Source organism: Penicillium daleae, assembly GCF_028827525.1.
Source record: "Penicillium daleae strain IBT 16125 chromosome Unknown utg000001l_segment0_segment0, whole genome shotgun sequence".
In the NCBI taxonomy this organism is placed as follows: domain Eukaryota; kingdom Fungi; phylum Ascomycota; class Eurotiomycetes; order Eurotiales; family Aspergillaceae; genus Penicillium; species Penicillium daleae.
This window is the reverse complement of record NW_026623149.1, coordinates 645,325-1,200,253: the sequence shown is the minus strand read 5'-3', so window position 1 is coordinate 1,200,253 and position 554,929 is coordinate 645,325. Positions and strand designations below refer to the sequence as shown.

At 46.9% G+C, this 554,929-nt stretch overlaps 146 protein-coding genes across 146 annotated transcripts; 68 read left to right on the top strand and 78 right to left on the bottom strand.

Annotated features, from left to right (window-relative positions):
• Positions 1–42,337: 42,337 nt before the first annotated feature.
• N7458_000348 (uncharacterized protein) lies at positions 42,338–43,045 on the bottom strand (the record flags this gene model as incomplete). Its single annotated transcript, XM_056903742.1, has 1 exon — positions 42,338–43,045. One exon carries the CDS (start codon positions 43,043–43,045, stop codon positions 42,338–42,340), a length of 708 nt encoding a protein of 235 aa, XP_056771509.1.
• A 3,966-nt stretch (positions 43,046–47,011) lies between these two features.
• Positions 47,012–47,912, bottom strand: N7458_000347 (enoyl-CoA hydratase/isomerase family protein; the record flags this gene model as incomplete). Its single annotated transcript, XM_056903741.1, has 2 exons — positions 47,012–47,640; positions 47,699–47,912. The coding sequence occupies 2 exons, from the start codon at positions 47,910–47,912 to the stop codon at positions 47,012–47,014; spliced, it is 843 nt and encodes a 280-aa protein (XP_056771508.1).
• Positions 47,913–49,193: 1,281 nt separating this feature from the next.
• On the top strand, positions 49,194–50,066 carry N7458_000346 (MBL fold metallo-hydrolase; the record flags this gene model as incomplete). The annotated part of the gene is made up of 1 exon (XM_056903740.1): positions 49,194–50,066. The coding sequence occupies one exon, from the start codon at positions 49,194–49,196 to the stop codon at positions 50,064–50,066; it is 873 nt and encodes a 290-aa protein (XP_056771507.1).
• Positions 50,067–66,296: 16,230 nt separating this feature from the next.
• N7458_000345 (uncharacterized protein) lies at positions 66,297–70,691 on the top strand (the record flags this gene model as incomplete). Its single annotated transcript, XM_056903739.1, is given in 21 exon segments — positions 66,297–66,484; positions 66,671–66,882; positions 66,934–67,009; positions 67,052–67,160; positions 67,305–67,585; positions 67,651–67,726; positions 67,767–67,958; positions 68,115–68,239; positions 68,272–68,315; positions 68,360–68,403; positions 68,632–68,703; positions 68,731–68,809; positions 69,275–69,372; positions 69,484–69,606; positions 69,769–69,848; positions 69,889–70,030; positions 70,048–70,102; positions 70,166–70,185; positions 70,240–70,286; positions 70,460–70,587; positions 70,621–70,691. Coding segments are annotated over 21 exon segments (2,262 nt in total), but the record flags the coding sequence as incomplete, so codon positions are not given.
• A 51,170-nt stretch (positions 70,692–121,861) lies between these two features.
• Positions 121,862–124,274, bottom strand: N7458_000344 (uncharacterized protein; the record flags this gene model as incomplete). Its single annotated transcript, XM_056903738.1, has 6 exons — positions 121,862–123,228; positions 123,300–123,447; positions 123,516–123,632; positions 123,699–123,800; positions 123,895–124,120; positions 124,201–124,274. The coding sequence occupies 6 exons, from the start codon at positions 124,272–124,274 to the stop codon at positions 121,862–121,864; spliced, it is 2,034 nt and encodes a 677-aa protein (XP_056771505.1).
• A 1,293-nt stretch (positions 124,275–125,567) lies between these two features.
• On the bottom strand, positions 125,568–125,973 carry N7458_000343 (DNA-directed RNA polymerase core subunit RPB10; the record flags this gene model as incomplete). Its single annotated transcript, XM_056903737.1, has 4 exons — positions 125,568–125,610; positions 125,666–125,752; positions 125,817–125,875; positions 125,938–125,973. The coding sequence occupies 4 exons, from the start codon at positions 125,971–125,973 to the stop codon at positions 125,568–125,570; spliced, it is 225 nt and encodes a 74-aa protein (XP_056771504.1).
• A 307-nt stretch (positions 125,974–126,280) lies between these two features.
• On the top strand, positions 126,281–129,113 carry N7458_000342 (WD repeat protein; the record flags this gene model as incomplete). Its single annotated transcript, XM_056903736.1, has 3 exons — positions 126,281–126,570; positions 126,632–127,362; positions 127,426–129,113. The coding sequence occupies 3 exons, from the start codon at positions 126,281–126,283 to the stop codon at positions 129,111–129,113; spliced, it is 2,709 nt and encodes a 902-aa protein (XP_056771503.1).
• Positions 129,114–129,640: 527 nt separating this feature from the next.
• On the bottom strand, positions 129,641–131,532 carry N7458_000341 (Clr5 domain-containing protein; the record flags this gene model as incomplete). The annotated part of the gene is made up of 2 exons (XM_056903735.1): positions 129,641–131,330; positions 131,417–131,532. The coding sequence occupies 2 exons, from the start codon at positions 131,530–131,532 to the stop codon at positions 129,641–129,643; spliced, it is 1,806 nt and encodes a 601-aa protein (XP_056771502.1).
• A 660-nt stretch (positions 131,533–132,192) lies between these two features.
• N7458_000340 (uncharacterized protein) lies at positions 132,193–133,548 on the bottom strand (the record flags this gene model as incomplete). Its single annotated transcript, XM_056903734.1, has 1 exon — positions 132,193–133,548. The coding sequence occupies one exon, from the start codon at positions 133,546–133,548 to the stop codon at positions 132,193–132,195; it is 1,356 nt and encodes a 451-aa protein (XP_056771501.1).
• A 1,319-nt stretch (positions 133,549–134,867) lies between these two features.
• N7458_000339 (Het-C domain-containing protein) lies at positions 134,868–137,599 on the top strand (the record flags this gene model as incomplete). The annotated part of the gene is made up of 3 exons (XM_056903733.1): positions 134,868–135,199; positions 135,277–135,449; positions 135,528–137,599. The coding sequence occupies 3 exons, from the start codon at positions 134,868–134,870 to the stop codon at positions 137,597–137,599; spliced, it is 2,577 nt and encodes an 858-aa protein (XP_056771500.1).
• Positions 137,600–138,006: 407 nt separating this feature from the next.
• On the bottom strand, positions 138,007–139,147 carry N7458_000338 (D-lactate dehydrogenase; the record flags this gene model as incomplete). The annotated part of the gene is made up of 3 exons (XM_056903732.1): positions 138,007–138,099; positions 138,174–138,349; positions 138,427–139,147. 3 exons carry the CDS (start codon positions 139,145–139,147, stop codon positions 138,007–138,009), a joined length of 990 nt encoding a protein of 329 aa, XP_056771499.1.
• Positions 139,148–139,155: 8 nt separating this feature from the next.
• On the bottom strand, positions 139,156–140,051 carry N7458_000337 (FAD-binding oxidoreductase; the record flags this gene model as incomplete). Its single annotated transcript, XM_056903731.1, has 2 exons — positions 139,156–139,700; positions 139,796–140,051. The coding sequence occupies 2 exons, from the start codon at positions 140,049–140,051 to the stop codon at positions 139,156–139,158; spliced, it is 801 nt and encodes a 266-aa protein (XP_056771498.1).
• Positions 140,052–141,068: 1,017 nt separating this feature from the next.
• N7458_000336 (NAD(P)-dependent alcohol dehydrogenase) lies at positions 141,069–142,359 on the top strand (the record flags this gene model as incomplete). The annotated part of the gene is made up of 3 exons (XM_056903730.1): positions 141,069–141,092; positions 141,190–141,312; positions 141,433–142,359. 3 exons carry the CDS (start codon positions 141,069–141,071, stop codon positions 142,357–142,359), a joined length of 1,074 nt encoding a protein of 357 aa, XP_056771497.1.
• A 564-nt stretch (positions 142,360–142,923) lies between these two features.
• Positions 142,924–144,211, bottom strand: N7458_000335 (putative Ras family GTPase (Rab4b); the record flags this gene model as incomplete). The annotated part of the gene is made up of 4 exons (XM_056903729.1): positions 142,924–143,777; positions 143,861–143,970; positions 143,992–144,056; positions 144,149–144,211. 4 exons carry the CDS (start codon positions 144,209–144,211, stop codon positions 142,924–142,926), a joined length of 1,092 nt encoding a protein of 363 aa, XP_056771496.1.
• Positions 144,212–145,951: 1,740 nt separating this feature from the next.
• N7458_000334 (uncharacterized protein) lies at positions 145,952–146,992 on the top strand (the record flags this gene model as incomplete). Its single annotated transcript, XM_056903728.1, has 1 exon — positions 145,952–146,992. The coding sequence occupies one exon, from the start codon at positions 145,952–145,954 to the stop codon at positions 146,990–146,992; it is 1,041 nt and encodes a 346-aa protein (XP_056771495.1).
• Positions 146,993–147,772: 780 nt separating this feature from the next.
• N7458_000333 (putative extracellular serine-rich protein) lies at positions 147,773–148,183 on the top strand (the record flags this gene model as incomplete). The annotated part of the gene is made up of 1 exon (XM_056903727.1): positions 147,773–148,183. One exon carries the CDS (start codon positions 147,773–147,775, stop codon positions 148,181–148,183), a length of 411 nt encoding a protein of 136 aa, XP_056771494.1.
• A 1,103-nt stretch (positions 148,184–149,286) lies between these two features.
• On the bottom strand, positions 149,287–152,049 carry N7458_000332 (uncharacterized protein; the record flags this gene model as incomplete). Its single annotated transcript, XM_056903726.1, has 2 exons — positions 149,287–151,908; positions 151,957–152,049. 2 exons carry the CDS (start codon positions 152,047–152,049, stop codon positions 149,287–149,289), a joined length of 2,715 nt encoding a protein of 904 aa, XP_056771493.1.
• Positions 152,050–152,998: 949 nt separating this feature from the next.
• N7458_000331 (SSH4 family protein) lies at positions 152,999–154,054 on the top strand (the record flags this gene model as incomplete). The annotated part of the gene is made up of 1 exon (XM_056903725.1): positions 152,999–154,054. One exon carries the CDS (start codon positions 152,999–153,001, stop codon positions 154,052–154,054), a length of 1,056 nt encoding a protein of 351 aa, XP_056771492.1.
• Positions 154,055–164,428: 10,374 nt separating this feature from the next.
• Positions 164,429–166,724, top strand: N7458_000330 (glycosyltransferase family 2 protein; the record flags this gene model as incomplete). The annotated part of the gene is made up of 4 exons (XM_056903724.1): positions 164,429–164,466; positions 164,542–165,411; positions 165,939–166,230; positions 166,611–166,724. 4 exons carry the CDS (start codon positions 164,429–164,431, stop codon positions 166,722–166,724), a joined length of 1,314 nt encoding a protein of 437 aa, XP_056771491.1.
• Positions 166,725–168,628: 1,904 nt separating this feature from the next.
• N7458_000329 (ATP synthase complex assembly protein ATP12) lies at positions 168,629–169,826 on the top strand (the record flags this gene model as incomplete). The annotated part of the gene is made up of 2 exons (XM_056903723.1): positions 168,629–168,923; positions 169,036–169,826. 2 exons carry the CDS (start codon positions 168,629–168,631, stop codon positions 169,824–169,826), a joined length of 1,086 nt encoding a protein of 361 aa, XP_056771490.1.
• A 466-nt stretch (positions 169,827–170,292) lies between these two features.
• On the top strand, positions 170,293–174,549 carry N7458_000328 (OSBP family protein; the record flags this gene model as incomplete). The annotated part of the gene is made up of 5 exons (XM_056903722.1): positions 170,293–170,312; positions 170,615–171,855; positions 171,930–173,336; positions 173,420–173,721; positions 173,779–174,549. The coding sequence occupies 5 exons, from the start codon at positions 170,293–170,295 to the stop codon at positions 174,547–174,549; spliced, it is 3,741 nt and encodes a 1,246-aa protein (XP_056771489.1).
• Positions 174,550–174,987: 438 nt separating this feature from the next.
• Positions 174,988–176,730, top strand: N7458_000327 (putative mRNA processing protein (Mss51); the record flags this gene model as incomplete). The annotated part of the gene is made up of 3 exons (XM_056903721.1): positions 174,988–175,864; positions 175,944–176,601; positions 176,706–176,730. The coding sequence occupies 3 exons, from the start codon at positions 174,988–174,990 to the stop codon at positions 176,728–176,730; spliced, it is 1,560 nt and encodes a 519-aa protein (XP_056771488.1).
• A 380-nt stretch (positions 176,731–177,110) lies between these two features.
• Positions 177,111–177,977, top strand: N7458_000326 (fungal specific transcription factor domain-containing protein; the record flags this gene model as incomplete). Its single annotated transcript, XM_056903720.1, has 1 exon — positions 177,111–177,977. One exon carries the CDS (start codon positions 177,111–177,113, stop codon positions 177,975–177,977), a length of 867 nt encoding a protein of 288 aa, XP_056771487.1.
• Positions 177,978–180,378: 2,401 nt separating this feature from the next.
• On the bottom strand, positions 180,379–181,179 carry N7458_000325 (periplasmic binding protein-like II; the record flags this gene model as incomplete). The annotated part of the gene is made up of 1 exon (XM_056903719.1): positions 180,379–181,179. The coding sequence occupies one exon, from the start codon at positions 181,177–181,179 to the stop codon at positions 180,379–180,381; it is 801 nt and encodes a 266-aa protein (XP_056771486.1).
• Positions 181,180–186,313: 5,134 nt separating this feature from the next.
• N7458_000324 (uncharacterized protein) lies at positions 186,314–187,767 on the top strand (the record flags this gene model as incomplete). Its single annotated transcript, XM_056903718.1, has 5 exons — positions 186,314–186,454; positions 186,555–186,681; positions 186,755–186,878; positions 186,947–187,386; positions 187,454–187,767. 5 exons carry the CDS (start codon positions 186,314–186,316, stop codon positions 187,765–187,767), a joined length of 1,146 nt encoding a protein of 381 aa, XP_056771485.1.
• Positions 187,768–189,950: 2,183 nt separating this feature from the next.
• N7458_000323 (glutathione S-transferase family protein) lies at positions 189,951–190,701 on the bottom strand (the record flags this gene model as incomplete). Its single annotated transcript, XM_056903717.1, has 2 exons — positions 189,951–190,172; positions 190,261–190,701. Coding segments are annotated over 2 exons (663 nt in total), but the record flags the coding sequence as incomplete, so codon positions are not given.
• A 2,369-nt stretch (positions 190,702–193,070) lies between these two features.
• Positions 193,071–195,086, bottom strand: N7458_000322 (SANT/Myb-like DNA-binding domain-containing protein; the record flags this gene model as incomplete). Its single annotated transcript, XM_056903716.1, has 3 exons — positions 193,071–193,932; positions 193,986–194,339; positions 194,389–195,086. 3 exons carry the CDS (start codon positions 195,084–195,086, stop codon positions 193,071–193,073), a joined length of 1,914 nt encoding a protein of 637 aa, XP_056771483.1.
• A 243-nt stretch (positions 195,087–195,329) lies between these two features.
• N7458_000321 (5'-methylthioadenosine/S-adenosylhomocysteine nucleosidase family protein) lies at positions 195,330–198,157 on the top strand (the record flags this gene model as incomplete). The annotated part of the gene is made up of 3 exons (XM_056903715.1): positions 195,330–196,485; positions 196,532–196,827; positions 196,889–198,157. 3 exons carry the CDS (start codon positions 195,330–195,332, stop codon positions 198,155–198,157), a joined length of 2,721 nt encoding a protein of 906 aa, XP_056771482.1.
• A 2,679-nt stretch (positions 198,158–200,836) lies between these two features.
• On the bottom strand, positions 200,837–201,970 carry N7458_000320 (NADPH:quinone oxidoreductase family protein; the record flags this gene model as incomplete). Its single annotated transcript, XM_056903714.1, has 1 exon — positions 200,837–201,970. The coding sequence occupies one exon, from the start codon at positions 201,968–201,970 to the stop codon at positions 200,837–200,839; it is 1,134 nt and encodes a 377-aa protein (XP_056771481.1).
• Positions 201,971–203,600: 1,630 nt separating this feature from the next.
• Positions 203,601–204,733, bottom strand: N7458_000319 (Clr5 domain-containing protein; the record flags this gene model as incomplete). Its single annotated transcript, XM_056903713.1, has 2 exons — positions 203,601–204,525; positions 204,606–204,733. The coding sequence occupies 2 exons, from the start codon at positions 204,731–204,733 to the stop codon at positions 203,601–203,603; spliced, it is 1,053 nt and encodes a 350-aa protein (XP_056771480.1).
• Positions 204,734–211,712: 6,979 nt separating this feature from the next.
• On the bottom strand, positions 211,713–216,662 carry swr1 (putative SNF2 family helicase/ATPase (Swr1); the record flags this gene model as incomplete). Its single annotated transcript, XM_056903712.1, has 1 exon — positions 211,713–216,662. The coding sequence occupies one exon, from the start codon at positions 216,660–216,662 to the stop codon at positions 211,713–211,715; it is 4,950 nt and encodes a 1,649-aa protein (XP_056771479.1).
• Positions 216,663–216,915: 253 nt separating this feature from the next.
• On the top strand, positions 216,916–217,744 carry N7458_000317 (uncharacterized protein; the record flags this gene model as incomplete). Its single annotated transcript, XM_056903711.1, has 4 exons — positions 216,916–217,041; positions 217,117–217,242; positions 217,354–217,632; positions 217,715–217,744. The coding sequence occupies 4 exons, from the start codon at positions 216,916–216,918 to the stop codon at positions 217,742–217,744; spliced, it is 561 nt and encodes a 186-aa protein (XP_056771478.1).
• Positions 217,745–218,571: 827 nt separating this feature from the next.
• N7458_000316 (C2 domain protein) lies at positions 218,572–222,998 on the top strand (the record flags this gene model as incomplete). Its single annotated transcript, XM_056903710.1, has 5 exons — positions 218,572–220,634; positions 220,687–220,872; positions 220,925–221,393; positions 221,460–222,044; positions 222,102–222,998. Coding segments are annotated over 5 exons (4,200 nt in total), but the record flags the coding sequence as incomplete, so codon positions are not given.
• An 888-nt stretch (positions 222,999–223,886) lies between these two features.
• N7458_000315 (gamma-glutamylcyclotransferase family protein) lies at positions 223,887–224,600 on the top strand (the record flags this gene model as incomplete). The annotated part of the gene is made up of 1 exon (XM_056903709.1): positions 223,887–224,600. The coding sequence occupies one exon, from the start codon at positions 223,887–223,889 to the stop codon at positions 224,598–224,600; it is 714 nt and encodes a 237-aa protein (XP_056771476.1).
• Positions 224,601–225,464: 864 nt separating this feature from the next.
• N7458_000314 (adenine phosphoribosyltransferase APT1) lies at positions 225,465–226,262 on the bottom strand (the record flags this gene model as incomplete). Its single annotated transcript, XM_056903708.1, has 4 exons — positions 225,465–225,610; positions 225,774–225,873; positions 225,917–226,153; positions 226,215–226,262. The coding sequence occupies 4 exons, from the start codon at positions 226,260–226,262 to the stop codon at positions 225,465–225,467; spliced, it is 531 nt and encodes a 176-aa protein (XP_056771475.1).
• A 3,278-nt stretch (positions 226,263–229,540) lies between these two features.
• Positions 229,541–231,371, top strand: N7458_000313 (uncharacterized protein; the record flags this gene model as incomplete). The annotated part of the gene is made up of 2 exons (XM_056903707.1): positions 229,541–229,711; positions 229,956–231,371. The coding sequence occupies 2 exons, from the start codon at positions 229,541–229,543 to the stop codon at positions 231,369–231,371; spliced, it is 1,587 nt and encodes a 528-aa protein (XP_056771474.1).
• A 540-nt stretch (positions 231,372–231,911) lies between these two features.
• On the top strand, positions 231,912–232,570 carry N7458_000312 (Protein mmf1; the record flags this gene model as incomplete). The annotated part of the gene is made up of 3 exons (XM_056903706.1): positions 231,912–231,957; positions 232,097–232,110; positions 232,250–232,570. 3 exons carry the CDS (start codon positions 231,912–231,914, stop codon positions 232,568–232,570), a joined length of 381 nt encoding a protein of 126 aa, XP_056771473.1.
• Positions 232,571–232,982: 412 nt separating this feature from the next.
• Positions 232,983–236,562, bottom strand: N7458_000311 (glycoside hydrolase family 47 protein; the record flags this gene model as incomplete). The annotated part of the gene is made up of 5 exons (XM_056903705.1): positions 232,983–235,265; positions 235,328–235,747; positions 235,806–235,879; positions 235,956–236,317; positions 236,429–236,562. The coding sequence occupies 5 exons, from the start codon at positions 236,560–236,562 to the stop codon at positions 232,983–232,985; spliced, it is 3,273 nt and encodes a 1,090-aa protein (XP_056771472.1).
• A 1,789-nt stretch (positions 236,563–238,351) lies between these two features.
• On the top strand, positions 238,352–239,765 carry egl2 (putative endoglucanase; the record flags this gene model as incomplete). The annotated part of the gene is made up of 5 exons (XM_056903704.1): positions 238,352–238,439; positions 238,491–238,702; positions 238,750–238,814; positions 238,869–238,966; positions 239,017–239,765. The coding sequence occupies 5 exons, from the start codon at positions 238,352–238,354 to the stop codon at positions 239,763–239,765; spliced, it is 1,212 nt and encodes a 403-aa protein (XP_056771471.1).
• A 3,289-nt stretch (positions 239,766–243,054) lies between these two features.
• On the top strand, positions 243,055–245,478 carry N7458_000309 (uncharacterized protein; the record flags this gene model as incomplete). The annotated part of the gene is made up of 2 exons (XM_056903703.1): positions 243,055–243,475; positions 243,542–245,478. 2 exons carry the CDS (start codon positions 243,055–243,057, stop codon positions 245,476–245,478), a joined length of 2,358 nt encoding a protein of 785 aa, XP_056771470.1.
• A 14-nt stretch (positions 245,479–245,492) lies between these two features.
• On the top strand, positions 245,493–246,785 carry N7458_000308 (uncharacterized protein; the record flags this gene model as incomplete). The annotated part of the gene is made up of 2 exons (XM_056903702.1): positions 245,493–246,064; positions 246,143–246,785. The coding sequence occupies 2 exons, from the start codon at positions 245,493–245,495 to the stop codon at positions 246,783–246,785; spliced, it is 1,215 nt and encodes a 404-aa protein (XP_056771469.1).
• Positions 246,786–247,285: 500 nt separating this feature from the next.
• On the top strand, positions 247,286–249,327 carry N7458_000307 (uncharacterized protein; the record flags this gene model as incomplete). The annotated part of the gene is made up of 3 exons (XM_056903701.1): positions 247,286–247,419; positions 247,625–247,668; positions 247,757–249,327. The coding sequence occupies 3 exons, from the start codon at positions 247,286–247,288 to the stop codon at positions 249,325–249,327; spliced, it is 1,749 nt and encodes a 582-aa protein (XP_056771468.1).
• Positions 249,328–250,446: 1,119 nt separating this feature from the next.
• On the top strand, positions 250,447–251,396 carry N7458_000306 (40S ribosomal uS4 domain-containing protein; the record flags this gene model as incomplete). Its single annotated transcript, XM_056903700.1, has 6 exons — positions 250,447–250,466; positions 250,530–250,573; positions 250,632–250,650; positions 250,752–250,850; positions 250,912–251,143; positions 251,187–251,396. 6 exons carry the CDS (start codon positions 250,447–250,449, stop codon positions 251,394–251,396), a joined length of 624 nt encoding a protein of 207 aa, XP_056771467.1.
• Positions 251,397–252,727: 1,331 nt separating this feature from the next.
• N7458_000305 (uncharacterized protein) lies at positions 252,728–253,726 on the top strand (the record flags this gene model as incomplete). The annotated part of the gene is made up of 2 exons (XM_056903699.1): positions 252,728–253,364; positions 253,434–253,726. The coding sequence occupies 2 exons, from the start codon at positions 252,728–252,730 to the stop codon at positions 253,724–253,726; spliced, it is 930 nt and encodes a 309-aa protein (XP_056771466.1).
• Positions 253,727–256,470: 2,744 nt separating this feature from the next.
• Positions 256,471–257,841, bottom strand: N7458_000304 (WD40 repeat domain-containing protein; the record flags this gene model as incomplete). Its single annotated transcript, XM_056903698.1, has 5 exons — positions 256,471–256,523; positions 256,586–257,341; positions 257,411–257,491; positions 257,547–257,592; positions 257,698–257,841. The coding sequence occupies 5 exons, from the start codon at positions 257,839–257,841 to the stop codon at positions 256,471–256,473; spliced, it is 1,080 nt and encodes a 359-aa protein (XP_056771465.1).
• Positions 257,842–258,182: 341 nt separating this feature from the next.
• N7458_000303 (TRAPP complex core subunit BET3) lies at positions 258,183–259,144 on the top strand (the record flags this gene model as incomplete). The annotated part of the gene is made up of 5 exons (XM_056903697.1): positions 258,183–258,217; positions 258,275–258,283; positions 258,398–258,617; positions 258,708–258,899; positions 259,025–259,144. 5 exons carry the CDS (start codon positions 258,183–258,185, stop codon positions 259,142–259,144), a joined length of 576 nt encoding a protein of 191 aa, XP_056771464.1.
• A 1,984-nt stretch (positions 259,145–261,128) lies between these two features.
• On the top strand, positions 261,129–263,743 carry somA (putative cAMP-dependent protein kinase pathway protein (Som1); the record flags this gene model as incomplete). The annotated part of the gene is made up of 5 exons (XM_056903696.1): positions 261,129–261,617; positions 261,708–261,856; positions 261,938–263,186; positions 263,252–263,500; positions 263,573–263,743. 5 exons carry the CDS (start codon positions 261,129–261,131, stop codon positions 263,741–263,743), a joined length of 2,307 nt encoding a protein of 768 aa, XP_056771463.1.
• A 1,843-nt stretch (positions 263,744–265,586) lies between these two features.
• Positions 265,587–266,429, top strand: N7458_000301 (uncharacterized protein; the record flags this gene model as incomplete). Its single annotated transcript, XM_056903695.1, has 1 exon — positions 265,587–266,429. One exon carries the CDS (start codon positions 265,587–265,589, stop codon positions 266,427–266,429), a length of 843 nt encoding a protein of 280 aa, XP_056771462.1.
• A 567-nt stretch (positions 266,430–266,996) lies between these two features.
• N7458_000300 (uncharacterized protein) lies at positions 266,997–269,058 on the top strand (the record flags this gene model as incomplete). The annotated part of the gene is made up of 3 exons (XM_056903694.1): positions 266,997–267,875; positions 267,931–268,413; positions 268,570–269,058. The coding sequence occupies 3 exons, from the start codon at positions 266,997–266,999 to the stop codon at positions 269,056–269,058; spliced, it is 1,851 nt and encodes a 616-aa protein (XP_056771461.1).
• Positions 269,059–269,929: 871 nt separating this feature from the next.
• On the bottom strand, positions 269,930–272,689 carry N7458_000299 (uncharacterized protein; the record flags this gene model as incomplete). The annotated part of the gene is made up of 6 exons (XM_056903693.1): positions 269,930–270,276; positions 270,386–271,231; positions 271,305–271,632; positions 271,688–272,394; positions 272,460–272,549; positions 272,617–272,689. The coding sequence occupies 6 exons, from the start codon at positions 272,687–272,689 to the stop codon at positions 269,930–269,932; spliced, it is 2,391 nt and encodes a 796-aa protein (XP_056771460.1).
• Positions 272,690–273,270: 581 nt separating this feature from the next.
• N7458_000298 (uncharacterized protein) lies at positions 273,271–275,020 on the bottom strand (the record flags this gene model as incomplete). Its single annotated transcript, XM_056903692.1, has 5 exons — positions 273,271–274,160; positions 274,229–274,432; positions 274,491–274,502; positions 274,572–274,615; positions 274,680–275,020. 5 exons carry the CDS (start codon positions 275,018–275,020, stop codon positions 273,271–273,273), a joined length of 1,491 nt encoding a protein of 496 aa, XP_056771459.1.
• Positions 275,021–276,770: 1,750 nt separating this feature from the next.
• On the bottom strand, positions 276,771–278,227 carry N7458_000297 (RNA-binding protein; the record flags this gene model as incomplete). Its single annotated transcript, XM_056903691.1, has 4 exons — positions 276,771–277,557; positions 277,648–277,791; positions 277,861–277,965; positions 278,043–278,227. The coding sequence occupies 4 exons, from the start codon at positions 278,225–278,227 to the stop codon at positions 276,771–276,773; spliced, it is 1,221 nt and encodes a 406-aa protein (XP_056771458.1).
• Positions 278,228–279,287: 1,060 nt separating this feature from the next.
• Positions 279,288–279,509, top strand: N7458_000296 (uncharacterized protein; the record flags this gene model as incomplete). Its single annotated transcript, XM_056903690.1, has 1 exon — positions 279,288–279,509. The coding sequence occupies one exon, from the start codon at positions 279,288–279,290 to the stop codon at positions 279,507–279,509; it is 222 nt and encodes a 73-aa protein (XP_056771457.1).
• A 3,886-nt stretch (positions 279,510–283,395) lies between these two features.
• N7458_000295 (uncharacterized protein) lies at positions 283,396–284,293 on the bottom strand (the record flags this gene model as incomplete). Its single annotated transcript, XM_056903689.1, has 2 exons — positions 283,396–283,832; positions 283,894–284,293. The coding sequence occupies 2 exons, from the start codon at positions 284,291–284,293 to the stop codon at positions 283,396–283,398; spliced, it is 837 nt and encodes a 278-aa protein (XP_056771456.1).
• Positions 284,294–285,552: 1,259 nt separating this feature from the next.
• N7458_000294 (putative ribosomal small subunit assembly protein) lies at positions 285,553–286,560 on the bottom strand (the record flags this gene model as incomplete). The annotated part of the gene is made up of 3 exons (XM_056903688.1): positions 285,553–285,561; positions 285,644–286,118; positions 286,139–286,560. The coding sequence occupies 3 exons, from the start codon at positions 286,558–286,560 to the stop codon at positions 285,553–285,555; spliced, it is 906 nt and encodes a 301-aa protein (XP_056771455.1).
• Positions 286,561–286,875: 315 nt separating this feature from the next.
• N7458_000293 (recombinase DMC1) lies at positions 286,876–288,420 on the bottom strand (the record flags this gene model as incomplete). The annotated part of the gene is made up of 8 exons (XM_056903687.1): positions 286,876–286,943; positions 287,001–287,163; positions 287,226–287,248; positions 287,373–287,800; positions 287,898–288,001; positions 288,066–288,161; positions 288,228–288,320; positions 288,382–288,420. The coding sequence occupies 8 exons, from the start codon at positions 288,418–288,420 to the stop codon at positions 286,876–286,878; spliced, it is 1,014 nt and encodes a 337-aa protein (XP_056771454.1).
• A 991-nt stretch (positions 288,421–289,411) lies between these two features.
• gisB (putative zinc knuckle nucleic acid binding protein) lies at positions 289,412–290,452 on the bottom strand (the record flags this gene model as incomplete). The annotated part of the gene is made up of 6 exons (XM_056903686.1): positions 289,412–289,861; positions 289,924–290,042; positions 290,101–290,142; positions 290,200–290,211; positions 290,294–290,329; positions 290,398–290,452. The coding sequence occupies 6 exons, from the start codon at positions 290,450–290,452 to the stop codon at positions 289,412–289,414; spliced, it is 714 nt and encodes a 237-aa protein (XP_056771453.1).
• A 1,474-nt stretch (positions 290,453–291,926) lies between these two features.
• On the bottom strand, positions 291,927–293,629 carry N7458_000291 (UDP-N-acetylglucosamine diphosphorylase; the record flags this gene model as incomplete). Its single annotated transcript, XM_056903685.1, has 3 exons — positions 291,927–291,998; positions 292,085–292,819; positions 292,907–293,629. The coding sequence occupies 3 exons, from the start codon at positions 293,627–293,629 to the stop codon at positions 291,927–291,929; spliced, it is 1,530 nt and encodes a 509-aa protein (XP_056771452.1).
• A 569-nt stretch (positions 293,630–294,198) lies between these two features.
• Positions 294,199–295,542, bottom strand: N7458_000290 (Peptidyl-prolyl cis-trans isomerase-like 4; the record flags this gene model as incomplete). Its single annotated transcript, XM_056903684.1, has 3 exons — positions 294,199–294,663; positions 294,772–294,968; positions 295,029–295,542. The coding sequence occupies 3 exons, from the start codon at positions 295,540–295,542 to the stop codon at positions 294,199–294,201; spliced, it is 1,176 nt and encodes a 391-aa protein (XP_056771451.1).
• On the bottom strand, positions 295,539–295,923 carry N7458_000289 (cyclophilin-like protein; the record flags this gene model as incomplete). Its single annotated transcript, XM_056903683.1, has 2 exons — positions 295,539–295,728; positions 295,844–295,923. 2 exons carry the CDS (start codon positions 295,921–295,923, stop codon positions 295,539–295,541), a joined length of 270 nt encoding a protein of 89 aa, XP_056771450.1.
• A 3,662-nt stretch (positions 295,924–299,585) lies between these two features.
• Positions 299,586–301,292, top strand: N7458_000288 (uncharacterized protein; the record flags this gene model as incomplete). Its single annotated transcript, XM_056903682.1, has 3 exons — positions 299,586–299,744; positions 299,808–299,915; positions 299,991–301,292. The coding sequence occupies 3 exons, from the start codon at positions 299,586–299,588 to the stop codon at positions 301,290–301,292; spliced, it is 1,569 nt and encodes a 522-aa protein (XP_056771449.1).
• Positions 301,293–304,514: 3,222 nt separating this feature from the next.
• N7458_000287 (40S ribosomal protein eS24) lies at positions 304,515–305,358 on the bottom strand (the record flags this gene model as incomplete). The annotated part of the gene is made up of 3 exons (XM_056903681.1): positions 304,515–304,591; positions 304,745–304,992; positions 305,282–305,358. The coding sequence occupies 3 exons, from the start codon at positions 305,356–305,358 to the stop codon at positions 304,515–304,517; spliced, it is 402 nt and encodes a 133-aa protein (XP_056771448.1).
• A 142-nt stretch (positions 305,359–305,500) lies between these two features.
• N7458_000286 (protein-lysine N-methyltransferase) lies at positions 305,501–306,887 on the top strand (the record flags this gene model as incomplete). The annotated part of the gene is made up of 4 exons (XM_056903680.1): positions 305,501–305,836; positions 305,958–306,494; positions 306,569–306,704; positions 306,766–306,887. Coding segments are annotated over 4 exons (1,131 nt in total), but the record flags the coding sequence as incomplete, so codon positions are not given.
• An 814-nt stretch (positions 306,888–307,701) lies between these two features.
• On the bottom strand, positions 307,702–310,445 carry N7458_000285 (uncharacterized protein; the record flags this gene model as incomplete). The annotated part of the gene is made up of 2 exons (XM_056903679.1): positions 307,702–309,807; positions 310,245–310,445. 2 exons carry the CDS (start codon positions 310,443–310,445, stop codon positions 307,702–307,704), a joined length of 2,307 nt encoding a protein of 768 aa, XP_056771446.1.
• A 400-nt stretch (positions 310,446–310,845) lies between these two features.
• On the top strand, positions 310,846–311,592 carry N7458_000284 (class I SAM-dependent methyltransferase; the record flags this gene model as incomplete). Its single annotated transcript, XM_056903678.1, has 1 exon — positions 310,846–311,592. One exon carries the CDS (start codon positions 310,846–310,848, stop codon positions 311,590–311,592), a length of 747 nt encoding a protein of 248 aa, XP_056771445.1.
• Positions 311,593–313,261: 1,669 nt separating this feature from the next.
• Positions 313,262–313,858, bottom strand: N7458_000283 (uncharacterized protein; the record flags this gene model as incomplete). Its single annotated transcript, XM_056903677.1, has 1 exon — positions 313,262–313,858. One exon carries the CDS (start codon positions 313,856–313,858, stop codon positions 313,262–313,264), a length of 597 nt encoding a protein of 198 aa, XP_056771444.1.
• Positions 313,859–315,502: 1,644 nt separating this feature from the next.
• On the bottom strand, positions 315,503–317,040 carry N7458_000282 (glycoside hydrolase family 39 protein; the record flags this gene model as incomplete). Its single annotated transcript, XM_056903676.1, has 4 exons — positions 315,503–316,280; positions 316,343–316,650; positions 316,701–316,802; positions 316,867–317,040. The coding sequence occupies 4 exons, from the start codon at positions 317,038–317,040 to the stop codon at positions 315,503–315,505; spliced, it is 1,362 nt and encodes a 453-aa protein (XP_056771443.1).
• A 1,382-nt stretch (positions 317,041–318,422) lies between these two features.
• Positions 318,423–320,467, bottom strand: N7458_000281 (putative MFS alpha-glucoside transporter; the record flags this gene model as incomplete). Its single annotated transcript, XM_056903675.1, has 6 exons — positions 318,423–318,502; positions 318,567–318,737; positions 318,815–319,277; positions 319,370–319,795; positions 319,873–320,172; positions 320,252–320,467. The coding sequence occupies 6 exons, from the start codon at positions 320,465–320,467 to the stop codon at positions 318,423–318,425; spliced, it is 1,656 nt and encodes a 551-aa protein (XP_056771442.1).
• An 811-nt stretch (positions 320,468–321,278) lies between these two features.
• N7458_000280 (caspase family protein) lies at positions 321,279–322,575 on the top strand (the record flags this gene model as incomplete). Its single annotated transcript, XM_056903674.1, has 4 exons — positions 321,279–321,779; positions 321,849–322,263; positions 322,352–322,413; positions 322,474–322,575. 4 exons carry the CDS (start codon positions 321,279–321,281, stop codon positions 322,573–322,575), a joined length of 1,080 nt encoding a protein of 359 aa, XP_056771441.1.
• A 1,044-nt stretch (positions 322,576–323,619) lies between these two features.
• On the bottom strand, positions 323,620–323,967 carry N7458_000279 (uncharacterized protein; the record flags this gene model as incomplete). The annotated part of the gene is made up of 1 exon (XM_056903673.1): positions 323,620–323,967. The coding sequence occupies one exon, from the start codon at positions 323,965–323,967 to the stop codon at positions 323,620–323,622; it is 348 nt and encodes a 115-aa protein (XP_056771440.1).
• Positions 323,968–324,844: 877 nt separating this feature from the next.
• N7458_000278 (uncharacterized protein) lies at positions 324,845–327,271 on the bottom strand (the record flags this gene model as incomplete). The annotated part of the gene is made up of 5 exons (XM_056903672.1): positions 324,845–324,975; positions 325,066–325,903; positions 325,965–326,095; positions 326,158–326,384; positions 326,469–327,271. The coding sequence occupies 5 exons, from the start codon at positions 327,269–327,271 to the stop codon at positions 324,845–324,847; spliced, it is 2,130 nt and encodes a 709-aa protein (XP_056771439.1).
• A 1,219-nt stretch (positions 327,272–328,490) lies between these two features.
• On the bottom strand, positions 328,491–329,409 carry N7458_000277 (uncharacterized protein; the record flags this gene model as incomplete). Its single annotated transcript, XM_056903671.1, has 2 exons — positions 328,491–328,896; positions 328,988–329,409. The coding sequence occupies 2 exons, from the start codon at positions 329,407–329,409 to the stop codon at positions 328,491–328,493; spliced, it is 828 nt and encodes a 275-aa protein (XP_056771438.1).
• A 1,885-nt stretch (positions 329,410–331,294) lies between these two features.
• N7458_000276 (J domain-containing protein) lies at positions 331,295–332,543 on the bottom strand (the record flags this gene model as incomplete). Its single annotated transcript, XM_056903670.1, has 3 exons — positions 331,295–331,806; positions 331,886–332,414; positions 332,499–332,543. 3 exons carry the CDS (start codon positions 332,541–332,543, stop codon positions 331,295–331,297), a joined length of 1,086 nt encoding a protein of 361 aa, XP_056771437.1.
• A 292-nt stretch (positions 332,544–332,835) lies between these two features.
• N7458_000275 (DNA-directed RNA polymerase I subunit RPA43) lies at positions 332,836–334,071 on the top strand (the record flags this gene model as incomplete). Its single annotated transcript, XM_056903669.1, has 1 exon — positions 332,836–334,071. The coding sequence occupies one exon, from the start codon at positions 332,836–332,838 to the stop codon at positions 334,069–334,071; it is 1,236 nt and encodes a 411-aa protein (XP_056771436.1).
• A 1,081-nt stretch (positions 334,072–335,152) lies between these two features.
• nfr1 (putative AIF-like mitochondrial oxidoreductase (Nfrl)) lies at positions 335,153–337,024 on the top strand (the record flags this gene model as incomplete). Its single annotated transcript, XM_056903668.1, has 3 exons — positions 335,153–335,375; positions 335,498–335,690; positions 335,788–337,024. 3 exons carry the CDS (start codon positions 335,153–335,155, stop codon positions 337,022–337,024), a joined length of 1,653 nt encoding a protein of 550 aa, XP_056771435.1.
• A 667-nt stretch (positions 337,025–337,691) lies between these two features.
• N7458_000273 (uncharacterized protein) lies at positions 337,692–338,663 on the top strand (the record flags this gene model as incomplete). The annotated part of the gene is made up of 3 exons (XM_056903667.1): positions 337,692–338,222; positions 338,289–338,356; positions 338,423–338,663. The coding sequence occupies 3 exons, from the start codon at positions 337,692–337,694 to the stop codon at positions 338,661–338,663; spliced, it is 840 nt and encodes a 279-aa protein (XP_056771434.1).
• A 540-nt stretch (positions 338,664–339,203) lies between these two features.
• N7458_000272 (B3/B4 domain-containing protein) lies at positions 339,204–339,926 on the bottom strand (the record flags this gene model as incomplete). The annotated part of the gene is made up of 1 exon (XM_056903666.1): positions 339,204–339,926. One exon carries the CDS (start codon positions 339,924–339,926, stop codon positions 339,204–339,206), a length of 723 nt encoding a protein of 240 aa, XP_056771433.1.
• A 3,137-nt stretch (positions 339,927–343,063) lies between these two features.
• esdC (GTP-binding protein EsdC) lies at positions 343,064–343,852 on the bottom strand (the record flags this gene model as incomplete). Its single annotated transcript, XM_056903665.1, has 1 exon — positions 343,064–343,852. The coding sequence occupies one exon, from the start codon at positions 343,850–343,852 to the stop codon at positions 343,064–343,066; it is 789 nt and encodes a 262-aa protein (XP_056771432.1).
• A 2,394-nt stretch (positions 343,853–346,246) lies between these two features.
• N7458_000270 (uncharacterized protein) lies at positions 346,247–346,603 on the top strand (the record flags this gene model as incomplete). Its single annotated transcript, XM_056903664.1, has 2 exons — positions 346,247–346,393; positions 346,445–346,603. Coding segments are annotated over 2 exons (306 nt in total), but the record flags the coding sequence as incomplete, so codon positions are not given.
• A 1,283-nt stretch (positions 346,604–347,886) lies between these two features.
• On the top strand, positions 347,887–350,220 carry N7458_000269 (uncharacterized protein; the record flags this gene model as incomplete). The annotated part of the gene is made up of 3 exons (XM_056903663.1): positions 347,887–348,119; positions 348,194–349,274; positions 349,342–350,220. 3 exons carry the CDS (start codon positions 347,887–347,889, stop codon positions 350,218–350,220), a joined length of 2,193 nt encoding a protein of 730 aa, XP_056771430.1.
• A 354-nt stretch (positions 350,221–350,574) lies between these two features.
• N7458_000268 (uncharacterized protein) lies at positions 350,575–352,371 on the bottom strand (the record flags this gene model as incomplete). Its single annotated transcript, XM_056903662.1, has 4 exons — positions 350,575–351,048; positions 351,103–351,775; positions 351,822–352,098; positions 352,155–352,371. 4 exons carry the CDS (start codon positions 352,369–352,371, stop codon positions 350,575–350,577), a joined length of 1,641 nt encoding a protein of 546 aa, XP_056771429.1.
• A 1,425-nt stretch (positions 352,372–353,796) lies between these two features.
• On the top strand, positions 353,797–354,614 carry N7458_000267 (glycoside hydrolase family 134 protein; the record flags this gene model as incomplete). The annotated part of the gene is made up of 5 exons (XM_056903661.1): positions 353,797–353,999; positions 354,053–354,081; positions 354,139–354,265; positions 354,327–354,454; positions 354,514–354,614. The coding sequence occupies 5 exons, from the start codon at positions 353,797–353,799 to the stop codon at positions 354,612–354,614; spliced, it is 588 nt and encodes a 195-aa protein (XP_056771428.1).
• A 732-nt stretch (positions 354,615–355,346) lies between these two features.
• On the bottom strand, positions 355,347–355,811 carry N7458_000266 (uncharacterized protein; the record flags this gene model as incomplete). Its single annotated transcript, XM_056903660.1, has 1 exon — positions 355,347–355,811. One exon carries the CDS (start codon positions 355,809–355,811, stop codon positions 355,347–355,349), a length of 465 nt encoding a protein of 154 aa, XP_056771427.1.
• Positions 355,812–360,217: 4,406 nt separating this feature from the next.
• Positions 360,218–360,815, bottom strand: N7458_000265 (hydrophobin family protein; the record flags this gene model as incomplete). Its single annotated transcript, XM_056903659.1, has 3 exons — positions 360,218–360,274; positions 360,330–360,421; positions 360,473–360,815. The coding sequence occupies 3 exons, from the start codon at positions 360,813–360,815 to the stop codon at positions 360,218–360,220; spliced, it is 492 nt and encodes a 163-aa protein (XP_056771426.1).
• A 3,884-nt stretch (positions 360,816–364,699) lies between these two features.
• N7458_000264 (uncharacterized protein) lies at positions 364,700–364,933 on the bottom strand (the record flags this gene model as incomplete). The annotated part of the gene is made up of 1 exon (XM_056903658.1): positions 364,700–364,933. The coding sequence occupies one exon, from the start codon at positions 364,931–364,933 to the stop codon at positions 364,700–364,702; it is 234 nt and encodes a 77-aa protein (XP_056771425.1).
• A 1,334-nt stretch (positions 364,934–366,267) lies between these two features.
• N7458_000263 (hydrophobin family protein) lies at positions 366,268–366,840 on the bottom strand (the record flags this gene model as incomplete). The annotated part of the gene is made up of 3 exons (XM_056903657.1): positions 366,268–366,324; positions 366,375–366,463; positions 366,510–366,840. 3 exons carry the CDS (start codon positions 366,838–366,840, stop codon positions 366,268–366,270), a joined length of 477 nt encoding a protein of 158 aa, XP_056771424.1.
• Positions 366,841–369,909: 3,069 nt separating this feature from the next.
• On the bottom strand, positions 369,910–370,521 carry N7458_000262 (uncharacterized protein; the record flags this gene model as incomplete). The annotated part of the gene is made up of 2 exons (XM_056903656.1): positions 369,910–370,180; positions 370,418–370,521. 2 exons carry the CDS (start codon positions 370,519–370,521, stop codon positions 369,910–369,912), a joined length of 375 nt encoding a protein of 124 aa, XP_056771423.1.
• Positions 370,522–374,060: 3,539 nt separating this feature from the next.
• N7458_000261 (hydrophobin family protein) lies at positions 374,061–374,648 on the top strand (the record flags this gene model as incomplete). The annotated part of the gene is made up of 3 exons (XM_056903655.1): positions 374,061–374,403; positions 374,450–374,541; positions 374,592–374,648. 3 exons carry the CDS (start codon positions 374,061–374,063, stop codon positions 374,646–374,648), a joined length of 492 nt encoding a protein of 163 aa, XP_056771422.1.
• Positions 374,649–378,246: 3,598 nt separating this feature from the next.
• N7458_000260 (uncharacterized protein) lies at positions 378,247–379,413 on the top strand (the record flags this gene model as incomplete). Its single annotated transcript, XM_056903654.1, has 3 exons — positions 378,247–378,361; positions 378,453–378,742; positions 378,823–379,413. 3 exons carry the CDS (start codon positions 378,247–378,249, stop codon positions 379,411–379,413), a joined length of 996 nt encoding a protein of 331 aa, XP_056771421.1.
• Positions 379,414–380,680: 1,267 nt separating this feature from the next.
• Positions 380,681–381,586, bottom strand: N7458_000259 (uncharacterized protein; the record flags this gene model as incomplete). Its single annotated transcript, XM_056903653.1, has 1 exon — positions 380,681–381,586. One exon carries the CDS (start codon positions 381,584–381,586, stop codon positions 380,681–380,683), a length of 906 nt encoding a protein of 301 aa, XP_056771420.1.
• Positions 381,587–381,940: 354 nt separating this feature from the next.
• On the top strand, positions 381,941–385,468 carry N7458_000258 (uncharacterized protein; the record flags this gene model as incomplete). Its single annotated transcript, XM_056903652.1, has 1 exon — positions 381,941–385,468. One exon carries the CDS (start codon positions 381,941–381,943, stop codon positions 385,466–385,468), a length of 3,528 nt encoding a protein of 1,175 aa, XP_056771419.1.
• Positions 385,469–385,488: 20 nt separating this feature from the next.
• Positions 385,489–386,463, top strand: N7458_000257 (uncharacterized protein; the record flags this gene model as incomplete). The annotated part of the gene is made up of 1 exon (XM_056903651.1): positions 385,489–386,463. The coding sequence occupies one exon, from the start codon at positions 385,489–385,491 to the stop codon at positions 386,461–386,463; it is 975 nt and encodes a 324-aa protein (XP_056771418.1).
• Positions 386,464–387,005: 542 nt separating this feature from the next.
• Positions 387,006–387,801, bottom strand: N7458_000256 (uncharacterized protein; the record flags this gene model as incomplete). The annotated part of the gene is made up of 2 exons (XM_056903650.1): positions 387,006–387,445; positions 387,498–387,801. 2 exons carry the CDS (start codon positions 387,799–387,801, stop codon positions 387,006–387,008), a joined length of 744 nt encoding a protein of 247 aa, XP_056771417.1.
• A 2,400-nt stretch (positions 387,802–390,201) lies between these two features.
• On the top strand, positions 390,202–391,450 carry N7458_000255 (uncharacterized protein; the record flags this gene model as incomplete). The annotated part of the gene is made up of 6 exons (XM_056903649.1): positions 390,202–390,310; positions 390,384–390,506; positions 390,548–390,630; positions 390,685–391,053; positions 391,128–391,251; positions 391,329–391,450. The coding sequence occupies 6 exons, from the start codon at positions 390,202–390,204 to the stop codon at positions 391,448–391,450; spliced, it is 930 nt and encodes a 309-aa protein (XP_056771416.1).
• A 1,851-nt stretch (positions 391,451–393,301) lies between these two features.
• On the bottom strand, positions 393,302–394,939 carry N7458_000254 (cytochrome P450; the record flags this gene model as incomplete). Its single annotated transcript, XM_056903648.1, has 2 exons — positions 393,302–394,579; positions 394,634–394,939. The coding sequence occupies 2 exons, from the start codon at positions 394,937–394,939 to the stop codon at positions 393,302–393,304; spliced, it is 1,584 nt and encodes a 527-aa protein (XP_056771415.1).
• A 1,454-nt stretch (positions 394,940–396,393) lies between these two features.
• N7458_000253 (uncharacterized protein) lies at positions 396,394–396,657 on the bottom strand (the record flags this gene model as incomplete). Its single annotated transcript, XM_056903647.1, has 1 exon — positions 396,394–396,657. One exon carries the CDS (start codon positions 396,655–396,657, stop codon positions 396,394–396,396), a length of 264 nt encoding a protein of 87 aa, XP_056771414.1.
• A 1,809-nt stretch (positions 396,658–398,466) lies between these two features.
• N7458_000252 (uncharacterized protein) lies at positions 398,467–398,875 on the bottom strand (the record flags this gene model as incomplete). Its single annotated transcript, XM_056903646.1, has 2 exons — positions 398,467–398,603; positions 398,656–398,875. The coding sequence occupies 2 exons, from the start codon at positions 398,873–398,875 to the stop codon at positions 398,467–398,469; spliced, it is 357 nt and encodes a 118-aa protein (XP_056771413.1).
• A 3,035-nt stretch (positions 398,876–401,910) lies between these two features.
• On the bottom strand, positions 401,911–405,499 carry N7458_000251 (putative nuclear pore complex subunit Nup85; the record flags this gene model as incomplete). Its single annotated transcript, XM_056903645.1, has 3 exons — positions 401,911–402,371; positions 402,436–402,937; positions 403,001–405,499. The coding sequence occupies 3 exons, from the start codon at positions 405,497–405,499 to the stop codon at positions 401,911–401,913; spliced, it is 3,462 nt and encodes a 1,153-aa protein (XP_056771412.1).
• Positions 405,500–406,303: 804 nt separating this feature from the next.
• On the top strand, positions 406,304–406,936 carry N7458_000250 (uncharacterized protein; the record flags this gene model as incomplete). Its single annotated transcript, XM_056903644.1, has 1 exon — positions 406,304–406,936. The coding sequence occupies one exon, from the start codon at positions 406,304–406,306 to the stop codon at positions 406,934–406,936; it is 633 nt and encodes a 210-aa protein (XP_056771411.1).
• A 1,340-nt stretch (positions 406,937–408,276) lies between these two features.
• Positions 408,277–409,623, top strand: N7458_000249 (Zn(II)2Cys6 transcription factor domain-containing protein; the record flags this gene model as incomplete). Its single annotated transcript, XM_056903643.1, has 2 exons — positions 408,277–408,345; positions 408,457–409,623. 2 exons carry the CDS (start codon positions 408,277–408,279, stop codon positions 409,621–409,623), a joined length of 1,236 nt encoding a protein of 411 aa, XP_056771410.1.
• A 2,197-nt stretch (positions 409,624–411,820) lies between these two features.
• N7458_000248 (NAD(P)-dependent alcohol dehydrogenase) lies at positions 411,821–412,936 on the bottom strand (the record flags this gene model as incomplete). Its single annotated transcript, XM_056903642.1, has 1 exon — positions 411,821–412,936. The coding sequence occupies one exon, from the start codon at positions 412,934–412,936 to the stop codon at positions 411,821–411,823; it is 1,116 nt and encodes a 371-aa protein (XP_056771409.1).
• Positions 412,937–413,761: 825 nt separating this feature from the next.
• N7458_000247 (uncharacterized protein) lies at positions 413,762–415,614 on the bottom strand (the record flags this gene model as incomplete). Its single annotated transcript, XM_056903641.1, has 4 exons — positions 413,762–413,968; positions 414,028–415,245; positions 415,303–415,383; positions 415,435–415,614. The coding sequence occupies 4 exons, from the start codon at positions 415,612–415,614 to the stop codon at positions 413,762–413,764; spliced, it is 1,686 nt and encodes a 561-aa protein (XP_056771408.1).
• Positions 415,615–415,835: 221 nt separating this feature from the next.
• N7458_000246 (Leucine Rich Repeat domain protein) lies at positions 415,836–417,824 on the top strand (the record flags this gene model as incomplete). Its single annotated transcript, XM_056903640.1, has 6 exons — positions 415,836–415,925; positions 415,986–416,120; positions 416,173–416,283; positions 416,340–416,464; positions 416,529–417,072; positions 417,126–417,824. 6 exons carry the CDS (start codon positions 415,836–415,838, stop codon positions 417,822–417,824), a joined length of 1,704 nt encoding a protein of 567 aa, XP_056771407.1.
• A 552-nt stretch (positions 417,825–418,376) lies between these two features.
• Positions 418,377–420,245, bottom strand: N7458_000245 (indoleamine 2,3-dioxygenase family protein; the record flags this gene model as incomplete). The annotated part of the gene is made up of 4 exons (XM_056903639.1): positions 418,377–418,592; positions 418,671–419,212; positions 419,285–419,601; positions 419,752–420,245. 4 exons carry the CDS (start codon positions 420,243–420,245, stop codon positions 418,377–418,379), a joined length of 1,569 nt encoding a protein of 522 aa, XP_056771406.1.
• Positions 420,246–421,937: 1,692 nt separating this feature from the next.
• N7458_000244 (protein PET117) lies at positions 421,938–422,267 on the bottom strand (the record flags this gene model as incomplete). Its single annotated transcript, XM_056903638.1, has 2 exons — positions 421,938–422,111; positions 422,172–422,267. The coding sequence occupies 2 exons, from the start codon at positions 422,265–422,267 to the stop codon at positions 421,938–421,940; spliced, it is 270 nt and encodes an 89-aa protein (XP_056771405.1).
• Positions 422,268–422,554: 287 nt separating this feature from the next.
• Positions 422,555–423,243, top strand: N7458_000243 (uncharacterized protein; the record flags this gene model as incomplete). Its single annotated transcript, XM_056903637.1, has 5 exons — positions 422,555–422,557; positions 422,622–422,660; positions 422,715–422,748; positions 422,889–422,989; positions 423,073–423,243. The coding sequence occupies 5 exons, from the start codon at positions 422,555–422,557 to the stop codon at positions 423,241–423,243; spliced, it is 348 nt and encodes a 115-aa protein (XP_056771404.1).
• Positions 423,244–423,549: 306 nt separating this feature from the next.
• N7458_000242 (triglyceride lipase) lies at positions 423,550–425,214 on the top strand (the record flags this gene model as incomplete). Its single annotated transcript, XM_056903636.1, has 9 exons — positions 423,550–423,913; positions 423,981–424,221; positions 424,289–424,298; positions 424,358–424,359; positions 424,416–424,504; positions 424,564–424,602; positions 424,663–424,792; positions 424,856–425,127; positions 425,189–425,214. The coding sequence occupies 9 exons, from the start codon at positions 423,550–423,552 to the stop codon at positions 425,212–425,214; spliced, it is 1,173 nt and encodes a 390-aa protein (XP_056771403.1).
• A 1,282-nt stretch (positions 425,215–426,496) lies between these two features.
• N7458_000241 (arrestin (or S-antigen), N-terminal domain protein) lies at positions 426,497–428,610 on the top strand (the record flags this gene model as incomplete). Its single annotated transcript, XM_056903635.1, has 5 exons — positions 426,497–426,709; positions 426,803–426,916; positions 426,978–427,190; positions 427,265–427,837; positions 427,900–428,610. The coding sequence occupies 5 exons, from the start codon at positions 426,497–426,499 to the stop codon at positions 428,608–428,610; spliced, it is 1,824 nt and encodes a 607-aa protein (XP_056771402.1).
• A 949-nt stretch (positions 428,611–429,559) lies between these two features.
• N7458_000240 (uncharacterized protein) lies at positions 429,560–433,538 on the top strand (the record flags this gene model as incomplete). The annotated part of the gene is made up of 3 exons (XM_056903634.1): positions 429,560–429,912; positions 429,989–432,304; positions 432,356–433,538. 3 exons carry the CDS (start codon positions 429,560–429,562, stop codon positions 433,536–433,538), a joined length of 3,852 nt encoding a protein of 1,283 aa, XP_056771401.1.
• Positions 433,539–434,814: 1,276 nt separating this feature from the next.
• Positions 434,815–438,642, bottom strand: N7458_000239 (DNA-directed RNA polymerase II core subunit RPB2; the record flags this gene model as incomplete). The annotated part of the gene is made up of 2 exons (XM_056903633.1): positions 434,815–434,977; positions 435,038–438,642. The coding sequence occupies 2 exons, from the start codon at positions 438,640–438,642 to the stop codon at positions 434,815–434,817; spliced, it is 3,768 nt and encodes a 1,255-aa protein (XP_056771400.1).
• A 650-nt stretch (positions 438,643–439,292) lies between these two features.
• N7458_000238 (beta-catenin-like protein 1) lies at positions 439,293–441,561 on the bottom strand (the record flags this gene model as incomplete). Its single annotated transcript, XM_056903632.1, has 10 exons — positions 439,293–439,375; positions 439,425–439,542; positions 439,610–439,894; positions 439,950–440,464; positions 440,522–440,615; positions 440,669–440,903; positions 440,956–441,062; positions 441,124–441,362; positions 441,424–441,478; positions 441,535–441,561. The coding sequence occupies 10 exons, from the start codon at positions 441,559–441,561 to the stop codon at positions 439,293–439,295; spliced, it is 1,758 nt and encodes a 585-aa protein (XP_056771399.1).
• A 334-nt stretch (positions 441,562–441,895) lies between these two features.
• On the top strand, positions 441,896–442,140 carry N7458_000237 (uncharacterized protein; the record flags this gene model as incomplete). Its single annotated transcript, XM_056903631.1, has 2 exons — positions 441,896–442,021; positions 442,087–442,140. 2 exons carry the CDS (start codon positions 441,896–441,898, stop codon positions 442,138–442,140), a joined length of 180 nt encoding a protein of 59 aa, XP_056771398.1.
• A 2,756-nt stretch (positions 442,141–444,896) lies between these two features.
• Positions 444,897–445,721, top strand: N7458_000236 (Bcboa17; the record flags this gene model as incomplete). Its single annotated transcript, XM_056903630.1, has 1 exon — positions 444,897–445,721. The coding sequence occupies one exon, from the start codon at positions 444,897–444,899 to the stop codon at positions 445,719–445,721; it is 825 nt and encodes a 274-aa protein (XP_056771397.1).
• A 347-nt stretch (positions 445,722–446,068) lies between these two features.
• N7458_000235 (uncharacterized protein) lies at positions 446,069–446,730 on the bottom strand (the record flags this gene model as incomplete). Its single annotated transcript, XM_056903629.1, is given in 2 exon segments — positions 446,069–446,683; positions 446,695–446,730. The coding sequence occupies 2 exon segments, from the start codon at positions 446,728–446,730 to the stop codon at positions 446,069–446,071; spliced, it is 651 nt and encodes a 216-aa protein (XP_056771396.1).
• Positions 446,731–447,704: 974 nt separating this feature from the next.
• N7458_000234 (putative PHD finger domain protein) lies at positions 447,705–450,159 on the bottom strand (the record flags this gene model as incomplete). The annotated part of the gene is made up of 2 exons (XM_056903628.1): positions 447,705–448,129; positions 448,758–450,159. 2 exons carry the CDS (start codon positions 450,157–450,159, stop codon positions 447,705–447,707), a joined length of 1,827 nt encoding a protein of 608 aa, XP_056771395.1.
• A 752-nt stretch (positions 450,160–450,911) lies between these two features.
• On the top strand, positions 450,912–452,580 carry N7458_000233 (nicotinate phosphoribosyltransferase; the record flags this gene model as incomplete). Its single annotated transcript, XM_056903627.1, has 5 exons — positions 450,912–451,023; positions 451,076–451,159; positions 451,231–451,850; positions 451,912–452,281; positions 452,360–452,580. The coding sequence occupies 5 exons, from the start codon at positions 450,912–450,914 to the stop codon at positions 452,578–452,580; spliced, it is 1,407 nt and encodes a 468-aa protein (XP_056771394.1).
• Positions 452,581–452,995: 415 nt separating this feature from the next.
• Positions 452,996–455,522, bottom strand: N7458_000232 (transcription factor domain-containing protein; the record flags this gene model as incomplete). Its single annotated transcript, XM_056903626.1, has 2 exons — positions 452,996–454,858; positions 454,923–455,522. The coding sequence occupies 2 exons, from the start codon at positions 455,520–455,522 to the stop codon at positions 452,996–452,998; spliced, it is 2,463 nt and encodes an 820-aa protein (XP_056771393.1).
• Positions 455,523–458,158: 2,636 nt separating this feature from the next.
• Positions 458,159–459,314, bottom strand: N7458_000231 (RPC34 RNA polymerase subunit family protein; the record flags this gene model as incomplete). The annotated part of the gene is made up of 2 exons (XM_056903625.1): positions 458,159–458,972; positions 459,076–459,314. The coding sequence occupies 2 exons, from the start codon at positions 459,312–459,314 to the stop codon at positions 458,159–458,161; spliced, it is 1,053 nt and encodes a 350-aa protein (XP_056771392.1).
• Positions 459,315–459,761: 447 nt separating this feature from the next.
• Positions 459,762–461,761, top strand: sti1 (Hsp90 cochaperone STI1; the record flags this gene model as incomplete). The annotated part of the gene is made up of 5 exons (XM_056903624.1): positions 459,762–459,826; positions 459,905–460,098; positions 460,172–460,877; positions 460,935–461,526; positions 461,609–461,761. The coding sequence occupies 5 exons, from the start codon at positions 459,762–459,764 to the stop codon at positions 461,759–461,761; spliced, it is 1,710 nt and encodes a 569-aa protein (XP_056771391.1).
• Positions 461,762–463,341: 1,580 nt separating this feature from the next.
• N7458_000229 (uncharacterized protein) lies at positions 463,342–463,707 on the top strand (the record flags this gene model as incomplete). Its single annotated transcript, XM_056903623.1, has 2 exons — positions 463,342–463,584; positions 463,660–463,707. The coding sequence occupies 2 exons, from the start codon at positions 463,342–463,344 to the stop codon at positions 463,705–463,707; spliced, it is 291 nt and encodes a 96-aa protein (XP_056771390.1).
• A 2,130-nt stretch (positions 463,708–465,837) lies between these two features.
• N7458_000228 (uncharacterized protein) lies at positions 465,838–470,798 on the top strand (the record flags this gene model as incomplete). The annotated part of the gene is made up of 5 exons (XM_056903622.1): positions 465,838–466,044; positions 466,130–466,192; positions 466,269–468,945; positions 469,032–470,125; positions 470,190–470,798. 5 exons carry the CDS (start codon positions 465,838–465,840, stop codon positions 470,796–470,798), a joined length of 4,650 nt encoding a protein of 1,549 aa, XP_056771389.1.
• A 5,366-nt stretch (positions 470,799–476,164) lies between these two features.
• On the top strand, positions 476,165–477,676 carry ugp1 (UTP glucose-1-phosphate uridylyltransferase; the record flags this gene model as incomplete). The annotated part of the gene is made up of 1 exon (XM_056903621.1): positions 476,165–477,676. One exon carries the CDS (start codon positions 476,165–476,167, stop codon positions 477,674–477,676), a length of 1,512 nt encoding a protein of 503 aa, XP_056771388.1.
• A 2,086-nt stretch (positions 477,677–479,762) lies between these two features.
• Positions 479,763–482,243, top strand: N7458_000226 (uncharacterized protein; the record flags this gene model as incomplete). Its single annotated transcript, XM_056903620.1, has 6 exons — positions 479,763–479,933; positions 480,030–480,491; positions 480,729–480,880; positions 480,948–481,124; positions 481,179–481,517; positions 481,571–482,243. The coding sequence occupies 6 exons, from the start codon at positions 479,763–479,765 to the stop codon at positions 482,241–482,243; spliced, it is 1,974 nt and encodes a 657-aa protein (XP_056771387.1).
• An 888-nt stretch (positions 482,244–483,131) lies between these two features.
• On the top strand, positions 483,132–485,828 carry N7458_000225 (uncharacterized protein; the record flags this gene model as incomplete). Its single annotated transcript, XM_056903619.1, has 3 exons — positions 483,132–483,491; positions 483,634–484,391; positions 484,454–485,828. 3 exons carry the CDS (start codon positions 483,132–483,134, stop codon positions 485,826–485,828), a joined length of 2,493 nt encoding a protein of 830 aa, XP_056771386.1.
• Positions 485,829–486,238: 410 nt separating this feature from the next.
• On the bottom strand, positions 486,239–487,940 carry N7458_000224 (S-adenosyl-L-methionine-dependent methyltransferase; the record flags this gene model as incomplete). Its single annotated transcript, XM_056903618.1, has 4 exons — positions 486,239–486,421; positions 486,474–486,582; positions 486,636–487,759; positions 487,821–487,940. 4 exons carry the CDS (start codon positions 487,938–487,940, stop codon positions 486,239–486,241), a joined length of 1,536 nt encoding a protein of 511 aa, XP_056771385.1.
• A 3,262-nt stretch (positions 487,941–491,202) lies between these two features.
• Positions 491,203–492,075, bottom strand: N7458_000223 (Zn(II)2Cys6 transcription factor; the record flags this gene model as incomplete). The annotated part of the gene is made up of 2 exons (XM_056903617.1): positions 491,203–491,322; positions 491,386–492,075. The coding sequence occupies 2 exons, from the start codon at positions 492,073–492,075 to the stop codon at positions 491,203–491,205; spliced, it is 810 nt and encodes a 269-aa protein (XP_056771384.1).
• Positions 492,076–492,332: 257 nt separating this feature from the next.
• On the top strand, positions 492,333–493,835 carry N7458_000222 (flavin monoamine oxidase family protein; the record flags this gene model as incomplete). The annotated part of the gene is made up of 3 exons (XM_056903616.1): positions 492,333–492,665; positions 492,721–493,033; positions 493,081–493,835. 3 exons carry the CDS (start codon positions 492,333–492,335, stop codon positions 493,833–493,835), a joined length of 1,401 nt encoding a protein of 466 aa, XP_056771383.1.
• Positions 493,836–494,957: 1,122 nt separating this feature from the next.
• Positions 494,958–497,861, bottom strand: N7458_000221 (uncharacterized protein; the record flags this gene model as incomplete). Its single annotated transcript, XM_056903615.1, has 1 exon — positions 494,958–497,861. The coding sequence occupies one exon, from the start codon at positions 497,859–497,861 to the stop codon at positions 494,958–494,960; it is 2,904 nt and encodes a 967-aa protein (XP_056771382.1).
• Positions 497,862–498,657: 796 nt separating this feature from the next.
• Positions 498,658–500,142, bottom strand: N7458_000220 (TDT family transporter; the record flags this gene model as incomplete). Its single annotated transcript, XM_056903614.1, has 6 exons — positions 498,658–498,804; positions 498,864–498,987; positions 499,059–499,148; positions 499,200–499,496; positions 499,549–499,917; positions 499,973–500,142. The coding sequence occupies 6 exons, from the start codon at positions 500,140–500,142 to the stop codon at positions 498,658–498,660; spliced, it is 1,197 nt and encodes a 398-aa protein (XP_056771381.1).
• Positions 500,143–502,115: 1,973 nt separating this feature from the next.
• N7458_000219 (uncharacterized protein) lies at positions 502,116–502,491 on the bottom strand (the record flags this gene model as incomplete). Its single annotated transcript, XM_056903613.1, has 2 exons — positions 502,116–502,396; positions 502,476–502,491. The coding sequence occupies 2 exons, from the start codon at positions 502,489–502,491 to the stop codon at positions 502,116–502,118; spliced, it is 297 nt and encodes a 98-aa protein (XP_056771380.1).
• Positions 502,492–503,345: 854 nt separating this feature from the next.
• Positions 503,346–504,881, bottom strand: N7458_000218 (putative sugar transporter; the record flags this gene model as incomplete). The annotated part of the gene is made up of 1 exon (XM_056903612.1): positions 503,346–504,881. The coding sequence occupies one exon, from the start codon at positions 504,879–504,881 to the stop codon at positions 503,346–503,348; it is 1,536 nt and encodes a 511-aa protein (XP_056771379.1).
• A 682-nt stretch (positions 504,882–505,563) lies between these two features.
• Positions 505,564–507,208, bottom strand: rhgB (putative extracellular rhamnogalacturonase; the record flags this gene model as incomplete). The annotated part of the gene is made up of 4 exons (XM_056903611.1): positions 505,564–506,141; positions 506,216–506,417; positions 506,480–506,518; positions 506,579–507,208. 4 exons carry the CDS (start codon positions 507,206–507,208, stop codon positions 505,564–505,566), a joined length of 1,449 nt encoding a protein of 482 aa, XP_056771378.1.
• Positions 507,209–508,587: 1,379 nt separating this feature from the next.
• On the bottom strand, positions 508,588–509,134 carry N7458_000216 (13 kDa ribonucleoprotein-associated protein; the record flags this gene model as incomplete). The annotated part of the gene is made up of 3 exons (XM_056903610.1): positions 508,588–508,798; positions 508,866–508,919; positions 509,019–509,134. 3 exons carry the CDS (start codon positions 509,132–509,134, stop codon positions 508,588–508,590), a joined length of 381 nt encoding a protein of 126 aa, XP_056771377.1.
• Positions 509,135–510,777: 1,643 nt separating this feature from the next.
• N7458_000215 (uncharacterized protein) lies at positions 510,778–512,427 on the bottom strand (the record flags this gene model as incomplete). Its single annotated transcript, XM_056903609.1, has 1 exon — positions 510,778–512,427. The coding sequence occupies one exon, from the start codon at positions 512,425–512,427 to the stop codon at positions 510,778–510,780; it is 1,650 nt and encodes a 549-aa protein (XP_056771376.1).
• Positions 512,428–514,727: 2,300 nt separating this feature from the next.
• On the top strand, positions 514,728–515,692 carry N7458_000214 (uncharacterized protein; the record flags this gene model as incomplete). The annotated part of the gene is made up of 4 exons (XM_056903608.1): positions 514,728–514,760; positions 514,854–514,993; positions 515,175–515,491; positions 515,559–515,692. The coding sequence occupies 4 exons, from the start codon at positions 514,728–514,730 to the stop codon at positions 515,690–515,692; spliced, it is 624 nt and encodes a 207-aa protein (XP_056771375.1).
• An 836-nt stretch (positions 515,693–516,528) lies between these two features.
• Positions 516,529–517,809, top strand: N7458_000213 (uncharacterized protein; the record flags this gene model as incomplete). Its single annotated transcript, XM_056903607.1, has 1 exon — positions 516,529–517,809. One exon carries the CDS (start codon positions 516,529–516,531, stop codon positions 517,807–517,809), a length of 1,281 nt encoding a protein of 426 aa, XP_056771374.1.
• Positions 517,810–519,473: 1,664 nt separating this feature from the next.
• Positions 519,474–520,994, bottom strand: N7458_000212 (FAD-binding monooxygenase; the record flags this gene model as incomplete). The annotated part of the gene is made up of 5 exons (XM_056903606.1): positions 519,474–519,805; positions 519,865–520,015; positions 520,078–520,368; positions 520,439–520,694; positions 520,759–520,994. The coding sequence occupies 5 exons, from the start codon at positions 520,992–520,994 to the stop codon at positions 519,474–519,476; spliced, it is 1,266 nt and encodes a 421-aa protein (XP_056771373.1).
• A 784-nt stretch (positions 520,995–521,778) lies between these two features.
• On the top strand, positions 521,779–522,903 carry N7458_000211 (ankyrin repeat domain-containing protein; the record flags this gene model as incomplete). Its single annotated transcript, XM_056903605.1, has 1 exon — positions 521,779–522,903. The coding sequence occupies one exon, from the start codon at positions 521,779–521,781 to the stop codon at positions 522,901–522,903; it is 1,125 nt and encodes a 374-aa protein (XP_056771372.1).
• A 750-nt stretch (positions 522,904–523,653) lies between these two features.
• N7458_000210 (uncharacterized protein) lies at positions 523,654–524,574 on the bottom strand (the record flags this gene model as incomplete). Its single annotated transcript, XM_056903604.1, has 1 exon — positions 523,654–524,574. The coding sequence occupies one exon, from the start codon at positions 524,572–524,574 to the stop codon at positions 523,654–523,656; it is 921 nt and encodes a 306-aa protein (XP_056771371.1).
• Positions 524,575–527,361: 2,787 nt separating this feature from the next.
• N7458_000209 (DUF4246 domain-containing protein) lies at positions 527,362–529,567 on the bottom strand (the record flags this gene model as incomplete). Its single annotated transcript, XM_056903603.1, has 2 exons — positions 527,362–528,329; positions 528,421–529,567. 2 exons carry the CDS (start codon positions 529,565–529,567, stop codon positions 527,362–527,364), a joined length of 2,115 nt encoding a protein of 704 aa, XP_056771370.1.
• A 998-nt stretch (positions 529,568–530,565) lies between these two features.
• On the bottom strand, positions 530,566–530,836 carry N7458_000208 (uncharacterized protein; the record flags this gene model as incomplete). Its single annotated transcript, XM_056903602.1, has 2 exons — positions 530,566–530,683; positions 530,739–530,836. 2 exons carry the CDS (start codon positions 530,834–530,836, stop codon positions 530,566–530,568), a joined length of 216 nt encoding a protein of 71 aa, XP_056771369.1.
• Positions 530,837–533,464: 2,628 nt separating this feature from the next.
• N7458_000207 (uncharacterized protein) lies at positions 533,465–535,066 on the bottom strand (the record flags this gene model as incomplete). The annotated part of the gene is made up of 1 exon (XM_056903601.1): positions 533,465–535,066. One exon carries the CDS (start codon positions 535,064–535,066, stop codon positions 533,465–533,467), a length of 1,602 nt encoding a protein of 533 aa, XP_056771368.1.
• Positions 535,067–536,517: 1,451 nt separating this feature from the next.
• N7458_000206 (type I polyketide synthase) lies at positions 536,518–544,043 on the bottom strand (the record flags this gene model as incomplete). The annotated part of the gene is made up of 7 exons (XM_056903600.1): positions 536,518–536,669; positions 536,738–537,410; positions 537,473–541,806; positions 541,874–542,801; positions 542,864–543,226; positions 543,282–543,767; positions 543,846–544,043. The coding sequence occupies 7 exons, from the start codon at positions 544,041–544,043 to the stop codon at positions 536,518–536,520; spliced, it is 7,134 nt and encodes a 2,377-aa protein (XP_056771367.1).
• A 1,545-nt stretch (positions 544,044–545,588) lies between these two features.
• N7458_000205 (zinc-binding alcohol dehydrogenase family protein) lies at positions 545,589–546,994 on the top strand (the record flags this gene model as incomplete). Its single annotated transcript, XM_056903599.1, has 3 exons — positions 545,589–545,597; positions 545,806–545,998; positions 546,057–546,994. The coding sequence occupies 3 exons, from the start codon at positions 545,589–545,591 to the stop codon at positions 546,992–546,994; spliced, it is 1,140 nt and encodes a 379-aa protein (XP_056771366.1).
• Positions 546,995–549,440: 2,446 nt separating this feature from the next.
• N7458_000204 (uncharacterized protein) lies at positions 549,441–550,256 on the bottom strand (the record flags this gene model as incomplete). Its single annotated transcript, XM_056903598.1, has 1 exon — positions 549,441–550,256. The coding sequence occupies one exon, from the start codon at positions 550,254–550,256 to the stop codon at positions 549,441–549,443; it is 816 nt and encodes a 271-aa protein (XP_056771365.1).
• A 1,488-nt stretch (positions 550,257–551,744) lies between these two features.
• Positions 551,745–553,530, top strand: N7458_000203 (Cytochrome P450 61; the record flags this gene model as incomplete). Its single annotated transcript, XM_056903597.1, has 4 exons — positions 551,745–551,919; positions 551,977–552,127; positions 552,182–553,430; positions 553,495–553,530. The coding sequence occupies 4 exons, from the start codon at positions 551,745–551,747 to the stop codon at positions 553,528–553,530; spliced, it is 1,611 nt and encodes a 536-aa protein (XP_056771364.1).
• Positions 553,531–554,929: the final 1,399 nt, after the last annotated feature.

The window sequence follows — 554,929 nt, the reverse complement described above, 5'->3', positions numbered from 1 at the left end:
GCTAGATAGGCTAGATAGCCCTAGCTAATTAGGCTTATAGATATCAGGATTATTATGTATATCCTTAGTATATATATAGGCCCTATCTTTATAGAACGTAGATATTATATTGCTTAGGCGATTAGTACTTAGGATATTAATACCTAATTATGGCATATATAATATATCCTTTAAAATGTAGATATAGCCAGTATCAGATCGAATTACTACGATTCCTTTGTAGTTTACTTTAATAGTTTTAGCTTTTCCCTATACAACAGATTTCTAAGTAGGCCAATAGCTATAAAAATATTCTAATTTATATATAGCCGAAACAGTAGCAGCAGTATCAACTATAAAATCAGCAGATAGGATAGATTAATTATTAAGCAATTTTGCAATCTCTTCTAGTTCAATCTAATTTTTAGTAGTTCTCAAATTAAATATACTATTAGTATATTTAGTAGCTGCTTTAGATATAGCTAATTAGGTAGTATTTACCTTATGGGTTTTAATATCCATGATGACTCGACCTCGACCTTGCCCGTTTGGCAGTGCATGCGCTCGTCTTCCTTTGCCCTGCAGGTTTGCTGATTGCAGGCCCAGGCCTTTGTTTCTTTCTTCTTGTAGGCCTATATAGGCCTTTCCCTTCTTCTTTTCCTTCTTCGTCCTCTTGCTCTCCTAGATAGACCAATCTGACTTCGTTCTCCCCTGCTTCCTGTATGCTTGGTGTCTATAACACCATCAGGTTATCGAGCCCGTTACACCTTTTACTTTATATCCTTCTTGCATTTTTGCAATTGACCTTCGTAGGGTAGTAGTGCTATTTTGCCTACATCGTTATTACCCTTCATCCTTTTTCTCCTTCTTGAACTATTAGGAAGATAGCTAGACGCCAAGATCCTGTGTTTGCTAAATCTGTTGCTGCGCAGGTTGACTATAGTAACTACGTTTCTACCACTTCTGCTTAGGGTACAATTTACCAAACTACCGATGCCCCCGAAGAGTATCAACTCAATCCTCTTGACCTATTTAATGATGTTGCCGATTTTGACACTTAGCTGGATGATGTCTATCGTGTTTTGCGCTAGAAAGGATTATAGCGTTTTATTGATCAAGATATTCCTCGGCCACTAAGGGATTCAGCAGACGCAGACCGTTAGGTGAAGATCTCTCGTGACATTCAAATCTGGATATACCAATCTGTTTCCAAAGAGATCAACCGTATAGTAAATTCTCGTAACTTCTATACTGAATTCGCTGATGAGTACATTAAAAATCTCAAATATGTCCTCAATATCACTAGTTATAATGCAATAAACAAGGATTGCATTACTTAGTAGACCCTTCGTCGATCGCAATATACTTCTAGTGTAGATTTTGTTAATTCATTCAGAGACACTATTACCAAGGTATTAAAACGTATTGACATCAACCTACTTCTCTTGCGTTAGGTTCTTTTGTATGAGATTCGAGAAGATAACCCGATAATGGTTGCTTCTAAATACTCCTCTTTCGATGAGAAGTATGCTAATAGCACCGAATTTGATATTAGTGAGTTCTATAAGCTATACAACGATCTTATAATAGAATTAGAAACAGTCTAAATACTTTATGCGGTCGCAACGATTTTAAAGGATACTAAAAACAATAATAATAATTCGGATTCTTGGCTATTGAAGAATAGGCCACCCTATAGACCCCCTAGTTTAACTAACAAATAGATCACCGATTAGATTAAGGGCCTAAACTAATATATACCCTAGGGTTGTTGTATATTTTGTAGTAAACCTGGTTATATTGCTAAAGATTGTCTTTATTTGAACTACGAGAAGCGTTCTCCTAGTTAGAAACCTATTAAGGGTCTTTAGTGTTTATACCCTTAGAGGAATAGAGATAACCTTAAAGGATTAAAACTAGCGGATTAGAACTTTGATAACTGTATTCGTAAGGATGGCTTATCGTCTCTATTAGATGTCCCTCCTATCCCTAATCATAATTTATTAACTTCCTCTTTTTCTTCTTCTATATTAAACTAAGTTCTAATTACTTCTTTAAAGAATGTTGACTCCTATACAACGATTGCTAGTCGAGGACTATAACTAGTTATTGGTTATGTACTAAGAACTCAACAACAGCCACAATCTTAATAATAAGAACTTGCTTCTACTACGTTATAAGATATATCTTATTACTATCCGCAAGGTTATGTATCTTTAACGATTGAACCTGTTAATTCGGATTTTGATTTAGTAAAAGACTACTTTGCAACCGTAATAATTGAAACTGACGATTAGTTTGACGACCTATACTCTTTAGGGGATGATCACGATTTTGATAGTGGAAGATTGGAGCCTTCTATCTTGTATACCTATAGTGTTAACCAAAGATTTCCTGTTCCTGTTTCCCTTGCTAATATTGCACGTTCTACTAGTGAATAGATAGTCGATTCCGGTGTATCTCGAATAATTTGTGTAGATAGAGATATAATTATCTATTTTAAACCTTATAAAATTAATAAAGGTTACTAATATTAAACCTCGGAAGGTCGAACCTTGACTATAAAAGGGAAAGCAATTACAAGAATCAATTTAGTATTTCCCGATTATATTGAAGAACTAGATGTTCGCTGCGAATACGTTCTAGAAGGACCTTTCAATTTGTTATCAACTACAAGAACCTACTACGACTATACAATAGGTTAGAAGGATTAGTTGAATGTGATAGTTAACCCTTAGAACGAATTAATTATCAAAGTATACGTATTCCGATAACGTAGTGTGCTATTTTTATATACAATATCTATTCGACCTTCTCTGTTAACTGAATTAATTACACTAAAATGTGTTGTCGAAGCCTTTTCTTTTGCTACGATCACCCCTGAGCTTACGCATTTTCGATTAGGATATGTTAGTCAACCTACCGTAAAGATCAACTATTATCGTATTAGTGAAGATATAGAAGGCGACCACGAATTTAATTGCGAACCCTGTCGATTAGCTAAATTAAAGAAAATTGTTTCCTATATCCCCCAGAAACGTACGTCAAAACTATTCGAATTTATTTATTTTGATATTCAACCTTGCAAGCTAACTAGAATTAGTAGTATCGACTATATTATTGTTGTATATAACGATATAACACGGAGGCGTTAGTTAATTCCAATCAAGACTAAGGGACAGGCTTCTAATATTTTGATTGACTAGGCTACTTAAATCTATAATGTTACTAGATATTGGCTATTTAAAATTCGAACTGATAGCGATTTGGGTTTCTTGCGATTTACTAGATAGATTAAAGAAAAGGGTACTGTTATTACACTTTTGCTACCTTCAACACATAAACCTAATAGTATAGCCGAATCATCAGGTTATATTATCATTCAAGGAGCAAGAACTTTGATGATTTTAGTACTAGAAGCACCCGCCTATCTCTAGCTAGAAGTAGTAATAGCAACAATATACGTTTTAAACAGAATTCGCCGTCTAGGTTAGTCAGAGTCACTAATTAAGATATAGAACAAAGCCTTGGGTCTTCGAGATATAGGTCTAATTGATCTAGGTTTTTTGCGTGTATAGTTTTCAAAAGCCTACGTTTATATTCTAAAAGAGCTAAGGGTTCAAGGAAACAAGATAGCCCCCTAAGTATAGGTTAGCTATTTAGTTAGCTACGAGGGCAATAATAGCTATATCTACAGGATTTACGACCCTTCTAAGAGACAGGTAGTTTTGCGCCGTGATGTTGCATTTTAGGAAGAGCTATTGCTAATACGATATTTACCAAAATTGATTAAAGATCAAATTCTAGAAAAATTGCAAGAACCTCGCGACCGCCACCTATTAACAATCTAGAGAACTAAAGAAGATATCCCTTAACAGACATAACCTATTTAATAGCAAGAGCAAAGCTAATTATATTCGAATCTACTAGAAATTATTATTTATAAAGTAGTTAACCCTATTATACTAATTGCTAATCGGGAGTCAACTATATTTTAATAAACTCTATCGATTACTACACCAAACCCACTTATATTATTAGAACTAACTACACCAAGACAACAGAAATTAATTGCTTTACCACTTCAAAAGATAACAAAACTAATTGTATTACTAAAGACGAAGATACAGACTGATTCTTTAATTCAAAATTTGTTACTAGTGCTAATTATATAATCTGTTCTAACTTCTTCAGTTTCTTGTTAATCTTCTTTTTCTAAAAATTAAAATATAATAGATATTTCCTTTTTACTAATTTAATAGGCCTAGCGAACTATTCTATTAATTACGCGACCATAAATTGCACCTATTTAACTACATACAATTCGAGATTTACTACCGAATACACCAGCAAAAAGATTGTTTAGTGATATAGTAAGTGTACACGATCCTGATTTGCTAATTCTAAGTATAGAAGATTTTTCCCGACCGTTATCTATTCAAATACCAATACTACTAGGTGCTTTTCCAAGAAGTTCTTCTATACTAATTCATCATTCTTTTACTCGAGGTTCTTCTCTAGATCCAATTGTAATTGTACAGTCTCCTCCACAAATTATTTAATCTTCTTCACCTTCATTAATAAATCTAATTAAGCAGACTGCTTCTCCCGACCTAATTCAAATTCAAATTACCTATCCTCCTAAGCTAATTAAGCAACCAGTTCAACAATAACCACCAAGAAGATCTACTAGAGAAAGAAAGCTAGTAGATTTAGGTCCTAGTATAGTGAGATATCCTAAGAAAGGCCTAATGGTTTTAGATCTATTAACAATTGCTATTAAAGAAAATATACTAGGCCCTAGTATAGTTTGTAGTATAACTAAGAGGATTCGTTCGGGAACAGTCAAAATCCCTAACACCTATATAGAAGTAAAGAAATCTGATTTTACAGATTACTAGTTATAGGCAGAAAAGGTCTAATTAGATAAGATTACTGCTTCTAATACTATAGTTCTTGTTCCCTATCCACCGAAGGGTACGTTAATCCTACCAGGTAAATAGGTATATGATATAAAATCTGATAGCGATAGCTATATTTTAGAATTTCGAGCAAGATAGATGTTTATGGCAATCGCTAATCCCTAGGAGTTAATTTCTAACTAGACGAGAGATTTGTACCTGTTATCTCTAACGCTATAGCTAAACTATTTCTTACTTTGGCTGCTATTCGACGATGGAATATTGAATAATAGGATGTTGTAGGCGCCTATCTTAATACGGCTCTTGATAATCGTATTATTTTCATAAAACAACCTACTAGCCACGAATACTATAGTCCTAACGGTATTAATATAGTCGTACTATTACAAAAGGCTTTGTATAGTCTTCGCTAAGCAGGCTACCTTTGGCATAATCTCTTTATAGAAGATTTAAAAGATCTTAGTCTTGTTCCCTTGATTTCAGAACCTTACATTTATACTAATCATAATAAAACTGTTTTTATTTTGATCTACGTGGACGATGTCCTTTCTACTGGCCTTAACGACGAAATAGCCCGTGTTCGTAATAGTATAGTATTAAAAAGGAAGCTTAAGATGTTGCCGTTCAAAAGATTTCTTAGGTGTGATGTTTTTTATGACAGGAGCGAAAGTATTATATTCATAAACTAGCAAGTTTATCTTTCTACTTTAATTTCTGATAAGGGTTTTACTAATACTTCTCCTTCTTTAATTCTAATAGATCCTTCTTGGAAAACAACAGATAATAAGGTTAACGACGGCACTAATAAATTAGATTATGCAAAGAAAATGGGAAAAATTGGTTGGTTGTTAATCAAAATACGACCTGATATTGCAACAATAGTTTCTAAATTGCAACGACGAACTAGTTCTCCACGAAAAGAAGATATTAATATATATAAAGATCTTCTTCGTTACCTCTGTAGCATAATTAACCTTAGTATCCTATTTAGAAGAGACCCTGCGAAAGGTCTTAAAGGTTTTATGGATTTCTTATACGCTAATACGGAATATGGAAAATCTACTAAGGGCTATATTTAGTTCTTTGCGGGTACGCCAATTACATAGTCATCTCGCAGACAAGATATTGTAGCAACTTCTTTAATAATAGCTAAATACTATACTATGAGTAGTGCAGTTAAAGATAGCCTTACACTTGCTAAGTTGGCTAATGAGCTAACTCTAGCTCCCCTATTAAGCGAGGATGATTTTAACAATTTATTACCTTTATATTACGATTCAGACAACGCTATCAAAATTGTTACTAATAGCAAATTGAGCACTAAAGTCGCATAGATCAGCACGAGATACTATTTAGTGCGCGACTTAATCAAACGAAATCTTATTGCCTTAATCAACATCTCCAGTAAGGATAACCTAGCCGATATCCTAACGAAATCTAAGCCATTTAGTATTTTCGAAGACAACCGAGACAATTTATTGCATATACGAAGACCTCTAAGCTGATTTTATCAAATTGATTTTCAAAATGCATTTATCGCCAAATTACGATTTACAACAAACTCTTTCTCACAAGATTGATCTTTTTCATGACCTTCCTGCTTTATTTCCTACTATTACTATATGCCAGGAAACGTAGTTTCTGAAGCTCTTTTATATCATATTATTGTTACCAAGATTGCATTTACGATTGGCTTATTACAAGATTGTTTTGGATTTTTCAACCTTGATCATATTGGATTTCTTCGGCCTTGGCCCTGTGGGGGATATAATAACTCGACCTCGACCTTACCCGTTTAGCAGTGCATACGCTCGTCTTCCTTTGCCCTGCAGGTTTGCTGATTGCAGGCCCAGGCCTTTGTTTCTTTCTTCTTGTAGGCCTATATAGGCCTTTCCCTTCTTCTTTTCCTTCTTCGTCCTCTTGCTCTCCTAGATAGACCAATCTGACTTCGTTCTCCCCTGCTTCCTGTGTGCTTGGTATCTATGACACCATCAATCCATGTCAAAATCAATGATATCGTTAACTAGCAGATCGTCGTCGCCTAGGCTATCTAGCTAGCTAGGCTGATTAGCCTAGCTAGATTCGCTAGTAGATTAGCTAGTTAATTAACTAGCTGATTAACTAGCCGATTAGCTACTGATATTAGTATCAGAATCTAATATAGCAGCAATTATAGCGTTCTGTCTCTTTTAAGCATCAAGGGAGTATTCTGATTTAGGGTAATCTTGTTTGAAATTAGTGCCTAGATTAGCCTGGTTTTAGCCTAATCTTCTAGGCTGCCAGGTCGGTGGTCTCTTCTCTAGATAGAGATACCAGCAATCAGCTGTTTTATGCCTAGTTATTATACAATAACCACAGAAGGGGCCATTAAAAGGTCTTCTTTTATAGGCCTTATTGATTTTAGCCCTATTCGGCTTAGTAAGCTGATTTGCAAGCCGATTAGTAGGCCGATAGCTAGGCCGATTACTAGGCTAATTAGGCCTAGCAGCCCTATTAGGCTTTCTCTACTGGTGTATATTGATATATATATATTCGTGGCCTAGGTAGTATCCTCTAGCTTCATCGATTAGGCTAGCGAATAGCGTATCGATTATATAGCTAGTAGGGTCTTTCCTAAGTGCTTATATAATAGCTTTGATGGTGTTATAGACACCAAGCACATAGGAAGCAGAGGAGAACGAAGTCAGATTAGTCTATCTAGGAGAGCAAGAGGACGAAGAAGGAAAAGAAGAAGGGAAAAGGCCTATATAGGCCTACAAGAAGAAAGAAACAAAGGCCTGGGCCTGCAATCAGCAAACCTGCAGGGTAAAGGAAGACGAGCGCATGCACTGCCAAACGGGCAAGGTCGAGGTCGAGTCATCACATCCCCTATAGGGCCAAGGCCGAAGAAATCCAATATAATCAAGGTTGAAAAATCTAAAACACTCTCGTAATAAGCCAATCGTAAATACAATCTTGGTAACAACGATATAATGTGAAAGAGCTTCAGAAACCACGTTTCCTGGCATATAGCAATAGTAGGAAATAAAGCAGGAAGGTCATGAAAAAGATCAATCTTGTAGGAAAGAGTTTATTGTAAATCGTAATTTGGCGAGAAATGCATTTTGAAAATCAATTTAATAAAATTAGCTTAGAGGTCTTCGTATATACAATAAATTGTCTCGGTTGTCTTCGAAAATACTAAATAGCTTAGATTTCGTCAGGATATCGGCTAGGTTATCCTTGCTAGAGATATTAATCAAGGTAATAAGATTTCGTTTAATCAAGTCGCGCACTAAATAGTATCTCGTGCTAATCTATACGACTTTAGTGCTCAATTTGCTATTAGTAACAATCTTAATAGCGTTGTCTGAATCGTAATACAAAGGTAATAGGTTATTAAAATCATCCTTGCTTAATAGAGGAGCTAGAGTTAGCTTATTAGCTAACTTAGCAAGTATAAGGCTATCTTTAACTACACTACTTATAGCACAGTATTCAGCTATTATTAAAGAAGTTACTACAATATCTTGTCTACAAGATAACTATATAATTAGCGCACCCGTAAAGAACTAAATATAGCCCTTAGTAGATTTTCTATGTTCCGTATTAGCGTATAAGGAATCCACAAAACCTTTAAGACCTTTCGCAGGGTCTCTTCTAAATAGGATACTAAGATTAATTATGCTATAGAGGTAGCGAAGAAGATCTTTATATACATTAATATCTTCTTTTCGTAGAGAACTAGTTCGTCGTTACAATTTAGAAACTATTATTACAATATCAGGTCGTATTTTGATTAATAACTAACTAATTTTTCCTATTTTCTTTATATAATCTAATTTGTCGGTGCCGTCGTTAACCTCATTATCTATTATTTTCCAAGAAGGATCTATTAGAATTAAAGAAGGAGAAGTATTAGTAAAACCCTTATTAGAAATCAAAGTAGAAAGATAAACTTGTTAGTTCATGAATATAACACTTTCGCTCCTATTATAAAAAATATTATACCTAAGAAATCTTTTAAATAGCAATATCTTGAGCTTCCTTTTCGATGCTATACTATCACGAACACGGGTAACTTCGTCGTTAAGGCTAGTAGAAAGGACATCGTCTACGTAGATCAAAATAAAAATAGTTTTGTTATAATTAGTATAAATACAAGGTTCTAAAATCAAGGGAATAAGACTAAGATCTTTTAAATCTTCTATAAAGAGATTATGCTAAAGGTAGCCTGCTTAGCGAAGACTATATAAGGCCTTTTATAATAGTACGACTATATTAATACCGTTAGGACTATAGTATTCGTGGCTAGTAGGTTGTTTTATGAAAATAATACGATTATCAAGAGCCGTATTAAGATAAGCGCCTACAATATCCTATTATTCAACATTCTATCGTCGAATAGCAGCTAAAGTAAGAAACAATTTAGCTATAGCGTTAGAGACAACAGGTACAAATCTCTCGTCTAGTTAGAAATCAACTCCTAGGGATTAGCGATTCCTATAAACTACCTATCTTATTCGAAATTCTAAAACGTAGCTATCGCTATCAGATTTCATATTATATACCTATTTACCTAGTAGGATTAACGTGCCCTTCGGTAGATAGGGAACAAGAACTATAGTATTAGAAGTAGTAATCTTATCTAATTAGACCTTTTCTGCCTGTAACTAGTAATCTACAAAATCAGATTTCTTTACTTCTATATAGGTATTAGGGATTTTGACTATTCCCGAACGAATCCTCTTAGTTACACTATAAACTACACTAGGGCCTAGTATATTTTCTTTAATAGCAATTATTAATAGATCCAAAACTATTAGGCCTTTCTTAGGATATCTCACTATACTAGGACCTAAATCTACTAGCTTTCTTTCTCTAGCAGATCTTCTCAGTGGTTGTTATAGAGCTAGTTAGTTAATTAGCTTAGGCGGATAGGTAATTTAAATTTGAATTAGGTCGGGAGAAGTAGTCTGCTTAATTAGATTTATTAATAAAGAAGTAGATTAAGTAATTTATAGAGGAGACTGTACAATTACAATTGGATCTAGAGAAGAACCTCGAGTAAAAGAATAATGAATTAGTATAGAAGAACTTCTTAGAAAAGCATCTAGTAGTGTTAGTGTTTAAATAGATAACAGTCGGGAAAAATCTTCTATACTTGAATTAGCAAATCAGGATCGTATATACTTGCTATATCACTAAACAATCTTTTTGCTAGTGTATTCGGTAGTAAATCTCGAATTATATATAGTTAAATAGGTGCAATTTATAGTCGCGTAGTTAATAGAATAGTTCGCTAGGCCTATTAAATTAGTAAAAAGGAAATATCTATTATATTTTAATTTTCAGAAAAAGAAGATTAACAAGAAACTGAAGAAGTTAGAACAGATTATATAATTAGCACTAGTAACAAATTTTGAATTAAAGAATCAGTCTGTATCTTCGTCTTTAGTAATACAATTAGTTTTATTGTCTTTTGAAGTAGTAAAGCAATAGATTTCTGTTGTCTTAGTATAGTTAGTTCTAACAATATAAGTAGGTTTAGTATAGTAATCGATAGAATTTAATGAAATATACTTAACTCCCGACCGGCAATTAGTATAATAGGGTCAACTACCTTATAAATAACAATTTCTAGTAGATTCGAATACAATTAGTTTTGCTCTTGCTATTAAATAGGTTATATCTATAAGGGATATCTTCTTTAGTTCTCTAGATTATTAATAGGTGGCGGTCGCGAGGTTCTTGTAATTTTTCTAGAATTTAATCTTCAATCAATTTTAGTAAATATCGTATTAGTAATAGTTCTTCCTAAAATATAACATCACGGCGCAAAACTACCTGTCTCTTAGAAGGGTCGTAAATCCTATAGATATAGCTATTATTACCCTCGTAGCTAACTAAATAGCTAACCTATACGCGGGGGGCTATCTTGTTTCCTTGAACCCTTAGCTCTTTTAGAATATAAACGTAGGCTTTTGAAAACCATATACGCAAAAAACCTAGGTTAATTAGACCTACATCTCGAAGACCTAAGGCTTTGTTCTATATCTTAATTAGTGACTCTGACTAACCTAGGCGGCGAATTCTATTCAAAACGTATATTATTACTATTACTACTTCTAGCTAGAGATAGGCGGGTGCTTCTAGTACTAAAATCATTAAAGTTCTTACTCCTTAGATAATAATATAACCTAATAATTCGGCTATACTATTAGGTTTATATATTGAAGGTAGCGAAAGTATAACAACAGTACCCTTTTCTTTAATCTATCTAGTAAATCGCAAGAAGCCTAAATCGCTATTAGTTCGAATTTCAAATAGCTAATATCTAGTAATATTATAGATTTGAGTAGCCTAGTTAACTAAAACATTAGAAGCCTATCCCTTAGTCTTAATTAGAATTAACTAACGCCTCCGTGTTATATCGTTTTATATAATAATAATATAGTCGATACTACTAATTCTAGTTAGCTTATAAGGTTGAATATCAAAATAAATAAATTCGAATAGTTTTAACGCACGTTTCTAGGGGATATAAGAAACAATCTTCTTTGATTTAGCTAATCGACGGGGTTCGTAATTAAATTCGTGGTCGCCTTCTATATCTTCACTAATACGATGATAGTTAATCTTTGCGGTAGGTTGACTAATATAGCCTAATCGAAAATACGCAAGCTTAGGGGTAATAGTAGTAAAAGAAAAGGCTTCGATAACACATTTTGGTGTAATCAATTTAGTTAACAGAGAAGGTCGAATAGATATTGTATACAAAAATAGCATACTACGTTGTCGAAATGCGTATACTTTGATAATTGATTCGTTCTAAGGGTCAACTATTATATTCAACTAATCCTTCTAACCTATTGCATAGTCGTATAGTCGTAGTAGGTCCTTGTAGTTAATAACAAATTGAAAGGTCCTTCTAGAACGTATTCGCAGCGAATATCTAGTTCTTTAATATAATCGGGAAATACCAAATTGATTCTTGCAATTGCTTTCCCTTTAGTAGTCAAGGTTCGACCTTCCGAGGTTTGATATTAGTAACCTTTATTGATTTTATAAGGTTCAAAATAGATAATTATATCTCCATCTACACAAATTGTTCGAGATGCGCCGGAATCGACTATCTATTCACTAGTAGAACGTGCAATGTTAGCAAGGGAAACAGGAACAGGAAATCTTTGGTCAACACTATAGGTGTACAAGACAGAAGGCTCCAATCTTCTACTATCAAAATCGTGATCATCCCCTAAAGAGTATAGGTCGTCAAACCAATCATTAGTTTCAATTATTGCGGTTGCAAAGTAGTCTTTTGCCGAATCAAAATCCGAATTGACAGGTTTAATCGTCAAAGATGCATAACCTTGCGGATAGTAATAAGACATATCTTGTAACGCAGCAGAAGCAAGTTCTTGTTGTTGAGATTGTGGCTGTTGTTGAGTTCTTGGTATCCTTTGAAATCGTTGCGACCGCATGAAGTGTTTAGACTGTTTCCAATTCTGTTATAAGATCGTTGCATAGCTTGTAGAACTCACTGATATCAAAATCGGTGCTGTTGGCATACTTCTTATCGAAAGAGGAGTGTTTAGAAGCAACTATTATCGGGTTATCTTCTCGAATCTTATACAAAAGAACCTGACGCAAGAGAAGTGGGTTGATATCAACACGTTTTGACACCTTGGTGATAGTGTCTCTAAATGAATTGACGAAATCTACACCAGAAGTGTATTGCGATCGACGAAGGGTCTACCAAGTGATACAATCCTTGTTTATTGCATTATAACCAGTGATATTGAGGACATGTTTGAGATTTTCAATATACTCATCAGCGAATTCAGTGTGGAAGTTGCGAGAATTTACTATGCGGTTGATCTCTTTGGAAACAGATTGGTACATCCAGATTTGAATGTCACGAGAGATCTTTACCTATCGGTCTGCGTCTGCTGAATCCCTTGGTGGCCGAGGAATATCTTGATCAATGAAACGCTATAAACCTTTCTGGCGCAAAACACGATAGACATTATCCAGCTAAGTATCAAAATCGGCAACATCATCAAATGGGTCAAGAGGATTGAGTTGATACTCTTCTGGGGCATCGGTAGTTTGGTAAATTGTACCCTGAGCAGAAGTAGTAGAAACGTAGTTGCTGTAGTCAACCTGCGTAGCAACAGATTTGGCGAACACGGGATCTTGGCGTTTAGCCATCTTCCTAATATTTTAATGGAAAAGGAGAAAAAGGATGAAGGGTAATAACGATATAGGCAAAATAGCACTACTACCCTACGAAGGTCAATTGCAAAATGCAAGAAGGATACGAAGTAAAATAGTACAACGGGCTCGATAACCTGATGGTGTTATAGACACCAAGCACACAGGAAGCAGAGGAGAACGAAGTCAGATTGGTCTATCTAGGAGAGCAAGAGGACGAAGAAGGAAAAGAAGAAGGGAAAAGGCCTATATAGGCCTACAAGAAGAAAGAAACAAAGGCCTGGGCCTGCAATCAGCAAACCTGCAGGGTAAAGGAAGACGAGCGCATGCACTGCCAAACGGGCAAGGTCGAGGTCGAGTCATCAAGCTTAGATAAAGCTATAATAGCTATCGTCCAAACTATTTAGTACCTAGGCTATCACTACCTGTTCTGGTAGGATAATACCCTTTGCAGAGAGGTCTTCTACTAGATATTTAAACCTATTAACGTAATCCTCTATAGTAGAGAATTCATTCGACGTAGTGTTGAATAGGTCTTTTAGGGTTAGGTATTCAGTAGTGAAACCCTTAGGGTTATATAGCCGTTCTAGGGTATTCCAGGCCTTATAGGCTATCTCTTCTGTTTTGATAAACAGGAGTAGGCCTTTATCGTAGTTTAGCTTAATATAAGCTATAGCTTGACGATTGTTTTCGTCCTTGACAGATTTCTGCGATAAGATAGTATCTAATATACCATCTTTAGTACACAGTACCTTTATGCGTAAAGCCCATTCAATATAGTTGATAGATCCCTGAAGGGGTTCTATATATATCTTGCTCATAGAAGAATTCATACTATAGTATGATATAGTAGTAGGCAAGATAGATTGATAAGATAGTTGATAAGATAGATCGATGTTTCGGATATATAGATATACGGATATATATCTAATAGTAGCCGGATACACGGAAATATAATCAATGCTTTTTCGGAGATAATCCGAGACAGATAAAAGCTCTTCCGAGGTTGCCTAAATAGGCAGGAGAGGGTAGGTTGCCTAAATAGGCAAGAGGGAGATAGCTATCTTGCTTTAAGATCGTTCGGGCTCATAACCTTTAAGCAGGCATAAGCAAATAGGAAGGGATAATAAGCAAGTAAGCTGATTGACTGATGGTCGATCTGATTAATTGAATTAGATTAATAGCTAGTAGTAGCTAGCTACTAGAGTAGTAGGTAGCTCATAAAGATTTTTTAGAGACTTAGAATTATAATCAATCTTGCAGAGATTTCTGGCTGTATTTATGCTTGTGTAGTAGATAGCCTTAGGCTATCAATCTAGCTAGTACTATCGTCAGTGATATACTAGGATAGTGGGTCAGACGACTGCTTAGAAGCTAGTTATAATCTTCTACTAATATCTAGTAGATCAGATGATAGATAGAAACCGATATCTCCGATTCAGCTAGTATGTGCTTTAAAATCAAAGTCATTAAATCTATGGCCAATATATCCAGTAGCTAGATTGACCTATAGCTGATCTATCTAGTAGCTAAAATAGATAGTAGGGTTACCAATTATAATATAGTGGCCAAAGATAGCAGGTTGACTAATTATATTCGCTAGTTAGCTAATATACTAAGCTAATATCTATATACTAATAATAACCTTCTTAGATTTTAAATACGAATACGTACTAAAAGACCTATTTAATTTACTTTTAATAATAAGAATATTCTACGACTATAACTAGGCTAGAAGGATTAGACTAATACTTTCGTTAACCTAACTAATAAATTAATTATTCTTACTTACGCCTATAAAAAAAGAGGTATTCTATTTTTATATACTACTTCTATTCGCCTATCTCTTTTAATAGAACTAAAAGTACTATCGAATATTACCTATATATATAGTTTTACGATAATTCTACTAGAACTAATATATTTTTAATTAGGTTATATTAGCTAACCTACTATAAAGATTAACTACTATTAAATTAGAGATAAAGTTTATAGAGACGATATCTTTAATTACGAACTATACCGAAAAGTAAAATTAAGAAAGATTATCTCCTACTTACTATAAAACCGTATAATAAAACTATAGTATTATATATATATTAATCTATAACCTTATAAACTAACTAGAATTAATAGAATAAACTATTTCGTTATTATTTACGATAATTATATAAGGTTTCGTTAGTCGCTCCTAGTTAAAATAAAAGATAAAGCCTTGATTATATTAACCTATTAGGTAATATTAATTTTTAATATTACTAACTACTAGCTATAAGAAATTAAAACTAATAGGGATTTACGATTACGAAAATTCGTTCTTTAGATTTAAGAAAAAGGAATAACTATAATAATCTCTCTACTATATACCTATAAATAAAATAGTATTATAGAATTTTCTAGCTATATTATTATATAATCTATAAGAGTATTAATAATTTCCGTACTAGAAGTACCTACTTTTCTCTAGCCGGAAGCTATAATTATATTAATATATATCTTAAACCGAATTCGACGACTAAACGAACTAGAAGTACTAATTAAGAAGTAGAATAAAGTATTATAACTTCGCTATTAAGAACTAGTAGATCTAGGTTATTTACGAGGAGAGTATTCTAAAGCGTATATATATATCCCTAAAAAATAAAGAGTATAAAGTAATAAAATAGCGTCTTACGTATAGATTAGTTATTTAGTTAGCTATAAAGGAGATAGTAGCTATATTTACCGAATTTACGACTCTTCTAAGAGATAAGTAGTAATAAGATGAGATATTATCTTTTAGGAAGAACCTTTATTAATAAAGTAATTACTAAAATTCGAAGAAACCCCTCTAACTACCGAAGAACTCCCTATTAAAGCTAACTACTAGTAGTAAATAATAATTATTAGCGAAAAGATATTAGTACTATAAGCTAGTATCCTAATTAAACTAGCTATAAGAAAACGAAAGGTTCGAGTTATTGACTAAACCTAACTACTATAAAATATAATCTTATAACCTTAATTATAATCGAATCTAATTCAAATTAATCTATAAGAAATATTATATATTACGCTATATCCTCTATTTAAAAGAAATCAGCTATATAATAGTATTATAGATACTAAGTATATAGGAAGCAGGGGAGAACGAAGTTAGATTAGGCTATCTAGAAGAGCAAGAAGATAAAGAAGGAAAAGAAGAAGGGAAAGGCCTAAATAGGCCTATAAGAAGAAAGAAATAAAGGCCTAGGTCTAGAATTAGTAAACCTATAGGATAAAGGAAGACGAGCGTATATACTACTAAATAGGTAAGGTCGAGGTCGAGTTATTATATCCCCTATAGGGCTAAGGCCGAAGGAAATTTAATACGATTAAGGTTAAAAAATCTAAATTAGTATAGTAATAAGCTAATTATAAATATAATCTTAGTAATAGTAATATAATATAAAATAGCTCTAGAAACTACGTCTTTTAATATATAGTAATAGTAAGAAATAGGCTAGGAAGGTTATAAAAAAGGTTAATTTTATAAGGAAGAATTTATTATAAATCGTAATTTAACGTAAAATAAACTTATAAAGTAATTTGATAAAATCAAGTTAGAGATCTTCTTATATATAATAAATTATCTCGATTATCTTCGAAGATACTAAATAGCTTAGATTTTATTAGGATATCGGCTAGGTTATCCTTACTAGAGATATTAATTAAGGTAATAAGATTTCGTTTAATTAAGTCGCGTACTAAATAGTATCTTATACTAATCTATATAACTTTAGTACTTAATTTACTATTAGTAATAATTTTAATAGTATTATCTAAATCGTAATATAAAGGTAATAGGTTATTAAAATTATCCTCGCTTAATAGAGGAGCTAGAGTTAGCTTATTAGCTAACTTAGTAAATATAAGGCTATCTTTAACTATACTACTTATAGTATAGTATTTAGCTATTATTAAAGAAGTTATATAATATCTTGCCTACGAGATAACTATATAATTAGCGTACCCGTAAAGAACTAAATATAGCCCTTAGTAGATTTTCTATATTCCGTATTAGCGTATAAGGAATCTATAAAACCTTTAAGACCTTTCGTAGGGTCTCTTCTAAATAGGATACTAAGATTAATTATACTATAGAGGTAACGAAGAAGATCTTTATATATATTAATTATCTTCTTTTCGTAGAGAACTAGTTCGTCGTTATAATTTAGAAACTATTATTATAATATTAGGTCGTATTTTAATTAATAACTAACTAATTTTTCCTATTTTCTTTATATAATCTAATTTATCGGTACTATCGTTAACCTTATCGTCTATTATTTTCTAAGAAGGATCTATTAGAATTAAAGAAGGAGAAGTATTAGTAAAACCTTCGTTAGAAATTAAAGTAGAAAGGTAAACTTACTAGTTTATAAATATAATACTTTCGTTCCTATTATAAAAAATATTATACCTAAGAAATCTTTTAAATAGTAATATCTTAAGCTTCCTTTTCGATACTATACTATCACGAATACGGGTAATTTCGTCGTCAAGGCTAGTAGAAAGGATATCGTCTACGTAGATTAAAATAAAAATAGTTTTATTATAATTAGTATAAATATAAGGTTCTAAAATCAAGGGAATAAGACTAAGATCTTTTAAATCTTCTATAAAGAGATTATACTAAAGGTAGTCTACTTAGCAAAGACTATATAAAGCCTTTTATAATAGTATAACTATATTAATACTATTAGGACTATAGTATTCGTGGCTAGTAGATTATTTTATAAAAATAATACGATTATCTAGAGCCGTATTAAGATAGGCGCCTATAATATCCTATTATTTAATATTCTATTATCGAATAGTAGCTAAAGTAAGAAACAATTTAGCTATAGTATTAGAGATAATAGGTATAAATCTCTTATTAGGTTAGAAATTAACTCCTAGAGATTAGCGATTACTATAAACTACCTATCTTACTCGAAATTCTAAAATATAGCTATCGCTATTAGATTTTATATTATATACCTATTTACCTAGTAGGATTAATATACCCTTTAGTAGATAAGGAATAAGAACTATAGTATTAGAAGTAGTAATCTTATCTAATTAGACCTTTTCTACCTATAACTAGTAATCTACAAAATTAGATTTCTTTACTTCTATATAGGTATTATGGATTTTAACTATTCCCGAACGAATCCTCTTAGTTATACTATAAACTATACTAGGGCCTAGTATATTTTCTTTAATAGTAATTATTAATAGATCTAAAGCTATTAGGCCTTTCTTAGGATATCTTACTATACTAGGACCTAAATCTACTAGCTTTCTTTCTCTAGCAGATCTTCTTAGTAGTTATTATTAGGCTAGTTAGTTAATTAGCTATTATTAAACTAGTTAGTTAATTAGCTTAGGAGGATAGGTAATTTGAATTTAAATTAGGTTAGGAGAAGTAGTCTGCTTAATTAGATTTATTAATACAGAAGTAGATTAATTAATTTATAGAGGAGACTATATAATTGTAATTAGATCTAGAGAAGAACCTCGAGTAAAAGAATAATGAATTAGTATAGAAGAACTTCTTAGAAAAGTACCTAGTAGTATTAGTGTTTGAATAGATAACGGTCAGGAAAAACCTTCTACACTTAGAATTAGTAAATCAGGATCGTGTATACTTGCTGTATTACTAAACAATCTTTTTGCTAGTATATTCGGTAGTAAATCTCGAATTATATATAGTTAAATAGGTGTAATTTGTGGTCGCGTAGTTAATAGAATAGTTCGCTAGGCCTATTAAATTAGTAAAAAGGAAATATCTATTATATTTTGATTTTCAGAAAAAGAAGATTAACGAGAAACTAAAGAAATTAGAATAGATTATATAATTAGTACTAGTAACAAATTTTGAATTAAAGAATTAGTCTATATCTTCGTCTTTAGTAATATAATTAGTTTTATTATCTTTTAAAGTAGTAAAGTAATAGATTTATATTGTCTTAGTATAGTTAGTTCTAACGATATAAGTAGGTTTAGTGTAGTAATCGATAGAGTTTAATAAAATATACTTAACTCCCGACCGGTAATTAGTATAATAGGGTTAACTACCTTATAAATAATAATTTCTAGTAGATTCGAATATAATTAGCTTTGCTCTTACTATTAAATAGGTTATATCTATTAAGGGATATCTTCTTTAGTTCTCTAGATTATTAATAGATAGCGGTCGCGAGGTTCTTACAATTTTTCTAGAATTTAATCTTTAATCAATTTTAGCAAATATCGTATTAGTAATAGTTCTTCCTAAAATACAATATCACGGCGCAAAACTACCTGTCTCTTAGAAGGGTCGTAAATCCTGTAGATATAGCTATTGTTACCCTCGTAGCTAACTAAATAGCTAACCTATACGTAGAGGGCTATCTTATTTCCTTAGACCCTTAGCTCTTTTAGAATATAAACGTAGGCTTTTAAAAACTATATACGCAAAAAACCTAGGTTAATTAGACCTATATCTCGAAGACCTAAGGCTTCGTTCTATATCTTAATTAGTCACTCTAACTAATCTAGACGGCGAATTCTGTTTAAAACGTATATTATTACTATTACTACCTCTAGCTAGAGATAGGCGGGTGCTTCTAGTACTAAAATTATTAAAGTTCTTGCTCCTTAAATAATAATATAACCTAATAATTCGGCTATACTATTAGGTTTATATATTAAAGATAGCGAAAGTGTAATAATAGTGCCCTTTTCTTTAATCTATCTAGTAAATTACAAGAAACCTAAATCGCTATTAGTTCGAATTTTAAATAGCTAATATCTAGTAATATTATAGATTTAAGTAGGCTAGTTAACTAAAATATTAGAAGCCTGTCCTTTAGTTTTGATTAGAATTAACTAACGCCTCTATATTATATCGTTATATATAATAATAATATAGTCGATACTACTAATTCTAGTTAGCTTATAAGGTTAAATATTAAAATAAATAAATTCGAATAGTTTTGACGCACGTTTCTAGGGGATTTAGGAAATAATCTTCTTTAATTTAGCTAATCGATAGGGTTCGTAATTAAATTCGTAGTCGCCTTGTATATCTTTACTAATACGATAATAGTTAATCTTTACGGTAGGTTAACTAATATAGCCTAATCGAAAATACGTAAGCTTAGGGGTAATAGTAGTAAAAGAAAAGGCGTCGATAATATATTTTAGTATAATTAGTTTAGTTAATAGAGAAGGTCGAATAGATATTATATACAAAAATAGTATACTATATTATCGAAATACGTATACTTTAATAATTAATTCGTTCTAAGGGTTAACTATTATATTTAACTAATCCTTCTAACCTATTATAATGTCGTAGTAGGTCCTTATAGTTAATAATAAGTTAAAAGGTCCTTCTAGAACGTATTCGTAGTAAATATCTAGTTCTTTAATATAATCGGGAAATACTAAATTAATTCTTGTAATTACTTTCCCTTTAGTAGTTAAGGTTCGACCTTCCGAGGTTTAATATTAGTAACCTTTATTAATTTTATAAGGTTTAAAGTAGATAATTATATCTCTATCTATATAAATTATTCAAGATACGCCGGAATCGACTATCTATTTACTAGTAGAACGTATAATATTAGCAAGGGAAATAGGAATAGGAAATCTTTAGTTAATACTATAGATATATAAAATAGAAGGCTCTAATCTTCTACTATTAAAATCGTGATTATCCCCTAAAGAGTATAGGTCGTTAAACTAATTATTAGTTTTAATTATTACGGTTATAAAGTAGTCTTTTGCCGAATCAAAATCCGAATTAACAGGTTTAATCGTTAAAGATATATAACCTTATAGATAGTAATAAGATATATCTTATAACGTAGTAGAAGTAAGTTCTTGTTATTAAGATTATAGCTATTATTAAGTTCTTAGTATATAACTAATAACTAGTTATAGTCCTCGACTAGTAATCGTTATATAGGAGTTAATATTCTTTAAAGAAGTAATTAGAACTTAGTTTAATATAGAGGAAGAAGAAAAAGAAGAAGTTAATAAATTATAATTAGGGATAGGAGGGATATCTAATAGAGACGATAAACTATCCTTATAAATACAGTTATCAAAATTCTAATCCGCTAGTTTTGATCCTTTAAGTTTATCTCTATTCCTCTAAGGGTATAAATACTAAAGACCCTTAATAGGTTTCTAACTAGGAGAACGCTTCTCGTAGTTTAAATAAAGATAATCTTTAGTAATATAACTAGGTTTACTACAAAATATACAATAACCTTAGGGTATATATTAGTTTAGGCCCTCGATCTAATCGGTAATCTATTTATTAGTTAAGCTAGGGGGTCCTTAGGGTAGCCTATTCTTTAATAGCTAAGAATCCGAATTATTGTTGTTGTTTTTAGTATCCTTTGAAATCGTTACGACCGTATAAAGTATTTAGACTATTTCTAATTCTATTATAAGATCGTTGTATAGCTTATAGAACTTACTAATATCAAAATCGGTACTATTAGTATACTTCTTATCGAAAGAAGAGTATTTAGAAGTAACTATTATTAGGTTATCTTCTTGAATCTTATATAAAAGAACCTAACACAAGAGAAGTAGGTTAATATTAATACGTTTTAATACCTTAGTAATAGTATCTCTAAATAAATTAACGAAATCTATACTAGAAGTATATTACGATCGACGAAGGGTCTACTAAGTAATATAATCCTTGTTTATTATATTATAACTAGTAATATTAAGGATATATTTAAGATTTTCAATATACTTATTAGCGAATTTAGTGTGGAAGTTACGAGAATTTACTATACGGTTAATCTCTTTAGAAACAGATTATTATATCTAGATTTAAATATCACGAGAGATCTTTACCTATCAGTCTACGTCTGCTAAATCTCTTAGTAGCCGAGGAATATCTTAATTAATAAAACGCTATAATCCTTTCTAGCGCAAAACACGATAGACATTATCTAGCTAAGTATCAAAATCGGTAATATCATTAAATAGGTCAAGAGGATTAAGTTAATACTCTTCGGGGGTATCGGTAGTTTAGTAAATTATACCCTAAGTAGAAGTAGTAGAAACGTAGTTGCTGTAGTCAACCTGCGTAGCAACAGATTTAGCAAACACGGGATCTTAGCGTCTAGCTATCTTCCTAATAGTTTAATAGAAAAGGAGAAAAAGGATTAAGGGTAATAACAATATAGGCAAAATAGTACTACTACCCTAAAATAGAAGAAGAATACGAAGTAAAAGTATAACGGGCTCGATAACCTAATAGTGTTATAGACACTAAAGCATATAGGAAGAAGCGGAGAACAAAGTTAGATTGGTCTATCTAGGAGAGCAAGAGGACGAAGAAGGAAAAGAAGAAAGGAAAGGCCTATATAGGCCTACAAGGAGAAAGAAAGAAAGGCCTAGGCCTGCAATCAGCAAACCTGTAGGGTAAAGGAAGACGAGCGTATGTACTGCTAAACGGGCAAGGTCGAGGTCGAGTTATCAACTAATATAATATTTACTAAAATTAATTAAAGATTAAATTCAAGAAAAATTATAAGAACCTCGCGACTACTATCTATTAATAATCTAGAGAACTAAAGAAGATATCCCTTAATAGATATAACCTATTTAATAGTAAGAATAAAGCTAATTATATTCGAATCTACTAGAGATTGTTATTTATAAGGTAGTTAACCCTATTATACTAATTACCGATCGGGAGTTAAGTATATTTTATTAAACTCTATTAATTACTATACTAAACCTACTTGTATTATTAGAACTAACTATACTAAGATAATAGAAATCTATTACTTTACTACTTTAAAAGATAATAAAACTAATTATATTAATAAAGGCGAAGATATAGACTAATTCTTTAATTCAAAATTTATTACTAGTGCTAATTATATAATCTATTCTAACTACTTTAGTTTCTCGTTAATCTTCTTTTTCTAAAAATCAAAATATAATAGATATTTCCTTTTTACTAATTTAATAGACCTAGTGAACTATTCTATTAACTACGCGATTATAAATTATACCTATTTAACTATATATAATTCGAGATTTACTACTAAATATACTAGTAAAAAGATTATTTAGTGATATAGTAAGTATATACGATCCTGATTTACTAATTCCGAGTATAGAAGATTTTTCCTAACTATTATCTATTTAAATACTAATACTACTAGGTACTTTTCTAAGAAGCTCTTCTATACTAATTTATTATTCTTTTACTCGAGGTTCTTCTCTAGATCCGATTATAAAAGCTAATTAAGTAACTAGCTTAATAATAACTACTAAGAAGATCTACTAGAGAAAGAAAGCTAGTAGATTTAGGTCCTAGTATAGTAAGATATCCTAAGAAAGGCCTAATAGTTTTAGATCTATTAATAATTACTATTAAAGAAAATATACTAGGCCCTAGTATAGTTTATAGTATAACTAAGAGGATTCGTTTAGGAATAGTTAAAATCCCTAATACCTATATAGAAGTAAAGAAATCTAATTTTGCAGATTACTAGTTATAGGTAGAAAAGGTCTAATTAGATAAGATTACTACTTCTAATACTATAGTTCTTATTCCCTATCTACCGAAGAGTACGTTAATCCTACTAGGTAAATAGGTATATAATATAAAATCTAATAGCGATAGCTACGTTTAAGAATTTCGAGTAAGATAGGTAGTTTATAGTAATCGCTAATCCCTAGGAGTTAATTTCTAACTAGATAAGAGATTTATACCTATTATCTCTAACGCTATAGCTAAACTATTTCTTACTTTAGCTACTATTCGATAATAGGATATTAAATAATAGGATATAGTAGGTATCTATCTTAATATAGCTCTTAATAATCGTATTATTTTTATAAAATAACCTACTAGCTACGAATACTATAGTCCTAATAGTATTAATATAGTCGTACTATTATAAAAGGCCTTATATAGTCTTCGCTAAGTAGGCTACCTTTAGTATAATCTTTATAGAAGATTTAAAAGATCTTAGTCTTATTCCCTTGATTTTAGAATCTTATATTTATACTAATTATAATAAACCTATTTTTATTTTAATCTATATAGACGATATCCTTTCTACTAGCCTTAACGACGAAATTACCTATATTTATAATAGTATAGTATCGAAAAGGAAGCTTAAGATATTACAATTCAAAAGATTTCTTAGATATAATATTTTCTATAATAGGAACAAAAGTATTATATTTATAAACTAGTAAGTTTATCTTTCTACGTTAATTTCTAACGGCGAAAATTGCTGCTTCCTAAAGGAAGCCAGGAAGAAAGCAGGGAAAACAATCATTAATCTCTATCTAGAGAAACCTCTCAGGAACAGGAAGAGGAAGAAGACAGGAGATAGTAGGTTAAATAGGCCTTCGGGAACGTATTCGTATTTAACGTCTAAATTAGTTACTCGATTAGGAAATACTAAATTAATTCTAGCAACTACCTTTCCCTTCGCTATTAATGTTCGACCTTCCGAGGTTTAGTATTTGTATATATTGCTCTTGTATAGTTCAAAGTAGATAATTATATCGCTATTAACGTAAATAGTGCGAGATATACCGGAATCGACGATCTATTTACCTCTTGTTCGTGTAATTATAGTTATCGAAATTAGAATTAGTAATTATTGGTCTATAACTACCGGTAGTATAAAGTACGTTCGGGTCTAATCGACCTTAATTAAAATCGTAATCCTTAGTTAATAGGGTAGTAGTATCGTTAAACTAGTCGTTATCGTTAATTACTGCGTTAGTAAAGTTCTCGTTAGTTAAATCTATTAGGTATATAAAATCCTCTAGGGTTATCGATACGAATCTAATTTTTGTGGGTAGAAAAAATACTCTAGGTCGTTTACTGTAGCTAAAGAGGTTTCTAATTGTTGCTACTATTATAGTTTCTCTTATTTCTTTAGTTTTAGTAAGGTTATAGAGATAATTAGTAGCTTTAGGGTTATTATCGTTGCGGTTATTGTTATAGTAGTTAATATAGGTGGATTTAAAGGAGGAGATAATATTATAGTGTCTAGTAGTGGGTTCGAAGTACTATCTTTTCGAATTCGGTTATCAAATTTCCTATACTAATCTGCTAGTCGTTCTATAATTATTATATCTTTATTTCTCTATAGCGAATAAACCTAAATACCCTTAACTAGGCGCTAATTAGCCGGTCGATGATTAATTAAGATATATACGTAGGTTTTAACGATATAGCTAGTTTTACTATAAAATATATAATATCTCTTTAGAGTACTCTAGGATTCGCTGTTTCGCTATTCGTTAATCTACCTTTTCAAATCTATTCTACGCGGTGGCCTATTCTTTAATAGCTAATAATCGCTACTACCGGTACGACTCTTATTACTATCTAGGTTAGAATTAGAATTAGAATTCGAATTAGGTTTAGAATTATCGGAAGTAACTATATAGAAGGTTTCTACTATTTAAAGTTTATTAATTAACTTATTAAAAAGTTTGAAAAGATTAGTTATACTAAATTCTTCTATATCTATGTAGGTCTTATCGTAATTTGTATATCTTGCTATATTTATTATTAGATTATCCTCTCGGATCTTATATAGAAGTATATATATAAGGAAAAATGGTGGTATTATTACCCTTTAGGCAACCTTTAAATATTAGTCACGGAAGGATTTAATAAATTCGGAGCTAGAAGAGAATTAGTTTCGGTTTATGCTCTAAAGGGCTATATAATCTTTTAATACTATAGTATAACTAGTTTTGTTAAGAGATTGTTTTAATACTTTAATATATTCGTCGGTAAAGTTATATTAGAATCGGCGAGAAAGTACTAGTCTATTAATTTCTTTTAAAATAGATTAGTATAACTAGGTTTAGATATCCTTCGATACTATTACCTAGCGGGCTATATAAGGAGAAGTTATTAGTGGGCGCTTAATATAACCGTTAATAAATCTATATAGGGTTTTCTGACGGAGGATACGGGTAGTATCGTTAAGCTAAGTATTAAAATCGTTTAGGTCGGTAAGTTTATCTTCGATTATATAGAGAGTGTAGGTTTCTAGAATATCGGTGATTTAGGTAATTACTCTACCGAAAGAAGAAGAAGAATCTACTACGAAGTTGCTATAGTCTTCACTAGCTGCAGGCAACTTAGCGAATGATAGTTTATACTAGAGAGGCATTTTGCTGTTTAGCTAATAGTAACTTTTACTAAAGACTCGGTGATGAAGGGGATTAAATTGATTTAGTTAATGATAAACTTAGTTAAAGACTCGATAATGATGATAGCTAATAACAGACTTGGTTAAGGGCCTAATAAAGATAGTTAATAACAGATTTAGTTAAAGACTCGAGAATACAATGATGATAGTTAATGATAGATTTAGTTAAAGACTCGATTTTGATGATAGCTAGTGATAGACTTGGTCAAGGGCCTAATAAAGATAGTTAATAATAGATTTAGTTAAAGACTCGATTGGTAAGAAAGAAAATAAGCGATCGGGCGCAGAACCTGATGGCGTATCTAGCGCTACTACGCAAGGAAGCAAGAAATAGAAAGTGATGACTCGACCTCGACCTTGCCCGTTTGGCAGTGCATGCGCTCGTCTTCCTTTGCCCTGCAGGTTTGCTGATTGCAGGCCCAGGCCTTTGTTTCTTTCTTCTTGTAGGCCTATATAGGCCTTTCCCTTCTTCTTTTCCTTCTTCGTCCTCTTGCTCTCCTAGATAGACTAATCTGACTTCGTTCTCCCCTGCTTCCTGTGTGCTTAGTGTCTATGACACCATCAGGTTATCGAGCCCGTTGCACCTTTTACTTTATATCCTTCTTGCATTTTTGCAATTGACCTTCGTAGGGTAGTAGTGCTATTTTGCCTACATCGTTATTACCCTTTATCCTTTTTCTCCTTCTTGAACTATTAGGAAGATAGCTAGACGCCAAGATCCTGTGTTCGCCAAATCTGTTGCTGCGCAGGTTGACTACAGCAACTACGTTTCTACCACTTCTGCTTAGGGTACAATTTACCAAACTACCGATGCCCCCGAAGAGTATTAACTCAATCCTCTTGACCTATTTGATAATGTTACCGATTTTGACACTTAGCTGGATGATGTCTATCGTGTTTTGCGCCAGAAAGGATTATGGCGTTTTATTGATCAAGATATTCCTCGGCCACCAAGGGATTTAGCAGACGCAGACCGTTAGGTGAAGATCTCTCGTGACATTCAAATCTGGATATACCAATCTGTTTCTAAAGAGATCAACCGTATAGTAAATTCTCGTAACTTCTACACTGAATTCGCTGATGAGTATATTGAAAATCTTAAATATGTCCTCAATATCACTAGTTACAATACAATAAACAAGGATTATATTACTTGGTAGACCCTTCGTCGATCGCAATACACTTCTGGTATAGATTTCGTCAATTTATTCAGAGACACTATTACTAAGGTGTCAAAACGTATTAACATCAACCTACTTCTCTTGCGTCAGGTTCTTTTGTATAAGATTCGAGAAGATAACCCGACAATAGTTGCTTCTAAACACTCCTCTTTCGATGAGAAGTATGCCAACAGCACCGAATTTGATATCAGTGAGTTCTATAAGCTATGCAACGATCTTACAACAGAATTGGAAACAGTCCAAACACTTCATGCGGTCGCAACGATTTTAAAGGATACCAAAAACAACAACAACAATTCGGATTCTTAGCTATTAAAGAATAGGCCACCCCGTAGACCCCCTAGTTCAACTAATAAATAGATCACCGATTGGATTAAGGGCCCAAACCAATATACACCCTAGGGTTGTTATGCATTTTGTAGTAAACCTAGTCATGTTGCTAAAGATTGTCTTTATTTGAACTACGAGAAGCGTTCTCCTGGTTGGAAACCTATCAAGGGTCTTTAGTGTTCATACCCTTAGAGGAATAGAGATAACCTTAAAGGATTAAAACTAGCGGATTAGAACTTTAACAACCGTATTCGTAAGGATAGCTCATCGTCTCTATTAGATATCCCTCCTATCCCTAATTACAATTTATCAACTTCCTCTTTTTCTTCTTCCATATTAAACCAAGTTCTAATTACTTCTTCAAAGAATATTGACTCCTATACAACGATTGCTAGTCGAGGACCGCAACTAGTCATTAGTCATACACTAAGAACTCAACAACAGCCACAATCTCAACAACAAGAACTTGCTTCTGCTACGTTACAAGATATGTCTTATTACTATCCGCAAGGTTATGTATCTTTGACGATTGAACCTGTCAATTCGGATTTTAATTCGGCAAAAGACTACTTTACAACCGTAATAATTAAAACTAACGATTAGTTTGACGACCTATACTCTTTAGGGGATAATCACGATTTTGACAGTGGAAGATTAGAGCCTTCTATCTTATACACCTATAGTGTTGACCAAAGATTTCCTGTTCCTGTTTCCCTTGCCAACATTGCACGTTCTACTAGTGAATAGATAGTCGATTCCGGTGCATCTCGAACAATTTGTGTAGATAGAGATGCAATTATCCATTTTGAACCTTACAAAATTAATGAAGGTTACCAATATCAAACCTCGGAAGGTCGAACCTTAACTGCAAAAGGGAAAGCAATTGCAAGAATCAATTTGGTGTTTCCCGATCACATTAAAGAACTAGATGTTCGCTACGAATACGTTCTAGAAGGACCTTTCAATTTGTTATCAACCACAAGAACCTACTACGACTATACAATAGGTTAGAAGGATTAGTTGAATATGATAGTTGACCCTTAGAACGAATTAATTATTAAAGTATACGTATTCCGACAACGTAGTGTGCTATTTTTGCATACAATATCTATTCGACCTTCTCTATTAACTGAATTGATTGCACCAAAATATATTATCGAAGCCTTTTCTTTTGCTACGATCACCCCTAAGCTTGCGCATTTTCGATTGGGACATATTAGTCAACCTACCGCAAAGATCAACTATCATCGTATTAGTAAAGATATAGAAGGCGACCACGAATTCAATTACGAACCCTGTCGATTAGCTAAATCAAAGAAAATTGTTTCCTATATCCCCCAGAAACGTGCGTCAAAACTATTCGAATTTATTCATTTTAACATTCAACCTTGCAAGCCAACTAGAATTAGTAGTATCGACTATATTATTGTTATATGTAACGATGCAACACGGAGGCGTTAGTCAATTCCAATCAAGACCAAGGGACAGGCTTCTAATATTTTGATTGACTAGGCTACTCAAATCTACAATGTTACTAGATATTAGCCATTTGAAATTCGAACTGATAGCGATTTGGGTTTCTTGCGATTTACTAGATAGATCAAAGAAAAGGGCACTATTATTATACTTTCGCCACCTTCAACACATAAACCTAATAGTGTAGCCGAATCATCAGGTCACATTATTATTCAAGGAGCAAGAACTTTAATGATTTCAGCACCAGAAGCACCCGCCTATCTCTAGCCAGAAGCAGCAATAGCAACAACATACGTTTTAAACAGAATTCGCTATCCAGGTCAGTCAGAGTCACTAATTGAGACATAGAACAAAGCCTTAGGTCTTCGAGATACAGGTCCAATTAATCTAGGTTTTTTGCGTATATGGTTTTCAAAAGCCTACGTTCATATTCCAAAAGAGCTAAGGGTTCAAGGAAACAAGATAGCCCCCCGAGCATAGGTTAGCTATTTAGTTAGCTACGAGGGCAACAATAGCTATATCTACAGGATTTACGACCCTTCCAAGAGACAGGTAGTTTTGCGCCGTGATATTGCATTTTGGGAAGAGCCATTGCCAATACGACATTTGCCAAAATTGATTAAAGATCAAATTCCAGAAAAATTGCAAGAACCTCGCGACCGCCACCCATTAACAATCCAGAGAACTAAAGAAGATATCCCTCAACAGACACAACCTATTCAACAGCAAGAGCAAAGCTAATTGCATTCGAATCTACTAGAAATTGTTATTCATAAAGTAGTTAACCCTGTTACACTAATTACTGATCGGGAGTTAACTACATTTCAACAAACTCCATCGATTACTACACTAAACCTACTTGTATTGTTGGAACCAACTGCACCAAGACAACAGAAATTAATTACTTTACCACTTCAAAAGACAACAAAACTAATTATATTACCAAAGGCGAAGATATAGACTGATTCTTCAATTCAAAATTTGTCACCAGTGCCAATTGCACAATCTGTTCCAACTTCTTCAGTCTCTCGTCAATCTTCTTTTTCTGAAAATCAAAATATGACAGATATTTCCTTTTTACTAATTCAACAGGCCTGGCGAACTATTCTATTAACTGCGCGACCATAAATTGTACCTATTCAACCACATACAATTCGAGATTTACCACCGAATACACTAGCAAAAAGATTGTTTAGTAATATAGCAAGTATACACGATCCTGATTTGCCAATTCCAAGTATAGAAGATTTTTCCCGACCGTTATCTATTTAAACACTAATACTACTAGGTGCTTTTCCAAGAAGTTCTTCTATACCAATTCATTATTCTTTTACTCGAGGTTCTTCTCTAGATCCAATTGCAATTGTACAGTCTCCTCCACAAATTATTCAATCTTCTTCACCTTTATCAATAAATCTAATTGAGCAGACTGCTTCTCCCGACCTAATTCAAATTCAAATTACCTATCCTCCTAAGCCAATTAAGCAACCAGTTCAACAACAACCACCAAGAAGATCTGCTAGAGAAAGAAAGCTAGTAGATTTAGGTCCTGGTATAGTAAGATATCCTGAGAAAGGCCTAATAGTTTTAGATCTATCAACAATTGCTATTAAAGAAAATGCACTAGGCCCTAGTATGGTTTGCAGTATAACTGAGAGGATTCGTTCGGGAACAGTCAAAATCCCTAATACCTATATAGAAGCAAAGAAATCTGATTTTGCAGATTACTGGTTACAGGCAGAAAAGGTCTAATTAGATAAGATTGCTGCTTCTAATACTATAGTTCTTATTCCCTATCCACCGCGTTAATCCTACCAGGCAAATAGGTGTATAATATGAAATCTAACAGTAATGGCTACGTTTTAGAATTTCGAGCAAGATAGGTGGTTTGTGGCAATCGCTAATCCCTAGGAGTTAATTTCCAACTAGACGAGAGATTTGCACCTGTTGTCTCTAACGCTATAGCTAAACTGTTTCTTACTTTAGCTGCTATTCGACGATAGAATGTTGAACAATGGGATGTTGTAGGCGCCTATCTCAATACGGCTCTTGATAATCGTATTATTTTCATAAAACAACCTACTAGCCACGAATACTATAGTCCTAACAGTGTTAACATAGTCGTACTATTACAAAAGGCTTTGTATAGTCTTCGCCAAGCAGGCCACCTTTAGCATAATCTCTTTACAGAAGATTTGAAAGATCTTAGTCTTGTTCCCTTGATTTCAGAACCTTATATTTATACTAATCATAATAAAACTGTTTTTATTTTGATCTACGTGGACGATGTCCTTTCTACTAGCCTTAACGACGAAATAGCCCGTGTTCGTAATAGTATAGCATTAAAAAGGAAGCTTAAGATATTGCTGTTCAAAAGATTTCTTAGGTATAATGTTTTTTATAACAGGAGCGAAAGTGTTATATTCATAAACCAGCAAGTTTATCTTTCTACTTTGATTTCTGATAAGGGTTTTACTAATACTTCTCCTTCTTTAATTCCAATAGATCCTTCTTGGAAAACAACAGATAATAAGGTCAACGACGGCACCGACAAATTGGATTACGCAAAGAAAATAGGAAAAATTAGTTGGTTGTCAATCAAAATGCGACCTAACATTACAACAACAGTTTCCAAATTACAACGACGAACTAGTTCTCTACGAAAAGAAGATATCAATATATACAAAGATCTTCTTCGTTACCTCTGTGGCACAATTGACCTTAGTATCCTATTTAGAAGAGACCCTGCGAAAGGTCTTAAAGGTTTTATAGATTCCTCATACGCTAATACGGAACATAGAAAATCTACTAAGGGCTACATTTGGTTCTTTACGGGTGCGCTAATTACATAGTCATCTCGCAGATAAGATATTCTAGCAACTTCTTCAACAATAGCTAAATACTGTGCTATGAGTAGTGCAGTCAAAGATAGCCTTGCACTTACTAAGTTAGCTAATAAGCTAACTCTGGCTCCCCTATTAAGCGAGGATGATTTCAACAATCTATTACCTTTGCATTGCGATTCAGACAACGCTATCAAAATTGTTACCAATAGCAAATTGAGCACCAAAGTCGCATAGATCAGCACGAGATACCATTTGGTGCGCGACTTAATCAAACGAAATCTTATTGCCTTGATCAACATCTCCAGCAAGGATAACCCAGCCGATATCCTAACGAAATCTAAGCCATTTGGTGTTTTCGAAGACAACCGAGACAATTTATTGCATATGCGAAGACCTCCAAGCTGATTTTATCAAATTGATTTTCAAAATGCATTTATCGCCAAATTGCGATTTACAACAAACTCTTTCTCACAAGATTGATCTTTTTCATGACCTTCCTGCTTTATTTCCTACTATTGCTACATGCCAGGAAACGTAGTTTCTGAAGCTCTTTCACATCATATTATTATTACCAAGATTGCATTTACGATTGGCTTATTACGAGATTGTTTTGGATTTTTCAACCTTGATCACATTGGATTTCTTCGGCCTTGGCCCTGTGGGGGATGTGATAACTCGACCTCGACCTTGCCCGTTTGGCAGTGCATGCGCTCGTCTTCCTTTGCCCTGCAGGTTTGCTGATTGCAGGCCCAGGCCTTTGTTTCTTTCTTCTTGTAGGCCTATATAGGCCTTTCCCTTCTTCTTTTCCTTCTTCGTCCTCTTGCTCTCCTAGATAGACCAATCTGACTTCGTTCTCCCCTGCTTCCTGTGTGCTTGGTGTCTATGACACCATCAGAAAGGGAGCGAATAGATCTAGTTCGAACTATCTAGGAGAACTATCTATAAAGCAAAAGAAGAAGGGAAAGAAGCCTTAGGCCTAAATAGGCCTTGCTAGCAAACGCCGGCCGCTGCCCTAGAAATCTCTAAGGGAATCTCCTATAGGGATTTCCGAGGGGAAATCTCTATTAGTAGTTAACCCTGTTATACTAATTACCGATCGGGAGTTAAGTATATTTTAATAAACTCTATCGATTACTATACTAAACCAGCTAGTATTACTAGAACTAACTATACTAAGATTGATAGTGTCATAGATACCAAGCATATAGGAAGTAGAGGAGAACGAAGTCAGATTAGTCTATCTAGGAGAGCAAGAGGACGAAGAAGGAAAAGAAGAAGGGAAAAGGCCTATATAGGCCTACAAGAAGAAAGAAACAAAGGCCTAGGCCTACAATCAGCAAACCTATAGGGCAAAGGAAGACGAGCGCATATACTGCTAAACGGGCAAGGTCGAGGTCGAGTCATCACATCCCCCATAGGGCCAAGGCCGAAGAAATCTAATGTGATCAAGGTTGAAAAATCCAAAACAATCTCGTAATAAGCTAATCGTAAATACAATCTTGGTAAATAATAATATAATGTGAAAGAGCTTCAGAAACCACGTTTCCTAGCATATAGCAATAGTAGGAAATAAAGCAGGAAGGTCATGAAAAAAGATTAATCTTGTAGGAAAGAGTTTGTTGTAAATCGCAATTTGGCGAGAAATGCATTTTGAAAATCAATTTGATAAAATCAGCTTAGAGGTCTTCGTATATATAATAAATTGTCTCGGTTGTCTTCGAAAACACTAAATAGCTTAGATTTCGTCAGGATATCGGCTAGGTTATCCTTGCTAGAGATATTAATCAAGGTAATAAGATTTCGTTTGATTAAGTCGCGTACTAAATAGTATCTCGTGCTAATCTATACGACTTTAGCGCTTAATTTGCTATTAGTAATAATCTTAATAGCGTTGTCTAAATCGCAATGCAAAGGCAATAGGTTGTTAAAATCATCCTCGCTTAATAGGGGGAGCTAGAGTTAGCTTATTAGCTAACTTAGCAAGTGCAAGGCTATCTTTGACTACACTACTTATAGCACAGTATTCAGCTATTGTTAAAGAAGTTGCTACAATATCTTATCTACGAGATGACTATACAATTAGCGCACCCGCAAAGAACTAAATGTAGCCCTTAGTAGATTTTCTATGTTCCGTATTAGCGTATAAGGAATCCATAAAACCTTTAAGACCTTTCGCAGGGTCTCTTCTAAATAGGATACTAAGGTTAATTGTGCTATAGAGGTAGCGAAGAAGATCTTTGTATGTATTAATATCTTCTTTTCGTGGAGAACTAGTTCGTCGTTGTAATTTGGAAACTGTTGTTGCAATGTTAGGTCGCATTTTGATTAATAACCAACTAATTTTTCCTATTTTCTTTACGTAATCTAATTTGTCGGTGCCGTCGTTAACCTTATTATCTATTGTTTTCTAAGAAGGATCTATTAGAATTGAAGAAGGAGAAGTATTAGTAAAACCCTTATCAGAAATCAAAGTAGAAAGATAAACTTGTTAGTTTATGAATATAACACTTTCGCTCCTGTCATAAAAAACATCATACCTAAGAAATCTTTTGAATAGCAACATCTTGAGCTTCCTTTTCGATACTATACTATCACGAACACGGGTAATTTCGTCGTTAAGGCTAGTAGAAAGGATATCGCCTACGTAGATCAAAATAAAAATAGTTTTATTATAATTAGTATAAATATAAGGTTCTAAAATTAAGGGAACAAGACTAAGATCTTTTAAATCTTCTATAAAGAGATTATACTAAAGGTAGCCTGCTTAGCGAAGACTATATAAAGCCTTTTATAATAGTACGACTATATTAATACTATTAGGACTATTATATTCGTGGCTAGTAGGTTATTTTATAAAAATAATACGATTATCAAGAGCCGTATTAAGATAGGCGCCTATAATATCCTATTATTTAATATTCTATCGTCGAATAGTAGCTAAAGTAAGAAATAATTTTACTATAGTATTAGAGATAATAGGTATAAATCTCTCGTCTAGTTAGAAATTAACTCCTAGGGATTAGCGATTACTATAAACTATCTATCTTACTCGAAATTCCAAAACGTAGCTATTACTATTAGATTTTATATTATATACCTATTTACCTAGTAGGATTAACGTGCCCTTTAGTAGATAGGGAATAAGAACTATAGTATTAGAAGTAGTAATCTTATCTAATTAGACCTTTCCTACCTATAACTAGTAATCTACAAAATTAGATTTCTTTACTTCTATATAGGTATTATAGATTTTGACTATTCCCGAACGAATCCTCTTAGTTATACTACAAACTATACTAGGGCCTAGTCTATTTTCTTTAATAGTAATTATTAATAGATCTAAAACTATTAGGCCTTTCTTAGGATATCTCACTATACTAGGACCTAAATCTACTAGCTTTCTTTCTCTAGTAGATCTTCTCGGTAGTTATTATTAAACTAGTTACTTAATTAGCTTATGAGGATAGGTAATTTGAATTTAAATTAGATTAGGAGAAGTAGTCTACTTAATTAGATTTATTAATAAAGAAGTAGATTAATTAATTTATAGAGGAGACTATATAATTATAATTAGATCTAGAGAAGAACCTCGACTAAAAGAATAATAAATTAGTATAGAAGAACTTCTTAGAAAAGTACCTAGTAGTATTAGTATTTAAATAGATAATAGTTAGGAAAAATCTTCTATACTTAGAATTAGCAAATTAGGATCGTATATACTTACTATATCACTAAATAATCTTTTTGCTAGTATATTCGGTAGTAAATCTCGAATTATATATAGTTAAATAGGTATAATTTATAGTCGCGTAGTTAATAGAATAGTTTACTAGGCCTGTTAAATTAGTAAAAAGGAAATATCTATTATATTTTAATTTTTAGAAAAAGAAGATTAACAAGAAACTAAAGAAGTTAGAATAGATTATATAATTAGAACTAGTAATAAATTTTGAATTAAAGAATTAGTCTATATCTTCGTCTTTAGTAATATAATTAGTTTTGTTATCTTTTAAAGTAGTAAAGTAATAGATTTCTATTATCTTAGTATAGTTAGTTCTAATAATATAAGTAGGTTTAGTATAGTAATCGATAGAGTTTAATAAAATATACTTAACTCCTAACCGGTAATTAGTATAATAGGGTTAACTACCTTATAAATAATAATTTCTAGTAGATTCGAATATAATTAGCTTTATTCTTACTATTAAATAGGTTATATCTATTAAGGGATATCTTCTTTAGTTCTCTAGATTATTAATAGATAGCGGTCGCGAGGTTCTTATAATTTTTCTAGAATTTAATCTTTAATTAATTTTAGTAAATATCGTATTAGTAATAGTTCTTCCTAAAATATAATATTATAGCGTAAAACTACCTATCTCTTAGAAGGATCGTAAATCCTATAGATATAGCTATTATTACCCTCGTAGCTAACTAAATAGCTAACCTATACGCGGGGAGCTATCTTGTTTCCTTAAACCCTTAGCTCTTTTAGAATATAAACGTAGGCTTTTAAAAACTACACACGCAAAAAACCTAGGTTAATTAGACCTACATCTCGAAGACCCAAGGCTTTGTTCCATATCTCAATTGGTGACTCTGACTAACCTAGACGGCGAATTCTGTTCAAAACGTATATTATTGCTATTGCTGCTTCTAGCTAGAGATAGGCGGGTACTTCTAGTACTGAAATCATCAAAGTTCTTGCTCCTTGAATAATAATGTGACCTGATGATTCGGCCATACTATTAGGTTCATGTGTTGAAGGTAGCGAAAGTGTTATAACAGTGCCCTTTTCTTTAATCTATCTAGTAAATCGCAAGAAACCCAAATCGCTATTAGTTCGAATTTCAAATAGCTAATATCCAGTAACATTATGGATTTGAGTAGTCTAGTCAATTAAAATATTAGAAGCCTGTCCCTTGGTCTTGATTAGAATTGACCAACGCCTTCGGGTTGCATCGTCATATATAATAATAATATAGTCGATACCACTAATTCTAGTTAGCTTATAGGGTTAAATATTAAAATAAATAAATTCGAATAGTTTTAACGTACGTTTCTAGGGGATATAGGAAATAATCTTCTTTAATTTAGCTAATCGATAGGGTTCGTAATTAAATTCGTAGTCGCCTTCTATATCTTTACTAATACGATAATGATTAATCTTTAGAGTAGGTTGACTAATATAGCCTAATCGAAAATACGTAAGTTCAGGGGTGATCGTAGTAAAAGAAAAGGCTTTAATAATATATTTTAGTACAATTAATTTAGTTAATAGAGAAGGTCGAATAGATATTATATATAAAAATAGTATACTACGTTATCGGAATACGTATACTTTAATAATTAATTCATTCTAAGGGTTAACTATTGTCGGCATATATAGCCTATAGGCCAGATATACATCTTGAATCCTGCCTGCTTACTAAGTTGACGACTCGACCTCGACCTTGCCCGTTTGGCAGTGCATGCGCTCGTCTTCCTTTGCCCTGCAGGTTTGCTGATTGCAGGCCCAGGCCTTTGTTTCTTTCTTCTTGTAGGCCTATATAGGCCTTTCCCTTCTTCTTTTCCTTCTTCGTCCTCTTGCTCTCCTAGATAGACCAATCTGACTTCGTTCTCCTCTGCTTCCTGTGTGCTTGGTGTCTATGACACCATCATAAGTATTCCTATCTTACTTACCGCTAGGAAAACCTAATCTTATTTACCCCTAGATTCTAATCCTAGATTCTGATCTTCAACGATCGTGTTAATATTACCCGACTAGGCAAAGGAATATTCAACACTCCAAAATGACCTCTAATATTCTTGATTTCCTTATATAATATTTACTATGTTCCTTTGTGAGATATAGGGCAAGATGCCTAAACCGAGCAGTCATACAGCATATCAAGGTAGATTCATAAGTCCTATATAAGATAGCTAAATCTCTATAAGCTTTATGCTATAGCATCATCACTACGGTTAATAACATCGCTATACCATCATCACTACGGTTAATGATATCGTAGAAGACGTATACTATTGTATACGATCTACATCATCACTACGATCAATAACATCGTACAATCAAGCAACCACCGATCAAACAGCTACTGTATGAGATCACTATGCATCAAGATCTATCTACATGAGATTATTATGCATCTAGATCCTAGATCTAGAACGATCATATACGAAAGAGGTTTGATAAGCTTGCATAAAAGATTGATTATAAATATACCCTGTTTTCTCTACAAAAATCATGTCAATCATCAATCATACAGATCAGCAGATTCAATACAATCAACCAAGCTTCAGTCCTACCTTACTTTTCTCTTACCTTTATAATCCTAAGCCGAATTGAACTTATCCTTCCTATTCAATCAAGAGGAAGAAAGATCAATCGATCTTATTTAATTTATCTTCCTCTTTACCAACCTGCGCAGCATCGCTTGCTCACAAAACGCTACGGAATTAATCTAAGCGTACTAGAAGTAATATAAAGAGGATACTTTAGTTATTAATAATAGAAAGCCCTCGAAATAGAGACGAAAACCTAACGAAACCCCCTAGAGATCGTATTAATCCCTTAATAATAATAAGGTCTTCTTTAAGATTAAGTAGTTAATATAGACTACTTAGATATTAGAAGTTATAGATAATAATAATAAGGTCTTCTTTAAGATTAAGTAGTTAATATAGCTTAGATACCTTCTATAACTACTAGGCAGATAAGAGTGCTCTAGAGGCCTACTTAGAGTAGATTAGTAGTTAATCCCCTTAGGATTAATAGAAACTAAAACAAGGCGTAGTAGAGTAGATAGTCACTTCTAGGGATAGCTATTCACGAAAGTAAGCCGATTCTCTATAGAAATAAGATCTAAAGGATAACTATCTAGCTAGGTTCTACTAAGAAATACTAGTACCTATAGCTAGTAATAAATCCTCTACGAAAAACTACTAAAACTTAGAGAAAGAGTACTATAACTACTAAAGAGGGATCTACTTAATTAGCTATAGACTACTAGTATTAAAGAATCCTCTACAAAACTATAACGAAGGCCTCTCGAAACCTCTATTCGACTAGAGCAAAAAGTTAACTCTATTATAGCTCCTCTAGGACGAAGAGGAAGTCCTCTATTAGTATCTCGAGTAGGAGAGCCGATAGGAAGTTAACTAGGTCTAGAACTATAGAAATACTAGCTATAGTATTACTATTCGTAGGATAGTTAATATTATTTAGGATAAAGCTATCCTAAGTATCACGAATCGCTACTAAAATACTATTAATAAAGGCTAGCTTTACTTAGGTCTATCTAATAAAACTATTATCTCTAGGTAATAAGTATAGTAGTTTCTTAGAGTAGAAATCTTGCTAATTACTAGATAGGGCGTAAGGACTAGGGAGAACGATATTAACTAGCTCGGAACGATAGGATATAAGAATAGTATTATACGTAGAGGCGTATTTCTACCGAAACCCTAGTTAAACTATATCGAAACCTATATATATTTTTAACCTATCTTATTCTCTATCTTAGTCCTAGTTAGCTAGTACTCCTTCTAATAAGCTAGCTCCGTATTATTAAAGGCTCGGTAGAGATCTACTAGAGAATCGTTAATCTCTACCCGAACTTCCTTAGGATAGAGCTATTTATATTAGAGGCTGTCCTTAGGGTCTAGGTTCTCTAACTAGAAGTACTTATAGGTCTACTATACTACGGACGCTAAATCGTAGGCGTTGCCTAATAGGGTAGTTAACGCCTATAACTAGTTAGCTTAGCTCTCTTATATAGGATAGCGAAAAGTATAGGAATATATATCGAATTACGGCCGGAACACTAGTAGTACGTAACCGAAGCCTTAGTATCTAAAACGTAGTTAATATCGAGTAGGATATCTAGTATAGTATCAAAGTTATCGTATAAGGTCTATAGGTAGTATATATACTAGAAGTATTTAGGCCGAATCGGCACTAAGAGTATAGCGCGGGATCGCCGAGGTATCGTGAGTGCTTCGGTAGCGTTTCGGGAATAAAGATTTGATAAAAAGTCGCGTTAAAAGGAGCTTAAGAGATAGGGGGTTTAGGGAGGTTACAGGAGAAAGAAAAGAAGAGGGGAAAGGAAGATAGGATATAGGATATTAACAAAGAAAGAAGGCCCTCTTTGTTTACTACGCTCTTTGTTTACTACGCTCTTTGTTTACTATAGCTAATTTTGTTTACCCCCCCCTAGGCTTTACTACCTTTTTCTGCTACCTGCCTGTTTACCTATTTATTTACACCCTTATTGTATATAACTCCCTCGCTTAGGGTAAGCGAAATTAGAGGGAGGATAATTGTTATGATATTTTGTACTATAAGGCTATTCCTATGTTGAGGCCTTAGGCTTCAGGCCTCCAAGGATCACTAACTATGATATATTGGTTCGGTGATGTATCATCACCCTTTCCCCGCTATTCCCACGGAGGATAGTTATCCGCTTCCCTGCATGTCTACCCCTCCTTCGAAAGAGGGGCTTACTGTATATAAGGCCTAGCAGTAAACGGGGTAAAGGGGCCCTCCAGGAAACAGTCTCTGTTACAATCTGACTTAGTGCTTTGCTCTCCTACCTAGTTGACAGGCTTTCTACCCTGCAAGTAGACTATATTCTCACAACTGGTAACGCGCGCTTCGCAAGCTTCGCACGCTGATGCCCTGAAACGAAGTGATGAAGGGAGTGAAACTAACGGTAAAATATGGATAAGACGAGATGGTAAGTAGAGATATAAAAGTCTGTAGAGTCATATTGTGATTGGTCGTAGAAGTGCAGGAAATGCATCCAAGAAAGTTTATATATTTGGCATGTGGTGACGTTCATGACGAGGCTGTATCATCCCAGTCTATGTTAGCATGTGCAGTACAAAAATAGGGAAGCATTCATGTCAGTCGCAGTAAATGAAATCAGAATTCATCGAGAGGGTGCGAGGAGGGATAGCATGGATGAAACGAGGCACATGAGCAAGTAGGTGGATGGAGTTGCAGGTATGAAAATATATATAAATACGATAGAAAGGGACCATAGAAAGTAATGCAGCCATGTAAGCGAACGGCATTAGCACTCATATTGAAGATGAGAGGTATTAGAAGTATATACAAGGATCACAACTGTAGAGACATCGACCATCCAGGATCAACGTAGGAGAGCCGGCCAATGGTGCGGAGGACTAGAAAGCTAAACCAAAACGGGAAGCCATCGAAAGCCAACAATAAGAAGCAAGAGAAAGCCGAAGGTAGGCGGTAGACTTATTGGCCAATTATAATGGATTTTGGGTTATTGCACTCGTGATCCCAAATAACCTCCGTAGCCCTAGCAGATAGAGGTGAAACTGTTCGTTCGTCCTCTGTCCGTGCGCAAAAACCAGATCGCTAGTCTTCAGGGGTCCATAAGACCTTCAATCCTTCTCAACTCCGAACCGTTTTCACTTGGATGACAAAGCACTGAAAATGGCGGAGAGCTCTTTTGACGTGTTGCAGATAGCCAAGCACGTCAGTTGGTCGTCGACTCTTTACGGCTGCTATTTTAAAAAAACTTTTAGAAAGCGACTGAAACATAGAGAAAGGCAATGTTTCTCTGGCCGAGCAAACTGGGGAGGCTCACGGTGTGCTTGAAACTTCTTCGATGACTAGCGACGCTATTACTCAGGAAAAATCAGACCAAACCCATACTACAATCGGGAAGGGCCTGCCGACCACTAGCACAAGTTAGACAAGAAGTTATAATAGGTACAATTTGCCAGCGCACACTCCACATTCTAGAATGCAATACCCGCATTGATCGCAGCAATCCGACACGGATATTCTTTTGCAGTCATGGCGCCCGCTATAGTCAGGACGTGTTGATTAACATAATATCTTTGTTAATGTTGTCGAACATGGATAAGAGACCAATATAGTAGGAGGGTTGGAAATAGTCCCTTCGCATTCACGTAACAGTATAGGAAAACCTAAATAAGGAAAACCTATACCAAGGCAGATAGAAAGGAAAAGCAAACAATTCGAAAGTAGAGCCCACACTATCATAGACCGAATCAGTTATAAGGTTCTTAAAGACATCGGCAGAGTAACTGCTATGACATCCTGTTCGATACCTCATCAGCGAGGTATTTCGACGTGGGTACTCATTGATCATGTCCCCTTCAACCCCTGAAGAGTCCATATCTCAAATGGCATTTTCAAGGAAATCACTAGGCTTCTTTCCAGTCCTATCATACTTCTCCACATACTTCTCCCCAAATTCGCCGACAAAATTATCATATGTCGACTCTGGCTTCTTCCTACACAACTCGCATAGGATCATCTTCACGCCTTCTTTGAAATTCTCCCTCGGAAAGACCTTGACAATCTCATTAAACGCCTCCCATGTCAACGGACCCTTCCCACCAGGAAAGACATTCGGCCCCGCAAAATCTGCCGAGATGCCTATATGCGCAACCATGACCTCAGGCTGCTTATGCATGGCAATGGAAGACGTAGTATGTAGCGCAATCGCGTCCCAGACGAGCTGCACTCGATAATGGGCCCAGCTAGGGTCATTCCCAACCTCGGTGGTTAGGAATTCCCGTGCGGCGTTGGCACTGTCAACCTCAAATCGTTTGTCTGCAGAGCACTTATCGCTGTCCACTGACCAGGCTAGATCGTGAAGGATCGTGCTGATGGCGAGGGCCTCATAGTCAACGGCATAGTCTGGCACCGCGGTTGTGACAACGGAGACAGAGGCGATTGCGAACAGGAAGCTTCTCATAACGTGATTGTATGTGAAGTCGTCGCCATGCTCTCGCGCGTGCGCGATGGCTTTGTTGACTAGCGGGGTATCTGGGATTGTGATTCCGGCTAACTCCCGGGTTGGTAGGGATGAGAGAGCGGGCATGTTTAAAATTGATTGCGAGGTGAAGTTGATATAGATGCGTGGTACTTGTAAGAACAGATATTGAGGGATTATATACGCTGGTTCTCTCATTGGTTTCCGGTGGCGAAGACGGTTGGGAACGGTAACCCGTAATTCCGGTTGATTAGAGATCGAAGTACAGTACTCCGTATTCTTCTTCTGAAACCTTAAATTGCTATGCTTGAAAGTTCGGTAGTGTGGACCTAGCCGGTATTGTTGAACTAAACTATCTCAGGTAATATTCCACTTATGGTTAGGTTCTTATTTCCTAAAATCAGTTATTGTACATTGCGCAGCAAAAAGGCCGACATTTCCGATGAAACCCTTTGCGCTAATGAAATACTATGGCAGTCTGAAATAGTCGGGCTAAACGGGAATACTAGTCCGCTTATATCGGCATCAGCGGTTGAGGAGTCCGCGATGAATTCACATTCATAACTTTTGCTCCATCCCGTACAACTCGTAAATCTATAAGTTTAAACTTTACCGGAATGAAATGGGTTTAAAACGCGTAGGTGGAAAGGAGTCATAAGGTCGACGATATTAGGTTAACAATTCAACGATTACAATAGACCACTAGGTACGAGAGTGTAGGAATCGGAACACGGCAGCCTAAGCAGAGACGCGTTTCGATTATAGGCGGCAAAGAGGCTAATCGACAGGCAGGACACAGCGGTGTTTCGATAGCTAGAGATAGACGAACCTGGCGACCACAGTTATGACAAGATCGAAGAGCTAACATGCTGAAGCCGTAATACACACGGAAAGTTAGATAATCTTGTCTACTAATCTTGTCTACTAATCTTGTCTACTATAAGTGAAGATTATCAAGTGCAGGTAGCAGACCAAGGATCGGTAGTTAATAGACGAAACATTACGTCAGTAGACCATTCTACACAGAAAAAATGTAGTACTAAGCAGAAGGACAAATAGAATCGGGAGTAGCGGGAATACAAGGAGTGGTTGCATAGTCATAGCGTGCGTAAAGTTACGGAAGATAGTAGCCGAAGCCGATTGGATCTATTTGAACCATGAATAGCCCAAACAAACGCATCAAACTATAAAGCTAAGTAATAGAAACCGAACTTCCGACAGCACTCAGTGTGCTCTCACATGTCAGTGAAGCAAGGCGTGGAACAAGTTGGAGTGGGTCATAGTAAGGAGAGAGATATAGAACAGAGGAGAGGCAAGCGTGGAAGGTAAACTTGCGACCAGTGCAGATGAAGCTGTAGAGCCTCGTAGATCCTCGTAGATCCTCGTAGACCAGTGAAGGGCAAGCCAGGGATTCCACAAGTCAGCGAATCAGCGACGCTAAGCGTGGAGTCAATACCAATGCCATAAGAAAACTTAAATCAAGAAGAGAGCTATCTAACAAAGGACCAGCCGTTCATGGAAGGCAGACGTAGAGAGAAGTGTGGAACGAAGCCATAGAACCCTAAGAGCTAGGATGGATAGATAAGTCGACGAGCAATCAGACAACACGGCGACGATCGCCACAATGGCAACGAGCGAACGAGATCATTCCTTGGCGGCCAAAATCGACGAATCAAGCGGCGAGAATGGGCAAGGGTTTTGCAGTACGACCGCAGCAAAACTTTGCGGGCAGCTCGCGCAGGGTAGTAAACCCCTTCACTCGTTCCTCGTTTCAGGGCAATACGCTGATACAAGTCTGAAAGATACAAGAATCTAGAATTAGTGTGCCTCGCCTCGCTAACCCGATTGGGTTGCTTCAATACCAGAGGCATGCTCGAATGAGCACATGGTGAACGAAACTTCACCGCCTTTGGAGATCGTCTGGGGAATCATGTAATCCTTGCCAGGTTAGTTTTCTCCATTCCCTTACAACGTTCTTAACTTCATCATTGATCACTATTGTGCAACGCTATCAACACCTGGAAAGAGTGTTATCGAAATCAATCGACAACCCTTCCTGTCGTCTTATATTAATTTCTTCACCTCACAACTTTCTTCGGGAGAACTGCTCTAGGTCTAGAGTTAGGATACATCTTCTATGATGAATGAGGGGCAAGATGGGCCTACACCGGCATCAAGAGCCGACCGTAGACACCACACTCCCGAAAGCGTGTTGTTTATTAATACGGCCGTTGGATCCGAAGCCTCACAAGCTTCTATCCGAAAGAAGGCTCGTTCGCACATTATGACTCGGTATCATAAAAACGCTCGTGAGATGCGTGTAAGCAAGGCATTCCTATACATTGGTTCTTGACGATCCTAACTAGGTTTAGGGAGTGGAGCGACCTCCTCATGATGATCCAGTTTCTTTTGCCACCAGAGGAAGAATACTAGATAGGGAGCAGTCACAACCTGTGGTTGCTGACTCAGTGCCGATACATAGGATTGGCCCTACAACTGCTGACTTCGATCTACAAATCCGTTCTCATGTCGGAAACCTAGGCCCATTACACGGATTACGTGAATGGGAAGAGAGGCTCAACTCCATTTTAGGGCGGACAATATCTGACCCTTCCCGGTTTGACCTACTTGGTACTGTTTCGTTTCCATTTCAGTTGGACCACCGGGATCAGAATCTTCTATTTCATTGTAAGTTGTCGGCTCTTTCTTTCTTTCGACCATACATGTCTTATCTATAATAGATTGTACGGTCTTTAACTACACGAACATGCCCGTTAATTCCAAGGAAGAATGGATAAAATTTGCTGTGACCGACGCTGCACTTCTTCATACTACATTGGTTATCTCAGCCTTACACGTTGCACTCCTTCGTGGACAAGAATTTAGCGTTGACGCATTTCGACATCAAGGGGCGGCTGTGAAAATCCTTAACGATAGGCTCAACGATCCTATACTCAGCAGCACGGATTCCACTATCCTCTCCATTTCCTGTCTTGCATTAATTGACGTAAGGACGACTCATGGATGTTTAAATCTCCGATTGACAGATGTTAGATTTTGAACGCATCGCCACTTGGAGCAGCCCCTCATATAAAGGCTCTTGAACAGCTTGTTAATCATAGGGGTGGTCTTAACGCCCTAGGATTCAATGGTATTGTGCGAAGAAAGGCCCTTTGGTATGATTTCACATACTAGTCTATGCCGTCTGAGTCTCACACTGTGATGATCTAGGGCGGATCTTAGCAGCGCTATAGCGCAGCGAATCGCACCTCGCTTTCCATTTTCCTCGGAAAAATTGACCATGGAATGTTCATCCGATGATACTCCAATTACAGTCAATACGTCTGCAACAAAAATCTGTACCGAAGTTTCCGATTGGGTAGCAGGCTGTCAGTATCCTTCTGGTATTGAGGCTATCATCGACGACCTTCAACGGCTGTCTCTAGTGCTCAGTTCTGTTAATCGTGCTGATATGGCCGAAGTCGATCAACTAATGCTGAGTAACCACTTCTACAATCTTGAACGGCGTACATACGACCTTCTTCTTCAAGCTGAAACCGGATATTCCTTCACCCAGACTGTACCAAAACACTCGACGAGCATTATTCCCACTGACTCGTTATATATTGCATGCTGTTTGACAGCCATTATATACGTCTCTCTCGCCCTTCGCGAGATCCCACCACGAGCTGGGATATTCAGTCCGCTCTTAGGACGCCTTACGACAATTCTCCGTGATATCGATATTTCCGCAGTCTCTACTACTTATCCCGGAACGTTGTTATGGATCCTAGGCACCGGAGGTGCAGCGGCTCTAGGAAGAGAAGAGAGGAGATTGTACATGAAGTGGCTTGACTATTTCTGTCGTGCACAACACATATATGACTGGGATGTTATGAAAGATGCGTTCAGCAGATCTATCCACACTCCTAGGTATATGATGGAGTTTATGGACGTTTGGAACGATGTTGAAGAGTCCAGAATCTTGAGAGATTTAATTAAGATGTGACTGAAGACCTTTGCAAGGGAATGAAGACATTTTTCGGTATAGTGTTAATATACAACTGTAATCCCTCACTGATAAGATGGCATTGCCATGAGAGCATCAGGCAAAGTCCTCTCTTCTTCGCAATTTGTCGCCCCTTTAATTACCGCCCAAACCTCTGTAACAAGCTGGGCCGTCTTCGGCTGAGTCAGAAGCTCCACGAACGCCTGAAAATCCTTCTCGAATATCTCCAGGGATGATGCGTTAGTAGCATCGTTGACTCTCTTCTTCGTCATAGCCAGTGCCGAGAGTTCAAATTTTCCCACGCGACCAACATAAGCATCCACGAATGCATGCATACTCTCTGACGTCTCAAACGCCCGGTTGATCAGTCCGTACTTCTCCCCTTCTTCTGCCCCAATGTCCCGCCCTGAGTACAGATACTCCAATGCTCGCGGCTTGCCCATCTGTTGAACCAGTCGCATCGCTCCTCCACCTGACGCATACACACCAAGGCAAGCTTCAAGATGGGCTAACCGTGTGCGACCTTTTATTCCGAAGCGCATGTCGAAGGCCATAGTGAAGTCGCAGCCTCCGGCTCGCGCACATCCTTCAACGAGAGCGATTGTCACAATGGGAAGATTGGTCAGTTTATACATGAGACCAAAGAAATATCCCAATGTTGGGTGCTCAGGGTGCATTTCTGGAAGCGTGGACTCTAGCCAAGTTGTTTTGTAAGACTCTAAAAAAGAACAAGATCGGTATCAATCACTAACCAGGATGGGGGAGCAGATCCAGATGAGCAACAAAGAAGTCCGGATTTGCACTTTGAACCACTAGGATCTTAATATCACCGCTTGAGGCAACATCGGTGAGGAGGTCGTTAAGATCAGACATGAACCTCCAGTCGCAAAGGTTGATTGGTGGATTGTTGATAGATGCAGTTAGGACAGTGCCCGTCTTTGACGTATTGATCGTACTGTGACCCATCTTTTGGTCAAAAAAATGCCTTTTGAATAAGTAACAGAGAGACTTTGAACACTGCGGGAAGAAGGTCTTTCGGCGCTTATACGGTGTGATAGAGATGGGGCATCGGTTGGGACGGCGTGGCGGTCACCTCCTATTTATGGATCCCCCACGGTTTCGTCTCCTGGAATAGGAGCATACTTTAACCCAAAGTGGAATATTACTAAAAGCATTCTAGTTGACTTGTATGGCGCTCTACACATACTATCACGATGTCATAGACTTCTCTCAGATGCAAATACTGTACAATGCTTGTCGCAAACTTACGGTTTTCACCCGATCCGTAAAGCCCGATCTAAGCTCACTGCAACTTCCATATAGTTGGGCTATATTGTGTTGCGGTTTGGAAGGCCGTAGTGACATAGGCTTTTTTTTCCTTGACGTTACAGAAAATGATGCAGATTCTACTTTTTCATATATACTTATCTATATGTGTAGGTTATTTAGCCAACAAATAACCAGTACACATTAAAAAAGCTTTCAAATAAAAACCAACCGAAAAGTAGCTATTTTATGGGCATACATATCAACTAACTGTTATTCGAGGGAAATTTTGCGAGAATCTAAAACACTCCCGCGATGCTTACTACTATAACTATGAGTGGAATATTACCCAAAATGGATTTAAAATTAAATCCCGGGAATTAAGGGAATTTCCGGTAATCAAAGCATTTGCGCTGTTAGAGTTGTATCAACGAGTGAGCCTCGACCGCGAAGACAATACTTCCAGGCTGGACATTTCACACAATGACTTCTTGTAGCAGCTTAAATGGGTTTAATTTCACCGTATTCTAGAACTTTAGTTGAAAATGTATTATATCCTTTCGCCGGATCGCCAAATTCGATAGTCGTGGTAAAACTCAGTTGAATTTGAAACCTTGGGTTGTTATTGCGCGGCTCGATCGGCCCAATCATGTTAAATCGGGCTTATGGAGATGAATGCTAACTCAAAGCGGCATATTACCCGATAGGGCCTAGTTCATCGCCACTATCTAATCCCACCCATCACAAATCAATCTCAAGACACATGCCGTGAAGAACAACATTGGCTAAAATAACTGATGTTTGGATGGCCCAAGATAAACCTCCACCGTCCAGGAGAGCTAACCAGAAGCAGTAAATTTCTTGATGTAGAAGTGATAGGCTCCGTTTTAGCATATAATAGTACTCTGGCCTTGGTTGGAACACGGCTCTCTGCAACAGGCACTACGTTTATTCGATTTGGAACGCAAGTCAATCTATAACATGGCTTCCCCACTTAAAGTCGATGTCTACATTGCTCCTGGAATACCTTTTTCTTCTCCTGAGGGTTTACCAAGCTTTGTCGCTCCAGTCTGGTCACCTATGGCCATTACCCTAATATCTGGACACAAAGAAGCCGTACTCATCGATGGACTCCTCACAACTGCTCAAGCGGATGACTTAGCAGATTGGGTGAAGTCTTCCATACCAAACAAGATTTTGACGACAATATATATAACTCACGGTCATGGTGATCATTTCTTCGGCTTGAAACGGCTCCTGGAACGATTTCCGAACGTGAAAGCTGTCACAACTGCGAAAGTTATCGAGCATATGCAGCACGAGCTAGAACCCGATAATTATCAAGCTATATGGGCGAGCAGGTTCGGTAAACAGATCGATATCGACGGTGGTATCCTATCGAGAATCGAGTCATTAGGCGACCACAACAATACTATTCTCCTTGAAGGTCATAGGCTCATTGCCATCGATGCGGGAGAATCAGACACCTGGAATACGACGTACCTACATGTCCCTTCTCTGGGATTGATCATTGCGGGTGATTGTGTGTATAACGATGTGCACCAATTCCTTGGAGAGACGAATACGCAACAGGGTCGGGACTCGTGGATCTCGATCGTTAATTCTATTGCGGACCTCAATCCTCGCACCGTCATTGCGGGGCATAAACGACCCGGTGCGGTGGACGGAGTCAATAATCTTGCAGCAACGATCAAGTATATCGAGGACTTTGGAGACCTAGTCGGCAAAACTGGATCAAAAGTCCAGCTATTCGAGGAAATGATGAAAGCGTACCCGGACCGGGTGAATCCGTATGCTCTGTGGTTATCTTGCCAGGGAGCATTCAAAAGTTGAGGTAACCTGGCTGTACCATTTACCTTATGCATTATTTCAAAAGCCTAAGATATGCCGGCGATATCCTTTTTCTTGCTGCTTCATTGTTCAAGACACTGCGTAAGGTGGCAAGTAGAGCGATTTTACCCCCATGTCAGAACGCAACCGCTTAACACTTACTATTAGTAGAATATTTAAAAATACGAGACGATATGATACTATCTTGAGTACAGGCTAGCAGTATCTAGTCACGTAGGCCCGGATGAAATTTAGACGGTTACGATGCCGGGGACCGAGGTTTCGTGTCATCTTATGTGGCCCTTACGTTGGAACGCTGGCGTTGGGATGACATCATGATCTATTTGTGGGTCCGTAAAATACATGAACGTAACAGCTTACTCAGGGCATTTTACGGGTTCCAGCTCAGCGGGACCCAAAAAAAGTTCAACGGGACCCAAGAGATTTCTGACTAATTTTGGGTCCCGCTGAGGTGTTGGATCTCATCGGGACCCAGAATATTTTGGGTCCTAATGAGCTATTATGCTCACTTTTATGTATTTTATACAGGGTTCAACTTTAGTTGAACCCCTACCTTACTAAACTGCACTATAACTCTATACAGCTCTATATAGTATATGTTACTAAATTCTTGATGACTCCTTATATTATTTATTAAGAGTAATATGAAAGAAATAGCCTTGATCTTAATAAATTACAGGTTTTGAAAGAAAAATATCTATTTTGTGGAGTTACAATACAAAAGTGTCAACAAAGAAATGAGAGATATATCTTTAACAACACAACACCACCACTCTTTTTTTTCCTTCCCTCTCCACGAACTTTGTTTACACAAGGTGAGAACATCTGTTTACTCTACTCTCTAACGCGTTTCTCTATATGTTTTGCATATACTGAATACTTCTAGCTTATCAATATGTCGAATCTTGGACTCTTCCCTGGCCTGGGTCTAACCCGGGCCGAATTTGACAATACTACCGTCTTGAACGCTACTAACCCTAACCCTCTCCTGGGATATACGTATAGTATATCGCCTAGAGGCATATACTATTGATATACTAACTATATATAGGGCCTATTCCTGACAACAATCCTGGCTGGAAGCTAGCTATATATACGGCAGCTCTGGCTACAGGCGCTCGCTATTATAATATTAAAGCAGTAGATATCGCGGTAACCCCCCCCTAAACCCGGCCGTGGTTCTCAACAAAGAGAACACGGGAGTATACGTAGCGTCTTAATATACTAAGGATATAGTTACTATATGCTAACACTACGAGGAATAGCTGTGATATCGTCGTGAACCCTCCGTCCTAGATATGCGGTCTAGTCTTTTCGGAGGTACCTACTCTACGTCGTTATATCCGCAATAAGCATTCCGGAGCTAGTTAGTGTCTATAGATTGGATATATTAAACATATACTAACAACGTGACTACGATATAGTCGTTAACCCTAATCGCCGAGCTAAGACCTAGTACGAGATTATTACGGGCCAGAACGCTATTAGACGTTAGGTCCTGTAGGGTGGCTAGCGGGATACTAGCTACCTATATAAGCCTAGACGCGGCCCTAAGAATAGGTAGATTGGATACTAGGCCTCCGCCCTAGAGCGTATTGCGTAAGTACCAAGGGTACTCTATGTTCTGCACAAGTCAATATACTTCTAAGTATATAGGTTTTATATATTGAAGATATACTAACAATCTGTATAGAGCTACCGATATATAGTTTGCCGCACAATACGGTACACGTTTCTACCGCTGGCAGGCCCCGGCAACCCCGCTCTCTGCTCAACGTAGCCGCCGGGTAAGTCTATATTATATATATGCAAATGATATATTGAGTATATGCTAACGATATATAGCGTGGCCCTGGAGTCCCTAGGAACCCGATTCCTTTCGCAGGTTTTAGCCCTGCTACTGGTACTAGAGGTGGCGGTAATAGAGGTAGTGGCAATAGAGGTGATGGTAATAGAGGTGATGGTAATGGAGGTAGCGGTAATAGAGGTAGTGGTGACGATGGAGACGAAAACGACGGGGAGGAAGAGGAGGAGAGCAGGGAGGAAGAGGGCTTATCCTCCTCTGCTTCTAAGTCTCTCTAGTAGCTAGGCGTAGTTGAATCTGTATGAATCGTTTGTTATCTTACTATATAGAATATATGTAAACCAGACACTAAAAGTAGATTGAAGATATACTAAACTTATGCTAAGGTTTACCTGCCTCTATACTCCGTAGTAACTCTTGCTTTTCCCTTCGAAGGGCCAAAATCCTTTGCTTTCTCCTAAGTTCAGCAACTTCTTTCTATAACCGTGCCTCTTTATCATCAAATTCCTAAGTATAGCCTAACTACTAAGATATACTATCCTAAGGTACTAATCTAGATGATTCAGTATAAACTAAACTACCCCGAGGAACTAAACTACCCGGAAGTATACTAGATAGCAGTACAGATATAGTTTGACTATATACTAAGCTTACGTTAGTTACCTCTAAAGCAGTTATGGAAACTGAATCTGAGATATTCGGAAGCTTAGGTAGTTATATTATAGGGTTAAGAATATTATAGGGATTGGTTAGGTTCCAAGGTTGGTATAGTTTATCGATACGACGATTAGCAGATTTTCTGAGACGTTTGTCTAGTATAAGGTTAGTATATATGTAATATATGTTACTTATATAGACAAACCCTTTTTGCGAACTTGTTTAGTAATACGATGCACAGGGTTATAAGATCGCTAAGTTAGGAAGATACCTTGCTCTTCTGCAAGTTTATTCTTTTGAATCATCTCTTGTATATGTCTTTTGTATCTATAGATAATATATTAGTGATATACTCTATACAAAAGAGATATAATTAAATACCGTAGAATTGCTATTAATAAAGCTTGCTTTCGGCCTACTACCTCGTTATCGTGGAAATAACTGCTTTCGCTTATTCTAGTGTGGTGTGGTGCGTTTATCCACTATTTAATAGGAATCTTAGATGCCTCTAGGGTTATTCTAGCAAGAATCTAATCAACCTTCTTATTCTGAAACTATCTTAGTGTCTCTAGCTATTTTTCTATAACTTTATCTATAATTCGAATAACTTCTGCTTTTGAATTTGTATTCTAGATCTGTGAGATATTTGGTGTGAGATATAGGGCAAGATGCCTAAACCGTCATACAGCATATCAAGCCAGATTCATAAGGCCTATACAAGATGGCTAAATCTCTATAAGCTTTATGCTATACCATCATCACTGCGGTCAATGACATCAAGTAAGACGTATACAACAGTATACGATCTACATCATCACTACGGTCAATAACACGATCTACATCATCACTACAGTCAATGACATCGTACAATCAAGCAACCACCGATCAAACAGCTACTACATGATATCACTATGCATCTAGATCTGTCTGCATGAGATCATCATGCATCATCTAGAACGATCACATACAAGAGACAAGTTGATTATAAATATGCCCTGCTTTCTCTACCAAGATAACAATATTTAAGACACATAAGCAAGATTCAATACAATCAACCAAGCTTCAGTCCTACCTTACTCTTCTCTCATCTTATCTTTATGATTCTAAGCCGAATTGAACTTATCCTTCCTATTCAATCAAGAGGAAGAAAGATCAATCGATCTTATTCAATTATCTTTAATTTATCTTCCTCTTTACCTAACCTGCGTAGCATCGCTTGCTCACAGGTTATGAGCCCGAATTGATCCTACTTCAATTCGGCTTATACCACTTCTTCAATCTTCTATCTTCAACGAAGAATCCCTTACTTTTAAGAGAAACTTCTCTCTCTTAAAAAGAAACAAAAAGCTCCTCCGACTTCTTATTTTCAAAAATTTATACTCGATTTTTACCGGTCGCGTCTACTTCTCTATACGAAACACTAAGAAATCTCGACTTTCTTAACAAAAACAATCATTTTTCAAATATTCAATCAAGTTTTTAAAACTCAAGATGATCAACAAACATAATATCGATCCTCTCAAAGGAGAAGGAAATTATGTTGCCTGGTCTATCCGAATCAAGGCGATTCTTGATCAAGAGAGACTGATTGATACAATCCAACATGATTACACAAAGCTTCCTGCTATTCAGCAAGGCCAGATTCCTAATCAACACTGGTCTTATGAAAAAGCAATTGCTTTATTACCTAATTAACGATTACCCGATTGCAGAAACACTACGATTTGGTTAGGAAGAAGATCTGGTAGACCTATAAGATCTACTAGCCCTGCTAAGATAGGCTAGAATAAGCTAGTTATTCTATCTGATAAATTCAAAACTATTGATCAGATAAATCGAGACGCTCTATCATCAATCAAGCTATCATGCAAAGATAGCCCACTCTTTTAGCTAGGAGATACCACATCGGCCTACTAAGTATAGGTTACTTTAGCTACCTAATATCGGCCGAAAGGATTTACTACCGAATTCCTTGTGTTAAAGAGCCTATTCAACAGCCAATTAGGCGATTTCGATAGTATGTATAACTATCTCACTAAGATAAGGCGCCTGCTAATCGAATTAGCAAGCCTAGGGATTAATTTCCCTAAGCAAATCGTATTCGTATAGGTTCTCAACAATCTTGACTAATTATACGCACCGATTGTTCAAAATATTATTTAATCTCTTCGCAGAGATTCTAATTCCTATACGATTAAATCGTTATTCGCCAATCTTATTAACGAATCGCGCAGTTATATTTAATCGAGCAAGCAAATCTTTATAGCTACTAGCCAAAGCAATCGTCAAAGCAATCGTTAAAGCAATCGTCAAAACAATCGTCAAAGTAATTACCAGGCTAATCATAAGCCTAACTATCAGGTAAATCACCAATCAAATCGTCAGGCTAATCAAAATCGTCGAATTAGCAAAAAACCGTGGAAAAAACTGTCAAATTCTGGCAAATACTATACGCATTATAATATACGAAGCCATACAGTAGCAGATTGCTAGTATCTACATCCTTCTGGCAGACTAGCTAATTAGATACCTAGGGCAAATTAGCCTAGATCCAATCAAAATAATCAAAGATTTAATCAACAAAAGAAGATGATCATAGCAATGCTTAATGAGTAATCTGACAAGGAAGAAATCCACGTCACTAGTCATATGACTAATTACCCCGCAGAAGCTGAAGAAACCTTAGCTAGCAACCTACTACCTACTAGCCTATTAGCTAATAATCTAATTGATCTTGACAGTAATATCCGTTATACACCGATCAGTCTAATTGACTATCGATCAGATTATTAGATAGAATCTGATATACCTATAATAGAGGCATAGCTAATCAGGCATAGCCTACTAATCTTTGATGATTAAAACCTAATGAGAGACTACTCAAATCTAAGTAATAAATCTATAGTGAATATACTAAGAAGTCTCTCACTCTGCGATGAGTTCTTGCATGAAACCGATCAGGTAATTTATCTACCTATCAAAACAAACCAAGAAACCAATTCTGATATCACTATAGAAAGTACATATAATCTGATAAATTCAGATCTTTCTACTACAAAAGTGATTTTCATTATTAATACAGCTGCCACTATATATGCAGTATCTAAATTGGATTTGTTTGATAGTGTATATAAAACTAATAAAACTGTCATATAGGGAAATGCACAAAGATTATCTATCGATCTTGCTGGAGATATTATCTTCTAGACGAATACCAATCTAGTCTACAAACTAACTAATGTACTCTATATCCCATAATTAGGAATCAATATATTAAGCATATATACACTGAAAAATTCAGTATCTCTATTTAATAGAGAAAAGGCCACTATTTTCGATCAATATCGAAATATTATGCTGATTAGGCATAAGCAAGATAATCTATATCGAACTACCCTATATGTGATATATACAAAGCTACATAAGGAAGATTCTAGCTAATCAAAATCAAAAGATCAATCTATCCAAAGTACTAGTAGCACTACTAGTATATTAAAACTTTAGCATAATAGATTAGGTTATATAGGCCTAATACTACTATAAAGGCTATTAAGCCAAGCAAATATATCTCTATCTAATACAGAGATAAGAGATTATATACAAAATATATACGAAATATACATACAGTCAAAATATGATAGGAAGATCAATAAATCTTCTACTTCTGCTGCCGAATACGGTATAGGCGAAAGAATACATAGCGATATTAGAGGGCCTATTAGCCCTAAGACCTATAATAGCTATCGCTACTATATCACGTTTCTTGATAAAGCATCAAGATATCTATATATATCTCTACTTCGATCAAAAGACGAAGCTATTAAGAAATTTACCTTATATAAGCAATTAGTTGAAAACCAGCTTAATAAGAAGATTAAAGAGATATTTACCGATAACGGTACTGAATACGTGAATGATAACTTCTATATATTATTAGGAAGATACGGTATTATATACCGAACTACGCCTATCTATACAAAAGAGCTAAATAGCCTAATTAAGCGCATAAACCTAATACTTATGAATAAGGTCAGATGTTTATTAATCTAATCAGGATTAAAAGATAATATATAGGGAGAAGCCTTATTGGCTGCTACCTATCTATATAATATAACCCCACACAGTGCTCTAGGGTTCAAATCACCCTACGAGATATATCACAAGCGCCTACCTACTATCAGGCATATAAAGACCTAGGGATCTATTACCTACTATCATACAAACAAAAACCTGCCTAGCAAGCTATCGCCAAGAAAATCTATAGCTATTATTATTAGCTATAGTAAACAGAAGCACTATAAGCTATATAACCTAAAGCAGAAGAAGACAGTTTAGTCAAGAGACCCTACTATCTTAGAAGGTAGATTCCTGATGAATCAGTCTGATCTAGCCAATCAGGAACCAGGAAATAAGAAAAGATCTGCTAAACAAGCAGCAAACCCTATCAAAAAGAAGATTACTAGTAAATCTACTAGTAAATCTACTAGCCTATCTACTAGCAAATCAGCTAGTAAATAAACTAGCGAATCAGCTAGTAAAGAAACTAGCAAATCAGCTAGTAAGCCTACTAAGCGAAAAGCTAGTAAGGAAGCTGCTATTACAGCGGATCCGTCTCATAAGATAGAGATCCAAATCCCATCATTAAAATCTACTAAAGATAGCGAAGATATATATACTATATCAGATACGCTACTAAGAGATTTTATAAAGACTATTATTAACGATCAGCCTACCGATTATATATTATCGGCAGTAACTAATAAAGAACCCTCTACCTTTAACCAAGCTATACAATCAGCTAAAAGGAATAAGTGGTATAGGGCCTGTCAGGACGAAAATCAAAGCCTGATAGATCAGGCAACCTATGAAATCGTTGATATACCCCCTAGTATAACACCTATTAGGGGTAGATAGGTGTTCAAAAAGAAGCCTATAAAAAATGCCACAGGCATCCAGGCTAATTATATTACAAATGCGAACAAAACGATTCGCTATAAGGCTAGATAGGTTATACAAGGATTTAATCAACGATTAGGTGTTGATTTCCTAGAAACCTTCTCTACTACTACTAGAACAGAAACCTGGTATATATTACTAATAATCGCGATAAATAAAAAATGGCATATCAGGCAATACGACGTTAAAAACGCATTCGTACATACTAATATCGATAGTGATATATATACTATCTTGCCAACTAGCCTATATAGGCTAGGAGACCCTGTCTATCAAAATAAGTGCTGCTACCTTAAGAAGGCCCTATATAGCCTAAAGCAAGCACCGAGGCTTTGGTCTGAATTCTTTACAAAGGCTATCGCGAACCTCGGATTCGATAGAGTTCCTATCGACGAGGGAATATATATAAATAGCAAAACCCAGGCTATTATCATCACACATGTTGATGATATAATTATTATACACGAAGATCTAGCTTATATAAATAAGCTAGCTACTGCGGCTAGGCAGTATATTTAATTAGAAGAGATAGGCGAATTAGCTACCTTCCTAGGCAATAATATCAGCCTAAATTATCAAGATCAATCGATAACTATCGATCAAAATGATTATATATCAAAGATCTTGTCAAAATTTGCTACTACTAGCAAACGGCTAAAGAAAACGCCGGGTAAAGCAGGGATCTACCTAAGAAAAAATCAATTAAAAGCTTCAGAGCAAACTATTAATCTCTATCAAAAAGAGATTAGCTTATTACTATATACTAGCCTAAAGACTAGGCCTGATATAGCCTATCTAGTTACCTATTGCTTAAGATATATAAGCAATCCTGACTAATCACATATCTCTGAATTGAAGAAGATATAGCAATATCTACAATATCGGCCAAATCTAGGCCTACACTACGATTGCACAGAGAAAGACCTATATATAAAAGGCTACTCTGATGCTGATTAGTCAGGCGATATCGATGGTAGAAAATCCACTACTAGCTATATATTTAGCCTATCTAGAGATCTAGCTACTAATAATATAGTAAGCTGGAATTCGATGCTACAAAAATCAGTAGCCCTATCTACCTGCGAGGCAGAATATATAGCTATAAAAGAAGCTATACGGGAAGCTATCTATCTAGCTAACCTGTTTAACTATCTAAACGATAGATTAGGCCTAGGCTATACGCCTAGCAAGCCTACTATATTAGTGGATAATAAGGTAGCTATTAAGCTAGCCGAAAACCCTGAATTTCACAAAAGGACGAAGCATATTGATATACAATATCACTATATCAGAGATCAGGTCAAACAAGAAAGGGTCGATGTTCAATACGTCCCTACTAAACTGCAATTAGCAGATTTCCTGACAAAAAACTTCAGAAGAGAAATATTTAAAGACCTGAAGAATCTAGCTAATCTCTATAAGATCTAGCTATATATATATATCCAATTTAATATATAATATCATAGATACCTTCAGGTATGGTTTTCACCTAAATAGGTTTTTCCATACTCTATACGCAAATGCGGAAGGAACCACTTAACCCTGTGAGATTGAGATTTAGGAAGATATATATCTAGCTATTTGATGGCAGTATATATATATATCGATCCTATCTACTCTATACTAATCTCTATACTCTACTGCTATCTGCACTATAGTATAAAGATTACGGGGGGGGTGTGAGATATTTGGTGTGAGATATAGGGCAAGATACCTAAACCGTCATACAGCATATCAAGCCAGATTCATAAGGCCTATACAAGATAGCTAAATCTCTATAAGCTTTATGCTATACCATCATCACTGCGGTCAATGACATCAAGTAAGACGTATACAACAGTATACGATCTACATCATCACTACGGTCAATAACACGATCTACATCATCACTACAGTCAATGACATCGTACAATCAAGCAACCACCGATCAAACAGCTACTGCATGATATCACTATGCATCTAGATCTGTCTGCATGAGATCATCATGCATCATCTAGAACGATCACATGCAAGAGACAAGTTGATTATAAATATGCCCTGCTTTCTCTACCAAGATAACAATGTTTAAGACACATAAGCAAGATTCAATACAATCAACCAAGCTTCAGTCCTACCTTACTCTTCTCTCATCTTATCTTTATGATTCTAAGCCGAATTGAACTTATCCTTCCTATTCAATCAAGAGGAAGAAAGATCAATCGATCTTATTCAATCATCTTTAATTTATCTTCCTCTTTACCCAACCTGCGCAGCATCGCTTGCTCACACTTACTCTATCTCTAAGCTATACTTTTAGCTTTTGACCTCTATATATCCGCTTACTAGGTCTATAACGATATAGCCCTTCTATATCCTACGTTTCGAGGAATCCGAAGTAAAATCTATATTTAGCGTAAGCTTAATAGAGGTTAAAGCTAGGGAGCGATCTTACTCTCGAGTTCGCTCCTAGATCTCCTAGGCGATAGTATAATATACATACTTTGTAGCAAGAGACTGAAGTTCATGGAAAAGTGTTAGTTTAACCCGGTTATATTTTTCTAACAGGGTAATAATACCAGGATAGGCTTAGTAGCAATATCGAATCCCTATATATTGAAAGGATCGATGCTATGATGTTGATTCTTTATCTTTAGGGTCTTTCTGTAGAAGTTTCGTATAGATTTTCTTTGCTAATTTGAGGTGTTTAGTCGAGAATTAAACCTAGGATTATTAGTTATGTAACATAAGCTAGGGATATATTAGAGATATGCTAGAAATATTTTAAACTTACCGATAACATAAGTTATAAAGTAACTTAGTTGATGATAGAAGCAGTGTCTTCTCTGTTTCTAAATGGATTTTTTGAGGCGTGAATAATGTATAATATACTATTATTAGCTGTATCGGGATACTCTAGAAGAATAAGGTACTCCTGGACTTCGTAGGCAATCACAGTATCTCTAGAGCTACCGCTCACTTTAGTCCCGTCTGTTTCTACGCCTGTTTAGCTTGGTTGCGTTGGAGCCTTAGAACCTAAGGAGCTGATGTTTTCCTCATTATTCTTATAAGGATCGATATTAGATGATTTATATACATTGATGCAATCTTGGTACACTGAAGTTTTAGAGTCTGATCTTTGTCGCTGATTTGAAACATAAGTCTCGCATATAGTGTATGTAAAAGGACCACTTACAGATGGAAGATTATAAAGAATTCGATCAATCTCTAATACAGCGCTGGTAGTAGATCGCGTAGAGACATCAACCTCAGAATCAAGTAAGTCAGGACTAGAATCCTCGAGTAGTGATGGTAAGAACCAAGGCGCTGACATCTTGTGGAATTCGATACCATGTAATGACCTTGAAAAGGGGTAAATAAAAGTCCTTAAAAGAATTTTCGCATTAAAAAATATTATATAATATAGGGGCTTGGGTCCCGGTGAGCTCCGGCACCTCAGCAGGACCCAAAATTAGTCAGAACTTTTTGGGTCCCGTTGAACTTTTTTGGGTCCCGCTGAGCTGGGTGCCCGGCATTTTACACATGCAGTATTATATCATTCAACCTGGGAACAGAGCTTTAAATACAGGAATAACCATATCTGGATTAGTGTATCATGTGATTAGGGTTTGAAAGAGTATCTGCATGTTTCTAGTATGAAAGGCAATAACGGTCGCCACTGTATACTGTAGACACCAGCTACAACGGGCGGCACTGTATAGTGGGAATAAATTGGCCACGGTCGGCACTGTACTTGGCGGTAGCTGTATGTATATGAAAACGTTGTGGTCGATATTAAGGCGATATAAAGCTGCTACGTTGTGTGCCGAGCGGGAACTAACCCCTAACCGATGGCGGACCTACCCGCGGGAGGGCCCGAGACCCCTCCTACAAACACGCAAGAATCACCGCTAGCTTGACGGAGGACGACCTCGAAGCCAGAACTACCGTCGAAAGCCGGAAGCGAACCCGGAGTGGAGATATCTTCGCTCTGTCGGATCTAACCGGTCGAATCACTACTAAGGAGGCGTGGAAACTAATCAGCACGCTGAAGGACGTTATCCGCTACTAAACCACGACTATTGCAGCTACCTAAAACGAACTCTAGGAGATTAAACATAACTAGAACGTCCTCTAGGAATAGAACGAAAGACTTTATGAGGAAGTGAAAGCACTACGAGCGCAGCTCGAAAGTGCCCTAGTAGTGACCGCGACTAAGATCTAGGCGGCAGTCGTAGCTAATGGCGGCAATACTACGCCCTCGCTAACCCACGAATAACCCGAGAAAGAGCAAAACTACGTCCGAATCAGCACCTAAAGAACCTTCGTTGATCTAAGAGATATTAATAGTAGCGACGGAAATATATTTAGACGATATCTCTCTACCGATACTGTTAATACCTATATTCGTACCGTATTGCAGAGCGACGATACAACGCAAGACGTCTAAGTGGCGGGTATTAGCACTACTAAGACCGGCTATTTTATTCGATTCAAAAATACGGAGTCGGCTAAAGTAGCGCGTAATAATACTAGATAGCTATATAAATTAGGTAATAACTCGAAGTGTGAGAATATGGTCTACTTGCAGGGTAGAAAGCCTATCAACTAGGTAGGAGAGCAAAGCACTAAGTCAGATTGTAACAGAGACTGTTTCCTGGAGGGCCCCTTTACCCCGTTTACTGCTAGGCCTTATATACAGTAAGCCCCTCTTTCGAAGGAGGGGTAGACATGCAGGGAAGCGGATGACTATCCTCCGTGGGAACAGCGGGGAAAGGGTGATGATAGATCACCGAACCAATATATTATGGTTAGTGATCCTTGGAGGCCTAAAGCCTAAGGCCTCAACATAGGAATAGCCTTATAGTGCAAAATATCATAACAATTATCCTCCCTCCAATTTCGCTTGCCCTAAGCGAGGGAGTCATATACAATAAGGGTATAAACAAACAGGTAAACAGGTAGGAATCGATAAATAGGCAGGTAGCAGAAAAAGGTAGTGAAGCCTAGGGGGGGTAAACAAAATTAGCTATAGCAAACAAAGAGCGTAGTAAACAAAGAGGGCCTTCTTTCTTTATTGATATTGTGAGCAAGCGATGCTGCGCAGGTAGAGAGGAAGGAAGAAGATTGAATAAGATAGATCGATCTTTCTTCCTTAGATTGAATAGGAAGGATAAGTTCAGTTCGGCTTAGGATTATAAGGGTAAGAGAAAAGTGAGGTAGGACTGAAGCTTGGTTAATTGTATTGAATCTTGTTGATCTGTATGATTGATGATTTCTTGGTAGAGAAAACAGGGCATATTTATAATCAATCTTTTATGCAAACTTATCAAACCTCTTTCGTATATGATCATTCTAGATCTAGGATCTAGATGCATGATGATCTTATGCAGATAGATCTAGATATATAGTGATCTCATGTAGTAGCTGTTTGACTTGCAGTTGCTTGATTGTACGATGTCATTGATCGTAGTGATGATGTAGATCGTATATAATAGTATACGTCTTCTACGATATCATTGACCGTAGTGATGATGGTATAGCGATGTTATTGACCGTAGTGATGATAGTATAGTATAAAGCTTATAGAGATTCAGCTATCTTGTATAGGCCTTATAAATCTAGCTTGATATATAGCCTAACGGCTTAGGTATCTTACCCTATATCTCACACTCCCCCGTAATCTTTATACTATAGTGTAGATAGCAGTAGAGTATAGAGATTAGTATAGAGTAGATAGGATAGATATATATATATACTGCTATAAAATAGCTAGATATATATCTTCCTAAATCTCACGGAGGTTAGCTAGATTCTTTAGGTCTTCAAATATTTCTCTTCTAACATTTTTAGTCAGGAAATCTGCTAATTGTAGTGTAGTAGGGACGTATTAAATATCGACCCTTTTTAGTTTGACCTGATCTCTAATATAGTGATATTATATATCAATATACTTCGTCCTTTTGTGAAATTCAGGGTTTTCGGCTAGCTTAATAGCTGCCTTATTATCCACTAATATAGTAGGCTTACTAGGCGTATAGCCTAGGCCTAATCTATTGTTTAGATAGTTAAAGAGATTAGCTAGATAGATAGCTTCTCGTATAGCTTCTTTTATAGCTATATATTCGGCCTTGTAGGTAGATAGAGCTACTGATTTTTGTAGCATCGAATTCCAGCTTACTATATTATTAGTGGCTAGATCTCTAGACAGGCTAAATATATAGCTAGTAGTGGATTTTCTACTATCGATATCGCCTGACTAATCAGTATTAGAGTAGCCTTTTATATATAGGTTATTCCCTATATAATCGTAGTGTAGGCCTAGATTTAGCTGATATTGTAGATATTACTATATCTTCTTCAATTTAGAGATATATAATTAGTTAGGATTGCTTATATATCTTAAGTAATAGGCAACTAGATAGGCTATATTAGGCCTAGTCTTTAGGCTAGTATATAGTAATAAGCTAATCTCTTTTTGATAAAGATTAATAGTTTACTTGTGAGCAAGCGATGCTGCGCAGGTTGGTAAAGAGGAAGATAAATTAGAGATGATTAAATAAGATCGATTGATCTTTCTTCTTGATTGAATAGGAAGGATAAGTTTAATTCGACTTAGAATCATAAAGATAAGAGAAAAGTAAAGTAGGACTGAAGCTTGGTTGATTGTATTGAATCTTGCTTGTATGTCTTAAACATAATTCTTATCTTGGTAGAGAAAGCAGGGCATATTTATAATCAACTTGTCTCTTGCATGTGATCGTTCTAGATGATGCATGATGATCTCATGCAGATAGATTTAGATGCATAGTGATCTCATGCAGTAGCTGATTGATCGGTGGTTGCTTGATTGTACGATGTCATTGACCGTAGTGATGATGTAGATCGTATGACTAGATACGTCTGTTCATGCCTGATTATCCGATTGGATAATGATGATGTGATAGCATAAAGCTTATGAGATTCAGAACATCGTTCTGGCCTTGGTATAGGCCTTATGAATCTGGCTTGATATGCTGCATGACGGTTTAGGTATCTTGCCCTATATCTCATAGTTTCGAATAACGGCTAGACTACTAATAAAATCGGCCTACGCTAGCTCTAAAAGATCTTTATTCTATATACTGCTTCGCGTATATAAGGGCGTTTTCGTCTATTAATCCTCGACGGGTATAGTAGCTACCTTATACCTTAATTCGATCGAATCTGCGCTAAAAACGATATTATACTACTCTATATACCTTCGTATTCTTTATATCTACTCTAACTACTTAATATTAGGTATTTTGCTGTTTTAAAGCGTACGTATAGTCGCTTAGTGAGCGATTTAGCCCGAACTAGCTATAATTATATTGATAAGCTTAATTTTCTAGCAGATTATCCTCGCGCGCGGCTAGAAGCTTTTTAGTCGAATATCGTTTAAAGCAGCTTCGCAGCTACTGGTATCGTACCAGTATGTGCCGAAAGAGTGCTTTCTAAGCTTAATATATCCCTTCGAACGCCTTTACTACTATCAAGCCGACTAAGCAGCAGATATAGCTAATTTACACTAAAAACGCCTAGAACAGTAGTTCAGCTACAAAAGCAGGTTAAAATGATGAGAGATCTAATAGATCAGCGGTCAAAAAGCCTACCAAGCCCGTTGAAATTAGTGGTTGATCAGATTCTTAAGGGCCATGAAATTGCGCTGCATAACACTGCACTACTAGTAAAGGAGAACGCCGATCTACGCGCAGTGAATGAAAAGAAACGTCAAAAGCGCACTCGATCGACTAGGCAGATTGCACACGAAGGGGGTCTATCGATTAAAGAGGGCCTACAGCTAGCTTAGCAGCCAATTCAGCCAGTAGAAGCTAATGAGGTAGTATCGCATGAAGAAGTCGATCTGCCTAATCAGCCGATTCAACTAGCCAGGAGGGCTCCTCCTACCTGCAGTAGATGTGGAGTAACCGGGCATAGGATTAATCAATGTAAAAATCGCTAGTTTAGGATAAATTGATGCGTTTTGGTCACGATATTCTGTTCTAAAATTTTGCAATAGGGGTGGGTGGCCAGCTCGGCCGTGGATTACGTTAATACTGCGCCACCCGGAAATATGAATAAACATTTCGACGCAAAGGTCGAATGTTTCTGATCCGAAGGGAGTAGTAGTTAGTTAGTGGCAGTGGCAAATTAATAATCAAGCGGATAGGTTAGTTAATAACAACTTGGGATCAGGCAAAGAAATTCCTATAGAAGAAAGATAAACATAACTATTTAGGGACAAGTAGGTTCAGCCGGTTTTTATTAACGTACTAAATTGATTCTAGTCGTTCGATCATCGTAGCTCGCAATAAATATAATTGATTAGTCGGTCTAACTGCAGATCTACAGGGCTAGAGTTTATAAGGTTAGACCCGCCTAAATAGGGCAAGGGGCTCTAGCAATCAAGCCCCGCTAGTCATCGTATCTAGTCCGTAATAAGTTAGTGAGTTTATTAACTTAACTAGAGCTAGGAATATATAGTAATTAATCCGAGCGGATATACCTAATAATTCAACAAAGACGGTTAAACTAACTATAAACCTTAATACACGAGAAGTTCACTAAATACCCTATCCGTCGAAAAGATATCCTATACTCTTCGTTCAGCATATTAATAAGGGATAAGACAGAGGGCTTCTTTAGGCTACGGGCTATAAGTCGGATTATTAATCCGAAGCTAAGTTATAGTTATATATCTCATTACTTTATTATTCTTATATCTTATACGTGATGTTGCTTCTCTCCTACCGGAAACTTCAGTCGTCTAATCTCTAGCCTTTTTTTCTATTAAAGTTATTCTGCTATCAAAGTCTAGTAAATTAGCGAATCCGAAGAACTACAATATAGAGGTTAATCGCGACCCCGAGAAAGCGATATACCCGGCGAGTTCGCTCGGAAAGCCCTCCGGACGATCTCCCTCCCTAATAGCGGACCCTATCGTCAACTCTAGCGCGGAGCAGTTAAACGACGAATCCGGCCAAAAGTCCGACCCCCGAGATATCTCATAATAGCCTATTACTCTAGATATACTACAAATACGATATCGTAACGAGACTAATGGTAGGAAATCAAAGAAGCTAGGTATAACATAGCAGAACCTCATAGTAAAGGGTATTAGTAGTAATACGCTTTACAACGAAAATGTTCTCTCTTAATTCAACCTATTCAGGAAGGGCAGTAAGAGCCTACCCCTAAAGACTATTATCGATAACTCTTCTAGATATATCAAACCCGGTAAGATATTACTTATTCTTAGAAATCTAGGAGCCGGATATATAATACTACTTAGCGTTCTATTAAACTATAGAAATAGCTTCGTAGAAATTACTAGTAACGTCTCGTTCGGTTCTATAACTAGTCAAGAAGCTAAGCAATATCGTAGTTAGATTATTATAAACATAGAAGAGGAGATCTTCTTTCTAGCTCTTTTAGTTAGTAATACTATCGACTTCGCTATATATTTAAAGGTACCCTTCTACCTGCTACCGGATATCAAGAACGAGGAGGAGTACGCCTAAATATATAAAGAATTCCTCTTGAAGTCTCTTAGTATCACTTACATAAAGGATACTAAAGTCGGAGATAAGTTTATTCGTAGCGTTTCGGGTAGCAAGCGCAAGCAAGTATCTATTCTCGAATACCTTACGACTAGAGGTAGCGTCTTCTCCTAGGATAACTCTACTCGTGGTCTCGACGCGAGTACTACGCTAGATTAGACGAAAGCTATACGCGCTATAATAGATATTCTTAGTCTTACTATAATTACTAGTCTATACCAAGCTAGTAATAGTATATACGAGTAGTTCGATAAGATTCTAATTCTCGATAATAGCAAGCAGATCTTTTACGGACCTCGAGATAAAGCTATACTATATATAGAGGATCTTAGCTTTATATACGACCCTATAGCTAATAAGTCAGACTTCCTCACGAGCGTATCGGCGCCTACTATACGCATAATTACTACAGACTTTAAGGACCGATTTCCTCGATTAATAGAGGAGCTACTCGCTACTTATAACAACTTACCTATTAAGCTAAGGATAATAGCCAAGCTCGATTACCCTAATAGCCCCGAAGCTTAGTAGAATACAGCAGACTTTAAGGAATAGGAGGCCTAAGACAAGCACAAGAACCTCCTAAAGAAAGCTACGGAGTCCGTAGTATATTTCTATTAGGTATAGACGGCTACTATATACTAATTTCAGATCCTCTAGAGCAACAAGTAAACTCTATTTATTAAGCAAGCTATAACTATCGTTTAGGCGTTAATCGGTAGCTCACTATTCTATAATACTCCGGATAATATAGCAGGCTTATTTATTAAGGGAGGCTTACTCTTCTTCTCTCTACTATATCCTACCTTTATTGCTCTCGCCGAGATTACGGATTCGTTCGTCGGCCGACCCGTCTTAGCTAAATACCGAGACTTCGCTCTCTACTATCTATCTGCCTTTGTCTTCGCCTAGATTATTACCGATATCCCGATTATACTCTTCTAAATCTCGCACTTTAGAATTATACTATACTTCATAACTAGATTCTAGTACACCGCCTAGGCTTTCTTCATCTTCTAGCTTATTAACTTAATCTCGGCCCTAGCTATAACATAGCTATTCAAGTTCATCAGTGCCGCTTTCCCGAATTTCGACGTAGCAACTAAAGCTTCTAGATTCACTATCGTCGCTACCTTTATATATACAAGATATATAATTCCCAAGCCCGATATATACCCTTAGTTCGTTTAGTTCTTCTAGATTAATCCTATAGCCTACGCGTTCGAAGTATTACTCGCGAACAAGTTCTACGACTAGGTAATTCCTTATATAGGCCTATTCCTAGTTCTACCCTAAAATAGGAGATAGACAAGTATATACCGGCGTCCGTAGTACGCCTCCTAGAGTAACCAGCGTTACTAGTAACTAATACCTAGCTTCTATATCCTTTAGCTATAGTAACCTTTAGCGTAACTTTAGTATTCTCTACGCCTAGTACGTTTTCTTCGTAGTAATAGCCGTCTTCTTCACTTCTAGATAGAAGCAGATAGGCGAAGGTAATCGCGGCCTCCTTATCCCCCGTAAGAAGTAGAAGAAGATATCTAAGACCGTAGTTACGGATAAGGAATCCTAGGCTATCGAGAAGCCATCCGAGAACTCCGGCTCCGATTCCGAGAAGTCAGACGCAACTATCGACAACCAGGTCGTTAATAATATATTAGTCTTTACCTAGAAGAATCTAACTTATACCGTCAAGACGCCGTATAGCGATCGTGTTCTTCTCGATAATATTCAAGGATTTATCAAGCCCGGTACGCTCGGTACTCTTATAGGATCTTTAGGTATAAGTATACTAGCAATACGATTAATAGATAGATATATACTAATATTTTTACTTAGGCCGGAAAGACTATATTACTCGACGTTCTAGCTTAACGCAAGACTAATAGTACTATTTATAGCTCCGTTCTAGTCGATAGTTACCCGCTCCCTATATCCTTCTAACGATCTACCGGCTACGTCGAATAGATAGATATCTACAAGTTATTATCTATAGTACGCGAGGCTTTAGAATTCTCTACTCTTCTTCGTTAGAATCGTGAAATTCCCCACGAGGAGAAGCTCTGCTATATAGACACGATCGTTAAGCTTCTATAGTTAGAAGATCTCGAGTACACTCTTATTAGTCGCCCTAGTACCGGTCTTTCTATTAAATAGCGTAAGCGTAAGTCTAAATCTATCGAACAGAGTCAAGATAGATACTAACAACTTATCAGGTCTTATAATTAGTATTAAGCTTATAGCTAAGCCTAGTATTTTAATCTTCCTCGACGAACCTACTTCTAGTCTCGATAGCCAAGCTATAAACAACACGGTACGCTTCTTACGCAAACTCGCGGAAGTCGGACAAGCTATCCTCGTCACGATTTATCAGCCATCGGCCGACCTCTTTACCTAATTCGATACCCTCCTCCTACTAGCAAAGAGTAGCAAGACTGTATACTTTAGCGATATCGGCTATTATACAAGGACCGTCAAGAAATACTTCGCTAATTATAGCACACCGTACCCCCGAAAGGCTAACCCTGCTAAGCATATAATTAAAGTCGTATTAGGAAATCTTTCTAAAGGCAAGGACTAGAACTAAGTCTAGCTTAACTTACTAGAGCACAAGAAGATCACTCAAGAGCTTAACACTCTTGTCGCTAATACTACTACTAAACCGTCTAGAACTATCGACGATAGCTATTAATTCGTAGTACCTATATAGAAGCAGGTAAAGCTTATCACGCACCGTATAAATATCTCCTTATTCCGCAACACCGAGTATATCAACAACAAGCTTATCTTGTATATACTCCTATCTCTTTATAATAGCTTTTTGTTCTAGTCGATTAGTAACAGCGTTAGCAATCTCTAGCAACGCCTCTTCACGGTCTTTAGTTTCCTATTTATTGCCCCTAGTCTTATCTCCTAGCTTTAGCCTATCTTTATCGATCGTCGTAATATATATAAGACGCGCGAGAAGAAGAGTAAGACCTACTACTAGGTACTATTCGTTACTAGCTTGATCGTTTCTAAGCTACCCTACCTAGTCGTCTATAGTATATTATACTTTATATATTAGTACTAGACTACTAGATTACTAAATAATACTAAGTAGATAGGTAGTACCTTCTTCGTCGTAGTAAGTTCTCTCTTCTTTAGTTAACTCCTCGCTCTAAACTAACAAACCGTCTAGATGTTTTACAAGATATTATATACCGGTATTAGACAATCGATCGCCGCGTATGCTCCTAATATAACCTTTATATCTCTCGTTAACCCGCTAGTTATTACTACCCTTATATTATTCTACGGTGTCTTTGCTCCTTACTCCTAGATCATAGCGTTCTAGAGATACTAGTAAGCCTCGTACGACTATTAACACCCACAAGATTAATACTAACATCACATTTTAGGCTCTACTACCTCGATCCCTTTAACTACCTCTTCGGCGCCTTCCTTATCTTCACTACCTTCTCCGTCGATATTACTTACGAACGGGGCAAGCTTACGGTCTTTAATCCTCCTATAAACGAGATATATAGTAACTATCTCTCTACCTATTAGTAAGATATAGGACGTAGCACGAACCTTTTAAACCTAGACGCTACAGAGAACTACAAGGTATACCGATATACTACTAGATAAGACTACTTAAAGATACTCAACTTAAACGAAGAGTACTATAGCTAGAGGAATACCGGGCTAGTTATATTATAGGCTAGAGTATTCTACGCCCTAGTATTCTTAATAATAAAGTTACGAACTAAAGTAACGAAGATAGTATCTACGTAGACGAATAGTGTTTATTAAAGAGTAAAAGATTACCAAGATACCCTACTCGAAGAGTAAAGACGGAGCGCGAAGTTAAGCGCGTACGTATTAGCTTCAGGTATAGTATTAAAGCTATATAAAGGAAGATTCAAATCCTAGATCATAGAATTACGCACTTACGCTAAGCTTAGACTGTTATAATAGTTTTATTAGGTAATTAAGACTATATTACATTCTTAAAGCTTCCTAGCTATAGTAACTAGTATATTAAGATAAGGAGGGATAGGATCTAGGAGGAGCGATAGTATATACTAGCGATTAAGTAATAATAAAGATATTAAAGACTAAGATAACTCCTAAGTAGGAGTGCGCTATACACACTTCCCGAAGATCTATATTACTATACAAGGTTAGTATACTATAGGGAGGACTACCTACTATCTACTAAAGCCTTAGCAGCCTTAAAGACTACTAAAACCTTAATATAGTGATCTATTAGAGTACGAGCTACCTAGGTTCGCCTCCTGTCCTTCTAGCATATCGCTAGAGCGGAATATATTTAGTATTCTAATCTAAGAGGCGCTTAGTTAATAATTTCTCCTAGTAATCTATATCATAATCCGCGCGCTTCGCTACTCTCTCCTCTTGCTCGGTATACCTTACTTTATTACCTTCCCTAATATCTTTAGGGGGTATTTCCGACTATTTCCGCTCTTTAACGTCCTTAGCAAGGGATTACTCGCCTAGTACTCGCTCTACTTTGCTATCTACCGTATCTAGATATTAATAGAGTTATATCCTAGAGATCCGTATCTTTATCTCCTATCTCCTTCTAGCCAAGTTCCTTATAAGTAAAATCGCTAAGGCGGAGCCGTAGGCCAGGATAATCGACGGTGTTTCTATCGTCACGGAAAGCCTAATAGGAACGTTAGAATATTATATATAGTATTATAAGGATTAAACCTACCTTATCAAGGTAGTTAGGTAAGGGTAGAAATCGGATAAGAGCTATAGACGTATAGAAAGTACGCTATCTAGAAAATCGTGAGTAGTATATAGAAACGGAAGCTAGGTAAGAGTAGAGATCGGGTAAGAGTAGAAGCTAGGTAAGAATACACGCTATCTAGAAAATCGTGAGTAGGAGTAGGTATATACGCTTTCAAGAAACCATAAGGATATACAAGAGACAGAAGTTATATACGTAATATAATTTAGCGTATATCTTTTAATCACTACTTTAACTTCTTATACTTCTTCTCTCTCCTACTCCTCCTTTCTTACTACCCTTCCCCTATACGTACTTTACTAGTAAGATACCTTTACTACTAATATAGTTCACTATCCTCCTACCGTATTTACCTCCGAAATAAAATAGCCGATCCTTTATAGTATCTCCCCGAGTACTCGAGTACGGTCTGTACTGCTTTCCTCTGCCCGGCCTCGTTTCGGCTCGGTTTTCCTTATTATAGTTAAGATAGGGCGTTTTAACCCTTAATCCGCAACCTCATAAGTCAACTAACTAGTCGATCGTCGAACCTCGGCGCCTCTAGGTACTTTCACACTTCGTTTCTAGACTATTACGGCTGTACAGGGTTTTAAATCCGCCCTAAGGGCGCAAGGCTCTAGTAAGGGTATTAGCAGCCTTAGATAATAATATTCGCTTCATTTCGGAACCGAGGAAGACCAAGATATACTTCGATGATTAGTAATATAGTTACTTAGGAAGTAGCTCCTATAAGCTAGATCAACGAAACGCAAACTATCGCATAACGAAGGCATCTCTTCTAACTCGGACGATATAAGCAATTGACTAAAAGAGCTAGAACCTTACGGCGATATTCAACGTAATAATTTGTTGTAGACCTACAAAGAAAACCGTAGTCCGCCCTACGAAGGGTTCTATCGAGAGAAGCAGAGCTACCTAGAATAGCTTAGAAGGGGGAAAAGCATAGTCGGCCCTACGATCTAGCCGGTCCGGAGAAGCAGCTTTCCTTATAGTAGCTTATAGAGAGGGAAAAAGCGTAGTCGGCTCTATAATCTAGCCGAGAAGTAGTCTTGCTTGTCTAAAGTAGCTTCTAGAGACATTATAGAGTGCAAAATTTAGCCTAACACGGCTATTATCAAGGTACGTACTAGCACTATATCTATAAGATCAAAATCATACCGCAATCGTCTTCTAAGAATATATAGTATATAACAGGGGAAATGAAAACTAATGACATATATAGTATCTCCTTTTTGAAAATCCTTATTACACGGTTTTGCTAGTAGTGCCCTCTCTTGTTTTCTCAAAGTCTCGGTCTATAATCAACCTTAGCGTTAGGTAGTAGGAGCCCTTAACAAGTTAGCTTTCTTTCCCTAGCAGAAGACTCTGCTATATACTAATTGTGAAGTAAGAAAAGTCCAAAATCCGGAAGTATCTACAGATAAAAGATATACCTAGCCCGTCTCCCGGATACGAATACCTATACTTATATCTATTTCGTATACCTTACTATATTCGTATGCCTTTCTTATCAAACTTGTTTTGCGACGGTATTATTTTTAACGTATTAGTCTTCTCTTTAAGGAGGAGCAATTAGATTAGGTTAGGTTTATAGCAGCTATTACGAGTAGTTATATTACTCTTTAGTAGCATGATAAATATGAATACTCTTATATTATCTAGGAAAAGCACTAGGAACGCTAGCTTTTATAAGGAATAATTCTATTAAACAAGAAAGAGCTTAAGTATATAAAGAGAACTTTTCATTTTTTGAACACACAAAAGACCACGATTTTGCTCTAAATAGAAGATCGTGCTTTAAGCAATACGTAGGCGCTAAGACAGCGCGTATTTAAGGCTCCTCAATATTATAATAATAGTCGGGTATTATACGTAAGCGAGATACTAGATATCTTAGACTCTATCCTATATAAAGGTATTCCCCTTCTCTCTTATAACAATAAATCCCGCCTCCTTTATAAGCATAACTCTTCCTATTTATTACTCTATCCTATCTTATATATCCCCGAGGTCAAGTCTATTATAAAAAGTATAACTTCTCGTAAAAGGCCGGTCGCGCTCTCTCTAGAGGAAACTTATCTTAATAAGTAGGAGAAGATTATATAGGACCTAGTTAAGCGAATTACGTTTAAAAAAAGTATATTAAAAATAAGCTTACTAATAAGAAACGAGTAATTCTCTTACAAGAAAATCCTAGTAGTAGTAGCCACTATCGCTTTAGGACTATATCCTATATAAGTTATATAGAAAGCCTAATATCAGGACTATATTTCGTTTTAATATAAGGACCTTTCCGGTCGATACTATAGTTAGTCCTTATAATCCTATTAAAAGCCGTAAAACCGGTTAAATCTAACGAGCTATAGAACCGAACAAGTACTATTATATATTATATATAGAATAAATATTTCCCGACCTAAGTGCCTTAGTAGAGCGTAGAGTTTTATAGATAGAAGGAGGGGTTACTTAGCTATCCTTAGTTAGCTAGTAAATATCACGCTTTTATAATACTATTAAAGATTAGTTTCGCTATAAGGGCCGTACCTTCGAAGTAAATATATACAATCGATTCTAAAGAGTATATACCGAATAGGAGCAGGAAGCTAGTATAGTAGAGATTAATTATTAATTTAAGAGTCACGAAGGTAGTTCTTAGGATTACGAGAAGTATAGAGAAGTACTAGACGAACCGCTAAGAAAAGACTACTTTCCTAAAGAGCCTCGTAGCAGCCTACTAAGTAAAGTTCTAGTCTCCGTGATTAGCGTAGGAAACTTAGATAGAGTAGGTAGTAATTTAAATACTTACCGTCTTAAGAAGATTCGGCGTAGCTAGTACTATAATTCGTCGGTTATACTATTACTTTAGTTTTATTATAAGGAGTCGTTATTAAATATCTTAGCTATATATAGTTATTATAGACTTTTCTTAAATCAAGAATTATACGATCAAATATTAGTATACTATTTACGCGTAGCCTTACTTCGTAAGATACATTTAACCAAGAAATATTAAGTATTTATAGGAGGGGTAGACTAAGAGCCGGTAAAGGTAAGTAGGAGATAATTCTATACACTCCTTGCGTATAGTTCAGGAGTACTAATTTTGATATCAGCTTCTTCCCGCAAATATTACACTTATAGTATATATTACTAGGGAACGGCTTAATATATTTATTAACGAAGTATCGGATAAGGGACCCGGGGTTTTTATATATTTTCAGGCGTTTACTTTCTAGTAGTTTAGTATTACTAAGATATATAAAGTATATTGTTAGTCTCTCTTCTCGAGATTTAACGTAAATAGAAGCGATAGCTTAAGAAAACCTATTGTTACTCTTATCTAAAGGGGTAGACTTTTTGTCTCTTAGGTAGGGGAGAAGTAGATAGTATATTAACTATATCGATAGAGCGTTTTTATGGCGCTCTAGGCTATAAGGGAGTACCCTCTTTAGTATTATAGACTATAATTACTATATTAATTATAGCAATACGGCGTTCGTATTCTTTTATAACTATTATACCTAGTATAGTTAGGATACTTATAATAAGTATTATTGTGAGATATAGGGCAAGATGCCTAAGCTGTTAGGCTGTATATCAAGCTAGATTCATAAGGCCTATACAAGATGGCTGAATCTCTATAAGCTTTATGCTATACTATCATCACTACGGTTAATGACATCGCTATACTATCATTACTACGGTCAATGATATCGTAGAAGACGTATACTATTGTATACGATCTACATCATCACTACGATCAATGACATCGTACAATCAAGCAACCACCGATCAAACAGCTACTGCATAAGATCACTATACATCTAGATCTGTCTATATAAGATCATCATACATCTAGATCCTAGATCTAGAATGATCATATACGAAAGAGGTTTGATAAGTTTGCATAAAAGATTGATTATAAATATGCCCTGTTTTCTCTACCAAGAAATCATCAATTATACAGATCAGCAGATTCAATACAATCAACCAAGCTTCAGTCCTACCTTACTTTTCTCTTACCTTTATAATCCTAAGCCGAACTGAACTTATCCTTCCTATTTAATCTAAGGAAGAAAGATCGATCTATCTTATTTAATCTTCTTCCTTCCTCTCTACCTGCGTAGCATTGCTTGCTCATAGGTTATAAGCCCGAATTGATCCTACTTTAATTCGGCTTATACCACTTCTTCAATCTTCTATCTTCAACGAAGAATCCCTTACTTTTAAGAGAAACTTCTCTCTCTTAAAGAGAAACAAAAAGCTCCTCTAACTTCTTATTTTTAAAAATTTATACTCGATTTTTACCGGTCGGGTCTACTTTTCTATACGAAATATTAAGAAATCTTAACTTTCTTAACAAAAATAATCATTTTTCAAAAATTCAATTAAGTTTTTTGAACTTAAGATAATTAATAAATATAATATCGATCCTCTTAAAGGAGAAGGAAATTATGTTACCTAGTCTATCCGAATTAAGGCGATTCTTGATCAAGAGAGACTAATTGATATAATCTAATATGATTATATAAAGCTTCCTACTATTTAGTAAGGCTAGATTCCTAATTAATACTAGTCTTATAAAAAAGTAATTACTCTACTACCTAATTAAAGATTACTTAATTATAGAAGTATTATAATTTAGTTAGAAAGAAGAAGATCTAGTAGACCTAGAAGATCTACTAGCCCTACTATCTCTAAGATAGGTTAAAATAAGCTAGCTATTCTATCTAATAAATTTAAAACTATCGATTAGATAAATCGAGATACCCTATTATCTATTAAGCTATTATATAAAGATAGCCCGCTCTTCTAGCTAGGAGATACTAAATCAGCTTATTAAGTATAGATAGCCTTAGCTACCTAATATCGGCTAAAAGGATTTACTACCGAATTCCTTATATTAAAGAGCCTATTTAATAGCTAATTAGGCAATTTCGATAGTATATATAACTATCTTACTAAGATAAGACGCCTGTTAATCGAACTAGTAAGCCTAGAAATCGATTTCCCTAAGTAAATCGTCTTCGTATAGGTCTTGAATAATCTCAATTAAACTTATATACTAATTATACAAAATATCATTTAATCTCTTCGTAGAGATTCTAATTCCTATATAATTAAATCGTTATTTACTAATCTTATTAATAAATCGCGCGGTTATATTTAATCGAGTAAGCAAATCTTTATAGCTACTAGTTAAAGCAATCGTTAAAGTAATCGTTAAAGCAATCGTTAAAGTAATCGTTAAAGTAATCGTTAAAGTAATCGTTAAAGTAATCGTTAAAGTAATCGTTAAAGCAATTATTAGGCTAATTATAAGCCTAACTATTAGGTAAATCACTAATTAAATTATTAGGCTAATCAAAATCGTCGAATTAGCAAAAAACCGTAGAAAAAACCATTAAATTCTAGTAAATACTATACGTATTATTATATACGAAGCTATATAGTATCAGATTACTAGTATCTATATCCTTCTAGTAGACTAGCTAATTAGAAACCTTAGCTAATTAGGCCTAAATCTAATCAAATCGATTATTAAAAGATTAATAAATAGAAGAAGATAATTACTATAATACTTAATAAGCAATCTAACGAGGAAGAAATCTATGTTACTAGTTATATAATAGATTACCCTATAGAAGCTAAATATTAAGAAAATTTAGCTAGTAACCTACTACCTACTAGCCTATTAGCTAATAATCTAATTAATCTTAATAGTAATATCTGTTATATACCGATTAGTCTAATTAACTATCGATTAAATTATTAGATAGAATCTAATATACCTATAATAGAGGTATAGCTAATTAGGTATAGCCTACTAATCTTTAATAATTAAAACCTAACGAGAGATTACTTATTTTTAAGTAATAAATCTATAGTAAATATACTAAGAAGTCTCTTACTCTACGATAACTTCTCGTATAAAACCGATTAGGTAAATTATCTACCTATTAGAACAAACCAAGAAACTAATTCTAATATTACTATAGAAAGTATATATAATCTAATAAATTTAGATCTTTCTACTATAAAAGTGATCTTTATTATTAATATAGCTACTACTATATATATAGTATCTAAATTAGATTTGTTCGATAGTATATATAAAACTAATAAAACTGTTATATAGGGTAATATATAAAGATTATCTATTAATCTTGCTAGAGATATTATCTTCTAGATAAATACTAATCTAGTCTATAAATTACTAGTATACTCTATATCCTATAATTAGGAATTAATATATTAAGTATATATACACTAAAAAATTTAGTATCTCTATTTAATAGAGAAAAGGCCACTATTTTCGATTAATATCGAAATATTATACTAATTAGGTATAAGCAAGATAATCTATATCGAACTACCCTATATATAATATATATAAAGCTATATGAGGTAGATAGATTCTAATCAAAAAATCGATCAAGATCAATTTATCTAAAGTACTAGTAATATTACTAGTTTAAAGCTTTAGTATAATAGATTAGGCTATATAGACCTAATACTACTATAAAGGCTATTATACTAAGTAAATATATCTCTATCTAATACAGAGATAAGAGATTATATATAAAATATATACGAAATATATATATAGTTAAAATATAACAGGAAGATTAATAAATCTTCTACTTCTACTATCGAATATAGCATAGGCGAAAGAATATATAGCGATATTAGAGGGCCTATTAGCCCTAAGACCTATAATAGCTATTGCTACTATATCACGTTTCTTAATAAAGTATCAAGATATCTATATATATCTCTACTTCGATCGAAAGACGAAGCTATTAAGAAATTTACCTTATATAAGTAATTAGTTAAAAACTAGCTTAATAAGAAGATTAAAGAGATATTTACCGATAACGGTACTAAATACGTGAATAATAACTTCTATATATTATTAGGAAGATATAGTATTATATACCGAACTACGCCTATCTATACGAAAGAGCTAAATAGCCTAATTAAGCGTATAAACCTAATACTTATAAACAAGGTTAGATATTTATTAATCTAATCAGGATTAAAAGAAGATATATAGGGAGAAGCCTTATTAGCTACTACCTATCTATATAATATAACCCTATATAGTACTCTAGGATTTAAATCACCCTACGAGATATATTATAAGCGCTTACCTACTATTAGGTATATAAAGACCTAGGGATCTATTACCTACTATTATACGAATAAAAACCTACCTAGTAAGCTATCGCTAAGAAAATCTATAGCTATTATTATTAGCTATAGTGAGTAGAAGTACTATAAGCTATATAACCTAAAGTAGAAGAAGATAGTTTAGTCAAGAGACCCTACTATCTTAGAAGGTAGATTCCTAAAGAATCAATCTAATCTAGCTAATCAAGAGCTAGGAATTAAAGTAATCGAAAATCGATTTACTAAGAAAAGATCTACTAAATAAGCAGTAAACCCTATTAAAAAGAAGATTACTAGATATACTAGCAAATCTACTAGCCTATCTACTAGTAAATCAGCTAGTAAAGAAACTAGTAAATTAGCTAGTAAGCCTACTAAGCGAAAAGCTAGTAAGGAAGCTACTATAGTAGTAGATCCGTCTTATAAGATTAAGATCTAAATCCTATTATTAAAATCTACTAAAGATAGCGAAGATATATATACTATATCGGATACGCTACTAGGAGATTTTATAAAGACTATTATCAACGATCAGCCTACCGATTATATATTATCGGCAGGAACTAATCAAGAACCCTCTACCTTTAATTAAGCTATATAATCAGCTAAAAGGAATAAGTAGTATAGGGCCTATTAGGACGAAAATCAAAGCCTAATAGATCAGGTAACCTATAAAATCGTTAATATACCCCCTAGTATAATACCTATTAGGGGCAGATAGGTATTTAAAAAGAAGCCTATAAAGAATACCTTAGGTATCCAGGCTAATTATATTATAAATACGAATAAAACGATTCGCTATAAGGCTAGATAGGTTATATAAGGATTTCATTAAGGGAAACCCTGTTCGCACCCCATGAGAATACTGGGCGCACCCTATGGGGCCTGATTTCTGCCTGAATTACCCTGATTTCTGCCAAGGCCGTCACACTAAATAATTACGATTCTAAACACACTCCCTTTATTATACACACGCATCCTTTTCTTCTTCTCTTCTATCCTACCTACCCTACTAGAATCACATGACCCTACCCTACCCTACTAGAATCACATAACCTACTACCTATTAATTCAATCAGGATAGTCATATAACCCACTACTAATTTAATCTAATCTTCTTTAGGAAGTTCCTACCCTCTACCCCCCCCTATAAACTACGAACTATGGATTCTTCCGCTGAATCTCAACCTAATTTAGACTAAAACCCCCTCCTTCCTTCCTAATCCGTTATACCACCTACTCTACCACTAAATCCGTAGCTTTTCTACTAAACCCGTGACCTTGCAAAAGAAGCCCTCTAAGAATCTGCCACAAAACTAGGTTTTGCCTTAGTAATAAGGCGATCTGATGAGTAGAAGGTTACCCTATCTTGTTGCTGTTGGCCAAAACCTACTAAGGGACCTTCCCTTACAAGTAAGGCTAAGCAGCGAGCAGTTAACAAGATTAGGACTAATTACCTATATAACGTACAAATCTGCCGGCGGAAGGATAGGAGAAAGGTTCATCCGGATAGATATAAGGTTGTGGTAAAGTATGGCGAACATAACCATAGGATAATTCTACTAAATCTTATTGTCAAGCTACGGCAGGAAGAGAGAGAAAAGAAGGAAGGGTAACTCCTCGATTACTTTGAAAAAGGCCTAAAACCTATAGCAATTTCGATGCTTTTAGAGCCTGAGAAGAGTCTGCTTAACTTGAGAGATCTTGAAAACCTCCGCGCCCGGACAAGATCAATTTTCCTTAGCGGGCGCTCATCAATTAAAGCTGTGATTGAGAGCCTACCTAGATGGATTATACAATACGAATTAGATAACCAACAGCGGCTAACCAGAATCCTTTTTATCTTAAGGATAGGCCTCGAATTTCTACGTATCTATCTAAATCTCTTATAGGTTGATGCTATATATAAAACTAATCGGTAAGATAAGAGATAAGTAAGAGAAAGATAATAGATAGCTAATTGACTTAGGTATAATATACCGATGATTAATATCGTCGGACAAACCTCAACTAGAAAAACCTTCTATCTAGCCTATTGCTTCGTTAGTAATAAGTAACAATCGTTATATCTTTAGACATTTCAAACTCTTTAAACATAGCTAAAACAAGCAAAGATTTAAGCCCCACGTGTTATCTTCTCCGACGACGTAGATGCTCTTTTAACTATATACGGGGAGGTCTTCAAAGATACAATTAGCCTTATTTGTCTCTAGTATATCATGAAGAATATTGAAACACGCGTCCGGCCAATAATTGCAAAGCAATTACTCTTACAGGACCTTCACCTTCCTAATTTGGAATATTAGAAGAGGACTATTAACGAATAGCGATCGACGAAGGCTAAATTCATGCAAATTGTCCTCGAAGCTACCGAGGAAGGGATAGAAGCAAGAAAGGCCTCTTTTCAAGAAGCCCTAGGCGATCCGATCTACTAATTAGTAATCGAATATATCTAAAAGCAGTGGTTTGGTGATAAAGCAAAGCAATTTATACGGTGCTATCTTGACGGAATTCTCTATTATAATAAGCTTACTTCTTCTCGCGTAGAAGGCGCCTATACAAAGCTTAAGCGATAAATTTATACCTTAACTAGCGATATTCTTGCGACTATGTAAGTCGTTTCTCGAGTCGTTTCCTATACAAATTTGCAGGCTTTTAACTTAATCTAAGACGAAATCTATCGTTACCCTATCGCTCTTTAAGTCCTACTTTTGCGCGATCTCCTTGGTCGGATCTCAAGAAGCGCAATTCGAAGGGTATACTAATCCTGGCAGGAATACCTCCGAATAGAGAAGCCACTAGCCTCTTGCACCTAGTATCATAGGAAATCTCTTAGTCTTCTATATAATTATATAATTAAAGATCTTGTAGATAGTAGTAAGTCCCTTCTCCTATCCTATTTTAACTAACAATACTGGCTTCGCCTACTAAATCAGGTAATTTAGATGAATTAGTAGCGAATTAGAAGGATAGGAAGGATTAATGAACCGAATCGTGTAAAAGGGATTAGGCGGCCGAAGTTACTAGAGACTATTAAGCGTTAGCGAAGATAGGGGACATAGAATACTACTAGTCGGAAGTTTGGGAGAAAGCGAAGCCGAGGTACCTACGTTTCTATGGATAAAACTATAGGAATCGTAGTACCACCGCCTTCAAAGAGAACCGATACTTCGACAAGGAGAATACCGTTAAACTAGGAGAGAAAACTTCGTCAAGGGCGTAGGGCTAGCGGCGGTCGCAAGAACCAGAGATTAGTGATGACAGAGAAGCAATTGAAGAGAAGGGCTAGGCAGCTTAGTAAGTGGCGATTAGGTAACTAACTTAACTAGATTAAATTAAATTGAATTAGTGGTGGGTTATGTGATTCTAGTAGGGTAGGTAGGATAGAAGAGAAGAAGAAAAGGATACGTGTGTATAATAAAGGGAGTGTGTTTAGAATCGTAATTGTTTGGTGTGACGGCCTTGGCAGAAATCAGGGTAATTCAGGCAGAAATCAGGCCCTATGGGGTGCGCCTAGTATTCTCATGGGGTGCGAACAGGGTTTCCCTTAATTAATGATTAGGTATTAATTTCCTAGAAACCTTCTCTACTACTACTAGAACAGAAACCTAGTATATATTACTAATAATCGCGATAAATAAAAAATAGTATATTAGGTAATACGATATTAAAAACGTATTCGTATATACTAATATCGATAGTGATATATATACTATCTTGCTAACTAGCCTATATAGGCTAAAAGACCATCAAAATAAGTGCTGCTATCTAAAGAAGGCCCTATATAGCCTAAAGCAAGCACTAAGGCTTTAGTCTGAATTCTTTATAAAGGCTATCGCGAACCTCGGATTCGATAGAGTTCCTATCGACGAGGGAATATATATAAATAGCAAAACCTAGGCTATTATTATTATATATATTAATAATATAATTATTATACACAAAGATCTAGCTTATATAAATAAGCTAGCTACTACGGCTAGGTAGTATATCTAATTAGAAGAGATAGGCGAACTAGCTACCTTCCTAGGTAATAATATCAGCCTAAATTATCAAGATCAATCGATAACTATCGATTAAAATGATTATATATTAAAGATCTTGTCAAAATTTGCTACTATTAGCAAACGGCTAAAGAAAACGCCGGATAAAGCAGGGATCTACCTAAGAAAAAATCAATTAAAAGCTTTAGATTAAACTATTAATCTCTATTAAAAAGAGATTAGCTTATTACTATATACTAGCCTAAAGACTAGGCCTAATATAGCCTATCTAGTTACGTATTACTCAAGATATATAAGTAATCCTAACTAATTATATATCTCTAAATTAAAGAAGATATAGCAATATCTATAATATCGGCTAAATCTAGGCCTATACTACGATTATATAGGGAATAACCTATATATAAAAGGCTACTCTAATACTAATTAGTTAGGCGATATCGATAGTAGAAAATCTACTACTAGCTATATATTTAGCCTATCTAGAGATCTAGCTACTAATAATATAGTAAGCTAGAATTCGATGCTATAAAAATTAGTAGCCCTATCTACCTACGAGGCCGAATATATAGCTATAAAAGAAGCTATACGGGAAGCTATCTATCTAGCTAACCTATTTAACTATCTAAACGATAGATTAGGCCTAGGCTATACGCCTAGCAAGCCTACTATATTAGTAGATAATAAGGTAGCTATTATGCTAGCCGAAAACCCTGAATTTCACAAAAGGACGAAGTATATTAATATATAATATCACTATATCAGAGATTAGGTTAAACAAGAAAGGGTCGATATTTAATACGTCCCTACTAAACTATAATTAGCAGATTTCCTAACAAAAAACGTTAGAAGAGAAATATTTAAAGACCTAAAGAATCTAGCTAACCTCCGTAAGATCGAGATTTAGGAAGATATATATCTAGCTATCTTATAGTAGTATATATATATATCGATCCTATCTACTCTATACTAATCTCTATACTCTACTACTATCTACACTATAGTATAAAGATTACGGGGGGGTATAAGATATAGGGCAGGATGTTATTAAGCTAGACCGCTATATAGTATATTAAGCCAGATTTATAAGGCCTATACAAGATAGCTAAATCTCTATAAGCTTTATGCTATACTATCATCACTATAGTCAATAACATCGCTATACTATCATTACTACGATCAATGATATCGTCGAAGACGTATACTATTATATACGATCTACATCATCACTACGAACAATGATATCGTACAATCAAGCAATCACCGATCAAACAGCTACTACATAAGATCACTATATATCTAGATCTGTCTATATAAGATCATCATATATCTAGATCCTAGATCTAGATAGATCATATACGAAAGAGGTTTGATAAGTTTGTATAAAATATTAATTATATATACGCCCTGTTTTCTCTACAAAAATCATGTTAATTATCAATCACATAGATCAGTAGATTCAATACAATCAACCAAGCTTTAGTCCTACCTCACCTTTCTCTTACTTTTATAATCCTAAGCCGAATTGAACTTATCCTTCCTATTCAATCAAGAGGAAGAAAGATCAATCGATCTTATTCAATCATCTTTAATTTATCTTCCTCTTTATCAACCTACGCAGCATTGCTTGCTCACAAGGTTACTAGCCGAGGTTTCTTTAGCTTCTATAGGGTAATTAGTTACATAACTAGTAACGTAGATTTCTTCCTTGTTAGATTACTTATTAAGTATTGCTATAATTATTATCTTCTATTAATCGATTTTTTGATATTTATTTTAATTAGTTTTAGGCCTAATTAGCCAGGGTTTCTAATTAGCTAGCCTGCCGGAAGGATATAGATACTAGCAATTAGATACTATATAACTACGTATATAGTAATACGTATAGTATCTTCCTAAATTTGATAGTTTTTTCTAAGGTTTTTTACTAATTCGACGTTTTTGATTAGCTTAACGATTTAATTAGTACTTTACCTGATATTTAGGCTTGCGATTAGCCTGATATTTATATTAATAATTGCTATAGCTATTAGCTATAAAGATTTATTCGGTTAATTGAATATAACCCCTCAATTCGTTAATTAGATTAGCGAATAGCGATTTAATCGAATAGGAATTAGAATCTCTATAAAGAGATTAGATAATATTTTAGATAATCGGTATATATAATTAATCAAGATTATTAAGAACCTATACGAAAACGATTTACTTAGGGAAATTAATCCCTAGGCTAGCTAATTCGACTAGTAGACGTCTTATCTATATAAGATAGTTATATATATTATCGAAATCGCCTAGTTAGCTATTAAAGAGCTTCTTTAATATAAGGAATTTAGTAGTGAATCCTTTTAGCCGATACTAGGTAGCTAAGGCTACCTATACTTAATAGGCTGATTTAGTATCTCCTAGCTAGAAGAGTAGGCTATCTTTATATAATAGCTTAATAGACGATAGGGTATCTCGATTTATCTGATCTATAGTTTTAAATTGATTAGATAGAATAGCTAGCTTATTTTAGCCTATCTTAGAGATAGTAGGGCTAGTAGATCTTCTAGGTCTACTAGATCTTCTTCCTAACTAAATCATAGTGTTTCTGTAATTAGGCAATCTTTGATTAGGTAGTAGAGTAATTACTTTTTTATAAGACTAGTGTTAATTAGGAATCTAGCCTTACTAAATAGTAGGAAGCTTTATATAATCGTATTAGATTATATTAATTAGTCTCTCCTAATTAAGAATCGCCTTAATTCGGATAGACTAGGCAATATAATTTCCTTCTCCTTTAAGAGGATCGATATTATGCTTATTAATTATCTTGAGTTCAAAAGACTTGATTAAATTATTAAAAAATAGTTATTCTTTATTAAGAAAGTCGAGATTTCTTAATATTTTGTATAGAAAAGTAGACGCGACCGGTAAAAATCGAGTATAAATTTTTGAAAATAAGAAGTCGGTAAAGCTTTTTGTTTTTCTTTAAGAGAGAGAAGTTTCTCTTAAAAGTAAGGGATTCTTCGTTAAAGATAGAAGATTAGAGAAGTAGTATAAGCCGAATTAAAGTAGGATTAATTCGGGCTTATAACCTATAAGCAAGCGATACTACGTAGGTTAGTAAAGAGGAAGATAAATTAAAGATAATTAAATAAGATCAATTAATCTTTCTTCCTCTTAATTGAATAGGAAGGATAAGTTCAATTCGGCTTAGAATTATAAGATAAGAGAAAAGTAAGGTAGGACTGAAGCTTGGTTGATTATATTAAATCTGCTTATATATTTAATAATTCATATGATTATTATCTTAGTAGAGAAAACAGGGCATATTTATAATTAATCTTTTATGCAAACTTATTAAACCTCTTTTATATATAATCATTCTAGATCTAGGATCTAGATATATAATGATCTTATACAGATAGATCTAGATATATAGTGATCTTATACAGTAGCTGTTTAATCGGTGGTTACTTGATTGTACGATGTTATTGATCGTAGTGATGATATAGATCGTATACAATAGTATACGTCTTCTACGATATCATTGACCGTAGTGATGATGGTATAGCATAAAGCTTATAGAGATTCAGCCATCTTGTATAGCCCTTATGAATCTAGCTTGATATGCTACATAACGGCTTAGGCATCTTGCCCTATATCTCATAGTTAGTTACTAAGTATTACTATAAGATAAGCTCCTCTACTTATAGGTTAGGCTATCTTAAAAGTAAACTATAAAGTATAAAATACTAAAGATAGTAACTAAGTAATAATATAAGATTAATCGCGAAGAACTAAATATATAATACTAAATAAATATCCTTATATATCTAGTCCTTCGTGGCGTAGTCTATAGTTAGGTTAGTAGTATTGTGAGCAAGCGATGCTGCGCAGGTTGGTAAAGAGGAAGATAAATTAAAGATGATTAAATAAGATCGATTGATCTTTCTTCCTCTTGATTGAATAGGAAGGATAAGTTCAATTCGGCTTTAGGATTATAAAGGTAAGAGAAAAGTGAGGTAGGACTGAAGCTTGGTTGATTGTATTGAATCTGCTTGTCTATATGATTGATAATTGACATGATTTTTGTAGAGAAAACAGGGCGTATATATAATCAATATTTTATGCAAACTTATCAAACCTCTTTCGCATGTGATTTATCTAGATCTAGGATCTAGATATATGATGATCTTATGCAGACAGATCTAGATGTATAGTGATCTCATGCAGTAGCTGTTTGATCGGTGGTTGCTTGATTGTACGATGTCATTAATCGTAGTGATGATATAGATCGTATACAATAGTATACGTCTTTTACGATATTATTAACCGTGGTAATGATAGTATAGCAATGTTATTGACCGTAGTGATGATGGTATAGTATAAAGCTTATAGAGATTCAGCTATCTTGTATAGGCCTTATGAACCTAGCTTGATATGCTGTATAACTACTATATAACGGTTTAGGCATCTTGCCCTATATCTCACACCCCCCTGTAATCTTTATACTATAGTACAGATAGCAGTAGAGCATAGAGATTAGTATAGAGTAGATAGGATCGATATATATATATACTACTATAAGATAGCTAGATATATATCTTCCTAAATCTCGATCTCACGGAGGTTAGCTAGATTCTTCAGGTCTTTAAATATTTCTCTTCTAACGTTTTTTGTCAGGAAATCTGCTAATTGCAGTTTAGTAGGGACGTATTAAATATCGACCCTTTCTTGTTTGACCTAATCTCTGATATAGTGATATTATATATTAATATGCTTCGTCCTTTTATGAAATTTAGGGTTTTCGGCTAACTTAATAGCTACCTTATTATCCACTAATATAGTAGGCTTACTAGGCGTATAGCCTAGGCCTAATCTATTGTTTAGATAGTTAAAGAGATTAGCTAGATAGATAGCTTCTCGTATAGCTTCTTTTATAGCTATATATTCGGCCTCGCAGGTAGATAGAGCTACTAATTTTTGTAGCATCGAATTCCAGCTCACTATATTATTAGTAGCTAGATCTCTAGATAGGCTAAATATATAGCTAGTAGTAGATTTTCTACTATCGATATCGCCTAACTAATCAGCATCAGAGTAGCCTTTTATATATAGGTCTTTCCCTATACAATCGTAGTATAGGCCTAGATTTAGCCGATATTATAGATATTACTATATCTTCTTCAATTTAGAGATATATAATTAGTTAGGATTGCTTATATATCTTAAGCAATAGGCAACTAGATAGGCTATATCAGGCCTAGTCTTTAGGCTAGTATATAGTAATAAGCTAATCTCTTTTTGATAGAGATTAATAGTTTGCTCTAAAGCTTTTGATTGATTTTTTCTTAGGTAGATCCCTGCTTTACCCGGCGTTTTCTTTAGCCGTTTGCTACTAGTAGTAGCAAATTTTGATAAGATCTTTAATATATAATCATTTTGATCGATAGTTATCGATTGATCTTGATAATTTAGGCTGATATTATTACCTAGGAAGGTAGCTAGTTCGCCTATCTCTTCTAATTAGATATACTACCTAGCCGTAGTAGCTAGCTTATTTATATAAGCTAGATCTTTGTGTATAATAATTATATTATTAATATATATAATAATAATAGCCTAGGTTTTGCTATTTATATATATTCCCTCGTCGATAGGAACTCTATCGAATCCGAGGTTCGCGATAGCCTTTATAAAGAATTCAGACTAAAGCCTTAGTGCTTGCTTTAGGCTATATAGGGCCTTCTTTAGATAGCAGTACTTATTTTGATGGTCTTTTAGCCTATATAGGCTAGTTAGCAAGATAGTATATATATCACTATCGATATTAGTATATACGAATACGTTTTTAATATCGTATTACCTAATATACTATTTTTTATTTATCGCGATTATTAGTAATATATACTAGGTTTCTGTTCTAGTAGTAGTAGAGAAGGTTTCTAGGAAATCAATACCTAATCGTTAATTAAATCCTTGTATAACCTATCTAGCCTTATAGCAAATTGTTTTATTCGTATTTATAATATAATTAGCCTAGATGCCTAAGGCATTCTTTATAGGCTTCTTTTTAAATACCTATCTACCCCTAATAGGTATTATACCAGGGGGTATATCAACGATTTTATAGGTTGCCTAATCTATCAGGCTTTGATTTTCGTCCTGACAGGCCCTATACCACTTATTCCTTTTAGCTAATTATATAGCTTGATTAAAGGTAGAGGGTTCTTGATTAGTTCCTACTAATAATATATAATCGGTAGGCTGATTGTTGATAATAGTCTTTATAAAATCTCCTAGCAGCGTATTAGATATAGTATATATATCTTCGCTAGCAGATAGGATTTAGATCTCTATCTTATAAGACGGATCCGCTACTATAGCAGCTTCCTTACTAGCAGTTTGCTTAGTAGGTTTACTAGCTGATTTGCTAGTAGATAGGCTAGTAGATTTACTAGTATATCTAGTAATTTTCTTTATTAGGTTTGCTGCTTGTTTAGTAGATCTTTTCTTAGCTAATCGATTTTCGATTGCTTTGATTCCTAGCTACTAATTAGCTAGATTAGATTGATTTATTAGGAATCTTCCTTCTAAGATAGTAGGGTCTCTTAACTAAACTATCTTCTTCTGCTTTAGATTATATAGCTTATAGTGCTTCTGCTCACTATAGCTAATAATAATAGCTATAGATTTTCTTGGCGATAGCTTGCTAGGCAGGCTTTTGTTTGTATAATAATAGGTAATAGATCCCTAGGTCTTTATATGCCCGATAGCAGGTAGGCGCTTGTGATATATCTTATAGGGTGATTTAAACCCTAGAGTACTATATAGGGTTATATTATATAGATAGGTAGTAGCTAATAAGGCTTCTCCCTATATATCTTCTTTTAATCCTGATTAGATTAATAAATATCTAACCTTATTTATAAGTATTAGGTTTATGCGCTTAATTAGGCTATTTAGCTCTTTCGTATAGATAGGCGTAGTTCGGTATATAATACCGTATCTTCCTAATAATATATAGAAGTTATTATTCACGTATTTAGTACTGTTATTAGTAAATATCTCTTTAATCTTCTTATTAAGCTGGTTTTTAACTAATTGCTTATATAAGATAAATTTCTTAATAGCTTCGTCTTTCGATCGAAGCAGAGATATATATAGATATCTTGATGCTTTATTAAGAAATATAATATAGTAGCGATAGCTATTATAGGTCTTAGGGCTAATAGGCCCTCTAATATCGCTATATATTCTTTCGCCTATACCGTATTCGGTAGTAGAAGTAGAAGATTTATTAATCTTCCTATTATATTTTAACTATATATATATTTCGTATATATTTTGTATATAATCTCTTATCTCTATATTAGATAGAGATATATTAGCCTAGCTTAATAGCCTTTATAGTAGTATTAGGCCTATATAACCTAATCTATTATACCAAAGTTTTAATATACTAGTAGTACTACTAGTACTTTAGATAGATTAATCTTTTGATTTTGATTCGCTAGAGTCTTCCTTATATAGCTTTGTATATATTATATATAGGGTAGTTCGATATAGATTATCTTACTTATACCTAATATGATCCTGACGGCCACGTGTGGCCTGATTACATCATCCGTACGGCCCGGGCACCCAGAATTCTGCCGGTATCTACCGGATTACACTTATTTAGACCCATTTCCTTACGAATATAACAAAACATGCTCTACCAAGATCACATATAGTAGTAAACCCTTAAAAACGGGCGACCTTCTACGGCCGCCCGGGGGAGATCGCTCTCGAATAGAGACGAGAGGCCTCCCTAGAAGATCTGAACTCACGATCAACGGAGAGGATCGTGCAGTAGAAGGATCGCTGGATAGGCCTTATTGCGAGCGAAAGCGTTAGGAGAGAAGGCTTCGAACAATATTATAGTGACCTTAAACCCTTACCGTAGTACGGGCTTTCCCTTCCCGAGGCGCGTAACGCAGCAAAAAGGGGCTTAAGCAACCTAATTACGCACGATTCCTCCGGTAGGGTATCCTTCCGCTCGCACACGGCTAGAGTCAGGGCCGTAAGCGAGCTGAAGTAAAACTACGAGAGTATTAGAAAGGAACGCTTTGACTAGAACGCTTCGAGCAGAAGAAATCAGCGAGAAACCTCCTTTTACCCTCCAATTGAACAGTTAATCGTTATAGAATACTTCCCGTACGCACTAACCGATAAGTAGGCCGCCTAGGCCTATAAACCGCAGGACCCGAACGCCTAAGGTCCTGACTAGCCGGACCCGAATCCTCACGCCTAGGATCTACCGGATCCTCTAACAACGGTAGCGTTACTTCTACTACCGTACGAGATAGGCTAATAGTATCTCTACCTATAGCGGACCGTACCGGATCGAGATGCTACCGCGCGCCTTATTAGAGAAACCGTCCGCTTTATATAGCTCGTAGAAGCGAATGCGAGAGCTATAGCTACGTAGCCTACGCCGACGGCTACCCCGGCTAGAAACGATCGTGCGGAAGCAGACAAGAAATAGGCTCTTCTTAAGATAATCCCTAAGATTAGAGATTACACAGGGAAGATTCAAGGAGACGCCGCGCGCGAGTATCTCTACGATTACGAGCGTTACTTCTAGTAAGTAGCCGAATTCTCGGCTTCGGCTCTAGTCGATCGAGAGAAGATTATATATGCTAGTAGTGTACTAATAGAGAAAGCTCTAAGGAGCTAGCGTAGCCACGAGCGCTAGGTCGTAGAAGGATACGAAACTACTATTTCGACCTAGTAGGGCTATAAGGACTAGATTAATCGTGAGTTTTCGGAACACCTTAGCGCTATAAAGAGGTAGAATCGGTTTAAAACGCTCCGGTAGGGAGAAAGGCAGCCGTTTATAGAGTACGCTACTCGGCTCTGATAGGCCGCGATTAAATACGAACAGATCATTCCAGACCTGATCTTTATTAAATTCTTACGAGATAGCGCCTAAATACACCTATAGCGTCGGTAGGCAGAGGAGCGAAATCCCCCGACCGATCTCCGCGATATTATAGAGCGCTTCAAGAGTTACGAAGAGGGAGCTACTCTCGCGAGCTTCTACTCGAGACAAGCTCCGAACAATAGCGATACGATAGATTTGTCCGCGATACTAGCTAAACCGATACATCAGGAGAGAAGGAAATACTTCAACTGTAATAAGATTAGGTATATCGGGAGGAACTGTCCGAAACCAAGGAGAGAACGAGGCAATCGGAAGTAATTAGAGGAATCGGGAAACTAGAGGGCCTAGCCGATATCGAAGTAATCGCTGGCCGCCTCCGAAAAGCTTTATAAGTTGCGGAGATTCCGCCTAAGGACCGACTAGACCCGAAAGACAACGAACCTACGCTAAAGCACGCCTTATTACTCACGGTTAGTAAGGCCTTGCTATTTTATAGCGCTATCTTAGGCCTACTATAGATAAACGTGACCGTTCGCGCCCTATTAGATTATAGAGTATTATACACGTTTATATCCTCTACTATTGCTAAACGACTAGATAGGCTAGTAGTACGACGCTATAGCAAGCCTCTCGCTATTAGGATACCCGACGGGAACGAACTATATACGAATATATCTATTCAGGTCCCTATAACCCTTGCCTCTTAGCGTAGATATATAGAAGTATAGATTCTAGAGCTTCTAGGATACGAGTTTATCCTCGGCCGCGATTTTCTCCGGTCCTAAAACCCTCGGATTAATTAGGTTATATCGGTTATAAGGCTACGAGATTGCTTTAAAACGTACCGAATCGAACTATTACCCGGGAGTAACGAGCAGGCTTTAGCCGAAAGGAAGCTTAACCTTCTAAGCGCGAGGCAAGCTACTAGGGTAATACGGAAGAGAAATACCGAGGGAATACTCTTTATACTACGACAGGCCGAGAAAGGAAGCGAATACGCGCTATCTAGGCACGAGGACGAGATAATCGGACAGATTTTGAAGCGTTTCCTAGAGGTATTTAGGGATTCGCTACCGGAGGCGCTCCTACCTAAACGAACTATCTCTTATGAGATTAATACGGGCGACGCTGCTCTAGTTAATATTAATTCGTACCTAATATCGGACGAGAAGCTCCGCGAATAGATATAGTAGGTTAAGATGCTCTTATAGAAGGGCTTAATTCGACCGTCTGCTAGCGGATAGGGCTTCCCGGTTATCTTCGTGAAGAAGGCTAATAGGACGTGGCGAATATATATCGACTATAGGGCTCTAAACCAGCTTACGGCTAAGAACGGATATCCCCTACTACGGATCTACGAGCTATTAGACTATATCGGCCAAGCAAAGGTCTTAACGAAGATTAACCTTGCTTCTAGCTACTAGTAGATCCGTATAGAAAAGAAGTCGATTAAGAAGACTGCTTTTAATACGATTTAGGGCAAATACGAATAGCTAGTAATACCTTTTAGACTCTATAACGCGCCCGCAACCTTCTAGATAGTTATAAATAAGGTCTTATAGCTATTTTTAGGGACTTTCGTCGTCGTCTATCTTGACGATATCCTTATTTACTCCGATTCGATAGAAGACTACTACGACTACCTAGAGAAGGTGCTCTCTACGCTCTAGAACAGCTAATTAATCGCGTAACCGAGTAAATACGTTATTGCGGCGAGGGAGTTAGAGTTTTGTAGCTATATCGTAGGTTCTAGTCGTATTCGGCTACTACTAGTAAAGGTAGACGTGATCCGTACGTAGCCGAAACCTTAAAACGTACACAAACTACGTTAATTTATTAGCCTTACTACGTACTACTATAGATTTATTAAGGGATTCGCCTAAATCTGCGTCTCTTTACACGAATTATTTAAAGAAACTAACGAGGAACTTCGACGAGATAAGTTCCGCCCTCTTTAGTAGACGATAGCGTACGAGAGTGCCTTTAGTACTCTTAAATAGAAGCTTATAAATACTCTAGTTATAGCGTAACCGGACCTGTCGAAACTATTTATGATTGAGATAGACGTGTTAGAATAGGCGATTAGGATAGTCCTACTTTAGATAGGAGTAGACGGAAAGTTATATCTAATTGTATACGACGGCCGGAAGCTTTTAGGGGCTAAGCTAAATTACCCCGTTTAGGAGAAGGAGCTTCTAGCGATTAAGAAGGCCCTACGCCTATAGGATTGCTATATTAAGAACGGTACGTAGACGATAATCGTTACCGATCACGCGAGTCTATAGTACCTAATATCCACCAAGACCTATAGTAAGCGTTTAGCTTGCTAGGTAGCTAAATTTTAGGAATATAACTTACGTATCTAGTATCGGAAGGGATCGGACGTAGTAGTCCCTAATACGTTGAGCCGCAGGCCCGATTTCGTAGAGGATAGGCCTACTAATATATCGAAATCCCGACTAATATAGAACTTTTCTCTAGCTATCGCCTAAGCAATTAGCCGTATAGTTATAAAAGTTCCCGAAGATAAGTAGTTATCCGTAATCTACTAGTTCTTAGAGACTTAGGAACTACTAGTAGATCTCCCTGTAGTAGTAGCCGTTAAGCGATTTGCACCGAAGCTAAGCTTATAGGATAACGAGGGTAGCCTAGGAGACTAAAAGCTTATCTTTGTCTACGAAGACGGGCTCTGCGCCCCGTATTTAGAGCCGATCTTCCGTAGAGACTTCTTAAACTGCCTATATAAGGAATTTAGTTATCTTAGCTATCCCGGCCTAATAGGTATACTCCGTCCGCGAGCGTAGTAGCCCTAACTATAGTATAATATTAAAGATCTAGCACGTTCGTACCCGAATTACTAAATTTCGTAGGGTTCGCGCACGAACCTAGAGAGGGAACCAGCCTAATATATAGTTACGGCTGGTATCTGCCCTTTCTAGTAATAGGGAATTGACCTAATCAGACTATTACTAAAGACGCCGAATAGTAATAAGTAGATAGTTACTATAATTAACTATGCTACTAGCTAGCTGGTCGCGAAAGCCCTCTAGGAAGTAACCGAGGAAGAATTAGGTTAATTCTTGCACGATTAGATCTTCGCAAATTATAGAGCCCTAATAGAACTACTCTCAGATAACGGCCCGAACCTTCTATCTAGGGCTATCCGGTTCTATCTATAGCTTATAAGGATAAAGCACCGTATAATAACACTATATCACCCGCGAACGAACGGGAAAGTTAAGAATTTAAATAGACTACTAGGCTAAATACTCACGAAATACCTTATAGGGAAACCGACTAGGGCGTAGGATCTCTACCTTACGCAAGCGATAGTCGCTACGAGGTTCTATAAGTATACTATAATAGGCTACAGCCTGTTTTACCTTATATATAGAATCTAACTACGCCTCCTAGGAGACGAATTGTCTACAAAAGTATTACCCTTCTACAAGAGAACCGAAGAGCTCTAGAATATAGCAGATACTCGGACGAAAGTAAATAAGCTTTTGCTCGCGAGAGCGATTCGAACGAAGCGTATCCGTGATAGTACGGTCACGAAAACGAGCTTCAAAAAGGGCGATTAGGTATTAGTTCGAAACGAAAGTAGGAAGAAGTTCGAGAGTAAGTAGTTTAGGCCCTATAGGGTCCTATCTTCCTATCTACTCGGAATATATACTCTCGAGGAGCCGTCTAGCCGCGTGCTTAGGAATCTTATTAACGGATCCCGGCTATTAGAAGTAAATATAGCTAATCTAACGAAGCTATAGGCGTCTTTAGCCGCGAAAGCTACCCTCTAGAGGATAGGCCTACGCCTGCGAAGACCGGAAGAAGTACGGAAGGTACTCGAGGATAAGACTAGTATCCCTGATTACTCGGAGTTGTCTATATTTACTCGAGAAGAATAGGCCGACTTTAGGCGTAATAGTACGCGCCACGAGCTAGTAGGGGAGGAAGCAATCGCTAACCGTGTTATTACTAAGAGAATTATAAGAAATCGGGCTAAGCGAAGGTAAAAGGATATAGCCGTAGAGAGAGGTATAGGGGATTCGGTAGTAAGCCTATCCGAAAGCTCTTAGGAAGACTCTAATTAGGGTAATTAGAGTATAGCTAAAGAAGACGTTCCTTAGTAAGGTACGAAAGAGCCGCGGGACGCTAACGCCTATAAAAGTATACTATTTAACAGGCTACTAGCCGTTATAGTCCCCTTAGGAAGGTCTACGACTACGAAGAAGTCTACGAATTAATCTACTAGGAAGAAGATAGTCACGAAAGGTCATATTTCTACAGCCTATAGACTAGATAAGCAAGGACAGGAAAATATATCTATTAGGGCCTCTTAGGCTAAAACAAACGAACAAGAACGGGCGATAGATACTCCGTTAGGGCCTTTTAGCTACTACTAGGGGAGAACGGACCTTATCTACTAGTATATACTATAGAAAGGGTTATCGGAGTCCTCCCCCTCTACTTCCTCTTCCGACTTATCCGGAAGCTCGCTATTATCACGAGTATATACGTATAGTAACTAGTAGTTAGCTATAACACGGGTAGTAGTCTCCGGCAGGACGCTAAGGGCCTTACGGACAATATCCTAATCGGTCTTCTTCTTGCTAAAACGCTTATTATCTAGAGGAGAAGTATACTACTCGTTAGAATAGCGGCTAATAGGAGCATCGACTAAGAGGAATTCGACCTTATCCGGTCCGATAGCCTCCTCTTCCTTCTCCTCCTTCTCTTCCTCCCCTTTAACTACGATAGCCTCCTGTGTCTTAGCCTTCTTAGCCGATCAGGCAAGGGTATTAACCGCAGAGGAGCTAGAGGGAGCGCTAGGAGCCTAACGTTTGCCTAAACGGGGGGTATTAGCCTCGGTTAGCTTACGGAGGAACGGATAGTTAGGATTCTACTCGGTAAGCTCCGAACGGATCTACTCGGGTAATAGGTCGGCCTCGGAACCTATATTAACGACTAGGGTTAGTAAAAGCGGGTAGAAGGATCAGGATTAAAGGACACTTACGGAAGGAATAGCCTTTACCGCCTATATTAAAGGAGTAGTTAGCGTAAGCGCCCGAAAACTATAGCTCTCCGTCTAAGACGAGGACGCGATAGGTTACAAATAGACCGAAGCCCTTACCGTAGGACACGCACGCGTAGCTATCAGGAGTAATAGAACCGACCTGCTAGACCTAAGTAGCCCGAAGCTAGCCTATATCCTTATAATCCTTAGCCTTGTTACCACGCTAGTCTACGTCCGTAACAGGAAGCAAAGATACTAGTCGACGGTCCTGTTTGGTTATAAAACGGTCTATTAGGGGGTTACTATAAGGGTCTAGGTTGACCTTTACGGTTATAGTAGGGCTACTAAGAGAGGTTTAGGCTAGGTATTAAGCGTTCTGGTCTATAGTAGGCGAAAGAGGGACGAAAAGCTCGTTATCGGGGTCTGCTATAGTTAGCGTTAGTATACCTACTTTATTAAATCTCGACCGATTTTATCGAAAACAACACGCTAGGAAACTTACTTATAGGCGGAAGGATAGAATCAGAGGTTCTAGGGTATAACAGGGAGCTTTTGCGCCTAGAAGGGGATGAAAATGCGCTATAGGCTAATAGAACAGGCTGATAGGGAGAGGTTAGAGATAGCGAAGGGGGGAAGTGAGAAGTAGTAGGCAGAAGGGGGGATTTTATACCCGCTACGACTAGGCTCTAAGGAAACTACCGTTTTAGGCTTTGTTAAAGCTATTCGGAAAATCCTACCTCAGGCTTTCAGCCCTACAGGTTATAGGTTCGAACCCTACTACAAGCAATCAGCTATACTCTTTTCTTATTCTTTCTTTATGTTTCCGCTTATAGATGCGTGCGTACGGCTCCTCTGCGACGTGTGCCTGACGGGTGGCTATATTCGCAAGCTATTAGGCCCTTCAGGGTAAGCGAAAAGCTCGTGGGCGAGCTTCCGTCTAGTAGGGGAGGATGTGATCCTGACGGCCACGTGTGGCCTGATTATATCATCCGTACGGCCCGGGCACCTAGAATTCTGCCGGTATCTACCGGATTATACTTATTTAGACCTATTTCCTTACGAATATAACAAAACATGCTCTACCAAGATCACACTAATCAGCATAATATTTCGATATTGATCGAAAATAGTGGCCTTTTCTCTATTAAATAGAGATACTAAATTTTTTAGTGTATATATACTTAAAATATTAATTCCTAATTATAGGATATAGAGCATATTAGTCAATTTATAGACTAGATTAGTATTTATCTAGAAGATAATATCTCTAGCAAGATTAATAGATAATCTTTATGTATTTCCCTATATAATAGTTTTATTAGTTTTATATACACTATTAAACAAATCTAATTTAGATACTATATATATAGTAGTAGCTATATCAATAATAAAAATCACTTTTGTAGTAGAAAGATCTGAATTTATTAGATTATATATACTTTCTATAGTGATATTAGAATTAGTTTCTTGGTTTATTTTAATAGGTAGATAAATTACCTAATCGGTTTTATACGAGAAGTCATCGTAGAGTAAGAGACTTCTTAGTATATTCACTATAGATTTATTACTTAAAAATAAGTAATCTCTCGTTAGGTTTTGACTATCAAAAATTAGTAGGCTATACTAGATTAGCTATGTGTGAGCAAGCGATGCTGCGCAGGTTGGGTAAAGAGGAAGATAAATTAAAGATGATTGAATAAGATCGATTGATCTTTCTTCCTCTTGATTGAATAGGAAGGATAAGTTCAATTCGGCTTAGAATCATAAAGATAAGATGAGAGAAGAGTAAGGTAGGACTGAAGCTTGGTTGATTGTATTGAATCTTGCTTGTATGTATTAAACATAATTATTATCTTGGTAGAGAAAGCAGGGTATATTTATAATTAACTTGTCTCTTGCATGTGATCGTTCTAGATGATGCATAATGATCTCATGCAGACAGATCTAGATGTATAGTGATCTTATGTAGTAGCTGTTTGATCGGTGGTTGCTTGATTGTACGATATTATTAACTGTAGTGATGATGTAGATCGTGTCATTGACCGTAGTAATGATGTAGATCGTATACTATTGTATACGTCTTACTTGATGTTATTAACCGCAGTGATGATGGTATAGCATAAAGCTTATAGAGATTCAGCCATCTTGTATAGGCCTTATAAATCTGGCTTGATATGCTGCATAACGGTTTAGGCATCTTGCCCTATATCTTATACCCCCCGTAATCTTTATACTATAGTGTAGATAGTAGTAGAGTATAGAGATTAGTATAGAGTAGATAGGATCGATATATATATATACTACTATCAAATAGCTAGATATATATCTTCCTAAATCTCAATCTCACAGGGTTAAGTGGTTCCTTCCGTATTCGCGTATAGAGTATAGAAAAACCTTTTAGGTGAAAACTATACCTAAAGGTATCCGTGATATTATATATCAAATTGGATATATATATAGCTAGATCTCATAGAGATTAGCTAGATTCTTTAGGTCTTCAAATATTTCTCTTCTAACATTTTTAGTCAGGAAATCTGCTAATTGCAGTTTAGTAGGGACGTATTGAATATCAACCCTTTTTTGTTTGACCTGATCTCTGATATAGTGATATTGTATATCAATATACTTCGTCCTTTTGTGAAATTCAGGGTTTTCGGCTAGCTTAATAGCTACCTTATTATCTACTAAGATAGTAGGTTTGCTAGGCGTATAGCCTAGGCCTAATCTATCGTTTAGATAGTTGAAGAGATTAGCTAGATAGATAGCTTCTCGTATAGCTTCTTTCATAGCTATATATTCCGCCTCGCAGGTAGATAGGGCTACTGATTTTTGTAGCATCGAATTCCAGCTTACTATATTATTAGTGGCTAGATCTCTAGATAGGCTAAATATATAGCTAGTAGTAGATTTTCTACTATCGATATCGCCTAACCAATCTGTATTAGAGTAGCCTTTTATATATAGGTCTTTCCCTATACAATCGTAGTATAGGCCTAGATTTAGCCGATATTGTAGATATTGCTATATCTTCTTTAATTCGGAGATATACGATTAGTCAGGATTACTTATATATCTTGAGTAATAGGCAACTGGATAGGCTATATTAGGCCTAGTCTTTAGGCTAGTATATAGTAATAAGCTAATCTCTTTTTGATAGAGATTAATAGTTTGCTCTAAAGCTTTTGATTGATTTTTTCTTAGGTAGATCCCTGCTTTACCCGGCGTTTTCTTTAGCCGTTTACTACTAGTAGTAGCGAAATTTGATAAGATCTTTAATATATAATCATTTTGATCGATAGTTATCGATTGATCTTGATAGTTTAGGCTGATATTATTATGTGAGATATAGGGCAGGATGTTATCAAGCCAGACCGCCATGCAGCATATCAAGCCAGATTCATAAGGCCTATACAAGATGGCTGAATCTCTATAAGCTTTATGCTATACCATCATCACTACGGTCAATGACATCGCTATACCATCATCACTACGGTCAATGATATCGTAGAAGACGTATACTATTGTATACGATCTACATCATCACTACGATCAATGACATCGTACAATCAAGCAACCACCGATCAAACAGCTACTGCATGAGATCACTATCTGTCTGCATGAGATCATCATGCATCTAGATCTAGGATCTAGAACGATCACATGCAAAAGAGGTTTGATAAAGATTGATTATAAATAAGCCCTGTTTTCTCTACAAAAATCATGTTCAAGACATACAAGCAAGATTCAATACAATCAACCAAGCTTCAGTCCTACTTTACTTTTCTCTCATCTTTATGATTCTAAGCCGAATTGAACTTATCCTTCCTATTCAATCAAGAGGAAGAAAGATCAATCGATCTTATTTAATCATCTTTAATTTATCTTCCTCTTTACCCAACCTGCGCAGCATCGCTTGCTCACAGGTTATGAGCCCGAATTGATCCTACTTCAATTCGGCTTATACCACTTCTTCAATCTTCTATCTTCAACGAAGAATCCTTTACTTTTAAGAGAAACTTCTCTCTCTTAAAGAGAAACAAAAAGCTCCTCCGACTTCTTATTTTCAAAAATTTATACTCGATTTTTACCGGTCGCGTCTACTTCTCTATACGAAAACTAAGAAATCTCAACTTTCTTGACAAAAACAATCATTTTTCAAATATTCAATCAAGTTTTTTGAACTCAAAATGATCAACAAACACAATATCGATCCTCTCAAAGGAGAAGGAAATTATGTTGCCTGGTCTATCCGAATCAAGGCAATTCTTGATCAAGAGAGACTGATCGATGCGATTCTACATGATTACACAAAGCTTCCTGCTATTCAGCAAGGCCAGATTCCTAATCAACACTGGTCTTATGAAAAAGCAATTGCTCTACCACCTGATCAACGATCACCTGATTGCAGAAATACTGCGATTTGGTCAGGAAGAAGATCTGGTAGACCTACAAGATCTACTAGCCCTGCTGAGATAGGCCAAAATGAGCTAGTTATTCCATCTGATAAATTCAAAACTATTGATCAGATGAATCGAGACGCTCTATCATCAATCAAGCTATCATGCAAAGATGGCCCACTCTTTTGGTTAGGAGATACCACATCGGCCTACCAAGCATGGGTTACCTTGGCTACCCAATATCGACCTAAAGGCTTTACTACCGAATTCCTTGTGTTGAAAAGCCTATTCAATAGTCAATTAGGCGATTTCGATAGCATGCATGATTATCTCACTGAGATAAGACGCCTGCTAATCGAACTGGCAAGCCTAGGAATCGATTTCCCAAAGCAAATCGTATTCGCATGGGTTCTCAACAATCTTGACCAATCATACGCACCGATTATTCAAAATATTATTCAATCTCTTCGCAGAGACTCTGATTCTTATACGATTGAATCGTTATTCGCCAATCTGATTGACGAATCGCGTGGTCATATTCAATCAAGCGAACAAATCTTCATAGCTGATAGCCATCAGCCTAATCGACAGAACAAATATCAGGCTCATCGCAAGCCTAATCATCAGGTAAAGCACTATTCAAAAAATCGTCAGGCTAATCAAAATCGTCGAATTAGCAAAAAACCATGGAAAAAATTGTCAAATTCTGGCAAATACTGTACGCATTGTAATATGCGAAGCCATACAGTAGCAGATTGCTGGTATCTGCATCCTTCTGGCAGACCAGCTAATTGGATACCTAGGGCAAATTGGCCTAGATCCAATCAAAATAATCAAAGATTTAATCAACAAAAGAAGATGATCACAGCAATGCTCAATGAGCAATCTGACGAGGAAGAAATCCACGTCACTAGTCATGTGACAGATTACCCCGCAGAAGCTGAACATCAAGAAACCTCGGCTAGCAACCTACTGCCTACTAGCCTATTGGCTAATGATCCAATTGATCTTGACGGTGATATCTGTTATACACCGATTAGTCCAATTGACTATCGATCAGATTATCAGATAGAATCTGATATACCCATGACAGAGGCACAGCCAATCAGGCATGGCCTACCAATCTTTGATGATCAAAACCTGATAAGAGACTACTCAAATCTGAGTAATGAATCTATGGTGAATACACCAAGAAGTCTCTCACTCTGCGATGAGTTCTCGCATGAAACCGATCAGGTAATTTATCTACCTATCAAAACAAACCAAGAAACCAATTCTGATATCACTATAGAAAGTGCATATAATCTGATAAATTCAGATCTTTCTACTACAAAAGTGATTTTCATTATTGATACAGCTGCCACTATATGTGCAGTATCTAAATTGGATTTGTTTGATAGTGTATATAAAACTAATAAAACTGTCATGTGGGGAAATGCACAAAGATTATCTATCGATCTTGCTGGAGATATTATCTTCCAGACAAATACCAATCTAGTCTATAAATTGACTAATGTGCTCTATGTCCCACAATTGGGAATCAATATATTAAGCACACATGCACTGAAAAATTCAGTATCTCTATTTAATAGAGAAAAGGCCACTATTTTCGATCAATATCGAAATATTATGCTGATTGGGCATAAGCAAGATAATCTATATCGAACTACCCTATATGTGATGCATACAAAGCCACATAAGGTAGATTCTGATCAAAAAATCGATCAAGATCAATCTATCCAAAGTACTAGCAATATTACTAGTTTAAAACTTTGGCATGATAGATTAGGCCATATAGGCCTAATACCACTACAAAGGCTACTAAGCCAGGCCGATATATCTCTATCTGATACTGAGATAAGAGATTATATGCAAGATATATGCGAAATATGCATACAGTCAAAATATGACAGGAAGATCAATAAATCTTCTACTTCTGCTGCCGAATACGGCATAGGCGAAAGAATACATAGCGATATTGGAGGGCCTATTAGCCCTAAGACCTATAATGGCTATCGCTACTACATCACGTTTCTTGATAAAACATCAAGATATCTACATATATCTCTACTTCGATCAAAAGACGAAGCTATTAAGAAATTTACCTTATATAAGCAATTGGTTGAAAACCAGCTTAATAAGAAGATCAAAGAGATATTTACCGATAACGGTACTGAATACGTGAATGATAACTTCCATATATTATTAGGAAGATACGGTATTATACACCGAACTACGCCTATCTATACAAAAGAGCCAAATGGCCTAATTGAGCGCATAAACCTGACACTTATGAACAAGGTCAGATGTTTATTAATCCAATCAGGATTAAAAGAAGATATGTGGGGAGAAGCCTTATTGGCTGCTACCTATCTATATAATATAACCCCACACAGTGCTCTAGGGTTCAAATCACCCTATGAGATATATCACAAGCGCTTACCTGCTATCAGGCATATAAAGACCTGGGGATCTATTGCCTACTATCATACAAACAAAAACCTGCCTAGCAAGCTATCGCCAAGAAAATCTATAGCTATTGTTATTGGCTATAGTGAGCAGAAGCACTATAAGCTATATGATCTGAAGCAGAAGAAGACAGTTTGGTCAAGAGACCCTACTATCTTAGAAGGTAGATTCCTGAAGAATCAATCTGATCTAGCCAATCAGGAACCAGGAATCAAGAAAAGATCTGCTAAACAAGCAGCAAACCCTATCAAAAAGAAGATTGCTAGATATACTAGCAAATCTACTAGCCTATCTACTAGCAAATCAGCTAGTAAAGAAACTAGCAAATCAGCTAGTAAGCCTACTAAGCAAACTGCTAGTAAGGAAGCTGCTATAGCAGCGGATCCGTCTCATAAGATAGAGATCCAAATCCCATCATTAAAATCTACCAAAGATAGCGAAGATATATATACTATATCAGATACGCTACTAGGAGATTTTATAAAGACTATTATCAACGATCAGCCTACCGATTATATATTATCGGCAGGAACTGATCAAGAACCCTCTACCTTTGATCAAGCTATGCAATCAGCTGAAAGGAATGAGTGGTATAGGGCCTGTCAGGACGAAAATCAAAGCCTGATAGATCAGGCAACCTATGAAATCGTTGATATACCCCCTGGTGTAACACCTATTAGGGGCAGATGGGTATTCAAAAAGAAGCCTATAAAGAATGCCACAGGCATCCAGGCTAATTATATTACTAATGCGAACAAAACGATTCGCTATAAGGCTAGATGGGTTATACAAGGATTTAATCAACGATTAGGTGTTGATTTCCTAGAAACCTTCTCTACTACTGCCAGAACAGAAACCTGGCATATATTGCTGATAATCGCGATGAATAAAAAATGGCATATCAGGCAATACGACGTTAAAAACGCATTCGTACATGCTGATATCGATAGTGATATATATACTATCTTGCCAACTGGCCTATATAGGCCAAAAGATCATCAAAATAAGTGCTGCTATCTAAAGAAGGCCCTATATGGCCTAAAGCAAGCACCAAGGCTTTGGTCTGAATTCTTTACAAAGGCTATCGCGAACCTCGGATTCGATAGAGTTCCTATCGACGAGGGAATATATATAAATGGCAAAACCCAGGCCATTATCATCACACATGTTGATGATATAATCATTATACACAAAGATCTAGCTTATATAAATAAGCTAGCTACTGCGGCTAGGCAGTATATCCAATTGGAAGAGATAGGCGAATTAGCCACCTTCCTAGGCAATAATATCAGCCTGAATTATCAAGATCAATCGATAACTATCGATCAAAATGATTATATATCAAAGATCTTGTCAAAATTTGCTACTACTAGCAAACGGCCAAAGAAAACGCCGGGTGAAGCAGGGATCCACCTAAGAAAAAATCAATCAAAAGCTTCAGAGCAAACTATTAATCTCTATCAAAAAGAGATTGGCTCATTACTTTATACCAGCCTAAAGACTAGGCCTGATATAGCCTATCCAGTTGCCTATTGCTCAAGATATATGAGCAATCCTGACCAATCACATATCTCTGAATTAAAGAAGATATGGCAATATCTACAATATCGGCCAAATCTAGGCCTACACTACGATTGCACAGGGAATGACCTATATATAAAAGGCTACTCTGATGCTGATTGGTCAGGCGATATCGATGGTAGAAAATCCACTACTGGCTATATATTTAGCCTATCTGGAGATCTAGCCACTAATAATATAGTGAGCTGGAATTCGATGCTACAAAAATCAGTAGCTCTATCTACCTGCGAGGCCGAATATATGGCTATGAAAGAAGCTATACGAGAAGCTATTTATCTAGCTAATCTCTTCAACTATCTAAACGATAGATTAGGCCTAGGCTATACGCCTAGCAAGCCTACTATATTAGTGGATAATAAGGCAGCTATTAAGCTAGCCGAAAACCCTGAATTTCACAAAAGGACGAAGCATATTGATATACAATATCACTATATCAGAGATCAGGTCAAACAAGAAAGGGTCGATGTTCAATACGTCCCCACTAAACTGCAATTAGCAGATTTCCTGACTAAAAATGTCAGAAGAGAAATATTTGAAGACCTGAAGAATCTAGCTAATCTCTATGAGATCTAGCTATATATATATCCAATTTGATATATAATATCATGGATACCTTCGAGTATGGTTTTCACCTAAATAGGTTTTTCCATACTCTATACGCGAATGCGGAAGGAACCACTTAACCCTGTGAGATTGAGATTTAGGAAGATATATATCTAGCTATCTTATAGCAGTATATATATATATCGATCCTATCTACTCTATACTAATCTCTATACTCTACTGCTATCTGCACTATAGTATAAAGATTACGGGGGGTGTGAGATATAGGGCAGGATGTTATCAAGCCAGACCGCCATGCAGCATATCAAGCCAGATTCATAAGGCCTATACAAGATGGCTGAATCTCTATAAGCTTTATGCTATACCATCATCACTACGGTCAATGACATCGCTATACCATCATCACTACGGTCAATGATATCGTAGAAGACGTATACTATTGTATACGATCTACATCATCACTACGATCAATGACATCGTACAATCAAGCAACCACCGATCAAACAGCTACTGCATGAGATCACTATCTGTCTGCATGAGATCATCATGCATCTAGATCTAGGATCTAGAACGATCACATGCAAAAGAGGTTTGATAAAGATTGATTATAAATAAGCCCTGTTTTCTCTACAAAAATCATGTTCAAGACATACAAGCAAGATTCAATACAATCAACCAAGCTTCAGTCCTACTTTACTTTTCTCTCATCTTTATGATTCTAAGCCGAATTGAACTTATCCTTCCTATTCAATCAAGAGGAAGAAAGATCAATCGATCTTATTTAATCATCTTTAATTTATCTTCCTCTTTACCCAACCTGCGCAGCATCGCTTGCTCACAATAACTAAGAACTAATCAACCCCTAGGCGTTATATATTAGCGCTATCACATACGATACCTACTACTTAGATACGTTACCTAGGGCCCTAAGTAGAATATTTAGGGAGGTAGCTAGAAATAGCCTTCCCCTAACCGTGCTAAACGATACTCGGTTATACGATTAGATAGTTAGCTAGATATAGGAAACGGCTACTATTTTACTATACCTAAGATTACGCTATAATAAAAGGTAATAGTAAAAGCTACTATATAACTTTAGGATATATAGTTAGGTATACTGTAGGGACTATAGGAATACCTAGTCTAGTATACTATACTTGTGAGATATAGGGCAAGATGCCTAAACCGTCATGCAGCAGTTATGCAGCATATCAAGCTAGATTCATAAGGCCTATACAAGATGGCTGAATCTCTATAAGCTTTATGCTATACCATCATCACTACGGTCAATGACATCGCTATACCATCATCACTACGGTCAATGATATCGTAAAAGACGTATACTATTGTATACGATCTACATCATCACTACGATCAATGACATCGTACAATCAAGCAACCACCGATCAAACAGCTACTGCATGAGATCACTATGCATCTAGATCTGTGTGAGATATAGGGCAAGATGCCTAAACCGTCATGCAGCATATCAAGCTAGATTCATAAGGCCTATACAAGATGGCTGAATCTCTATAAGCTTTATGCTATACCATCATCACTACGGTCAATAACATCGCTATACCATCATCACTACGGTCAATGATATCGTAGAAGACGTATACTATTGTATACGATCTACATCATCACTACGATCAATGACATCGTACAATCAAGCAACCACCGATCAAACAGCTACTACATGAGATCACTATACATCTAGATCTATCTATATAAGGTTATCATGTATCTAGATCCTAGATCTAGAATAATCATATGCGAAAGAGGTTTGACAAGTTTGCATAAAATATTGATTATATATACGCCCTATTTTCTCTACCAAGATAATAATTATGTCAATAATAAAAAGACACACAAGCAAGATTCAATACAATTAACCAAGCTTCAGTCCTACTTTACTTTTCTCTTATGATTCTAAGCCGAATTGATTTTATCCTTCCTATTCAATCTAAGGAAGAAAGATCGATCTATCTTATTCAATCTTCTTCCTTCCTCTCTACCTACGTAGTATCGCTTGCTCACAGGTTATGAGCCCGAATTAATCCTACTTTAATTCGGCTTATACCACTTCTTCAATCTTCTATCTTTAACGAGGAATCCCTTACTTTTAAGAGAAACTTCTCTCTCTTAAAGAGAAACAAAAAGCCCCTCCGACTTCTTATTTTCAAAAACTTATACTCGATTTTTACCGGTCGCGTCTACTTCTCTATACGAAACACTAAGAAATCTTAACTTTCTTAACAAAAACAATCATTTTTCAAATATTCAATCAAGCTTCTTTAACTCAAAATAATCAACAAACATAATATCGATCCTCTTAAAGGAGAAGGAAATTATGTTGCCTAGTTAATCCGAATTAAGGCAATTCTTGATCAAGAAAGGCTGATTGATATAATCTAATATAATTACATAAAGCTTCCTACTATTTAGCAAGGCTAGATTCCTAATCAATACTAGTCTTATAAAAAAGTAATTGCTCTACTACCTGATCAAAGATCACCTAATTATAGAAGCATTGTAATTTAGTTAGAAAGAAGAAGATCTAGTAGACCTAGAAGATCTACTAGCCCTACTATCTCTAAGAGAGGTCAAAATAAGCTAGCTGTTCTATCTAATAAATTCAAAACTATTAATCAGATTAATCGAGATACTCTATTATTAATTAAGCTATTATATAAAGACGGCCTACTTTTTTAGCTAGGAGATACTATATCGGCCTATTAAGTATAGGTAGCCTTAGCTACCTAATATCGGCTAAAAGGATTTACTACCGAATTCCTTGTGTTGAAGAGCCTATTCAATAGCTAATTAGGCGATTTCGATAGTATATATAACTATCTTACTAAGATAAGACGCCTGCTAATCGAATTAGCAAGCTTAGGAATCGATTTCCCTAAGCAAATCGTCTTCGTATAGGTCTTGAATAATCTCGATTAAACTTATACACTAATTATACAAAATATTATTTAATCTCTTCGTAGAGATTCTAATTCCTATACGATTAAATCGTTATTCGCTAATCTTATTAACAAATCGCGCGGTTATATTTAATCAAGCGAGCAAATCTTTATAGCTGCTAGTTAAAGTAATCGTTAAAGCAATCATTAAAGCAGTCGTTAAAGCAATTCTTAGGCTAATCGCAAGCCTAAATATTAGGTAAAGCACTAATCAAATCGTCAAGCTAATTAAAAACGTCGAATTAGTAAAAAACCTTGGAAAAAACTATTAAATTCTAGCAAATACTATACGTATTATAATATACGAAGCTATATAGTAGTAGATTACTAGTATCTGTATTCTTCTAGTAGACTAGCTAATTAGATATCTAGGGTAAATTAGCCTAGATCTAATTAAATCGATTATCAAAAGATTAATAAACAAAAGAAGATAATCACTATAATACTTAATAAGCAATCTAACAAGGAAGAAATCCACGTTACTAGTTATATAACAGATTACCCCGTAGAAGCTAATTATCAGGAAACTTCAGCTAGTAATCTACTATCTACTAGCCTATTAGCTAATGATCTAATTGATTATATACCGATTAGTCTAATTAACTATCGATCAAATTATTAGACAGAATCTGATATACCTATAATAGAGGCATAGTGTGAGATATAGGGCAAGATGCCTAAACCGTCATGCAGCATATCAAGCCAGATTCATAAGGCCTATACAAGATGGCTGAATCTCTATAAGCTTTATGCTATACCATCATCACTGCGGTCAATAACATCAAGTAAGACGTATACAACAGTATACGATCTACATCATCACTACGGTCAATGACACGATCTATATCATCACTACAGTCAATGATATCGTACAATCAAGCAACCACCGATCAAACAGCTACTACATGAGATCACTATGCATCTAGATCTGTCTGCATGAGATCATTATGCATCATCTAGAACGATCACATGCAAGAGACAAGTTGATTATAAATATGCCCTGCTTTCTCTACCAAGATAATAATTATGTTTAATACATACAAGCAAGATTCAATACAATCAACCAAGCTTTAGTCCTACCTTACTCTTCTCTCATCTTATCTTTATGATTCTAAGCCGAATTGAACTTATCCTTCCTATTCAATCAAGAGGAAGAAAGATCAATCGATCTTATTTAATCATCTTTAATTTATCTTCCTCTTTACCTAACCTGCGTAGCATCGCTTGCTTACAGGTTATGAGCCCGAATTGATCCTACTTTAATTCGGCTTATACCACTTCTTCAATCTTCTATCTTCAACGAAGAATCCTTTACTTTTAAGAGAAACTTCTCTCTCTTAAAGAGAAACAAAAAGCTCCTCCGACTTCTTATTTTCAAAAATTTATACTCGATTTTTACCGGTCGCGTCTACTTCTCTATACGAAATACTAAGAAATCTTAACTTTCTTGACAAAAACAATCTTTTTTCAAATATTTAATCAAGTTTTTTGAACTCAAGATGATCAACAAACATAATATCGATCCTCTTAAAGGAGAAGGAAATTATGTTGCCTAGTCTATCCGAATCAAGGCGATTCTTGATTAAGAGAGACTGATTAATACAATCTAACATGATTATATAAAGCTTCCTGCTATTCAGCAAGGCCAGATTCCTAATTAACACTGGTCTTATGAAAAAGCAATTGCTCTGCTACCTGATTAACGATTACCTGATTGCAGAAATACTGCGATTTAGTCAGGAAGAAGATCTAGTAGACCTATAAGATCTACTAGTCCTGCTAAGATAGGCTAAAATGAGCTAGTTATTCTATCTGATAAATTCAAAACTATTAATCAGATAAATCGAGACGCTCTATCATCAATCAAGCTATTATACAAAGATGGCCTACTCTTTTGGTTAGGAGATACTATATCGGCCTACTAAGCATAGGTTACCTTAGCTACCTAATATCGACCTAAAGGCTTTACTACCGAATTCCTTGTGTTGAAAAGCCTATTCAATAGTCAATTAGGCGATTTCGATAGTATATATGATTATCTCACTAAGATAAGACGCCTGCTAATCGAACTAGCAAGCCTAGGAATCGATTTCCCAAAGCAAATCGTATTCGTATGGGTTCTCAACAATCTTGACCAATCATACGCACCGATTGTCCAAAATATTATTCAATCTCTTCGCAGAGACTCTGATTCTTATACGATTGAATCGTTATTCGCCAATCTGATTGACGAATCGCGTGGTTATATTCAATCAAGCGAACAAATCTTCATAGCTGATAGCTATCAGCCTAATCGACAGAACAAATATCAGGCTTATCGCAAGCCTAATCATCAGGTAAAGCACTATTCAAAAAATCGTTAGGCTAATCAAAATCGTCGAATTAGCAAAAAACTATAGAAAAAATTGTCAAATTCTGGCAAATACTGTACGCATTGTAATATGCGAAGCTATACAGTAGCAGATTGCTAGTATCTGCATCCTTCTGGTAGACTAGCTAATTGGATACCTAGGGCAAATTGGCCTAGATCTAATCAAATCGATCATTAAAAGATTAATAAATAGAAGAAGATGATTACTGCAATGCTTGATGAGCAATCTAACGAGGAAGAAATCCACGTTACTAGTTATGTGACAGATTACCCCGTAGAAGCTAAACATCAAGAAATTTCGGCTAGTAACCTACTGCCTACTAGCCTATTGGCTAATAATCTAATTAATCTTGATGGTGATATTTGCTATACACTAATCAGTCTAATTGACTATTAATTAGATTATCAGATAAGATCTGATATACCTATGACAGAGGCATAGCTAATCAGGCATGGCCTACTAGTTTATAATCAAAACCTGATGAGAGACCACTCAAATCTGAGTAATGAATCTATGGTGAATACACTAAGAAGTCTCTTACTCTGTAATGAGTTCTCGTATGAAACCGATCAGGTAATTTATCTACCTATCAAAATAAACCAAGAAACTAATTCTGATATCACTATAGAAAGTGTATATAATCTGATAAATTCAGATCTTTCTACTACAAAAGTGATTTTCATTATTGATACAGCTACCACTATTTATGCAGTATCTAAATTAGATTTATTTGATAGTATATATAAAACTAATAAAACTGTTATGTGGGGAAATGCACAAAGATTATCTATCGATCTTGCTGGAGATATTATCTTCTAAATAAATACTAATCTAGTCTATAAATTGACTAATATGCTCTATATCCCACAATTGGGAATTAATATATTAAGTATATATGTACTGAAAAATTTAGTATCTCTATTTAATAGAGAAAAGGCTACTATTTTCGATCAATATCGAAATATTATGCTGATTGGGTATAAGCAAGATAATCTATATCGAACTACCCTATATATGATGCATACAAAGCTATATAAGGAAGATTCTGGCTAATCAAAATCAAAAGATCTATCTAATATGATTTATCAAGATCAATCTATCTAAAGTACTAGTAATATTACTAGTTTAAAACTTTGGTATGATAGATTAGGCTATATAGGCCTAATACTACTTTAAAGGCTATTAAGCCAGGCAAATATATCTCTATCTAATTCAGAGATAAGAGATTATATGCAAAATATATGCGAAATATGTATACAGTCAAAATATAACAGGAAGATCAATAAATCTTCTACTTCTGCTGCCGAATACGGTATAGGCGAAAGAATATATAGCGATATTAGAGGGCCTATTAGCCCTAAGACCTATAATAGCTATCGCTACTATATCACGTTTCTTGACAAAGCATCAAGATATCTATATATATCTCTACTTCGATCAAAAGACGAAGCTATTAAGAAATTTACCTTATATAAGCAATTAGTTGAAAACCAGCTTAATAAGAAGATCAAAGAGATATTTACCGATAATAGTACTAAATACGTGAATGATAACTTCTATATATTATTAGGAAGATACGGTATTATACACCGAACTACGCCTATCTATACAAAAGAGCTAAATGGCCTAATTGAGCGCATAAACCTAACACTTATGAATAAGGTCAGATGTTTATTAATCTAATCAGGATTAAAAGATGATATGTAGGGAGAAGCCTTATTAGCTGCTACCTATCTATACAATATAACCCTATATAGTGCTCTAGGGTTCAAATCACCCTATAAGATATATTATAAGCGCTTACCTGCTATTAGATATATAAAGACCTGGGGATCTATTGCCTACTATCATATAAACAAAAACCTGCCTAGCAAGCTATCGCCAAGAAAATCTATGGCTATTGTTATTAGCTATAGTGAACAGAAGCACTATAAGCTATATAACCTGAAGCAGAAGAAGACAGTCTGGTCAAGAGACCCTACTATCTTAGAAGGTAGATTCCTGATGAATCAATCTGATCTAGCTAATCAGGAGCTAGGAATCAAAGCAAACGAAAATCGATTTGCTAAGAAAAGATCTGCTAAACAAGCAGCAAACCCAATCAAGAAGATTACTAGAAATACTAGCAAATCTACTAGCCTATCTACTAGCTAATTAGCTAGTAAGCCTACTAAGCAAACTGCTAGTAAGGAAGCTGCTATTGCAGCGGATCTATCTTATAAGATTGAGATCTAAATCCTATCGCTAAAGTCTACCAAAGATAGCGAAGATATATATACTATATCGGATACGCTACTAGGAGATTTTATAAAGACTATTATTAACGATCAGCCTACTGATTATATATTATTAGTAGTAACTAATAAAGAACCCTCTACCTTTGACTAAGCTATGCAATTAGCTAAAAGGAATAAGTGGTATAGGGCCTATCAGGACGAAAATCAGAGCCTGATAGATTAGGCAACCTATAAAATCGTTGATATACCTCCTAGTATAACACCTATTAGGGGCAGATAGGTATTCAAAAAGAAGCCTATAAAGAATGCCTTAGGTATCCAGGCTAATTATATTATAAATACGAACAAAACGATTTGCTATAAGGCTAGATAGGTTATACAAGGATTTAATCAACGATTAGGTGTTGATTTCCTAGAAACCTTCTCTACTACTGCCAGAATAGAAACCTGGCATATAATATTAATTATCGCGATGAACAAAAAATGGCATATTAGGCAATACGATGTTAAAAACGCATTCGTACACGCTGATATCGATAGTGATATATATACTATCTTGCTAACTAGCCTATATAGGCTAGGAGACCCTGCCTATTAAAATAAGTGCTGCTACCTAAAGAAGGCCCTATATAGCCTAAAGCAAGCACCACGGCTTTAGTCTGAATTCTTTATAAAGGCTATCGCGAACCTCGGATTCGATAGAGTTCCTATCGACGAGGGTATATATATAAATGGCAGAACCTAGGCTATTATCATCACACATGTTGATGATATAATTATTATATACAAAGATCTAGCTTATATAAATAAGCTAGCTACTACAACTAGGTAGTATATCTAATTAGAAGAGATAGGCGAACTAGCCACCTTCCTAGGTAATATGTGAGCAAGCGATGCTGCGCAGGTTGGGTAAAGAGGAAGATAAATTAAAGATGATTAAATAAGATCGATTGATCTTTCTTCCTCTTGATTGAATAGGAAGGATAAGTTCAATTCGGCTTAGAATCATAAAGATGAGAGAAAAGTAAAGTAGGACTGAAGCTTGGTTGATTGTATTGAATCTTGCTTGTATGTCTTGAACATGATTTTTGTAGAGAAAACAGGGCTTATTTATAATCAATCTTTATCAAACCTCTTTTGCATGTGATCGTTCTAGATCCTAGATCTAGATGCATGATGATCTCATGCAGACAGATAGTGATCTCATGCAGTAGCTGTTTGATCGGTGGTTGCTTGATTGTACGATGTCATTGATCGTAGTGATGATGTAGATCGTATACAATAGTATACGTCTTCTACGATATCATTGACCGTAGTGATGATGGTATAGCGATGTCATTGACCGTAGTGATGATGGTATAGCATAAAGCTTATAGAGATTCAGCCATCTTGTATAGGCCTTATGAATCTGGCTTGATATGCTGCATGGCGGTCTGGCTTGATAACATCCTGCCCTATATCTCACACCCCCCCGTAATCTTTATACTATAGTGCAGATAGCAGTAGAGTATAGAGATTAGTATAGAGTAGATAGGATCGATATATATATATACTGCTATAAGATAGCTAGATATATATCTTCCTAAATCTCAATCTCACAGGGTTAAGTGGTTCCTTCCGCATTCGCGTATAGAGTATGGAAAAACCTATTTAGGTGAAAACCATACTCGAAGGTATCCATGATATTATATATCAAATTGGATATATATATAGCTAGATCTCATAGAGATTAGCTAGATTCTTCAGGTCTTCAAATATTTCTCTTCTGACATTTTTAGTCAGGAAATCTGCTAATTGCAGTTTAGTGGGGACGTATTGAACATCGACCCTTTCTTGTTTGACCTGATCTCTGATATAGTGATATTGTATATCAATATGCTTCGTCCTTTTGTGAAATTCAGGGTTTTCGGCTAGCTTAATAGCTGCCTTATTATCCACTAATATAGTAGGCTTGCTAGGCGTATAGCCTAGGCCTAATCTATCGTTTAGATAGTTGAAGAGATTAGCTAGATAAATAGCTTCTCGTATAGCTTCTTTCATAGCCATATATTCGGCCTCGCAGGTAGATAGAGCTACTGATTTTTGTAGCATCGAATTCCAGCTCACTATATTATTAGTGGCTAGATCTCCAGATAGGCTAAATATATAGCCAGTAGTGGATTTTCTACCATCGATATCGCCTGACCAATCAGCATCAGAGTAGCCTTTTATATATAGGTCATTCCCTGTGCAATCGTAGTGTAGGCCTAGATTTGGCCGATATTGTAGATATTGCCATATCTTCTTTAATTCAGAGATATGTGATTGGTCAGGATTGCTCATATATCTTGAGCAATAGGCAACTGGATAGGCTATATCAGGCCTAGTCTTTAGGCTGGTATAAAGTAATGAGCCAATCTCTTTTTGATAGAGATTAATAGTTTGCTCTGAAGCTTTTGATTGATTTTTTCTTAGGTGGATCCCTGCTTCACCCGGCGTTTTCTTTGGCCGTTTGCTAGTAGTAGCAAATTTTGACAAGATCTTTGATATATAATCATTTTGATCGATAGTTATCGATTGATCTTGATAATTCAGGCTGATATTATTGCCTAGGAAGGTGGCTAATTCGCCTATCTCTTCCAATTGGATATACTGCCTAGCCGCAGTAGCTAGCTTATTTATATAAGCTAGATCTTTGTGTATAATGATTATATCATCAACATGTGTGATGATAATGGCCTGGGTTTTGCCATTTATATATATTCCCTCGTCGATAGGAACTCTATCGAATCCGAGGTTCGCGATAGCCTTTGTAAAGAATTCAGACCAAAGCCTTGGTGCTTGCTTTAGGCCATATAGGGCCTTCTTTAGATAGCAGCACTTATTTTGATGATCTTTTGGCCTATATAGGCCAGTTGGCAAGATAGTATATATATCACTATCGATATCAGCATGTACGAATGCGTTTTTAACGTCGTATTGCCTGATATGCCATTTTTTATTCATCGCGATTATCAGCAATATATGCCAGGTTTCTGTTCTGGCAGTAGTAGAGAAGGTTTCTAGGAAATCAACACCTAATCGTTGATTAAATCCTTGTATAACCCATCTAGCCTTATAGCGAATCGTTTTGTTCGCATTAGTAATATAATTAGCCTGGATGCCTGTGGCATTCTTTATAGGCTTCTTTTTGAATACCCATCTGCCCCTAATAGGTGTTACACCAGGGGGTATATCAACGATTTCATAGGTTGCCTGATCTATCAGGCTTTGATTTTCGTCCTGACAGGCCCTATACCACTCATTCCTTTCAGCTGATTGCATAGCTTGATCAAAGGTAGAGGGTTCTTGATCAGTTCCTGCCGATAATATATAATCGGTAGGCTGATCGTTGATAATAGTCTTTATAAAATCTCCTAGTAGCGTATCTGATATAGTATATATATCTTCGCTATCTTTGGTAGATTTTAATGATGGGATTTGGATCTCTATCTTATGAGACGGATCCGCTGCTATAGCAGCTTCCTTACTAGCAGTTTGCTTAGTAGGCTTACTAGCTGATTTGCTAGTTTCTTTACTAGCTGATTTGCTAGTAGATAGGCTAGTAGATTTGCTAGTATATCTAGCAATCTTCTTTTTGATAGGGTTTGCTGCTTGTTTAGCAGATCTTTTCTTGATTCCTGGTTCCTGATTGGCTAGATCAGATTGATTCTTCAGGAATCTACCTTCTAAGATAGTAGGGTCTCTTGACCAAACTGTCTTCTTCTGCTTCAGATCATATAGCTTATAGTGCTTCTGCTCACTATAGCCAATAACAATAGCTATAGATTTTCTTGGCGATAGCTTGCTAGGCAGGTTTTTGTTTGTATGATAGTAGGCAATAGATCCCCAGGTCTTTATATGCCTGATAGCAGGTAAGCGCTTGTGATATATCTCATAGGGTGATTTGAACCCTAGAGCACTGTGTGGGGTTATATTATATAGATAGGTAGCAGCCAATAAGGCTTCTCCCCACATATCTTCTTTTAATCCTGATTGGATTAATAAACATCTGACCTTGTTCATAAGTGTCAGGTTTATGCGCTCAATTAGGCCATTTGGCTCTTTTGTATAGATAGGCGTAGTTCGGTGTATAATACCGTATCTTCCTAATAATATATGGAAGTTATCATTCACGTATTCAGTACCGTTATCGGTAAATATCTCTTTGATCTTCTTATTAAGCTGGTTTTCAACCAATTGCTTATATAAGGTAAATTTCTTAATAGCTTCGTCTTTTGATCGAAGTAGAGATATATGTAGATATCTTGATGTTTTATCAAGAAACGTGATGTAGTAGCGATAGCCATTATAGGTCTTAGGGCTAATAGGCCCTCCAATATCGCTATGTATTCTTTCGCCTATGCCGTATTCGGCAGCAGAAGTAGAAGATTTATTGATCTTCCTGTCATATTTTGACTGTATGCATATTTCGCATATATCTTGCATATAATCTCTTATCTCAGTATCAGATAGAGATATATCGGCCTGGCTTAGTAGCCTTTGTAGTGGTATTAGGCCTATATGGCCTAATCTATCATGCCAAAGTTTTAAACTAGTAATATTGCTAGTACTTTGGATAGATTGATCTTGATCGATTTTTTGATCAGAATCTACCTTATGTGGCTTTGTATGCATCACATATAGGGTAGTTCGATATAGATTATCTTGCTTATGCCCAATCAGCATAATATTTCGATATTGATCGAAAATAGTGGCCTTTTCTCTATTAAATAGAGATACTGAATTTTTCAGTGCATGTGTGCTTAATATATTGATTCCCAATTGTGGGACATAGAGCACATTAGTCAATTTATAGACTAGATTGGTATTTGTCTGGAAGATAATATCTCCAGCAAGATCGATAGATAATCTTTGTGCATTTCCCCACATGACAGTTTTATTAGTTTTATATACACTATCAAACAAATCCAATTTAGATACTGCACATATAGTGGCAGCTGTATCAATAATGAAAATCACTTTTGTAGTAGAAAGATCTGAATTTATCAGATTATATGCACTTTCTATAGTGATATCAGAATTGGTTTCTTGGTTTGTTTTGATAGGTAGATAAATTACCTGATCGGTTTCATGCGAGAACTCATCGCAGAGTGAGAGACTTCTTGGTGTATTCACCATAGATTCATTACTCAGATTTGAGTAGTCTCTTATCAGGTTTTGATCATCAAAGATTGGTAGGCCATGCCTGATTGGCTGTGCCTCTGTCATGGGTATATCAGATTCTATCTGATAATCTGATCGATAGTCAATTGGACTAATCGGTGTATAACAGATATCACCGTCAAGATCAATTGGATCATTAGCCAATAGGCTAGTAGGCAGTAGGTTGCTAGCCGAGGTTTCTTGATGTTCAGCTTCTGCGGGGTAATCTGTCACATGACTAGTGACGTGGATTTCTTCCTCGTCAGATTGCTCATTGAGCATTGCTGTGATCATCTTCTTTTGTTGATTAAATCTTTGATTATTTTGATTGGATCTAGGCCAATTTGCCCTAGGTATCCAATTAGCTGGTCTGCCAGAAGGATGCAGATACCAGCAATCTGCTACTGTATGGCTTCGCATATTACAATGCGTACAGTATTTGCCAGAATTTGACAATTTTTTCCATGGTTTTTTGCTAATTCGACGATTTTGATTAGCCTGACGATTTTTTGAATAGTGCTTTACCTGATGATTAGGCTTGCGATGAGCCTGATATTTGTTCTGTCGATTAGGCTGATGGCTATCAGCTATGAAGATTTGTTCGCTTGATTGAATATGACCACGCGATTCGTCAATCAGATTGGCGAATAACGATTCAATCGTATAAGAATCAGAGTCTCTGCGAAGAGATTGAATAATATTTTGAATAATCGGTGCGTATGATTGGTCAAGATTGTTGAGAACCCATGCGAATACGATTTGCTTTGGGAAATCGATTCCTAGGCTTGCCAGTTCGATTAGCAGGCGTCTTATCTCAGTGAGATAATCATGCATGCTATCGAAATCGCCTAATTGACTATTGAATAGGCTTTTCAACACAAGGAATTCGGTAGTAAAGCCTTTAGGTCGATATTGGGTAGCCAAGGTAACCCATGCTTGGTAGGCCGATGTGGTATCTCCTAACCAAAAGAGTGGGCCATCTTTGCATGATAGCTTGATTGATGATAGAGCGTCTCGATTCATCTGATCAATAGTTTTGAATTTATCAGATGGAATAACTAGCTCATTTTGGCCTATCTCAGCAGGGCTAGTAGATCTTGTAGGTCTACCAGATCTTCTTCCTGACCAAATCGCAGTATTTCTGCAATCAGGTGATCGTTGATCAGGTGGTAGAGCAATTGCTTTTTCATAAGACCAGTGTTGATTAGGAATCTGGCCTTGCTGAATAGCAGGAAGCTTTGTGTAATCATGTAGAATCGCATCGATCAGTCTCTCTTGATCAAGAATTGCCTTGATTCGGATAGACCAGGCAACATAATTTCCTTCTCCTTTGAGAGGATCGATATTGTGTTTGTTGATCATTTTGAGTTCAAAAAACTTGATTGAATATTTGAAAAATGATTGTTTTTGTCAAGAAAGTTGAGATTTCTTAGTTTTCGTATAGAGAAGTAGACGCGACCGGTAAAAATCGAGTATAAATTTTTGAAAATAAGAAGTCGGAGGAGCTTTTTGTTTCTCTTTAAGAGAGAGAAGTTTCTCTTAAAAGTAAAGGATTCTTCGTTGAAGATAGAAGATTGAAGAAGTGGTATAAGCCGAATTGAAGTAGGATCAATTCGGGCTCATAACCTGTGAGCAAGCGATGCTGCGCAGGTTGGGTAAAGAGGAAGATAAATTAAAGATGATTAAATAAGATCGATTGATCTTTCTTCCTCTTGATTGAATAGGAAGGATAAGTTCAATTCGGCTTAGAATCATAAAGATGAGAGAAAAGTAAAGTAGGACTGAAGCTTGGTTGATTGTATTGAATCTTGCTTGTATGTCTTGAACATGATTTTTGTAGAGAAAACAGGGCTTATTTATAATCAATCTTTATCAAACCTCTTTTGCATGTGATCGTTCTAGATCCTAGATCTAGATGCATGATGATCTCATGCAGACAGATAGTGATCTCATGCAGTAGCTGTTTGATCGGTGGTTGCTTGATTGTACGATGTCATTGATCGTAGTGATGATGTAGATCGTATACAATAGTATACGTCTTCTACGATATCATTGACCGTAGTGATGATGGTATAGCGATGTCATTGACCGTAGTGATGATGGTATAGCATAAAGCTTATAGAGATTCAGCCATCTTGTATAGGCCTTATGAATCTGGCTTGATATGCTGCATGGCGGTCTGGCTTGATAACATCCTGCCCTATATCTCACAGTTATTCCTTAACTAGTTACGGCCCCGCGCCTTCTTAAGGTTCGTAATAACCCGGCCGTCCCGAACACCCTAAACACCATACTAAATACGATATTTCAGATTATGATATTTCAACCTATAAGGGTTTATATAAGTTGATAGGATATTTAAGTATCAAATATATTATATTAAGTATATTTATCCGGTCAAAAACTATTTTGAGGTAGTGTAATATTAATATATAAATATGCATCACCTTATCGGCGTGTATTTTTAGTAATATATGTAAATAACTATGTAATCTACTTATTGATGGATCTATACTAGTTAATGTATTACAAGGAACTATCCTACCGAAAATCAAGTAATATTATATTCTTGTTGTTGATATATAGCAACCTGAAATATCGTGTTTACTATGGTGTTTAGGGGTGTTCGGGACGGCCGGGTGTTCGAGACGGCCGGGAATTACGTTATATATATACCCTTTTATGCCTATATACAGTGATCTCGGGTCGAGATCAGATTTAGTGGGGGAGGATAAGATCTCGGGAGCTTTTTCTACCTTAGGCTCCCTTTCTAGTAGGCCTGACCTACTATCTCCTTCCGGCCACTTCTGGTCACGTAAGGCCCTCGTCGGCCGCGCATATATATATAGTCTCTCCTTTTCCTATACTTAGAAGGCCATGCCCTATCTACCCTTCGGATCTCAGTAGCTCCTCACTCCCTATAGCACTATCTATCCTTCCCTATAACCAAAGCTAAAGCCATACCTTCCCTCTATCTACTGATGGCTAATCAAGACCGTAAATCCCTACGTAGCGACTATAAACGGAGGAAGCTAGAATAGGTCTGTGAACTTCGATTGATTGATTGACCTTAACCAGAGCCGACCTTGAAGCCACCAGTGTAGATTGAATTATATGACAAAAGCTAGAGCGGCACGTAGACGCGCCGGGGCTACGTCTGAATAGTCACACCCTTACGGCCCGTAGCCTCTTCTAGGTGAAACCCAAAGACTAGGCGATATAGATCCCGTAGCCAGCAGTATTGTCCATTCTGAGCCATTGCCTGGCATGCGTGTGCTAAATCGATGGCGCTGACACGACCCTGGGGTCCGACGTTGCGAAATGCAGGGTCAAACGCAACTAGCTTCCGGTAGCTTTTCAATAACGTAGATTGCCAGGGCGCCGAGCCGAACGCATCCGAGGGGAGTGATTTCACAAAGGAGGATAAATTTTGGGTGGTCCCTCGCTGATAGCCACTGTTGATCGCAGCCTTAGTGATGAGCACTTTCAGGCGTGTGAAATTAGGGTCCTCCGACATGGTGGTGACGGTGTTAGCGGATGAAGCTGTTTGTCCGGAGGATCGAGATTTCTCGGAGACGTTGGAAACATTGGAAGGCCATTTAGAATGAGAAGTTGTATGGCCACTGCCATGCCCTAGCACCAAAATGTTGGGGACCGGTGCTTCATCGGGGGAGACTGTGGCAGTGTCGTCAAAGATCGTAGTCGGTGTCTCAGGATTCGTGGCCTGTCCTAGAGAATCATCGGCAAATTCAAGCTCCGACTGCTGGGAGACTTGCTGGAAAGCCTGGGCAAAGGTGGCCTGACTTGGACGCGGAGTGCCTCGATCCGAGCTGCGCAAGCTGTTCAGAGTCCAGCCCTCACGGAATATATCGCAGAGCTCCCAACAGGCCTGAACTGCCGAGCCCAACAGCTCCTCATCCAGTTCCCTTCCTTCTCTCTTAGCCTGGCGAATGCTGAATAGCATCTCAGCGAGCGCCCAACAGGCACTGAGGAGAGAGTCCGTCTCCGCCAGACGGGTTCGCTGCTTCATGAGCCGGTGGCATAGTGTTATGTAGAAATCCAATGTACGCTCACGGAATGCGTCGGGAAGGTTGCGATCGTGTGTGTTATAGAGGTGATTATTGAGTTCAAAGCTTACTCTCAGCACCGAGTCGGTTAGGTCGCTGTCACAAACACGGACTTCGAACAATGCCTGACAGAAATCTCGACATAAGTCGAGGGTTGGGATCACTTGTGACCAATAGTCGTCGTCGCGAGTGTCGTATAGCTTCTGACATAGTCGCCAACAGGATCGCCAGGCGTCCTCTTGCATACCGTCATTGTGGGACCGAAGGAGTCTTTCCCGATTAATATAACTGAGACTAGACAGTGTATTGCAGAGGGTCCAGCATTCAGTGAGAGCTGCTCGAAGAGCATTGATCTCCGCTCCTTTACTGCCAAAATTTCCTGGCGGGAAGTTAGTCCCCACATCCGGAGCCATCTCTATGTGTGATTTGAATTCACTACCTTCCGGTATATCTTCCCGATACAAGTTAGCGACTGCGGGAATACACGCAAAACATGGACTTTCACATCGCAAAAAAAATTACCTTCTAAGCTGCTTGAACGTGTCCGCCGTCCAGATTCCTCAAATTCTTGTCTTGTTTGCGCCCGGGGAGTTGCTCTATCCGACCAATCCTGGACCGGCGCAACACTAGTTGTCAACGGAGGCGGAGATATAGGGCTCGTGCCAACCTTCTCAGACGTGTCTTGTCAGTAAGTGCAAGGGTGAGCCCGGAAATTTGTCAGAACTAGGATTTCAGCACCTTCCGCGATGTTTCTGATACCCCCGGCCTGTCAATCAACTGTAAATGATCCAAGAAGCTCGGAGACGATGACTCCTCATCCTCGCATGATTGTTCGGAGGATGGCTGTAGCCTAGTCTAGTAGAGGATTAACGGACTTTGTACTGTGCTGATTCTCAATTAAAGGGGATAGTGACTCCTTACAAACTCGCCAAACCCAGCTGGGGCATGGATTACCGACTGAGGTGGTTCGTCCTCATCAGATCTTGCGACGAGTCCATTCTGATGCATTTGCGCGGTTTGAATCTACCTCTGTCAGAATGAGGCTTGAGGTCTCGAGTTTGGAAAGAGGAGGTCGATTTCCTCGGCAGGTTCATTACTCTGGAACCGATATACATACGCTTAGTCCCAGAGGGGGTGATATCCCCGCTCTTGGTCCTTGCACAGGCGTCGCGGGGACAGCAACCACCTCACCATGGATTTTATCGCGAATCACCTCAATCTCCTCTAGTTGATGGTCGTTGAATGACGTTGATGATGTATCCGTCGTGCTTGTGGAAACAACGTCCCGGGGAAGGTAGACCGAGGTTCGCGTGTTTTCTGAGATGGAGGAGCTTTCCACAGACCTGCGCCTACATCAGCGACCGAATGGGTGACGATAGAATTGTCCACAGTTCGCCTCTGAATCATCGCATCTCAGCCTTACATTGACTCAGGCCCCGCAAAGGGGCTGGAGGGGTCGCGGTATGGCAGGACGGGCAATGGCGACCTGACGGCCATCATGGCCGAAGTTGTGGACGGATGATCGCAAGAGAAAGATGTGTGAAAAAAAAAGAGTCTTGACGGAGTCAGGAAACCCAAGGGTAATTGAATGCGATCCCCGCGCAAGTCTTTTCGAATGAGCTTAGGCCGCGCCCAGGCAACTCATTGGGATTACTTTCCAGGCTCTCGGGATTCCAATATCACCCAGCCGCTGTTGGTGCCGACCGAGGTCTCTGATACGACCGAGGAGTTGCGAGGGATGCGAACGATACCCAGCTGGACAAGCTGGAAACCTAGACAAGTTGAACACGCAGCACTATGGAGATTCCCACAGAATCAGATGCATGAGGGGGAGAGGACCAAGGCGCCTGGGGCGTGATGAGCATGCAGCTCGGGTCGGTGTACCCACTCAGACGCCGGAGAGCGGGCCCCCAAGCTTGAGCAGCTAGACCACATGGGGATGCTGGGCGCTTGCGACAGCTCGGACCCCACGAATGACATTGGAATCTTCTTTTCTGATTTCGCGGGAGCCAACGGGGAGTTCGCAAATTGGGGCCAAATGATAATCGTGTGAAGTGGAGGGGGGGAAACGGCAGCGGGACCTCATCCGACTTGCTGTTGCGAGTTAGCAAGAATGAGCAATGATAACGAGCCATGGACCACTCAGTAGCCCAAGCTATAGAAGCCCTCGACTCTTTTTCATCAGAGTAGCAGGCCAGTAGTTGGCCAATTACTCCACCTGGATCGCGGCAATCGTGATAAATGGAAATGCTACTTCCGAGTAGAGATGGTCGAATCCGCAGAGGGAGAAACAGAGACACGAGTAGAAAATGGTTCAGACAGTGATAATCCACCCTGAGAAGGTGGCTGTAGTCCAAGCGGTAGTGAATTTTCTACAAAGTACAGGGGGCCTCCATAGACGCCAAATTCCAAGATTGTGTGTAACGCCTTCCCAAATGCAAGTGGACGGGGATCAAAACGCAGTCCGCCTCTAGAACTTTTCCATCACCGTGTCCAGCCCACCTCGACTGATCGTGTAATGTGTATGCAGCAATATCCCAGCTATGCCACTGTTGTCTCGTTGAAAGGTTCCACAACGGACACGGACGGTTGGCGAAGCCCAGTCTGACCCTGGCGATCAAAAATATCCAACCAATTGTATCATAAGAGCCGCGATATTCGAGGACCATGAATTTGCCCGGGCAGCTAGCGCGCATGGAATTTGCACATGGACAAAAGTCTGAACATCGCCCCTGAAGAAGTAGATCGATCGTGGAAGAAAGTCGTTAAAGAAAGAGGGCGGAGTTCCAACTAAGCCTGCGCATTGGCACGGTCTTTCTCGGCGGTGTTGTACCTAGACAGTCCCATCAGTCCAATGCCCTCATAGTCCTAGAAGATTCACCTCGTACCGAAGGAGCTTCTCGATCAGGTCCACGTGGGTCATGATCATACGTCGGCAGCAGTAGCGGCGGCAGCCAAGCTGGTCCATGGCATCACTGAAAGAGCTGTTAGGGAGATGTAACAAGAGAAACGCTCACATCGCCACTGGGAATCACCTACCCATCAGCGACCCCCTGGTCGAGGAGTTCGAGATAACGCTCCCATAGGTCACCGACAACCTAGGTAGTTATCAGCAAAAGCCTACCAAGCCGAAAACCCCGAATTGAATCTCGCCACTTACCTTTCCACAGGAGAAGCAACGCACTGGGATGATCATGGTGTATTTGCGGCGGAAAGTGTAAGGATTTGCGAAGATGCCGAGCGTTGGATGTTTCCGTTCGACACGATTGAAGCGATGAAACTTTTCCCGCGACGGCGGTCAGCGGGACCGCTTTTTCTGCCATGCGATACCGCCCAGTTTTTGCTGGGAGAAAAAAAAAGATGCGATGGACCTTTTCGAGCTTCGACTGGCGGGACTTGATTGTCTATACAAAAATTCCCGGACATGACAGACTAAACCTGTCCTGTTATCTTCGCCATTTGAACGATCATTTTATTTGAAACTCCCAAACGGGACCTGCGCAATGGCTCCCAGCCAGTCGGCTCAACACCAGAAACGATCTCGGGCCAGTGATGCCGCAGAGAAAGTATCGCGGCCGGGCGAGGAGCGAACCAAACGGCGCCGTACCTCCGATGTGATCGATACTCAGAGCCCAAAGAAGGCCAAGGCTTCCAGCAATGCTGAAGCTACAACCAATGACGACCCTCCGTCGCAGGAACTGCGAGAGCGAAAGAGTGCCGCACCATGGTCATTTTCACGTCCCGTCGGTGGCCGCTATAGCAATCTGGACCCCGTCATGACTACAGATGAGGCGTAAGTAGACATCTCTTCTCTGGTCGCACAAGCCCGGCAGCTGACCCTTTTCCATTTTCAGATATCTCTTCGTGGGACTCGACACTTCAGTGCAAGTATTTGCAACCGCTACCTCTCGCCTCCTCCGTACCCTGCAAATGGAAGCCGGCCAGAAAGTGATTGGATACCAACTGTGCCCCATCGAATCCGATATTCTCTATATTTTCACACCTGGTTTTGTGACCAAGTGGGACTGGGATTCTGGAAAGCGGCTTGCCCGCTGGGGGACTGATGCCCCCACCGCGGCGGTTGATCTATCAGTGCTCGAGAGAAAGGACCAGCTAGCATCATACTCGATAGTCTCCCAGAAGGACGGGAAGAGGCAGATTTTGATTAACTCACTAGGTGAAAAGAAGCTCGCCGGTATCTCAGTCCTTGTAACCAACGAGCCGATCAACACCATTAAAATTGCATGTGGGGGCCGAGTCATCGTCGCTTGTGATGGATCCCATCTGTTCCTGGGTACTACTTCGAGCGTTGATCTCGAATTGCTCGAGTCTACTCAGTACACGTGGCGCGAGGCTACCCTCCCAGCTCCTGCCACCTGTTTCCACCTGCGTGAAAGTTCCGATGAAAGTTCGGAATCCTCAGATCCCGTGGTTGACTTGGTAGTCGGTGACACTGGCGGATACATCTTGATATATCAAGACATTCTCAGCACCCTGTTTGGTCATTCCGTGGAGAAGAAATCCCCACCCCGCAAATTGCACTGGCACCGAGGTGCTGTCAGTTCCGTGCGATGGTCCAGAGATGGTAAGACTATTGCCTGATAATTTGTCATTGCCTAAAGTACATTTGCTAACAATCTTTTCCCAGGCAATTATCTTATTTCAGGTGGCCAGGAATCGGTGCTGGTGCTGTGGCAGCTTGATACTGGACGAAAGCAGTTCCTTCCTCATCTTTCCTCGCCCATATGCAATATAATTGTTTCACCGAACGGAAACTCTTATGTCGTCAAACTGGCTGATAACTCGGTTATGGTCTTGTCTGCTCGAGAGCTGCAGCCCTCCGCCAATGTGACTGGTCTCCAACTAAGCACTGAAAGCTACAAGGACTCTTCTCCACGAGGACCTTGCGGTGCCGTTGCTACCTTGCACCCGCAGCACCCCGAACGACTGCTGGTTACAGTTCCCGCTTCTTACCACATTAGTCAACAGGGGCAGCAGCGCCCAAGCTCTGCTGTTCTCCAGACATTCGATATCCGCGCCAATTGCCACATCTCCCGCCAAGCTCTGGCACGAACCAACGCAACAACCTTGGATATTGGCCCAGACGGAACTCCTATCGTCGCTCCCGATGTCCGCCAGATGGACATCATACAGGATGGAAAATGGTTAGCCACCGTCGATTCATGGGTGCCGAATCCTCAAGACGTAGAAGCTTTGACTTTTAGCACTCAAAAGAACGACCTGGCTTCATCGCGCCCCGAGGTCTACCTCAAGTTTTGGAAGTGGAACCCATCATCCGACAGTTGGGAATTGGTGACGCGCATCGACGGACCCCACTTCAGTGATTCTCGTCATGCTACCGTCCTTGGCCTTGTGGCTCGCCCATGCTCCCATGAGTTTGCCACCCTTGGAGCCGATGCATCCCTCCGCTTCTGGTGCCCAACCGCCCGGCACCGAAGTGGCCTGAATACCGATGCGTCTAAAAAGAACCTTGACACTTGGAAGTGCCGAAGTGTGGTCGATTTGAGTGCATCGCTCGAAAATGCCACGCGCGCTCTTGAGACAGCCTGTATAAGCTTCTCTGAAGACGGGTCTGTCCTTGCTGTTTGCTTGCCCTCTCATTCCGGTCCAAGCGATGGTCTTGTTCTTCTGGTTGATGCCCGAAACGGCACTGTACACTATCGCCGGACCGGGGTCTTCTTTGGAAAGCCCTTATCCGCGAAGTTCCTCGGAAAGTACTTGATTGTCGCTTCTTCCGGGTCCGTGGCTGTTTGGGACACTGTTGACGATGTCGTCAAGCCAATTGAGCTCACCGAATCGACTGGCTCTACCGATGTGATGTTCTTACCCTTGGTTGCGGTCAATTCACGAACTGAAACTTTTGCTATCGCTATCCGCCGCGGTGGCAGCTCGAACAACCCCCAAAAGAAGCGGCGCAAGGCTCGGTACTATATCCGAATTTACGATGTCCCGTCCTTTGATTTAGTATTCCAAGAAACTCTTGGCTGCAGTCCCTTGGCGCTCCTATCAGACACATACACCGGCGACTACATCATCATTGATTCAACTGTCAGTGTGCAGCGCCTTGGCTGCTTGGAAAAGGCATCACAGAAGAGCACACAGCCACAGGAGGTGACCAGCCAGCTGAATTCTGGACTAGCTAGCATCTTCAGCCAGGCACACGAGCGACCCGCAGCACTGCCGGCTGCTGAGGATGACCATTCTACTTCTCAAAATAAGGCGCTGGCCACGGTGTTTGGAGACACACCGGCCTTCTCCCTCCCCTCCATCGGTGTTCTCTTCAGGAACGTGGTGCAGACCCTGGGTTCAAGCTAAAATTCCGTCTGGACTGGTAGGAGTTCAAGGTTGGGTCAAATGTGATATACTTGTGAATTAAAGCGATATTTTTGTGACCGTTGCATCTATAACATGAATTTGTAAACTTGTCACAGCCACTAACGCCTCGCTATAAGACATCACAACTTGGATATATAAGTAGTGTCTTTTAATTATCAAATACTCGAGAAGACCCAGCCAACTTCCACGATATGGAGTGCGTACGATGTAGACAGCGGCCCAGTAAAGGCTCCAATATGATTAGATGTGATAAGACGTCAAGTACGAGGAGCAGCGCGGCGTTCATAGTGGAAAAGAAGACCATATTGAAGGCGGCATGACCGAAATTCATCAGCCACTGCCAATTGGATTGCAAAGATTTGATTTTCGTCTTGGGTTATAGAAGCCCGTATCAATACCTAACTCCCAGTCTTCTATCTTCTAGCCAGTGAATAGAATCGTAAATCAGAAACCTTGACCCCGTACCCAGGTTGTTCATTATAGGAGGCGACGTATTGTAGTCCGCTTCAAATTTGCCCTACTGTGAAAACAAGCAAGGCCTTTCGCCCATGGACTTGTGCCAAATAAGCATCCAGCTCGTGATCTTCGTCGATGGAGAAAAATGTCTCGTTACCATGCTCATCCTGATCGACACCTTCGATCTTGCTGAGAATCGAGTAAGGATAGCGGCCAGTGATGATCTGGCGCACCTCTTCAACCGATCGAGTGGCCAGCTTGTCCATCCAGGGTTTGGCGGGAGTTCCCTGAAGCTGACTCTGAGGGCTACTCTGGAACCAAACTGTCGTGTTAAGCAATGGAGAATGAAGCATTGGGTCCATATATTCAAAGGCATTGGCCGCCTCGTGTTGTGGATTCGCCGTGAAAGAGGACGGGTCGTTAGCTGCCTGCAGCAGAGAGGGATCGATCTGCATGTCGCCAAGCTCGCTAGCGGAAATGGGAGCGCTGGCGAGCGCCTGGGATGCGAGGGTACTGATCCCGTTGCTGATTCCATTGTCCATCATATTATGAACAGGAGTATTGCTGGATGGTACATGGTTCTGTGAGCTGGCTCGCGGCGTGGATCTTTTGCGAGCCGGATCTCGCTTGGTCTGGTCGTCTCGCAGCCGTTTCATCACGTCCCGACAGAGCACTTCCAAGGCTTTCAACTTGGACGCGTGTTCTGGGTTAGCCGAACCTGGCTCAAGAATCCGTTGAAGAAGGGGCGAATTATGAATCCATCGAGCTTTTAACTCCTCCCAATGCTCATCGCCCGCTTCTAGCTTGCTTGTGAAATGGTCCGCCTTGAGGGTATCATAGAACGCGTTACGGATCTGGCGACTTTCCTCCGGATTGACTCCCAGAGCGTTTTTGGCTTCGGCAAGGGTCATGCGTCGCTCCAAGGTTCTCATTCGTTTGGTCACATCTGTACACACAACATCCAGAGCCAAAGCTTTCGCATCACGTTGGGTCGGCTCGGAACTAAACACCTGTTGTAGGTGGGGGGATTCCTGGATCAATTTGTCCTTCGCGGCCTGCCACCGCTCTGGGCCAGCAACTGTCTTTTTAATGAATCCGGCTTCTTCACATATCCGCTGAAAGTGGTCTCTCAGCTGTCGATATGTCGTGTTGTCCAAATTGAGGTACTGTTTGCTCTCGTCGATTGTAGTCTCCGAGGGAAATCGAGGGGGCCCCGGAGGATCTGCAGGCAGTCCAGCCCACCCACGGGTACGACGACGACGTTTCCTGGAAGCCCATCGCTCTGCGCTTTCTGATTTGAGACGGTCCAGACGTTCTTTGCGTTTCGCTAGAACTTCCGGTGACAGGCCTGGGGACGAGGGGCGCTCGGCAGTCGCGGGATCGGATTCTGCGGGAATTGAGTCGGCACCTTCAAAATGCTCCTCCTGCTTGTAAACCTCTTGCTGGAGCGCCAAAAGCCCTTCATCCTCATCTGGTTGTGTATTCCGCGCATCAGCACTTAGTTGTGATTTCATGCCATTGGGGATGCGAAGAAGCCAGCGGTTCTTTGCGCGAACGCGCATCAACTCTCTTTCTTTAATCGAAAATCCTTCCTCATTCAATATGCGGAGCATATCGCGTTGATTGGTGTTGTGTTCCCATAGCTCCTTCACTCGGGCGACGAGGTCGACATTCTTATGCGCAGGATTCTGTTTCGAGGGAAACCCCCATCGCTTGAACTGTGTCTGGTAGGCGCGCTTACTATTGAAAGCAACAGATGTTAGTCTTGAATGATCGGAGAGGTACTTTTGGAAGCTCAAGAAATCGGAACGGAGAGTGAAGCTTACCTCGGCGCAAACTGATAAGCCGTCCTCATGTACTCCATGATCTCCTCCAGGGCCTTCTTTTCCTGAATGTACATCTGGAAGCAGATATCCCGCTTCCCAGCCCAATCGTACACCATGACAGCAGAGACGCTCCCTCCCAATGGAGGCGCGTCTGGCGGGGAGGACGGAACCCGGAGAAGTGATGGTGGAGCTCTGCTCTTATCAGGCGGTTGTTGTCGCTGCTGTGCGCCGTAGCGAAGAGGGAAAGACGCCTGGCTGCCCGGAGCGACACTTGCGCAGTTTTGGTCACGTGACTAGGATTCGAAGTATGGGGTAACTAACTATGGAGTAAAGTTGGCTGGAGGACGATCTACCCGGTGAATACCGTACATTGTCGTGAATTGTAGAAACTGATCAAATTGATGGAAGTGTTTCCCCGTCAGATGAGTTGAGTCTCAAAAGATCACTAGGTCTTGACGAGCTAGCATGGACAGAAGGGGATGACCATAACGACGTCAACTCTTACACGGGAGCAAGAGAAGTGGGAAATCTGCCATATTCACTATCGACTCGACCATATGGCCCTGCAATGTTACAACAAACTAAGAACATGAAAATAAAAATCCAGGTTAACACCAGAACCTTCCAAACGCCGTTGGCTCACACTCCGAATCCTTGTGGCCTAGAAACTCCACCCAGAAAAAGCTGCACAATGGCCCCCGTCGCGGAAAACGAAATCGCTAGATGATAGGTAAAAAACAAGAAAAGAGAAAAAGAAAAAGAAAACAACTCCCGACTCAGGTCATCTTGCGAATTCGTCGACGGAACTTGAACACCCGCGTGCGGAGCCACGTCATGAAGAGCACCCAGTTGCTCTTCGATTGGGACTTCCACGATACAGACGGCTCATCGCTGTATGCCTTGGCCCACTGGTTGTCCTTGTTGTTCCCCTTCTTTTCGGAAATTTCTTCCCGAGACTGGGTGGCTGGAGAGCCCTGGGCTTCGGGCGAGTTGCGCTTTACCAAGCGCCGGGTCTGTCGCTCATCCGCCTTGATCTGTTGCTTCTCGAGGCGGCGAGCCTTGGCGGCCTCTTTCTCCTCGAACGCCTGCCGTGCCGCTTGGATGGTTGCGGCTCTTGAGACGGGATCCGTACTGGTCCGAGTGCGGCTTCGAAAAACATGGTCCAGCGAGGGGCGTGAGATGGGCGATGCGGTGTCCACGATGCTTCCGTTATCGCGCGAGTATCCGAACGATGGGCGACCAGTGACGTTGGTCTGGGAGATACCCGGCAAGCGGGTAAATGAGTCGTCATCGATCTGTAAGGATAAACGTGGGATTGGACCCGAGGAGGCACGAGCTGTCCGGGGAGGCTCTGCACCCGACAGCATCTTTGCCTGGGTTTCCGGGCTTCCCTCATCCAGGTCATCGCTCTCATTGGCCGATGTCTGGTACGACTGACTCAAGGGAGGTGTGTATGCGCGGGGCGTTGGACGCAGTGGATACACATACTGCGATGCTGGCTTGCCTCCGCTCGATCCGGTCGTGATCGAGAATTGCGACGTTCCACTCGTCGATCGGTGGTGCATGCCGGAGGTCGTTCGACGATATGGTGCGCCCGTCAGCGATTCACTTTCGCGGCGTTCTCGCTCTCGTTCCAGGTTCAGAAAGATGCCCAGTCCCTCCTGTTCAGTGGAGGAGCGGGAGAGGTCAATCGACTGCGAGGTCGCCTCGTCGCGCGACATCTTTCGAAGCATGGGCTTGATATGCACCTTTGGCTTCCCGTGCTTGTTCTTGTGGGAACGATTGTCGAGGCCGTCCATGTAGTCATTGATCCCCGCGCCCGAGAGGAAGAAGGTTGAGTCGAATTTTCCAGCCGAGTCACTTGCGTTCATTGCTGGGGTCGTCTTGGTGGAGCGCATGGAGCCGTACTCCCTCGGCTCTGACGATAGAGATGGGTCGGAGTATGCCGGAAAGGGCAATGGCTCTCGCGACAAATCCGAATCTATGTTTGAAGGGCCTTCCATACTCGAGGCTTTGGAGCCCTTGCGGGCATTTCGCTTGGAGATTGATCGCGAGGCGGAGTCGATCGACCACCGGTTCCTGGAGACCGGAAAGGCCGGGTCCTGGCCATACTGCATGTCCGAGCGCGCCATGGGGATTTTCACGCCCTCCACACTCTTCTGGATCCGAGTAGGCTTAGAAACGGGTCGCACAGCGCATGGTTGTCGTTGGCACCGAGGCTGTTGGGTACGGGGGGGTAGGGGGAGGGTGGTTCAATTGTGGAGGTGGTGGGTGGAGAAGTTGGAGGGTTTGACGGCGCAGAGGGAGGTAAAGAGTCGCGATGGATAGAGTTAAGAGAAGGCGTGAATTTAGGCGAAGAGTGGGACCAGGAAGCAATAGAGGGATAGAGAGAGGAGCCAAATGGAGCGGGGAAGGAGGAGGACGTAAGCGCGCGGGGGGTGGAGGAAGTGATCACGAAGCTGAGGACCGTGGGTTGCGTGGGCGCATTTCCGATAAGCAGACGTCCGCGGTCCGGGGGGGGGGCTCGGGAGAAGAGATCCTCCCACGTGGAACGGCTGCAGGGAAGAAAGTCTGGAGATGCAAGTGTTGAAGAGAGGGGAGAAGTGAGGAGGAGGATTGAAGAGTTGTCGGAAGGAAGGAAGATAGAAGAAGGAGGAAATAATATCGTTTTTTCTGGCCAGGCTGAGGAAAAGAGAAGAAGAGCAAGAGAAAGCGAGGAACTGGGATTGGGGGGGGGGGAAGCGGTGAGAAGAGAAGAGGCCGCGAGTTGAGAGTTGAGAGATGAGGCTGGACGCATGCGGACGGGTCGGCGCGAGTGGAAAGTCAAGAGCCCTCGGTCTCGGAATAACTTTAGTACCTGGGGGGCATGCTTGATATAGTTTTGATGGTTACGACGATTTCAACCCGTATCCCTCGTAGGATTATTAGATTCACCAGTGATGAACCTCTCCAAGATTGACACTCTTGCGTCTTCTACTTACCCAATTCCTTGGCATCCCGCCTCGGCCTCCCCAGGGTGGCCAATTTGGCAACCTCCCAGAATACCCACGCAATCAAAACAATCCATCATGATCCATACCCAATCTCATTGGATCCGCCGTCATCCATCTTCTCCGGTCGGTCTGGACTCAGACCCAACCAACATACCCAGTCTCTATCCCAATCGGAGCCAACCGCTCGCCATTGGCGAACGCGGGATGCAAGCCAAGAACAGCCAAGAAAAAGGCACCTTCCAAAGGAAACAAGACCCCACCATCGGAGAGAGCGAAAAACAACGTGGGCGGGGCCTAGAAATCAACCAGACGGAAATCATGACACGAGCGGAGCTCCGAAGTGCCCAAAACTCGACTTTCTCTTTCTCTTGCTCTCCTTGCGTCTCCCTGAGAGCTTGAATCCGTGGGACGATTTTTGAATCCACCAACTCTCTATCTGCCCCTCTCTTTTCCACATCATGGCCCTGTCCCTACAGAGCTTGGCATTCTCCCTCCTGATCATCCTGGCCATCTCCGGCCAGGCTTATGGTTTTGGTGCGGGCAACATTGCCTCTCTTTCCAAGATCGAGGGGCAAAACTGGCGCCACGGAGATATCGAAGATACCCTCTTGACCCTCTTCCTGGCTCGGGTTGCGGGTGGACGTAAGTTCAGCAAGCTCGATGTCAAGCGAGTCTATTTCGGTAACTGGCTGCGCGACTACAGTCAGGCTGTCGATGTGGGCACCGTCAAGCACGTCAGTGCCGAGGCCATTCGCATTCTGATCTGGGTCCTGGGTTTCATGAGCTTTGGGTAAGTTTTGCGGTCCGTCAATTATCCAAGAAATAAAAGACCGTCATCAGGGCTAATAACAACTTTCTTCCTATTAGCTATGGCACTCGCGAATTTGAGGTCACCACCGAGCGTTTGGGCTGCTACCAGCCTACCGAGCATATCGATAACCCATTGGGCTACGCTGAGGGTGACGATGCCCGTCGCTACGACCGCCGTCTCCGGGGACCCATTGATGAGGAGCGTGAGCTGTCCATTGACACTCGAACTGGTATGTGATCCAGTTCCCCTTTCTTGCACATGTCCAAAGTGTATCATCAAGCTGATTCATGTTTCTTCCCTCCTCCAGGCCTCAAAAACTACATCGCTTCCGAAGACCTCGGCATTGATACCTCAGCCGCCCTGATCCGCCGTGTTCTGGGTCGCTCCATTCAACTCGGCCGTCGCTACGCCCGCTCCCGCAATGACGAAGACCTGCACGAGGCTCTGCGTCTGCTCGGAACCGGTCTGCACTGTCTGGAAGACTACGCTGCCCACTCCAACTATACCGAGCTCAGCCTGATCGAGCTCGGCGAGAGGAACGTCTTCCCTCACGTCGGCCGCAACACCAAGGTTCAGATTCGCGGAGTCCGTGAGGAGGTCTATCCCATCGTAACTGGCACTTTCGGAGGAGTCGATTTTTTCCACTCGGTCCTGGGAGAATTCTCGGACAAGACCAAGCAGTCTGAGCTCCAGTCCCTGGAGGGCGTGATCTCGGAGTCCGAAAACGACGGCCCATCCAAGAGCATGCTGCAGGATCTGCTCAGCAAGATCCCCAGTGGTCTGATTGGCAGCAGCGGCGATCAGGCAGGCAAAATGGACGACTTCAAGGCCAAGGCCGACAATGCCCGCCATGATGGCCAAAACGTCAGTCCCCGCCAACCAGAGGAGTGGGCCCGCTACCTGGAAAATGTCCAGAAGCAGATCTACCCTGTTCTCGACTGGCATGATGAGCTGCTCAAGAGCATCAACGAGGCCATTGAGAAGATTCCAGTCCTTCCAGACTTGATTGAGCAGGTTCAAGACGAGATCACCGTCTTTGTCTTCTCGGTGCTCGCTCCCTACATCCTGCCTATTATCAAGCAGGCCAAGTCCGAGCTGGAGACCGGCTCCTCGGAAGTCATTCAGTCTAGTCGGAATCAGCAGCACATTGTCTTCAATGACGACAACTCCTCAAATCCCACCCACTCGATGCTCTCCAAGGACCACTTCTCCAACATCCTTAACGAGCCAGCGGGCCGAATTGCCTCGGAAGTGGTCAAGTGGACCGTTCCTCAGCTGATGCAATGCTGGGACGATGAGAATATCGACATTGACCGGACTCTGAACCGAATCATCTCCGGAGTCTTCCACCACCCCGCAATGCACAGATACGGCGATGACGGCGCGGCCGACATTCGTGGAATCATGTTCTCCACCGTGGAAAGGTGGTGGAGCGAGAAGGACGAACGGGAGCGCGATGTCCTTCGCGACCAACTCAGCCGTGATGGCGTTCGGCAGGGCCGAAACCACAAAGAGGGCGTTGAGGACTGCGGTCATGGATGCGGCAAGCCCCTCTCTCTGCCGAAGAAACACGGCACGACTGGCGGCAGCAGCGGAGGCTATCAACAGTCTAGTGACAACGGACTGGGCAAGATTGCTGCCGAGGCCGTGGGCGGAGGAGCCATCGGTGGCCTTGTCGGCGGTCTTGTGGGCAGCATTGGCTCCATGGGTCTGGACGATGGCGGCTCTGGAGGCCGAAGCAGCCCGAAGAGACAAAAGAGCCCCAAGAGAGAAAAGAGCCCCAAGCGCCACGGATACGGCAATCGTGATAATGATGATGATGATGATGACGACGACGAGAACGAGCACAAGCACGAGAATCGTCGACGCCACCATGAACATCGTGAAGAGCCCGAGACACAGCCGTTTGGCTATGCGCCGCCGCCTCGTCAAGGAGGGTACGAGTATCAGAGTGAGTCGACTTACAACGAGCGTCCGGCCCCTCGCAACGACTATGGCCGTGATGACCGTCCAGCGCCTCGCAACGATTACGGCCGGGACGAATACCCCAGCGACTTTGCTCGCAACAACTATCCCCAGCAGGAATATAACAGCTCAACCAGCTACGGCGAGCGTCCTGCTCGAAACGGGTATGCTCGCGACGAATATCGCAACGACTTCCCGCCCAACCCCCCTTCTGTGCAGAGCTACCGGCGCGAGGAGGACCGGGAATCCCGACAGGATGACAGAGGCTGCTACCAACAGGAGAGCCGACAGACCTACGAGTCCGGTCGAACCGAGTACCAGCGGACCGAGACCCGGTCTGACTACGGAGCCCCCCAGTCCACCTACGAGACCGTGCAGCAGACCAGCTACGGCGATGGACGCGTTGAACGGTAAGTCTCACCAGAAGAGGTTCTTCTTTTTTTTTTCACTCCTTAAATATAGGTAATGGGTATTGATTACATTGTTATCACAGGGAGTACTCATCCGGCTACGGTGCACCACCACCGCGCCGAGGGTACGAAGAGGAGTATGAGCGACCGAGATACCAGCCGCGGGAAGAGAGTTATGGCCAGGGCTTCGGCGGCGGCGAAGTGGACATAATCGAGCGCCGACCTCACCATGAGCGCCGCTCCAGCAGAGGCTCTAGATCTGGCAGTGAAGACGAACGGCGTCATCGCCGACACCATCACCATCGCCGCCGCTCAGGTTCTGGATCGGATTAGACCGGGAAGCCCCAGGTCCAATGCTGAGGTGATCTAGACCCAAGATACGGGCTCGCGAAGGCAAGTGAACGTATGGTTTTACCATTCCTTGACTTCGCCCGGTGCGGGCTGCTCAGTACGGACAACCTTGTCACAGTTGAGCAAACGGAGAGGGTCAAAGGCCATTTTCAGCTAGAGAAAGTAAATCGACATGTTAGATTGGTGATGATTATAGAAATGACAGGATCTGCGTTCTTCAGACTTACCCGGCGCATAGCGTCCACAGTAGACTCACCCAGCTCGTGGGCAAGATAATCGCGCTTGACGAGGCCGACACCGTGCTCGCCAGTCACGGTGCCTTCCATCTCCACGGCCCGCTTGACCATGCGATGGACGACACCCTCGGCGATTTCCTTCTCCTTGTCACTAAAGAGGATAATGGCTAGAATCGAGTTAGAACCTACATGTCCCAAAGAGCGGCGCCGTTTCAGGCTTCAGACGGGAGAAGGACTAGCTTACCGTGGAAGTTACCATCCCCAACGTGGCCACAGATACCAGCCAACAGGCCACTCTTGGCCATATCAGCCTTGGTGGCATCGATTATGTCGGGCAGTCTGCTCATGGGAACTGCGACATCGGTGGTCCAGACATGGTCATCGGGGTTTCTGCGCATGGCCATGACACTCCACAGCGCAGCCTTACGGGCGCTCCACAGTTCAGCCATCTCCTCATCGCCGCGGGCAAACTCGAAGGATTTGCTAGCGGTCTTGGAAGCGATCTTCTGCACCATACCAACTTGCTCCTTCACGGCGCCGGGAGTGCCGGCGAAGCGGAAGAAGATGGTAGGAGACTCCTTCCACTCGCGACTGGTGGACCCACTGGCATTGATGCACTTCATTTGCACATCGTCAAGGATCTCAACGCCTGCGACGGGAATACCCGCCTCGACGACGTGAGTGACGCACTCGGCGGCATTCTGAATGCTAGGGAAGCTAGCCACGGCAACGTTCTGGCTGGCGGGCGTGACTGTCAACTTCAAAGTCGCCTCGGTGATTAGGCCGAGGGTACCCTCGCTGCCGATGAAGAGTTTCGTCAAGTCATAGCCGGCGCTGGACTTGCGTGGACGCTGGCGGGTCTTTATAACCGTTCCATCGGCCAAAACGACGGTCAATGAGAGCACCCACTCGCGCATTGTGCCGTACCGATAGGCATTCGTGCCTGAGCAACCCGTACCAACCATTCCACCAATCATGGCACCGGGACCGGGGTCCGGGGGAAGAAAAGGCCATCCTTGGCGAGTTCCTCGTTCAAGTCCTCCCAGCCAACGGCGGGCTGGACCACGACATCCAAATCACGCTTGTGAAGGTCCAAAATGCGGTTCATACGACGGAAGTCAATGCATACGCCGCCACGAGTGGATGCAAAGTGGCCCTCCAGACTGGTTCCGCCCGAGTACGGGGTAACGGGAATGACGCGCTGATGACAAACTTTCATGATACGTGAGACCTCCTCGGTAGAGGCGGGATAGAGGATGAGGAAGGGTTTCTCGTCCTCCTTGCGAGTATAAGAGGACCAGTCAGAGCCAGCATGCGTCTCGAGATCACCGGGGGAGGTTGAGACGTTCTCTTTGCCGAGGATCTCGACAAAGTCGGACCAAGCGGCCTGTAGATTGGACTGGGAGACATTGTGCTTGGGGGGCTCGAGGTCTGCAAGGGAGGTAGTAGAGGAGGTGGGGAGGGCAGCAGGTTTGAGGGATCCGAGGTAATAAGCGCCGGATGAGAAGAAGATCAAAGCTATAATGTGTGACAGAATACGTTAGTTAGCATTGGGCGGAGACATTGACTGAAATCGGCCGTGGATCCAGAGAACATGGAATTGGTTACCATACCGAACATCATGGCAGCATAGCGACCACCAGACGATTGAGTCTGATATTGAGCGAAGCGCTCCTGCTCCGCGCGCTCGCGCTTCAGACGCTGCTGGGTGCTTTCATAGAGCTGGCTCTTGAAGGAAGCTTGCTGCTTTTCGTTGGCGCGGCATCGTGCAGAGGCGGCAAAAAGTCTTTGCTGTGGGATGCCCGTAGCTGGGCGAGGTTGAATGGTACGCAGAGCTCCCCGAAGGATGGAGCTATGTGGGCGGACCATGATGGGTGTGTAGAGCGAGTAGCTCGAGGACGGTGAATTGCAGAAGTGGAGGCGGAGGAAGTTCGATGAAGTCGCGGGCTTGGCGCGGGCAGCGCGGAAGACCGCATTTATCGGTCGGGTTCCTTTCTGGGCAGTGTAACGGACATGGGATGTCTGATAATCTACATCGATGATAATAGTGATGATGATTATATTCACTCAATGCGATGCTTTAAGTTGACTTGATGATCTCATCTCCGATCGAGCCAATTGGTTGAGGCTGTTGGCTACGGCATCGAGTTGGCCCTCGGGTGGACTATTTCGTGGCAAGATATAGTTCTCGAATCAGGAATTAAATATCAGCCATAGCAGGATATATATTATTATTGGTCATGATATGTTTAAAGATTACTTATTATTGCCAAGAATGGAATATGTGAGTGGGATATTACCCGTCCAGCATAACCACGTCACCTCGACTCGATCACCTGTACACTGTACAGTCCCGTTCTCCACTTGGACCTGGACAGTCACTCGTTAACTAGTTACCAGATCCATCGCAACCGAAAAATCTCTCCTGTCAGGTGGACAGGTTAAGATCGTGCCGTTAGCAGGAACTCAGACGAACAAAGTGGACACTGTCCATTTAAGGCAAAATCGGGTAAAGGGCCCCTTCGGCGGTTAAAATCCCAATTGGATCCACCAAAGGCAAGTCGCCCGAATTTCGACTGAACGAATTGCCGTAAGCAGTGACTCCCCAGGACTGTACGGAGTGGTAGGATGAGACTCGTCTAGCCCTGGCAATTGCACTTAAAAAAGTCAAATTGCGGGGAGCTCCAGCTCGGTTCATTCCCATTTTTGCCGGCGGCCTCGATTTTATAAATAAATTTCCTGCAACCATCGCCATCCTTATATCTTCCCATACGTCTCCCTTCCTTCTTTTCCCATTCCTCTCATTCATCCATCCTTTCTTCTTTCCGCCACCTCCCTCTCTACCTCCCTCCTGCTTTACTTCCCCATCTCCATTCCGCTCCCACCATGACTTCATCCGAGACGGCCAAGGTAAATAAATGGCTAAATGCGATGCCCCTCGCCCCGCCCTCCACCCCCCGCCACGACCCAAGTCAAACCAACCGCCCTGGCTAACAGACCGCAACAGAACCTGTCCTTTGTGTTGGAGGGTATTCACAAGGTCAAATTCGAAGACCGCCCAATTCCCGCCCTGAAGAACCCCCACGATGTTCTGATCAATGTCAAATACACCGGAATTTGCGGAAGTGATGTATGTAACACGAAATACCGTCATGCTCCCCCTAGCATGCTCCGCAATCAACGTACGAGGGGGGACGAGAGCTCGGCAATGTGAAATTCGAAGCTGACCCGGAATCTGCTTCACTTTTAGGTGCACTACTGGGAGCACGGTTCGATCGGGCACTTCATCGTCAAGGACCCCATGGTGCTGGGCCATGAGTCGGCCGGTGTGATCACCCAGGTGGGTTCGGCCGTGACGACGCTGAAGGTGGGCGACCGTGTCGCCATGGAGCCCGGTATTTCTTGCCGACGATGCGAGCCCTGCAAGGCTGGCAAGTACAACCTCTGCGAGAACATGGCCTTTGCCGCGACCCCGCCCTATGACGGTACTCTGGCCAAATACTACGTCCTCCCCGAGGACTTCTGCTACAAGCTGCCCGAGAACCTCTCGCTGCAGGAAGGTGCCCTCATGGAGCCGCTGAGTGTGGCCGTTCACATCGTCCGCCAGGCTCGGGTCAACCCCGGACAATCCGTGGTGGTCTTCGGCGCAGGCCCCGTCGGACTGCTGTGCTGCGCGGTGGCGACGGCCTTTGGCGCATCGAAGGTGATTGCAGTGGACATCCAGCAGTCCCGATTGGACTTTGCCAAGGAGTACGCGACCACATCGACCTTCATGCCGTCCAAGGTGGCTGCCACCGAGAACGCAGAGCGACTGCGCCAGGAGAACGGCCTCGGTGCTGGCGCAGACGTGGCCATTGATGCCTCGGGCGCTGAGCCCTCCGTCCACACTGGTATCCACGTCCTCCGCAACGGCGGTACCTACGTGCAGGGTGGCATGGGCCGCAGCGAGATCCAGTTCCCCATCATGGCAGCGTGCTCCAAGGAGTTGACCCTCCGGGGTAGCTTCCGCTATGGTAGCGGTGACTACAAGCTGGCGGTGGAACTGGCCTCGTCGGGCAAGGTGGATGTGAAGAAGTTGATTACGGGCACAGTCAAGTTTGAGGAAGCTGAAAATGCATTCAATGAGGTCAAGGCTGGCAAGGGCATTAAGACGCTCATTGCTGGTATTGATGAGTAAAGGACGATACCAAATACGAAGAAGAACGATATGAATATTTTAATGATATTTGAAGCCAGAACCTCTTGTGGCTCATGAGAATGAAACAAAAAAAGTGATTAATGGTTGATCTGTTCGAAGTTTATGTTACACCTCGACCAAAAAGGATAATGAGAAATCTAAAGCAAGCAGTATGACGAGACTATCGAAGGAAACGTGTGGATCCGTTGCCCTAAATCAGCTCTGAAGTCACGAGGTCACTGGATGGAATCTCCATTGAAAGACAGTCGGGGGAAAGCTCCTGGTACCAAACAGCAGGAGACACGGCAATTGTTCCAAATAGAATGCTTGAATTGAAAGTGCCCGTACATCTATATGATGTACATTGGGGGACCGTATACACAAGTAAAAAACATCCGTAAGCATCTGCCAGAAAAGGTAAAACTCACAAAACGAACGTCAGAAAGGGGGTATCGTGCAATGACGGAAGGAAAGACAAGTTAAAAAAGAAACCCAAAACACAAAATTCCCATCCATCTTGCTCCTCAATTATCGAAACCAAATCAACGGCGAGAGCGTTCTCCCTCAACAACAAGTCCGATTCCTCCGCGATGACGATCCGCCTAGCCGGAATACATCCTCCCACTCTCTCATCCCACCTTTCCAACCAGATCCCGGCCTGCCTTTTCGCCTCGAGGGCCGGTGCAGTGATAACGCATTCTCATCCAGCGTGGCTCGGCTCCGGATACTCGAGGCATCGCTAGCACCGTGGCCATACATGGCCCCATCTCCATATTGAATCCCGCTCTGCGGGTCATCCGGGTCGATCTCTCCAAGCTCGATCTTGGTCAGGATAATACGGGCTAGCCGCTGAAAGACTTCTTCCACGCCCTCGCCCGTCAGAGCGGATATCTCAACCGCAACGGGAATATTCGACTGCGCGGCCCAGCGCGCGGTATCCTCCTTACTAACCTCGCGACCCTCGGCAAGCGAGGCAGTCATTCTCGTCCCGGGGCCCAAGTATGTCGTGGAGCGCACAGAGCCCATCGCATCGAATGGAAGAGACGATTGTTTACTCGAGGTACTCGAGGGGGTTGGTGGGGGTCGGTGTGCATCATCGTGGTAATCAGACGAAGCTGTCGAATCTGCCAAATCCGCTTTATTTCCTGCCAGCAAGACAGTCAAGTTCGGCGAAGCGAGTGCGCGCGCATCCATCAGAAATGTCGGGAGCGCAGCGAAAGAAGCGGAGGAGGAGACATCGTAGACGAGGATGGCGCCAGCGGCGCCGCGGTAGTAGGAACGAGAGACAGATCGGAAGCGCTCGGTACCGGCTGTATCCCAGAGCTGCAGCTTGATGCGCCGGCGCCGAGAGCCTGTGCCGAGCTTGACGATGCGAGAGGAGAATTCGACGCCGATAGTCTGCGAGGAGAGAACTCGCCCTGGAGAGATTGGGTAGGAGAGTCAACACAAAGGTTGCTGGAAACTTAGGGGACAGCGCGCAGTAAATCAGGGAGATTCGTACATTCATTCTTCACGAAACGGTGTAGCACGCAGGACCTGATGATAGAGTAGTACGGATGGTTAGCACATGTCCCCGAGATCCGTTTGTGCAGGTCTTCTTGTTCCGGCATGCTGGGAAATACTGATACTCACTTTCCAGCCCCGCTAGGACCAAGTAAGATCACCTTGGCGAGGTAATCATACATGCTCCCCAGTTCCTACCCAGAGAACCCGAGTTAATGCGGCCATTGCGGGGGTGTGAGGGAGCTACCCAGGGGCGGGCTGGGGAAGTCGGCGGGATGTAGCATACCTGGTCCTGGTCGGGAACTGAGGAGACGGAGGAGGAGTTGGAGAGACCCCTCGGGCGCACCATGGCACCAGATTGGAAGCAACAGGTGGAACGTTGGGAGGCAAAGAGAGAGAGAGGTTGGCGGGGGGGGGGGGGGAGGATCTTCTGTGTTGACGGTGACGCCAGGCTATGCTGGCTGCCCGAAAGTGAAGGCGCCGACCGCCGAGGATCAGGCGGAGATCGCATGTGGGACTGTGAACGGGACTATCATGGTACATCACTCCAGTATATACAGTTTTTATTATGTACTACTAGTGGTATATCACCAGTAATGATGGTCTTGGATCGCATGTTACAAGATTTACAGATGTATAATATTGGAGTCCTCTCGATATCTACGCTGACTTGAGAATGTACACAACGGCCATCGTTGGTCAGACTGGCGGCGTACAGGAGGGAAGTACTGTTGTGTACAGGATAAAAGGAGGATAATGATGATAATGGCTTAGCTCGTACTCAACCCCCACTCGATCATTCACCGCTCCAACCCTTTTTTCTTGGCGCTCTCGGTACGGAGCCTCGCATGAATAATAATAATGGCCGAGGAGATAGTTACATTGGAGCCAGAGCAACAAGGCTGAGTGCGAACGGGCCTGTCCGTCCAAGACATGAGGCGATATAATGATGTATAGTTTATACCGAGAGGCAAATCCAGTTCGATATCATATTACTGTACAGTAGTCAAGGAGAGCGATCAGGTCATGTACCTACTGTAGATCGACCGTTGAATCTTGATCGAGATGATGACCGATCTGATTATGATGGAGTCCGTAGTTGGCCACCCCGTGGGGGGCTATGATGATCTAATGCGATCATCTTGTGTGGGTAAATGAGAAGACGATGCAGGGTCTTACTAGAAATGCCGTCATTGCCGATGGCAGTGCCGGAGGTCCAAGAAACCCTCCTGTATCGGATAATTCTTTTCCAATATATACGAGTTGGAGAGTAATGACTTATACAAGAACAGATACATAGCATACCTACAGTACAATACTGGATGAATGTGCATAACTCTGCAGCCAAGTATTCTAGAAACGGACAAAGAAAAACTACTTAGTTACTGTATCCAACAATCCAACTGGACTCAGAAAGGAAATGGAAGGAATAATAATACGATGGTGGCGGAGTCGTGTTTAGTCCAATAAACTCCTGTATGTAGTGGGATAGTAAGCACTGGCCCACTACTACTAACTTGTTCCAAGATCTCCAGGCGGAGTTATACTCCGTTTCCTTTGCCGTACTCCGTAGTTGCACCTCGTAGTTACAAGCTGACAGCACATCGCATGTGGTCAGAAGAATTTGGTTCCACTAATCCATGGTCATTGAATCAGGCACTAATTGGCTAAGCCTCCGGCTCAGCCTCAGCCTTCCGGCCCAAGTCCCCTTAGCGAGTCAGTTACAACTTACTAACTTAGTGATCTTAGTCACCTTACTCCTTAAGCTTCCCCTCGTATTCGCGTCTAGTGCCCAGTCCCACAGTGATCCAGAATTCCATTCAAGCAACTTGGGGAGGGGGGCGGTGCTTTGCTCGTGTCCGACCCTCCGCTCGGGGCTTAGTCTCCGCCCATTTCAGCCGCCGAGACCCTGTTTTTCTTTGGTTATGTTCCCGTCGTATTCTCTTTCCCTTTTTTAAATACACTCCCTCTTCCCCTTTTGCTTTGCACTCAGAACTACTCTTACCCCGGGTTGTCTTGATTAAAGTGACATCGATACAAAGGTACCAACCCACATTCTCGAGATCTCAGATCTGACATCATTGTCAACATGAAGTTGGCCTGGGCAACGGCGGTCCTTCTCCTGGGCTCCCAGGGTGTGACCTCTTTATCTATTCCATTTACTTCTGAATCCGATCTCATTGAGCGCGATGCCGATCCAGCACTAGTCGATGCGCAATTCGTCGACCTCGAAAAACGACGCGGTGGTGGAGGTGGCGGTGGACGGAGTGGAGGAGGCTCCAGTTCCGGTTCCAGTTCCAGCTCCAGTGGAAGCAGTGGAGGCAGCTCTGGTAGTTCTTCCAGCAGTTCTTCCAGTGGCTCTAGTCGGGGAGGGACCACCAGCAGTGGTAGTTCGAGCTCGTCCAGCAACCGAGGCGGCTCGTCCAGCGGAGGCTCTGGGGTTTCCCCATCCTTCGGCGGCGGCAGGTATGATTACAGCAATCCTTCTCACGGCACAATCTATGGCTCCTCTCGGAGTGGCAGTAGTGGTGGATCTTTGTGGCCCTGGATGTGGAATTCAGGGTCCAGCAGGACCACCGGCGCGAAGTCCCCTAAAAGAAAGACCCCTAAAGCTAAGACATTCGGCAACAACAGATATTATGCAGGCGGCGCCCGAAGTCCCTATACGGCCGGTTCCAGATCAGCATCGGGCATCACGCCCTTCCTTTTGCCAGCCGCCGCGCTGGCATTCTTCCCTGGCGTGTGGCTCTTAGGGGCATACGCCTACCCTTATGGCCACCCCTATTACTATCAAGACAATACCAGCCACCGGAACCAGTCGCTGCCCGTGGTCTGCCTCTGTGAGGAGAACCAGGAGTGTGGCTGTGATGATAACAACAACAGCACCTACTACGAGTCTTTGTTCAACGGTACCCAGCCACATAACACGTCCGTCGCCCGAGTGGTCAATGTCAATGGTACCGAGAAGATCGTGATCAACGGGACTTTGGCCAATGGCACGACTGCCGACGACGGGACCACGAGTTCCTCCACCTCGGGGGCTGCCCCGGGTCCTCTGGTGACTCTGATCAATGCTAGCGGGTACTGGGTGATGGTGGCCGTGGTTGCAGCGACCGTGTGGTCATTCTAATTGCCCGATACTTTTTTTTTGAATAGACGACACACGACACGGGACGATGGGCGGATTGAATGATTCTATTCTTTTTATGACCGAGGGCAAGTGTTGCTTTTCGTATTATGATTTCACCTTTCTTTTTTCCTGGTGGCCGACTACAGTATGTTTTTCGATTCCCGTTTGGAATCTTGTGCCGTTTCTTGGCTGCAAAGAGCGAGCTGGCCGCATGCCAAGCTTGACTTTGTCTGACGAGCGTTTTGGGATGGCTGTTTGTTGCTGCGTGGCTGTTTTGTATACCTTTCCCCTGGGATACTCTTGATACCCCCGTTTTTTTTTTCACGAATTCTGTATATTAATCCTGGCTCATGACTGAAGTCTTTGACCATCACACTCGTTATGAAATTAGTACCACCAGGAACTCCATCATCCATAATCCATGCATATGTGTATATGTAATCTTAAACACATTCCGCTTGTCGAGCGGGTTACGTCTGCAACAGCCCGCGCTAGACCCGAAAAGGGCAAGTGGCCCCCTCGAAAATGGGGCCTTCATTTCCCGTTTCTCACCTCTTGACCCTTTTCCCTTTTCCCTTCTCTTCCTGCATAAAACCTCTTCTGTCTTCCTCGAAAGCAGCGTCATTCGTTTGATCCCCCCTCCCACGGGCTGTCGCATTCGTTACTTCCAACTCCATTCACTCTTTTAAACCAACTCTCGGATCATTCAAAAATAAACAAACCAATATCAAACCATAACAAAACCCAACCACCACCACAGCATCACACATTCCACCCACAATGCAGTTCACCAAGACTCTCCTCCTCCTCGCTTCGGCCCTCGCGCCCATGGCCTTCGCCGCTGAGCAGGCTGCTTCCGTGCCCGGAGTGACCAGCACCATCACCCTGGTGCCTTCTGGTTATACTTCTCCCTCGTCGACCCCGACTCCCACTCCTACCTCGACCCCAACTCCCACCAACACTCCTACGCCTACCAGCACCCCGGTCTCCTCCAGCTCCTCGTTCAGCCGTGTCACTTCTACCCCCTTGATCCCGAGCACCTCCACCTTTGTCGAGACCAACACCCAGACTGCTGCTCCTGCGCCGGCCTCCACCTCCACCTCTGCGCACTCGAACGGCGCCTCCATGCGCCAGGTCTCTGGTGCCATGGCTGCCGGTGTGGTTGCTGTCGCTGGCCTGCTCATGGTTTAAAGGGACTGCTTCAGAATGACATCCCAGGCTCAGCAGGAGCATATGCTACGCGCCCAAATACGGATCTTGACGATCCGCAGCGCAGCCTAGCCGCTGGCGCTAAAAACAGGACCGCCATCTTGAATTGATGATGCTTCACCTTCAAGTTCTCCCATGTCTTTTTCGGAACCCTTTGGGTTGAATACCCCCACAGTTTCCTTTTTTTTTTGCTTATTTCCTTTCTTCATACATATTCTTCCGATACACCTTTTTCTTTCTACCTTCTCGACGATCACGGTTTTTGTGATGATTCTACCGACTTCTTGATGCCTATACCCTTTGGACCCAAATTATTTTCTTCTTCTTACCTTCCTTACCGACTCTGTTCACGTCATCCAAGACTCTTTTTTTTGTTTAGTTTTTCCGTGTCTTCTGACCGCTTGGATTGATGATCTTGGAAACACATACCTCGAAATTTGTTGTTTGAGTTTGCCTTGCAATTTTAGGGTGTAATCTTGGTCTTGTTGTGCACTGTGTATAGGGGAGTAGATTTGCGACTAGATCTGTGCTATCTGTTGAGTACTTTCTGTCTTGATATTCAGGTATTGCCTTGATGTTTCCCCACATAGAGATTGGAGTTTGACGTAATACCTGTAAAGAGCCTCACATTGAAGAATGATGTCAATGTGGAGGGTTCTCCACGTGTGACGATCCTCTTATGTGGCGGTACAATGCCAAGTGATCCTTTTAAGGCTCCCTCGGACTCAACATGGAAAGAATAACGCGATTCACGCTCTAGGTACTATAGATGTGGCCTTGACTTGAATATACTGCTTTTCAAATACTACTATTTCATAGCAACTCGGTCTGTGGAAAAATTAATTAATATTAACCTGTAATACATCATAGAAAATCAAAGGCCTGGTTGCCCCATGGCCATCATAGAAACAAAATTGGTAGAGAATCATACAAGATCAGGGCTGAAATTCCCCTTGATAACCATGCTGCTCATCATATCATCAACCATTTTGGAACCATTTCGTCAAAGTCGTCATGTTCGTCACAATCACCCCGAGTAATCATAGCAGCACCCATCGCCATGGAAGCAAGCATTCACCCTCCTCCTAGTGGTGTCTCTCACGCATCTGCACAAGAGTCGTCCACCCCTGACAACACGCTCGATTCATCCCATGTTCACACCAACAGCAAGCCAAAGACGCCGACTGAGCCACAGCACGATCAATCTCAGTCTGACCACCAAAACCACCGCCGCCACTACCACCACCAGCGAGCTGCATTTCATTCAAAGACACTCCCTGTTTCCCCATCGCCAAACGCCGCACAGTCCCATCCGCAGAGCGGCTTCCAAAAACAGACTTTTTAAACGAAGTCCGCCGGCCCATTGGATTGCGTCGCGAGAAAGTGCGGACTAGATGGGATTCGGATGGGATGCGTTCGGGACAGGCGAGTTTGGCATAGAGTTCGGATGGAAGGTCATGCCAGTATTGGCAGCGACAGCAGATGACGAATAATTTGGCGATTAGTTGATCTTTTTTCAGTTGTTTGGGTTTTGGTATTGGATTATGCCGTATCATTGATACCACGCCGTCTGGGGCGAGGGGTGGGTTGGTTCGGGGGTTTGGATTGGTGATTTGGATTTCATTCGTCACGGGCCTGTCTTGGGGGGTGATTGTGGTAGTATGTGGGCTGGAGGGGTCTGTCTCATGAGGCTCCGGGCCAGCAGTGGTATCTTTTCGATGTGGGGGGTGGTTTGGTGTGTCGAGGACTTCTTCATCGGCGGTATCATAGCTGGATGCCCCCGACGATGACCGACTATGTACTCGACCGGCCAGTACATTTGGAGTGGACATGCTGGCCGGCATTTCTGCCAGGGAGTGGCGAATGTGGGGAACCGATTCTTGTGAACGAGTCACTGGTACAGCCTCTGTCGTGATGATGGTTGGAATCGGTTGACCCTCGTAGCTTAATCGACCATAGGGTGAGTTCTCCGAAAGAGCATACTTTCGGCCTGGATGCTTCAACGGAGGGATCACGGATGGACGGGGTCTGAATTCCCATGCTGTAGGCTTGGATTTATCAAAGGCAATAGGGTTTGGGTTCCCTATTCGCTGATTTTGCTTGAATTCCCCAAGAGGGATTTCTACTGGGCCCATAACTGTCACCCGGTCCTGACGAGCGAGCTGCTTAGCTCGGCCTTGAGACATGTCCGATGGTGAAGGATATGAAGCTTGTCGATTCCGTCCATGAGAAAATTCAAGATTGATCCGTAGAGGCTGAGGAACCAGTTCACGGGTATTCTTTTGGGGCCCCGAAGTCCTGGCCGGTTTATCCGGTTTATTGTTTTCTTTCTTCGGGTCATTTTCGTCGGTTGTGACAGGGTTCAAGGACAGAGGAGACGATTTGTACTCCTTCTGATGCGCGTGTGGGATGGGATCCGTGCCGTTCCTCATTTCCTTGGGAAGGGAACCTGAAGAGGGAAATTTCATATGTGATGAGCGGTTATTATCCTCTTCACTTGCAATATTTTGAAGTTGACGAGCCGTGGTCACTCGGGTTGGAGATTCAGCAGAATGAGAATGGTTCTGACCTTGTGAAGCTGAGAAGCCTCCCTGTCGTCGACTTGACCGAGCTTTAGGCGTTTGTGACCCCGAGGGTTTGACCTCCTGTCTGAGACTCGCAGTAAACAGCTCACGGTCGAGGTCAAGAGTGGAACTTGTCAATGAAGGGTACGCAGGCAGCTCATCTCGTTTCTGGAAGGACTCTGATATAGGCTGGGCACCAGAGCCACCACCAGCATTCATGCCTAATTCCATCTTGGAGCCGGTCAGAAAATCACTGGTCTCACGCTCACTGTTCTGCCTTTGCCATGCCTCCGCCATCTTCCAGTTCTCTCGAAGATCATCCGACTTGGTGGCGGTGTGATGAAGTAGATGGGACGTGCGTTGGAGCTGGTGACTGGGCATTAGCGAAGTCCCCTGCCTGGATGCCAGTTCTCGAGATACCGCAGTCCCGAAACGCTCGGGTAAGGAGAGAGGCAGAGTTGGCGGCCCTCCTTCTCCTCCCAGATTCTCGTGATCAGAAGATCGACGTCGCTCATTTCCAGTGGCAGAGCTGGCTCGCGATCGGGAGGACCGGCGGGATCCTGAAAAGAACGCTGACAGAGACCGGGAGGATCGAGGTCTTTCTGAATTGGCACTGGACGATCTATTCGCATTTTCTAGGGGTTGCTTTTTGGTCAGACGTCGGGATTGCCTGTCGTAGATCCCGTTGTCCAGTCTGGCCTGAGATTCTTCCAGTTTCTGTAGTCGTTTCTCGAGCTCTTTTCTCTCCGCTTCCAGTCGCTTAGTCGCCCGCCTTTCTTTCCGAGCAGTCTCCTTCCATGTGGGAGAGGAGCAAATGTCGTCCTTGTCTCTGGACTTTCTCGTGTCGGGCGTTGCCAAGTCTCGAGGGGTGGGTTGTTCATCCTGGTAATGCCCTGGTCGAACCGAGGGGCTTGAGCCAGGCGTGTATGTAGATGGCAGACGAGAGTCTTGTGATGAGTATGTTAGTGTGCTAGGGAGCGTTTCATCCTGGAGGGAGTAGCCCGTTGGAGTGTATTGACCAGTAGCTGTCTCTGTCTGATGAATGCGCGCGCCCTCTGCCGCGTGGACTTGAGATGTAAATTGCGCCGACTGGCCGTGGTGAAGCCCATTCTGATCATCTCCTGGAGAGAAGCTCTGTCGTTTCTATGATTCTGTGAGCCCGAGTCTGGCCGAGGTGAGGTTGTGCCGTACCTTATCTGACCGATCAACGTGAAGAGCTCGTTGGATGCGTTCGGTGATGGAGGATCGCTGTCGCCTGCGGGGCTGAATCTGATCGTCTGGCATCTTGCATCTGCTCATCAGAGTGCACCATTCCAACAATGGACGATCGCGAGAAGAGCAGCAAGCATGAAAGGAGGCTTCACGGTTGACCGCAGCGAGGACGATCGAGGGATAATTTGTGGACGAAGTATAGGGAAAAAAAGTAAAGGACCAGTCGAAAGAACCCCCCTAACGGAGCGCCCAACGACAGGAAGGCCCGGCAGGGCTCGCACAGAAAGGAGATGGACAATTGCACGACAGGAAATTGAAGAAGAAGAAACTTTCCAACTCGCCACTGGGAAAAGGGTCTGCAATGGCTTGACTGGGCTCGAACGGCAGTGTTCACTGGGCCGATCTGAGACCTGCAGCTCCAAACTATTCTTAGTTTCTCTTTTGGGGGGACTGGCTCTTTGTGACTGCTCCGATTGTGCGAATCTGAAGTGGAGAAAATGTTCATTCTGGCCATCATCTACTTGAGCTACTCTGATGAAGAGCAAATATATCAACATCATCCACTTGAAGGATCGGAGATCAGCTACTCCTGCAGCCCGCCTGTCTCTGTCAAGAGAGAGAGAGACCGTCAGCAAAGTGGCTGAATTGTAAATGCGCCGCACCACTTCTCGCACCACCACAGCCAGTCCAGCCTCCACCGGAAAAGAGCCAAAGAGCAGTCCAAACACGAAACCCCCTTCCGAACTGAGTTCTGAACCAAATGTAAATATCACGATATCGTGAGTTCTCTTTGGCAGTTGGGGAAAATACATCCACCGACCATTCCCACGGCTCTCAGCCGCACAGCCCCCGCTTGGCAGACCCGTGGGACTTCATGACAAGTTGACAACTTGATTCTCTCCAAAAGCCAAAAAGGCTCAGCTGGATTTGCCATTATCATCATCATCATCATCATCATCACGATCAGGACCAGTACGAGTATCACAGTGGACATACTTTTCCTCCACACCGGTGGTCCAACATGGCGCACATGCCAGGAAATAACATCTCCAATGCTCCGCCGAGCTATGACGATTCTCAGCAAGCAGCATCGTCGTCAGCAGCAGCACCAGCTGGATTCCAAGGCAGCTCCTATGGTCTAGAAAAGCAGCAACATCAATATAACCTTCAGCAAAATCCGCCACAGGGCTCGCAGTATCCACCAGGTGACCCTCCACCCTACCATAATTGGCAAGAAGCCGTGCCAGACACATCAGTCTTCCCACCACCACCCATCTCAGGCAACTACAGCTCGGGCACGGGCAACGCCTCCGCCGACGATGCTCAGCGCGCCCATAACTTTTGTGACTCCACACCTCTCTGGCTGCCAGTAGTGCCTTCAGCTGCAGTCTACACGTCCGTGGCTAAACACGACCTACGACCCGTCCAGCACCGCGAGTTTGCGGGTCAACTCACGCCTACGGCACCGGGTCGCTGGATTGGGCGCACCGTCGACTACAACGGAGACTGTTGCGTACTGACCCATCTCCCTCTGTACTTTGCCGCCCAAGACTCCCCCTTCATCACCGAGCAACGCAAGACGATCTATTTCGAGGTCAAGCTGCTCGCACTCCGCGCAGGGCCCGGTGGTGATACCAGTGGGCTTTCTCTGGGCTTTGCGGCGCAGCCATATCCTTCATGGCGGTCGCCAGGATGGGAGCGTGGTAGTCTAGGTGTGTTTTCAGACGACGGATGTCGCTTCGTGAATGACTCCTGGGGTGGGCGTGACTTTACCACGCCGTTCACGGTTGGCGAGACGCTGGGGATTGGGATGAAGTTTGCGCTGCCGGAGGATCCGCTTGTGATGGCCGATGCAATGTTTGGTGTCAAGAAGATCTGCAAGGTCGAGGTCTTTTTCACGCGCGATGGGCGTCCAGCGGGTGGGTGGGACCTGCATGAGGAGAGGGATGAGCAAGCTGGAGACGTGGAGGGGTTAGAGGGGGACTTTGACATGTACGGGGCTGTGGGGTTATTTGGGGGCGTGGATTTTGAGGTTTGCTTTGATCCAGCAGGGTGGCGATGGCAGCCTACTGAGTAGAAATGAGGTTTGATATGGTTGCTGAATATGACAGGGCGGTTATCGTTTAGCGTTATAGCGATTTGGCTGGCTTTAATTGGGAACGTGGAATTGACTCGCTGATTTGTTTCATGTTTTCTTTTAAGGGAACTGTGAAGAGACTCTTCTGGGAATATCCTATTTTTATATACCATTTTCCATAGGGCTGAGGCTGAAATTGGGTTCAAGTGACAGGTCAACTCGGGGCGGTTCATGCTAGTTCTTCTTTGGGCTTGTCAGGAACGGGGCTAGCCAATATCAAAAGGAAACACCAAGACGTCACAAGCAACTCCTAACAAGACAATGGGAAAGGAAAGCTCAAGTCAGGGCATATGTCTGCTTTCCACTTCTAGCCTCATTATCTAGACTTCAGACTGCAAGCTATATCCACGAAAGCTACAAGATTTAGAATACGAACGACGGGCTATAGGCAACATTCAATATAAGCTATATATCACGAATAGAACAAACCCGAATATCGGACCCGAGATACGCGCGTATGTCCTATATCAGTCCCGGTATATGGTGCCACAGACCTCGACTCGACTGCATCATACATGCCCACCCACGTCTATATCAGCGGCCAAGCCAAGGCCTCGAGGAATCTACTCTTCTATATCCATGCCTTGAGCATGAGACTCGACTCTAACTTTCCAAGAAATGAATGCATGGTGACTCTATCCCGCGTGCTCGTACACACCATCATTTCCTCCGTAAACCCTGCTCCCTCCATCGTACATATATGCATGTGCCCATATATCTAGAAACATCTGCATGCATATACACTAATCAAACGGACATGCCACCAACCCACTATCTCTCCTGCACGTCGTTCTAGAAAGCAACCCGCCATCCACTCCTTCCAACTCCGTCTTCCTGGTCCTCGCGCGCATTAGTGGCTCGGGGGGAAGCATCTCCTGCATCCCGGGCTGCACCACGGTTGTATCACCGTCTGCGCCGAGGAGCAGAGCCGAATGTCCGCAACGACCAGGGGCCATATGATTAGCTCTGCCTTGACAAGTATTACAACCCCCCTAGTCTCTACGACCCTGCCACCCCCAATATCCGCGGTAAAGGCCCAGGCCCGAGGCCCCCGAATACCCCGTCCGTGGAGGTGCATGAACGGAACAGCGCGAGGCACGAGCTACGGCCTATTGCTTTTGACGTCACGGCCAATCTTGTTGCCCGTGCGATCGGCGGTACAAAAAGAGTAACTAGTCAGCTATGCGTCCCCCTCGTGCGGCGGAAAAAGATCCAAAAGTGATCGACCGGGCTGAAAAGGTACAACAGGTACAGGCACGGGAAGAGAAGAGAACAAAACTTAGGTACACATATCCTGACGCTATGGGCCGCTGGGCGGCCTAAGACCAGGACTAGAGTCAGAATCAGAACCGAACTGAGAGAAATCAAGACGAGACGAAACAAGACAAGACCCTGAAATCCTTCACGATAATCCTGGCAGCCTTGCAGATTGAATCCGTTTTACGAGAAGATACTATGAACAAAGTCTGTCTATTCTATGGTAGCGAAGTGCGAACGGACAACCCAAGAAAGGCTGTTGCTTCAGCTTTCAGCTTTCAGCTTCAGCCCGGACCAGCACGGAGTACACTGTACAGGTACTCTCAGCCGAGACCCGGGGTAGTGGATGGAGCTAAGCACGACAGCTTCCTGCTCGTGGTCGAACACAGCAATGAAGGGCCTGAGCCCTCCTTCCTTTTTCTTAATCGGTTCCCTCTCCCCTCTCTCGATTCTGACGTGGGCGCGAGAGTTAAGATAGTAACGGTTAAAGAGAAAAAAGGGGAAAAAAGGCAACCTCCAAGAAAGTTTTTCGTCTTTGGAGTGAGAATTCTTGTTTCGTGGTAAGCGCAATGACCGCGCAGATGCATGTCATACGCATTGACGAAAACAGGGTGGGTGCAAAGAATGCGCGAACATCCGAGGGGTTCTGGAAAGGACGATGAGTGCTATTATTATGATAGGGTAAGGGTATAGTTGTCTCACGTATATCTGGTCTAGATGCGATCGATTGATTGTTACTGGGAAGTCTGGATGGGAGGATATATTTGACGATGATGGCGCAGTTTAACGCGATGTCAACCATAAGCAGTTGGATTTTGACATAGATTCCAGCGAAAAACGTCCAAGTCGGAAATATATTCCAATCCTATAAAGTACGGCGTACATGGATTGACCAGGCAAGAACAATGTAAGATTACAGTACTGTCAAATGTCGATTCTCAATGAATTGAGTTAGAGTCAATGGGACTGGACTGGATTAGATAGTTGTTCATTACTCAATCAACAACTACCAATGTTCTATTTTGAGTCCGTTATAGCTTGTATTCTCTGGTCAATTCCCTGATTGCACCATCCTGCCCCAGGGTGTCCTCTTACGTTGTACGCGTCCCTGTGAAGATAAACGTTTACGAGGTCCATGGGTATCGTTCAATCAACGTTCAGCATCATTCTATGCGTTGGCAGGTACAAAAGTACCGATCTAGGGCAGAAGAACTACTTCGAACCATGCTTACATCCAATCTCTCCACAGGTAATCTCCCACGATATTTTCTGATCAAGGATGTCTGGCCAGATGTACTATTGTATAGTTATACAAATGGCATGTATCAGAATCACCGAGCGGAAAACAATATGCTTAACAGCAGAAAATTAAAAAAAAAAAAAAACCAAACCAACCAGCGGGGGAACCAAGCCGGTGATTAACCCGAGACTATCCATTTGACGGTTGCACCAGTTGCCGCCATCGTAGGCAGCCTCGCTGCAGCTAAGGAATAGGGAGAACCAAGTAGACCAGGGGTTGTCGAACGTTAGGATTAGTACGGAGTAGTTAATTGCACCTGGCTGAGCGCGGGTTGTCAATTGTGCGAGTGTGTTCGTGCTGGCGCTGCTCCCCGTTCGGTTTCCGCGCATTTTGATCGCCTGTCTGGATCTAATTCTTCTGATCCTTCCGTAGCGCTGGCTAGACAAGTCGGGAAAAGGCCTGGAGGAGTCTGGACATTTCTCCCACCCAATCGAGGACAATTCCTCGAACAGCCCTTAGCACGGAGACCCTCCTGAGCCTTCGGAGAACGGATATGGTCTGACAAGAATCTGCATACTGTACACTCCGTCCTCCGTTCCCAGTCTCCATTTTCTATTCTCCGTCTACGGGACAATGTGCACGTGGATGGATGGCCCCTGCAGCTATGGCAGGGCGGAGGTTGGCCGTTGCCACCAGATCTCGCGCTACGTCCGTCCGAGGAGGATCCCGTCGACGATTTGAAACTGTGGGTTTTTGCTTTTCTTGGTTAATTTACGAGCTCGAAACAGTAATCCCATCTACGTCGGTCGGTGGAGGATGAGTGGAGTTGCAAGTGCTGTACTTTGGCGGAGAGAAAGGAGTGGATATAAGGCAAGAGGCCAAGAAGAGGAAGAGGAGGAGGGGCAATTGGGATTTGAATTATCATTAATAGAGTGAAAGATAATAATGGGAAGTTCTGTGTTTAACTTATTCAACAAGAAGTTTTTACATTGTCCTCAATCCACACTGGAAATGAGCCCCCCGGCCGATCTGGTTTGAAGAGCAAAGTGCGACAGGCTGACTTAAGACGGGAGAAGCTCGCTAGTGAGATGATTGACACGGGTAACGTTAGTTAACTAGTTAGTTAGTTAACAATTATTAGTCAGGATTTAGTACTCTGTACAACAGATGCATTGAGTTAGTTAGGTACATCGTCAGTTCGAAAGTGGGTTGTTCCTGGGTCCAGCCGCTCCGTCCCACAAGGGAAATTGCAGGGATATTGAAACACCGAACTACAGTAGGATCAAATAGTACATAGTTCCTGATCCTGGCATGTATGTACAGTAGTAGAGTCACTAGTACAGTAGAAGCAACAGCCAGAGTACAAAGTACGCTGCAGTCGTTAATAGAGTTAGATTAGTAGAGGAATACACCATGGTAAACCATGTCAAGGATGCTGCAAAGAACTAGTCCCTGCAATTCGCTTGAAATAGCAAATTGTAATCGGCTTGTCTGCGCCAAAAAGGCAGACTGGGCGCGACGAGAGGGGAAATAATCCATAGGATCGACCCTTTTCCCCCGTCTTTGTCAGTAATATGTAAGAAGTTCCCGATGGAGTACATATCCAGTCACTGGCTACAGTCATACTACTACGGAGAATGGAGAACTGCCACGACGCTTTAGTACTGGCTTTAGGACTACTACTACTGGACTGAGTTAGCGTTTTAAGTAACTAACGGAGTGTGGTCCTCCCCCCCTCCAGCTGCATGTCATCGTAGCCGTTCCGTCTGTCAGAACTCGGTTCGGTGGTTCACACTTAGTTTAGTGGCGGAGGGTCAAGGTTCAAATTTCTCTGGTGTTTACGGTTTGATGGCTGAAAATAATCGAAGCTCCCCAGAAAGAACTCCGCAAAGGCTCCAGGACTCTATGCGGACGCGGATATTGCTTTCTTGGGCTATTTTTGGCCGATCATGTACGTAGACCATCCAGCTAGCCAGTTATCAAGTCGCGATAACAATGGCATAGACTTTTGAGAGACTATCCAAGATCGTCTTGGATCCAACGACTTTCTGCAGGCCAGAATAAGAACGAAACCCTCGAAATGTCTAGATGGATCCGGGAGCGACCGGGATTTGGGTGGGGGGAGTCTGGGCACACTGGGGCGGTTGCCGCCAAAAGTGCGAGTCCGTGCAGCCGAGGGGTGAGAGGAACGAGCAGAAGAAGAATAATAATAATCAAGAGATACGCGTCTGTTTCACACTTGACATGATGTCCACGACGAATCAGCCTCTTGTTCAACAAGATCTGCCTGTAGTTCGGTTCGGCCGAAGGGTCGATGAACTAGTGACACTGAAAATAGACCAAAAAAAACAACCCATTTATCATTCACGGTATCAACGACAAAGTACATGTCTAGGAGGTTCATAGAAGATGACTGGACAGAGGAATGGGCTAGGGTATGTAAGCATGGACGTGCGACGGTGGAAAATCTCCACCCTCGGCGTGACGCCGCCGAGAAGGCACCAGCATCTGCGTGGGGGGAGATTGGACTTGGTGAACATGCTAGGCTCAATAGAGGGTAAGTGGTCTGCATGAATCGACTATGGGAGGTTGCTACTGGGCGTAGGTGCACGAGTGGACCTCCAGGGAGAGGGGTGTTGTCCGTTGCCACTTGGAGAAAAAAAAAAAAAAAAAAAAGCAACAGGCCAGTGCTGCGTGGCCTTAGCGGACCATATTCTCGACCAGAAAGTCCTGGATTGCGTGGACTAGGAAAGGATACCAGGCGACCAACCTCCCTTGGCGCCCGTGTTCGGCACGGTGGTAGGGTCTGATCTCTGACTTTCAAAATGGTCAGAGTAAGTCATGTAAGAAGGAGTGAAGGTACGGAGTACGCGATAGTCACATAGCCACAGTTTCCAAGTCAGATGTGGCCATAGTCAGCCATCAGCCAGAGAACAGCCTCGAGGCACAGTAATAAGTACACAACGAGAGTATTACTTATATAATCTATAGATCTTCAGGTACAAATCCACCAAGAGAGTCATATAGCAGCAATTACCCCAAAAAGACTAATCTACGTGATCAAATAAAAGAAAAAAAAAAGAATAGATTAATAAAGCCCCTCCAAGCTACTTCTCCCCCCGTTCCCATCTCCAGACGGGAAAGGAAATATACTTTTCATGGCCGATCATGACTTTTGAGCGCGTGCGTGCATGGGCGGAGATAATGATCTCCTCTTTAGGCCTGCTGCAGATGCACTGGGCTCCACTAAGGCTGGCTTCCTCAGCACGAGCTCCTTTGCTCGATTAGACGCCAAAGCGACACTGGCGCGCCTGCGAGTCAGTGGCTGGGGTGGGAAACGGTGGAAAGCCAGAGTGGAAGGACTCGACTGGGTTCGGCCTTTGCGATGCAAATCAGACCCCGGTCGGCTTTCACCATTTTAACCTGGGTTCCGAGCATTCTACGGGGTACCAAGGATGGTAGTATCTATAGTGTAGTTGAGGGTTGTGAATCATTAAGATCATTGGTATGTATACATGTATACTTGACAGACGAAATGGCATATACATTCCATAACAACCATGCATCCATCGCAAAGTTCACAGATATCCGCCTGAACGAGAAGGAGGGGCGCTCCAGAGCGTCAGCAGGAGAAAGTTAGCCCACCAGCCGAGCTGGAGACCCTCTTATCGTCTTACTAGTGCTATATGGGTAATACTCGCATCAGGGCTTGGTAGTGTAGTATGTCGTAGCCTTATACGGTAGTACTCAAACGGTAGAGTACAGTAGCAGTCGAAAAACCATCGTAGCTTGCTGTCCTGGACCTTTACATTTGATCTTGACATATTCTCGCTGTGTTTAAGTCGAATACTACTTCCCCCTCTCGTTAAACCAAGATACTCTGTTTACTTCGTACGCGCCGCCGAGTTGGGTCGCCTAAACCCTGTTTGGGGGCCGTTGCGGCATCGACCGCAATTCGTGAGTTGGAGTTGCCTTCTGATAACTGCCTTTTCCACCTGATTTCGCAATTTCGCATTTGCATCTGAAATGTACTTCGTCCCATTCGTATTGAGATTTAGATTCTTTCGTCCGATACAGAAGGACATGTACATGGATATCTACTGTTTACGACATACTTCTCGGCTCCGAGTGGTGACTTTCGGATCTGCTCGGCCACAATTCGTAGGCATAAAGTTTCATTTCCCCCTTCTTATACACAATGTAAGTCATAGTTTCCCGTTCGTACCGATCGTGTTACTTTTCATTTTGACTCGCGCACACACTTTTCGCCCTACCCCACCCAAGCTTTTCCCACTACGCGCTCAAGCGGAACAACCCCGGCCCTGAGTTCACTGGACTCTCGAATGGAACTAGCTGGCAGGAATCTCCGAAGACCAAGAATCTGTAGTTACCTAGTCGGTGGTTAGCTGGATGGTTACACACGGAGACGAAACGATCGCCGGCTAGGATTCCCGTTTCTCCTTCAGTCGTTTCGAGTTCGACACGGGCGCATCTTTGAAGCCTTTCTTACTCGTGGTTGCGAGCCCCGATCACTGTCCTGTATGCTGTATGTGCGTAAGTGGATATCCCTCCAGTCGCCTTTTCCTTTTTCGTGATTTGGTTACTGTATTCATTGTTCTTTGCTTTTCTGAACGCACGCTTAAATTAAGGAAAGCCCATCTTGTGCCACCGCGCGCTACGAATCACGGTTGATCATCCAACGCAGCTTCGGAGATGGTTAGAGGGGCGAAAAGGTGGGGACCCCTTGTTGTCCCTTGGCCCATTCTCATTCGCAAACGAGAGCGAGGAACAGAAAAGGTACGGGAAGGGAGGGGGATCATGAACGCGCTAGTCACTGGCCTGGCGAGTCCACCGCGGCGCTAGTCGGTTGGCTTCGTTGGCCGAAATGGGCGAGCCAGAGGGCCAAGATGGCGAGAGTCTGGATACTTGAGCCGATTCTTCCACAAATAATCAGGTTGGGTGGCTGGTTTTGGACCAACTAACTTCCTAATTACTTGTAAACTAACAGAGGACGGTTTACCCGTGATAACGTGACCCTCGTCTCGATGTACAATACATAAGTGGATTATTCGTAGTTATTATTAGTGACTGTTTTCCACCGTCGGGTATATTTGCTAATGGCCACTTTAATGATGTCCTCGGTATCCATTTAGGAGAGAGGATCCATGGGAGTTGATAAGAACGGAACAATGTACATTGCTTTCCTCGGTATACTGCTTCAACGTTGTCAAGGCTTGGGGTTTGATCAAAATATGACGGTCCAGTGATAGCAAGCGAATCGTTGCAGCTGCAGCCTGGATCCTCCAATGTCGATCTGAGACCGGGTAAACCGTGCAGCAGAGAAAGGTTTCTTGGTCGTGGGCTGGGCACCAATGGGGGTTGCCCCACGGCCAAGGACTGCATCGGACATGCAACGCCTCCTTCCTTGTAAAGGAAATCTGGCGTGCATGATCGGAGATGTTCTCCTTTTCTTTTTTTTTCTCTGCATTGATGATCGATGTGACGACGACGACGACGAATACTACAGTTAAAAAATCATGTATCTATTGTGTACATTGTACAATGGACCATCGACTAGGATACGAAGTATATATGATGCCTATGATCACCCATGTCAGATCATGAAGATCTTCATATTTCATCACGTACCGAGTATGATACCACGCTACAATTCTATAAAGAATTCTTACGCTGTCATTCAACTCTTGACTATCTTCTCTTTCCTTTCCCTTTTACCGCCGACCCCATCTCTGCCGTTTCTGCTGCATGCCATAGCAGAGACTAAAGTGACTCTTGTCGATCGCAGGAGTGTACCTGCGACAAACGAACGCCCAAGGGCCAATGAATCGTAAGAGGCTCGGCTTTCGGAGCCGATGGATTTTTTTGACCTGGAAGTACCCTGATAACAAATCAAGGTCGTATCGAAATATAATAATAGATTGGATCGCATAGCGCAAGACCGATGCGCGTGAACAATGAACCAAAGGGCAAAGGCAGACCAGAGGCAAAAAATGTGAATCAGAAAGCAAAAAGGCATCAAATCATAGCCAGGCGAACCTCAAAAATGTAGGCAGCTGGGGGCTCGTGTGAGTGCCCGTTGCGCGGCTGAGGGGGAAAAGGAGGGGGGGGGAGAGAAATGGGGCGGCCCAGCTGACGCCTGGTGGCACAACTCACGCACCCCACGCATCCATGGATATGGAATCGTTGGAGAAACTCTCTTTGTTGTTTCTCATTGGTATGGGAACAGTAAGTAGTAATGGAGGATATATCATCAGATCTTGATCTATCTGTCCAATCTGGAAAGGTATTAGATAATTTGCATACAGATAGCATATCTTGCGACCGTAAGCCCTGTAGAATTATGACTCTGGCAAGATCTGTAAACAAGATTTAATGAACCATACGTCACGCTGATCACCATACTCGGGCCTATCAGGGTACCATTGGGGTTGGAATTGGCCGTTGTGCAGAATGCCTCGGGGCTGTGGTTTACACGCAAACTAGTGGCTAGACTGTCGGCAACGAGAATGGGCGCATGATGTGCAGGACGAGAGAGAGAGAGAGAGAGAGAGAGAGAGAGAGAGAGAGAGAGAGACAAGGAGTACTGGAATATGTAGTAGTATACCAAAGGAGGGAGGCTCAGCGAAGCATAGACCCGATATAGTCCTCCGGAGAGACCAAAAAAAAAGAAAAGAAACAGATGGCGTTTGAGCCTCAGTCTGGATGATGGTGATATTGTGTACAGTGTACTCTGAAGAGATAGAACACACACAAGACACGGTATATAGTAAATACTCTAGTCTAATCATTCCATCGTTCTCGAGGGATGAGTCGTGAATATGGAGAGTCATGATCAACCTGACAGGCGTAATTAAATCAGAATAATAATGATGATGATAATAGTCATGCAAATTATGACTATAATTATAATCGTAATCGCAATAATCATACAAAATAATAATAATCAGCCCAAGAATACAGAAATAATAATACGTGCCGCTAGCCCACTCCACTCCATGTCACTGCGCTGCATGGGCCGCCGCCAATCCCTCTCCACCCTTTGAAAAATGGCTCTTCCATCTAGATCCAGGGTCTCTCGGACTCTCTGACGCACGAGGCAAAACTACCACCTGCAGCTCCCTCAAAACGTCGATGATGGGGGGACCGGGTGGGCATTGTTCTTTTGCATTTTTGAACCTTTTCTTTTTTCAGTCTTTAATTATTATTGTTTTTATTTTATTTTAGCTTAGAAACGTCGGTCCTTTTATATTTTTTTAATTGATTTTTTCTTGAGAATTCTTGCGGCTTTTGGTTTCAATTGTTCGCAAGCAAGAGTATCAAAGATGGTCGTCGGCATGTGCCTACAAATTACTCGCCTTCGACGCCCGTCGGCCCTTTCCTGGCCTTCTTCTTTATTCTTTTTCCCTCCCCTTCGTCCCTCCTCTCTCCGACCTCCTTTATCTCCTTTTCCTTCATTCATCTGGGCTGGTTGAGGGAGCTGTGTCTTCCTCGACATTCGTTTGGCTTCCCTGCTCCTTTAGATTCCTACCAGCCCATCACTCCTCCTCTATAAAACAACATCTCCACGAGATTCGATTGGCAATTGGTTCTCGCGGTGCCAGGTAAGACAATTTTGGCAAATGGAAAAGTTCCAGACTGGTCGCAGCTAATCAGGTGATTTGGATGAATTGCAGTTGAATCGAAAATCAGAGGAGATCCCTCCCTCTTAAAGAAAAGACGGGAATCCAAAAAATAATCACAAGGACCAAAAAAAAAAAAAATCAAGACCCCTCGCGGCGTGGTCATTGGAAGACGCTATGGCATTTCCATTCCTGCGCGCCTTCGTCGCCCTGTTGTCAGTCTAATCGCTATCAAACTCGAAACTATACATCCTCCTCCAAGACAACGTAAACTAACCATCCACAATTAGCTGTTATCGCTACTTCCGCCTCGTGGTCAATCTAGTCTCGTTCTGGACTTTCAAGCCAATTCCACCCCCCGAGAACCCCAAACTCACCTCCCAAGATGTGACGGTGATCATCCCCACGCTGGAAGGCTGCGGTGAGGAACTGGTCGAGACGATCCGATCATGCCTGGAAAATCAGCCCTACGAAATCCTCCTGGTCACCATTGAGGCCAATCGCAAGCGCGCCGAGAAGATGCTGAGTGCGATGCCTGCCTCTCAGTCCCGAATTCGCCTATTCACCGTCACCCACCCCAACAAGCGCCGCCAAATGACCCGAGCCATTCCCGAGGTCCGCACTTCCATCACCCTCTTGGTCGACGACGACGTGAGCTGGCCCTCGACCGTGTTGCCATGGATTCTGGCTCCCTTTGAGAAAGATGAGCGTTACGGAGGCGTGGTGACCTGCCAGCGATTGCGCCGAGCCGCCTCGCCCACGTTCTCCCAGCGCATCTGGGGATTCTTGGGCGCTTTGTATCTGGAGCGACGCAACTTCGACTGCGGTGCCACCACCAATGTGGACGGGGGTCTGCCGTGCATGTCGGGCCGCACCGTGGCGTATCGCACCAAGATCCTCCAGGACGAGGGCTTCACCTTCGCATTTACCAACGAGGAGTGGTGGTGGGGGAAGTATCAGCTCAATGCCGATGACGACAACTTCATCACCCGCTGGATGGTCTCGCATGGCTGGGAGACTTATATGCAGTACCACCCCGAGGCCGAGGTGCTCACCACGCTAGAGGATAACCCCCGATTCCTGAAGCAATGTGCGCGCTGGTCCCGCAGCAACTGGCGCAGCAATCTCACCAGCATGTTCCACGAGAAGCATATCTGGTAGTAAGTCATACCCTTCTCTTTTTATTTATTTTTTTCCCTGCCCTTCCTGCATTGCCTTGGGTTGTTATCATTCATTGGTTTGGAGACCAATTGAGAGCGTCCCTATCTACACAACACATCCTATTCGACTTTTGGTCACCTATACGCGGTTTCTGGATGAATTTTCTCCGAGGATTTGTCCGTCTTTCCTCGAAGCGAGAGGCTCCTTTTACCGACTGAGGACACCGGCAGGATCCTCCTGTGCGCTGCAGTAAACCCCAAGCCCAATAGGTGGGCAACGACGAACAAAAGTACCGTCGGTGGCGCCGGAGAATTCTCTGGGAACCTCGTCGGAACTCAGTTTGGCCCTCGCTCTTTCTACCCCATTCATAATCCCCTTTGCGTGTTTTTTTTTGTTTTTCGCCTTGTGATTTTGTGATTTTGATAATATTGCATGGTTGATACTATACTGGCCTTGCCACTGTTATCATTTCGCCATCATATATTATTTTTGTTATGATTTTCAGCCGCAGCTAATCATCTTCCAGTCGCCAACCGTGGAGTGCCTACGCGGTACACTTGACCACCTTGTCGCCCCCGGCGCTACTCGGCGACTTGCTCCTCGTTTGGCTATGCCACAAGGCTAGTGTGGGCTGGGGCGAGGTCTCGCACGATCGCGCCATGACCTCGCTGTATCTGTGGATGTTTACGAGCAAGTGGATTAAACTGCTGGGCCACTATATCCGCTATCCGGTTGATGTCTTCCTGCTGCCCGTGTCGATCTTGTTTGGGTATTTCCACGGTGCCATTAAGATGTACGCGGTGATGACTCTGAACGTGGTAAGTGTTTCTACTCTTTTTTTTCCCCTTTTCATTCCTCCAATTTTGCGAGGGTCTATCGTGGACAATTCTGTTTTGTTTTGGTGGTTTTTGCGGGTCGCAGGGGGGGGGGACTAGTTCTTACACTTCAGCGAGCCCCTCCTTTGGCCCCGAGTTTCCCCCGCCACACACGCCAACCTCATCAAGCGCTTTGATCACGACTCCTCCTTCTTGCAGATGCCTTTATCCACCTTCTTCCCGTGCCAGCCAATTTTTTTTTACTACCCATGATTCAAGTCTTTTAATTGGCTGGATCTTTGGCCCTTTCTTGTTGCGACCATTGATGCTTTTCTCCGTGTTTCCCGGAATTCCAGCTGATTCAGTGCCTTTTTTTTTCTTAGACGACTTGGGGTAGCCGTGATGGCGCCGATGATTATGACGCCGAGCGTATGAAGAAACGCACGGATGCCGATCGCAGAAAGCAGCCCTACTACCCCAGCTATCTCACCAAATAAGCAGTGGTCTCGCTTGCGAAATGCCCACGGAGACTTGTCTTGATCTCTCCCGTCTAGACCAGCTCGGATTGGACCATGCTTGCGACTTTCTCTCCCTCTAATCCTCCTGCACGGGCGAACATGGCTAGCATGTGCTGCTGCATTTCCGGATGCTGGGGACCATGCACACGCTATCGTTTCCCCGCTGAAATCGGGGCACTCGGATCAGAATATTTGAGGTCTGGCTCCTTCCTTTTGTCGCGTTGCATGCATGACGGACTCCCGGCTGGTCATGGGCTAGGCCGCAGTTCTTGATCTACTTCTTATACCCCGGGTAAGAAGGCCCTGGCAGATGTACTGGCCACGCTCTGCACAGTACCCAGGCTACTACTTACTCGAGTGCCTCTTTTGTCCTTTTGTCTATTACGATGAAATGCCGTGACGACCATTGTTTCGACCATGTCCGACTTGAAATTCTGTTTTGTGTCTCGGTCCGCGATTCTAGATGCGTCCAGCGCTTTTGCCTTGTTTTTTTGTTTTCTCATTTCCTCTTTGCTCTTAGCTTCTGTTTTTCTCTCTCTCTCTCTCTCTCTCTCTATCATATTTTGCACTTGCCCACTGATTTGGTTGTTGCAAATTCTCTTGCAGCGCCCTGCATGGATCGAGGGAGAGTGATACTCGTCGCGGACTCCAGTTCTTCCATTTCTCCCAAAGTTGCCCTTCTAACGGGCATTTGGGGGTCCAGAAACTGGCGACTGGGTGACTCTGCCAATCCGATGAGAGCCTGGTCTTTCCTCTCCCCTCTCGTGTCCAGCTTTTGTGAGATCCGACAGAACCTGATGCGTGGTAGTACGACCTTGATTGACGTCCCACCGCTGCTTGACCTTTTTTTATTTTATTTTATTTTTTTTTACTTTCACAACTTTGTTCCCTCTTCTCTGCGCATGATTGGTTTCCAAAACAAAGAAGGGTGGCCAGCCTCAAGATTTGAAGGCTTCTTTTTTTTATTTTATGTTTCTCGGTCTTCGTTTTTTTCTTTTTCACCTCTCTTCTTCGCTTCTTGTGTAAATTACAAAAGCATGGGCGGGTTTCGTCGTTTTGCACTTGTTCTCGCGTGCTCTGCATCTCGATGTTCTGTTCAGCTGATTTGATTCCCCTGAGTCTTTTCCTCTTTCGTTTTCTTCGTTTTATGCCGGGGATCGCATTGCAATATCTTGATTTTTTTGAGTTCCCTTTCCTCCTTTTCCTGGACAAGAAAGGACTCTAGATACAGGGTGGGAGGTTAATCCGATTCTCACTTTATTATCTTCCACTTCTGTTCTCGGTTTCTCAGTATTTTGAGTCTTTCCACAATTCGTAATGAGCTGGAATACCCGTTGAACGGAGCTCCGCTTGACTGTCCTTCCTAGCACGTATCCGGTAGTGAGGTACCCAGGAGCATTCTTTTGTACAGACATCAGCCCTTGGTTGCCTGAAACTATTGTCATCGTGGATGCATACCGAATGATAACTCTCCACCTTGATGCAACTATGCAGTTGTTCCCGCCAGATAATGCCGGTATGGGAGTCTATGTACGGACTCGCTGTGGACTATTGTATGGAGGAGACCCGTGACTCTAGTCTATATCCAATTTAGCTAAAGTCCAGGCAAACTGAACATCGCCACCCAATGATTCGCAATTAGCTATAGTTATCCCACAGAGAACAAACTCAAGATCATGCTAAATTATCCTCTACTGGAAAACAGCAGGTAATTGTAGTAAATCCTGTCGAGATCTCCGTATATCATGAATGTATGCGGTCAAGGTAAACCACGGACCAATTCTCGGCGGGCCGAGAACAAAAAGTTCCGACTTGCCATCTCCGCCCGAGTTTCGTTTCTACCACTTGTGACGAAAGCGCTGAGCCGCCTTGACTTTCTACCAATGGCCATTATTCCTCGCGCTGCCTTTTCGGCTCGCCTCCTCGCCGTGACGAGGCAGAATGTCCCCTTGTGCCGCCGCATTCACTCGTCGCCCTTGAGGGCCGCGGTTGCGCATCCCATCACGGCCCACGGTCCGCCACCAAAGGCTCCTGCGCCTGCGCCCGAGTTTACAGAGACCGCAGAGACACAGACGGCTACAGAGCTGACGAAGGACGGCCGGGATGTATCACAATTGAAGAAGCCGGTTGTACTGAAGAAGCGCTTCTGGAAGGATGTCCATGTTCACGGGAAGCCCGGTATGTGCATGACCAAGACTGGGAGATGCTATTCGCATGGTCGCCAGTAAAACCTTTGTCCTTTGGGAATTGATTATCAAAGACTAACTATTCCTTTGTATCTGTTTGGCAGGTGAATACCAAGTGTTGCTGGACAAGCGACCCGTACGGACACCCTCGAAGGATATCCTCTCGATCCCCCCAACCAAGCCTCACCTCGCCCATGCCATCGCTCTTGAATGGGATGTCATGACATCCGCCCAACAGGCCCTCAAGAGCCACCTGATCCCCCTGACCTCTCTCGCCGCCCGCGCCTCGGACATTGTCCGCGAAGATGCCCAGGGCGAACGCACCACCCGCGACCAGATCACCAGCACCGCCATGCGGTACCTGGATACCGACACCCTGCTGTGCTGGGAGCCCGAGCGCACGAACCGCGCGCTGGACCGGGTGAGCGAGGAAGAGAAGGTCGAGAGTCTACGTGATATTCAGATGCGGGTTGCAAAGGACACTATGAGCTTCCTGTCTACAAAGGTCTGGCCTGGTCTGGAGATCGTGCCCATCCTCGACGCGGAGAGCATTCTCCCCGTGTCCCAGCCGCAAGCGACCAAGGAGAGCATCTGCACTTGGGTGTCTGAGTTGGATGCTCATGATCTGGCGGGCTTGGAGCGAGGCATTCTGGCGTCGAAGAGTCTACTGGTCGCTGTGCGGCTGGTGGTCGAGTGGAGTGAAAACTTCCGGCATCTCCAGCGGCACGAGGCGAAGAAGTTCGGTCTCGAGGAGGCGGCCGAGGCGGCGAACTTGGAGGTCAAGTGGCAGACGGATATGTGGGGGGAGGTGGAGGATACTCACGATGTGAACAAGGAGGACTTGCGGCGGCAGTTGGGCAGTGTGGTGGTATTGGTGAGTGGTGAGACGAGATAGACGGGAAGAGAGAAAGAGAGAGATTCGTTGATGCTACTTTTGTATGATATATACTGCTTCTACGGAGGAGGGACTTGATCCTCGAGAACTCGAGGGGTACTTGGTTCTCCCATCTGGGGATGGACAATAGCTATCGCTATCTCCATTGTACAATTATTATAGAATTGACGAGTTCAAATTCCGATCATCGAGATCGGCCATCCAAACCTGCAAGTCCTACGCCATAGCAAAGTATCCAGGAGAAACAAGAGACCTTCGTAGCCAGTGGGAGTTCGAGTACGGAGTAGGGCTCCGTGGGATGTTTTAGTATCGAGCGCTGCGCCGCCGTGCCAAGGCGGAGCGATCTGCGCTGCTTTGGCTTTCGCTTCTTCCCCCTCCTCTACAACAAAATCCAGGGCTACGGACGATTGTCTTCCTGGCTTCAGGGTTCACTGCAACTTTGTGCCCCTGCAAGAATTTGTCAACCATGTCCGACAGACCTGAAGGGTGAGTCCATCTATACAACCCCCGTCTACCCCTTTAAAACAACAAGCACACGGGAACACATCTCCGGACTTCTACTCAACGACCCATGGTTCGCTGTCCCGCGGGTGGCATGACGGCGTCTCTCGTGGACTTCCTGCATGGAAAGCCTCGTTATACCAATGCTGGCCGAGGACTAGATTGGATGCAGAGACCCCTCCAGCTCGAGTTCCAATTTAATCAGCGACCAGCGAACCAGCGAACCACATCGCGAGCCTATCACATGTGAAGCAGCCTTACTTACTGACCATGACCCCGTCTCGCAGGCACAAGCGCTCCCGGAGCGCCCTGGCGCTTGCCCTCCTGCATCGCGACAAGTCCAAGGGCGAAGACAAGGACGCAGACGATACAACCGACAACTCTTCTACCGGCACTGCCTCGTCGAATGGCTCGCCGCTTGCCCACAACCGCAGCAACAGCCGCAGCCGCCTGAGCCGAAAGAAGACCGTCTCCCCTCCTGAACCCCTCCTCGAGCATATCCCCACCAACACGAGCTACCCAAGTGTTGACGGCGACGCCAGCGTCAACGCCATGGAGCAAGTGCCCTCCGTCACCGTGAACGAGAGCGGCAGCTTGTCACTCGACCAGTCCGTGCGGACCTTCCGTTTGTTCGAGATCCTCAGGAGCGGTGACACTACTGCCATCTCCAAGGCTCTCAAGGAGTCTAGCGATCCCCAAGTGGCAAGTAACTTGTATGGTACTACCATCCTCCACCTGGCCCTACAGTGTGCGGAGCCCCAGGTCGTCGAGTTCGTACTCTCCTCAAGCGAGGATCTGGATATCAATGCGCGAGACCGTGAGGGCAACACCCCACTCCACCTAGCGGCACAGCTCGGCCGTGTCGCTCTAGTCAAGGACCTGCTGAGTCGGCCATCCGTCAACGATGCGATTGTCAACTACCGCGGCCAGACGGCACTCGACGTCGCCCGCACGCCGGAGATCTTCCAGCAGCTCCAGCTCGCTCGCTCCCTCTTCATCGACAGCAAAACGCAGGAGATCCAAGATCTGATCGCCAAGGGTGATTACGATAACCTGGAGAAGTTGCTCGAAGAACCCCGGGTCGAGGGCATCATCGATGTCAACAGCCTGGACCTGGTCACGGATCGGACTACTGCGCAGACTGGCGGTACCTTGCTCCACGAGGGAGCTCGCAACAGGAATGTCCAGCTCATTGAGCTTCTCCTGACGCATGGAGCGGATCCGTTCCGCCGCGATAAGAAGGGGAAACTGCCGCAAGATATTACCAAGGATGACAAGACCCGCGCTATGCTGAAGAAGTCACCGGCTGCGGCGATTGCCCAGCGTGGAATTCAGGAGAAGGCTATTCTGGGGAACAGCAATGCTCAGGGATTGTCGGGTCGTGTGTCGATTGGAGAGGCACCCCTGGCTGGTAAGGATGCTCGTGAGATGAAGGGTTATCTGAAGAAGTGGACCAACTACACGAGTGGTTATAAGTTGCGGTGGTTTGTTCTGGAGGATGGCGTATTAAGCTATTATAAGCACCAGGGTAAGTTGTGATTGTTTTATTTGGACATTTCTTAGACATTTCGTCTGATCATTGTCTCATCTTCTACTTGACAGATGACATCGGCTCTGCCTGCCGTGGAGCTATCAACATGAAGATTGCTCGGTTGAACATGGACGCTCAAGATAAGACTCGCTTTGAAATTCATGGCAAGTCCTCAGTCAAGTATCACCTCAAGGCGAACCATGTTGTTGAGGCAAAGCGCTGGTTCTGGTCATTGAACAATGCCATCCAGTGGGCCAAGGATGAAGCCAAGGAGGAGGAGAGGCAGCGTTCGCAGAACGCGGAGGCCCTCCGCCAGGCAAAGATCGACCAGATCGAGGATCGTTCAACAAGAACACCCTCTGAGTCTGGTCTGAGCCACAAGCCTAGCACGAAGGGCTTAGCTCCTCTATCTCTGAGTGTTCCTGGTGGTAGTATCACGAGGCTTAGTACCCATGCTTCGCGGACTACTCTTGAAACCACTCTTGCAGATGAAGATAGTTCTGTCTATGGCTCTGTTGATCAGAGTATCTCTCCAAACGACGTAAACCGTGTGACCAGCCACGTTCCGAGTGGTCCAGATGGAGAAGGCGAAGACGAGGATTATGGGGACTATGCTTCCAGTCATGAGGACGCGCCAAATGAGGACAAGGATGCGCTTAACATCACCGCGCAGTCTACCAAGCTCCAACTAGATCTCCTGGCCAACGTTGCCGCATCTCTGCAGGCCGAACGGGCCAAGAATCCTGAAATGTCGATTTCCGACCCCGCAGTCGAGCAGGCTTTGGGTGCTTATGAGGCTGCTGTCAGCAGTCTCAATGGCCTGGTGCAAAATCTTCTCAAGATCTCGCGAGATCGCGATTCCTACTGGCAGTACCGGTTGAACCGGGAGGAGTATCTCCGACAAATGTGGGAAGAGAGTATGGCCCGCGTCGCACAAGAGCACGAGGAGCTGCAATCCAGAATGGGTGAGTCTGAGGAAAAGCGCAAGCGGACTAAGAAGGCTCTGAAGGAGGCTCTTGAGAATGCAACGGCGAGTAGCCGCTCGATGAGTGGCCCGCCATCTCGCATGCCGATGGATGGCTCTGCGACTATGGAGTCCAGCCAGCCTCAGATTCGAGAGTTGAAACTTACCGCGAGAGATGAGCAGCCCGGCCAGGCTCCTATCGAGCCTACTCTCGTCCGTAAGCCGTCGGTCCTATCGCAGATCAGCAGCTTGTACGGCTCTGAATCGGACGGAGACGAGTTCTTTGATGCGATCGATGCAGGCGAGATCGAGGTCGAGGAACTCCAGGAGAATGAGGAAGCAGAAGAGCCTCAGAATGAGAGTGCTCAGGCTCGCGCAAGCAAGCTTGTGGTGGTCAGGGGTTCTTTCAAGGGTTACGAAGAGCCTGTGCGCCAGCGTCTGAAGATGGATAATGATGATCGGCCTAAGATTTCCCTCTGGGTGAGTATTTCCGACTGCTTTGATGTGCACTGCTGTAGACCTGTCACTAATCAGCTCCTCCTCAGGGTATTCTGAAATCCATGATTGGAAAGGATATGACCAAGATGACTCTACCAGTGTCCTTCAACGAGCCTACTTCCTTGCTGCAGCGTGTCGCGGAGGATCTGGAGTATACCGATCTTCTTGATATTGCTGCAGACAGGTCCGACTCTATGGAGCGTCTTGTTTATGTTGCCTCGTACGCTGCTAGTGAGTATGCTTCGACGATTGGGCGTGTAGCGAAGCCGTTCAACCCGCTGCTTGGTGAGACTTTTGAGTATGTGCGGCCCGACAAGGGCTACCGGTTCTTCGTGGAGCAGGTTAGCCATCACCCGCCAATTGGTGCTGCGTGGGCTGAGTCACCCAAGTGGGATTACTGGGTATGTTTCTACTTACAGATTCACTTTGGGTTGGAACCAGACTGACAACATTCACAGGGCGAGTCCTCTCTCAAGTCCAAGTTCTACGGTAAGTCATTCGACATCAACCTTCTCGGTACCTGGTTCCTCAAGTTGCGCCCGGTTACCGGCGGAGAGGAGCTGTACACTTGGAAGAAGGTCACCTCTTCTGTGATTGGCATCATTACCGGAAACCCTACCGTTGATAATTACGGTTTGATGGAGATCAAGAACTGGACCACTGGCGAGGTTTGTTACCTCGATTTCAAGCCTCGCGGTTGGAAGGCCTCATCCGCCTACCAGGTCTCTGGTAAGATCGTTGACTGCAACGGCTCGCCCCAGTGGACTATTGGCGGTCGCTGGAATGACAAGATCTATGCTCGCCACACGCCCGGCTTCGAGGCTCCCGTCTCTGGCCAGGATCCTGAGTCGGCCAAGACACTTCTGGTCTGGCAGGCACACCACCGTCCGACGGGTTTGCCTTTCAACCTGACTCCGTTCGTCATCACGTTGAATGCCTTGCCCAAGGGATTGAAGGAGCACCTGCCCCCTACCGATACTCGGCTGCGCCCCGACCAGCGCGCGATGGAAGACGGCGAGTATGATCTTGCTGCTACCGAGAAGCATCGTGTCGAAGAGAAACAGCGCGCCAAGAGGAGAGAACGCGAGGCCAACGGCGAAATCTATAAGCCACAGTGGTTCATCCGTGATAGATGTCCCATCACCGGAGAAGAGTTCTGGGCTCATACTGGCAACTACTGGGCTAGCAGAGAGGCTGGCGATTGGAGCAGGTCGGAGGATATTTTCTAACCGAATTCATTGGTTTGGACACTGCATTACCCTTGAGATCCCTGCCTTGTGACTTATACCCTCTCTCCCTGTATCTTGTTGTAATTTTCTTTTTCTTTGGGTTCTTTTTTCCGTGAAGTTCGACTTCGCTCTGTACAAGACTCTCTTATTGTTTGGCAGCGTTCATGAATACATACACGACGCAAAACGAGCTTTTGTCGATATCGTTGTGTTGTTGAGGTTTAAATCAGAGTTGTTAAGTCATAAATATTTATCTGTATGAAGACTTGGTAAATGTTTCTCAGCATGTAGTTAAAGTTAGAAAGAAGTCTCCGTATGATGTTCATACCCTCCGATGCATCATGCAACTCTCCACAGCTCAGTCACGTGCCCGAGACCTCCGCTGGAAAAACGGCCAGACCAGCCCGCAGGCTTTCACCTTCACCACCAGAATCAACAATGGCAGGAGGATACACCTGTGCTCAATGCCTTCAGGTGATCCGGCAGGGCGTTCGTGCCGCCGGTCCCTCAGCTCGTCTACAGAGCCTCGCCCATTCCCGCCGGCGATGCACCGTCTCCCCGTCGTGGGCTCGCAGCTTCGGCTCCGAACGCAACAACAACCGCTCTCTAGGCCTGAAAGCTGCAGATCAGAGTAATGGCGTGTCTGCCAAATCTACCTCGCCTGCGAAGCCATCCGCTTCGGCATCAAAGCCCTTTTCCCAGCGCGCAGCCTCTACCTCCGTCGACTCGCATACCCTCCTGAAACCAAACAACCTCTTCCACTCCTTCTCGAACTCGCCCTCGCCCGCCATTCGCCAGCGCGCAGCCTTCATCAAGCAAAATGCCTTCTGCCCACACCCAAGCCACCAACAGACCCGCGCCCCATCCTCCCCGCACGATCCGGAAGCTCGCAAAACCGCCGTCACCGACGAGACGAGCCAGCCGCCAGCGCACTCGCATTTTGAATGCCCCGACTGTGGCGTCCCAATCTACTGCTCGGAGGGGCACTGGATGGATGATTTCGAGGCCCACCTCGAGGTCTGTGAGACTATTCGCCAGATCAATGAGGATGATCATGACTTGAACTCTGGCCGGTTCTTCCCCGAGTTCTCGTACCCCGGTGTGCAGGATGATAACTTTGTGATCAACATGACCAATTGGGATACTTATATGTATACCCGCGAGTTTGAGGCGATCAACTCGGATCGGTCTATGCGTCAGGTTACCCGCATGCTCACGTATCCGCAGACCATTGCGAGTGTGCTGCATGAGCTGAGCCCGTACAGTGTTCGGGGCAAGGACCGCTTGACGCCTGAGGGATTGAAGAGTTTGAGCGGTAAGTTATACAATCTATGGGGAATTATTCTGTTTAAAATGCCAAAAATCAGCTGACAATTTCTTGTTTTTTTTTTCAGCTCTGCGCTACTCTCTGCACCCGCCCAAGACCGGTGAAGACATTGACATCAAGGGTCTGCGCCTCAAAGCGCCCCCAGTCCGCATTTTCATCCTCGGTGCCCGCGCCGAGTCCTCCCTGCCTCGGGACGTCTGGCTCCAGCTCTCCTACATGTTCCCCCGCGCCCTGCTTCACCTTGTCTTCATTGGCCCTGAGGCCATGGCCAACCGCGACGCCGAGTTCCCGCTCCCCGAGCGTACGCCATCCAACCCCTTCGGCGGTATCGTTGAGGACCGTCTCGGTGGCCAGATGAAGATCACCACTTACGTCGACTACTTCCACACCATGTACGAGGCGCAGTACTTCCAGCCCTTCGACCCGTACCTAGACTGCTTCATGCTGTTCCACCCCGGCTTGGGTCACCCAGCCTCGTCGCACGAGTGGGCCAAGACCCTACCCCAGCTGCTGGAGACCAAGGTGCCGATTCTATGCACGGGTTATACGCAGTGGGATATGGAGCGTGATATCAACTGGGTGCACGAGAAGTGTGCTGGCGAGTTTGATATCCTGCTGGAACCTGGCGAGAACATCTTCCGCAGTCTACGCTGGGATCTGAATGATATGGATCCGCATGATGTGTCGTGCGGAAACTGGGGAGTGTGGGGTTTCCGTGGCAAGAGGTATGTTTTTCTCCCTCCATTTTTCTTAGTCATGACTATTGGCCTTGAGTTTAGCGGTCTTTTTGTATTTGGGCTTCTTTGCTAACATGAAACTTTTCTTACAGATACGAAGCTACTATGAAGGAGTAGGCTTCTCACCTACCGAGATCAGAGATACGGTGGGATAGAAAGTATAGGTGCTTGTTTTGTATGATATTGAATATGTTCTGTGGGAGTCCATCCACTGTGTTATTAAGTAGACAGATAGATCGACGAGTGCTCTCCTCTTATGTGGGTATCATTTCTTTTTCTATGCTTTCTTGTATGGACTATATCTAGTTGTAAAATTGATGTGCCGTCGACTCAAGTGTCGTAAATTTCAGAGATCGCAAGGGTCAAGATAGCCACGATTCTTGGGACAGAGCGGCGGCATCACTCTCGCCCGGTTGGTCATATCAGCTATCCGCGTCGATGCCTTGCCTTCTCCCCTGCTGGCTGAGCCACGCTCGTATAACCCATCTTCGTATTCAATGGCAGCGGAGGCTTCTCTTCCACCGCACCCTGCCGCAGATCATCTGGTAGATGTCTACTTCCAGTACCACACGCCCCATTTACCCGTCGTGGAGCGTTCAAGGGTGGAGGAGGCCATGGAGAGCGCATATCAAGCCAAGAGTGGCCAACAGCTCCCGGACCGCGCCATGGAAAGGGACGTTTTCATATCTTTTATGGTTCTCGCCATCGCCCTCTGCGATGTTTCAAACCCATCTGGAGGTCGACCAAGTCAGAGTGAGGGATGCTTCAGGTCAGCCATGAGTTGGTACGAAAAAGTCGTCGTGAGCTCGAAAAGTGATGTCGAGACCCTCCGCACTATCCTCCTTTTGGCTCAATTTATTGCATTGTGTCCTTCTCGGGGGAGTCTATGGCATTTGAATGGTATCGCTTTACGCTTATGCGTTGACATAGGCTTGCATTGGGAAACTGAAGATCATACCGCGAATCTTGATCCAGCCATATTATACGACCGCCGGCGTCTATGGTACTCCACATACCAATTTGACCGTATTTTGTGCATCACGCTCAGTCGCCCTTTTGGTATCATCGACGAAAGTATACGTGTGCCACTTCCAAATCCATGGGCTGTCTCTCGAGGGACCTCTGGCACCAAATCCATCGAACTGGACATCCATAGCCAACGAGCTCATAACCACCTGTTTACTTTATCAAAACTTGAGTCTGAGATAAAACATGTGCAACATAACCAAACTTGGGCTCCGAAAACAGCTTACCCCAGAGCAAACTATGCGGCCTGGTTTCAGGATATCAAACCTCGTCTTGAGAGATGCTCAGCAGTGCTGCTCAGTGGCCTGATCCCGAGGACAGCGGGCTTAGTGACATGAGCTCTGACTCAATGGTAAGAGGAGAGTCTCATATATTCTTCTAATACTTCTTAGGCTAGAGACCTATCTGAATAAAAGGCTGTGGATCTCACAAATATTTACCTCAAAGTATTGTACACCCGTTGGTGGGTGCAATGCTTTTTTTTTGTCCAACGATGACTTCACAACAAATTAAACGACTAATCTCATGATCCACCTAAAACGTTTCTAGATAACAAGATAATTTGGACTTTTCGTTCCATTACGGTAATATAGCCCATTAGGATTACAGAAGTTAGAGATTCTACTCCGAATGACGGAGTTGTCAACCGTTTTGCCCTGATTGCTGGCTGAAGTCACTTGATTTTCAGCATCTTGCGGGGTAATTAGTCACATGACTAGTGACGTGGATTTCTTCCTCGTCAGATTGCTCATTGAGCATTGCAGCAATCATCTTCTTCTGTTGATTGAATCTTTGATTTTTATTTTGATTGGTTTTAGGCCTAATTGGCCAGGGTTTCCAATCAGCTGGCCTGCCAGAAGGATGCAGATGCCAGCAATCAGATACTGTATGATTACGCATATGGCAATGCGTGCAGTATCTTCCTGAATTTGATAATTTTTTCCACGGTTTCTTGCTAATTCGACGATTTTGATTAGCCTGACGATTTGAACGATGATTTACCTGATGATTCGGCTTGCGATTAGCCTGATATTTTCTTTGTCGATTGATATGTTGATTGATTTGACGATTTGACTGGCTATCAGTCATGAAAATTTGTTCGCTGGTTTGCATATGACCGCGCGATTCGTCAATCAGATTAGCGAGTAGCGATTCGATCGTGTACGATTCGGCATCTCTGCGAAGAGATTGAATGATGTTTTGGATGATTGGTGCATATGATTGGTCAAGATTATTGAGCACCCATGCAAAAACGATTTGCTTAGGGAAATCAATCCCTAGGCTTGCCAATTCGATCAGCAGACGTCTTATCTCAGTAAGATAGTCATGCATGCTATCGAAATTGCTCAATTGGCTATTGAAGAGTTTCTTCAATATAAGGAATTCAGTAGTGAATCCTTTTGGCCGATATTGAGCAGCTAAGGCTACCCATGCTTGATAGGCTGATTTAGTGTCTCCTAGCCAGAAAAGCGGGCCATCTTTGCATGATAATTTGATGGATGACAGGGCATCTCGATTTATCTGATCTATAGTTTTGCATCGATCAGATGGTATAGCTAGCTCATTTTGGCCTATCTCAGAGTTAGCAGGGCTAGATGATCTTCCAGGTCTTCTTCTTCCTGACCAAATCGCAGTGCTTCTGCAATCAGGTGATCTTTGATCAGGTGGTAGAGCAATTGCTTTTTCATAAGACCAGTGCTGATTAGGAATCTGGCCTTGCTGAATAGCAGGAAGCTTGGTGTAATCGAATCGAATAGCATCGATCAATCTTTCTGAATCAAGAATAGCTTCGATTCGGATAGACCATGCAACATAGTTTTCTTCACCCTTAAGAGGATCGATATTGTGTTTGTTGATCATTTTGAGTCAAAGAAACTTGATTGAATATTTGAAAAATGATTGTTCTTGTCAAGAAAGTCGAGATTTCTTAGTGTTTCGTATAGAGAAGTAGACGCGACCGGTAAAAATCGAGTATAAATTTTTGAAAGCAAGAAGTCGGAGGAGCTTTTTGTTTTTCTTTAAGAGAGAGAAGTTTCTCTTAAAAGTAAGGGATTCTTCGTTGAAGATAGAAGATTAAAAAGTGGTATAAGCCGAATTGAAGTAGGATCAATTCGGGCTCATAACCTGTGAGCAAGCTATCTGCTGCGCAGGTAGGTAGAGAGGAAGAAGATTGAATAAGATTTGAATAAGATCGATTGATCTTTCTTCCTCTTAATTGAATAGGAAGGATAAGTTCAATTCGGCTTAGAATAGATCAAGATGAGAGAAAAGTAAAGTAGGACTGAAGCTTAGTTGATTGTATTGAATCGTCTTGTTGCTTGATGTAATGAACATTATTGTTAAACATGATAATGAGATCTTGGTAGAGAAAGTAGGGCATATTTATAATCAATATTTTATGCAAACTTATCAAACTTGTTTCTTGCATATGATCAATCCAGATAGATCTAGATGCATTCTAGGCTACTAGCACATACATATCTTACTTGCCAGGTGCGAATGTCTTGGTGGGATACAATTCACGCTCTATCTTCTGAATCGGAGAATATTATACTGAAGTGGTTGCAAAGTCTCACAATTGGGTCATGGCAACATTGCTAGCGTACCTGTAGTTGAGCTATGTGCTATGAAGTAAAGTGATGCTTTATCTATATGAAATCAAATTGCAATCTCATTTCAACCAACACATACAATCAATGTCTCAGAATCCTGAGGTCATAATAGATTCCAACAGGCACATCATAATTCGGTCTGCTGCACGGCTTCCACTGCTGTCGTCGCCATTGAGGCTTTCATCACAGTCTGCGCAGCGGCTGAGGGTGGGTTGTCGATAAGGTCCTCATAAATAATTGGGTTTGTGATGAGGCGTGCATCGCGCAGCCCTAGCTGCCAGCGTTCGTAACCCTGGCGAGGCACAGAAGTGGTTGTCCACATCCCGCTCTGACGGAAATCGTTGGTAACGGCCACAACGACGTCGACTGGAACATTTGGAAAAAGCTCGGCGAGCTCGTCCTGGAAAGATTCTGCCTCGTGCTGGAGGACCCAGTCTATACCCTTCTGAAGGGCGATGTAGAATCGCTTCTGTGCCTCGAGAATTTCTGGAGTAGTTGTTGCAGTTTCCCGGTAATAAACGCTCCAGGGGATGTCTCCTTGTGTGACCATCTGCATTGCAATAGTCACATCGGGATTATGCGCGACCATGGCCTGGGCAGAAAGATTGTCTGTGACAAAATAATCACCCATGCCACCTTGGAATAAGTCGCCCAGCATTACACCGTCTAGATCTTGGATATAGTCCACAGGTCTTGCATCGATGCCGTTCTCGCGAAGTAGCATCTTGAAGAAGAGGCCAACACTGGCCCCGCCACCGGACTTCATCAGGACAGTACGCCCCGCCAAGTCAGCCTGCTTGAAACTTTTGTCGGCGGTACGTCGGATCAAGGCGAGAGGCGACCGATTCGCAATCTGCGCGAATACGGTGTAGTTCTGTACCCTTTCGCGGTACATCGACGGCACCCAGATTCCCCCCAAGCACATCATTGCGGAACCTTCAGCAAGCGCGTCGAGCACTCCGTCCCAGGGTGTAGGAATGTTGACTGCTACATCGAGTCCCTATTCCCGGAAGAAGCCATGTCGAAGGGCAATATATTCCGGGAGATAGTTGAGGTTATAACCAGTGGCGGTAAGGTGGAAGGGCTGCATATTTAGCCTCTTCAAGTGTCGGACAGATCTGGATAGAAAGTGCAGCCCAAATCAGAGTATGGTTATGGAAAACAGGATACACGGAGCTTTGGTGGGGTGCCACGAATAATCGTGGACCAAAAAACGAAGTCTTGAAATCGTCAAAATATGTGCTGGACGAGACAATTTTATTGAGAAACAAGTTCACTTAAATATCTGATTCCTGTAGCTAACAGCATTGAAGAGAAGAGTCTTTATCAGCGAAACCTCGCGATGCCGACTTTCTATAATTTTCGGAGAATCCCGACGGTCCATCCTGGAGAATCCCGATTTTCCCTGTAGCCCCGATGGCTCGGCTTGCAACTAGAATATAGGGACCTGTGAAATCGACGCCGAAAATGACAACCTCTGGCGCCAGAAACGGCCTCCTTTCCACCCGTAACTTTAGACAGCGAGCCGCCGCTTGACCTCCCCCCGCTATGCTGCACCCAACCAGGACAGTTAGTCATCCGCCTTCATTGTTCTCCCCCGTTTCCACCGACGACCAAAACCACACGAAAAACGGCTCCTCTCTGCATCTAAACCCAGGGACCCCTCCTTTTTGCCTAGCTAGGTCGAGCGGCTATAAGATACTTCTTCTGTCCTCTCCCCCGGGGGTCTTTTAATAGTCCTCTCCGAAGGATAAGACCATACTCTAGATATAGATATCTTTATATGACCTGTCGGTATTACTAGTGTAGTGGGTGAACTGCTGACGGATTTTGGTGGACTGCCAGATTGGGTGGTCGGCTGCCTCGGGTGTCGAACTCATTGGGTGCTTTAGTCTGGTCTGTTTCTGTACCCTTGTTTGGCTTCTTTGCACTGGTTGGTTAGTTTGATCTGTTGATTAAGAGAGTTGCGTCGAAAGCCCTCAAGCAGAAGAGGGGAAGGAGATCAGGGACACACACATTCTTTTTTTTGATATACACACAGAACTACATGCGCGTTCTGCCAGTCTTTTAATTTCAGTCAATCCAGTCTATTTTCTTGCATCTTTTACCGACACTTTTCTTCTATCTGATTGGCCCATTCGGTATTGGTCTTCGCACTTGCAGTACTCGCCCTTTGGTGGGTGTTGTATGTCATCTTTCTGCCCATGCTGGTGGTGGTTTGTATGGCTCCCAGCCCTTTCTTCGATTGCCTATCTTCCTCGTGCCTCAAACTGTCTGTTTTGCCCAGACTGCCATCGCACATCCCCTTGTTTATTATATATACCCCTTGGCAAGACGGCGAGTGAGCTCAACGCTTATCTAAACTGTCGAGGCTCAAGTGGCCTACCGAGAAGAAAAGATAATCAATTGGAATTTCAAAGCATACAGAAAATCGATAAAGCAGAAATATCTTATCCATGGATACTATCGAACAAGGAAATGTATTTTGCTGAGAATCAAAGTGACTATTGAATCAAACACAAGCTCGCTAGGTAGAAATAAGAAGTTAAGAGACGGTACTTACACCCATACCAAAATTACTTTCTTCGGCCCGAAACACCTAACTGGCAATTTTGCCGCCTATGTAGGTCCCAAGTATTTATCCCTCTTGGTATTTCCTAACAGGGTCTGAGAACATAGTATATAATATCTGTGATATAGGCGCAGCCGCCGATATAGGTATAAGTATAGGTGTAGGTGTCAGTATACATATAGCTATAGGCAATTCTCAATAGCATTAGACACGTAATCTTTGATAAAATTAGGCGATGAAGGAGACAAGTAGGGCTTTCAACACACTACTCTGTCTTAAATACGGAGTACAGTGGTGTCAGTGGCCGTTCAAAAGTATTTGGAACAGTACTCCGTACTCCGTACTTCCCGCCCCTACCGCTTTTCTACACCGCCTACCTATAGTAGCCACATACGTGCAAGCGGTCGAATCGAGTAAATTCGCTTAAAGTATTCGCTACTTTGTTAATCTAGCTAAAGCAATACCTCATCATGTAGAGTAGGTCATTAGATACCGAAGATGGCATACTAGTTATTGAGATATTGAATGAATTAGGTGGTTTAATCGCCAGAAAAATAAGTGGGCCATGTAGCGTGTTCCAAATACTTTTGAACGCTGACTGTACTTCTATGGTGGCACTATACCTAGAAAGGGAGAATCCAATACCATAATATGCCAACCAACCCGCTTTCTCACAAGTTTGGGGGCGAAAAAACTCGCACAGCGCACAAATATCGGAAAACAGATGAGTAAGCCATATAGGTGCACCAATAGAAATCACAATGAGTCTAATTGTTATGGCCCCTAGCTGGCAATTGGATGGGCAATTTACATGACTAATCTTGACGGATATACAGCATCTCCTTTCTCCGGGTATCCACCTGTTCGACTTAACCTCAGAATACCCCACCTCCGTTGCCTGAACCAACGCAACGTCAGAACATAGACTAGGACTGCATGTCTAGTGCGACGATCTAGTCACTTCCTGGTCTACAGTCATGGCCATCGACGATTCTAGATATACCTCTCTTACCGAGGAACCGCCGCGATTTTTCTGGGTAAACTATGAACAGGACAGATCTCAGAAAAAGGCCCTTGCGCGCTATAAACATTCGTTTCTGAAAAATAAACATTACGAGGCGCGGAGAAATCAAAAGATGCAGCATTCGATGTCTTGGTGCCAAAAAACGCCATCCCATTATGATCCTCTGCGGTCGGATGGTGGCGTGGCCAATCAAGCGAGCGATGATAACAATAAGGATTCGACCGACAGCAGCCAGAAGAAAATCGATGGTAATACCGGCTCTACTTTTTCCTCCTCGGAGATTGTACTATCGCGACCACCGACAATAAGAGTAATTGATAATCTTCCCTCGTCCCCGGACTGCCGGGCCGACAAATCTGACATCTATTTCCACCATTGTGAGTGAACCTCGTTTGAGCACCAAAACCAAGGCAAGAATCGCGCAGATTAAGGAGTATTCACTCACACAGCCCAGACCGTTTTCAGGCATCCAGATCGAGCTGGCCTATTGATTTCCACGGGATGTCAACATGGTTTTGGCAGAAGACTTATGACTATCCCGCGTTGGGACATGTTATTCTATCGACCAGCGCATCACTGCTAGCTTCGACACTACGACTTCAAAACGCCTCTCCAACGGCTATAGGCAATGCAACCAAGGACTCATGCCTCTTCCGGTCGCAAAGCATCAAATTACTACATCAGATGCTGGATCACATACCTCAGACCTCTCTTGAATCGATCATATTGATTGTTGCGCATCTAACTTGCATAGAGGTATTGTCTATCTTGCAAATCTTTTTCTCAGAATAGACATAGAACTGGCTAATAAAGAATCACCAGGCAGCTGAGGCTAATACAGTGGCAGTCGATGCACATATACATGGCCTCAAAAAATTGGTAGATATGGCTGGCGGACTGGATATACTAGGAAACAAAACTATCTCCACAGTATATTGGTAAGTTCTACAACGAATCTCTTTTACCAGCTACGCTTCTCCTAACCGTTTTTGCATCTAGCTGCGAAGTGATGAGAGGTGTTATCTCGTGCCCTCAGCCCGTATTTCATATTTCTAGGACCTGGGCGGCAAGGGTACTGTCGCAGTGCACTTTCCTCGCAATGACTGATCAATCAACGGTTCTTCCTTTACTTGGGACTCGATTCTTTAATTCGCCGTGGTCCTGTAACATCTGTCCAGAGCTGATATCGATCCTTCTATCACTCCAGGAATTCATCAGCTACTACGAATACCAACTTTTTAAAGGCTCAGCATGGCAATCTATTGGCAACGATTACCTCATTATTCTGATGCTCCGATTATACAAACCAGTCACTGAATGCTCTCATATTGCATTTCAAGAATCCCTTCGGCTATCGACGATGGTCTATTGCATGATTCGGATCTGGAACTCTAAAGGGTTGCCATGTCTTGCAGTTCTTTCAAGCAACCTTCGCCAGAGATTAGACTATAGTTATACTGAACTTCACTTGACGGCCCCCGACTTGCTCTTCTGGATCTTGTTTACAGGGGCACTAGCGTCTCAAACACCCCCACTCTCCTCCCACACATGGTTTGTTGAGCGCCTAGCAGAACTGGCCGATGAACTATATTTGGTAGACTGGGATAACGCAGCCCATTTACTTCAGGGGTATTTCTTTCCTCGCTCCCACGACACGCAGGCGAAGTGTTTGTGGGAATCTGTCATTCGGCACAGAAAATGAACACTGCAAAGAGAATGTACTTGAGGCCGAGCTAACTACTCAATTTGTGACTCTATAACCGAATCGCGTATGAGATTGTGTCGAGAGGAAGGAGACTTACAATACTGCGGAGACCCATATGAGTCCGCATAAGTCAGACCATTAAAGGAATACCCGAAATCTCCATTGGTTTGTTTGGTAAACCGGGTATCTTCGGAATACCAAGACTGTAACATGCTAGACAGCGTCTGGGGGTTGTTCAACAAGCGCAGGGGCTTGATTTTCATAGCTTAGACACCACTGCATTGAATCACCGATTCTCGTTGATTGATCGGTTTACTAGCCCATACCAATTCCCATCAAACCGATAGATTCAACTTGTGGGAAAGGCTCAATTCAGGCCCCCAATCTTAGAAATAGTGGAGGCCACATTATCTTGGAATGTCCGTAAACGTTAGTCCTTTGAGCCACAATTTCAATAACTCCGTCTCACCTACAAGACACATTGACCAGAATAGGTAGAGGTCCCCAGTACATCCCCAGTACACCGCTAATTCTGGCGTCGAGGGGGGAATTGATAAGAATACGGCGTTGAAATTACCACTTGCCCGAAATAGGTAAACGTGCTCTGTGCATTTCCTAGCGCCACCCCGAGCTTTGCGATCACCAGGGACTGTCTATAACATCCAACAACACATAAATTGCGCCCAGTTTCGCTCGGATACAACACAGCAATCCAAGTATTTCGCAATTCAAGCGTTTTCTAATTCAGCCCTCTTGTCACAATGGAAGCCATTGTCGCTCAGGTCAAGTCATTGGCCCAGGGAGTTGATGGGGCGGCCCACAACTCTATTCTCCAGAGCCTCCGTGAGCTCTATCTTTCGCTTGAAACCCGCCAGGATACAATGCAAAGAATATCTTATGCGGTAGGCTGCTGTTGCTCTCTTCCGCTCTCACGCACTTCTTGTTCCTTTACATTTGCTTTATTAGACATCAGCTGATTCACTCCTCCATTTTCATTTCTAGCACCTAGAGCCGATCCTGGTTAAGATTGGATTAGACTTGAATCTTTTTAACATCTTCGTTGAAAGCAAAACACCCTTAACTATTGCCCAGCTTTGTGATCGAACTGCTGCTGCGTCGGATTTACTAGGTACGGATGCTACCACAAAACAACTCCTTAAGCAACCCCTCCCGCGTTCCTTATCCTGAACATCCCAAAATAGGACGCATTTTACGTTACTTGGCCTCAGTTGGAGCTATCAAAGAGACAGGCAAAGACACGTTTATGGCCAATAATATCACCAAGCACCTGAGTGATCTAGGAGTGCAGAGTGCGGTCTATCATAAGTTGGTTTCCCATTCCCGCTTTGTTCGACAGCCCTGGTCATCGGATGCTAATCAGTCAACCGATACAGCATTCAGAGCTTAGCCCCAGCACTACTTGCATTGCCCGAGTTCTTAGCTCAAATTAAGTACCAAGATATTACGTCTCCGGTCAACACTCCGCTTCAAAAAGCCTTCAATACCGATTTGCCGGGCTTTCTTTGGGCGCAAACACAGCCAGATGTTTTCCGGCATTTCAATCAGTTCATGATGGCACAACATGCAGATATGCCGCATTGGCTCGATTCCTATCCAATTGAGCAGAGGTCTCAAGGCCTGGCACCAGAGCAAACTCTGTTCGTCGATATCGGTGGTGGAATTGGCCACCAATGCATCGCGCTGAGGGAGCGACTATCAGCAGTCAAAAACAATGTCATCCTACAAGATTTGGATGTTGTTGTTGCCCAGGCAATCAAACATGAAGGAGTCGAGACAATGGCTTATGACTTCTGGCAGCTTCAGCCAATCAAGGGTAGTTGAAGTCCCTTTCCTCTTTTCATGCTCTTTGAGATTATAGTCTGACAAAAGAATGATGGCAGGCAGTCGATTCTACTACATGCGCAACATTATGCATGACTACCCGGAGGAGAAAGCAGTCATCATCTTGAAGAATGCTATTTCTGCCCTTGGCCCTGACTCGGTCATTCTGATTGACGATATGGTCCTACCGGGAAGCGGAGTTCATTTTCACGCAACCCAAATCGATATCACCATGATGTCTGTACTAGCCTCACATGAACGTACGATAACACAGTGGTATGCTCTAATGGAGAAAGCGGGCCTCAAGATCAAGCAAATCTATACCTACAACTCCAGATATGATTCGGTCTTGGAGTGTGTACCTGCTGAGTGAATATAGTTGCCAAGCAATTTGAATGGTCACTTTCTCGCTGATATAGCCTGTTTTTCAAGTCGGTTTTCTTTACTTCCTTCTTTCTTTACTTCCTTCTTTCTTTACTTCCTTCTTTCTTTACTTCCTTCTTTCTTTACTTCCTTCTTTCTTTACTTCCTTCTTTCTTTACTTCCTTCTTTCTTTACTTCCTTCTTTCTTTACTTCCTTCTTTCTTTACTCCTATCTCCTGCTCTGGTTCTTCTACAATTCGAAGAGCTACAGGGGTGTGTCAGCCGGATTAGTCTATCATGTGACCTTATGCGGCTGGTTGCCTCTTCTCCCTAGAGAATCTCCTTCCTGTTCATCTTTAACAGAGAACCTCTTCATGCAACATCTTTCTGTGGCCCTGATTGGCTAATCCTGATTGCCCCGTGGATCCAACATCCTATTTCATGCACTTCGTATTCAATGCGTTGTTTTGGGTTTAAACCCCGCATATCTCATTCCTTTTGCTGCCGAATATCTCGATATATTCCCATTGAAATCCTGCTGCCTAATCTATAGCAATAATATATTTACACCCTCATTTTATTAGGTCTTCCGTAAACCAGTTGAATCTATCGCTTCATATCAGTCTCTGCCGTATAGCCTTTCTTGCTGGTCATACCGCCTTCCTCTCTCTATGGGTATAATCTAGGCGTACACCATAGTTCAACACTAAGGTGAGGGATATATACGTTATTTTCGCTATTAACCTATACTTCTAGGCCCTAATTTGACAGAATCATTAACTCGGTATAGAACTAAAGAGGCCGACGATAACGATAGCTACCCACTACGCTATTCGTGGCAAGATAACCGAGAGCTACTCTATGCGGACGGAGCGGGGGGGCTATATCGAGAGTATACTAGCTCTTTATAGAAGGAGGCTAGCGGAATGGCTGATCGAGGTATATAGGAAGAGGAAGACCTAGATAGCTTCGTAGTATGGCGTATAGTCACTCCCTTAAGGAGAATTAATACGAAATCACGCGATACCGCTACGGACCAGACTATCCTAGTAGTTCTATTCTTATATGACTACTATTCCAACTTAAGGATTAAAAACGAGCTAGCTATCAGATCGAGCGGTATCTCCGATGAAATAGAAGGGCAGTACGTCGGGCTAAAAGCAAAACGCCCAGTGGTTAGTGGGGCTAGAGTAAAAAGAAAGGGGGCGGCGATAAGTGTAAGGTAGAGGAGTTAAAGGGAGGGGGAGACGGCGAGGTTGGGTCTTTTATGTCGGGTTGATTTGGGGAGGAGATGACAGAATAGTGTATTCGTGAACGGCAAAACTAACCGGATCTAGTAATTCACAGGTCCCTATATTACAAAACAAATCTTTCTCACAAATACTAATCAGTTCCAAATCCGTTCGAAAGAACACTACCCTCCTCCTGGAATATGTAGTGCGCGATGTTTCATTCAACTTTCTAGAATTATCTTTGAACAAGGCTTTAACCGATCTCGAATTGTTTATGCAAGGTTCCTACTGGAGGATACAATGGTTGCAATACAGCCCAAGGCAATTAATACACCAAAATAATAGAACTCGGAACGTAAATCATACAAATAATGTTAGTCATGAAGCTTTCTCACTTTAACTATGTGATTATTGAAAATAATGAATTTTTACCACGCTAAGAATATTTCTGCAAATTTGAGCTTACATAACATCTTGTTGCCACAGTTGACCAGCTATGGCTTAAAATCTGGCTGAGCCTTGCTGAGGGTTACTCACCTAAATCCACGGAGTTCTTTACGGGAATGCGACTCAAGAAGGATAGACATGAAGTAAATTCAGAACAGATGGATCGGATCCTACATGTCTATCTCCGAGGATACTATCGTACTAAGTCGGCACGACGGCTGAGGTATGATCCAGCGTTTAGTGAATTCTGAACCTTTTAGAGTTATGGTATCAAGCTTGGAAGGCATTTTCCAGGAAGCTTCAACAGGGTTTATAAGCACTTGACCTAATAATTGGTTCAGTTACACAAGTTGATACTACGAAGCTCTTTAGTGGCCTTTCTGGCCTTCTGACATTGACTTCTAAACAATATTGGAGTTCTTACCAACAGGTATTCCATATATGGGACCCTTAGCAATCAACGATGGATAATGATTGAAACTTGGAGCTCACAGCAATTATTTGAGTGCCGAACTTATGCCAAAGCACGAGCCTTCTCTCGTCGATCACGCATCTCGGCCGCACAAACATCTCTGTTGTAGATGCTATTTACAGACGGATGCTTCATGGTGGCCTGGGCCCACACGTAGAAATTCGGCGCATTTTCTGCTAGACCAACTATCATGGATTTTGGCAGTGGTGCATCTTCGGTGAAGGGCAGCATGAAAATGCGCATGATAAATGAGGCCGTCAGGACCTGCAAATCGTCTCAATCACTCTGAATCTCGGATGCCTTGGTAATAGGAACCAAGCCAGCATCTTCAAAGTAACTATAGTGTACTTACCTCGGCCACAGTCAGCTTGTTGCTGCCGTTGAAGAACGGTCTCGCGTCCCGCAAGAGAGGCTCAACGTCTGTGACGACGGCATCAAAATAACGCTTGCCCAGGTCCTCGGCATCTTCATCAGTTCTGGCTTCTATTGCCCGGTAGTAGTAGATCTTGGCCTTTGAAAAATAAGTTTCGACAAAGAAAGCGATCCTCTCACGCACGAGGGCTCCTTGGGCTTCTCCAGTTCGTGGAATCAAGTGCGTCGATGCCACTGAATCGGCCAGAAACTGCGCGATAATAGCCGACTCAATGATGATGTGGCCGTTGTATATCATTGCGGGTACCCTCCCACTAGAATTGATCTCGAGATACTCAGGCGTTCTCGGCTTACTGTAGTCAATGATCTCCTCTTCGAACGGAAGTGCCAATTCTGCCAGCGCAATATGAACACGGTGCGCCCCTGATTGACTTTCTTAGGACTTTGTAGCATAAACACGTCCATTTCATCAAGCTGGACTTAGAGAACATACATGGACAGTTTCGGTTGGTATAGAGTTTAACCGACGCTGTAGTAGCCAAATTTAATGTTTTCGGCCTTGGTGGCTAACAAACTATTAGACAAGAATTCAAGGCTGACTTCTCTCTCTCTAGATAGATCAATTAAGTCCGTTATTTCTCTCCTGCTTCCTGTGTGCTTTGGTGTCTCCGACACCATCAAGTCGCAATGATTGAGGGCGGCGCAACCTTGGCAATCTCGGGTCATCGCCAGGGTCATCGCCAGGGTCATCGCCAGGGTCATCGCCAGGGTCATCGCCAGGGTCATCGCCAGGGTCATCGCCAGGGTCATCGCCAGGGTCATCACCGGGATCATCGCCGGGGTCATCACCGGGATCATCGCCAGGGTCATTACCACCCATTCCTGCGCTCGCGCCTAACGACTTAGGGTCGACGCGACGGTGTTGGGCATAGCAAGTCCACATTTGGCGCCAGCTTCCGATGGATCTCAGGCAGCCTGGGCATTTTTCAGGATGAGGATACATTGTCTTCAACGGCTTGCGCTCTCCGTCCTTTGTATTGTCCCCCGGGTGCGCGTACTTCCAGTGAAACATTACTTTATCCTCTCTGACACTTTCGAAATCGCAGTGCCGGAACGGGCAGAAGAATTGTTCCTCGAGGAAGTGCCATGTTCTGTTATGCCGCTCGAAGGAGCTTTTGTAGTTGTTCTTGAAATCACAGAACTCGCAAGACCAGTACGTCTTGTTAGGATTGAAATGCTTCTTGGACATCGAGGGGACCGCGATGGTGTCTCCGACACCATCAAGTCGCAATGATTGAGGGCGGCGCAACCTTGGCAATCTCGGGTCATCGCCAGGGTTATCGCCAGGGTCACCACCAAAGTCATCACCGGGATCATCGCCAGGGTCATTACCACCCGTTCCCGCGCTCGCGCCTAACGACTTACGGTCGACGCGACGGTGTTGGGTATAGCAAGCCCACATTTGGCGCCAGCTTCCGATGGATCTCAGGCAGCCTGGGCATTTTTCAGGATGAGGATACACTGTCTTCAACGGCTTGCACTCTCCGCCCTTTTCATTGTCTCCCGGATGCATGTACTTCCAGTGCGACTTTACTTTATCCTCTCTGACACTTTCGAAATCGCAGTGCCGGAACGGGCAGAAGAATTGTTCCTCGAGGAAGTGCCATGTTCTGTTATGCCGCTCGAAGGAGCTTTTGTAGTTGTTCTTGAAATCACAGAACTCGCAAGACCAGTACGTCTTATTGGGATTGAAAGGCTTCTTGGACATCGAGGGGACCTCCAAGAGAGTTGGTAAGAGGTTGTTGTTCCAATTGTGTTCAGTAATTGCCTGATCGAGAGGCAGACCGCGGAAGTACGCCTGCTGTTGGCGCCGCGTCGACTCCATAAATTCCAGACGTTGTTCAGGAGTCATGGCCGTGAAAGGCTCTTGCGGGATTGGTTGATTGGTCCCTTGATTTTGAGGCGCAGGAACAGCAGTCGCATGGCTTTGCTGAGGAGTTCTCTGCTGCGGGCTTTGAGTGAGGCTAGTTGCCTTGTTTATGCCTTGCGGTATATTCATAGAGGCTCTCATTCGAGGGTCGTTGACGATTTGACCGGTGAACATGGCTGCATTTTGACCATCTTGTGGGATAGAACCTTGCTGCGCTAGCTGCTGCGGCTGTTGCTGTTGGGATAGTTCCAAGTTCTGTGCATCGTTTGACGAAGGTGCATTCGCTTGCGCAACAAAGGAGGGCGAATCGCTATTGTTCTTTGTTATCTTCTCCTTGACAAGCGGCTCATTCTGTAATCGACCATATCCCTTAAGTATTTGGCTGGCACTGGCTTCAGTGGCGCGTATCAGCGCTTCTTGTTGCTTCTGCTGTGGAAGGCTTTCTTTGCGTTGCTGTTCTAATCTATCTCGAACCCCTTGATCCATTCGCACGAGTTCGAGTTCATAATCTTCCTCTGGCCGCTGCGATCCGCACTTTGTCTTTGACTTGTTCAATTGATCCGTAGTAAGCAGTTGGCTGTTCTTGTGTTGATCAAGGCTTTCCACGCGTTTTTCCTCTGGTTCAATACATTGGTGTTGTTGTTGTTCAGTACGCAGGGGTTCGGTTTGGCATGATGGCTCTGGCTGTCGGGACGTCAACCTGGGTATTGTGACCGGGTGTTGGGGCTCCCCGCGGAGTTTCCTGGCTTCTGCATCTCTCATGGTTTCTTCAAGGTCCGTTTCGCCCGCGGCTAGTCGTTGATTGAGATGGTCGCGAACCTGCATTATTGCACTGTCAGTTATGTCTTATCAAAGAGCGCTCAACTCGAGAGAAAGCGCAGATGCTTCGATCTCACCATGACCTGGGTTTTGGTCTTCATAAATCTCGATATCCCTTCAAAGTCTTCACCAAAGTGGGCCAACAGCCTCTTGAAATAGCGTTTCTCGGCCACTGACCAGTAGCTGTTAGGCTGTACTGATTCGGAGCCCGCCCACTGTTCGTTTGAAAGCGACGGGCCTGAAAAGAGTGCACTCGGAATAACTCGGGGCGAGATTGTTTTGGGGCTACCCGTATCGATTATAACGCCAGACTCCGAGTCCTCGTGTTCTTTGCTCGCCCAATCGGCCAGAATGGGCTCAGGAGTTGACACAGGTCGGCCCCATTGCTCATATTGAGCTTCAGAATCTGCATCGACCTCATAGCTTGCTCCAGTGGAGGAAGCCGGCCCCTCAATATTGCCGGGGGTGCTGGATATGTCTGTAACTAAGCCATCGTCAATACTGTCTTCTTCATCTCTCGGGAGACATGCCAGGGAGATCTCCTCCAGGTGTCGCCCGACATGGGTCGTATAGGCTTTCTTGGTCTTCCAGCCATCCTGTAAGCATAACAGACACTTGTAGTCCTCGAATCCAGGTGTCAAGACTGTCTCTCGCGCTTCTGAAGTTATAGCTTTTAAACGGTGGCCAGTCAGTATAATACCATGCGCTTGAGCCAAATGTTCAACAAAGAGTTCCGGGGTGTTGAATGGGATGCTGCAGTTGAAGCAACGCCATCGGAGCAGAGTAAAGTGCTCATTGAATTCGTGATCCGCCCATAATTGACGGGTCGGGAATGTTTTGAGCCCGTCCCTGCAGTCATCGCGTGTGCAAACGTACGACTCCAAATCACCGAAGACATGCATCCTATTTAGTCAGTATAATCAGACTTTTTAGCTTGATCCTTTTTATGTACGTACTTCCACTCTATTCGATTTCGCATAGAAATGGTCCTGTGACAGTAATTGCATTGAAAGGGATGTCCGCCTTCCTGTGGTAGTGGGGGAACTCGGGGGCGACCAAGGGCCTCTTCTCCAGCAACCGAGAGGAACGAAGTATGGGAAGCGACAGTAGCGGCATACTGCGACATTGTAGGAATGGATGTCCCAAGACCAGAGTCATGGAACAGGGAAACGGGCTTGAACAATGTCACAGTGTCCTGATTCGTGTGATCATCCACTTCTTCCTCGTCTTCTTGCGTTCGAAGCCGGATTAATCTTTCCAAGTTAGCCTCTGCTAACCGCTCCACAAGAGAGGTAGGTGCGTTTTCAAATCTTGCTTAAATCAGTATAGGGAAAAAAAAGCCCTGGTGAGGACACCGACCGGTCGCGAATATGCATTGCGTAAGGCTGCGCACGATGAGATAAACGAAAGGCAGTCTCGATCGGAACATATTGAACTTCCGCCTTGCAATTCAAGGAGCATATATACCTCTCCACCACGGGTGTAAGATCTATCAGACAGCTTATGTAGGAGTGGAGGCGTCCGAGGCGATTCTGGTGACGTTCGGTGGCTAGGGAGGAATCGTGGGAGGAATCGTAGGAGGTCTCCTCATCCGACGATGGCTCAGATCTTTCTTCGGCGTCAAGCATCAGTGCAGCCTTTTCCAATTGTGTTTCCAGGTCATTCACAAAGTTGCATTCGGGATTACATTCGTTCTGTGTGCTGAATATTGCTTCATCAAAATCTGTGAAAAAGGAGATGAGAATCCTGCCAATACCCGTCAGGCTCTCGAGCACACGGATCTTCAAGCCGCTCGACTCTGCCAGGATGGTATCAAGGTGGCCGGCAGGGAAGTTCTCTTCCCAGAACTGGATGTTCGCTATATCTTTCTTCAGAATGATCTTCTGTGGATTATGAGTTGTCAATCGAAAATGCGATTTCCATAGAGACACAAGAGCAGCTGAGCAGGTCTGATACAGGGTTTCGACGAAGCCAAAATTTGGATCCTCAGAGCTGTGATCGATTTTGGACACCACCCAGTCATTAGGCATATCTGTACTCTCTGCTTTAGTCTTCATAGTCTTTCTGGCGAGCGGCGACGGATTGTGTGAAGTGTAAGAATTCAAGGCGGTGCGAACCTCTGAGGGGCTGAGTATGCAGGCAAAGCGGCTAGTCTCTTATTTTTATTTGCGGAACAACAAGGCAGACCAGGAGGCGTGACGTGGTAAGTTGAACCCCAGTTAATTTTGTCAGCTAACCCACGGACAGACTTTTTATCCTTAATCACTTCCACATAACCCTACCGCTCGAGTTTCGTGACGATGCCGTTTCCTCTAACACCAAGAGACCGCGAGGACTTCAGCGTTGCGATCATCTGTGCTCTAGAGATAGAATCTAACGCAGTAGAGCTCCTTTTTGACCATATCTGGGATGCAAACGGTGATCGATACGGTAAAGCGCTTAAAGACACAAATTCCTATCGAACAGGAGTGATCGGCAATCATAATGTCGTGTTGGCATATATGACTGGCATGGGGAAGGTCCAAGCAGCAACTGTCGCAAAGAGCTGCCACTGGAGCTTTCCATGTATCCGACTTGCCTTGATTGTTGGCGTTTGTGGAGGGGTGCCAGGAGGCATCGAAGGGGGAATATTCCTTGGTGATATCATAATCAGTGGTGAGATTTTGCCGTACGATTTTGGAAAACAGTTCCCCGGGTCATTCCAATACAGAGAAACGGCGTCTCGCTCAAGTGGGGATAGCGAAGTGCAAGCCTTCTTGCGCAAGCTTAGAAGCCTAAAGGGCCGCGAGTATCTACTCAGCAGGACAGACTATCATCTTAGTGCCCTTCGAACGCGAACTAGCGATTATTCTTGCCCCCCTAGGCAATCTGATCAGCTTTTCGAACCAAACTACCACCACAAGCATCACGATAACTCGAAATGCAAAACATGCGGGGAGAACAAATCTTGCAAAAAGGCCCAGAAGGCCACTTGTAAAGCACTGAGGTGTGATCGGGAGAGATTAATTGTTCGTTCGCGTTCATCTCAGAGGGAGTTCAGTGTCCACTTTGGGCGAATAGCGTCAGGAGACACAGTCATGAAATCTGGCAAGGACAGAGACAGAATTGCCGATAAAGAGAAGGTGATTGCGTTTGAAATGGAGGGTGCGGGCATTGACGGTATTATGCCTTTTCTTGTTATAAAAGGAGTCTGTGACTATGCCGACAGTCACAAAAACAAAATCTGGCAAAAGTACTCTGCCGGAGCAGCAGCCGCGTGCATGAAGTCACTACTTGAACAGTGGGCGGTCATTGACCAATTCGAAAAGAGACCTAAGCAACCGCGGGACTCATCACAGGAATCTCACTGCCCTATCCAAGAAACGGCCTCCAAAGTATGCGCTCTGTCAAGTCGCAGAGAAGAAGGATGTCACTCACAATACAATCCTGATACCAGCGATGGGGAGCTGTTGCAGGGTAATTTTCGCGCCCAAAGTTTTAGTTCCTACGCTGATAGCAACAGTTCTGCCTGAAATCGACTCCAGTTTTAAGTGTGTCATTAAATCCCTCAGGGAACATCGAGAGTATTTGCCTCGAGATGCTGATCTCAAAGAAATGTTGAAAAACCAGCGCTTCCTTGTCTCCGATCTTGCAAAAGTCCTGTTATCAGATGACCGCCTTGGTTCATCCGAGTTTTCTTGTCTAGAGATAGCTCTGGAGATCCAAAAGAAGCTTGAAAGCATTGAGGGCTTAACCAGACAGCTTCCTGTTGCTACTCAGGCAAGGTCAGAGCACATAAGTGCCGTGTCGTTGCTCAAGGTGAGTAAGATACCTATAGAATCACCGTTAACACACCCAGTCTAATCAATCGTATACACAGTATTCTGTAGAAGACATGGAATCCCTGGTTCAAAATTTCGGGTCGGTCATTAATCAACCGAAGAAAAACCATACGTGTACCTGGCAAGCATCAACGATAGACAGAATCCCTGAATGTCGTCGAAAATTTGAGGACTTCCGTGTTATCCAACAAGCAGCTCGCAGCCTCTACGACGCTTTCGGGTCAGCTTGTGCAGCACATACTGTCCATAATGTGCACATATCCCTCCAGCCAGCTGTTAATGGAACGACAACCCGGGTCCGATTCAACATCGCCTTTATTCAACACCCAAGAGCACCGGGGAACGCGGCCTGGATAGACGTAGAGTCCACCATCACATCTCATAAGAGTTATTCTCAGCTAGCGTTCACATCATCCTCTAGCGAAAATCCTTCTCTCAAAAGACAACGAGAGGTCAAGCGCGAAATCTACTCATCGGCACCACGAAAACGTGTGCAGTTCAAGCTTCCAGCAGCGCCAATACAGCCACTGTGCTCAAAAGCAGACGTCGATAAAATCCCATATCTCCATATCCAACGCAACTTCTGCAAGGTGGTCGAGAGATCTTTAAACCAACAGGAACGTAATACGTGCATTGGCTTACTTGGGGACAACGGAACATGCAAACACTTGGCATATTTAGGCAGTCGGACCAGCATAACAACCACAGCCAAGTCCCTGTCAGAGCTTATATCACAACCAAGATCCGACATCATGAAGGAAATGAGTCAGTACGAGCGTGTCCGTCTGGCTAAATATCTCGCTACTGCTGTTCTTTACTACCATGCCACACCATGGCTCAACAGGGCATGGCGAAGTGAAGATATTCATTTTTTTGATAGTCCCGATCCTTCCGTTGAACAGCCACAGCATGTCTGTGCTTACATGACGAGCTCTGTTTCAACCGAATCACTGCCTGCGTCTCCCGCGTACCCTCGCCTTATTCGAAATCCAGTTCTCTTCGGACTCGGCGTGATGTTCCTCGAGCTCGCATTTCAAGTTCCTCTCGCGGCCCTGGCACGGTCGATCGACCGAGAAGAAGGAGGGAAACCAGACTTCGATGAATATTTCACAGCCCGCCGAGTAGTAGAGTTTAGCCATGGCAAGATCAGCAAAAGCTTCAAAGAGGTCATCAAGAGATGTCTTTACTGCGACTTTGGGCATGACGATGACTTCAAGAGTCCTGCCCTTCAGCAGGCTTTTTACAACAATGTCATTACAGTCCTTGATGATCTGGAAGAGCAGTTCAGAGAACTTCAGCTTGACTAATTTTGCTTAACGCATATTGAGATACGAATTAATCACGAGTCTCCTCCCTTGCATTGTTGTAAGCAGTCTTTGACGGTTGTAATTCACATAATCGACCAGAGGGCACACTACCCAGCACGGACGAGTGCTCGAGCTAAAACAAGCTGGTCGGAGTTTTGCGACATAGCTGTCGCCACGTGATGGGGGTTTGTCGCCCCACGGATTTAGCTACGCCGTACATGATGTTGAGGTGCTTCGTAGCTGCGATTCCTGGGGCAAGGAAACACAACACGTTGATGTCCACGTCGGACACCAAGCACAATGCTTTGGCCCAAGGCGACATTGAAGTCAGCCTTGCCGTTGATTTTGGCCAATTCTATTGGCTGAAATTCGATTATATGTGCAAGTGCCAGGAGACCATTGTTTCAGCCCGACCGAGGTGAACCAACATCTGAGCCAAGGTGAGAGAGGGTCAGTGCAGTGGCGCGACGGAGGGTGAGAATCACCCGCTCTCACCGAGCTTCTCACCCTGTCTATTGCGCACTCACCCTTGCTCACCCTAGTCGCGCGACGGTAAAGCAGCGCTCAATGCATTCTTTACAGCATATATTTTGGTTTCAAGTGATAATCAGCACATACGACCATAGGGTGTGGAGAACAGGGCTTCCCGTCCGCTCAGCCGTACTTAAGCCACACGCCGGCCAGTTAGTAGTATGGTGGGTGACCACATGCGAATCCTGGCTGTTGTATGTTTTTTTTTGCATTTTGTCGATCTAGATTATTGGAATTTCCTATTATCGATTTGCTCTTTCTTAGCCCTCTTTAGGGCCCTGAATAACGCAGCCTCTTCGCTTAACCCTTTGAAGCAAGTATTTTTGTACAAGGAAAACTCCGCGTCAGTTAATGTGTTCGGCTTGAGTAAAAAAATACCTGAGACTACCGACGATGGCGATGATGTTCAAGACAACGAGTACGAGGGCGATACATGCGGTGATGACTATAACTGGTCTTATTTTGTTTTCGGCATAATCGTCGTTTCATTATAGGCCACTCGATCTGACGGCATTCATTAAGCGGTTCACTTGACGCAACATTGGCAATTCTTTGTTTGATATGCTCCATGGGTCTCTGTGCTGGCTAATGTAGGATAGGTGGAATACTTTCATTTACCATCTTATGACCTCTCCAACTCGAGTGTATTGTAGTAATAGCGGGAGCTTGAATGCACCATTACACCACCGAATGGCACTTGTGGGTCCAAATAAATCTCACTCGCAAGTAAGAGGTGCTTAGTAAGGAGGAACTCCGTATTGCATAGTAAAATGAATTGTTAGACAGGAGTACTGTACTCCTTTTGCAAGTATCTAATTTCAGGTTGGGTGCATATGTGGCCCTCATCAAGGCTAATCTAAACGGCCCATACGCAGGCTATTATAGAACGTATGGATCATGCATCCCTATAAGACAGTGATGGAGCTAGCTCCCTATTTAGGATCCCACATACACTGTATATCAATAGCCAACCATTATCATAATTTTTAGCCTCTCTAGACCTGAAATAGCAGCAGGAAGGGAACGGCGAACTCAGGGACTCGCCAGCAGCTATAGATCCCTCTTTAATGAGAGTAAACACACGAGTCATGTTTCATTACTAAAGATGAATCTATCGGCTGTCATACCCCTGTCAATGATTAGGCTGCAGATAAGATTGGTTGCCCCCATGATGTCCTCGCGTACCGAATCGTACCGAAACAAGAACTGTACAGCGAAGGAGTCTTAGCAGTTGAACGGGCATACTCCATATATGCCAGGCTTTCGTGTGGAATAACACTGTGAGAATTTGGATTGACTCACTTTCCCCGTATTCTCTTGAAGTGGGAAGTCAAAAGAGTAGTTTGTTTTTTCGACTTCGCAGTTCTACTAGTCTAAACGGTATCTATAGTTGAGTAGGGCTGAGCTATCCTGATTGGCCAGTGATATCTATCACGTGACAGGTTGGCCATAAGCGAATCTTCTCAACTCCAACTGGGTTTTCCATTTTTCCTTGCTTGATGCTTCAACGTCCCAAGCTAGAAATGGCAGAATCTGATGCTGATTCAAGCAATTTCTCTTCTCGACAGAAGTCCAGATGAACTTCTATCCCTACTAACAGCCAGTTTCGACTACATCTCTGTCCAAGGTCGCCACCATGCTCCGATTCACCCTCCCCTCATCGCAATTCATCTCCAATCCAAAATAAACACCTTGAATATCCTGGAAACCAACCACCCCTGCATCCCCTCAATTCAGCTGTCCCAGTCCTCACAGACACTCCTCACGGACCCTTCTTCGAAGGACAGTCACCACAGCGCCGCGTTTTGTGGCCGTGACCGACTGGAGCTGAATTGGGAGCCGGAAGGACTTCCTCGGAAGTCCCTCTGCGCTGTTCGTCAAATGGGTTGCTAAAACAAGCAAAAAGGGCCTTCATAGTTCATGTTATACTTGCTCGAGTTCCTCTCTGCTTCGGTGGAGGGTCTTACTTTGTTCTACGAGAGCATGACTCCTTGCGCACCTACATCTGTTGTTTATGAGGCTTTGTGTTTTATTCTTAGCTCGGCTCAGACAGAACCACGATTGAATGAATGATATTTGAAATCTGATTTGATACATGATAAATCTACCGTACCCTGTATATCTTCTAACACCTATGTAGCTCCCAAACTAGAGCTTACTCTTGGCATTCTCATTGCCAGTCACATTAACCACAACCTTCCCCCAAGTCTCGCGTCCTCCAAGAGCCTGCAACGCTTTGGGAACACTCTCCAGCCCAACAAAACTCTCATCCCTGAACGCCGTACCCTTGAACTTACCCTGGGCAACCAGCTCAAAGATGCCCTTCCACACCTCACCCACAGTCTCCGTCTCAAACTTAGCATACTGACCCCAATGCAGTCCAACCAGACTAACATTCTTTAACAACACCCGATTCAGCGCAACCTTCTCAATCTTGCCCGCCGCAAACCCAATAACCAACAACCTCGCATTCCAAGCAACACACTTCAAACTCGCCTCAATCATACCAACGGGGTCATAAACGATATCCACCCCAGCCTTGCCATTCCCCGTCCGATGCGTAGCACACAACTTCTTCACCTGCTCCGGCCACGCCTTATCCGTATAATCAACAACATAATCCGCGCCAAACTCGGCCGCAATCTCACGCTTACGCTGCGTACCCGCCGTCGCAATGACAGTCGCCCCCTTGGCCTTGGCAATCTGCACAGCGGCCAGGCCCACGCCGCCCGCAGCCGCATGCACGAGCACCCAGTCACCGGCCTTCACGCCGGCGCGATGCACCAGACCACCGTAGGAGGTAGGCGCGGTGACGAACAGACCAGCCGCATCTTCGAAGCTCCACCCCTTCGGCACGGGGAGGAGGGTGGTCTCCGGGGCGAGGACGTGGGTGGCGTACGCGCCCTGTGTAGCGCCGAAGACGCGATCACCGACGCGGAAGCGTGGAGAAGGAGCGGCGGTTGGAACTGCGGCGATGGTGCCGGCGAATTCGGCACCGCCGACCCAGGGAGTGGTGGTTGGTGCTGGTATTTGCCTTGGATTTGGAGGATGTCGAAGAAGTTTGTGCCGGCGGAGTGGATCTCGATGAGGTATTTGTCGGCGGAAGGGGTGGGGGTTGGGACTTCGGAGACTGTGAGGTCTAGCGGGCCCTGGGAAGAGGGTTAGTATGGGTTGTTGTAGGAGGGTTTGCGTTTTCTTGGATCGTGCTGGGGATAATGTAAGACGAGGTGGTAAGTATGGGTAGCGCACCTTAACGTATTCTTTGATTTGAACGGCGCGCATTGTGGCGGGGGGATATATGAACTGATAATGTACAGCGGATATCTTCTGATAACAGAAAGAAAAGATGCAGGGTGCAAGTTGTGGGAGTTTGGAGAAGTCAAAGTGTTGAGAGAAGGCCGAGTCTGAGGTGAGCTATTCCCCGCGTCAGCGTGAGGAAGATGCCGAGGTATCTTTTCGGATAACCCCCGGCCTGGAAGTAAAGGTGTCAGGTTTGTCGACACAAGGGCAATTTTGCTAAGTGTACTACCTTGCATGATTCAAGTAAAAGCTGAGATCAAGTAGAGATGTTTTTGCATATACTACAAGTCTTGACAATATTGTGCAGTGTAACTAACAGCTCGAAGGTAGTTGGTTAATTGGCAGCTTAGTCAACCTTGATGTAGATGGAATGGATACCCTGGATAGTAGATAGAGTCTTCATGGGAATTAGGATGAGACTAATCTTAAACGCAATAATTGAGCGCCCTACGATCGTTTCACAACCATTTCATACTCCAGCATCTACTCAACCCAAACTCAAGAATCATCCCCTTGCAGATCAACCCGTTTCACTCCAAAATGAGGCAATACGTTGAGAGCCTTCAAGAGAGTAGTAATGCAATATCTCTCCGTTCACAACTCGGCACTTAATTAGATCGTTACACCCGAAGCAACGGTCAAAAGGAGGTCTGAGCCACGGTTTCAAGAAGTGGACAAGAACATTGCTTTCATTGAACGGCCGGTTATATCTCGGACGAAGCTTATTGGTAGAATACCGATCGAGGTATAACCGTGGACCCTGAACGGAACCCGAACATTTCGGGTAAAGCCTCCGATTAACCATAGCATGTCCTTGTTTTGAGGCAATGTATATCTCTTGCTGGGCCGATCTTCCGTGATTATGGAGTTGATAGTGTTTATTTGGGAACGATGAGGACCCTATGGACAGTCTTCCTGTTTTATCGCAAAGTGGAGGTAGTGGGCTTCCATGGCAATCAGTTCGGCACCAGTGAAAGAGCCACGAGGGGCGATTTGGATATGTGAATGGATCGACGGCCGTTGAGAGATAAACATGTTCATAAGGGTGATCTGCACCGGTTGAGGGTCCACAGAGATCTCTCGCCATGTGTTCCTGGATCATCGTCGTTTTTGGGGGCACTCCAACCTATTCTTCGAAAGTTGAGTAGTATTGATGTGCAGGCCCAGTTCTTCAAGAATGTAGTATTATAGAAAGTACATTGATTAGATGTAAAAATCGTAAAGCATAGCAGTACCGCATTTGGTATTTTAGTATATCAATGAAATATCAGATCAATTCGCCAGAGGTATCAAAAGACAAAAACCCGCCGATGCCAACGCCAAAAGCAACCCAATAACAGAACGATAAAAGCTTCCAAATTGAATCGACTGCCCACTTCGCAAGTTTCAACATCGAGGGTATGTCGTACACGAGATTATAGATCAGATCACCCGCCCATTTTCAGAGTATCAGAGAAAAGAGAACGATAGTATGAAAGAAGAATATGACCAGAGAAAGTAGAGGAACAACTCTGGGGGAAAGAAATAGGTACCACGAGAGAAAGACATCCGAAATTACGTTAATAAGCAGTCCGCACACAGATGTCTCTGCTTCTGTGCCAATGGCTGGCCATTAACCCATGTACGGGGCCATGGGCGCACACATCACTGCGTGTGGACCAGTCTGGGACGCAGGGACGGGTACCATTCCAGGAGGAGGGATGCCGTGGTGGCTTATGTGCTTCCTCTCGTGCTCAGGTCGGCCATGGTGTCCAGAATATCCATAATGTAGCGACATGGCCCTTCTCCACTGCTTAACATCAACGCCATGGTACTCGGGCATCTGGTAAGGAGCAAACTCCGGCGAGAATACTCCTGTTCCTGGCGAAACAACGTATCCAGCAGGATGAGAAGGAGGTGCCAATGGTGCTGATTGAGGAATACCTGAGGGTGGGCTGATCGGCTCGAATGACATGCCGTACCATTGCGCAGAATGTAGAGCCGGGTTGAGGCTCATATCGAAAGAGACGGGGCGTGAAGGCCATTGTGCCATGGCAGGGGTGGTAGTTGAAACGGGACTTGGGATGCATGACTCGGGCGAGAGTGGGTATGCTGCATAGCTGGGCGTCACGGCGGATGTAGTGTTCAGCATGTGGCCCTCGGTTACCGGAGACGTCTGAGCCGGGTGCTCGAAGGACATGGTCGTGGAGCCGGGATCAGAGAACGAGTAGCTTGCGGGATGCTGCTCAGAGACGAGGGTATGGTCGCCCGATGGACTGGGGGTTAATTGTTGGGCGATGTGAGCATGCCACTTGGCCGGTTGTGAGATCTCTGCTGGAGTATAGAGAGATTGCCCCGCCCAGTCGGAGCGAGTGTTGGATGAAGAAGATGAGGACTTTCGAGTCACTGGGGAGGCTCTGCTGTTCCGAGGGGACGTTGAGAAGCTTCTGCTATCCTTCTCGGATTCAGGATCCTCAGAGCCTTGAGGCTTCTTCCGGGTCTGTCGGGATGGTTTAGTGACGCGCCATTTCTTCAAGCGACTGCGTAATTGGGTTTCACTGGCGAGGAGAGGGTCAATCTTAAGATTCAATCTGATTATGCAGTACTAGTCATTGAGAGCAGGATGGATATGACTTACCTCGGATTGAAGTCGTCCGAGCGAATCTTTTTGATGACCTGTTTGAGCGGCCATTCCTCTTCCATATACAATTTGGCGATCACCGCTTTCTTCTTCTCCCAGACATCGGAGGATATGGAGGTCTTCATTCTTCCGATTGTGAGATGTGAGACGTGGAACAGTAAATACTAGACAATATAAGTCTATTGAATTGTAGGAGGTGATGATGGAGGGAAGAATCCTTCAACGATGAGACGATAGAAGGCCAATGGTAGTATATGTAGTGCAGTAGATTATAGTTGACGAGGCCAGCTTTATCGGATGATAGGAAGACTCAAAAAAGAGGTGAACCAAAGAAGGGGAATACGGTGTTGGGCCCCCAGGGAGGAAGATGGGTATAGAGAGAAGATGGTCATAGAGAGAAGATGGTTATAGAGAGAAGAGGGAGGAGAGAGAGAGAAGGGAAGAAGATGGAGGAGGAGAGTGTGAGGAAAAAAGAGGGACCGGGGAGGTGCGATATAGGCCCAGCGACCCGAATCAGGACGACTCCAAGTCCCAAGGCCACAGAAAAAAAAAAAACAACAGAAACTCGGATTCTCCTCAAAAGTGTACCCCGTACACTAACACTATTTTCCCCCTACACAACCCTCAATGCCCCGACTCAGAGTCTAATAATCCGTTCGGGTCTGGATTCCATCTCCACTTTCTTTAATCTCCCATGGCTACGGGTCTGTCACTACCGTTCACCCTGGACAGAGTCAGACTAACTCACCCCGTCCGGGACCCCCTCCCTTCCCTCGCCATGGCTCTGTGGCGTCAGGACCAACGCGCATGGGCGATCATCTCGGGATTAGCATGACGATGCTTGACGTGGTGCACGACGTGCCCGACCTCGGGGGATGTGGATCGACGACGATCCTCACCAGGTGGATCATTGACATCTCACGCCATCGCAAACCATCAGGCAACTCTGGCAAGCCTGGCACTCCCTCACTATCCCGAATAGAGCGCTTGGCGCATGGGTGTTCGTCGCAGAACAAAGGCTCTTCTGCGACCACGGCTGGCAATGCAGCCACTACAGGCACCATCCAGCAACTACAGGGCCACCCAGGACCTGCAACTAAAACAGATCCCAGATCCAGATTCGACTGATCATCTGGCGGGACAAGCAGGTCCATTACAGTATATCCATGACAGCTGACAGCTGACAGCCTCGTTCCTTTTCTGTTCCTGGATGCACAATCGCAACCAACTGCGGTTGATCTATCGACATTGGTCCAGGGATTCTTTCCAAATTCCAAACACGCCATGGGCAATTGCCCTCTCCCCCAAATTCCAACCCTAATCCCGAGTATCCTGGATCCTGGACTTGAAACTCTCTCCCCTCTCCCATCGGAGATCCATCTGCAGGGCGGTCGTCTCTGTGTGACTGACTTCTACTGTACTGCTTGAAAACCTGGCCCACCGTACCAAGATGGGAATAACACTCCGGTTATCCTTCGCGGTCATGCGGGAGCAAAACGCACTCCAGGCTCTAGGGTCTGATTTACATTGGCCCTGGTCCCCAGGCTAAGCTGGTTAGCCTTGTGGAGTTGGATTGACATGGCCCGGGAAAGCTCCGGGAGAGTCCAAGATAAGCCTGTTTCCCACTTTTCCTTATGCTCTCCTCCTCCCTCATGGCTAACTCTCATGCTAGGCCTGGTTCAGTTGGCTTCTCCTCATCCTTACCATCATCCTCTGATCCTGGTTCACTCGGTCTTCCCCCAGTTCGGGCTCCACACTAGAGGTGATGCTAGTCGTCCCGCCTGGATCTCCAAAGCAAAGTCGCCGATCATCACCAGTCCGGGCTTCTCTCACGCGTATGGTTGAAGTGGACTCGGGAGCGGAGCTCTGCCCAAATGAAGATGACCAGAGCCGTTGGGCGTTTCAAACCTTCTCGGAATTTCAATATTTTCAATTCCGCCATTTCCACATGTTTACAAGATCATTTGCCGACTCATGGTAACTCTGCTGGAGGTAGGAGGAGAGTGGGTTTTGCTGAAAGACTGCAAAGTGAAGAGGGGCAGGAACGGATCTCAGAGCCGCTCCAATAATCTTCGTTCCCGTCTCTTGACGCTAGTGAATGGGCGCACCCAAACGGCCGGCAAGCACAACCTAATACAACAACCTGCATCCACTTTCTGACGCTCTCGGCCGTCTTCCTTCCCATTCTCGCTTTGTGTTCTCCAAGAGGTCTCATCTCGTAAGCGTTTTGCCGTCTATGTCTAATTGCTTTTCCCCTGTACGGTCAGCGAGGCGTCGCCCTGGGCCGAAGCCACTTGACAATGCCACGCGAAAATGGTATGGTGTCAAGTCTAGTGTGAAGCCCCTCTCGAATCAGACCAATAATGACGCGATCTATGGAGCAGTGGTTCGTGAGGGCGCCAATCGATCCGGCTGTGGATCACCCACGATCTTCCCGGGTCCTCAATAGCGGATAGAGTGGAGTCCACTTGGCCCAGTGAGCATAGAGCCGCTCTGCCCGAGTCGTGCTCACTGCTGACAGCTCACCAAGGCCTACTAAGTTACATCCCTTTGAGTTTGTTAAGGTTTTTGCTGGAAAGGATGTCCTTGTTGAACACATGGCGAGATGGTAAGCAGAGAACAACCTTCATTTGGAAAGAGAAGAAAGGAAAGAAAATTACTGTAATTCAAAAGCTATCTACAAGGACCAACTGGATGACAAAAAGCAATCAAGCACAGGCCACAGAGACCGGTCCGAATCGCCACTGTGCACATCCTGGCCAGTATTGCATCCATGCCGCTTTCTCATGAGCTTCCTGCCAATCAATTTGAGTGGGTGATGTGCTCTGGCGGCTGCATCTGTCACCCTTCTACTGTAGTTGCCTGGCGCGCGATGCGAGGCACAGGGCCATGGGCTGTCAGCATTCCGGGGGATTTACGGGACATAGTACCAACGCTCGAATCAGCATTCCCTTAGTGGCTACACGCTCTGCACCCCAATATATTATGTTATCTTTGTAGCCACCCTTCGTCCAATGGTTTAAGTATCATCAAAACTGTGGTTCTCTTCCTTCCAGGGTTCGACCATAATTCGCAGGAACCAGAGTCTCCTCCAAATGCCGCGACTGGAGGCTTTCAGACCGCTACGTCAATCTGCAAATGTATCCCGGCTGGCAAATCCCGAACCCCTAACAAATCCCGTTGTCGGAAAATCAAAAGTTGAAATCCATACTAGGGACCGAGGTCGTTGCCAACTATCTATCTCAAACTCAAACCCCCCTTGGAACCGATCTGGAACCGAGTCGCATCCTTGCACTGCCATGCGCAATGGAAATGACCCGACCAATCCTAGGGAAGCAAAACAAAATCAAATCAAGTCAAGATCGGAATTGTGTCAACTGCTTTGTTCAACACTGACTCGCCCTGACTCGCCCCTTGGTAGATCTATACGAAATGCGGACTATGGAGGACATACAGTAGTAAGCGCACGGAGAAGCGGCACCAAGAAAAGGCGGCAGATACCGCAAAGATTGCCAATCACAGGCACCGGCAATCGTCCCGATGGGCTATTCGATGACACCCTGCACTTGGAGCGGTTCAAAGACCTCCACGGGTTTCCCCCTACGAGCTTGCTCCAGCAAGTAACTTCCGAAAGGGTTGAGCCCAAAGCCATTGATTCACGATAGGCGAGGAATATGTTCATTTTCGCCCGTCCTATCCTATTCGCGCCATTTCCCGGTCCAATTACAGGCGCAAAAGATTTACTTTTTACATCATTTCCCCTTTTTACGAAAATGGGCAATCACAGGCTGCGCTGGATACTGAAGAGCCGAGAAGTAAGGCGAATTGATCTCGCAGGCGAAGGAACCAGGCTACCAGACTACTGTAGATCTGGCCAGATGCTCAAGGCATTTGGAGGGGATTCTCCGGATCTCCGTGGGTCTAATGCAACTCATGTGGTTGAGGTTCTTCTTCGTCCTCCACTCCGTCCACACGAACTCCATTAACTACTGTCTATTCCATCCACTACATCTACGACATTTCTTCACCACATCGGAGGAGCTACTCTAGCTAGATCACTTCCCGATGGGACATCTTTGTCTGCGCGCCCAGGTCGTTCCAGTCAAGATGCTCCGTCTCCACTCGCGCAAAGATTTTCCCAAACTCAACCCCAAAGGCCCAACCAGGTCTCACAGCTGCACAGTCCGAGACAGGCCCTTAAGGCACCGGCAGTGCAAGGATCCAAGCTGATCGAAAAGGACCAAAGGAAGACGCCAAGCACCATAATGATTGACCATCGAATCCTCGCCTCTGGGGAATCCTCGGCGTGACTACCAGAACGGATCGTCTGAAACCCAATTTGCATTCGGCTATCTGACGGAAGTACAACTGCAGAAACTCAACCATGGAAATAACACGCTCCCTCCCCGAGTCTCCGAGTCCATGGAAACTTTACTGACTTACCCCAACTTTCTCCATCGTATCCGCAGCGTATTATTATTCGTGGACCGCTAGGCAACTGCTCCAAACAGAGTCTCCTACTCCTTCACACTAGCGAAAATGCACGACCACATGCGCTGGTTATTTTCCGGCCCCACCAACGCTTAACGAACCAGGCGCGCTGAAGAAAACAAAAAAGGATCACCAAAGTCTCTGGAAGTCAAGCCTCTTGCCAGCGCAATTATTGGGCACCTTCTAACGTCTCGAGTACTCCGTATGGGGTCCGCAGTACTGGCTTTGTCGGTGCAAGCTGGCCGAGGCGCGCGGGTGGCACTGGGGGAGATCGACGGCGTCCCGAGGAGGATCGACCGGGTTCCCACCTCCTGATTCTCCTGATCTTCGTTTCCATGTGTCTCCGTATTGTCGGGTCCGAAGGCTCAATGAGGAAGTGGATGAGGAACATGTTGTGGATACCCAGTGGACTCGGCAATGGACACCGGCTCACCCTGGCATGTTTGGCCTAGCAGCAGGAGGGCCTGGTAGTACTAAATGCAGTGCTGACTTGCTAACTAACGCACTCCAGAATGACTACGCTGACTACGGAGTAGCCCGGACTACGGAATCCAATCCCATGCTGGGAAAGGCTTGTACGGATGAGGAAGTTCCTGGGAGCATAGAGTACCATAAGGAAGTAGTCTATAGTCATGTCGTCATCTCATCACTGCGACCTCGCTTACAGAAATTAGAGTAAATATGCTCACCACCTTTCCATAAAAGAGGCACGAAACTCAACTTCAACTCCCAACTCCAACACCTAATGTACAGTAGACAAAGTATAAATCGCCCGACGAACCACATCCTCTCTTTTCCCCCTTCGAGACAAGGCATAAACTCAACTCTAACCTAACCCCGAATAAGGAGAATGGATAACTATGTAATACCCATACCAGGTTATTGTACTAACATACCCAAACAAATACCCCTTTGGCCAAGAATCAAAATGAAAAGTAAACCCACGGACGGGGACATCTTTGCCTCCGATCAGTCAATCTAACCCTTTCAAATTATCAGAGACCCAGCTCCCGACCCATCACGTAAATCACCCGTCAAACTTACCCCCGAGGGAATGGTGTGCCCGACGCAGTGGATGCATAGTGCATTTAGATATGATCTACAGTACTGAACAGGCCCAAAGAGGCTATTCTCCGTGGACGAGAGGAACCACGAACGCAGCGCCACGACCATTTACTTTAGCAAATAGCAACTACAGTACGGAGAACTCTAGTATCTATCAAGTACAGAGTAAAAAGCGGCAAAATGCAGTAGTGTAGTAAACTGCATCATCGAGTGTGGCACGGGGGGATATAATTAGCATACTCAGATGGAGCAATTAATCTACATTTTGCAAGATTTGTCAAAAGACCAAGCCCTCAATACCCACCTGAGTACAGTATGGAGTCGTTGCTGCATGCATCCGATCGGAAGGTTGTTTTGGAATCCGGATTACCTGAAGGAGGAATCGTCAACTTTTGTCCACTGCCTATAATAGACTAAGTAAGTGCATATAGCAAGGCTAGCGGCATGCCCAGTAGGCCGTAGCCACTGGCCAGGAACCAGATTGTCTTTGAAGAAGCTCACTATCACGGATGGAGTTAGGCTGGCAAGAAAAATGGCCTTGTTATGCAGTATCCACTGGCTAAGGCTAACCAAGGGCTGAGGGCTGGCGAGTGATTAGGGCCAGGGGTGTGGGACTGGGTTGTGTTTTTTTCAGGGAAGATCTCCAGCGCTAGAGGATAGGGGGATTGGAAAGATGCTGGTGTAGATTGTGCTAGATGCATGGAGACCGGAGATCGGAAGATTGAAGATTGGTGATTGGGAGGGGAGAGTGGATCTTCAGAGTTAAATTAATTAGATTGTGATTCACGTTGTATTTAATATACTTCGGAAGGAAATGTGCTTGATTTCGAGAGGAATGGATTACTTCGAAGTTTGGTCTAGATCGAGTAGATGGTGACTATATCAGTAGATACGAGGAAAGCGAGTAGATAGGTGGTAGAAATGGTTGGAGATTATCAAAAACAACACTAGAAGAAGTAAGACATGAAAGAAAAAAGGTACAACGCTATTCCCATCCAAATAAGTATACATAAATACACACACAGACAGAGAAAACACAAGTACAGCAGAGAACAAACATCAGAAACTCTGAATTTCTCCGTGTCTGAAGAGCAAGTCCAGAAAGCGAGTCTCATTGTTTGATCCGTTGATCATGATCCTCGCGAATTGGCCACATTGTCTGACCATGTTCTCGCACAGTTTTCTTTGTCACCACTATTGTGATGTCCCCACTTGGTCGAGACTATCACAAACAAGTGCATATCCACACCCCACGAGGTTGGAATGGCCAGGGCGCGACGATCCGGAAAGAGAGCACAGGGAACCCTACGAGCAAGGCAGATCATTGAGCATGATCCGACCCTTGTCCGAAAGAGGTAGTCACCTCCGGCCGACGAACGATAGCAGGTCAAGAAAAGATCAATATTGGAAGATGAAACTCGGTGAAACGTTGGGAGGTGGAGACCAAAAACGCCCTCTCGAAGAAAGAGAGCAAATTCCCCCGTGGCTCTCTCGAAACTTGAGCCCGCCAGTCAGGAGTAAAGGCCTCGGGAGTCGGGAGTAAGGACCTCAACGACGTCGTTTGAGCCGGTGCTCTTTACCCTTCTTGGACCTCTTTTTGCTTTTGTCCACCGGTAGCACCAGGGGCTCATCACGCATGTTCCACTCCATGAAGCGGAGCAAATAATCGTCAATGTGGCGCGGCTCTTCTTCCACATCTCCGTCAACCTCGGCCACGGCACTTACACCACCGGGATGCAACGTGCCCTCGTCGCCGACCGCGAGTGGCGTACCAGCCTGGGCCGGCGTGCCATGTGGGGGGGGACGATCTTCGAAGTCGCCATCGTCCGCATGCTCGAGCTCCTTTTGCGCGTTTTTCGCTGCATCAATATCCTCCTTGTCCTCGGCCTGCTCGAAGGCTTTGGTACCGGTGGCAACTCGGTTGCCGAGAACCCGGTCCATGGCAGCGCTGGCTTCGTCGTGGCCATCACGGGTGTCTTCGCCCTCAACCATGCCTTCTACATCCCGAAGTTTGGTGAAGTAGTCCGTGGTGAACTCGCCTTCTTGGATGATCACGTCATCGAGCATGCGCTTCTGGTTGGCCTTGCGCAAAATGTTGGACTCGATGGTGTACTCGGAGACGAATCGGTAGATGTGAACGTCGCGAGTCTGTCCGATACGGTGGCAACGATCTTGACATTGCTTGTCCATCGCTGGATTCCAGTCCAGGTCGTAGAAGATAACGGTGTCGGCGCCCGTGAGATTGATACCGAGACCACCCGATCGACTAGAAAGGATGAAAGCCAGGATTCGAGGGTCACTGTTGAATCGTTCGGTGAGCATCTGGCGGTTCTCAACTTTGGTGGTTCCGTCGAGGCGGAGATATAGGTGCCCGTGAATGTTGAGGAACTGCTCTAGAATATCCAGCATCTTGGTCATCTGCGTGAAGATCAAAGCGCGATGGCCGCCAGCCTTGAGGTCGCGGAGCAGCTTGTCCAGCCGTTGAAGCTTGCCACAGTCGTACTGTAGCAATCTCTTGTCTGGGAAGGCGATAGAAAGGCGCATCCGCGCCTCGTGGAAGGGGTCGTGGGGCTGGTCCTTGGAGGTGTTGGTCAGGAGGCGAGTCTCGATGGGCGTCAAGGCAGCTTCGGTGGTTCCTGCGGCGACGGCCGCAGGAGTAACGCAGGCGAACCTCTGGACATAGCCGTCCATCTCGAGAGAGCGCTCCTCGATCGTCAGGATCATCGAAGCAAGAACGGACGACCGGCTGGACAGCCACTCGGCCATGTTGCTCTTCCGCAGAGGGGCATTGGATAGGGCGTGTTCCTTGTTCGTGCCAGCTCGCAAGAACTCGATCAAGCTGCTACCATAGACAGGTCGGCGACCATGGCGCTTGGATTCAAAGTACAAGCACCGCTCGAGCTCAGCCATTCTCCGCTTCCGACTGGCATTCTCCAGAGACTGCAGGGTCGACTCCATGGTAGATCCGTTGAAGGTCATCTGCCAGTTGGTCCGGTTGTACTGGCGTTCACGAAGAGTCTTGAACGGAGCAAAGGCCATCAGCCGAATGCTATCATCCGCAAGTCTCCGCGAGATATCTTCTCTAGACACCGGAGCGAGGTTAAGGAAGTCCAGATCAACTTTGGTGAGAGGGTGGTCGAAGAGCAGACGTCGTCGAACCAGTGACTCTTTGACAGTGTAATCCGTAGCGACAGATCGTGGCATGGCAAAGGACGTAGAGATCGGTCTTGTCTCAAAGAGATCGGGGTGGTTGCAGACCTTGCGTAGCTGCATAAGACAGTGGATGATGGAAAGGAAGTTGCCTGATGCAAGAGTCTCCTTCGTCTGGGCCATGGACATGAAGCCGTCATAGAGGAACCGCTGGCGCTTCGAGAGCCGGCAGTAAATCACATGCTCGTACTTGCCAGGCATTTGTTTCTCGACATCGGCTTTGAGTCGACGTAGAATATAAGGGCGCAGAACGGTATGAAGCTTGGTGACAACTCGCTTGGCCTCGTCGTCCATGGTCTCCCTTCCATGCTCCAAGATTTGTTCCACCGGTCGACGGAACCACTCCGAGAAATCTCTGAGGTCTGCGAAGCCCTCGATGCCATTTCCGTCGCCGTCTGAAGGCATCAAGAAGAAGAGAAGGGACCAAAGCTCGGTCAAATTGTTCTGAAGCGGTGTACCGGTCAGAAGAAGTCGGGCCCGCGTCCGGAACGTTAGAAGAGCCTGCCATCTCTGTGACCGGAAGTTCTTAATGTTATGCGCCTCGTCCAGAACCATGTAATGCCAGTTTCTCCTCTTAAGAGATTGCTGGTCCTGCAAGACTAGTTGATACGAAGTGATCAGGACATTCCAGGCATTGTCGTCAGTCCAGCCACGACGTTTGGCCTTGCGCTCCTCTTGATTGCCGTAGTACGTCATGATCTTGAAGCCAGGGCACCATTTCTTGAACTCCATCTCCCAGTTTAGCATGACACTAGTCGGGACAACCACGAGATGAGGGCCCCAGACGCCATGATCCACGGCCAGGTGGGCAAGCAGGGCGATGGTCTGGATGGTTTTACCGAGACCCATTTCATCGGCCAGAATCCCGTTGATGTGGTTCTTGTAGAGCCCCGCAAGCCAGTCCAACCCGTAATGCTGGTATTCACGAAGAGTGCCGCGCAAGAGATGCGGAATGGGTGTCTTCAAGCCAGGAGCTGGCGAATGACTTGTTTGCAGAGCCTTCTCTAACGCGGGCTCATACGAGGAGACAGACTCTGGCTCGGATGGCTTGGTTGCGAAAGTGGCAGGCGAAGCCTCGCTAGACAGTTCACCACTTGGTCGGGTATCGTGATGGAGGGGCTCTAAATCCATTGACTGGGACTGGGCTGCTTCTTCATCGGCTGGAGTTTCGGAAGCAGTGGTGGGTTCAAAAGGTGCCGGCGATTCGGTCGGTCGGTTTTGGTCCTCCATTGGAGTATCAACCATCGAGGCATCTTCAGTATCAATAGGCGTAGGTTCAGCAGAAGCCTCGACAACTTCCATTGGAGTGCCTTCGCGCGAGGAGTCATGACCGTTGGGAATCAGAGAGACCTCGTCTGGGTCCTCGAGGTCCACGTCTTCATCATCCGCTGCTTCGCCATCGGCTTCCTCGTCCTCTTTGGAAACAGGAATATCCTTGGAAGAGAAGAAGCCAAGTAGTCCGGGGCCGCCATCATCATCATCACTGCCCTCTTCGGAATCCTCGTCGTCTGACTCTGCTTCCTCGTCGCTGTCGCCCATATCATCATCCATATCAGTCGACTCGTCGCTATCGTCCATTAAAACAGAATCAACGTCATCTAATTGAGCAGGTGTAGCATCAGAGTCAACTTCATCCGGTAAAGCTTCACTGTCAATGGCTGACGCTGGCACGCCGGAGATCACGGACACTTCGTCTAACGTGTCTTCGGCTGGCAAGTTGGCGTACTTTCGTCGTAGTTCCTCGGCAGTCAATGCAGCATCATCATCCACATTTGCATCGTCATCGGTGTCAGATTCCGAGGTTGACATGTTGCTCCCAAGATCGGACCCAGAAGAGTCCAACTCGGAATCCGAGTCAACATCTTCGTCATCATCACTAGTAGCAAGGGCATCACTATTCACTTCACCAAGGATCTCAGATCGACGTTTCTCGAATAGCATGGTGGATTTCTTGATTGCGCGGTCAAGTGCCTGCTGGTCCTGTACCTTCCGCTCCTCTTCCCAGCGGGCAAGACGGGCTCGGTCGATTTCAGCGCGTGCTAGATCGAACATCTTCTGGAGATCTTTGGCCACCTGCTTCCGCTTCCCGCGCATTTCCTCCTGCTGCTCTCGAAGGATGTCTTCCGGGTTCTTGTGGCGCTTCCGATAGGCATCCGCGCACCACTGAGCGACCAGCTTGGCCATCTGGCGATGCCGCTTGTGTTCCTTGTCCAGAAGCTTCTGAAAGTATAACGCATGTGCCACGAGGTGATCCTGATGCGAATATTGAGGGGGCGGTTCCTCCTGCTGGTCTGTGATATAAGCCGAGCAGACTTCCGAGCTCAACGGCCCTCCAGGCTCTGCCGCATCGACCACTTCACGTCGCCTGCGAGCCTCCTCGAGGGCCTCCTCGGAAGACAATAGGCTAGGAGTATCTTCGTGTTCCACCCATTCTCGGAATGACTGGTATTTTTTGTTGGATACGTGGCCAGGGTGTCGGATCGGGAGAACCGGCTTCTTCACCTTGATTCGAAGTCGCGGCACCTTTATCGACCCTTCCTCGCCTCCTTCATTATGTGTATAAGTATAATCTAAGCCATCGCCGGCGCCGGGGGATGTCGCCGAAAGCGAGGGGCGGTCGCGAAGCTGCCGGGGGCTAGCGCCGTTGGTACTGGGACGGGGAGGACGTTGGGAGTTAACGGAGCTTCGGGATCGCGTACGGGAGTGATTCGAGGATTTTGGAGCTGGAGATTGTGAGACTGCCTGTTTACCGCCAGCTGAAACGCTTTTGTTTGACCCCGTTCGAGGGGATCCATTAGCCGTGACCTTGCCACCAAGCTTCCCATTGACCGCGGCACGCGACTGCGTCACAGCCAATGGGGAGGATGTGGCAGGTTTCGTACTATCGCGAGTATTCTTTTGGACGTATTGATGTTGTGCTGCGCGCGTGTGGCGTTTGTCGGATTGAGGCTGCATTTCCAACGGGATCGCGTTGGTTCGCGAAGACCTGCGCCGGCCCTCCACAGTAAACGATGTAGGTCCATCGGCCCCGATCTTCTTCCATGGTGGCGAAGGTGGCCTGGATGTCGAGCGACGCGATGGAGTAGTCTCTGTAAGTCGTCGCTTCTTGGATGGCGGCCCATCTAGTTGATGGGTAGGTTCATCGTCTTTTGGGGCCGAAGGGACCTCCTCGGAAGGCGCCGATTCAACCCGATTTTCCAAGGCGACTTCCTCGAGGATCGGGGAGTCTGGTACTGGTGTTAAACGTTCATCTTCAGGTGATGGGCCGTTCAGGTTGCCGTTTTGCATGACTTGGAGCCACGGACGACAGGGGCCTTCTGGAGAGTTGACCCCAGTTATCCCAACAATGACGTGGTCGGAGTAAACGATTCTGGCATCAACGGGTGGAGCAGATGGAGTAGAGGTGCCACCAGAAGTTTGGCATGCTTATCGGCTCGGTAGCGTTGATGGGGACGGAAAAACGAGCACGATGGGGGGATTGCGTGAGAAAGTGGTTTTTTCGTCGGGGCGAGAACTACACTTGTAAGCGCGCCGCGCGTGGATGCCTGTGGATGCCTCAGGCCTTCTTGCCGCAAACCTCCATCCGTTCCATCATGGACCCTGCAACCCTCCCCCCCAAGTCCCCTACCTTCTCACCCTCACCTTCCCACGGTCTTTTGGCAGAGCAGTGAGTAGCGTGCAAGATCTGGGATCGATCTTGTGTCTTCTCTACTGTGTTACTGATTCTCAATTCCTGCCACAGATGCTGTCCCAACGGATCCTGGCCCGGCGCCTGCCCCAGGTTGCTGCCCGCAGTGCCATTGCCCCCCGCGCACACTTCTCCCAGATCCCAGCTCTCCGTGCTGCCGAGATTGAGGATCCCCACCAGGTACGAGAATGTCTATACGATGGTGACTTTGCCGCTCCGCCGAGCGGATCAATTGGCGGATGTTAACGGACAGTTCCAGAATGGCGGCTACCAGAACCCTCCCCCGTGAAGCGTCAGTTCAGAGATCCCTATGGCGGCTGGTGGGACAAGCAAGAGAAGCGCAACTTTGGCGAGCCGGTCCACGAGGACAATGAGATTCTCGGTGTCTTCAGTCCTGAACAGTATAACCACGTCAGCTCCGGCAAGGGCTTCCTCCACCTGGGAGTGTTCGTTGCGGCCTTCCTGAGCCTTTGCGGTGTTGTCAGCCTTTACTACCCCGACAAGCCTAGCGTTCCCAAGGCCTACGTTGATGGTTTGGAGAAGGAGCTGGGTGGTCCCAATGCTGTGCCGGTACGCATGCAGACCGATCCGCTTTGATGTCCGACCGAGGGCTTTGTGTGGATTTGAAGCTAACTGTCTTTCTGAACTATAGGCTCGCAAGGCTGGTGAGGACAAGTGGTAAATTCAGGCCATCTCGTTCCTTTCTTTCCTTTTGTGTGTTGTGTGTGTAAATACCAATCCGATTTCGTTTCCTATATTCGGCGTCACTTGCGGGTCTGATAGTCGATAGCCAAGAAAGTGTTTCTGGCAGTTTGACACAGACTGAATCAGTCCAAGAGAAAAATAAGAAGTCCGACCATATTCATTCAATGTCTACAGAGTCCTCTAGCCCCGAACTCATTGATATTATCTTGTATAAACGCTATCCGTATCAACAACTGGTGAGTCCAGTGGGGCCGCACCGAGGCTAAAGGCTAAAGCCGCAGTGGCTCCCCCTGGGATCTTACGTTCGCTGACTGAGACTGTGACAGCTGTCGCAACGATTGTAGATGCTACAGTCAAATATTTGTAAGAGCGAGGAACTGAACAATCTGTAATTATCGATGCGCTGTATACAAGATATACTGGACAGTACATATACCACATAGTTCAATAGGATATGGGCAGCACCCGACACCCTTGCGCAGATCGGGCGCCAAAGGGAGGCCTGCAAGGCCACTGCATGAAATACCAACAAACCCAGGAGGCCCGTAAAAATGGCATTTAATCACTCCATATTTAGCGAGCTTGGTGGCTGGGTTGTTTTGTCTTTGATCTTTCTTAACCCAAAGCAGTGCCATTGTTTTTGGTCCGGGCGCCTACGTCAGTTGGTTCGGCAGCTTTTGGTGGTTTCATCTTCCCCTCCTCCTCCTTTCTTCTCCTTCAGTAAACATTCGAAACGTTTGAAACCTCCCCCTCGTCCCCTCCAGCTCGGCCAAGGCGTGTCCACTTTTTCCGATACTCTATCAGCTACCCTCTCAGACAAGAGAAAAGTTCACCCCAAGTCGTTTCTCCAACGCGCGCCGGCTGGTGGTCTGCGTCCATCTCCCTCCATGGTCCCGCATTCCACTTGCACTCTTCTCCGAACGTTACACGAATCTAGAGAAGCGCCTCATGTCGACGGCATCTACTCAGTCCCGAGGAGTCAACCGACGGATCAACAGCCTTCAAAATGATGGTCGCCATTCACGCACCCCGTCTCTCTCGCGCCGGCGACCCCTCACGGCCGCTATCGCAAGCAGCCATGCTTTGCGCGTAGCCTACCTGACCTACCTACTTCACCCTCGATCCCGTCGCATTCAAACTGCACCCGCCGCGCCGGCGCGGCCGAAGCGATCCTCAACCTCCATTCATGATTTGATGAGTGACTTTTCGCTAGTCAGGGACTCGAAGAGCACCAGGATTCCACATGGCTTTGTGTCGGAGCTGGAGAAGCGGTTGACGGGTGTATTGATTGGAAAGGAAAAGAAGAAGGAATACCAGGATCACTTGGTAGTGCGCACGTTCGCTGTCTTTCTCAACGTGCTCAAGGAGGACTCCTTTCGCAAGCGCATGGAGAAAGACCGCCGCGCCGAGGATCTGCTCCTAATCTTCTACTCCAACGCTGTGAAGGAACTGAGCAAGGGCAAGGAGCAGGACGATGATAGCTGGAAGCTCATGGTGGATCGCCACGTTGCGCTCTTTGTCCGCCTCTTGGCGCTGATACTCAAGAGCAATGACTGGGCCAAGGACCGTCCCGAGCTCGCAAACCGATTGACGGTGCTAGAAAACAAGCTTCTTCTGCAGGATCAGGACTTGATGGATTCAAATAGTACCGCATCAACGACGGAGGTTCTCGCCCCACTGAGTTACGATGTGAAGGACATGCCCTTGGTGCAACACGTGGCCAAGATCTTTGGGATGACGAATGCTCAAGCCCAGACCGAGATTGACAAGCACAAGTCGGTTTGGACCGAAAAGGCAGCTCTCCAGGATCTCAAGACCTATCAAACGCATTTGACGCTTCAGACCCGGAAGACATTATGCAGAGAGGACTTTAATACAGCCGAGGCCTTTGAGACGTGGAAGAAGAGCGAGAGTCCGGACCTCTCGCAGATGATGCTTGCAATTGTGCAATCCAATCCAGAGCTTGCCAAGAGCACCCCTGGCGCTCTGCCGCAATTCAATGCATCTGCTGGTGATGACCTGTCCTCGCCTCGAGACCGCACATCCTACGCCATTGATCAATCTCTCGATGTCAGCTCGCTCTCGCTGAACGGGGCTGATGGCGATTCTGAAGAGTCAGACACATATACTTTTATCCCATCGGACCCGCGCGGCGTGTACAGGTTTATCCTGAACCAGACGTTGACCCACGACCTTCGTGACCGGGAAATCGAGGCGAGTCAGGCTACGTCGGAGACGCCATCAATGAAGCTACTTTCAAAGCAATCCACGGAAATGCTCAACGAAATATGTCTCCGCTGGCGGATTCCCAATTTCTCGCGTATCGTGCTCTTCCTCGATGTCATTCAGTCCAAATACGTGGATTCTGAAATTGACCTCAACACGCTGGACTCGGCCTTTACGTTTGTGAAAGAATCACCCAGTAGCGAGTCACGGGCCAAGCGCAGCAGTTATGTTGCTTCCTCTGTCTTTGATAGGCAAAAATGGAGCGTGCATGATTTGCAGACCATGCAGCAGCTACTGGCCAAACTCCACGAGGCCTTGCTACGTGAACTTTACGATGTGATGATGGACTGTTTCGAGGCGAAGCCTCGCCCGATTGGTCCTGTAATGTACATTCTCGAGAATCACATTCAGATGGATCCGAATTATACGGAGGACCCCGAGGATATTGACCGTTTCTCCTCGTATGTGCAGGATGGTCTTGCGCAGAAAGCTACAGAGAAATACCAGAGCCTCATTGGCCAGTTGATTCCAGTCGACCAGGAATCATGGCGGTTTGATAATGTAATCCAGCTAGGTGATGCGATCTCGAAACTGGCACAGAAGATTCAGAAGCGATACCGGAATAACCCTGAGATTATGGGGTGAGCCACGCATCTCTCTATCACTTTCAGAACCAGCTCTAACAGTCAATAGCGTCAACCCTCATCTCACACTGTGTGTCAATATGCTCCCAATGTTTGCGGAGGATGCGCAGGAAATGGTCATCCGAATCATTGAGCACGCCAAGTCGGAAGGTGAGGAGATCGACATTGAGGACGGATTTGATCTGTACAAGCAGCTTGCTACGGTCAGACGTCTGTTTACAAACCATATTCCCGAGTAAGGACAACCTGGCTAAACCGAAGGAATGATAATACTAACTAGCTTGCAGGACTCCTTTCCCGTTCCATGTGGAGGGTCTCCTTGAAGAATTTGTCTGGCGTTGGCTCCACCTAACTGATCAGAGTGTCATGGAATGGGTCAACCAAGCTATTCGGCAAGATCAGTTCACCGTCCGTGGCGGTGAACTGGCTGGGGTTGTTCCGGAGGATAACCGACATAGCGTATCGGTGATTGATATCTTCCGGTCTTACAACCAGGTGGTGGAGAACTTGATCGGGCTGGAATGGGACAACGATCTTCAGTATGCCAAATTCATGACCGCTCTTTCGAATTCCATGGGCAAGGGTGTTGCAAAGTACTGTGAATCTTTGGAGCAAATGTTTGCGCGTGAGATGGATCGTCTCACCCCGGAGCAAGAAGCGGCCTTGAACCAGACCACCCAAGAGAAGCTTATGCAATTTGCCAAGGACACATGGACGAACAAAGACAAGATTGAACCATTCCAGTTCTCGTCTGAGGTATGACCTGCACCCACCGATTAACCAGCATTGAAGGTCTTTTGTATCTGATTACATGTGTTATAGTCCCTGGTGAAGCTGAACAACATCGAGTATGCTCTCGCACAGCTAGACAGCCTCGAGCGTGAGATCAATGTCGACGGGTGTGCGGATGTCATTGCGAAGAACACCCCGCCACAGCTGAAGAAAGTCCGCAAGTCCACGACATACGTCTTCACAATCAAGGTCGTAGAGGCAGAAGACTTGAAGGCCTGTGATTTGAACGGTGGCAGCGACCCGTACGTGGTCTTGACTGACGAGTACCAAAAACGGATTGCAAAGACGCGCATCATCTACAACAACCTTAATCCTCGGTGGGAGGACGCTGTCGATATCACAACACAGGGTCCTCTGAACATCATCGCTACGATCTGGGATTGGGATGCAGTGGGTGATCATGATTACGTCGGTCGAACTTCGATCAAGTTGGATCCCGTCCATTTCAGCGATTTCCTCCCGCGGGAGTATTGGCTCGATCTGGATACCCAGGGACGACTTCTGCTGCGTGTGAGTATGGAGGGTGAGCGCGATGACATTCAGTTCTATTTTGGCAAGGCCTTTCGTACCCTCAAGCGCACAGAGAGGGATATGACTCGGAGGATCACCGAGAAGGTATGTTTTTTTTGTGTGTTGTCGGCATTCGAAGAGCAATAATTAACATCTTCCTAGCTCTCTGCCTACATTAGCCACTGTTTGTCTCGTCGGACGTTGAAGTCCCTACTCTCGCGTGGCCTCAGCATGTCCACCGTATCCAACTTCCTAAATCGCAATCGTGGACAGCCGACCTCTACCGGTCCTACTTCCGCCGACGTCGAGAATGCCCTCGAGCCCCTCTTCAATTACTTCAACGACAACTTCGCCATCATGAACAAAACCCTCACCGAGGAAGCCATGCGCATGGTCATGGCCCGTCTCTGGAAGGAAGTCCTCGCCACCATCGAAAGCCTCCTCGTCCCGCCCCTCTCCGACAAACCTTCGCACCAAAAGCCACTCACCCTACAGGAAGTCGACATAGTCTCACGCTGGCTCGTGTTACTCTTAAACTTCTTCCACGCTGTCGACGAGGAAACCGGTGAGGCCGCTGGTGTTCCCATCGACATCCTCAAATCCCCCAAGTACCACGAGATCCAGAGTCTCAACTTCTTCTACTTTGAGCCAACGGAGAACCTCATCCGTATTTCCGAGCGTATGGCCTCGGCCAGCGTGAACCGTCAGCAAGCCAACCGCAACCGCCTCTCGGCACCTGCACATCTCGGCGCGACGGGTACTGTGCACGGTGGGCTGGGCGTACCAGCTACTCGCCGTGCAAAGAGTATTATGCTGTCGCGGAATTTGGGCACTATGAAGAAAGTAAAGGAGGAGAAGCGACGCGAGGCCCAGGCCGATCCCAACGACGACATGATCCTGCGACTTCTGCGGATGAGACCCGAGGCTGCGGGGTATCTGCGGGATCGCAGTCGACAAAAGGAAAGACTTGCGGCTGCGGCGGCTGCGGATGCCATCGTTAAGCAGAGTTTGATGGCTGGTGTGGGCAGTCGAATGAGTGGGACGATTCCACGACGTTGAGAACACACAGTCGAGTGTGGTGGAAGGAAAAGGAATGGAGAGGGGTTTGGGTTTTTTTTTTGTATCATTTTGCGGGGAGTTGACTTTTTCTTCTTAGTCTCTCCCTTTTTGCCTTTTCCTCGTGCTGTATTCCTTTTTGTGTTGTGCTTCTAGCGATTGATTGATGGTTCTGAGGATACCGTGCATGAACTCGTAATATCATCAGCACATTCTGTTTGGTACATGATTTGGATTGGCAATGAATGTCATGATACTTTTGATATCTTTTGAGTTTAATAGCGTATGCATTATGCATTCCTAGTCTCAAAGTATATGTAAAAGGAGTGTCATAGTAAGTAGCCTTCTCCGAGTACTTTACATGAATGATGAGTCTCTTCCTCGGCGGACCGTTGGTTTCTACTTTAAAACTGGGACGACAGCGTCAGGTACCACGGTGCCTGGGCAATTTTAACTTTTTAGAGATTAGACCATTTCTTGTCAAAGGACTTTTATAGAAGTCCAAAATGATTTTTTGTCTCTAGGCTCAAGATCATACCAGGGTATAGATCTCTGCCTCGTGCAGGGCTGACTCACTCGAGCACACTAGTTAACTAACTAACTAACCTCTGTTCATCCCCGCAGTCAGATCTCTGCCGAGTTCACTTCTACAACAACCCTCTCCGTCTACAAACATACAAGACTCCTGCATACCAACCTTCAGATAAAACAAGACCGTAAGAGATATCCTTCTCCTCCCTTAACCGCCTTCCTGATCATCCTAACTCCTACTTCCAGGTCCATCCCACCACAGTCTCACACCAACATTCCCCGCACCACAACAACCCACAATATCACCATCCATCCTCTCTCTAAACTATACTCACCAACCAACGCCTTCCACCATCCACCATGCAAATCAAAATGCACATCTCCAACCAACCCCCATCCTCCCACTCCAAAAAGCCACACTTCTACTTCGCCTACGGCTCCAACCTCTCACCAACCCAAATGTCCCACCGCTGCACCATCAACCCCTCCGTCTCCGCCAAACCCCTCGCCATCGCCTCCCTGTCCCACTGGCGCTGGCACATCAACGAAGCAGGCTACGCCAACGTCCTGCCCCCGCGCGGTCTCCGCATCTCCTCCCAACTTAGTCCCGTCGCGGAAAAGATTCCTGTCTCCGGGGTTGAGGATGCTGTGTATGGGGTTCTGTATGAGATGGATGCTGGGGATGAGAGGATTTTGGATGGGTATGAGGGGATTGATCGGGAGGCGGAGGTTGTGCAGCCCGGTGGTGGGATTGATGTTGATGTTCGGCCGAGGGAGCAGGGGGGGGGGGATTATAATAAGTGGTATGTTTCTGCGGATGTGGTGAAGTGGCTGGATGAGGAGGCGAGAGCGAAGTGGACGGGCATGGACATGGAGATGGATGGTGAGAATCAAGGACTAGGTCAAGGGAAAGTGCGGGTGTTGGTTTATGTGGATGAGCAGCGGGTGCTGGTGTCGAAGCCCAATGCAGAGTACATCCCGCGGATGAATCGGGCGATGCGAGAGGCGGAGCAGTTGGGGGTTAGTGGGCGGTGGTTGGAAGAGGTATTGAGGAGGTTCATTCCTGAAGAGTGAGATATTCGATATGGAGAGGATGACATACATACTACAAGGTATACAGTCAGGAGTATAGATGTACAGAAAGAAAGGGAATTGCTTAGCGAAGCAAGGTTAGCGAAGCAAGGTTGCATTGGAATTAGCCAAATATCCACCTTCATAGATCCAATACCCATATCAACAGTTTTCTTTTCAACATGCTGGGATTATACCTTCATCACATGAAGGTTTCTATCAAAACGAAAGAGAAGAAGCACAAATCCAAAAATAACCACAGCCACAACCACAGTCACAGGGAGGAAAGAAAGCATATATTAATTTCGCCAAAAGAGGCGGGGTCCGAGCCCGCTCTACTCCCGCCCTGAATGATAAAAAAAAATGGAACATGGAAGATGGAAATAAAATCCAGAGTCAAACAGTAACAAGGGACGTAGGAGGTATATATCCTCCAATGGTAAGAAACAAGCCACGAACAAGCTCCCTCGGGTTCCCAGCCCAGTCCCAAAAACCCAAAGAGACATATCCCCCATCCCCCAAAATAGAAAAGACACGGATCGCCCGGGGCATCTCTTGAAAATCGATTGGGTCCGCGAGTGGCGGTTACCGAATATGTCTTCGGTGGGGGGGTCGTCATACACCGCTAGATGCCCAACCCAGGTGTCGATCAGGGATTGAAGATCGGAGGATGATCCCGGGAGAATGGAGAAGGATAGGTGATAGAGAGGAGAAGCATTGAACATGGAGACAGACACAATGGCACTTTTTTCGAGCGGTCAGGAGGCGTGCATCAAAGCCGATTGCAACGTATGAACCCGCGAGATGCAGGAAACATTGCCGGATGGAGGTAAGAGTCGGGATGCGAGTGAGAAATCGGAGAACTGCTTAGGCCTGGCCGGAAAGCAGGGTGTAGACCGGGGCGGGGAGCTTGTCGCGGCCCTTAAGGAACTCCAGCTCGAGGAGGAAGATGAAGCCCAACAGGTCACCGCCCATTTTGCGGATCATTTCACCGCCAGCCCAGGCGGAGCCACCTGAAGGAGGTGTTAGTATGCGTGGTCAGAGAAGATACGAGAGTAGCGTGGATATCGTATACTCCCTCTACTATACCCATCTTACTATACCATTATACGAGGTATATGGTATAGTCCAAGGGATAGAGAGGTATAGTATAGAACACCCAGTATCAAAACTCACCAGTAGCAATAATATCATCCACGACAATCACCTTCTGCCCGGGCTTAATCGCACCCTCCTGCATCTGGAAGAAATCCTGGCCATACTCCTTCTCATAAGCCTGGGTCACACACGGACCAGGCAACTTCCCCCTGCTTCCTCACAGGCACGAAGCCCGCACCCAGACGCAGCGCCAAACTCGGGCCCATCAGGAAACCCCGAGCCTCCAGACCAACGATAACATCAGGCTTCTGGCCCCCGCAGGCCTCGAGGACATGCAGTTCCAGCGAACGAATCAGAGCCTCGTGCAGCTTGGGGTCGGCGAAGATAGGCAGGATATCCTCGAAGAGGATGCCGGGGGAAGGGGAAGTCCGGGAATTGGCGCAGGGCGGCGTGCAGGCCTACTTTAAGACTGGCGAGTTCGGCGGTGCTGGAGGAATGGGCGGCGGAGTGTCCGGAGACTTGGGCGGAGGCATCGGGGTGGGTGGAGGGTTGAGTGGAGGAGGACATGGTGAGAAAAAAGGGAAGAAGAGAAGGGGAAGGAGAGGGGGGGGAGAAAAAAGACGAGGAGGGGGTGGGGATGGATAGGATTAGGGTGGTCACAAAAGGGGGGAGTGTGTCAAAAGGTCGGAGTTCGTGTAAAAAAGATAGTCACAAAAAGAAAGGGAGTGTTAAGGGAGGTATTGGAAAGGAAAAAAAAAATTAAAGTGGTAAGTAAAGTAAAAAAAAAAATCATTTACGGATCCGGGTTGATAAGCACCGGTTGCCCCTCGGCGGGGCAGTGGGAAAGTCTAGATTTGCTTGCATTTGAAGGGGTGTTACGGTTTTTTTTTTTGCTTCTTCTATTTTCTTTCCTAACTATAATCATTCATATTGGGGAAGTATTTATCAGGAAAGACATTAAGGTAGAACAATCGAGAATAGTTAAACCTCCAGGTGTAAAGGTGTATACCTCCGTATAGGAAAAAAAAAAAAACAGACACCCGATCAACCAGCGGTCAGATTGTGGTCTGTGCAGCGATCATCTTCCTAGTCTAAACCCATCGACCTCGCGGACAGATCTCCTTAAGTTACGGAAGAAAAAGGACCTGAGTAAAGGTACGATCCGTCGATTACCCCCGGCTGCCTAAAGGAGAGACGGACCACGTTAGTCGGGTAGAGTATAGTACTGTACCGAGGACAGTATTTGTATGAAGAATAGAGTACGAATAATGATGATAGTCCATTCAGAATACTGTAGACATTATTATTACACAGTACAATAACAAATCCAGCGGTGACCCCCTCCATTGTCACACACCCGTCACGCCATCCTAGATACGTTCTCGTCGGTTTCTAGAATCCTGCACATGCAGCTCCCAAGTCTCCCACCCAACCCAACCTCTCGAGGTGTCTGGCTGGGGGTCCCGTCCCGCTGCGGGCCTCGGGCTCATTCGCATTCTACAGCACTGATCTGCGCAAATCAACCCACTTTTGCCATGGAAAGAGAGAAAAAGGAAACACATTGTATTTTGCTACAGTAATGTTCATCAAATCTGTAAAATGCAAATCTATCTTACTTGAGAGTAGAATAAGAGCTTTTTGCTCTGGTCAGCCTCGAACCTTCCTATTTCTAGTCCTCCTTCATCCGTCCAAAGTTCAACTCAGGGCTCCAGACTAGTCTTCCACTAACGGACGCCATTGGGTTCGGGCCGGGCGAATCAGCGGGTGCCCTGCGAACAGGTTCTGCCCATCGCACCATACGGGGAGACCGATCAGCTAGCTTGGGCCTGGGACAGAAGAGGAAATTCTTAGAGTCGCGTTAGTCAGTAGTGACTCGGTAACTCCGGAGGACTTTTCTTTGAAAAAAAGGCATAGCAGTACAAAGCAGGTACATAATCACAGACCCCGTATACTTCCACATCTAGACCCCTCTATCTAAACTTCCTACCGATTCAAACATCAAAACATCAAAGTAACCGCAGAAACTCGAGATATGACTCATGAAAGAAACCCAAGTAATAATAATACCGAGATCCCCTGACTGTCCTGTCTTGTCTAGAACTAAGACTAGAACCCTGGTCTCCAGTTCGTCTGTCTTGCTTCCGATAGTCCAGACCGGGCGGCCGGCTTGCCCCGTGGGTGGAATGCTGTTCTGATGGTGGTCAGAGTTAAAGGTGGAGGCTCCCTGATTCATCAGGCCATGGCCATTTCCTAACTACTGTACTATACATGCATTCCGCCATGACTGTATCTGTGTCACTAATTTAATAAGTGGTGGCAATGCACTACGATCGAGAATCTGAAACTTGCAGCGGCCGTTACTAGCGCTGCTGCGTCACATATTGCAGGAATGCAGGACTAGCGAGTCGATCGTTGGACGAGATGGATATTTCCGTTCTGCAGGTTTAATGTACAGTACAGTACATGCTGTACGAGTTGGTGGGGGGCATGATTTTGGTGGCGCCGGAATGAGGGGCAGGACTGTTGAGCTACATTATCGCTGTATGTATACCTCCGACCGTAATTAAAGATGATAAGGCTAGTGATAGTCCAATGTGGTGCAGAGTTTAAATATTAAGATTGCTTGTGTATAGGTCTGGTCTGCACTTTATAGGGAAGAGGGGTAGGAGGATGGTCGTATATACTCGAAGTAAGTGTGCTGGAGTCTTGGAGTATACACAAAGCCGATTGGAGACCGATAGGTCAATAGTCTCATTGAACAAAGAACGGATGGAGCTATGAGCTTCCGTCCTATCTCGAGACTTCTCCATCTAACTTCAGGTAGATATTTCGTCTGATCCCATCTACCAATCTATATACGCGACTGCCTACCACCAACCAAGGAGCTTGTCATGTTTATGCCGAAAGTTTGTTTGCTCAACAGGCATGTTATAGATAGGAATTGGAGTCAATTGTTATCTGTTTTCCTCTAATTTCCCTGTGAAAAATACCAAAAAAAATATATATACTTCCACATTTTATGTCTGATTTCCAGCGAAGGAAAAAAGATATGATCTCAGGTTTTTTGTAGGAATAGCCGAACGCGGGGGTCGAACCCGCAACCTTGAGATTAAGAGTCTCACGCTCTACCGATTGAGCTAGCCCGGCAGGGCTGGTTGGAGAGCGATGAGATTTATGGATTGATGAATGTAAGCCACAGTGAGCAGGCGTCAGCCGAGTCTAGTCGAGGTATTAGTTATGAGGAGGGAGCAGACAAAGCATTATAATCTGGGTTGTTTACTATTTAGTTTATTAGGGAGATTCGTTTTTTTCGGTTTTGAGTGTCGTATTTCTCTAGAACCAATTTGCGTGGAGAAACTTGATCCAACTATTCCTCAACTATTAGGATACGTGCTTAATTCCAACTGTGCAAGCGGCTGAGGTATATATATTCTAAGTGTTGCTGGCTGTCCACTCGGAGAAAATACGACAATTCATTCGCATTAATTGTTATACAACTCGTAAGAATCCAAAGTCTACATGGGTGTCAGACTTTCATGTCGCAACAACCCAAATCATCGTCCAGGTACTTAACTATTTTACTATTTTAGTTGACCACCTCTTTGAGCCACATCAGTCGATGCTGGGAACCATCCAAGCCGGCCACGTGACAGCCACACGGACCATCTCGCTTAACGTTTTTCCGGCGTCGCCCCATCCAGCTATAAAACGTCTGCCTTGCCAGTTTTTCCCTTCTCCATCATCTTCACTCGGGTGTCTACACCACCCCCCTGTGGTTCTGATTATCTTCCATCCCAAATGAAGCTCCCTACCACATTGTAATCTACCGGTGCTATCCTGCAATCATGTCCCCTGCAGCGATTCCCGAGGAGCTGCAGCCGCAGCCGCAGCCGGATCTGCACCAGGATCAGCTCCAAGCCGTGGGCAAAGCATTCGATGCCCTGCTACTAACTCTGTTCCGACTTACCCACAGACACAATGACCTCAAGCAATACACCGAGGAGGCTTTCAAACAGGTACTTGCCCCTTTTTTTTATCTGCTGTTCTTCAATTTCCATCTGCCCGTCTTCCATCCATCCCCATGTCTCAAATGACGAGAGAATTTGATTAGCTCTAGATCAGGAGTCACTCTTTTGTGGCGGTGACGGATTAACATGTATTATCCGATGAGACATTCCACCTTCACTTCTTGCTTTCACTTGTTCCTCACTTTTGACTTGACAAGACTTGCAATGCTAATGAGAAACACCCCTTCTCCAGTATACAACCGTGACAAGATTACTGCCACCTCAAGATAGGCCTCATGCGATGGAGGTGCAGCAAAGGTTATTGGATCAACAGAAAATATTGTGTGAGGGCCTTGTACACAGCCAGTCGCCCGTCGAAGAACAGTCGTTGAGTTCAATGGAAATAATGAAGACGCTCGTTTTGCACCAAAATGTAGACGAAAATACCATGCGGGCCATCGCGGACGGGGTCAAAGGGTACAAGGCTCTGCTCCGCTCCGATGGCCTGTCCCAAATATCCTCCGAGAACTCCTGCCTCCTCGCACGCGGTCCGGACCCCTCGGTTCCCCTGGAGCAAGACTTCACTACCAACGGGACCCAGGGTAGTCTGCACTGTCCCTTTTCCAAACCCAAGTCTCCCCGGTCGGGCAGCGACATGGGGTCTAAGAAAGATGACGGTGGACCTAAGATTCAGATTGATACCTGCGGACACGATCACCTGGACCCGATCAAGGCCGATCAGGAAGAGCGGCGGTCCAGTACTACCCCTTCCGTCGGTCGATCTTCCCAAGGGCGATGCCCCGTATCTCGATGCCCTATTCGATACCTGGACAAGCATTCACCGGAAGAGATTGCCGAATACGTGGAGCGACATAAACATGAGATCCCACGGAGCCATGCCATCTGCGTGAAGCGATATCAGCGAGATCCCCAGAACATGCGGCAGCTGGATGCCAAGTACGGCGGCCTGATTAACATGATCAGTGGCCTCAGTGCGAAACACCAGGCTTTCCTCCCGGAGCGAGAGACCAACGGCGACGGCGAAGGTGAAGGCGAGGGTCGCTCTGCCCACTCCACGTCCCCAGAGCGAGTCGAGAAATGGGCCGAGGAGGTGGACCCGGTGACTCCAGTACCACCCACGCAACAAGTCGAGGATCGCGAGAGTCGCTTCGATCGTCCTCTCCGTGAAGTTCGAGTAGGCGAATCCCCAAGCCGGCCTTGGGGTATTCCGGTTCCTATCACCGAAGAACCACTTGCCGGATCGACCTCTGGTCCAGTATCCCCCGAGGCGGTTCCCGTTGATCCTTTGAATCGGCCTTCTGGCGAGATACCGGCTAAACCAGTAGGTCGGTGTCCATTCGGTCACGATGCTCCCAAGGCTGCCTCCGCTGCTAGTCCTCCTGCCCCGGCCCCGGCACCGGCCCCAGCTCCAGTGCCCGCCGTCCACCTTGAATCTCCCTGGTCTAACTGGGGCAACTTTGACAACGTGGGCAAGGGCGAGACCACTGAACACGGAGCGACCAATATGGGCGACGGTTCTCCCAAGACCGATACCAACACTCTCCCTACACATGTCACCTTCAACGGACCGGTGTTCTTTGGATACTCCGCCGAGCAGACGGCCAGTCTGATGCAGCAACTGGCGCAACTCAACCTGGGCAAATCTTAATCCACCGTTCCAACCTATGATAATTGATATTCCAACGCCACATTACCCCTTCCCCCTTGGATATCGGTGTTTGATCGTACCCTCTTTTTCACTATTCTTCCTGGCGCATAGCGAGCGCTTTACGATGAGACGACCGATCTTTAGCTATGCATAGGCCTTGACACTGTACTTTTTTCCAATTGAACTGTATTTCTACCAGCGAGTGAACCTTTTATTTTTAATATTGATACTACATTATTATTACTTCATTGATTGTCTCCGATAACCCCTCACTCCGCACCCAACGCCGATGTTTTCCGAATCTCCTTCTCCTCGGGAAACTAAACGCCAACTAACCAGCGATTACTCACAAGTCCAGGCTTCCCCCCCACCAAAACCAACTCGAGCGGGGCCCGGCGGCAGTACTCCGTCCACTTTATTATTCCCCCTCCTCCCACCACCACCATGCTCCGATCTGTTTCTCGTCTCTCAGCTCTCTCTCGCACTTTCGATCCTCGATTCACTACTACCACTCATATACGGTCTCAATTCATACCACCAATGTCTGCCAACATGTCCGCCATCACTGCTAAGGGTGCTTGCCCTCGTATGTTTCCCATTGCCCTAGCTTCTCTCCGGACTAGTCCCGAGCTTGACTCGACTTGAGTCATGAGAATTATACCTGGTGTCGAGCGTGAATTGATTGACATATTGGACTGTTTTGCTAACTTGGACTCTTTCTACAGCTGCCGGCCCCTACGTACGTCTCGTCTCGTCTTTACAGTTCATACTCACCACCGCACTGCCTATTACAACACCCACCTTCCTACTCCCCTCCACTCCCTCCCGCACAATCCCAATCCAATCCAAACCAAACAACCAGACTAACCCCCTCCTAGTCCCAAGCCATCCGCGCCAACGGCCAAATCTTCGTCTCCGGCCAAATCCCCGCCGACTCCACCGGCGCCCTCGTCACCGGCAACATCGGCGACCTGACTCAAGCCTGCTGCAACAACATCCAGGCCATCCTGACCGCCGCCGGCTCCGAGGTGTCCAAGATTGTCAAGGTGAACGTCTTCTTGACCGATATGGCCAACTTTGCCGAGATGAACGCTACCTACGAGAAGTTCTTCGTGCACAAGCCTGCTCGCAGCTGTGTTGCTGTGCACCAGTTGCCTAAGGGCGTGCCTGTCGAGATTGAGTGTATTGCTTTGGAGTAGAGGGGAGATATACTGTGGGAAAATTGGTGTGAAGGCATAGAGGAAATGAAAATGAGAATGAATTGAATGTTATCACTTACAGCATGAGATATGGTTATGAGTCCTATATAGAAGAAAGGAGTGTATTGACAGTAGATCTCGACGTCTGTGGATATTACTGGATTGTTCTTGATTGCATATCTTGACCCGTTTCTCTTCTTTCCAAGTTTGAATATCTAACAGGTCTGGAAGTATACAATCTACATCTCAAACCTTCACCGCAGCATCATCTTATACTACTAGTAATCACCAAAATATAGACAAGACAACATCCTGACATACAGCCTGACTACTGACCACTCCTACACGTGATATCAACACTCCGACTAACAACTGAGAACTGACAACTGACAACCGGGTATATAAATGCATTTTAAATGATGTACAGATTCGTAATAGGCACGCCCCGCGAGCGCATAGTAAACCGCCTCTTAATCCCCACCCCCGATGCAACCTGCAGCAGCGCATACGTTTCCTCGCCCCCGCCTACCATCACCATGCTAAGCGGGTTGTTGCGCGGGATACCGCTGGCGGTCATCTGGGCTTCGTCGAGGTGTGGGCGGATCAGGGAGCTTTCGGCGCGGAGGGCGGCGAGGGGTGCTATTGGGAGTGAGTCGTCGTCCGAGTTTGAGGCTGGTTGTTCACGAGGCTCCTGATCTGGTTGGGGATTTGGGGGCTGCTCTTCGTCGTATGAGACTACGATGACGAGCTTTAGGGATGTCCGTCCCGGTCGAAATGCGGCGATGTTGCGCATTTTCTGGGAAAAAGTGCAGCCGCCGCGTTTGATGACGAGGACTTCGTGGGTTTGGGCGATGTCGCGAAGGATACGCTCCGTGCAGAGCTCGTCGGCAAAGTAGATGCTTGACCAGGATAGACGGCTGGTGGACGGGTTGCCGAAGACCGACATGGTCAAGGCGTCCTCGACGTCTGGGAGTGGGGCGGCCCCGACGCCCGTTGGTATACTCGCAGGCAGACTGAGGCGCAGCGGAGCCGCTTCATCGGGATCATCTCTGATCAACGCGGAGACGGAGCTGAGCAGGTTCGACAGCATGTTCTTCATCGTGGAGTCGGGGGCGTGGATGGCGGCCCCGCTCTCGTTGGGTGCTGGTGCTGGTGCAGCTCGGGGGCGGGGGCTATTTTCTTGTGGTGCATGTTCTGCTGCAGGCTGGCCAGCTCGCGAAGCAGTTGAGCCATTGCGGCGGCGAGAGGGGTCTGCGAGAACGTCAATGACGAGGTCTAGCACTGCGGAGTCGCGGACCCGGGTGAAGTTCGGGTCGGATGGATCAACGACGTCAAAGGTGATCTGGCGAGAGAGGTATACCTTCTCATCCTTGCCCAGCGGCACGTTGTTGATCACCTGCACGCGATACCCGTCTTCGTCTTCGCGGGTCCCTGTGCCGGAGGTCTGTCCGATTAGTGGGACGTCCTGGATCATGCTTAGCCGGAGGCCGCCGATAGTCTTTACGAAGATGCCGTCGCGCACACGCTCGAGAGCGCCGAAGCCGAGATTGGCGCCGCCCGGGAGAGAGGGGAAGGAGATATCCAGGGTTGGACGGATAGCCATGGGTGCGCTGGTGCCATTGAAGGGGACGAGTTGGGGTGGTAGAGTCCATGGGTAGAACGTATAGTTCGTTGGCGACGACAGGTCGGACACTGACACGCTGGGGTGATCTGGCGAGTCTGCCAGAATGGCACCTTCGCCCGTGCCACGGTGAGGTCGAAGATGTAGCCGGGCCAAGCTGGCGGCATGGAAGATATCGGATCGCGAAGCAGTGAATGACACGCCGAGGGACGACGATATCGGGAGCGCTTGACAGGTATTGGTAGGAGAGTCTTGAGGAGACGCCAATTGCTGCTCGTGGGTGAGCCGATGACTGGGTCGACGATTTGACCTGGGGGAGGATGTCTTCTTCGGAATGATCAAAGGATGGCCCTCGGTAGTGAACACCCACGGTGCATCAACTTTGTTCAGTGGATGATCCGGGGAAAAGAGCAAGAACATGTACTTGGCAGTCTCTCCCAAGAAGAAGCTTTCCATACGGTCAATCATCTCGCCGGTCTTGACATCCCGCAGACCAGCCCAGCCGCACTTGGTCCAGCATCGCCGCTTAAGGTCGCGAAGTACCATCTCACCAACATGGAGATACCATGGATCTTGAGTAGCTCGGTAAATGTAGTAAGTGGACTCGATGAATTCTGGCCGGCCTCCGTACCAGGACAGGCCGCCATCGATCTCACCCGTAGCCACATTCCACCGTTCCGGAAGACCCGAGAACCGCGTCCAAACGGCAGTGGTCAGCAGGTGGATTTGGATTGCTTCATCGATTTTGCCGTCCAAAGCTAAAAGGCCTGGATAGTAGGCACTCAGGCTGTCAATCCAAAAGGCTCGTGTAGCACCGGTGATCACATCGCCAACGATTAGATGGGGATGTTGATAACCCTCGCCACGGTAAAGGTGGCGATTGATTGACGTGTGTGAGTCTTCCCAGACTTGAAGAAAGGCATCAGGCGAGTGTTGATCCTGAGTTAAAGGCGGGTAATACCCGTCCAAGACGCTCCATGGATTGTTTGGGTCAAAAGGTGGTCGCTCTCCCTCAGAAAGGAGAACATGGGACTTGAACGCATACTCGTAGAAGCTGTCAATTCCAGCACCAATCTGGAGACACAGATTCTGTTAGTTTTCCCTACTCCCGATGGCCTTCGATTGCGTTTACTCACCCCGGTGTACGGTTCCACCCACTTCCCCGACTCCGCGTCAATTCCAAATCCAATCAACCCAATCTCGCTGCGGTAGGACCAAACGGCCCAGAAAGCCCGCTTGGCCAATTCTTCATACCGACCATCCCCAGTGAGCCTGCTCAGGACGGTGAACTCAAGGACCAAGCTACCAGCACCTGCACTGCAGGTCTCGGTAATCTCCTCCTCAGCCTTCATATAGGCGTACTTTGACTTTTGCTCGTTTCCTTTGCTGGGTTTGGTATTCAATGGCGAATTCTCATAGAATGGAATACCATGCCGCAGATTGACTCGTGGGTAAGGGGAGACCCGTACCCGTGTAGAATGCGGGTAGGAGACGATGTGTAAGGTCGACTGCCAACCGAAGGAATTGGCCGTCATAGACAAAGTCGTTATCCCATACTATGCCATGGTCATCTTCTGCGAATTCACGCTTATCCCATGCACTCGCGAAGGCGACTTCTTCTTCTGGTGGGTTGTATCCGGTTATGGGCAATTCGCCGACAGCGAACAGATGCGAGCTGAGCAGACCACCTGGGACAGTGTCAGCAACGAGTGAACTTCGACCAAAAATGTGCGATAATGCTCCAGTGAAGCTAGTAAGACATACCCAACCCTCGAATCACAGTCTCAAACACCTGTACCTTACTATCAATATCGAATCCCCTTGCCCGCTCGCCCTGACCAGCAGGACCACTGGAGCCATCTCCATATAGTCTAACAAATTCCTTCACACCATCCTGGAAACTCCTGAGCGCTCGATCGCCACTCTCTGGACTGGACGAGAGAATAGCCAGGGTCGACAGACTATCGATCAAGGTCAAGGAGTAATTGCCGAGGACATCGTTATGCTCCGAATTCTTATTATCACGCGTCAAGGGGCCACAGGTCAACGGACGTAGTTCGTCGTCAGGGAAAGCATGCTCGAGGTAATTTTCATAGCCGTGGTAGAACATGCGCTCAGTTTCTTGTCTGTGGACCGCAGAGAAACAAGGGAATTAGCACTTGGTCCGGTTCCGGGGGATGCCGGCGTTGTGCAGCAGCGACACAACACGAACATGACACGACACAGGCGAGACTCACCTAAGCTCTTTGATCTGGTAGTCTCGCATCCCATGCGCTAGCGTCAGCCATAGCGACAGCAGGATGGCGTAGACCAGCATGATCCACGCGCGATGGGGGTAGAACATTTGCAAGCTCCAACATCGCGTGCGCATCACCAGAGCCCGGGGCCGCCCGAGGGAATGGAAGGGCGGCAGACAAGATGGGCCTGTGGGATTGAGAGGGTCAATATCTGACGAAAGTCAGGGAAATCCAGAGGACCTTCGACAATGGTGGGCTTGTCGGAGAGGTGAAAAGTAATCGGTAGTGGATACGGCCAGATAAGCCGTTCGGGGAACTTTTTGGCGTATCGCGTGCATTGCATCATTTGCGGGCCAAGCCTCGAGCGAGTATACTTCTTTAGCCGGGCTTTTTAGTTCACTACTTCACTAATTCCTGCCTGCCCAAGTCATCCCTGGAAACGAATGCTATATCTATGTTAATGGGAATACAACGTCAATTAAATACATAAGTAACTCTACAAAGTGTGTTTGTAATCTGTCCACGACTCCATATCGAGGTTGATCTCTATGATGCTTCAGCCCCGGGCGCAAAGGAAGTGATTAAAAGGGATTCACTATGTAGTATAAGGGAGGTCTCGTATTTATGAAAAAGATCAAGGAAGCGCCAAGGGAGGATGGTCTTGGAAAGACACCTACCTTATACTATCATCTTCTCACGAAAATCACATACTAAATCGTACATATTCAATAGTTGTTCAGCTGCCATTGTGACCGTCATCAGACCAAGAAGAAATGCAGGTATTAGTGACTCGCCGTCTGCGAGAGGTCGTGTCTAGAGAAGTGGGAAGAGTAAGATAGAGAGAGTTATATATTATGTTGGCTTGCATGTTTGGTTCTCATGATCTCTTGCTCTAGACTGACCAATCAGGATGTGCCAATCGGTTTACGTTTCATTTATGGGTATCCGTCACAATTCTGCAACATGCATGGCGGCGCCATGCGGAGGGCGCTCCGACTATACAAGCGACTAGGTAGCCTTTCTACGGTATTTTCTTTCCGAGCATTGCCAGCCCCACACCTTGGCAGGACACTAATTTCAAGAGAAATTGCCTTCGTGGGGTTGCAGAATAATTCTTCCGTCATCGTCAAGCCGAATCTCGAGTGCCAGCAACAAGAACCACATCTCAGTTGTTGCGATTATAATCAACAGCCAAGCTCTTTTACCGATGAGGATCTATCGGGATCTACCACCAAACTGCTCCAGACCCTGCCAGTCTGAGACTCTTGAGTAGTCTCGCCCGGTAAAGATGCTGATCACTCCTGGGTTTGACCTGGGTCTTGTCCCTGAAGACATCCCTGAATACGGGGTAAGCGGGGTGGCACTGGAGCCCCGCTAATCTTCTTGCAGACCAAGCAAGGAACCATCTGGTTGTCTCGACAAGTTCGATGGTTAGCTTTCCGCTAGAGCTAAATTGCCTCTTTTGGTCCGGAAAACCCTCCATATTGTTGCTTGTCCGTATTTGAGTTAGCAGCGCCTTATGTGTTTTTCTACTCATCTCCGATGTATACTAGCCTTACCCCAGATTTGCCTGTGCCGTGCACGATGCCGTGCCGAATTTAGCCATTGCCAATCTGCACAACCTATCCTGGCCTAGTGTCAGTGATTTATTTCCTGAAGACCCTTTCCCAAGGAGTCAGTCACATTCGGTGAACGGTCCGAGAAACCTATTTCCTAATATGATGTTCTGCAGTGTTGCAGATGTTGAAGAACTTTCTCCAGTGGAAAAGGGCCGATGCGGCTACATCACCGCGGAGGAAAGGGGCAATGTCGACAGTCCCGAAAACTTGGGCTTGCGCTTTCATATAAAAAGCATTGGAACCACCCCGTTCAAGGAAATCAATACTCCCACGCTGTCAGGAATCCAATTCAAAATTCAAAACAATGAAATACTCTTTGCTGCTCGCAGCCAGCGCTGCCCTGGCTCTTGCAGTGCCTCAAGGCCCCTCCAAGCGGGCCTCGTCCTTTGCTTGTATGTGTAGAATGCCACCAAGACCGAACGAAAACTGACCATTCTCTGTAGGGTTTGGAGTCAGTGAGTCTGGGGCGGAGTTTGGCAATCAGAATATTCCGGGTGTACTGGGAACCGACTACATTTGGCCGGACACTTCGACTATTCAAACGCTACGCAACGCGGGTATGAACATCTTTCGGGTGCCATTCTTGATGGAGCGATTGGTTCCCAATAAATTGACCTCAAGCCCGGATGCGACCTATCTGCAAGGTCTGAAGAGTGTACGTTGTCCTTGTCTAGAATGCAACTCATACTTATCAATTTCTAGACTGTAGAGTTCATCACGTCTACTGGCGCGTATGCTCTCGTTGACCCACATAACTTTGGGCGATAGTGAGTTAATATTCTCCGCTTCTCAAGTGGTAACTCAACTCACTGATGAATTAGCTATGGCAACATCATCAACTCCACTAGTGACTTTGCTGCGTTCTGGACGACTGTGGCAACACAGTTTGCATCGAATGACAAGGTTATCTTCGACACAAGTAAGCGTTCAATATTCAACTGGTTTTCTTCTTTTCGCTGACATCTGTAGACAACGAATTCAACACGGAGGACCAAACGCTGGTGCTGAACCTCAACCAGGCGGCCATCAACGCCATCCGGGCTGCTGGAGCCACCTCGCAGTATATTTTCGTGGAAGGAAATTCGTGGAGTGGTGCCTGGACGTGGACGACAGTTAATACTAATCTGGTCAGCTTGACGGACCCCCAGAACAAAATCGTGTACGAAATGCATCAGTATCTCGATTCAGATGGATCTGGCACATCCGACACATGCGTCAGCTCGACCATCGGCCAGGAGCGTGTACAGGCAGCGACAGAATGGCTGCAAAGCAATGGGAAACTTGGATTCTTGGGCGAGTTCGCCGGTGGTGCTAACTCGCTCTGCCAGAGCGCCGTGACTGGAATGCTAAGCTACATGCAAGAGAACAGTGATGTCTGGCTTGGAGCATCCTGGTGGGCGGCAGGACCATGGTGGAGTACCTACATCTTTTCGATGGAGCCACCCTCAGGAACTGCTTATACTTACTACTTGAATATCTTGTCCGCCTACTTCCCTTCCAGCTCAGGCGGATCTACAACAACTTCTACATCGACAGCGACACACACAACAACCACCACAACAACCACCACCAGCACAAAGTCCACTGCTACTGCTACTAGTACTGCAACGGCATCCCATTGGGCTCAATGCGGCGGCATTGGCTGGACGGGGGCGACGACATGTGCCAGCCCGTATACCTGCCAGGCGCAGAATGCGTACTATTCGCAGTGTCTGTAAGCCAGAATTTTCAGAAATATAACATGGGCAATGCTTCCTCTATCAATAATTCCTTCATCAATAAATGTATAAGCCTACCTCGTACAGTGGCAGTTCAAAAGTCTGAAACCAGGGACCAAGAAAACAGGCCGTCAAAATATGCCTCGATTTTATGTTTTTAACAGATCTTTCTGAATGTCTTTTGAACACTCTTTCTAGATATTCCCGGCATCTGTGTTTCAACTTGTCTTTCAAAGTATAGCTGATGAGATGGGTTTGAACTTTTTCGGGTGTTGCAAACTTATGGAACACCACTGTATGTACAGTGTTTGGTAAGCGCACAGTGTATTTTTTTGAAAGCTGGATCAATATGGTCTGATCACCCCTGGTTGTCGAGGCCAATGTTTTTGACAAGGTTTACGTCCATAATTGCACAATCCTCAATGCTGTAATATGATAAAACCCAACGACGATTGACTTGTGTCGAGAGTTCTTGAAAAGGCCGTAAGATGTGGGCGTACGGTGCAGAACGATCGAAGTGCTGATTGAGAAGCACACTTCTCGGTGACCATGAAGGTTGGTTCCGAGATGTGGTGGTTGCAGAGGCAAGCTTTCGAGTCCTGGAGAGGATGATTGGGCGAAGGTGATACTATTCGGCATTTTCGTTGATCCGAAGACTTTTATAACTCCCCGAAATACTCTTTGGTTTGGACATTTGCCGCATCGAGCCCGTTGTTACCGTCTACAGGTAGGGGGGCAATGGCGAGCCTTTCGTCCTTGGGGTACATCCAACCTACGCTGGCTTGTATTGTCTCTTTCAACATTCAGATAGATTGTCAAATCTGAGCAAGGGCTTTCTGGTCAATTTTTATCACTGTAATCATCGATATCCACCCACTTGTATCATCTGACAGGAGCCTCGGTGATCACCGATGCCGTATCGGACAAATTTTGTCGCTTAGGAAGTAGCAGTCGCGCAGCTGCACTATCCGCAACGGCCCTCTAATCATTCTCCAACCGCCGATTGGCCCGAATGCGGAAGTACTTCCTATACAGTGGTTCTAGGAAATGGCATGGCTCTTCGATTTCTGCCAAGGAAGTGATTTAGATATAGGGTATCCCAGCGTTTGAAGGGCCACAAAGATGATCTCTCTGTGTAGAATCCCTCGCGAGGCCGACTACTCTTATCTAAGCACAAGTGCAAAAATGCTTGGGGCTTGCTTGGGTATGTTAAGGGAAGATGTCTAGTTATGCAATATTTCGCATGTTTCTAGAAACTCCAAGTTGACTAATTCTCCGGTCTTGATCTTTCTCTCCGCTATGGGAATACGTTAGTTTCGTGAAATGGAACACATCGCTGAGCCTAGCCTGGATCCTGTCTGACCACGGTGAACACTGACCAGGCCGGCGCGTAAAAAGGACGTGAATAATAACCGACGTAGAATTAGCAGTAAAGGACAAGCAAGCACCTAACTGAGACGGCATCAAAGTTCCTAGTCAGCGAACCGAACTGCGGGCCTGCTCTTCTGCCACCGAGCATAAGGGTCTCTGACAGAGTAAGCATACGAATACTTCGAAGCTTGGAAAGTCCAAAAGTCGTGACACAGTTTTCTGACCATCTTATGTAGGGGAGATATGTCGCGATCAGATTGTAAATCGGAAATATTGGCCGACAAATGAGCTGTGAGCGTCTCGGTTTCGTTCAACGGCCACGGCGACTAAAGAAGCACCATCTATATTTGGACACGCCGAATACGGTAATTGCAAGCATCGACTGGAATTATCAGCGAGGCTGATTTGCGGACGCCCTCTAGCACGTATTAGGCAGAATTCGGCGACGTCTGGGCCCAATCGGAACCGATGCAGACTGGAATCGACATTCGTGATTTGTGTTCTGATTCAGACACACTCGTCGCTGAATCGCACGCGCTACGCGCCCTCAGGACGCGTCTTATTTGTGAGGCACATCACGATGCCATCAATTGTTTCCATTCGTTTGTATCGCGAGCACAGCAATCCATAAGTATTGAATTTAGTATCCGTCCACTCGATGAGGTCCGTCGGCTACCCTAGCCGTGGTTGCTTGTCAAAGCTTGACTAGTCTTAGCCCCCGTGATAAGATTTCTCCACGTTTCTTCGGAGTACCCGACGGCACAGCACAGTCCGCTCTCGAGTTGGTTTGTCCCATTTACGCTCGTTCGACCAATCTACGCGCTCCTATTCCCTATTCTGAGTATTCTCCCTGCAATGACAATTGAACGACTTGTTTGTAAGCCATTGGTGATTGGAAAGGATCCATTGCCAAGTTTCCCCACTGCCTCCGACCCGCGCTAATGAAATTATAGGACGAGTTTTCAGGGTCTGGGAGGGAATCACTAGTGCGTCTGTCACGCACCCGAGCTCCCAAGCAGCGCTAGGAGCGACTTCTCCCCTACTGCTAAACGTCAACGGAGGGTCCATTTTCGCTCCCATGCCCACTGTCAGCAGATCCCGAGACTCAATGGTGCTCTGAACCTCGAGTGAAAATGGCCCTGAAATACGGGTACCTGGAAAGAGCGGCAGCCTCTCTAGCCTTTCCGACCTTCTCGGCTTACCGAATATGATATGCATTCTTGATGGCCTAGATATTGAGTCATTGATGATGCGCTTACGCACAACCACGGAAGATGTGTCTTGACTTTTAAGGCCCCAAGTCAAGATGAGGATGGGAATTTACCGGAGTTCAGCGCCAAGAACGCCCATGGGCCGCAAACCATCCTTTCCGTGACCTGTCTTGACAGTTCAAATCCCGCCTTGGAGTCCTCATCGCCAGAACTTGCCAAGTTCGCGAGCCTCACGCGTCGGACTGGGCGCAGCTGCGGATCGCTCATTCGACCGATCTCTGGCTTGGCATAGAGTCAGGAAGCTTTTCAGCTACGCCGCACGAACAATCTCGATTTGGCCTTTCCTGAGGGACAGATGCAGGTACCACGAGATGCTTCACCGAACGGTACCTGCACCATGGATCCCACTGTACATTTATGCTGGCGCAGGCATGGCGCAAGCATGGCGCCCTATAGTCTGTACCGATGACAGCGGAAGAACATTGATGGCCGTGAAACACGCAAAACATGGCAAAGGCCTATATATATGAGCGCTGTATACGCTCCTCCTTTTCCCCATCAAGCCCATTACGTTCTTTCTATACCTATCCTTTTCTATCCTTGGCCTCTCATACCCTGTGAAGGCGTCCATTCTTTTGCTTGCCACTAGGCTCATAGAGCCATCCCCTCGTTGCTAGGGATAACATTCCCAATCTCACTCTTTGAATATGAAGTTTTTGTGGGCTCTATTTCTACTTGGGGCACCCGGTGCCTTCGCACTGCCGCGTGCTTCGTCAAGTGCTTCTGGCCAGAATGGAGCCGGTCGACCGACTCAATCGTCGACGCCGTTTTTGTTACCCCAAAGCACGGCCGTTTCCCAAAACCCATCGGTTCTCACGCCCCTGGTCTCATCCACGTCTTCTTCGTCGTTGTTGATCTCTGCTACCTCAACTCCAACCGCAGCCGTTCATGCCGTGACCACATTGTCAACTTCCAGCGAGTACGAATTCCCCACCGAAAAGGTTGGTCCGGTAGCAACTCTGGCGCCAGTTGTCCCGTCTGATCACGATTTGACCAATGTGAATCACCTCACTCCCGCCAAACCGGGCTCGGGTGCACCAATGCACTATGCCCAGGAAGGAGAAGAAGGTGAGTCCTGTCTCTCAATTATCAGTCGTCGTCGTTAATTTACTGACTTGATCCCCAAATCAACAGACACCGCCGGAATCTTTGCTATCGCCACGCCTAAATGGATTGCACCCTCGGTTGTCTTGGACCATTCTGTCTTCATTGCGAGCGTTGAAGTGCATCTCGGGAACCTGTTGATTACCTTCACAGATGCGTTTTCGTTCGGGCACAGCTCTGGTAGCTGGAGGTTGGATGAGATGATCTTCATCACTTACACGCCCAACTGTGGGGACTATGACCTGGGCCAGCGGTGCTACTTCCATGCCACTGAAATTACATTCGACATTAACACACTTAGTGTCAAGGCTCTTGGTCAGGCCCGACCTATTGAGGACATCGTGATCGACATCAACGTAGTCTGGGGTCCCCTAGGGTACCAGGGCTTCGATTACGTGTCGCCAACAGTGTCTGCTCCGGCCGGCCCAGGTGTAACTGGATCTACCACTTCTGGGAATGGCGGCTGTGGGGCTAGCGGAGACGGCTCTAGCGGAGACGGCTCTAGCGGAGACAGCTCTAGCGGAGACAGCCCTACCTCTACCGGCCCTACCTCTACCGCGTACTCGGTGATGCCAACAACGACGGGAACCTGCGTTGCTCCAGTTGATACCAAGTATGGCCTGCCCACTGCCTGCCTTGGACCTGATTTCGACGACACTCTGGATAGCGGTCTTGGCTATTTCAACGTCAGTCAGGTTGCCGACAAGTCTGCGATCCTGGATGTCGTTACTGACGACGAATGGGACTCATCACCACTTACGAAACGAATCTCGCTGGCCAGTCTGAACCCCATTCCGTTCATAAAGAACAGTGGCAAGAAAATCGGCACTGCCGTGGCCACTGGCATCAAAACAGTTGAAACCAAGGTTCAGTCAGCAGCACAGGCCGCCAAGAAAAATATTGTCAAGGTCGGCGCAGCCGTTGTGGATGCGACCAAGACAGTGGTGGATCTTACCGGGAAAATCATCAAAGGCGAGCCTATTACCAAATCGGCTGAGTTTGACAAGCTGCTTCTTCCTCGACCGGCCAAGGAATGCAAGGATTCCGAGAAGGACGGCAACCAGTCGAAGAACATGAAGAACGCCTGCAAACCAAAAGATGACTCCAAGGCTGTCCAGTCGCCATGGGGAGAGGATGCGCTGCTGATCAAGTCCATCGGCAAGCTCCCTGATACCAAAGATCTGTTGCCCAAAGGAGGAAAGAAGCAGACCACTGTTACGCAAGCGAACTTTATCAACTTTTACTGTGTCAAGTGTGGCCTGTCCGGCTCACTCAAGGCCAACGGTAACGTCACTATCTCGATTACGGACGGTATCAAGGATGGCAGAGTATCTGCAGAGCTTGGTCTATCTGCAGGTCTCGGTCTCGGCATTTACGCCCAGTACTACCGCGAAGATAAATTCCGAAACAACCTGTATGACATCCCACTGTCACCATTCACCTTGGGCTTCATCACAGTTGGTCCGGTTCTTTCTTTGGGAACCGAGCTCAAATACAACGTCAACATGACAGGAAGTATGCTAGCGCGGACTGACCTTAACATCGCCAAGGCCACTTGGGAATATGACTGGAAGAAGGGGCAAAGTACCTCGACCGGCTTCAAGCCCGAATTTGTCCCGAGCCTACAGGCCAACGGCTCCGTGGCGCTCGGTGTTCAATTTGGTCTACCCGTCGGCCTTGAGTTTGCGTTGACCACCTTCAATGGCTGCACGAAGTGCAAGGGTGCTGTTGGTATCGAAACTATGCCGTCCATCAAGGCGGCCGCTCAAGTCGCTCTCGCGGCCACCTTGAACAACGACACGAAAACTGCAGGTCTGGAAGCTGTGAACAACTGCACCGGTATTTCAACAACGCTCAGTGTTCGGAACGACGTCAGCGCCACATTCAAGGGTTTCGGTTTTGTCGAGAAGAATTGGCCACTGTTTGAGACGGATGACTACATCATTGCCTCGTACTGCATCGGGTAAGGCACTCCATGTGAATGGTTTGCGTGGATATCAACAAGCTGATGAAGAGTAGGAACAAGACTGACGGCACCAGTAACGGCAAGCTTGGCCTCCAGGAACGATCACTGGAACTTTCAGCAGAGCCGCACAATGAGCTGGAGTACGACTTCCCGGAGGATCTGTACAAGAGAGCCGCAGTCAACACTACGTCGCCGAGCGACGGGCTTGTGGATCTTACGTCGTACGTGATAGAGACGGTTGACGACCTAGGGTATCAGGGCACCACGTTGCTGCCCACGCCATTCGACCTGGACGACAGCGAGCTCGACGGTTACTGGTTCAGCACGCTGGGTCTACAAGGCAGCAACGGTGACTATGTGCTCTCCGCCTGCAGCGACGGCAACGTCTACATGCAGGAAAAGTCTGCTCCGAATAGCCAGCCCTGGTACATAACCTGCAGTACGCTGTGGGCCGGCTACGAGGACACCGTCCTGTCCACACCCACCGGCGGGATTCTGCACTATTACAAGAATACCATGTCGAAAGTCAATGTCAGCCGTCTCCGCACGGCCGATGAGTCTAGCATCCCCGGCACGTCCGCTTATGTGTAAGTGAACAACCTTGTCCCATTCCATTTACCTGCAAGCACCGCGACGGAGGACTAACCACCTTTCTCCAAAAACAGCTCACTTGCTCCCTTTTACTACACCGACAACTCTGATTCAAATGAGGACACTGGTCCTTCCATCCTCGCTGCCTTCGATGAGGATGACAATATTTCCTTCCCGGCCGTCTGCACGTACAAGGATACATCTCCCTCTCGCATCTTCCTCATCGGCCCTGACGTCGAAGCCAACCTCGCCTTGCTGCAGTCCCCCGACATTGAGTACTCCATCACCAACGGCGAGGTCGACACATGCTACCTGCTGTTCCTGTCTATCACCTCTCGCGAGGCAGGAGCATGGGCTGCTGAAGACGTCAAGGCCACCGAAACTTACGATTCCGACCCCTTGGACGTTGAATTCGAAGATAGCTTGTTCAGCGCCGACGGCGACTTCAATTTGCCTGCTGATGACCTGTTATCTGAGGAGGGTGACAACTCGCTCGATGATTTGAATGTTGTCTTCGGCGACGAAGAGTTCGCCATTGACGGCGACACTGTGGCTGAATGGAGCGACACCCAGGACTGGTCCCCTGTTGATGCAAGTCTGACGGGTCCTGACGTGGAGCAGGAAACGTATGATTTCCAGGATGAGTACAATGATGGCGATGAAGGCGGCGATGGTGAGGAAGGATATGCTACTGAGGACGGTGGCAACATCGCCTGAGACCGGTCGTGGTAGTGGTGGCCTCCATGTATGCTATGCGGGTACCCCTGGATGATACTCCAATCTCGAATGGGCTGTATCGCAAACACTTCTGTCCTCTCTTACTAGAGAGGAGATTCTTTGTTATAATAATTTTAATTTTTGAGATTGCACATGCTATGCGCCAGCGGTGTGATGAGAATGATGTTGGTACAGTCTGTATGTTACTCCTAACTTAGTTGACCAGGTGACAGGTTATTTGTAGTTCACTATGATAGGACTCAACTGGAAGGAGACGATAGTTAGAATCCTAGAATTTCTTGGAGTTGATGACAAAGGAAAATTAGGGTGAATCACCGTGAATTGCAGGTCGCTGTCGCTGCGCGATATATTTCTGCGAATTAGCGTCGAATCGGCACGGCTGGTTCCGCCAATTTTGATGTAGCTCTTTGTTCTGCTTAACGTTCCTTCTGGGTTACCATCCATTTTTTCTCTGGTGAGTTTATGACGACACGCAAACAATGGACCGTTACAGTGACACGTTATTGGATGATGAAGCTGTCGACGAGGATAGTTCTCTCAATATAACAGAGTCCGCAGAGCATTCTGGGGCCGATCCTCATGCAAATTTGCCAGTCTACCGCACGATCCATCGGTGAGTCACTCCGAGAATGTGTTCAGGATTATTATTTGTACCGTCAGAAAGCCTGATTCGAGATAGAATTCGTCGGCTCATAACGACCAGCATAGGCAAGCGGCCTTCTGTCAGACACTGAAAGGAGAAGCTAAGCAGGACAAACAGATGACCCGTATACGTCAGAACAGCTGCGAGATCCGCAAATGAATATGCTAATCGTGAGACCTCTGGTTGATCAGTTATATGATCCAGAAGACGTGTCTACCGGTATGTTAGTACCTTTTGTCATGCGGACCGGCTTCTAAAGCCAGATGCGTGATACCAAAGTGCGATCTACTGCTAACCTCTACCTCAGTGTACTGTCTTCTAGTGAACCGTGCACAGTTCCTACGGGAGCAACACTATCAGGGGCATCTGCAGACTGTTAGCGTTACTCGTGCTACTCTCTGTGAGATCCTAGCCAGTCGGGTGCTTCGTCGATTTGACGAGGACAATTCTGGTCTAGCGGGACTTTTGCTACTCGCTAATATTTTGGTGGCGGGGTTCGAGCCGTTTCAGAACGCACCTGAAATGATCGCAAGGACACGCCCAAATGCGCTGCAGTGGCCAGTGCAGAAACGCGGAGGCTACGAGCGTAAAATCACGGCCCTGGAAGTTGCCATCATATCTGAAAGCAAGACATTGCTCAGCTCATCTGCGTGTCAGAAGGTAGTGGATGCTGTCTACCGTGGACAGATTATCTACACACCCCTCTCATTTGTCGATATCATTCCCGATCATTACAAACATCTCCCAATCTCTCTATATAATCCTCGGAAAGCGCCTATCTTGAACCACCACCGGCTAATAGTCCCACGGTTGCGCAACATAATTGAAATATGCCAGTTCGCTGTCCTTCTTCTATTCTACGGTCTTACGATGGTCTACCGTGATGGGACTAATGTAACCAGTTATGAGGCAATCTTCTGTGCTTATGCGAGTGGATGGTTGCTTGAGGAATTCGCAGCTATCATTGAGCACGGATGGTATGTACACACACAGAATGTTTGGTCTTTCCTTGATATCGCATTCTTTGGTATCTACTCTACCTATTTCATGTTGCGAACGTATGCCGCGGTTGTTCAAGATACCGATCTGGCCACCAGTGCACTAGACATCTTATGCGTCGCAGCGCCTGTACTTCTACCACGGCTGGCGTTTAACCTTATGCCAGATAACATGCTGTTTATCTCGTTGCGAGCAATGATGAGGGATTTCTCTGTACTGACCCTACTGGCCACATGGTGTTTTGCCGGTTTCTTCCTATCCATGAAATGGCTGATTGGTACTCATTCAGATCATGTTATTGATGTACCTGGTTCAGCCACTATCTCAAAGTGGATGCTCTGGATTTGGTTCGGCCTTGATGGTACCGGATTCGAGCACTCAGTCGACTTCCATGTCCTCCTCGGGCCTGCCCTGATGATTGCATTTGCTTTTCTTGGCAACACGCTCTTCCTGACCGTCTTGGTATCCACGCTCACCAATACATTCGCAAAAATTGTGGAGAATGCCACTGCGGAAGTCCATTTTCGCCGCGCCGTACTCACTTTTGAAGGTGTCAAAAGTGACTCCATCTTCGCCTATCGTCCGCCACTGAATATCCTTGCACTGGTGATTCTGCTACCTCTCAAATTCGCCCTTTCAGCTCGATGGTTTCACAAAGTGAATGTAGGAGCGACAAGATTTTTTAACGCCCCTATGCTACTGGCTATCGGCCTCTACGAGCGGCACCAGTTGTGGCAGGCTCCTAAAAATGAAACCAACCGGTGGTACAAACGAACCTCTCTCTTTCAGTGGACTTTCTCTGGATTCTCTCCACATGGTGACATCCAAGCCGTGTTTGATATCGAACCTCCCAAAAATGTGTTTGAGGGCTCTTCGTGACTAGAACATACCGTGAAGTTATCAACGCTGTCAGACTCTCTTGGCCAAATAGGAAAAACATTTCCACCTCTCCCTGCGTGGTTATGAGGGTCGAGCTCCTGAGAATTTATCACGAATAGTAGAGACGAGAAATGAACCCCCCACCGAAAGAGATGGGGCTAGGGGTGTTTGAAATCTGTAGTTTCGGCTTCAAGTCACGAAAGCAGGTCTCTTGCAGTGAGGCTAAAAGTGACGATGTTTGGAGTTACGGGAGAGGGAATTGCAACAGGAAGCGGAATATTTGTAATATTTGGCCCTATGGTAATAACAGCCTGTGTAACACCAACGTGGCTCCACAGAGTGATACATAGACTGTGGATGACAGTAAAACACGGCTCTGTTCACGCTGAGGACACTCGAGTCATCGCTGGGAGTGTTCTAGCTTTGGGGAATTCATGCCCTGGACCGGAAACCTACTGGGTTTTACATATACCAGCCACGATAGAATGAGCACATGACATACCAGAGGTCCAAACCACTCTTCAAGGTTGTGCTGAATATGTCGAAGCCTTCTTCCTGGATTTCCAGCGCTATGTCTTGTATCCAGTGGCAAATATAGCTCGTAACACTAATCACTCATTTTGGGACACTATAACTATCCAACACACAACACAGAAGGTTTAGGGAAATTATTTTGCTCTTGGGTGGCCACCTTAGCTCCCCGGAACCCTACGTGAGGTTCTAGAGTAACCAAGTCCCTAGTCCCGGTTTCTACGTTCCCTGCGCTGGTGAGGACCTCAACGATCGACTAAATTGCTGGGGTCAGTATCCCTTCAAGAAAGAATACAGAAACTTTAGTCTACTGCTCCTCAAACCTCAAACCATCATACACACTACTTGTTGCTTACAATATAAAGGGATCCATTAAAACTGGATCTTGAAACCCAGCCATTGCAACTCTGGGCAGATGATAATATTGGAGTAGAAAATACCGCACTCCAGGTCGTAGCCGAGTCCCCTACCCCCACAATAACACTATTTAAGGTATTTATGTTTTCCCAGTTGTAGACTCGCAATATACCCAATCTCTTCTTACTCAAATTCTGAATATTGTGTTCGGCCTTGTCTTAGTTTGATAAAATGGGCTCTCGTCCGCTTCCGTGAGTTTTTGATACTTCCAGAAAAGGATTGCACCCTTTACATGACCTGACTACGTATATCAGAAATGTCTCTTCAAAGCCTACAGAACTCCCCGTCGTGGTTAGTCGTCATCCAATTTTCAAATCCTAAAAATAATCAAGCTGATATTGACATCTATATATCAGCTTACGGCGCTGCTCGATTGTAGGTTGCCTCTTCAGACCAACACATCACCCTTCCTTGCTGAGACAGCAGCGTTGAATTACCTTTCTCTTTCTAACCTTGTACTCATGATGATTGTATAGGGATGCTGAGTTAAAGCTAATTGGGGAGTACGGTCTAAAGAACAAGCGCGAGGTTTGGCGGGTTCAGTATACCCTATCGAAGGTCCGTTGTGCTGCTCGGTTTGAAATTTCCACCCTGAAACTGATTTCATAAACTAATTGAACGCGATATGATCTATAGAGTCTTGCTCACTCTCGACGAAAAGCACCCGAAACGCCTGTTTGAGGGTAACGAACTAATTCGCCGACTCGTCCGTCTCCGTGTACTGGACGAGTCCCGCATGGAATTGGACCATGTCCTGTCTTTGCGCACTGAAGACTTTCTCAAACGTCGCTTGCAGACGATTATTTTCCGCCTTGGACTTGCGCGATCTATTCACCACGCGCGTGTTCTGTTTAAGCAGACATATCCGGTGAGTTGTCATAGGCTCCTAGATCAGGCAATATAGCTTATAGCAATCATTCAGGGTGGACAAGCAACTTGTCAACGTGCCATCCTATCTTGTCCAGCTCGACTCCGAGAAACACATCGACTTTACGCTAAAGTCTCCACTGGGTGGAGGACGCCCTGGCCGAGTAGCAAGAAAGAAGGCCCAGACTACGGAAGGCGGCCTAGGTGGTGAAGAGGAAGAGGAAGAGGGAGAATTTGTAGTAGCGATTTGCTGACTGGTTGTATTTGAGCGTGCTTAATGGAATATTGTTTCGAGAAGCGAAGGAACTTTCAGGCACAAGCGGGAGTTTGTCATGTCCCATATACTGTGTGGGTAGACAGAAGCTAGGATACCAACCTTAATAAGATCAAATTGCTTACGCCTTCATCTTCAGTCTGGTTGGCCTGTGATTACCACGAGGCATCGAGACAGCTCCAGGTCTAGTACGGCCTTCAATCAGTTAACTAACTGGCGGCCTGTATGGCTGAGTAACCATAGTTAACGGCCATAGGTCTGCTGACTATACAGAGGTAGTCTATAGTTACGAGACACAAATCTTTGGATATAGATCTCAAGATATATACTACATTGCCTAAGTCTGCTGCATGCGGTTCGCTGACCGGTTATCATCGTGGTCGGCATAGAGTGCCCTTATGATAGAATCTACTATCTCCTCCTCACTTACAGCCAGATCGTCGCCGAATATCACAAAAACTATATTCGTGCTATCCTTAATCGCCGTATCGAAGCACTGTCTAGAGAGGACCTACCGTAGATTCTAGTCATAATACGTTGCCTTTTGTGCTCACGCCTGTTTAGCTGCTATTCGCTCTACTCGAGAGGGGTCTAATGGGTCGACACACTATTTTGGGGACTAGGCGATTCCACTCCCCGTGTTCATCACGTGCGCGGTACATGATTGTTACAGCGAATTACGCAAAAGAGCGTAGCCATGGCACATGGCTTTACTACCAGGCTCTGGCCCGTCACATTAAATGAGTTAATGTGATGTGCAACGTAAAGGTTGACGTAATCTCGGCGTTAAATTTACTTCGAACAAGAAGTCCGTTACCTACCTAAACTATAAGTTCCCCAATTTCCCCGCATGCGCAGGTTGTTTAGTGTTGCTTAATGTTGCTTGATTTTGCTTAATTTTGCTTAATGGAGCATCTCTCCCCGCCGTCAACTCAATGGAGCTAATCAGAAACGCCTCTATAACCTCTTAACATAGCGTGGAGCCTTTATGTCCAATGATGGATAATATATCCTCTGGTTTAGTCTTGCAAGTTATTGGATAAAGTAGTACACTAATGGATTTTAGGCTACTGTAATTGTGCTAGAGGCAGGAACGAGGGCGGTAATCAGAAGGATTTCGGCTATTTTCACCTTAATTTTCAAGATGAGGCGTTGCCAAGCTGCTGATACTTCCTTATCACTATGCGAATTTCAAGCCACCTTCAGTCAAGGCAAACCATGAGGCAGTGCCCAACATGATGTTGCTGTTATATAACCTCCAGAGACCTATGCGTAAGATAAATCTCTCACCAGTTTCCCAACCAGCCCACCATGCTACTCTACAAATGCACTTCCTGCCAGGAAATTATTGAGGCTACCAAAGCACGCTTAACATGTAGCACTTGCTCACCACCACCCATCATCCTGTGTACCAACTGCTACGTCGTGCAAGACTATCCCCCGCAGCATCCAGATGGTGCCTCACATTCTTTCTCAGTATACCAGCACAGCGGTTATCTCCCAGTTCCGCCTCCACGAGTACGAACCCAGTCTATCGGCGGCATGTATAAAGCCGCGCCTGCCCCTCCACAACGAAGGCCTGTTCCTACTGTTCCAAATACCGAAGTGCCGCCCAGGAAGCCTCCTCGCCCGAGCAAGCAGCCAGAAGTCGAACCTGAACCAGGTGCTGGTGAAGAGGCGTCAACACCGTTACCACCAGGTTCGCAGCAGCAATGCACCGAGAAAGATCGTGAACAACAACAACAGCAACAACAGCAACCTCAGCAACCATATCAACCTTCTGGGTGGACCTATTTTTTCAACCAAGATATGAAACCTACTCCTTGCTTCTCTGCCCTAATTAAAGAATTCTTCTACCATCTGGACCCAAAACCCACCAGCCTCCTTAGTCCGGAGACCTGCTCAGAGTACATCGACGCCTGTGGTGCAGCCCTGAGCCATAATATTTGTTAGTATAATACTCTACCTTTTCCCTTCTATCCTTCCTTAACATAGTCTCCTAACACCTACTATATAGGGAAAGCCAGCCGTGCCAAAAACCCCCGAGGCTACGACGTGGCCGACCGCGAACTAGCCGACCATTACACCTCCTATGGCATCGACTTCGTCCTACACCCCCGAACCCCAGTATCAACACCCACAGGACCCCCCTTTAACCCTCTCTCAATCTTTTCAAACTCCCAACCCGTCATAATGGAACACATCCTGTCCTCAGTCCCCTCCGTATCCGGAAACCAAAAACCTATGCTTACTCTCCATGGCTGGACAAGCCTGACCATCTGCGGTGCCCTGATTAACCCGTCCGGGTAATGGGTCGATTTTAATCGTGCAATGCGCCATTATCGACTCCCTCTCTGGTCAAAGTGGGGGGATATCCCAAGAGAGATGTTACCATTGGCGCCGCACCAGCCGGAGGTAGAGCGTGTGCGAATTATGCATGAGGGGGCGCGGATTAATGCTGAGCGGGAACTTGATGCGATGAAGACTAGGTTAAGGTTCGAGAAGCAGGCCCGGCAGGCTACTTTGGATCTCTTTGATGACCGGAGGTACGTATATCGGTAATTTGTGCTTGCGAGGCTAGGTTTGTCACTTTGAACGTTGAGCGAAGTGACTTGCAAATATGATATCGAGGTTCCACGGTAGGTGGATGGGTCTTGAGTGTCTGCGTCTGAAGATTTTAATGTCGCATTGTCTATTTAAACCTTCATATGTTAATAGTGTTACTTACCTGTTGTCTATATTGTGTGTTCAACACTTGTAAACAGCTCTTGGACCCTACCTGGAATGAACAGATGGAATTTTCCTATCGTTAGCACGGCGCAACAGCCTGCAGTTCTTAGATACGGCGTGAAGAGACAACCAAGCTTCCAGGAACCGCAAGTGAGCACATCGACGGTATTTACATACTTATCATCTCTATATTGAGGACTGGGCTTACAAACATAGGCATACGATGAGAATCATATTCTCATAAAATAAAAAGACAATGCCGAGATTGATCTATGCCTAGACGACCGTTCGAATACAGACAAAATAGAAGCAAGCAATGATAAATAGGTCTCGTAAGCATTCCATCCGACCCAGCGCGTCATCTATTTAAAACACACAATATGAACAATAGGAAGGAATGGAGAAGGCAAAAAAGGTGAATCAAAAGACCGACAAGAAGAGGGGGCGAGATCCATCACCCAGAGAAGAAAAAGAATCCATCGAATATTTATGCTTACCTCACTAAGTTAGTAACACAACACGGTCGTCCTTCTAAATATTTCCTCACTGACCAACAGGGCTTTACCAGTATTACTGCGTCAACTGTCAAACATATCTAACCAGAATTGTAATAGCCCATATCGTCCAGAGATATTGCTGATTTTATCCAAACGGTTTCCCTAGGCGCATGCATGGAATGAATGAACTTGTTGATTCCTTCCAGAAAGTAAGTTCTGATGTCAAGAGAGCATACTTTGCCCTGAACCTTAACTCTTCCCCACTCATGCGGAGCTTATCTCAACCAGGTGAAGAGCTGTAGCTGAGGTGTAGCTGATAGCAGGGGTCAAGAGAATGCGAAGGTATCGCAAAATCCGGGTTGAGGTGTGAATACACAGAACTGAGGAGATGATCCCACAAGCCAGTGGCCCAGAATGTTTCCCGATTCACTTGTACGAGCAGAGCAATAGACTGACTGGCACAAATATAATCTGAACAAGAATTGAACCGACTAAGTATGCGCAAGAACCACCGACAACTGAGTTTCCCATTGAGACAATTTGTCTCAAGCCACTCCTTTTACTCCGTGACATAATAAAAAGGAGCCCTAACCTCAATCTCATGCCTCGGTCTTCGGAGCCTCATGCATCAAAGGCTGCCCACGACTGGTCATAAGCAGCGCTGAATTTCCCATGCGCGAGTGAACGTTGTACGTAAAATATACCTGGCAAGAAGTCAGCCAATTTCACACCTGAAGAGGGAATATCCGGGTAACTTTTATGGTGCCACTCACAACTTTTTCCCAGAGAGTTTCGACAGGCACTCCCCGTTCATTTTCTGCGTTCTCTCACACTTTTGACGCGAGGTCCTCCGGAACCATCAAGACCGGCTTGTCCAGGTTGATGGTGATTCAGATAAAGTTGCCATTTTGACGATGGGTAGGGGTTCCGCCACGAGGGTGTTCGTCTTGCAGCGGAATGCGATCTTGGTCAAACACACCGAAGTGGTACTGAACCACAATGGAGCCCCAAAAAAGATCAAGAAGAAGGCGAGGAGCATGCCGTGATTCCACAGTGAAGCATTTGGAACGGTGTAGGCCAGGATTAAACCTTTTTGGCGAATTAGATGCGACCTTGCCAGTGCCTGGGGAAGGGGGAAGGGGGCCAACTTACCCGCTGTAACTATGCCAAGGTTCAAGATGGAAGATATGATGACAGAATTGCATGTCGCTTGGCCTCTGCCCATAGCTGGGAGATGGCCTGGTCGACAGGGTTGGTCTCTGCGGTGGCGCCGCTGACTTCGGAATCTGTCATATTGAAGGTGGGACAAATGCCTGAGGTAAAGCAATGAATCGATATTCGTAACTCCCGGTGAAGAATGGAAAAGAAAAGTTGAAGTGATAACCGTGTACAAAGTGGAGATGGAGAGATAAAGCAAGATGTGGCGGGAACGGGGAGAATGGCAAGACCCCTTCGAAGCAGTTTGCACGAGTGTCCCAAAGAAGAAGGTACTCTGACCCAATACACATATCATGTGAAGAAGGAAGTAACGAAGAGGCAAATAGCCATTTGAGGTATTTGAGACTAGTATTGTATTGTACAACCCATGGAAATAAAGCCTCATTCAAGGATTGACCTTTCCAGGCGATATTCTGGATTCTGGCGAGCTGAAGCCGAAGCCGAAGCTGCAGCGCCATGTTCAATTCACAGCAAGCAGCGACATCCTTGCTGCTAGCCGAGCTGGCAGTCCGGGGACCAGTAGAGGCAGCCTCGAGAAAGAGTATGTGGTTATGTAGATCAAATGAACGCCCGCTTATCCGTCATTACAGGTGTTTCAAGTATCACGCTTCACTTGCCCAATTCTCCCAGCATCAAGTTCCGATCCGACGAGCAAGAAACAACTAGAGATGAGGTCAGCATGTACATCCAATTAGACAATTCCGTGACGAGAGAAGAAACTCACTAATTGGCTCGTCGTTAGGCGAGAAGCGGACATCGTTGACGGTACCCTTGTGACCAGGAAGTTTGTACAGCAGCTTGCCAGAATTGGCATCCCAGACGACCACACTCCGGTCACCACTGCCAGCAGCAATCTTCCCGCCCTTGGGGTCCCAGCTGGCCCGGATGAGATTCTTCTCCAGGCCGACGGGCGCGCCGTCGAATGTCCTGACCAGCCGGTTGGTGGGTGCAAACGGCCGGATATCCCACGTCCGAACCGTAGAGTCATGAGAATTAGACAGCAGGGTTTGTGAGTCCGGCGAGATTTCTAGAGAGGTAATAGTATCGGTGTGACCAGCCATGGAGTAAACCACAGCCTTCTTGCGCAGATCCCAGACATGAATCGTGTTATCGATGCCGCCGCTGTAGATTTCGTTTCCGGCTTCGGACAGTGCGACAGCCGTGATGGGCAGCTCGGTTTCAAGGTATTCCAGCGCATCCTTTTGCCGTGGGTCCCAGATGCCTATGCAGCCATCGTCACTGCCACTGACGAGCAGTTCTTGCCCGCGTTTGCTGATATCAAGGCAATTGATAATTTCTTCGTGGCCGACGTGGCGGCGCACGCGTGTTCCCGTTTCGACGTCCCAGCTCCCCAGTGTCATATCGGCGGAGGCAGAGAAAATTGCTCGAGAATCGCGGGCCCATTGTAGGTCGAGGATAGCTCCCTTGTGGCCAGTCAATTGGCCGTAGTTTTCGCATTGTCCGTATGTATTCCACAGCACTACATGGAAAATGAGTTAGGGATCGTTGTATTTGGAGAATTCTGGTGAGAGTCTGGGTCAAAACGTACAGATGGATCGGTCCATTGAACCAGATGCAATGTGCTGGGCCGTGGGGTCGAATCGAACTGTAAAGACTTCACCAGAGTGGCCTGGTTCCTAACATTAGCTGTAGTCCACCTCAACGATTCATCGAGGGCATCATACCCGTAAGCTCCATGATCGGCGCATCGAGGCCGCTGGTGCGAGGAATCTAGGTCCACCAAGTTAGCCATTCGTCCCTATCTCCAAGATTGACCGATGACACATTCTTCCATGCCCAAGATTGAACAGAAGATTGTATTGGAAAGCTACATACTGATTGAATAAGAGCGCCATTTTGCGACGAGCTTTTCACGACCGCGGTACCAGGGTTGAGGTCGGCATCGGACTTCTTTCGCTTGACCACGAGCTGGCTTGAGTGGCCAAATGCCTCTGGGGCAGGGCGTTTTTCTCCAGACATGATTGCGACGGAGGGTAACCTCAGGGTCGCCAGTCAACCGAGGAGAAAACAAGGGGGAAGGTTGGGGGAATCTCAATGTCGTCGCGAGTTGACTGCAGCGGAGAGCGAAAGATTCCTTGGGGGAGCGCCTGGAGCTGCGGGAAGAACGATAATCCCACTTTTGGTGGGCGGTGAGCCCCGACTGTGTACGGCGACAGCTCCATCATCTCGAACTCCCCGCAATCACTTCAGGGATCCACGTCCGACTGTCGCATTTGCCTGATATTGTGCGGGAATTGCTATCAAAGCCTTTTACTGCCATACTCCAGCCTTTTAGTGCCTAGCGCACCGAGCACGCAGCCATGTCATCTTCAAAAGCCTCCAGAATAGGAGAAGAGTAAGTGAAGCTGCACTCTTCCACAGATGCATATGCTGATTTACGGATTCTATACAGAATATGGAAGTCAGTAAGCCATGAGATCTACTTGAAAATGGTCGATGCGATCATTCTATCCACTATACGACGAGGTGTCTGTCCTCCGTTCTACTCGAACTAACCAGACTCGCTCTTCCCTAGAACGAGAATCGATAAAGTCAACGCGGAGCTGGTCACGTTAACATACGGCACGATTGTTGCACAATTATGTCAGGACTACGATAGTGATTACCAAGAGGTCAACAAGCAATTGGATAAGATGGGCTACAATATTGGCATGCGGTTGATTGAAGACTTCCTGGCCAAGTCCGGGGTGGGACGATGTGCCAATTTCCGGGAGACGGCCGATATGATTGCAAAGGTGCGTGACATACAAGGGAGGGACTGTGTGTATCGAAGGAAGGAAAGAGGTCGAATGGCTTGATGCACGATTTCTGACCTCTCTGATCAGGTGGGCTTCAAGATCTTCTTGAATGTTGCCCCAACGGTCACCAATTGGACCAGCGACAACAACCAGTTCTCCCTTATCTTCGATGACAATCCCTTGGCAGACTTTGTGGAGCTGCCGGACGACGGGCGAGCACAGGATGAGCTCTGGTTCTCGAATATCCTATGCGGTGTGCTTCGAGGCGCACTAGAGATGGTAAGTAAACTTTTTTTTGCCTTAGAGACTAGCTAGGCTCGATTTACGATCCTCCGGCGCCTTTCCCCTCTTCCCCGGTCAACAGGTTCCTTTGCGCCGGGTCCGATCACTAACCCGGTTTCCAGGTTCAAATGCAGATCGAGGCACACTTTGTGAGCGATGTGCTCCGGGGCGACGATACAACCGAGATGCGAGTCTCACTGGTCCGATACATTGAGGACGAGATGCCGCCAGAGGAGGAGTAGATGGTGATGAGCATCCACGGCGTTTTTCTTCTTATGGCAGGCTTCCATTGGTTTCATGTTTTTGCGAGAACTATGATGTATTCTTTTTGATCAAAGTTTTTTTTCTCCACTGGGATCTTGATTCTCATTTCCTTTTGCGTGGTGTTCCGGTTGATCCAAATGACTGGGATGTTTTCTCCTCTGCTGGGCTGGCTGGCTGCGTGGCTAGTTCGGTTGGATGCAAGAATAGGCTTTCTGATCTATCGTCCTGTAGGAACCAGGAACTTTGCCCCCGCCGCGCGATTTATCACCAGCATTACCTGGACATGTTTCATATTCGAGATTTTTCTTGTCTGTAGATTTGCGCAGAAGGCTGATATTTCCTAAGAAGAATTGACGATGGCGGGCCAGCCCTGTTAGTTACTATTACTACTACACCGATCTCGATGCTTTCGGGACAGTGTATCACTGTATACATAGTGAGCTCTAGCGGACGCGTTAGCTATCCAATTTGATACATGTAGAGCTGTACAGATACTCGTGAATCAAACTCTACACATACAGTAGTACTGGCCTGTATATCCTGTCCATGTCCAACAGCGAATTGGACATACCGTCGGTATCGGCCATTCGGTAACCACCTGCCATTGACGAAGAGGCAGAGTGCGGCGTGGTGTGACAATACGGTATTCGCAATACAACCAGTACCATCTCCGCCCCTCCGAATTTCGTACTCATCGACTTTCTTCTTCCCTGTTCGCCTCTTTTTTTCTCTCTGGAATCTCTTCGCCTTCAACTCTCTCATCTTTCCCCTCCCCTGGGCCCTTTTTTGATTTGATTCTGGTCCGATTGGCTCGATCGCCGATCGTCTAGCTGGATCTCTTGGGCCTTTTTGGTTGCGCGGAGGACCCGACTTTTTTTAGACTCCCGCTGGGATCCATCGCAGGGCCCATCGCGCAGCATATCACCATACCTAATCCCTCTTGCCTGATCAAACCCCAACCCGCCCACTTTGTTCCTTCGTTCTTCTTTTCTGTTCGCTAGATCTCTATACTGGAAACTTTTCTTCCTCTGGACGGTTCTGCTTGACTTGCAACTTGTCCCAGATTTGTCCTTTTGGCACCGCAATCTTTCTTTTCTTTCTTTTTTTTTCGCCCTCAATCATTGCGACCGCGCATGCCCAGATATACGCCTGACAGCGCCATCCCCAGCCCCGGGTTCCGATCGAGTTGATCCGCTCCGAACAAGCGATTCTCCCGCAGTGAGAGCGCAGCGCCTGTCGCCCGTACCCCCCGGCTCCTCTCCCCTTCCACCGTGAGATCCACACCCAGTTCGCCCCCTGCTATCTTCTCTTTCTCCTTTGAATCCCCTCTTCTTCCTCGTTGCATGTCAAATTCTGTTCTTTTGCGCGAATCTGCCCGATCGGGCTTGTCTGGCAGCGCTGCCTTCCCCCTCAACCCCCAACCTCCTCACTTGTGGGCTTTTTCCGCCTCCTTGTACCTCCGTCATCGCTCAAACCCTATCGCACCGCGAACCGCTCCTGCCTCTGGCCCTTTTGCGAGCCAAGCACTGTTCTGACCATCGCTTGACATTCTAGCCATCGGGTTTCTTCCAGTTTTTGGCTTGCGCCTCCCGATTCTCCGGTTCTAGTCCCTCCCGTCGCGTGGCTCGAACCCCCCGGAGAAGACATTCCCGGCCGCCGCAGATCCTCTATCGCAACATCACACCGAACATTATCGGGCTCGGTGAATTCGCGCGGTTGTTTCGCACGCGTTTATCATATTACTGGAAAGCCAGGGTTAGGCTATAGTTGTCATACTTGAAGCGCTGACCGCTTCTCCTCCCTGACATCCTCCCCCTCCTCTACGCGTTGCAATCCACTCACCCGCGTTGGGCCTCATCGCCTAGCTTGGTGGATGCGCGTTGGCCTCTATACGGAGACTTCCGACTTGAATCGCTCTACATAATATAGGCAAGGGTGGCCGAAGATCCACCGTTCGCCACCATGAACCCGATGAATGTTGGAATGAACCCCGGGGTTGGAGGCCCTGTGGGTGGTATCCCTATGATGAACAACGGCTCTACAGCTCCTCGTAACGACGGCGGCATGAACATGAATAACCCCGAGATCATGATCAACAACCTCAACACCTATATCTACGACTACTTTTTGAAACGTGGCTACCACGACTGCGCGCGTGCACTCGTGCAAGACGAATCCATTAAGATCAACACCGACAATGGCACGAAGACTAGCCCGGGTAGCCGGCCTGGTGGCGACGTGAACGGTGTCGATGGTGATCCCATGATGACTGATGGAAAGGATGGCGAGAAAATTAAGATCCCCGACGATCTTCCTCGACCCAGCCTCCCCAATGAAAGTCTTCAATCCTCGTTCCTGCTGGACTGGTTTAGTCTCTTCTGGGACTTCTTCTGGGCTCAGCGGAAACGGGGTAACAGCAACGATGTGAGGCAATATCTTCAGCACACTCAGGTATGTATAAGACTTTGTGCGATGTCAAGTCCGCCAAGCTTACCCTCCCGATTCCTCCTCTCACTGATTCTAACTCGATTGGCTTTCCAGAATCTGATGCGTATTCGAGAGCAGCAGCACAATCAGCTCATGCGGCAACAACAGCCGATGATGGCCGGCCAAGTGCCACTTGGCGTACGCCGTGGCGGCAATGGCATGGTTCCTCCTAACTTGCAGAAGGCAGCTCTGAACAACGGCCTGTATGCTTCTCCCTTGGCATAATCTATGTGCCAGCATTTCGTAGTGATGCTAATCAGGTCTTCTTCTCTTTCATCTTATAGATCTCAACAGCAATTGGCTGCTCAGTTCCAGAAGAATCAGCAGATGCAGATGATGCAGCAGATGCAACGGGAACAGTCTGAAATGGACATGAACGGGAATCGGCCACAGTCACCTGCATCTGCTGACAACGCCCCCTCGCCGTCGAAACGCCCTCGCCTCGAAGGTGGTGCCGTGAATGGTCAGCAATTAGCTCCCAATGGACGTGGACAGGGACAGATGCAAGGCCAGCAAAACCCCCAGCAGCTGATGATGCCGAACGGAATGCAAAGGCCTATGAACCCGGCGCAGTTCCAGCAGTTCCAGCAGGGGCAAGCTGCGCAACAGAAATCCATGCAGGTATATGCTCAAAACTTGGCCCTTCATCACTCTCGCTCAGCATTGAATTCCCAGGGTCTTCCGAATGGTGGTATGATGAATCCCGGTGTTATGCCGAATCAGGCGGACCTGGTGCCGATGCCGGATGGGCAAGGAGGCATGTACCCCATGGGTCCAGAGTACTACAGCTCAAACGGTCAGCTCCAACAGGTTCGTCCTGGCATGCAAACACCTGGCGGTCAACATGGCAACCATGCTCTCCAGGACTATCAGATGCAACTTATGCTGCTTGAACAGCAGAATAAGCGTCGCCTGATGATGGCTCGTCAAGAGCAGGATAGCATGTCCCGTGCTGACGGCCAGCCCCCGATGCCCGGTCAGGGATTGCCACCAGGCACCTCTCCCCAGGGTAGTAGGGCGGGTGCGTCTCCAAACCCCAGCGATCAAATGAAACGAGGCACGCCCAAGATGCCTCAGACCGGTCTCCCGGGATCTCCCAGCGCCGGTGACATGGGCCAAAACCGTGGATCTCCAGGATCGATGAACCTGAACGGCGCACAGATCCCTCCCGACATGGCTGCTGGTTTCTTCCCCGGTCCTGGTGGGCCCATGCGCCCCCCAAGCTCCAACCCAGCCTTTACCGGAGCTCAAATGGGCCAACCCATCCCCGCCAACGCCAACCGTATGCCCAGTGGACAATGGCAACCTGGACAGCCTATGCCTCAGCATTCGCCGGCCACTCAGCCCCAGGCAGGTACCCCGCAGGATCGCAGCACCATGCCTCCACCTCAGGCGCCACCGGCTGGCGCCAATGCGGGCCGTCCCCAGCCGCCATCTCCCCAAACCACTGGCAATGCGCCACCAACGCCTCAGCAGTCTACTAAGGCCGCACCCAAGGGCAAGAAGGAAGGTGCAAAGGAGAACACTCGCAAGGTAAGTTTGACTACATACATATCCAGTTGTCGTCACTGGCCCCGCATTAACATGAACTCGAATAGCGTCCCAACAAGAAGAACGCTGCTGCTGCGGCTGCCGCCGCTACTCCCTCTACTGAGGCTAATGAACCTACTCCGACTCCGTCTACTCCCGTCACACCCCATGCTCCTCCCAACGCTTTCACCAAGGGTGTACCTAATGCTACTGCGAGCGCACCTCCCCAGCAGACCTCGGCCCCTGCACCTCCTCCCATGGTTCAACCCACTCCGGATCCGAACCAGCAAACATTCAATGATCTCTCCATCCCTGATGTAAGCCATGATCTTCATCCAGATCTCTCACTGTACTTCAGTGTTCAGACTGCTGACGCTCAACCTCAACAGGCCTCTGCTTTCAGCTTGGACTTCAGCACTTTGGATAACCCTGATATCCTGGAGAGCTTCGACTTTGACACGTTCCTCAACACTGATGGAGATGGCACCGGCTTCGGCTTCGACCCGAACATGGGCTACTCCGCTGACGGTGTTGAGACCGGGGCTGGTGACGGCCTGTGAATGATTTGAAAAGTCTTGACGGTTCTCTTCAGGTGTTTAAGCCTCCGATATACCCTTGTTTTTGTACATTTGATAGTCCTCGTCGGTATAGTGCGTTTTCTTACTTGGCCATTCCTTGCGGATAACTCTCGCGCTTGATTGATTGTTTTTGGACCTCTTTTTTCCTGGAACCTATTCTGCCTCGCTTGGATATTTGTTGCGTGCGCATGTGCTGTGAGATTGGCGTTGGTGTATCCCCTCTCCCTTTCTTTTTTTGAGTATCGTGTTGTGGTTTGCATTATCTTACCCAGTCGTCCCTCTCCTTTCCAAACAAATGATTTCCTGCCTTGCCGTCGAAAAACTCATTTCCGCACAGACATAATGACCACGATAGCGGTGTCGATGATGTTGTGACGGGGCTGAGATTGGACTGACCCTGAACCTTGAACACCCGAAGGCGCCCCATTCTGTATTCCAGATTAGTTGCACTGTGACCTACGAGTTTCTTTGCTTCTCTTCGTTTCGTTCTATTACTACAAACCTTATTCCTCGTCTGGTTCCACTTTAATCCCCCTTGCTTGCCCGATACGGGATGAGATTATGGCCCATGTCTGATATTGATATTTCCCTGGTCCGAAGTATTCCAGTCGCGCAATGCAGCAGCTGCCATGCCGGATTTTCTTCTGCTTCTTTTCATTCATTCTTGTTCCTGTAACTCAAGAACCGGGTTGAATTGAATGCTTTTCATACTTTGCCCCTTGTCTTCTCCTTTCTTGTGATTGTCTTTCTTTTCTTTTCTTTTTTTCCAATTTTTCTTACTTTTTATTTTCTACTTTTTTTCTATTTTCTACTTGATCTGATCTTTCTATCCCTCCTATTCAAGGGCGTTATGAATTGGAAATCCACAATTACGTTACCCATTTCTATTCGATATTCCTCTTCTATATCTTTTGAGTCACAGCAATGATGATTGCGCTTGATGTTTCCGGAATGCAATGGTATTCGCTACTTCGGTGTACGTTCTTTGTTGGATTAAGGTGATTAAGGTGAGGATGAGGTTGGTTCTGATAGGGGTGTGATATTATGTATCACGCTCACACTACGACTAGCGTAGCTTGGCTACTCTATGGTTTGAATTATGACAGCGATGACGATATGAATGAGGGAGACAGCTGCACTTCTTGCAGCTACCTAGGTTCCCGAACTTGCCCATGTTGATAAGTAATGGGCCAATATCACGATTGAGATCTCAAATCCGTATTGCGTGTGCAGTTTCGAGTTTTGTTTCTTTCTTGTTGTTTCTTTCTTGTTGTTTCTTTCTTGTTGTTTCTTTCTTGTTGTTTCTTTCTTGTTGTTTCTTTCTTGTTGTTTCTTTCTTGTTGTTTCTTTCTTGTTGTTTCTTTCTTGTTGTTTCTTTCTTGTTGTTTCTTTCTGATTCATAGTGTTCCCCGGTTTTGTATTATTCATTCATTATTCTGTATGATAGTGATATAGATGAGTCCTGTATCTACGGCTCAGCTTCACCTTGACAGCGTCGATGTGTCGTCTATCGATTGATTGGCTAGCTTGGCTAGCTTGTCTTGTGAGAAAGTACGCATTGCGCCTAAGCGCCCGGGTGATGTGGCGGTGTCTGTCAGCCTCATAATGCGCTACATCAACTCTTGCACTGCCCCTCTTCTTCATATCCAGCTTGATATTGCGGAAAATCTACCACCAGGGTCGTCAGCTTATATTAAAGCTGTCCCTCGAGAGGTCTATCGTGATCTAATTCCGTCATCTATTTGATCGCTGGATACTCCCAACTCAACCACCTAGGAGACACTCAAACCAGACATCCCAGGATAAGTCCAACTTGACTATCGCCATGGTCGACACGAATTCCATGAAAAAGACGTTCATGAACACAGCTTTCTCGGCTTGCGATATAACAGAGACATTTATCAAAGTTTACGCTCCCTACCAAACTAAAAATCCGATTGTGGCGGCAACATATGAAAGTCTCAAGGCTAGTCTATCGTATTTCCATGTGTTCGAGACGGGCAAGCCATTTGAGGGATTTACCTTACCAGGTGCCGATGACAATTCTATTAAGCGAGTCAGAATCCTGGCCGCCATGGCCAGGGTCCAAATCGGTATTGACGGATATCAACAAAATGAGCGTAACTTGAGCACTTACCTGGTGCTCAATGCAAAACTGCTAGAAGAATATTGGTGCAGCCTGGAAACTCTGCGTGTGATATCATTGAACCTGAATGATTTGAAGATGGGTTTCGATATGGCCTCAGAGGCAATTAGGATCGACGAGGCTTCTCTAGAAACAGCGGGGAGTGAGAATTCTACTGAGGCTTTCGATATTGTCCCGCACAAAGCCCAACACAGATATCTTCGGCCATTGTGGTATCACTACAGAGAGCTAGAGAAGTCGAAAAGAAAAGTCTCGGATTATATACGAAGCGATATCTCCGTTCAGGGATCAGAAGAACAGGATCTGAACCCTGATTCTGACAGCGATATCCCGAAAGGGGACAGTACACAGCCTCCAGCACCAATAATGAGCGATTATGGGGAGAGCTCGGGATCTTCAAACAAGCAGGACCATTTCTTTCTGCCAGATAATCTTCTGTCGGAAATGGAGGTTCTGTCTGGAATGGGGGACCAGGGGACCCAGCGTGACCGAGACGCAGCGCCCAGAGCGCCTCCTTATTGACGAAATCATGCCTGAACTAAGAAGGGAAGATCTCATGAACAATTTCGATGCAATTGAAGAAGGTTTTAAGACTTACGGACTGCCCTATTCACTGCCAGATGACTTGGCTAAGAAGCCCCTTGGAGAACAGTCGGAAGGCAATATGTATAGTGGTTCACTCGATACGATGGCCTTGGATCAATTTCCGACTAAGATCTGGTCTTCACAACGAGGACGCAGAGGAGAAGAGTTTTATTCTTGTAGAATTTGTGAATTCAAGCCGAGGCATCAAATACCAGCAACCTTCAGACGGCATCTGCAAGGCAGTCATCTGCATGAATTTGAATGGTATTGCCCCCCGCAGGTTGCTCTGTGTTGTCGTTCAATCACCCCGATAAGTTTTTGCACCATGTCAGACGGCGCCATCATCGGAAATTTTCGCGGGAGGATTCGATTCCATGCACCAGAAAACGTAATCCGGTTCCCCCATGTTGTCCAATTTGTCAGAAAGCGGTCGAGAGCTGGGATGAGGTTTTTGCTTGCGCGATGCGTGACTGTCGCCTGCATCATCAAACCCTTGTGGAGGAAATGCCTAGCGGTGCTCTGGAAGAATGGCAAGAAATCCAAACTGGTCTGTCAAGCGCAGAGCACTCAGAGACAGATCCGTCAAATGCACCGTCTGTTTTCTCTTTGGCGACTCTGCCATCGACTACTATGACAACAGACACGCGATTGACGGTAGACGAGATGCAGACAGCGATTGAAGAGCTTGTCAGCATCTTCTTCGACGATACACAAATGGCCGCCCTATATGAGCGGGTTCTCTTGGAAAGGGAAGTTCCATTGGAACGTTTTGTCCGGAACTTTCGACGACTGATAAAGCGATTCGCTATGGATCTTCAAGAGGAAGCGCGAGAAGCCATTGATCTTGATCTTGCACAATTGATCTCGGCCAGGGCTCGTCTCATTTCTGACAAGATTGGAAACAAGCTTGAGTTGAAATACTTCAATGAAACCCAACCCCAGCGCCATATCCTCCCCAATCCGAACCTCATAATTCGTGTTAAATACCAGCACTCGATGCTAGACGATATTCATGAATCAAGCAGTGACGAGGATGACGAACGGCCGGAGAGGATTACCGCATTAGTGTCTCATGGTCGAAGCTTTATCCTGGAAAGCGCTGCATTTGATAACCTACGACTAGAACTGAGGAAATTTGTTATTCCTAATGGCTTGGAGGAAAAACCAGGTATCAATATTCAAGGTGGGATGTTTGAAATTCTCAGGGGCATTTTCCTCTGGTATGCTCACGCCTGGGGACTTCCATCAATAGATTGGGCCACAAGGAGAGCGGGATTCTGGGCAAGGTGCGTGGAAGGATATCGATACTGGAAGAAGCTTCTCCAATTCTTCCTGGGAGAAGAGGATATTCCAGAGAAGCATAAGCGGTTCAGGTGGATAAACGTGAGCATTATCCCATGTGCTACAGATTTAGGTTTGGGATGCTAATATACCACAGCGACACGGCAAGAGACTTTACGATGACTATGTTGAACATGAACCCGGCGCACTTCATGTTCTTCAAGAATATTTGCAGGCAACCACAATGCCAAATTCACCTGTGGGCGATGGCAGTCAAAGCCAAGGCATCTCCTCTGCAGCTGTTCGGTACACACCAGGTTCCAGCGGTCTTCAAGCAAGAGCCTCTACATCTACCACTTCGTCTGGCGATATCACCGACCAATCTATTGCCACTCCCACCAGTCAGCCTGCTGTAGCCTCTCAAGGCATAGGAACTGGCAATCGAGCATCACGTCCACTTCTCCTGCTCTCTTGCATTGAGCGCCGTGGCCGGCCAACAACGTTGCATCAAGAGTATGTGACAGATATTACCGACGATCGACAACTCTTCCATACACTACGAAAGATCTACTACAGTCACCGACGAAAGTTTGAATCATTTTGGTCCTTGCGAACATTGCATAGTATCCATTTCATGAAAGTACGAATCTGCGCACGACCTTCAAACCCTGGCATATTTCGTTATGATATATGGACTGGGCTTTTCGGGGCATTTTGTCCCAGAGACAGCCTCCATGAAACCATCACAACCCCTGGTAAACTTGAATATAACAACGAGCTAACAAACCACCTCTAGTTCCTTTACGCCGATACAAACTACATAGACATCCGCTGCCATCCTGAAATCTGCATCCCCGGCCAACCATGCTCCTGCATCCCACCAGCAACCCTCGTCCCCCCGCTCGGCTCAACATACCAATGCCGCCCCATCCCATCAAAACACTCACCACCTATCGGACCACGCCTAATGATGGATTTCTTCGCCGACCCAGACAGTCGAGTTCCAGGCTCAGACCTCGTCATGCAACAACTACCCAAGAAACTAGATACCGAGCTGACCTCTGACGGTATCGAGGTCACAGAGGCGTGGGGCATATTTTACCGGGAGGAGTGGAATTGGAGACGTATCTGGGGCACACTGGGGTTTGCTTTTTTCCCGCCGAGTCTTCTTTTTGGTGTCTTGTGGGGAATTTTGAGGAAGGATATTCAGGGGGCGTTTGGGGTTGCGAGTTGGTGGATGGCTGGGGCGACGATTTTTATTGGGATTGTTGGGACTTCTGTATAGGTTCATTGGCTCGAGCCAAAAAGTGATATAAAATAAGGATACGGTCACGAAGGTTGACATCCATCCAACATAGCTCACGGCGAAACTACGCCGCTACTCAGAGGAAGCCAGGAAGCAAGGAAAACACTCTCATCGATCTCTATCTAGAGAAAATCTCTAAGGAACAGGAAGAAGCAAAACCAGAAGATGGCCTAAATAGGCCATCGAACAAAGCAATCTAGGAAGTATAAGGAAGAAACCAGAAACCTCTCTGCATCAATCTGCAAGGACCAACAATCTGCAAGCAAAAACAATCGCTGGTCTGGTAGCCAAACGATCGAGGCCAAGAGGAGGAGGAATCTCCATCAATAGCAATATCAACATCGATCCCGAAAAGAGGTATTGCCCCATTTGAACAGATTCAATAAAACATGTTCGACCGTGACAGAGCCCAAAAGTTGTCAATGACCCTATAAATGGCGGAGGAATAGATATTACAAGTGGGTATTATCCTGTTTCTATCAAGCATTGTTAGTGGTGCTTGGAACGTATTCCAGTTTTACTCCGGGATTTGTTGATGCCAAATTAATTTACTCAGCCTATAACATCAATGATAATAAAACAGTCTCATTGATTCATACAATCATAATCATACACGGGAATTATCATGCATAGAACCAGGACCTTACACCCAAATGCATGACTGCATGACTGCACCGCCGCTGCTCATTACCCGTCCTGGTCAGTCGTTTGGTCAAAGAATTAACCACGAGCATGTCCAGAACAGGGAGCATCGCACCAACATCCCGGCTCCTGTACTCCACAAAATCCACACAATTACTCTTAACATCTTGGCGGACTCCAGGGGAGGAGTCCACCTCCAGCACCACCCTCACATCTCCATCTCCATCTGGCTTTGGCTCAGTCGGTCCTTAACCTCGCGCTCCAAACGACTCAGCCATTCCAATTCTTTCTCCCAGCGGGACTCCAGGACGTCCATATCAACCTCGTCCTTGCACATTTTAAGGAGGAAAAGAATGATCTTCTTTACCCCCAGGGAGTACGCATCCTCCTCGTCAATCCCTCCCACGTTAGCCAGGAAAACAGGGCTGGCGCGGGTCAAAAAAGGGTTGGGATCGTTGAAGAAGGCATGCATAGTATGAATTGGACCAGAGGCGTCGTACGGGGCTGGATTATACCGGATCTCAGGCTCCTCAATCTGCAGAATATGGCACATAGCTGTGAAAAAACCAAGAGTTAGTTAAGGAACGAGAGAGAAAAACAAGCGGAAGATGAGACATCGTTGAGGGACATGCGGTGAGAGGTGGTGGTATCGATTGAAACTCACTCTTCATCAATCGCAGGAATGAGGCATGGGGACTCAGTGCACCCAGCCCTTCCTGGACAGCTTTCAGCGTTGCCAACTGATCCACAATTGGCTCGTACTCCATTTCCACGGGAGCCAGTCGAGACTTTGTAAGCGGCACCATGTTGGCATTCTTTGACGGAGACTGAGAACCTGAGGACTCGACTTCAGCCTCCTTACCTTTGGCCTTGGACTGCTGAGGAGGCGTAAGGCGTTCTTTGCCATGACGGGGACCTCCACCTCGGCCTCGTCGCTTCGGGGCTCGCGGCTTCGCTGGCAGCGGGGCAGGGGGGTTCTTTGGCTTTGCCTTTCCCGGGGCAGTGGGCGGCTTCTTCTGGGCCTCCTTATGTACAGGCTTGACTGGCTTCGCCTGCTGCTTCGCAATTTTGCCACCAGACAGGCCAGAAACCTTGCCAGTTGGCTTTGTCTCATCCTTCCGAAGGCGGTCCAGCGCATCAACCGTATCCTGCAGAGCCTGAGGTTGGCCAGCCTCGTCAGGATACGGTTTCAAAGACTCGATTGCATTCAACAGCATGCTGGTCTTTTTCCTTATTGCCTCCTCGGTGGGAGGCATTACAGGCTTCTTGACCTCGGGCAAGACCAGCAAGGGAGAGTCCAGAGGTAGGATATTACCCACATCGATGTTATCCGTCGCCAGCAGCTGATACAAGGCATGATGCGACACAGTGTTCTGGGCCTCATCCATACTCCCGCACCCCTGAAAAGTACGGAAGAAGAAATCATTGACAGAGAGCTCACTGTGCCAAAGGTTGCCCAAGATACCCGTGTTGTAAGTCGGTGCAGACCAGCCAATTTCGGTACAGAATGCTTCATTCAAAGTCCTGTTAGCCTCTTCCATGAAAAATACAACAAAAATAAACATGGGTCCTAAAGGTTTTACCTTCAAGCAAGCTGACCCAGTTCCAGTGCGCTCCAGTGGCTCCATGAATTGGCAGTGGAGGAACTAGCCACTCTGGGTGGTATGTCTGCGTCTCCGTTAAGGCCCGACGACAGGCAACCACTCTGGCCATATAGGCCGTATCTGCTTCGGCCGCGACCAGAATGGTGTGCCCGTACATCAGAAGCCGTACGCCCACCTGTTTCCCGTTTTTGCCTCCGTATTTGAATAGAAACTGTGGAGACAACCGTGCCATGGCACACAGCGTGCCAAAGTAAAACAGGACATCCGAATCCGAAAGTGTGTCCAGTGTAAGAGACCCAAGAGACTTCTGCAAGATATATAGTCAGTAACTTTACTTCAAGAACAAGGTTTCCTAAACATACCTGCTCAGCATCCTGATGACCAGTGTTTCCCGCGACAAGCTGGGGAACGGCCGCAAGATTTGGTTTAAACCCGGGCACTCCTCCCGGCTGTAGGTTTCCGAATGGACTACCCGAGGGAGCTGGTGCAAATGGTGCACCGGTTTGAGAGGACACAAATCCATTCCAGACCTCCGATGCTGGAATAGATGGCCCCAGACCGAAACCTTGACCATGCATCATAGGTGGAGGTGCATTTCCCCGTACGGCCAACTGGGCCTTGAAAGTTCCAGGGGGCATACTCGCCATGCGTGTTGCCTTAGCTGAGCCCGATCGAGGAGGACCTGTGTTAGGCTCCGCGACCGTAGGCATAGAGGACGAGGCATTCATCCTGCCAGGAGGAGAGACGAAAGGTGCAGACATGGAGTGTTCGCGGACCGAGCTCGGCCCCTGAGTTGGCTGTGTCTTCAGCTTTGGACTCAGGACGGCACTCATAGATTCGAGGAATGCATCTGCCTCGATCTCTGGCTGAGAGGAAGAAGAGCCCATATCTATCATGACTGGAGTGGCTGTGGCAGGGCCCTCAGTCGACGAGATCCGTGGGGTAGTAGGGACGGTAGATGACGAAGTACCAGGAGGAGACACCAGAGAGGACGACGAGGTCTCAGTGGGAGTGAGGCCAGCGGACGACGAAGTCTCCGGAGGAGAGACGACAGTCGACGAGGACGAATCTGTCCCGTGTTCATCACCATTAGTATCATCTTATGGTCCCTCAATGTGGAAGCGGCAGTGTTACCAGTCATAACCAGGCCCGACACCAGCGAAGCCTGACCATTCGACGACGAAGTCTCCAGAGGAGAGGCGACAGTCGACGAAATCGACTCATCTGTCACGAACGATCACCATTAGCTTCATCTTATCATCTCTCAAGCAATATGAATGAAGACTCCTACCAGTCGCAGTCACGTCCAGGCTCGACGTCAGCGAAGGCTGGATCCTCGACGGATCATCGGTGTCGTGGGCCATGGTGCCGATGATTCGAGAAGGGTAGAGTGAACAGGAGAGTGTAGAGGGTACGAAGGTATCTGGATGAATGATGATTGTTGATGATGATGATGATGTAGGGATTATGGATGGAACAAGTGGCGGGGGATTGTTGACGAAAGCAGAAAAAGAAGAGAGGAAGAGCGAGAAGGACGAAAACAAAGGGAACGCGATGGAAACACGACAACAAAGTCACGATCGGGCGGAAAAGAGGTGGTGACTTCTGGATTAGGAAGGAAGTTGCAGTAGAATCCTAAGGTACGGCCAAACACGCAATGTACATTAAAGTGACAGATACCATACTACAAGGAAAAGCCAAGTAATCAGGGAATACTTGGTTCTATCGAATACAAGTTATCTTCCACAGTATCTTTCCAGACTCTTCTCTGGATTTTATGCTGATATCAATTACTCGAGTACGTTCTCAGCCACCGTAGACACACAGTTTGAATATCCTCCTCGTCTGTATTGGGCGCTATGTAAGAATATTGACACAAATGTATGCCCGTATGCCCGAGTCCTCCATAATAATATCCAGCGCACCAATCCCTCCACCCGTGTACCTACAGCTCGGTACTTTCATTTTCCTTGTGGTTCCCCTTGTCCTTCTCCTTGTCACCCTCCTTCCGGCTCTTCACATTCGCACTAGGACTGGCACCGATTTTAGCCGGAGAAGGATCCTTCTCTTCTGGATTGATGACGGAGCCAGAGATATCACGGCTGCTAGGCTGAGAACGCTCCCGAAGACCTGAGGGCATGCCGGTACCAGGGTTGTTCCCACTTGGCTTGCGAACTTGCGTTGCAGGAGTGGCCTTCGCAACTGGAAGGACAGCCATAGTCGATGGTGTGTTTGACGGGGCGCGAGTACCCACGGGAGGTCGTGTGGGAGTCATAGCTTCGAGCAGCAGATTGTACTGCTCTTCATCCATAGGGGCAGACATGCTAGACTGCTTGCTGTGTTCGTAGCTCATACCGGTCATGCTGGATATTGCGCGACTGCTGGAGGAGCTGTAATCTGGCATGGGGACGTCCTCACGGGACGACCGAGCACCGCGGTGCCGCCAGGTTGCATCATTGACGAAAGGATCCATGACAGGTTCGATGAAAGGCTCCTGGGGGTGATCTTGGCGCCCTGTCCATCGAGAATTTCGGGAGGGTGTTTGTGCTGATGGGTACCACTGAGACGCTGGGACGGGAAAGGCACGGCCAGGAGCCCAAGCGTTGCTGTACATGATGGGTGCTTGGCTGCTGCTGGACTGGCTGGCTGATGCCATCGATACCATGGAGCCCACGGGCATGCGTAGCTCAGGCTTTCGGGGCGAATGGGCATGTGCGTCTTCTGGCTCCCTCACGTCGACAAAACTGTTCTGATCGACTTTGTATACAGTGCGAGGCGGAACCTGGGACCACATGTGAGGGTTGGGCCATGCGATTTGGGAAAACTCCAAAATGTCTGTCTATACTATCAGCATCTCACTGAGCCATTTTCACTTTTAGTGCCGTTTCCAATAGTATACATACGCTGAGGAGCGTGCTGGAAAGAGAAGACAATGACATCCTTGACTCTCTCGAACGGCGGCGAACGATTTGGACGAGAAAAGCCCTCCGCAAGCACTACCCTGATTCGGCCCAGTGTATCCGCAGCATCCCAGTGCCGCTGCTCCAGAATCTCGGCGTGGAACGGAGGGAAGCGCAAGAAGTCCTGGCACCCCTCGCGATCGATATCTAGTCAAGTTAGAAGAAAGCCGCACCAACAGCTGCAGCGAAGACTATCGATACATACGAGAGCTCAGATCTTCAGAAGAAAGCCGTCAGCACAACCTTCCCTTTCGAAAATAACTAATTTCAACATCGAAAGACTCACCAATGACATACGGCCAAACCGACCTCTGCCCAAAAACACCCGCACTATAACCGACCAGTCAGCCTCAAACCCTCGGAAGTAAACGACACCACAAAACCAAAAACTCACGCAACACAAGCCCCATCAATGAAAACTCTCGCCTCATACAACAGCACATCATCCGGCTGCATCATACTCTCGATCAGCCGACTAGGCCGGGGTTTATCCCAGCTATGAATCGAGACGCGAAAGGGACTATCACGAGCCAGACTGGGGATGAAAGAGGTCAGAATGGGAATCTGCCCATAACTGCCCTGGACGCGAAAGTAGGTGTTTGGACCGAGGATGGTAGGGTTCTGGAGATAAGGCGAGTCGGTGTCCTTGGAGACGAAGCATTGTGTTTTGAATTCCTGGACGCGGATTTTGGAGCCCTCCGGGAAGAGGAGGATGTCCCAATTTTCATAGCGCATGGCGTGTATGTGTTGGAAGGATATGGGTGGGTGTGGAGGTGGATAGAGACGAGACGAGACGGGACGAAATGCGATGAGGCTGAGATGCAGATGCGCCTGCTTTGTTCAAAGGTTTGTCGTTGCGAAGGCGACTGAAGGGGAAAGATTAATGTCGCCGGCGAGGTGTTTGGAGAGGAAAGAAGAGAGAGGAAAAAGAACCAAGAGAAGTCAACAAAAACCAGGAAACCGGAAAGAGGAAGGAGCAAAATGCAGAAGGAACGAACGATCGATGCCGGGCAGAACTAGAACTACTGTTCAAGTCTTCACAGTACAAGATACTCCTCTCATGGTCTAAGTCCCAATCGATATCGTCCAATCTATTGTTGTGTGTCTACCACTAAACCACTACATGACAAGCAACACCAACCAATGCCATCCAAATCAGACATTCACATTGCAATGCCTCTCCAACCATTCAAGGGAAGTAGAAGGGTAAAAGCGACAAGGGGGAATCATCCAAGCCAAGCGCAAAAGAAACGCCAGCACTAAGCTCAAGCACAGTCTGCCAATGGAGAAAACACCCGATACGAAGAACAAAAGGCCAACCTTGTATTCAGGACGATTACGCCCACACAGAAAGAGAGACAAAGACAAGCAGACTTCAACAAAAGAACAGCTGAGAAGCAAAAATCCGCTCAAGCATGCCTAGACGCCGAAGCCATCAGCCGTACAACCAAGAATGGGATCAAGCATCATGGAGATAGAAACTCTGTAAGCTACAAGGAACGGCAATGCTCATGTCTCTGCCAAGAATCATACAGCCAGCCAAGCACAAATGAAAAGACGGCAGCAGCAAGGATCATAAAATGGGAGCTAAAGCATTCAGGATGAACCAAAGGAGCGCATGAACGCATCATCATGAAAGAAAGAAATACGACAAGCGCAGAAACACGCAGCAACGAGTGTTGTACAAGTCGGCATCAGTCTAACGAGACGAACCAAAAGTCCCAATCCAAGGAAAAGTAAAGAAGGAATAGCAGAACGCGAGCCGTTTAAAGCGAAAACAAAATTCAATTTGGCTGCTCGATCAAGAGAGAGAGAAACAGACAAAGGAGAATAAGAGCGGAAGAAAGACTTGCGAAGGACTTGAAATATCTTAGAACTTTTCGCAGAAGGCCTGCCCATGGAGTATAGAGTAGAAAAGAAACGCATGAAGAATACGGACTTTCGTTACACGCGAACGGGAACCCTAGGGCGGGGAGTGTGGGGGAAAAAAATAGCAGGATAACCATAAAGTAGATCTGAGGGTGGTGCATCGAGCGTGGGGGATAACAAGGGGAAAAGTACGGAATTTGGTGGAAGAAAGGTTGGAGATACAGAAGATAAAAAGATGAAACCATAAGGAAACGGGATCGGTAGATCCGACGAGAGGGGAGTAGAAGAAAGGGGGGAAAGCAGGTAAGAAGAAAACAGCTCAGATCTTGCTAAGATAGAAGCGCTCAACGAAATATGCGTAGCACACGAGAGAAGATGCTCATCAAGAGCTATAGAGCGTTAAAAGGCCTTTGGGGGTTGTGGGGCAGTGGAAAAACCAGGAGGGCGGAGATGGAAGGAAGAGCAAATTTGTTATTGGAGAAACAAAAAAGAAAAGGGGAAGGGAGGGGAGGCCATCATTGGAATGATGCAAACAACTCCGGCTGGTGCTTTCAATCAAAGAAGAACGCGCTTACTGGAAGAGAAGAGAAGTAGTCAGCCGACCGAGCCTGATAACTCACGAGTGTTCGGGGGCCGGGCTGCCGGGGTGACTGCTAACCTTCATCGGGGCAAACCCGCCATACTGGTGAGCCGGGGGCATGCCCATGGAGGGGTACATGGGAGGGGGAGGGGGAGCCGGACGGTAGGGGCTGCCAGCAGGGCCGGAGTTGTTCTGAGAACGGCCCCAGCTGAGACGGACACGAGAGTTGCCAATGGGGTAGCCCTGCATCTGGTTGATGGCCATCTCAGCGGCGTGGCGCTGGACGAACTGGACGAAACCACAGCCCTTGCCGGGGGGGATCTTGACGTAGGTGATCTCGCCGAATCCCTGGAAGAAAGAGCGGAGCTCATCCTCGGTCACGTAGCCCGAAAGACCACCAACGAAGACGGTGGTGTTGTTGGGGTCGGTGAACTGGTTCATGGGCTGGGGAGCGCCGTAGAAGCCGATAGGGGGACCACCCATGGGGGGGTACATGCCGGCGGGGCCGGGCATGCCGCCGCCGCCCATGTTGGCAGCACCGACACCGGGACCCTTGTTCTTGGGGGTAGCGGTGGAGATGCGCATGGGGCGATTGCCGCAGTAGACACCCTGCATCTCGGTAAGAGCACGCTGCTGGTCGTTCTCATCGGAGAAGCGGACGAAACCGTAGCCACGGGACATGCCGCTGATGGGGTCGGTCATGATCTTGGCAGACTTGCACGAGGGGAAGCGGCTCTGGAAGAGGGAGACAAGAACGTATTCGTTAACCTCGGGGCCGAGATCACCAACGAAGATGGAGTACTCGGGGCCACGGTCATCACGGCTGCAAAAGGGAAAAGATGAAGGGTTAGCTTGGATCATTCTGGCAAGACCTAAAGGGAAATCAGGTTGGGGGCAAAGGGTAACTGCTCACCTGCGGTCAGCGAGGCCGCCACCAGTAGCCCAGTTCAGCTTGAAGACACGGTTGGTGTTGGGCATGGGAGTGCCGTTCAGAGAGAGAGCCTTAGCGGCAGCGGCCGCGGAAGCAAAGTCCACGAAGCAGTATCCAGCGTTGCTCCTACTACCAACATTAGGATCATTTGAAAGTTCTGTCAAAGTGGAATTTGGAGAGAAGTCATGGTCTTACCCAGAGAACTTGTCGCGGATCATCTTGACGTTGACCTGCTCACCCATCTGGAACCACAGGTTGCGGATGAAGTTCTCATCGATCCAGGGCTCAAGCTCACCCATCCTGTAGCGGGAAAGTCAGCGATTCGGTTCTTTTCCTGGCCGATCCTTCAGGTCAGATTAGATATAAGTCAGACATACCAGAGGGTGGTCTTGCCATCAGCACCCTGCTGAGGACCAGCGGCGCCGGCATCACCGCCAGCACCGTTGAAGGGAGCACCGGCGGGGTCGGCCTGGCCAGTCATGGTGGTGTCGGCCTGAGCCGGGGCACCCGCGGCGGCAGCGGCGTCCTGGTTGGGGAAGGAATCGAAGTTCTGGAAAGACATGGTTGCAAAATCAAACGTGTCCGAATGTCGACGTAGGAATATAAGACGGCCTGAAAAACTTCGTGGAGTCGTTAAGGAGAGACCGTGAGATGTAGCGAGCACAACTTCGTAAACCCAGGAACTAAGGGATGGGCGTTAGGCTTCCTGGAATCGCCGAAGCGGGAAAGGTTAGAATGAGATTCGGTCGTGTCGGATATCGCTTGTCTGTAGCAGACTTAGATCGAGCGAGAGAGATGCGATGAATGAGTTGGGGTTAGGACGAAAGCAGTGAAAGAAGAGGAGTGAGATGCATATGAGGGGACCGCGATAAGTGCTTGTGCAGACAATCGCAGTGAACGCGAGGGAAACATGAAGGCAAAGTCGGGCGGTGTGTGAATGATTGAGAGTGCGGACCGCAGTAATCGCGAAAGGTCTTCTTAGGCTCTGCTCGGCCGCGATCGCAGCAAGGACACCGGGAAGTCGCCAAGACCAGAATTTCCTCTCGGCGACACACAATCGCAAGATACCGGACCAGAAAGCGCGGGTAACCGAATGGGATGTGCTAGCAGGATAAGAGAGAAGAAGCATTTTTGTCGTGATGGTTCAGCTAGGACCCGCATGCGGCCGTTTCCGTCGACAACTCCCTCCAGTGTCGGGGCGATTGCGACCATCCACCACAGCGCCCCACCCAGCAAAGGCTCATCCACTCAGGCCGTGCAACCAGCCTAGCTCTATAATCGTGATTGCGACCATGGGCGACAGCGATGAATGATGGTGGGCGGTGAGCGACCGGAGACAGAGAGAGAGAGAGAGAGAGCGCGCGTGTGGCGGAATCGGGCGGCGCGATGCGGTTCCCGAAGAAAAAGCTGGTCCAGGCTTCCAGGCATCCCATGCGATGACACAGCCGAGCGACCGAGAGGAATACCAAACGTATCCCATTCACGATTGATGCGCTTGAGTGCGATAGTCGATATAGACGGGGACGGTGTAGAGCAGTCGTGGGTAGTGGCGGGGGGCAGGAGAGGAGAGGGGAACGATTTGGGATGGATGATGAAAGAGGCTTTTCGCGAGAAAAACTGAAATGAACTCACCAAAGGGGAATATTGGAAAGACCTCGAGAAAGCTCAAAACGAAACGACGAGAAGGACGAGAGAGACCTGGAAAAAGCACAACTCCCGAAACGGCGCGCAAGACAGAACGAAGCAGGGATGGAAACAATAGGAAAGAGGAGGAGGAGGAGGAGGGGAAGAAAGTTGGAGGAGGGGAAAAGAAGGCGATGAAGAAATGGAAATCTCAGATTTGATTGAGCAGGTCCCGGGTTTTCCTGGAAAGGGCGAAAACCCAGCGAAAACGAAAACCAAAACCTGGGCAAATGGGCCCGGAGAGGGGAAAGGAGCAACCAGAGAGGCTGAATGTCAGATACCTGACGAAACGGTGTACTGGTATGAATCGGTATTGGGAGTGGCAGGATGCGGGTGTGGTGCGGGTATGGTACCGGGAAATACGGGAAATACGGGAAATCTGCCATCCCGCGACTATTCGGAGTCCTCGGGTCCAACATGACTCCCGGAGGTGTCTACAGAGCATGCATAGAGCTATAATTGAAGGTATACATCAACAATGGCTTTCATGAGACACAGAAAGCGCACTAGGCTTGCCTCCTAGCGTGGCTACTCTGATGTGCCAATTACAGGGTACGGAGTATACATAGCTCTATTGTATGCCGTACATATTCCCGACTCTCTGGATTGCCTGCGCAGTTCCTGTACGTCTATACGAGCCCCCGGACCTTGCCCCAAAGTCAAAAGCGTGGTGATATCAGATATGCGGGGGACTTGCGAACGTCTTACTGTGTTCCAGGGTCCTGGAACTCGGTTTCACTCCATACTAAACAGTCGCGCTGAGCTACAAGCTTAGTGTACTCGTTTGTGGCCACTAGTTTGTTGTTGTACATATACTACTCCTGCTACTAGATTTAGTTTTATGATTGGACTAGTTAATCTTTCCAGCTGACAGCGCCCGCGGATAAGAGGATACACTTCCGCTCTCATCCGAAAGTCTCGACCCGAGCTAAACCCCATGGCCAAGTGGAAAAATAACTGCAGACTTCATCGTATTCATTAACACCGAAGTGTACTCCGCATACGCGGGGAGAACCGAGTCAGGAGGGCAAGGGAAGGAAGAAAAACAAACCCAAATCCAAATCCATGCATGAAATCTGCAAGGACCAAGCTGTCGTCGACCTTGCAATGTGACTTGTCGCAAAACGCCTCAATTCAAAATCGAAACCAAATTCAAATCCAACGAAAAACCTACTGCTCTGATGCCCGTGGGCAACTCGCCGATAAACAAAGAGATCGGATAGAAGATACAGTACTAGTACATACAATTGCTATACAATTCGATCGACAACTACTGTAGATATTTTATGCTGGAGTTGTGGAACAGTTCAGCTGCTGTTTATACAGCAACTATCAAATTGCCAGTTCCCTCGGCCTCTCGGGTAAGAATCTGAGCTGAGCAAAAGCCCCCAAACTTGCCGCGAACAAACGGCACCAGCTCCACTGGACGCCACAGAAACATGGAATGGCTTACGAGTAGTGTGTATCGCGGGTATGGTAATTAATCTGTGGCTGTTGGAACTTGTATTGCCGCCATCACCGCCTTCCTGTGTGGTCCGTATGATTGATTCCTTGTATTTTAGGCAAGATTTTGGGCATTTTTTCATGTCAGTTTCATTGTTTCCAGCTTCTTGCTTCTTGCCATTGTAGATTGTCAATTGTCAATGATTGCTCCATCTACATAATATCTACGAAGAATTGTTGCGCTGCCAGTACCAAATGGGACAAGAATTAAATTATGTCCGGTATACAAAAATGAAGGCATATCCGCTCGCCTATCATCTCACTCAGTTCCATCGCACAAGAGTACATATCTGGCCTTCTCGAAGCAAGGTTCTCAGATCCATGTCCAGAACCAAAAGCAAGGACATCCCAGCAACGATACGTCACTCGCGTACAGCATCGAAGCTGAACCAAACCCACGGGTCGAGTGCTTAGTCTGTGCGACCATCTCATTGGGTGGTTTTGTCGGTGGGTCGTTGTAATATCTGTAAGGGCCCCGTTTCTTTGGCTTTTTCTTTCTTACTTTACATTGAATACACACACTCATGCAATCAATCTTCCTTGCACTATCCAATCTTACACTCGCCTGGATCGCCTAGCATCACTATTACTATTGTAGGCTTGTAGCAGTGTTATGTCGGAGGCTTTTTGTGGTTACCATATCCTAGTTACACTCCGTCAAGTAAACAACGACAGAGTTTTTATTTCATCCAGTCCTATCAATCAACAAGCGCGTGCAAATACACTACTCCGTACATATGTAGCTCTCATTCTCTTCCTCCCCAACCTTTCACGGGACGCGACGCGTTCAATGTGGTCCTGGATCCTCTTGGTGCTTTTGTCCCAACCAGATAGTCATGGAAAGTCCTAGAACTACCTGTAACACCACACCATCAATTCCCTGGTATGAGTAAGGGATTGCTGATCCATTGAGACCAGTGCGGTTAGGAGCGCGGGAGGGATGGGTAGTGGCACTAGAGGACTACAGTAGCCGGGGTGTAGGGCAGCGATTTGGTGCCCGAGGAGGCCGTTGAGAAAAAAAACCCGAGTCCTTGCATGTGTTTCGATCGTTGAGATAGACTACGCGACCACGCTTAATTTAAGTGCTATGGCTAGCTGTCGGAAGCGACCCCTGTAGGATTACCTGGGTGAATACCAGCTGGTGAAGGTGATGGTTGCTGCTGGACTAGCACACACGGACATTTACTGTAATAATAATCATGGTAATAAGCTCCCAGGTCATGAATCATGATTATAATAAGCATCAATATCAACAGGACTCCGTGCGTGGCACTACTCCTAATAAGATCTAGAAACCGTATATGATTTGACTACTGACTACTGACTACTGACTACTACTGAGAATAACTAGTGTATAAAGTTATAAACTGCTTTTTGACTGCCTCCTTTGTTAAGAACACTCGACTCGCGTAAAACGCGCACCAGCACTTCCCAACAAGGGCATATTAATAATTGCCCCCCGCGAACCATGGAACACAGCTTCAACCACCCAACCATCGGAACCAAAGAGAAACGACCAAGCAATGAAAATTAGGGCAAAGCTCAATTACCGAGAACATAACCACAGCAAGACCATACTATGTATGTACAATCCCCCCATTCTACAGTAGCCGAAAATCAATCCCTAAGCCCCTATCATTTGTGCAAACATCAAAATCCTCCGAACCTGAAATCTGCAAGCAATCGCCTACCCACTGCCCACTGCCCAGGCCGTGGCTCAGGACCCGAGGCTGAGCAGCCCCCAAGACCCAAGCGGCTCCACTTTCAGGGCTCGCATCCACATTAGTTTGCGACTCTTCTATCCAAAGAGAAGCCCGGGGCTCGCTTCTCTTGATACGACCCGTATGGTGGCGGTATTTCCCGATACGAGACGCACACTGGTCGCTGGCTGTGACAGAACGGAACGGGTCACGGGATGGCGTTTTGAATGTTACATACGTACAGACACAATTACTTACCTACGGTAACTGGGTAGGTATTGTATTCTTCCTGGGTTCGATGGGGCGTGTCAAAAGGTGGATGCGAATTGCGTAAATTATATGCAGACTTGTGTGTATGCTGTACCTGAGGAAATCGCACACAGCTCCACTCGTTTCTTTTCTTGGTGGGTTTTTGCGTGTGGGTGGGGTGGTTGGTTGTTTTCGAGAAGGTTCGCGTCTTGTTTGATATTTTTTTTATGACGCGTAAGAGGCTCTGTGGAGTGGGACTGTGCAACTGGTCTGTGTGTCTGGGCGACAAATATGTATCAAGTAGATTCGCGCATTTGAAGATAAGCTAGATCTAACTCTTAAATCCGCCGTTGATTAGATTATGCTTGTAGAATATGATGTCCATTCACTGCTCTAGAGGGGTTTCTTGATCCATATGATTGAGCTCGCTGATACACATGAGATATTCGCGCATAAATCCCGTCCACAGGATCTCCGCAGAACCAAAGTCAATCAAGAATGAGAATCATTTCAAGTAAATCAACTCTCTTAGCTCCGAGTTCCAACGCCAACTCCCACAAAGTCACAAAGTCACAAAGATCAGATCACCATCATTCTACTCAAACTCATAACCCCCAGCCTCATTCGGATCTCCCTGATCCCCCAGCAGCATCAGCACACGCTCATAAACACGACTCGCCTGCATCATCCACGGCGGCATCTCCGGCATCTCCGGCTCCTCCGAATCATCATCCTGGTCAGTACCATCTTCATCATCCTGGGGCATGGGCATCATCGCAAAGAGATTGCTGCGGGTAGTCTCGGCGATACTGCGAATGCGCACCTTTTGCGTCTGGGTGACGAAAGGCCGGTCCGGGTTGACACCAGGTAGAGGTGTGTGCGACTCTGAGTGCTCGCCCTGCATAAGCGTGATGAAGAAGTAGTCCAGCTTGTTGAGGATGGTTAGGGTTGGTTCTGCATCGAAGGGGTAAGTTCCCAAGGACCGTTCCAAGATGCCGGCTAGAGTGATCAGGCCTTCGACTTGGATTGAGGCTGTGGTGTGGTAAACAGTTAGTAAATGAGTTAGACTGTATAAGGGAAGAGGAGAACTCACGAGTAGCTGACTCCCAGAGCATATCAGCCGTACCCTCGATATCATCCGCCAGTTGCCGGATGCAGGTGTACCGGCTGTGACCGGGCTGAGTGTTTGTCGTGTCCATACCCATCTGTGCTTTCATTTGGCGGAAGTTGATTCGATCGATTGCCGTGCTCAAACGGCCTCGGAGCTGTACCTCTGCATTTGAGCCCGAGGCTAGAGGCGCCCCACGCTGCTGTGGGATGCGGAGTGGCGGGACCCATGGCATGTTGGTGGATACGGGGCCGGCATGTTCAGAGGGCAGGTCTGAGCCATTTGTAGAGGGAAGTTGAGGTTGAGCTGGAGCTGGTTGGAGGGGGACATCCTCGAACTCGACGTCCTCATCAGAGTCGTGCTCGTTTGGAGGCGTGTTGGGCATGGTGGGCGGGAATGTGCGGATGATGAAGTGGGGGAATGCGAGGGTTTTGTACCACGACGAGTGAAACAAAGAAAGGTCGAAGAAGGAAGTATTTGGAAGAGTCAAAGGAAAGGCTGTCTTAGAGGACAGTAGTCATGCTTTGATGGGTCGTCGTGCACAAACAGACGTCGTAGAAGGTTCTGAGACTACGTTGCGGCCACGTTGATTACCCAACTCGGTAGGCAGGAGTGATACTGTGACAAATGTAACAGTGTCCCTGTGCGAGTTTCCCTATACGATTTAAAGAATCAAATCTTGTGTAACGAATCGATAGAGCTACCAACGTGGTTTAGGAACGTGCGATGTCATGCCAAGCCTTGCTTGGTCTGTGCGGGGTTCGATGCTTTGTAGATGGTCAAGCACTTAGAGTCGACATCAAAGAAATATTGCGATCTTGACGTTTTTGATAATTCACCATATATCCATGTATTACAGAAATCCTGACTTAGTTCATTATGGTGCCTCCTCGGCCTACTTCGTTGGTAAAATGGCTGTGAGGTCTAGCTCACGACAGATTTGAGAGGTCTCGATGCGGCTACAATGTTCGTACATCCTTATTTTTACTTCTTCAACTTTAAACCAACGTGCTTTAAGATTGGGACTTTGACCAAGGGATAGGATCTTTGGTATTGAGAGAGAGACTTCACCAGGGAAAGTCAACGCCCACGTAACGTGATTTTGGTCTGTCACTCAACAAATATATCCTGCCAATGTCTCGGCCGGTAAAAGGACTAGAGGCGGTCCACGGAGACAACTTCATTTAGACTTTTGAGTACCTAGGAAGTTTATACATGCTGCTCTAGCTAGGGAGAGGACAATTTTAACATTGAATACTTTGCACCTCTCGATTCATAGCTATATCCAGTAGAAGGTAAAAAGATACCTGCTAGCATAAATTCAGGCAATAATCAGCAAATGCCCACCAACAAACCGATACATACACAAAACTCGACAATCTCCATTTCAGAGGGTGAGAAGATTATATGTAACGCTGGTGTTTGATGACATGGCAAAACCGCGAACTAGCCGCGTTTTGCTACACTGGCCCCAGCGGACTCATCACAGAAGATGAAAGATTGGAAATAAGAAGGAGATAGAGAATATGAACGAGATTTATAAGAGACTTACACTGTACCAGGAACTTAGCAAAATAGAATAATGTCCCCGGTCCAGCCCAAGGGAGACTCCCAAAACGCCATGCTTTTATGCTATACACCTCCTCATTCGGGCTGAAAGAGAAACAAAAAAAAGAAAAGTTAGCATCCACGACCACGAAAGGCACAATCCATACAAACCACCAGAAAGACTTACCCGAATCTTCCCCCTCCGCATCCTAATATCCTGCAACTTGCGCTTATCCTCATCAAACCGCCGCAGCAACATCTGCTGCCTCTCCTTCCTCTTCTCCCGACTCTGGAACCGATAAAAGTCCTCCAACCCTTCCTCCTTCTTCTTCCGCCTCTCAACCAACTCCCGCATCTCCTCCTCCCGCGCAACAGAATTCAGCTTCGGCCCATGCGTAACAGTAACGAAGCCATCCTCATCCGGCTCCCCAGCCTTCTTCGCCTCCTCCTTCTTCCGCGCCTCAGACACCTGCTCAAAGACAGTCATGAAATCGTTCACCGTGCGCAGCAGCGCGCCCCGCTCCGGGTACCGCCTTCGCTCGTGCGAGAGGTACCGCTGCACACCTAGTGCGGGCACTCGGTCTGCGGGGATGCCTTCGCCCCAGAGGAGAGTTGTGCCCTTCCGGGCGGCTTTGGCGGCAGCTTTGAGGCTGGATTCCATGCTGGGTTTGTCGGCGAAGACGATGATGGCGTGGGCGCCGGATTTTTGGAGCGCGCGGTCCCAGGTTGAGGGGGGTTGATTGAGTCTAGGGTTCCTTGGAGGTCATCGGCTGTGACGCGCTTGCGCTTTTTGTTGGGGCGGTGGGAGAGATTTGGTTCCGTTGCGGATGCGATGCCGGATTTTTTGACGGGGATGTCTTCGAAGGTTACGCGCTCGACGCGGCCGGCGGAGAGTTGGGTGCTGAAGAGGTGGCGGAGGTGGACTTCTGTTGTGTCGATGGGGGCGTTGACGATGAAGAGGGAGCGGGTGGAGTCTGGGTCTGGGATGCGTGGCTCGTGTGGGCGGATGTAGAGGTAGTGGGTTGCTGGTGTTGGGCATATGGATGTTGGTGGGAGTTGGAGTGGAAGGGTCGTGTAACCCGCCACTTCGACGGTGGCCTTCATGGTTGAGGGTCGTGTTGGGATTGCTGGGTTGCGGATTCTGTTCGGATCTTTTTTTGAAGTTTTACGTTTAGCGTGGGATTTTGCCTGTTTTACGTTGGGCGGTAGAAAAGACGGTGAAGACCCCACAAGTTTAGCCCTAAGTCAGGAAGGCATTGCCGTATCGACTATAGATAATGAAATAACTTGGTATTTCTGTGGATCTGATAGTAGGTATATGCTAATTATACATCTTGTTGTGATCATGCTTTTTCCAGGCTGGCCGCGTTCTCCCGAAGATACCTCGACATTTATCAATATCTTCCTCTGATGAGCCACTCACACCTTATCAGGATCATTGATGCCACCATTGGTGATCACATAAGTCGCCTCACGCTCAGGACAATCTACCATAAAAATCAGTATTCCTCCGTGCACATAACATATCTCCGAGCAAAACATACCTGGTGAATCCTGAATCTTGGCCACTCGCTCATCACCCCGACCCTTTCGTAGAAGCACTCGTGTCGTTGACGCATGAGCAAGGACATGTCCACCAACCGGCTTGCGGCCATCCGCACCCGCGAAGAGTGCATTTGCGCCAGGGTCACTCTGGACTTGGTTTGTCTGGGACAAGGAATCAGTAAAAGGCCACGCCAAACCAATCCAGGGTCGAAGGGTATACTTACCATCAAGACACAGACATTGAACTCTGCAAAGTACACACCACGAGAAACGGATTAGTCCACGCTCCATCTCACAGAAAAAACAAACCAAAACTTGAACGAACAGAATCAATCCGAATAAAACACAGCAACATGCTCTGTACATCTCACCTTCCGCCATATGCGCCAACTTCATCAAAAACTGGCCCAACTTCTGCTGTCTCTCCGCCAACTCCCCGCGCCCACAATAATCCACCCGAAAACAATTCATAATACTATCAATAACAAGCAACCGATACTCCCCCGCCGCAAACTCCCGACTAAGCGTATTCAGCAACTCAAGCTGATGCTCCGAATTAAGTGCACGGGCATACGCAATGTTCTCCTGCGCAGTGTCGGGATCCATCCCGAAGCGCGCGGCGATTTGCGCGATCCGTTCGGGCCGGAATGTTCCTTCTGTGTCGATGTAGGCGACTTTGCCGTCGGCGCCGCCGTGGGAGCGCGGGAGTTGCGCGATAACGGACATTGTGTGGGAGAGTTGGGTTTTGCCGCAGCGGAATTCGCCGAAGACTTCGCTTATGCTCATGCTTTGGAAGCCGCTGGTTGGAAGTTGAGTTTAGTTGGGATGTTGGAGGAGGGGGTAGGGGGTTAAGAGAGATTTGTGGATGAGCGTGTTGTATGTAGTTTTGGACTTACCCTCCGAGGATGGAGTCGAATTGCTTGCTACCTGTGGAGATGCGGACGACTTTTTTGCGTTGGTGGTGGAGTTCCATGGCGGTTACGAAGCCGGAGGCAGAGGGCTGGACGAGTATAGAGGATGATTATAACGGGATTATTTGAGATGGCTAAGGGTAGGAAACGAACCAGGCACTTTTGTATAGCTTCTTTGATCTTCTCAACTTTGATCTCGCTGAAGCCCTTGATCTTCAGGAGTGTCCGGCGGGTGGCACCGTGAACGGACTGAATGGAATATTGTCAGCTCTGAAGTCAATTATAACTTTCAATGGCTGAGTGTGTAAATCTTACTGCCACAGTGTAGAAGCCATTGGCTTTGAGTTTGGTGATATCAGCTGCACCGATACCATGGGCTTGGATGCCGTCAATGTCCACGATGAAGTCCTACCCATATACAACTGGATCAGTTACCGAAGAAAGGGATATCATGGAGGTTGATTCATACATCATCGTTGAACTCGTCGCTAGGGTCTAAAGCAGGCATCTTGACGGATGAGCAGATTGATCTGAGATGGGGTGGTATGGGCGAGGTGAGGATTTGGTGAGACGAGGTCAAGGGAATCCAAAGTCACAAGTCTAGCACATGACACGAGCACCAAGCAATACCTCCAGTCTCGAGTTCACTCCGTCTACAATCTACAACACCTTCTATAGCCTACTATCAAGAATATTGAAGAAAGAATTGCGTTTTCACAGTCTCAGCACCGAGGACTCCTTCCCTCTGGAAGGCCCCATTCCAACACACATCCAAGCCAATCTCTCTTTCTCCATCTCTTAGTCTCCCCTGCAGCACACGCACAAGCAACCACAACCACAACTACACATCATATCACAGCACACCAATCCATCGTCCTCACCATCTACGCATCTCTCGTCTCTCTACCTCCTCGGCCCACAACAGGGAAAACCGCAATCAGAGTTCAAGATTCACTCACATCGAGAAAGATTCATCCGTGGGAGAAACAAATAGACAAGACGCCAATCATGAGCTTGCCCCAGTCCAAACATGGGGCCAACAACAAAAGTCAAGTCAAGCCAAAATCCCCAAGGTGAGATAGTTCGTGGACACATGCTAGAAGGGGGAAGTAGGGTTGGGGGGGGGGGGGGGGAGGAGGAAAGGGATTCGTTAGTCGGGATCAGAGACAAGGGGGGAAAAGGAAGCGCTTTTCCGGTTTGATCGTCGTATACATGATATCAAAATCAAAACGCAAAAGGATAGGAAAGCCGGCAACCGACACCGATTGGGATGAAACAAGAAACCCACACGGGAAGGTTTGGGTTTGGGTTTGGGGGATATTGGAGCAATGGATGTTGGTTTCAATATATGCAAAGGAAGAAATGGTGCCGAGACTCCTTGAAAAGGTATAAAAGGCAAAATAAAAAACGACCGTAATACAAAATTGAGGAAGAAACAGAAATAACACGCAAGACTATCAATCTCGCGTCAGGTCACACACAAAGCAAAGGTTATCTGCTTATGCGACGGCGGTAGTAGGAGCCGCAGTCGCAACGGGAGCAGCCTCGGTGCTAGGCTCAGCAGCAACAGCGGCAGCCGGGGCAGAGGGGGCGGCAGCAACGGCAGCATCAACAGCGGAGACAGGGGCAGAGGCAGCCTCGGCGTTAGTCGGGCAGTCGCGAGAGATGTGGCCAGCCTGGGCACACTTGTAGCAGACCTTGCCGGCGGAGCTGAGGGGGCCGCCGTTGGGGGCAGTGCAGTCACGGGAGATATGGCCGAGCTTGCCGCAGGCGTAGCACTTCATGGCCTGAGCCTGGCAGTCACGGGCGAAGTGGTTGGGGCCACCGCACTTGTAGCAGGTCGCGGCGCGAGGATAGCCCTGGAAGCCACCGCGGAAACCACCCTGGAAACCACCACGGGGGCCAGTAGGACGGCCAGCGCCGGGAGCGGCGGGATTGGTGCAGTTGCGCTGATCAAGGAGGTTAGTTGGAGAGTTTTTGGCGTGTAGCTGGTGTATTTGGAGGGTCTTACGGCAAGGTGGCCGGGCTGGTTGCAGTTGTAGCAGCGGCCGTTGGCACCACCGTTCAGGCGAAGGGTAGGGCAGTCAGCCTGGACGTGACCGAGGCCCTGGCAGTTGTAGCACTGCTTAGCTGGAAGCGAGTCAATATCACCGGCAGACGTATAGCTTGGAGGTAAAAGGGTCCATACTCTCGGTGGTACGGGGCCGAGGGCAAGCGCTAGACTCGTGGCCTGTATCGAATGAATGAGACGAGCTGTTGGTGGGGGATGGTCACACGAGGGACATACCAGGCTGCTTGCCTGTAGTTCATAAAATGTTAGCCTCAGAGCTCGTAGAAGATGCGATGCGATGGAAAGAGGGAGTAGTGGGTTGTCCACGTACAGTTGTAGCAGAGACGCTCCGAGGAAGAGCAGACCTCTATATGATAGCTCCGTCAGTTCGGCACGTCGATACGACTAACGAGTCGCAAGATTCCCCCAACTAACCAGCATAGTGGCCAATGTTGCCACACTTGTAGCACGCACGACGAGACAACATCATCTTCGATATTCTATGCTCATAGTCAGTCGACCAGTCCCAACTCCCAAGCTTCGAACACCCCGCGCCATTGGTCGTGTGCCACCTCTCCATCTCCCCAGAACCGAGTGTCGAGACGTAATCATCAATCGTGTAGCTAGCATATCAAGCTCGAGGCAGATCCGACAGTAATGCCAGCCGATCATTGTCGTTGGGAACGTCCAGTGATGCATCATCGGTGCGGGATAGAGGAGGAGGGGTGGCCGTCGATCCGCGGGGGAGTGAACACACCCAAACGGCCGCAGGATTCCAAGCAGGACCTCGAAGCGTAGCGATCGTTGAAACCAAGGGCTTTCTCACTCACCCTTCCAAAGACACTTCAAATCCTAATCAAGCGAATCTAAACCAAAACCAAGAGTACGTCAGCACGAGAACCTCAAAAAGCGACTCTTGCCACAACCCAGGGCTCAAAAAACGGCTCTCGGCGTGGGTTAAAAAAAGTACCACGTTCTTGACAACCCACCAGCCCAAAAATCCCCCCAGTTGAAAAAAAAAAGGGCGGGCAACAGCCGCAGGGCTTGGCCACACGAAACCAAGAACCACGGGAAATAACCAAGAAAGAGATGCGAATACTCACCCACACGTTTAATCACCGTACTCGACACAAAAGAGAAAAACAAGATGGAGGGGAAAAGACCACCAAAAAGAAAGATGCGAAAGTGGGATGCAAACTCGTCAAATGTTTAGCTCCCGGGCTTTTCCGTATTGCGTAAGGCGGGCTGGCTTTATCGAGCTGCCATTGGGTTGGGATCTATGAACGACTGGAGAATTTTAGAATAGAGGAGGTAGAGGTATAGAAAATAGGAGAACAGTTTTAATTATTTGTGATGGTACAGTAGGGTATAGTAATTAATGTGATTATACGGAGTACATATGTCTCATCTCGAGGAGATGGTGCCAGTACTGTACATTAATTACTACTACATATGCCTGGCTAATTGGATTTGGTACTGCGGACAACAAAGTATGTGCACGAGATGGATCTCGAGTATTCAACATACTTGCAGTAGTTCAACGTCAAATTTCAATAAATACTGTAACGACCATGCTATACTCAGTAAATAACGTATGCATTATACTTGTCAGGTCTTCTTGTTCGAGTTTTGCTGCAGCCCCTACATTCCTGCCCAGTAAGGGCCAATGCAAAACCCGCACCTCATTCCCCGTCGATCAAAATCAAATCGAGATAATGCAGACGCTTGTATGAGATAAAGCTGACAGGAAAGAATAATGAACGCACTACGAACTACAGTGGTTTAGTGTTTACTAGATTCGGGAGACTTGTCCAGAGAAATCGATCATGCAATTCATTTCTTCGTGCCAAGATCCAGGACAGATATACCCAATTACCCATGCTGCAAGCCCGAGCCTCGAGCGTCGAGCGTGTCACCAACAAACAATTTTTTACTCTAAATTATGGTGAGTTCTTGGAAATACTTTACTCCTCCTTCTCCAGGATCGCGGGGGCCTTGATTTCCTGGCCCTTGAGGAACTCCAGGTTCTCGCCGCCCTACAAGCAAAGCACAGCAGGTTAGTATCAAGTCCAGTCAGATGGGGATAGTTTAGAGAGAGAGAGAGAGAGGTCACGTCACATACGTAGCTGATCAGAGGAGAAACCTCAACGCCAAACTTGTCCTCCTCGGTGACCACAATGCCGCCCGCGGCCTCGATCCACCGCTGGCCCTGCTTCATGATATCGGCACGGCTGGTGTCGGGATCATCCTGGCCAGTGCCGGCGGCATTCTTCAGCGGCGAGAACTCGTCTTCACGGCGCACCTCGATGGAGGCAAACTTCTCCAGCGGCGTCAAGGGGAAGACATCGAAGACAAACTGCTCCAGCTTGACGCCGTTGGGGCTGGTGGGCTTAACAGCCTCGCCGTTCTCGGGGTCGACGTAGGGGATCTTCTTGCGGGCAACGTGGTGGGGCAACTTGTGCATCCAGTTCTCGATCGACTCGAAGAAGTTGAACGAATAGTAGTGGTTGACAATGTTGGCCGCGCGGAACTTGAGCAGCTTGGGATCCTGGGGGTCCAGGGCTTCGGCGGTCGCTTTATCAATCTCCGAGTACTCGACGACATCGGGCTTGCCGTTCTTCTGCACGATCAGACCAACGGACTCTGCGGCGTCGCGCTTGCGCACCACCTTGGTCGCGACGTCGACGTTCTTGGAGGCGGAGAAACCGATGAAGACGGGGTCGGCGACCTTGACGAGACAGTTGTCCACGCAGTAGGCGTGAATGTGCCTGATGCCGCGCTTGCGCATGTCCTCGCGCACGCCCGAGGTGACGATGGCTTGGTAGATACCACCGTTGCCATCGGGAGCCACGGCGACCTAGATGATGCGAAAAAAGAAAATGACTGTCAGTAAGATGCTCACATTCAAAAATAGCCGGGATGAAACCACAAGCGCGGATCTTACCTTGCTCTTGCTCTCCATAATAATCTTGCCATCATTCGAGATACAAGGCAGCACACCCTGCTCAAAGATGAAGATATTCTCCTTGTTCAGACCAAAGTACTTGTGCTCCGCAAAGAACACCTCGGTAGGCTTACGCGTCGGCCCGCTAGTCATCACATACCAAGGGATGGTAGCAGACTGAACACCGTAAGCCTTGATAGCCAGTTCTTGCAGCTTGGCAATGCGCTCCGCCTGCAGCTGGAAGAGGGACTTTTGGCTGAGCAGACCGATATCAAAGCAACCCTTGGGGGCAGAGCTGCCGAGACGAGTACCCTGGCCACCGGCCATCAGCAACACCGCCACATTGTTCTCGGCAACCTGCTTCAAGCCGGCGTCGTACCAGGACTTGAGGTCTGCGGGGTCGGAGTCGATGATGGAGGCGGTCGCCGAGGATGGCAGGGGCTCGACGGTGGTGGGGGCTTCGTCGGTCTTGGGCGGGTTGAGGGCCTTGTCGGCGAGCTCGTTGATGCGGGTCACGTCGAAGGTGGACAGCTGGTGGAATAGGCGGGACTTGTCGGCGGTCTGGAGTTCGTCGATGAAGGCGAAGACTTGTCCTTGTCCGGCATCGATGTACTTCTTCTGCAGGGCCTTGAATTCCTCGGCGGAGGGCTCGCGGGGAGCTTCCTCGGCCGAGCCGGCAATCTTGCTGATGAGGTTGGAGACGGTTTCCTTGATCGCAGCCATTGTGAGATGTGTAGACGTAGATCGAGAAAGAAGGAAATATGGGAGATGGAAAGTAATTAGAGAGATTGGATGAGGAGGGCGGAGATGGGAGGAGGAGGAGGAGGAGGAAGAAAGGGAGGGAGAGAAAAGAAAAGTAAATAAATGAAAAGCGCGGGATGAAGCTGAAGCTTTCGGGTGATTTTACACACCGTAACTACGCCGTGGAATGCGCTAGCATCAGCCAACAAGTAAACTACCAAGTACAGTCGGATTATTTTTAGCGCAAAAGCTAGACAATTAATTCGGAACAAACACGCCCATGAATCCACCTAAAAATAAGAAAATAATGGTGCCAACTATTCTTATTATTGCCAGGTTATGGAGCCAGTTACCGGAGACTGAGACCTGACCAGTCGACGTCGCCGAATGCGCGGTGTGCCCCGCCACTGGAGATCCCAAGAGTTGAGTGGCAATCCAGGGGAGTGAAACAATATTAAACACAATCTTCGGTCAATCTGTTATACACAAGATGTTTTGAATATTTGGATACATATGCTTTGATGTTGTCGATATTAACACATATTCCCCCCTCATCGTCGTCGCTCATACCGATCATCTCGACGGCCTCGATCCCGATCCCGGTCCCGATCCCCACGGTCATCCCGATAGCGCCCTTGATCCCCACGATCTCGATCTCGCCGGTCAGAGTCCCAACGTCCAGGACTCCTGCTGGATTCTCGCCGGCGGTGACGCTCGTGATGTGAGTCTCGGCCTCGAGGACTGCGACTGCTACGCCGATCACGATATGAATCTCGCCGAGGGCTGCGATCGGACGGGCCCTCGCGACGAGGGCCAGATGTAGCTGGCGCCGATGGCCGATCTTTGCGTGAACGATCAAACACCATATTGTACGCCTTGTCCCCGTCCTTTGCATGAGAATCATCAGACACTCGGTATTGTCGCTTCTGTTCGAGATCTGCAACACCGCCAAAACCGCCGCGCTGTTGGCGCTTGGTGACTGTTGCATTGCGCCAGGTGTCGGATAGTTTTGAGACCTAGATCCCGTGTTAGTAGATGGTTGGGGTAGACAGCTGCGATGGCAGATGCTGATGTAGATACACAGTAAGGGGAGAGAGAGCTAGCTCTAGCGGGGTAGCACGTACACTCTGCGAGAAATCAACGTGGATGCGATGGTCGTCAATCAGCACGCCCTGCATCTTAAAGTAGGCCTGTTCACAGTCCTTTTGATGTTCGAACTCGATAAACGCATACTGCAGGCTGTCGCCCGTGCGCTTGTCTCGAATCACCTCGCAAGACAGGATTGTTCCAAAGCGACTGAAGATCAACTGAAGATCCTCATCTGTTTTCAGTTGTGATTAGCTACTATCGGGACGAGACACAGCCATTGAGGCAAACCGACCTTGTGTGACTGGATTCAACTTGCAGACGAAAAGCACATTCTCGGGGGGCTTGACATCGGCAAAAGGCAGATCGCCTACCATCTCCAACGTCAGCGCCTGGGCACGCGCTTCGCGCTCGCGACGCAGCTTCTCCATGGCAGCCTCATCCATTTCCTCGTCTAGATCCTCGTCGTCGGCAATCCGCACGGTAGCTAATTGCGCTTTCGTCGGTACAGGACTTTCCGGCGGCTCGACCAGCCCAGCTGGATCATCAAATGGATCATCTAGAACGACGGTATGGCGGATACGAATATCCTTCAACGGCCGGCCACGATCATCAATAAACGACTCGTTGATCTTCTCCAGAACGTCAAAGCCCTCGACCACCTTGCCAAAGATAGCCGCCTTGCCATCCAGATAATCCAAATTCTCGCCGAGTGTGATCAGAAACTGACTGCCGGCCACCCGCTGGTCTGGATCATTGGGTGCCGGCACCGTAGCCATGCTGACCGTCCCCCGTTCGATATGCTTCATTTTGGGCGGTAGATCGATCGGAAAGGTGCGCTTCGCGGGGCCACCGAGGACCCCCAGATCGAGGATCCGCCATCGCTACCGGGCGCGTCGGGGCCTAGCGGGTCGCCAGTTTGGAAGCTGAAGTCCTTCTGGACACTGTGCACGGGCGCGAAATTGTAGTACTTGATTTTGCACAGCTTCAGGAAGCTATGAGGGGAGACAGGGAAGAGCTTAGTTGGGTGGGTTCAGCACGATGCGGCATTGGGAGGGCAGGTGGAGGAGGGTGGAGGGTGGAGGAGGAGGACATGGGAAGGGCGCTTACTTTTCACAGGCTTTGGGCGACTCGTCGACCAGCAGGTCGATCACGATGTCGCCCAGAGAGGTTTCAAGTAGCGCGCTCATGGAGATTTGCGGGCGCGTCTCTGGTCAGCAAGTGGCTGTTTTGTGCAGAAGCTGCTTTGGACAAAAGACAAAAGTCGAGGTCGGAGGATCGACGGAGCTTGGGCCAATCACCGCCCGCTTGTCCGAGGAACTGAGCCTCGTGCAGCTGCTGAGCTTCCTCTGGGCTCTTTACCTTGACTTGCTTTTCTCTCTCTTTCTTTTTGTAATTCCTTACACTTCGTTCTATTTTTTTCTCTCGTTATTGAGTTTCTTTTTTCTTCACGCAGATCACTCTGCGGTCTGGTTGTACAGCAACCGCTGGGAGAGTTTTCGATCAACCAGCGCTGGCGCGGATGATCGACCCGGTGCCTGTACGACGCTTCTTATCAATCGAGCGGCATATCCTTCCGAGGGTCCCCGTTGGATATGTACGCCACTGGGGGCACTAGGCCAGTGGTCAACTGGCAGAGAATGCGATGCACCTTATCAAGGAGGAGGCTTGAGTAGTCCCCTATTTGGTGCAGGTTCTCAGGTTCTCCCCTCTCGGTATTCTTGACCGGGCGTCGGTGAATGGCGCTTGATGCAGCCACTGGTCCTGACCGAAAGCGCAGAAGAAGTCGACATCGAGGTGGAGAGGAAAATGAAGACAGAATTAGGCACGAAGGCATGAACCACCCCGGGCTTGCTGATGAGGGCTGGGGTCAACCTGGGGCAAAGCTGGGGGGTGATTCATATCCCTCTGCCCTCGTCCACTTACAGCCACTATCTTCCCCAGAATTGAGTCAGGATGACACCATGTCTCCATCCTCGGCCGTGTACACAGGACAACGGGTTTTCCTCCCTCGCAATGACCTTCAGTCTACAACTTTTGCCTTCTGGTGACCTGTTCCACGGCAGCGAGAAAACGGTGGGGGGAAAACGGGCGGGCTCCTGCAGCAGCATCCAGCGGAAAGCATCGTGACAGTTGTCTGTTGAGCTTGGAAAATGAAGGCAGAAGCCGACCGACATATGAATCATGAAGAATTCGCTGTTGAGTGAGTTTAATTCTTATCTTCCCAGGTTGCCCTGGCTAGCCAGAGACCCCGGGGCAACAGGGGCGAGATCATGAACACAGCAGCAATGGCTCCCCTTTGTAGCGCAAAATGAAGGGCCGGTCTCAATCCCAATGAGCGTTCCTGGCGCGTTTAGATGTAAGTCAGTTGACTTGGAGTCTGATTTGAAGTCTGGATCCTGGAACTCTCCTGACTCATGTCAAGACACACTTCTGCTCCCCCCCCCCACCCATGTCGTGCATTGTACGACCCTTGAGGCTGCGTGGAAGGAGGATCTTAGCCTCTGAGAAGGTCCTTCCTAATCGGCTCCTCCTCCTCCTTCCTATAGGTCTCGTGTATTTGAGACCATCTCAGATACACAGGGCTTAGTCCCATGTCTTCCCACACCACATGTTGTCTGGGAGGACTCATGTACGCAAGATCGATGCGATGATCACAACATTGCCGAATACGATCGAGACACCACCCACCTCATCCAAGGTGACTGACCCAAAAATTCAATTGGGCGGGACATCTAACAACATTTGTTCTTACATTAGTTCTTGGCACGTCAATCCGGGGCAAAAGTACCAGCTACAGTCTGTTGCAAGGAAGCTTGTCAGTAGTATCCCGGAACTTCATGCATCATCAACGCAAGTCCTTCCCCGATCTTCCCTTTTTAGATCCAGACATGATGAAATCTCATTCATTTGAAGCCTCCACCGCCAGCAAGCTCCAGGTCCACCTGGCAACCACTGGCTTCCAGAGAATCTCAATTGATGGTTCGCCATCATTCCTTTTTTTCTGGGTTGCCCATTCTATCGAGCTGCGGGGCAGGCGGACGCGCTAAACACTGGAGCCCAAACGAACAGATCCACTAATCCATGTCGGCGATCAGAATCAGCACGCAACTTTAGTAGATTCCCTGTAGGGCGCAGGTCTGGTCAGCTTTTTTCTAGACCGCCCTTTGCGTGGCCTGCGAAGCCCACCTGAAGGGTGCTCTTACTTGCGCCGGGACGATCGCAAGTGACAGGTGTCAAAAGATCGCTCATTTTTCCTTTTTCGCTCTTGGTACACGTTGAGACACTTGCAGTACCAATAAATCAGGTCTTAGACAGGGAAATTTTTTACTAATTAAGAAAGCCAAATCTCGGAAGGCGTCAGGCACGATATCGCAATCTTACGCTGTTTGATGGGCAAACGCTATTTTTTTTTTTTGGCCCCTGATGGTGGAAACCTAGGCCTTCTACCACCTTCTTTACCTTCCACTAGAAGGTTCGCCCACAACGTCTCGGGCCGAGTTCAGACTGTTTAACGCCCTGTTTGGTGCATTTGAACATGGCGCCTCCCAGATCCAAATGGATGCAGCATCCACACCAATCAGCGTCTGGACCAGACTGATTGAAGGAGAGCAAACAATCCACCCTCCTAGGGGATCTTCATCTCGATCGCTGCAGCGGAAGCGATCCCGAAGCATTTCCGGATCGACACAAGGAATGTTTTTCTGCAAACGTCCTGAAGCAGTTCTCCTTTGTATTTGGGAAGATGGGACAGTCCGCTCTATGAGGGAATGAAGGTGGTGAGTATTTTCGGCATGTCACTCGTGCCTTCGGTTATGAAAATATCCACACTCAAGCCCAAGACTCAGACTCAGACTATACCAAGACACAATCAGACAGTCGCCCAAAGGGAGAGAGACAACCGCTCCCTCATGATTGGCTATACGGGCAGCAGGCTCTTACCTCCTTGGCTGGACTTGTTCTGATCATGGCTATCAGGTCATGTCTCGTGTGACGTTACTTTGTGAAACCTCGTCTCCTATACTAAAACGCCGGGCAAGTCTTGCCTTGCACGCCTCTCCAAGTAGACAGACTGGGGAAAGAATCTTGGATACATTACGGATGAGTGCATATCTCACCTGGGTGCAACCAGCACAACAAGTGCAAAGAAGCCAAAAAACAAATAAACGAGATTCAAAGAAAAAGAAAAAGAAGAAGAAAAAGAAAAAGAGAATCTAAACGGTGGTCTCCAACGAGACGCTATTCACGGAAACCCCAGTCAGTACTTCTGGCGTCTTTTTAACGGTGTACGGGGGGCTCTAGCCCCCCTCCTTCATAGTCTTGCACACCCATAGGATCTAACCTCATAGACTATCATAGTCAGTAAAATAATAGAAATAATAAGCTACACCAAGAAAGGCAACAGCATTGAAGAAGTTATACCGGAAATCGAAAGCAAAAAAGAAAACAAATCCCTACTGAACCAGGGGCCCTCAGAAGATCGTTAATGCTCCATAACATAGTAAACTGGTAGTTGATAGAGGAAACGAAAAAAAAATCCAACCCAGAATAATAGAACAGAAAAGAGCCCTACTCTCCGCAATCACCCTCAAAGAACGCTTTCTCTTTGACCTCTTCAACTTCTTCTTCTCTCTTAAGCTCCTCCCTTTCCCATCAGACATGCTCATGCACATCTAGAAACTGAAGGTGGTCACTGTTGGGTTAATTTATACTGGTTTTATTGCAGTGTGCTAGCTCTGGCTGGTTCTGGGTTCGGACTTTCTATAGGACGAGCAGTAAGTAGCCAGCAATTCTGAGACAACCTTACCGTCTGGTGTCTGTCTATCTGTCCGATAACTGACTGTTTTCAGGAATGGACTCGTATTATACAGACAAGACTCCTGCTTTTGAGCAGTCCCGGCATGATAGCTCGCTCTCTATGTCCCGCTCGATACGGAGCTTGAATCAGCATGAACCTGGGGAGATCGATAGCAAGTTGCGGAATCCCCAGCGTCGCCGAGTGCCAGTGGCGGTAAGAGGCTTTTAATCTTTGATTATCTTTCAAATCGAACTCTTCAGTCTAACTCAATAACAGTGTGGCCGATGTCGACGACGAAAGATCAAATGCAGTGGAGACTATGGCGATGGCCAAGGCTGTTCAAATTGCCGGAGTGCTGGCAACACAGACTGCCAGTTCTTGCGAGTAAGTCATGTCATCCATGACAAGAAGCGAATTTCCTTAAATATAGGAATTCCATGCTGACATGTCTATGACTAGGTCAACTCCTTGAAGCTAACCCCCAAGGCCAACGGCTGGCCATATCCTAATCCAGGAGCGTCAGTCATGTCCTCTCCCCGACTGGGCATGTATACAACCACCACGGCGGGGAAACCAACCCTACTCTCTATGGGCTCTCCTCCGGCTCGCATGTCTGCTTTCCAACGAGCATCAGACTATGACATTGGCACTACCGATGGGTCAGTTTTTCCCGAGCGCTCGGTAGCCGTAGAGTCTATGCCATACGAGGACGGCCAGTCCGCAGGTTACAGCCAGTCACCAGCATACATGCACCCCAATGCTCCAGCCGGAACTCTCTTTGACTATGGAGGGTCTCCGTGGAGCCCGAAGATCTGGGACTCTGTGCTAGGCGTGAGCAGACCAAGCAACGGAGGAATCTACCCTGATCCCCAGACGAACGGCTCTGTTGCCCAGTCTCCTTTCACCTACATGCTTCCAAGCCAAGGTCTCTCATCTACTGAAGGCCAACAGTCGACAACCGTGGCCATGGCGAGTATCTCATCCGCTGATCTCCCTGGCCCGGATCGAACACTTCCAACACCAACCTGCCGCAGCCAACAGCTCCCCGGTACATTAGCAGGACTTGTCTTTCCACACGCAGAACCAGAATCCAGTCTATCCCTTCCAACTGAAGCTAGACCAGCCTTTTGGAGCCCACGCCGTGGCTCACTTCAAGATGTTCGCAGCCCAGCCCACACCATCCTTTTCAGCAACAGCCCTCCACCAACAACAAGATGCCCAACAACCACCACAAACCCAGACCTCATCTTTTCAGGTCTCCCAATGCCCATCACAACCGAAGAGATCATCTCCTCAACCCTCTCCGCAACAACAGCACCCCCCACAACAGCGGCTAGCACATCCTACACCGTCGAACAACTGGACAACACCCCAGACTCACGCCCAACCGTCCCATCAAACACACCCACAACCCAAGTTCCCATTTCCTCATCTACAGACTGCTCTCTAAGTCGCGGCATCTACGGCCACAACCGAACCACCGCAGGCCAACGCCTCGTCCATCTAACGACCGACTGCACGCCGGACATCTACAACTACGCCAGCAGTGAGAAGAGCAAGCGTGCTAGCGATGGTCGCACAACAGGTACGAGTACGTTGATGAATGGTGGACTGGAGTATGCTCCTGTTCGGCATGCGCATACTCCTAATCCGGCGTTCTCATTTGGGGTGCTTCATGGTGACTTGCCGGAGTATCGGCCTGTTGTGGAGGGGGTGCATCGGGCGCCTGTTTCGACGTTGGGGAGTCAAGGTGGTTATTGATTGGCCACTGTTGATTTCCATTTGAATTTCTGGAGGTTATGTTTACGTGTACTGAATTCTTTTTTTCTTTCTTCTTCTTTTGGACTTGATTTTGCGAGTCAGGGAACAGCACTTGGGATGGGTGTATCCATATCCAACACCATCCCTGTTGAGTTCACTTGCTCACCATCTCAACCCTACTAGGGGAATGGTACTGCCGATTACACCGCGGAATTAGCAGTCTAATTCCCCTGTTGAACCGTCACGGGGAACCCGGATCAGCAAGCCTTAAGGCAGGTCCCCGTGCACACTACGAATGCGAGTTCCCTACAGGCTGTGGCCTTGCTATCTCGTTCTGGGCATGAACCTTAATCTGGATGTATTGCGGTTTTATTTTTGATTGCGGATTTTATACTTGCCTTTTCCCCTATTTTTTGGCTTTCCATCTACTTCCACTTCTTGCTCCTTGGCTTTGTGACCCATTACCATTTTTGTCTTTTGGAGTCTTTGCTTTTGGCCTTTTGCTATCCCCGGCTTTACCTCACCTTATGTCTTTCCAATCTTGCCTTCTTTCGACCTGCCTTTTATTCTTCATAGCATGTATGTCGCGGATTATTTCTTGGGGGATGGTTCACCTTGCTCCCTTCTACCTGTTCTGTACCTCCGTCCATCTGTTGGACTCCATGTATCTTTTATCGATATAAGCAAAGTGGTGAATTTCTCTTATATTTCTTTATTCTCACTATTACTTTTGTCCACCGCTATCTCAATGTTAGGAATTCTCCTCCCCTTAATACCCCATGGAAAGCTTGTTTGGCATGTTGCACAATGAATTTTATCTGCAGTAGTCAATATCTAATTATCATGACTTGTATCTGTCTTGGTTTTTGTCCTATCTGTCTATCGGGGATTTCTGATTTCTGATTTGAATTACTCGCTGAATAATTAATATTTTATCATGGATTTGGATACTTAATGACTCGATACCAATATAATATTGCTGTGATTCTCATGTTATTTCCTTGGTTAGTCACTAACCTCTACTTAAATACGAACAAACATGGTGAGAGATACTCTATCTACTAATTCCCCTTAAAATCAGAGATCCAGTCAACTCACAAAGCTAAGTCGCGCACGAGTTGGGGAATAACTAGATTAACTTTCTTACCCATTACATAGATCGGGCCGTGGAGGTAACACACAACGGCGAAGCACATGCACAGTATTGACACTTGATGTAAATCGCTGTTTACCATATACATACATAAACAAAAACATTTGCACAAAATACGATAGCATAAACTCTACTGGGCATCAACTGTGTATAGAAAGTTTCAGTATCGGGCCGAATCCCGAATTCCCCGGAAATAAATACAGTGGCTTATTTATGCTTATGTCTACCTAAGATGTGCATGTGATGTACCTTAGCGGGGCGCCTATGAGCAATAAATCCAGATACGGGAGTAATCCTCAAGTTCCACCCTCTTCAGGAGATAAGGCACAAGATGTAGGGTATAACACCCCAATCAGAGACGGTGAAGAAGACGCCATATCTCAGCTTGTGTAATGTTGCCCCTAGCTCCCTCACGCTGTATAACCCCGGCCCTGCGTCGTGATTTGGCAACAGGCTCTGTGGCCACGTTCTTTGGTTGGAAAGAGTGTAAATGATCACAAGTGCTAAGAATACTTTAATAGGTAAGTGCCGAGGTAACAGGTAATCAGATGCAGGTCCGGCAAAGCTATGGGGTAACGTGGACGTTTATCTTCCGAGCAATATCCGTGTAGATGTATAGCTGAGAATACTTTGACTTTGTCCAAGTGCATCCTCTTTTGCTCATTGGTTGTTGATTTCCATATTTTTCAATAGCCTAACTGCATTAATATCTGCCAGTGAGAGAAATGGCCACTACTGCGATGAAGCATTGGACTAGTCAGAGTGATAGCAAGCTAACCCAATGCTAGCCGGGGACTCTTAGACCCTAGTCTCCATGTGTGAAGGGCGCATTTACTTTGGGGAATACGGTCCGGGGTATGCGGTGCGACAAGTCTTTGTGTAGCTTGTTAAAAAGTCTTTGTTTTTAGTCTTTGCGACCTGCATAATTGTGGTGGAAGTGGTGGACAAGGGATGCACGGACAAGACCACAGCAGGGACTGGAATGGCAGGAGATAATGAATCATGTAGAGACCATGACTTGATGCATCGTGTACACAAGGTAATACGGATGACGTTGAGTTATTAATGGCGTAGGTGAGGACGACTCGGCGATTTTCTTTTTACTTGTTGTTAATAGGGGGATCAAGCTCGTCGTCGACAACCGTGACCTTTAACTGTCCGCTCTGAAAAAAGATTTTCTTCTTCTTGTCATAAGCTGGATAAAATACCTTAGCAGATAGCAGATAGACATTATTTGAGTAGTCTTTGTAGACACGGACAGGTTGAGTCTGAGAAATGTATAGTCAGAAACAGGGGGAGACACCAAATTGTCCGTATATGCATGGACTGTAATCATCAGACTCTAAAGGGGATGGGAACTGTGGGTGTAACCAAGATATAGTAAATAGATATTATGATTGAAGGGATGAAACTACAGTATATACATAGGTCATCTTGGCCATGGGTACCACCACTAACCCCGGATCTACGGTATCTGGCCGAGATTAGGGCACGCTTGGGGCTCAAGTGGGGACCACAAAGTATCCACGAGAGATCGATGTGTCGGATGTGTATGGTTACTGCAAGGGCGAGGGGATGATAGCGAGAGGTGCACGAACTACAGACAGAGCACCCCGTTATCTACAAAACAGCCCCATCAAGCTACTTGATGAACAGAAATAGAAAGTATTGTAATTTCATTCCCGGGCAACAGCCGAAGCCCGAGTTCTCATATCCCCTCGCTGTTTTTGAATCGACAATGGATGATCCATACCACGTGAAAAGAAACAACACTGACGCCTTTTAAGGGAGATCATCAGGTTTGACGGCTACCATGGGAGATAACCGACCAACAAGGGAATAAGTAACATCCACTGATGAAAGAGGTAACCACCATGGTGATATCATTTTTGATTTTTTGGAGTGATAGCATCCATGATGGCAGGTATAATCCGAATCCCCCTTCCATTTCTCTCATACACTGCACCACAACCTGCTCCCGGTACATGCAAATGCAGAACCAAGAACAGGCCGCGACCACCAGGCCACTAAACGTTGCATCCGGACATAATTCATGCGGAGCGATACGCTTAGTCCTTGTTCTTCTTGGGGCCCTTGGTCTTGGCGGTACCGCGGAACTTCTTGGAGCGGTTCTTGCGTTGCTTGCCTGTGGGGACAGGGTCAGTTTCATGGGATCAATATAGAGGATCCAAGTGCCTGGGCGCTCCCTTCGTGAAAAAGGAGGCCCTACCCCGTCGGTGTCACGGGGGGCGTGGTAAAAGGGAGGGGAGAAAATATTCTACGAAGAGTGGGAACGTACGCTGCTGGCGGGAAGGCTTCTCGACCTTGGTGGCGGCGCCAATGCGGACCAGACGGTAGGCGGGCTCGAACTTCTTCAGGGCCTCGGCGGAGTCGTAGACCAGAGCGAAGCCGGTGGACTTGCCACCACCGTACTGGGTGCGGAAACCGAAGACGGAGACCTGGTCCTTGTTGGACTTGTACAGGTCGGCCAGCTTCTCGCGGAGCTCATCCTTGGAGACGTTGGGGCGGTTGGGGTGGAGGACGTCCCTGGAAGCGAAGAAAAGAATATGTCAGTCGGGCGGTTCCACGGGCAATTTTGTGCGTCTCGACTGTGGGATATCCAATTCGACGTCGGAAGGATTCTGGCGCATTTTATTTCTGCATCACTTTCTCATCTTCGTTGGAAAAGAGTCGCAGGTGTACTGCATAGATGATCGAGATGGGCGTGTGCAGTCTTGTTTGACACTGGTATCGCCTCGAATCGAATCCTTCGCGACGTCGAAATTTCCTCCACTTTCGGTCGGGGCGCCGGAGAGCAAGAAAAGGGGATGCTTACACGACCATCTGCTTGCGGGCGAGCAGAGGGTTGCGGATGAACTTGCGAGTCCGCAGGGTAACGGGAGTGTCGGCCATTTTGGTGGTGTCGTGGTGATGCAGGAAGAGGAGCGTGTGGATGTCGACGACTTTCAATTTTCGTGCGGTGGGCTCGGCTAAGACTTGGCGCTAACCCACTCGGGAAGGGGTTGCTGATGTCAGCAGTACCGTGACTGCCAGATCACCTGATTTACCTCCTTATCTGCTTATCGATAAGAGCCACGAGAGATTTGATGCTATCAAAGATCAATCTGTGGATGCCGACTTTCTATTCCACTACATCATCATGGCGGATGAGGTGCGAAAGCTGGTTGCGCAATACTTTCAACTGGTTGACCCACCACAGCTAGACCTGCCGCCCGGGAATGTTCTTTTACGCCCCGCTGTACAGGAAGCTCTGTACGAGCGCATGTTCGACGACTCTCTCACCCCACTCCCACCATCTGCCTATCGAACACGGATCCTCAAGCTTATAATAGCGCGAATTGAAGAATCTATAACAGATCCCGAAGAAGATGTATGGATGAGATTTGACCTTCTCCCAATGTCCAATTGGCAAGACTTTTGGGTCATTTATCTGATTAACTACCATCCAATATCTCCTCATTCATTTTCAGGACCTTGCTAATCAAATGCAGGAACTCAATGACAACTTAATGGATGCCCTGGGCATGCTTGTGGCTCAACCCAAGCCTAGTTCCCTAGAGCTGGCCCAGCAACTCTCCCACGTCAAATACACTGCTCCATTGCACCCCTCCTCCACGACTGACAGGGAGGTAAATACCATTGAATCACGCGGTCTCATCCTCTCTGGCGGTACAACTGGAAACCGCACATGGGAAGCTGCTCTTCATTTAGGCTCATTCCTCGCCTCGCCTGCTGGCGAGGCACTCGTTCATGGGAAACGTGTCATTGAGCTCGGGGCGGGAACAGGTTTCTTGTCTCTCTTTTGTGCTCGGCATCTTGGCGTACAAGGCGTTGTGTCTAGTGATCGCGAGCCTGTTCTAATCGAGAATATGCGCGAGTGTGTACGATTTAATCACCAAGGCAAAGATTCATTCTCCTTCTATCCTGCCATGTGGGACTGGGGTACACCGTTGGAGAAGACGGAGGAATTGGGCTCTTTTGTGGAGGGAGATGGCTTGAGGTTCGATGTTGCGCTAGGCGCAGACCTGGTATGCTTGTCCCTGTTTTTGGATAATTCACTCTCCGCAGGATAAGGGGTGATGGGACTGACTGTTCTATCTAGATCTACGACACAGATATAATACCCCTGCTTCTGTCGACTGTTCATGATCTCTTCGAGAACTACCACGTCAAGGAGTTTATCATCTCGGCGACTCTACGCAGCGAGAAAACATTCCAGACATTCCTGGATGGATGTGGTAAGCATGTCACAGGCTGAATTTTGCCCTCAGAACTGACGTTCTAATCATTCCTTAACAGAAAACAATGCGTTCAAAGTTGAAGCCCTCCCATTCGAGTCTACGCCCACGGAAGAGCAAACTGGCTTCTTTCACTCGACAAGTATTCCAAATAAAACATATCGCATCTCAAAGGTGGAGTGAGACCCTATGCTCCAAGGTTCATGAAGATTCACGAAATTATGAGTTAGTGCAGGAGCGAAGACTGCCTGTAGAAACGAATTGCATACCACATTTCCGCGATGCCTTATCGATAGGCTTTCCTTAGGGACTGCTAATCAAGTATCCACCACAACAAGAGCCTTGGTCTGCGAAAGAAGTTGATCGAGCCGTGTAAAATTTCCAACGCTCACTAAACTCAAACACATTATGTCTTCCATCCATTCCAGCAGACCAAGTAATGGATGAAGGATGATTGGAAAGGCGATTGAATGTAGCAGGTTTTCCATATACAGGTATAACTACATGTTATCAGGGCGAAGAACGCAGGAGACAATTCTTAGATTGAAGATTATATGGGAGCCATCCGTCCATCTTCTCATCGACGAGTAACTCATCAGCTAGACAAAGGAAAGTTCGAAGGAATGTCTCCGTCGGGGTATCACAACCAATAACCAGCGCCATCCAACCATCCAGCCCAGTCACGAGGATGAGCTCGGATGGGACCAGAACCAGGATCATAAAAAGACCAAGCCAAACCAAACCAAAACCAAAACCCAAAAAACCCCAGATATAGCGGCGGCCGATCAATGCAGAACCAAAGTAAGAACCAAATGGAATCCGATTGCAATGCAAATGTAGTATATAAAGACTGTGGTGGAAGAAGGAAATGGACAGGAGATATGTAATTAGGTTTATGACTGGGTCAGTAGCCAGCCATATGTTTATGAGGTAGTGTAGAGAGTGAAGGGGGAGGAGAGGGGACAGTTTATCAGTCAAACTGGAGATGGGATAAGAATTATTGGTTCCCCTCAGCAAGACTCTCCCTCAGAAGTTCTTCGTTGATATTCTTCGGCCGTATATTGATCGGTGCCGGCGGTGGAGGGCGCAGTCCTAGAATAGGGCCTTTCTGGTTCACGCCTGTGAATCTGAAGTGTAATTGCGGCGGTGTGGGTTCTGCAGGCATGGCTTTGGGTTGAACTACTGATGTCGAGGCCGGAGTCACAGACTCAGTCTCAGATTCCGCTGCGTCGTCCGGGACCGGAGCCATACCCCAACGACCAAGGACCCAGCCTCCCATACGCCGGCCGAGCGTGGACGACTTGCGCGGCACTGGCGTGGCGGTGGAGGTTGTGCTGTTGCTATCCGCAGAGACAACAGATGCAGATTCAGATGGGAGGTTATTGCCTGCGGCGACGGAGGCGAGAAGGGACCGTGAGGATTGACCAAGTCCATTGGCGCGGTCTGCGGTTATCATTGGCACAGAGAGAACTGGTGGAGTCGAGACTAGCTCGATACTAGGCGAGACAATTCGCCGTGGAATACGCATGCCCGGGTGCCAGTCACCCATGCGAGAGTGGCGGTTGGTTGGTGTGTGGATGTCCATGCCAGCTACCGAGAGCAGGCTATCGTGCGAGGTCGATTTGCGCAAGGGTGGAAATTGCATGGCAAAGATTTCTTCCGCGGTGGCCGGTGCAGGGCTGCACTCGATGGAATCGGAGTGGAGTTTCGTTGGAGATGGCTCTGATTCTTCTGGAATAGATGGATGTTGTGCGAGGCCATCGCCGTACATACCCATAGACCCTGGCCGCTCATACTGGTCTTCTTTGAAATAATCGGATGACTCGGCATTAGGTGAATCGAGATCATCAAGCGCGGCTAATGGGCGGAACGGCATATCAAAGCCTTTGTTATTACGTGCGCCAATGAGTGGCGAGGAAAATACAGTGCTGTCGGGGCTGGTGGGTTGGGAGAAGTCGTACCCGCGATCGACACGGTCGAATATGGATGATGTGCGGAAGGCTGATTGCGGAGAGCTTGCTAGGGAGTCAGCTGCTGGGGATTGCAGCGACCATCGGCGGGCGGATGAGGTGGGAGGTATCGACACGGATGTTTGAGAAAGAATTGTGTTCATAGATGAGCCGGAAGATTGCGAACGATGGATAGAGCGACGAGGAGAGTGAGTGCCCATGGCGGAGTAAAGAGGAACTGGGCTTCCAAGAGCAGGGCGTCGCTTCTTCACACGACGGTTGAGTGAGCCCTTGTCTTTCTTGGAAGATGTGGGTGTGTGATAGTGATGATGAATGTGGAATTCCTGTGAGACTCGGCGTTCCTTCGACTCGAGCTCTTCGCTGAGAGTGGTGGATGAAAGAGGCTCAGCGTGTTCATCGTCACCAACGCCGGCCAGCGGCTGGTGATTGTGGATTTGTTCACGCAGGTTTTGTACCTCCTGATTGGAGCTTTCTAACATCTCGCGCAGCTCCATGATGCCAACTTGCAGGTTTGCATTATCTTGCAAGATATCCTTTACGAAGCGCGAGACAACATGCGCACCAGGGTTGCGACCAAGTTCAGACGCAGCTGCCGCACCTTTGAGACGCCCGGCTGCGTTATCGAGTTCGCGTTCCACGGCTCGTTTCCGTTCCAGCCGCTGCATGAGTTCCTGGTGTTGCTCGCGCTCCTCACGGGCTTCAGCTTCAATGCGCTCCACCTGATCATGAAGATCGCGCAGCGTAGACTCGGCAGTCTTCCAGCGCTGCATGGCGGATCTCTCATCCTCCTGCACCGAGGATAGCCTATCCTCTAATCTAAACTGTTCCGTCTCCATGAGCACAAGTTGAGCTTCAAGATCAGCTGCGCGCGCTGCAGCGACAGTAACGCGGCGTAACTCTGCCTGTGTACTTTCGAGTGTCCTAGTAAGTGACTGCACGTGCTCATCAGACTCAGAGACTGCCTTGTTCAGGCCCTCGAGCTGTTCAAGGAGAGCGCGGTTTTCCTCGACGATGCGTGCATTCTCCGCCTGGACTCGGCACTTTTCGCGCTCCAATACATCCACGCTTCCCTCAAGCCGTTGGCGATCCTCTTCCGCCTCGGCTATATAGCTTTCATGGCGTTGGAGTAGGGCCTGTAGAGCAAATGTCAGCGATGACGACCCGGGACAAGATGTCTCTGCCAAGGCAGAGTTATTGCGGGAAGCAAGAGTGGCCATGACGAACGCCAGCGCAGTGGGAGAGGACAGGGGACCTCAAGATGAGGGTATCCATTGAACAAGGCAGAGCAGGACAGCAAAATAGATCAAACGCAGCTGATCATCGTAGAATCAAATCGAGAGGAGGGGTGGGAAGCAAAAAGCTTAAGGCCAATGCGCCTGTTGATCACTGAAGAATGATGAAAAATGATGTATCAAACAATACAATTCTGATCCAGCCAGCCTTGGGGATACACCAAAAGCCCACCCGATGATCCGATCGTGTCGCGAACGATGTGATCCACCTCTCCACGAAAGTGCAAGCCCACCAAAAAAGCAAAAATAAAGCAATTAAAAAAAAAACTCTCACGTACCTGACCTAATCTAGCCGCTGTTTCAAGGTCCTTCTCCAGCCCCTCGAGCGCAACATGATTATGCTCAAGCAGCGCGCAGTCCTCGCGACCACAACAGCAGCGCAGGGAGACTGCCGTGCGGGAGTGCGTTGGAATGCTCGGGAAGTGTACCTGAAGCTCCGGGTCGGGGCTCCCGGTATGCGGGAGCAGGTGAGAATCCATGGGTGGTATGGGAATGTGGCCCCTTCGGAGCGCCGGCGGGAGCAGTCGCTGTTCATCCGTGGATGAGAGCTATCGTCCAGAGACCGGCGCCGAGGATAGGCTTTTAGGAGGGGAGCGAGTTGCAGGAGCAGTACAGAGAAGAGAGAGGACCGAGTCAGAGAGAAACAGAGCACAAAGCTCTTGTATCATCATCACAAAGACTGCCAGGCACGAAAAGCGGAGAACTGGTGGGGGGACGTGATCAGCTGACGGCTGATGTAATTGGTGCCTGATACGGATTAGGTAAGCATACATTGTCCGCCTCCATCCATCTTATGGATGCCTAGGTACCTCCAAAAGTTATATCGATTTGTGAGATACTGGACTCTTCTTCTCGTTTCAAACGATGACGCCCCCTAACATGTACTCTACCGTGCAGCCTGAAAACCACGTCATCCAGCTGAAACTCACAAACGGGATACCACCTTCAAAGCCATCGTACGGGATAGATTCCCCAATGGGCTTATGCCTTTCTTCTATCTTGGCACCGCTATACCTCTATGCTTCGCTCAAAGGAAAATTTGATGCATGGGACAAACTTCTAGCCGAGTTACCGGCCGATGTTTTCGAGTTACCCGCCCTTGACGTGGGCTGTGGTCGAGGTATGGTTTTGCTAAAGATTGCCAAATACAAGGGTGATGCTGTTTCCGCCGGCGCTGGCAAGACTATTTACCCTGTTTATGGCGTGGATCTCTTTATAAAAGCCGATCAAAGTGGTAATTCACCTAAGGCAACATACAATAACGCGGCGAGCCTCGGTCTGCTTGACCAAATTGTCTTACACACAGCCGATTTCACACAATTACCTTTTGCGGACGACACAATGGGACTGGTCACTGCAAGCTTATCAATTCACAACGTGGCTAAAGAGTCCCGCGAAAAGGCGATCATGGAAGCGGCGAGAGTTTTGCGACCGGGTGGGTTGTTGGTTGTCCTAGAGCTGAGTGGATATGCAAACCAATACTGCCGTATATTGAAGTCTTTAGGATGGGAGAAAGTAGGATTTCAGCTTGCTGGACGGCAAGTCATGTTCGGCGCGTGGCCATGTCAAATTTTGCGGGCGACAAAGCCGACAAGGACCATGAATTACTGTGATATGGCAACATAATAAAGATTGCATACCCGACGCTCAAAAAAAAAACCAAGGCTTGAATCCTAAAATGGACATGAGAAAATTTCGTAGTCAGCTAAGATCCCCTTTGAGTCCTGGCCAGATAGGGCTCATGCTTGGAATATACTTATGTAAAAAACCTTGTTTATCTCCTTTCACCTGCGGAATTCCTACTTTTGGCTGCAAATTTTCTGGACACACACACAGAGAGAGAGATTAACTCGTTGGATCAAACCAACTAGCAGTTTAATTCCCTCCTCAATTTGTACCTATATCGGCATGCTTCGCAGAACTCGGAGAGTTCCGCACTGCTGTGGGCTGCCGGGCGAGGGAGTGAGGCGACGGCTCGAACCTGCGTTTCGAAGGAGCTAATGTTGGGGCGTTCGGTAACTTCGGCAGAACACCACTATTCCGGGCTACATCGAAGGGCTATAAGGCAATGAAACATCTATTCAGAGGTTCGTATTCGCGACCCTTCAATTACCTATCTTTTTTCCTAATCATCTCCTTATATATCAACAATGAAGGCCCCGCATACCCAATCGCCCGTTCGCCACGCTGATAGTACGCCGGGTTTTATATTCCGGGGCTGCCAGTCTATACTACTCGAGTCGATCTATAATCTGGATATACGACAGTGTCTACATCGTGGCAAGTGTATTGCCTGTGAATGTATGATCGAGGGTGGCTATATGGTAAGGGGCTCTATGACTGTTCAGCGTTACTTGGTTTAATACGGATTAGATATCTCCATTCGCGGTAAATTCTATCAAGGATCAGTTAGAGGCTGTGAAAAAGAGCCTATTTCAAGATTATAGCTCTCAGGCCGTGCGGCAAGAGGGTATGCGGGATATTCAAGAGGTTATAAATCATCGGGGTTAGCTATAGAGTTAGTATTATAATGATGATAACATATCCTGCATACTATATATTCTATATGAGTTCTATAAATCGTAATAATAATCAGTATGTACGAGAGATCGAAGACTGGCAAGCGTTATAGACAATGTTGCAATTTGCTTCATAAACCCCTGAATATGTAGAGGATCAAATGAGGCAATCAGCACTCATCAAACGTCAGGGGAGCTGGATTTTTCCGACGACAGGAGGGAACAAGAATACAGAATTCGGCAGAAAGAAATCGTGAGCGCGATGTGTCCAGACTCGCAGTTGAGTCTATTTGGCCCTTTGTTAGTACATAGATTGTAATAAAGCCAACATGAAGCCACATCAAACACATCATTGTGCTTGAGAGGGACCTGGCCTGACGAGCATGTTTCTGAAGCACCGTATTTTGTTTTGGAGTTTGCAGGTCGTCCTTACAGATTCCCCATTGGAGGACCCTGCAAGGTGGTATCTCCAATGCTGACTTTACTTATACCCGCTCTTCCCAAGAAAGGAGACTCGAATACACGGAAAAGAAATACATACGTGATCGACAGCCGCAGTATCGGTCTTAGAAGTGGCGGGTCTGCACATTAAATGCAGGCCATCACGAAGAACTGCCCCTATGTTTAGTAAGGTGGCTTTGATGCATGGCTTTTTTCTGAGAAGCCAACTGGACAAATATTGTATAGGGGTGAATTATGGAAATTTTATAGTCATGAAAATATTTGCCTCCCTCGGCATTGCCTATATCTATGGAAGATACATTCTACGACACCTATCAACAATCAAAGATCGTCTCAAAACCTAACACCTCCAATCCCTGTTTTCCACCTAGAGAATTAACGAAATTCACCCCTCCTGCCTGAGTCTGCCAATCGCTCAAGGAAATGAGATAGCTCATCGGGTCGGTGCAGACATTGCTCGCCAGGTTGGTCTGAAATACAGAGTTGGTCACGTATGTCGGAAACCCAAAGGTGGCCACCATTTCCCGCTTGGCTGGTAGATTGTTCCACGTCGGGGGAGTATTGGGATACCATGGGTCGGTGGTCCAGAACTCGGCCTGGGTCGCGGAACCCCATGCGATCTGATTTGGTTCGGTGAGCTGGGGGATGGTTATCTGCAGTCGGCAGCCCGTGGCGGAGGGGGGGATGAGGTCGAAGGTCATAGCAACAATTTGGATATTGCTAACAGGGTTATCGTCGCGGGTGAGAGTGAATTGGCTATACGTAGATGACGGCTGATTGGGCGCCGTGATGTTGAGAATGTCAATATATGAGGGACCCAGGCCACAGGTCCGTCGAGCGAGGCCAGACGACGGGGAGGCTAAGGCAATTGTGGCCACGAGCAGCGTGACTAAGGAGAAATTGACAATCATAATTGTTAATTGATCTGGAGGCTGATGATCTATGTGCTTGGAGAGTGTCTGGATGGAGTTTGAAGAGGAGCAGAACAGTCTCCTATTTATGGTCCATTTGGACGTCCACCGAATATCCCCAGCATGAAACTGACGACTTAGATGAGCAAAAGCTCACCTCACCAACTGCATGCGCTGGTTTATCAACCCCATCAAATAGCAACATTCTATTGGATGTGGCGCTGAAACAATGACACGAGAATACGAGGTCTCACAACATGGAGGATCCGAGATTGAAGGAATCAGGCTGCTTTCAAACTTTGAGCTCAGCAATGAAAACCCATGATATGGCTGGAAGCCTCGGGTTTTTCGAGTTGTGTGTACCTCTAGTTGCATGTCACGAGTAGGCTCACTGCCGGGCCCTTGGTACATTCAGTCAGCATCATGGCATCATTTGATCTTTGCACTATCGGCCTACAGTATGGTCTAGATTCAATCTGGGTTTGGATAGACACTCAATCTATTTTTCAAGCCTCCTATCAGCGGGCCGATAAGCACACCGTTAGACACCGACCAATGGCACCATTGCAAACCAAGAATTTTGCCAGTACTCTCTCGCTCTCAATTGAATGTACGAGTGATTGTCTCTTGTTTTTTTCGCGGCTGGAGCGGAGTGTGCCACACTCTAATGCTATGTATGACTCGTCATCTGGTCACTGCCCGAAGCGGGACTACTCAGCTCTCTTCAAGATGAACAACAATGGGTCCTATATTCCTTCTACCTTGATTGTACACACTGCCAATGCCACCAATATGTCCTACACGGGCAATGGGGCGACGAACAACATTGCACCCACTGCCACAACTTCGCCAAGTGCTGCGCATAATAGAGGTGTTAGACTGGACGCTGGCATATCTCCACTCGGACAGGTGATATTAATGATATTTTTCATCGTTTTGTAGAATTGGGTACTGTGTTATACTTGGGCCAAGACGATGTCTGGGGAACTGAGAATCCCTCAATTGCATTGAGAGGGGGGAGAAAAGGAGATGTACAGATATTGTGCTTGGGTCGGGGGGTTACGGGCACATATGAGCTTGGAGCTGGTAGAAAGTGGCCATTAGGGTTGGTTGCCTAACAGTCAACGCGTATGGTGTATTCTTACAGGGGGAATATAATACTATACAAGATGCATTTTACAGTAGTCCTTCAATGACACTTCGAAATTGCCTTTACGATGTGCTTCTAGGGAATATTTTGAACCCGCTCTAACACACTCTCTCTTCTAGTTTTATGGAACGTACGCAAGATAATCTCAGGTTTCGAGGTTGTGAGACTGATTCGGGCCACTGGAGTGGCTGGTTTTGTCGCTAATCACAGGGACCGATAATACCGTATCCGTGCACTAGATTTCCAATACCAGTTGAAGAATAACTATCGGGCTCGTGTTGCTGGTGGATGCCGCAGGTGGATGTACTTGAAGATCCTTTCTTTCGATTGAATGATCGGTGCTGGCTCGGTCTGCAACTAGCATCCTCTGTTATGCAGTTACACACTACCCTGTGGTTGACAGTCGTGGAGTAAAACGATAAAATTATCGGAAGAGATGATTTCACTGTGCAAGTATTTTAAAGACAACAGCTCATCGAGCGAGTTCCCATCCCTTAGATGGCAAACTCGAAAACATATGCAGTCACCTCGTCCGTCTGATAAACAGGGAAGGTAACGGTATTTCCCGAATAGGCATGGCCGTACCAGCCCAGATCAGTCGGCCCATCCACCTCTCCATTGTGCACATCAGAGGCTACAGGGAATCCCCAGGTATGCACATTGAGGGTTCCGCTGGTGGGCAATCCAAGAGAAGATAGCGAGTTCAGCTCCAACTCCCAGGTGCCCGTGGCGACTCGAACCCCAACTAGCACACGAGCATAATCCGAGCCAACGGTCGCATATGCCTCCAACTTCAAGTCCGAAGAAGGAAGTGTTCCAACTCGATAGCCAGTCATGTTCTGATAGTAGTACTTGTACACCTGATAGTCTCCGTTGGGGTGGTAGGTGGATCCAGATTTACCCAAGAGAGAGGCCATGTCGTCATGAAGATTAGTTCCGCTTAGCCAGTTCCCGCGCAGACCATGGGCGTTGATGCGTTCTAGCTGGCTGATCCACCAAGCAGATCCAGCGGGAACCTGCTCATCGTAGACGCCATATTCGTTGATGTTGATCAGTTTTGCCGGGAGGTTATAAGTCGAGCGCCAGTAGTTGAGGCCTGCTTGTGCTGAAAGAAGGTCTCCACCACCTCCTTCCATATGCCAAGCATACTGATCTGGGATCGAGCTATTACCGGCGACGAAGGAAGCCCATGCCTTCCACCACGTGTTGGTAGAAAGAGGTTCACCGGCACTGGCTGGCCCAGAGAGCTGGACAGCAGTACCGAACTCATTCCTTCATAGAAGTAAGTTGAGTGAACAAGATGGAACAAAAGCTAGATGCAGAAGGGGTCTCACCTGAACTTGTGGTATGTTCTACCCCACATCTGCAGGTACTGTGTTTGATCACGATTCCAGAATGCTGTAAGGTCTGGCTCGTTCCAAATATCAACGACAAGCGCAGTTGTCATGCCATTGGCCTTGATATCGGAGAACAATTGGGTAAGGTATGCATCCCAACTAGTCCAATCTCCATTATCTCCGGGGTAGGGAGCAGACGAGTTCTGACTTCCATCAGCACCCCAGAGATCATGAATCAGGAAAATGAATGTTGCACCGTACTCGCGTGCCGTCTGATAATTTGAAAGCGCTGATTTAAACCGGTTCTACTCAGATTGTCAGTGTCATTCTAGTAACTGGTAGCCTCTTTTCTTACCTGATACTCAGTCAGGCCCCAGATCCAGCCTCGGCCAGGAGCCGCGACCTGTGCGCCTCCAGCACGTTCATAATTGTACCCAATATTCTGATAGAAGTGGGACTGAAAAGGTGATTGAGGTTAGTTTGAGAATCAACAATTTGGTAGAAGAATGGTAATATCCTACCGGAATCTGGTTCAGAGTATCAGGAACTCCATACAAGAGTCCAGATGCAAGATGTTGCGGGGTGCCGGTGTTATTATTGAAGTTCACCTGAGCTGTAACAGTGTCTCTTGTCCGAACAGGGCCTGCAGAAGCTAACTGTACAAGGGCAAGAGCATGTACCAAGTCCCAGCGCATCTCGGCAGTTTTAAAAGGTACTCTCGAAGTGGGAATATGAGGAGGTTGTGGTTTCTTTCAGACCTCATTTTTATCGGGTTATCGGGCTGTTTTATATACTGCTAGCATGATACCCCTGTCCATGCGGAGTACCATGTTAATGTTCAGAATCTGCACAATTCTTCAGGAATTAAACGTGGAGCGGAGAATCTGGGGAAACCTTAACCGAGATAATCTCCGCGCGGGGGAGTTGACTGCCCTACGCCTGACGAAACGCTCCGGTAGAAGATTCATGACTTGCTAACTTGGACCGGGCTCTAACTCTCTCCCACGGAGTTTGCCCCGCAATTCGCTCCTGGCTCGATCTCGCGGCCTGCGGGGCTCGGTTCGTGTTCCGGAAATCTGCCTTTTTCGGGCAACGGCCTCTACTCCGCAGCTCCGAGCAGAATACCTTATCATCAAAACATATATTGAGGTTTGCTTTCACTTTTTTCATCCAGAACTTGAGGAATTTTAAACTCATAATGTCGCCCAAAATCAAGACTATATTACCACTTGCAGCACTCTGGGTGATGCTGTTTCCTTGGGTCTCGAATGCTGCCCCCTCCACGCCCGCTACTGTTCTTTTGAACCGAGATGTAACGGGAACTTGTTCGACGAATGCCGACTGCTCTGATCCAGATTTTGCCCACTGTACATGTTGCGATATCTTGGCCGGGCCCGTAGGGACTGTTACAGTTCTTTACTGTTGCTCTCGAACTTCGGAGGGGTCATGCTAGTTGTCTCCTTGGTTAAGAGTAATTAGCTTCCATAGATCTTTCGATTAACTCAATAAAGATAATTTTACTCCAGACAAACCTCCTGTGTCGTTACAGCCACGTGAGCGTTGCATCACGCACATGCGGAAATAGTGATTTTAGCCTTGGAGCTTTCCGGGGGGTTTCCACCTAGCGTCTTCCTAAACTTCCTACGGTTCATGGGTGCTGAAAGATGGATTTAACCTCGAGAATCTTGTGTCGCAACACATAGGGATAGCCCTTAAAGGCCCAAACGATCTCTAGCTTGTGTTGGATTAATCATCTAGTTTACCCCTAGTTATAGCCATCGAATTGCGTTGCCGAGAAAAAAATCTATCCGCCAGCAATTGTTTACAAGTAGTCTGTAAGATGAGAAATCAAGTAATATGCAGATAAGCGAATCGTTATATCATAGTGTCTTATTTAAGTAAATTTCTGATCTTGGCTTGGTACACAAATTCCTCGTTCAGCCTGCGTACTAAGAATTCGGGATTACGATACATGTTGGTTCTCAGCAAGAAGAAGTTCACCTTTTTCTTAACTACATGGCCTAGGTAATAACATACAACGCTAACACTCTGTTAGAAAGACTTTCTCCAAGCTTCCTTACATGGCCTCCTCCACATGAGTAGTGGACTGCACACCGGCCTCCGCCTCCTTGGGAATATAACTTTGCTGGGAGAATTCTATACACTCGCTGTTAGAGCCTCTGTTCTATACATAGCCGGTAACAGCTGTGGAAATACTTACGTTCGACTCTGGTGGTCCTGAACTTGCGCGCGTGCACATTATTAGCGAAGAGTAGATCGATTTCACCAAAGGTGCGGTCCTTGGTTTCCGGAAGTCGGAACCAGCACCAGAGGTTGCAGAGGAGGTTGGTGCCGGCGTAGAAAAGGGCTGTCTTGGCGCCCCAATTCCAAGCTACAAGAAAAGGGTTTGGTTAGCTGGGTTCAAGGAGAAGCTGCTGCCACGTCAAAGAAAAGAAGAAAGGAACTTACAGGTCGATGAAATCATGTGAGGGGTAACAGAGTTTTGGAAGATTCCAGTGAGGTTGTAGACAAATCTGCCGATGGTAATAGTCTTGTAACGCAAGCGTCCGGACGGGGTCTCAGCGACGATAGGATAACAGACTGGGCCGATGGTAATCATGTTGACGAGAGTAGATATGACAAGCAAAATGCCAACGGCGAGCTGAGATTGAGTCCCAGTCGCCCATCCGAGACCACCAATCGCAATAAGACAGAAGAACATGAAGGTGAGACCCGTCATGTAGATTGTGGCTCGGCCGAAGTGCGGGAAGAGCAGCCAACAGATGACACCGCCGATGATGTAGCATGCTGAGAGCGCGATGTTCACGTCAAAGGCCTGGATTGAAGTAAAGCCGGCGGCCTCGAGGAAGGTAACGGAGTAACCCAGAATGGCGTTACCGCAGAGGATCTGCGCGGCCCAGACAACACAGTTCTACAAAGGAGCTCAGTGAGTCAGTTTTGCCACGAAGTTTGAAATATTGAATGACATGGTCCATAAAAAAGGGAGAGAAGGCATCAACTCACGATTTCAGTCCGGCGCAAGTTCGCTCCCTTGAAGCAATCCAAGAGGGAGGCTCCATCAGTCTCTGCCTTTTCCAGCTCGGTGGTGTATCGGATATAAGCCAGGGTAGCGTCCACGTCGCGTTCCTTGGTTGGGGTATCCTGACGCAGCCGTATCAAAGATTTTCTCGCCATTTCCATCTTGCCACGTCGGACTGCGTTCCACGGGGACTCGGGGGCAAGGTAAGCACCTATCAGAAGCGGAATAGGCCAGACCCATTGGATCGCAAAGGGAAGTCGCCAGCCGATATCTCCATCGAGACTGGCCACAGCTCGGACAACTCCCGAAGAGAGGAGAATACCAGCACCCCAGCACATACAGACATAGGCCGTAACATAGGGTCTGAGAACGGTAGGAACGACCTCAGAGGCGTAGCTAGTAGAGAGTGTCTGGGGAGAGATTAAGATAGTTAGATTCAATTGATGGATGGCCCGACAAAAGGCGAGCGGAAGAAATGTGTACACACCTGGAACACGCCCCAGGAGACACCGCACATGGCTTCTCCAAACGCTAGGACCGGCAGGGAGGGTGCGAAAACGGGGATGAAGATCATTACGCTCATCCACGCCATAAAGAACATCATAGTTGGCCGACAACCGAAGCGGTCCTGCGCATACATGTTGACGATGAGACCGGCAAGCTGCCCGACGACGGAGGAGTTGGACAAGCCGGATTGCCATGCAGCGGGAATAAGGTTGTGTTTAGTGGCCGGGTCATAGACTCCGAATCGTTCTTGGAACTGAGTTTGGCCGTAGAAGGAGGTTATCTAGAGGTGGGACTGTATGTTAGTGGAGCTCTGGAGAACTTCGGTGAGTAATGGGTATAGGCAGAGGATTTCGCTTTACAATGACTAGATCGTAGCCCTCCATGACCAAACTGGTGGAAAGGAACATGGCCCAGAAGACGGCACTCTTGTACTTCGTCAAGGCAGCGCGAATGGTCAAAAGTCGGTCCGCCGCATCACTCTCCTGCGCCTGGTTGACCAGCTCGAGAGTCTCCGCACCACCGAGCTGCAAGCGCTGGACTTCGCGCTCGGTCAGGACAACAGTATCCACAGCCATGATGAACGGTATGGCAATAGGATCCTGGAAAATGTCGGGACAGGGAAATAAGAAGCACCAGATCAGCAGTCGATCAGTGGGCGAATCTTGTCATGCGGGGGAGTAATTCTGGAGACAGATGGCTCCAGATATATAGCCCTGTCAGTCACAATGAACCATCGTGCTCCGCCGGGACTTGCATCGAGTGGCGTGACAAGAGTAGTCGAAGATCAGATGCTGGATGGCCAGAACACGGCTCCACTGGTCGAGGTTAACGAGCCTGACTTAAAGCTTCAAAGCCAGCCCGTGGGGTCTCCGAGCAGATCGGCAAGGAGAGTCCGGGGACGCTCCACCCCCGCCGGGACATTGGAATTCAGGAGCTCCACCCCCGCTCCGAAGAAATTCCGAGAGCAGACAACAGTCAGAACACTAAGTGCAGTAGTACAGAATGCATAGCATAGCCGCTCATTGGGTACTGAACTATTCATTAGGTGGGTCTAGCCAGAAACGGCAGAAGTCACTTAAAAGGTGATTCACCAGTTCGCGATGGGGATTTTAAGGTTATCTTACCTAAAGGTGTCCACGGATCAATTGTATGTCCGTTCCTCCAGTCAAGCTTTTGCCAAGTCATGTGAACAGTCCAGTTGTTCGTGGTAGCCTAGGCCACGTGCATGTCTGCGGGGGAACCAGCGGTCCGAACCTCATCAAACCTAGGAACCACTGACCCTGAGTTGTAAATCTCTCCTACCTCTCTGGTGGTCCATTTTTACAATCAACATAATTCGGTACTTTGGCCACAGCATTCCAGCTATCCAGCTACTATTCGCCCATCATGCCCCGTAAGAAGGCCCTCCTGATTGGAATCAACTACACCGGCTCCAAGCATCAGCTGAATGGCTGCATCAATGACGCCATGAACGTTCGCGAATACCTAGTTCGAGACCGTGGTTATTCTCCAGATCAGCGGGATATGGTGATCTTGACCGATGCGCCGGAGAATCGAGGCACGCCATTCTTTCCTACTGGCGCCAACATGCTGGCTGCATTCAAGTGGCTAGTCTCCGGCAACAATCCTGGTGATTCGTTGTGGTTGTCATATTCAGGTCATGGGAGTATGTTTTCGTTGAAAGCTGTACTGTGCAGTGGGGAATTTCTGACAAAATACTTTTCAAAGGCCAAGTTCGAGATCCTGATGGGGACCGAGATTCTGGGTATGCATTTGAATCATCTGGATGTAACATGCAAGATCAACCCCGTGCTTACGATTCTTAGCTTCGATGACACTATATGTCCTGTTGATTTCGAACAGAATGGACAGATTACAAGTGACACGGTACGTTCAATTAAATAATGACTACAAACTTACCAAAAAAGAATGAGCATGTATTGAGTTATTACACAGCTCCACAAAGTGATCGTCTCACCCATGAATCCCCGGAGCCGGCTAACCATCCTCTTTGACTGCTGCCACTCTGGCTCTGCCGTGGAACTACCTTACGTGTTCCGACCCGACGCCGACGGCAGAGTGAACATGGTCAACAATGTCAAAGAAGGCATGTCGCTGGCAAAGGAGGCATCAGCCCTGCTACACGGCGGATTCTCCGTGGAGAAAGTCCGCGATGTACAGTCATTGATTGGGCGCGGATCGTCTCTGCTGCATAAATTCACACATCCAGATGCACCCTCGGATGAAAATGGGCTCGCTGATGAGAATTTCGTGGAAGATTGGCGCAATGAGGGCAAGGATGTGTGGATGTTTAGCGGTTGTGCTGATGATCAGACATCTGCTGATACGAGTATGCAAGGTCTTGCAACAGGTAAGCAGTATCGCGTTTCCCTTACCTAGAGTGCCTTTTATCCATGATCTATCTACCTTTGGATGTGTGTATATTAATGGAAATCTAGGTGCAATGTCCTGGGCGTTCATCAATACCATGAGGCACAATCCACGCCAGAGTTACATTCAGGTCTGAACACCCCGCAAATCATTAACTTAGGACGTACTAACCCGAAACCATCAATTATAGGTCCTGCAAAGCACCAGAGGCATGCTGGAGAACAAATACTCGCAGATTCCTCAATTGTCTGTTGGTGGGAAGTATGACCTGAACCAGCCCGTATATGTTTAAGCAAAGTCCATAGCACACTGAATCTGTACTTTGAAACGAAATTCATGGATTTATTGCATTATTTTAACCAGGGCCGAAAGATGTATCCTAAGGACGATAGAGGGTAGTTGGTTCGAGATGGACTGGAACCTTCAAAGTAGTATATTGGGGTTTTTGGGAGGCACAATTTACAGATCGCGTTTGGATTTTCTAGCCTTTTGATCTGATGCTGCTATACAATTCAATGGCTAACTAAAACCAATAATGCTAGCACTGCCTAAACCTGTCTAAGTGCATCTGTTAAATTTCATGCCTCAGGCATGAAGTTGCCTGGCTAGTGTGGGACTACCAAGTCGTTCGCTCCGTGTCTCCTCCGCAAGATGCGCACTGAATAGCCCTCATTGCAAGGGCTTGTTTTCCACCTTCAACTTTCCTCGTACATGTGATTCCTCTTTTCAGCTTTGAAGAGTATTTTCTCTTGACAACCTCACCCACGACTGTTCAGGACTTACCAGTCCTTAAATCGAGCTCTAAACATGGACCCTTCGAAAATTCGCATTCATTCACCCGACTTGTTCCTATTGGTGAGGACATAGCGCCGACTGAGATGGATAAAGCTGATGTTAAATCATTTGCAGGAGCGATGGAAAGAGGATTCGCCGCTTTCTCTAGACGCACAACGCGAAAAGCTTTTCGCCGAGTTTGTGAGCCTCGGGGTTAAGGGTCGCCAGGTATTTCTCCAGTGACCTTTTTTTCCCTTGCCCCGTCTGATCACGTTTATAGCCATACAAAGACCAGAAGACAGAGCGGCATCTCTCAAAAGCCTCGGACTTGACTCCCCAGGAACAAGACCTCTTGGCCAGTGTGCGCTATATTCCTGCTGAAAGGCAGTCCACGGATAGGCTATGGCTACGCACTTGCTATAAGCCCTCGACAGACGCTGCATTTTCAAGCATTAAAACCACGATAGAACAGAAATGCAGTGATTACCCGATCATGGACGATGCATCCCAATATGACTTCGGGTCCAATTGGGCAAACGTCTTCCTCCGCATGCCACAGCTCTTAGAAAGCTCTGAATCCGCCGAGGAATACGAGACTAGCGTGAAAGAGGCTCTTGATTCCGGAATCGAGGCCGAAGCCGGAGATGCGGAGCAAGCAGAGATGGATGGCTATGATCCGGAAGAGGACGCGCTGCCGTGGCCCCTTTTTTATGACGAGTACCATATGGCTCTGATCATGGGCCGCATCTACATCATCGATGCGAAGACGTTTGCCGAGGAGGGCCGGAATGCAGGCAAGGTTCTTGCTGTGTGGTTTGATGAGTGTGGGCGGGTGATTCGCTCGTATCGCCAGACTGTGGAAGATGCGGCAAGCTACGTTAATCTGGATGATTGCTATTTGACTGAACATGGTTGTTGGGCGAATGCGAGGATTGGGAAGGATTATGAATGGGGCGGGCCATTGGGTCCACCCTATGGTGATAGTAGCGAGGATGAGGAGGAAGATGAGGATTAGCCAGGTAGGACTCGACTAAAAATTAATGTCGGACATTCAAGTTTTACAAATCCATCAACCATCGCCCTACTAGTTCTAATTCCATTCACTCTCCGTATCTCAAATCAAGGCCCACTAGGACACACACCTAGCCTAGCCTAGCCTAGCTACCTAACGACAGGATCCATATTCCTACCACAGTCCATCCAATCTACTCCACTCGTCACCCCGCACATACAGTATGGTGTAGCCCTCCTCTCCTCTACAGAACCCAAACCACAAACCACAAAGTAAACACTGACCTAACAAGATACTTCTAGAAGAAGATCTATAAAGCAGAATCAGAAAGGACTTCAAAAACAGGCCTCAGTTACGTGAAGAGACCACAATCACACATTCTGGCTGGGCTAGCACGCGGTAGGGACACATGATGAAGATCCCTCAAACTAAGCCGAACCTGATCCAATCCGTCCCATTCCAGCCATAGCAGGTGAGAACAAGTTAAGTCAGATCAGACCAGGTCAGACCAGGTCAGGCCAAGTCAGAGAACCAAAAAAAACCCAGCGCCTCGCAAACACACCTAAACTAGAACCAGAACCAGAACCAAAAAAAAGGAGTAGAGTAGATCCCAGAATGATGAATCCAAGAAAGAAAAAGAAAAAAAAAGTGAGATCGAAAACCCCTTAACTCGGCCTAGTTAGGTAAAAAAAAACTGTGTAGAAAAGGGAGACCAGATAGGCGAGAAGAAGAGACATGAACCAGGACGAGGAAACTCCCCCGCTAGTAGCAGAAATCAAAGCAAAACGTCATTCCGAACATTGATAAACGCCCCAGCGCCGCCGTCTTCGCTGATTTCATTGACCAAAGCCTCCGTCTGCTGATATAATCGTTCCAGTGCAGCAGAGGAGGATTTCCCAAGGGAAACTAGTCAAGCAGATTCGTTAGCATGGATACTAAACACAGTATCAAAGGAAAATGCAAATGCAAAAGCAAGTGTAAAAGGTAATCACCCACCTAGTATAGCCGAATTCAACTCCTCAGCCACAGCAACCCTCCCCGCGGGATCAAGATAATGCCCATACATCGAATTCAGCGGATCCGGATACGCCACCAACGAAAATATAGCATCGAGCATCTTCTTATCGCCCCCGTTCTCGTCAGAGGGATAATCCACGCACAACTGTCGACCATACTGCAACGCCTCGGTTAGAACCTCGTTGAACGGCGCTACGGTTGTGGCTGGTTCCTCCGTGTCCATGCCATCGCTACCGCTACCGCCGTCCCAGGCACCGTCGTCTAGTTCCATTTCCTGGTCGAACACGGCGTGTTCGTCGGGGATGCCGCCGGTGCTGGGTGAGTCTGGGCGGCGGCGTTTGGGGTTTGACGTGCCCGGTGTTAATTCACTGGAGCGGCGCATCATTTCGAGGAATTTGCGGCAGCGGAGTTTGAAGTGGATTTGGGGGTTGTTTTCGAGGACGGAGGCGTAGTAGGCTTTTGTGTGTTTGAGGGCTTTGTCGATGTCGCCGTCTAGAATTGCAGCGCGGATTTCTGAATACGGGATTAGAGATGGGATTTGGAAGGAGGCGGGGAGGAGGGAGGGATTACTGTTACGGTTGATGGCTTCGCGGTCTTCTTCGACCTCGTATTTCTTCAGAGGCTCTCGTTGACCGTTTTGTAGTGCGACCGTCTCGGTGGCTACCTCTTCGGCAAAGGCTCTCGCCGTCTCGACGTATCCGTCATGTGCCAGGAATTGGGCTACTAGTTCTTGGAGCAGTGCTGACTCGTTGAGTGGGGGTTGCAGGTTATCAGTGCTGGTTGCGTTGATCTCTGCTTGTATCAAGGCTCGCTCTGACTATTAAGGTGGTTAGTTGAGGGCGTAGCAAAAATCAACCGGGGTCCACGATGATGCCTACCTTGACCATCCCATCGATATCAAACATGAACGGCTCCTGGCCAAAGTTTGCTTTCAGATGGACGGGCGGTTGCTTCTTCATCCCAACCGAGGGATAAAGCTTGACGTTTCGCAACTCATGGAATGCGTTTCCTAGTATATCATTGCTTAGCGGCTTGTCATTCCACACGTACTGGATATACTCGATAACGTACCCAAGAAATTCCCATTCTTAGTAAAGAACGCCGATCCCGTGGCGAAGTTCACTCCACAGCCCACAGTATCTCCAACGCCAAACGTCGGTCCATACCCCCGCCCCTGACCCTGGCTCTCGCCAAAAAATGACTTTCCATCATCGCCGTGATAAGCCCAGGATTCCTGTTCCCAACCAGGCAGCCGCTCGACTGAAGCCTTGGGGCTGGAGAATCCAATACCGATCATCCTGCAAGAACCCAGAATTAGCTCATTTCCTTCTTTGACCTCATTTACCAAGTCCCACTGGTAGCAAAGCAATGCAAAAACCTACCCCTCCTTCGGCTTGGATTCGATCTTGATCTCAAAGTAGTAGATCCCGCACTGTGGCGGCATAGGATGATCCGCCCGCAAGGCCGCCGCTTCATGATCATGCTTATGCACCGGCCCCGTATATCGCACATCCAGTCCCTCATTAGACAGTTCCAACCCGGCATATTTGTCCGAGGAACTCCACTGCGTGGGGAGCGGACTAAGCTGGTCCGTCGTTGCGGCGGAGGGTTCCTTCTCGATGATCTCATATGTCATTCCGCGATGGGACGGGGCCATGCGGGGGAGATGCACATGGCTGGATGATGCAGAGAGGGCAGGACCCGAGGCAGATGTGGATGAAGAGGCATCACGCTGCTGGGCGGCGAGCTTGGCTCGATGGGCGGCGTCGAGGCGGGAGATGTAGTGGGAGTTGCGGAGGTAGGACGGGGTAACGAAGGCCGGTGTATCGAGAAGGCCCAGGCCGTGGGGGAACTCGGCTGGGCGCAGATGGTTGGTATACTTGCGTGAGTAGGCGGGCAGGGCATCTGGGGACCCTGAGGTGCGCCAGGCGGAGTTCAGGTGCATGTCTGCGGCATCCAGGCCGGACAAAGCCCGGGGGAGACGAGCGTCAGGCTGGGAGAGTGGGGGGTATGAAGAGACCGGGTTCGTGGTGAGGAGGTGTGGGAAGGAGGGGGAGGAGCTGGAGATTGGAGGAGATAGAGCGGTGCCAGAGACAACGGAGGCGTAGGAGGAGCGGCGTGGACCGGAGGCGATGCCGTATGTTGGAGCTCGAGAAGCTCCACCAGGGAAGGGAAGGTCGGCCATGGCGGGCGGGTCAAGTCATCCACAACAGGCGGAGTGGATGACGGTGGACAAACCCAACAAACCTGATAGACTTTGGGGCACGACCAAGGCCCACACCCGTGGTGGCCTTGCTTTTGTCTGTTTTGGCCAGTTGTCCAGAGAATGGTATGTATTGTTGCTGATGTTGCGTGACAAGCGGGTCATCTGGGTTGACCGGAAGCAGCAACGAGGGCCGCGTCCAGAGGACCAAGGCCCTCCCAAAAGCCGAACAACAATGTTGTTTCACGGACCAGAGGGTTTCGGGCAGCCCTCGGATGGCCCCTTGGTGCCCACGAGTCCACGTCTGGTCCCTGGAAATCACCCCCACCGTGAAGGGTTTTACCGCGGAGTTCAAGCAACAGGGAGGTGAGGACCGAGGAGTCTTGTTCTGGAGTGAAACTGCGGGGAAAAGTGTCTTATAGTCAGGCCAGAAAAAGGAGGGGGAAGAAAGAGAGGACGAGTTGCAGACGAGCACGGTGCTTTGTCACGAGGTCCCCTCCCCGTTCAGGCCCAGCACACGCAGATAAGCAGGAGGAACGAAAATAGTCAACAAGGCTAGGATAGATAGATATGTGTGTGTAGAGATCATGATAGCAACTGTGTTATCCTGTCTAGAGTGGTTATAGAGAGAGGGTCGTGATTACAGCGACCTGTCATACTTCCTACGAGCCCTAACTGGCCAACTCGGGAGTTTAAATTCTTACAAAGAGATCCTCCATACAATCAGCCATAAAACAAGCTTAATTTTCTGGGAAGAAACATTATGCTGCACATGCCATAGTTCAGCAATAGAACAAAGAGAAGATATCCTCCCGGGTCAGTACTCTGTAGAATGAACAGACCAGACATGGAAGAAGAAAAGAACCAGTAGATCCCCGATCCCGAAAGTTCAAAAAAAAGAATCCTCAATGATTTATGATACAAGATGATTTCCAGGGACCTTTTTCAACGAAAAAAAAAAAAAAAAAAAAGCAGACTGAACAGTCACCACCGGGTACTGCCAGGAAACATGTAAACCCCCTATACAGCCTTCAGACCGGCCATACCCTTTCCATAGACGCCAGAAGCCAAGCCCAGAACCCGAAACCAAAACCAAAACCAGATGATCAAGCAAAAAAAAAAAGACAGACAAAAGCAAAACCGGGAACGGAACTCCCCAAAAACAGTGTAGAACAGTGTAAATCTAATGTACAGCCCCAGCTCATGCAGCCGAGGCAATAGCCGGGGACGAGGGCTCAACAATGTTCGATGGTGCTGGGGTCATCTCCCCATCACCAGTACTCTTCTCACTCGGGACAGCACTACTGCCATTGACTGTGTCGGTACCCGGGGCAGCAAGAGTCTTGTTATCAATATCCCCATTCTCCAGACTAACAGCCACTTCATTTTCATCAGACTCGGGTTTTGCAACCTTGTAGCTGCCCCACGCCGGTAGCTGCCACATGACGCCGGTGAAACTGCGCAGCTTGAGGGGTTGACGCTCCCATTTGCGACAGGGTGTGCCGCTGCGATCTAGAGCGCGTAGGTGTGCATTGATAGCGCCGGTGTTGGCCTTGGGGCCCAGTCGAGGGGCCATGGAGAGCTTGCCTGGTTCGCCGCCTTCGTCACTGTACGGATAAAGTATGTTAGCTTGTGTTCTTGTGTTCTTGTGTTCTTGTCTTTCTGTGTAGACACGGTCGGGTTCGAGGATAAACCTACAGGCGAGCTTTCTTCTTAGGACCGGGTCGACCGCGTACTCGCGCGATAGGCTCCAGCTGGCTGTTGGCGCGTTTGGTGCCGGGCTTGGGACCCGGGATTCCCTTCCGTCGAGGGGTATCGCCCGGGGTGGCCCCCGTGGCGGGTGTTGAGTTCGCGTCGGCGTTTGATTCTGCGTCCGCTGAGGATGGCCGGGCAGCTGGGGCTTCGGTGGAGGAGGCCGGTGAGGATTGCTCGGTGGGCTTGTCGGGATTGGATGTCGGTTCGGGGGTTTGGGTCTTGGTCTCGGGGGAGTCGGGGGTTTCCTCCATGAACTGTCGCAGGGCGTCGGGGGCCAGCTTGAGGGTTACGAGGAGCGTTGTGGGAGCATTCTTTGTAGCCCCGGCTCGATTGGAGCGACCGTTGGGGGTAGAGCCAGCTGGCATGGTGGACGCGGAGAAGAGACGAGGGAACGAAGGAACGAGGCGTTGGATTCGGGGCGAGGTCGTGGGATGGTCGTGGGAGGGAGGGATTGAAGGGGGTGATGACGGGTCCGAGTGCAATCAGCGGATGATGGTGACGTGGGCTTTTAATTTTTCCTTAATTGGCGAGATTGCAGGTTGAGGCGAAAGTAGTCGATGGTAGGAGTGTTGAGCGGGGATGGGATCATAGTATGGAGGAGTCGGGTATGGGGAAGAAGAGGAGGGAGGAATAATAAGAATGGGTGGAAGGGGAAGATGAAGGAAAAGGAAGGGGAGGCCAGGGGGGGGAGGGCGTCGAAGTGGATTTCATCTCGTTCTTCTGACGATGGGAAAAGGTTCTTTCGTGAGCGACTTTGTGGTACGGCCCTTCCACTTTGTATTGACTCGCGGCTACGGGGGACTCTGACTAGGAGTACTGCTAGTACACGCCGGGTGAGGCTTCGCGTCCGGGTCACTGTATTACCACTCGGCCACCCCCACCACGCCCCTAAATCCAACCATGTCTCTAGTTGCATGACAATACCAATACGAGCCCCAATCTTCGATGCAAACGAAAGCAGATCACTCTACGACTCCCCGTCCTTCGCCTTTGATTTGACGGAGGCATCCACGACGACTAAAAAAGGGATTTTAGGGATCAGATTCGCCAGAGCCGTACAGCATCACAAGATGACTCTATTTCCTAGTCTTTGATTTTCATACAGAGGGATCGCATCTATGTACGATCTGTCTAGAATCATCAATACAACCCTAATTCTAATTCTCCCCTCCTAACATTCCACGCCAACGCCAACCCTAACGAAAATTCCCATCGCAGGAGTATAGCCGGAATCATGTTTCTTTTCCCGAGCTCATTCCTGGCACCGCTCCGCCGCATCCCGAAAATGGCTCATTCGTGTATAGTCATCCAAAGAATACTCACGAGCACACAGTGTGTAAGTACAGGATGTACTTCCTATTAACTCAGACGAAATACCTTCATACGCAATGACCCTCTCTACAGTAGTCTGCACATCACCTTTCCACATCTCAACCAAGACACGACACACGACACACGACACCAGAGACACCCAAACGACCCAGAATCCAAGCCAAATTCGCAACGCCATGGCCTGATCCCTCCGATCACGGGTATCACGGGTATCACGGGGACCGCCACCCTCACTCCTCCTCGGCCTTTGTGACCTCTCCAGAGAATATTCTGGTGATCATGCACGCCACCTCGGAAATGCTATCCCATTATTTACAGTACTGCTTTTCTCTTGGAAACCCGCCACGGGAAGCAGGAAGCCACGGATAGATCCCAAGGAGCGGAGCTTGGAATTAACGGGTCACAGGATGACTACTGATTTCGAGGGAAATCCTATTATCATTCATTTACTGGGGACTTTTTTGCTCTACGGGATCACTCTTGGTAGATTAACTACTTGGCACTGGTATATACGCATGATGCTATTCTCGAAGACTATAGAAAAAGAGGAGAAGAAACCAACCAGCCTCCTTTTCGGTCCTGGATTGTGCCGTATGGTCGTGTAAGTTCGGTCAAGGATAGGAGGGTTTCCTTCAACTTTGCATTAACAGGATAAATCACGCTCATAGTCAATTTTCACTCATTAATGGAAATCACCAGGCTTCTGGACTTGGATCAGAATATCAGAGTTCTGCATTTCTTTCAACGAATACTCGAATCTCCAGATCTAACCTCATGCACCAAACAATGTCCCATTCCCCAAATCAAACGCCAGCTTCAATGTGTTAGATATCTTATCATGTACAAAATCAAATCAAATCTACAAATGCATCATCATCAACCTTCCTCCTCGGTCCCCCCCCCCCCCCCCCCCCATCGTTAATCAACTTTATCCTCCTTCTCACCCTTCCGTCTCTCCATAACCTGCGCAACAGCCCTCTGCACCTCCGGACTAGACCTCACACCCCCCAGAATCAACCCCTCCTTCATCCCCCTCCGCAACGCACCTACACTCTCCCGATCCCCCCGGAACGGCGCCAGCCCAAGCTGCAACAACCGCGTAGCCTCAAAGTCCGTCGCCCGCGACGCCTGCACGAGCTGGCCCATGCGCTGCATCGTTTGCGGGGAGAGGGTCTCGCCGTTGCTGGCGCTGGCGCGGGCGGCGGGCGGGGCCATTTGCGAAATGAAGATGTGTAGGGTTATCGAGGCGCGACGGGCGAGGGTGAGGATTTGGAAGGGAGGAGGTAGAAGGATTGTTCTTCGGGGATCCAGGCGTGGAGCCAGGCGCGGAGGGTGGTGGGGAGGTAGGACGTTGGCATGAAGACGGCTTGGGGGTGGGTGATTAGGGCGAGTTCGAGGGTGAGCATGGCGGCGAAGGTGAAGAAGCGCCACTGGGAGGGGGGTGGTTGTGTTAGCGTATTGAAGAGAGATGACTTTTTCGTGGGATTCACCCCCGTCCTGGGTGATTACTTACGTAGCGGCCCCAATTCGCCCACCACAGCCAGTTGAGCACCATCATGGTTGCAAAGCCTCCGATATACTGCGGAACCACTGCGCGGGACAGCGAGGCGGTCACAAAGTCGCGCATGGTCTTCTTTTCACCCCAGTTCAACATGTCGGGTCCGAATCGGTCATATGCGAACCGTTTCACTGGGTCGGCCAGTGTTTCCTGGGCTCGCCGCAGGAAGATGAATTGTGCTTCGGCGCCATTGTCTAGCCCGACCTTGTCTGGGTGGAACTGGGCTGCGACCTTGCGGAAGCGGGATTTGATCGTGCGCTCATCGGCGAAGGGTGATACGCCTAGCACTTTGTAGTAGTCGCCCGCGACTTGGACTTGGTGGAAGGTCTCGTAGAGCGTGTAAAGGAGGTAACTGATGATCACGACGATGAAGATGCGGCGGCGATCGCGCTCGAAGCGTGGTGTCTGGGGCATGGGACGAGGGTCCCCCGCACGAATGGTAATGCCATAGTAGACACTCTGGAGAAAAGACGTGGCATACTGCGAGAATGATTAGCATTAGTTGTCATCCTGGTCTTGTATACAAAGCGGCATGTGCTCTCCGCATTGAGAATGTCCACATACATTGGGAAGAACCGTCCAACCAATAAAGGGGAGAATAGACGCCATAGCAAAGATGCAATAACTGGCAAGTCAACACCAGTCCCGGAACTCAGAGAGAAACCACTTTCAAATTCCCCATGGGGCCAGGCTGGCGACTTGGTGATACTCGGCCCCAAAGCCAAACTCCGGGCGGTAACTAACCAGCCGGTCACCGCCCAGCTCCCCCACCGCCTTCTCCAAGCGCAGAAAGAAAAAAAAAGTTCTCGATCTTCAGGCCGCAGAAAAAAAAAAGAAACTCGATTATTCCAAACCTATTATCACGACACCCGGCTCCGCGGAGCGCTCAATTGCGTCTAATATGGCCCTCGACGCAATGGACCTCGATACCACGCCCGCACCCACAGACGTGGAGCGCAAACGCAAGCACAAGAACAAGGATGCCGTGCCGTCCAAGAAGCGCAAGCAAGTCGAACAATCCGGCGACAAGACCAAGTCCAGTTCCAAAAAGGATAGGACAAGCACAAGCTCGACTGGCGCTGGCGCTGGCACTACTCTCGCAGAAGCCTCTGGATCTCCTTTCTCCCTCACCACTGCCACACTATACCTGCCGCTGGCGCCAATTTCCATCTCGTCGACCGTTGCACTACAATCGCTGCTCACGGAGCATATCTCCCCGCTGCTTCTCACTTACTACCCCCCGCTGAAGGGTATCGTCCTGGCCTACAGTCATGCCTCGATCTCCGCGACACCACCTTCCTCTATACCCCGCAATTCCTCCTCCGATCCTAACCCCAAGCCGCTCACCATGGCCCGCAGTGCCGACGAGTACGGCGTGCTGTACGTCTACCTGACCGCTACATTCCTGATATTCCGCCCGCAGCGCGGCCAGACCCTCGAGGGCTGGGTCAACGTCCAGTCGGAGGGCTTCCTGGGAGCCGTCGTGCTGAACTTGTTCTCCGTCGGTATCGAGCACAAGAGACTCCCCACATCGTGGACGTGGGTGGCCCCCGGCGAAGACGGTGAGACGTCTGAGAACGCCGTCAAAGACGCAACCACGGACGACGAGTCCGGCGCAAGTGCCGTGCCGCCCAGCTTCGATGCTGAGAAGGAGCTTTTCCAGCCTGCTGCGCTAGCAGATGATGAGCTCGATATTGAGGGCGAGGCGGAGGAGGAGGAGGAGGCGACTAGTGGATACTTCCAGTCTATCTCTGGTCACAAGGTGCGCGGGAATATCAAGTTCCGTGTTGTCGATATCGATGTGATTCCGGGCTCGGAACGGGATCGCGGGTTCTTGAGTATTGAGGGGACGATGTTGACGGTTGAGGAGGAAGAGGCGCTTTTTGCGGCGGAGAAACAGGGTCAGGCGCTGCCGCCTTCGTTTTTCGGTTCGCCCATGAAGAAGAATGGTCGGATTGTGCCGATCTCAAGCTCGCCGGCTGCGGATGCGGTGGTTGACGTTTCCGTTGTGGAGATTGAAGAGCCTACTGGTGAGAGTGTGAGCGAGAAGAAGAAGAAGAAGAAAGAAAAGGAGGAGAAAAAGGACAAGTCCAAGTCCAAGGAGAAGAAGGAGAAGAAGGAAAAGAGCAAGAAATAGGTTGATCCTGAGCTGAACTTTTGAGATTTGGCTGGGCTTGTTGACTGAAAGGGAAAGAGAATTGGCAGTACCTTGTTGAGGCTGTCGATCTGTTTTGATATTCGCCATTTACATTGGACTTTACATTCGCGGTGGGCGTTCCGGTTTAAAAGATTCATGCCACATGTGTATATGTCTCAGAGCAATTTATACTATACTACCTTACTATAACTACTGACTGCGGTGGAATCCCTCGAGTCTGAGCTACAGCAGTAAGACAGTAATACCTCGGGAAGGTAAACCCGAGTCTATAGCTTTCTATGATTGTAATCAGACCCAGTCTCTAAATTAATCTTGTTGGTTATCTCGACTCTTTTGTCTGCCCTTTTCCGGCCGAAGCAGCGAACAAGAAATGGTGACCAATCCAGCTCGCTGATTGGCCAATGCCCCGCTGTCACAGTGATGTCACTGGGCGAATGTATACTTCACCATCTTAGCCTGCTTTCATGATTCTTTCTTGCTGAATGGAAATCCAGTAGAAAGATAACCCAATAACAGTTGATCCCTATTTAAATCGCAACTACCCACGAGCCCTGGTAAAAGCCATCCTATCCCGTCTTACGGTGCACCCATTTCCCCTCAATCTCGTCTCGATCATCCCCCGATCCCGTTTCTTACTTCCTCCCATCCCCCACCGATGGTCTCATCGCCCAAACCCCTCTCTCGCAATCAACTCCCCCGCTCGGGTCTGCGTCAGCGTTGCTCACCAATCACCTCCCCAACACGATACACCCATCGGTATCGGTGTGGCTGTGGCTGTCGACGTGCCGCCAATTCTAACTGCGCCTGTTCCTGCTGCGCGCATTCTCCCTTTTCCACCTCTGCCGCCCGCAGTCCATCGTCCGCCCAAGCTCCAACTTCGAGAATAATTACGTCTTTCTGGACTTCGACATTACGAAAATATTATCCAGATTCATTACTCCCAGCTCGCATTTCATCGAACTGCCTGTCTAAACGGGCATTCTCTACTTGGAATCTCCATCTACCACGACCACTTCCAACTACAACCCCACCTTGTCTTCAAGCTCGCACCTTCGCTACCATGGCCCAGGAATACAAGCTCAAAGGCCTGGCCGCCCTGGCAGATGTCGCCTCCTTTGACAAGATCGAATGCGAGGTCGACGGCGTACCTGATGGCAAGGTCCTCGTTGTGAAATACGATGGCCACGTCCACGCCATTAGCCCACGGTGCACGCACTACGGGGCACCATTGAAGCTTGGCGTTGTCGTACCGGATGGCCGGATTACATGTCCCTGGCACGGTGGTATGTTTGACCCCCTACTTTCGTATTAGTTTGGTACTGTAGTTAGGGGAGTATACCCGAATGGAGGGATAAGATGGTGGTTGATACATATTGATAGGCCAATGCTGATCCATCTATTCCAGCGTGCTTTAATATCAGCACCGGTGACGTCGAAGACGCGCCCGCTCTTAATGCGCTTCAGAAATTCGACATTTTTGAGCGCGACGGTGCTGTGTACATCCGCGGCACGGAGGCTGACATTAAGGGTGGTCAGCGTAACCCCGTCATTAAATGCTCCGTTTCCAGTGCTGAAGAGAAGGTCGTGATTGTCGGCGGGTAAGCTGATTCCCTTTATATAAGCCCCTTTCATCCATGACCTCTCCATTTAAATATAAAATTCCCGAATAAGAATCTCAGACTAATATTCCCCCAGAGGAAGCGGCACAATTGGCGTTGTCCAGGCCCTCCGTGAACTCAAATACCCCGGCAGCATCACAATCATCTCCAAAGAACCTGAAATCGTCATCGACCGCACCAAGCTCTCCAAAGCCCTAATCACCGACCCAGCCAAGATCCTCTGGCGTCCGCGCGAGTGGTTCACCGAAGCTGGCATCGACATCGTCAACGACAAGGTCACTTCCGTCGACTTTTCTGAAAAATCTGTCAAAACGGCCTCCGGCTCGACTATCCCCTACACTAACCTCGTCCTCGCAACGGGCGGCCTGCCACGGACCCTGCCTCTCCCGGGATTCCGCGGAAATGAGCTCTCCAATATCTTTACTCTGCGCTATGTATCAGACGTCAAGGCTATCCTCGCTGCAGCCGAGGGTTCAAAGAAGAACATCGTCGTCATCGGTTCTTCCTTCATCGGTATGGAAGTTGGTAACGCGCTGGCCAAGGATCATTCCGTGACAATCATGGGTATGGAAGCCGCACCCCTGGAGCGCGTTCTAGGTGCCGAGGTTGGCGCTGCCCTCCAGAAGAATCTCGAGAAGAACGGCGTCTCCTTCGAACTCTCCGCTGGCGTGGAGAAAGCCACACCCTCTGAATCCAACAACTCTGCCGTTGGAGCCGTTCATCTTAAAGACGGCACCGTCCTCCCGGCAGACCTGGTCATCCTGGGTGTCGGCGTCCGCCCAGCCACTGATTACCTCCACGAGAATCCCGCAGTCACACTGCAGAAAGATGGTTCGATCGAGACGGACGTCCACTTCGCCGTCCCCGGGCTGGAAGGCGTTTTCGCCATCGGCGACATCGCAACATACCCCTACAACGGACCCGGCGGCGACGGCAAACCCGTCCGCATCGAACACTGGAACGTCGCGCAGAACATGGGTCGCGGAGTTGCCCGTGCCGTCGTCCACGCTAGACGCTCACCACTAGCTTCGCTGCCTGCCAAATCATTTATCCCGATTTTCTGGTCCGCTCTCGGTGCGCAGATGCGGTATTGCGGAAATGCAGTCCACGGGTATGATGACGTTGTTATTAGGGGCCAGCTTGGCGAGGCCAAGTTTGTGGCGTATTATGTTAAGGGGGAGACTGTTGTGGCGGTTGCGACTATGGGGATGGATCCGGTTATGGCTAAGGCGGCGGAGTTGATGAGGAGGGGTCATATGCCGGGGAAGAAGGCTATTGTTGATGGGGTTGATTTGTTGAGTGTGAATGTTTGAGAGAGGTAAAGTTAGGATGATGGTGGATATTTTGGTAGAGGGGTGGTTTATAGGACTTGAAAGATTTCTTTGTATGCGGGAGCTTTCTGTTATGATGAATGAATATCTGCTCTTTTACCTGGTTTTGACTGGTCTTTGAATATGTTGCTGTAATGTACATGTTGTGGAACAGTATAACCTTTTTCTACTCATGTACTAGCCTGCCAGATTCTTTCATATAATATGCGAATGCCCAGGGAGGGATCAACAGCAGGGGACATGCTATTGTTAATTCATCTTTGAAGCATTCATATCCTCAACCTTATGAAATAATAATTAAGAGTCTTGACGAAATATAGTCTTAAATCGCGCAAAGCTGGATATTGACGTCCGGGACTATGTAAACTCACTAGAACTAGTGTCAACATGCTGTTGACAGAAGAGAAGAAGATGGGGTTGCCCAGAAACATCCATCCCCGCGTAGATATAAGGCAGCAGGTCACGAAGCTACCAGAATTCGTCGAGAAGTGAGTGAGGCACAACCCTTGATATCTCAAATACGCCGCGATCGAGAATCGATCTTGCAAGCACACCGTCGTAAACACACCACTCAACACTCAACCAACCATCCTCTCTCCTCTCTTTCTTCACATCCTCACATTCCCGCTACATTACCACAACCTTCATCATGCCTCCCGTCACTACATCCCACATAACCAATGACCTCTACTCAGCCCTCTACGTTATCTGGGCACCACTCAAGGAGGGAAACACGATCAGCCTGGCCTCACTTGAGAGCTACGAGCAGGCCGATCAGATACTGGATGGATACCGCGGTTTCCAGGCTTACCTCTACGATATCAATGCTGGCAGAAGAATACCCTCGTGCGCACTGGCTATCTTCGCTCTCGTCCGCCTTGCCCAGCTCCGCGTCCTGAGACCTATCGCCCCCCTCAGCAATCGCGGTAGTATCTCCATCCTCTTCCGGAACGAGCGCCTCAACTGGCCAGTTCTGAGTAACTTCCTTCCCCACTCCACTGACAGTGAGGGGGTAGTCCGTCATGCCTTGACCCAGTTGCTGGACGGGCTGAGCTTGCTGGTGCCGAATGAGACGCTTGCCTGGCGCTTTACGCGGCATGCCATCGAGCCGGCTTTGTTTGGACGCGGGGTTATGGAGGCTCGGATTGATGGGGTTCTGGCAGATCGCCGCACAGATGAGGTCTTTGCCATCCTGGATGCGAGAACTGTCTACCGCAGTAGAGAGCGGAGATGACTCTTCTGGGAGGAAACTGCCAAGATGGTCTGCTGGATTCAGCATGATGTGAGGAAGAGCCGTGCCCGCCCGCCTCCTCGGTGAGTTACATACCCTATGGTTTTGAAGGTTGTTTGCTTTTGATTGTCCGGTGCTGATTGTGGTAGGTACCTGTGTATCTCTCAGTGGCAGGAAGAGATATACCTTGTCGTTGCCAATTTCTCGAAGGAATATGAGGAGTACATCAGGACCATCGAGGACTCTGAACTCGGATACCCCTTCAGAATGGTCCCTGATATCATGGTGATGGAGGAATATGGTCCTTTCAACATCAGGGATGCGGAGGATATGAAGGAGTTTGCCAGACATGTTGTGGCATACTATTGTGAGATTCAGAGGACGACATAGGTGGATTCTCCACGCTAGCCATCTTGCACTGTGAGCAGAGTCATGAAATCTGTCCGTCATGCGGATTTCCAGTGTCTAATGGAGATAGATGGGGAGTGATATTTGATGGCTCTAGTACAGAATCCAGGATGATGAATGATGTTGTTCACGCGGTGATGATGATGATGATGATGATGATGATGTTCTATTATAAAAATCAAGCAAAGCGACAGGAAGGAAAAAGGAATCAGAAAAACATACAACAGCAGGGATTCGCATGTGGTCACCCACCATACTACTAACCTGCCGGCGTGTGGCTTAAGTACGGCTGAGCGGACGGGAAGCCCTGTTCTCCACACCCTGTGGTCGTATGTGTTGTTCACGCGGTTCTCATAGGAAATAATGAAGATATTACCTGAACCAATGAATCAATACATTTTTGTCGAGTCTTTCACGCACTCCCATCACAACAGAAATAACACACCACCACACTCGCTTCCCCTTTTTATACAGCCCTCAAATTCTCTCCATATACAACCCCAACTTTCCTCATGTCATGCATCAAGAAGAAGCATCGATAATCCGCCGCACCGTCCGCACATCCGGCGACAAACTCTTCAACGCCGCCTCAAGCTCCTCCGCAGCCTTACCAAGATCCTCATCCGAAAGCGGCTCCAACACATCCATAATAAAAAGCACCCGCGTAGTCTCATCCGTCAACGCCGTCCGCGGACCCTGTCTCCAATTCCACCGCCGACAGGTAACACCACTCTCATCACACCAAACAGGCTCCCCCTCCGCCGCATTCTCCACCTGCGGCTCTCCACTCGAAAGCGTCTGAAACGGCTCATTACCCTTGGCGCGGATAAGGAACGGCGCGCCATCATATTTATCCAGATCCTCACCTCCGAGAGGGATTTGATGCTTCACCGAGATAGCGTTGTAGATGTCTGTTAGCCGGTTCACGCGCGGCAGACCACCTTCTGCGCGGCGGGATAGGGCTTCCAGGCTGTTTCGGGTCTTTTGGGGTTTGGCGCCGAAGGCTTTGTATGTGTCACGCCAGGCGGCGATGTGCGGGAAGTTGGTGATGGCGGATTTGGTTGAGAGTGCTTTGACTTGTTGCTCGGCTTCTTGGAGCATGGTCTCGCTGGCTGCGTCGCTTGGGCCTGGGGGAATGCCTTCGACGACCATCAATAGGGCGCGGTACTCGGGGCGCAGGGCGAATATCTCTGGTGCTACGCGGGCAGCTTGGAGGATCTCTTGGGCGGTGCGCGCTGCGGCCATTGTGGTGGTTGGTAGTTGTGATGGGAGTAGATGACTTCGGGTTGGAGTTGGCAAGTGGGAGTGCGCAGATCCAGAATGCGATGGAATGAAGATGCGACGTTTTGATATGAATGCCAATTGGGACTTTTATACTTCTTCTAGGGCGTAGGGCGGACTTCACACAGTTGTCTCGTAAGCACTTCAATTTTTCCATTTCATTTCCAGAATCCTTCCAGAAAATTTCTTCAGAATGACCTGATTTGTTATTAAAATTGAGCTCTCGGGTATAGAGCCATTCACTTTGTCCCGATATTCCCCCACTCCTTTTAATTTCCTAAGGCAGGTAAGACTAGGCATCTTGTTGATAGAAGGGCGTCACCGTGGCGAGAAAACATGGGCTCTATATGTAACACTAAGCCCTATTAGGAAGTTGGAAATAGTGGGTCTTGATCGACGGTCAGACCCGATGCCGAGCCAGGTTGGGGGGCCTTCTTATTCAGCGCCATTGAGACCTCGGTCAGTTATTGCTCCTCTATGAAATTCTAGATTTAGCTTTAGATTGGATTGTGTGCAGCCAATAGTTTGGACGTCTTCAGGTTGATATACTGATGCCGAGTAGTTCTTTGCTCCCACGTAATACCACTGAATCTGGTTAGCCTGAGTAAAAGGTCCCACATTTGAGCAACCTCCACCAATCAGATAACCAGAAACCTGCAATCTTACGCTACAAGGTGATAAATCCTTTTTATTGACATTCTATCAATACCAGATGTTCTCGTGGCCTAATGGTTAAGGAGTCTGGATACGGCCGGCTGGCCCAATGGCAAGGCGCTTGACTACGAATCAAGAGATTGCAGGTTCGACCCCTGCGTCGGTCAATTTTTTTTCTTTTTGGTGTTTTCATCGTATTTTTTGTTTTTATATAGGACAATGATGATCTGTGTCGATACTATGAAAATTTTTGGTCGTAATCGAGGTCTAATTGTGTGTATAGGACTTATTAAGAACAGGGGTTTGTGCGGAAGGATAGACCGGATGGACCAGATGGACACGACTCCATATTCGAGCTGGTCCATGGAAGCGAGAACAACGCACTTAGACGTATCTAAAGTATAAAACTATATGCGAACACTTCCTAAACTTTGGCAGTATAAATGAATTTTCTAACTTTCCTAGCAGCATGCAAGGGTGGATCCATGATAATATAGAGGTCGGTGCAACGACGCTGTGAGGGAAACTTAATCATATCCATAAAGGTATCTTTCTTCGTATATTTTGTAGTGGGTAGTTGGTTTATCTATTTGAATGGCTACGGAGCACTGCCCGATACCTGGTTACTGCATATAGCCTGACATTTTCAATATCAGCTGAACAAGTCTTCGCCGGAGACACAGTGCGTCAATGGGCTGGATGGTCAACGTACATGCCAGTATATATTTACTCTCACATCGCAGAAACGGTTCTACTTTTGCTAAAGGGCAATCACCCCCAGCCACAATGAGATCAGAGACCATTCACATGAGAGATCTTCAAATTCACAAGAAATATAAGAGTAGTAGCAGTAAAAGAAAGAAGAAAACATCATACCTTGAGACAGAATATCTAAACACTAATTGCTTGCCCGCGCCACAAGGCAACAACTAGGCATCAACACCTGACCCTTCGCACATTGGGCAGACGAGATCATCAGTCGGCTGCCAGCGACCTTCCAAGATCATATTCTACATTTATTACCCCTGGCAAGATACATTTGACTCAGTCAAAAATTATGCCCTAGTTTTATTTGTGAATTGATCTTGCTTTGAGCCCAAAAATTGAAATTATTGCTGCAAAATAATCGTTAAGAGCTATGTAGCATATTTCGGCCAGTTTCTCAACAAGACAGTTTGGCCGAGTGGTCTAAGGCGCTTGACTAGAATCCGGGCAAAACCGGGCTGAAATCAAGTCTCTTCGGAGGCGGCGGTTCAAATCCGCCAGCTGTCGTTTTTTGGGCTCTCTTGGAGCATTCCTAACATTTTTGCATGATGGATTCTTGTTGGTGGGACGGGTAAGCCAGTGGGGGTGTGGGTCGAAGATGTGGTTGGTGATTCGTGAGTGGTTGGAACTTAGTGGTGTAACTTGAATTGCTGATGGCGGGAATAAAGGTCTCACTCGGCCCCGTTGATGATAGAATATCATGAAAATACAGATCGTGTTAGTTGTCCTTAGAATAACTTCAGCAGAACCTCAGCATTACATTCTACTTGTCAATCGGTTCCCACTTGGTCGGCCCAGAGCTACATGGAACTAAGCAATACACACTCTACTCTACAATGATATACCCTACGTCCAAGTATATTCAAGTTAAATGCACCAAGAGAATCCAGTGGTCATATCTCATTATTTCGTAACGCATCTCAAGAATAAGACCATAACCAACCCTTGAACTCACTCATCCACCCCGAAGAAGATGGAGATGAATGAACAAGTCAAGACATCCACGGATGCTCATCGGTGCTGAGATGTAAAGATGCAGTAATGCAATGCAATGCAATGGGGAATCAATGCAATTATTCTCGCGAGGCTGTGGTCTTTGCTAAAGTAAACCGAAGCAGCAAAGTTTCCACAGAGCGATCCTTGTGTTCTTATGGCTTGCAGATGGGTTTCGTTGTTGCAAGATAAGCCTATCGGGGGTATCCACGTGCCTGGACCTGGATCGTTGTCTGACGAGATCTGTTGGAATTAGATCAGATCAGATCAGTTGTTGACGTAAGTGGTCCAGTTCCGGGGTGGATGCTTGTCAGGGGCATCGGGGTTGCGTTCATCGATGTCTTCTTTGTTTGTTCTGCTCTCCTCCTCAACTCAACCCATCCACCGGGCACTCCCCTCCTCTCCAACGGCATCATTATCGTCCCCGCCCCGCCGCGGCGTGAAGCCGGCTCACCCGCGGCGCAGGGCTTTTTTTGCTTTTTGTTTTATAAATATTACCGTATCTTCAACTTGGCGAAAAGCAAGGCATTCAAAAGGAAGCGATGACCGAGTTCAGGTCCCTCGATACCTCAATCCAGGCGGATGCGTCGAGCATCGGCATTGGCAGTGGCAGTGGCAGGCAGAGACTAGAATTCAGCTTTCAAAGGAGAAACAAAAAGCCGAAACTAGTACTGTAACTTGTCTACAGTCTACCTGCGGACAACGATGCCCTGGCGGCGGACACCACTGCGCGCACGGCGGTACTCCTCATCACTGACCTCAGACTCGGAGCAGCTAGCTTCGCTTGACTCGGTGACGTAACCGCAGCGAGAACCGCCACAGTCCAGCTTGACGCGGTCGCCCTTGCGGGTGATCCCGTAGCGTTCACAGCGGCACTGGAGTGGGGGATCACTCATGGAGGACAGCGACGAGGGCGAGGTTGAGCCGCCCGAGCGGGACGACAGTGAGGAACCAGCCGAAGAGGGCGGGCTGTTGGAGTACGAGTACTCATCAGACAGACGAGAGCCGGCAAAGCGGCGGGTCAAGTCGTCGACGGTAGGAGTGTACTCTGCCTCACGGAGGTTGCGGGAGGCGTAGGGCTTGCTTGGCTTTGGGTGCTGGATCTTGGAGGGTGAGAGAGCGCGCCCAGTAGCGACGGTCGAGCCACGACGGGCCTTGGGAGCGCTGCGTCCACCGCTGCTAGACTTGCCACCGGGAACATCGAGAATGTTTAGTTTGCGGCCGGTGGTGGGCTCGACGGTGTACTCGACGGCTGGATCGTGGGAGACCTGGTAGCCGTCCATGATATAGTAGTACCAGTAGCGGCTGCCGAGTTGCAGCATGGAGGTTTGGAAGCGGAATTTACCAAGCCAGGCACCGGGCTTGTCTTCAGCAGAAAGTGGCAGTTGGCGTGAGTAGTTGTCCCAGGAGCCGACCAGGTGGACGGTCTTGACGTTGGACGAAGTCCGGAGGGAGAACTTAAGTTGAACGGCGGCCATGATGAAAGATGCGAATCAGACCAGAGGGAATACGCGGTTGAAAAAAAATATAAGTATAAAATATAGACAGTGGAAAAAACGTGTCGTATAAGGTTGTCGTAGAGAATTATCGGCGCAAAAGGAGAGTCAGAAACCCTAATTTTGTTCTGTTCGAGGTGGAACCGGCCCACGACAACAAAGAAAAGATATAGGAATTAAAAATAATTCCGAGCGAGATTAAATTAACAGTGGGATTTGTTGTATAGAGCTGAAACAGCAAGGCAACACGATCGACCGGCGAAGTGTTGCGAGAAGGCGGAATGCACTTGCTGTAGTTGACGAGTAAACAGGATTCGAGGTCGAAATCCAAAGCACAAGGCAGAATAGATCGATTTGGGAAAGGGGGCACAGCACAAAGAGCACAGCTCGTTTGTGTTGATGGGGGATAGTAATGTTGGGTTTTTTGGGGTTGGTGGTGGCTTGGAAGCCGGGGAATAGAATTAGAATAGAAGTATAAAGTGGGCAAGAGAAACAACAAACACCTAACAGCCAGTGCTAGGATTTCGACTCGAATGGGGGCAGCTCTAACAACAAACGCTCGCTGGAGAAAAGAAAGAAACCGAGTCTGCCTGGGCGGCAGGGGGGATCTTTTAAGGGAATCGAATGGATCAACGGCACAGTAGACTGCAGCAACGACAGAATGCACCGAGTCTGTTGGCTGGACTCTTCAGTTGGACTTTGGCTGAACTGGCTATGGGTTGAGCGGGTAGTTTGACCATGTGATTGGCCAGTTCACGTCGTGCATCGTGATGGACACTCGACCTGCTGTCCGACCAATCACGTGGTGAGGTTTGACGCTGGCCTCGATCAACTTACATCAACTCCACCTTCCCCTCTTCACTGTCTTCACGGACAAAGTCCATGCTAGTATCGACGTGGCTAGTCACATCTTTCCCCCATCGTCGAATCAGCCGCACGTATCCCTTTGTTTTCATTCACCTGGTGGATTATCTCATGCAAAAAGACCAGCTTCTATGCCTTGATCCCCCTGCCCTCGCCAGCATTCATGCAGGAAAGATACCACCACCCGAGATGCGCCCGGACGTCATGCTTCTGCAGGAATACGCCTCGACGGATGACCGGTACATAGCGTTTTCGGTGTGCCGTGCTGACCAACTTTTCCTTGTACAAAGCAATCGAACCATGATGTTGTCCTATTCAACTTCCTAGAAAAGCCAGCTGTCTGCAAAGAGACTCCTTCGGAAAAGCCAGCGACTAACCCGTACTACATTCGAATGTATCACGGTCAGAGACCTTGCCGGGATACATAATTGACTTGACAACAGACGTCCTGTCATGAGAGCCAGGGCCCCTGCGCCCAGCCTGCGCACAGTCCATGATCCAGACGGGCGGGCTCCCTCGTAACCGGGAAAAATTCGCCGACTTGCAGCTCCTCCTCCGTTGGGGACGTGGACATGGACATAGTCCAGCACATCTGGACGGCCAGGATCAATCCCCGTTCTGCTGATATCATTACTGTTCCCGTCTGACACCACCAGCGCGAGACATGCATGCATGATACCCCGCATGCATAGGAAACAATGCCGGTGTTGAGGACTAACTAAGCACTTGCCAGTCCATCCAAGTATATCTCATTCCTCGTAGTATGACTGCATCTCCCATTATTCGCATTCGTGTCTACCATCGGTGGCGGTGCAGAACTAGGTATGCTTGGCCTCCTCTCACAAGGTCAACGAGGGAAAGACTGGCCGGGCCATCTATCCCGTTATGTCGCGTGTTGATTGACAGGTATCTTGGACAGAATTCTCAGGATTTTATCGAGTTGAGTGGATTTTTAGAGTAATGTTTGAACGGCAAGATAGAGAATAACGCTGGGGATGCGACGAAGGTGGTATATCCCTAATCCGACCCTTGTAAATAGTGGCGTTGCCGCTACCGAAAGATACAGGTAGAAATTGAGATCTCGACTACTTGGTCCAGATTATAATCAGCTAACTGAAGAGCCTCTCGGCCATGAGATAGCCGGGCCATGCACTGTACTAGGTATGTAGGGTAGTATAAGCATGTCTCTACCAGACCCAGCACTATGTGTACCAGGTGTCAACGAGATACCAAGTTCTGAGGGAACAGACTCTGCGTCGTCCTACTAAGCTGTCCAGCAATTATATACACCTACATGGTGCTCTGTGTATGGTTGAAGGAGACCTTACTCGCGATTGCTGAGCCATTCACCCGCCCGCTGTCTTTAATAGTCTTTGCGGCGGAGTTCATTCGCCTATGATCCCTTTTTCTAGTAGGCCACCTGATCCGGTGGCATTTTTATACAGATTCTACCAGTCTACCATTTGTGGTGAGCGTCTAGAATTGTTCCTGCTCATGTTGTCAAAAAGGTAGATTCTCTATATAAGCGGCCAATCAGCGTCTCCATCGCCTGCGGTTTCCAGCATCATTGGTCTAGTGGTAGAATTCGTCGTTGCCATCGACGAGGCCCGTGTTCGATTCACGGATGATGCACAATTCTTTTTTAGCCTTTACAGTTTCGTGCAGAACCTTTCTCCATAGAGCAATTCTGGCAAGATGGAATATAAGTAGCCAATCAGCGATTCTCATAGCATTCGGCTCCGCATCATTGGTCTAGTGGTAGAATTCGTCGTTGCCATCGACGAGGCCCGTGTTCGATTCACGGATGATGCATTTCTCTTCTCTTTTTGTGCTTTGAGATCTGAAACTCTTTTTCAAGGTCACTCTTGAACACGCAAATATACCATGCTGAGGTGCTATCGCCTGGCCGCGGTCGCATGACTAGTGTAGCCTGGGATTCGGATAACCGGAAACTCTTTTCAGATAAAAATAATCACCAAGTCATGATCTTCGAGCTAGTTAGTTAATACATGCTCATATTGTTCTCGGTTTGCGGGGCAGCTAGCTTCTTTGTTATTTGAAATGCAGGATGTGGACCAGTGGCCAGCATCGCGCGGAAGAAATCACTAAGGTTAATCACGTTATGAGTAGTTGGATGAACGTTGCTAATCATCCGTAAGGGATTACTGAAAAGCGCCAAAATCTCTCGAAGTGATCTTGGGCTGAAAACCTACAGGTTTTATCCTGGCTATGTATTAAGCCGGTGGAATGAGACTGGTGATACAGTAGATCCATTTTCGCGTGGGACTATGTAAATCTTCTGAAGATCCAAGAAGCATTAGTTGCGAGTTTTCATTACAAGAAGGTATGATTCAATGAATTGCCATATCCCAAATTTTTCTCCAATGAATGAAATATCCTTTCAAAAGGTACTTTTGACTCCAGTTGGCTACCTACAGTATGTGGTCAATAGTAGGCCTTCACTCTACCGAGAGATCATCCTTTTTAAATGTACGCCAATTGGATCCGAGTCATTGGCCCACTTGAATGATTGGTCATTCACATACGCAAGCGAGCGTCAAGCCAATCAATCGCATCGTAAAATACTAATAGTTGTATGACTATGAACTGCTGCGACTTCCACGAGTCGGAACCGGCTGCCCGCCTCATACCCACCCAAGTAGGCTTAGCGTGTGCGGGGAATCCTCGTTTCCCAAAAGGACACGGAAAGGAGGCAAGTTCAACGAGCTAGTGTCTGGAATTCGTCGCCAGCCTCATCGGATAAAATGATTGTGATTTGCCGGTCGCTTCCAATAGGGTCACGCCAAGGAATCCCGTGTACGAAACGATACAGATTCCCCTTGCTCCATCCTTTACTAATTGCACCAGTTCGCGGCCGTTGCAAGGGAACTGGTACGTTCTGATACGTATGCATGGGTCCATATAATACACGGACCGCAGAAAGTTAAAGCCTCCGACATCCTCGGGCGGCGTACTCCATGCGAAGCTACTTGATTCACGACGAGCTGCACCCCTCATTCTTTGAAGTCCGGGGTAGGCTACATCCCTTCCTGGTGGATCGCATGTAATTAATCTTGATCCGTCTCGCTATCTGATCCCGAACCTCCATCCTTAGAGCATCTTCGGTGACCAGCGTTCTCATCTCGGCCGTCATGTTTCTCACGTTTGAATCATCTCAAAAGAGCGAGAAAAGTCCACGCAACCCAAAACATTCGAAAAGACATGCACGCTCAAGTCGGCGAGGCTCTCAGCCGCGAGCATGTTCTTCCTGCCGTCATCGCAAGATAAAATGCGATGGCGAGAAACCTTGCGAAGCTTGTCGATGGTACAGGAAGCCTGAGCTGTGTACCTACCCAGAGCGTCATGACCCTCAAAGTTCACCAAGGTAAAGGAACAGAACTGAGTGCAAGAATGCGAAAACTTAGACTCACACTTGAATATACTAATCAACTCCAATAGCCACTCGAATACTCAGTCAGAGAAACCAGCAACAGTCCCAACCGACTACCGGAGTACATTAGCAAGGCTGTTTCCTGACACTGCTCCCGAAAATATCGCCCATTTATCAAGAGAAGAACTCTTGGCTTTGATGTCCATCGATGGGTCCCAATATGCCCAACCTCAGGATTCACCAGCAAACGTCCCTTCCGTTGGGACAAAGGCCTCCACATTGTCAATGGAAAGACCCGACCTGGAGTCCTTGCATTCAATACCGGGAGAACAGCTCGAAGAAAACCAAAGTTCTGGTACTTCGGAATCGATCGGACACATCTCAGATGACGTGAATGCACTATCCTTAACAAACCGCAATCCCACATCATATTTAGGGGTTTCATCCATCCAAGCCGCGCTCAAGGTGATCGCATGGCTCCACCCTGAATTTGAAGCCTATTTTTCCATTGCTTTGACCAAGGAGCAAAGTGGCAAGCAAAACAGCGTGTCACCTAATGCCTTGGTTCCACCCGCCTCATGCTCTCTACCTACTGAAATGGAGATGGTAGATGCGTACTTTGCTAATTTCCATCCGTTCACACCACTTTTAGATGAAGAGAACTTTCGAAAAACTTACCTCAATGGTCAACGGAGGGACAACCGATGGCTGTCTTTGGTGAACATCGTTCTTGCATTGGGAAACATTGCAGCATCAGGATCGGGTGCAGATAACCAGATGCATTATGAATATTTCCAACGAGCAATGAGTCAGTTGAATTTGAGTTCGCTCGGGACACCCAGTTTGGAAGTTACCCAGGCACTGGGGCTTATGGGCGGCTGGTATTGCCACTATATTAGCCAGCCAAATTTGGGATATTCTCTGATGGGCGCGGCCATGCGAATGGCCATCACGCTGGGTCTACAACGAGAGCCATATGACAGTCATATATCCGTGAATCCCTCAAGGTCCATAGCCCAAGAGTCAAAACGCCGCGTTTGGTGGTCGCTTTGTTGCTTGGAGATATGGGGTCTTGAGACACTTGGTAGACCAAGTATGGATTGCTTTGGCCCTGGTATCACTGTCAATCTACCCAGTCTCCATGACAAGGTACGCTATCAAAATCTCATCTAACCCTGATAAAGACCACATCCTAATCCCCGAGACGCATCCACAGGAAAACTACACCAAGATTCTGGCCTTGACCGAGAACGTCCAATTTGTGCGAATTGCCACGAAAATCCACGGATTACTTGCATCCCTTCCAACAATTAAATATGCGGAAATGTTCGATATAGACTCGCAACTCGTTCAGTGGTGGAATAATCTCCCCCCATTATTAAGGGACTACGAACCCTGTCCAGAGTCAATGTTTGCAGTGCGTACGGTTATGCGTTGGCGATACAAAAACCAGCGTATGTTACTATACCGTCCCACCCTTCTCAACTACGCTATACGAAGAATCCCTTTCATGGCTATCCGCACTGAGGAGCGTGCTGCGATAGAGAAGTGCCGCGAAATTGCAAAGTCCTTGATCCAGGACATCTCAATCACGTCACCGATGAACAACATAATCGGCTGGAACGCCGTGTGGCTATTATTCCAGGCGACAATGGTTCCGCTGGTCTGCCTTTCCCTCGGCTCCACGCATGGTGGGTTTTCTGGATTGCCAGATGACTCAAAGGCGCAGGTTGACGCCGCTATATTGACTCTTGATCGATTGAAACTCTACGGACATACTGCGGAACGCTCCCGCGAAGTCATTTCACGTATCCTCGAAGCCAACATGCAAAGTCCCAATGGGGAGTCATTTGATGCCAGTTCAAGTCAAATTGGTGCACAGGATTTCCCGTTCATGAACATCTTGACCAACTCACAAGGTATCGGCCAGGATCAATTGGCGGATCGGATGGCTCCAGGTTTTGGCAACGGCTGGTCCGAGTCCATGTGGGAGTATTTGGGTTGGGAATCAGGCGAGGTCTGGCCAGAGATCTCGAAGCTGAATGTGCAAACCGAGGTGATGGCGTTTTTGGATCCTGTCGATACCGAAATGTGAAGCCTGCTGCTTTCTACTGTATTATACCTTTACCTACGTTTTAAGTTGATTCTACAGCGTGTATACCCTACAAAAGTTATTTTGAACAGATTTCCGAGGCTAACTAGATGTGTAACTCATTTTCAAACTAAGACGGCAATGAATTTATTGTTCACAGAAACCTAACAAAGTCAAAAATTTATGGTTGATGCAAAGTCTAGAAGAATCAAACTCTGACTGAAGCTCCAACATCACGTCTGCGCTGGACAAAAGCAAACAAGAACGCATCTCCGCGCCGAGAGATATCGATAGTAATATCGGCAAAAAGAATCTCTGTTGTTGTACATCAAATCATAGATCCAAAAGAGAAAACATTTAAATACTCTCTTCATCTTTTGCCAGTGTGAATTGATTCGTTCGCTCAGAGACAACGATCTTCCGTGCTTCCGTACTCGCTTTCCGGGGGTTTGTGGCACTGAATATCTCTGAAAGCTGCTCGAGGGTTTGTTTGTTCGTCTCAACAGCAAAGAAATAGATAACCAAAGCCTGTATAATATTCCAGCCAGCCAAGATGATGTAGGTATGCCAACCGATCACGTTGATTGCATTGCCGATTCCGAACTGGTTCACCAGCAATGCAATATTTGTGAGGACGGAGTACGTGGCCATTCCCTTAGCGCGAGTCTCGTAAGACAGGCATTCGACAGGGTACATGGCTTGAAAGGGCGTCCATCCAAAACTAAAACAAAATCCGATGAGGAAGATGATCACGATTGAGGCTGTGGCGGCCCCCTGTTGTTCTGAACTTGTATAGACTGCAGCCGTGGCGGAGAAACCAGCAAAGCCGAGCTTCAGGTTGATTCGTTAGTAGGAAGTGCGATTCAGCTGGGGTGATATACGTACACTGCATGCGAGACACGCACCAATCATCATAGGTCTTCGCCGGATCTTTGGGCCAAAGAAGCTCCCTAAATAGGCACCTGCTGCAGACAAAACCGTATTGCCCAGATTAACGTCTAGTACTCTTGTGGTATCAGTCACTCCGGCAGTAGCAAGAGGACCACCGATATAATATGTTGTGACTCCAGCTTGGGACCATTGGCTGAAGAATGCGGCAATTGTGACACAAAGAAGACGCCATCTGGCAGGTTTCGAATTCGCGAGCTCTCGGAAATCCCAGGCTCGCTTGTCTGATCCTTCGAGGTTGATTGCTTCTTCATAGTCTCGAATCTGTAAGATCACATATGCATTATCTCGGTTGCCCTCGCCTTGATAAGCGGTTATGACATCCCATGCTTCCTCATGGCGACCGTGGCTGTATAGCCAGCGAGGTGACTCAGGAAGGAACCATACAAATAACACGACAATGCTGGATGAAATCAATTGACACCAGATTGGAATACGCCACGCGAGAGAGGTAGGCAAATGAAGACACCCGCGACAGGCACCTGCAGCAGCGATGGCCCCCACAAAGTACTGACAATTATACAACCCTGTCAAAAGGTCACAGTATGCGGGGTGGCTTATTTCGACAACGTAGCCTGCGCAGCAGAAGAGGCCAAAGAGTAACCCCAGCCTAGTTCACCATAGATGAGTATTGCATCTAAGAAGAAAGGTTGTACAGCTTACCGAGGAAAAATCGACTTGCGAGCAGTTGGTCCATATGATTTGCCGTTCCTCCCAGAATAGTGCCGAGAATGACAGCACCAGATCCAATGAACATACCAAACCGGCGACCAAAATTGTCCAAGAAAGGACCAACGAATGGTAGCGCACTGACACCTCCAATTGTATACATTCCTTGTATCAAAGATGCTTGGGATCCGACTAGACCGCCGCCGAAAGTTTCCTGAAATTGCGGGATAGGAAGTAAAGCGCCCATGAGCGAACCATCGTACCCTAAGTCAGCTAGTTAGTATGAACTCTCAATTGGCCTCTGGAGCCGATGCTCATACCATTCAGGGCTGAGCAAAGGTAAGCCACAGTCAAACAGAGATAAAGCTTTCTCATCTGACGACTCCATGGCTTTGGGGGATTGGTTCGTCTGGCTGTGTCCAGCGCCACAGATCCTTGGACTATTTCAACCCTGACGCCCTCGGGGTTTTCTTGGTGTGATGACTCGATCGCACCCTCCTCCTTGGAGAGGCGGCGGAGACTCAGTGTCTCGGGCATACTTCCGAATGGCTTTTCTTTCACACTCGGACGAAAAGAGACTCAAGTAGATGATTTAGTCAGGAACAGCCGAGTCTTGGGAAAAGCCCGAAATCTCTTGCTATCCTGGAACCCTTTTATCTCGCTCACATGCGTCCGTGGAAGGATCAAGAATCAAGAATGACCCCCAGCAAATCTGAATTGCCGCTCCTTGCCTGAACCATTCAAGTAATTCCCATGGACAAAATAGGTTTCTGGCCTTAATGCAGTGTATAGAAGCCGAATTGGTCATAGTAGTTAGACCATGCAGGATGCGCCACCATCTGGAATACTACATTCGTACCTCTTCAGATGGCATGATATTGACCTTGCCAGAGAGGTTCTCAAAATGGAAGACAGACAGGCATCCAGGTCCTTACCATTCTCCGCCTATTCTTTGCCGAAAGAAGAAGTATCCCGCCTTGGCTCACGTGCTGAGACGAAACTTGCTGGACCCGCAGACGCCCTTCTTCTACTTTGACGGTATTCAGTCAAACATGGCAATCTCATAGTTATTGAATAGTCTTTCAACAAATAAGAAATTTACTTATCATCCTTTTTTGATTGGCGTATTTGCGTGGTGGACTAGATATAGTTTCTTCTCGGGCTCAACTGTTGATCGACTTTGAAGGCTTGCAGAGCAAAACGGACAGCCCCACTTTCGGCTCGGCTTGCCGCAAGGGTCCGAGGAGTACCGAGGCGAACATGGGCGTTTTAGGCGACTTGGCATTACAACTTGCTACAGCCGCCTGCCCTAATTGGACACCGATTTACAACCCAATGATTGCGGGAAGCGCACGAAAATATGTCCTATCCGACATGTACATGAATTCGCGGGGAGTACTGTCGCCCGCAATGGGTATGACTCCATGCACCTTAAAACAAGGCAGTAACATAACTCAAGGGTAAACCTCTTACCGTTGCCATCTATTCGAATCAATATACTAGCAAAAAGTTTAAATATTCTCCACATAGAATACGGGCATTATCATTCCACAGCCCCTGTTTCAAGTCATACAAAAACTCCGAGAATTGTCCTTTATTCTAAGCTTGGGGATATCTTTGGAAGTATTATTGAATATAACTAAAGATCGGGATTATATTGATATTAAATAGTGCTGCAACCCCTCGTTACGTGATGTCTCAGATGAACGGAGACAGCAGCATAATTCAGAACTATACTTGTTGCCAAGATATGCCATCATACAACTCGAAACAGGACGATCCCTTCCAGTCCTTACACGGGAATAGTTGGGAAATGGAACTGATTACTGTGCGTATATACAATGAGATTCATCAAAATCGTATAAAAGTCAGATGATGGTCCCGGAGCCGCCCTGGAGCTCAGTCATCCAATCTTTAATATCACTCCTCAATCAACATCTTCGCCACTCATTCATCCCAAGGATGCGGCGTCTACATCTTCTGGGCGCTCTAGCCTTTGTGCCTTCAGTCCTTTCGGCTTCAGTGGCAAGTCCCCCTGGAGATGGCCTAGCATCCTGCGATGGCGATCGAGGCCATTACACCGTCCCTGGTCTTGGATCTCGCAAGCGGGCCGTGCTGAAAGCTGGTGGCAACACCCTAGATTTGGCCATTGCGATGCTGGAGACGTAAGCCTACAAATTCATACCAGGGATTCGTATTCTCAACTAATATTTGATAGGGGCACCATGACCACCGAATATACCTACGGTATTCACGATTTACCTCTTGTGATTTGACCGTCAGTGTTGACTGACTTATCAATAGGTGACGGAAAGACCAGTGATTCTACCAACTTTGGCATTTTCAAGCAGAATTGGTTCATGTTGCGTACTTCCGCATCCGAGTTCGGGGGCCAAAGTGAGGCTCAAGTCTCCAAAGGTGTCATTCTCAAGTAAGCATTCTGCGTCATACACTGCTGATACCTCACACGAGGCTAATACGGCGAATGACAGCTCTGATCTTAAGAAGGACATCAAAGCCCGTCATGATGGACAGAAGCACTATGGATATGATGTCTGGTTTGCTGGACACCGCAATGGAGCCAACGGAGTTGAGAACCCATACACGGTGGATATCCACGGTATGTTAAAGCGAATACGATGCATTATTATCTTAATAGGTGGCTGACCAAATGAAAAGCGTATAAGGATGCCGTTGCTTGGATCAAACAGCAGATCGAGAGCAATACCAAGTATCGTACTGATGATACTCGTTTCTGGGTGCAGGTCCACGCAATTTGAGGCTTGGTAGGATACTACTTGATCCTATCATCAGATTTCGATTCTTCCACCCTTTTGCTCTGTCACTGGCAGGACCAGACAAAGTACTAGTATGTATTTCCAATATTCTGTCCTTGAGTTACCCCCTTTTGCTGGCCTTATGTATCACATTCTCTTTTGTCCTTTGAACAGTAGTCAGTTTTCCTCGTGCGAAAATCTTCGTCGAATTGCCTTCCTTTGTCAGAGAGCTAGCTAGATATTCAAAAATCGAATTTTGGTTGCAAGCCATTTAGCTTCTCATGCTTAGCCCTTGTTGTTTTGTTGGATTCTGTTTAAGCTTAGTATAAGAGTCTCTGAAAGACTATCTCTTATTACGACGATAATTAGTTATTACTTTAGTAAGGCTCCACTTACAATTGTGTAGTTGTTCATTAAATCCCAGTAACTTTACGGCTATTAAAGAGGGGATACGCCTACGGAAATTTGACAAAACAGACAGTTTGAGGCATGAGGGAGATTGGAAATTCTCGGGAAAAAGAAGCCAACCACCGCAGGGTAGACAGCAAGGCAAAATGTACACATTAAAGGCATGCATCAATGAGAAGGAAAGTTCTGGCTAAGACCTTTGAACTACCATTCTCTAAGTCATCCATACAGCCAATTTTACTTTCAGTACTGCCTGTGTTGAAGGTGACATTGGAGTTGGGCTGCATCAAAGAGTTTGCTGTTGCCTACTCGAGCCGCATCTTCTCGTTAACAGGGTACCCGCTCTTCTCCGTTTGCAGGACGACAGCACTTCTGTTCGCCTAACCCGCCCGAGCCAACTTGGCAGTTTCCCGCCTCAAAGCCATTTCCCTGCACAGGTAGGAGAAGAATACCTTTGTTGCATCTGCTTAATTTGGGCTCAGCGGACGTGTTGGTCTTCACAGTGGTGTGCGGTCTCTGTCCTGGTGAAGAATAAACCAGTGTCGCCCATGGCCCTGTTAAGAGATAATTCGGAAGCTTAGGCCCAATCGACTCTTCCATCGACTCTTCCATCGACTCTTCCATCGACTCTTCCATCGACTCTTCCATCGACTCTTCCATCGACTCTTCCATCGACTCTTCCATCGACTCTTCCATCGACTCTTCCATCGACTCTTCCATCGACTCTTCCATCGACTCTTCCATCGACTCTTCCATCGACTCTTCCATCGACTCTTCCATCGACTCTTCCATCGACTCTTCCTTGAGCTGTTCGAATTCTCCCCTTCAAAATTAATCTTCTTCGTCTTACTCATAATCTACTTGAGACTTTGGTATTTTTTGAAAGCATAGAATTTTACGTAATGGATAGCGAGGAATGGGATATACGTCGATAACTACCTGGCAGATTATGAAGGAGTAAATAGCGATAATTAAAAGAAAGGATAATAACTACTAGTAAAATATGAATGAATAAGAAGAGGGAACAGAGTTTAGTGCAGGTGCAGGGAGTAAAACTATAGAACAAAGAAGGATCTTGGCAAACTAAAGGCTGTACGGGGGCCCGCATGAGGCGTATTCACCTCAAGGCTGCCCTTAACAGCCCCAGCCTCCAGATGTTTCAAAAGGCCAGGATCTCCTTCTTATTTTTTTTTTTCCTCCTCAAAGTCTCTTCATATCGAGTCTCCTTGTGACTCCTTTCTCAAAACTGTCCTGCCGACGTTTTTAATATGGGCGCGCGGCCTTTCAGTGGTTTAAAACAGCGACCCCCAAGAAAGCTGTATTTCAACAAATGCTCGAAGATGCTGGATTTACCGACGTCATTGTCCGGGACTACTCTTCCAACATTCAGCCAATGACGCGACTTTTCTACATCCTCGCTTATGTTCCCTTCCTTATTGTTACAATCTTCGGATTGGAACGCTTTTTCATCAACACGGTGGCTGGATTCGAGGCTTATCAGGGCCGCAAACACTGGCATTATGTGGCCATTTCAGCTTCCAAACCAGGCCCTGATGGGACAAAAAAGAGCCAATAGATATACTGACTCTGTTCCTCTTCGTGATTGTGGCAACTTGTGGTTCATGAGTCCTTGCTCTATAGATCTTGTTAGTCTGCTCATGCTCTTGCACAACCCTACATTTCAACCTCAGGTATAGTCAGTCGAATGTGATTTACGGTCTTCCAGACTGCCTTATCTTTGTCGCAAAGGGTGTTGGGATAGTAAATGTTCTTACATTCTGTGCTAGGCAATAGTCCATGTCGCTGATGGAATTTTCTTACATCAAGCCCCAAAAACCCAGACAAGTCGATCTGTCCTAATGTATACACTAGACGGCTGTTCTTGGAGAGAGATGATGTCCTCCACATAGACGTAAACCCGACATATAACGTACATACGACGAGAAAGCTTGCAATGACCGAGGGACTGCGATGAGCATCGGAGTTAGAATTTTGTTCCTCGATCGGATGCAAGTGCTGACGTGATTGAGCCGAATGTGATAGGCGCTTCTTGCTTTTAACCATCTCAATCAAGTAGTAAGATGCGCCATACAAGGAAAAAAACAGCATGGTATATGCTGCATACTCCCCACAGTATTCTTTCTGTGCTTATCGGAAAGTGAAAGTTCCATCCTGCTATAAAGAGGATGCTGAAGAGTACCGTCACGCCGGTAGCAGGAATTGTCCAAGCAAAGGACAGACACAGCCAGGTATCAGAAGGAAACCGATCCCAGGGCCGCGATTTGACTGGTATTAAGAATACACGAATATGAAGCATGTATGCTAGTCGCGTGTAATAGCTCCAATGAGTGTTGATACCGAAGTACTCATGGCTGAGATATTCGAGGGGTGACTAATACCACTGAATTGGTAACATAGGGTGAGTCTGGTATAAGATTCAGCAAGTATCCTTCTAACTTTATTATGCCTTATTCTACTTACTGTTGCCTAGGAAAACTCTCGAATCCTCTGTATCGTCTTTGAATTATTTGTAGAAATGAAACGGGGCTGCACGATAGAAGGTTTGTGATACCAGGCCGCAGACGTAGCAAACATGATTAACGCAAACGACGACGTCGTCAGCTCCAATGTTGTCATTGAAATGCCAGTACACGCTCTTTGGATTATACCGGCTAAAACCAAAAGGCCTGCAGCACTGTTATCACTCTTAGTAGAGACGGATTAGCCGGTATGGTAAATTCTGAAGGGAGATTGGATACTCACTGGGACAGCGAATCCACTGAATTTCTTTCGGGAATGTCCATGCTACCGAAGTCTAGTGGAGCGACAAAATTATGCTTTATCAAATAATGTAGCCGTTGAGTATCAATAGGGAAACCTTGAGGAAAATCTGGACTTTTCAAGTGGACTCCTCCGGAATTGACGAAGAATGCGTAGGCATATCTCCACTTAGTACTGTCTTGTGAAGGTGGATGGTTGTGAAAAAGCTGAGTTTTATCGAAGAAGCGAGATAGTATAAGCAGAATGAATACCTGGTAGGCAACTTCCGAGAGATACCCAAGGAAACTCACGAGCCTTGACACTTGCTCGTGCTTTAGACCACTGACCAAATGCGATAGCAAATAGAAAATCTGGGCCTAATAGAGCAATGCAAAAGATATTGAGTTTGTCAAGATATGGGTGATACCATTGATCGCTTGGTGAGCCCACGTTAGGATAAACAGAGACCCAGCAACAGAGGAACAGTCATTCCACAAGTCCATATAATATCACCAGGACCTCTGCTATCTGGTGCTGACACCCAACCATCTACTGGAATTCCCGTGGCGGTACCCATCGTTGGTTTTGCCCCTTGATAAATAATTGTGACTATAACTGAGAGTAAACGGAGACTTACGTTACAGGACTAAGCTTGATGTATTAATATCTCAAGAACTCAATCCTGTTCAGATAATTAGATTGTCCGATTCTGACACTATTCAAAACCATGCACGGGACGGGAAAGGGGAAGATGGACTGAGACTTGGAGAAACATGGTTAATGAGGTCCGGCAACGCCTTATCAAGATTAATTGAGAGATGCTTTAGATCCACGGTAGCGTCAGACACAACCGAATCGTTTATTGGGCTGATTGCACTCACCTTTGATGGACTGGAGTAGCATTCGGATCTCGTGACACGCACTGTTTGGTCTAAACCTTGGTATATATTACCTTGTCAGTCAAAGGCATCTCTTGCACCAAAGTCGGGCCTTTAAACATGGAAGAAGAGCGCTTACGTCAACCTCACCTCCCACAAGCCTTCTCACCCTTAAGAGTCGGCTTTAAAGTACAGTGTCAAGATTGGACTTCCTTTTCTGAATCTCGTTTGAAAGCATGATCATGAAGAGTTAAGGGGACAGGGTTTTATTTAAGTCATTTTTGGTGTCATTAGAAAGTCGTGCGTGTTTCTCTAGATGGCTGTCCGTAACAGCTTTCTTGGGGGTCGCTGTTTTAAACCACTGAAAGGCCGCGCGCCCCATAGAGAGGAGCAGAGTGCAAAATACAAATTCTAGCGTGTCGTGGGCAGATGGTGCCACGTGTGCTTGCTTAGGTAGTTGGAGGGTTCCGCTTTACATTTGTTCTGCAGGGTTCCTGTTCTGCATTCGCTCTGGCCTTTCGAACCACCTAAATGGAAGAAACTAGGAACAATGATTTTGTTCCCGGGGACCAGAGATTCATATGAAACAGGATTCCGTTTGAATCCGTCCTGAACGATCATCCTAGGTCTAGATTAGTTACGAGACCGGTACAACCGCTAGTTACAGGTTTGCACTGAAAACATAAGCGGCGGGCGAAGACAAGCTGCCCTGCGGGCAACCCACCGTGGCTTAATACCAAGCTTGGCTGGCTATTGGCGATTTGAGTCAAGTTAAATCGCATCATCCAAGGGGTGCTGCGGATGATCAAAGGCAGTTGGTATGACACAGTGAGTTGGAACAGGTGCTTCTGGAAGCCATTGATCCAGATCAGCGTATTTTCGACGTCCCAACTGCAAACATGGCTGACTGTAGGGTGGTTGTGGTCACGAACCGGACGTCGGATTGGAAGGCTCGTATTCTGGGAAACCATCGCGGTCTTGGCCACTGGCAGGGGGACAAGGCGGATTGCCACTTATGCAGCGTGCAACTCTCTACTTTGAAGGCTTTTTTCACATGTGAGATCGAGAGGTTGCTTTGGCGCCTCACACGTTCATTACGCAGCTTCCTTCGTCTGGATCACCGTAAACGGTTTTGGCACGTATTTCACTGAAACTGCTGGATTAAGCTGCCAGAATACGCTGACAATTCGAGAATTTGGCACGGTTGCGCCATCATGCCTACGTTGCTGAGCGCCAGCTTCAACTCCCTAGATTATAGAATATTATGGCTGATGGCGCATCTAGCGCCTCTACGCAAGGAAGCAAGAACAGAAGGGGAGCGAACAGATCTAGTTCGAACTATGAGAGAACTATCTATGGCAGCAGTAGAAGAAGGCAAAGAAGCAAGCCTAAATAGGCGATGCTAGCAAACTCCAGGCGCTGCCCTGGAAATCTCCATCAATGGCTGCATGCTTTTCGAAAAGATGTGAGGATCAATTAAATAAGACGATGTCTAAAAAGTAGGCAACAAAAGGGTTGCTATGATACGCAGAGTTGTCCCAAAATGCCAGATGGTAAGAACTAGAGGAGTGCTCCAAGGGCAATGCATGGCAGTGCAGCGCCAATCAGGTCCCCCTTCTGTTGTATTTGTCAGAATAAAAACCGATAAATTGACGGATAGCTTGATACTCACTGCATTAGAACCAGAATTCTGGCAGCAGGCAATGTTCTGCTGGCAGTGCTTCTTGATCAAGTCTTGGACGCCCAGAGCAATAAAGATAGGCACTAAAGAATTATTAGTTTTGTGTTTTCATAGCTTTTATGAAAGCGACTCACCTTGAACGTCAAGTTGAGAGCACTGATCAAAGAGACCAAGACCTTCGGCCCCAGAGCCACTTCCAACCAAGTTACTGAGAGTCCCGGCAAGTAGACCTTTGTTAACATCGGTTGTATCTCGTGCGTAGGTGGCGTGGTTGCAGCAGGAGAGCTGTGCTTGGTCGCCACATTTGGCCTGGGCCTGCTTGACAGTCATGTTATCGGGAACAGGGAATCGAATCTGGGAATTTCCCTTGTTACCGACGCCGTTGGCGTTGCCAATACCGCCGGCAGAGGGACCAACTGGTGGCAGCGCGGCCGCCAGAGCAGCGAGGCCGAGGAATGCGGTAATTGTGAACTGCATCTTAAGAGTGAACTTTGATTGAAGTGAGATGGGAAGAAATACCGATGGCTATTAATTGGAACATCCCAGACTTGTACTAAGGTCGGCCTTAAATAATTACTCCTGAACATTCGATCTCAATTTCTTCGGAGCAGAATCCTCATTTGTCTATCCCTTCATTTCGCACCTTCATTTTCCATCCCTTCATTTCCTCTCCTTCCATTCCCTCTCCTTTCATTTCCTCCTCCTTCATTCTCTCTAGCCCGTTCTCTCTAGCCCGTTCTCTCTAGCCCGTTCTCTCTAGCCCGTTCTCTCTAGCCCGTTCTCTCTAGCCCGTTCTCTCTAGCCCGTTCTCTCTAGCCCGTTCTCTCTAGCCCGTTCTCTCTAGCCCGTTCTCTCTAGCCCGTTCTTTCTAGCCCGTTCTCTCTAGCCCATTCTTCTCTCCTTTCTTACCTTCAGTTGAATTCAATCTTTATTATAACTACGATCGACAAATACACGTTCTGTATCTTTATATTGGTTAATTAGTGCCATCGGCTTCGCCTATGTATTACCATGCGTAGGTTGAGGGGTCCAAGGGGCCTACTTGAGTGTAGGGTCTTGGAGACTCGGTAGACCCCATTGGAAGTACATGAGATTTTCTTCAACGCTACAAGTCCTTTGGTACAGAGCAAGGACTTTAAACACAATTGGGTCTTTACTGTGTAAACTGCTGGAGGGCAACAAACTAGCTACCTACAGTCGTAGTGACTAAATGACCTCCCTGAGCTCGCTGCAAGCGATAAGTAGCCCTTAGTGTGTTCGTGTCATAAAACAGCCGGAATATGGTAATGCGTTATTTCGGTCATTGCTTTTGTAAAATTGACTCTATCTGGAAACAGCGTTCCAGACCAAAACTCATAATATCCAATGTTCCCCCTCTCATATGTCCGTCGTATTAAACTCCAAAAATTGTGCTTAAACGTAACACTTCATTTTCTTAAGCCACCAAGGAAGCCTGAATAATCCTCCTCGCTGAGGGTGAGAGGTGACCATATACAATAATCTCGCTCGAACAGGGTTCATTGGGGGTTCAACCTGGCTGTTGGTAAAGATATCTCGCAGGTCAATTCAGACGGTACGCTTGGTTCCTGAGGTGCAACACATATTTTAAAATAAAAAATATAGAAATATTTTGTATTTTTTATTACCTATACTAATAGATCGAAATTAGTATAAGTTACTATGAAAATTTTTCATATTCATAAATTTTTGTTTAATATTAATATCATATATAAATAATTATTTTATTTTTCTTTATTTGATCAATTAGTAATTATTTATTATTGATTTAAAATTAAATTTTTATATGTTTACAATCTCATATTACAGCAGGCTCATCCATAACTGTCTTGCCACAATTGAACTTGCCTTCTGGCCGAACGGATTGGCCTACTACACTACAAGTGGAGTTCATATTCCCAATGGTGAGGTTTAATAGAATCGGCATCCAGAATATTGCCTCGGTACTGTTTCACCCTCTCTATACTATATTTCTGTCTAGGCTAGCACGGTATTCATATTGCCTCTTCGGCATTTACCCTTCAACTCTGTGCAGTCTATCCGCAGCTAAGTGATCAATTCCAATAAGGGCGATGATACACAACAATTGTTGAACACTAATGGCAATATCGGAATGCAGAAAAAATTGTCAAAAGAGTTAAAACAGGAGCTAGGTCTTCCAGAAGAGCCCGGACCGACAGATTTTTAAATTAGGCATCTTATCTAACCAACCCTGTCATTCATTCCAGTGGTGTACTTGTATGATTTCTATGTGACGACTCCGTTAGTACTTTTCGTATATCAGGTAACATTATCCAAGGAATGAACCCCCCGACAAAATATCACATCTATCATTGGTATATATAGTAAAAATTACATCAACTTTTGGCTACCTCCTCTAAAGCTACCAAATGTTAGGTTCGTGAATACGTTCAATTTTGGTCCCAAAGAGAGTATTACCACTTATATTCTAGAACCCATTGGATCTGAGGCGCCTTGGTTGGGCAATCCAAAACATATGTAATCCTTCTGCGGTGATTAACGGAACCTTTAGTTAAACGGTCAAAAGATTTTCATATGCTCTGCTCAAATGAGACAGTATTCTTGAGCACCCAGAATTGATGTCTCTCGTCCCAGCTACAGCCACAATTCTTACTTTCTCTATAGGTAATTGGTCAATGTTGAAGTTCCGTTCTTTGACAGTAAAAGATCGAACGCATGAAGAGTACTTTAGTTTGTGTGTACTTTACAATACTGGTTGATGTCGGTTGTCTCGCAATTTATGCTAGAGATTGACCATTCTGGTGTAGGTGCGAAATATCTATATTATATGTACACATTCGTTCGACGTAATCCAAAAGCCCAATTTTCTCCAAAAAGTTGCTACAGAAATGAAGTGATTCACCCGAATCAAGATAAATAGCACCCAAAATACTTTCAAGGATGTCAGATAGAAACTTGTTAGGACATAAGCGACCAAGGGGACCCCAGGGATATGCTGGCTAAGTGACAGTGTAGATACCGATCTATCTCGCTTTCTAGAAATCGAAATCTGTTAAGGCAGCTATCGAGTGCTCCTTTTGAGTCGTTTCCTTGAAATTGAATGTACTCGCAGAGACGGGCCCGAACTATCATTGAACTTCCATCTCGTTTATGTCTTGTGGCTCTCTCGGTCTCCGGCGCAAAGACATTGACATGCTGCTTTAGACAAAAAAACCCAAGCAGAGATGAATTGACCGCAGCATGTTAATGGCTGTCATTCGACCGGGTGATAATTTGTCAGGCTGTGCTGCGATTCTTGATACGGCAACCATATCCGAGGTATTAAACAGCGCAAACATCTTTTGGCTTTCTCAATCCCACCATCCACTCATGGGACTCCGAAAGACGCGGTGCGATCCAATGTCTCGTAGCAAGTTTCTGGGTCACTATAAACTTGTCAAGCTTAGATTTTAAAGCCCACTGTGAAAGGTAATCATTACGGACGTATTTGTCCCTCTCGGCGGAAAGTCGTCCCTCATTCCAAGTGGGATTCATCTGAAATAACCAGCATGACACCAGATACTTTAAGACCGTGTCCCCAATCATTTCATATCGCTGGTAGCTCATACCAGACTGCGTAGCAGGGGTGGTGATAGCGGTTGCAATGAGCTCCAAACGAGTAAACTCGGCACTTTTAAGGTTGCGCTTAAAGTGTTTGCTATCAGCAGAACACGCAGTCTTTTCGAGAATCATCGGGATACATAGACCAAATGTCACATGTTCCATAGGCAGCTTATCAACAAGACTATTCTGTGTTGATTTTGTAAACTTTGGTTTTGCGCCTTGCTCTGAGCGGGTGCAGTGTCGCAGGCAAGCTTGAGAGTAGTGGCAATGATTGACAGTTCATTTCACCTCCCGGAAGTATCAATAATTCTCCATCGCTCCAGCAGGGCTTTAGGGCTCGAGGATGCTTTGTCACGGATTATTTTCCCCAGAAGGGTTGATGGTCCAGAGCTCTTGAGCAGACTCTGAGCCAGCTCCTGTCCTCCATGGGAGCACAGCCAATCATGGAGATTCTGAAAAGGAATATCTGGCACGAACAGAGTCAGAGAATCACATTCGGATCTCCAACAACTAAAATCTGGGATTCGAAGATAGACTTGGGTTATTATTCTCATCAGGGAAAGCTCTTTTTCCGAAATTGCTTTGGCTGGAGCTGCTGGTGTGATTGCTATTGTTAAAGAACGACCATCTTCAGAGAATAAGGGGAATTTATCAGCAGTCGGAATAGATGTGGGAATTATTATCGCAGTGGACAAAATGGTCCGTGAGGTTGCTGGGTCACACACCATAATTTTTGCGATGTGGAAATCAGGACGGCGTCAATGCTGCTTGAAGTTGCTCCAGGCATCAATCTCCTGAGAAACGACCACTATCGAACGCATTTTCCCGGGAAGCTTGGGAGAAAGTCCATGTTCATCATTCGAGCCCTTTCTCTCACCGAAGCGCCATTTGCACGTTGGATCTCCCTTCGTATGCTGCGTCAGACATGAGCCCGTCTTTGGAATCTGGATATTCTTGGCATTGGGATAACATGTTGCTTGCTTCAAGCTCATCATGTATTATCTCACATCTGTCGGCTGTCGCAAGACCTGACCAGAATGGTGGAAGATATATAGTATTGTCGGAGGCCAATGGGATTTTATCGAGTTCGGTTGACTTGATGCACCTAGGCAGCTTTTTCTCGAAGTGGTCGGACAACCCATCTTTAGGGCATATTGCTGAGATTTTCGGTCGCTTATAACAATAGAAGCATCAATTTGATTTGATCATAGCTCACATGTGATGTTAATTGAGATCGGCAAGGGATGGAGACCATTTCTAATACCCCTTGCTTTAGTGTAGAGTGATGTTCCATAAGTTTTTAACACACGCTGGACCCACCGATCTCACCGCCATCACCGCCTACTATATTTATGTACAAGAGATACGGCTTACTTTATTATCCCGCCCTAAACTAAGAGATTTTGGACCTAATTAATTTGCTCGAAATCGTCAACTCATGATTTTAACGGCCATGAAGAAATTAATTCGTGGGAGTTGATAAACTCAGCTCCATCACATGGGATTTAGCGGGCAGAATATTACATAGTCGCGGAAATGTGGGGCCGTGTGTTAAAAACTTATGGAACATCACTGTACTAAGTTGGTTGACTCGGAGGGAAATCGAGTCAGCTAACAGAGATGGGTAACTTACCAGATACATGTTCAGACAGCTCCAAATTAGGAATCGGGATTGAGGAGATAAGCCGGTGGCAGAGACGGTTGGCCAAAAGCGGCCCTTTTGCAGGTTGCTTGTATGGTCCGCCGTAGATGGGTACGCGAAGGTAGAGACTTGGAGTTGAAATAAATCGAAAGCCGAATTTGTTACTCGTACCGAAATTTTGGAATTATTTCCGCTGCTGTTGCTGTATTCCTGATATGCGCTTGCATTGTTGCACAATAGCAACTGGCCACCGATTCACCGATCGCTGCAGTTTTACGTCGAAAGCTTGATTGAAAAGGTAGTATCAGCCAAGGTCCTCAGTTTGTTTCGCAGAAATCGCAACGTAAAGAGGGCTGACCGCACAATATCGATTTAGTGTGAGAACGAGCACTTTCTTGAAAGGATAGGGGGTAATTTGAGGATGAACGAAGTTGGGGCTGTGCAGGCATCACGTTGGGTGGTGGCATCTACTGTTCCGCATATTTCTCAAGTTAGTCGTATTGAGGTAACTGATGAGAGGTCGGGAGGCAAACATGAAAACAATAAGTTCAAAAATTAATTCTTTGATAAAATACGGCCCCAAAAACAACTAATTATGAGACCAAGAGACAGCGATGGTATATTACTACACCAATATGAACAATCATACCGGCCGAAAAGTTGAGCGCTGAAGGTTGACTCTAGCTAAAGCAGAGCTCCGAGAGCCACACACGGCAGTCCCAGACCAATGAAATCTCCGCTCTACATGATTGATTAGTATCTGATGCAAGATACGGAAGAAATTTACTCACCGCACTGGAGGGCGAATTCTGGCAGCAGGCAATGTTCTGCTGGCAGTGCTTCTTAATCAAGTCTTGCACGGCGATACCGACGATTGGAACTACAAGATATTAGTATATTCTCGAGATAAGTAAGGTTGTACATACTATGTGCATCAAGCTGTGAGCACTGGTCGAAAAGACCAAGACCGCTAGCTCCCGAACCAGTACCGACAAGATGGCTAAGAGTACCGGCAAGAATGCCCTCGTTGACATCAGTAGTGTCTCCAGCGTAAGTCGCATGATTACAGCAGGAGAGCTGTGCCTGGTCGCCGCACTTGGCCTGAGCCTCCTTCACCGTCATGCCTTCCGGGACGGGGAAGCGAATCTGCCCCTTGCCCTTGCCGACATCACCACTCCCATTGCTCTCTCCCGCGTTGGGTGGGAGCGCGAAGACTCCCGTGGCGAAAAGAACCAGAGGGAAATTGAGGATGCGCATATTGACCACGACGGAGAAAGATGCAAAGAGAAACAAGAAGAGAACTTAGTTGTGCCTTAGCGTAAGGAAACAATGGTTAGGCGTTAGGAGAACACGGGTCTTATATGGACGGTCCTGAGCATTTCTGTCAACATTCCTGAGGGGGCAAATATCACTTCCCTCTCTCCTCTTGTTACACTCCAGCCTAGCACCCTATCCCCTCATTCTCGCCATCATACCAGAAATGCTAAGAAGGAGTATTCTTGTAGATTATCAAAAAATGATAAAGGTGCTTTTTACGACGACCATAAAAGTTGACAAGGAATTTCAGGTTTGCTGCTTTTTTCAACAGTACTACGAAGAAACCAGCTAGCCACCTCACTCTCTCCTCAGGTGGCTAAATATACTACACTACTCGTTATAATTCCTAATAATTCAGCCCGGCGAAGGTGCGACTGCAATTCCACGATCTACTCCATTACAGCTTGATTAATGATCTGATTCTCCTGGATGGTTATATAGAGCATTGTAGGCTATTGTGCCAAGGAAGGCTCTTAAGAATGTCTTTGGTTACGAAAGGGGGTAAGAGAGGTTGGTTGAACAGCATCGCGGAGCACAAGTTGACTGGAGATGGGGAATAGGATGGGAAAGGGCATGTGTCGTGATTTATCCATCTTTCTCAATCAGCTTTTTATGGACCACAGGACCAGTGATTCCTTCCTGGTGCACTCTTCCCTGGCGAGACTTGGTTCAAGACTCATATAAGGTCAGGTCCCTGCAGTCTTTTTTGTTTATTCTCCCTTCACATTTCCCGAGATCAGATTAAAATTTTATTCCTCTCCTTTTGGTGCCTCATTGCCATATTCGTAGTTTCAGTCATTCTATTTCAAGTGATACAAAGATTCAGTCAAACACTTGAAGAAATTCTGTCGACGGCTAAAAAGTCTAACGACTTGTTTTCATCGTCCAACCCCTATAAAAACATTCTGTTTCAAGACCTCAGCCTAAACGTCAATTGACATGACCGAGGTAGATTAAAAGTATTGAGTAAACTGAGAGGTCCCAAGCCTTGACAATATTCACATCTTTGTATACATGCTTGAATATATTCGGAATCAGACTTCGCAAAGTCGATCTTAATTTTATAGACGTTATCGGTTTTTATTTTGCCGCCACAAAATAGCTGAGCCTGCTCAGCACACTGGACCTCGGGTTGTTGGCTGAATATGTAAATAAAAAATTAAAAAAGAACGACATGTCAATAACACCGTATGTAAAAAATACAGGCAGTTCCAGTGTGGTGACCAGGCTCAGCTTCCCTGGGAGTTATCTGATGGTACGTGATGACCGTACACAAGGGCTGGCGTTGTAGATCGAACCCATCGTGGCCACATTATTGTGGATAATCGATCATACAGCGTCTGGGTAGATTGGTAGTCATATGGAACAATTGCTTCATGGATTTTCTGGCCTCGGAAACGGAATGATTACTCATCTTGTAGTGCAAATACAAAGTCACGAACATTGTCGAGCAACACTAGATTTGAAATTGGCATCGATGTTATACCATTTGTTGTTCAAGACTGAACGGAGATCGAACTCAGCGATGTTCATCACAAATCACAAAGTGGTTCACGGCGCTCGGTTCTCACGCAACAGCAAAACACATCTGGCATGAAGAAGATATTAACCTGCGGGGCCTTTCCCAAGCGACAACAATACCCTTTATATATTCCGTCAGGCCTTTGGGGAGACATTCCAATTCCTCGTTTCGTACCGCCTTGGGAAATTTTCAGTTAAAATAAAAAAAGAAAAGACCCCCTTACCGCGTGCGCCAATAAATGGGGTAAGGGTCCTAGTTCCCCTCACTATGCGGGAAGTCTCTGCCAGCGAAATTCACCCCTTGGCTGATACCGCCAAATTGCCGACAACCAATTTGCAGGTTGCAGAATGAATCGGAAATTAATCGACAGTCAAGGGTTGAGATACAGCCGATGCGTAGACGTCAAGAATTTTGCCTTGTCTTCACTTCTGAGCACTCCATTTATCACGTGATAGTTCCGAATCCTCACTCGGTTCACATTATGAGTTCGATCGACTATCAACACAAGAGAGTTGATTGTAGCTCCGAGGTAAATATGCACTCCATCAGACCCCTAGGGCCCTTTTGAATCGGTGAGTCTCAGCTTGGTATTTTGATCGAATCACGTGTCCCGGGGCTTTCTGCTGTAATAATCCTTCAAAACGCCAACGTTGAAACTAATTCCCCACTTTTTTACACACAACCGACCCTAGTCAAAATTGGCCTGTTGGTGTCACCAGCTAGCTACTGTGTACACAGTTAGGTGAACAGTTTATGCTTCTAAAACAAAGGTTGATTGATTCATGTATGTAGATGTGTGTTCCAGTTCAGGTTCAAAGATACCCCTGAATTCCATACGCCGGAGCCGCAGCTTGGCGCACAGTTACGTCAACTAAGCACAGAAATGTGATCTATCAGTTGTTTTAATGGAAGGATATGTCCCGACATGGCCTTTTCTTGTATATGGAAGCTCTTGTGTACTCAAAAAGCAGCATAACAATAAAACACAACTTTCCTTTTGATTTGCAACAAGATATGATACGGAGTGAGACGGTTCGGAAGCCAACTCTCGCATGGAGAGTGAAGATAATACAGAATGATGTTTATATAGGATTTAGTTAACCGCACGACAAAAAACGACCGTCGCACTACACACTAAGCCTAATTGGGAGCCCCACCAAAAAGTAACTTCGACATTTTCATAAATCCTGCCAAGCCCTTATGTATGCACATTCCCATACATAAGCGCTTTTCGCGGTTGTCCTCAGTGTCTGCCGCTACTTTATCACGTGACCCGCCTCAGTAGACCTTTGTTTTCAAAACAATCTACATACCAACTACCCCAACATACCAAACCCCTTCTACCACCACCACTTTCTACTACCCTCTCATGCCGAAGGCCTTACAGTTATCTAAACCACTTAAATCTGCAGAGTTTTTGAAAGAGATACTGTTTCCTAATTCGGAAGCTAATCTACTGTACATAGGCTAAATCACCCTCGCTCTCTTCACCCTCCGCGTCCCTCACGCCCTATACGAGCTGTACGCTTCGCCACAGTTTCAAATCTCGAGGGATATTGCCGAGTTGACCGGGATAATTGGGTGGTTTTGGTACTGGTTTTGGCAGTAGCCTTCTTGCTAGGGGCCTTCTTGCTGGTAGCGTTCTTGGTGGTTTCCTCTGTGGCTGCTTTGGGGTTCTTGCGAGGATGGTTGGCTCGCCCCCTGGGGCGCCCAGACGTGGTCGCAGTGGCTGGGTCATCGATTTCAAGCACGTTGTCTCTGTTAAGAAGCTGGTAATCGTCTTCAAGTGAAGTGCGCAACCACCACTGTACGTGAAATTGATCCCTCGTGAGAGCTTGATAGGCTTCTTTAGCCACCAAGATCTCATAGATACATAGTAATCCGAGTGACTGCCGATGGTAATGAGTGCAATCTGCCACCTTACCCTGTTGGTGTTCCTCTAGTAGCCTAGCTACTATCAAAAGGGCTTTCGGGGCTATCCAGCCTAGGACTGACCGAAATAGTGCAGTTGCTAGGCGCTCTAGCACCATCTGGCGATCTTCCACAATCGATTGATTAATAGAAATATGCCGAGTAGCCACCGCGGTTCGAATCGCCATCATGACAGTCAATAAATCGCATGTTGACCATCTAATAAATCGCTTAAGATATGCATGTGCGCCCTCTACCCTTCATGAGGCAGTTTCGCCGAAGTGGAGGGTCTGGTTAGTGTAACAGCGAAGGAAGCGTTGCTTTACACCATCAACCATCCACTAGTCAGTGATATATTGAATCGCTTCTGCATAAGCCTCATAGGCGTATTCCTCTTTAAAGCTTTGCCATGAAGCCTCCATCTCTGCGATTATTAGTGCAAAGATGACTTTATTGAAGAGCTTCTTTGCGGAACTCCAGCACGAGTTTATTTCATCTCGGATATCCCCATCCTTCTTAAGAAGGAGATACTGTGCAATCATCGGTCGCAATCGAGTCTCAATGTTCATCTGTATATGCCACACACATAACAGAGAGATTATAGTAGGAAGGATAGTAGCAAGAGCGGCTAGTAAGCTCTTTGCATCGTCAGAAAAGATAGTGACAGGAAGAGGAATCGAACGCGTATACAGGAGATCTCGTAGGGTCTCTAGGACCTATTAGTAGGCAGATTCTCTCTCATAAGAGACGAAAGTGCATGCAATATAGAAGGTTTTGCCATTTGCTGACCTACTAACGATATTAACCATAGGCATTTTATAGCAATTCGTCTTATATGTAGCATCAATCCAAAGCAAAGAGGGAAATCTAGTCAGAAGGTTAAGGCCAGAATGAGATGCGCAGAAGACATGTTGTACCCGTTGAGAACCCCTATCCTCCTTCTTCCAAAAAATATCCCAATCTTGTAGACCTAAAAGAAGAGTAGAAGTAGTTAGCGGCCCTTAAGAAGTTGCTTTTGGGCGCGGTAGCGAAGATTCCGGAGATCTCTTGCGTTAAGGCGGATCTGGGCTTTATATGGGTCCTCCACGTCCGCACCAGGCTTGTGAAGCACACGCTCTTTGAGATTGGCTAATTAGTGGCGGCGGTGTATTAGGTGTGCAGCTGGTTCTGAGGCAATATGGCCACTATGAGAGGGGTCCTTAACGGTAAAGAACCACCCCCGGGGACCTTCTTCATATAAGCAGAGAATCGGCAGCCACACGCCCGAGAGGGCCTATCGCGAGAGGGCCTATTGGCTTGCTTCGAAGATCTACGGGCCTACCCGCTGCGATCGCAGTGTAACTGTACTGCGCGGCTATTTGAGCTCTTGACAGTGATAGCGTAGCCCTGCCGGGCAGCGAATTCGTTGAGGATCGCCCTAGCTTCCTTGCTAGTTTCGACCGGGATAAGCCAGTTGTTCTGCGGTGGAAGAAGGGTCATTTCTAGAATAGGAAAGAGAGGCTGTTTCGAAAACTCCGCGGATTTGAGCGATTTGGAACGATTTGGATAGGGCCTAGAAGGAAGAGAAAGTTAGTAGATTGTAGTAGACCCCGGGGGGGGGGGGGGTGAGTAGAAAGTAGTGGTGGAAGAAGGGGTTTGGTATGTAGGGGTAGTTGGTATGTAGATTGTTTTGAAAACAGAGGTCTACTAAGGTGGGTCACGTGATAAAGTAGCGGCAGACACTGAGGACAACCGCGAAAAGCGCTTATGTATGGGAATGTGCATACATAAGGGCTTGGCAGGATTTATGAAAATGTCGAAGGTTACTTTTTGGTGGGGCTCCCAATTAGGCTTAGTGTGTAGTGCGACGGTCGTGTATCTATCGCAACTACAAGCCATCTTCACCACCAAGGACAATGAGTGATATCTTTCAGCTTTATACCACACCTTGTTCTGGTGTGGGAATCTCTTCCCTTGGTTCAAAAAAAAAACCACCCGGCGCACATCTCTTCAACTACTTTTCGTTGGACGGGAAGCTCGATCTCTATTGAAGAAATGAATTAACGTAATTCCCGGCCGATCTGATCTGGACACCCGGCCGTCCTGGACACCCAAAACACTATAGTAAATGCGATATTTTGCAACTTGGTTTTTCAACACTCAAGGCTTAGTACTAGGCATAAAGTTATCGTAGTACTTAATATGTCTCTCCAAATACATTTACTAGGCTAATAAGAATTTTTAAGGCTTCACACTATGGAGATATATATCGGCGTCGCTAGACTGGAGCGTATTTTTGGTAACGCAAGTAAATATTAATTTTCCGTATACCTTAGTTATGCCATGCTATTTCTAATGCTAAGAAATGCTATACTATTAAAAATCGAAAAAAACTAACTTCTTGTTGTTGATATACTGTGACCAAAGAAATTGCATTTAGTATGATGTTTTGGGGTGTCTAGGACGGCCGGGAATTACGTTAAACTCCACGTTGCACATCATCGGCTTAGTAACAGATGAAATCACGATCCCACCGCGTACGCCTTACGAGAACAAGGGCAACACTATGAACATATTTTGTAGAAACGCGAGAACTTTTTAGCGGATCAAGACTTACAGTGAGGCGAAACTGCCCCCGCAACTCTGAAGTAAGGCTAAATGAACCCCTGTTCGAGCCACAATTACAAGGGCATTACTTCTAAGAGTCAGACTCAGATAACAAGGTAGTCAACTTGGAGAAAGTACAATGGATCGAGTCTGCGTTTCTCAATCCTTGTTCGTGGTTTAGGACCAGGACGCCAGAACGAGAGGGCAGGGACGCCCTGCTTATCGTTGGCTAGGATTGGTTGCACGTTAATCTCGCGAAATCCCTTCCAAGGGTTAAACATTTGAACATGTCAAACGTCAGTGGCTCTTGTAAGAGCCCTGCGATAAAGAAGACATCCTCAAAAGAAAGACATTGCACATTACTCCGTCCTAGTAATCTGATCCTACCCTGGTCACATGCCTTGGTGACTGTGGTGCTTGAAAGTCTTAGATGAGACCCATCAGTCGAGCGTGATTGACTGAAGAGAGATATCTTCTTGACTCATTCAGAGACAATGCTCTGAAGACTCACTCGCCAATTATTAGGATAGAAGGTATGTTCGATATTCGGAGGATGGCCTGCGCAGCAGCGAACAACAGGTCCGATATCCAGACATTGTCCATAAATTATGATGATCCTCAAATATATCCCTCTCGCCAAGGTAGTAACAATTTGCTTCCTACTGAGCCAGACAGGGAAAAACTTCGATCAGCAACCCTTGCTGATTGGAAAATATTGGGAGGTCTGGCGAGATTGCTGAGGAAGCTCTCTCACGAACAAGGAATTATACAATTTAACCTTTAAGTCTACTGTATAATTGGGGTCCTATGGGAGCATTCTTGAGCTTGCGCTGCTCCAAGAGGTGGAGGGTTTCAAATGATTCGCCTCCTGTGGTTTCCTTGCATATCCAACATTCCGGACGGAGATTGGGCAAAATTCTTCAGTCTTAACACAAAACAAATAAAGGATGTGGGATAAATTAGCTAACTAATTACGACCCACTGACTATGCCATGAGAGAGTATAAAAGAGTAACCAATTATCACCATCGGCATCTTTTGTACTGCACGAGCACTTCCTCGAATGCGTTTCATTCCTCAAAAGCTCAGCCTACTTCTGTCTCGTTTCATTGAATCTCTCGCCTGAATTTGAACCCATCGAAATGCAGTTCGCTCTCACCGCCATTCTCAGCCTCGCTGCTACTGTGGCTGCGTTGCCACCTGTTGGCCCCTCTGCAGGTGGTGTTGGTAACGCCAATGGCGTCGGTAACAAGGGAAATACCCAGATTCGATTCCCTGTTCCCGAGAACATGACTGTCAAGCAGGCCCAGGCTAAATGTGGCGACCAAGCACAGCTCTCCTGCTGTAATCATGCGACCTACGCTGGAGACACTACTGATGTCAACGACGGCATTCTTGCCGGTACTCTTAGCCATCTTGTCGGTACTGGTTCGGGAGCTAGCGGTCTTGGTCTCTTCGACCAGTGCTCACAGCTTGATGCACAAGGTCTGTACAACCTTACTTATCTCGAGAATATACTAATATCTTGTAGTTCCACTCATCTTCGCTCTTGGCGTGCAAGACTTGATTAAGAAGCACTGCCAGCAGAACATTGCCTGCTGCCAGAATTCGCCCTCCAGTGCGGTGAGTAAATTCCTTCTGTATCTTGCATCAGGTACTAATCGATCACGTAGAGCGGAGATTTGATTGGTCTGGGACTGCCGTGTGTGGCTGTCGGAGCTCTAATCTAGTCGGAGAATCTGCATTTGCACTGGGGTTGGCCAGACTTGGGGAAGAGAAGGCAACCTTTCACAGCAAGGAATGGGATCTGTCGAGGCTTCCGATATGGAACCAAGGATTGGTGTATGGTTGGCGGCGGCTTACGTTTTATATAGAAGTCTCAAGCAGACAACAATTACAATTTTACTTCTATGCATCTGACAATTACATTGAATTACCACTGTTGTTCTAAATCCAGCCCTCGTAACCTTGGATATACAATGAGCTATGTGAACCTCCTTCGGCCTCGCACTTTGCAGGGTGCCTGTGGATCACACATGTTCTGGCACACTTTCAGCCAAGGCCCCTATGTTCATTTGCGATGTTATCGAAATACAGACGATTTAAGAGAGGGTACTTAACGTGAGAAAATGAGGACCTTTTCGATATAGTAACGAGAGAATGGCCTAGATTGAGTCCTACCTATTTTTAAACGTTTGAAAGTAATATGTGGGGGATAGCTGGGCTCCAGTATTGTAGGTAACTCGAGTACTTTGTTAAACCGCCATACGGCAGCTCAATCTGCCCCCTTGTCCTTCGCGCTCATTTATTTTCCTTTTCATTCTTAGGAACCATGCCTTGAAACAAACGAAGGAAGAGGGAGGGAAGCATCCTGGACATGACTAGAGACTGGGATTTTTCCGGATGTAGGTGGCCTGCCAAAAACTTGTACGGTAAAATCAACTTGAAGACGCAAGTTCCCAGACATAATACCATTTTTCCCGCAATCCATCAATCTTCTTCCCTTGGTCTGCCCACGAAGAGACTTCATCTATGTTTCTGCATATTCCGGATAGTGATAGTACATACGCGAAACTTTCCGCATTATCAGATCGCAGTCAGGTTACGCCAAATTTTTCGGTTTTCAAACGATTAAAGACTACCTAAAGCGTAGGTTTTGATATACTCTAACTACGGTTTCTGTCGGCAGGTAGCACCCTATGTCATCATATAAGGGGATATACTTCTTCTGATAGTGTTAACACCTCTTGTAAGAGCTATTATGAGTGAACACCAGCAGGTGAATAGCACGGTTGATCGATATATATCTAAGAAAGCTAAAGATGTAGCCCATGGAGCATTTTTGGCCTATTGGATATATCATGTGACCGTGCCAACCTTCTACCCCACTATACGTACACGAAATGTTGACAGTTTCGATAGTAAATCTAGGCTAATTATAACGCGTTTCTTATAGCTCGTCGAACTAAGCTTCTCCCCGTTCCTACTCCTAGTTTTTCGATACTACTAAGTAGGAGGCGGAGCGTTTTTTAAAGTAACTCCTTTGCCTACTACCTAGTAACGAGGATTATATTACTTAGACTTTAGGGAAGCGAGCCTTTTTCGATAGTTTTTCGGAGGTAGTTCGCGAGGCTTAGGATAGCCTAGATTCGGACGATAATAGTAACGCCTCTATTAGCGGCGATAAGCTAGCGGGGTAGATAATAATCGATTTCCCTTTATCCTTAGAGGAGATTTAAATTAAATAGAAGGGCCGGCCGAGGAGAAAAGGGTGTGTGTGCGTATGAAAGATTATGTGGTTAAATCGATGGTAAATACTTTAACTGGCTTGGCAAAATTCAGGCACCTTGGCAGAAATTCAGGCACCAGGTGGTGCCGCAAGTATTTTGCGGTGGTGCTAACTGCGTCACCCTTCTTTTATGAAGGTCAGAGGCCTGAACACCCCCTCTCTCTGTACACCCTTCTCTTTTATACAAACTTCTAGGCCTTCCCCCCATGTATATAAGGGTAATCGTAAGAGGTGGTTATTAGAGGGTCTCAAGAAACAGCTTCTGTTACCATTTCACCTGGTGCTTTTCTCCTACCTGATTCGCAGGCCATCTACCCTGACTAGTAGATATGTGAGCAAGCGATGCTGCGTAGGTTGGTAAAGAGGAAGATAAATTAAAGATGATTAAATAAGATCGATTAATCTTTCTTCCTCTTGATTGAATAGGAAGGATAAGTTCAATTCGGCTTAGAATCATAAGATGAGAGAAAAGTAAAGTAGGACTGAAGCTTGGTTGATTGTATTGAATCTTGCTTGTCTGTGTTATCCGTAATTATTATCTTGGTAGAGAAAGCAGGGCATATTTATAATCAGCTTGTCTCTTGCATGTGATCGTTCTAGATGATGCATGATGATCTCATGCAGACAGATCTAGATGCATAGTGATCTCATACAGTAGCTGTTTGATCGGTGATTGCTTGATTGTACGATGTCATTGACTGTAGTGATGATGTAGATCGTGTCATTGACCGCAGTGATGATGGTATAGCATAAAGCTTATAGAGATTCAGCCATCTTGTATAGGCCTTATGAATCTGGCTTGATATGCTGCATGACGGTTTAGGCATCTTGCCCTATATCTCTTAAGATAATTCCATAACAGTATCTAGGAATTTATAGTATAAGAAATAGCTATTTAGTTATAGTACGATGGAAAGTAGTACGACCTAGAGGCCGTTGAGATCCGCGAGGCCCGCGGATCATTAGTATATAAACCGCGTGCTAAAGACTTCTGAGTATTCAGAAGTCTTGGTGGACGGTTTGGCCTAGTGGGACTTGCTTCCTTGTCTTTTTGCTGATTGGTCTATGATTCCCCTGGTTGACGCGGACCTGGGATCTCAGACGCATAGCCAACAATTACTAATTTAAATCACTTTGATTAGGGAAGTAGAGTAGTAGACTATATATTAGGTTACGGATAAGTTTAAATAAATTTTCCTTATCTATATCGCGTTAAACTGTTCGTATATACACCTCATTAGTTAGAATCTTTACTATATCCTTAAAGAAGAGATATCTAAGACTAGACTAGACGGTTATAATAGCTACCGTAAATCTATTTTCTAGGGTTAGCTCCGACTAGGAGAAGACTTTAGCTCCCTAAAGATAAGGGAGAGAGATAGGAGGGTAGGTAAGAGGGAAAGTTTAGCGGAGGAGCTACGTTAGCGCTTTAGGGGCCTTTAGGGCGATCAGATGAAGAATAGAGAGCCTTCAGGGTATTCAGGTGGACGGGCCTAAAGGGGCTGAAGAGTAAAGGGGCAAGGGCATCCGTCCCGACGAATCAACAAAAACAGGTGAACAAAAACATACAACAGCCAGGATTCGCATGTGGTCACCCACCATACTACTAACTGGCCGGCGTGTGGCTTAAGTACGGCTGAGCGGACGGGAAGCCCTGTTCTCCACACCCTATGGTCGTATGTGCTATTATCAAGATAAAAACAAACTATATTTCTAAATTAATAGTAGATTTTACTTGACTGTATTGTGGGACACGTCACCCCCTGCAATGATAGAATAAATTCAGGTGAAGTTACGCACTACCTGTTTTGTTAAGGTTACTATAACACTACTAACAATGAGAAGCCGGTGATCGGCCCAGTTTCGCTCCGAAGTGCCACGCACATCCGACCTCCCGGAAAAGCCGAGTTCCCCAGCCCGGGGATTTGCCGATGATCAAGGTTTATATAACGCGTGCCCCTCCATAGCCTTAAGCGATAGATTTATGCCTGCAGAACATCGCTACCCAGAGCCCACATAGACTCGAAACATCTCCCACAATGTCTCTCGAGAACCCTCTCACAGTCCTCTACAAGGAGGTTGACGCCAGCAAAATCACAACGGAGCTGTATCTCCCGCCTAACACCTCGGCTTCTCCGCAAAAGTATCCTGTTGGTGAGTCTCCCTTTATCCCTGCAGGAAAATATATCTTTATGTGCACTGTACTATCAAGTAGTTGCGTCCAACGATACTGATACAACTCCAGTTATTGACATTCATGGCGGGGCTTTCATGCTTGGCCACTCTCGCATGGTCTCCCTGCCGCAGGTCAACGACTGTCTCGAGCGCGGCTGGATAGTGCTCGTTCCTAACCACCGACTATGTCCTGGTATAAACCTGCTAGAGGGTCCTATGCAGGATATCCGCGATCTGCTATCATGGGTGTATGATGGGCACTTGGACACTGTTCTCAAGGATCAAGGGGCTTACCGCGCAGATTTGGAGAACGTTGCTGCTTTCGGAACATCTTCGGGCGGAACTCTCGCACTGGGATTGGTGAGTTAAATGAAAATCTGTTTCATTCAAGAAGGCCATGTTGTCGACTCTATCTTGATCCATACCTAATCTGGACTCAGGGTTTCAACGTCCCCAAGCCTGCAAAGGCCATTTTATCTCTTTACGGTGCCGTGCACTTCACAGATCCCCTCTGGACCAAGCCCTTGCCCCATGTCGCAGGTAAATTGCCTCCCAATCTGTCCGAATCCTTCCTCAACAAGGTCTACGACCAGAATCCTATCCCAACCGACAGCTCGGTATCCCTCGAAGGGCAGACTGAATCTGGAGTCTCCAAGGGCCCCGATTTTTCAAAGCCTCGCGACGCTTTCGCATTCACGCAAATCGCCTCGGGAACTGTGCTTTCCGCAATCTACCCGGAGTCAAAGGGCAGTGACCCAGACTTCAAGAAAGTTGATCCTGTGCAGAATGTCTCAGCTAGCTTCCCGCCAACATATATTGTCCATGGACAGGCAGATACTATGGTGCCAATTGAGCTGAGTCGCGAGCTTTTGAAGAGGCTACAGGATGCTGGGGTACAATGTGGAATGACGGAGGTTCCCAACGAGGAGCACACTTTTGCGGCGATGATGAAGGTCGGGTCGGAAACTTGGTGGTTGCAGCGGCAAGGCTTTGACTTCTTGGAGGGGATCATTGGGAAGGGCCCACAATGAATGATGTTATGATTCCTTGGGAGTAGTACATCGATACAGGAATATAAACGTATCTTTTGCTGTACGGCTTGCGTATAAGTTTTGCCTGCACATCGTATGACAGTTCATTCAATTACTCATAGAAATTAAAGCGTGCATGACCACAATTAACAACCTGCCGAGTCCGCAGACGCTTTCCCCGGAACCCTATTGTCATAGATGATCGATTTTGGAAAACGATATCGTTTGATGGAGGAGACAGAAAAGTAATCTAAGACAAAGCAATGCATGCTTCTTTCGGTCGATTTGAGATCGCTTTACAAGCACTTCTTGAGTATTTCTTGAGTATCGAATTTTGCGGCCCGAGAGAGGTATATGCTGATGTAATTACTGGAAAGCTGTGGACCCGTTTGTTTTCATAAGACGTAGTGGACGTTGGAACGCACTATCTCGATCGGAAGCTTCTTTATCCGCATCCTTTTTTGAACCTGTCCTAATCCGAGGTTTCCCTGCCACCATAGACTCAAGAATTTCACATAGTTTTATCTTCCCGTTTTCTGCGATTAAACTTCCAGAATGTCTGGCTTTGAAAGACAGTTTAGATTTTTCTTATGGGAGTTGACTAGAAGAAGCCTGAACGGGAGAAAGTGCATAAAAGCTACAAAAATAGAAAATGGAGTGGACGTCGTGTTATTTTCTGCGAATCTTTTTTTACAGAATGCTCCGGCTCATATCACCATAGGGTGTAGTAAGAACATGACTTCCCGTCCTCTCAGCCGTACGTAAGCTACATACTCTGCTCAGCCAATTCTTTCTACACCCTTTTCGTTAAAATGGCAACGAAAGTGCTACTAGGGTGAGTGTGAGTGAGATAAGAGAGAATTCTGGAGACTGGAGACCAGACTCTCACCCCTATAGTGATACGAGTAAGAACCCTTCTCTGAATGGGTGCTCCTAAGATTACGTAAAATAAGCGGCTAGCAGGTTGATGCCTTAATAGACCGAAAAGAAGGAGTAAAAACAATTACTCCAAAAAAGGAAGGCCCGAACCGCGATTCGAACGCGGGACCTCTCGCACCCAAAGCGAGAATCATACCACTAGACCATCCGGGCTCCGATAAGAACAATCTGACCTTTTACTCTAAATATGGGAAGAGAGGACGGCCCAAAACTCACCACTGAGCATCAACATCACATGTGGTGTCATTCAACTCAGAGTGATAGCCGTGCATCGATCATTCATTTAATTGCTCAGGCCTCAAAGATACTTTTGGGTAAGTAGGATGCTCTAATTTAGCTGAAACTCTCCCGCCTCGTACATTTGAGTAGTGGTTGGATCCTCGTCGTCCTCATCAACAAGAAGAACACACCCCTTCCCTATGACATCTTCCTCGTCAGAGTTTGGCTCTACTTCACTTTCATCGTCTCCGAAAGTTAGATGATGACCTTTGGTTCGCTTAGCCTGCCCAAAAGCTAGCGTCTTCTTTATCAAATGCGGAGCATTCCTACTGAACTCCCGTTTCAACTTGACCTCGCAGTAAGCAATCGCGAAAATCTCCTCTCCCGCTACATGCATTGTGCACTGGGCGCGAGTTCCATGTTCATTTCCAATACTCAATCCAACGTCCAATCCAGCTTGAGTTCCTATTCCAGGTATACCTGTGATATCGCCAATAGGGATGCTAACTCTGGCCCCAGTAGAGTGCTTCTGAGCCTTCGTGCGCTTCCACACGGCCCCAGTGACTGTGAGAAACCCAACGACGAGGAAACCCTTTCCTCTGGCCTTCTGCAAGAGGTTGGCGACATCCCGAGCATAAAGCTCATCAGAAATCAAGCGGTCAAAATACTGCGCTGGATTTGCTAGCGTATATCGTTTGACCGACTCGCTCTGTAGAGAGACACTTCGCTGATCCACATGAGAGAGATTTAACCCAAGGTAGGTAGTTAAGGTTGACGCAATATCGGAGCGTTGCACATTTGTGACGAAGTCCTGCCTGGACGTGGAGATATAAGGCTCGGGGAGAATATTAGGAATGATATCGTTTGTGTGGTGGCTTGGTTCTTCAGTGAACAGTGGCTCTGAGGGAGCAAAGTGATGGAGTGGAAGCAGTTTATCCACCACCACCCGGCACAGCATCCGATTGATCTCCTTGGCTGAAATCGTTTCATCAAGGAGAAAATATCGGTTCCTCATGCTGTTGACAAAGCTGCTGATTTTCTGTGGTAAAAGGTTGCAGACTTGTTGGGACGGAAGAGGAGGAGAGCTGAATAATGGAAGGATGCGGCAATCAACACGAACACCGAAAGTTTTGAATCAGCACAAACGCCACGGCGCTTATCGGTTGGTAACAAGAAACGTGGTGCCTAACCAAAGTTTCCACTATAAATTAGTGCTTATTCGTGCTCATTAATGAAATTCCATATGGCAACTCGAACTCGCGACAATTCTGAATCTTCACCAACGTATCCCCGACCGTTGATGATCACACACGATGATCTCGAGCAATCAAATACAAGTCACAATTAAAACTTGCGATAAAGTCTTGCCATGCGATGCAGAAGGCAAAATTGGCTGGCTTGTCGATATTTCCATTGCCATGCAGTGATTGCTCGAAATGTCGAGGTGTCAGATCCTTTGACTTCGGAGGAGCACGTCAAAAGCCGTTGGTACTTAGAGCGATTTATTCAGCAGAACCCGTATGAAGAACTTGAATCTCGAGAAGCGCTACGGCTGTTATCTGTATACGCTGCCAGCATTCTGGAACAGTTGCAGCTCAGAAGCCTTGTTGAAACGCGGGTAAATCTGGACACGAATACGGAAGAAGGCTGGGAATTGGCGATTGAGGTGGTCGATTCTGAAGCAAATTCTCATACAATTCATCAGCTTTTCTGGGAACTTTTGGAAGATCCCCAGCTTTTTAACGCCGACTTCCAGACTGTTACGGTTGTCAGATCCCTAAAAGGTACTGAGAATCCAAGGCAGCCGATACGAGAGGTCGCATTTAAACAGCAAGAATCTACAATCAATATTCTGCTTGTGGTGGCTCGAGACACAAATAGAAATGCCGCTCTCTACCACGATATCAGCCCATTTCTCGCGACAGATATTCTCCTCAACATCAAGCGTGACCTTGAGCGGAACCACAGGAGAGTCCACATGAATATCGAAATTGTCAGGCCTGGCACCCTCAAAGCATTCGAAGATCATCTGGCGGCTTCAGAACGTCAACATGGCCCGGGATACTTCCACGTCGTGCATTTCGACCTCCACGGCAAGATTGGCGCTCGGTCGGGAGCGCTGGAAAAGAAAAAATACGCGTTCCTCTACTTCTCTCATCCTAGCGAGGGGAGAACAAAACCCGAAAGGGTACAAAAAATAGCGGCGATTCTGCAGCGGTACCAAGTACCTTTCGTTGTGCTTAATGCTTGCGAGTCTGCTAGGGCTGGGATGGGAGATGATGCAAATATCGCAAAAGTATTTTGCAAAGGAGATATCCGAAATGTGGTGGCGATGTCATTCAAGATATCCAGCTCTGCTGCTTCAATGTTCCTCCGCGAATTCTATACCAGTCTTCTTGTCACCGGTTGTTCATTTTCAGCCTCGGCCCGCAGAGCACGAACATTGTTGAGATGCTCACCAGAGCGCAGTGCACGCTTCGGACTACAAAAACCGCTCATGGACTGGTTTGTTCCTGTCGTATATGGCTCTGTCGCTGTTTCTGTCCTTCAAACAGACCGTCCTGTGGAGCCTCGGAGTAGCCCTCCATTGATTGGTCGGGACTTCGATGTTCTACGATTTGAGCGATCGCTGATACAAGAGCGTCTTTTATATTTGTACGGCCCCCGAGGTTCAGGGAAATCGAGCTTTGTTCAATATGTGTCCTCTCTGTGGCAAGAGACATCTCGTGTTGAGGCGATTCTCTATCTAGACATGGCCGCGGAGAAGATGGAAAGTCTGACAGATCTTATCCGCATCCTCATAAGAAAGCTCTCCGAGAATCTAATACGAACAGGTTCAAAGTCCGTTGTGAGCGCACATATACTGGATGTATGGTTAACAGATAAGGCTGGTCTCGTGGGGGGTTTTCTCGATATTTTGAGAAAGGTACCGACCTTCATCATTTTTGATAATCTGAATGTGTCCCACTCGGACACTTTGAAAGGTGCTATGAGCAAGTCTCTCAAAGCCATATTCAATAAGCTTGCCAAGACCCTGTTTGACTTTGTGCATACCTGTCCTCGAGATCAGCCAACATACCTTGTCCTCGTTGGCTGCCGATCATTTTCCTGGGCTCAGGAAAAGCTTGGATACAGCGTTTCGAACGGAGTATTCGAGCTTCCGGGCCTCGAGATGGCGGATGCGATTGAAATGATCCAGGGAATGCGCGGAAAAAGTGATGTTGCGGGCAAGGAAATGATCAGTCAAGATATGGACGGCCTGGAGTTGATTATCAATTTATTCCAAGGGCTGCCTGGAGCCTTGAAGTTGCTTGAGGGCGTCCATGTCCCTCTGCATATTTTGTATGACAATCTTCGCTCTTTGCCGCGCCGGCATGGAGCCATAGACATCCAAAGCGGGCCACACTTACGGGAGATTTCTGATCTGCTAGATGATGTACCAGATTATTGCCAGCCACTCACCTCACTCTTGGGTTCTTTCTGGCATGAAGGAGGTTCTGCAACTGTGATAGTGACATTGTTCCCTTTCTTCCATCTCCGGGCCCATGGCAGCAGCTTGCCACTTGATGATGAGTCAATTTCAACATTACTCAGGATCTTTGAGTCTCTCCAAGATCTTGGGTATATGGATCAAGATGACGATACACTTGGCAGAGCTGGACCTTCGTCAATCCATCCGATGCTGTCTATCTACTCGCGACTGCCACATACATATGGACGCGGACATTCTTTACCCGGCCTGACGGAAGGGGCAAAGACAGAACCCTTTGGAAACATCTCTGATCTCGCTCTGGGGCCTGAGTGGCTTGAACTTTTCGTGACATCCGTGGTGGGAACTGTGCAAGTTCGTTGGCACGCTCGCGTCGATCGGGGAGGACCGTCTGATCACCTTTATGAGTTGGGAATGGCGAATTTTCCAAACATGCTCAATTGTCTCGATATATGCATTAACGAGAAAAGTGATCTTCCACTGGTATCCTGGCCGCTCAAAACCTTTATACGGATTGCGGGGATCGTGTCGGATGCGGCCTCGGTTGTTGAATTTCGGCTATTTGCTCAGACCTTTGAGATTCTTCTCGATGCCTTCTACGATTCTCTCGGCTCGCTTGAAGTTCCAATTGAATACCAATTTTTTGCCAGCTCTGCCCACATGTTCCTCGTTTCTGCATACGCGCGTCAGGGCATGTCGTCACCGGAAGTGACAATGAGACTGGTTGATCGCGGACTCGAAGTATTCAAGGCAACAGAGAGCAAATATGGCTTGCCTTCGAGCCGTGGAATGCTTTTTGGCTCGGGTTGGCTTTACTTTATGGACACATTTTTGAATCTGGAATTGGGTGCGCTGCAGAAAGCACGGAGCTCCTGGCAGCAGGCTCTGGAATTGATGGCCCTGGCAGCGGACGATGAGGCGAATGAGACAGGCACCAGCAAAAGTGATATTGAAGCGATTAACGTCGATGGTTTTCTCGATGGCTTATTACGAGCCGTTAATGATATGGGCACAACGCAAAGCAGTATGGATGAGTTGTCGACTCTAGAAATTGCTAAGGTCATGTATGAGAAAATGAACGCCATTAAAGCGTACATGGAAGATCTCATGTCCGGTATGGAACAGAATGCAGAACCAGGTCACAGCAATAATTTGATCATGGGACCAGACCGTGAGATGCTGCAAGTACTGAACGAATTATCCACACGCATTGACTGTTTCTATGAGCGCCAAGGCCTCTCCCGACAGACGCCCCGTTTCATTCAAAATATGCTAGACACAAACGCTGAAGATAGGTTTGGCGAGATGAATATGTTGTCGCGTTTGGAGAGGATGGAGACATCGGCAGACATTGGTGACTGGAGCGACGTAGGGGAGCAGCATCTGTTCTTCATCACAGCTGGTTGATCAACCTCGACATTGAGCAGATGAGGGCTCATGTCGACGCCGTGCTGGATATCTACAGCCGCTCGCCTACCTTCTCTCGTCAGTTGCAAGGGATGCAGAGATTCATGGAGTTCATGACTACACGGCTACCGGATTCCAATATTTTCACTCCGACGAATAGACCGCAAACTGGCATTCAAAATACAGATGACATGGCCTGGGATTGGTTTCTAAAAGCCCTTACTGAGATGGGAAGTGAGTCAGAGGATGCGGCAAGGTTACATGAACAGGTTCTCCAGCTACGAGCAGAAGGCATCACACCGGTAGAAATGGATAAGGAAACACACGAAAAATTGGGTCAAGGGTTTCTAAAATCACACAGTATTGGTCTTCAAGGAACGGTGAAGAAATTCAACGAGATTTTCGAGCTACGCCAACAAATAACCAGCGCAACCGAGGCTCGTGACTGGGACAAATGCCTCATACTCAACGACCGTATGTTGAAGATTATTGCTGAATTTTTTGGAGGGGAATCAAACTTCTCCACAGTTTGGCAGGAAATTCGAAACGCGCACACTTGGATGAAAGTGTCTTTACCTCTCCTTGCTCAATTCGATGAAGCAATCAAAGATCTCGATCTTGCTCTCACCAGCCGCATCTTTGCCTCTTTCACAGATATCGCGAAAGAATACCCGCAGCTTGGTTCTGCAGATGAGGTCATCAAGGCGGACGAGGTCATAAAGGATATGCGCAAAAGGATGCAAGCGCTGAAACTTTTGAATTGGACGTCCGAGTTGGACGAACACCGAGATTCTTCCATTGCAGGAGTTTCAGAACTTAGCGATGATCAAAAAAGTGAGCTTAAAGGGATGCTTGATGAGTTCTGTGGGTTGTACGAGGCCGACCAAGCCGTTGAATTTTCAAGAATGTTCAAAGAGGCCTTCGGGGAGTATTCCGGGTGGTGTGAGGATGATCCGTCTAGCAACCTCCCCAGTATACTTCCTCCAGAATCCTAGATGGTGTTGGATGGGCTAGTCATGTGGAGTTGGGCCAGTATGTACGGAAATCCGGCGATATATGGGGTTGGTCTATGGGTATGTTTGATATACTGTTTTGTACAAATTTCTGTTCGAACAATACCGGCTTGCAAAAATAAACTGCGTCACCTTTATTGGTGATATTTGAATTCTCGTCTGCGCAAATATGATGCCTGGGCCACTCGGCCAGGTCGCATGTTCATTACTGAAGGTTTTAACATCTATAATTTCTAACTGAAATTCTGGAATCTTGTTTTCTAATAATATTCTAGCTATGAGGATGGCTATCCGTATTTAGTAAAAGTGGAAAATTTTTTGAATCTTTATTCAAATAGTTAAAACAACAGAAATTTCAAACTCGAGTGTTATAAATGCCAATTCAAATCAACGAAGACTATCATCCTAGTCAAATGTTGGCCTAAAGTCATATCTCACGCAGCTGTAATCAATGGATCCACCAGCACCGCCATTGTTGCCTATGTCATAGGTCAGTATCTATCTCTATAAGTGGAAGAACAAAATCACTCACACTGCTGCCAATCATCTAACAGGAGCTGCCAGCACGTGTTGCCAAGGTTGTGCGGTTCTCCGAAGGGGAAACGGGCATCTTGCTCAGGTCCTTCGCAGTTGTCAATCCAAGACATGGTAAACTGCAGCTTGGTGCCTCCATATGTTGATTGCAACTGAACAGGTGCAGATCCTTCCTTCAGCATGGCTTTGTCGTCGGAGATACCAGCACAGCCTGTGGCGGCCATGCTAATATCTGATCCACGAACATCTCCATGGCCTCCGAACTGATCCGCAGTATGGCATTGTCTTGCTTGCAAGCCATGCTGCTCAAATCCAGGGTCAGGCTTTGGCTTTGGCTGGTCGGGAACAGTGATCTTGTAGCTATAGCTGGCGTCACAGTCGAACGTGGCACTGCCTTCTAGTTGAATAGAATGGCTGTCATAACCCTCGCCTATTCAAGGTGTTAGAATGGATCATAGGGTGAGTCAGTGTCAGAGACATACATTTGGCAATCATGGATTTGAAAGTTGCTTTGCAGTCGGTCTTGCAGCTCTTCCCTGGATCGAACTCGAGGTGGAACTTATAATTGTCATAAGCAGAGCTTGAGACATCCTTATTTGTCAAGTCTTGACTGAGCTTTTTGCTCATATCCCCACCGCAGAACTTATCCGCAATCTGTTGCATGAACGAAATGTCCACGTTGACTGCTTTGCTATAGTCAGTGCTGGAGCATTTGATCTCCTTCGGTTCATTTGGTTTGTCGCCCTCTCCCTCGTGATCCTTAAGATACTGGGCCAGTTCAACCATGATCTTTTCGCTTTTTTCCGTCTGCGACTTGGATCCGAGGGTGAAAATGAGATTTGCAAGATCGTGACAGGCGCAACCATTATTGGTACCCTGGAACAAGTTAATGTCAAGTTCACGAGTTTGAGCAAAGAAGAGGGAGAGTCGTACGGTTGTACATTTGCCGTCCTTCCCTGCACAGCTTTTGTTACTGCAGATGAGTGCCTCCTTCTTTGGGTCGGGGCATTCGGCCTTGCACTTGCAATCCTTGTAATGGCCCTGTTATATGTGAGAAATCTGACCAGCAAATCAGGAAATGTAAATGGATAACGAACAATGGTACAGGTTCCCTTATCCTCTCCCTTGCACCCGTCGTCGGAGCACTTAGGCTCCTTATCATCTGCAGGGCATTCCTCTTTACAAGGGCACCCAGCGTTGTCACCCACAGTACACCAGCCCTCCAAAGCTTTACAGTCTTTGCAACTAGACTTGGTGTAGTCTTCATTGCACGGAGTCTTAGGGTTTGGAACTCCTGCTGGAGGAACAGCAAATCCAGGCGGGGGAAGTGGGAATGGAATGATAGGTGGGAGACCCGTTCTTCAGAGGACAAAGCATTAGACTTGAAAGACTTAAAATTAGTAGAAAAAAGATAGCAAGCTTACCCAGGATTGCCTGTCTCTTCTGATATGCATTCGCAGATTAGACCGCAGCCTGTTTTGTGGAGTTGCTTGCAACGATAGTACTCGAAGGCCGATCCCTGGGCTCTTTCGTTGTCGCAGAATCCTTTCTCCTTAGTATCACCGCCGCATTCCTTGCACTTCTGAAGTTGTCTGCCCAGGCATGGTCAGATATGGGGCCTCATTCATACATGCTTGAAAATGATTTGAAGTATCATCAAGAAATAACATACTTTGGACAGAATGCAAACACATATTGATCACCAGGTGCAAGCCCGCGCTCCTTGACTAGGGCTTCGGAGTCTGCAAAGCCTTGAGGACTGGCCCATGAAAGCTGGGTTGCCAGCCCCAGGACTAGGACAGACTGTAGAAACTGAATCATCTCTCTCGAAGCACAAAAGATGATAATTAGTTTTGAATAAGAAAGAGGCGAATGAATAGAGTGAGTTGGGTTGCTGGAGGGCACCACTCCAAGATATAAATACCTCTCACGTTTATTTTAAATAACTGGTCGATCCATGATAGTATGATCCCTCAGGTTCATCCAACTGAAGTCAGACCCGACAAGGCATTTTTTCCCAGCCCCATTCCGTTAGAAAAAGGCCGAACGTCAGAGCGAAAACCTATTTGGCCCTCGGAAGCTGAGAGTTGGCTGGTAGATGTTTTTGGATTCTTTCCATGAAATCCCCAGTGAAACTGCATGCAAAATACTTCCCGACCATGCAGGGCAATCTTGGCTTACTGGAATCAATGCCAAGTCCGGCCCGGTGCATATGCACAGCCGTGCAGAGAGGTGGGATCAAACTTGGTGGCACGCCTGACTAGATTTGGACCCTGCAGCTCCTGACGATGGCCCCAGATTTAGCGGTTTTGGACGCTGACGTCTAACGATAGGTGGCTCATATTTTGAAATATCTAAATAGGTTTGGACCCTGCATATCAGCATTAGGTGGTCTGAGCTCGTAAAGATTTGGACCCTAAGCCTTATTAATACTTGAACAACACATAGAAACGCTTTTTATCTGTCAATAATTCAGCCCCATTAAAGTATACTTGATGTCGGATTTGAAAGATTCATACTTCTTTCATGATTCGGTCGAATGACGGCGGTATCACTTGTTTTGGCCCCTAGAGTATAGTAAGATCTTGGCGCAACAGTTTTGGAAGGTAAGAAGTTCAATGTGATCATTCAGATAGAAGTGGCCTCCAAAGATCAGCACTAAAAGATTCCATATCGTCATGAATAGCTCAATAAACCCTAGAAACGTTATTTTGAGGCCCAAGAAGAGGTGACTGTCAGAGCTGAGCATTGTGGCCCCTTGGTTACATCTCAGAAAGGATAACTGAGCTTGATGGATCATTCCTACTCGCAGACATGTGATCACCACCCGTTAAAACTGTGATTTTGGATGAATCCGAGTATCGGCTTCCCCGAACAACTACTATCAGGTGGAGACGGCCCCTGAAGTCAGGTTGTTAAAAATACCGCATACTGCAAATGACCCCCGTCAGATGTCGACAGTAGCTAGCTCAATACTTGCCAATACATACTGAGTATCTAGAGGAAACCACATTTCAGGATTTGCATTGAACATAACTGGGGCTATGCAAGGCTGACTCGCGCTCACTCAATCCAACTTTCATGCCACCAGGGGACACTTATCAAATTCCGAGCTCTTTTAACACATTTAAAAGCTGGTCTGAAGCCCTCGATTACTTCAAAAAACAGCAATTTCACTACTTCGTGATGGCTGCTATGGCTACAATGGCATGGTCCAAAGTCATGCTTCTTTTATCCTTTGTCTTGCTACAGGTCGCCTGGGTAGATGCTTATTCAATCGACGAATCATGCAATCGTCAGTGCGCTGTCCTTTCTAATACTTTTGCATATACTCACATTGGAAGCAGCAATCAGAGCCACTCTCATAGACGCTGTCGGAAAGTCGATGACATTGGCAAAGGATGCACAAACTGCATTGGATGGAAATGACCCAAATGTTAATGAGTTGAAGGGGTGGTTCTTCGCCGGTTACCGTCTTGATCTTGTTAAAGGTAAAGTTACTAGACATTGCATCTCTGAATTTTATTAACAGTCTTGCTGTTGACAGATATCTATAAGAACGTGCAAGACTTCGAGACTTTGAAAAATGTGGATCTAAATGATAACCATGACCCAGTGAGTGATAACTGAGGACGAAGAACTTCGAAGAATTACAGCTTACATATCAAGATCCTTTACTGCGACCTGTCTCGGTATGAAGAAACCCAAGCCGAGGGCGAAGACGGAAAAGAGACTACATATCTTCTTGACAAGACCACCAATCTCCTTGTGCCAAAGTCGAAAGAGTATGATGGATGCAAAACCGGCGACACTGTTGCTTATCGGTCAGCACAATTGAAGAATGGACAGCTAGTCAAGAACTCCATCCAGCTCTGCCCTTGGTATCTCACAGTTCTTGGCCATTCAGCCTATGCGACCATTGATGCTGTGACCAACCACAAGAATCTTAATGACTATAACCCGAAGCGTCCGCCCTCGGACGGGGAGCCAAACGCCGATGTATTTGGTAGTCGACTCGACGTTTCTCTGTTGCACGAGGTAAGAACAGCCCCGTTCCTTTTCCAGAGCTCCGTAGTGAAATTCCAGTTCTTGGCTAACTTCTGGCTTTTAAGTTCTCACATGCTCTTGCCGACGATAAGGGACATACCGAGGATTGGGAATACAGATGGGCAGGCTGTATGTCAGCTGGGCCAGTAGGGTGCAATAACGCGGAATCTATCTCGTACTTTGCGATGGGTAAGTACTTGCCCATGTTTACCCTCGAAATTGCACCACATGATACCTTGCTTCATTTTACTAACTCCTCCATGTAGGTGTGCAACTGCTCAACAAGAATGCTTATTTCACCAAGGAGGGTAATATGGCCTTGTTGAAGAACAAGCCAAAGCCCGGAAAGCGAGATGTACAAATGGTTATGAAACCCTGGACTGGCTGAGGCTGGTAATTGTGGTTTAGCTTTTTAACACTTCAAGAGTTGGGGGAAGAGACATTGGATTATATGGCGGTGAAAGAATACATTTGAATTATATCTCATTTTGAAATCGATTGGATTCAGTTTTTATAGGATTTTTAGTTCCCTGTCATCGTTGAGAAAGTTAGGTATCATCCACGAGCCGCAGATGGAAGAACTCGTTCATCGTGCAATCCGGTACCTATATCAAAATGCAGATCGCCATGTGTGCTAGGACATAACTATATTTCCGCCATACCCTTTGGTGACCAGACAAACCTGTCAGGTAATGAACAATTGATGAATAATCTTTTCGGTCTATAGTAGCGTTTTACTGGACTCTCAGTTGGTCAATATTTTATCTAGAGAAACAGGAGCAGCACGAGACCAGATTCTTGGGACCGCCGAGTTTTGACTAAAGTATCAAACGAAGTGCGAAGGAGGGGGTTTTGACTACAGCACGTTCACGTAACATCCCAGGCATCCAGGACACAATGCAAGACCATATATGAGATTCTCAAAGTGGGCCACCGCTCAATATCTCCGTGCCAAACTCTGGTTTTCCAAAGACGGGATCGTTGTTCCTTACCAGGGAGAATGGTGCCCCCAGTAAAAAGGCCTCCGAGCCTTCGCTTGCTGGCCATGTTACCTCCAACTTGAAATTTCTGATCTCAAGATCCATGAGAGGCTCCAAAATCCGTGCTTCTTGATGGATAGTCACGTCTTGGTCCAATTTCACCCAAACTTGGAGCTCTAGGAGCCTCTTCATGAGCTTTACAATGTCCCATATTCCATTCCAACAACTAAACCACTCTTCATCAAGGGCTTGTTCTCTGTAATATATGCCATGCAAACATGAGATTTCAAGGAATCGAATTCCGGTAAAGGCGTGAGATAGTAATGTAGCTTTCAGATGCGAGAGAATCTGGAACCTGGGAAACGTTCCAGCTTGGAGATGAATAGTATTCTGGGCCCATAGAACCTCCACTGATTCAGAGTAACTAGCATCCATAAAATTAGTATCTGAACGTCATGACCAAGATATGGCTTATTGGGTCCATACATTTGTCGACACGTTAATAGAAGAGGAAGTCGTTTATAGGTGGCTGGCTCTTTGCGGTGGCTACCGCAATGACACCATGAACCATCTTCGTCATTGTATTGTAGGAAATGAAACTTTTGACCTCTCTCTGAACATAGACAATGCCGTAATCTATGCCCGTGTGTAGATATAAACACGATGACTTTACCACCCAAAATGAGCTCGTAAATTTGTGCTCGGATTTCTAGTGGAATCGTCAGCAAGGAACTGGTTTTGGTGAGTTTCTGTTCCATGGCGTTTGGTGTGGCAGATGTGGCAGATAGCCCTGACAAGTGGTGAATAGTGAGAATGTGGTTACCGTCATGCGAGTGGCACTGTCATGACTATGGAATTTAGGCTCTGCTAGTCGGTCTGATGACAAGCTAGCGTTTGGGGCACTGCGGGGTCGTAGTGTCTGATCTCAGCGATTCTTGGGGGCTGGTTCAAACTTGGAGCTTGCCAAGAAGACCGTTGATAATTCCGCCCCAATAGCTGAACTGCAGTCACTTATATATTATTAGAATTGGCCAGAGTCACCAAATGACGTCACTTTTCATATACTGAAGTATTCTCAGACTCCGTCCCAACCCGTGAGGCCCTGACGCCCAGCGTGCATACTCGTGCCTGCAAGTGCAGTTACAAAGTTCTACTCACTTCGATGGAGCTACTTGCTCCATAGCGCGTCTTTGGAAGCTGAGGTCTTCGTGGTGAATTTGTATGACTACGTTAGAGAAAACAAAGGGAAAAAGGGCCAACTACAGCTTAGCAAACTCTGCCCCAATTTGGTTGAGCATCGCCTCGTGATCCTCGGCATAAGTGACACCGCTCTTGGCAATAACCTCACGCACCCAAGGCCCACGAGGGTTGAATGAAGCCTTAAAAGGCAGAGCTCGCATAACCAGACCGTAGGTGCATGCAAGAGGGTCAATAGAGATGGGCTCGCCAGTCTCCTCGGACAGGCCAGCCTTGATGTCGAATGACCACAGCAACTGGGCGACTACAATCCAAATAACATTGCGAGCGAAATGCCGACCAGGGCATGTCCGTCTACCATAACCAAAAACGGCTGGAGGTAGAGCTTTGAGAGTTTTGCCGTCGTCGTCGATCCAACGATCCGGGATGAAATCGTCAGGGCATGGACCAAATAAGGCCTCGTCTCGAGAGATCATCCAAACGTTGGGAACAATGACAGATCCCTTCGGAATAGTGTACCCATTGTAGGTAACCTCCTCCCTATTCAGGTGAGGGACGCCCTCGGGGCCAGCGGGCCGCCAACGGAATATCTCTTCGACGATCGCAGTGATGTACGGCAGATTCGGCTTGTCCTCTGAGGCTGGAAGACGATCGCGTCCGACAACGGCATCAAGCTCTTTGCGTGCCTTGGCAATGAATCCCTGATCTTGCGTTATACACGCCACCACAAACCAGATCAAGCTGTCTGTAGTACCATCCAGCGCGGCGTCAATCATGGTACCAAGTTCAAATGCGAGCTCATCCAAGGGCATGTTGAGGTTATCTTTTTCAATAGTTTTTTTGAGATGTTTAGAAATATTCCACGCTTCTGAGTCGAGGCCCCTCCGAAAGTTTCTGTCGCGCAGATCATACTTGGTCGTATAGTGTTTCTCTGCCTTCACCTTCCATGGGGCCAGGAAACCAGGCAAGTTATTGAGCACGGGAAATTGGTCAACAATATGCGCTCCAACCTGGATAAACTCGGAAAACTCATCGTTGAGTTTAACAACGGAGCGAAGTACTGGGTCGTCGTAGTCTTTGACCCGAAAGCCATAAAGCAATGTATGGATAATACTAGCGACGGTGCGCCGGAAATGTCCCTGAACATAACTTCCAGGAACACCTGCATTGTCCAGGAGATCGTGCATCAATTGCTGTGACTCCAGAGTCTGGATGGGAAGATAAGCAGCTGCCGGCGTCGCGTTCAAAACCGAGACCTGTAGCCGCTGATGCTGTCGAAATTGGTCGGTATAGTTCATCATGAGGATATTAAGCCCTTTCAAGGCCAGCTCCGTCGCCAACTAAAATTTTTGTTAGCTGGTGCAGCATGTGCGGGGTGAGGAGAGAGTCTTTACAAATAGACGAGGTCGGTCTGAAAATATGGCTCCACGCTTCGCTAGGAGGTCGTGGGCCACTTCAGAGGTCGACAATATGATGACCGGTTGTCCAAGCATATTGACGTGAACGATAGGTCCATACTTCTTGCTCCATTCGCGATACGTCCTCCAGCCGTGGGATTTCGGGGCTTGATGAACATTGCCAATGATCGGCAATGGCTTGGGGCCTGGCGGCAGCGGTAAAGACGAGGTTGATTTACGTCGCGCGATAACGTAGACGCCTACTAGCAGCCCAAAAATGGCTATCAATGTTGTTGAATGCATCTTGATTCTAGAGTTGGACGGGCGCCCAACCAGAACCAAACTGTTGGTGTTGGACGCGGGTGCATCACAGGCTTCCCGTCAGGAGCCGTTTCGCAAGCCTGGAGTAAAGCTTGTCGTTTGCACTGTGGTGATGCGCCTGGCGATGATTCGGCGCAAGATATTATGTATGCGAAAATGAAGATCTGGACTGAGCGTTGAAAGTGTTAGTCTCAGTGGGGACGCCGCAGGTTACCTCGCTGCCTCGTTCTATCTCCGTCAGATGACGCATGTCGGAAGCTGGGGGCCAAGTTGATTTGGGGGCCGAATTTGAACAAAGACCATGGTTCATTTATATCTGATATGTGCGCGCATTGAGACCCTAAGAACACGATTGTATCAAACTTGCATCTTGACCGATAGAGAATTGTAAAGTGATGCAAATTAACTTTCATGGGATATACAGACCTTGACAAGTTCTTGTCGGATATACAACCGGGAATCTCTCGCATCCTATCATACGATCCTTTCAAGGGTCCCCGAGGGAGTAGAATCTTAGTGGAATGAAGCATGTGCGCTATCATGTCACCGTATTCTCTGTACTCTTTGATCATTTCCTCTCATTCACGAATTTTAGTCAAGTCATCGCCCTGAGAAAAGTCCTTCAACAATGCCCGGTGATCAATTACCTACCGGTATTCCACTTGCCTGTACTTTCGTAGTTCATTTTCAATATAGATGATAGTGGCAGGAACTTCCTTGTGGTAGCAAATATCTTTGTTGTATTGAAGCATGCGTCTTTCCTCCGCTTGCTTGGCCCAGTTTCCGACTGGTTCCATGCCTTTAGCGCCCTCAAACGTCTTTTTGATGCGTTTCATCATAATCTAGGCATATCGATATTAAATACGAGCCTTGATATGATATATTTGTCGCAAATTGTTGAATTACTTGATGCCTCAATCTTGGCTGTGATTGGAAAAACTCATGAATACTGCGTCTCCAAACTGGTGATCAAACCAGACAGAAGAGAGTTACGCGAGGGTGAGTATGACGTGCACTGAAGGTAAAGCACTAGCCAAAACAGCCTAGCCGCGGCTCTCGAAGATAATTTATGTATGCTCATACTACCACACTGCACGATCGTTCAAATGACCCTGATGAGGATGCCGCAGCTGTAGCGCAGCCGAAAACTGTCTGAACTCCAGAGAAGCGGTACGCTGTAGTTATTATGGGGACAAGTGTTTGGGATAGGAAAAGAAATAAGAATTTCATTTCTTCTGGTTATACTAAACCACGAACCCGAGGACTGTGACCATAATCCATAACAAGCAAAAGTAGGACGATATGTGCAAAATGGGTCAAAAAGAATGCGCAAGTGGGCTTCTCATGGTGATGCACAGCGAGAAGACTCTACCACTCGTTAATCTCAGAGAAAGCAATCGTCATGTTTTTGGGTACTCTCAAAGTGATGCATGGTATCAGCTCATTGCGAGAACACCGAGACCAGAGTCTAGCATGCGCTTGATCTCAGAAGAGCGCTGCATGATCGAAGCAGTAGCAGCACGCTCCAGCCCAAAGACACGTATCCCGACCGTGTCAACACGAGAATCAAACGCAGAGACAAGATTCTCAATCGAAGCGGCAAGCCCCTTAACGGCATCGACGCAATTCTTCTCGATAGCTTTTAAGTACGTGGGGTTCTTCACACTCGGACGTGGCACGGTGTTCGGCTTCAGTGGCATATTGCTCGCAGAGAGCGGCACGAGTCATTGTACGGCAGTCGGTATTAATATCGTGAAGATAATACTCAACAGAGCGATCAGAACTTACGCGAACAGAGTCTCTTGGTCCATCATCTCGAACTACAGGTAGCAGAACTTGTATAGGAGCTGTGTCGTAAAGAGGATGACGAGGAACAAAGACCACATTGCGAGGCTTTGCACGGGGTGATTGAGAATATCTAGAACCCAACTCATTGTGTGGTGCGAGTTGCAGTGCTTGATGTGAGTTCACGGTGTGATAGCGTGGTGTGTGTATGGCAAGAGGATGTGTTGCGTAGAAGATGAGAAGACATGTTGGGTATTTAAGAGCGTGTGTTGTGGTAGTGAGAGAAAGGATGAGAGAAAACACGAGAAGGGACCAGGCAAGCAGCGTAGGATTTGGGAGGAGGCAAGGCGCGAGAAGAAACTATCACGAGGCTACAGCTTTTACGGCCAAGGTATCAACTCTAATTTTTAATATACGTGTTGAGAGTATTACCCGTTAATCAAGTGTTACTTGTACGCTGCTATAAGACCATGTAGGCAGGCTCAATGTGTCGACAGATTGAAGAGGAGCCATTCGTGGGCATATGGGATTAGAAAATGCAAAGCACTCAGTATGAGTAAAAAAGCCCAGTGATCCCATGACTCGATTTACATGTATGAAAACTCTTCTGCTGCTGTTAGGCAGGCTTATTGAATCGAATCGGATATGCAGATGGCATCTCCTGGTCGTTGAAATGCTATGATGGATACCATTAGCATGCGGAACTTTCCAGTCTAGGTACGAGATAGACTTGAATTCTTTCTAATTAGTCCATGTCCTTAGTTTCTAGGTTCAAGCTTTTGAACGGCTACTATACACCTGTTCGATCAAAACTATTTTCATGGACATCAACAGGGTACTACTAAATACTATCAAACCTCTTTTCACCTACAACTAAAATTCTTCAGAAGCGTGTACGACATTCTACATCCATACAACAAAAATCATCTCATCCAAAAAGAATGCTAATATTAAACACCCATCGTAAACGACAGTAAACCGAACACTCTAACAAATACACCACCCCACCAATTCAATACACATACAAAATCGTCACCGCCGAAACCTGTTAACAGCGACTCCGGAAAAAGTAATTCAACAATCAACAACAGCCATAGCTCGCAGAGCCAATGGTCAAAGCCAAGCATCAACACAACATTCTCACTTGATCCAGTCAAGTCAGAAGGGAGAGTCGCTGTGATGTACTATTACTATACATGTCCATTCGTCCGTCCGTCCGTCCCCGTGGTTGTGTCGTGTCGTTCGTCTGTTTTCACGTTCCCTTCCAACTTCAATACTCCTCATCTTTGCTTCGCGTCGACCTCGCACGTACCGTACCAATTCACCGCGATACTGCGCCTGGCGATATATCGTGGTGAAGTGCTGTTTGATCGGTCAACGATCGTGGCTAGCGGTTGGTGTCGATTCGATTCTCCGGGAATCGAGAAGTCCGTCAGTAACCGGTACTGACGGACGCGTGTGAAGATTGACAAAGCGAAGCGAAGAGAAGTGCAGAGCAGAGCTGATCGTATGTAGAATTTATACATGGCAGATTCTCGCAGAGAATCAGCTGTGTTTGTTCATTTGTTCGTCCGTGGGGGTGGGGTTAGGTGTCATTTGTCGTTCCGATCGTGTATACCTCGTTCTCGCGTGTCGTTGCTCTGCAAAGCACAAGGTAAAGAAAGCATCGCTCTTCGTCTTCATTCGCGGTCGTTTTCTCGTTCATCCTGATTTCCAAGCCGAGCTCACTCGCTCGGCTTATTTCGGTTCGGTTCGGTTCGGATCATCGCCCTTTCATGGCAATCATACTCGTACTCATAGGTCACATCATGATCGTACGCATAGTCAGTCCTGCCGTAGGCAAAAGCTTCAGTCCCGCAGTCTACCAGTAGACCCAGGACACACTTCACACCTCGCATGACTGAACTACCTACACGAGCCCTTGGAACTGGAATAACCCGAATCAGGCCCACGGCCAGCGGTGGGCGAAGACGAAGTGCCGCGCGCAGAGTGTCGCGTGCAGGTGTACCCGACTAGAACGGTCTTTTCTTGGACGGAGTGGCCGTGTTGGCCGTAGGCGGAACATGGGTCGATGGAGTGTTGGAAGTAGACGCATTTGCAGACGGAGTAGCGTTCGACGACTTTATAGCACATTTTGGTGTGTTGGTGATGGGGGAGGTTGTAGTACAGGTTTGGTGATAGTGTGTTGAGTATATTGGGAGGGTGTGAGTTTGTTGGATGCTTGGTGTGGATATAGATGTACTGTAGATAGATGTATATGTAGATGCGCTTGCGGTGTGATGCGATGCGATGCGATGCAATGCAATGACAGACCTGGGTCGATAGAATAGTAGTCACTGCGCAGAATATAGTCGATAATGGAAGAATCGAGCGAGCGTCGGAACCAGTCCTAGTCAATTAAATAGGGAATGCAAGCCGGAACGAAGGCAAAGCAGAAAAAAAGGGAAGAATCGAAACAAAGGAACCTCGTCCGCAAAGACACAAAAAGGACCGTGACTAAAGAAGGGTAGGTCTACTGACAGACAGAGAAGAAGGATAACAAAGAGAGGGAAGATCCAACATGCCGGCTCCATCCGGGATGTTATATACAGCAGATCATCATCGATTGCCATTAATTCAAATACCTCCAGCTGCTAATTGACACTGCAAGGCATCCCGCCAACGGCCAGCCCTACGGTGGACACCCCAGGCAGCGAAAAAGCCAAAATAGCCCAAGCGCGGGGCCCACTCGGAAAACACCGACGAGCCCAGCGATCCAGCGAGCCAGCGAAACGCCAATCGGGAAATACGAATGACAGCTGAAGCCTGGATGGAGGGGTGGATGAGTCGGAGTTAGTTTAGTGAGGATAGTTAGCGTTTCCTCGTGACTGGTGCATCATGCATTGTGTACTTGGCTGGTCTCCACTACTGCCGAAGGAAGGAAAAGGAGGGAGGAGCAGTTTTGTTGCTGTATTTAGTAAAGTGGAGATAGTAACTAACTACAGTAGCAGGCTGGATGATGTTGACGAGGATGAGGATGAGATGAGTGATGACATATTTAGGATTCTCCACCATCGGCATTTGCTCTCTATTGAATCACTGTAGGGCACCGCACTTGACAGGCAAAATAGTAGGACTACGCTGGATATGGTAAAGGTAGAAATAAGTCGTAAAAAGCAATTCACCACAAACTGTCGAATAATAGGCACCCATCAGGCCCCTTTGTGCAACAATCCAGCACTCCAGTATACATTCAACCATCGAAGACCTCATTCAAAAGCACCAAAAAAGGAAAAAAAAGAAACAGGGAATCCTATCCACATACACCGGCAGCCCCGCGCAGCGAGGGGTGAGCCACACGACTGCGGCTCCGAGTCCCAATCCCGATAACAGCGTTGGAGGATGCAGCAGTAGTTCACGTCAGAACAAAAGAGTAGTAAGCACGGTAGTGTGCAAGAGCCGAGGTGAATGAAGCCATCTGTGGCTGGAGCTCGAAATAGTCACGAGAAAGAAACCAGGGCCGACCGTATGGTATCTCTGTCATCCATGGGGTAGCTAAGCCGCAGAGACGGTGAACGCACCGTTAAGCCGGGGTGCAGGAGACCAGGTTTTGGCAGGGCGAGTCGGTGAGTGTCAGTGGGCAGAGGGACCTTGGGCCAAATCCTGCAGGCTGCGGCTGGTGCAGACTGCACTCTAGTCTCTTTGGGAGATAGCGCCGCCCAGCCACATGGCGCGAGGCTGACGGGGAGGCAGACGGCCCAGAAATGAGGGACGAGGCTTGGCTCTTGGGATTGCTGGGACGCTGGGATCAGAATGGAGTTAGGCTTGTCGAGTCACTGGTTGCAGTAACCGGATTAATCCCCCCGGGCAGGACAAAGTACTGTAGTTAGTACAGTGCTACTAAGCAGTAGTACTCCAGACATATTGTTGTGAGTGCATGAGGTGCAGTAACTTAGTTAGGACGTAACTACTCCATCGGATGAATCATCGGGCGCTGGGACTCCGCCTCGCTGTGCATCATTGTGGAGACCTCGCCGGGCATTACTGTACTGTACCTCGGGATGCGCTGCTGCATATGCATCCATCGTACACCGTCTCGGTATGCAAGATATCTCATACTGAAGACGATCAGTATACTCCAAAATCATCCCCGGACAGCGGTGTCTCGAGTTCGTCCTTGAATCTTTGCCTTGGTGCTGTCACGACTCACCATCGTCCGGCGGGGCCGTCGTCCCACGAAAGGGGGTTAGGCTCCCGCCAGTTCAGCTGCTGACGGGTTGGCAGGACTCGGGTTCCCTGGTTTTCTGTTTTTGTTCGTCAGGAACCATGGAGAAGGAGTCGTAGGGCTGAGAAATGGGGGAGAGGTGATTGGTGGTGGAGTAGAAAAATAGAAGAAGAATAGGTGAGGAGGGGTTAGCTGCAGGGATGAAACGTGTGTCAGCTGGTGATGGCAAAGGTAAACGTAAACCCACTCCTGCAGGAGTTGAGAGACGGCATGGACCTGGCTAGATACTATCGGTCAACATGAAAGGTAGATTGCATTTCATATTATCTTGAAGAATAATTTGTACGAACATATTTTGCAAGCCTGTTATGACCAACCTTCATGAATGTACACAATATACACAACATTCTGCCTCAAGCCCTTGATCATCTACCACCAAAGCCATAGATTCTCAGAAGAACATTCAAAAGAACTCCAATAAGGTCTCCCAGAACAGAGAAAGTAGAAACGTATCTAGCTAGACCATTCTCGCCTACTTGGTCTCTTGTATCTAACTTTCGAACTGCCACTGCACCACCACCACCAGCCACATCGGCAAAAAACTACAGTTCTACCAGCTACCAAACAGCCAAAACCAAAGCCAAAGCCAAAGCCAAAGAAAAAAACAAACTCCCAGATAAAAAAGATAAAATGGGTTACTTGCTATCCATGCACCGAGGGCCGACAGCCCAGCTAGAACAAAAAGAAAAAGAAAAAACGAAGAGAGGGAAAAAAAAAAGATAGGCTATCGCCCCAATAACCAAAATAATCATACAGGGATCCAGACCCCGAATCGCCAGATTCCTCAGCTGGCCATGGCCATGAGAGTCACAGAGTCACAGTAACAGTGAATAGTGACAGCGACACACCTCCTGACTGCCACACTAAACCCCAGACCACATCCAAATCCATTTCAGACCCGAGTCTAAACGCACCCCAAAGCACCAACACTCAAACCACGCGCCAGCCCCAACCTCAACATCCGCAAAACATCCTCCCCCCTCGTCCCCTCCGGCAATCCCACCCTCCAATCCCAACCACGCACCGACCCAGCATTCCCATCCCTATCCCCAGGCCGGGGGACAAGCACGCCCGAACTACCGGCGGACGTAGGGCCGGAGCCCGACGCGGAGCGGGTACGGGCGGACTCGAGCATATCGGAGCCGATGATGGAGAAGGTTGATGTGGAGAGGGCGGAGACGGATTTCTTGAGGAGGGTGCGCGGGGAGGGAGGGGAGGCGTGGGAGGCGGATGGGTTTGCGGAGAGGAGGGTGGAGCGGAAGCATTCTTCGCATTGGGCGTAGACACGGGGGGTGACTGTTTCGAGGTCTTCGATTGCGGAGAGGATGGTGAATTGTTGGGAGACTGTGAGGATGGGGGATGGTTCTGTGGGGTGTTAGCATAAATTAGTACAGTAGATCAAGGAAGGGGAATGCGGGATGAAACTCACGGTTGACGAATACCAATGCCTCGCCCAATAGCGCCATCAACCCGTCTACCTGAACGGCCGAGTCCCGGTCCGGATCGAATAGGCTTCCGTAGATGTTGTCAGCGGCACTGCTGATAACCGCGGCAAGGGCCTTGGCTGCTGCACGACGACGAGCAAGCGGTTTGAATCGCGGACGCTGGCCCTCCTCCAATTCCAGTGCCTCGTCACGAATCTCGTAGAACCGGCGGAGCGTGGCGTATCCACTGAGGTAGAACTGCAGAATGCTGGCAGCTTCCTCGTTGATAGATGCGATGGACGAAAGACACGTCTTGGGTTCCTTCAGCAAAGAGCGGAGCTGTTCGTCCAGATCGGCGGCGGCAGGGTACGCGCGTGATTGCACCAAACTAAACGAAATGAGAAGTTCCACCACGGCCCTGACCTTGCGGCGGTTATGGGCACGGGCGTAGCTGACCAGAGCGAGACCGTAGTTCTCTGAGGTGTCGGTGGTCAAATCACCGAAGCGCTATAAGAGGGATCAGTAACTGGCCGCGCAATTTGGTGCATAAGTGAGCTAAAATATACATACCTCGGCAATCTTGCGACCCTGCTCTTCCAGCCCCAGATCCGAGCACAGCACAACCAGCTTATCAAGTTGATCGAGATTATCAAGCGGTAACTTCTCCACAATATCCGTAACAGCCTTCTTCGCAATCTCCGGATTGTGCACGCGGGCGAGCACCTCAAGACCCAATTCCCAGCCCTCACGGGAATTAGACTCATTCTCGATAGAACGACGCTCGTTCAATCCGAGCGCATAGTTGCGCATAACCTCATCCCGAGTCAATCCCCGGGAGGCAGGCATGTTGCCTTGCCCATAGGATAGAACCATCAAGTCATTCTCGCTGAGACCCGGCATTTTCTGCTGGCCTCCATCTTCTAACCAGCCGCCAACTTCGGCCACTTCCGTGATTGCAGCCGTGATGCAGAGAGACCATGACTGTAGCAGTTCCAGCACGCCTTGGACGTTACCCTCAAACACGGACGCCAGACCAACTTCCAGGCTGTTCATCGTATTCACGCGGAACCCAGTGTCATCGGACGGCTCATTAGTCGCACTGCTGAATGCCAAATCCAAGCGGCGCAGGTACGCATTTCGCATGTTTCGGTCCACAGCCCGGAGTTGGTTTCTAGATCCACGGGAGCGCTGGAAATCCGGGCTCGAGGTGCTGGCGCGGAACGCACCGTCATCGTCCTCCCCGTCCCACCACGCAGTCAATCCAATAGTCGCTTCAACCCAGTCTTGCGAGGTGGCCTTGATAGTAGCGGTGTCGCCCAGGATAATCCGGTACAGGGCTCGCAGACTCTGGTAAATCGTCCACGGCACGCGGCTCTCAGCCATGCGCGCGGAGTGCGTGAAACTGACCTGATTCTGGCCCTGGCCGTAATTCGACAATCCAAAGTTGACAGCCTGGAACCGGTGGTCTTGCAAAGGCACTTCAGCCTGATCCCGCTCTTCACCCTCGGCAAACTCTTCAAGGTCGTTGACGGCGGAGAGAACGCTCTTGCGATAGTCGGTCCAGTCGGGTCCGGTGATGGCCCAGTCATCGTCCTGGAAGCCGGGGCACGAGTCGAGAATCTCAAGAGCCTTGTTCACACAGCGCTGGATGTTTTGCAGCTGCATGCCACGATATCCAGGCTGGGGCAGGCCGTCTTCCAAAGCTGAGCGGGCATAGTTGAAATCGGCGGAACGAAGAATCTCAGCTGCCTCGGCGAAGCGGCCACGGAGAATGGCCGCGTTGATGATATCCCAAAAGTTCGATGAAGCAGTCGGGTTCGGCTCCACATACCGCAGCGCCTGCAGATCATTGGTCTGAGATGCGTGGTTTCCATTCAACCAGTCGAGCAGAATTTGTGGAAGTGGGGTGGCCGCACTAGCACGCTGCATGGCCTTGACCATGCTATTAGGTGCCACGCGCGCAGCCGGGTTCGAAGCGGTGGCGATCGGAGCAGAGCCTCGAGACGGGTGGTGGATTTGGAGTAATAGAGAGGCCAAGAAGCTAGCCTTGACGAGTGATGGGGCCTGCTCTCCAGGACCGATGCTCGATCCAACGCCATACGGTCTGGAAATTCCACTGCGGTCTGCGCATGTATCCCACGTGTTGACAAGCTTATTGGCAACGTGGGCAAGAACAGCATCGAGGTCAAGGTGTCGGTACTCTGTATTTTGAAGCTCAAAATACAGCCTATCCACCGTATCCTCCGTGTTGAGAATCATATCAGCAGGTTCATCGACGGGCGGCAGTCGGGCTCTAGAAGCCAGGTTGTGCAGGATCGAGGGCATTGCAGACGCCTTCTTGGGGGACAATTTCGTCTTGCGCAGTGGTGACTGATCAGCCCATCGCTCATCAAGCTTCGGGCGCTTCGCATCGGTAGGATTCGAGTAGATCGGTTTGCGCGCTTGTCCAAACTTGGGGGATTGTGCCGGCAATGGGTTACCATAGGTGGAATCCAGGAAACTGAGTCGGTTGGCCGGTTCCCGAGTGCTCAAGTCGAGATCGCCTTCCGCATCTTCCTCCTCTAGCTCCTCCTCGTAATCCTCTTCATCTCCCATTTCCTCCTCGCCTTCGTCCTCGTATTCCTCGTACTCCTCCATCTGAGACGAACCGAACCCATTGGACTGGCCAAAGGTCACGGACCGTCCAAACGAGCCGCCATTCGTGGCGCCACCGAGCCGGCCCTGCGATGGTGTAGGCGCGAGCGGTCTGGCAGGTGGTGCCTTTGTTGGTTTGGGAAGACCAAAGTCTGATCCGAACGAGGATCCAAAGATACTGTCGCCCGTCTTGAAACCTCCAGACTTGGTGAATAACGAGTTGGTCGATTGTCCGAAATTAAGCTTGGAATGCGACTCTAACTGCGACGTTCCAAACGCGGTGGATTGCGGCTGCCCTTGCGGCGTGAAGGAGTTTGCCGTTGATGGCGGCGGGCCGGCAGGTGTCGTGGAGACATTACTCCAGAAGCTCTGACCTTTGGACTTATCCGGTGTAGAGGGTGGTGGATTCGATTCGTACGGAACTTTGAATGTCATGATGGGTGGTTGGGAGGTGGGAGATCACAGAGGTGAAAGATGGATCAACAGCTTTGTTCTCCGAGAGAGACACTTTTTGGGCCGCAACAGCTGCAGCAGGGAGGGAAAGTAGTGGCAATGGCGCAATGAGTGAGATGTGGGTGGCGCCAGATGATGGGGAAGAGTGAGAGATGGGTCGGTGAGTTAGACGTGGTCCATCATCTGGCGATATGCCAGAATGTTTTTTTTCTGTTTCGTTTCGTCTTCTCCAGGCGCGCCTGAGAAGCGCCCGCGAGATCCCATATCACGTGATAAGCAAGCTGTCTGGATCATGTGACTTTACTTGTATGAATATCACGTGATGTTCAAATCAAGTCGATCAACGATCGACTGCGCCTCGCGTGATGGTTTCATCCCCAGTTGCCTCTCTTGGGGGGCGGCCGGGGGTGATTGGCGTATGGTCGTTCGAGCACTGCCCTGCCAAAGGGTTCTTGGGGCTGCCCCGTCATCGAATTGGGGCCAGTGCGCCCGACGCGCCGACGATCTTGACCTGACCGGGGGGTATAGACCGCTGGATGACCTCAGCCTTGCGACGACCCAGGATGATTGTATTTAGCACGACCGCAGCACAATCATAAGGACAGAGAGATGTCTTATAAAGAGTAGAGGGCCAACTAGATGTTGTCCATAGCAAAACCTTACAAATCTTTGCAAGTGTGAAATCCAATATCCTCCTCATCTAGTCTCTACACAATCCGATCTGTCAATCTATACGGAGTACACCCACTACAATATATAGGTACATCCTTATATCCCAACCCAAACATGCCAGGCTCCAATTCTACACCCACCGTCCAATACAAAATTACCCGCGGGGTCTTCCGCAGTTCCTACGACATCACATCCAACGGACAACCCCTCTACCATGTGGACAACTCACACTGGACCCCCGGCAAGCCCGATCTCACCTTCCACACGGGAACCTCCACCACCGGCCGCATCGCGGGGGTCAGTAAATACCGACATTTCTCCTCGGACGCGGAGATCGGACTCGGCGATCCCTCCCAGCCTCACACGATGGAATGGTTCAGTCTCAACCGCGACAGCCTGATGTCAGTCCGATACACCATCCGCATGCCCGTGAGCAGCAGCGACCAGCAGCCTCGCACGTTTACGTGGAAAAAGACACGCGCGCTGAGCAGTCACTCTGGCGGGTTGAAGTTGGTGGACGAGTCGGATCGGGTAGTTGCGGTGATGTCGGGCGGGAGGTTTTCCTCGCCGGCTGGGTTGTTGGATATCAACGTGCAGTATGGAGAGCGGTTTCAGCTTCTGGTGTTGGTGAGTGGGCTGGCCTTCCGGGAAAAACTGGCTCGGGCTAGAAAAGGTGCAGCTGGTGCTGGTGGGGGGGGGGTGGGGGCGCTTAAAAGGCCTGCTGTACCCTACTACTACATACTGTAGTAGGAGCGTAGGTAAGTATTGTATGGATATACCATACTGGAGGTGGTCTGGAGCCTGGACCGGGAGCCTGGAAAGGGCTGGCTGGCTGGCTGATGGGTTGGGAACTTGGAAGCGAGCCGAATTGGGGGAGAGTGAGAGGGGAAATGGGACCTCGGAGGGAAACCTAAGAAGAGCCAAGACACCATTGGAGTGGGAATCCTGCACGTTTATACGAAGTGATGGAACGGCGGAGTGGGGAATGGGGAGGGTTTAGGTGGTGGATTGTATGATTGTATGATTGTATGACTATACTTTGCTTACGTTCTTTAATCTATTCGTTAACGTTACCTGATGTGATAATTAACTTACTGCCCTACGAGAAACTTAGGTTTAAGGCATCTCAGGGTCTCTCTTAGAGTAGTTTAGTAGGTAACTTTATGGTGTATATTCCCGTATAACCTTAAGTCGGGCCAGATCTAGCGTAGTAATTTATGGAAGTATGTCACGTACCGTACGAACAACATGTATGGTGTGTGGCTGTCGTAAACTTGGTGTTTGAGGCCAGCCAGACTCTCCATCTCCTGTCCCATACAAGATAGAACGGTGACAACTGGGTAATGTGTGCGTTGCGTGATACCACGAGACGATTAGTCCATTTTCATCGTTCCAGTTTCTCATTCGAACCAGCCTCCAGCCCCCGCTCGTCAAGGTCAGCTTCGCATGGGGCGGGTCCAATCACGGCCTCGCGGTAACATGCCCAGCCATGCCCAGCACAATTAAGGCCCGGCCAAGGTCAACCCTAAGCCCCGATAGAGCAAAAAAATGGAGCAATACCAAGGGAGGCAGTGCTGGCGAAGCGAAGCAAGACAATGTTTCACAATGGTGTGGACAAGCCTTTTCTCCGTTTGATCGACAGGGTTCGGCCCTTAGATAAGCGTCATCCCCCCTCCCCCTGGTGCTAGACCGAGTCAGTATCTAGTCTGGTAACTCTTGTATCTCTTGTTACTGGGAGTCTGGTTGTTTCCTCGTTTCTCTTCGTAAGGGCTAACCAGAAAGGAATGATCATTTTACTTTTCCCGAGTGTACTGTTTTTTTTCTCCCATACGAGGTGTTGCCCTCCCGCCGCGGACCCCGTTCTTTTCGCGATGAATCCTGTTGCCTACGCTTCATCACCCAAATCAACCAGGACAGTCGAAATTTAATTTTTTTTTTTCTTTTCTTTTCTCTTTTTCTGTATCTAGTAGAAAATCAAGCCTTTTTTTCCCCTCCTCCCTTTTTTCTTTAATCCCTCGCAAGAGCCTCGAGTTCTCTTCCCCAGATCATGGCGACGAGTAGACCGCTTGCTTGTTGTGCATGACCCTATGGCGCTCCGTCGACCTCATCGCAAATCCCGCCACGGCTGTCTGGAATGCAAACGCCGACGAGTCAAGGTATGAGGCTCGCGTGATACACCTTCAAAAAAACATGGGGGTTCTTTTTTTGGCGTATTGTCTAGTTCTGTTTAGTTTCTAACAAATCCTCATTATCCCCCTCTTTCACAGTGCGACGAAGCCAGACCAACTTGCTCCAATTGCGCCAAGCGCCATTCAGAATGTGAATATGGCTCGTCCAGCTCCTTACTCTGGGCCAATGAAGAACCAGCCGTGGCGAGACAAGCATCTCGGGCATCGGGTTCAGATAGCGGCCATCCCGGCGACTCCATTCTAAGTAGCCCGCCAGCCGACTCCCTCGGCATCCTGGGCCGGCTCAGCGGCGACGGTCTACCCGCGAACACGCCCACGCCGGCGCTGAATCTGCATGATTTAGAACTCATGCTGCACTGGTGCAATGACACCTACCACACGCTCTCCCGCAATGACCGCACAGATCTAGTCTGGCGCAATGCCGTGCCGGAAGAGGCCCTCTCGCACCCGTTCCTAATGCACGGCATCCTGGCGCTGTCCGCGCTACATCTCGCCCGAACGGGTCCCGAGCCCTCGCGGCGCGCGGCGTATCTCAATCGTGCCGTCACGCACCAGAATCAGGCCCTCGCTTTATTCCGCGAGTTGCTCGGCGACATCAACGAGACCAATGCCAAGGCTATGTTTGCCTTTGCCGGCATCATCGTCGTGTATACCTTCGGGTTCCCGCATACCCCAGACGTGCAGGACCCATGGACCTGCGTGGACGACTTGTACCAGGTCCTCGTCTTGACGCGCGGCGTGCAGCAGGTTATCCGCTCGCCGGCGGATTATCTCAGCCATAGTAACTTCGCGCCGATCCTGCAAGTAGAGGAGGTTCATGCGAGACTGCCCGATGACGCTACGGCGACGATCAACAATCTGCACGAGGCGAATGAGGTCTGTGGTGCGCGTGACCAGTCCCATGAGACGGAGGTGTATACCGCCACTATCGATAATATAGCTGAGATGCTTAGCTGGGTGTATGGTGGGATGACGTCCAGCGTGATTGCTGGTCGGTGGGCTATTAAATTGCCTCCCCGGTATTTGGAGTTGCTTCGGGAGCGTGAACCCATGGCGCTGGTCATGTTGGCTCATTTTGGCGTGCTGTTGCAGTTTCTTAAGCATCGCTGGTGCTTTGATGAGTGGTGTGTGCGCGTTGCCAAAGCTGTGTGGATGATTCTGGATGATCAGTGGAGACCGTTGGTTCAATGGGCGATGGTTGGTATTCTGGGTGAGAATTATCTGGAAAAGATGGATTCTCTGTGAGAGTTATTGGAGACAGCGCGGTTGATGCGCTTTGTAATCGTGGGGAGAGAGAGCGAGAGCTTGCAGGCTCAGACATAAACCCGCAACCCACGCCATTCTGCAAGGGGCAACACCTTGGAGCACGTCACGACTGTGGTCAGAATTGTGACCACGATCAAACGTGATCTATGACCTTTTCTGTATCATCAATGATACATCATCCTCGACGCTCGGGTATCGCCGAATCCGCCCTTCACCATCCCACACTGTCCGACCCGAGCAATACTGTTGGTCATCATCAGCACAAACATCAGCACTATAAAACTGAGACGCAAATCCCCATCTGCAAATGAGCATCCCTCCTCCACACCAAGCACAACTGACACCTGACCGTCTCCATGCTCAGGCGGGAATCAACTCGCCAGTGCATTGCATAATTGACAGCCCAAGCCGGCCTGAAGTGCCATACTGGCCAAGGCAAAGCCGAAGATAACACCAGATATATCCACGGTGAAGATCTTCTGCCCTGCCCCGGTTGAACCCACCACATTCTGAAAAGCCGTCTGATCGACTGGCCATAAGCCCATATCCACCTTCCATCAACCATCCACAACATCAATTCAACAAGAGAATAAACTGCCGCATCACGCCCAAATGACGGCGACTGGGGCCACCTCTGCCACAATGTAGAGAATCGCATCGCAGGCCCTTTCAAAAGCCCAGATGTGTATCGAGTCGAAAGTGTCGGATCGAGATTATTTCTTTCTGTGATTCAGAACCATGATTTAGTTAAATACCCCTATATGATTCCAATTAGTATTTTCATCAGTTTCAGCACTGTCCCGCTCATAAACGTCTCCGTCTCAGATGGGCGATACGCCCATCACCCGGCTGAGCCCTACATACAGTACCTCTCCTGCCTGTGTTATTAAAAGCCACAGCCATAACGCGCTTCGCTGCCCGGACTCTTCGTATAGTGCACACCGCACCCGGTAAACAATTTTCGTACCCTTCGCCATAACAAGTCTAGCGTCGAGGCTTGTCGTGGGGACCTGGAGCAGAGCAGAGCAGGGCAGAGCAGAGTATATCCCAGGCTCCACACTCGCTTCCGTGGATGTAGTGGATTGTATTTTTTTTTTAGTGGCAGCCTGGACGGTGGCCAGGGTCCAATGGGATAGGGTTTTTTTGAGGAGGTGAGTGTGCACGTTTTTGGTTTGGGGGTGGGTTTGGTTGGAATTGGATTGGAGATGTTGGTTGTTTTTTTTCCTTTTCTCCCGAATTGATGGTAAATTGATGGGGATCAGGGCGTGAGTGGGTTGTGATATTGTTCGGGTTTGGTTGTGGATGGCAGGACTGTATGTATCGTTTCAAGATGGGGATACCTGGTTGTAGCTTTGGTCCGAGGCTGTACTGTAGTGTTAGTTGATTAATGGCACAGGTTCACAGTCCGTATGGTAAGAAGATATTATTGAAGATGGGTGCATGAGATTGAGCTGTTCGGATTAATGCTTCGGCCTTGAGATGCCATGTTGGCTGGGCGCTTCACCGGCCGATGGGTAGCTACCATCTGATATGTTCGCCATTTGGATGTCACAGGCAAAGCCATCTTGGGTCAGTATGAAGTTGATAGTCTTCTCTGGATCATCTCGCCCTCCAGTTGGCAATCAGACCAGACCAGTGGGGACCCCAGTATACTACTGCACAGTAGTCTGTGCATGTGGCATGGTATGCCTTGGCAGCGGGTGCTCCACAACAGCCATATCCTTGCAATCCACATGTTTATCGAGGAAGTTTGGACACGGAATAAGTACTAATTCAAAAAGAAGTGAAGGAGAGCGACAGTGCACTTTTAAGTAGTGTTTTGAACCCATTTCTTTCTGCTCAAACCAGTTGTTGCCTAAATTCATAGTCTTAGTGTTGGCAGTGTGGCAGTGCAAGTGGATTCATAGTGGCAGGAGTTATAGCCGGGTTGTGAGGATGGCTGTGCTACGAAGGAAGAGTAAAGATCGAATCATAGCTCTGCTGGGTGGATATAACACACTATAGTCCTTGTCAGCAGAGTAGACTCTCTTGAGAATTCGTTTCAATTGGATAGTGGACCTAGACATGCCAGGTTTTCGCTGGTTCATTGGTACAAACCAACTACATACTTCCCCAACTCCTTCAACCCGATGTAACCATCTCAGTATATACACATGTACTTGATACATCATCAAAATTACAACTTCGCCTGCACCTCCCCGTTCTCCAAAACATACCGATACCTCGCCTTCCCATCATGCATATCCTTCAACGCCGCATTCACATCCTCCATCGGCCTCTTCTGAATCCACGGTAAAATCCGCTTCTCCGCCGCCAACGCCAACATCTGCCGAATATCCTCCGGCGACCCAATATTCGACCCCGTCACCTTAACACTCTTCTGAATCAATGAAAACGCCATCAAAGGCGGCAACGCATCCTCCGGCGCCCCAAGCTGCACAAACACCCCATCCCGCTTCAACAACCGCAAATACTGACCAAACGGCATCCCAGGCCCAGACACAGTCGAGAGCAAGATATCCATGCTTCGCGAATTCGTCTTCGCCCACGCCTTATCCTCCCCCGTCGCGATAAACGCATCAGCACCGAGACCCTCCAGCGCATCCGCCTTCTTACTAGAGGACCGCGAAATCGCAACGACCTTCTCCGCCCCAAGCGCTTTCGCAAACAGGATGCCCAAATGGCCTAATCCACCAACACCGATGACACCGACGGTCTTCCCAGGGCCGGCGCCGTACTTGCGCAATGGCGCGAAAACAGTCACACCACCGCACAGCAACGGCGCTGCCTCGGCACTCGGTAGTGCATCGGGGATCTTGAACACGAAATGCGCGGGGCCGCGCCACCGCGCTGCAAATCCCCCGTATGACTTGCTTTTATCCGGGTACCGCCCGTTATACGTGCCCGTCATGCGGGTGCAGTAACTCTCCTGCCCGTCTGCGCAGGCCTCGCAGTCTGGCCGGAGACATGCGCCGCTCTGCGCGCCGATGCCGACGCGGTCACCGATTCGGATGGAGGCTGAGGCTGGGGAGGTGGGGAGGGTGGGTACTGCGGTGCCGACGCGCTCGACTATGCCGATGATTTCGTGGCCGACGACGCAGGGGTAGTTGGTTGGGCCCCAGCCGGAGCGGAGGGTGTGTACGTCTGTGCCGCAGATGCCGCAGTGGGTGATGCGGATTTCGATGTCGGTGGGGGTGAAGGGTTTGGGGGTGAAGGTTGTGTAGGTGAGCGGGTTTGTGGCGTCGTGGGCAACCCAGCCTGTGAATGTTTTTGCGGGGGTTGAGGTGGTCATTGTGGAGGGGGAGTGTAGGCGATTGAGGGTTTGGAGGTGAAGCTTTTGTAGAGAAGGTGTTGCACTATGGAGGTGTGCGGAGGATCCTGAGTGTACGTGGGGATGCACGTCAGGAGGAGGATGTATTTCAGGCTAGGAATTGAAGGATAGGAGGTGGAAGGACCGGACCATATAGGGATTGCATAGGTAGGTGAGTAACAGGGAAGAAGGAACTGGCCGGGCGATCTAAATCGGCCATAACATCTGAATAATTGCGGAGAACCGAGCTAGCAACGAGCCGAGGTTGAGACAGCCGGATGTGGATTTGGCAACTACATAACTCTCTTAGTATCTCAGCACAAGCAACTCTACCATTAGTTTTCGCCTGGGTATAACGAAATTCAACGCTATGAAACTTGTACGGTACACCTCCACAAGATTGCAATCTGGACAAAATTTCAAAATCGTTTTATCCGTCAAGTTGAGCAATTGACTGCGTGATGATACTTGGACCATCAAGAATGACGATAGAGCTGATATAGAAAACCCTTCCAAAAGGGAAGAAGGTTGATATTACCTGCTCATCAGACTTGTCCAACGAATCCGATCTAGCGTCTTCCGTCTATACTTAAGAATCCTATCCAAGAAGAACCGGTACAACCTACATCCGGTTACCTCTTAGATAGAAGTATGACTGTGTCCACAGATAATTTTCATAACCGAACAAAAAGAGCAAGCGAAAAGCGGCGACTCCATATGTGCAATGCGCGCTCATCCAATGTATATGTACAGGTGTGTAGATTAGATGGAAAGTAAATTCCACTCCGCGTCAGGTCAACTCCATTTCTAGCGCGATGGCACGCCCATGAGATCTTCCAACTCGTCGCTCGTCAGAGTACTCCGCCGCCGATTACCAGCCCGGCTGTAGGTCTTTTCTGGTCGGCTTCGTTTTCGTGATTCGCGCTCTTTGCGTGTCTGCTCCGCGAGCCGGGCTTCGTCTTCGAGGGCGGCTAGTTTTTGTGAGACGCTGAGTTGGGATTCTTTGGCGTTGGCCTGGGATATAGTGTTAGCATTGAATGTTAAATTCCTTTCCAGGGGTGGATCCTCCTCACCTGACGAGTTGAGCTGGTTTCGGTCTTTCGTCGAGAAGGCCGTCGAGTCACAGCCTCTGATTTATGCGCTTTGATTTGCAACGTCTCCTCGTCTTGCGTGCTGGGGTCACAGGGAGACCCTTGTAGGCCAGGTGTGAATGAGACCTTTCGGAGCCGCTTGGGCCTGGCCGCAGCATTGTCGCTGCGCTCTCGCAAGGCTCGATCGGACCGCTCGGGCACTTTGCGGATCTTGGACCGAGTCGCCGGTGGGTTCGATGTCTCAGGCTCTTGATCCTGATCTTCGGTCTCAATCATCTCTCCTTGCGCGTCTTCCTCTTGCTGGTCCTCTAGAATTGGTGAGATGTTGCTGGTCTCTAACCGGCTTTGCATGCTAGTATCCTCGGTAGTCGTGAAGCTCAGATCCAGAGTCATGCCACGCTTGAGCTCTTCCACTCGCACCGAGTCGCCGCCGTCTGCCACCCGTCGCTGCCACCCATCCATCATGGTGACTGCTTGCTTCCAGCGGTTCTCCATCTTCTCCCAGCCTTCACGCAGTCGTCCAATCTCCTCGTCTCGGATCTCAACCTCTTCCAGCGGAACGAATGAAGGGTTGGTCAATAATGTTCGCAGGTGGTCCAGAACGGCGTCCATACGTATAGACAGCTCCTCGCACGATGTAGGGAGTGAAGTGACGGCAGAAGCCATCTTCTGTGGTCCAACACTGGCAGTCATTCCAGCGATGTCATCATCACCATCCCGGTCCTCTATTTCCGGCAAGCCTTGTAGTTCCTTCAGTGTCGCCAAGGTGTTTCGCGCAAGCTCAATCAGGGTGTCGTTCTCGTCGCTGAGGTTCTGGCATAGCTCCGTCAAGAATTCGGTCGTCTCCTGTTGTAAGCTGTATCCCGAATCGTTGACGCGTTCTCCACCACTTGCCCGCAACTGCGACCCCTTTGCAGCAGGGTTGATGTTGATTGTAGTAACACTCAATCCCTCACGTTTCCCTCGTTGCCGCTCGGCCAGGTGTGACTTTAGTTTCTGCATTTCCAGATCGCGTTTGCGAATATCGTTGGCGCATTGCGCCCGCACTTGCTGGACTGTGGTCTTCATGCGTTGCACTTGTTCCTTGAGTCCACGAATCGTGGCTTCGGCGCTCGACACATTCGACTTGAGCGCACGCTCCGAGGCTTCAGCCAAAGCGAGCGATCGAGTTAGCTCTGATGCCTTTGTTTTTAATTTCCCCTGGACAGAAAAGTGTCATGAGCATGCTTGTTCCTGTCTCGGTGTTGATGCACATACAATTTCCAGTGTCTGCTCTGACTCGCTGGCGCGCAACACTCGAATCGTTGTCGCTAAGCTTTCACGATGTTCGGCCTCTCGCTATAAGTCTGTCAGATTGGACGCGATATAGACTAGTAAGCAGCGACTTACGTCTCTCCTCAAAACCAGATCATTGACCAGGTTGATAACCCGCGCCATCATGGCATCAGTGCCTCCCTCATGGCTGTCGGGAGTAGCGAAATCAATCGCCTGGCCACTCTTCAACAGACCCCGAGCCAGCAGGAGATTATTAACATAAGTCGACGCGGCCTGTAGATTTTGTGCCTCCATGTCGGGCCGTTGCTATTGCGTAGAGCTAGCGATGATCCAATGCGGAAGAAAGTAAACATGGGCCACTTCGGCGGGGCAGAAGGACAAACAATGCAAGTACCAGAGCAGGACCCCACAAGGCACGTGCCGATCACCACAAACGCGCTTTCGAAACGGCGTTTTCTCGTTACTCCGTCGATATTTGGACTCGTGTGCCGAGTCAAACGGTGTGTTCAGGAGTTATGCGCGCCCAAGTGTCGGCCTCGCAGCAAAGGGGACAGAAACTTTATCAAAAGGGGGACTTTAAGGGCGCGATTGAGGCCTTTGGAGAGGTAGCTCCATTTTCACTCTAACCCAAAATGGCAGACCATGCTAATAATCGCGAATTATAGGCATTGAGGCAACCCAATGTGGATACTATTGGCATTCTGGATAATCGATGTGCTACGTATTGCAAGCTAGAGCAGTATGACTTGGCTCGTCGTGATGCAAAGCAAATGATCAAAACGGCCAAGGATGATGAACGAGTACGTGTGTACTGTCCATCCAGCTCCGTCTCACCTTCTCACCAGTTGTTAGGGATACATGCGATGTGGCAAGGTTCTTCTCCTCGAAGGCAAGCCAGAAAAGGCTCAGGAGATCTATGCCTATGGCTTGAAGATGCTCCCCAGTGAGCATCCACGACGAGGGGTTTGTCACCAAAAAGAACAATGTTGGTCTCAGTATACTGATAACTACCCTTCTAGATGCTGGAGCAATTACATAAGAAATTAGAGGATCGTATGCTCTTGAATCGACATGACCCCTTTACTATGCTGCCGCTGGAGGTTGCGATGCTGGTCGTTCAGCAGCTTTCCTTCAAGCAGATTGTGTAAGTCTCAAGATGCTCCGTGGCTTATCACTATTTCATCCCGTGTTCTAACACGAACATATAGAGGAATTCTACGTGTCTGCAAAGACTGGGAGCGATTCTTCGGCTCTATGACCAACCTATGGATGCACATCGACCTTACCGGAGCCCGTGGAAAAGTCCCATGGACAGCAGTCAGATCTTACATTCGCCGTTCCAAGGCAATGCTTACCCATGCCACCATCAAAAACCTATCTACGGCTTCAACGCCCAAAACATTAGAATTTCTCAGTCGCTGTCCTCGCCTTGAACATCTCGAGCTATGGGTATCTCACGACTGCAAGGACTTCTACCAGAAATTCAAAGGCAGCAAGAAACTCAAGAGCCTTGTTCTTTCAGCAGACTTGCCCATCTCTCATGATTATTTTGGCAGGCTGCTGGCAGACTTGCCTAAACTTGAGCGCATTGCGCTCTGGAATGTGAAGAGCTCAAATATGGATTTATACAATTCTGGTCAATGGCCCAAATATCTTCCAAATTTGAAAAGCATCACACTAGCTTCGAGGCAGAATGTACCTCAACCAACAGCACAGCATATGCCCGCGCTATCTGTGCCGGACCTAACGAAAGTAGGTCACTTCATGAATCAGTATCCTAATCTTGTTCTAACGTTTCTCTTTAGAGCAATGAATCTCCCATGTACCCAAATTTGGAAGAACTACGTCTTGACTTTGATCCAGAAGTCCACAACATTTACACCTTCCCCCATGGCCCAGATCGTCATCTTCCCCCTCTTCGCCGGCTGGAGCTCCGTGGGAAAACAATTGAACAGGACCTCTGCGCCATCCTACCAACCACCATTGAACACCTGCATGTCCAAGGCGGATCAGCAAGACGACCAACATACCTAGAGCTACGAGACGGAACCCTTCCGAATCTGCACACCCTCATCTTCATAGATACGGGGTTTATCTCGCCCCAGACCCTCCCCGTCTTTCTCAATGATGCACAAGCCCCGATCCGAACGCTATATCTCAACGAATGTTTCAACCTCAAGATCTACGATCTCTTCGATATGATTCAGAGCACAGAGGTACCGAACCCTGAATTAGAGAGCATGACCGAACTGAGCGTTACGCATATGCGTGGCGTGGACGATGTCGGAGCCCGTCGTATCTTCACGATGCTTCTTGACTTGAAAGTGCTCAACCTGTCCTACACACAAATCACGGGCGTGACTATCCGTCTTTTCGCTGATGCCCGGATCTCCGAGTCTCGGGAGGGTGCCAAACTTGATCGGTTGGTCGTTCGAGGCTGTGAGGGTGTTTCTTCGGATGCTGTCGCCTATGGGCGGGAGAGGGGGTTGGAGGTGATTACTTGATGTATAGCGCTGATAATGCTATCACTCTCGGCGATAATACCATGCACCATGCCCAACATGCCCGTAACACGGAGCTTAATTTTCGTCCCTATGCAGGGCAAAGAAAGTAATCGTTGGAACATGAAATATGCTTGTGAAAGAGGATGGAAATGTGGCCTATGAATACTGGTAGAATCTTTGAACGGGGATATTGGAACATGACATGCTGTGAAATCGCGAATTGTCGACACAAGTTTCGTTAGATCCATGTCTCAACTTGAAAACAAAATAATCACTTACATGAACTGGACGAGTGTGACTACAGCTTTTACGCTGACCTTTTAAATACGGTCAACTTGCTCTCAATTGGAAAATCGTTCTATATGTTTTCCAACCGTCTCCTCAGGTATCTGTAGGATATAATTCATAAACTTTCGAGCACGATTGACGATATCATTTTGAAGTTCGTTGATCAAATATGTAAAATCCCGCTGTACATCAGCAAGACTGGAGAATGCTCTATGTCCAGAAAAGAAAGATCCAAATAACAAGAAAAACGCAATCTAAAAAATTCTAAACCCCACGCTCCTGGCACCACTTCTCAACCTCCTTAGCCAACTTCTCCTTCTGGTCACGCACAAGCTCCATCATAGGCTCAACCTGCTTCCTGTGCGAGGCAATCAAATCCTCCTGTCCATCGACGATGGTCACGCCCTCCTTCGGTGCGAGATAGCGGTCGTAGATGGAGATCATCAGTTCCATGACGGCGGAGAGCTGGTTGGGCAACCACTGTAAAGATTCTCATTAGCGTCTTTTCTTGGCCTCGTAATGGATTTTTCTCTCTTTAGGTTTGTGTTTCCTACTTACCGTCACGATGGGACTGCCACCGGTAGCAGTAGGATGAGGAGTGCGGCGAATAATATACTCGCGGGCGAACAGCCAGTGGCGCCAGCGGAAGCTGCGAACGTGATTCAGAGTCCGGAGGAAGAGGACTGCTGTCTCGGAGTCCTGGATGGAGTACTCCTGCACGCCGATTTCCTCGGCCTTTTCGCGAACGTAGGTGAGGAATTCGCGGTGGGGGGTGGGGGCGGTAGGCGCGGAATTCGTGGAGGATCTTGGTGAGGGGGGTTGAGGGCATGGGGATTTGGCAGAGATGGTCGAGGAGGGGGATCTGTGTGGTAAGAGAGGTTGATTAGTGGTGTTTGGTGGGATTGAAGGGAGAGGAAGAGAGAGAAGGGGTGGGCTTACGATGCTGTCGTTGGCGCCACTCTCGCCGCGGAAGTTGAGGGGCTTGTTGTCTTCGACGCCGTCGTAGATTACGCCGTTGGGGAACATGGATTGGTTGGTGATGCCGAAGATGAAGACGCGGAAGGAGAGGTACTCGGCTGGCTTAGAGTTACCCCACATGTCTATTGAGACGTTAGTATAGTTCAACTTGATAGATATTGCGCCAGTCTTGATGTAAGGGAATTGGAACATACCTTCCATGGACGCTTCAATCTTCTCCATGGCCTTCAAGATCTCACGGAAGCCATCGTTGATGTCGGGACGAGGACCATGCTGCTCAAGGGTATCAATGACCTTGAGGGCACCAGAGATCAGTGCGCCAGTCTCCTTGACCATGTCGACGTGGGTCAGGATGAAGCCAGCCTCGGAGCTCTTGGGATCCAGGCCACGCTCAAAGGCGCGGATCAGACGGAGGTTGGAATACTCCTCTAGACCCTTGGAGTGGTCGGCAAGGGTATAGTTGAAGAGAGCATAAGAGGCAGCATAGGACATGAAGGGAGGCAAGTCCAAGCTAGATCAGGGTTAGCATATATTGTTTGATAATCCAACGAGGTGAGACATCTGCAGCGACAATAGACTGACAGACTGGACATTGAACAGAGAAGTGATAAAGGGTTGAACACGCAGAGGGGTTATCAAGAAAGGGTGACATATGACTTACATCTGTGCACAACGATACATAGGGCGAGCAACGGACTTGGGCAAAAGGTCACGGCCAAGACCATAGCCCTGGTCAGGATTCTTACACCAGTTCTCCCAGCAAGGCTCGAGAAGGTAAGACGAGGCCAGGAAGGTGTAGTCACGGAAGACAGCCGCAATGGTGAAGCGATCCCACTCTCCATTGGGAAGCTTCAGCTTCTCAACCTCATCAGTCAGGTCAGTCAGCTCGGCCTCAGTAGCCGGGCCCAACTCATAGGTGGCCAGCAGACCAGGGGTGCCATCAAGCTTGACAACAGGAAGACGCTCGACCAAGGAGGCAAGAGCCTTGAAGGCCTCGGGCAGCTCCGAGGGAGCAGTCTGGTAGGGCAGGAAGCCAGTGGAAGTGGTGATAGTGAAGGGGTCTAGGGCATGAGACAGGGTAGAAGGGTCATCATGGATATGGGGGAACCGCTTCAGGGTAGCAGGGGAAGGGAAAGGAACTTGAGTCCGAGTCATGATAATAATGAGTTGTGATGGGTCAAGGGTGAAGGGCAAAAAGAGCCTTAGTATAGGAAGGTTTGATATGTGAAAGGGGAATTAAGCCTAAGTCCCAGGGGCCAAACGACCAAGTCAGGTACCAAGGAACCAAAGAAAATGGGCTAAAAAGGTAGAGAGAAAAGTTCAGGTTTCTTAGAAGATGGAAAGAAGAACAGAAAGAAGGGGGTTTTGGGCGGGAAAGGAGGCGATTCTTATAATACTCAGAGGCCGGTATCAATTCCGGCCTCAAGTCCACCATTACGAAAGAGAACGCAACTTCGCGTGGATCCGGTGACATCGCAGGTTGAACTGAGTTTAAGGGGTCTGATCATCATGGAGATAGTTTAGGGACACATATACCACGTTCCCACGCTGAAATATGATATTTGGCCTTCCTCTTGTCTATCCAGATGCTCTATACAAACGCCCAGCGAAGGAGGGCAGTAAATGGTCACGGGAACACGCTAAGCCCGTTCCAGCGATGCCTGAGGAGCCACCCAAGCACTTCTTTCGCGGGGTCGGCGCTAGAATATAAGATGAACCATGTATGAATCGATCCTATAGGTGCTTCTGAATTACTAATTCGCCACAAACATCTCGAAATAAGGTCAATATGGGGTATTTCTCTCCAAGCTGGCCGTACTTGTACCTCTATATTCCACCCGGTGCTAAGGCTGGAGGCCCAGATCCCGCGATTTGATTTGCCGATAACGGCGATTTAGACTTTCCTAGCGTCCAGAGGCCGGAATTCAGCCGGCCTCCGATAATAGCCGGCCTGTGTTGGGTGCATCGGCCCGATTTGATATTCTTCTATCAAACTGTACGACAGGCGCAACTCGATTGTGGTCAATTAACCGCCATAGATCAAATCAAAAGTAGTATTGTTGTAGGACCTGCATCTAGAGAGTTTAGTAAATGGCCCTTTTATCTTTTGTATATCCCACCAAGTTTGTGAGTCTGGATTTTAGCGTGCGACCACCTAGGATTCTTCAGATTAGCTATAGAAGAGTAACTCCAATATATTCCTGAAGAAAAAACATTGATAGATAAACGTAAGAGAAATCTACGATACTACCTAACAATCTGTGTAAGGTCTGATTGCGTAATTCTAAAGGAGGTAACATAGTATTCACGTGGTACTACACTCTCTGTAGTCGTGCTCGATCTAACATATTGGAACACGATGTCAAGATCTTATCTTTTCATTATTAAGAGATCGTTTTTGAGAAGCCGAAAATAAAGGTAGTATTGTGATTTGAGAGCCCGATGTTGCTCCACCTCAACAACCAGCAACGACGGGAGATCGGTTTGACTATTGACTGCTAGGGATGAAGTACAGATCAGCTGATATGATTGCAGAAACACATGTATCAGATAGCTTCTTTTCCCAACCAATTGGAGTCTAGATTTTTCTCTAATATACACAAAACAACGGCTTTCATGATCAATAATATACAACAGGATATATCGTACACAGTACTCAGATGATATTACACATCGTGTGCCTCCACGAATTGCGTGCTCCCCATCGATGTCTCCCGGTAAAGTTCAGTCGTCGGAACAATGTCTCATATTCGTAGCCATGCAGAGACACGCCATGTGCATTCCAGACCGGGATCGCTGGATCAAAGGCCATAGCAATTCGTCCACCCATAACCCCCTAGCTCCTTGTCATGACCCTGCGCCCGTACTCTGACCAGCTGTATCCGTGCCGTCGGTCGTGCTGTGAACAGTCTGGAGCTTGAGGTATTCCTGCTCAAGGCGTTTTTGCATCTCGAACTCGGCCTGTCGCTCTTGACGAATTCGTTGCTTCTCCATATCCCGTTCCACGCCCCTGTGCATGGCCTGTATCACAGAATAAACTATTAGTATATCTCCATACAAGAAAACAGTTCGAGTACATACCGCCCTATCGTTCTCTTGAGCCCAGTGGACAAAGTAGACGATGCCTGCCGTGCCCAGGCCCGTAGCGGCCAGGGTCAGCTTCGATGCGCGAGACATGACAAAGTGAGAGACTAGTGCAAAAACACAGATATGCGCAATGCGGGCCTAGAAATAAGTTCCTAATGAATGCTGAGGCGAGCCTGGACCTTCGATCAGCCAAAAATGCGCGGCGGAGTATCGCGCTATCACAAGGCGGAGGTGGATGGCAGTACTCTTCCCCACCGCCTTGGGGGGTCATGCGTGGCTGATCGAAGCTCCAAGCTCCGCATCCTCGTCGCCCGCCTTACTATCGTTTCCTTGTCACCTCTTTTTGATTGGATATTTAGAGGGGTTTGTGGGCAAATATGGTGAGATAGGATGCCAGAATTGCTTGTGTTGAGTTGACCATGCTGATTGCTGTCGTTGATCTAGTCAGCTCAGAACTCCGCGGGCATTCAGACCCTCCTCGATGTATGTGCTTCCGAGGCGCCGGTTGCTGATACAGCGTGCTAATCATGTTTTCAGGCCGAGAGAGAGGCTCAAAAGATTGTGCAGCAAGGTGGGTTGTCTCCACTTTATTCCCCCGTTGCAGGTCCGGATTGCATACTGACATGCTCGATCATTTACAGCCCGAGAATGTACGAGATTGAGACTCTCCGATAACGTGCGCTTGCAGCCTGACCGAATTCTTCATTACAGATCGCACTAAGCGGATAAGGGACGCCAAGGCTGAGGCTCAGAAGGAAATTGAAGAGTACCGCAACCAGAAGGAGGAAGAATATAAGAAGTTCGAGGCCGAGGTGAGATCGCCCGCCCGGAGATGCAAATCACATTGCGATATTGCGTGAAGGAGCAATTCCACTGACTATTCTGTCATTTCCAGCACTCGAGTGGATTCAAGAAGGCTGAGGAAGATGCGGACAAGGAGGCCGTGGAGAAGATCAAGGAGATCGAGGCTGCCGGCAAGAAACAGGGCGACAAGGTCGTCGAGGATCTTATCAAGGCGACAACTGATGTGAAGCCTGAGGTGCCGGAGAAGATTGTGCAGGCATAGAGTTGGGCATTTTGGGTTTCTTTGTTTTCTTTTGCCTCGGCCGTTGTTAGAAAGATGCGTCTTCGTGGCTGTTCATCGATATCCAATCTTCGGGAAATATGATTCTATTTCTTACAGATCTTGTGTTGGGGATGTTTTGTCTTGTATGAGCTTGGAGAGGGATTTTGCTGCATATCGGACCAAGTCCATATGTGCTTTGTTGCTTGATCTAACCGAAACACCATGAGTAGATCTTGACCACCGTCTGATTAGATCGGGTACTGTCGATAATGCAAAGTAAAACCCATAGCGGATAGTTTTCAACCGATGTCAGTACTTGATTCAGACACAAATGCCAACCCCGGGCGACTGAATAGTTTGTTCGATCCAGCGACAACGATCATTACCCCAGATGGCAGCCTCAGGCACCAGCATGATATCTATCCGTTGCGTCATTCCTCGAAGCTCCAACCGCGTTGCGCCGATGAGCCGATCATGAAATATGCGGCTGCTATCTCAAGAACGGCTGGTCACCCGCTAGCCCGGCGCTCCATTCGGCAGGATGCCACTCATTTCACCCTCCGAACATATCACTCGTCCCAAAAGAACTCGAGATCCATCCTCGAGCCGCGCCTGGAGGACCATGGCCGGGTCATCCACGACCAGTACTCGGTAGTCCGAGATCACTACGGTGCGCAGCGAACATGAACCACGACTATCGCATTGGGCACTCGCTAATGGATTGCTTTGAGCTACAGATACCCCGAAACACCCTGTCGTCCTGGCCCACGGTTTGCTTGGCTTTGATGAGCTTCGGCTTGCGGGTCGATACTTTCCAGGCGTGCAATACTGGCGCGGGATTAGAGAGGCGTTGACGGCGCAGGGCGTCAAGGTTATTACGGCTACAGTACCGCCGTCAGCTTCTATTGAGGAACGGGCGGAGGAATTGGCGCGAGAAATCGAAGCCGGGGCGCGGGGGAAGGATGTGAATATCATTGCGTATGTGGATGCCGCGACTATTGGTAGATGGTGTGCAGACGCTGACATTGGACTGAACGGTGTACAGTCATAGCATGGTGAGTTATATTCCAGCTCTTGTGGTGGTAATGGTGACTAGGTGCTAATATGGACTTAGGGGTGAGATACCATCGCGACATTCCTTTTGACTCGAGGTCTAATAACAAGTCGCAAAGGGGCCTTGATTCTCGATACATGATTAGCCGTCTCCAACCGCAGAAGTTCAAAGTGTTGTCACTCACTACAATTGCGACGCCCCATCGAGGTATGCCAGCGTAGTCCTCAAAGTACCGATTGAGGCAGAAGCTGACGTTGTCGCAATAGGCTCCGCCGTTGCTGACTTTTGTTTGGATCAAATCGGAGGTACGTCAGTACAATATCTCATTAAAGATGGGATACTCTCGAACTGAACAATGGATACAGCCGAGCGCCTACCGCAGATATACTATACCCTGAACAAACTAAACATCGAGACTGGCGCCTTCGCACAGCTGACCAGAAAGTACATGTCCGAAACCTTCAACCCAAACACGCCAGATCTAGATGGCGTTCGGTGAGCTTTCCAGCATTCAAGAACCGTCTCGAGTTCAACCACTTGACTAAACCACTCGACCAGATACTTCTCCTACGGCGCATCCGTCAAACCAAGTCTATGGTCTGTATTCCGACTCTCACACCGCATCCTGGCTGAAGCCGAAGGTCCCAATGACGGCCTTGTTAGCGTGGCTAGTAGTCTCTGGGGTGGAGAAGCGGGATATAAGGGAACTTTGGTGGGCGTCAGCCATCTTGATCTGATCAATTGGACCAATCGGTTGAAGTGGCTGGCGGCGGAGGTGACAGGTAACCCGCGAAAGTTTAATGCTATTGCGTTTTACTTGGACATTGCAGGTATGAAGGTGCTTCAGTCATGGATTTGTAATGCGATTACTAATTTTGGTTTGTTGGATAGATATGTTGGCGAATGAGGGTCTTTGAGGGTGGTGGTTGTTTGTAGCAGTCGTGGGGATGACATACGCATAGATCTTGGATACCCCGCATTGTTACTTTTGTATAGCCTTGACGTTGGCATGAATATTGTTATTTCAATTCTTTTTTTTTTCTTTTTGCTCCTAGAATCATCTCTAGGTAGCCTTGCCAAGTTGTAACTTATTCGATTCGTATATTTATGGTTACGTACACAGTATCGCAACATGGCAGTTGCAGTTCAAAGGTCTGAAAATAGAGACCTAGAACAAAGATCATCTAACTACGCCCCTATTTAATTTTTGTTTAAAAGGTCTTCCTGAATGTCTTTTGAATTATATCTCTGAATAGCCCAAGCATTATTCCTCAATTTATCTTTCAAGTATGACTGATGAAAATGATTCTGCGCTTTTCTGGGTGTTTCAACCTATGGAACCCCACTGCAGTTCTACAGTACTATGTGCTCCATCGCAACCCGCGAATCAAGCTCGAGGTCTCGGCAGAACAGTATTTTTGTTGGAAGTTGATGTTGTATGCAACTGCAGGAACATCTATTCTGGTTATCGCGAGGGAGACGCAATTGCTCATTGTCGGTGAGATGCTGATTCACTGAGTTATCTGACTGGGCGGAAACACTGGTGCCTGGAGCCCTGGCATTTGTTGTCAACGACCGGGATTTTTCCAAGATAGTGTGTCGCAGGTCTATTGAGGAGCCTATTTTTAGACTTGCTGGATTAATTGGCCTGGACCCCTTTTTGGTTTTCTCTCCAGAGAATAGGTTGTAGAATAGGACGATATGCTGTATTCCCGAGAGCTAGAATGCCAGTTAAAAAACATCATCACATACTGTAGTAGTCTCGGAAAGTTAGGGACCCATGGACCATGGACAAAGGTGGCTTAGCGGCTTTGGCTGAGGCGCAGCTGTAGCACTTAAACCCATTGAAACTTGGAAAGTAGTCCAGGCTTCCATCAGCCTTGCTGGGCACCCCTACAGAAGTCTAAGTACAAGCGTCGTGAGGAACGGGTGCGTTTGCGAGTGGCCCTGCCGAGCCGTTGACAAATCAGTTGATCCGATCCGCCCAACGTCATTATTCCAGGCCTCCCTCGCTTTTGAATCCGCATTCCTCCCACTACTGTACATTACAAATTCTCCCTCTTGTTCCACTCTTCACACCACAGGATCGATTCTCGTCGCGACCCGATCCACGCTCCCGAACCGATCGTCTCCTACCAAGATCGACAGCGGAATACCGAGACCGATACCGAGACTCCGGGGCCCCGGGCGCGAGTCGCCATGTCCGCAACAATCTTCCTGGACAGCCGACACACGCATTATACCAATCTCGACTTTCTGTCGGGAAAGGTTGTGCTGCAGCTTCCGACTGAAGCGGCAATTGGAGGAATTCAAGTCAAGCTCGAGGGCGTGAGCCGAACCCGGCTTTCTGGCGCTCGCAATCCACACAATGTCAACTCGGACAAGAAACGGACGGAGCTAGAGATTCATAAGGTGAGGGACTCATGGAGCTGTAGCTCGAGTGCTACTACAGCTTTGGTTCTGCGAGAGTAGAGATTGGGCAGTATTTGCTGACGAGGTTCACAGATCCTGTACAAGGTTGCGACCGTCTTCCCCACGCCGGGTGTCATGCAGACCGGATCACCAGCAGTATCGTACACCTTTGCGCCTGGTTCCTATGAATACCCATTCAGCTTCAAGGTCAGCTGTCTCACCTCGTAGATATATACACATTGTTGGGCAGTCTCTGACCTTTGAATAGTTTCCTTTCAATAATTCCTGCAATACGACCAACAGCATGCGAACCAACCTCGTCACCACAGGCCTCAAGGTTGAGATGGCTCGCGATGCTACCCGTCATGTCAAAAAGACGCTACCTCCTTCCTTGAGTGGATTTTCCGGCATGGCTGAAATCGAGTATTTCATCAAGGCCACGGTCATCAGACCGCAGTTTTATAAAGAGAATATTCGTTCGGTATGTCCATCTCGAGCACGAGAAGGGAGAACTTCCATGTCTTCTCGAACCAACTCAACTGACAAAAATGCTAGATTGTACCTTTGAAATTCCTCCCAATCGAGCCACCAAGAACCGGAAATCCCAACGAGGAGACATACGCCCGGCGACAACTCCAATTCTCTAAAATGCAGCCAAACATGCCAAGGAAGAAGAGCGGTATTTTCAATCGGGGAACCAATCCACAAGATATGGATACAGAGCCTACTCGAGTCTCGATCGACGCTCGACTTCCAAATCCTTCCATTCTCACCTGCAATGAACCAGTGCCGCTTCGCCTGATGGCTAAAAAGCTGACTGATTCGCCGGAGACAATCTTTCTGCAAATGCTGCAGATTGAACTCATCTCGTATACAAACATTCTTGCACATGACCTGACGCGGCAGGAGAGCGGTTCATGGGTTGTGATGAGTCGCAGTAATATGGGTGTGGCCCTTGGACAGCCAGGAGATGCTGTTGGTACAGAGTGGTCCATTGATCCAAAGTTGTGGGGTACCTTGCCCCTTCCTAATTCGGTCGCGCCATCCTTTGAGACGTGTAATATTGAGAGAAGCTACGAATTGGAAGTACGGGTTGGGCTAACCCACGGCACTTATGGCGATATGAAGGTAAGCTTCGACCACAAGTGCTTTTTTTTTGTTTCAATTTCCTTGACTAACGTTGTCCTCAGCCCCAACTGATCGTTCTCCCCCTGCGAATGCCAGTCAAGGTCTACTCAGGAATCGCACCGCCTCAAGCCCTTTTAGATGCTATGGCAGCTGCTGCACCGCAATTATCACCTTCTAAACCAACCTCTGGACCTTCCTGGCCTACCGGCGCGGCCAGCCGACCTCCAATGCCTCCACGACCCAGCACAGGACCCGTGCCAGTGGATGCAGGCGCAGCCTACGATGACGCACCCCCAAGCTACGAGGATGCAATGGCAGAAAATCTAAGCCCGGTAGATGGACCACGCCGCGAGTATCACCCACCAGACGCCTCTTCCTCCCGAAGAACAGTGGAATCTGGAGCTGATGCCAAATCCCCAGTCCAAACGGGAAAGGCCCGTGACGATGGACCCGCAGCCGAAGGTTCCTGGGCCCCTCCTAGCCACGAGGGCCGTTCTTCCTCGGAGTCCTTTGACATGTTACCCAGCACACCGCCGGAATCGCCCTCTGGATCCCCGCCTTCATCGCCCGTCAGACGCTCACAGAGTATGATGAAGGTCCCAGGGAATCAGGCGAGCGATGAAAGCCCGCCGAAATACCAGTCCATCGCGGAGACACAGCTCCAGCCTCCAAATGAGATTGAGCGCCGGCCTTCGCAGAATAATTCGCGGCCCATGAATTTGGGTGTGCCTACCCGGAAACCAGTACCGCAGAGTTCGAACAGGTTGCATTGAAATGGGTCATCGTGTTTCTAACATCAGACATCGCCTACATGAGAAGAGAGGCAACTTTGTCACGAATCAGTCGGAACGCAATGCCCAGCGCGGTTTATTCATATCCATCCAACAATGGCCAGATCGATCCACCCATCACTTCCCTTATCACGCACATCATTACCACCACCTGCATTACTTGATACCCTCCGTCATCGATCATATTCTTAGAGACTTGGTTCTTGGTTGTTTAATTTGGAGGCTGCTGCATTGCGGGGATATTGTTGGTGTTCTTTAGCATTATACGATTATTGTGATACGACATCAAAGGTTGAAAAGAAGTTATGCATACCGGCTTCAATCTCGAATAATTCGAAAAGCACCATGCCTCCTATGGGGAGTACAGTTGTATTGTCCAGTAGTATGTATGGTAGTTCAAAAATTCCAATATAGAAGCTGGTGAAACGGTTCAACCAGGTATTCTTCGACTTTTCTTTCGGAAGGCAAATCTAACTGCATTCTAGTATATTTTGATCCACTGATTGTATGTGATTTATAAGATGCATTTGAAGTTTTATTTCGGTTCCATGCAGGCATATCAAATTCCGCTGACAATTATTATCCTCCCACAGGACTAGTGTTTGCATAGCGCCGATCTGTGCCTGAGGCACTAGACCAAATACGGCTAGCGCCCCTCCGCGTCGAGCTCTTTGGGGAAGCTGCACGTTTTCCTCATTCACCGATTCTCTCAATCAAGCCCGTCTGGCCGGGCCTCGACCATTTCCCACCGTTGACTTCTTTCGTGAGCGATTGCCCCTGGACCGGCAATATCCAACTCGACAACAATCACCACCCAGGCTCCAAGTAAAGCCGAACAAGCACACGCGCAATTCTTGAACCCGCAACTCCCCAAACAACGTACCTCTCCGTTTGCCCGTCTCAATGGTCTAGTTCCTACATCTGCTGCACTATGCGCCTTCACCTGATAATCTCGCGGCATGGGCTGCCGGTCACACGCATTCTCTGGACGACGACGTCCTCGTCTCCTGCGCTGGGAGAATATGGCTCCCACGGCCCGGCCTCAGCCTCTATGGTTGCGTCGTCGCGGACACCGAATATTGCCTTTGCGAATGGCGGTTTTACGATTGCGCAGTTGCTAGAGGATGTGAATGAGGTTGTGCCACTGGAGACGGAGCCTACCATATTCGACCCGGAGTTCAGTGGTCAGTGGGGGTTGGAGGATTATGTGGTTGAGGTTGGCGGGTCCGAATGTCTGCATTTCATGGAGGTGGATGGCCTGTTGAGGGATGGGGATGAAGTTGTGTAAGTCTTCTTGCCTTGTTTGTTAGCATTTGCTGGCAGATGTGTGCGTGGATTACTGACCTTGCGCGTGCTGCAGTATTCGGGCGCTCCAGCTAGCTGATCTTCGCGCTCGACGGTTATGCGGTCGTCACCAGATTACCGGCGATGGCAAGCATTTGATCGACGGTGTGCCGTTCGGAATGCCTTTCTACAAACGAACCACTTCCAACCGGCCTGCGATCACTATCCCGCCTAGAAAGAAACGACGCACTGTTTTCTCTGGTTGGGACCATGGTCCTGCGTTTGAGTATGAAGATGGGAATCTCGGTGCGAATGTTGATGAAGCCGGTGATGGAGAATGGTTACCTCCGAATAACGCCGGTTTTGGAAAGGAACTTTCAATTCTGCCCGCGGACCACGAGGTATCTGACATGGGGACTGTGATCAGACACCCAGTCAATTACTCTGGTGACACGGAAAATGAGGCGGATGGATTGGAGGAGGAGTCAGATGAGTCCGAGGAGGATGCAGTTGATTCTGAGGCTGAAGCGGATGAACTCGAAAATGAGCTGAAAGCTCTCAAGGAGGAGTTTGAACACCCAGTTGAATCTCAGTTCATTGATATTCGCTCTCAGGGTCATGTCTCTGCGGGACATGCTCTGCGGGCCAGTTCTGTGGCGAAGCGACCATCGTCGGCGGATACCCAGGGTCGAAGCTCCGTGGTTGGACCATCTTCTTTGTCCAGTAAACGGTCTCGCGGGGGAGAGGATTCCTCACCCAGGGCATCAAAGGCTGTGAGGTTTAATAAGGGGGAAGGGGGTGTCCCCGGAATCACCGACTCTGACTTCCTCCGGGGTTCATCGGCTTCATCAGTGACCAGCCTTTCGAGTGTGTCATCCGAGGACAAGGAAGATGAAGACTCGTCGGAAGATGAATCGTCTACTGTTTCATCTTCTGACTCGGATGACTCGAGCTCAAGCTCAGAAGAGGACACCTCTGAGTCCGAGGACGAGGAAGTTGAACTGCCTCCCCAGAAGATCATCCAACCCACCATCGTCAACCCTCCCGGAGAGGGATCTACCCGAACCAAGAAAAGCAACCAGCGCTTCAAGCTCCGGCGCAGACTTTCCAAATTGAAGGAGCTGGGCGTGCTGCCAGAGGAAGCCGACTTTGCTGCCCTCCGCGCTTGGGAAGAACAGAACGGAGGCTGGCATATACCCGACGAATCAAGCATAATGTCTTCTGCGGCTACCAAGGCGCAGAGGAAGGAGGAGGAGCAGCGCGAGTTTCAAGCCAGGCGAGAGAAGCTGCTTCAGGCTCTGGCTAACGGTGGAATTGACGTTGACGAGACTTCCGAAAAAGAAAACAAGCCTCCTTCGCAGCGTGCTGTTGTGGAACAAGCAGTGTCCAAAGAGAGTGTTGCGACTGAAAAAGCCGAGCCAGAGCCGTCTACTCGGCGCTCTCTTGACATCGCGAGCTCGCGGCGCCTGCTGTTCGGATCTCTGGGAGTCCGTACGCCACGAACTAAAGAGGACGAAGAAGCTACTCGGAAAAAGCTAGCTGCCAAGGCTAGTACGGTTCCTTCTCGGAAAGCAGCCGAACCATGGCCAGCCGAGGAGATGGAAGAGGAAAGTGATGAAGACAACGATTGGCAAAATAGGCTAGTCATCAGAGCTACAGAGTGTATCTATGATGATATTGAGCTGAGTGCCCCGCCATTCCCATTCGAGCAGCGCTGGGATGATGATGCCGATGCACTTATCCGCCAACGAAAGGGATGGGGCAAGAAGCGCAAGCGCAAGCAGAGAATCCAGGTCTATAATGGAGACGAATATGGCGAGTATGAGGATGGTAATGGGTATGACGCCTACGAGGACGGCCTGCACCTCAACTACGACAACGAATGGCCTACAGCCGAGGATGAGACTACGAATGTGGAGGACCATCAGGAGACCGCCCAAGCTACTGTGGACGATGATCTCCCTGTCATGCCGAGTGACCCCAGCTCTGTTGCAGATTTGCTTGAAATTCAAGCCAAGGTTGGAGCCATCATCGCTTTCCGACAGTTGGACATGTCTAAAGCGACGAATTGGCAACCTCAATTGTCAAATTATCGCGTGGCCGAGGTCCACGAGGTTCTTGCCAATGGCAATCTCAATGTTCGTCTAGCAGTACGCGACCGAAGACCCAAGGCAGACGACATTGACCCAGAGGACGACGAGCCCCGTGAGTATAGTGGGTTCGAAATGCCGGGGATGGATGACGACGAAGACGACGACGGCTACCGGGAGGTCGCCTTTGCCGAACTCAGCGAACCTAAGCTGCTGCGACCTGCAGCCGGTGTCAACGACGATGTGGCTGATGAGAACGACAAGAAGGACAAGGACCAGGAAAAAGTCGGAGAAGGTAGCATGTCAGTAAACTGACCCTTGGTTGTTGTTGCATGCGCTCACCTCGTTCAAAGTGTCTCCGTAAGCGCGGATTCCATGCCGAACGTCCAGCCGCATTCGCCGCCTCCACCTGTCGACATGGACCTAGATGAAACTACCTTCGTCACCCTCGTCACCGCCGCCAGTCGTCCTCAATCACCGAATGAGTCTCCCGCAAGAGCTTCTGGAATGCCATTCTCCCGAACACCTGGTGCCGCCCGGGTCTTGATTACACGGAGCGGAGACGCGGATGATGAGCACAGCGACACGCCTGCCGTTCCTTCGCCGTCTTTCTCTGGATTCCATTCTGCGTGGTCGTCGCCTGGAGCAAGGCTAGGCCCGCGTTTCAACGAGTCTAATTTGGAGGGTCACACGCTCGTCGGAGACCAGTCGATGCTTGCGGTGGACCACTCACATCAAGATATGTCGACTCTGTCCTTCCTATCTGCCAATCAATCATTTTCCGATATCCAGCAAGACAGCACCCAGCAGGATCGTCAGGTTGTGGATGATCCACTGGTCTCTGGAGGCAACGACTCGCTTCTATCCGTGGTACATAACCCAACAGAACACGTCTCCGCAAAATCGTCCCCTGTCCGCAGTGCTTTTTCAGCCAGTCATGACGGTGCACGAGAAGAAGAGTCTGCAAAACCGACACCCTCACAGGGAGCCAGTATTCTAGAACTGCTTCAAAGCGGCTGGCCAGGTGCAGAGGACACAGATCAAGATAAAGACGAGGCAGAAAATGATCTGAACGAACCCGAAGACCATGACAGCGTGATCCACAGCAACCAAAGCCGTCATCTCTCACCACAGCCATCCCCCAAACCCCCAACAAGCGCGCAACAAGAACCGCTCTCGCCGAATCTCAACGCGGACTCTCTATTCCAGTACGACTCTCCTGCAGCCTCGACCCGCTCTAAACGCCACGCTCCAGTTTCCGCGTCTCAGTTGAGCTTTTCACAAACATCTGAGATCATCGATCTTACTCAAAGCCCCCTCCCAAGATCCAGCCCAGAACGTCCTACATCGCAGAGTGACCGGCCAGGATCCGGATCCAAGGCTAGCGGCAGTGACGAAATCTCCTCGGGGAAAAAGCCCCGTGCATCATTGGGCAAGATTCAGGAAATGTCCGAGGTGATTGTCAGTCCGCAACCGAGTGAGAAGAAGTTGAAGAAAAAGAAGAAGAAGCGGTCCTCGGGATCAGGAATCCTTTAGAATGAGATGACAATTGGACCTATTTCTGGAGGTGTATGTTACTTCTTTCCGTTTGATCGGTGATCACGGGCAAGTACTTTTGTATCTACTGTCTTTTTTTTGCTACACTGTAGCTTTTTCGTTTTTTCCTTGTATCTATCGAATAGGTGTCTTGGCTGTGGATATCCAGCGTGAATTCATTCTTTTAGGGTTGATGACCTCATGTGATTCTCTGTTCGGTTTAGTATTCTTCTTTGAAAATTGGTCAATTCGAAGAACTGGATTTAGAGAATAGAGTAAGTAACGGTCCAAGTAGATGTGCTTCACAAGCTCTCTAGTCAAACAGTCTTTGAGTTTATTGGAAGTTTTTTTTTTTTTTTGAATGACAGCATCATTTACTGCTCGTCCTGTTGTTTAACTAGTGACTGATAATAAGATTTTCAAATCTTGCCAAAGTGTAGTTCCTCCTGGCCCAGCCCAAGAAGCTACTTCATTCTAATATTCCCGGTTCATTTGCTATCCCTTTTTGCTCATGCTTGCCGTATATGATTTAGAACTTACCTTTAACTTTAACAAGCTCGAAGTAACAAGGGTCTTTAGACAAGGAAGTAGGACAATGCCTTGGGGCCACTGTAAGTTTGCAGTCATACGAGCGGCTGGCGATGCCTAACTATGAATGCCCGTGGCCATACGTGCGTTGATTAATCTTGATAAGACTGTAGACTTTCTTCTAGACATAGGATAATTTTGCTATTCCACTGTGTATAGCTTTTATTCTCATCTCTCCCGGATGCCTTAGAATCATAGCGTGGTATCCGATGTATGTTCAAGACTTTATCTTTAACCGCCTTATGTGACTCACTGTTCCCGTTAGCATGCGAACCAATATACTGATCATTTGAATGCATCCTCAAGAAAATAGAAGAGAAATTCGATCTTGACCTCTATGACTACGTGGGAGACTTCTGTTGCGGGCAACCTCCTTAGTCCCAGCTGCACACCTAAAGGTATCCATATCTGCCCTTTCTAAGTCACGGGGTCAACAACGTTAACGTTACGAGAAAGCTACTTCCATCCAGGAATAACAGTCATAGACAAAAATTTTATGATTTCAACTATGTATGACCAGATGAAAAGGAAGATGCTTCGGCCATGATAACACTCCCGGACGCCACAGCAGAAGTCCCAACGAACAGGAGTTTTTCGAGCAAATCATTAAAATACAAGATAAAAAAGGGAAGCCGAGGGGAGGAAAAAAAACGGACGATGCAGACCTGCAAAGAGCCAGGCTTGTGTTTTACCGAACTGATACTCCGGATCGATCGGTAAACATCCGAGCGGCAATGTTCATCGAGGCCAGCTCTTGGAACAAAAGCTTGGCGGCGTAGGGGATATGTACTTGCGAGATGCGGTGCTTGTTGTTGCAGAGACGGCATTCGAAGAGACCCTTCTTGAGTTTTCTAGATACGGGCAATGTTAGTATTTGGTAGTTGAGAGTAGGGTTAAAGGAGGAAACTCACGCGATAGGAGTCATCAGACCGCAGTCGTCGCAAATGTGAACACGGAAGGGATCTGAGACATCGAAGAGACGCTCCTTGAGGAAGTGACTGGCACCGTGAGCGATCATACAATCGCGCTCCATCTCTCCGAAACGCAGACCACCGTCACGTGCACGACCTTCAACAGGCTGGCGGGTGAGAATCTGAGTAGGACCGCGGGCACGAGCGTGAATCTTGTCGTCCACCATGTGGCGCAGACGCTGGTAGTAAGTCGGGCCCAGGAACACCTGCGCAACCAGCTTACGGCCAGTGTGGCCATTGTACATAACCTCAAATCCACGAGACTGGTAACCGTGCTCGCGGAGCAGGCGTGAGACGGAGTCGACAGTCACGTCTGTGAAAGGCGTAGCGTCACCCTCGAAGCCACGGAGAGCAGACACTTTACTCAGCTGACACTCGATCAAGTGAGCAATGGTCATACGAGATGGAATGGCGTGTGGATTGATAATAATATCAGGCGTCAAACCCTCGCGACTGAAGGGCATATCCTCCTGTCGATAGGTGATACCAATGGTACCCTTCTGACCGTGACGAGAAGCGAACTTGTCACCAATCTGGGGGACCTTGGTGGTACGCATGCGGACCTTGGCGAACTTGAGGCCGTCATTAGCAGTTGAGATCACAACCTGATCGACAATACCGTTCTCAGTGCTGCGAAGCGGCGTCGAGACGTCGATCTTGGTGTGTGCCTTGGTGCGTTGACCGAGTTCCTCTGCGTCAGGCGCAAGAGGTGCAACCTTGCCGATAATGATGTCCTCTCCAGAGACACGCACACCCGGAGCAACGATACCATCCTCGTCCAGCTTGTCGTAGGTGCCTTTGCGCATGCCAAGTGTCTCGGTTCGCATGGGTTTCTCGAAGCTTTCGACGAAAGACGTGCCCACCGTCTTTTCCGAATCTGTATATGTGCGGTAGAACAGACTGCGGAATAGACCGCGGTCAATGCTGCTTTGGTTCATAATGACGGAATCTTCCTGGTTGTAACCAGAGTATGTAGCAATAGCCACAATGGCGTTTTGACCGGCGGGCAGCTCACGGAAGCGAAGGAACTCCATAGACCGGGTCGTGGCGAGAGGCTTTTGAGGGTAGTAAAGAATGTTCGCCATAGTCTCCATGCGCTGGGCAAAATTGGTCAGGAACACACCCATGGCCTGCTTACCCATGGCAGACTGGTAGGTGTTACGAGGCGACTGGTTGTGATCAGGGAACGGGATGATACTGGCGCATACACCGAGAATCATACTGGGGTGAATCTCGCAATGCGTCCAGGTATGTGCTCGTTGAGTCACGGTGCGCACTCGCTTGTTGGGGTCATTCTTATCATCTTCTGGCAGGGAGTAGCCAGCTTGGAGGTGCTTGGATATCTCCAAGTCTTCGGGGGTCATGACGATCATGATCGTTTCTTCTTCCTCTGCATCAACGTATTCCACAACGCCCGATCTGACCAAACCGTCCCATCCGAAACCTTGCTCCCGGAGCTGCTCTGGTGACAGTTCACGCTGTAGATCCTTGTCAAGCTCCAGCAGGCGAATGTGCTCCTTATTGAGGACCAACGATCCAGCGTTTTCACTCTTGGGATCGTTGTCAACCACGAACAAGGGTCGGCACACACGTCCAGCGTCCGTAAAGATCTTGAACTCTCGGTCACGAATGTCACGAATCAAGCTGACCTCGTGAGAGATCATGTTGCGGCGACGGAGGGACTGCATAGTGTTGACCAGGTGTGTTGGGTCACGGTGGATACCGACCCAGACACCGTTCACGAACACCTTGGTGGCGTTAGGCGTGACTTGGGGTTCGAACTCTTCAAGGACTTCCATGTTCCGTTGAATCATGAAATCAACGATTGGCTCGCTGGGTGTACCAACGGTGATATAGCACATGAGTGCCAGATTCTTGACGAGACCACAAGCTTGACCTTCGGGTGTCTCAGCTGGACACACAAGACCCCAGTGAGTGTTGTGAAGTTGACGCGGTTTAGCAATCTTACCATCTCGGCCGATAGGCGTGTTGGTACGGCGGAGATGGGACAAGCTGGAAGCGAAGGTGTACCGACTCAGCACCTGGGACACACCAGCCTTGGAGCTGGCAGCCTTCTTTTGCTCACCCCAGTTACCCGTCGCCAGGGCATACTTCAGACCACCAGTCAGGGTAGCAGCCTTCAGACCAATACGGAGGTTAGGCTCCTTGTTAGTCTCCACGCATCGTTGCATGTAGCGCTGCAGGTCACGAGTGACACGGGTGAACAAAACACGGAAAAGACCGGCCAAAAGTGGACCAGCCAGATCCAGACGCTTCTTTCCGAAGTGATCACGATCATCGACATCGCGGCGGCCGAGAGCGCACTGCAGCAGACGGTGGACCATGTAACCCAAGAAGAAGGCCTTTCGGGTCTCACTGCCCTCGCTTTGCGAGATATGGGGCAACAGCTCCTTCTGCATAATCTCCCTGGCGTAGCGCACACGCCGCTCGTGGTTTAGATTAGATTGAGAAGAGCCACGCTTGGCAATGAAGTCGAGAGCAACTTCACGGTCCTGAATGACGAAACCTTCCTCAATACATGGCTTCAGCATCTCCAGCATTGGGGTATCATTGCGGTCGTAGCAAATATGGTTGAGGATATCTTCGTCAGAAACAACGCCTAGAGCTCGGAAAACGATAACGATGGGAATGTCGGACTTGACGTAAGGCAGGGTCGATCGGATAGTAGGACCAAATCCACCCTTCGCACTGTCACCTTTGGCGAAGAGCTTGAGCGCGAGCTGGGAGAGAAGTCGTGATCCCTTCTCGACGGCACTTCGGATTTCGGCAACGTAGGGTGTCGGGCTTGGAGGGGCCTTCTTGAAAACCTGCACGATGTTTCCAGCACTGCGTTCCTGCGCAATGAGCACCTTCTCACTACCGTTGATGATGAAGTAACCGCCAGAATCGTAAGGGCACTCATTCCAGCTGTAGAGACGTTCTTCCGGCGATTCCTTCAAGCAACAGTACTTGGACTTGAGCATAATGGGTACCTTGCCAATGAAAATCGTCTCCTCCTCCTGCCAAGCTGCATCTTGTTCCCTCGCTTGCCACTTAAGATACGTGCCGCGGTCTTTGTTCTCGTCTTCAGCCTCGCCAGCCTCGTCGTCGTCGCGGTCGGCCACTTGACACTCTCGTGCCTCGGTGACATATTTTTTCATGGTAAGGTATAGAGGACTGGCGTAGGTGAGGTTTCGCAGACGCGCCTCTTGCGGCAACATGCTGACGGTTGATCCATCATCTTCCGTTACGGATGGTCGGGTGAGCATGACTGTGCCGAATTTGATTTCGAATCGGCGCACGACAACCGGCTCGGGTTCGTCTTCATCGGGGGGTACGGTCTGATCGAGAACCACTTGTCCTTGTTCCTCCACCATTTCTTGCATAGTCGAGGAAATGAATTCGTCAAAGGAATCGAGCTGCTGGGAAACGAGACCCTTGACGTCGAAGAAGGACGAGATCACCGTCCAGCAGTCCTCGGAGGTGATGCCATCCTCCGCATCGTCGTAGAACTGCTCCTCGTAAGCTTCGTCGTAGTCGGCCATGATTGCGATATGTCAGGAGAACTTTGGGTTGTCCCCAGGGGAAGAGAGGTGAGAGAAGTTATCTGGGGGGGAGGGCGCAGGGAGGGCGCGTCGGCGGCGAGGGAAGGAAGTGATCTGAGAGTCACCCAACGCGCTGCGACACCCGCCTGTCAGTGGCTGGCAAAAAAAAAAGGAATTTCCTGCGAGTGTCACAGACGAGGGATGGAGCGACTGGAGAGCTCGGTGGGATGGATGAGGATCTCCCAGCGTGGCAAGATGAAAGGACTGATTGATCTCCGAGGATCTTGATGCTTCAGCGCCGCCGAAGTAAACTAGACCCGATATGGACATACCATGCACGTGATCAAATATCACGTGGACGGTAGCCTAGAAAATCAGGTCCTATGCCGAGAGAGTTTCAGCCAGTGAGAAGTTACCATTTTAAAGTCTGGCGTGGTCCCTTGTATCTCAATGAAAGGTGGAACTTGCTCATTCTACGGAGTTACAAGATGAACCACTGCCTAAATTCAATCTCTAGCGAAGTCTCCCAAAGTCTGAACCTGAAGTAACCCCAGTTGTTGAGGACCAAACTGATGACAACAAGGGAAAGTGTAGCATTGGAAACTGCAGTTTGCTATACAGTAGGGTATTGTTTTGCTCTCTAATTTGTCTTACACAAATTGAAGCAAAGTGCTCAGCATATCCTTAAAGTCTTTCTGACCCTGGTCCTCATCTCCAAGCCCTTCCAATTGTTCTACAACAGTTAGCTATGCGTCTACTCTCCAATCTCAGAAGATTCTTACCTTGCAGAGTGCTCCGAACCAAGGACAGATCCTCATCCCGGTCTGCCAAAAGAGAGACAACCTTCTTCTTCGCTCCATCATCTTCGGCAACCAGCCATGCCAGGATGACATCGATAGTCTAAACAAGTCATCAGTAAACCATGAGCCTCTGCGAGCCAAAACCAGAGAGTAAAACTGGGACATACCTGTAAAGAGAATAGACCAGCGTCAAACCGGCGTGACAACCACTCTCCAGCCATAAAGTCCTGATCATCTTGAGAAAGACCTTTACGCTCCTTCTCAATTGCCTGCTCGACGGGAGATACACGAGCGGCATATTCTCGTCTCAACTTGATGAGTTTCTCAATCTTCTCGTAATCCTTCTCCATGAACTTGGCGAGTGCTCGAATCCGCGGAGCAGAACCACCGGGTAGAAGACGAAGAAGAGAAGCGAATATACCCAGCAGATGCTCAATATTTTGACCTTCTTGCTGCATGATGTCAGCCATGTGCATCGTAGTGGAATGGTGTTACTGGAGGGCTTACCTTTTTCATGAACATTCCAAAGATTGTTCTCAACCCTGCCGCTTCAACAAGTCGCTCGCATGCCGAGCCTCCTCCTGCACCACCGAGAGCATGGTCGAGAATCTTGAGAGCTCGAGGCTTACTGAACTTGCTCTCTCGGAGCATAATTTGAGCAAGTTCAATGCCCTCTGCATCGAGGAACTTCTCATTCCCAGCGTCATCGTCGACGAGGCAAGCCAGGGAGTCAAACAGGTTTTCCACATATTCCTCCTCTTCGGAGTCCTTTGGCGGGTCCCGCTTGCGATATTGGCTCAGGAGTTGAAGGAGGGCATCGACACCGTCAAGACCAACAAACTTCTCTCGATTTTTTGGTGAAGACTGCAGGAGAATTGCGAGAATCTCCGCAGCATACTGCTTGTTCTGGGACACCGGGGTTTCTTTCTGCTGTATGCGGGATAGAATCCAAGGCAAAATGGCAGCATCTTGTCCAATCTTCTCTGCGAGTGGGGATTGGGATGATAGATTTTCCAGAACACCTACAATAGGTTAGACATATTAACCAGCGGAACAGAGACATTGAAAGCCCAACTTACTCAGAATGTAGTAGACACCCGTCCTGTCAGTGTCTGCGCCTTCGTCTAGGCGCGAGAGATTTTGAGTCAAGAGTTCGATAAGGTCGGCATCCATCTGGCAAATGTCAGCACAATCTTACAAAACTGCCAAATCGCTAGACCACTTACCATAGCATTAACAAGGCTATCCCACTGCTCCTGTTCAGCCTCGACATCCTCATCTGTTAGTTCACCGATAATCTGGATGGCACCAATGGCAATATCCGCATTCTCATGAGACAGTAGCGAGACCAATGAGGCGACGCAGCCCATCTTGGCAAATTCTTCATAGATCTCAGGGTGCTCTGACAGAATAGACAGTCCCTTGATCTCGGTGTCGAGGTCGGCTTCGGATGCCATGAACCTGCCAAAGCCAATTAGCATTGACCCTAGCCTCCAGAGACGAGCTAACATACTTTTGCGGGTCATTCTCGAATTTGGCACGAAGCTCGGCGTTCTTGGATATCTTTTTCTCAAAGTTCAAAGCGAAACGGCGCACCCAGGCGGCATCGAATTTCTCGGGCTAAGGTGTCGGATAGCTTGTTAGCAACTGAGTTCACAGGTTGTATCCCACGAATGCATACCGCAACTTCTTCCTCTTCGTTTTGATCGATATATTGCATGGCCTGGGCAGTCTTCTGCTCCATGCCACCACCGAAAAAGCGGCCCTCCTCATCGTCGGGAATGTCTTCCTCAAAATCCGGAGGTAGTTCAGGTCCAGCCTCGCCATCGTCCTCGTCAAACTCGTCCTCCACCATGGCTCCCTTGCCCTTTGACTTCACGTCGCCATTGGAGTCCAGCTTTGCCGCTTTGTATAGCTCATCTTGGGTGTTTTGTTAGCGAGGTGTCGAGGAACGTTTGCGAGGAATACGAAGGGGACGTACTAGGGTCCTGGACAGGCTCAAACTTGCGCTTGGAGCCGCCTGCAGGCAGTGGCTTCTGTTTAATTGTCAGATCACATCCACAGACAAAATCTAAGCTCCGCTAGGACTTACTTTGAAGAGCTCGTCGACGCTCGTCATGGTTGCTGGGATACGAGCGGTCTCACAGTAAAGCAGCGCGTGGGAACGACCCAAGGCCAGTGGAAGGCGTTCGACAGGTAGTATTAATCGGAATAGATCAAACTCAAGGCATCCGCTAGAAATGCCGTTTGATTCCAAGTGCACGATTTGAATCATCGTCGCATTTCCAGCTGTCGCGCGCGCCGAAAAGTGATACGGTGGCCGAGTTGTACCAAAGACGCAGTGACGCCAAGCGGTCCGGCGGTCGCAGATTTCTTGACATTCTCCGGTTTTCAACCTCGACCCATATCCTTCATTTATTACCATCTACCTGCCATTCATATCATTCGTCAAAATGGCTCCCAAGCGTGTCGCCGCCTCCAACTCCACCCGTCCTCAGAAGAGCTTCCTGAGCACCATCTACGACGAGGCCACCAACCCAGAGAACGCCACTATTGTCCGCAGCCTCCTGGTCTTCGGCGTATGTCCTCAACACTCGAGCTGCTCGTCGAGTCGGAAACAAGGCTAATATCTCTTCTCTTCTAGGCCGGTGTCGCTTTCCTCCACAGCAGCCTCGGCGAGCTCCTCCTCCCTCCGTGAGTCGATCCGTGTTGATACCTCGAATCGACCAGCCTTGACTGATAAATATCGCAGTATGTAAAAACATCTACCCACGAATCATCTCTCTCTCGGATCGACCTATCTCCTCGAATACCACAAGAGAAGCATCAATGAAGGGACAAGCGGCATAGACACTTGATGTGTTTGGAATCCCTCTGTATCATAGTTATTGGAAGAGGCGTATGGCAGGTCTAGGCAAGCTCTGCCTAGGTGATTTGTTTTAAATACCAATGTTATCAACCCTCTTATAGAGTCTGAAAGAGATGTCCTTGGAACTGGTCGTATCACTCATCTGCACCTGTCGCAACGACTACGGGTTCGGATTGGAGTTCGACCCCCAAAAGGGTCGCTTAACGGGATTATCATCTCGAGCTATGATCTGGCATGCACGGTTTTAAAAAGGTGCTAGTGTTCGCTAGATAGGCGCCGTGTCCATTATATACTCACATTTCAGGCTCAACTACCGCATTGCTTTTGCTGTCGTTCAGGAATTACGCCTAGCAGATAAGCTGCCCAGATCGTGCTTCCAGAGGGCTGTGTAAAAGACGTTCTCACAGACTTGAGTACAACTATAACGAGGTAATTTGTTTACGGAAGCGAAACACAAACCTCTCTTCTCATGATGGGCACTCTCAGCCTCTTAGGTACTCCAATTTTTGTATAATTTTAGAGTCGGTCTTCTCCTGCCATTAAGCGCATGGAGTCCCCTCCCTCCGGCCCCGTCATAAGTAGATTTGGCTCATGCTGAAACATGTCGTGTCTGGAGATCTGCACACCCTACGCGCTGGCATTTTGGTCAATGCTCCAATGAGTTTTCTCGTTAGATATCGTGGGTGGTTATGCACGCTACCGGAGTAGATAGCTATAATTATGACAGATTACAGAAAAAGTCGTGTTTCAAATCACCGGAGGTTTCAATGAGACAAGTGGTCAACTGTCTCTTCGACAAGTCCGGTGCTTCTATCCAGACCACTTAAAGTCTAGTCAAAGCAGCTGCATGGAATCCCAGGAGCGGGAGAAGGTTCTGCCCGCTCTTTTTGGTCATTGCAGAGCCTAAGTCATTACGGGAGAAATCTTGAGGGAAAGCACTATAAATCAAGAGAGTGGAGACGAGTTCATGTGGTTTTTTCTACCGAGGTGTTTGGCTGATGTCGAGATTACCGAGAGCATATGCGAACCAGCAGTATCCAATATCAAGAGTGGGGATAAGGTTATAAAGGCTCTGTTCGCGGAGCCAGGACTTGAGCATTACTAACGACCTGCTAAGGGCTGCGGTATCAAATGGCGATACAGGGGATGAAATCATGCAGACAATCTTCAAGCAAGGAAAAGATATTGACATCTCAGAGGATATTGTCAAGCCACGGTGTCGAATTGGCGATCTGGCGATAAGATATCTCATCGAAACGCTCTTTGAGGAGTTTGGAGCCGATATTCCAATCACGGGGGACATTGTCAAGGCAGCTACATCAAAAAGCGGCAGGAGGTCTTGGACTACGAATACTCTTCTCGAAAAGTCTGGGCCAACAAATGAGTAGTACCAAGGAGTGGTCGAGATTGTCCTACAAATAACGGTTGGACATGTGCGTACTCCTAGTTTGGAACTTCTTATATTATATTCTCTATTCCAAATGGTAGGTAGATGTTTGCCGGTCGGTCCATCATCGTTCAAGTATTGGCAAGCGCAATGACTTTCTTTCTAAACTTTCAAAGGGCTTTTAGATCATGATATCATCCCTGAAGCGAAGCACACCCCTACTGGAAAAAAATCATCATCACGACAACTTCTGCTCCAAAAGAACTCATAGAATGATACATATTAGTTGTACAGCATTAACCTTTCTCCTTCAAGGCTTTGCTACAGAGTGTTACTAGATGCCCAAGTCCGGAGTGTTAGCTATCGGGTTGGTTGTTTATTGCTAGATTACAGAAGTACCCGATATATTATATGGCTGAACACTACAAAAGGGCGTAACCGCACTGCCATAGCATTCCTTCCTTCCTTCCATGCACTTAACCCATTCATTTAAGTACGAAATATAAAAACCTAATCCCTTTCGATTAGCTATTATATTGAGTTAAGTCTTATACTCTCTCCATCTCTTTCGTTCAACTCTTGTTCGAAAAGATCGGTTTGAATATTCTTCGGAGGGACCAAATTAATGAAACTCAACTCCATTTATACGAGTATAGCACTGTTTTGATTTAACATACATAGTAGCCCGGGCACAATAATGTCAGTCGCGTCGACATCCAACATCCCAAAGCGGTATGAGGACCAGGGTTCAGCTAGGTTCACCCCCGCTTTTTTCCACGTTCAGCACTGGCACGCCCGGGCTGACAATGTACTAACTCGATCAAGCATACGGTTCAATTTCCAGAAAGAGATTGACTCGGTGGAGTATATGTACCAGGAATCCATTAAGATGATGATGCGAGAACTGATTCGCAGCGGCTTGATTCCGGAGATAAAAGTTCGCAGATAAAGTGGAATTAGGCTTACCGCTAAGTTTGGGGCCGTGCGTGCATGATGCACGATCTAGAGTTCGACCTCCAGATGCTCGGGTATAGTCCTCAATCTCCGGCGGCAGCCGTACCAGAGCATAATGCGTCATGGGTCATTCTTGCGGAGCATTTCACATATAAATTCGTCGTATTCTCCTTCAAATATCCATTCTATCTATATCAACTTGAAAAACATCACTTACTATCTTGCTCAATTCACCTGCCTCACCATGAAAGTCTGGTTTATCACTGGATCCTCTCGCGGCCTCGGCCTCGCTATCGCCGAAGCTGCCCTTAATAATGGCGACTCTGTCATCGCGACCGCTCGGAAGCCAGAGCAGCTTGCCAGCCTCGTCGATAAATTCGGCCCTGATCGAGTCCTCCCGGTTGCTCTCGATGTTACCAACAATGACCAAGTCATTCAAGCTGTGAAGACTGGACATGAAAAGTTCGGCCAAATTGATGTCGTCATCAACAATGCAGGATACGCAAACACTGCCGCTGTCGAGGACATGGATATCAACGATTTCCGATCCCAGGTCGATGCCAACCTGTTTGGCGTAGTCTATGTGTCAAAAGCAGTCATTCCTATCCTTCGCCAGCAGAAGACCGGCGGTCATATTTTCCAGGTCTCATCACTCGGTGGACGGTTGGGTTCTCCGGGTCTGTCTGCATATCAGTGCTCAAAGTGGGCTGTTGGTGGTTTCTCGACAGTCCTTTCTCGGGAGGTTGCTCCCCTCGGCATCAAGGTCACGGTTCTTGAGCCTGGTGGTATCCGGACTGATTGGGCGGGCTCGTCTATGCAAGTTCCCCCAGTGAGCGAGCCTTATCAGCAGACGGTTGGGTCCTTTGTCGAATATCTGCGCAAGTCGTCCGGAAGTGAGGAGTCTATCCCGAGCAAGATTGCGGTTATTATTCTCAAGCTTCTGGATGAAACGGATCCTCCTCTGCGCCTAATTATTGGTCCTAACGCGGTTGAGTATGCTCGGTCTGCTGGCGAGGCACTGGCTGCATCGGACGAGAAGTGGCGTGAGCTGAGTCTTTCTTCAGTATAGTGCAACAAATACTTATGCACCCTTGTATGAAATTTTGTGTCTTCCAAGGATTATTCTGCTGTAGCACAGGTCGTGGTTTCAGTACACGACCGCTTTAGAATCGAAAAATCTCAATTAATAATCCACCGTTGCGCCGTACTATCTATTTCTATTCTCTACCATTCTTACATCATACGTACCCACGATCAGTTCTTGAACGACTTGACATCTATATTCTCAATGTCTATCTCAGACGTAGGTTTATTGGGACACGAACACTCTGCCGCAAGCACAAAACTTCCTCCCATATCAACCTCTGAGCGCAGTCACACGCCCGATCCAGCCATAAGATCATCTTGAAATTCCTTTTACATCCCATTCCACGCATACAGACCATACTTTTCAGCAAAACGTCGAAGCTCCTCCACATACCACAGCCTCTCTGGCGATCCACCTGCGCCGATACCGCCGAGAACAAGGCACCAGTATATGAGTTTTATACGCACCGACGAATTCAATTGGGCAATATCTTCCGTCGATGGAAGCGCCGCCTGTAACATCCGAGAGAGTTCCAACAGCGGAGCAGACGAAGGTGGAAGCGGGAAAATCACTCCCACGCAAAGAATCACCCGCGCCGGGCGACAGGATTCGTATAAGGGGTGCATTTGGTAAGTCTCTGGTCCTGATGGCCTGGCAACATCGTCACTCCCGTCATCATCCTCCTCGTCGTCCTCCTCATCGTCTTCGTCGTCTTCTTCGTCCTCCTCATCCTCGTTCTCATCGACTTCGACATGATCCTCCTCCTGCTTAGCAGCAAGACTCTTGTCTTCGTCTGCCTCGGATTTGTCTTCGGAGACTATCTTCTTGGAGACTCCTGCCGGCTCCACTGGCTTTGGATCGTTCACAGTAACGCTCTCAAGCTGAGCAGCCAAGTCGTCGAGGTCATCTACCTCGGCCTTCTTGGCGGCTTCAATCGACTGGCCCTGTTCGACACGTTAGCCGACTTTCGAAACCTGGTCCAACGGCACATCATGTCGCGCTACGTGAATCCCGTCTTGGTATTTCTCGACCAAAGAAAGATATGCACGCGAAGCCTGGGAAGTATCCTGTTAAAGCAAATATAGGGCAAAATACCTCTAGACCAAAAATGCACTATAGGCAACATTCTTAGTCTATACGGTCATATATTGTTTCGACATATCCTACATCTCTGAGGTGATATGCAATTCGACATTCAAGTCCGAATTTAAATGTGGTATGCGATACTGAGAGGCGATAACATCCCGCAAAGTAAGGTATACTATATCCAATTTATCTCAAATCACCTTGAAAGCTCAGGCCTCATCCCCCCGCCGTAGGTTTACCCTATAAGACGATTACAAAGGCTTGCCAGGGACTTGAGCTTTAGGAACGCCACTCTAGTAATCACTAGGGTAGGTATACGCAACGAATACGAACAGAGTGGTACGTATACCATCAAGCCTCATTTCCTATACATAGCAGGAGCCCGCTGCACGGGCACGTCGAATACGAGGATTCCCCCGCTCCGCGAGTATACGGGTAACTCGCTTAGAGAGCCTCATTTCGCTAGTATATTGGGTAGGTATACACTAAACGGTCAAGGATGATCTGACCGGTTTAAAAAGCGGGCTATATGCACTCTTTTCTAGCCAAGATTCACTCTTCTCTATAGTACAGGACTCTCATAACCTAACCTATCAATATTGAACTACTACCTACGGTGTATACATCTACAATGTCCATCCAAATCACCAGCATATCCATCCTCTTCATCCTATCTCTCCTCTCTCCCACAAAGGCCGAATTCCTCGCCGCCCACGCCCAAATTACAGCCGCACCTATCTACCACGCCCTCCAAGCCCGCCAAGACGTCTCCTACACCTGCGACACAGGCTACACTTCCTGCGTAGGCTGGGGAGCTTGCTGTCCCTCAGGCGCAGCATGCACCGTCATCGATGGGCAGCGCGGCTGCGATGCTGTTTGCTATGGCGACGTGGTGTGCGGCCATTTATGCTGTGATACGGGGTATGCGTGTTCAGCGAATAGTGTTTGCGTTAGCTCGGAGTATGGGGTGACGTATTCGACGAGTGTTTCGGAGGTTGTGAGTACTACTTCGTCTGAGTCTGCGGCAACGGTGACGGTGTCGTCGGAATCGAGTTCTTCCACGACTTCGTCTTCGAGCGTGGGAGAGGGTTCTGTTACGGTCTCGACCTCGGCGTCGGTGGGGAGTGGGATATCTAGTAGTGTGACATCGAGTACGTCGGTGTCTACGTCGTCGAGTGCCGGTGCTGTGGGCTCTAGTTCATCTGTTGTGGCTGGGAGTGGGACTATTTCTGGAAGCAGTGTCGGGGTTTCTTCGTCGTCTGGTGCTACTTCTCCTGCATCGTCTGCATCGTCGTCAGCACAGTCTACTCAGACCACAGTGTTTTCTGCGGCGTCTGCTTTGGAGAGGAACTCTGTGGGAGCCTGGCTGGTTGCGGTGTTTTTGGGTATTGTTCTTTGAGGCGAGGGTGATTTAGTTGGGAGGAAACGATTTATGATTGTCAATTGCTATTATGTTGGGAGGAGCTATCAATTGTGAGGTTCAGAGAAGAACTAATCTGTGTTTATTGCATTATCCTTTGATAGGACGAGCCTTGTCTGCTACTTCGTAGCTAGTCAAAGACGAGATCTAGGTGATGACACTCATTTCCAAATCAATAAACCATTTCCAGTAGACAGTAGCAAGCTAGTGCACATAATATTGACCTAACAGTAAGACTCCTTTCCAACGCCCCCCGATACGCCATGGGTATAACAATTGACCATCATACATCATACAAAAGAATAGCAGTGACCATGAATCTCCAGATAAGCACGTCAACCGAGTATTCTCGGGATCCCCTTACTTCCCAAGCGTCTTCCTGCACTCATCACAATACCACGTCCCAACCGGCTCGCGCGTCAATCCCACACATTTCCAGTGGAACCACTCGTACGGACAACTGTCATTGTCACACGCCACCATATCCCCATGGCTGACAGTGCGACACGTACAATAGACCTTGGTATCCTCAGCACCCTCATCCTCCTCCTCGTCGTCATCCATATCCTCCTCGCCCTCGGCAGCATCACTCTTATCCGAGTCCGACATGTCAGCACTACTGAGCATGGAGTCGTCGTCTTCATCGCCCTCGCCAGCGGGGGATTTCTTAGATGCTTTGATACGACCGCTGGCACTGGATGAGCGTTTGGTGTGCTTGCTAGCTGCCGAGGCTTTGATTTTCTTGACTTGTTGATGTGGTGCAACTTTCTTGGTCAAGGCCTTCTTGATGCCTGTGGCTGCGCGAGGTCCGACACTGCCCGCGCGGCTGCCAGCAGGGGTACCAGCTTTAGGTGTTCCAGGACCTATGGAGGACTGGCGCAGGTTGGATGATGCAGCTGGGAGTGTACCGAGCGAGGCATTCAACCGTCGGCGTTTGGTGTCCACTGCACCGGCGGAAGATTCGCGTTGTCGCTGATGCAGGTGGACGGCTGCCGTTGCAGCGGGGGTTGCAGGTGCAGAGCTGCGTGCACCACCTTGGGCAGCTAGATTACCTGGGCCTGGCACTCGCGGCGTGGCCTGGCTCAAGCGCTGGGCTGCCGCGAGGATGGGATTCACGTTTCCGGATGTCGTGTTGAGTGGCGTAGCGTAGGAGGGGGAATCAGATGGCGTAGAGTCGGGGAAGAACACCTTGGGTGGATCGCGGTATTGATTCTTGTTGTCAAAGAGCGAAGGGAGTGGCGGGTCATTCGAGAGCAGCCCCTCGTTCACGAGATCGCGGAGGCGTACATCCAGCCGTTTGATCTGACGATCCAGTAGCACGCATGCCTTTTCGCTCAACTGGATCTTCTCATCTTGTAGTTGCTGGCTCCGGTCGAGGTTCTGAAGCACCGTTTTGCTGTACTGCTCCTCCTTGGGATTCGGCGCCAGACTGCCGTTCAGCTTGATGAATTTCTGGATACTGCTGTCGCGGGAGTTGATTGTGGCTCGGCATTCTTGCATAACCTTGTCTTTTGCTTGAATCTCTTCCATCAGATGGTTGATCTCGAGTGGCAAGTTGGCTGCATCGTGGACAAATTGTTCGAGGACTGTCGCGCAGTCCTCCGCGCCGTTTGCCATGGGCGGTTTCGGGTCGGCTGTTGCGTTTTGCTTCGGGCGTTTCGTTCGGGTATTGGTTTTGCGAGGGGTCTTCTTGCGAGAGGTAGCAGATTCGTTTGTCCTCGGTCTACCACGAGGCCGAGATGGGGATGGGCTCTTGGGGATAGCGCCTTCTGACTTTGGCTCCTTCAGAGTCAACCGCAGTCGAGCCGCTGGCGGAGCTGAGTCAGCGGGTTTGGCCTCAGCGGGCCTGGCCTCATTTGGCGCTGAGTCAGCCAGGTCTGGAGCTTGAGGGGGAGGCTCTGGTTTGGTATCCATCACGTGACCGAATGTAGATGCTTTCCAACGGGCAGGACTTTCAAGCAGAAGCGGGATATCTGTGGTTGTCACAGTGCTGATGGTTACTGGAGGTGGGAGCGGTATGTGAATAGGTTTTGGTGTTTTGGAGAGATGACAGAGTGAAACAACTGCTCTCACTTTGTTGCTGCGCAGGCAAACCTTTAAACGCACATCGGCGGGTGGAAGCAATAGACAAAGCACGATCTGCTCTGTTTGGACTCTTGCCATGAGTTACACTGGACAAAGATCGTGTGTTTGCTCGATATATGATTCAAATACTGTCGCCGAATTTGATAGCACGGTACCAGCGCTATATCTACGGAGTACTACCTATATGTCTGCTGGCTACTGCGTCGATGATTATAACATAATGTGCAGCTTTTCCCCCCAGTACCAGCTACTGATATAAGACTGTATATTGTTCATTCAAGAACCTTCCATACAGCATATTCTTCCATTTCTCATTCTCTATCTCGCGCGTCTACGTAACCCCTGTCCATACATCATGCACAGTCCATGCAAACAGAGCAAACAGCCAATCATATCGGGATTTCCCCCGCGATGAGGCGTTTGCTTGAGTCAGGAAGATCACCTTAAAAAACTTCCGACTCACTCGCTTGCTGGTCGGACTCATCCGTGCCCCTCTGCATACCCAAAATCCAGCCTTCTGAGTCCAACTTCCTCAATTGACACTCAGATCTCGAGATCGGCGCATCCGATCTACCAGCAGAATGGGCCAGGATGCGACCCCTCCGCGGCCGGAGGGCATCTTCTCCCTTCTGGATACGGATTTGTACAAGCTGACGATGCAATGCGCTATTCTGAAGTACTTTCCTGATGTTTGTAAGTGGTCAAGACCGAGTTCTTGGAGTACTGGGTCTCTAACTCGAGATAGACGTGACCTATGGCTTCACGAATCGTACCCCGCACATGAAGTTGCGGCGCGGTGCATACAAATGGCTTCTGGAGCAGATGGCGAGTAAGTAATGTCCCTTGGAACTGCAGGCCAGCCTGGCCATTCCATCATGTATTCTAATGCGTCCCTCACAGAGCTCGCCAATATCCGCGTCACCGCCGAAGAGCGCGAATGGCTGAAGAAAAAGTGCCCCTACCTCAATGATACCTACCTCACCTTCCTTGAGACCTTCCAGCTGCGACCTTCCGAGCAAATCGATATCAAGTTCACCCCCACACAAGACACTGGCAGCGACGAGGACGAGGGTGCGGTGGAATACATCATCAAGGGTCTCTGGGTGGACACGATCTTGTACGAGATCCCGCTGTTGGCGCTGACTAGCCAGGCATATTTCATGTTCAGCGATAAAGACTGGGACCACAGCAACCAGGAAGAAAAGGCGTTCCGGAAGGGCTGTGAGCTTTTGGAGAATGGGTGTGTGTTCTCAGAGTTTGGATCGCGGCGGCGGAGAGATTATCATACCCACGATTTGGTCATGAAGGGTCTTTGTCGGGCTGCGGTGGAAGGAAAACGGCAGGGATGGAAGGGTGTTTTGACGGGTACTAGCAATGTGCATTTTGCTATGAAGTATGACGTTGGTGCTGTTGGCACTGTGGCGCATGAGTGGTATATGACCATTGCGGCGATTACGGAGGACTATGAGAATGCCAATGAGTTAGCGCTGCGGTATTGGCTTGGATGTTTTGGCGAGGGTGTAAGTTTTTATCCGGTCGTGGAAGAATTCGAAGAAGATATGGGCTAACGAAGGCATACAGGTCCTTGGAATTGCCCTCACCGATACCTTCGGCACACCTGCCTTCCTCGACGCCTTCCGCAAACCCATCCGCGCAGCTCCAGTGCAAAGCGATGCTTCCGCGTCTCCTCCCGTCACAAATGAAGTCCAAACCGACCATTCTAGCTCCACCAAGACATACGCCCAGGTCTACACCGGTGTCCGCCAGGACTCGGGCGACCCGACCTACTTTGTCAAGATGGTGCGCGAATTTTATGACCGCGAAGGCATCACCGATAAGAAGACGGTTGTCTTCTCGGACTCGCTGAATATCGAGAATTGTCTGGAGTACAAGGCAATTTCCGAAGAAGCCGGATTCAATCCAACATTTGGCGTGGGGACTTTCTTTACGAGTAAGTGTCGACCAACCCCCTAGCTGTATACTACATACTACGTCCTTTACCAGATCAGGTTGTGCTAACGCGGCCCAGATGACTTCGCAAACAAATCCAACGGCCAAAAGTCGAAGCCCCTCAACATCGTCATCAAGATCGCCACTGCCAACGGCCGCCCAGCTGTCAAGCTGAGCGATAACATGGGCAAGAACATGGGTGATAGCGCCAAGGTGCTGGAGGTCAAGAAGAAGCTGGGCTATATCGAGCAGACCTGGACCGAGGGTGATGAGAGTAACCGCTGGGCGGGGCGGCGGTAGCGAGTGCCTGCGCTTGGGTACATGGTGAAATGGTCGGGCATACAGGGAAATTAGATGAAATCATGTTGTTTGCGCCAGGTGAAGGGTTAATTATCTTGCTTTCTGTGAAGACGGGCATGATGTGCTATTGATAGATGGGGAGGAATTGGGGACTCGCAATTATATCCAGTAATAGAGTAGAGATTGCAGACTCAGCAATGTGATAAGCATATATTCAAGGTCGGACAGTTTCAATTTGAAATTGTAACAAGTGAAAGATTAATTCAATTTGGATATACTGATGCTTTGAATCCATTCATCCATCCATACCCGATTCCCATGATTATATACATATCCTATGCACCCACATTCCCCCCAAAATAGATACAAAATCAAAAGTCAGAAAGATATACTCATAAAGGGATTCATCATCAGGCTAAAACCCTTCATCCCCAGTCTGAAATCCCAAATCCTTATCCAAATCCCCCGTAATATCCCCATGTCCATGCCCATGTCCATGCCCGGTAGAATGATGCCTAAATCCCCCGCCGGCCTCATCGTCATCCTTCAACGAAAACGCAAAGAGATCCTGCTCCGGCTCGCTGACCTGCTGTGCAAGGCTCTGCGTCCGGTGCGGGCCATCGCTGCTAAAGACGTCCATAGTGTCGGTGGGCTTGTCGAGGGCAGGCACGGAGATGTTTCGGAATAGGGCTTGGGTCCAGTCTATGGCGTCGAGGTCCGTTGTTGGGGAGAGGTTGATGTCTTTTATGGGATTGCGGGTGTTAGTGTTAGTGTTTGTGTTGGGGTTTGTCGATGAAGGAGGGGAGGAGAGGCCCGGGAAGCTGTCGAAGTCGAAGGTGAGGTATGTGAAGGGGTTTTCGGCGGAGGGGGGGATTTGGGTATTGGAGACGGCGAAGTGGTCGTCGAAGTCGTTGGGGAAGGGGCGGCGTGTGTTTTGGGAGGTGTTGTTGTTATGTGGTGAGGAGGTGGTATTTATGTTGTGTTGATGGTTATGGCTTTGGCTCTGACCATTGCCATTGCTGTTGATATTGGTAGATGCAGCTTGTGCGCGGGAGGTTGGGGTTTCAGCATCGCCGGTGGGTTTATCTTCCAGGTAGCGGAGGGAGTGAGTGGTTGTAATAGAGTCCGCGCTACTTGGTTTCCTAGCGTCGGTGTACGCAGGGGCCGTTGTAGAGTCGAAGTTGTTTTGCATGATTTGGAAGAATGTGTTGGAGTTTAAATTGCCAGTCTGCATTTTGATTGCGGCTTCGAGGTTGGCAAATTCCACAGCAGCAGCTGGGTAGATATCCTTCAGGCCGTGGAGGACCTGGACGCAGCGGTGGAAATTGGAGATGCTGCTTTCTCGGAGAGCCGGGTTGTCGGACATGGAGTTGGATAAATGAGCCACTGCAGCCGGGAGTATGACGGTTACGCCGGTCTGTGGGAGGAAACGCGTGAGGTTGAGCTGGTTGAGGCCTTGGATGATATGCGTGATTCCCGTGGCTGCATCTTGCATCTTGGTTCGGGCCATATTTCGCCATTCAAGACGGGACTTGGACTGATCTTTTGAGTATGTGGCCCACGGCCGGTGCAGGGCACTGGTGGTGGCGTGGTAGAGCATGCGCAGCATCGCACCATGTACGAGTAATACGTCCTCGCCGTCGCAGAAGTTATTTCGTGATGCTGGTATAAACTGGGCGTCCTTTGGAAGTGCGCTCAACCAAGAGTCGAGCTTTTGGCTGCACCGCGTGAACTCCGACTCTGAAGCCTGTCGGGGAATCAAAGTGACCGTAGTGCGGTCTGTAGCTCCAAACTGACGCTGCGACGGTGCATACTGTGCGAACAGTACCCTGCCAATACACTGGCAGAGCTTTGCTTTTTCAATGAACATGGTCGCCAGACGCTTTTGATGTGAGACGTCTTCGAGTTGTCGACAGTGGAAGAGAGCCACCACTGATGGCGAATACGGCTCGAAATCAAAGTCTTCCAGCTTGAGCATCGGTACGTTGCTAGTACCCTCATTGACCTGCAGTGGACGCCGCATGCCCATAGCTATCAGTCGGTCGCGTGAGTATATACACCACCAAACTCGAGTGCGCAAGCGGCGAGTCTCCGGATCCATGTCGCCGGTGGAAGGGTCCTTGTTGAGTCCGATGGAATGTGCTTGAGTATTGCAGATACCAATCCAATCCCAGATATCTCGATGCAGGCTGTTCTCCGGATCGGACCAGTAGGTCATCAGCAGCAGTGTTTGCAGGATGACGATACGATCTTCCTCGCAGTCAAGAGAGTATAGCAACTATATTCAGAAATTGTTAGCAGGCAATCCCTGACGTTTCCACATGATGGTATGATTGACTTACCCTTAACCGGGTGTAAAAGGCATTGCGGGCACTCTTCCTAGTCGAGTACCCTGCATCCTGCAAGTGTTTCAAATCGATAAAAGCCGTCCCGACAAACATCACCGCTTGAAAAAGCAGTATACTAACATTTCCCCGCGGATCATTCTCCGCAACACATCTCAAAAACTCCTGCAAGTTAAGCACGGGCATAAAACTATGCACCCATTGAATATACGACCGTAACAATTCATTCCGCAACCCAGTCTCAGGTATAGACAGCGCCCCACGAAAGCGCAAAAACTCCAAATCCTCCGGCGCAATTCGATCCGGCAGCGGTTTCAAAAAGCGAGGCTCATCGTCCAGAATCGCCGTCAGCGGATCAAAGTCCGGATCGATCAGGTCCTGCACGGCAGAGACCATGTTCGCTAGCGGTAGCGAGTTGTAGACTGCTGGATTGCCCAGCGTCCGCCATCCGTTGATTGGCTTCGTCTCGTGTAGCCATGGTGCCTTGGGATCGTAGCCCTGAAGGTGGTGGCGTTTGGAGGTGGGCTCGGACTGGGAGTCGGCTTGTTGCAGCTTGCGCTTAAGGGCCAGCGCGTTGCTGTCTGGGGATCGAGGCATGGCCGCTCATGCAAGAGTCGTCGACATTAGGCTTGGCGAGTGAAGTGTCAAGTGCTGGACTCGGGAGTAGTAGGCATTGCGGATCCGCGAAAAGATGGTTTGGTCGGACGAAAAGTGCCCGCTTTAGCCCCAGCATTCAAAGGCGGTGTTCGGGAACTGGGGCAGTTTTGTGGGGTTCCTTATTTGTGGGGAGCCACAGTACAGACGGCACAGTACATCAAGCCTTATAAGTATGTATAGATCTTCCACAATTGCGAACGTTGTTTAGTAAGGTCGGTTCTACCCCAACCTCGCTAAGAGCATCATTTTTAAAAGATGTTTGAAAATAATACGATGTGAATGAGATACATTCTATATGGTCATAAGGAAAGTTGCGTTGTTTTTTATCTATAGAGAAGACACATGCTAAACCCACTCCGAAGAATACCTACATCAGGATCATGCATTAACCGTCCAAAAGTGGAAAAGTATTATATAGTAATGCAATATTCTCAATCTGCAATGCTCAGCTTAGTTAATCTTTCTCTAAGCCGCAGTATCTTGCTATGATCTGGATCAAGAATCTTCTCATAGCCTACCAGTACTCGCTGGTACATCTCCCCTGCCTCTTTGAGCTTCCTCTGACTTTTATAGAGATTCCCAAGGTTGTAGACTGTATCAAGCGTGGACATATGATCATGACCAAGGGCCTTCTCCTTGCCTGCCAGTGCGAGCTGGTACAGATCCTCTGCCTCCTTTAGCCTCCCCTGGTCAAAGTAGAGAAGACCAAGGTTGTTGATCGTTCCGAGAGTAGACGTATGATCTAGACCGAGGACCTTCTCGTTGCCTACTAGAACTCGCTGGTATATCTCCTCCGCCTCCTTTAGCTTCCCCTGAGATTTGTAGAGATTCCTAAAGTTGTTGACTGTATTGAGAGTAGACGTATGATCTGGACCGAGGGCCTTCTCATAACCTGCTAGTGCGCGCTGGTACGTCTCCTCTGCCTCCTTTAGCCTCCCCTGGTCAAAGTAGAGATACCCTAAACCATCGAATGCTGGCCATACTGCAATATCAATGTTGCTACCTGAACACTCCCTATAACGTACATGATTAGCGTGTGGAATAAGCGGTTGCTGAAGCTCGGAATAATTTCTGTTACTTGAGCTTGGGATATTGAATCCAATAGATTTCAGTGCTAGTTCATTAAGCTGGGTCGAATCCACATTTTTGTCTGTCCTGGAAAGATGAATACACCAGTCTTGGACTACTGGGTGTATTGTATAGCTTCCGCCTCGTGCCTTAGCCTCAAGCAGAGAGAAGTCGATGAGATTCTTGACGCCGGCTCTAAACGCGAGTCCGGTTGATAGAGCCCTTTCAAGCTAAGCAGGAACATTGGAGCTATAAAGGCTGCCTTTTATCGATTCATACTAGATATCTCGATTATCGAAGTAAGCAAGTAAAAGAAGCAACTTCGCTGCGTGAGGGTCCCGCTTCTGGATCTCATAATATAAGATCATCTATGTTTATAGTATATTACCTTATTAGTACTGGCGTTCGGGATTTGACTATAGCTGTAACTCGGTCCAAGACTCTCGGTAATACTGCAAGTATTCGGTAGGGCTGGTTCTAGTCTCACGCATGAAGGCCCCGGCGATGACGATTACTAATGGAAGTCCATCTAGACGACTAGCAAGAGCAAGAGTATCTATATATGTTAATTAGTATTATGACCAGGATCTATGTATTAAAGGATTTAGTACCTGGATTGCTCTCAAGTTCCCTAACGGTATCCGTAGCTGATAAGCGGGTGCTTTGCAAGAGTAGTTGGGTTGCATCCTTGGAGCCTAGTCTGTTGAGCTGAAAAGACTTCCCTAGCTCAGTCAACCTTTGGAGCCGAGACGTCAGAAGAATAGAGCCATGATCGGTAGTAGGGAAGAATTCTCCAATATCATATATATCACTAGTAGCGTAATTAGCGGAGGAGTATCGACCGATATTATCAAAAATGATTAGCCAGCGCGAGTTTCCCTCTATTGCGAGCTAGCGTAATACATACCTAGCTCGTCTTGTCGTCCTAGGAAATTTTCGATCACTAGCACAGCAGTAAGGTCAAACGGAACATCAAAGTGATGAACTAAATATAAAACGGATTATTTAGTAATAATTCCTAATTAAATACACTATACAAGCAGACGGATACGATGACTTCGCTACGTCGAATCTAAAAGAACTGGAGGTTGACACTTGTATGCTCGTAGACATATTTTCTACTAGCTAATCTCTAGATCCATGATTCGTGTAGCCTCATGCCAAAGCCATCCAGCGCAGCCCCTGTCTCGTCCAAAAGATACATATGAGCAATCGCTGCTCAGTTCGAAGGACAGCTGATGCCGGGATAATAATCACAGTAAAACAACGCCATCGCTATGCACAAATCCTTTTTTTGGGTCCTTCCATCTTGCATGCAAAAGGGAGGCACGGTGTGGATCACGGTGCCAGAATGAAAGAGGAGGAACGAGAGTGGGAGATGCTCTCTTCCTCTGTAGTGGTAGGTGAGAATCGGTTGCGAGATAGTCGGGTCGTGCGGCAGTCTTCTCCGCAGAGGAAAAATAGCCAGTTTATTCCACGACAATCCAGATAACCTCTTTCTTCGAGAATCAAAACCCGAGGACCTTCTCGTACCACGGGTCAAAGTATTCACAAGTCTCCGGGCTGATGGCAGCGCCGGGCGAGCAAAGACGGATGTTAGGGCAAGATCCACAGGGCGACTCGGTCATTCCATTCTTGCCCACACCAAAGATAGTTGAGGTGGTTTCCTCTTCGGCGGCAGGCTTCCGTGCCTGACTGGCCTTGACCATGTCGGGGTTCCTAAGCGCTTTGTAGTTGTTGCCGTTGTTTAGCGCGACGATTTTCTTGTCGAAGCAGAGCATCTGCACTAGCTGCATGACGCTGTCCTCGCCCAGACGCACAGGGGTGATACCGCTCCGGTTAATTTCACTGGTGATCCCTTCCACAGTCAGGTAGCCAGTGTAATTGGCTGGGTAGGGGAGGTACGTCTTCCCTGGTTCAGCCTTCACTTCAGCCATGCCAGTCGCGGTCTTGATGCGCTTGCCGCGGCCAAGGTCGGCGGCGGGCACTTCGTGCCAGCTGCGGATGCTCACGGTGTATTCGATGAAACCAGCAACGCTGTTAATGAAGTTGGCGTCAAGGACACCGTCTGTGAACCAGGCACCTCCGGTGATGTCCTCGCTCGGGGCCAAGCCCGCGAGCATGTACATCTTCCGGGTCGGGTACTTGACATTGTGGACGCTCTTAATGTAGTTTTTGCTCTCGAGAGATTTGACGCAGCGATCGAGGATGGATTTGTGAAGGTTTGTACGTGATTGAATGTTGCGCACCCAGACACCCGAGCGGCCGCTGGAGTGGATGACGTTGTACACCAAGCTCTCGTCGGGACTGAGACTCTGAAGTCTAAGGGAAAAGAATTTTGAGTCAGCAACTGTGCTCTCGCCTGGAATATTCACAAATTTGAAAAAAAAAAAAAAAAAATCGAATAGAAAGGAGAGAGGCTTACTTCTCGGCATCGTCACGAGAAATAACCTTCCATGCGAGGCGGTTATTTGCGCCTTGGTGGAGTCGGAACAATTTTTGATCGACCAGCGACTGGGCGCATTTCAGCAACAGGTCGATTTCTCCCTTGGGGATGACATCGAGGGCGAGCAGGTCTTGCTGATAGAAGAGGTGGTTGGCTTCGAACCTCTCGATGCAGGCGTCGTAGAGTCGCGAGGCGACCTCGGTCACACGAGACGCCATGACTGTGGAGAGAGTGAGAGAGGCTGGGAGGATGCTCAGCTGGGAGGGAGGGTAGAGACACGATTATGGGTCGAGGGGAGAGGGCATGTTCCACTCAAGCATCTGCAGAAGCAGGGAGGAGCCAGTTAAAGGATCATCGTGACTGGCTTAGAAGGGACAGGGTATCATGAGTCAGGAAGTCAAATTGAATTGAGAGAAGTGTGAATCACAAAAAACACCGTTTGGCGACTTTTTCGCCGGCGGGGATGGTCGGGTGTGCCCTCATTGGGTTTAGTGCGTCCAGAGCTTAAGCCTGTCACGCCGCCCTGTGGCCTGAGGCATCAGAGATCTTCCGGAAATTTCGAGAAGCTCGGCCAGCAACGCGAGCTCATAACCACGGCCCCCAGAACCTCATTGACCTCCATTTCTCCTCGAACACATCCTGTTTATACCCCCACTGCTTCCACCATGGCTGACGCTTTAAAGGCTGAAGGCAACAAGGCCTTCTCGGCCAAGGACTATCCCACTGCCATGTATGTTTGCTACCCCGCCTTTATGGGCTCATGATGGGTTCAACGGAAGTCGCTAATGAGATGTTCAATTTCCACCAGTGAGAAGTTCACACAAGCTATTGCCATCGAACCCGAGAACCACATCCTCTACTCCAACCGGTCCGCTGTCTACTCCGCCCAATCCGAGTACCAAAACGCTCTCGAGGATGCCGAGAAGGCTACTAGCATCAAGCCTGACTGGTCCAAGGGTCACCTCCGCAAGGGTGCTGCCTACCGGGGCCTGGGTGACCTCCGTAAGTGATATCTGTTGTGAATAGGCAAGATAAGACCTTTATAGAGCTGTAGGCGCTAACGAGTGGTTGGTAGTGGCCGCCTACGACGCATATGAGGAGGCATTGAAGATCGAGCCCGGCAACGAGCAGGCCAAGTCTGGACTGAACGCCGTTCAGCGCGCCATCAATGCCGAGGCCACGGCTGACGGTGTTGAGGGTGACCCTACCGGTGGTCTGGGTGGCATGTTCAACGACCCTGCACTGTTCCAGAAGCTCGCCAGCAACCCCAAGACTGCGAGCCTGCTGAACGATGCTGAGTTCATGGCGAAGCTGAAGAAGATCCAACAAAACCCCAACAGTGTTGGCGAGGAGATCCGCGACCCCCGCTTCCTGCAGGTGATGAGCGTTCTCCTGGGCATCGATATGAGCTTCGGTGCTCCCGAGGGTGGTCCTGCTGGTGCCCAGGCTGAGCCTACACCTGCAGCCAAGCCTGCTCCCGCACAGCCTAAGAAGGAGCCTACCCCCGAGCCCGAGGATGAAGAGACAATTGCCAAGAAGAAGGCCCAAGAAGCTGGTGATGCTGAGAAGAAGATCGGCAACGACTTTTACAAGAAGAAGGATCTCGACAAGGCCATTGAGCACTACGAGAAGGCCTGGGAGCTGAACAAGGACATCACCTACCTGAACAACATTGGTGCCGCCAAGTTCGAGAAGGGCGATTACCAGGGCACCGTGGAGATCTGCCAGAAGGCTGTTGAGGAGGGTCGCGACCTGCGCGCCGATTTCAAGACCATTTCGAAGTATGGCATCCACCACCACCTCCTGTGAAAGGTCATCTTTACTGACAAGGTGTATAGGGCTTTCACCCGTATTGGCTCCTCGTACGAGAAGATGGGCGACCTCAACCAGGCCATTGATTACTACAACAAGTCTCTCATGGAGCACCGCACCCCCGAGGCCCTGGCCAAGCTCCGCGCCGCCGAGAAGAACAAGCTCACCGCTGAGAAGGATGCCTACGTGGACCCCGCCCTCGCTGAAAAGGCCCGCGAGCTCGGCCAGCAGAAGTTCCAAGAAGCCGACTGGCCCGGTGCCGTTGATGCTTTCACCGAGATGACCAAGCGCGCGCCCAAGGACCCGCGCGGTTACTCCAACCGTGCTGCCGCACTGATCAAGCTCATGGCGTTCCCCCAGGCCGTGCAGGACTGCGACGAGGCCATTACTCGCGATCCCAAGTTCATCCGCGCTTACATGCGCAAGGGTCAGGCCCTCGTTGCCATGAAGGAGTATAACCGTGCTATTGATACGTTTACCGAGGCTGCCGAGCAGGATGATGGTACTCACGCTCGTGAGATCGAGCAGCAGCAGCAGAAGTGTTTGGAGGCGCAGTTCAGTGCTCGTGCTGGCGAGACTGAGCAGCAGACGATGGAGCGTATTCAGAATGACCCGGAGGTATGTTGCACACTGTCCTCGCCGGATGGTTTTATCCCATAGGAGTTGGAAGTTGATACTTTGATACTAATTTGATCTTCAGATCATGGCCATTCTCAACGACCCCGTCATGCAAAGCATCCTCAACCAGGCAAAGAGCGACCCCGCCGCCCTGCAAGAGCACATGAAGAACGCGTCCGTGCGCATCAAGATCCAGAAGCTGATGGCCGCCGGTGTCATCCGCATGGGCCGGTAAACTGGAGCAAATTGCCGAGATATTTTATTATTTCAGAGCAGGCTGGCTGTCAAGTTAAGGTTTGTAGGGACCAGCGACCTTGGACCTTGATTCGGGGAGCTAGTACTGCCCTGCGTAATCTATTGCCACGAATTTCAAGATGTGATGAGCTCTGCTGCAGATATCCGTACCTAGTTCCGTTTATGCCAAAATCGAGTTTGTGTCATGGTTTTGCTTACATATATTATACTTTGTATTGGTTGATGAGTAGAGTCTTTCGTGTGATAGTTGTATGCTGTGCTGGAGAGGTCAAATTGACTATCACGAAGCGTGTCTTTAGCCTGGACAATACAGCCGGCAGCTATTCAGAAGACTGAATCTGGAAATCGGAGACCAATGTCTACCCAAGATGCGCTCCGGCTTGGGCTTTTTCGACTGATCTTCTTATCGACAAAAAAATAATTAAATCGCACCTGATGGTAGCATTATTAGAGAAAGGGAGTAGACTGACTCAATAATTAAACCCTGATTCTAGTATGGTCTATATTGGCATTAACCTTTTTGGAGAATACAGGATAAATATGGCCAATCACTGAATTGAATTATATCTGCAGGGATGCATTCAAACCGGTTACCTCTGTTGAGAATCTCTCACTAGGAAAAGGTATGTCGAAAACTCGATACACAACTATTGATAGCAACTCGCACCCTTGCAATTTCTGGAGTGGTGCCTCCCACAGCTCCACACGCGTCAGGTTGAGGTTCTCATCTCTCTCGGCTTGACGTTTACCCCTCCTTCCTGTTCCACAGAAGAGAGAGACTATGTCTAAATCGAGCCATGAGGAGGAGACTCTGTTCTCGTCAAGGAACAGTCTCTGAAGTAATCTGACCTAGTACTTTTTTTTCTACCTGATTAACAGGCCTTCTACCCTACAAGTAGAGAATCTCTTTCCAGAGGGCTAGGAAAGGCCTGTCAAGTACAGAGACATAGAACAACTATTAGAGTTAGTTATGAGTTAGGGAATGTCTTACTGGCAGGAGAAGGAAGCAGTTCTAGCAGGAAGGGCTTGGTATCTAAATAGCACGGGCGGGGGGTACTTGCACTTATAGGTAGACGCTACATTTTATACTTTCCCTATTCTCAGCCCGCTGCAAAAGACAGCACAGGCACACATACGTTCCATACAAATAGACTTCTACTACGGAGTAAGTGTGTACACTACTGTAGAGTAGAGTACTCCGTACAGTAGCTCGGACAGCGAACTCAATGAAAGGAGAGGAGAAGAAAAGAGGAAGGAGGGGGTTGGAAACCTTGGAAAGTCTGGGCCCTGCATGGTGTGACACGCATTGTCAAGTCAAGGTCCTAGCATGAGTAGTTTCCAGCCACCCTCGCTCGACGAGAGAGTTTTCTACTATAGTATCTACACTCCAGACCTAGGACTGGAAAAAGTACTTTACGGAGTAGGACTACTCCGAGCTCCGTACACTGTAGTGTATTTCCTGATTTCCGTCAAGTGGCATTGCCATTGAGGATTTGCATCGAGGATTCAGATTCCTCGGTACATAGCTTTTTGACATTGAAATTCACATTGATATTCACGATGACGATCGCGGGGCCTGGAAGTTGGAAGCTGATAGATCGAAATCCCGAGGTTGCGGTCTGCAAGTTCTACCTTAGTGCAGTCAGTGTATTCCACTCGACGGCGGGACGAATCAGCCTTTTGCTGCATGATGTGTTGTGGGAGATGCAATGGAGAGTGTCCGATCGGGCCAATGGCAATGGTGTTGGTGTTGGTGTTGGTGTTTTGTCAATGTCGTTATTATTCACTGGGAGTACATACTCCGTATGCATTGTTCTTGTCCCATTGTCCCGCTTTATGTGCATGATAGAGATACTACCACTATAGATATTGTTACAGTATATCCTCCGTAAAGTGTCGAACGAAGTCTATGTTCTAGGAGTGTAATGGCTCCGTGAGTGCTCTACTGTTTTTACGGAGTACACAATACCTAGATAACTTGTGTAAATATTCAATTGAAGTATACAGTACTCCATACTCCGTACGTAGACTCTATAGCTGAATACAATGCTGGAGATAGACAAGGCCGTAGAAGCTAGAGAAGATAGGGAACTTTACTCTGGCGAAGCCTCGGGCTTCGGGAACCATTGTCTGGTGCCACGACATTTCGGGAGAATTTGATTGGGGGGCAGGCTGGGTGTTGGGGCCTTGTTATTTTTTATTCATTTATTTTTATTTTTATTGGTTTTTTTGCAGGTGAAGGTCCAAGGTGGGTTTTTGGGGAACTTGTGGGTTAGGGCGATCGGTGTGAGCTCCCAATGGGAAGGGTGATAGACTGCTAGTGGGAATAGGGCCGATGGGGAACTATTAAGGGGGGTGTTTTTCGGGTGATTGTTGCGTTGGTCTTGATGGGTGTGGTAGGATAATATAGTTGATGGACGGTATGAAGAGAAATAGAACGGATAGTTAGTATATGGAGTATAAGTTGCCTCTTTTCCTATATCCCCTCCCCTATTCTCGTTCTCATTCTCAAGTGTCCGTACAACCGGAGAATCGCTGATGCCTGGCGCCCATCACACGTAGGGCTGGGACTTCCCCTGCCTAGCCACAGCAACTCCACCAAAGAGAACAAGGAGTACAACGCTACGTGGTTGACGCCATGACTTTGCCCAGCAAGAGCCGGAGTAAACTGAACATCAGTGACCCGTCTAATTGGCTGATCAGTTCCTTCCTGGGCCCGAAAACAGAAATGCGGTGGAATAATGGGCGACCGTGTGGCGGTGCTAACTCGTAATAGTTCGTTGTTAGTGGCTGAACCATCCCCTATCGCTAGATCCGCTAGTGGATTGGAAGCTAGGAGGGAAAGAAAAATACACACGAGGTGGGCAGAATAAATTACTGAGATCAGATTTGGAGGTGTTGCCCCCTATCATGAGTCTGAACTTCGTAGAGAGTATAAAAGAGAGTGCTTGGCAGGGGAGAGTGAGAGAGTATTCTGTACGGAGTAAAGAGCTAAAGAACTAAAGAACTAATGAGCGGGGGGGGATGAATGGAACCATGGATGGGAGCTCTGGATGGTGGGCAGGACCAAGGATGATCTCGGATCAGAGAGGGTGAGCTACGATATTCTACGATCATCGAGTTGATCAATTGTTTCGTTCGGCTGTATAGCTCTCCTCGATCGCCCTTGTCCATCTTGCTATCTTTGTTGTACTACGACTCGGTCGCTCGAGGAGTGATCAACTAGTTCCTTAGTTCCAGTAGTCCGACAGACGTCACTGATCTTCGATCGCCCGCGGCCGATCGCCGCCCTTTTCTGCGGTGCGCTCTGACTTCCGGAGGACTATGACATGACGCTGTCCAGGAGGAGAGTTACACCAAGTCCTGACGAGGATCATTGCGTAGGCTAATCTATCCGTACACTTGGCATACGCTCTCTGGAAATTATTGACCAGCTCCTGGTCCTCTGTTCATGAACAATTCCAAGCTCACGCCGGACCTGGCCTCCTCGTCCCGGCTGTAATCGCCCGTAATAATCCTGAATGACGGGGCAGGCTCCAGCCACAAGCGTGCCGATGCTTGACGCAAGCGTCTGGGGCGTTGCGAGTCCCCCGATACATCCCCAAATTGGCGTCGGCTCTCGACCTTTTTTGCTTTTGCGTCTTTGCCTTGTTCAGGACTCGCTCGCCCTCTCGCCCTCTCTTTTTCTTCCTCAATCCAGACGGTCCCCACCTCGGACAATTCCTTCTTCATCCTCACCTCCAACCCCTCCCCTCCATTCTTCCTCCATTCCAACGACCACAGCCATCTTATTAGGTCCTTGCGATAGCTCTCTCCCCAGCCTTCTGAGTGGTAAGCGCGCCCTCGGCCCCGTTCCCCCCCTCACCACGACCAATCCCCGGATTCCCCTTCGACCACACCATACCAGACACCATCCACCATGCCATACACCACCTTCACGCGCGCGAATCTAACCAGCTCATAATTTTCATTACAGCCCGCCAGAGTATCCGACATCCCATCCCTCACGATCCCGCGCCCTTGTGAGGCCCCATTCCACACAACCCGACCGCCGAGATGGCGTCCGTCGCCGCGGAGAAGGTAGAGCTCAAGGAGGAAGGGATCATTGAGGCCGCAACGAAGCTGGCCGAGGATCCCCAATCCAAGGTGAACCCAGAAACGATCGAGGAAGCCCTCGTCAGAGAGACTCGACAGGCGGGTGGCGTTGCATATCAATTCGATCCTGATGCGTCGCCTGAAGATAAGGCGGCAGCTGCGGAATCGGTAGGTTTTGGCATGGCCATTCGAACGCAAGCGATTGGTCCTCAATTGGAGTCAAGGCGCAGAGGCTAACTGCAGCTTCTGATAGCGAGTGCCGCCGGGGTTTCATCGCGATAAGAAGCCAGAGGGGATGGCTGTGATGACGGACAAGGTAAGGGCGACAATTTGGATCTCCCTCGGCAGGCTGTCTACGGCAAGATCGTTGGAAGCTAACCTTTGTACACTAGGATGACAGCAAAGCAGACTACGATCTTCCTCCTCCTCGCTCAGCTACTGCGATCCTGGCCGAGGAGGCTAATGCAGTCGACGCACAGGGCGGCAAGAACCTGGATGAGGATATGCGCTGGGCCCGCGACCGCACCGGATGGGCACCCAAGTTTCACGTCGAGAAGACCGAGGAGGAAAAGGCCGAGGGCACATTGCTCGACCACCAGGACTTTTTGGAGGGCCGGATACCCGATAAATTCTTCGGCGATTGGTACCATAATGTCGCGATCATTGTGTTTGCCTGTTTGAGTTCGTGGCTCATTGCAGCCCTGGGTGGTGGTGTGGGTTGGGTGCTGCTGGTCATGGCAGCGTGTAGCACATACTACCGCACGTCTATTCGCCGCGTGCGCCGTAACTTCCGTGACGATATCAACCGGGAAATGTCCAAGCAGCGCTTGGAGACTGACACCGAGAGTCTGGAGTGGATCAACAGCTTCCTGGTCAAGTTCTGGCCCATCTATGCCCCCGTTATGTGCGATACTATTATCAACTCTGTCGATCAGGTTCTGAGCACCTCGACTCCTGCCTTCCTCGACAATCTGCGCCTCAAGACCTTTATTCTCGGTACGAAGCCGCCCCGTCTTGAACATGTCAAGACCTACCCTAAGACCGAGCCGGATACCGTTATCATGGACTGGAAGTTCAGTTTCACCCCTAATGATACCATGGATTTGACTGCGCGCCAGCTGAAGGATAAAATCAACCCCAAGATTGTTCTGGAAGTTCGCGTTGGTAAGGGTGTGGTTAGCAAAGGTCTGGACGTCATTGTCGAGGACATGGCCTGTTCCGGCCTGATGCGCGTCAAGGTTAAGCTCCAGCTGCCTTTCCCACACATCGAGCGCGTGGACGTCTGCTTCTTGAGCAAGCCGGAAATTGACTACGTCTGCAAGCCTCTTGGTGGTGACCACCTTGGCTTCGATATCAACTTCATCCCCGGTCTGGAGAACTTCATCAAGGAGCAGATCCACAATAACCTGCAACCCATGATGTACGACCCGAATGTCTTCCCCATTGAGATTGCCAAGATGCTTGCTGGCAACCCGGTCGACCAGGCGATCGGTGTGGTTGCCGTGACTCTGCACGGCGCTCAGCAGCTCAAGAACCCGGACAAGTTCTCCGGCACTCCCGACCCGTATGCTGTGGTGTCGCTGAACAACCGCACCGAGCTGGGCCGTACCAAGACCGTGCACGACACCGACAGCCCACGCTGGAACGAGACTATCTATGTTATTATCACTTCTTTCGCCGACGCCCTGACTATCGTCCCCTACGACTGGAACGAGTACCGCAAGGACAAGGAACTGGGAACCGCTACTTTTGCTCTCAGCAAGCTCGAGGAGGAGCCCTCGCACCAGGGTATCTATCTGGAAGTCATGGCTAGCGGCCGTCACCGTGGTGCAATTCAAGCCGACATTCGCTTCTTCCCCGTCCTCGAAGGCAGTAAATCGGAATCGGGCGAGATCGAACCCCCACCAGAGATGAACACTGGTATCGCGCAGTTCACCGTCGAGCAGGCCAAGGATCTGGACGGTAGTAAGAGCTTCGTCGGCAAGCTGAACCCGTACGCCGTGCTGCTGCTCAACGGCAAGGAAATCCACATCACCAGCAAGCTGAAGCGCACCAACAACCCTATTTTCCAGAATGCCTCGAAGGAATTCATCGTCACGGATCGTAAGAATGCCCGCCTGGGGCTGATCATCAAGGACGATCGCGATGTCATGGCCGATCCCATCATCGGTCGCTACCAGATCAAGATGAACGACATGATGAAGATGATGGAGCAGGGCAAGGACTGGTTCCACCTGCACGGCGTCAAGGAAGGCCGCGCCAAGCTCAAGCTGCAGTGGAAGCCTGTTGCCCTGAGCGGCGTTGCCGGTAGTGCTGGCTATGTCGATCCTATCGGTGTCATGCGCTTCCACTTCAAGGGTGCGACGGATCTGCGGAACCTTGAGGCGATGGGCAAGTCTGACCCCTATGCTCGTGTGATGTTGTCCGGCTTGACCCGCGGGCGTACCGTCACCTTCCGGAACAACCTCAACCCTGTCTGGGACGAGGTTGTCTACGTTCCTATTCGCAGTTCCCGCGAAAAACTGGTCGTCGAGGTCATGGACGAAGAGAAGCTCAACAAGGACCGCTCCCTCGGCTGGGTCGAGCTCAAGGCCGCTGATTTCGTTCGCGAGAAGGAGACTGGCGAGTATGAGATTGATGATGACAAGCAGCTTACTACCTCCCCTCTGCGCTACGGACAGGGCAACTTCAAGGGCCACATCAACTACACTGTCGCTTTCTACCCGACTATCCCGGTGTCCAACCCCGAGGACGAGGCCGAGCAGGAGGAGCAAGAGGAGGGTGAACTTGCCGGTGCTGATGCCCCTCGTAAGAGCACGGACTCGAAGGTTCGGCCTGGCCATGCCAAGACTGCCAGCGTTGACTCGAAGGCTTCCAAGGCTTCCAAGGCGGTGTCAAATGGCGCTGCGACGAATGGGGTTACGAATGGCGAGCCGACTACTAATGGTCGCGCTAGCTTGGAGACTAATCTCTCTCGTCCGTTGACCCGGGACTCGGATGTGTCTTCTGTGAGGTCGGTCAAGTCGATTCCTAAGATGGAGCTGAGCAAGGAGGACCTGCCGAAATATGGTAAGACGTCCCCCGCTTCACTTGGCGTTAATATACGCGCTCTGCGATTCTCAAAAATCCTTGCACCCGCTAACTATATCCTTCAGAGTCTGGTTTCGTCGTGTTCAAGTTCCATCATGGCGAGTTAGCTCAGAGCGATGTGCAGCTGGAGGTCGTCATCGACGACTACATGTTCCCGGCCTACACCTCGTCCAAGATTCACTCCAAGACTCTCAACTCTTCTGATATCGGCGAGGCTTTCGTGCGCGAGCTGGAGTTCTCCAAGATGACCGTCCGCCTGGTTCACAAGAATGACCCCAACGATTCGAGCGAGGAGAACACCGTAGCCAAACTTACTGGAAACACCCTCACAACTCTGCAGCACATCTTGTACGAGCCTAAAGAGTTGGTCCTTCGGTCCAACACTGGCGAGGTCAGCAAGATTACTGTTAGCGCTCGCTACATCCCCGTCCAGATGCACCTGGATCCTAGGGAGAGCATTAACAACATGGGTAAGCTGCAAGTCAAGGTCATCAAGGGTGTCAACCTCCCCATTGCCGACAGCAACGGCAAGAGTGACCCGTACTGCCGCTTCTTCATTGGCGATGACGACAAGCATCAGATCTTTAAGACCGAGGTTATCAAGAAGAACTTGAATCCTGTCTGGAACGAAGCCTTCGAAGTCGAGGTCAAGACTCGTATTGACTCCAAGTTCCGTGTCGAAGTGTGGGACTATGACCGTGGTGTTGGTGACGATAGTCTCGGCGAAGCCTTGATCGATCTCGAGCAACTTGAGCCCTTCCAGCAAAAGGACGTCGTCCTTACTCTCATCAACCCATCCAAGGACGCCAAGCCGCCTACCAACGGCCAGCCCAGCACCATTCACCTAAACCTCCTCTTCAAGCCCGACTACGTGATGCGCCTCAGCCAAGGCTCAGCCACCTTCGTCGGCGGCATCGGCGGCAAAGTCGGCGGCACAGCCAAGACAATCGGCGGCGTCCCTCTCAAGGTCGGTGGTGCCGTCGTCGGCGGCGCCGCTCACGGAGCCACCTCCATCGGCGGAAAGATCTTCGGCCGCTTCCACAAAGACAAACACGTCGACGATGACGCCGCCTCCGTCGCCAACAGCACAATTGAAGACCCCGCCACAGACCACCGCAACGGCTCCCTCGTCTCCGCCGCCCCCTCGTCGACGCAACTCGTAACACCCCCGCCGTAGCCCTCGACGGCACACACACCCTCCCACCCCGTCCACCCCGCAAAAGGAACACACCCGCAACCGCAGCACGGCATCTATCTACGGCGACCGCCTCTCCGTCTTCGGCGGCGGCGGCGGTGGTGGTGGTAGCCGCGGCGATACAGGCACCGCGCATATCACCATCGTCTCGGCGTCCGGTTTCCAGTCCTCCGCGAACTTGCGCGTCATCGTCCGCGTACAGGGTAGCAAGGGCGCAAAGGAAGTCCACAAGACGAAAGCGCACAAGGCAGGCGATGACGCCGTCGCATATGATGAATCCTTCAAGGTTCCCAAGGTCACCGCCGCCGCGCAGTACCAGATCCGTGTCGTCGATCATTCAACCTTTGGCTCGGACGAAGTCCTCGGTGAGGGATTCTTCCTCGTTGCTGATCAGGGTTCTGAGGCGGGTGTTGATAAGCCTGTTGCTGTTGGTTCCGGGTCTGTTGTTATTCGGTCTAGTTTTGATGCGCCTGAGGCTGGCGGTGCTGGTGCTGGTGCTGGCGCTGGCGCTGGTGCTGGGTCGTTGAGGCCGAGTACGTCGCATTCTACGGCTGGTGGTGCGGATGAGGGGGAGTCGCCTGCTGGGAAGATGCCGAGGAGGAGCTTTTTGAGTAAGAGGAGTGTTAGCGGGGCGTGATTTGTGTTTGAGTGGTGTGGTTTGCAGGGATTGGATGGGGATAATAGGGCCCGTGTGGTCTGGTGTGTACTTGGTGAACATGTTGTGTGGTGGGTATTATTTGATTGGATTGGATTGGATTGGATGGCATGGGATGGGCGAGTCTATGAAAAGAACTTAAGTATACTGAAATGTTTGTGATTGTGATACTCGGTTCCAATGGTTGGGATTAGTTTAGTTATGTGATATCCTTTTCTTTCTCTTCTCTGTTCCTTTCTTCCTTCCTTCGTTTTTTCTTTCCATTATTGCTCTGTTTTCTGCGATGCTGCTCGGCCTTTTCTACAGTACTAGCTAGACCCCTGGAGAAAAAGTTCTTCTTTGGGCGAGTTTATTCGTGGGCTTGTAATGGACTGCTAGATATACATGCGGAGTCCACGTCCGTCCGATACGCTTGTCTGTTCAATTCCAGCTTATATTAGGTTAGGTAGCTCGCTAGGTACCAGAGAGTGCAAGCATTCGGTAGAACCTATAACTATAAATAAGACTTGCGGTATTTTTTTTTTCAAGTCAAAAGTGCATTATCGTATCGTACCTACAATACTCTACTGCAGTCTCCTTCGGGTACATCCGAGATCTTCTTGACTATGACTCTAATAATCCATTTTTGGGTAGTTAGTTAGAGAAGAAGACAGACTGTGCTGACTTCGCCATTGGGTTGCTTTCAATTTTTAGTACTGCGGTTAGTTATTACTGCCAAGTCAAGTCGCCGCGAACTGCGAGGATATCGTGGTCTGCAGTTCGTGCTTTGTAACTTACGCAGTGGCGCTGACGTGCCCTATCCCGATCAAGTTCATGGATGAAGGATGGGTGGATGGAGTTTCAGTCGCCTCCCATCGTAGATCTATGTGCTTTCGTGTGGCGGGTGTACATCCAGTATGTGTATATGTACGGAGTACAGCTGTTCAGCCTGTCAGCCGCAGTACTAGCCCTGGCTTCGGCGGACTAGTTTAGTTAACCATAGCACCTGGGCAGCGTATGTACTGTTGTCACTAGGGTAGTGAAAATTCAAATTGAGTAACTAATACTTCACTTTCTTACTCTTATTTGTCGCTCATAGAAATGTCTACCTGAGCTAAGTTCCAGGTTCCACTCGCCACTCTACCCGTAATTAATGTTAATGCCTCCTGGTAGGTAGTACAGTAGTAACTGGACGGAGCACTCGATATCAGATAAAATAGGGGTCCAACGTCAAACCGAATGGAACCCAAAGCCAATCCAAAATCCAAAAATCCAAGAATTCAAAAATTCAAACCTAAATGTGTACAGTATGTATTTAACTTAGCGCCCGCCCAGTCCTGCTTGTCCAGTTCCCACTGCCCGGCACATGGGCCCCCCTCACCCGTCGATTTGCCTGGAGCTGCTCCAAAACCTGGTTGCCTCAGCCTGCACAGCCCCGGGCCCTGAGCTCCCTCCCGGGCCTCCCCCCTTGTGGTGCTGGTGCGTGGGGCGCTGCGCTTGGATGATCTGCGGCGATTTTCATGGAGGCTACGCTACGGTCTGTACTCCGTACTCCGTACTGTAGTTACATTTGGATTTTTTCGGGATGGTGGTTGAGGGTGAGGCTTCCGTGGTGCGAGGAGGAGGCGAATTTTAAACTCTGCATATACATAATTACATATACTGTTGTACTGTACTCCGTTCCCTAGATGGTTGTTGGAGATGGTTGGGGTTAGTGTTTAGGGGAGTGCAGAGATTTTCCGGGGGTGAGTACTCCGTCCACGCTATGAGTGATTGATTGTGGTGTCACTAGTGTGGTGTGGTGATCGGGGAATTCTGCCTTTGAGGCTTAAATGTTGATACCTACCATATGTACATGCTTGTACAAAGCTTGGAGATGGGGTTTGGTAAACTCTAGACGGAGGAGAGCAATAATGAGTAGTTGTAGATGGACATGGACTGTGCAGTACTATGTAGGTGTGATCGATTCCGCGACGGATATCGTGTGAATGAACTTGTGTAGCAATTTAGGTTATTGGACATTTATTTCAAACTGCCAGCCTTGTACGGAGTACTGTACATCCTTTTAATATGCGATTCAAACCATCGTACAAGGACAGGGTATAATCTCGCGGGATTAAGTATAAAAGTGATCATTGTGATAAGTACTGTATCTCAATCCTAGTTTACAGTAATTTATCCGACCACCTTTTTCTTGGCAGATTACGTAGGGCAAGTCCAGTTATTAATATTAAGATCTCTGGCCTGGCCATCGCTGCTTGTCTGGGTTTGGTGGAGGCTAATTTGCTGGCTGGCCCACATGGGCTGGCACGGGTGTTCAGTGTTACGCTGGTGTGGGCTTCGTGTTGAGCGTCGAGGGCTTTTTTTTTGCAGGTTTTCGAATTCAAGGTCTGATCTTGGACTTGTCGGGTGTTGAAGTGATTTTCCTAGTTGTTCTGTACTGTAGTCTGTAGTGTGTACAGTATTATTGGGTAGATGGGGGTCTGAGTGCAGTTGGTTGTATATGTGAGATTCGTGTCGCCCTGCAATTTCGCAGTTTGAAGAAGTGTACGGAGTACTGTACCGCGTAAGGCCAGGTGAACGACTTGGTCGGCTTATCGATCGGAAGGAAAAATGAAACCAATCAAATTCTGACGGATGATGCATTGCTACTATACTACTGTAAGTACAGTATAATTGGGAGGTTATTCTTAGTACAAGACACCAAGGGACGGGGTCAGGGACGGTAGAGATAAGGATAAGATCCTCTCTCTACCTAACTCTGCTATGCCTTACAGTAAGCTCAATGTCAAAACACCAAGGTCTACGGAGTACAGTACAGTCTAGAGGCAATGTTCCAGACAAATATAACCAGAGCCCCATAGATAACGATCCCGAATATACTCCGTATACGAGGTTTATCGCAGCCAGTCGTTAGGACGAGCGAATCGGCAAGCGCGCGCAAAAAAAAGGGTCTACCCGGTCTCAGATTTCGGTGTCGGTGGTCGGTGTTGGTGGCTTCCTGAGGCAAAAAGGAAGGAGGAAAGGAGGACGGTTTGTCCGAGTGGCGCCCGCAACTGCCTCCTGTACCACTGCTACAGTAGGCTGCTAGCCTGCCACCGAGTTAGCAACTGCAAGTTGCAACAGGGCACTCAACCGCCAAGCAGCCAGCGACACCCAGTGGGGCTGGAAACGGGGAGGAGGGGCGTGCTCTTTTGCGCCTGGTTCCACTTTCCGGTGGGTATGCACGGGCAAGTCAAGCGAAGAGATGGAAAAAAAGAAAAGAAAAGAAAAATGGAATTTAAAAAAGGGGGATAGCGGATAGCAGATTAGCAATGGCCTGGACTCTGGAATCTTTGCATTGACAGTATTTTGCTGTCATTCTGGAACTTGGATGGAATCTGGCCTGGAACATGGAGCTGGGAATGGAGATGGACTATTATTATCTATTATGATTTGGACTGTACCATAGTGACTCCTGTTATAGTCTGTAGGACTAGACTCCAACCTGGTTATAGGGTTGGTCTGGTTTCTCCTTGTCCATGTTTATGTACCATAGGTAACCCCCACGGGAGAGTGTTCTGCCCCTCTTGGTGCGTGTCTTTTGACTCGAGAGGTATGGGGAGAGTCTTTTGTTGGGCTGGATCATGCGCCCCCCCCCTTTTTTTTTTAAATTATTTTCTGGAAAGTTGGCAGGTTCCTTTTTATTTTGGGAAGTGCTGTACAGTATGGAGTACTGGGTTGGTAGAACTGAGGCATTATTGAGTCTTGTGGTTATTGGTGATGGGGATAACAGGAGGCGCTGGGCTGGTGATTTGGGGAATGGACTATACGGGCGATGTCTCAGTTCCTTAGTGTTCGTAGTCGCAGTTCTGTAAGCATCGGATCTCGATCTTGATTGCAGGGCTCCGGGAGAAGAACCCGAGAGATTGTTGACTAGTGTAGAGTAGACTAGTTGTACAAAGCACTCCGTCCATAATGAACACTGTTTAGCAGTCCCAACCCGGACTCGTTGCGCGGCCGTTGGGTTTAAGGTCCGACCCGTGGACGGAGCTGCGAGTGCCAGTGGCTGGACACTGACGACAGCGGGAAGTAAGGAGAGTAGTGGTTTTCAGAACGGGAATAAATAGGAGTTGGGGAGTCGGGCTGAAGCTGGACGGTCGGAGCTTTTCAAAGCTACTACGAATTATGGTCGTTGATATGGAGTACGGCGGAGTACTTGGTAGGTACCTGGTGATCCCTGGTCCGTATTAGGGAGTGGGCAGTCCATCAGGAGTACCATCAAGGTTGAGGTGTACTACAGAACAGAATGCCAAATAAATATCACGTTACTCCCCCACTACTTCTTCACCGTCTTGTACTTTACTCCTCCTCTTCCTCTCCTCCTCTCCCTTATTACTTTCTCTCTCTCTCCCTCTCTTGATTCCTCTCCTCCAAATTCAATTGAATCATATTCAATTGATTTCAATCATCTGGTAAGTCCCCCCCCCCCTCCCCCGCCCCAGCTGCATCGTCCACCCAATCCCCAGCCCGCCCCGGTGCCAATGACGGCAGCTTGTCGACATCCTGCAAGTCGCTTTTTTACCCGACTGATCGACATCAACCTTGTGGCAATATTCGGGCAACCCCTCCTTCTACCCTTATTTTTACTTTTATAAAGGATAGCGCCCCCCCCATCTTCACTGTACCAGCTTTCTCTTGTCTCTTGTCTCTCGTCTGCCTTGTTTACCTCTCTCTGCTGCTTGTGTTCGCCTCCCACTCAAGCTAACATTCGCCACCCCTTTTAGAGCAGCTCTCCGATCCCCCTACGAGTTCCTCTACCTATTTTCTTCTTCCCCCCTACCGATTTCTCCTTTATGACATACAATGGCCGCCAAGGCACTTCCTACTCACCTCCGCGCTCCTGCGAACGAGGCCTCTCCTGGCTCGTTCGAGGCTAAGCACCATGGAAAGTCCCAGTCGCACATGGTAAGTCGAGACAATCCACGGAAGGGGAAACCGACCGGCGGAGGAGAGCCGGTGATATACTTTTTTTTGTTCTTCTTCTTCGCTCTTGCCATTTTCTGGATTGCGGTGTTGAGTCGCTCCTGTTCGTCGTGAAGATGGCAAACCCGTTCCAGCTTTGGTCCAGTGTTTACTTTCGGAACGCCCTCCCAACCTTGTTGCACCTTTGACCTCATGACTTTCGCCTGTTATTTTTGTCCCCCTTCTTTCCATCCCAACATTTTTTTGCCCGATTTGTTTATCCTCCCCCAATTCAATCGTGCTGAGAGCAATCTTGGCTTACACTCACTCTCCCCCTCCAAACCATCTGATCAACCCCTGGAGAAACATGCACTCCACTTCCCCTACCCCCCCCTGATGCGACCCGCATCGTTTACGCGGACGCGATGGCTTCTACTCAAGGACGAACACTGACCAAGGTCCCTTCCCTCCAGGCATTCGAGAATGCCTCCACCAGTGTCGCTGCCTCACAGATGCGCAATGCGCTGAACGCCCTCGCCGACTCTGTCACTGAGCCCAGTGAGAAGAAGCGCTTCGAGACTGAGATGGACAACTTCTTCGCTCTGTTCCGCCGTTTCCTCAACGACAAGGCCAAGGGCAACGTTGTCAACTGGGACCGCATTGCCCCTCCCCAGCCCTCGCAGGTCGTGGGCTACGACGAGCTCGGTGCCGATGCCTCGGTCGAGTTCCTGAACAAGCTGGCTGTCGTCAAGCTGAACGGTGGTCTGGGTACCTCTATGGGTTGCGTCGGTCCCAAGTCTGTCATTGAGGTCCGTGAGGGCATGTCCTTCCTGGACCTCTCTGTCCGCCAGATCGAGCACCTTAACCGCACTTTCAACGTCAACGTTCCCTTTGTCCTTATGAACTCCTTCAACACCGACCAGGACACTCAGTCTATCATCAAGAAGTACGAGGGCCACAACGTCGATATCATTACCTTCAACCAGTCCCGTTACCCCCGTATCATCAAGGACTCCCTTCTTCCTGCCCCCAAGAGCTTCGATGCTCCCCTCCAGGACTGGTACCCTCCCGGTCACGGTGACGTCTTCGAGTCTCTGTACAACTCTGGCACTCTCGACAAGCTGATCGAGCGTGGCATCGAGTACATTTTCCTGTCCAACGCTGACAACCTGGGCGCCGTTGTCGATCTCCGCATCCTGCAGCACATGGTTGACTCCAACGCCGAGTACATCATGGAGCTGACTGACAAGACCAAGGCTGACGTCAAGGGTGGTACCATCATTGACTACGACGGCAAGGTCCGTCTGCTCGAGATTGCTCAGGTCCCCAAGGAGCATGTCAACGAGTTCAAGTCGATCAAGAAGTTCAAGTACTTCAACACCAACAACATCTGGATGAACGTGCGTGCCATCAAGCGTGTGGTTGAGGAGAACGAGCTCGAGATGGAGATCATCGCCAATGAGAAGTCCATCCCCGCCGACAAGAAGGGTGAGGCCGACCAGGCTATCTACCAGTTGGAGACCGCCGTCGGTGCCGCCATCCGTCACTTCAAGAACGCCCACGGTGTCAACGTGCCCCGTCGGCGCTTCTTGCCCGTCAAGACCTGCTCCGATCTCATGGTTGTCAAGTCTGATCTGTACCGTCTGGAGCACGGCCAGCTGGTCATGGACCCTAACCGCTTCGGTGGTGTCCCCGTCATCAAGCTCGGCTCGGACTTCAAGAAGGTCTCCGACTTCCAGAAGCACATTGGCTCTATTCCCCGCATTGTCGAGCTGGACCACCTGACTATCACTGGTGCCGTCAACCTTGGCCGCAACGTGACCCTCAAGGGTACAGTCATCATCGTTGCTACCGAGGGCAGCACCATTGATATTCCTCCCGGTTCCGTTCTGGAGAACTGCGTTGTGCAGGGCAGTCTCCGTATCCTGGAGCACTAAATAGATGTGCACTTGATACTTTATTCTTAATGATCTCTGGTATTTTGGATACTCTCCTCCCGACACATCGAGAGATTCGACCGTATCTATGGTGGAAATGATGTGTGGGGGAAGGATTGCATCCAAAACCGAGAATTTGTGTGTGTGTTTATTGTTCTGCTTCCTGGGAGGTGCATTCGTGGCTACGGAAGTCCTTGGAGTATGCAAAAGATGTGTGCTTGTATTACATTACAATAATCCAGCGTGTGTTCGTTTCTTCTGTTAGTTTTTTAATCGGCTTCATCGGGCTGGGACTGCGGTCTTTTTTTTTTTTTTTCTTTTTCGTCTGCCAAGTTGCTGCTGTTTTGCCCTGGTCTCTCCGAGTCAATGCCATCCTGCTATTCTCTGGTGAAATTATATACTCTCTCATTGAACGACGATTGTAGATTTGTAGATTTGCTGGTTTTTGGATGGGATGGCTAGAACTCACCACAACTGTTATGGAAGATGTCTGAGACTAGTCTCAGTGTGGGTCATACTCATGCCTGGGTCAGGTCTATTTATGGAGGACTCACTGTCGCTGACTCGCTGACTCGCTGCTAGATCACTAACTTACTGGCTAGAGCAGCACTTGTTTCAGCCCTGTCCGAGCTGGACCCTTGTTCTATTGCTATAATGCTATTTACATGGTTGGCGACTGTGTACTATCTCTCGGCTCTCCCGGGCCCTCCGTTAAATATTAACAGCGACCTACGACTCTCTTCCACTGATTAGCGAGTTAATTGGTAAATCGTACTGCACTAACCTACAGAATAGATGTACTTGGTTTCTTTGCACCTTTCTACTCTAGTCCAGATATAACTACGGAATACTGTATACTTTCTTGTCTTATCACGTGTATTCCGGCACTTGATTCCGGACAATCACTGTAACGCCACAATGACAATTGACCGGTTTGAATCCTAGCTTGTCTAGTGTCAAGACTAAAACGGGAGACTGATCAGCTATCAGTGCCAGCTAGCTTGTTGGCTACGAGCTACAAAATCAAGCCACACGAATGGCAGATCAAGTCAGACTTGGACCTTCGACACAGTCTAGTTATACTATACATATTTCATGTCCAACGTGCTGCACTTAGCACGTCTTATCTTAGCATGCTACAGTAAGCTTGCGACAGTACAATCTACATCCCATCCCATCCCTGTTTGTGGATCAGTCCCCTAATCAGTCCACGGACCACTCACGGGTTGTGTGGATCCTCTCAGCCATTGATTGGCTAGGCGGGTAACGACTTCCCTGATGACTTCAGATTCACGTCGATTTTTGCTGGTATGTTGCAATAGCGTGCAATGGACCTGACCTGGATTTTTGGGATCTGTGCCACGGTAATGTGATTTGTGTCCGAGGTTGGGTTTTTGATTTGTTGAGGCGAATCCAGAGTTGGGTTTAGAGTACTTATACTGTAGGGGGTTAGATAAGGACCTGATGTCCAGTAGATACAATAGTTGGCAGTGGTGGAGTGCATAATGGAGAAATACTTTGACCCTGTTTTTGAGCATAAGTCAAGGCATAACAAGACAAAGCAACTTGGCTTGGTGTTGGCGCGGACTTGATCGTCGTGTCTTGCTGGGTGTCTTCCCTAACTACAGTCCTACGTACTTACTATCGTGTCTTCCAAGCTCTTTCCTTTTGAGCCACTACTGCCACTTTTTCTATGTTCTCGTCCCTGTTCTCCCTCTGCGCCTCACCTCTCTACCCAGTGATTATCATATCGCCTCGTCTACACTGTGGCTACGCCCACGTCCAGCGCCTCTTGCCTCCATCGTCATTGCCGTGGTGTCATGCCTCCCGTGATAGCCACGATAGCCACCCTGTTTCACATTGATTTATATCTGCGGTTATGATTGCCGTTGGCGTTGACGTTGGCGCGAAGATATTGTAAATCGATATTGATATCGAATGTGCCTTTGCATTCGACACACTGTACTGATGTGCAAGGGCGAAGCCGTTGTATATACACATTGCTCATACAAATCCGCTTATAGAGCATATACGAAGCACTTACAATATACGCATATACCTCTACGATACCAGCTCATGATCCGTCATGACTGATCAACGCCAAGTTGTGCCAGGGCCCTCGCCGCCTTCTAACCATAATGGTTCGCATCGGGAAGAGGCGAGACCGTCGTCGTCGTCGGCGACGTCGAGTTCTGGTTCTTCGTGGAAGAGGAGGGTTTCTACTGCTTGTCTTGCGTGCAAGAAGTCTAAGCGGAAGGTTGGTGAACTCCGCTCCATTCTGCAACTCTACGCAGCTGCTTGAAACTATATCAATCCCACCAATGCCGAATAATGCTAACACTCCTCTTTAAAGTGCTCCGGCACCCCGCCCTGCGACAACTGCCGCACCTTCAGACGAGTCTGCATCTTCGACGAATCCCTCGACCAACGCCGCCGCGTCGCCGCAAAACGCACCGCCGACGAACTCTCCTACCACCGCGACCTCCTAAACGACATCTTCAAGCTCGTCCGTGAAGCAGACGAGCGCAAAGCCCTCGACCTCCTCGAGGTAATCCGCCACAACGCCTCCCCCGAGGAAATCCGCACCTTCATCAATAAAACCCTCTCCACGCTTGACACATCCGCTAGTCGCGCCTCGGCCCAGGCAGCGGTTAAACTGGAGGATATGAAGAATTTGATTAATGTGGAGGGTACCACGCCTGCGTTTCGGCGCAAGGTCATGGATATTCATTATCTTTGTGATGAGGCGCCGATTAGTGTGCCTGCGAGGCCGTGGACGGATGTCACGGGGGATAGTGATCTGGTGTCGCATTTGGTGTCGCTTTTTTTTACGTGGGATTATCCGTTTAATTCGTTTTTGGATGAGGGAGTTTTTTTGAGGCATATGGCCAGTGCGGACTTGGGGAGTCAGTTTTGTAGTCCCTTTTTGGTGAATGCTTTGTTGAGTAATGCTTGTGTGGGTGTTACCCTTGTCTTGCCCTGGATCTTGGGATTCTTATTGAGATAGGATTCGTGGGTCTGAATGTGCATGTGGCTGACGATATTTTGGCAGTACTTTTCGGAATTCTCCGAGGCTTATGTTGTTCCGGGGGATATCTCGTCCAAGGGATGTGATTTTCTTGCAGAGGCTGAGAGGTTGAAGGGTGAGTTGCCCATGCAGCCGAGTCTGGCCGCTTTGCAGGGGACGCTGCTTATGTATGAAAGGTATGTTGAGCTAGTATCTGTCTTGTAACGGATTTATATTTGGGATATCAGTCTGACAGGGAGATAGATATTCCATATCCCGTACAGATGACTTGGGCTATCTCATGCTCCATGAAGCTATTCGCATGGGTGAATCACTTGGGCTTGTGGGAAGTACAGGGCCGAGAATGACCTCGGACCAATTATCAGAGGATATGGATTCCTCGTGCAGACGTACAGCTTGGGGATTGTTTAATGTGGATACGTAAGTGTACTTGACACTGAAAACTAGATATAATTGTATACTGACAGCTCTTAGAATGGTCCATACGGGCTTTCTCCGACCCAGCCTCATCAATCATGTCAATATGCCGCGTGTCGACAAGGATCACCTGGAAGACCAGTCTCAGTGGATGCCTTATCCATCGCATCGAGATACAAGGCCGTCATATCTGAGTCTATACTTTGATGAGGCGTGCAACCTATCGACGATCTCCTGCGATATCTCGCGGAGTATGTTTACTGGCGAGCAGGGTTCATCAGAGGTGCTGCAACGGCAGAGTCGCGATGTGTTGTATGGACGATTGAGGCGATGGGATGAGCTGTTGCCGGAGATATTTGACTGGGAAAAGGTGGCACCGCACGTCATCCTGTTAAAGTCAGTCGTATAGCATTTACGCTCTAGGAACCTCCTGCTAACTGATACTACAGAATGCGCTACAATTCCCTGATCATCAATCTGTTCAGTTGTATCTCCAGCATCGGACACTCGAGTACTACGACTGAAGGCCCCAAAACACCAGAAAGCCCTCCCCGACAAACCCCCGAGCCAGCATCGAAGTACAACGCATGGGAACTCGCCCAAACCGCAGCCCGCAACATCGCCGCACTCACTCGTCTCCATCGACGCGAGTTCGGCGTTAGTCGGGCTCATCACTTCGCCATGTACGCAATCAACCTCGCCCTCTTCACGATGCTGGAGCAAGACTCCTTTGACGTCCTCGATCCGGATTTCCTATCGCTTGCAAGCGCATTCTCCATTGTGGCCAGTCGTTCCGCGCTAGGTCGGAATCTATTTCATATTTTCCGTCAGTCCGTACGGGCCAAGGCGCAGGGGAGTCGTATTCGTGATGCGAGTGCTATTCCGGCTGAGTTGAAGGATTTATTTGATGAGGAGTCTTCGGCTAAGGGGCATAGTCGGTTTGATGAGTATGCGGAGGGATTGGAGAAACTTGATCAGGATGAGAAGTACCATGGCATCTCCGGGGTGGAGGGACAGAGTTTGCAGGAGTATCCTGGATTGGGCTTGTCGGAAATGTTGGATCGGTATGAGAGTTTGAGTTTAGGTAAGGATGATGTATTTGCCGAGAGGGGGAAGTTGTAGGATACATTGATGTGACTATTTCCGTGCTATAATAATAAGAATAATAATATGACTGTATAGATTGTGTCTGGTTGAGTAGTTCTAAGTACAAGAGATGGGACAGACTGGAGAGGTATCAGCTATGATATCACTCGTGTCAGGTGCCTCGTTCGCGATTTGTAGTCTTTCCAGTCGATCAATGATCCTTTGGCGCACACCGACAATGATTGAATTATTGAACCCCGCCTGGTCAGACTGGTCAGTCTGGTCAAGTCAACTGGAGAGGAGCTTCTGACGTCAAACGCGGTTAGTTTGGGCCTCTCAGCGCCTTTGCGGGGGATCCGCCGCCACCTCATCCAGTTACCAAACCATCCCATCCCACCTTTCCCACCTTTGGCATTTCCATTGGACAAGAAAGGTACCATTTCAAGTCTCTCGAGTTCAATGCTGGTCCTTTATGACTATCATTCACTAAAAAGGCTGAAGGTGATACCGACAGCTTGGGCCATTCCTTGCCAATCTAAACTTGTTTGAATTGGTCGCCACATGCATGCGCGAATGACTTCAAATCGGTCGCAAAGACACATCGACCGTGAATTTTCCATCTTTTTGAAGCTTCTCCCTGACTACACTGCTCGTGTGTCTATTCTCAATCCTTGAAATATCTTCCTTCTACTCGATAAAATACTTGTACCCCCGCCCATGCATAATTCGAGTGATTCATTTGGACACGAGGGCCATGAATACAATTCCTCCTCCGTCAATGGCTCCTTCTGGCCCCCTGCCTCGATAAGTCCAGCTCCCTCAGCTTCAGCCCCAGCATTTCCTGGCCAGAATGCACCCTTCCCGGCTGCTCATCATGTCGAAAATCCAAGCGCCCACCTGTCATACTCAGCATACCCACCACCAATGGTCCCATCAGGCTTCGCGAATCCAGACCAACGCGTAGCTCCTGGCAACACCGCCAGCAACAACAAGGTTGCTATCCCACGACTGGCGGCGCCAACAACTTTCAGGGGCAAACGACGCTCGGCTCGGGCATGCGAGCCCTGTCGACAGCGTAAAATCAAATGCGATGGCGTGCGACCAACGTGTGGCCAGTGCGCCTATCATCATAGCCGCTGCCTTTACGAGGATGTCAAACGCGTGCGCGACCAGAAGATGCTCGAATTGCTCACCAAGCGAACTGAACGGTATGAATCGTTGCTTCGCGATCTGGAGGGCGAGGTCGATGCACCGACAGTGCGGAGGATCAGGAGAGCGCTGAAGGTAAGTGTTTCGTCGCCCGGATCATACAACTGCATCTTTTGATAGTACAAGATATGCACGACCCCGACCCTTCAATTCAGTCTTCATTTCGGATTTGTGTTCTATGTGCAGTGGTTTAACAAGTATACATGCGCGTTCCCAGGTCAAGAATAAGAAACCCTCGACTGGCAATGACGATCCCGATAATTCGAACTCGGATTCCTCGGTCGGATCGCTGGAAGCGGTGGATTTGGTCGAGGAGGATATAAATCGCAGCGAAAGCACCCGTGCTGCGGGCTTCTTCGGCAAGAACTCCGAGGTCTCATGGATGCAGCGCTTAGAAGATGGCATCGAGCAAAAGACTTCTTGGCCTGGGACCCGGCTTCAGTCAACATCTGGTTCATCGGCGGCTGTCTCCCAGTCGCAGAGTCCACTCGCCCTGCCGGCTGTGCTTCCTACTCTGGAAAGGCTGGATCGGGACATTCCTATTGCAATGATGAATTATCACCTTGATGATTTGGATATCCCCGTTGTCAGTCATGATTCCGATCCGTTGATCGTGCCTCCGCGTGAGACTGCGGACAAGTACTTGGATGCGTTTATGACCTATGTCCATCCGACGTTTAGTGTCTTGCGTAAGTCGACGTTCACGTCGCAGTATCGGCAGTTTTTCACTAGACCGACGCAGCCACCCCAGAAATGGCTTGGGATTCTGAATATGGTTTTTGCCATTGGTTGTCGATACTGCAAGCTCATTGACCCTGGCGCGGGCAGTTCTTGGGAAGATGGACTTGTGTATTTGACTCGGGCTCGGCAGTTGGGTCTGCATGAGAATGTCCTTTTTGAGCATACAGATCTGCAGCAGATTCAACTGGAGTTCTTGGTGGCAATATACTTGCTCTGCTTGGGTCAGGTCAATAGGTACGGCATCTTGAGTTTGCATTTGTATAAGTTTTGAAAGTATACTGACCCAGAATGATCAGAGCATCTAAATTCTCAAGTATGGCTCTCCGCTCTGCCTTATCTCTCGGTATTAATCTGCACACCACGGACGGCCGAACGCACGACGCCTCGAAAGAAGCCCGTTGCAGACTCTGGTGGTCCATCTACTCCCTCGAACATCTTCTCACATCCATGCACGGTCGAGCCTCCTGTATCAGCGAAGGCATCTGCTCCGTTACCCCTCCCATCCCCTTCGAAGAAGAACTCTTCGAACAACCAGAAGTCACCCGCCTCCTGCAAGATCGTTCATTCCGTGAAGCCCAGCTTCGAGCAACCATCTTCGAAACACCATCCCTACTACAAAGCGGCCCATCCTGGATGGCAGAGTGCAAGCCCTCCCCGGCCCTATTCTTCTACCACCTCACGGACCTCGCTCTAATTTGTCAGGCTGTCCTGAACAAAGTCTACAGCATTGAAGGAGTCCGCGAGAGATCAAGCGTCACAGAGCACCGTCTACAAAAATACAGTCTGTGCATGGACCGATGGCTTGCCAAAGTCCCACCCCCTTATCAATTCACCATCCCCGATGCCGGACCCTGGCATTTAAACCACGCCCAGCTGGACGATGAAGACGCCCCCCACGCGCGTGAACGAGTCTGTCTTGCGATGAAATACTACTCCGCACGCGTGATCCTATGCAGACCGTGTCTTTCGCAGTCACACTCCCAGCAATCGTCTAGTACCCAGCCAGCTCAAGACGCAAACGATCGCGCGAAATTGAGGACCGATATGGCCACTGATTGTCTGCAGGCTGCGTGCTCGCTAATCTCTATTCTCCCCGAGAACCCGGACATCGCATGGTTCGTCCGCGTCACGCCTTGGTGGAGCGTGCTGCATTTTATCATGCAAGCGACGACAGCACTGCTACTTTCGTTGTCGTTTGTATGTTTCCCGGAACAAACCACTTTACCAAACTCATCCTCGAACTCAACTTCAACACCAAGCTCCAGTTCAAACGCGAAGCCGAGCGCCAAATCAGCTTCGGCATCTGTATCAGCATCTGACCATGCGATGTCTAATGCGCTCGCCCTCTTAGATACGGATATCGAAATTGTCATCGCACAGTCTAAAAAGGCGCTTATTTCGATTCATACCATGGCGACTGTTGATCCTGCTGCGCGACGGGCGTTTTTGCTTTGTGATGGTGTGGTGAGGAAACTTGCGCCAATGTTGAAGATTGATTTGAGGGATTGGCCGAGTGTGGAATCTTTGGTTGGTGGTGGGGGTGGACTGAAAGGGCAGGGGATGGGGATGGGAAAGGGTCAGTATGAGAGGGAGGGCGAGATGGTTGGGGATCATGCGAGTCGGATGGAGGGCCTGGAGGATTTGGTTGATTTCGATGGCGGTGGAGGTTAGGATTTGAGTATGTTATATGTGGTTAGGTGGTGGTTGTTAGATGTTTGTATGATAAGTTATGATTTAGGTGGGATGGAAGTGTGAGTTGATCTTGTGAATGGATTCCTTCCCGTTCAAACCACCTTTTTCTTCGAGTTCTATGTGAAAATAATCTGCCCTTATTTCATGTATGTAGTCCCTATGTGTTCTCATCTCACACAATCCCAATTACTGATAGAGGCATTATCATCTAAAGGGACAACCAGAACGGCAGGATGTCTACCACAGTCAGATGGAACCATTCGTGGGTCCCGGGAATCCGTTTGGCTGATGTTGACCTAGAACATCAATTGTACGGTGCACCAGGCTCATAGAGGGAATGGGCGAAGAGATGCAGGTTGACCAGTTCGTTTATAGGACCAGCAACATTTTCAAGCCAATCGGGACTTGCCTGCCTCTCTGCTGGTAGCGAGGGCACCGGCCAGGCCAAACTGAGTAGTTACTCCATCAATGCGGCATGTCGAATTCAGATTCTTGACGACAACCATCTGGTAACAGGTAGCTGAGCCTTGCCGAGACGCAATGACAGACCAGGCGAGGAAGAGTTCCCAAATCTAGAGAAAATTAGGCTTGGTCATGAGAATAGCTAGGATGGAGAGCACTCACCCTGTACCATCTTTGACCATACTTGGCCTTGATTACTTCAAAATTCCCAAGCCAGTTGCGGTACCATCTCCAGAGCGTTCCCGAGTAGTGGACACCGACGGTGTCAATTCTGTTCGTTATCAGTGTTGGTTAATGGAAGGAGTATATTCGGTTATGACTTACCCTTTGACCTCGAACCCAGCTTGTTCCAGACACTTGACGTAATACCACAAAGGTGTAGAAGCATCCGCGCCACGGAAAATGTATTTGTTCAAAAACAAACCCCAGATAAAATCCTCGTACTGCCAGGCCTGTCTCAATCCAGAAAGCTGCACGTACATAGCCCCATCATCATTGAGCATGTCATAGCACTGGCGGAAAAGCCGCGTCAGTTTTCGGATACCAACATGTTCACCCATCTCGAGCTGCGTAATCTTGTCGTACTTTGTGTGTGCGATATCGCGGTAGTCCATGCAGACAATGCGACTCTGCTGGTCGGAGATACCAGCCTTTCGGAGAGCATCATTGCCCCAAGCAGTCTGGTTCTCTGAAATAGTCAAGCCAGTCACTTTGGCGCCATAATTTATGCTGGCGAACTTGGCTAGAGTTCCCCAGCCGCATCCAATATCAAGCATTGTTTCACCTTCCCTGAGGGCAATTTTCTCACAAACAATGGCCATCTTGTTGTCCTGCATTTCTTCGAGGCTTTCTTCGTGCGTTGGGTCCGAGATAATCCCTGATGTGTAGATCATGCGAGGACCGAGGAACCACGCGTAGTGGTCGTTACCGCGATCGTAGTTAGGGCGAATCTGTTCATCATCTTGGGCCTTTGTGTGAAAGACGACGTCGACGAAGAAGGTGAAGATGATAAACTTGAACAATTGCCAGGTAAACGCGAAACTCGCCCAATCATGTCGGTACTCCATGACTTCAAGTACATCGCCGTTGAAATCCACCAAGCCATCCAAGTACATTTCTGCGAAAGTCTGGAGGGGTATCTTGTTTTTTCCATGCCACCTAGACCGGTCCCCTTCGCGTTTGAATGTCACATAGTGCTCGATAGGCCGACCAGGTAACTTGGCTTTGTTGTTGGTAGGGGGACTGCACGAGGAAGTCCAGGTCCAGAAGACGATCAAGATCGGGAAGACTAAAAGTAGGAAAATGGCGACAAAGGTTTTCATTCCACCATTCAACATGAAAGTGACAAGGCCCGGGATTCCGACGAGCGCGGCCGCTAGCAGGAGGTTAGAGAAGCTTTCGTTGCCAGCGCCATCAGCTGGAAGGGGTGCGTTGTGAATAGCTGGAGACTTGAGTGAAAATTAGTCAGGGTTCAGAAATGGACGTATTTAGGCAAAATCAGGAACGAACATTGCTTATATCAATCCCACAGTCCTCGCCAGTCCCAAATGCAGGGGCCTTGGCTGCGGGAGTCTTGATAAACTCGATATCGCCTGATAGCTCTACTGCTTTAGGTCCTTTTCCAATCATTTTCAGTGGAGGAAGTACGCCTTTATCTTTGATCAGAAATAACGCCAGAAGAACGGCAAAGGGAAGGAATAGTTGGGAATGTTTGTGGAATTGAGAATTTGCATGATTAAGCCCAGATGGCAGGTCCATGTACTGTACAGAGAGAGGTAAGTGGGCCAGGCCCATATTGCCACGACTTTTTGTCCATTCTCTACCGTAGGCCTAGGGGTATACTAAACTGATCTGCGCGTTCATATTTCCACAGATCCCATGGTGAGATGTGCGCAGTGTAACGTCCGACACTAGCCAAGACCTCGGCTGGTTAGCCTGTGGTCCGCGGAACCCGAGAATCTTAGAAGTCAACCGTACCTGAAACAACGTGTGCGCTGCCCCGAGTCTGTAATATTATTGAACATTGCGCTGAGCGGGCCGAAATGGGAAATCTGGCTCCACCGTAGCCGCGATGCCGCGGTGTGGAGCTGTTGACAGCAGTGATAAGCCCAACGAGTATGGAGTAGAGGCAACTACAGTATGAGCACGGTCCATGAATGTGGTAAGCCCCTTTATGGATGACTTCATCTAGCATGGTACGGTATCGGATGGGCAGGGGTTAGTAACGCGATAAGACTGTTGGGAAGGTGGCGCTAGGAGATCAAGATCCAAGAGGCTTCCTACATTTTACACTCGATCAATGAACACTCCCTGGGAGGCAATTCAGACGAACGACTATTTTAGAATGACGGTTGATTATGAACAGAGAATGGATTCTCTTTAGCTGCAAAAAATAGCGTTTTTATTATACAACTAAGCATCAAGTCCAAATCCAAATACTAGCTCTTGCCATGTAAAGATTCTCGGAGCTTCCCTGTTATGAGCCATTTCATGGTTTCAAATTACGAACATTAAAAGGTATACATTGTCCACTGCCTGGAGAATGTCATTTGCTATCAGTAGGGCGCAGGCAGAAGTCATTTCTGCTTTCTCATACAAGCTAGCCCCAACAGGTCTGTCTTGCTTTCTCTTTAGTAAAAAGTAACAAAAGGTTATCAGGTAAAGCACATTTCAATGCTGGGAGCCAGAGAAATTACTGCTCTTTAACCTGACAGTTTTTCGACTTAAAAGAAAACCGTATCAAGCTGGAACTACATCCCCCTTCCATTTTATGAGTCTCATGTGGCCTGACCAGGCTGAACTATTCCCGACGGCCTCCTCGGAACCCGTAGCTCCACTGTGTCTTGGCAAGACGTTAACCTTTGTTTCTGCTCCATTGAAGCTCTTTATATGAGACTACGAAGGGGTCGTATAGGATGAAACTCAATTTGGATTACTTCAGTATTCCTTTCAAAGCCTCAAAAGCAAGAGAGTTACGAGGGTACCCCATGGCTGATTCAATGCCTATTCCGCACGACTACTACCCTCTGTGGGTGCAGTTACCCCATTTTGTTCATAATCAGAGCTCAGTGATTTCTCTAATTTCTCGGTTTGGTTGTCAATGGGCTGCTGTTATTGGCATCTCTTTCTTCCTCATAGGTCGCCTCCGACCTACAGTGGGGCTGTCAGATCGAATCGCGTTCACTTGGATGTGCTTGAGTATGTTCCTGCTATTCCCTGCAATAATATCTGAAAACGAGTTCTGACATGCAGCAGCGGGATTTATCCATCTTTTCTTTGAGGCTCACTTCGTTCTCAATCACAAGACGCTTGCTGGTGGCCAAAGCTTGTTTTCCCAGCTATGGAAAGAATACTCTCTTTCCGATTCTCGGTACTTGACCTCGGATGTGTTCTTAGTGTGCATGGAAGCTGTAACCGCAGTATGTACCCCCGTCATTGTTTCTGTGACTTGAGTTACTAATACAATGTGTGTCTCCCTTAGTTTGCTTGGGGTCCACTCGCCTTCCTTATCGCATATTGCATCGCAGTGCAGCATCCCGCCCGACATGCTTTGCAAATCATCATATCGACGGGCCAGGTTTACGGCGATGTCCTTTACTATGCGACGAGCCTGCTCGACATATCGTATTGCAGGCCTGAACGATACTATTTCTGGTTTTATTATTTCTTTTTCAATTTCATATGGATGGCTGTCGGCTGCTGTAAGTAAACCCAGCGCGGATGATCGAGATCAATAATAACGGATTCCAGATTATGTCAAGCATAGCGTTACTGAAATTTGGAAAGTGACGAAAAGGCTTCAAATTCTTGAGAATTCCAGAAAACAGAAGTAACACCACTTGGAAACTACCTGGCGAAATGATTGCCATTCTAATGGTGAATGTGAAACTTGCGTTTCAAAGGGTCCTTCAGGTATAGGTACTAGCCTGCCTGCTCGTTATCTCTAACCGCGCCAGGAATGATAGCAACTTCATATCGCTGACGTATCAATACTAGTCTCGGGGACACTTTTGAATGACCAAGAGGTAGCTGGAAAATAGCCATAGCTTATGACTCTCCAGTGGACAAATATTAGGCTAAGAAGCCATTTGTAGATAATGATAATGATAATGAGTACATAAACTTTCGAATCTCTCAGATTTGAGTCCCAATTTCATGATTCATATAACCCCATAATCCAATTCATAATTTTTCATCAATAATCCCAGTCCATATGGCCCAAATGCATATTCATCTGGATCAACCCAGAGCAACTCCAGCAAATTGCTCGCTTGAGCTGTGTTTCTCATCATGTAATGATTGTGGGTAAGGATATTCTTCATGGCTCTGCGCTGATCTTCTTCCACCAAGCAAGAGCCAATAATCATAAGAGGCCACATAGTAATGGTTGAAAACTTGGAAGGCACGACATGCGGCAGATATGACATGGCAACATGGAGGAGAGGTTGTAGATGATGGATCCGCGCGGAGTCGTATTTGGAGAGGGGGAGATAGCGGTTTCCAGAAAGATCAGCAATGCCTGTCTACACAGCTCTAGGGTTGCTTTGCGTCCCGACATCACGTCATGGTCAGTCCCTGATGAGTCCATCGCCGGAGGATTCCAGTTGATGATGCGGCCTTTGAGTTGCTCGTATATCCCATAACGTTCCGAGTCCGTGTCACCACCCATTAAAGGGAGAGACTCTTTGTGTGCGGCAAAGAGAGATATTAATGAGATCAATTCGAAAAGGCTGTGTCCACCACCGAACATGACCCCAAATGCACCAAGATCTCGCAGGTCATCGAGGGATTGCAGGAATGAGTCATGAACAAGGGTACGGTTGCAGTTCATTCCGAAGGGGGTGATGGTATTGCAAAGGACAATGTAGGAATAGAGCTCCATTACAAAACCTTACAATTTTAGTTCTGATGCCGTTTTGATCTGCTCACGTCTGTTCCGCAATTCCAGAAGCAGGTAACGGCTTGCCCGAAGGTGGGCAAAGGGGGACCCGTCGAGGTTTCCTGAAATTACCTTTTTACCCAAATTAAGTCAGCAGGGTGACACTGACCTAAAACAAAAAAGTTATCACAATACCTCGTAGTGACAAAGGATCATCACAGTAAGTATTAATCGAAGGAGTACGAGGGGCTCGCGAAGCAGCGTCTCATCCTCCGAGATTCGGCGAAGAGTTTGCACAGCCAAGGAATAGTGCCGGGAAGTTGCATGCTGAATCTCGATACTCTCTTTTGAGCAAGAGAGATGCGCCCCACTTAATGCCAGAATACTGTGCATTAAAAGATCATCATTATAGGCGACGGGCATAATCCAAGAGACAAATGGCACGTCCGGCGAGGGCGCTAATTTAGGGGCAGTAGATTCAAGATAATGCGAGATTAAGACCTGGGACACAGGCGACAACATGCCGGCTCGTATGGGGCTAATAAAATTGTTGAATCTTGGAGACCAGGCGACTTCATCGAGCTGGGACCGCTCGGTGTTTAGCGTAGACCCAGGGGAGATCCCAGCAGAAAGAGAAGGGGATGTAGACTCAGCCGAGGTTTCGGAGGAGCTCTTCCCAACCAATACCAAGGCATTGGTGTCTCCAGTATTAGATGTTGTCTGGTTATTATCGAGATTGAATCTCCTGCGTATGTGGGGTGGCCATGAGCAGTCCAATTTGTTACGCTTGCACGCACGGCAACCCGGCTTCGCTTCGTCGCATTTCTTTTTTCGCTGGCGGCAAGTCAAGCAGCCTGTTCTAGTGCGGGGATATATCTGGCTCATTCTCGAGGGGCCAGTTTTTGCCAGCAATGGGAAAGAGGAAGGATGAAGGTGGAAAGTCGTATGCGCAGAAGTGAGGAGACAACTCGGTGCTGTGAACTGTAGATGCTGGTTGATAAGCGCGGCTGCAGATAAGAATAAGCTTTGTCACTATTCCCAGATGGGCATAGCTCTCTTTGCATGAACTATGTAGACACGCGTATAAGACTGCGGTTTAGATTCGGTGAGTGTTTGCTGTCTGTATAACCTTTCAGATTAAAATGGCATCTACAGATTACAAACAGTACGACGTGGTGGTGGTTGGCGCCGGGCTCAGTGGCCTCCAAGCCGCTCACTGGGTGCGGGCGGCGGGCTTCAGCGTGTGTGTGGTGGAAGCAACCAACCGCGTTGGCGGGAAGACATTAACTGCCCAATCCTGTGAGAAAGGCTACAATGATCTTGGAGCATCCTGGATCAATGATACCAATCAGAGCGAGATGTTCAAGCTATACGAGCGGTATGACATCGACACCGAGGTCCAACGCGACACTGGCGAGACTCTTATAGAGTCGGCGGATGGGTTAGTTACCAAAGTGCCCTTTGGGGAGCTCCCAGTACGTCCTACGAGTCTCATTTAGTGTGTAAATGTGCTTACTGAGAACCTCGCAGGGAAATTTGGATGTCTTACTAAGGCTTCTCGCCGCGATTCGAACTGAATGTTCGCTGATCGACTTGGACAACCCGACTAACTCTGCTCGCGCCAGAGAGATTGATCAACTCACTTTCCGAGAGTACTGCATTCAAAAGACCCAATCAGAAGACGCAATTGCGCTTGCTAATTTGCTCTCTGCATGCCTCCTCGGCGTGGAAAGTGACGAAGTCAGTGCTCTATACATGCTTCTCTACTTCAAGAGTGGCGCTGGTATCGACAACATCATCTCAGACCAGAAAGATGGAGGGCAATATTTGCGGAACCGAAAAGGCAAGACAACTTGGAAGATTTCTGGACATACGAGCTAACACAATCAGGAAACCAAACAATCTCCCAAAAGATGGCAGAGGAGCTTGGTCCCGGCTCCGTCTTTCTCCGCATGCCAGTCACTTCCATTGACCAGTCGCAAGGCGGACGCTGTGTTGTTCATACGGACGGCGGCATGATCTTTCGATGCAAGAGAGTAATTGTCTCTATTCCTACTACTCTGTATCATAAAATTGCCTTCATACCTTCTTTGCCTGAGAAGAAGGCTACTCTGAGCGACAACACGGCGACGGGGTATTATACCAAGGTAATCTACGTGTTCAAGGAGCCTTGGTGGCAAAAGGCTGGGTTCTCGGGCGTACTAGACTCAGACAAGGGACCGATAATTTTCACCCGAGACACAAGTATCCCTATGGATGACCAGTGGTCTATTACTTGTTTCCTGGTTGGTGATAAAGGCAGAGACTGGTCCAAGCTACCCCGAGCCGTTCGCCTAAAGCAGGCCTGGGAGCAATTCAGTCGAAGCTTTGGCAAATTTGTCGACGTTCCAGTACCGACAAACATGCTAGAAATGGAGTGGACCAAGGAGGCTTTTTTCCTCGGTGCTCCTTGCCCGATGACAACCCCGGGTGTGCTCACCAAGGTAGGCAAAGACCTGGCCACTCCTTTTGGACGGGTGCATTTTGTAGGCACCGAGACCTCTCGTGAGTGGCGTGGATACATGGAGGGTGCTGTCCGATCTGGACAGCGCGGAGGCACAGAGGTGGTCAAGGCATTGTTAGCAGAACCTGCTGCTCATCTGTGACGTGGCATATATCTATATTATTCTTGTATGTAAGGACTTTGTAAATCTATACATTCGTGCAGGAATTAATCCCAATAACAGTAGAAGGAAATCCTACCTACTTTCCCAGGTAAAGCTCAAAGACAGTGCAAAATCCTCAAGATGAGCTGTCTAATCCTATCCTTCCCATGGGATTATTGAGTTGATTATTACGTATCCGCAACCGCCTCATTTCCTATCTATAACCGCGCTCCCCAGGTCTTCCAATAGCAACAAAGGAAGCTTCGAGAGGCCTCCAAACTACACTCCTCTTGTACTTGAAAGTTCGAGGCATTTATCCGATGCATTCATATATTCAACATCACGCTTCTCAGCTGTATACTTTATTTACCTCTTCGACCTCAAGAACAAAAGAAAGAGCACAGTAACCCTATGATTGTATGCTAGCTCGTTAAGTTACGTAAAAATAGGTAGTTTGATCGCAGTGCCTGACCAAAGGCGACAATGATGGCAGGAAAGAAGGTAATCGAGGCAACCTTGCGCAAGGCAATGTTGTGACTATCTCTACGCAATATCTACTTAACTCAGTTGACTTGGAAAAATAGCCCATAAGATTAGGAGTATGTACTACAGCATTAGATATGTATCTCAAACAACCATCCAAAAAGAAAAGCCAAAGATCAGTAGTCCGCAACGATCCCGACTAAACAAGAACAACCCGCAATTGCAAACAAAATGCCCATCATGCCAGGAATCCGCGGAAAGCAGGACATTGCAAAAGATGACAAATAACAATGGGAAACAAAAAGAACAAGCGCACGCGAAAACGCGAAAATGCCGCAGAATACAGTATCAATTGACCACCGAATTTAAAATCGAAGTCATGAAGGGGGGTTGGCCATGCCCGTGATATCGTATATCAAATACCAGGTGAAATAGAAACAAAAAGCGGCTGAATATGAGAATCGGCAAGAACATAGAATTGGCGTGACCCAGTGCCATGGCAGAGGGGAAAAGGGGGATGCTGGAAAGAAAGCAATAGAGCCAATCGTATAAGATGTAATCAAACGTGGGAGCGTCATACAGCGCTAGTCTGATAGCATGAGGGGTGCGCGGAGGTCACAAACACCGAGTGCAGATGGTTTAGGTTGTCTGAGGCTGGAGCTGAACCTGGAAGGTATGTTGGTGCTGATGCTGCGGTGCTGGAGCCGGTGGAGCTCGGTTCTGCTGCTGAGCGGGGGCACGACTTTGAGCAAAGTGCTGGCCCTGCACTGGCTGCTGCTGCTGGTGTTGCTGCTGCTGGCCCGGATGTGAAGGGTGGCCGTGAATTGGCTGGGGAAGTTGCATTGGCGACTGCTGCATCGGAGACTGCATCGAAGGCATTTGGGTTTGCATGTACGGATGGGATGGCGTCTGTCGGGAAGGGTGAACACCAGCTTGTGGATGCATCTGCATGTGTGGGGGCAAAGACATCGGATGACCACCTTGCATAGGCAATTGCTGACCCTGTGGGTGTTGCTGGTTCTGCTGTTGTTGCAGGTGCTGACCAGGTTGGTGTCCCATATGCTGTCCTGGCTGCGGTATGTGTTGATTTTGTGGAATTCCATGGTGTTGCTGCTGCATCGGCAGTGCCTGATTTTGTTGCGAATGTGCTTGGCTCTGAGCCGGCAATTGCTGTCCCTGTTGTTGGGCTGGAGGCAGAGGCTGGCCTTGTTGAGGGTATGGAGGCGTTGGGCAAGCTCGCTTGCGTGGGTCATCGTCAGCGGGCGCTGAGCGCTTTTGAGCGCCATTCGTGTCAACCTTGTCACTCGTCTGCGACTTGCTCTCTCCCTGTGCCTGACCACCGCCACCTTCGCCCGCGGCGGCGGCCGCAGCCGCAGCCGCAGCCGCCGCAGCCAAATCAGCTTTACGAGGCCTACCACGAGGTCGGCCAGTACCGGGTTTCTTTGCAGCAGACGGTTTCTTCGGTTTCGGCGGTGGCAGGGGTTGGCCAGTTAATTTCGCCCAGGCGATCTGATCAGCCTTGCGAGGGCGACCACGTTTACGCTTGGGAAGTTGCGGCTTTCCATCGGGGCCGATCGTCATTTGAGGGGTTGAGCCGGGCGCTCCAGCGGAGCCTGATGCAGAGGAAGCCATCGTGGGATCGAATGGCTGTCCAGGTTGTGGGAGAGGATGACCTGCTGCTGCTGCCGCAGCGGCCGCCGCCGCTTGTCTGGCTGCAACTTCCTCTTTCCTTGGGCGGCCGCGCTTGCGTTTCACAGGTACCGCTGGGTTAAGGGGTACACCACCGGCTGCTGGCGCAGTAGCTGCTTGTGCTTGCACTTGCCCATTTGTCTGCATTGGTGCGCCAGTCGTTGCAGTAACGGGGACAGGAGCGTTCGGTATAACTTGAGCCTGATGTTGGGCCTGAGCATGGGCCTGAGCATGGGCCTGAGCATGGGCCTGAGAATGAGCCTGAGAATGAGCCTGAGAATGGGCCAAAGGTTGAGACTGAGGTGGGGGCTGAGGAGTGGCTTGAGGTTGATTTGAAGTCTGCGCAGCTGTAGATTGCCTAGGCTTTGACTTTTTCTTTGGCGCTGGACTCGGATGTTCAGGCTTGATGGTCAAATTACCACTAGGCGCAGGCGCATGCGCGGGTGGAGGAGCAGCAACCGCGGCAGGCCGGGTAGACTTTTCAACTGCAGACTGTGAGGGGGGCTGGTAGTGTTGGAATTGCGTCTGTTGAGGTTGGGCAAAATGAGGCTGTTGAGAGGCCTGAGGGAACTGATGCTGCTGCTGCGAATACTGATTTTGAGTTTGAGCATGCGGCTGATATTGATGGAACGGAATCTGGGAGTGTTGTGCGAATGGAGAGTGTTGCTGCTGCTGGTATGGATTATGCGCCATAGTCTGTTGCTGCAACTTTTGTAACCTCTGTTGCTCCAGCTGCTGTTTTTGTTGCTGCTCTAACTGTTGTTTTTGCTCTTGTTCCAGCCGCTGCTGTTCAAGGCGCTGCTTTCTCTGCTGCTCCAGTCGTTGCTGTTCCTGCTGCTTTTGCTGTTCCAGGCGCTGCTGCTCAAGACGTTGCTGCTCAGCTCGTTGCTGCTCAGCGCGTTGTTGCTCAGCGCGTTGCTGTTCTAAACGCTGTTGCTCTATGCGCTGCTGCTCCTGGCGCTGTTGTTCCAGTTTTTGCTGTTCCTGCTGTTTCTGTTGCTCTAGGCGCTGTTGCTCTTCAAGGCGCTGCTGTTGGAGTTGCTTCTGTTGCTCTAACCTTTGCTGCTGAAGACGCTCCTGCTGTTGTTGGTACTGCTGTTGTTGGTACTGTTGCTGGTACTGCTGCTGCTGGTGCTGTCTCTGTTGCTGGAATTGGTGCAATTGCTGCTGTGTTTGCTGGGGTGACTGTGGTTGGGATTGTGGCTGCTGGCGCTGCTGATTTATAGCGAACATTGAGGGACTGGCCATAGATGGACTGGCAGAAGAATGATTTTCTCTTTGCTGGATGCCCGAGTGGGGGAGCCTGTTCAATGATTGCTGAGGTGATGGAATTCCCATGCCATGACCTTGGGTCATGCCCGTTGAAGAGCTCATCCCTGGCCCTGCGCGTACATGGGTCATGGTATTTTGAAAGCCACGCTGTAAGTTTTGCAAGGCCATGGGATCCGAATTACGGGTCATAAAGTCCGGACGAGACATAAAGTCGGGAGAGGCCTGTTGCGCAAACTGACCTGGATACTGCCCATAGCTAGTCGCAGCGGGGTAACCCGCCAATGGACTCGACGATGCGGGGGCCATTTTGCGCATATCAGGCGATTGCCCGGTTGAAAATGCCTGCTGTTGGGATGGACCCCCGCGATACAGGGGTTTGGTACTGGGGAATGGACTGCCTCCATGTTGCGGCAAATTTGGGGCCGCGCCCAAAGATGGAGATGGAATATGCTGCTGGCGCTGCGGTCCCAGCGAATGCTGGGCGTGGGATGCCTGATGGGGTTGTTGAGGCTGCTGCTGCTGCTGCTGTTGCTGCTGCTGCGCCTGTTGATGGTGAAAGGCCTGACCCCCGTATCCCATCATTTTCGCTGATGTGGTGCCTCGAACCTTAGCGGTAAGCGGCGCCTGGATTAAAGACTGTGGAATGGCAGCTTTCCTCCTTTTCACGCGCGGCACATGCGACCACCGCTATTCCAAGTCGCGAAATGTTACCAATCTAATTACGATGCGATTCACAGCCGACTTTGAACAGTGGTCGCGCGGCCAGCCAACAACTGCGGTTTCGAGGACGTCCAGCTGGAGTCGCGCCGCGTGTTTTGTTGTTCCGGTGGCCTGAGTCACCCAGGCACCAAGGCAGTAAGGTGTCAAGGTGTCAAAGTGGCGTGGATGCCAGACGGCTCAGGCAGAAAGTAAGCGGTTCCTTCCTGAATAGGACTAGCGGCTACGGAGGCCGAGTTATGCCAGTCAGCGCAAGAACGAAAAATCGCCAGGCGCACACCAAAGGGCGATTCAGGGGGTGAAGAGGACCGCGGGGGCAGAGCTGGACACTGCGCGGTGACCGAGTCCGATGTCCCTGACTGCCGTGCCCTGGCGAGAAAAGCGGACACTGACAAGATGGGACGATCGGGGAACCAAGTGGATGACGCTGGCTGGATCTTCTCGATGGGCGAAAGGGAAAATAATAATAAAATAATAAAATAAAATGCGAAAAATAAATTCAAAATTTCGAGCGGTTCTCCACATCACGTGACGGGGTCTGGGGTACCCTACCACAGTTTACAGAGTACGGTATACATCCCAGTGTGATATAACGAAGATGTTATATATGAATTATCAGATTACATTTTCATAACTTAACAAGGCTGGTAGTTTCCGTAAATTATGCTGCTTTTCCGACATCCTTGACTTCCTCTGCGACTCGAAGATCCCCTAGGCAGGGAGCAACAAAGAGCTTTCCGGATACGATGCCTCGAAGAGTGGCAACACTTACTATCATCCAGAGAATAACTACACAGAGTGAGATGATCTATACTCAATTAGCCGAGCTTCTCACAAATTGCAGGTATTCCACTTCAAATAACTCACCGTCCCAAGGACATTAAAAAATATCGAAGGCAGCTCCGTTCCCATCTGAACAGTACTCGACGCAAAGACCCCCAGCGGGAATGTAAAGCCCCACCATCCAATATTGAAAGGGAACTTCTTGGATCTCACAATCGATGCCAATGCAAAGAATAGCCAAACCAATCCAAATGACCAGAGAATCAAGCGATCAAAAACCCGAGCGTGTAGAACGTCGGGCCCGAAGCCTGCTCAAGGGTCTGCGTCTTGGGGAAAATTTCTCGGGCGCATTGACCCAGCTTCATTGCTCTGTCGAAGATAAGTCAGAGTGAAATCACACAAGTTGAGAGAAATACATACCCATATCCGCCTTGTCCCAGCGGGCCAAGAGGCAGGAAGACGGAGACTATGACGGCTTTGGATGGCAACTTGTGCAGTGTCAGGCGTTGCAGATAGATCACCATAACCATCAAGGCGAGTGGAACGCCAATTCCCCTTAGCACATAGCTAGCTAGCACAGTCCATAGTGCATACTGATCGTTGGGTAATACCTCGGCCACGATGGCCCCGGAAGAGGCAGCCACGATGCAAGTAACGATGGGGAGAAGCCAGACAGCTGTCATCGACGACAGGTGAGTCTCGCTTCCACGAGCCATCCTAGCATCAAAATCAGCAAATTCTCTGTAGATTTATCTTAGGATGGACTGACAGGACGAATGGTAAAGACAGTGCAGTCATCACCGAAATTATAGCATCAAAAATCCACAACCCCCACGCGAAATACCGCGCCCACTCCCCCCAGACAGGGACACACACGAGAACAAACATGTTGACTATCGTGGCTAGTCCCATAGGAACTGTCCCAATAAACATCGATTGCACCGGATGCATGATCATGACATGGAAAACTTCAGGGTAGAGTGTATATCGCAAGATGCTCATGATACAGCCCATGCTGAATAGGAGAACGTTGAGCGCGAAGATAACAACGGAGATCCAATAGATCCAGACTCCATTATATGGTAAATTATGGAGTAGAATAGACACGATGCCTGTGCCCATCGTTACGGAGAACCATCTGGTGGAGGTTAAGTTAGCTTGTGGGTGGCAAGGCCTCGCAACGGGGGACGAACGAAGGTGTGAAGTTACGGACGACGCGTCGCCATCCTTGGTCATGCTTTGTGAGAGGCTTTTGAGGTAGTGAGCTTTTTTGAGTCGACTTGGGAAATTTACTAGACAGTTGAGGTGAATCGTTCACAGTTGAATAGTCAGACTCGTGTGACGTATTGTCTGTAGCCTGCATCTTGATCGTGCACTCCGGCTTCAATGGCGGTTGAATGCAATGATCACGTAGGGATTTGGATTGATCACTAAGCTGAGTTATTTCTGGGTATTTATTGTTGAATGATAATCTATGTTGAACATTAAACTGGCGTCATGGCATGACTCGACAGAGGATTCGGCCGACATACTCGGCTCTGTCGGAAGGACGTTCTTGTTCCAAGCCTTCCTTCAGCCTTCCATTTCCCCGCATTTCACTCCAAATTTAGAGCACAGTACTGCTCGCGACACCTGACACCTGTTGATATAGAACTATTTTCCTTTGGAGGTTGATCTCAATGGTAATCCCAGTCTCCGCTGGGTTTTTTTAATTTGAACAAGGCTATGAGCCCACCGGCCGAGCTACGGGGTTGACAGCGTCCTCATATGAAGACCATTATATGCCGAAGACTTACGTAAAAGAGAGGTTCGCGGTATAGAATCACTCAAATCGCGTTGCATCATTGTACAGGAAGTCTGATATTTCTCTTCAATATGTAGATTCTCTCAAAGCCGTACAATTCATGCGGGTAGCATTGAAGAAAAAAAGCTCGGTGATGACTACATAGGTTCGGCAGTCACTAACGGTCAATTGATTTGAATAGTTTGCAATCGATATACATCTACCATAGACCGTTCCTTCACAGGGCGGAGGATAATTGGGTCATAGAGTCTAATCTAGAGACGATGGCCCGGCATGTGAGATGCGATGATCAGGCTAGCACTCCATGAAGTAACAGATTTTAGTTCTTCTTCTCTCCAGCTAAACCATTGAATCAACTCAATCGTGGAATTCTCTAGGTTTTATACGGTTTTATGTATATATTTGCTCCGTAATTGTCCTTAACTTCCGTAGAGAGTGTGGCCCGAATATGTAAGGAGTAGCACCGACCAGAATTTGACCGTCCCGTGAATGCAAAAAACTCCTCTACGGAAAGCACGTGCTCCCCAGTACCAACTCAATCCATGATTGATATGCAAGTCATTCAAACCTGATCTACAATGACTACTACAGTCCATACATTATTCTATCAACCAGGAAGAGCCAGAGGCCCGGCTGCTTTGGCTGCCAGCACGACCATCCACGGCCTCGACCCACAACCCCACTCGCTTAGTGGCTGCACCAAAATTCTTTCCAGCCACCAAAAAATACAATAATTAGGCTCAATTGAACCAAAAAACGACAGCTGGCGGATTTGAACCGCCGCCTCCGAAGAGACTTGATTTCAGCCGGTTTTTCCCGGATTCTAGTCAAGCGCCTTAGACCACTCGGCCAAACTGTCTTGTTTGAAAATGGGTAAATAGCGTTATACAAGGGAAGCCCCGGGAAAGCGGCTTGGATGACAAATCGTGTCCTCTTCGCGCGTGAACGGAAGAGAAGAGGGGTTTGCGGGCTTTGATTATGTGTTAGATATTGGTATAAAATGAGTATAATTGATTAGGATCTCTGAATGGAAGAACAGTAGGTGGAACCTGTCTGATTATAATCAACTTCGACTACTCGTTCATAGCTTGGACGAGACTTTTTTGGTAACAGATAAATCCAGTGAGAGATTGGCTAAACATCAGCTCAGTGCAGGGGCGTCCTTCCATCAAGTTTAGATTAAGTAAATATTAACCATTATTGTACGAAGTCCAATTTAGGCCGGGATGGTGACTCTTTGACCTACTTACCTAGAGTGAAACGTATCTCTAAGGATTGTCCCCGAAAAGTTCCGATCTAGCATCGTGTATTGCTACAGTCATGGTTGGGTTTGAGCAGACTACATAACATACGTATTCAATTAAGCAATTGAAGACTTGCAACAAATAAATTCATAATCATATAGGTTATAATACATCAACACGAATCGATCAAATCTCAAATGCCAACCTCGCGCGTGGGTACCTCGTGCATCATTCGATCATAAATTCCAAAATATATATCCTTAAGATTCAGTCCCGCGGACAACCAACCTAGCGACTCAACCCAAGCGGATTCTCAGCAGTCTGCTTCTGACCCCCAGTGCTCTGAGTTCCACTCGAAGTACCCTTCGAAGTACCCTGTCCAACACCTTGGCCAAGTCCCTTGGTAGTATTGCCCAAGCCCTCGGTAGCACCCGAGACGGTGTTTCCCAGACCAGAGGTCGCGCCGCCGACCGTGTTGCCTAGTCCGCCGACTGTTTCGCCCAGAGTGTTGGTTACGCCGCCGACGGTCTTGCCGAGGGTGTCGCCGAGGCCGCCGAGGAGTCCACCGTCTATAGAAAGGAGAAGATATGGTTAGATCCATTTGGAGGTGCGGGGGTATTAGAGTTGGGGAGTGGGATGGAGACATACTGTTCTGCTGGGACATTTTGTGAAGATGGAGATGGGAATTGAGATTATATGGATAAGTAGTCGTGTTGACTTGGAGTATGTAGTTTGAATTCGTCTTTTGACTTGACTAGACCAGCTCCTGTAGATTTATCTAGTCTACCTTTATACCTACCATACCCCCCAAACCAGGTTTCCAAACAGGTTCCAGCGATGAGATATGATATAATAGATACAACGTACAACCACCCCACATACAAGACCACAAGCCACACTGTCATGTGGACCACGCGCAACGGACCAGCGAACAACCGCCGCTGGGTTGGATGTTCCTCGCACAGAAACCCCTCCCAACATCATCGCCGCGATATGATAGCCACCCGATCGGATCCAGTCGAGATAAACTGACGTAAAAAAGACACTGGAGTATCCACAGAATGTTGATCTCATCGATGTTGGCTAGAGAATTGAGAGCCTATTGGTTGATATTCTCCGGGGTCGTTGAGAGGTGGCGGAGGTATGGTACGAGACGAAGTTTCTTATATTGATGCTGTGGCTACGGTGGGATGATCGTGATTGTGAGAACTGGGTGATTAGATGATTGGTGATATACAGGTTTTGTGTCTACATCATCTGAGTGTGTTTGTGTATCTATTGGGCGTGGCCGTTGCAGGGATGATGTCATGCCGGGTTTGGAGGCGTGGCTTGTTTGGAGTGTTTTATATTGAATTTTGTGGGGCGGAGGCGTCAGTACAGTGGACTCAGTAATCCAGGATGTACTCCGGATTGGACGTTCAATACTTCCCGTCATTGTATTGTATTCGACCAAAATCAACTCGGTCTGAATGCTTTCAGACATGTCATCTTCGTCTATGAATCTAGCTATGCAACACCCTACAGACTTGCCTTACCCTGGGACTCATAAGGCAGCAAAATGACCAGAATGCCCGCAGCAATGAACAATGCCCCGCTCACATAAACCGGCGCGGCAGAGTTCAAGTTCGCAAACATCGCCACAATAGGCGCCATAATGCCGAAAATTCGATTGGCACTTGCTGTCAATGCGTTTCCAGTTCCTCGATCTTTCGTCAGGAAGATCTCCGGAGTGTATGCATACAGCACGGCGTACATGAGACTGCTCATAAAGTTATACGCACAGTTCCATCCTAGAAGGGCATTTGATGTCCTTGCCGTTGTCGATGCGAGTAGGAATACACCTGTTAATGCCGTTGAGCTTGATAGTGCACCTTTTCGTCCGAAACGTGGGAGTTCCACTAGGAGGCCACCGAGAAGGCATCCGGGGATGCCCATTGCGGCGATGATCAGGGAGTTTCGGTATGTGATGTATGTCGAGCCATCGCCAAACTCGATACCCCGTGACTGCTGGATGTATGGGAGAAAGGCGTTGTAGAGAGGGAAACCGAGACCAATAAACGCCCAAACGAGAATGATCAGAGCGGTGGAGTACGCTCTCTTGGGCGTATCGAAAAGAGCTCGAATATGCTCGAAACGAAGCTTGTCCAGGCGCTGGCGAACAATGTTACTCGCTGTGAAACCACGCGACTCGCCCTCGTCGAAATTATCAAGATCGTTCTGAGTTAATGACGAGCTCTGGCCGTTCCTGCGCGCAACTTCATGCACAACGTCGACTGCCTGGGCATTCCTCCCCTTGCCCATCAGGTACTTGGGCGACTCGAAGATGGTGAAGAACACAAAGCGCACGACGAACATGATCATGGCCAACCCGCCCATGGCAATCAAAAAATAGCGCCACCCCATATTGTTCGCTCTCGTGCAACCTTCCTCTGAGCCGCAGGTCATGTTACCCAGAAGCGGCCATGCAACCAGAGTCGCCAACAACTGCGCAAACGCCCAATCAACGGATAAAACCGTCAACAGCCACTGATGCGAACCAGGCAAAAACTCCAGGAAAATGGCTGAATCCACCGGCAGATTTCCACCAACACCAACAGACCACAGCGCCGCGAATGCGCACGCAGCACCGAAATTGGGCGAGCCCGCCGCGATTAACCCAAACACCGCCGTGATACCAATCGTCAGGTTGAACCCCCACTTGCGCCCGAACACGTCGCACCCGAAACCCCAGAATACTGCCCCGACGAGGAGCCCGATATTCTGGGCGAGCGTGAGTAGTGGTGCCTTTGAGGCGTGGAACTCGTATGATACCGGCGGGAGAATGAGTGATGTCACGATCGGCCAGAGGTTATCGCTGGCCCAGCCGAATCCGATCACCACGAATAGCTGCCACTGGTATCTGCCCATGCCGATGTCTTGAATCGCGCGGTTCAGCACGTCTGCTTTGGCCTTGTAGGCTGTATCGAGACTTGAGTCTGACTCTGGCGGGGTCGCGTCTGCGGGTATAGACCCGAGCGCGGTGGGCTCGTTCGCTGGTGATTTGGTGGAGGACATGGCAGCTGCTCGTGAGTGCTGGATGTGAAAAGAAAATGAATCCAAACACCGCAGCTTTCTTTTCCCCCTGGGTTATATTATGTCTCTTCCGCTCGTGTTTATATCGAGGAGAAGCTCCGCTCGATGTGGGGACCTCAGTTCCTCGTTGCAACGTCGACCCTGGCGGAAGCAGCGTGGAAGCTGCATTAAGGGCGGACTGTCGAATCAGGGTCCCTCGAAGGCGCGTCGTAAACTCTATCAAAGCGCATTCCTTCCTTTGGTTTGTACTGGGTTGGTTTCTGATTTGCGAGGTTGCCCGTGTTCAATTGGATCCTTTGATGGCGTGATCGATGGAACTCCTTCCGTCAGGGCGTTTGGTGTTTTGGGTGTTTGTTCGCGTGTTACTTGCCCACACTTTTGGGCGGATTCGCCCAGATGGAAAAGGGGGGTGCGCCACGAACGTACTGACTATTTACCTGGTTGGGGCATTTACGGTTTTTGGTAGAGCTATGGTAGAGTCGCCGATAAAAAACTCTGCCATTTTTGCGGATATTGTACAGTATTTGAAATGGGAAATTCCACAGTGAATTTGCTTGCATTTGCCTCTTGGCGAGGCGAGAGGCGAAAGACATACAAAATCAATGCGAGATATTTAATCAAGACAGCAGGAGGGAGGTCACAGAAGAATAGAAGGACCTGGAGACTATGCAGAGCATGCTGATACCTCAGTAGCTGACACCAAAGTCGCTGACGAGGAAGTCGATGACACCGAAGTTGACGACAATGAAGTGGCTAACAACGAATTCGCTGACGCCGAAGTCGCCTCCGCACCAGCCAAAGCACTAATCGGCGTCGCACCAGGGTAGAACGAAGTTGGGATCGTAGGAATCGGGATCGGCGAAACAGTCCCAAAGGCAGTCTTCAGATCCGCCGCCATCGTCGCCGCGGAGTACCCAGTCGGCGCAGTCTTAACTGTAACCGTGGTGCTGTACGAGCCACCGCTTCCAGACTTCAGGCAGGCACCCGAGCCGTATGCGTTGTTGCAGATTTCGTTCTGGTAGCTGCCGGACTCGGTCCACATGGCAAAGTCCTCGATCGTGACATCGGTGCAGGGAGCGCCGGCGGCACAGTTCACCTTGTTGGGTCCGCGCTGGGCGCCGTTCGCTTCGGTGCCTTTCCAGTTCTTGATGGTGATGTTGTTGAGTTGGACGCCGTCGCCGTCGACGGTGGCCATGCTGCTCCATTGCTGGTCGATGTCGAGGGAGTAGGCGTTGCCGTGGCCTGTGTGGTTGTTAGTATTGATGGGTTGCGCGGGTTGATTGGGGAAGGCTTAGGAGAGAGAGGATGGGACGTACCGATAAAGTTCTCCAGGACCAGGTTGGATACTGTGCCGCTGCCGCCGTTGCTCTTGATCATGTACATCTGGTTCGAGGACCAGGTGTAGACGTTACGGTAAAGGATGTCGGAGATGTTGACGTCGGTCGACAGGGAGCCCATGGCGCAGCCACCACTCCAGTTGCAGTAGATGTTCTCGACGAGGATGTTCTTGGCGGGACTCTGTACAAGGATTAGATGTGTCTCATGTAATGGATTAAGCGCTAGATAGGGGGTATTGTTACCTTGACAGTAACGCATTCGTCCTTGTTGGTGACCTCAACCTAGAGAATGGGTTAGGCATATTGAATGCGAGAAGGGATCAGCTGATAGACTATACGTACATCGTGAACCCAGATGTTGGTAGACCACACATCAATACCGTCCAGACCACCAGAGTTACCACCACGAATAGCCATGTTATACACTTCGCCATTCTCACAGGTATCCATGGAGAAATGGAAAGACGGGGAGTCAACCAGAGCAAGATCATGGACTGAAAAGTCCGTGACCTCGTACAAACGGAGGATTCGAGGCCCGCTCAAAGATCCCTCCTTATGGAACTCATAACCAGAGCCCTGCACTGCACCCTTGGAAGTCGAGCTGAACAGCTCAAAGTCCGAGGTATGCTCGATGAAGATCATATTACCCCCGGCAGTACCAGTCCGGTAAATGGTTCCGTCCAGACGAATGGCAGTGCTCGTACCACCGGTCAGTGTGACCCAGGATCCGAGGGCATAGTCGCCGGACGGGATGTAGACCACGCCGCCGCTCTTGCACGCGCTCCAGGCTGAAGTGATAGCGGGAGCGATATCGGTCTCTTTGTCGGCGACGGCACCGTGGTCCAGAACATTGCAGACCTTGTTGGTTGCTTTGGTCGCGTAGGAAGTGGTTGGGCCAACGGTGCCAGCCAGTTGGGCGGTTGCCAGCAATGGCACCAGGCCGATTGCGAGGAGGGCAGCGTTGAAGATCATGATGAGATCTTGGCTTTTGGGGTTTTGAAAGAGTGAATAAAAAAGGGAAAACACAGAAAGAATGTAATGACGAGAATGAACGCAAAGAAGGAAGAACCAAGGAAGACGGCTCCTGGACTTCGAGCAAGGCTGGAGGAGATGCCAGAGGTTATATCTCAAACTCGGCGCTGGCTGACGGTCCTGATCAAAGACGGGGTACAGTACGAGAACCGAAAGAAGGGAATTCTTCCATATACTTCAGTCGGACCATTCGGGGCCATTCTGCACGCTAAACCCAAAGACCCCAGAGCCCGAGCCCCAAGGAGAGACAAGACGAACTGTATGGCCCCTTGGCTTGGTCGCTGTAGTTCCACATGGTGCCACACCATATCAGGAAACTGACAAGCGACAGATAATATCAAGGTGATTGATAGCTCTGATATGAAGTGCAAGCTCGGGGGTGAGCTAGATTTACCGACCGATTCGAGTATTTGGTGCTCCATGCTGGATTTTGGATACGGCATTGAGATTGGAGGAGGGCAAAAGAAGACCCGAGACGGACAGACGCCGGTCTGACATTGATTGATCGGCGAGTTGGTGACCAGCTGCTTACGCGCTATGGGTTCCTTTTGAGGGCCATGATCCATTCACGTTGCTCTGTCTGTGACGGTCCCCTGGCTCCATCGTGTTTGGGGATAATTTAGCCTCCTTTTAGCTTGCCTCAGAATTGATTGCGGGTCCACGGGGCCGGCAAGCGCTGGCCGATCTGTTCGGTTAAACGCCAGCCTCAGGGGAGCCTTATGGCATAGCGCAACTGGGTTAAGTTAATTAAATCGGTGTACGCTGACCACTATGGTCGAGATTGACCCTAAACGTGTCGAAGTTGGTCGTTGCGGTTGGTAGTGGAGGGACGGTCTGACGGACAATATTATCTGTCAGAGAAGTTTTGTCAGATTATGTCAATTGGAGACGTTGCAAAGATGAACCAAGTAACGCTAATCCTTTATCTATCGGGATCGATTTTTTCCGGGGTGGCATCCCATTATACTTATACTTTAACCAAAGAACGCTATATCTCAGATCTGCAGTGATCCTTGAACGACTCTGTAGTTACCCCTCAACTACGCGACATTCACTACGCTATGCAGCGCTCAGCAATCTCGACCGCTGCGGTAAATGGACGATGAAATTCTCAAAAAAAGATTCTGAATTGATACCTCAAGCCAAGGAGAAATCTAGCCAAAGACTTCACTAGCAAGGGGCGGGATTATACAGCAACAAAGTGCCAACATTTTCTTTCCGGAAAATATCCCGCATCCGCCATGACAGCGGACTGCAAGCTTCAAGTCCTGCTCCATCTCAAGATATTCCTCCACGAATCTCCAGCCTTGACCGACTGCTTAGATCATCAGGCGCTCGACCTGGATCTTGATGGCGCGGATCTGGTTGGCGAGCTCACTGGCATCGTTGGTGGTGATGGACACGGCGATGACGGGACGGCTGACACCACAGGCACGGCCAAGGGCCATCTTGGAGGGAACGTAGACGTAGGGGACGTTCTTGTCCTCGCACAGAAGGGGGAGGTGGAGAATGATGGGCAGAGGGGTGGTGCTATGGCACACATTAGCATGGGATTGTATTTTGAGAAGATAACGAGCAGAATCAACGAAAGACTTACTCAGCAGCGAGGACAACGAGCTCGGAGGTACCACGGTTCAGAGTCTTGGTAGTCCTAGAAGGGAGAAAAAGTTAGCAACCACCTTTTTGATCAAGAGTGACCTGGTCCTTGAAGCATGGCTCGAGGTGCACATGGATGGGGGTTAGAACACACTCGTTAGCGCCCTTCTTGACCTGGCGGTAGTTGGTAGCCTGCTGGACGAGATCCAGGAGCTGCTGGCTCATAGCCTCATCGGCGATGGGCCAGGCGACACCAGTTTCCTCAGCCATTGCGACGGTGCGGGGAGTTATAAGTGGAGGGAGATGAAACGGAGTTCAGAAACCAAATCTTTTGAGAAATGGCTCACGCAAAGGATCACTGCCGTGTAAACACAGGGAATTGCTGGCGGAAAATGGGTGGAGTGAAGATCGTGATCGTGAAGTTGAAAAAACTCGGCATGTAAAATATTTCGGTTACCGCCTTGAGGTTCTGCCGGACTTTGGACCGCCAAGTGTGGTATGGTCATGTGCACGACTGACCGCCTTGAGATGTTGACTGGATTGGGAATTTCTGATTGGAGTGGGCGCCCTATTCAAAAATTCTTCATAATAGGATAGACATATATACCCTCCTGATTTATTCTTACTATTCTTATCTTCAAACAATGTACTGTTCAGATACATTCATGCTTTATTAATCTCTTACAATTGAAACAAAAACGCATCTGCAATCAGTATCCTTCATAGGAGGGGTGCTGTCACTCTCCTATGCCTACGTTGCACCTGTCAGCTTATCCACTGACCGAACTTGAATTACAATGAAGACAGCCTTCGAAATTCTATTCTACGCAGCTGACTTACCTTACCCTCTTCCTACTATCGCCGAGATTGAGAATGCTCTAGATGTCTCTCTGGACTATGGAGGGCGAAGAATCGTTGCGGTGGGCTAGCATTTTGTTGTGACATTTGGGCTAGGCGTTAAACTCATCGAGGGAGAAAATATGTTGTTTGTTCGAGAGAATACAAATGTTCCCGTTCCGCGAGTCTACGCTCTCTATTCGGACTCAAAAACTGGAAAAAAATTATATTGTTATGGAGCGGATTATCGGCCAATCGCTTCTTTCCGTATGGCCGCAACTTATAACGCTGGAAAAATAAAAATAAATGGTCGAAGCAGATCGTGTTCCGCTGGTGTATTTTTCTTCCGCTGGTCTGCAAGTCCCCTTAAAACCTGGGGTGTATTCATTACGAAAAATTATATCCTGAGATTATTGATGGGGCGGTTTCGCTTCCAACCAATAACTTTCGATGGAATCGGTTCCGCAACTAGGGGCGGGTGCGGCATCCGCCAGAGGCCACTGTCCTCGACCCCCTTATGGCTTCCGCATATTGATGCCTAACATTTCAAGGTTTACTAATGAGAAGCCTGTAAGTCACCAAGCCAGATGAGCACCGCCATATGTGGACTAGTGCAGATCCCTTGAAATCGAGGCGGAAGACAAAGAAGAAATATAACAAGCTGATCGGACACTTTGTCAATGCTCATCCCATGGCATTGTGCACAATGTATTGTGTAATGGGATCTATACAATGCCCAGACTCCCCCTTCTGCCCCAAAATTCCTATTAAGTTCATAACATAATTTGACTGTAGCATGCTCACCTAGCATGCGTGATGAACGAACGTTGTTGTCCGTGAGGGCATGCAAAGCGCTACCATAGAGCGTACACAAGAAGCCGTGGCCCGTCTGATCTTGGCAGCAAGAAGGCAAAGGGAATCATGTTGGTTGGAATTCGTTTATTTTCGTCCAATTTTTCTATACACATTATATTCATGATCCGACAGTTACTGTAGAGAACGATTCAGTTGACCGTGGACCATGAGCTCTTCTTTCCTAAAACACGTCAATGGTTGCCTCGTTCCGCTTTTCAATCTCATAAACTGCCTGTACCCAGACTGACGGTAGTGCTAGCCAACTTGGATCTTGCCCGCAAATCGGGTCCAAATTTGAACAGTACAAATGGAGTTAATGTCAGAAGAGTAGCGATGAGAGCTAGCAGCAGACCTGCATACTGGCTACCAAGATTGTGGAAGAGCTGCGAGGCAAAAAGGGGAGACACAGCACCGAGCGTGTTACGCATGAAACCCTGACCAGCAATAGCAGATGATGAGTTCTCACCATAGCAGTCAGAGGTGTAGCTGTAGCAAGACTCGAAGATGAAGAAGATGCCGATAGCAATAAGCACCAGACCGACGATGGGACCAAACCAGAACAGCTCCTTATACTGGGTGAAACTGTAGATGAAAAGGCCGATGGGTAGCCAAACCGCACCGCACAAGGCTCCGTAGAGACGAGCCTCGGGATGAGCCTCCCTGTTCGGGTCGGCGATGATTGATTTATACTTTCGAATCTGGAAAAAGTTCAGAGCAAAGCCGATGGTTGTACCGACACAAAGAGCAATGTAAGGCAGGCCTGACAGACCCTCACCCCAGCCACGCTTCTCCTGATAAGTAATAGGAATAGCAGAGAGAAATAGGAAGGTTAGGAACCAAGCGAAGCTGATCCAAAGACCAAAGGCAAAGACAACAGGCTCAGAGAACAGCATCTGAATAGCCTTCACCGAAGAGTTGTGCAGCATCTCCTTGATGCCGGGTGCCTCTAGATCGTTGAGAGTGACGAAGCGTTCATCTCCGGTAGATTGGCGAATCATCTTAGCCCGCTTGCTAAGCGTCACGCCACCGCGAGTCTCCGGGAGACAAATAGTGATAGCAATGACCAAAGGAATGTTGGCCAGACCCTGAATGCCCTCAACCCATCTCCAGCCGAGAGCATGATCGATGAAGCCCGCGTAGATGGGGGCTGCGACGGTACCGAAAATGGCAACGAAAGCAAAACAGGCCATCGGAATAGCACGATGGGCTGGAGTATACATATCTCCGAAAGTGCCACCAACAAGAATGGTGCCAACGCAGCCAAAGAGACCAAGCAGAGCACGGCAGATCAAAATGGTGGCAATGTTCTTGCCCAGTGACAGGCCAATGAACATGAGAGCGAAGCAGACATAGGCACCAACGTATATGACTCGTCGACCCGCTAACTCACAGAAAGGAGCCAGAAAAAGAGGTGCAAGAGCACAAGTGAAGTTAAAGGTAAACAGGCCCAATTGCCCTAACTCTGATGTGACACCCAGGTCCTCAGTCATTCGAGAAATACCGGAGCTGTATGCTGTCGTTGCAAGACCGATGAAGAGTGTCATTAAACAAAGGAGAAGGCTGATAAAGGCTTTTCTCTTTCCACTCCAATTGAATGGATTCTCCTTGTCCCTCTCCGCGAACTCCAGGGCAATAAAGTTCTGACCATCATGTTCTGTCGGCTTGGTCACAGTAAGGGGAAGGTCAATCTCCACCTCCTGTAATAGCCGACTTTCAAATCCCTGTGAATCATCCTCGCACACTGTCTCTCGGTATTTTCCTCCAACGATCCAACACTTTTGAGGACTTTCTTTCACGGCGACTGAGGACCCAGAGGAAGGCACATTCTCATCATGGGAAGCCGTGATAGGCTGTTGTTGTTTCGATTTCATGTTGTGAAATTGTCTTGGACTCTAGGAAGAGGACGTGGCATGAGAGAAAAAACTTGAAAAAAGATGAGAGAGATATTTCCCCATATAAAGTCACCTTTCCTAGGGGTACTGCCTGTCGTCATCCGCAAAACTCATGGTTTGTAAGTACGGCGACACGGAACTGCGACGCTCAGGTGTGGGGGTTAGTCCGGTTATGCTCCATAATGATCAAACGTGCTCTCAGGCTGGTTATTTGATCAATTAGAATTTTCATCTGCAATACAGCTCCTGTATGCATTCTGTAGTTTGGGCTACTATGCTCCGACCTCGGCTTTTCTATTTGAAAGCATCAGGTTCGCGCTTCCTGCGTCGCGCGACGGAAAGAAGTCACTAAAATAGCTGCCCAATTACAGGATGAGAGTCTCTGTCTCATTCATTATCGTCACTGTGTTGTGCTTTTCATGCAGGACTGGGAGTGGCCCGGTACAAACCAATCTCTTGTTGCATGAGTCTTGTGGACCGCGGGAATGAGGACGAATTGTATGCAGAGATTGAAGCGCCACCTGGTAACAGCCTTGACCGGCATCGGACGATGCCCGCTGCACCATTTATCGGCGTGGGTGCTGATAACACCGAAGAGGGACCGACACAGTCTCGACCCTGCTCTTTCCGACGGAATCGGCATGCCTTGGAGTCGGCCCCACCGGACTGGAGGAGACCGGCAAGCCGAGTTTGGTATCAGAGATCATCCGTCCAGCCGAAATTTGGAGTAATGATTGGTTTGTTTGTTTCTAAAGTATTTATCGGTGATAATGATGTCTATTGCGGGTTTGAAACCGCAGATTTGGGATTATTATATCGTTAGTCGGCGAGCATGTAGTCAAAAGGCTGTTTTGCCTCGTTCGCTGACCGAGGAAGATCGACCGGTCGGGAGATCCTCGGAGTTCCACACCAGACTTTGTTGAATGACGATCGATCCAAGCTTTGTACCTTTGTCTGGCTACCGAATTGCAGGGCCACTGTACACTAGTTGAACTGAATTCGCACCATCCACTTTACTATTAAGGCAGCTCGGAATATCTCGGGTTCTGTTATGTGTATACTGAAACAATGAAATGCTGGAGTTCAAAGCGCTTCACTTGCAAGAAAATGCCTCAGCAATCTTGGCTTATTCCTGAATTCACCCTCTTGGATATTGTAGCTACATTAGAGCTTTCTAGTGATACGCATCCTTGAAAGGAGTCGTGGGACGGTGGATGTGCCGGGCCCACATCGCCTTCCCTTTTGCTGATGTTAAGAGATGAGGGAATGGAGATCAGGAGAAAAAAGAGGATAACAATAAGCCTAGATCCATAGTTATATATTGAAAGTTCCTGATACGTTTTACTTTCTGCCCATTGTGTAGTAACACGTGGTAACCCCCGAGAAAAAAAGTTCTCGTAGGCGAGCAGAATCGATATCATTCAAGACGAATGTCAGAGTGCGCAATGATAGGTCAGACGTGATCTCCAATCCCAGATGCCGAGGGACATGAGCTATAACCGAAGAAGTCCAATAAACAGAGCAGATGGGGCGAATATTGTTGTAGTCCAATAGCATTTGTAGGTGACTGACGGTGGCCTTTGGAATTTGTCTCTGTCAAAGAGTCACTGACACTCTGCAGCAAATAACTACTTGGTGGGTCGACTGCATGTCTTGGGGGCATACCAATGGTTCATTTCGTCATTCAACATACGAGGCCAGAATTGTCTCGTCAACTTTATGTGGCCTCCTGCGCTGAGGAGGTTTGGCGCCAGGATTGGAACCGATTCCCCAAGTTCACTGCAGAGCAGTCAACGTCAGAGTAGCTCACTTCGAGGATATTTGAGGTGAGTTACTGTTACTGTCAACTTGTATCGGCAAACTGCTATTGAGGTGTCTCAGGCGAATAAAATCCAACGATTGCCCATCGCACTAACCTAATCGATATGTTATTCGGCTGACAGTAACTAGCATCGAGGTCTCTCTATACAGGGGGAAATTCTAGGATTCAACACAACGTATCATCGAATATCAATATGCAAATTTCATGTCTTGAGAGCGATGACTGTGCTACCTAGAGGATGAGGTAGTTGCCTTGGGTTGGGGACAGAGTCACCAGGGTAATGAAAGCAAACAACCCAGGAGACGCGATCTGTTAAGTGCAAATTTCACATTCACTTCATGAAGTTTCCATCCTTCCACAAGCATATTTGAGCCACCCGGCCGTTTTCCTCAAACAGCGCTCGGCTTCCAGCACAGTGAAAACCAGTCCCAAACCAGGATTATCATGACAGTCAGCCATGATGGAATTCCCCGAACCGAGAAGACCGCGTGTAAGTCAAACGCGCGCGTCACCGCGTTCTCTAAACCAGCACTGCTTTTGACTGGTCATGAAAGGCTAACTTGCTATGTCTCACCTACCACAGATCCTGAACTGCGAAGCACTAATTGACCAAACGGATCTCATTGGCTACCAGTGCACAGCTACGGACGTTGCCAGTGTCTGGACGAGCATCCTGGCGTACTGGTTTCCTCCCGACGAAGGCTACCAGCTTCGCTTGAAGGGGTGAATGTCATTCGAGTCGCCAGCCGTCCCTGCGAGACTGATGTCTCGTTCAGTCCACTTTTTGTCGTCCGCTTGCATTTGGGGCTGTTGCTTGTGCCGACCTCGTACGACTTTGTTTCTTCGACTCTCGAGACTTTCATATGGAGGCTTGTGATGGTTGGCCTGACATATACTTTCTCAGTCTGCTGAAGGATCAGATACGGGAGTATCTGGATCATGTCAAGGCGGAGTTTGGGAGAACCTGGGGGGAGCCGTACATCCGTTACTTAGACAACGACATTCAATCGTACTCTCTCAAGGATGGCATGAGTGCGACGGGCGATATTTCTATGGAAATCGAGACAAACGATGGCGATGACTCACTCAGTCACGTCTGTGCTGAGCCCAGGGTCGAGAGTGACGATACAGGTTCCATGGAGACCTCCAGCGCGGGGAGTAGCGACCTGGACACTGACAGCGATATTATACGAACTAATGAGAATGAACGGCATGAGTGGAGTTAATAGAATCAATACAGTCCACGGTATGAACAATGTGAACGGGGTTAACGGCGATGTTGACACAGTGATGAAGCACCATGAAGGCTCTCAGAACACGACTGCAGATCCCAACAATCAAAACCCGATCGAAAATGGACAGCTGCCTTACACCAACGGCTTTCGGATAACGATTGAGTTCACCACCAACGGGATGGTCTGAACCAACACTGGTGACCATATTGTTGGTTGGGCCTTGGCCAGACAAAGGCTGTTCATACCAGGAGAGGGCTTGTGAGCCGATCTAGGCGCGAGAAATGTTTCTGCAGATAAAAATGAACGGTGTGATGGGTGTTAAAAAGAACCAGTTTAGACAAATGGCAAGATACAACGCATCAAATTAGGCATAACCTTTGCCATAATCCTATCCCCCTCACCTGGTCCCTCGGTAGTAATCAATTCGATGGGCAATGCGACAACTCAATTCTCTAGCATATGGAGTTCCACTCCACATAGATTAGGGGATCAAGAAAGATTTAACAGTGTATATTGCCTTAATCAGGCCACGTCAAGATCTATACGCATCTCCTGATCGTCAACAGTGGGTGAATGGCACCGTAGCTGGCAATGACATCATCTCCCCCGGATACTCGGAGGGCCTCCAGGTTTTCCTGCAAAACTGCCAAGACACGGGGACTGCTTACCCAGACGGGCCTAAGCGTTAATAATAGCGACTTCTTCCGTGCCTTTCATTCGTCTACGCCCGTCACGATGATGCAACTTGAAGCAAACAACTAACCAACTTAAATAGATCAATCGCTTGCCAAGAAGATTGTCATAGACAAGCTTTTTTATTTCATCAACTTCACCTCCTTCGATCATTCGACAGGGTAGCAGAGCCAGGATATTTATTCAGACTCTTTCTAATCGTGTTCTGATCACATTTATCATAATGCCGTCGAAGAAAGATACTCACCACTTGCATCAGTATGTATATTCCCATCCCAGAACTCACCATCGCCTCCTCTGACTCGATCATCCACCAGTTTTGGCCATTGGATGCCAGCAGACCATGCAGCCCACCGCGAATGGCTCGACGGGGTGATCAAGAAAGTCGACAAGAGTGAAAAGGCCCTGCATCCGGTTCTTCAGGAATTCAAGCAGTTGATCGAAAGCAACACCAGGGTCTACATGCTCTTAACTGGCATGTTTAGAGAAGTCCCGCACAAGAAGCCATACAGCAAGGATCCCACCGGGACCGCTCAGATCCGTGACTATGATCATTTCTTGCGAGTTCTCAATCATCTGCTCACCTCGGCCCCGTCGTGGACCGACAAGGCTCACCGAATTGGCCTGGTCGGCCTACCCATCAATGCTGTCCTGGACTGGGCAATGGGCACCCCTAGTGGTTATGCTGCATTCTTAGACCCAGAGATCAACGCCATGCTGAAGAAAGTTCTCAATGCATGGGGAGAGTTCTTGCGATCGCCCGCTTCGGCTGAGGTTTTGAACACTACCTCCCATGGCTGGTTCGGCGAGACGGGCCACCGTGACCTGACAATCGCAGCGAGAGTCGGACTAACGGCAGCTGATAATTTGGAATTCCATAATATGTTCCAGTGCGACCCATCCGCGCCGAGTTTTGGCTTCAACTCCTGGGATGATTTCTTCACGAGACAGTTTTCTGAAGGGATGCGCCCGGTTGCTGAGCCTGACAACGGTCGTGTGATTGCCAACGCGTGTGAGTCCAAGCCATACCGACTTGCCCACAATGTTCGCGCCCGCGATAAATTCTGGATCAAGAGTCAGCCGTACTCTGTGCTCGATATGTTGGGTCATGACGAGCTCGCATCGCAGTTCGTTGGTGGTACGGTGTACCAGGCGTTCCTCAGTGCGTTGAGCTATCATCGCTGGCATGCACCCGTTAGTGGAAAAGTCGTGAAGGCCTATGTTGTGGATGGCACGTACTACTCGGAGCCACTTTTCGAGGGTGTCGGTAACCCGGCAGCCCATTCTGAGGATATCGATTTGGAAGGACAGGTCATCTCGCAGTCGTACATCACAGCAACCGCCACCCGTGCACTTATCTTTATAGAGGCGGACGAGCCGGCTATTGGATTGATGGCGTTCATTGGTGTAGGAATGGCTGAAGTTTCGACTTGTGACATCACAGTCAAAGAAGGTGATCATCTCAACAAGGGTGATGAAATCGGCATGTTCCACTTTGGTGGGTCTACCCACTGCTTGCTTTTCCGGAAGGGCGTCAAAGTGTCCGGGTTTCCAGAGCCAGGAAGAGAGGAGAATGTGCCTGTTCGGAGCCATTTGGCGACGGTGTCTTGATACAATGTGGAATCTTCAGTTTTGACTGTACATACAAGATAGTAGCTTGAATATCGCGTATATGTCCCTGGAACATGTTTATAATGGTCGCGTTTGCGTGCAAACGCAAGTCTGAGAACCTATCTAGGGCCTTGACTGTAGGAAAATAATGCCCATAAGACGGCGTGGATGTTTACCAAGTAGATAACTTCCATAAATGGTGGCATATCATGTACCTCTCGATTTGAACAGATAGGTCCAGAGGAGGTATAATTGCCGCAGCTCGAAGGGAATTTATCGGGAAGTAGACCCGATAGATGGGATTCTGTTCTCTAATATTGATTCTCGAATTCCATGGGTTGATTTCGAATATCGTAGCATGTGGACATCTTCCTCGGGATATACATGAATCTAGTTCGCAGCCTTCAATTCCGAATAATCAAGATGCCACACAATTAGCCCTGTCTGAGTTCGTGAACAGCCCTTTGGACATGGGTAACTTGGATCATATTGCCACAGAAAGTAAGGATCAGTTTCGTTGCTCAGAACATTGCTGATGAGGCCCGATCTTGTTGGTAAGTCATAAGAAGCTTCAAAAACGTCAATTGACGGGATTTTAATCTGACCCCATCCATGTTCGGTAAGTGTCGCAATGACATTCCATAGATGTATTCTCTGAAGCCCTCCCAGCGAATTACGGAGACACACTTGCTCAAATCAATTGGGTTCAAAACAAGACTTCGATGCTCCCACTTCTTGAGGTGAGGAGGACCTACCATTGGGCAACTCTCAGTATTTGTGTATAAACTCAGGTCGGCAAATGCATTTTGCGCCTCGGATGCTGTTAGTCGAAACTCGCCCTCGGGGTTGGTGAGAATATTAGTGCAATTGTTGATTGCTGAAATTTCGCCTGTGATCACGATTAGATTCATGACATCCAAATCAAGCGTCTGTAGTTCGTCGGCTTGTACCGTGTAGAGTTGGGTTCCCTGTCTTGCTATTCTCGTCGATGTTCATACAGACCAGTTTGTCAGTGGAAGAGTCGGTATGATCGACGATAACGGTGCCGAATGCCGCAAACTGGCATGGTGATCTCCGATGTCACGCTGCTTTATTTGTTAAGCGCATCCAGTGAGCTCGGGTCTCAAAGAAAACACCATTGATAGTTGATGTTGAATCAGCCACAATCCCCGAGATGAGTATGTAAGCAAACCGAGAGAAATTGTCGGATATTTCATATCGATCATTGATTCTTGAGGGTAGTAAATTGTTGGTAGTGCGATGCATCGGCCATGGGTGGATCTGTATATTTAACTGTCCAGAGAAATCGGGGCATATTGTACTTCCTTTGACCTTGAAAGGACGATGGACGGATAAAAATCAGATTCCGCTGCGGCCGCGACCGGCCGAGCTAATGCAGAAAGATGGAGGTTCTTGGTTGATAAGAGTGATCTGCTCCATGATAGGCGTAGATGTGACACGACTGGGCAACGATTTTCCAAGATGTCTCCCTGGAGGAAGCGGGGTTCTTGTGATTTACGGGCGAGTCCCACCCTGAGATTCCAATTCTCCCACTGACTCCATTGGAAGAGGTTTGGTATACCCAAGACTGGCATAGAACATTGGTGTGAAGTATTCATTTTCATTTCACAAAAATATAAGAGATCTCAGCTTCTTGAAACTCTCTATCGTGGTTGTCCTTCTGCTGATACTATGTAGTCTTCCCAAACCTTCTGAATGTCATTCTTGTAAATGAAGTCCTTGTCTCCATATATCAAGTACTTAATCTTGGCACGTAGGAAGTCATCGAAGTCTTTGCTTTCTTGTCGCGATTTTCGCATCTTCTCCTCTAATTCATCCAGATGCTCATACATTCTGGCATAATATGGAGAGCGGATATTGTTGAAGATTTCGAGAGCGTCTCTTATAGAAAGACCAAGTGATTGAGAGTAATCCAAGGCCCGTGCAAGAATCCAACCGTCTTCCATGGCAAATGTTGCGCCTGAACCAAAAGCACCTAAGGCATAATGAGAACCCTGTACATTAGAATATACTTCCCAGTGAACGAAGACTTACCGGAGAGAGGATGACTGGAATCTCCGATAAGGGCGACCTTGTTGTCCCAGCCAATGATCCTGTCTAGGCGTGGCCCTGCAAACATGGCGAACTCTCTCCAGGCTCCTTCTGGTACGATGCTCACAGCGTCCTTTATTCGTCGATCGTATTTCTTGTTGGAAAATTAGCTTTGGTAGTTTATCTAGGTTTAAGGGAAAGGTAGACGCCCCGTACCTCAACACGAGAGGCGACGCGATCGTTAGTGGCAGGAACTCCCCAGACAACAGTCCTCCCTAGGATCTCGGGCTCACGATATCCACGCACAGTGATTTCAAAGTAAGGGTTCTTTTCATCCTCATCATCGACATCTGAGAAATAGACGTGGCCCGATTCACCCCACCACCAGCTCGTAGAAGTTGTGATGTCCGGGATATGAGCCAGGCATGCTTTGGCCACAATCACCCGCCACGCAATGGTTCCCGTGAAAGAGAGGTGATGATCTGGCAATAATGTCCGGCGAACAATCTAGAGAAAAGTTCACTATAAGCCCGCGCCTTTGAATTTTGAAAATGAGGTCTCTAAGGCTTCGACGAACAGATTGTATCCCATCTGCCCCGACAACAAGGTCTGCAACTGCCTCTGTTTGATCATGAAAGACTAAACGCACTCCTCTAGTCGGCAGATTCTCTAGATGAATGAGCTTCTTTCCATATTGGATAGTGCCTTCTGGCACTCGAGAGAGCAGTGCCGATTGGAGGCGTGTCCTGCGGGCACGAATCGCCCCACGGGAGTCTGCCTGTGCGTTTTCAGGTGATTTAACCACGCCGAGAACATCACCTGTAAATGCATTACTATTCAGAAATATGGTTAGAATGCATTCAAATCTCTAGCCACACGCTGAAAATTTCAGAGTACCGTTGATGTGTGTTTGACTTGGATCCTCCCTTGACCTCCTCGCTGGCTCCAAGCAAGTCCAGTACTTTCCACGCATTTGCACTGAGACTTATCCCAGCACCAGCCTCACGAGGTTCCGGATTTTTCTCATACAGAGTGATCCGAACAAACGGGAGTTGAGATAGGGCGATGGCCGTGCCTAGTCCTCCTGGCCCACCACCGATAATGGCAACGTCAATAAGCGTTCGTCCAACCATATTTGTCGCTCTTTGTTCAAACCGTATGCTCTATCTCTATCTTGCTGGAGCACGCAGATGGCTAAATATATTCTTGTGAGTTGCAACACTTTACCCTGCTTACCAATTCACTGATCACATAGCACGCCATTCTCATGCGGAAATATGCCATACACTGCTAATTAATTATTCTCAAAGATTTATCAGAGCAAATTACCTAGACTAGATACCAACGTACAATGGATAGCAACATAAGCGAATGTCTTTTTGCCGGTGGTCAGTGTGGCACCGGTTTCGCGACCGAGAAGCGAAGTCCCAGGTCAGATCCATCAGCGGAATGGATGCCCATACTGTGAATTTGAAACATATTCACGTCTCGGCACCTCTATTATTCCTGCGAAACATCCTCTGTCTGCCCGTTGGCCCCTAAACGTACTGACGCGGCCCCAGATCCAGCTTGGTGCAGAGCAGTGAAGGGGGTTGATGAGTGGAGCCTGGCCCCCAAACTGAGCAACACATAAGCACCAACTTCACTGTTATTAATTTCACTTCCGCTTCTTGAAGAGTCCTTGTCGGCTGATGAGCTTAAACTGACCGGAAAGTTACCGATTATACGAGTACAGGAGCACTGTTCTTGTCAGATCAGGTTTGCCTGTGGAGATACCCCTCTGACAACCACCGAGCATTTTTCGTCATCGCTCACCTTGGCTTGACCTCCACAGGCAGGCTCTCCGTCCTTGATACCTATACGTCCAGCAATCCATACATATCGGACCCTTTAAAAATAATACCAAAAGGGGGTCAGATGGCATCTCAGGAGCAGCTTCGGGATGAATTGATGATGAAGGCGCGTCAACAACAGATGCAGATAATGACACGGAAGCAACAAGCAGGAACTGTGACCAGTGAACTGGAAGACAGAACGTCCCAACCAAGCCAACGCCTCCAGCCTCGGTCTATGGCAATGGGTTCCCATTTTGATGATCTTCCCATCCTCAAAGCCGAGGATCTAGAGCATAGACGCCCCGAACCATGTTCCTTTTCATTGTTCGACTCCGCTTGTAAAGATGGCCCGCTATCTACGATTCCGGAAATTGTCGACTCGGAGGCTCGAACACCGGCATTCCTCCATAGAGGACTCTTGATTGCACTGCGAGCTGGAAACATCGAGGCCGCCCGCTATCTACTTTCTAACGGCGCACCTATCGTTCGACAAACCCCAGACTTTATTCTAAAGGCCCCAATCCACCACCAAATTGCCCTTTTCGAACTCTTCACTGCTCACGGCTGGACACCAAATACCCCGGGTCTATATGGTGCTACACTACTCCCAAAAGTAATCAGCGACTTGCCTGTACTGTCTTGGTTTTTGGCACACGGCGCAAATCCTAATCTGGGGCAGCAGAAAAGCTTTCACGACCGCCATGGCCTTTCTGATACCGATTCATGCATTGCGCTGGAAACAGCCGCAGCGCATGGCAGTGTGGAAACAGTGCAAATGCTACTTGATGCTGGTGCTTTGATTCAAAATGGGGCACCTTTGCACCGTGCTGCTGGTACTTGCCCTCCAGGGGCCAACCCACATGCGGGCCGCGTTAAGCCAAGCAGGGAATTTGATGTTAGCAGGATCCCTGTGATGCGCTTACTAGTCGACAATGGGGCCAATGTGAACCACAGGGTTGTATCACGACATATGGAGCCTCAATATGCTATCGTCCATGCGGTGATGGCCGGAGCGATGGAGCGTGTCAAGTGGCTTCTAAAACAAGGGGCGGATCCGTTTGCGAAGGGCGCCTTTGGCAGTGCGGCGGATTATGCTTCCTTCTGGGGCGAAGAAATGGAGAAAGTCATCGAGGAGGGGCTTGCAGCGAGGGATGAAAGGCGCCTATGGTCGCCGTCTACTACCTTCGGCTCGGACTTTATTGTTTAAGGGTCTTGCACCATCGAGAAACAATAGATTCAGCAGCGACGAGCAAGCTTTTGCTGCATGTATCTCCAACAGCCGTAACAACTTCCTGTCTCAACTATGCCAATACTAACAGATATGATATTGATTAATGACCATGCCTATAAATCTAATACATATCTATTCCTCTTGTGAGTAATGGTCACTACTCATGCACAAACTTACCAGCCACCACTGATCCCTCTCCATACGGAAAGACAAATGATGCCTCTGATATTGCGTACGCGACACCTGCCTTGCCCACTCTCAACATTATTGGCTTTGAATTGACTGAAACTTATGTCTCCGGAAGCAACACTACCCTTGAAATCCCTGCTCCAACAAGATTCCTCTAAACCCCAACTTCAGACGACACGGTCGTCGCATATGCCACATCGACAATAGTTCATGAACGCTGTTGGTTATAAGCGGACCTTGACCTATCCTTCGGGTTCATCCACAATAATTTCACATACTACAACAACTGCGTCCTGCACCATGTGGGCTGAGATTGACTCTGCTATGTTCCTCGTCCCAGAAACAAAGAAATCTCTCGCTCTCTAGGAGCGACTAGAAGTACGTAATGACGGAATCTCACATCCAAAATCCGGTTCTACTAGCCATTTTCACGGTCCAAAGGAACTAACTTTGTATGTTTTGGGAACCCTATTCAAAATGAATGATAATTGAAATTGTCTATAGAAAAATTGAATAACGAAACTCACCGAGTCTAATCTAGTATGGGGGTTTTCTAATCCGTCCGTCTGGGAGCACCGTATACCCACCAACGGGTTTTCTTGTACGTCTGGCAGGACCACTGTAATGTTCTGGGTCTGTGTTTCCAGGGGACTTCCGACGTTTTCTCGGCCCCTCAACATATTCCTCGTCGTCGTCACTCGTTTGGCGGCGTTTACTTCCGGGACTCGAGCCCTTGGACGAAGGTGACGAAATTGAATTGAGGTCTTCAATGTCGAATCGAATCATAATGCAAGCCCGGTATGGATGCTCGACAGTAATTTGAGAAATTCGGTGCGTTCCACGTGCGAATGCTCCAAGAACTAGATATGTCACAGTTGTACCAAGCCTGGTACCCACCAAGCCTTCGTATTCTGCACTGCCATACACGAAAGTTTGGGGTCTAGGAGGGGGCCATACAAGCGCATTGTTAGCTGTGAAAAGTTCATCCTCACAAAACTGGATCGTATCTTCATTCACGACATCGATCACAATCACATGTTTAAGGGTGCGGATAGGGTGTTGCCTCTCGTACAAAACTTGAGCGATCTGTGAAGCATGGTAGCCTGACTCTCGGAACATATTAGTGATGTAGAGATTACCAGGGGCAATGAAAGATTCCCAAAGATTCCATTTCCCGGCTGTTCCACCAGGCGAAACTTCTCGCGATGAGATATCGTTCAGTGTCCAGGGGCCTTTGACTTTCCGCTGTTGGGCATCAGTTACAATTTCACGATGTTCGATAGAATTAGGATCAGTTTGAGCCTCACCCACTGAAGCCCAGTCGTTGAGTTCATTCCATGTCACATTGCAAGCTTCGATAAAACAGCCAGAAGCTGATGGGTTATTTACCCATTCTAGGATCTTTTTCCCGCGAGCTTGGTATCCACTGTAGCGAAGGGGTTCCTCGACCATTTCCATGTTGGCGGTGTGGCAAGGGATTAGTGGAATAGATATAGCAGTGGAATCGATAACGTATGAACCGAGTTATTCTGATAATAGAGTAGATCCTGAGTAATTGGATTGATATTCCATGCTTGGAACTAACGAGGGTTTATATAAGGCCACCTACACAGTAGGGGCTTTGTTGGCGACCATGAAAAAGCCAACAATGCCTGGTCAACGAGGACAAAAATATGGTCTTTCATTCAACGTAAATCTCAAAGGCATTGTCGCCTCGGACAATCTTGAGGTCTGGCTTTGTTCTCGACGCTCATAGACCCCTGGTAGACAAACAAAACAGCAATGACGTTAATTATGAATGTCAGCCGAAATAGATTTTCTTTGAACAAGTTGAACGAAGTTTTATATTATTGGGGGAATACCTTGATTGTTGTCTTTGAATGAAGACATGGATAATGCCTCGATTGACCGAAAGCCAGCAAGCAGGTACATACAGACATACAGATAGGTGTCGACAAAGACTGGTATAGAAACTTCGAAAAATAAGAGTAAACCTGAAGCTGGTTTGCTTTTCTCAGTATCAAAGGATAAGTAGATGAATACTGATGTGCCCCAAGGTCTTCAAGGAAAGCGTGAGTCGAGGGCTCGGTTGACGTGACTCAGATTTGACGAAATGCTAAAGATAATCCCCAAGAGAAGGAATTCGTGCAAGGAAACAAGAATATATATCCCCACTAAAGGCAAAAGGTCACATCCCAGGTGCTCTATGCAAGACAGGCCTTGAGTCTGCTTCAGCAATATGTCTTGATTCAGCCTCTACTATAGGCTTTGATGAGCCCACCTCCGCAATAGGCTTTGAGTCCGCTTCTATTTTTGAAACCCCGCCCTCCGCCTCAACAGGAATGGGACTTGTCTGCTTCACTCCAGGCTTTGATTCGGGATCGACCAAAGACCGACATATCATCCCCCATCTGAGGCAGCATGTGAGAATCGACGGGTAGAAACACGCACACATGATGACTTGGACAATACGTATCGCATTTACGCCAGTGTTTGACATGGAGTAGTGCAAGACGATGTAGGATACAATATTGAAACAGGACCAGGTAAACCAGTTGACGCAGAAAAAAACGCATGCGACAGCGTATAATAGTGACGGGACCTAGAAAAGTTAGCGAAATTCGGACAAAGAAAGGATTGTCTGCCATCTCCCTTACTAGCACGTCTGCCCTCAGTTTGACAGACTTGATTGCCAAGACAATTGACCAGGCCAGAATCTCCCAAGATACGAGCCAGCGAATGATCATTGTTGCGGTGTCTGCTATTTTCCACACCAGTGACCAAAAATGGGAATTTGATATAACGACGACGGTCATCACGTAAAGTATCCACTCGATTATTCCTGCCACTGCGATGATGCCCACCAATCCCCAATGGAAGACTCTGGTCTTGGGATACCCATTCTCTTTCCCGGGGAGGCTCTCAGTAAGACTATGGAGAAGAGTGTAGAACACATAGAATAGGAGAGTTGTTCCAAGGTTGTAGAGGAATTCCGATGGCAGTAATAAGTACCCAAACGCGAGGGAAACGGCCCAAAGACATTCAGCTCTGCAAGACTCCATTATTAGTCCAATGTATTCGAGTGTGGTCATCATGTGGGTTTTCATCTGACAGTGTCCAAACCACCAGGGAACTGATGAGGGTCTTTATTGGTAGAACATGGGGACCGAATCTCTGTTGTCGATGGAGCATGCAAGTTGTAATCGTGAGGCCAAGAAGAAGGAAAAAGAGTAAGCCATCAAGGGCAATACTGGCATAAGTTATAGTGCCTCTGATCCTCCAGTCGAGAGTCATTATTATTAGACGTGGTGACCAGGGAAAGAAGAGCGAGTTCCGCACTCGTGGGTACCCTTTCCGCCTTTTGTGTTCATTTCGTATGAGAGGCTGGAGGCTGAGTGGAAATCGCTGGCGCGCGAGAGAAATCGATACGTCCAATTGGCTACGCAAGAAATTGATCGACATAAAACATACTCTATTGTGATTAAGGGTGATGCGGGCCACCCTAAGCGCTTTGCAGGCTTTTCGAGAAGCCCCTTGTTGCGCCTTGCTGCTTTTGAGGTGGCAGCAGAAGCCTGAGAGACAATCCGATCGTGATCCGCTGCCACTGAAAAAAAGGTAGACCGGTTCAATGTTTGTTGTTAGTTGGTCTATCGGTGAAAGACTTGTGAAAGACTTTCTAGTAGCTCATGTGCAGGGGCAAGTCACTTTGTTTGGGGGCCATGTTTCGGAATCCATGCACTTGGTGGAGCCAGTATTGGCTTGCGTCAAATTCCTTTTACCATAGCGCGTAAGGCTGTCCTTGCCTCTTGCAAAATTCGAGGCGTGAAGATCCCGGGTATTCTTGAATTTCTGATATGCAGAATAAGATGTTGAGCGGCCGGAGGAGGGGTAGCTCAACGCACATCTGAAACCAGGTAACGTGTGTGGCGGCGGTAGGAGAGAACCCTTTTTTTCGAATACCATCAATTGCGGAGAATGTACAGCATATTAACCGATTTTAAGGAAAAAAAAAAACAATTCATCATTATAGTTAAGACGAGGGAGACACCTAAAGAGATAGCAAATGAGAGAGACTGCGTGTCTTCCTGATGATGTGACCACCTGATCTAGGGTTACTACCGCTTTCAGTAATCACCTGACACTCTGCATATCAAAACTGGGAGCCAAACTTGAATTTTCCATTATCACTATCATTTGATCTTTCTGTATCATGCTCCGGGTCTGAGTCTTTCGAGTACCCGGTGATCAAATACTAGCACTGTACATTTCACTAAGCCTCGTCAATTTGTTCCAACGGTGCTCTTTGTTAAGTTCCTGTCTGTGCTGCTTTGCTTCATGCAATCCCATGGGCCAGCTGTTTGTTTCCTGGAAAATTGCATCCTGCAGTTCGCGAGGCAATCCGAATGATGCAAGATCGTTGCCCACTTCTTCTGCCCACCAGTGATGCTGCTGAGGCGGCACATTGCGGGTGGAACACACTCGGTAGTGCGGGTCGACCAAGTACACCTTGATGCACCGATAGTGTCCAGGGCGCGTTGGATCAACCAGCTGGAACGATTTGAGACGATGCTCTAGGACACTGGGAAATGTGACTAGTCGCCCTTGCAGGCTCGCGACAGACCCTGTATTCTGGAACGCTAGACCGCGGTGATATCCATTGCCGTATTGCTGGCAATTTCCGGGCGGGAACCCAAGCACATTAGCCATTCCTTTACATTCCTTTTCAAAAGACTTTCCGATTCGATGAGGGTACGAATCCCGCCAACCCTCATCGGGGTCCAGTGTTTGCGGCTCCTCTCTGTACTGATAGTAACGTCTGTGGAGACGGGTAAACTGACGATATTCAATCCGGGGCTCGGTAACGTTTGCAACGTCGTATGTGAAGATGGCCACAGCTGCGATGTGCTCGTTCTTTTGGCCTTCGAGCTCCCATGAATCGCTGACGTAGATGGGAGCCTGAGGGGTGAGTTCGATGTTTTCCATCTTCACAATGATCTGTAGACCTTGCTTCCGAAATGCGTCCTGGAGATTGATAGAATAAGGATTGTGAGGTGGCATTTGGTATCTGCCGGCTATCTCAACGATGGCCTTGTCGTTGTGCCGGCTATCTTTCCATTCCTTATACGAAAAGGCAGTTCCCGGTTCTGAATGCTTGAAGCGAACTGTTTTATCCTCGGGGAGCTCAAGATACGCCTTGGCCCGGCCCCAAAGTTCTGTCCGCGGGTGGCAACTCCAAGTATGTCTTGTCTCCGGTATTCCCTAACGACGACTGTACTTTCACCGCCTCCATATATCTATCCACACTCCCAGGGGACTTGTCCTTCCTGCTGGCTTTTATCTTCTCCTGGGCCTCGCGAAACATTCGTTTCTCAGCCTCGGAAGGCACGTTAAAAGCGATGGCCCATCGAAGAAGTTCATTCTCCCATTCAACCCCGTATGTGATTATCCGGAGTGGCATGCGTCCCAACTGTCCCTGGGTCTCATGATGCTTCCAGGAATAGAGAGATCGCCCCAGACACCCATTCCATGGCTTGATTGCTAGAGACACGAGTTTCTCAATGGCCTGGTATACCTTCGTGTGCATCGGATGTAGATTGTTGATGTATGAGGTAATCTGCACCTCCGTTCCAGAATCTTTGCTAAACTCGACCTCGCAAGGAAGATACTGATAATTGGAGCTCCAACGATAAAATTTGAGGTTAGAATCACCACGATGATGAGGCCTTAGCCCTGTAGAGAAATCTTCCCGAGCTTCTTCTTCTATCTGCTTCTGGAAAGCCGCGGAATGTTCTCGTCTATGGACATGTTTTGACGCAGTAGTCGCATTGTGGTGGGAGTCGAAGATATTTTGCAGGTCCACTTTTCCTCCATTCACTAAGACCGGGCTTCTCCCATAAACCAAAGGGAATAGTGACGGATCTACCAGGCTCAGTACCTGACTAGATCGCCAATCAAGCTTTCCACCATACCGCTGCTGCTCAATAACAGAAGGAACCGATTGTCTGAACACATCGCTCAGAGCACTGAGAGTCGCTGTGTCCGACTTACATACGCAGGATCCTACATCCAGCACCCGGACATGTTGCTTCTCGCGGAATAACACTGCTTTATCTCGAAGCTCTTTCATGCACCAGGTCCATGCCATGTCACTCATTAACGGATACGTGGTGAAGACCTCCTCCCGCCAGCTCGCCAGAACTTGGTCGTCAAATATGTCGATATCCCATCTGGGCCGGTCGGTGAGCTGTTCCATCACCGCAACCATGGCCAACTCACGGACGGTCACTGCGGGCGCCTGTCGCCATTCCATCATTCCATGAATGAAGCGCTCGCTTGGTGAGTGCTCATAATGAATTGGAATGCCTTTGAAGCCGGGTACTTGAAGCGGAGCGTGGCCAGTATTATCAAAACTGGGAATACAGTCGGCGGTTATATCGATTGATTCGCACATTGTAGCCGATGTAGTCATGGTATACAGATGCTCACTAGCGTCATTATATCGAGAAGCTCTTAGATGTAATAGCAGTGCCAGGATGAAACAAGCTCGGCTTAATCAAATGGCAGGACGGGAACACGAGAGGAATATAACATTGATTTGATGCCCGCAGTATCGGGCACCAATCAGGCATCAACTTCAAGCGTCGTCGGCGTCCAGCCACAGCCACCACATCCAGCAGCCACAGCACCGTCACCGGCGTTCACACATACTCAAACATGGAAAGAACAAGCGAGAGAAGGAAAATTCAGCCAGCATGGGCAAGCCATTCATCGATCTCAACGATGAGATTACCGAGTGCTGGGGAACAACGAAAGACAGCTCTCACATTGTCAAGCACGGCCTCCTGATTGACATACAGGGAGGGCTGGAATTCAAGGACAAGGAGAGCCAAAATGTTTTCCAATCAGCTGTTTAGAGCGCCTGGCTATCGTTGCGGACAGGTGGATGTAGATACTTCACCCAATAATAGAGAAAGAAAAGGTTGAAACTAAGCAAAATCATACTCATAAGATGCATAGTCTTTGACCGCTGCTAGGTGGCTCCAACAGCAACGCTGTTTACTTTCTTTGTTGAGGCTCTCTCTGCTCTGCTAGGTTCTTTCGTTTTTATTGGAAAATTGTCTTCTTGGTGACATTGTTTGATTCACTTGGTGTCTTCCTAGCTTTGCGTTTATTTCGGCTTCCTAAGTGTGGGTGCTATCGGCTTCTTCGAAAGATAGCCACGATTCGCATCACAAACTAGCTGGCATATGGGCACAAGACTTTAATAGTCTGCCGTCCGAAGTATTCAGCTTGGAGGAGCGGCACAGTAAATCAATGAAACATACAATGTTTGCTTAAAAATGAAAGTATCCTCGAAAGGCATGTATCGCAAAGTAATAGCTGATCGGCCATGAATATATTTAGGCTGGGTGAACTCCCAGATGAAGGCAACAGTTTAATATGAATTAATTAATGATATCTCCCGCTATAGTATGTGGATTTGTGGACCTGCACCAATTCCTTCGGCTCGCTCACTTCCTGAGACGCTGACATGAATGCATCGTAATCGAACGGAGCGACTTCACCACTGTTTCATCTGATTAGCCAAGTCAGATAAGAGGTCAAGGGGTGAATTTCCTTACAATGTCCATCTCGCATTCGCAGCGCGAACATAGCCAATCAACTTGGTTAGTCGCTTTTCTTCATCGGTGAATTCCATGAAGTCCTCTAACGCTTGCATGAATTGCGGCTCAAAGGTGACATCGCATGGAACCACACCCACCAAGGGAACTGTTGCAACCTCTAAGAAGCGGGGATAGATGCCGGAAAAGCCCAAGTCCACAAGACAGAGTCAAGAATTCTCCTCCATCATGATCATGTTTCTTCGACAAAGATCCAAATGGCATAACACAAGAGGATAGGGTGATAGGTCAATGGAGTCGTTGCGTATCTCCAGGCGCTTGTTCATGTAGGTATTCAAATCTTCTATTGAGTCGAATTTGATGTTTGCGCCAGAATCGCCCCATACATATCCCCGTGTTTTACCACAACCAATCGGACCGGGCTTCTTCTCTCCTTGAATTTGACTTCGGTGCAAGACTAAGTTGGCCACGCGGGGCACAATTTCTGGGTGGGCTTCGAGATCCACGTCTATTAAGCTCTGGCCGGGGAATATTCCATGAAGAGGTACCCTCTTGTGTCTGAAGATTCATTCGATTCAATAAAACGGTAGACACGCGGGACATGAACAACTCGAGGATCAACTTTACGGTGTGCGAAATCTTGTGTGGCTGCCTCGGAGGCTGTCACTACGTATCCATATTTGACGGCGATTTGCTCGGAGAGCTTGATGACCCGGTCTCCATATTCTTCTCCCTCAATTTTGCCTCCTTCCTTCTCTGCGTGGTGACAAAGATCAACCAGGCATTTGTCGCTGGTAGTTGCGATATCCTAAGTTACGGTAGTCATGAGGATAGGGAGATTAACTAAATCACGAATAAACATTGACGAGGAGGCCAGTGGGGGTTCTTTATCATTCCATGGGGAATTGTTTCTCCGTTGATAGAGTGATGACTGAGCCTCTCTCCACCATAGGTACACTTGTGGTGCAGCTTTGCTCTTACGTAGAATCTACCAGCTCGCTCCAAAACTTTGACATTCCTGCCAACACGGTCTGACGGTGAACAATGTTCTTCAGCTTGTGTATATCAAAGGCAGGAACGGGTATAGATTGTCATCTAATGGTTTGGGTTGTCGATTCTGGGTGTGAGTGAAACTCCCTCTCCTTCAATATTAATCTATTAGTTGATAAAATGTAGCTCCACTGTCATGAACCATTTAGAGGAAAGTGGATATACATCTCCATCTAGCCATTTGAATGCTTCGTGGGTGACTCAGAGCTTGCAGTACAATTACACACGCAAGAAGTCCCCTAAATTCGAACCGATGGTGCCATCAACATTCATCTAGTGTCCTTTCTAGTGAACTGGTTCGGTTAACCATTGATTCGTCATGACAAGCCCATAGAAGTCTACTATTTCCTTACGCTCGCGGTTATGTTGCGAATAGCGTCCGAATTATTTTGAATGAGTGCCAACCTCAATCTATTCTACGCTATGGCCTATGTATAGCGACGCTAGTATTGCACAAGAACATGTATATCTCGTCTTTCCAGTTTCTCAGCATGATCAGTGTGGTCCATTATTTATTCAGGATGACTTTCCCATCGTTGACCCGATTCTTCCTCTTAACATTTAGCGTCGGCTCAGTATGTTCGAGATAGAAATATTGGAACTTTATGATATGAGTGTTTGGCTGCCACACCCCAAGAAACCCTCGCGGTGGTTGAAATTCACGGAGTTCGGCAATGTCGTAACGTTACACAACATATAATCAGACATGAAATTCAGATCACGTAGTTTAACTTGAGAGCCTGGGGCCTGGCATCTTGGTTATAACGATTGAACGAATCCATTTTGGTGAACCCGTTATCTCCTCAGAGCGGTCCTCATCAACCGAAATTTCTGGGCAGAATACCACTATGTAGAAATGAAAAACTTAACCATTCTAGTTTTCTAATTTTACTTGAATGGAACCTCACTTGAGAGAATCTTGGGGTTGGCGCTGCCCATGTGGGACTGCAGACGGTAGACCTTGGCATCTACTGTAAGAGACCAGGTGCATGGACGATCACAGTTCTGTGGCTCTTACCTTTTTTGTCAGATACTCCAGAGGTATAATGACGGTTTCATGGCTTTTGTGGATAATCGTATATGATCCGCGTGGTTCATATCTGCATGAACCTGTGGGCCGACGGGGTTTGTAGGACAGACCACATGTGAGACAGTCCTAGCGGTGACTATGCAGATCTGATAAGCAACGAAAAGTCTCTGCCTCACTACTGTACAAGGTATTCACGAAGTGTTTTGAAAGAGAACTTTTAGCGACTTGTCGAGTTTGCGTATGAACCTAGAAGAGGGGTCGACTCATTTCGCCGTATCCCAAGAGTACCTACGGGATTCAAGCTAGCTGAGTGGGCCGCTACAGGTCATGATTCTGGATTGGATGGTAAACAAGACTTTGGGCCGTGCAAATACCATTACCAGTACGCGATACGATCAAACCCATGAAATAGTGCCAATATTATATCAATCTTTTGCGTCATTATGTAACATGTATCGTTTCCTGTCATACCTTGTAGGTTCACAAGGACACCATCGAACTCTCTCAGTACATCATTTATCAATAACTCATTCGATTTTGCTTCAGGGTCAAATTGCCATTTCCATCCTCAGTATTTGCGTCGCATAAGACTTCTGCACTGCTGAGTCCGAGATACAATGATTCCCAAATCAAGAGGCAGGCCAAATTATGAATCGAAAATTGGTCCATAAGCCGGGATGCCGTGAGACTCAAATTCGTAGACAATCTTCCGGGTGATTGGTGGGTTGCTGATCACAAACACTGCCTCCGCCTGAAACTCCTGAACCTGTTGATGGATAATAGGAAGCATGTCAATACGGCCGTCTCGAGATGTGTCCAAGATAATCGGATCTGGTCCCATCTGGTGGACTAGGTCAATGACCCCCTGGCCATACGTTCTGACTGGGCTACGAGTTTGCCACACGACCTTGATCATCGGCCTGTGTTCGTCACCCAGAAATCCGAGGCAAGGACCAATTCCAGATCCGGTCGTCACGACGATAATCCGGTTGAAAAGCCTTAATCCGTAGCCAACACCGCGCATCAGCGCACCTCGTTTCCAGACATGGGTTGGCGGGCTGTTGATGGTGTCTGCAGTCCAGTCTCCGGCTTTTGATACGACAATTGACCAACTGTCTTGGTTCCGTTTGTGGCCCTTCTTGTAGGCCGTATGTGGTTTTGCGGAACTTGTGGGGTTGGTTGGAATCCTCTTGATGTTTTCGAGAGATTCTGATGGGTCTGGGAAGCCCGCGAAACTGTGCCAATCCCGAAGAGGATGTTTGGACACCTGGATACCCTTGGCAAAGCTAATAGGCGTGTGGCTAAAGTGCAGCCGAATAGCGTGTGGAGAGAGAGGGTCTGTCTCGACGGGGATCTTCCTTAACAGTAGCCAAGGATGGGCAATTGCAACCACAGCTCCAATCAAAAGCCAGAACGCGGGGAGCGTGATAAGAGCATGCCCAAAGGATTTCTCTTGTGCCTTGCCCATATCGTTGGCAAAGAGCATCACCAACACAATGAAGAGGGCAAGGATTAGCCACGACGTGAATCGATGTGTTAGCTCAAAGTAGTCATGCATCTTCCTGCGGAAGACTGGGTATGCCACCACAATCATGACCATAAGAAGTGCAAGGATCACGTAAGAAACAGCAATTGAGGCGGTCGAGAATGTACGGTCAGTCAAGGGACTGATTGGAGTCGACGTCCAGTACATGTTCGACACGACACCAACAAATCCCGCATACCACACCAAGGATGCAGTACCACAACCACTGTGGACACCACCGTAGTGGGCTGCCTTGGCTGCCATGCGACGGAGGAATAGTGGTGCTGACCTGGGAAGTGAGCAGACCACCCTGTAGATACCGTTTACCACCATTGGATGCCGGGCCAAACCGCAGGCTACCAAGTTCACGGCCGTCGCATTCACCAGCGCTAAGATCTGGCGATCAGCAACCATAACGTAGATGAAACACGCCAAGTTTGCCAGGAACACCACTGTGAATAGTCGTCGGTACATTGTAAAGACGGCATATCTCAAATACGCGAAACGCTTCAGCGGGAGCTCGGATTTTGTTTGAGCCTCTAAGTCATCAAGAGTGATAGAGAGATGCCTGTTGTGCGAAGGCTTCTTGGAGACCTGTGTCTTCACCACTTTCTCCAAGTCCGATGAACTGGAGCCATTGGTATCCTCGGAACCAGATTGAGGATAGATAGCCTGCTCTGGGACCGCAGGAAAGTGTGCCTCACTCTTCTCAGTGTCCGTCATAGCGGAGGGCTTATGAGCAAAGAAGCAAAAGTGGAACGGAGAACCCAAAGTTGAAAGAGGTCGCTCTCTTATGGGAGGCCAGAAGAAGCCCTGGATAAATTACGACAAGGCTCAGTGGCAAAAGACCAAAGCCAATTGCGCGCAAAGAGTTTCCCAGAGAGCAAGTGCATTCGCGAAAGCCCACCGTTCCCGTCTTGCACCACAAGCGGGGCCACTTGGGTCCACGGCCGAGACAAATTTCTAGGTGTACATCTTTACAAGCATGGGATATGCATCAGCTAGTTCCCGATAAAGCTTTCCAGCAGCAAGTTAGCAACAGGCCGTCGTGCCACCCACCAGTTACCCTCCTCGCTGATCGCACCGCCATCCATCCTGGGACCTTTGACCATTATCCAAGCCAGCATCCACTAATGGTAATTGTTACAATGGAGTTTTGCCCTAGTGCAAGAGACTGACTGGGATTGAGGCGAGAACCGGAGTCTCGTCGGCCGTCATGTCGGAGGCCCGATAGACCCCGAAAATCATGCATAAAACTTAACACAATTACAATTCGCTGGCCGTGAAAAACACCTCCGCGGGGTTGCCTCGGGGAACTCGAAATTTTCTCATCACTTCTGCACAGTGGTGGGCGAACATTTGGCTTTCCAGAGATCGGCGATTTCCAGGGGATTTGCATTTCCAGCGCCGTGATCGTGGAAACAATATCGATGTGGTCCAGTCCAGGTCTAGTCCAATGTGGTAAAGTGTTGGGGCGATAGACCGGAGCTAATTTAGTAATGTCGGGAGGCGGGCGAACAGGTTCTCACACCCCACTTGTATCACTAATCGTCCTTGGTGGCATTTAGTGCCCCAGCCTTGACGATGGTAGCTGGATATGCTCCAGAAGGATTGCACGTACAGCGGCCCCGGGGCTGCGCGGGGTGGCTTCCATGTTCGGTGGGCAATTCCTCCACCTCGGAGTGCCCCGCACAGAAGACGGAGCTGCGATTGTCAAAAGTAATAATCCCAGAATAATAATAATTTGGAGATAGTTATTGCTGCATGTGAATACATAATGCTTTAACCAACTGAAAAACGGGCGCCGCCCGAGACCCGCTTGCCTGCAGAGGCGCCATCGTGATCGGCGCCTACGCCTATGAAAGTTTCGTATTTACGTATCTTACGAGACGACATAACTTTCAGATACACTCAATTGTATGTAACAAAACACCAAAGACAGCCCCTGATTGCTCAAACTGAATTCGTGGATTCATGCGAGACCTTTGAGACTAGAGCCAGACAACACATTCTCGTAGAACAGTTGGAAATCAAGAAGCCGATAACGCCCAGGAAATTCACTGAACGCCAAAGCAAGGGAGACAATTCCTACCAATTACAATTTACCAAAATCGAGCACCTCACACCAAGGCTGACGGCATTTGGCGTCTATGGCCGAGTCAATGGTGGCACATTTAGCCCGACACTGACACAAAAGAGCTAGCAGAAGCAATTTTCTTGGCTAGAGCCTTGGTTGGTTGTGAGCCAAGGAATTCAAACGAGGACAGTTCTGCGCCTAAGTTTCGCGAGACCCAGTTTTGAACATCCGTGGCTTTGAGTGAATCCACTAGAGAATCATGTTAGTTAGAGAGACAAATATGGGTAATGTGAGAAGCAGTTGAATATAAAACGTACCACCCAAGGCTGACAAAGGCAAATCAGCGTCGATAGAGTCGGCGGTTGTAGCCATAGCGGTTGCCAAATATTCACTCAGGGCGTCAAGGACAATCCGAACCGCTGTTTCAGAGGAATCGGCTTCTTTGAGCAAAGTGGCTGTGGAAACCGTAGAAGAGTCACTATTATTGGTAGCAAGTGAAATACGGTGATCGAATTTGCGGTCCAGTATCCAGGCGCTTGCCGCATCCTTGCGGGACAAAGAGTCCGTCATACCAGCAATGATCTGATAGGGAAGTGAGAGCTTGCTACTGATGATAACCCGGAGCAAAGTCTGAAGCTCGTGCGTCGAAATTTCCGTGCCTCTGAAATTATTGTACCGGCGAAGGCGCTCCTCTTGATCCTTGACAACATCGCTCACTCCACTGGCATCTGGGACAAGACCAACGTTGATGGAATGTCCGACAAGGCCATGGTTTCTGCGCCACTCCATGAGCGCATCCATAAAGCCGTTGCCCGCGCAGTAATTAGCTTGACCCATGTTGCCCATGATACTTGAAACGGAAGACAGAGTCACGAAAAAGGCAAGTCCATCTGGTTCAGAGAATAGCTGGTGCAAGTTCAACGTTCCTCGAATCTTGGGGTCTGTTGACTGAGACCACTCTTCAAAGGTCATATTCTCAAACATTGCATCCTAGAAAACGCAGGGACGAGTTAGTTATGACGTTGGCAGAACTGTATATTTGTATGAATTACCTTCAAGACGGTCGTGCATTGGATCACCCCGGCAACATTCCAATTTTTATTCTTAATTTCGGAGCAGAGATGTTCCATATCTTCTGCTTTGGAGACATCGCAGAGGACAACATCTACAAGGCATCCACGACCCCGAATCGTATCAAGAGTAATTTTCTGCTGTTTTTGAGCGACGCCCGACCGTCCAAGGAAAACCAAGTGGCGGGCCCCAGACTCTACCAAGGTGTCAGCTAATGCGAGGCCTAGAGTGCCTAGTCCACCAGCCAAGATGTAGGTCCTTTCAGACGGCAGTGCTGTAAGCTCCGGCAATGGCAGAACAATTGGGACTTGTCCCGGAGCCTGAAGGTCAACAATGACTCTACCATTGGTCTCCTTGCAGCATTGGAAAGCCCCGTGAATATCGGACGCTGGGAACAACGGATAAGCCTCCACGCGATGAAGGAGCTGCTGCTGCTGCATCAAGTTCATCACCTCCCGAAGTGAAGTATGGAGGCTGCCGGGCTTTTCAGAGAAGATTCGCCGCAGCTGTGGAGATGAGAAGGTGCAACCACTGTCGATAAAGCTTTCTGGGAGGGCGCTAAGCTTCATATCCTTGGAGAGGTTGATGTACTGGCCTCCTCCAACCAGGCACTTCGCAGCAACTCGGCCGGAATACCCGCCCAAGAATGAGATAGTAGCCTCAACCCCACAGCCCTTGGTAAGTCTGGACACGCTCGCATCCAGTCCACTGTGTATACCCAAAATCCTGTCCTTCAAGCTCGGATAGCGAGAAGAAAGAACGTCGGCGGTATTCTGACAATCGGTTGCAACAATGACCAGCATCTCCATGCTAAGGGCAAAGTCAATCATGGCTCGAAGAGTCTGACTAATCGTACCGACCAAGAGCACTGAGGCACCATCACTTAGGCGGGCAACTTCAGTCAGAATTCGGTATGCATATAAATACGCAAGAGGAGCTGAAATTGCCTGAATTGGGTCTGAAAGCGCAGGCATATTGATAGTATCACCCTCAGGAACACGCAAGGTTGTTGAGAGTCCCGATTCGGTAGAGGTTAGGGTCAACACTTTGTCGCCAACGGCCAAGTCACGCACGCCTGATCCGACTTGGCTGACTCTTCCAAAAATTTCAAACATTGGAACCACGGACTCAGATGTCTTTCCTGTATCTCCATTTGTGTCAAAGACAGTGGCCATCTCCACCTTAAGTTCGACGTGGTCTGCCTGAAGCTCCGTGAAGGCCTTTTTCTCTTCCCAGTATGCATCCTTGCCATCTTGTAGCTTCAATTCAAGGGGCCTTGAGTCCACTGTCAAATCGGCAAGGACAGGCTTAGGTCCATCCAGTAGGGTGTGCATTGCCTCATCGACTGTTGCAGTCTGAAGAACACGGGGGATTAGGAGCCGACTCTTTGTCAACCGATATTCGAGATCAGCGCGGCGAGAGCCCTCTTGAATTGTGAGTTGCATGACCTGCAAAATTCCACAGGCGAGACCAAATTTGTCGTTTAGATCATCGATATCTACAAGTAGGTGTAGAATTGTAGCGTTGAAGTATTCATTGCGGAGGGTTCGCAGAAGACCGGCTGTCGCACCGTGGGCAGCATTTTCTACGGCTCCTTGGCTCCAAAATGGTGAGACCCACAGCACATACTGGGCTCGAACCAACTGCTGCAGTCTCTGCAAATCCTTTTGCGTCCAGGTAGATATCCAAGGCCCCGACAGGTCGAGCAGTGAGATGACTGTCTTTCCCTCTTGCTCCGATACTTTGTCCAAACCAATGGGAACCACGCGAACATTGTGGGTGGCAAACACCTCCTCAAGATGCGCGAACACGGATGAGGAGGTTGACTTGTCATCAATGCTCAGAACGTAGATCTCTGAATCTGTGGTCCACGAGGCTGGCTTCTTTCGTGCCACGATGAATCTGCGGTCGGACGTTAGGCTATGGACATCCAGGCCCTCAAAGGCGTTTAGAGCCTCGGCTGCGAAATTCAAAATCGCTTCAGAGACGCGCATCGCGGCAAAACCTCCGGGATCCAGAACTTTGCTTAGGAAGTGCAGAAGTGACTGTAACGTTTTACCATTCCAAATATCAAGCTGATCAATGATGACAATGTCATACGATTCCTCGGAGAGCGAAGCGGATGGAAGATCGCCGATTGTTGTGACTGGGACGATGTGGGATCCCAAAATATCATTTCCGGCTTGTTTGTCACTTGTCGAGCCACATAAGGCAGTTGTGACCTTGCTCAAGTAGGGCCGCGTTCCACTACTTGGACAATATTTTGCAAGACTCTGAATCCAATCATTTGATGCGTCAGAAGTAGCAATCAACGCATTCCCATCTCCGTTGGTGTGGCAGAGACGCTCCACCCAATCGGTCAACAACAGCTCACTGATTTCCACGGCACTGCCGTTCGTTCCGTCTGAACAGACTCTGCTAGTGATTATGGGCGATTCCAAGTGTTCATCCCAGACAATAGAGGAGTACCGACTCTGGGGGCCCATATCTTCTTCTTGCTTTTGCGAGTTCGGGTTGAACGGCAGGCGACCGAGGTGAACACCTTCAAAAGTAATCCATGGCTGTGATAGCGAGAGATCTGACGCAATGCATCGGGATTGAGATTTGCCATCCCGCCACTGCGTCTCTGTGTGGACGATGAATTTCTCGCCTGTTTGAGGTTGGAAACAATCCGAGATGTAAGCGTGATCCACACCGATGGGAATGTTGGCGCTGGTGCTGGAGAGAGCCTCTGAACATGACAGCAGCGCGGACTGGAAGAGGCAATCCAGGGTAGTCGGGTGAATGAAACTGGGAGTCTCTCGCTCATAGGGCATGCCTTGCGTGGTATCAATGACAACTCCCGACAACCAGATTCGAGGCTCTGAGTGGCAGAATGAAACTTCCGTGATAGTCTGGAAGCATGGGCCCACGGTTAGTCCTCCAATTTGAGACAACCATTGATATGCCTGTTCAATATCTCCTTTTTTAGCGATAAACTGCGTGTCTTTGATTCGGGCCAAGGTTGTCGCCCAGTTTGCAGCATGCTCGTTGTCCTCCGGCTTTTCGAACCGCGGAATGAATGCACCCTTTGCGTGCTGGATCCAGCCACCACCTGATGGAAGCGAGAAAATTCCGAACTCGTACCAACCGGCCATGCCTGGATGTGTTGAAACTTGCAGGAGTGTCTCTAGGCCGCGCTCTTCGTCAGGAATAACCACTCCTCGCATGAAGTGTAGATCTTGGAATTCTATTCCCTTGATGTTACCCTGGCCTTGGGCCAACTGACGTGCTGCCTCAATAGCCATCACCATCATACCTGCCGCTGGGAAGACAATCGTCCCAGCTACAACATGATCAGCCATCCATGGATTTTCCGAAAGCCGCAGGAAATTTCTCCAACGAGGCTCCAGGGCATTTTGATAGTCCAGAGGAGATCCAAGGATGTCGTGACGGGGGTGCTTGCGTTGTCTCAACTGCGTTGTTTCCAGAGGTTCATGCCAGAATGATTTCTGATGATTCCATGGATAGGAAGGCAGATCCACGACCATCTTGGAGGCTGAAGGATCCACACAATCGTTAACCGCAGCAAGATCAATAGCATGACCGGTACACCAAAGAGACCCAGCGACATCCAGTGATGTTCGTAGGGCATTTTGATTTCGTGTAACCAAAGTATAGTACGGAAGTGTTGCCATGCTCGGGTTGACCTTTTGCAGGATTTGCGTGACTGGGCCCTTCAGAACAGAATGTGGACCGATCTCGAGCAAAGTAGTCCATTTGATTGGGACTGGGCGTCGGCGAGTCTTGCTAGACTCGCTCAAGTTTGCGATCTCAGTAACGGCGGCAGTAAATTCGACGGGACTAACCATGTTGCGCACCCAGTATGGTCCACCTACATCTGCAGAATGAACACGCTTCTTCGTGACAGAGGACAGCATGGGGATTGACTCATTGAATCTATCCTCCGGCTTTATGCTTGCGATGGCGTTGCCTACAACTTCAACCAAGTCTTCCATATGTGGAGAGTGGTAAGCTGTGTCAATGCGAAGCTTCCGGGCGAAATGACCATCCTGCTGAAGCTTCTTCTCAAGTTGGTCGATCAAATCGGCATTACCCGAAAGAGTTGTACTCGAGGGACTGTTCACACATGCAACAACCACCGAACGAGGGGGAAGTTCATCGAGGTACTTCTGTGCCTCCACGGATGAGATACCTGTGGCCAGCATTCCTCCCCTTTTGTCACTTTCGGAGATCTTCTGAGAGTAAAAGCCACGGACCCATGACACTCGCAGAGCGTCCGCTTGTGAGAGATACCCAGCAGCATATGCGGCGGCTAATTTCAACATATCCATTAGCTTCCTGGAATGCTTCATTTGGGAAAATTATAGCAGAAATCTCACCAATTTCACCACTAGAATGACCAGCGACCGCATTGGGGGAAATGGACCAGCTTGCCAAGAGATCAACAAGAGCAATTTGCAGTGCACAGGTTATAGGCTGACTGCGATCGGGCCGGTTGATCTGGCTGCTCTTTGCATTTACTCGGAGCTCTTGGATTATATCGAAAGGGCACCCCAAAGACGAAAGAATCTCTTGCGACCGAGTCATACTTTCCTTGAAAGTAGGGATTTTGAGAAGTTCCTTGCCCATGCCAGCCCACTGACCACCCTGGCCTGTGAAAATAAACGCCAGTCTCGTCTGGGCTTTGCGAATTGCACGGGTGAACTTGGGGAGTCCTTTCTCCAAGGTACTGCGTAGTTGGTCTAGCGAGTTGGCAACCGCAAAGCTGCGGAAGCCCAAGTGCGACCGGCGCGCCAGCATTGTGTGTGCAAGATCTTTCAATGGAATATCACGCTCAAGGGCCTGTTGACGTTTGACGTAGTCACTCCAGCTTGGACCAAGGCGCTCGATTCCAGGTCGGTCAAAAGTTGAGAACACCACCACATGGGAAGGTGCTTCTTCCTCCTCCTCGTATATCTTGAAAGCGTTCTTGGTGCTCTCAATAATGATGTGGGCGTTTGATCCACCAAATCCAAAAGAGTTGATACTAGCCCTTTGTGGAAGATGATCTGGCCAGAGTATCGTTTCGTTGCTGAGACGGATCCTCCAATCATCAAGGCGGATCTTGGGGTTGATGTTCTTGAATCCGGCATTTGGTACCAGCATACCTTTCTCTAGACAGAGGACTACTTTGATCAAACTAGCCACTCCTGCGGCTCCTTCGGTGTGACCGAGGTTTGTTTTCACAGAGCCTACATATATTGGCTCATCGGTCGGTGTTCGGGCTTGACCTAAAGTCAAACCCACGGCTGACAGTTCTGTTGGATCCTAAACAGGCAGAGTTAAGTACAATTTTAAGCGTGGGCATGCATTGCACGGATCCAACTTACTCCGACGGGAGTGCCGGTCCCATGCGCTTCAAAGTAAGCCGTGTCTCTCATGGAAAGGCCATGCCGCTCGTAGGTTGATCGAATCAGATTGGCTTGAGACGTTGGGCTCGGTAAGGTAATGCCAGGGGTTCTTCCATCTTGGTTGATTCCGGTGCCACGAATAATAGCCCGAATATGATCTCCATCAGCCAGGGCGGCAGAAACAGGCTTCAGCAGCACAGCACCTATTCCTTCTCCTCGCCCATAGCCGTTAGCAGACTCGTCAAATGAGTGACTCATGCCGTCTGGGCTCATCATGTGCATATAAGAAAGTCTCTGTGTGAAGTTGGGGTGGAGAATGAGACTGGCACCGGTAACCAAGGCCTAGGGAAACTCTTAGTTCTCTTTGAAGGTCGAGAAGCCGGAGTAAGTTACGTACCATTCCACAGTCGCCAGATCGTAGTGCTTGAGCAGCCAAATGGACCGCAGTGAGACTGGAAGAGCACGCTGTGTCCATCATTATACTCGGGCCTTGAAGATCAAAGAACCATGATAGACGGTTTGCCAGCATGGTCCTTCCATTTCCAGTGGCAGCGTTATGTGGCATGTCATAGATATCTCTCGTTGAAAGTAGCTCATAATCATTGGTCATGGATCCAGAGTATACAGCTGTGTTACTCCCTGGTAAGGTGTCGATCGGAATTCCGCCTGCAATGCTAGACTCAGCCATGCCAACATTGGAAAATGTTTTGCAAATGTACGTGATACTTCCGAACTCACCATTTTCGAAGGTTTCGTAAGCAACTTCAAGTAACAATCTCTGTGCTGGGTCCATGCCAGCCGCCTCCTTGGCGGTGATGGAGAAGAAAGGTGCATCGAAACGCGACGGGTCCTCTTTTAGGAAGAACCCACTATCATGATTGATCTAATCTTTCATAAGCTTTCCAATACGTTCTACCTGTGCCCTGGGATTGCGTAAGAGTTTTACTCACCGCGCCCTTACGATCATGGCTTGGATGATGCCACGCTGAAGACTCATATCGGCTGGAGGGATCTTTCCATGTCCAGTACGTCCCTCGCATAGCATCTGCCAGAAATCTTCCACGGAGCTAGCTCCTCCAGAAAAGCGACATCCGATTCCGATGACCGCAATTGCGTCCAACACAGGGTCGGAAGCATTCACGGTTGGTCGACCGGACATCGTATATGTATCGAAATGTGCAGACAAATTGTTGCTGTGAAGATTGCGGGATAGGGAGGAGGTTGTGGGGTATTATTATAACCCGTATTGAGCTTCCTGAGCTCGGCGAGTCTCGATTACTCTAGCAGTGGGTCACGGATCTGAGAAAGCTCGTGCCATGAGGGGGTGTAGCTTCGCATGATTGACTTGCATATTTTACCCACTATCTGATTAGTGGTAAAAACTAATAATATTGTTTAATCGCGCCTCTGGAAGCCCGCTCCCGAAGACACCCCTTTTCGTACACTCCAGGCGGTTGGCTGGAACATGACTCCCATCCCATTACTCTGCATGCGAAGGACACTTTAGTGTTTCCATGTAACTTTGATCAGCTCCGGACAAGAATCACGGCGGAGGGTGTGGGTCACCACATAATCCTGGTGTTAGGACTCCTTCTTTCTTCGGACCAACTGCACCATAACAAGAATGTTTTCCGGTCTTCTACGGCAGCTAATGGTGTTGATAACACATTGTCCATCCAACACAGCCTCATGCACGCAGTCTGTATGGCACCCACTCCCAGTGATATACATGATCGACAGGACATAGACGGCCGACTAAGCGAGGGGATCATACCTCCATGTATTTTGTAGCTCAACACCTCCAATTCCTGGTGGGGCCCTTGATCAACAAACGTGATCGTCAGTGTCATATTTGTGTACGGTTGAATTAAAAGCGGAAGGAGTCTTTTCAGTGTACGTTTCGTTACGAAAATGTTGCCAATAGCTAATAATCACCCTCACTCAGGTGCATTTTGGTGTACAAGACAAGCTGAACGGGACCCGTACATACTGTGGTAATGTTACGGGACCTTCCGAGCGCCGTCACCGTATTTCACAGCCACGGTCTTGTATTTGACGCGGCACGACGGCTCCACGATGGCTCCAACCCGTGGACAAGGATCTTCAGGTTTCTCCATCGGCCCGCAGATGCTTATCCACTATTGTAACCATAAGTGCCCTGTTTCCATCTTGGCACTCGACGGTGTCTCGATGTGGAGCGCGATCCTTATCGTGGGTGGCAGACCCCGAATCGAATCGAGAATCGTGATTCCTCCAGCCCCCAAGCCTGGCAACCTGGCAACCTTACCCCGTAAATAGTTCTCTTATTCTCATTCAAGTGCCTTGATTTGATGATGCGCTAATTTCCACTAGAATCCATCCGTTCTTCGGCGTGGACCCGCGGGAATACAGTGTTTTGAAGATTTGTCAGTCATTCTGGTTTTACTCTGACAGGGATATTCAACGTTCATGCACATTGTACTTTTTTTGAGACCTCATTTCCAGAGTTTGCCTATTCGGGTCTGATATCAATTAATGTCATACTTAGTCTGATCCTGGTGTCTCCGGTGGCTGAAGATAAAATTGCTATCGGTTGAACTCGGGCCAACAGATCTCCCATGTTCCGACCCTTCTGCGATCCCTGTGGACCTCGATACTCAATGGCATGCTGTTCATCGAATCGTGGCGCTTGCCCCTCCCTTCACGCAGATTACCCATACGCACTATGTGCTCCGTACGTAAATTTTAAACGACCAAATGGAGCTCGGTGTTGCGCCTCTATACCAATTTTGCCTATTTGGACCCCGCCCTCAGTTAGTATGGAAAGTTCAATTTTTATACAAGCGTCAGCTTGTCAAGATGGCGCCGCCTATTAAGGCACAGTACTCCGTGGTAGTCTCTGCTCCCACAGCTCTTTCAAGCTAAATCTACCTGTCTCACAGGTGGTTTACCTCGGCGCATTTCAGGCCTTCTCCTTCTCTAGCGTGCTCTCTTCTTTCCCCACGCCACGATACCAACTCCAAATGGCAACGCAAAAAGCTATCGTCGTCCAGGAAACCCGCCGCGCAGTCCTGGTTGACGACGCACCGGTGCCTAAGCTTCCAGATGGCTATATTCTTGTCAAAACAAAAGCTGGTATATCATCTTTCCGTGCATTTTTCCGAAATCGAACTCAAACTAAGATATATCCTAGTTGCGTTGAATCCCACAGACTGGCGTCACATCGACTTTGTCTCTTGCAATACTGCCACTGTTGGCTGCGATTACGCTGGGATAGTTCAAGCTGTTGGCCCGAATGTCAAAAAGAGCTTCAACAAAGGCGACCGTGTCGCAGGTTTCGTGCATGGCAGCAATGCGGTTCGCCCCCAGGGTGGCGCATTTGCTGAGTACTTGATCGCAAAAGGAGACCTTCAAATCCTTATCCCCGACTCTATGAGCTTTGAGGCTGCAGCTACCCTGGGCGTTGGCCTTACCACTGTTGGTCAAAACCTCTATCAGAGCATGGAGCTACCACTTCCGGGCGAGGCAGAAAGCGAAGAAAACGAAATGAGCATCTTGATCTACGGGGGCGCAACGGCTACTGGCACTCTCGCGATTCAGTGTGCAAAACTTTCAGGGATGCGAGTCGTGACAACATGCTCTGAAAGTAATCGCAATTTGATGTTTGAGCTCGGAGCAGACGCTGTCTTTGACTACCACGATGCAAGTGTCGGCGAGCAGATCAGGGAGGATACTGATGATACGCTGGAATTCGTTCTAGACACCATATCAACCCCCCAATCAGCTTCGATCTGCAGTGCCGCTATTTCATCTGCCGGCGGAGCTTACAATGCCTTATTGGATGTCCGATCTCCTAGAGACGATGTTGATTCACATGTCTCAATGGCGTACGACGTGTTGGGGGAGCCTTACCGTATGGGTGCGCAAGAAATCTCACCCGATGATAGCAATCCTGAGTTTGGCATTAAGTGGTGGGGCTTGGTGCAAAAACTGCTTGAAGAAAGGCGGATTCTTCCGCATCCCCACCAAGTGAAGCCAGGTGGCTTGACTGGAGTCTTGAGTGGACTCCAGCTGCTACGAGAAGGTAAAGTACGAGCCAGTAAGCTGGTGTATCAAATCGATGAGGTCTGAAGGGCATGAAAAGACATAGTGCACCTTTGAATTTGAGCAAAAACCCGAACATTTTTAAGCAGTCTCCATATGAGAGGTCAATAATACAGTGCCGATCTCCAACTTAGTTTCCACATAAACATATGCACTAGCGGGAGCTTACGCATCTCGGTTGACAGCAGATACCCAGCCATCCTCGTGCTCCATGAAGGGGTCAAAGCTTCAAGATTCTTTACGAGGTCATAGAGCATTTGACGAGCCATATTGTTCAGCTTCAGGATGGTAGTGATTGGGCTAACTGAAACTATTTAACTGACCAAAGCTTAACGCGGTGGGAAATGATGCCGCGAAAGGATTCCTGACCGCCACTTCGCCATCCGGGCGGGTCGGCCAAGCGCGATCGCCCGATTCCACCTTGACAAACCCATATTCCAGACTTTGAGATCGGCGTTACTATTGGGTACAGTAACGCGAGACGAAAACAAATCATAGACTAGCATTATTTTATGAGACTCGCGTACGGCAGAACGTACAGGGTCGGATGTCTATGCTGTAACGACCGAGAATTATTCCAGCATGTTGAACTTGATATGGGAGACTTGGCAGCATGAAATGGCTGGCTTATGCTTGAATGGAACACAAACATCAAATTCAGACGAATTTTATTATTCTCAACGCTGCGCATGTACAACGATGCATTGATCCCAATTCAGTAATGAGCCTAAACTGACTCGGGGTGCTGTGAAGCCTTGCAGGAACGGCTAGACCGGGAGATGTTCTCACGCCATGCATACTGATATGCAGCTTTCCCGCACTTGCCCCATGGTTCCATCAATCCATGTGACATACCCGCTATCAAGTAGTGCAAGGTCATCAAGTCTAATATCATGATGCCCCAGGCACTCGAAACAGGATTTCCATTCATGAGTAGCCAATCAGACAGGCCAAGCTCAAGGTACCAAGGCTGGCGGTTCTTCTAATCCGATCTGGAGTCAAGGAGACATAATTAAAGTGGCACTAAAAAGGTATGCGAAGGCAGTCGCATCTTGAAGTGAGCAACGGTCCAATGACGCATCATCGATCGGACAGCTGGGGCTCAACGTGATGAGGTTCTTCTGGAGCGCATAAAGCGGTCCGTACTCAATCGGTAGCAGCCGACAAATGCCCCCACCACAAGAACGCATATGTGTACTTCATGGATGCATATCAGCCAACGGTGAGACCTGATCTCCCTGACGGAGTTGGGGACATAGCCGAACCAGCGCGGAGATGGTGTTGCCGAGTAGACGAATGCGAAGACCGGCATAATCAAGATTCAGCATGCAATATGAACGTCCTGACTGGACTTGTGAGAATATCCTGCCACTCCGTGCTTCTTCCGATCAGGACGAAGGGCTACCGCTTGGCGAATTACGACACGGTGGACCCAGAGAGGGCTGGAATTCATGTAGTCTGGAAGGAGCGGCACAAATAACTCGAATGGGCAGAGCAGATGATAGCGCGATGCAAGGGGTGCCATGAGCATATCCAGACGCCGATGCAGCCATCCAGTGTTGTAGAATGCCGGTAGGGGGTTATAGCACCGAGAATTCGGCCTCGGTTTGATTCAATGAGGAGAATATCCAATTGCATGAATGTAACCCACAATATGACTTGTGGCAGGATGGACGGATATAGCAACGACGACCAATCACAATAATCCCAAAAGGCCCATCGCAGCTTGGGTCCACGCTTGTAACCCTTCTTCTGGTGGATAACAGACGATAGGAATCGACCTTTCGGGGCCCCAGGATCCTCCTTTCTCTTGCTCCCAGTGGGGCGAAGGATCGAAGGTGCAGATGGCCCAATAATGCGCAGTCCGGTGTGCTGAACAGAAGGGTTACTGGAAGTCAGGCAGACGAGAAGTCAGCAACATTACGGAGTGTGTTTCCAGCTGGGAACTGGAGTATATCGATTTGAGTGGTGGTTGGTGGCTCACTATTCTTTCATGAGACAAGTGCACAGGCTGCATTAGCCTTCATATTGACCCATTTTCCAGTTTTGCCACTTAGGATTAACTGGAGATTCTCTGTACATCTCGAGAATTGGAGACCTCGTTTGATCGATGGGCGGAAACAACAGGGACTCTCGTGCTGATGGCAGCCTCTTATAGATTTGGGGGATGAAGAGGCTACCTGACTGCTTCGCTTGGAAAGCTGTCACCAGCACGATCGAGGTCGCAGGTTCGAAGCGCAAAGCAGTGGCGAAGATTGGCATTGAACGGAGTATGAGATAAAATAGCAAACTGGTGTCGAGTACCTTGTAGTTTCCATGGATCGAATATGGAGCACTGCCGAGACACTGCCCACTTTCGAGCCGGGTCGGTCGTCATGGAACGAGATACAGGAGATAACTGATTCCCATCTCAACCGTTTGGATGATTGGTTACCATGGATGGGCAGGCGTTTCATGGACAAAATATATCCCGTTAATGAGGGCCCTCCAGCTCCATTCGGCGAACAGAGACGCTCATCTCTTTCGTGAAGGTCAATTTCATCGGTGAGTCATTTTGTAAAGCTTGGATGCCAAATCTTATTGGCGATAAATCCACTGCCAGGTTCGCCAGATCTAGCTGACTATGATCGGCAAAAGTGGTATTCCAATGCGGGCAAAGAAGATCTTCCCCATGCGAGCCCCCTATCCAGCAGATGCTTCGAATATATTCGAGCATATCGTGGAAATCAGTGATGTCAAGGTGGACACACACATTTCGAATCCTCGCAGCGAAGAAAGCATGATTTGGGGTTCCCGCGGAGGCTACCGAACCAATTGTCAGTAACCAGACATCCAATGCATCGAATACGTGAGGTATAGATTCCAGACGCTCCATGTTCGCGATGTATTTCGTGACGATTGAGTTCAATATGACGGCATGTGAATAATATGTCGGCCCCTGGATGATGAACATGTAAAGTACAAGGGCGTAGCGAATGCATTCGGTGACTGGCAATGGGCTTGAGCCATTTCCGTCTGGGACCGAGAGAAGAAGTCGATGCGTGACAAATAATACAATGTCATGAAGCTTTGTGCCCGGGAAGGGCTCACCTTCCACGCGTTTGAAGATGTGACGAAGCCGAACGAGGGCAGTTCTGACTATCTTGTCATCAAAAACCCAGCTGAGCTCAGGTATTGTGTCATCCTCCATGGTGCTCGAGCATGATAGCCATTCCGGAATGGGTGGTATTCCGTCTCCAAACCCTTCATCATCTTGGACGGGAAATTGTGGATGACCAAGGATAAGCATTGATACCCTGTGGGATATGTGAATATAAGAATTAGCGTGCCCTCAAAAAATCGTGGGAAGCCCTACCAGCTGATCATTCTTGCAGTTAATGGGCTAGTCTGCCTCACAGAGCTTATGCCACCTCGCAAGCTCACTAGTCTCTTCACTCCTTCAACATGAGCTGTGCTGACCTCGATGTTTCCTTTGCCGAACTGACAATTCCGAGGCATCAGCGACTGTTTCAAAGAGATACCGGGTCACACATGGGGCGAGGGTGAATTTTCCACTCACCTCAATCGTCGCCAAAGTGATGACAGAGTTCATCGTGCCGTCTTGTACAGCTAGTGATACATCTTGGATCTTTCGTCGAAGCAAAGACACGGAGTCAGCCATTAACATTTCAGAGGCTTGAAATCCCTTCTGGGCTATCAGCTCATCATCAAGACAGGCAGTTTGCAGTGAGACATGGAACAAGGCTGGATCTCCCAGTGCGAGAGGCCACCAAGAAATGAGAAATGGATTGGAGGTTGCGTTGAGGTCGAGAGGATAGTATTGGAAGGCAATCTTGTGGAGAACTGGATTTGGCCTCAGTTAAGCTTTGATTGGCGGTTTGATTGGTCTACAGTTTCGATCCAAGGTGTACGTACAGCTGTGAATGAGGCGTTGGACATGCTCTCGAGAAAGTCTCGTTCGAGGATACGAATCGAAAGGGTCAATAGAACCGAATCGGTAGGTTGACAGTGTGCAGCATGGCTCAAGGGATTCTATTGATTTGCCATCTTTGTGCCCGGAAACTGCCGGTTGTGCCGTCCAAGGTTGGTTTGCGTATACACACAACACCTTGCGTTTAATGCATCGGGAACAATGAGGCGTGCGGAGGTCACAGCTTAATTTAGACCTCGCACAGGCAGAGCAAGATCGGCGAAGAGTTTGTCGCATCCTGACAGAGAGGAGTCCAGGATAAACTTAGATGGGGCCTCAGGACTCAAGCAACCGGTGGTATGGTAGCAGACAGCTTCAGGAGCTCGTGAGCCGCCGACAGGTTCAATTCTTCGTTGAGGCACGTGGATGGAACTCGTCGGAGAAGGAGGTCGAAACTTTTCCCAAAAAGGACTAGACGCCGATGTTTGGACATTCTCCTTGACATCTCTGGCCCACACTTCTAGCACCTTCTATTGGCTAACAATTCGGAGTCTAAACCTATTCAGGTAATCAGACTCTCATACGATGTTCATATAGTCCTCAGCACCAGTTTGATTAAATCTGATTGGCGGAACAGTGTCTATTCTTTGTCTGGTTCATCCAACAACTTATTGAAACCAGCGACCGATTTGTCCTCAATGACCCGATAGCTCTATGTTCCGCTGTGGCCTCCTTGAAATACCATGCTGTCTAAGATCAGGGGTACCCATCCTGATCTAAGGAGGTGCTGCAGATTTATATTCCGATTCCTGTCAAAAATTAGTTTCTTCTCAAAGCCGAGTCCTGTATCAATTTGAGGTGCTACACATGGAGACAAAAATCTTCAACTCTTCCAGTATGGAAATGGAGCTATCACAAACATGGATATCCTCCAGCACGTTCCAATCACCACTGTATAGGGTCATATCTGAACGTTTCGTGTGCTGGTCCAACTGGCAATACATCATAACACTTTTGCTAGGAATCATCTTCTATGATCAAGGTAAGCACGGACTCATGACGGTTGACCTGGTCTCATCAGCTGAGTGTAAATATCCAGTGATGTATATCAAGCACAAAGGCTCCATTGCTGGGCCAACATTTAAGATCCCCCTCATGGGGCCATTCGTTCAAGCTCTTCATCCAAAGTTTGAATCGTATCTGGCACAGTGGGCAAGTGGCCCTCTATCTTGTGTATCAGTTTTCCATAAGTATGTTGCATTGTCTCCATTATTTCACTCACTCCAATGCTAAGTTCTACTCAGGTTCGTTGTTTTGGCCTCGGATCGTGACATCGCCCACAAAGTTTTCAAGTCACCTACATATGCTGAGCCCTGCCTGGTTCCAGTTGCAAAAGATATTCTGGGCCACAAAGCATGGGTTTTTCTTCAAGGAAAAGCGCACGCGGAGTACCGCAGAGGCTTGACTCCTCTATTCACCAACAAGGCCATCGCTACCTATTTCCCTGCTCAAGAGCGGGTGTTTGCCGACTACTTCGACAAGTTTGTTGCTGCCAGCAAAGCAAATCAGGGACGACCAATGGCCTTCATGAGTCTGTTCCGGGAAATAAACTGTGCGCTTTCGTGCCGCACCTTTTTCGGGGACTATATCTCTCAGAGTGCAGTCAAGAAGATCGCTGATGACTTCTATCTTGCCACTGCAGCCCTTGAACTAGTCAATATTCCATTCTCAATTCACATTCCATTTACCAAGCCTTGGCTCGGAAGGAGAATTGTCCGCGCCGTCCACGCTGAATTTGCGAAGTGTGCAGCCATGGCGAAGGCACACCTGGCGACTGGCGCAAAACCCACCAGTGTCATTGACCATTGGGTAGCACATATGATGGAGTCAAATCGATATAGGGAGAGAATTGCGGCCGGAGAAACGGACGTGGAGAAGCCTTCAAACTTGATTCGTGAATTCACAAACGAGGAGATCAGTGAGACCCTGTTTACCTTCCTCTTTGCCTCTCAAGATGCGTCAAGCAGCGCCACAACCTGGCTATTCCAGATACTGGCACAACGGCCAGATGTGCTCAGCCGTCTGCGCGAGGAGAATTTAGCCGCGAGAGGAGGCGATAAGAATAAACCTTTCGATTTGCCTATGCTGGAATCGCTTTCCTACACCAATGCCGTTGTCAAGGAGCTCCTCCGCTACCGACCACCTGTCATCTTCGTTCCCTACCTGGCGACCAAGAATTTCCCTGTCACGCCAGACTATACCGTCCCTAAAGGGTCAATGATCATCCCCTCATGCTATCCTGCTTTGCACGATCCAAATGTCTATCCTGACCCTGACGTGTTCAATCCCGACCGTTGGATTTCGGGTGATGCGGAGTCTAAAACAAAGAATTGGCTCGTCTTTGGAGCAGGAGCTCATGACTGCCTCGCAAGAAGGTATGTGCCACTATCGATGGCGGCGATGATTGGCAAGGCAGCTTTGGAGCTTGATTGGGCGCACCACGCGACAGAAAGATCGGAAGAGATTCGTGTGTTTGCTACACTATTTCCAATGGTGAGTTACCTGTTTTTTCTTTATTAACATCCCAGTCGACGACTCATGCTAACCGTCATATCAGGATTCCTGTCAGTTGGTCTTCACCAAGCGCTCTTGATGCCTGCTATCCACGCATGAATGAGACCTAGAAATAATAGGCTTCCTCCCAAAATTTACTAGTTCAACCATATTTTTATTTCTCGAGTTCTGCCGTTCCACCTTTTGGCGCTGTTCCATACCTGATTATGGCCAAAGGCTGGAGAATTGACAGGGCGGCAAGTTCAGCCAGTTGTACTTCATCGATATTCAAATTCTAGAACCCGCTAAATGTGACTCAAAAGCGCAAGTATCAGCTGATTAGGAGCCACTAACTTGAGACGACAACCCAGGGAGTATCATGAGACATCCCACAGTAGGGTGACCAGATAGATGTTGTTGACAACCCGCTGGGCTCAGGGCTATTTGAAAGCTTAGAGATGAATTGAGAAGCGGAGGTAGTAACTTGGTCCTGGTATACATCTCAACAGGGTAGCACCTAAGCTCATCTTCCGGCAAATTGGATCAGTTAGAATAGAGGCTACAAAAGCATGGACAGTACATTGCCTTATCAGAAGCCAACTGAGGAATTACAGTAAGAAATGGACAAACCCAATTCTAGCTCCGCTTCTCGTGATCGAGAAAATACGATAGGACACAGCCTTTGAGTTTTTATGAGTCCTGCTGTCTCTAAATACCGAGAACACATAAATTTGAGGCTCACGGTAGAAGATACAACGGATCTTGTTAGACTAGGTTACACAGAGACGGCCCAAAGATCGTAGGATCGCTGCCAAAGTCGGGACGTAAATGGAGATTGGAGTATATAAGTGAGCAGGATTAAGTAATCAATAACTTTTGACAAACAGAGGTTATACGAGTCACCCGTGGGCATGGATGATCCAACCGGGCCAAAGGTTGGATAACAGTGGTATATGACGGATAATTCCAAAGTCGATAGCTGTGACCAAACAGATCCCCTCACCCTACTCTGTCGAATCAACACTCAAATTGCTGTCGTGCCATAGCTTGAATCTAGTAATCGTAAACAATCCGGAGGGTGAAAAATTGATGAAACAAAAAAATCAACGTACACATTCAAGTACGACCTCCATAAGAACAAATTGCTCGTTCAAGCTCTGATCCCAACCAGACACATACAACTCCTTGTTTTCATTAGCACATAAAAAGAATCCGGAGTTCACGTCAACAATTTCGTAGCTTCTTCCGCCACGAAACTCTGGGCGGAAACGCTGAAATTGATATCCGGTATTACATAAATGTCCCTCGTTACTTCCACAGTTGATGAAGCCATATTGTGTATTGTTGATTTGGAAGGTGTTATCGTTGTATGGGACGAAGTCCCAGAACTGACTAGGCTCGCTTTGCTACTCAGTGAAGACTAAGCCGCTGTGGAACTGCGACCGAGTTAGAAGCTCGGAAGGTGTAAGGGCGTCGGAGCCAATTTTGTACGGCCTTGG